Source organism: Abramis brama (assembly GCF_963993115.1).
Source record: "Abramis brama genome assembly, chromosome: 8".
Taxonomy (NCBI): Eukaryota; Metazoa; Chordata; class Actinopteri; order Cypriniformes; family Leuciscidae; genus Abramis; species Abramis brama.
Genome location: NC_139970.1, coordinates 18,096,866 through 18,673,581, shown reverse-complemented (window position 1 = coordinate 18,673,581; position 576,716 = coordinate 18,096,866). Strand labels below are relative to the sequence as shown.

The 576,716-nt window shown below is 38.5% G+C and overlaps 12 protein-coding genes and 1 long non-coding RNA gene across 24 annotated transcripts; 6 read left to right on the top strand and 7 right to left on the bottom strand.

The window, feature by feature from the left end:
- Nucleotides 1-72,272: 72,272 nt before the first annotated feature.
- Nucleotides 72,273-89,641, bottom strand: irs2b (insulin receptor substrate 2b). The gene is made up of 2 exons (XM_084123083.1): nucleotides 83,976-89,641; nucleotides 72,273-74,465 (listed from the first exon to the last, which is right to left on the bottom strand). Exons 1-2 carry the CDS (start codon nucleotides 87,136-87,138, stop codon nucleotides 74,461-74,463), a joined length of 3,168 nt encoding a protein of 1,055 aa, XP_083979209.1. The 5' UTR covers nucleotides 87,139-89,641; the 3' UTR covers nucleotides 72,273-74,460.
- Nucleotides 89,642-166,371: 76,730 nt separating this feature from the next.
- Nucleotides 166,372-233,821, bottom strand: col4a1 (collagen, type IV, alpha 1). The gene is made up of 52 exons (XM_084122644.1): nucleotides 233,682-233,821; nucleotides 199,143-199,202; nucleotides 197,490-197,579; nucleotides 195,612-195,656; nucleotides 195,434-195,478; nucleotides 195,248-195,310; nucleotides 195,052-195,105; nucleotides 194,850-194,876; nucleotides 193,977-194,054; nucleotides 193,782-193,844; nucleotides 193,639-193,674; nucleotides 193,510-193,548; nucleotides 193,141-193,233; nucleotides 191,456-191,491; nucleotides 191,085-191,144; nucleotides 190,454-190,489; nucleotides 190,264-190,308; nucleotides 190,127-190,159; nucleotides 189,914-189,974; nucleotides 189,787-189,822; nucleotides 189,529-189,675; nucleotides 189,262-189,339; nucleotides 189,095-189,178; nucleotides 188,942-189,012; nucleotides 188,547-188,738; nucleotides 188,240-188,408; nucleotides 188,067-188,159; nucleotides 187,860-187,964; nucleotides 187,466-187,563; nucleotides 187,214-187,364; nucleotides 178,912-179,025; nucleotides 178,636-178,803; nucleotides 178,447-178,536; nucleotides 178,167-178,319; nucleotides 177,758-177,856; nucleotides 177,552-177,641; nucleotides 176,199-176,338; nucleotides 175,967-176,093; nucleotides 175,778-175,858; nucleotides 175,464-175,562; nucleotides 174,666-174,716; nucleotides 174,328-174,513; nucleotides 174,003-174,136; nucleotides 173,843-173,915; nucleotides 173,640-173,711; nucleotides 173,038-173,166; nucleotides 172,863-172,961; nucleotides 172,485-172,697; nucleotides 171,565-171,742; nucleotides 171,362-171,476; nucleotides 170,761-170,933; nucleotides 166,372-169,067 (listed from the first exon to the last, which is right to left on the bottom strand). The coding sequence occupies exons 1-52, from the start codon at nucleotides 233,748-233,750 to the stop codon at nucleotides 168,986-168,988; spliced, it is 4,923 nt and encodes a 1,640-aa protein (XP_083978770.1). The 5' UTR covers nucleotides 233,751-233,821; the 3' UTR covers nucleotides 166,372-168,985.
- A 122-nt stretch (nucleotides 233,822-233,943) lies between these two features.
- col4a2 (collagen, type IV, alpha 2) lies at nucleotides 233,944-353,432 on the top strand. Its single transcript, XM_084122643.1, has 48 exons — nucleotides 233,944-234,135; nucleotides 234,562-234,608; nucleotides 234,695-234,746; nucleotides 280,304-280,384; nucleotides 307,846-307,980; nucleotides 312,298-312,342; nucleotides 312,610-312,726; nucleotides 312,896-312,964; nucleotides 313,075-313,110; nucleotides 313,221-313,274; nucleotides 314,681-314,716; nucleotides 314,857-314,898; nucleotides 314,999-315,067; nucleotides 315,171-315,215; nucleotides 315,641-315,694; nucleotides 315,851-315,886; nucleotides 315,969-316,013; nucleotides 316,120-316,174; nucleotides 316,907-317,017; nucleotides 325,338-325,484; nucleotides 326,069-326,140; nucleotides 326,355-326,503; nucleotides 326,606-326,678; nucleotides 331,334-331,440; nucleotides 331,622-331,805; nucleotides 333,492-333,530; nucleotides 333,943-334,017; nucleotides 334,136-334,234; nucleotides 334,352-334,573; nucleotides 337,804-337,965; nucleotides 338,424-338,594; nucleotides 338,759-338,902; nucleotides 339,388-339,519; nucleotides 341,011-341,192; nucleotides 341,328-341,391; nucleotides 341,473-341,547; nucleotides 343,779-343,886; nucleotides 343,973-344,080; nucleotides 344,375-344,446; nucleotides 344,696-344,821; nucleotides 345,525-345,641; nucleotides 345,910-346,071; nucleotides 346,365-346,463; nucleotides 348,325-348,471; nucleotides 349,180-349,296; nucleotides 349,639-349,830; nucleotides 350,294-350,580; nucleotides 350,667-353,432. The coding sequence occupies exons 2-48, from the start codon at nucleotides 234,568-234,570 to the stop codon at nucleotides 350,919-350,921; spliced, it is 5,010 nt and encodes a 1,669-aa protein (XP_083978769.1). The 5' UTR covers nucleotides 233,944-234,135; nucleotides 234,562-234,567; the 3' UTR covers nucleotides 350,922-353,432.
- A 459-nt stretch (nucleotides 353,433-353,891) lies between these two features.
- Nucleotides 353,892-358,832, bottom strand: rab20 (RAB20, member RAS oncogene family). Its single transcript, XM_084122645.1, has 2 exons — nucleotides 358,359-358,832; nucleotides 353,892-354,707 (listed from the first exon to the last, which is right to left on the bottom strand). The coding sequence occupies exons 1-2, from the start codon at nucleotides 358,546-358,548 to the stop codon at nucleotides 354,160-354,162; spliced, it is 738 nt and encodes a 245-aa protein (XP_083978771.1). The 5' UTR covers nucleotides 358,549-358,832; the 3' UTR covers nucleotides 353,892-354,159.
- Nucleotides 358,833-360,259: 1,427 nt separating this feature from the next.
- naxd (NAD(P)HX dehydratase) lies at nucleotides 360,260-374,133 on the top strand. Of its 6 annotated transcripts, none has more exons than XM_084122625.1 (11): nucleotides 360,260-360,849; nucleotides 362,147-362,587; nucleotides 363,542-363,680; nucleotides 364,007-364,052; nucleotides 364,397-364,485; nucleotides 364,647-364,755; nucleotides 367,923-367,973; nucleotides 368,431-368,535; nucleotides 371,778-371,898; nucleotides 371,987-372,107; nucleotides 373,387-374,133. In XM_084122625.1, the coding sequence occupies exons 1-11, from the start codon at nucleotides 360,771-360,773 to the stop codon at nucleotides 373,535-373,537; spliced, it is 1,452 nt and encodes a 483-aa protein (XP_083978751.1). In that variant the 5' UTR covers nucleotides 360,260-360,770; the 3' UTR covers nucleotides 373,538-374,133. The 6 variants fall into 6 exon arrangements, with proteins under 6 accessions (XP_083978751.1, XP_083978749.1, XP_083978750.1 ...); XM_084122623.1 differs by having other exon boundaries at nucleotides 360,260-362,031; XM_084122624.1 differs by having other exon boundaries at nucleotides 360,263-362,031; nucleotides 362,147-362,557.
- Nucleotides 374,134-375,248: 1,115 nt separating this feature from the next.
- Nucleotides 375,249-407,446, top strand: ankrd10b (ankyrin repeat domain 10b). 2 transcript variants are annotated; one of them, XM_084122642.1, is made up of 6 exons: nucleotides 375,249-375,611; nucleotides 378,147-378,299; nucleotides 381,164-381,255; nucleotides 400,278-400,528; nucleotides 404,808-404,897; nucleotides 406,835-407,446. In XM_084122642.1, the coding sequence occupies exons 1-6, from the start codon at nucleotides 375,420-375,422 to the stop codon at nucleotides 407,131-407,133; spliced, it is 1,077 nt and encodes a 358-aa protein (XP_083978768.1). In that variant the 5' UTR covers nucleotides 375,249-375,419; the 3' UTR covers nucleotides 407,134-407,446. The 2 variants fall into 2 exon arrangements, with proteins under 2 accessions (XP_083978768.1, XP_083978767.1); XM_084122641.1 differs by having other exon boundaries at nucleotides 406,832-407,446.
- A 605-nt stretch (nucleotides 407,447-408,051) lies between these two features.
- ube2al (ubiquitin conjugating enzyme E2 A, like) lies at nucleotides 408,052-413,400 on the top strand. The gene is made up of 6 exons (XM_084123305.1): nucleotides 408,052-408,223; nucleotides 408,637-408,717; nucleotides 409,737-409,762; nucleotides 409,884-409,973; nucleotides 411,799-411,887; nucleotides 412,259-413,400. The coding sequence occupies exons 1-6, from the start codon at nucleotides 408,180-408,182 to the stop codon at nucleotides 412,385-412,387; spliced, it is 459 nt and encodes a 152-aa protein (XP_083979431.1). The 5' UTR covers nucleotides 408,052-408,179; the 3' UTR covers nucleotides 412,388-413,400.
- Nucleotides 413,401-413,910: 510 nt separating this feature from the next.
- ing1 (inhibitor of growth family, member 1) lies at nucleotides 413,911-416,154 on the bottom strand (the record flags this gene model as incomplete). The annotated part of the gene is made up of 2 exons (XM_084123301.1): nucleotides 413,911-414,996; nucleotides 416,013-416,154. 2 exons carry the CDS (start codon nucleotides 416,152-416,154, stop codon nucleotides 414,209-414,211), a joined length of 930 nt encoding a protein of 309 aa, XP_083979427.1. The 3' UTR covers nucleotides 413,911-414,208.
- Nucleotides 415,744-422,269, top strand: LOC311088924. Its single transcript, XR_014607585.1, has 2 exons — nucleotides 415,744-416,175; nucleotides 421,078-422,269. It is a non-coding gene; the product is annotated as an uncharacterized lncRNA (long non-coding RNA).
- On the bottom strand, nucleotides 419,632-423,185 carry LOC311088922 (cell surface glycoprotein CD200 receptor 1). 3 transcript variants are annotated; one of them, XM_084123302.1, is made up of 5 exons: nucleotides 422,885-423,185; nucleotides 422,274-422,327; nucleotides 421,594-421,896; nucleotides 421,035-421,316; nucleotides 419,632-419,906 (listed from the first exon to the last, which is right to left on the bottom strand). In XM_084123302.1, exons 1-5 carry the CDS (start codon nucleotides 422,952-422,954, stop codon nucleotides 419,836-419,838), a joined length of 780 nt encoding a protein of 259 aa, XP_083979428.1. In that variant the 5' UTR covers nucleotides 422,955-423,185; the 3' UTR covers nucleotides 419,632-419,835. The 3 variants fall into 3 exon arrangements, with proteins under 3 accessions (XP_083979428.1, XP_083979429.1, XP_083979430.1); XM_084123303.1 differs by having other exon boundaries at nucleotides 422,274-422,374; nucleotides 422,885-423,155; XM_084123304.1 differs by having other exon boundaries at nucleotides 422,274-422,408; nucleotides 422,885-423,142.
- Nucleotides 423,186-468,950: 45,765 nt separating this feature from the next.
- Nucleotides 468,951-479,603, top strand: sik1 (salt-inducible kinase 1). Its single transcript, XM_084121386.1, has 14 exons — nucleotides 468,951-469,214; nucleotides 469,711-469,909; nucleotides 470,285-470,401; nucleotides 472,622-472,685; nucleotides 473,123-473,284; nucleotides 473,565-473,689; nucleotides 473,917-474,040; nucleotides 474,134-474,354; nucleotides 474,744-474,893; nucleotides 474,987-475,097; nucleotides 475,438-475,663; nucleotides 475,759-476,013; nucleotides 476,141-476,366; nucleotides 476,659-479,603. The coding sequence occupies exons 2-14, from the start codon at nucleotides 469,757-469,759 to the stop codon at nucleotides 477,137-477,139; spliced, it is 2,415 nt and encodes an 804-aa protein (XP_083977512.1). The 5' UTR covers nucleotides 468,951-469,214; nucleotides 469,711-469,756; the 3' UTR covers nucleotides 477,140-479,603.
- Nucleotides 479,604-523,974: 44,371 nt separating this feature from the next.
- LOC311087848 (cystathionine beta-synthase-like) lies at nucleotides 523,975-535,587 on the bottom strand (the record flags this gene model as incomplete). Its single annotated transcript, XM_084121318.1, has 10 exons — nucleotides 523,975-524,259; nucleotides 524,563-524,644; nucleotides 526,163-526,203; nucleotides 526,447-526,609; nucleotides 526,913-526,994; nucleotides 533,986-534,026; nucleotides 534,270-534,432; nucleotides 534,734-534,815; nucleotides 535,179-535,303; nucleotides 535,542-535,587. 4 exons carry the CDS (start codon nucleotides 535,585-535,587, stop codon nucleotides 534,296-534,298), a joined length of 390 nt encoding a protein of 129 aa, XP_083977444.1. The 3' UTR covers nucleotides 523,975-524,259; nucleotides 524,563-524,644; nucleotides 526,163-526,203; nucleotides 526,447-526,609; nucleotides 526,913-526,994; nucleotides 533,986-534,026; nucleotides 534,270-534,295.
- Nucleotides 535,588-552,010: 16,423 nt separating this feature from the next.
- Nucleotides 552,011-575,427, bottom strand: cbsb (cystathionine beta-synthase b). Of its 4 annotated transcripts, none has more exons than XM_084122611.1 (15): nucleotides 575,275-575,427; nucleotides 573,155-573,511; nucleotides 572,100-572,206; nucleotides 568,705-568,839; nucleotides 568,136-568,215; nucleotides 567,801-568,005; nucleotides 567,115-567,206; nucleotides 566,749-566,874; nucleotides 565,898-565,982; nucleotides 565,316-565,421; nucleotides 564,077-564,154; nucleotides 563,714-563,848; nucleotides 562,124-562,232; nucleotides 556,192-556,276; nucleotides 552,011-553,247 (listed from the first exon to the last, which is right to left on the bottom strand). In XM_084122611.1, the coding sequence occupies exons 2-15, from the start codon at nucleotides 573,502-573,504 to the stop codon at nucleotides 553,069-553,071; spliced, it is 1,872 nt and encodes a 623-aa protein (XP_083978737.1). In that variant the 5' UTR covers nucleotides 573,505-573,511; nucleotides 575,275-575,427; the 3' UTR covers nucleotides 552,011-553,068. The 4 variants fall into 4 exon arrangements, with proteins under 4 accessions (XP_083978737.1, XP_083978739.1, XP_083978738.1 ...); XM_084122613.1 differs by having other exon boundaries at nucleotides 552,011-553,205; XM_084122612.1 differs by lacking the exon at nucleotides 575,275-575,427 and adding an exon at nucleotides 574,191-575,179.
- Between the last annotated feature and the right edge of the window lie 1,289 nt (nucleotides 575,428-576,716).

Genomic DNA, 576,716 nt, shown 5'->3' with positions numbered 1-576,716 from the left:
AGGTATTTCCTTGGTTTCTTCTGAAACTCAAAGAGATTTTCTCAAGTTTCCGCTGGATTCACTGGAACAAAGCAGCGGGATGATTTGCATTTAAGTGGTTAAATGTAAACCTCATTGAACAATGTTTACAACAGGGTTTCTGCGATGAGAAGATTAGGTTTGCCTCCTGGGAACAGCCTGATGTCATGGGAAAAACGAAACAAGCAACCACACCTGCAGTCTTTAATGGAATGTCACGACTGTAAAGAGCAGCTTGTACTTTGGACAGGAATCCTTTACAAAGGTGTCAGTTTATAAAATGTTAAATAAGTATACAAGAACAACAGTAAGACAAATTATGGTGTGGTTATATCCATGTTGATGAAAATGGTTGTCTTTAGCATTATGTTTATTATGATTAGCAGCAGTATATTGTTATTTGTATAGTATTACTAAAGCAAGCATTACTACTGCTGCTCTTACTTGCGGTAACATTAGCAACATTTTCCACCAAAAGAGGTCCACTGGCGGTCCACTTATGCATGAAGCAACACTCACACAGACGTCACTTTCACACAAAGCAGCTTTCTGTTGGTCAGCAAGGAAAATTGTCTTCAAATCCAATGCATAATCTGTGTTGGGAAATTTCATGCCCTTATGTGAAATTATGGATTGCATGGATTCCAATTGAAATGACTGGATTTCAAAAGAGCAACGGTACAAGTAAATGTGACCACAACTTTAAGGACGTGAATAAACCCCTTAACTTTAAAATATAAAGGAATTTTAATGGCAAGACGAATGTTCGGTGCAATAACGTTTTAATTTCATAAACAATACCTGCATTTTTGTTTGGAAGATGAACAAAAGTCCTATTGATTTGGAAACACATCAGGGTGAGAACAGTAATCGATGGCAAAATTTTCATTTTCAGGTGAACTAACCCTATAAGTGCTGTTCAAACAAAGTCATTTAGCTCAATAAAAAACTTTGCATGCAATTTGTCTGTTCAGATGAATGCAAAAAAACGGCATGTGAATGTTGGTGTCTGTCTGAATAAATACACTGAAATGTAATCAGCGAACATACATAGAGCACTCAAATTTGATGAATCCATTTACCATTTGAGTGCTCTATTTATGTTTGCTGATCAATGTTTACATGTGAATAAAATCCTAAATTAAATGTGTAAATCATGTAAAGCGATCATGTCTCTTCAGAAGACTTGGATTAAACTGCTTGATTAATATTATGATCTCCTTATGAATGTTTTGAACCGTCAGTTTTTTGGGTGAATAGACTTTCAAAGGAGGGGCAGACTCAGATTTCATTAAAAATAGCGTAATTTGTGTTTGGAATGACATGAGGTTGAGTAATTGATGACAGAATTTTCATTTTTGAGTGATCTATCCTTTTAACTCATATCTCACTAGTTGTGCTACAGATCCATTCATTTTTATTATTTGTTAACCTGCCTCTGGCAAGTAGCATGAGGATCACAGATTGCGCCAGTATCTTCCATGATGTCAGCAGTATTGCATGTCCGGGAGCTCTCACACTGTCGAGGCTTTCGATATTAATTTAATTTTATCAATCAATAAATTTACACTAGGAACAACCTTGTTGTGTTATTTTGGTTAATGCTGTGAAGCTGCTTTGATGCAATCTGTATTGTGAAAAGCGCTATATAAATACACTTGACTTGACTTGACTTGACACTGTGTGTTCAATATGTATACGACCCAGCCTAGAGGACTGACTGCAGAATACGAGAGATAAGAGGAGGCCCAAGCATGCGCCTCACTCACCTGTTCTGATCATTTCCATTTCATATCTAAACACTGTCCTGCTAGGAGGAAGTCTCCCGAGTGCAATTAAGACAAGCAATTAAGGTTCCCAGCTGCTTGCGGCCTCACCTATTTACGAGTACCTCTGCACGTCCTCAGGGAGATTGCTGGACTGTCCATAAAGCCTTCCTTAAATGGCATAGACATTATAGGAAGCACAACCTCACACTTCATGTATGAAGGTGTTTATACCTCCTCTATTTTGTGTTGTGGATATGTAACCACTGCAAACATATGACCACATATTCTGAGATTATTACAGTAGACGAAGGATTCCAGCTTATGTGTGCTTTCAAAATCTGTGTAATGTAATGTGTGGCATGCTATTAGTTGTGCATTGTTAATCTTTCAAGCCCTGCTTGATGAAATGTAACTGCCTCTTTTTCCACAAGTTATTAACATGTTCTGTGCCTGTATAATATATTAACTCGTATCAATCTGATCTCAGTGGGAGGTTTTTCATCGTGCAGCATTCTACATGTGAGTTCAGCTGTATCAAGGTAGAAACTTAATTTACTCAGTGTAAAGCTATTATAAATAGACCTTGATATTAGAAAGGGTGTAAAATCCTAATAAATACATCTATATTACATTTAAATTTATTCATAGATGCTTTTGTCCAGCACACAATAGAAGTGAAGCATATTTGTGATTTAAAAAAAAATTGTGGCTACATAAAACACTGATTTTAAGACCAAACGGAAGCCTCTGTATTAGCAGTTAACTGACTAAATACACAGTTGGTAAACGCTAATTCTACTGTGACCAGTACACATTCAAATCAGTTCTAGTGCTGGGTGAACATTACATCAACCAAATTAATGTTCAAGTTTATAAGGTTTATAATGTGCTCCTCATGCAGCCATTTTTAGATTATTGCAATGTCCCTGGTGAAGTGTGATATGTAGAGAATGCTGCATGTGATGGATGGAACATAACAACAATTGGCAAACGTGGAAAGAGGGGGGCTTTACAAACAGGAAATCCTGAGGAAAAAATCAATACAATCACTCAAGGCCACCATTAGATACCCAGGCAGGGAGCAGGCTGGGTGGTGCCATTGAGGTAGAGAAAGAGAGAGAGGGGGAAAGCATGTTAAAGCCACCACTAATACCACACTGACCTGCGTTTACCCTTTTCCCTACACCTGCCCGCTATATCGTTCTATATCACACACACTATGCTAAAACCCTTACCCTTCACCCTTACAGCATTATGGGATAATACGTTTAGAACATAAGCTTTAAAACAGACAAAGGGTTAAAGGCCTCTTTAAGGCTTTAGGCCTCTGAGTGAGTTCACAACAGTACAGTACGCTTCTGGGTTTGTACGTCAGAACGTAGGCTCACTAATGGCCGACGCTGGTCATGTGTGTGATGCGTGTGATGCTGGCTGCACTGTTACACTACGTGAACTCACTCAGAGGCCCACACAGAAGAAAATTAATAGTTGAATAAAGTCATTATTTTTGTTGTTTTTTGCGCATAAAAAGTATTCTCGTCGCTTGATAAACTTAAGGTTGAGCCACTGTAGTCACTTGGACTATTTTAACAATGTCTTTACTAACTTTTCTGGGATGGTAGATATTGATTACATAGAAGCCTATGAAGGAGTAAGCCAGCTCTCAGATTTCATCAAAAATATCTTAATTTGTGTTCTGAAGATGAACGAAAGTCTTACGGGGTTGGAACAACACGAGGGTGTAGTTACCGAGTAATTACTAACAGAATTTTCATTTTTGGGCGAACTACCCCTTTAAACCAGTGGCCAAAGTGTCTGTGCTGACACATAGACTCTGTGGCTTAAAGCTCATTTACACCAGGAGTGGAAAATTAATCTATTCAGACATTCATTTTCCAAACCCCTTATCCTATGTTTAGTTTACGGTAACATTTTATTTCAATAGTCCACTTTAGACATTCAACTATCTATAAGTAACTTTGCAACTACATCAACTAACAGTCATTAGATTATTAGTAGACTGTCTGCTCAAACTTTATTTTGATGTTCCTCCAACAGACATTCTACTGACTATGACTGTAGAACTATGTACATGTCAAGTACTAACCCAAACCCTAACCTAACAGTCTACTACAGTCTATAAATACTTGGATGAGAGTTAGTTGACATGTACAGTCCCATACAGAAAAAAAAAATATTGAAATATATTTTAAAGTGTCAAAAATATATGTGGCATATATTCCAAATACATTGAAATATATCTGCATTGTTGTTCACTTATATTTATCATTTTGAAATATATTGTGAAATATAACAAAAATATATGATGTTAAGTGTGAAATATATTTACATGTATAACATGTAATATAAAAAATATGACAAAATATATGGTCATAAAATGTTTAGCTTGCTAAAGAAGGGTCGAAAATGTATTTTGATCATAGTAATTCCTCTACCTTTTCCCCTATACACAACAGTAGGCTACCATATTTCACTACTGTATTATGACACAGCTAGAATAAATACTGTACTTACATTTAAATGACTGCAATGTAAAATGACAGATAGTTGCTTTCCTAGGACTATTAGGCCATATTAGGTGGCACGTACCTTCATAGCGTTCCTAAGTGCAATTATTAGATTTATTGTTGTGTTTTATTGACATCTTTCTTGAAGTCATTTAAATATTGAAAATATGCACAATATTTATGATGCAAGTATAACAGTGACACTCCAACAGTGAAGTACACTTAAACAATAGATAGAACTCAGTGTCTAACACTGCATATACACACTATTACAGTTTTTACCAATTGCTTACACACGTTTTCAAAACTAAGTCTCCTTTTTTCAAAACTCTACACACAATTCTCAAAACTGCACACACAAAATGCAAAATGCCTCACATCTCCTTCAAAATGCAACACTGCATTCAAAATGCCATAAACACAAGTCAGAATGAAGCATTTGCATCAAATGGCAAACACTTCTTTCATAATAGTACATTTTTGGATATACCATGTAAACACTATTGTTCTAAATCTAAAGCTCTTTGGTCTTTCATAGGCTTATATCTACATTTCAATGCAATGTTCTACAGTGAAGTGAAGTCCCAGGGGGTCCCAGGAGGTCCCAGGAGGTCCCAGGAATCCATTGTTCAAAACAGATCATCTGACCTTTGACCTATTTAGGCCTATACTACAGTAAAGCAGTGATTGGTTAGTGATCAGTTACAGTTTTTTTCAATTGTTTACACACAATTTTGAAAACCGGGTTCTTTTTTTCAAAATATATAATCACAATTATCCAAAAACCACACTCAGTTTGCATAATTCCTAGATTGTTTGCAAAATTACACACTTCAGTCAAAACATATACACATATTTGTGAAAATGCTATTAGTTTTCATTTAACCAACACGGTCCTCAATGATCAGACACTATTGCAGCCAGTTTCACACTGCTGTGATAAATAAAAAACACATTTGTAAAAAAAATAATTTTAGGAAATAGCATGTGCTAGATTTTTGGCCAGACATTGTTATGTAAGGGATAATTTAGATGAAAAAATAAATAAAATCATGAAGAATGTTGTGACAAACCCACAACATTCTTCATGATTAGTTTGAGATATAGGGAGAATGTACACACATAGGCCTACTATAAACTTACCAAGCACTGCACAACACTGATGCTGCAGACTGAATATTTCAAGTATTTATTTCAATACTTACAATATTTCTTACCATAATCAGTTACAGTAATCAACCAACAATGAAATCAATGAAACAAATAAATGCATGAAGTACATACACTTTGACTCTGAAGAAAAACTACTGTAAAAGCAACAAGAATACTGTAACTATTCATCATCTCTCCATCTGGCTGGATCAGGCCATAAGATTTCATCCACATCACAGGCTATGTCTTCATTGGCAAGGCACCGTTGGAAGAATCACCTTGTGTGACGAATCCACCCCTGCACAGAAGCTGCTTCGATATGATCACAGGCCTGCTCCATGGCCTGAATGAGGGGCAAACGGTCATAGGGCCACAGGTCGTATACCTTCCACCGCCATGCTGAAAAAAACTCTTCTATTGGATTCAGGAAGGGGGAGTATGGGGGAAGGTATAATGGTGCCTTCACGTGCTATGGTAATTATGGTAAATACCAAAAGCCGACATGGAAAATGCACATGAACACCCCCTCATGTGGTATTTTCCACTGGGCAACTCGTAGAATATTTTGATGCACGAGTTGCCGAGATGAGATAACCTTTGACCTTTTCAAAATGGCGGAGAGCAACGCAGGAGTTGTGAATACTGTTAGCGGATAGTTTTTGTAGCCTATACAATGTTGTGTCATTAACGATTGTAATATAATGCGTTAACACTCAATTTTCAACTTCGCCGCAATTTCCTTGGTTCATATTTAATCATTTTATGTCATGTATTATTTTTTTAAATTATTAATTATGTTTTAATCGTCAGAAAGCACCACATTTACGTTTCTTTTTTGTTTTTGTTTTTTTTGTAAAGATAAAAAAAGATACTCTACTGACACAGACCTTGCGGATACTACATTACGACAACAAAAGCACTTGAACACAACACACTGGTAAATACCAGTTCACAAGTGGAAATTATCATCTTTTCCATAGCACGTGAAGGCACCATAAGACTTCAAATTCAGGGTGCTCATGGAACCAATTCTGGACCAGAGCAGCCCGATGGAATGAGACATTGTCCCAAACGACAATGTACCACATCTGGTCCACTTGGTTTAATGCTGTGACAGTCTCGTGCAATCTGTCAAGAAATGCAAGTATTAGATTTGCATTATAGGGTCCCAGATTTGCATGGTGGTGGAGGACCCCATTTTGTGTAATAGCAGCGCAAAGGGTGATGTTATCTCCTTCTCCTCTTCCTCTTCCTAGGCCTCTTCCTCTATCTCCTTCTCCTCTTCCTCTACCTGGGCCTCCTCCTCTACCTCCTTCTCCTCTTCCTCTACCTCCTTCATCTCCTCTTTGAGCTCCCCCTCTCATTCTCATTCTCACTCTTCTTCTTCTTCTTCTTCTTCTTCTTCTTCTTCTTCTTCTTCTTCTTCTTCTTCTTCTTCTTCTTCTTCTTCTTCTTCTTCTTCTTCTTCTAGCTCCTTCCATCATTGTTGAAGACAGGTGAACTCACCTGCTGCCTTTTATAGCACACCTGAGTGCTGCGTTTTCAAATTAGCACATGTGTGCTTCCACACCTGGTGGATGTGATTATCCAATTCGTTCATTAGTGTGGTCATTGGCAATCCGGGGCTTTGTAATGACAAGGAAGCAACCTCACAATCCTTATCTGTGTCTAAGGTGTGAAAATGTGTGTAGAGTTTTACAAATCACTGTGTCTAATGTTTTGCAAAAAGGGTGAAGCAGACATTGTGTGTAATGTTGTGCAAATCTGTGGAGGTATTTTGCTCATTGGAGTAGAATTTAGCAAATTGTGTGGACATTTTTATTTTAGTGTGTAAACAATCGTAAAAAACTGTAAGCAATTTGTGTTTGCACATGTGAGGAGTGTGTCTGTGTGACCTGGTGAATAAGGCTCGATGGTGTTTTAAGCCCCCAATGGCTCCTTAGAGGCAGCTAACCCTACCCTCAACCTTAAACTTACCCATCCCCTCGCTGCCTGGAAGGCGCCGTTGGGGGCTTAAAACACCAAACACCGTGAAGAAGTGTAGCATTTTGATTGGTTGTGTTTGGAAAAGGAAAGCAAGTCACTTCCTGATAGATCTTTGTGTTTTAGGTAGAGAATTGTGTGTAGTGTTTTGAAAAAAGTGTTTTATGCAATTGAAAACTGAGTCAAAGGCTGAGAAATAGCTTATGGTTTTGAAGATTTGGCATGTAGTTTTGCACTTTGAGTGAGAGGTTTCAAAAATTGTGTGACATGAAAAGATTTTGTGTGTAAGCAGTTGGTAAAAACTGCAAATAACTGTATTCAATTCTGTAAAAATAGGGGGAAAAAACTCTGCATTCTGTGTGTTATTTCCTACATAAAATTGTCATTTTAGGCCAATGAAGTCAGTAAAGGGGCAGCTGTAGCCTACTGGTTAGGGCTTTGGGCTTTTAACTGAAGGGTTGCCGGTTTGATCCCTGACCAGTAGGAAAAATGTGGGCGGGGGTAGTGGTAGAGCACTCTGATACAAGAGTCAGCTGTTACAGCGCACTGCAGCCATTTGTTCAGAACATGCGGAAAACAGGTGTGATTATTTAAGGGATGTCAGGATCTGCTTTCCTTCGATTAGTTCTTTAGTTGACTATAGTTTTCCCTACAGTCTTTTGACTAATATCCCAGTCACACACTCAGAAAGCAACTGACAGCCAATAGTAAAATGAATCACCATGCCCCCCAATAACACCATCTTCCCACCATTTCCAATATGTGACCATCAAATGTATCCATCCTTCCCGGTTCAGCTTTCTCCAATTATCCCCTGCAATCAAAAACATGCATTCACACATGCACACACTGTATCGGGCCACTACCATTGAAGCAGTGTACTTTCTTTTGATTTATTTATGTTTTTATGAGAATGGCTAGGAGGCCATTTTGTGTAGGTTGAAAGGTCCTCCATTACAGCTGAGTGGGGGCAGGGGGTAGTGTTATGGTGTAGGGGTGTAATTGCTCTCAAACTGTCCCTTGTTGCTGTAGTAATAACGGTCCAGCCCACCCTGGCCATCCTGGCCTCTTCAGCCATATGGGTCTACCTCTCTAGGTCACCTTTGTTGTAAATTTGCTCCACCCCATATTAGTCATTGAACAGCAATGACTCTTTTCTCATTCTCAACCCCATCGCTCCCTAAGGAGCAGTTAACAGCAAGTGTGTTTGAGATTACCTGAAAATGTCAGATTACTTGTAAATGCCAGGGGAAGAAAAGTGAGGTGCTTTCCAACCATACTGAAAACACTCCATCTTCTCCCAACCGCAATCAAATTGACAAACAACACACAGAGTCCATGTACAGTCACCTAAATAGGCGCCGCAAACAGGTAGACCCACTTCAGCCGACAACAAAAATAAATCAATATACCTGCAGTGAAGCACACAAACACAGTTCACACACATACAATCTTGTGCACCAAAGCTAATGAAATATGAGGGAGGTGACAAGTCTGAGGTTTTACTCTAGAACTTGGGTTTTCAATCTTGAGGGTCCATGGAAAAGATATAGAAAATATAAGAAACTAAATTTTCATAGCATTTCTAACTTTTTTAAAAATGATTTGAATGGTAAACCATTCAAATATCTGGGTCAGTAAGAATTTTTTAAGCAGGTGAAGAATTTTTGTGTGTGTGACAGTAAAGACATTTCAAATAATGCTGTTTTATTCATCAAAGAATCCTGAAAAAAAGGATATCACAGTGTCCACAAACATATTAAGCAGTACAACTGGTTTCAACATTGATAATATTAAGAAATGTTTTTTTGAGCAGCAAATCAGCATATTATAATGATTTCCGAAGGATCATGTGACACTGAACACTAGAGTAATGATGCTTAAAAATCACAGCTTTCACGTCACAGAAATAAATTACATTTTAAAATAAAATAGTTTAAAAGTAAAATATTTACAAATTAAATATGTAAAGTAAGTGTTTATGAGAAAATGTAGCTTTTTACCCTAGGGTTGGCTGAAATTCTGGTTGGGATCCCTGGCTCTGTAAAGGTCAGAACTCCCTGCTTTTGAGATAGAGAGATGCGAAGAAGAGCAATTTAGCTTTCATCTTCCTGAGGGATTCAGGACATTTCCTGCCTCTAATAAGCTGAGAGTGTACAACATTTCCCTGCACATGCTCATCTGAAGCCCCTTTAGGCCAGTTATGAGGCTCTTCAGCAGCAGCAGCACCAAAGCTGATGGTGACCAGCATCACATGTTGATTGCTGTAAAAATGTCCTATACAAGAAAACTTAATCGGCTCTTGTGTGTATCGCAAGTGCCGCACATTTGAATATAAGAAACAAAAAACAAGTTTGGAACTACATGAAGGAGAGTAAGGGCCCTATTTTAACAATCTAAGCGCATGGTCTATAGCGCACGGCGCAAGTGCACTTAGGGCGTGTCTGAATCCAAAAGTTTAACGGCGAGACAAATGGTCGGCACACCCGGCGCATGGTCTAAAAGGGTTGTCCCTATTCTCTAAATGAGTAATGGGTGTCTTTGGACGTAACATGCAAAAACAATCAGAGTCTCATCTCCCATTCCCTTTAAAAGCCAGTTGCGCTCGTGCCATGGTGGATTCACTATTTACATGGCGGAATTTGCAAGCGGAAAAGCTGAACGCTTCTTTAGCGAGGAAACGGATCTTCTCGTGAGTGAACAGACCATCTACGAGACAAAGTGTACGTGCGTTGTGGACCCGCCTATAGGCGCACATTACTAACACACTCATTGAATAACAAAAAAAAATATTGCAGTCTATTTCTGTTGCCTCAAAATAGCAATGCGCCAACAATGCGCCAGAACACACCTCGTTTTCAGACCAGCACGCCCATGGGCGCACAAATGGGTGCAAATGCATTTGCTATTTAAACAACGTGGCGCAGGACGTGATAATGATAACTGTGTAGGAGTGAAACTAGCAAAAAACACTTGCCTCGCGCCTGGCGCTGCATTGCAACGGCTGGATAATAGGGCCCTAAATGTTAATTTTTGAATTTTTTGGAGGGCTGCAGTTTCAGGCCAAATGGATGCCCTATGAACCCCACCACAGCATGGTGTCCCGCTCGGTAAAAACTGCTGTTTGTTGCCCCCCAGGGAGAGGAGATGGTGACACCCCCCTTGGTAGTTAGTACCTTACACAGGCTGCAAACTCCACCTATATTGAGCGACGATACTGATCACAGGTTTGTTGTGAGAGGATTTAAATTGGATATTACTAACTTGGATAGTATCTCTCTTGGGTAACTGCCACTAACATGAGCCATGACTGACTTCATCAAGAGGACTGTTAGATTGTACACAGCCTTTTCTGTTCAGACGCCAGTATTGATCTGAACCATTGTTACCTCCAGCTGTTTTGGGAAACAGCATGCAACACAGGCCTTTATCTATAAACAATATGATGATAGAGGCACATAAAAATCATTCAGAGTGACATGTAGCAGTGGAAGGCCTTGCGCAGGGAGCTTGTGAACAACACACTTGGGCAATACATCTAAGGTCAAGGCTACAGTTACCAAGGAAACAAGACTATATTTAATGAGCTGGCTACTGATTCATGTTTTCAAACAGCTTTATGTCTAATGTTTTATGGAACATAACTACTTAAAATATGGACTCTATGCACTGGGAAAATGTGTTGTGAAATACTGTTTTATATTTATACACTGATTTATACACAATAAATACTGGCAAATTTCAGCCCAACAAAAGCTTCCTTCTTCTAGTCCATGCGAATGTTGTATATTGGATTTGTGTTGATTAATTTGCTAACATTAACCCTTGCTTATTAAAGCTCATTATCTCTCTCTCTAGTGGTTCTGCTACTGCCAAATAAAAAATCCAGACTTCACCATCATTGCTGCTGCCCGTGCTCTGTCAGCATCATCACATCGTGCTAATCGCTCTGTTAATTAGTTTAATTATTGAAGACCTCGGCAGTGCTTCTGAAAAGCTGCTGACGATTTACGGCATGCTAAAAAAGAAAGAGCTGCCGGCTTGCTGCTGTCGATCAACCCAATACCAGACGCACTCAGACAGTGGTGAGATATCTGCCAAAGAACATGTTTTTTTTTTCAGACACTGTGGGATCTGAGGGCCATATAAAAAAAATATGGGTTTTCATGTTTTATGGGGTCTTTCCATAAGCATAATGATTTTTGTACTGTACAAACTGTATATTCTATCCCCTAACCCTAAACCTACCCATCACAGAAAACATTCCGCATGTTTACATTTTCAAAAAAACATAATTTTGTGTGATTTGTAAGCTGTTTTCCTCATGGGGGATCAAATATGGGGACCAATATATATATATATATAATATATATATATATGTATGTATGTGTATATACATTACATTTTAATATAATTGATATTGAGGGACAGTATTCTTTTAAATAATTCAAACTTGGGCAGCATGATGTAATTGATAATATATATATAATGTATGTATATATAATATATTATAATATATACATACATATAATATATTTATATGTATTTATTTATATGGATTATATGCTTTAATATATATACATCTCAATTACATCATGCTGCCCATAATTTAATTATTTATCAGAATACTGTCCCTCAATATCAAGTATATTAAAATGTAGTATTTAATTAAGTATTTATTAAGTATTAAGTAATTAAGAAAATTGTCCCTCACTTGTTTCATTAACACATGAATCCTCTCAGCTCATAAAACTGTAGTTTTGTCTTGGTTTGTTACAATAGCTTATCCTTTTATGGCCTGTTTGTCCATTCACCGAATATAATGAATTTTCGTGGCTTATATTGTGTGTGTGTTTGTGTTTTTAAAGCACGCCTTAAAATGAAGTATGATCATAAAAAAAATTGTGGCAGACACCCATGCTTGAGGAGGGGCTTGCTGGGGCCCTGTGATTGACGGCCCCTCAGAGCAGTCGGGAGAAACTCTACTCATCTTTAATTGAAAATTGAGACAGTGCTGAAATGAAAATATTGATTCATTCATGGGACAGATTTGTGGGATACAGGGGCGAGATGGAGGAGGGGTGGAAAGAGGATTGTGGGGAGAGGACTTCCGTCGATGGATTCTTGCATGAGCTTGAGTAGATCCTGAAGAGTGTGAGAGAGAGCTCTGGATAACATTCAGAGGGGAATTAAAAGAACATTCTGAATGAAATGAAATGACATGGGGAAAAAATAAGGCTTGGGATTATTTCCCATGATCAGGTAATTGCTCATTGGGCGTGTGGAATGAGGAGTGTTTTGCTCGTGTCTTACAACCATCGGAGCAGAGCTTGCGCTTCTGAACAGCCAGAGAATCTGAGTGACAGCAGCCCTTCAGTGAAGCTCTGGGGTCTTCAGATATGTCACCACCGTAATGCACTACTGCCTAATTACAACTTGTAATTGATTTCATTAAGTTTTTAATTGAATCTAAAGACAATTAGAATAGGAGGCTGATCTGAGATGAGAAAGATGGTTAATGAAATGTGTTAAGCAGAAAGCAGGTGAACAGTATATTTGTAAACCAGTAAGCCATTCTGCTCTAAAATCAATAGGACAGGAAGCAATTACAGCAGAGATCTAATGTAGCCATGAAGCAATGAGCCAATTAATGCTCACAGCCAATAAGCATGATGTTATAAGATGTGAATGTACTGCGTTGAAACAAACAAAAAAAAAAAATCTAAAATCATCAGGAACATTGATTGTGACAGTATTTTTATGAGTTTTCATTTTCTTCCCTGAACCATTGGGGTATTTTGCAGTCAAGTTGTCACGTATTTTGAATTTTATAGATTTATATAATTTATTCATTATAATGTGTGTTGGACAAAACAAAACAAATTATTATAAATAGTGATAATAATTATTATTATTGAATGACTGCTGTCACAAAAGGTCAACTCTCATTAAAAAAAGGTAAATTCTCATTAAAGACGTCAATCCTAATTTTATGTTTCATCAAGGAATGCCTAGACTCGTGTTGTGTATGCATGTATATATATTTTCAGCTGGTACTTACAGATAACTTATAAAATCATTATATTTTATCTTCAATTACAATACCATGAATGTCGGCTCTCAATCACCCATCTAATTAAAATAATAAAGGTCATCGCTTTATTGCGGCATACATTTTTGTCTTGACATTTACAAGCTTTCTGTCATTTTAAATACATTTTATCTGACTTGGAAATAGTATGCATTTTTTGCTTAGTAAGGCAATGATAATCCATTGTGGGGAAATAAAAAGCTTTGTGAGTATGATTTGTTTTATGTTGGTTAATGGGTGAGTTGGATTTCCCATCTTTCTGATGCTCCACACTTAAAACAGCCATTACATAAATGAATAGCTGGCACTGTCCAATAATGCATTGCAGAAACATGGAGCATTTTTACGATCACAGACAGTCATCATGGAGATAAAAGTGGGAGAGATATGGATAACACAAGGGATTTGGGACGAGACTGTTGAGCTTTAGCTCTGTTTGTTTAGTCTATTTGCCCATTTAAATTCTCTTTAATCTGTTAAAATACATTTGTATTGTTTTTCACTTTCTCTTTCTCTCCATCGCATTAATCGCAACTCTTAATGGATCAAATTAAAGGGATAGATCACCTAATAATAAAAGCTCACCTAATAATATTAAAACACCAAAAATGATAAATAAACCAGCAACAATATATTTAAGATTAAGATTTAAAAATTTTACTCATTAGAATTCGTAGGGATGCCAATAATTTTACCACAACATTTTTGGAGAAAATAACATTTATTTAATTTATCCCACATTTATATTTTGTGTATATTAAGTTCAAATGTTAGATTTTTGTAACTATTTTGAATGAAAAACTAAGAAGAGGAAGGGCAAAAATTAATTTTGCGTGCGTGTGTGTGTGTGTGTGTGTATTCATTAAAGTATAGTTGACCATAAATCAGTCATTACATTAACAGAACACTTTACACACATTTAAAAGACAATAGAAGTAATAATGAAATTACATATAAAGATATACTTCAGTTCTACTTAAGTGGGTCAAAAAACAATCTAAAGTTCAGTTATATTAAACTGAATTTAAAATGAATTTAAACTATAATACAGTTAAGTGTTTAATAACACAAAGTATTATTTTAAGCATTCTTTTTAAAAGTATGATAAAGTGGACTTTATTTATAGAAGAACCAGCATTTGGGTAAAATGCTTTTTCTTGTCACACTAGTCTTGTCCATTTATTGATACAGTTTTCAAAAGCAAGAGCATAAAATAAGACATTCAGGCTTTAGATGAAACATTTATGATGTCTGAATGGGATTATAATGGTTTCGGTTATGGTGTCCTCTTCTACATTACAGATAATGTGATTGCCATGACCATCATTATGAAAAAAGCACAAGTATGCAGGAGCAGTGTGTGTGTGTGTGTGTGTGTGTGTGTGGTCAGACAGCCACTTTCTTTGTTCTGGTCCTTATTATAGCACATCATTATGCTGTCACCTCATAGACACACACAAGAGAACAAGCCCACATTTTGAAGCTGACAGGGTGAATGAAAATGTAAATTGATGTATTGATCTAACTTTTGTTCTGAGGGCTGTGGTGTGTGTGTGTATGTTTGTGAAGCCTTCACATGTGCCACAATATTCCACACAATCAATATGAGAGTAAAAATGACATGAATATCTTCATCATTTGGCCAGTTTATGTACATTAAGCCTGTGTTTGTGTGAGTGTCAGTATTATGCTTGATGGACACATAATAACAGTGAGTGCACAAAACAACTGTTAACCCTCCATGAAGTATGGGAGTTTCCCAAGAAGAGGGAAAATTCGGAGAAAGAGGAATCAATATGTGTTTCCCGAACACATGCACCTGTTTGGCAGTTTTTGTGCAAATAGTCTTTGTGTTTGTGTGTGTGTGTGTGTGTGTGTGTGTGTGTGTGTATGTGTGTGTAGTCTAGGTACATTCTGGGGGATTTTTGGTCCCCATCAGGAAAACAGTTTATAATATTAAATTATGTTTTTTGAAAATGTAAAAAGGCAGAACGTTTTTTTTTTTTGTTGTTGTTGTTGTTGATGGGTTTAAGGGTGAAGTGACAGAATATACAGTTTGTACTGAATAACAATCATTATGTCAATAGAAAGTCCCAATAAAACATGGAAACCTAAAATATATATGTGTGTGTGTGTGTGTGTGTGTGTGTGTTGCAGGTGACACTCTGTAAAGGCCTTTCACATTAACCTGTAATGCCATTGACATTTATAGTCCCTGATGTCTCGTGGAGGTCATTGATGGCTTTCTCTTTAAATGCCACATTGTAAAAATGATACTTTCTTCTCTCTCCTCTGCCAACCTGTAACCACCATTGATCCGATAAAAGCAGGATTATGACTGACCAACATCCATGAATACTTTGACCTTTCACCTGTCCATTTGCTTTTAACAACTTGTTTTAACTGCGCCTGTCTCGCACATAAATATCCCGCCCTTTAGAATTTCATCCGCAGTTTTCCCAGCAGAAACTGTCATTTATTACAGCGTAAAACCCCTATACATTCCTTATGTATTCAGTCTCCTATCCCAGATCTGAACACAAGACCAACGTTTATGTTCATGTCTATTTCTGTGAAAACCTTCAGTTTCTTGGTAGGACTCTGGAGAAGGTACAACGGTTAAGTTTGTCCTCAGGTGGAGAGCTGATGGAAAACAAGGGATCACGTGCCAGTCATTCAACCGGACTTTCCTCCTTCCCTCCTCATCTTAATTCTTCTCTTGTAAAGTTCTTGGCATATTCCATTGGAGTACCTGTAATTCTCCTATGTCGAGTTGGCACAAAGATTACTATTGTCATGAATGTTTGATTTGTGTTAAAGGGATAGTTCACCAAAAAATAAAAATAAATAATAATAATAATTAGCAATTGTGATGGTAATCAATATGACCCCAGTGGATGTATCAGTGTCTTCTAAAGTGAAACAATAGGTGTGTGTGTGTGTGTGTGTGTGTGTGTGTAACCATCACAATCGCTGTGTATGGTTTCAAGAGCCAACCGAGTGGTACCCATTCAATGGCATTATGAAGATTATAGAATATAGATTATAGATAATGGCATATAGAAATTAGATTATTTTTCTAAAGATCTTTGTGTTTATCTGAAGAAAGAAAGTCATATACATCTGGGATGGCATGATGAGGGTGAGGAAAATTGAAAGAATTTAGTTTTTTGGGTGAACTATCCTTTCAATCATGAATATACAGATTTCATAATATTTTGTTACATTTATATAGCATTTTTCTGGGTACCCAAAGCACTTTACATAGAAGGGGGGAATCTTCATATGAATGTGACAGCAGCCATATTGCGCCAGAAAGCCCACCACACACCAGCTTATTGGTGGAGAGGAGAGAGAGTGATAGAGCCAATCAGTATATGGGGATGATTAGGAGGCAATGATGGACAGGGGCCAGTGGGTAAATTTTGCCAGGATGCCGGGGTTACACTCCTACTCTTTTTCGAAGGACATCCTGGGATTTTTAATGACCACAAAGAGTCAGGACCTCGGTTTAACGTCTCATCTGAAGGACGGGATTAGTTGATGTTGTTTTCTGTTTCCCTCAGGTTTACATTTTATGTTGAAAACGTGAAAACAAGACAAAAATTACAGGATTTAATTATTTGCATTATTGCAAAAAAATAAAAAATAAATAAATGCTGGGACTGGATGAATTTGCATGCCTTCTTGTAATCGCAAGATTGTTCATTCTTGGAGGGACTGTTGACTTGTGAGCAAAGCGTGGTATTCCTCAACACCTCTAAAGACTCATACAGACTTATACTCACTTAAATCTGCACTGTATTCAGTGGATCACTTTGGCTTAACACAGGTCATTTAGTGCTTAACAAGATTTATTAGGAGTAATTGTTGTATATGAGAAAATGTGTGAAAGAGATCAGATGGAAAGAGAGTGAAAGGGAGGACCACTTTTCAAACTGAGGATGGTGAGGTCAGGGATGTTTATATATTTATTTATGTTTGAGGATAAACCAGTGTAAGTCACAGTAAGACATAGCCAAATGAAAAAAAAATAATAATAATAGTAATTCAAAATTATTTTTATGTGTAATGAAATTTTAATGAAAATGTGACTCTTGTAGTGCAGTATTCATTCACATCCCGACTTAGAATATATATATATAAGGTAATTGTGGCATTTTATCTCACATTGCTGACATTATATCTCACAATTCCAAGTTTATACCTCAAATTTTCGAGTTATCATCTTACAGTTCAGACCTAATTTTGTGGATGTAAGGGTCAGTCTGGAATGGATCACTAAATGTATTTATGAAATATTTATATGTGTGGTGTTACCACAATTCAAAACTGTATGTTATAAACTTATTCTGATATATAAACACAATTCTGAGAAAAAAGTGAGAATGTAACTGTGACTCACATAACTGTGAGATATAATCTTGAAATTGCGACAAAAAAAGAGGCTGAAGAGTGCATATAAACTCACAATTCTGAGTCAGAATTCCAAGATATAAACTCTCAATTTTGAGAAAAAAGCTTATACATGCGAGATGTTAACTGAAAATTGTGAAATATAAACTGAAATATAAAATAAAGTCAGAATTGTGAGATAAAATGTTTTTTGATAACACTTTATTTTAATGGTCCCTTTTGAACATTTAGTTGACTATGAGTAACTTTGCAACTACATGTCAACTAACTCTCATTAGAGTATTAGTAGACTTTCTGCTTAATATTTACTAACTATTTATCATGATGGTTCTCCAACAGACATTCTACTGACTATAAGTATCTTTGCAACTACATGTCAACTTATTCTAACCCTACCAGTCTACTAATACTCTACTAATACTCTAATGATAGTTAATAGACATGTAGGTGCAACTTTACTTATAGTCAGCAGAATGTGTTAAAGGGACCATCAAAATAAAGTGAAACCTGTTTTATTTTATGTTTTATTTTGTGGTGGAAACTGGATTCCATAAATGCCAAATAAAACAACCAAACAAAACTGAAACTGAACGGGCAATTCTGAGAATATTTCTCTATAGAAATACAAGTTTTCTAAGTAATATTGTTTTAATTGGTAATTCATGTATGTTTTGTTTTTGTTTTCTTCTGTGTGCTCAATATAACTTTCCATCCTTTTATAATAACCTGAAGCCAGCTTCTTTATATCATCCACCAGAAAGTGGAATTACTTTGGTTTAAATACAGCATCACAAACACTTAGTAGTTTAGGATTAAGTTCATTAGAAATACATTAAATGAATTATGTGATGTATTGTGGTAATAGTTGGTTTGTTTCACTCAAAAACATCTGTTTGATATAATGACTGAAGAGCTTCATGAATGGATGTTGATATTGGTATGTTGCATGTGATGCACAGCAGGCATGTTTAGGTTGCATTAAGTGTGGACTGATGAATGCATAGATAGGTGAGTTTCCTTTGTCACTCACGGTGTGAGATGCCATGCATCATTAAAACCACCTTTGCATTTGTTGAGAAACAAGAGGAGGTTAATGTGTTCCTGTCAATCAAATCACACCTCTCATGCACATGTGGTTTTTAACCTTCCTATATAACTCTATAACTCCTGACATGAACTTTCCATATGCATAAAAGTCACTAGGGCTTTTTGAGAGTGCAAGCTGAAAACCAGGATGCTATGTCAATGAATCCTGATGCAGAGCGATATTTCTCTAACTCCTGGGATCTCTCATCGCCGGCAGCATCTGCTGCAGTGGCAGGTTTCAATGTCTTTTAAAGTGTGTGTTTCCACTTGTCCAGAGCCTAATTCGTTTTTTTTCCACATGATAAGTCTGATATCAATCCATCACTAGCAGCTATAAGGTATCAGTCCGGCCATCACTGGCTGCTCATATAGGAAATCATTGGCTCGCTGTAATGACCTTCTAATGGTTTCTGTGGGAAATGAATGATCCATCAGCGCGTTAATTAAAAACGACCCCAACAGGAATGAGCTCTAATTGCCTGAGATATTTGAAGGAGGGTTTCTTTAAATGTACATGATTGTTTCCTCTGTCAGCAAAGCTTTTTGAGCGATTTATTCTAATCCAGAGTTCATCTGATGAGACAGCAAAGGATATGACACCAAATCAACACTGCAATGGTAAAATATTCCCATTATAATCAACAAAACTGCAGACTGCAGACATGTGCGTCTCCCCTGTACTTGTTGTAGACTGCTGTAATGATGGGAGCATTCTTGTTTTGTTGCATAGAGCCACTAGACGCCATTTTTATTGCCGTTCACATATTTAGGCTTTAAATCACAAGAGGTTAGAGAGTTTCTGAGTTGTTGGTTTCTAGTGGCTATTTTTACTATGCAGTGGTATTCAGTACTGACATGGGACAGTATTGTCCTCATAGCCTACTCGCCTGGTTCCTATCCTAACCAGAGATACGGGGGGAGTACTCTGGGTTCGGGCCAAATACTGAGCTCAGAGCCCTCTACGCCAAATACGCATACTACTTTTACTCTATCTGATTATTTGTAAGTGTGAACTCGTTTGTCGTTGAAATGATAAGCATTTTGTTCCCTATAGAAGATCTATCAGTGGAAAGTAAACAAAAAATAATGTCTTCCTAGGATTATGATATTGTTGTTTTGCCAGTAGATCTAGTGTGTAAAATACTTCCTGGTTGTTTTTGTAGTACATTTATCCATGTTAAGCATTTTAAAATGTCCCCAGTACAAACAGCTCTGTTGATTGTAAAGAGAGCATTGTAGTTTATCACGTCACAGTACAGTAGATGGGGTTGGGAGAGTGTATCTGTCAAATGGAGCGCTATGAACAGTGTGACGTGTTCACTGAGAGGATACTATCACAAGAGCAGTAGTAAATTGGAGATTGTGGATATTTCGAGGTTTTGCGAGAGAGCCAGGGAGAAATGACAGCGATGAGGGTGGTGTGTCGCTCTCCGTGATGAAATGGATGAGTGAGATTAATGACTGTTGTTGCTCTGATTTGTGGCCTGAAACATCAGCAGCATCTCTTGATAAACTGAAATCCTGCACTCGTTCAACCCTCCACTCCCCTTTCTCTGTTGGGTATGTAGTGTCTGGGACAGTACCATTCCAGCAGACAGGGTCCATTACAAAAACATCCCCATGGGTTCTGTGGAAAGGTCTAAGCTGATACACACACACACTCACAGCATGCATTAGTATGCAGCAGACATTACTGGTGGTAGCCCTTTCACTCACACACACACACACACACACACACACACACACACACACACGCACACGCACACACACACACACACACACACACACACACACACACACACACACACACACACACACACACACACACACACACACACACACAGGCGCTGGTGACAGTTTGTCTGCTCAATATGTCTGGGTCCTCCAGTTATTCTCCACTTATTGGCTGTTTTTTCTTTATAAGGTGGATCTGATACCTTTATATACAGCAAACCTGAAACTCCCTACACCCTAGAGACTACACAAACACACATGAACATAGACTTAACCTTTATACTCACATAAAAACAGAGAACAAATGAATCACACTGATGAAGTGCTGTCACTGTGAACGCTACCCAATAAATGTGGTGGATTTTTAATTTAGCTGCTTGCTCTCTCTCTCTCTCTCTCTTTAGAATTGTTTTTTTCCGAGTAGTCCAACAAAGTGTTTAATGTTTAAAGTCAACATGAAATGACATTAAATTTACTTCAGTGAGGCACACTGTGTGTAATCTTTTTTAAATGTTTTTGAAAGAAGTCTTTAATGGTCACCAAGACAACATTTATTTGATAAAAAAAATACAGTAATATTTGATATTTTATTACAGTTTTAAATAACTGTCTTGTATTCTAATATATTGTAAAACATAATTTATTAAACAAAGTATTAACTCATGTTAATTTGGTGCTCAAGAAACATTTCTTATTATTTGACAACAATTAAACAAAAAATATAGACAGTGTCTGAAAGTTGCGTTTGGTGGTCAGTTTGTGTGCAATACTAAACAGTTTTGACCAACGTTTTCCAATTTTGATGTCATTTCTAGTGAGAAAAGAAATGTTCCCTTCGTTCTTTTTGTCATTTTCTTTTCCATCCAATAGTAATTTATTTTAACCCACTATCACACTCTCAATAAACAGACTTTTTTAATCTTACTCATTCCTTACTGAAAATAACCAAAAAATAATAATAATAATTCTCATACATTGGAAACTAAGCCATTAGCTTTTAGGCTTTTAGAGCCTGTCAGTAACCTGTAAGACAGTGGCCTCCAGCATGGAGCTCACATGAAGAATGAGCTGCCCACAGAGAACATTATAAATAGACTCAATATTAATGCTTAATGTCCTAACTTAGTACTATTGTAACGTTTCTGGGCTGAAGAAAGCGCACAACAAAGGATATTCAGAAAAACAAGGTATTTAATAGTATACTTGGGAGTAACATGACGTTCACACAAACAATAACCAACAAGGGATAGAACAGAACAGGGAGTATAAATACACAAGCAGACTAAACAAGGAACAGCTGACAAGACTTAACTGATTGGAAACCATAGAGACTTACGAGAACAGGTGGAGACAAGACAGAACATAATTGTGACATTACACCCCCCTCGGAAAGGATAAAAAAAAAAAAAAGGCGGAGGCTTCATCGGAGGGCGTGGAGCTGGGGACGGACTGGAACCTGGGGACGTTGGCCATGGACACCATGGTGGCGCAGACGGGGGGAGGAGCCAGGGTGGTGTCTGAGCTGACAGACAGGACGACACCCGGGAGCCGATCAACGGCGGCGGAACCGTGGGTGGCTGAGGATCCCACGGAGCGGAGTGGCCGACGGACCATGGCGACACCGTTGACCCGGAAGATGGGAGCTGAGCCGCTGATGTGCGGGACTGAGGCGGTGACGTGGGAACGGATGACCGGGGTGACGATCTGGTGAGGGAGGCCGACGGGGAGGTCAGAGGAAGGGAGGAGTCCAGGGGTGCCGAAGGGGTGCAGGGTGAGGGTGCAGCATGATTCCCGGGAGTCCGTGGCTGTAACTGGACGTTGACCGCCGAAGGCCGACCTGGAGTGGCGATCGAGCCCAGCGGAGCTTCCGGGCAGACAGACCGCAGAGGCGATGAAGGAGTGGTGGGTCGAGGTGAAGGCGACGGGTTGACAGGTCGGGATGGAGGTGTGTGTCCGGAGGACCGAGGTGCAGCAGGGGACTCAGCCTCTAGCCGAGCTGGTGGCAGCTAGACGCACGGAGTGAGCGGCAGTGGCAGAGCCGAGGAGCTACACGACACCAGTGGTGCAGACGGAAGACTTCCGGACGGGACCGGCAAAGAAGATGATGTGAGAGTGGGGAATTGGGTGGGAATAGGATTCGCGGACCACAGGTCAATTAGGTTGTAGTCCACTCCTGGCTCTGCGATGGACTGACCCGACTGTATCAACTCTGGGGCTGGTTCAGGAACGACCTCGGTGGGCACCTCGGGCTCGCTGGCTGTGAGCGAGAGTTCACCATTCCGGATCATCCAGGCCAGGTAACCCAGATAGGGCCTGCTCTCCGGGCAGAGGAGAAGCTACAGCGTGCAGGGTGAGGGTGCAGCACGATTCCCGGGAGTCCGTGGCTGTAACTGGACGTTGACCGCCGAAGGCCGACCTGGAGTGGCAGATAGGGCCTGCTCTCCGGGCAGAGGAGAAGCTACAGCGTGGGTGAGTCCATCAAGTTCATCTTTGTTTAAATTGGTCAGTTATTCTGTAAAGTTTCTGGGCTGAAGAAAGCGTACAACGAAGGATATTCAGAAAAACAAGGTATGTAATAGTAAACTCAGGAGTAACATGACGTTCACACAAACAATAACCGACAAGGGATAGAACAGAACAGAGAGTATAAGTACACAAGAAGACTAAACAAGGAACAGCTGACAAGACTTAACTTATTTTCCAACCATAGAGACTAACAAGAACAGGTGGAGACAAGACAGAACATAATTGTGACAACTGTCATGTGAAGACACTTTCAATCAGCATAACAACCTTATTTTTCTGTAGCAAATAACCTACTTGCTTTTAATTTGCAAAAATGGCTTTCAAACTCTGATTCATTTGCATAATTTCTGCATGGTATTTTACATATATTAAAGTATTATTAGTACAGACAGACATATAATGTACATTATATGGTCACACTAGGGGCCCTATTTTAACGATCTAAGCGCATGGTCTAAAGCGCACGGCGCAAGTTCACTTATGGCGTGTCCGAATCCACTTTTGCTAGTTTAACGATGGGAAAAATGGTCGGCGTGCCAGGCGCATGGTCTAAAAGGTTGGTTGTCCCTATACTCATAATGAGTAATGGGTGTGTTTTGGGATTTACATGCGTTAAACCAATCAGAGTCTCATCTCCCATTCCCTTCAAATGCCAGTTGCGCTCGTGCCATGGCAGATTCACTATTTACATGACGGAATTTGATAGTGGAAAGACTGAACGTGTCTCCAGAGAGGAAACGGAACTGCTCGTGTGCGAGGTAAAAGTGCGCAAGCAGACCAGCAGATTCCACCATATCTTTATGTACACAAAAATAATCTTTTACATTGTAGGCTAATCCTTTTATTTTAAATATTTGGCATGTTTGTGTGCTGCTGTGCGTCCCTGTGAGTTTAATAAGCAGAGTGTACGCTCATTGTGGACCCGCCAATAGGCGCACATTACTAACACATTCATTAAATAACAAAAAAAAAAATATTGCGCCATTGACTTTAGACCAGGTTTCAGTTGGTCAATGGCGCAGTCTATTTCTGTTGCCTCAAAATAGCAATGTGCCAACAATGCGCCAGAACACACCTCGTTTTCAGACCATCACGCCCATGGGTGCACAAATGGGCGCAAAAGCATTTGCTATTTAAACAACGTGGCGCAGGACGGACTGAAACTAGCAAAAAACACTTGTGTTGCGCTTGGCGCTGCATTGCGCCGGGTGTAAGATAGGGCCCTTGGTGTCTTTAACTATTATGCACTTACAAAAATGTCAGCTACAATGTACTTATTGTGTTGATGTTGTCTTACAAAACACTAGTCCATTATTGCATGCAATAATTTTTTTAATATAGGTACAATGTAAAAACATGTATGTAAACAATAGATGCATTGTATCAAATGATTAATGTAAATGTTAGTATATAGTTGTTAAAGGCACGATATTAAGTGGGGCCCATAAGTGTCATTATAAGGGGCCAAGCACCGAAGGTGCGATGGCACCTATTGTATCCATTAGTTTTCTTATGATTCTTTTTCCGCCATGGAAAAAGTATGGCAACCGTAGAGACAGTTTGTCCAATTTCCATGAAAATCGAATCAGATCATCTAGACCATGCTGCCAAAAAAGTTATCAAAATCTTTGATACACCCAACCATTCTCGAATAATGCGCAAACGAATTCTATGAAGAACACGTTAAATTGGACGCGAGGCGATATCTCCACAATGCTTTAGTGTATTCAGACCAAACTTGGTACGTTATCCCAATCAAGGGACACAGCACCACCTACTGGTCAAGATATATGAAAAATTGCCTTTTTCGCTTATAACTTCTGAATGGTTTGCCTAAAATTCATAAAACTGGTCTCTTCTGCCGACTCTCTTGAGTCTAATGATATCCAGTTTTCCCATATTTACTATTGTGTGCATCTGCCATTTTGAATTTTGTCCTAAAATGCTGTATTTTAAGAATGCATTAGCGTATCTTTACGAAACTCGGTATGTGTCATCGGGATCATGCCCTGAAGGTACTCAAAAAGTTATAATGAAATTTCAAAAAAATGCTAATAACTGTTGATTAATTTTAGCTATTTTAATGGTAACTGGTCTTGATAGATTCATTGGGTCATGGTGAGAACAATGATACAAATGATTCCATATTTTCTCGAACTTGCTATCTGCCATTTAGATTTTTTTTGAAAATCTCCTTTTTCGAACTCTTCGGCTGAATCTGAAATCGCCCCCTAAACCCTCATTCACTATTCCCTACGTTAGCCCACTAATACTGTTCACTTGAAGGAGTGACTGAAAAGGAGTGAGCAAATTCGGAAAGCCTTTGAGCATACATTGTGTATACTCGCTATTGCAGTGCAATGTGGGATTGAATGAGTGTACTCAATAACGTCTACTGTGGTTTCGGACACCACTACAAATGGATGTCCCCTCAAATAACGCCCTATTTGAGGGTATAGGGGGCGATTTCGGATTCAGCCTTCCTAGACCGTTGGTCTGATTTTTACCAAAATTGTCTCAGATCATCTTCAGACCATGCCGGCAAAAATTTATCACATTTTTTTTAATAGACCAAACCGTTCTTGAGTAACGCATCAACGAATTTGTTGGCATGATGCAAAGCTGATTCTGTGGCTGTAACTCTGCAATGCTTTGACATATTGACACCGAACTTTTAATGTGTCAATGTCACCTCACACTGACCACACCATAACAATTTGATAACTATTTGTCAAAAGTGATAAGAAAGTTAATCATATGCCAGTGATTGTATTTGTGATTTTTTTTTTCAATAATTTTGATTAAAATAATCTAAAAACATCTTTAATTGCTTATTGTTGCTGTTTTTCTGAAGCTCCCAGCCATGCAAGCATGTCACATTGCTCCTTTTTGTGCTTGGCACAGATAATTGCTGCTTGCAACTATATTTTCTGATTATTATTTATTATCATGGTGATTCAAAGAAAAATAGCAGCAGCATGTGTTTGCTGCCAAAATATGGATAACACCTGCCAGGAAATTACAAACATACAAAACCTGTAAAACTAGGCAGGAAGGTAACAGTCAAATTGTATGTATTTCAGTGAACTGCAGTGTGTGTGGATCAATAATCCAATGTTATCTTCCAATGGCGACCTTTCCTCCAGTAACCCCTGCCCGCAAAATTTGTGTTTATGGTTACTATCTTTACTTGGGTTCAGAGCATCTGTGCGTTAAGAAACACTTTGCTGTGTTTCAGTGTTTACCCAACACAAAAGCAGGAACGCTGAGTGAATAATGACACAATCATGCACAAGTAATGTGTTAGTCTGAAAATACATGGCATTGACATTTTACGAGGATTGGAAAGGCTTTGAAGCATTTTTAAACCTGTGCGTCATAAATGTAAGATCAAATGCCCACCACACTAAATTCTGTTTGATAATTAAGTCATTGTGTGCTATTTTCTGTGCATATACATATTGGTATCTGTATTATGTGTTGATCATTAAATTGATTTATAGGCCAGATAAAGAACATGCATGCTGTGTCATGATTCTGCCATCTAGTCCTTGTCATTCTTTAATCTTTGAGGCAGGATCATGACAGACCCATGTTTTGTGTACAAGCACATGGCCATTTGTTTGGGCCATGTGCTTGTGTTGTCTCGTTCTCTTGCCCCGCCCCCTTGTTATCCTCGTTTTGTCACCATTGCTTTACCTGTGTCACCTGTTGTTATCATTAGTCTCCCTATTTAATCCCCTTGTGTTTGCTGTCTTGTGCCGGTTCATTGTTACTCTTTACATGCTACATGCTGTCATTCATTGTGTGAAACAATCTGTGAGTAACCTGTTGAAAGTCTTGTCTAGTGAAGTTCTGATCTTGTATTAGCTGTTTGTTTTTTGTCTAGTTAATTGTCTAGTCATCGTCTAGTTTTTGTTACTCTTTATTTGCCCTGCCTATGTTTTGCCCCCTCGTGGGTTTTGTTTTCCCTGTTTTCTGTCAACAATAAACCTTGTGTGTCCTGCAAACTGTCTGCGATTGGGTTCATCCTTCACCCTCATAACATGCTGTCTTAATGCACACTGCTAATACAGATCTGTAAACACCTAAGGTTAGCATTAACAGTGCTGAGACAACACTTGAATTCCAAGTTAGATGTTTCTTTTTTCACACCTATACTTTGTCCTCAATTTTCTCACCACTTTTATAATAGTTTGCCACGATGCAAGATGAATGTAAATTCATGTACATCATTTATTTAATACATCTGTGTTCTCTTAATCTTGCCTATGAGATTACTAATGAAGGGTAGTTTATGAATTTATCCATTACTAAAAAAGTAATAATAATGGAGTTGTTAAAAAGACTCTAGATATTATAAAAAGTCAAATAAACAGCATTTCCTAAAATAATTGTACTTTTTAATTTTTGTAATTTTTCCTGTACTGTGGTACAGTTTTTTTTTAATGCATTTGCAATAAAAAAAAATGTGGTTAAAAGTATGTGTTTGTTTTGACAATTTTGTCATATATTGCACCTTCCAGTAAATTTTCACTGTACATCACCAAAGTGGCCCCCGAGGGTCTTTTTAAATCAAGCCAAACATATGTTTGCATTGCTACTCACAAAAATTCTGTTGTTTCAGATATAGATAATAATCAGAAAATGATTTCTCGACCATCATACACTTTAGTACAAAACAAAGCATGTTTTCCTTTTAAAAAAAGTGTTTTGTTCTGCTCAGAAACTCAGTAAAGCATATTTCAATGATCTGCTTCTGTCCTCTGATTGTTTACATTTATTTTCAGCCTCAGTTTCCATCTTTGGCACATCTTGGATACAATGTGCGTTAGCGATGACGTCCGTCAAGGTGCTCTAAAAAAGGACTTTTGTGCTGCAGCACATGAATATCTTGAGGCCCATGCATTCATGCCAATGTCTGATTCTTGTGTGTTGCCGAACGACCTTGAGTCAGAGTTGAGCAGAACTCAAAAGCCGCAGAGATTTTTATCTAAAACACGTGTGTGTGCGACTCTGTACAGATCTATTGAGAAGCAGCTCAACCAGGGCTAGCACTAATATCAATGGAGCAATAGAGCAGGTCTGTGTGGGCAGGGCATGGCAGAACAGAGCAGATCCCTTTGCCAGGGCCAGCTGGCACAAACCTGTGAACATTGTCCTGTTGGAACACTGAGTTCCATAATAAAATGCAGAAACATTACCTAAATGTCTTAAGATAGATTACTATGTTTACATGCACCGTTTTACGTAAACTCACATTGTATACGATTGTAGATTCTGAATATAATGTTTATAAGTACCTTTCATTTTCTGTTTACTTGTGCATCACATTTGTTCTAAACAAAATTTCTGTGAATGTGAAGAGTTGCATTTTGAGTCAGCGTTACCGACGTTTACATGTCTTTGGTCCTTTTTGCGTTCATGTATCATTCCAACTGCACCAGAGTTTGTTTGTAAGCGGACCGAGACCCATCTTTTCAGCTCTCGGTCTGCTTGTTTGGTGCGCACCAGGGTTCGGATGGCAGCGTTCACACTTGAATGAACCGCACTGTGGGTGTGTTCACACAAGTAGTTTGGTTCGCTTGGTTCGTCAGGCTGGACCAGAAAAACAAAACAAAAAACATTTAGTCTGGTCTGATTAGTGTTCAGATTGGCATTTTTATCCCCGAACCAAGAGATACCGAACCTAAAGGCATAGGGATATGTTCACAACTTGATTGGTCGGCTTTTATGACAAATATTTCATGACGGAACTTACCGAACATCCAAAACAATGCTGTGTGCTGGGCTAAATGGGCTAATTGTAGCCCGTATATGATGGTATTTTGACCAGCTGAGAACTCGTGAAGAGCTTATAAATGTGTAAAGGGGTCAAAACAGGGGCTGGAAACCCTCCGTCACACACGAAAACGAAGATCTGCTGCTTGGAGACGCGGTTCTGATGCCTGTAATGAACTGTAATGAGCAAACACGTGATGACGAGAAAAGAACAGGTATGCTTGAGCATTCTGTCCTTTTAGGGTCTCATCTTCCTGTTTTCAGTTCGTTTACATGTCTTTGGTCCGTATTGTGTTCATAATTCATACGAACCGCACCAGAGTTTGTTTGCAAGTAGACCAAGACCCATCTTTTCAGCAGTCTCGGTCCGATAGTAATATTTTTATATCAACTTTATTTCAATTAACAGTTTTTTTAATTTTTTTATAAAAAAAAACCTTCTTTTTTTTTAACAGCGTATATCACATACTAAGTAAACTACAAGTCTGTGTGGTCTTCAGGAGAGGTCCACTGTCACCATACAGTACACACAAACTTCACACAAATCCCACTTGACAAGGTAAAATTAATTTCCTTCCCTGGGGTTGACAGGCCTCATGTTGACGTGCAGTAGGCATGTCTCGTTACTCTGAGTCCTGTAATGAATTGTACTCCGTGTTCAAGAGCTCTGAGGGCCTTAACAGAGCACCCAGTACTCATATGACAGGGGTCAAACTTCGTCCTTCTGCTTATTAGATCATGCCAATAAGGCTTATATTTAGCACAATGTGCTCAGGGCTAATTAGAGCTCTTATTAAAAAAAATAATAATTGATTCTCCTCCCACGAGATGGACAAGCAATGAAGGAAGGGAGTGTAGTGTCCGGCCAGGAGACGAAAGGGGGTCTCGGGGGATAGCTGTCTCTCATACACTCATGTACAAGTATATGGATGTTCATGTCCACACATATGCATTAATATTCATGAAAACACACATCATCATCTCTTTTGTCTTTCATAATCAGTGATTAAACTGATTACTATTTGATGTGCTTGATTTTAATAACAAGTCAAATGAATTGTTGTGAAAGTGCTTTTAGATTTTGATTGAGGTCATATGTACAGGTGAGTATGACACCCTCATGTTGGCCTGTATTTTTCTCTTTCACTTTCCTTCTCCTCGCCCTTTTCTCTACTTGTTGTGCTCTTGAGGAACTGGGTCATGACTGGAGAGAACACAGTGTATCTTAAACACTTCCCAGGTTAATTAAGGACACCCTGCTTTTCACCTTTCCTAAAGACAGGCGCTTTATTTCATTAGAGTATATTCTTTTCATTATGTTGAACTCGATGGACATAAAACATTCATAACAAATGAATAATATGACAAACAGTTGCTTCACATTATTAAATTACTTAAGATAAAAATTAACTGGTTAAAATAGTGATAGATTAAATCTGATTGGTTATTTGAAATGTTGTAACCACATAGTCAGCTGAGTTCTATTTTAATCCATATTACATCGTTTTTCTGTCGCTTTGGTACATTTCTCTAATCATACTTAATTTTTGCAAACCAGCAAGTAAATTTTGCGAAACAATTCATGCAAACAGCACCACACAATAGATTTCCTGCAAAAGCCTATAACATGCTCAAAATTCTTAGTTCACTTCTCAAAAGTATTTACGTCAATGACTATAACAGTGCCATCAGAATAAGTCACTGTGTCATTATTCACAAATGAGGTAGACATAATGCTTAGCTATGATGTCAATATGACAGTGTACTAAGGTGATGGTTATTATACAAAAAGTGCACAAGGCTGTATTTTTTTCTGTACGACATATATCATTTTTAACAAATTTACACATTACTGTATTTTATATATATACACTGTACATAGGTTGTATATATGTATACGTGTGTGTGTGTGTGTGTTTTAGAGTACAGTATGTATCTGTATAAGTATATTTACTGTATAATGTAAAAAGCAAGTGGACAACTGGAACATGAAGCATTACAGTACAGACTATTATAGCCAAAACAATAAACAGCAACCATACATCCACAATTAAGTAAAACAACTGCAAGCTTCAGTCAAGACACATTGTAGTCATACACATCATACATATTAAAGAAGGAATTGTTTTCAATGGAGTAATGGCTTGAAATTCATTCTACAACCATGGAGCATAATAGGAGAAAGCTGATTTTCCATGCTCTGAGTTTACCCCAGGAACCTTTAATTGAGTCCCATTTGATGATCTGGTGGCGTAAAGACAAAAGACTAGTAATGTAATTTGGAAGCATGCCCAGCAATACCTTATGTCACGGTTTATGAATTCACTGTCTCTCTCTCGTCTAACGTGCTGTTGTGTGTGTGTGTGTGTGTCTGTGGGCGTGGTCACTGATCATCAGTGATCAGTAGCGCCAGCTGGTTTCAATTGTGTGTCCCTTTATAAGCTCAGTAACTGGTGTCTCATGTTGTCAGATCGTTGTGGTTTCCCGGTGTGTTTCCCGTGCCTGTTCCTGTGTTCCTTGTGCCGTTTTGGATTCTCTTGTCTTCGTCGTGTCTTCCTGGATTACCTGCACTCATCACGGAATCACCGAGCACTTCACGAGGGATCATCACTGGATTACAGCACCAGCACCAGTTGCCCACCGAGGTCCCTGCGTCACCATACCACCAGCGTTTGTGTCCGCCCACCTGTCCCGCTGTGTTGGCGATCATCTGTGTTCTGAGTTTCTGACCATCTGTGTGTTTTCAATAAAGAGCGTTGTTGCATATACATCCTGTCTGACATCCGTTACAGAACGATCTGACCACATTATGGATGTAGCAGGCGCCACGAATTGGGACGAGTTTGCGACTCGAAGCATCGTGAGAATGGACACCCAAGAGGAGAGCATCTCCAACACAGGTCGGGCGGTTCAAGCGCTTGTGACGCAGGTGTCCGAGCTCACCCAACAACTCCAACAGCTAAGAGCTCCCACTGCGCCGCCCACACTGCCCGTTCAGCCCAATCCACCAGAGCCGCCCCAGCAGCGCGAACCGAGACTACCGACACCAGAGGGATATTCAGGTGAACCGGAGTTTTGTGGAGCATTTTTGACCCGATGTTCTATGCACTTTTCATTACAGCCACTGACGTTCAGTCAAGAACAGACCAAGGTGGCATTTGTGCTGACGCTGTTGTCCGGCAAAGCGGCTCTCTGGGGAACGGCAGTGTGGGAGAATCAAGACCCATGCTGCGCCTCGTTCCAGGCACTCTCCGAGGAGATGAAAAGGGTCTTCGATAGTGCGGTGGCGGGTAGGGAGGCGGCCAGACTACTCGCCGATCTCCGCCAAGGTAACGGCTCTGTGTCGGAATATTCCATCCAGTTCCGCACCCTGGCTGCAGAGTGCCGATGGAACGAGGAGGCGCAGTGGGATAGATTCCTGCATGGGTTGGCTGACCGTGTCCAGAGGGAAATTTATATGCTGGACCTTCCACGCAGTCTGAATGGACTTATTGAGTTGGCGTTACGAGTGGATGCTCGGCTGAGCAGAATGGGTCGCTTCCAACAGAACCTTCCGTTTCGCGGCATGGAGAACCCGCGCTCTGAGAACCTGGACACGGTCAGTCCCGTTTGTGATCCCGAGCCCATGCAGGTGGGTAGAGCTCGGCTTTCCCGGGAGGAGAGAGAACGGTGGAGGTCCCAAGGACTGTGCCTATACTGCGGGAAGGTGGGCCACTTCATCCACTCGTGCCCGTTAAAAGATCAAGCCCGGTAGTAACAATGAGGCTACTATCGGGTGGGATCTCCGCCGAGAAGACCTCATCATCACCATCATCAGCTACTCTCCTTCCGGTAAGACTAAGGTGGGCAACCCACACACACGACACCAAGGCTTTAATGGATTCGGGGGCAGAAGGTAATTTTATGGACTGGCTCACCATCTTCACATCCCGGTTTCCCCTCTTCCGTACAAGATCTCTGTCAAGGCCCTTAATGGACAACAACTTCCTAACATTTCACACACCACTGAACCTATCACTCTCATCACTTCTGGCAACCACACAGAGATAATATCATTCCTCCTCATGAACTCACCTCTCGCACCTGTCGTACTCGGTCATCCGTGGCTCACACTACATAATCCCAGAGTCGATTGGGGTCACAATTCTGTTTCCATGTGGAGTAATACGAGTCATGTCTAGTGTCTGCGTGTTCGTCTGTACCTGTGTCTGTATTCCCGGAGGAGGCGGTGAATTTGTCTAACGTGCCCGGGGAGTACCAGGACCTGAGAGAAGTGTTCAGTAAGTCTCGTGCTGCTTCTCTCCCTCCACATCGTCCCTATGACTGTGCCATAGACTTAGTGCCAGGTGAGTCTCCGCCTAAAGGCAAGTTATATTCACTTTCTGTCCCAGAGAGGGAGGCTATGGAGAAATATATTTCTGATTCTCTAGCATCCAAATTCATCAGACCTTCCTCATCTCCAGCGGAGGCGGGGCTCTTTTTTTTGGGGAAAAAGGATGGATCTCTGCGACCGTGCATTGATTACCGAGGGTTGAACAACATCACGGTAAAGAATACTTATCCTTTGCCGCTGATGTCTTCAGCCTTCGAGCGGTTACAGGGAGCATCCATCTTCACAAAACTGGATTTACGTAACGCTTATCATTTGGTTTGCATAAGGAAGGGTGATGAATGGAAGACCGCGTTCAATACCCCCAGGGGGCACTTTGAATACTTGGTCATGCCCTTCGGGCTGTCCAACTCCCCAGCGGTCTTCCAGGCACTTGTCAATGACGTGCTGAGAGATATGGTTGACCAGTTCATATATGTCTACCTGGATGACATATTGATTTTTTCATCTTCTCTCCAGGAACACATTCAGCACGTCAGACGAGTGCTTCAGAGGTTGCTAAAGAATGGGCTTTTTGTCAAGGCGGAGAAATGCGTTTTTCATGCACAGTCTGTTCCTTTTCTAGGGTACATCGTCTCGTCTGAGGGAATGCGTATGGATCCTGACAAGGTTAAGGCTGTGATAGATTGGCCAAGTCCAGATTCCCGTAAGGCCCTACAGAGGTTTCTGGGGTTTGCCAATTTTTATCTGCGTTTTATTCGCAACTTCAGCCAACTAGTCGCGCCTCTGACTGCCTTGACCTCCCCCAGAACGACGTTCAGGGGGTCCGATACAGCGGAAGCTGTATTCGCCAAACTTAAGAGCCGCTTCGTTTCGGCTCCCATCCTCGTTGCCCCTGATCCATCACGTCAGTTCGTGGTGGAGGTCGACGCGTCAGAGGTGGGGGTAGGAGCAGTTCTTTCCCAACGTTCTTCCACAGACGACAAGATGCATCCTTGCGCGTTTTTGTCTCATCGTTTATCACCTGCCGAATGTAACTATGACATTGGTAACAGAGAAGTGTTGGCAGTCAAGTTAGCGCTGGAGGAGTGGCGTCACTGGTTAGAAGGGTCAGGGGTACCTTTTATCGTATGGACCGATCATAAGAACCTAGAATATATCAGAACCGCCAAAAGACTCAACTCTAGGCAGGCTCGGTGGGCACTTTTTTTCGGACGTTTTGACTTTTCTCTTTCGTACCGCCCGGGTTCCAAGAACATCAAACCCGATTCCTTATCTCGTATTTTTGACCAATCCGAACGCCCGTCTACTCCCGAGTGTATTTTACCCTAAGACATTAGTGGTCTCCACTCTCAGATGGGAGGTCGAATCGAAGGTCATGAAGGCCTTAGAAGGGGTAAAGCCTCCGCCCGATTGCCCACCGAATCGTTTGTTTGTCGGTCCGACGTCATTCAGTGGGGTCATTGTTCCAGCATAGCGTGTCATCCAGGAGTAAATCGCACCAGTTTTTTGGTGAAGCAACGATTCTGGTGGCCATTAATGGCTCGCGACATCCGCAGTTTTGTTTTGGCTTGCTCGGTTTGTGCCACTGGCAAGACTTCCAATCGACCCCCGGATGGGTTACTCCAACCGCTGTCTGTCTCTTCGAGACCCTGGTCCCACATTGCGCTAGATTTTATTAGAGAGATCTCTCTTCGGGGTTTCATCCCCAAAGCAATGGTCAAACGGAGAGAGCCAACCAAGATCTGGAGAGAGTGTTGCGATGTTTGGTTTCCAAGAATCCTTCCTCCTGGAGCCAACAACTTTCTATGGTGGAGTACGCCCACAATTCGTTACCAGTGTCATCCACGGGCCTTACTCCGTTTGAATGTAGTTTAGGTTACCAGCCACCAGTTTTTGCTAGTACGGAATCCGAAGTCGCGGTCCCCTCCGCTTACGCCTTCGTCCAGAGGTGTCGCCACACTTGGACCAGAGCCCGTGAGACTCTTCTCCAAGTGGGGGCGCGCACCAAGGCTAAGGCCGATCGCCACCGGTCGAAGCCTCCCGTATACGTCGTTGGTCAAAAAGTGTGGCTTTCAACCAAGAACATTCCTCTCCGCTCCGTTTCTAATAAACTTGCTCCCAAATTCATCGGCCCGTTTCCTGTCACCAAGATCATTAGTCCGGTGGCAGTCCGACTCAAACTTCCTCCTGCGTACAGGAGAATTCATCCCGCCTTTCATGTGTCAAAGATTAAACCTGTGTTTTGGGCACGCATTAATCCGCCAGTCCCGGTTCCCCCCCTGCCGCGTCTCGTAGATGGGGAACCAACTTATTCGGTTAACCGTATTCTGGACTTGAGAAGGAGGGGACGCGGATTTCAGTACCTGGTGGACTGGGAAGGTTACGGTCCGGAGGAGAGAAGTTGGGTTCCTACTAGAGACATTCTGGATCACTCCCTTATCGATGATTACAATCGACAGGTAAGTCCATCGGGGAACGCCAGGAGGCGTTCCTAGGGGAGGGGGTACTGTCACGGTTTATGAATTCACTGTCTCTCTCTCGTCTAACGTGCTGTTGTGTGTGTGTGTGTCTGTGGGCGTGGTCACTGATCATCAGTGATCAGTAGCGCCAGCTGGTTTCAATTGTGTGTCCCTTTATAAGCTCAGTAACTGGTGTTTCATGTTGTCAGATCGTTGTGGTTTCCCGGTGTGTTTCCCGTGCCTGTTCCTGTGTTCCTTGTGCCATTTTGGATTCTCTTGTCTTCGTCGTGTCTTCCTGGATTACCTGCACTCATCACGGAATCACCGAGCACTTCACGAGGGATCATCACTGGATTACAGCACCAGCACCAGTTGCCCACCGAGGTCCCTGCGTCACCATACCACCAGCGTTTGTTTCCGCCCACCTGTCCCGCTGTGTTGGCGATCATCTGTGTTCTGAGTTTCTGACCATCTGTGTGTTTTCAATAAAGAGCGTTGTTGCATATACATCCTGTCTGTCATCCGTTACACCTTAGTGAAATTCAAGATTAACCTGTGCAATAAATCAATTCTGGACAGGACACATCTATATAAAAAAAGAACGAAACCAACAACAACTGACAACTAGTTCAACCATTTTGCATTTAATGACTTATGTAATGAGCTAATGCTTTGATGTTTTTAGGGGGTAAGACTATTCAACAGAGAACCAGTATATTTTGATCAACATTCAAAAAAGCAATTGATAATGTACGAATCGTACAAAATCAATTGCGTGAACGAACTGTACCAAAGTATTGACAGTTATCGTACAGACAATCATACAAAATCAATTGCATGAACGGAGTGTACCAAAGTATTGACAATTTGCTCAAAAGATTGATAAATTGCTTTTTATGATCTGCACAAGTGACTAGATGATGTGGAGGTTATAGGTCTTGTACACTATCTTTGTTGGACTGTGTGTGTATGTGTGCATCTCAGTCCGCAGTCAACACGATTTCAGAGAACAGAAAGTACAGACCTTAGAACAAAGCTGTCAAACACCTTGAGTCATGACAGTGAGATAAACACAACCAGCTCCTGACACCATCCTGAGTGTGTCTGGAAGGATCCGTGCCACCCTATGACACCATCTTAACAAATGCCAAATAAAGATATAGCATGAGCTATAAACTCAGAAACACCAATAGTTGTTTTAAAGGGGACGGAACAATCTCTGTATTTATTCCTACACTACTAAAAGCCCCTGATGTGAGCAGAAGGAACTTTATTGTGTTGATTGTGTCTAGGCAGTTCTGCAGTTGTGTGTTTCTGGTACATAGGTCCTCAGGGGCAGCGGTATGCCACACTCTGTTCTCAGTCACAAGCTGTGCCAGTGGCTGGCAGCAGTTTTGCCATGCACTTTGAAAAGGAACAGAACATAATGAAACTCAAATATAATTTCTGTCCAATTTATTCCCTGCTGCTGGAAGTCCATGTTCCCTTCAATGTCAACAACCAAAGTTAAGCTTCTACTTTAGGAAACTTAGCGATGTATGGAAGGTACAGTGAGAGACGGAGCTTTCTCAAACTTTAAAATTACTATTTTTTACCAGAATATCCAGTCCAAATGATGTAGAGTTGTCCGGGCTCTTCTGCACAGGGTTTGGAGACACTCCAGTGCAGTGTAGAGTCTAACCGTTCTCTTAGATTATTTTCCTCGAAAACAAAACTGCATGTTCAGCTGGCAACTCGCCAACCCATTTGTGGTTTACAGGTCAGCTAAATAATGATACCTCTCCAACACAACACGTTCCCTGATCACACACTCCCATAGCCATGACAACACGTGCGGCTCTGTTGAGTCCTCAGCTCTTCTGCAGGTGTTTACTGGTGAGTGGTGAGACAGTGCTACTGTAGCTCACCTTAAAAGATACAATCTCTCTTTCTTTCTGTTGCCCTATTCTGTCTTACTCTCTCTTTTCAATATTTGACAAATTTTTGGCATGACCCAGCAGTCAGGATGACTGGCTGGGTCAGAATAACCTCTCACTCAATTGCTTCAACATTTTCAAATGTCATAGCACAAGTAATGAGACCCACACTGTACATACCACTGTCAGCACACATCACTAATGGCTCCTTTGTATTCAAGGAACTGTTCACCAAAAAATTAAAAATTCTGTCATCTTTATTCACCATAATGTCATTCCATTCGGTATCTTTTTCCAAACACAAAAGTAGATGTTTAGAGAATGTCTGAGCTGCTGTTTTCAGATGAAAAGTGAATTAATAATAATATTAATAATTCATTACATTTATGTAGCACTTTTCTCAGCACTCAAAGAGCTTTACATGAAGGGGGGAATCTCCTCAACCACCACCAATGTGCATTGTGATTTGTGATGACAACACCATTAAACTATCAGTAGTTCATGTATAATTCCAGGTTTTCTGGAACCATATGATAGAGTTTTGTGGGGAACAGACTGAAATGTACGCCATTATTTACATAACATATCATTTGAAATTCACATATTCGTACTTGGAACAACACGGTCAGTCATGTGACATGTGAGAACCAATGGCCTTAGCTATTAAACTCGCTTTAACTTTTCCCCCGCATTTGACAAGATCATTTATAACACAATGCTTCCCCACCATTGACAAGTTTTTTTCCGGCAATCCTTGTTTTTACTGTTATTTGGTAGGGTGCGCTGTTACACATCTTCTGAAACAGTAAAGCGACTCTGAATCCAAAAATAAGCGATATCAATGTCTTTAAATGGAACGCCCTAACCCCTTGATCACTTGCAGTCTGCAATGGAGGTGATTTATTATTTACAGTTTTTTTTCCTTATGAATGGCTACTTGGGCTGTTGAAGAAAACATACAAAAATTACACAAACGAAAATAACAACATAATAAACTATAACCGTCAGTGTAAGCTACAACATTAAATGGTTAAATGTCAAGATAACTCCAATATCATACACTAGAGTTTTGTGGAGTGGGGTAAATTAAGCGCAACCTGCTCTAACGTCACAATCATGTTGTATTGTGGTCTATGGATGTGTCTGAAGTTTACATATTGAGTAAACTCGCTCCCTCTGTCAAAATAGAGGGGTCAAGGGTCTGTCCAAATAAACTTTCCTCACCCACTTGACAAAATGGTGACGAAGATTCCCCCGAGGTGAAGCATACACACTGAAGAACGACCATTCAACCGAGACTGCATTACTGTCAGTGACTGAAGCCCTGCGGATTGCGAAAGCTGATTCCAAATCATCAGTTCTCATTCTCTTGGATGTATCTTCTGTCAACCCTCTCATCACTGGGCATCACAGGGATTTCACTCCACTGGTTTGAATCCTATCTCACAGGTAGGTCTTTCAGGGTTGCCTGGAGAGAGAAGAGATCCAAAGCACATCAACTGATCACTGGGGTTCCCCAGGGTTCAGTTCTTGGACCCCTCCTCTTCTCCATACACACTAAATCAATGGGACCCATCATACAGGCACATGGTTTCTCCTACCATTGCTTTGCTGATGGGTTATGGTTGGGTTAGTGTTAGGGTTATTTGTTTCCTCATTGAGATTTGCATGGAAAAGAACACTCAGCGATCGGTCCGGGAAAGTGAGGCACGCGAGATCCAGGAATCCACTGGTGTGGATTTCAAGGGTTTGCTTCCTCTAGTTCAAACACAGCAGTTGAACTGGCGGTAAGTCCATATTTGAAGTACTAAATTCTTAAATGCATGGTACAAACAAAGGTAACAAATGAGATAATTAATGAGACAACAAGCGAACAGGATAATAACCCAAACGAGGGAAGGAACTCATGAACATGAACACAGACCAACTGACTGAAACAAAAACATAATGACACAGAAAACAGAGCATACATTTTACACAATATATACGCATTAATCATATTACATTTGGCCTTGCCGTTGTGTGTTGGCTCTAAAATACTGAGATTATGAGCAGTGTATTTTCAATTATGCATTGTCAGGTATGGTTCAACAGAGAAATGAAGGTCAATTTAGCTACATTCACTTACAAATATTATCCAAATGTAGTAGACTAATAGAAAACAAATCAGTACTGCCCTCACTGATTGCAGCAGGGCTGATGTTTGTGTGATGTTCAGCTTTGCTCAGAAAGGTTGCTGACTGTGGAGGAGAGTGTGGAGTGTGTTGTTTTGCGCAGTTGGCTGATGCAGGTGCCTGCAGACATGGCTGGCACTCAGCCAGGTATGGATCACAAGAACAAAACAAGAGAGAAAGCAGTGAGAGAAAAAGAAAGACAGAAAGTGTGCAGGCTAGATTGACAGTGCATAGAGATAATGAGTGAGAGAGGCAGACGTTGCACCTGTAACTGCACCTGCTTTTTTGGCAGGACTAGGCAGACAGAGAGAAATGTGTTAGCAGTTTGGCTAAAAATAAATTGCTACCCAGGTTCAGAGTCTGGCCTCAAGTATTCATTTCACTGCCGTTTGATCTTAGCACAAGTGAACCTCATCGGCATCTATTTCAAGACCTCTGTTTGCTGTCTGCTGATCATATTTTTTATCCTTTCCTTATAATACATTTCTTAGAACATACTGTGACAGAGACTGCATAAAAAGATAAAAATGAAAATTCAGCCATTCTGGGGTTTACAGACACTGCTATTATTGTATCTTTTGCGAAACACTTTCAAGCAGCTCTTCCACACATTGACATTTTAAAGTTTTCTCAGTCAAGGACCAAAAAAGACAATAAAACATCAAAATGCACAATAGATGTAGTTCATATCACCCATGCTCTATATGCCAAAGCTTTCCTATAGCTTTGTTTGATCAATAGTCCCAAATCCCAATATTGATCTACTTCGTCACCTTCACCAAAGCTCTAAAGTGCACTACAGATGTCATAAGAAGTTGCGTCAATACTATTTTGGTTACGTCATTGGAAGCACTTTTGAAGAGTTGTGGTTAATTATTTATATTTACATATAAATCATTAAAAAAAATTAATTCCTTCATCAATTCACAGAACACTGATCGTATAAATACTTAACTGACATGCAATGGAGCACATCGAATATGGTCAATTGAATTTTCAAAGCTATCTTTTGGCTTCGGAAGACTCTTAATCTTAATCAAAATGTATATGGTCCTTTTTTATCACTATGGACTGTCATGACTTGGACTATTATTCAAAATGTCTCCTTTTGTGTTCCATAAAATAAAAAAAATAAAAAAATAAGAAGCATATGGCTTGGGACAACATGAGAGTAAATGGTGGCAGAATTGTCATTTTGGGGTGTATAATTAAATATCATCTTCTTTTCAACCTGAAACACTACACTAGCTTTCACTTGTCGCATGTAAACAGCTACCTTGACTCAAGAGAAGGTTTTTTTTTTTTTTTGACCACAATTGTCTCAGCACAGCTTCTTCAGAGAGCTCACTGCTCACACTGAAGAAAGCCAGCTGTAAACATTGGAAATCAATGTGCCCAGATAAAGCCCAAAGCTTTTACCAAGCCCAAATGGGGTGCGATGATGTTACAGGAAGGCTGAAAATATGAGTAAGAGCCTGTGTAAGACAACTGGGGCGCTTGCAGAAGAAATGGGAATAAAAGCGTACAGTAAGATCAGAGCTGTGGCCTAGAGGTTAGAGACACACATGATTTAAAACCTCATTTGGGCCATAGAAAATGCATTTTCCACATTTCTTCCTGTCATTTCCTATCCTCTTTCCACTATTGATTTGAGGATTTTTTTGTGGAGGGAAATAATACCTTGTTAACAGTGTATGTTTAATGTGTATAATGTCTTTTGATTTCCTCCTTCCCAGCCTTATCTTTCCCTGAGCCTGCCACACTTTTCTTTCCATGGAAAAACTGAGGGCTCACATGCAGCCTGTAGGGTTTTTTTTTTTTTAATCAGCCGTGAGCGTCACACTATCACACGTGTGTATTCTCCATTTTGAAAGGAGCTCTTTATCGTTATGAGCCAGCTGCATGTTGGGAAATTCAAACAGAGGGTTTTTGGGAAAGCAGTGGAGTGCTTATCATGCTCAAATAAAGCCTCAATAGCACAGCAGGAGAAGGGAAGAAAAATGTGAGATGAGGACATTTGCTCTGCGGGTGGACATTTCTGAAAACATTGTTTTTGTGACAATTTCTACTCACTCAAGCGTAATAGAAAATAAATTGTGGCCCTCGCTTTGGCATATCGCATTTGATTTGTTAATTGGTTGTTGTTTTTTAAACAGATGTCTTTCTCATGGGCATTATGGAACAATGTCTATCTTTAGATTATATTATCTCAGTTTGTGCTGCCTAGAACTAAGAATATCTGCAACAAATCTCTCCTAGTAAGGATAATTGTACTGTAATATCAAGCTGTTGGGTTTGTGCCATATGTTTTAATATTGTGGTTTGTGGTTGTTAGAACAGAACTGTGTCAATGGTTTTCAGGTAGATTTTGGCAAAAAGTGGCAAAAGTGACTAATTCAAATAAATAAATAATTAAAATAATTAAGTATAATATGAATATTTTAATAATATTTATAATTATTTATTTGTAAAAATAATTAACTTTTTATGAATGATTACTATATTGAATTATATATATATATATATATAAAATCTATGTATCTATCTATTCTTAATTTGTCAATAACAATAATAATTCATTTATATAATTAATTATAATATTATTTAAAATATTATAATACAAATGTGTAATTCTTTATAATTATTTAAGGATATTGTTTTATAATTTATTTTATTGTTTTATCATTTATATATTTATAAAAATAAATCACTTTTTATGTATGATTAGTACATTTTATGCAATATTTATTTTATTATTTTATTTTTGCATTTAGCATTGTTTTTCTCGGCTGTCTGCAATCCTGTCAAAACAGACCCGTGATCACATTGTATAACTCTTATAGAGCATCAAAGCGTCACATTGACAATATATTCATGTTTCATGCTGTTAGGTGCAAAACATATCTCAATGAGGCCATGCGATTTTAATCTGTGTTTGTGAAGACTCTTTTGACTTTGATCACATGTTATGTCTCATCATCTGTGCTGTGAATTCCTCTTTCTCTGAAGTTGAGCCAGGATAGGACACTGACTTACGCTTTGTTCTGATCTATTGCTGACTTCACAAAGGCTTTCTTGTCACTCTAAATAGAAATTGTCTATTTACTTTTTGAGGCTAGCATGGTCACCCATGGTCCGCAACCTGTTCATTGATATCTGATATCGTAAACAAAACAAAACAAAACAAAGACACTGTCCAATGAAACAACAGCCCTTTTGAGGAATATGCACTGCTATAAAGGATAGGAGATACACTTTCATTTTTTTTTTTAATAACTCAAACAACAGTGCATATAATACAACACAGATTAAACTGATTTCCTAATACTAATCCTGCATACAATGATTGCTTAGAACTTTTTAGATGTCCATGACCGAATGTCAGTCTCACTGTCTTTGCATATGATTATTGGGCTGTCTGTCTAGCCATTCAGCCGAGGGTTCATCTCGATTAAATCAAAGAGCACGCAGTATTCACAAAATCAAATCAACCAATAGTGCTAAATGAATCATGGGAAGCATAACCTTAATGTTGGCTCTGCATACCCATGAGTGCTGTGCAAGTGTGTGTTCTTTGTCCATGGCCCGTGCTATTACTGTAGGTCTTGTCTAATCAGATTACATTTTATTGCAATAAACACTTTTAGAAACCCTGTTTACTAACACATGCATTCAGCGAAGACAGTGGTGCTTATTGTAAAGGATAAAGATCAGTTACATTAAGTCTCTCGTAAAAGGCTCTCGGTAATATTATTACAGCATCTGGCAAAATTGGCTTTACTGATTTGTTAAGGAGTTTAAGGTTTGCATGTCTGTTAAGCTAAAGGACAACATATTATGTGTTTGCGTGCTTCACACTTAATGGCATTTGGACACTCGTTTATGAGATTATAAAATCTATTTACGTCAGTGAGTTATACTTCCTGCTTTTATATCTTGGGAATTTTTTTTTCCATCACTGACCATTATTGGCCATTTAGATTTAAGATTTAAGAACAACATTTAAGATTTGATTGCTTTGGAATTGGACAAAATGTGTGTGGGTTAACTTTTTGTCACCCAAAAAAACATCCACTTTTCATTGTGAGGGGTCATTATAGGAATAGAGTGACATAATATCACAGGCATGCAGAAAAACAGATCTGTGTGGTCCTGTAAACAGCAAGGAACTCAGAATGGAAGGTCAAGTCTGTGGAGAACATGCTGATGTGGAAGACAGATGATTTTGAAAATGTGCAATCATGTCGCTCCAAACCTGTAAGACTTTCTTTCTTCTGTGGAACACAAAAGAGGACATTTTGAAGAACAATGGGGTCCAAAATCATCAGAGCCCATTACTGTGTTGACATACATACATACTGTACATACAAATATACATATTGCATACATAAATAAATAAATTCAGTTTGTGTTCCAAAGAAGAAAGTCAGACACATTCAAATATGAAGACGTAAAATTATGTTTTATGTGTTTTAATAATTTGTCAGTCATGCATAAATGACTAAATAAACTGAATATGTTTTGAACAACCAATAACCAGGTTTATATAGGGGAGCGCGGGGCACAACCTAACGCGGGGTTAGTTGTAACACGCTTGTTTTAAATACTTCCGCACATGCTTGGATGACGAAACTTTGTGTATTTACTAGTTGCCATATCAACACTATATAGAAAAAAAAATCCGCCAAAATTATTTATTTTTTGGAAGATATCCATAGACATTTATTAAACCATAGCAAAAGTAAATTTCTTACTTAAGTTAATTTTTCATTTCTATTTTTTTGTGTTTATTTAAAATAAGACAAATCTGATATTATTTTAATCTCCAAGATGTTATTTAACAGTTGAGATAGTTATTTAATGCTTCGCTAACTAGCAGAAGACACTAGCAGGGTTTAAATCCCAGTTGTGCAGGCGGGGCATGTTGTAACACTGCATTACAATGTGCCCCTATTAGAAATATGCTATTCTATTCTATACTTTTATTAATTTTATTGAGAAAACGTGAGAAAAAGGTGAATAAAGACTGAGAGTCAATGTTCAGAAATTACTAAATATTTATTTGTTTTGAACTATGTTGTATAGCTGTGTTTTCATGTGTTCGTAGTCAAAACTCAAAAATGAGTTTATATTTAATTATTAAAAATTGCCATTATTTTATATGAAAAAGTTTTTTAATTGTAGTTTATTTAGAAAATATTTTAGTTTTTTTTTTTTTTTAGATCAGATAACATTTTAAGCTGTCATATTGTCATGTTACAATGTGCCCCTGCACATGTTACAATGTACCCCACCTATGGGGCATGTTGTCACATTTCACTTCCATTCTTTCGGGGTATATCAAGAAAAAAGTATATACTGTATTGATAAAACAAAAACACATAACTGTACTAGACATGTGGGAAATGAATGTGGGAAAAAATAAATACTCTGAACCATAAGTAGATTTACACAAACTGAGAAAGTCAAAAAGCGTTACTTTGTGCCCCGCTCTCCCCTATTTATTGTTAATACAACCAATTTATTTCAATCACACAATTTACCTGAATCTTGCTGATTCCACAGCTAGCCATATTTAAACCATGTTTTTAAGTGAATAAATGTAATGTTTTCACAATTGACCGATTTATGCTGATTCTAAGTTGAATACTGTAAAACTTCAAATAATAGCCCGGGCTTTTATTTTCCCAAATCGCCGAACTGCACCGGCTTGTATTTGAGACAGGCGTCTATATGACACAGGCCTTTAATTTAGTGTTGAGATGTTGTTCATTGAGTGTAGGCCTAGAGATAACGATCCAAATAGAATAGGCTGATAGACGGAAAGCATGACAGTAGGAGGTTACCAAATCTGTGTTTGTGTTTAACAAATCAGTTAATGTAAGAATTAGCCTACTATATTTCCGTATGTCTAAAGGGGGTCGCACACCAGACGAGAAGCGCAGCGCCGTGTCTTTAAAATTCAAACACATTATTCTCTATGAGTGTACACTGTACATTGTCTCAAATCGATGTTAACGTATATACTGACTTCACCCTGTGCTGCAATATACATTCAGTTTTACACTCATTTACAGAAATTAGCTGGTTGAATGAAAATTGCTGATGTTATCGGATTTTCAGGTGATATTCTCAATTCATTCAGTTAACGGACGCTCTGAGGTAAAGTGAATTCAGACTGCAGACTAAGCAACGATTGTATTTAATTGTACAGTACAATCATAACATAGTACAGATATGATCTTAATTCCATAATATCCTTAAACATAACAATATTGCTGACCATAAACTGACAAAGTGCGCGTCCAGTGTGCGATACCTCGAGTTGTCATATAGATGCGATGCGGCGCTGCGCTTCTCGTACGGTGTGCGACCATAAAAAAACTAAACGATGTGACAAACATGAGCTGAACAATACAAGTTACCGGTAATATCCATCGAGCCTATGAACTAGTTGCCCGAAACACATTAACAAGAAAGAATGAAGGCTACTCTGTAAAACAACTGCAATCATGTGATACAAAAGGACACTATATTCATAACTATCATCATCACCGCAATCCTCAACTACAAGTTCATTGGCGAATTCCTCCTACTCGTCGCTCTATTCCACTTCTCCCTCTCCGGCCTCCGCTAACTCGGCCTGCCTTGCTTGCGATAACAGCTCCCATCCAGATGCGCAGGGCTCTCTTGCGTGCGCAATCTGCTCCATAGAACTGGCTTAAACAGACGATCTGACGGGTTTTAGAAGATTAGATACAACCCGAAACTAAAAAACAGACCAGACCTCTATTTGAGCCCGGCCTTTATTTATCCAAACCTGTAGCCACACCAGGCGTGTAAAAGAGACAGGCGTCTATTTGGGACTCGGCTATTATTTGAAGTTTTACGGTAAAATCCTTTTGAAAACATGATTATTTAAATAAATTGATGCAAATACTGAACGGCATGAGAATGATGACATAATTTTAAATTGTGGGTGAACTATCCTATTAAAATTTGTTTTGAGTGACTAATGCACTACATACAGATTCGCATATCTCAAATAATATTCGGAGGTGGAACACACGTTCAAGAAACGAATTGCTGTGATAAGTCACAGCCGCTGAACTCAAATTATATTTAACTCAGAATATCCCTTTAAATTGTGGTAAATCTAATTATGTGGTTCATTGGTGTGTATTGATGCGTGTAGCTTTTACAATTATGTATTGTACACAGTTCACAAACACAGTTCATCAATATGAACTGTTTGTGAACGTGGTTGAGTGGACTGTGAATGCTGAAAACATTAGCTGTGAATGCTCCTCTTCTGGAGTCGAGCCAGAGCGCTGTGGGTTCCTAATGTGAAGAAACAGCTTTCAGGCCTTTCATTATTCCAGCAGTTTCCTCCGGATATCCAATGAGAGTTGAGGGGGAGGGAGAGATGGAAATCTCCCACAATCATGTGCTCACAGTCCCTCTTTACATATATTACATGAGGATCTCTAAGAGAGGTGGAAGCATATGACTTTCGTCTCATTTTAGGCTGCATAAATTAGGTCATCTGGGATTACTTCCTATAACCCCCAATGTACTTGTTACATGGTAAGAAGCTAATATTACTGGCCGTTTACACAACATCATTTTCAACTAAAAACGGAAGACTTTTTATGCGTTTTGGCCGTTCATTTACACGACAACTGCGTTTTGGTGGCCTGAAAATGCAAACTTTTGAAAACGGGTTTCGAAGTGCAAGTTTTGGAAAACGACACCCTTATCATCTCTGTCAAAACTGGAAAAATAAATAAATAAAAAAAATATACAATTTGTATTTTTAAAAATATAAAAGTGTAAAATATAACATTGTGTCATCATGAAACATTAAAGGTTCCACACAACAGACTCAAGGATGATATTTGTTTTCAAAGCCTTTGTGTTCAAAGGTGCAATATTTGATCTGGGAAATGGTAACTTTAGCCTGCTAGCATTGAAAGCATATGATCCCACCCTCCCTGCAAATCACCGTCCAAAGCCACGTCTCCTCCAAAACACACGAATGCTCACAAGCGACCAGAGACAATTTTATTGGATTACGTCATGTGTAATAGTACAGTGAAGGAGAAACAGAAACGTTTCATTGCATACATAAGTATGTGATTATGAAATGAGATTTCTATGAGATTACTCTAGTAGTTCAGAAGTTGACCCTTTGATATAAAGGAAAGAATGTACTGTATTTCAGCTTTATTCATATGCAATTTCAGGACATAGCGGCAACACAGTCAAATCTCACTGAATTATCTGCATAGGGCAAAGTCAGCAGTTTATAGAACTGTACTGTCAAACCGGAAATGTAGATACTTGCCACTTGTTGTCAGTTCAGAAGGAAAGTTAAGTTGTTTGCCTGCATTTTCCCTCTGTCTGCACTTTGATGTGAAACGCGCTGATGACGTATAATGTCTGCGTGAACAGGCTGCGCAGTGGTATGCAAACACACGTTGACAAGGTTTTATGGTACAACACCTTCCGCAGATGATACATATCTATAAAAATACATTTAGACTGCTTGACATAGTGATTGCTATCAGGATAGGTGGAGACTTTCAGCCAGCATGACAACAAAAAAAAAAATCGTAAAATTTTTTAAGATTAAAATTTGTTCAAATTGACTTTATATCAGAGGAGAACATTCTAAAATTGGGATTACATGAATGTTTCTGGCTTTATGAAGATGGAATTTACCCTGAAGACAAAGTAATAATACAGTATTACCAAGATTAACATCCTTAGAATAAAAAAAAAAAAGATAGATTTTGTAACTTGTGTTTATAGGCATGTGCTTTTGGACCGAGTGTACTGTAGTAAAATAATGTGCATGTACGCAGGGGCGTAGTCTTTCTTTACAAAGTGACGTCGCCAACTACTTGTCTGGAATGCATAATACAGTGTTATTAGTTGTTTTTGATAGCGTTGTCTTCTGTACAAAGACGTCAAAGAATCATCTGTAAAACTTTTCCGTTTATAGCACATCGTTGTCGTGTAAACGTACCCTTAGGCCCAATCCCAATTCTATTTTATACCCCTTCACCTACCCCTAACCCTTCGCCTACCCCTTACCCTTGCCCCTTGAAACAGAGTGTCAAGGCGTAGGGGTGAAAATATTCCCCTATGAAATGGGACACCACTACTACACCATTACATGTCATTATACATCGTCGCTAGCGCCTACGTCACAGGAGATGCGCCAATGTTTATCACAAACTTCCAAGATGCCGTCGTCAGATGTAGTCTTGCGTGAGTTACAGCTATTTTTTGCATTTTTCTTCTGAAGTTTGCAGAAAACAACGGAGATGACGATATCTTCGACGCCTAATGCTGCGTTCACACCAAATGCGAATAGAGCGTCTGGCGCGAGTGATTTCAATGTTAAGACGCGTTTACGTGCGTCTGGAGGTCTTGCTGCGCGAGGCGTTTAGCGCGACGCGGTGGACGCGAATTCCCCTTCCCCTTTCCCGAATTTCGCGCGTCCACTTCGCTTCAAACTTTTGCTTTTTACACGCGTCATATTGTTAACGAACTTTAACGATTTTTTTGCAACTGTTTCATTGAAGAACATGATGGTAAATATGAACACAAGATTGAATGTGACATAAAGAAAATGATTATTGGCAGTCATGTTACCTCTGTAGCCGGTGTATGCAGGTACATTTCTCATACCCCTTCGTTTGAAGTGTGGTCCCGAAAAATCTTCATTTCAAGGGCTATCTGGCCCTTCCCCTTACCCCTACCCCTCCAACCAAAAGAGAATTGAGACAGCCCTACTCCTTCACGGGAACGCGCAAAACGGAGGGGTAGGGCCAAGGGGTAGGGGCAAGGGGTGAATTGGGATTGAGCCTTAGTCTCTCTGTTTATCCCGAGGTTACCGTAGTCAGCCGTATCAGGTCCGTATCCAGATCAGATGGTGGACCTGCATCTAGACACGACCACAACACAGCCCTGAATGTCACCAGAGACCATGCCTACTAGATGATAACCTATGAAGGCCTAATCGACAGGACAGAGCAGATCCTCAGCAAAGACCAAATAAGAAGCAAAGAAGTTCTCAGCACAGATTCTATGGCCAGCTTCAGCTCCATAATGACAAAATGAATCAATCCACAATCTGATTTCTGACTTGTTTTGCAGCCTGAATCATAATGACACAATTTTTTGTTGTCCAGAGGAGAACTGGCTTCTTGACTGGGCCTGGTTCTTTTCGGGGGTTCTTTTTTTCATTCTGTCACCTGATGGAGTTTGGGTTCCTTGTCACCATTGGCGCTGGATTGCTTAGTTGGGGACACTTAATATTCAACAATATTATTGATTTGACTGCAATGACACTATTGGATGAGAACTGAGCTGGACGATGATATCACTGTTTTCTGCAGAACTGCTTTATAGAGTAAATTAACTAATTTAATAATTGATGATCCTTACAATGGAAATGAAATGACACTGAAATTACTTCAGCCGTACAATCACACTATTTTCTTTTACAGCTGCTGTTTGCATTCATGAAACATTTTCCTGTTATCACCTTAAAGCTGCTTTGAAACAATCAGTTTTGTATAAAGCACTATATAAATAAAAGTGACTTAATGGCTGGCTAATGTGGTTCTTCATCATTTGATGAATTATTGCTGTCATAATCGATAGAAATCTACACAAACATTTCTTTTTAATAAAATTCTCTTTTTATTTTATTCCACAGGCGCTAATAGTGCAACGGCAGGCAAATTGCGCTGTTTTGTGAAAAAGACTATGAGCCCTATTTTAACGATCTGAAAACGCAAGTATCAAACGTGAAATGCAAGTTTGTTGGCGGATCTCGGGCGCTGCTGCTATTATACCGGCGGGATAAAATTTGACTCTTGCACCCGACGCAAATCTAAAATGGGTTGGTCTGAAGTAGCTACATTACTCATATGTGTGGTTTGGGCATAACATGAAATAAACCAATCAGAGCGTCATCTCACATTCCCTTTAAAAGCAGGCGTGCTTGTTCCATGGCGGATTGCTATTATAACGGCGGATTTGCCAGGCACACGCCAGGAGTGGTTCACAGCTGAGGAGACCAACGTTGACAATGCAGAGAAGTGACATTGTATGGGGATGGGAGAAACCCACCCAAATTAGCTTCGGTTAAACAGGTATAATAATTTGGGTAAATGCGTAAGCTGGATTTATGCCTATTTTTTCACAATCTCATGGACACCACAATGATTTCCCTCGTGTGGAATATTTTTCCTTGTAATTATGTATGGTTTGCAAAAATTGGAACCGCTGCATCTGTGTGTAGATGAGAGAATCAAAGTGTATGCGCGTTGTGCACATGCTACATTATGGCCAAGCATGTGCCCTTAAAATAGCATCTGAATAACGCGCCACTGACTTTAGACTAAGTTTTTCCTGGTCTGTGGCGGAATTGTTTTCTGAAACTGCATAATAGCACCAGGGAACGTTTGCGCCGGAACACGCCTCCTCTTTTCGCTGAACCGCCCCCGGGAGAGCAAGTTCATTCCCTAATTTACCGATGTGCGTCTGTGGAGGGAAAAGTCCGCTGTGCGTCGGGTGCAAAATAGGAATGATAAATGCTTCGGTGTACAAAGTCAATTGCGCTGGGTGCAAGATAGGGCCCTGTACGTATAATGAGCCTAATTTACAATAAATAAAATTACACTAATACAAAGAAGGCATGTTTGTGCTGAAAACAATGATATAATTAAACTTTTCACTTCTCAGTGCTATTTTGAGGAATTTAGAACCTGGTTAGACTAAATTGTGTGTGTTTACAGAATAAGATGCAGGTTTTTGAACTAAACACTGCACACAAATGCAACAAAGCCGTTTGTTGAATTTGTCTCTTAAAGGGAAAGTTCTGCCAAAAATGAACGTTCTGTCATCACTTATTCACCCTTATGTCGTTCCAAACCTTTCTCTCTTATGTGAAACACAAAAGAAGATATTTTGAAGAATGTTGGTAACCAAACAGTTTTGGTGCCCATTTATTTCCATTATATGTAAAAGATTTCTTAAAATATATTCTTTTCCAGAAGAATGAACGTCATACAAGTTTGGAACGACATGAGGGTGAGTAAATGATTACATAATTATAATTTTTGGCTGAACCTTCCCTTTAATGTTACTGCATGGTTGTGAGGATATAGGAACACATGCTAGTGTTGATGTTGAGTCGGCTGTGTGTGTGCACTGATAGCGATCACAGGGAGGAAGACTTTTATTAGTTGCGCTTGAGCAAACTGCACACATGACCTCGCTCTCTCTGTTTATCATTCACTTAGTGCCACTTCCTCTCTTTGAGCCAGGCTTTCTCTCTCTCTCTCTCTCTGCTGTCTCCTGTTTATTCTTTCTCTCAACCCTCTCATATCAAACCCACAAAATATCTTGTGTCAAACCCTGGGTGCAGGAAGGAAGTTATTAGTTCAATGAATGAAAAAGTGAAAACAGTTGACAGGAAAAGAGTTTGTACATTTTGTGTGTATTTGTGTGTGTGTGTTTGTGTTTATGCCTGCTGACACTTGGCAGGAAGCAGTGAACACTCCAGACCGGCTAATAGGAAGTCAGTAGTATCCTTTATTGATGGCAGAGCAGAGAATGAAATGGAAGAGAGAGAAATATTTATTTAAGAGTAAATGGATTATCTGCACTGGCCTCAATTCACTCTCTCAATCATGATCTGTGGATTTTTTTTTTTTTTTTTTTTTTTTGTGTATCTAGGCCAGGACCTAAGGAATATGCTTATAAAGCTTTATTATGGGCTTTGTTAACATTAATACTTGTACACACTGTCACAATATGTTAGATGATAGCCATTCCTTTTGCACATATGTCAAGACATTTTGGTCAGATGTCCTGGGAAATTAACAGATTATAGCAGACCTCAATTTTTCCTTATATCCACTCCTGTTGGGAGATCTTTCTCATGTTAACCAGTGGTGGAAATAGCCGAGATTCACTGGGGGGAACCTAGTTGAGGATATATTTTATATTTTTAAACAAGAGATTCAGAAAATCCCACTATATTTATGCATGGAATTTGCATAGCTTTAGGAGGCTCTTACAAAAGATGGAAATCCAGCACATTTTGACTTGGTAACTGAATTTTTGAAAAAAAAAAAATTGATTTAAGCTGTCATTGTTTTTCCCACGCAATTAATTCTCTCTGTCATGATTTTGATGTGCCAGTACTCAAGGAATATGCTCATATAAGCTTTGAAACCTTATTATACCTGTGTTTATTGCGTAATAACACTTAACACATAACACATCTTTTATGAGTCGGTTAAATCCAGACTGCTAGTAAAGGCCTCAATGACACCAAAAACACATTAAGCTTAATTAAATGACCGTCTATAGATGTGTGTCGTTGAATAACTAGTAAGAGTTATCTTTCCCTCCATCTGTGTCTGCTTCCTGAGATTGTTTCCTTTTATCTCAAGTGTATTCGAAAGGTTACCCAGACAGCAACATAGTGTCGGCTCAGATCCGGACCACATCTGGGACGCGTTGAATCCACATGTACCAGATGTGGCCCGGATTTGTGCCGACACTATGTTGCTGTCTGGGTAACTGTTGTTGTTTTCAGCGCTTCTTTGACCCAAATACTGCTCTGCTCAGATCAACTGAAAAATACGTAAGCATCATTCCTTTTCCATAAGAAGATAGTGATTTATATGAAGATGGACACTGTCAAGATGGCTCAAGATGCTGGAATGGGCTCCAGCATTTCCAAAACCCTGCATATGACATATATAAAACAATGAGAACCAGAACAAAACCAATGGTGTTTAGCTCTACAACACTAGATCCAAAATTTGTATAATTCAACAAAAACAATCTGGAATGGTGCAGATGTAGAAGTGAATCAGATGTAAATTATTCTTGCTTGTATCAGAAGCTTAGGATCTCTATTCCCAAATTTTATGGAGTTAATTTTTTTTTACCTTTTTGGAAAATTGACAGCTGCTGGTCACTGTCTACTTGGACAATCTGCAGAACTTCTCCTTTTGTGTTACATGGAAGAAGAATTTGGAATGACGTGAGGGAGAGTAAATGAATTTGCCATGTTTGTCATATTTGATCAAACTATGTCTTCAAGGAGTGAGATGGAGTGATTATGGAGACTGCTGCACCGTCACACAACTGTCATAAACTTACTCTGCGATTCCCCAAAAAGAGTTTCTCAATGTAGTGTGTCTGCTTCTGAAACATTCGATTACTTTTCCTACTCCTTGTACCTTTCTCAGCAACATCAACATATTATCTTTTTTATCTGACTGAAAAACGATTGAATTCCCTCTTATCGAATAAACACTTAAAGCTTAACCTGAGTGTCATTCACTGATTCACACGATGCAAATCTTAAGTTTTTATTATGTGCTGTGGTTTTTCCCTGTTGCACACTTTTCCTCCTCTATATTTTTGTCTTGTTCCTTGGGTATTTCTTTACCTCATTGCTTACACTCTGAACTGTTCCTCATTCCTCATCAGATAAGTTCTGGATTAGACAATGTGCGTGTGAGAGTGAGATCCTTTAAGAGTCAATATACATACCTGACAAAACTTTGAGCTTGAGGCCCGCGTCTACCTGCCACATTTCTCGGATTCACTGAATATATTCAGTATGGTATTTGCAAGCAGTGACACATATTTTGCTTTGAATACAAGCATGTGCTGAATGAATTACTGTGAAATGAGACATGCAAAATCTATCTTGGTTGACCACATTTGGATTGAATCACCTGAGATGGATGTGGTAAACAGGGCCATGGTGTTCCGATGCTGTTTTCCCTCTTCAGGAATGCTGTCAGGAATGTGTTTGTTCTTGTCCAGTGCTACAAAAGAGAGGGAGAAAGATCAACACTTCAACAAATGAAATAATATGAGCCAAGTCTGTGACCGGGATTGGCAATAACCCATTAGTCATACTTGTGTGTTGAGCTTGTGTGTCTGCTTTTCATTAAGCTTATTTTTAGGCCAGATGTTAAGCAACTATCCTGTTCTCTCTCTCTCTCCTTGTTCTCTTATGCCGCAGCAACGATATAAACTTTTTTTTCCTTTTCTTTTCTAAGGAAATCCCTGAGTTCAACTGAGTTGAAAGCCAGTACCCAGTGGACTTCAGTGGAGGTTAGGATCAACTGTGGTGAACTGTCGTAAGACCCATGTTGATCTGATTAGTGTTTTTTTGGCATTTGCCTTATTCAGCCTTACCTGACACTTCAGTTCACAAAACACTCTTAGCGAATATCCTAGATCAAGTGAGGACACACGCATGACAGCAGTTAAAAGTAAAACAATTGGATGGGGGGGAAATCGCATTATGAAATAAATGTTTCTCTCAAATACACAATGGCCACAATCAATCTTTTATCTTTGTGTCATCCTTCTTTTGCCAGGAGAACAGCTCTGAGTTTTCTCCTATAATGCCTGATGAGTTTGGAGAAAACATGCAACAGATCAGAGACCATTCTTCCATACAGAATCTCTCCAGATCCTTCAAATGTTAATAGACTCTCCTCTTCAGTTTTCTAGGGTTCAGGTCAGGGGACTGGGATGGCCATGGCAGAACCTTCATTTTGTGCTCAGTGACACATTTTTATGTTGATGTTGATGTTTTGGATCGTTGTCCTGATGGAAGATCCAACCACGGCCCATTATAAGATTTCTAGCAGAGACAGTCAGGTTGTGATGTTTTTTTATCTGTTGGTATTTGATAGAATTCATTATGCCATGTGTCTGAACAAGATGTCCTGGACCTTCAGCAGAAAAATAGGCCCTCAACATTAAAGATAAAACATTATATTTAACCGTGGGCAATGCTTTTTATGCTTGCATGCACCAAACCCATCTCATGGGTTTACTGCCAAAAAGCTTCTGTGAACATAGAACCTGTTCCGTTTTTAAGTTCCAGTCATGTCTGACAACTGAATATGCTAGAGTTTATGTAGGTGCTGTTTGTTTGTTTGTTTGATTGATTGATTGATTGATTGATTTTCTTTTTTTAAGAAAATCCATTTTCTACAATTCTCCAGCTGTGATCCTTGGAGAGTCATAAGACATTTAAACTATATGGTTTCCACAAAATTATAAAGCAGCATGACTTTATGACAAACTTTTGAATGGTAGTGTATTTATAGTAGTTTTACTTAAAAAATAAAATAAAAATAATAATAATAAAAAGATTGAGATGTGCACACTCACATGTATTGTTATTGCTTATTAGTTGATGGTTACACCACATGACAAGTTTCAAGTCATTAAATTGAAACTTGAAAAATGGTATAAAAAATTAGAAGAATTTGGCAGTGGTTTTCCTTTTAATTATTGTGGCCTAAAGGACTGTCAGGTAAGGACTTGAGTACAGCACTGACAAAATTAGTTCCGGATTGTGAGCAATATTTACTAGCTTCATGATCTTCATAATCTCTTGCAATGTTGATTGTTTGTTCCGCCCTATAAAAAAAAAAAAAAATCCTCATTATGAGCACCACCCAAAATGACTGTGGGAAGGAAAGATGCATATATCAACATCCTACAGTAGAACACGATGATCCAGCTCACCATTTTTCTTTCTACTAAAAACACAAATAAAAAATCACCCAAGGCCATTAGTTAAAAGGGCCAATCCCTCTGCCAGGGGCCACAGAGAGAGCCATTTGTCCCTGTAAGGAAAGGCTGAGTGAGGGATGGGGGCCAGCCGCCTGCCTCTTTTGTCTGCCTGCTCACACAGAGGACATCCCAGATGGATGAGTGGAGGGAGGGGGGATGGGATGGGATGGGACAGAAAGAGGGATACAAGGAGAAGAGAGGGACAGACAGTCAGAGGGGCCGCTTTCATCTGATCCATCATTGCTCCTTCTTTCATGCTCATAACCGGAGTGTGTGTGGCTCATCAGTTCCTGCTCTTCTGTTTGATATTCAGTGAGCCATTTACTCAGAATGGTGAGTGATGTTGCAACACATATCAGGTTAAAGAAGCAAATGGCTGTGCTTTGGGACGCTAGTCCGGTGTATCAAATTAGGGACCGCCTGTGGTATTTTTCAGTGCCGCCTTGTTTAAAAGGCTTAATGTTAGCTTTGGTGCAAAGAAGCTCCATTACAAATAATCATTCATTGGGTCATCAAAACATTGAATCTAAAACAGTCGGTGCAGTACCACTGTTGGTATCAATACTAAATCAGTACCTCCATATAAACAGATGGAAGGTACTGCAAATAGATTTTCCTAGCAACAGGACTTTTTACTAAACCAGTAACTGAAGTAGAAATGAAATCTGTCATGTACATGCAGGTACGGCCCATCTTTAAATCATGTACGGTCACATAATAATCTGCTGAAAAGGCCATAAATGTCCATGTTTTTTACTGGTATGAGCTGGTATAGCTGTTTATTACTCAAGCTGCTGCCTGTTATCTACTTTTGTAGGCGAGATAGAGCAGACAGCCCTAAACAACAGGATGGTGTTCAGAATGCAGTACTGGTTTACTACTGCATATTATTTAATGATGTATATATGATTTAATTATATGTGTAATAATATATATATAGTATATAAACAGGTCAAAAGTTTGATCATTTAGGTTTTTAAATGCTGTTGCTGATGCTGATATATATATATATATATTAGGGCTGTCAAAAGATTAATTGCGATTAATCGCATCCAAAATAAAAGTTTGTGTTTAAATAATATATGTGTGTGTACTGTGTATAATTATTTTGTATATATAAATACGCACACATGCATGTATATATTTAAGAAATATTTGCATACATATACTGTATATATTTATATATAATTTATATTATATATAAATATAATTTTTTTATATATAAATAACACATTTTTCTTAAATATATACATGCATGTGTGTGTATTTCTAGATACAAATTTAATTATACACAGTACACTCACATATATTATTTAAACACAAACTTTTATTTTGGATGCGATTAATCGCGATTAATCTTTTGACAGCCCTAATATACAGTGCAATGCATAAGTTAATACACCCATGCTAAAGTTGACTAAAAAGAGGAATAAAAAATCATATTTTGGAAATTGAACTTAATGCCTTAATTTAAAAAATTAGGAAAAATCCAACCTTTTAGGACACCAATTTTCTTTGTGAATGAATAATGTATCGTAAATAAATAAATGTTCTTCCTTAAAATACATGGTGCATAAGTGTGTACACCCCTATGTTAAATTCCCATAGAGGCAGGCAGATTTTTATTTTTAAGTATTTTTTTTAAATTAATTTTTAGGATACTATGCATCCTGATAAAGTTCCCTTGGCCTTTGGAATTAAAATAGCCCCACATCATCACATAGCATTCACCATACCTAGAGATTGGCATGGGGTACTTTCCATAAGATCATCTCTCAATGCAAATCAAACTAGCTTTTAGGCTAACTGAAATAAAACCATGCCAATCTCTACGTATGGTGAATGCTATGTGATGATGTGGGGCTATTTTAATTCCAAAGGCCAAGGGAACTTTATCAGGATGCATAGTATCCTAAAAATTAATAAATAAAAAATATTTAAAAATAAAAATCTGCCTGCCTCTATGGGAATTTAACATAGGGGTGTACACACTTATGCACCATGTATTTTAAGGAAGAACATTTATTTATTTACGATACATTATTCATTCACAAAGAAAATTGGTGTCCTAAAAGGTTGGATTTTTCCTAATTTTTTAAATTAAGGCATTAAGTTCAATTTCCAAAATATGATTTTTTATTCCTCTTTTTAGTCAACTTTAGCATGGGTGTATTAACTTATGCATTGCACTGTATATATATATATATCTACTTGACTACTTGACATGACTTCATGATTTCATTACAGTGCAGCATGTACTGTACACTGCTCATTTGGCTAATGGTATGTCATCTGGGTTTTCCATGTAACCGAAATTTTACATACTGTACACAATGTACATACTACAGTATATCTTGCAGAGATAGAAAGATAGAATGGTAGTATGCTTTCCTAAACATAGTGTCAGGATCCAGGCTCCACCACCACACAATCACAGAGATCGCTGTCACCTGAGTACTAATCACCCGCACCTGCACGTCATCTGATCATCAGCACAGTCAGCACAAAAGCACTCACCTCACACAGTCACATTATCTGGTCTCGTTTGAGTAAGGACTCACTTCCCTGTTACTCTTCCCTTCCTACGATTGATGTTTAGTGTGATCGTCTACCATCCTGTTTCTCCTAGTGTCCATCGTCTTCCTGGTTCCTGCCATCACTCAGTCTTACCTCTCTCCGTTCCACTGTGTGTTCTCCAGCGATCTCTCACCACAAAGAACCACAGACTGTCAGTATCTCACCATCTTTATTCAAAGGCATTCTCCATAATCGTTGATCACCGCTACTTGTTTCAATAAACCTGTTTCTTACCAGTTTCATTTTGTCTTGAGTCTCTGTTCCATAACACATAGCCTGACCCTCTTTTTTTCTCAAAAAAGAGTGTTTGCAAGAAAGAATGAAGAAAGACACAATGCTATTAGGCAATATCAAAGCCAAACAAATGCAGTTACACACTCATAACTAGTTACATGAAAGCTAGTTTAGAATTCAGATGCAGAAAGGCTAGAATAAATATTTGAGGAAGGGGTGCTTCCGGCCCCGCGGCCCTGCCTGTTTGAAGAACAATATTAGCTGTGTGTTTAGCTGGAAGTCTATCCCAGTCAAAAGGGAGGAGATATGGCACAAGAACACCGAATGAAATTAATAGTCTGATCGATGACGTTCATGTTGACAAATCCTGAAAGATTGATATTGATGGCTGTCTCATTTGCAGTCATTTGTTTTCATTTCATTATGTGAATGTGTTTACCAGCATCTGTGGGGAGAGTCTCTCATGTGTGGCTATAGGCTGATGAGCGGGACTGCTCCTAATTATTTATTTGTCCCTCCCCCCAGCACAACGACTCTATAAAATATTCATTCCCCAAAGGCTTGATTCACACTCATCCACCCAGCCCCCTCCCAGGGGCGGGTCGCAGCTCCACACATGTGAATGTGTTTGTCTACATGCCTGCTGTTTTGTCTGTCTGTCTGTCTGTGTGTTTGTGTGTCTGCTTCTTTTGTGTCTTGCAACCAGCAAGAACATAAGGAAAAACAAGCAAAATAAAATGAAAAGTATAGATGGGGAATGAAATACACCACTGATTCTTAAGAAATGAGATGAAACAAATCCCACAGCTTTGTCTTATGGCTAGATCCTCACTAGAATCACTAGATCATCAGTTTACACAAATTTTCAAAATGTCATTGGATTTTTCTGTTTGTGTGATCGAAATTATGGCATTACAGTGTCACTGCTGTTAGAACCACCTGTCCTCAGACCATGATACTTCATATAGTTATATATATATATATATGTATATATATATATACACACACACACACACACACACACACACACACATATATACACAGTATTAAACCTAAGGAAAGCGTTATAAATATAAGCGTTAGTTTAAATCTTAAATTAATATTAATTTCATGTCTTGACATATGGAAAAAGTTAATATAAAATATACCTCTTAAAATATACCTCTTTTTGTCAACACAGTCAGATTCATAAAAATTTTGCAATATTCAAACAATGTCAGTCTTCACCCTGAAGGTCTTTTTTTTCCTGAAGTCCTTGCGTGCTACTGGATGAGGCATTTAGTGAATGAACAATTAAATAAAAAAATAAAAAAAATGAGTGTAACTTTGGACTATATTTAAAGACAATAGTTGAGAGAACCTAAAACTGTGAATGCATCAAGTTGTGTTGAACATGTATGTTTTCTCAGCAATTCATTTAGGGTGTTGACATAGACAAGGATATACATTTAATAAGAATATGAAATAATAATAATAATTTAATAAGAAATATGCACAATGTTGCATCAGAGCATGAATGATGAAGACTTCTGAACATTTAACAGATTATTCCGAAATATATCCTTGATACATTGATACAAAATGATTTTTTTTAGGTCTGTTGCCTGTTCCCTTTCGAGGGAACTCGCGTTGCGTCGAGAATCGACACACTGGGGAATGCCTTCAGCGTGACGCATCTGAAGCCTGTATGGAAATAGTCCAATCTCGATTGGTGTTGCGTCATTACGGCACTCGTGATGTCGCATGTGACGGTGATGCGGAAGCCATAAAGGGACGCTGGATCACAACAGCGTCAGCTTCTGATAGGTCGAAGCAAGTCGTAGCAGTCGTAACCCGAGACGTTCCCTTTCGAGGGAACTCGCGTTGCGTCGAGAATCGACACATTGGGGAACGAAATGCCCACTGTGCCACACTGACTAGTACCCACCCTGGTGTGAAGCAATCTGGCACACTCAAGACGAGAGAACTTGTGAACCCGGTGTAGAGGGCAGATCCAGACTATGTCATATGAAGGTGTGTGGGGAGGCCCAGCCGGCGGCATCACAGACCTCTTGAAGGGAAACTCCTGCTAGCAGGGCTTTAGAGGATGCCACTCCTCTAGCTGAGTGGGCTCTTATCAGGAGAGGCGAAGGCAAATTGTGTGCCTCGTAAGCTGAAGAAATGGCCTCTATTATCCATCTGCTGATAGTTTGTTTAGAGGCAGGGGAACCCTTCTTAGGTGACCCAATACACACAAGCAGCTGGTCCGACTTCCTCAAGCCCGTACATTCATTCAACAGCCAGAAAACTAAAAGTTGCCAATCTGGCCTTTATATCAATGAGTCCCTGTCCACCTTCATGCACATAGAGGGTAGATGGCCTTAGCCAATGTTGTCCTGACCAAAAAAAGTCCACTAGCATCTTTTGTATTTCTCCTTAATCCAATATTGCTTCACTTCTTCATTCTTCTCTCTCCAAATATCAATAAGTTTAGATTGTTGTATAACAGTTTTTAAAGAAAAAGCAGATAAAGGGTGGGGCTCCTCTCCATTTATGTCACTACAAAAATGTGTAGTGCAATTTCAATCTCTTCCCACGATTAAAAAAAATCATTAAGATCACAATCGATAAGAACATTTCTAACCTTCTGAAAAATTCTTATTCCATTATTTCCTATAGCAGAAGCATACATATTAATAAACCATACTCTTTATATCTACTTTTGAAACAAGAAAACATCCTTTTTCTTTTTAACATATAGATAAAATATTGATCTTAATCATATTAAAAATGTATTGCCATCTCTGCGCTTAAATTGGTACCATGGCTTAAACATTCACCATCCCACAACAATCTCCAATTTGTTTCATTTCTCACCTCACTATGAGTTTCTTGTAGAAACATGACATTAATTTCTTTAGGTTCAATACATTCTTTCAACAAAGCCAGCTTATTCCTTTCTCTAGCCCCATTTATATTCAAGAACACTACAGGATATCCATACAAATAAAACATGGTAAGAGACTAAAAACCAGGGATGTCAAAAGAAACCCCAAATAGATACAGACACCCATGTGCATCCTATTTTAATTTGCTTCTTGCATTCCAACCCTTAATCCCCCCTTCTTTTTTTTTTGTCTTATTGCCTTAGATATTTCTTTAACCTAAATCTCTTCTGCTGGGACAGTTCAGTACATTCTCTATGTATTTTCATAACTGATTCTACAATCTTATTCAAATCAGGGGAAAACTCAGAAAGAGCAGGACATTCCCCTAACGTTTTTTTAGGTGATACTTTTTGCAACCATAAAATAACGTTCCCAGAACGTTGCAGGGACGTTGTTTTTAAATAACCTAAAATAACTTATACAGAACGTTCCCCAATGGTTATTTTTAGGTATTTTTTTATAACCATGTAAATAAACTTTCAATTAAAATATTGCAAAGGGTTTGTGTGTGTGTGTGTGTGTGTGTGTGTGTGTGTGTGTAATGACCTGTACAAAGCTCTGAAATTAGTTTAATACAGGATTTAATAAAATGTAGAAATTATATCAATCAAAATGTGTTATAATGATCAGATAAATCCAATTTTAAAGCTAAAATATTAAACCATTAAGGGTATTTTAATGTCAATGAATACATTTCATATTTTAAAAACCATATTGTGTTGAAGTCAATAGTATTTGGTGCTGAAAAAAATATATAATCTGGGTACCCCATGAAATCTAGTAAATTTTACATTGGATATTAATTGACAAATTTAATCGTATTTAATCTTTTATATGATGGTTGATGTGTTTGAATTATTTTTATTAATTAAACAATAAATAAAATACAGGATATGGTTTATAATGCTGATTAGGCGTCCATACATCCATTTTCCATACCCCTTATACTATACTGGTTGGCTGGTGTTGTACAGTGGGGTAAATAACGTTTTGGCAAAGTTAAAATAACATTAGGGGAATGTTAGAATAACATTCTACAATCCAAAACTGTTTTCAATCATGGTCTTTATTAAGTTTTAAAGTTGCACCTTATTTTAAGGTGTTATTGTTACAGTGTAATTTTGCATTAAAGTACTGAGTAATATTAATTAACTACATGTACTTACTATAGGGTTAGGGTTAGGGTTAGGGTTAGGATTCGGTTTAGGTTTAGTTGCATGTAATCATGCATAATAAATAGTTATTAATATTGTAACTACATGTAACATGTGTAACAAGGACACTGTAAAATAAAGTGTTACCAATTTTAATTATTCAAGAACACTACAACCGCATTAATCATCCTTCAGTTTATGTTTTTTGTGACCAATATGTTCCACAACTACAGCACATCTTCGATTGTTGTGCCTAATTCCGGCACACACCTGAAACCTTTCCGAAGAGAGAGAGGCCCACACACAACACTCACTCCCAGCTGAGAGAGAGAGAGAGAGAGAGAGAGAGAGAGAGAGAGAGAGAGAGAGAGAGAGAGAGAGAGAGAGAGAGAGAGAGAGAGAGAGAGAGAGAGAGAGAGAGAGAGAGAGAGAGAGAGAGAGAGAGAGAGAGAGAGAAAATGAAAGAGACTTCCTCCTCAATGAAAGTTGCACAACTACCTTCAGAATGTAGTAAACAAGACAATTTCCTTGGCTTCACCGGCCATTATCTTTGAGATCACACAACAACAGGACAAACAACAAAGAATTTTTAAAGAACTTGTTTTGGGCGCTAGGTTTTGTTGATTAAAAAGATATCGGATTGCAGCAACACATTTAGTGACTCATTACATTACTTATGACCAAGCCCTAAAGGGAATCTATAGATATTTTCTGCATTTTCTACATTTCTTATTTCTGATTAACACATATAATACCATGGCTTTTTTTCCAGCCAATGTATATTTCCACTTTAATATTTAATAGCACTTTCCAAAATTAAAATACATGTTCGGTATTTAGATTTGAATTACAATATGAAATTAGATTTGAAGTATAAAAATAAAAATAAGGAAATATAAGTTGCCTAAATAAAATTTACGGCATTAAATAACAGAGAACCCAACAAAAATATGTTACCATTAAGTTATAAAAACATTATTTCTGAACGTTCTCTGAACATTCAAAACGTCTAGTTTTTAATATATTTTTTATTAAAAAAAATTTTTTTAAATTGGTGATGCAAACATTAAGTCATTTAAACATTTTAGAATTTTGCAGATGTTATGCTAATGTTACTTTTGAACGTTCTCGTAACATTTAAAAAAGATATAAACTCAACTAAAACGTTCCAGGGGGAAAAATGCATGAATGTTTTATTTGTGCAAACGTTTTAGGTTAGCGGTTCAGAATGATGTGATAATGGCTTTTGTGAATGGGTGGATGTGGTTGCGGGTCATCCGTTTTGCGTGCTGGTTTTGGGCGTGCGAGAGAGGTCGGAGTCTGGACTTAGCCCCCCGGAAACAGCAAACATTCCCACTCATCCCAGCCTGGCCTGGGAAAGAGCCACAGGCTGTGGCCAAGCGTAAACAAGCAGGAAAGAAGGAAGCAGACACTGAAGAAGAGAGAGGCCACATTCCATGACTTGTCTGAGCAAGGAGAAAGAAAGTGAGAGAGAGTAAGTGAGTGACAATTGGTTCATTCCCACATATTTTCTCAAAGAGTTTCCTGTAAGCTCCTAGACGTCAACATGTTTGTTAGCCACTGATGAGCCAGAGAATGCATGAGAAACACATGAGGTTGTAAGCTGACACAGAATTTCATGAGAATTCGTGACTCACGGACACTCCCTTATCAGCCTGATTGATTTCAGATGGCTGGTTGTTTTTTGTTTTTTGTCCTCAACCGTTTTACACCCATCATTTCATGTTTGTTTTTGATTGTTTTCTGCAGATGGCTGGCTTTATGTTTAGGAGAAAGTGGAGTAATATCAGAGCTGTGTCTAGCAAACTGTGCACAATATTTATAGCATGACCATATCTTTATAAAGGGACGATCATATGCAGCTGCCTGCAATGAGAGGCTTTTTCTTTTTAAGCATCATTACTCCAGTCTTCAGTGGCACATGATCCTTCAGAAATCATTATAATACGCAGATTTGCTGCCAAGAAACAGCATATTATTATCAATGTTGGAAACCGTTGTGCTGATTAATATATTTGTTGAAACTGTGATAAATTTTTTGATGAATAGAAAGAACAAAAGCATTTTGTATTATTACATCTCATAACCAAATTAGCTCGCTCAACAAGATAGAAATTTGTAACTTTTCATCATTTTAAAACGACCTTGCTAAATAAAATTTATTTTAAAAATATATAAATAAAATATCTTACTGTACCCAAACGTTTGGCTAAAGGTATATGTCATTCATTTTTATTACATAAAGCATTTCGCGTACTTTGGGGTAAGATGTGCCAGCAGCTCAAAGGATTTTGAGCTTGTCCCTAAAATGCACGAAAAATGGTGGGAAAAACTATTATAAAATCTTGAAAATTGTGAATATTGATGTTCCTTGATGGCTTATATGAAAATACAAATAAAGTTCACTGTTGCTGACTGATTTTCAGAAGAAGTTGCTAAAGGTAGGTCGATTTGTTGCTGAAAGTTGCTAAACGATGTTGCGATGTCATTGCGTGATGACGTCAATATATAATGACATAAAAATTAGGGCTGTCAAAAGATCGCGATTAATCGCATCCAAAATAAAAGTTTGTGTTTAAATAATATATGTGAGTGTACTGTGTATAATTAAATTTGTATCTAGAAATACACACACATGCATGTATATATTTAAGAAAAATGTGTTATTTATATATAAAAATATTATATTTATATATAATATAAATTATATATAAATATATACAGTATATGTATGCAAATATTTCTTAAATATATACATGCATGTGTGTGTATTTATATATACAAAATAATTATACACAGTACACACACATATATTATTTAAACACAAACTTTTATTTTGGTTGTGATTAATCGTGATTAATCTTTTGACAGCCCTAATAAAATACAGAATACACAGTGACATTACTCAAATTAACTGCCCATCTTAGCGAAACATATGATGTGGAATTTGTTACTTTAGTTGTTTTTTACTTTGATTTTACTTTTTAAATTGTGACTTCCTAACCAAACAATTGTACTCTTAAATGCTCTGAATGCTCTCTGTGTTTAAATGATTTGACAGAAATTATGTTTGTCTCTTTGAACACACACATGACTGCAGCTGAGCTGTCACACACAATACCGCTGACGTCACACACAATACACTTTTGCAGTCACGTGTGTGACAGAGTTATAAGTGTGTGACGGAGAAAATCATTTTAGTGTAATTCAAAGGGAAAATGTTTGCTTTTCAAAAGTTGCTAAAAGTCTCCAAATAACGTTTAACTTAGAATTTTCAGTTTACATGTAACACATTTCTGCAAAAATAAATAAAAATGTATTTTGTGTGTGTGTGTGTGTGTGTGTATACACACACAAAAATCATATAGCTAGACAAAACTGACATTCTTGTATAGTATAGAAAGCAGTCAGTGTCAACAAAAACATGAATACTGTATATAATAAATATTTCCCAAGTGAGAAAAAATAAAAAATCTAAACATTTTGACCGATGTGGCTCACACGATGACAAAAACACTTTTCATTCTGGTGGCATTGGCCAATTTACTGACACAATAACTAGGTTTTGAAGCATGAACACAATATTTTGGGTGAGATACTACATTTTGCAGACAGACGAGTTCTGTTGTTCCCTCAAACAGTTGTGACGTTTTCACTTAACAGTTTAAAGAATGTTAAGATTGTTTTGAAAAATATGCCAAAGCGATTGAGAAAAACTGTAAAAGTTGTGCCAGGTACTGTTTTCACCTGTGTTCCAATGATTAATATATAAACTGGGACAAAACAATCTCTCTCTCTCTCTCTCTCTCTCTCTCTCTCTCTCTCTCTCTCTCTCTCTCTCTCTCTCTCTCTCTCTCTCTCTCTCTCTCACACACACACAAGCACATTAAGTCATCTTGTTTATATGTTGAAGCAGGTGAGCTCAGCTGTGGGCGGGGCCTATCTAAGCCCCGCCCCTCACTGCTGCTCCACAGAGTTCTGGGAACAACAACAAAGGCAAAAGAGCCAAAAGAGGAAAAAGAGAGGGGGGGGAGGGGACCATGATCTCACCCTTGAATGTCGGCCAAGTTGATAGTGAGTCATCCCAGGTGTGCTCAGGTGTTTGTGTTTGTCTGTTTTCAGTCTCATGAGCTCTTTGCACATCTCGTGCTGTCTTTGTTCATCGCATGTGTGTATGGAGCAACCCCATTACTCTGCCCGGCTTTTATCGGCATCTGTTTGCCAGACAGATAGACGGACAGAGCAAAGGAGACAGACAGTGAACGAGGGTGTCTTTGATAGTTCATCTGTCTGTCTGGCGAGTCTCTGCAGGTCAGATCTGGCCTGCAAAGTAGCAGAAAGCAAGCGAGAGACATAGCAAGAGCGAGAGAGGGAGGGTGGGAGAGGACTAATCCCTCCGCTGAGCCTGCCTTCACAACAGAAGCAGAAAAACCCCCAATATTCTAGCGCTTACGCAATGCTGAAAGTCCTTTAACAGGCAAACAACATGAATCAGCTGAAATACCTCACCACGGAAAACACCAGCACAATTACTGAGCAACACATGCTATGACTTTCATATGTCTCAGAGAACAATAAACGAGGGAAAAAAAGGTCTTTAATGTTTTGAACAAATGCACTGACTGGATTAGTGAGGAAATTTTCAGGCAAAAATAGTCGGTTTTTAATTGGTCCGTGCGGAAATTCCGTGTGACCAAATTGAACCTGTTGCGAAATCTGGAAATATTTCACCCTCACACAATTTTTTTTATTAAAATGACTGGATTTCGACTTTACAAGTAGAGTCACTCTCTGTCTGAGAAAAAAAGTTTGATTGTTTAACTTTATAAAATATTTTCTACAAAAAATATTTTAAGGTCTTTTGATGCCCAATTATTTTCTTCTGCTGTTTAAAGCATTAGCCTTTGATTTATATATATATATATATTTATATATATATGTTACCGGCAAAGTGTGAAATCCCGGTATTCTATAGAATGCCTAGGTAATGTATAGAATTAGGTAATGTATTTTTTGCAAAAAACATCAGGAATTCTATACATTGCCTATTTCACACTTTGCCGGTAACATATATATATATATATTGTTGGGCAGTAAAAAGTTAGCATAGCATGTTGCTAACACTCTAGCTGAAGTCGATGGCAATTGTAATAGTTACAAATGTTTGAATCTTTAAAATACAGTATATTACAAACATGTATTACTACAATGATCATTTCAAGACAAAAAATCACAAATGTCTGTGCATGTTGAAGGAACATAAATGTTCTGTTATACCTTCCACTGCCCACACTGTTTCATGCCATGAGTATTCTGATAAAAATGGCAGTTAATCAAAACTGTGACCATAAAAACTGGTTTAGACAGGTTAACTTCTTGGAAGGTCTGAGAGCAGCTGAGAGCATTTCACTGTATCGCTTAACACTTAAACCTCGAGTACTGCATAATGTCCACATAAACAGGCCAGTTTGAGCTCTATGTAATTCTGGCCAAAAGTTTAGGCTGTGAAACCATGTGACCTTTAATTGAAGCAGCAGTATAGAGCAACACACTACACACATAGCCTACATACACAGCTATATTATAACACAAGCGTTCAGAAACCTTGATTCCTTCTGCACCATTAGCTCTTCCAGTCCCTCTAGGGTACAGTGTAGTATATATGGTCATTTTGGGACTACGTCTAACCAAATAATGTCTAACTAATATGTTGCACTTTAGCATGTTTCATACACTTAACATGATTAGTTTAACCCTCAGATGGCTTGTACTCTCTCTCTCTCTCTCTCTCTCTCTCTCTCTCTCTCTCTCTCTCTCTCTCTCTCTCTTTATTAAAGCTCATTACACAGCAGTATTAGCACACACTCCAATATAACCAGAATAGGGATATAATATGCAACTGAAAATGACCCTAGATCAGCATAGTTACTTTAATGAGTTGTATAGATTTGACCCCAGGACATTCTGACAAGAGCCCTCAGTGGTGCTTTAAAAGGGTTTACAGTCTGGAGGTTTTACTTTTCTAGGAAAAGGAAAAAGTATGACCACTTTGGGGAAAAAAATAAATATTTTGAGATGTCCAGTATTTGTTTTTCTGAGATTTTTCTGTCTGTAAAATGGAACATATCCATTTGATCAATAATTTGTTGGTTAAAGACAAATATAAATGACAGATGCGTATGTTGTTATAGCAGAAAAACATATGAATTAAAAGATTTAATTTTTAAAATATGTAGTTATTCCATTATAATTCTTGGTAACGCTTTAGATTAAGGTCCAGTTCTCGCTATAGTTGCTTATTAGCATGCATATACTAGGATATTGGCTGTTTATTAGTACTTATAAAGCACATAATAATGCCTTTTTCTGCATGACCATATTCTACACCCCTTAGTCCAAACCAATATATAAACTCAACAACTACCTTATTAATAAGCAGTAATAAGTCGTGAAAATGTGTAGTTAGCTAGTTGATAGTAAGAATTTTACACAAATCTAAAGTGTGACCAAAAAGTCCCAAAAAGGTCCCAAAATCACATCATGACATTTACAAGAATAAGGATCATATAAAAATGTAAATTATGCAAAACATATTAGAGCAATCAAACCGTTAGAATTGTCCCCATACAATTATATATTACAGTTTATTAGTACCGGTACTTATAAAGCACATCTTAATGCCTTATTCTCCATGACCATATTCTACATCCCTTAATCCTAATACCTAAACTTAACAACTACCTTACTAACTATTAATAATCAGTAATTAGGAGTTTATTGAGGCAAAAGTAGTAGTTAATAGTGAGAATTGAACCCTAAACTGAAGTGTGACAAATATATATATAATTATATATATATATATATATATATATATATATATATATTATATGTATATATAATTACAGGGACAGTCTACTTGAAGCAGCCTGTTATGTATCTTACTTTAGAGCATAATGAAAATATTCCTTTACCACAAAGACTATAGGTTTGAGCCATAGACTGTAAAAAAAGAGGTTTGAGCTTGTGTATGTGTATGTGTATGTGTATGTGTATGTGTATGTGTATGTGTATGTGTATGTGTATGTGCATTTGTATATGCATGTGTATGAGCTTGTAAAACTTGAACTTCAAATGTTTTTTGTATAATATAATATGTCGCAGTATTTATAGTAAACACTGTCAGTTCTTCTTCATCAAGTCTGAGAATCCATTCCCCCGTCTACGGGGTAATTTCAATCATCCATTGCCTTTTATTATTTAATAAGATCAATTAGCGTGCTTAATTGGTCCAAACGAGCTGTTTGTAGCTGACGAGGGCTGTGATGGATGATGGGATTGTCAGCATGTTGAGGGAAACCATTTCTTACAGGGACTCTCTAACAGCTCATGGTGTCATCACACACACACACACACACACACACACACACGCACGCACGCACACACGCACACACGCACGCACACACACACACACACACACACACACACACACAAAGTATATCAGAAAAGTGAATCTGGCTCGCCCAGTTGAGGCTTGGCGGTTCCAAAAAGACAATCCGTTTACCAATTCTGAAGTTGCGAGGCAGACGTTTGTGAGAAACGTCAAAGCTTTCAGTCCTGTGACTGGCATGGAGACCTGGAGGGCAAAACACCCATAGAACTGCAGCACAGGCCTGTCAATTTTCCCATTTGTTTCAAGCCACGAATATTTAGATCACCTATCAAAAGAAGAAAAATTAAAACGTAAACAAAATCACTAAAAAAAGTGAGACATGTGAAAAACACTTAAAGTGCCGTAATGTGCTAAAACAGTGATATTTAAAGACCAAATTCAATATAGGCTATATCTTATTGATGATGCATAGTCTATGGGTGAGCAGATGAGCCCAGAATATGAGCGCAACGTGCCAAATGGTTAAGCGTTGTCTTTATAATGGTTTTCAATGGAAAAAACGCTTATGAGGAACTGTGTTGCATTTAAATTCTGGGTTTATCTGCACACCTGTATAAATGCATCATCAATAAGGTCTTTTGGTCTTTTAGTATTACTCTCTAACTACATTTGTAGTACAAACCTTGAAAAAATAACTGCCAGGCAATGAAGTAAAGCCTTGTTGTAATTAAAGCCCTCCATGTGAGCCTAACGCTGTGATGTCACGTGTAAACTATGAATTCAAATGAACTGAAGTGAAAAAGGTTGAGATCAGTCAGGACATGCTGACCCAACATATCAGGGAGTCCTGACACAGAGAGTACCCAGGATCCCTTGCATCTGCTGAGGCGGCGCAGTACAGATCCCAGACCTGTTCATTTTGATCCTTTAGTCGCCCACCGCCAACCCCCACCCTGTTGGCACTGACCAGACTGTGCAATTCCATCTTACCCCTAGACTTAATTACCATTTTAATTAGCAGGGGCCTGAGAATTAATAATCCTTCATCATATGGCTTTGGGCGTGAAAATTCATAATCCCTTTATGTATTCTGGGTCAGGCAGTGGATCAGACTGAAGCTATTATGAGTGTCTTCATGAACTCAGGCTATTTGTTTAGTCTGCGTTTCAATTAAGCTCACAGACTCCTTGAAAGTTACATCGCTTAAGCTGAATGTGTTGAGAGTGTTAGCGTGTGACGTGAAGGTACTCAGATGATGAATGAAGACATCTGCTGTCTGGCTGAGCTCAGGAAGTCACACAAGTATAGTGTCATTTGTAAGTTATGAAAGAGACGTGAGCAGAGAGACTGAGCTTCTTAAATAATGTTACTTTTTATTGCATGTGGCTATTCAGAATCAATACAGTTTCTAAAGCAATGCTAATTACACTAAGTTTAAATTATCATTTCTAAGTAGCATCACAATGCAAAGAATATGAAGTATATACAATGGAAGACACAGAAAAACAAAACAAAAAAACAACTCGCTCAGGCATTGAAATATTCAAGATTTCCATACTGTGAAACAGCATTCGCAAAAGAACGCTGTTGAAATTACTGTTAGGATTCAATAGCAAAGATGAAGTAGAAGAAGAAGAAAAAAAAAACACTTTTCCATTTAAAGTTGGCAGAAAAATTTGTACAGCAAAAAACTTGCTTACGGTTTTAAATATATTAACACAGTATTTATACATTTGGTTCCTTTCTGTAAACTAATCTTTAAAAAAATGTAAATATTGCATATGCCATTTGTGGATTTGTACCTATTTTTGTAATATCAAGCATTATTCAAAGAATTCTTTTTTTTTTTTTTTTTTTTTTATATTATAGCATTATCAAATATCCTTGAAGTGGCATCTATCGTACAGTGTACATACTTTTACAAACGTACTGAAGAATTAGAAAAGAAAAACGCCAGGCCCAAACTTCAGCCTTTGGCATGTACCTTCATTAGTGCTTTAGTTGTTTGGGGGGAAATTCATTCAAACACATACCGTATATATATATATACATACAAAAAGAAATAAGTTATAATCTTTAACTTAAAAATGTCAGTTGCAATCTCTTTATACATTATGTACAGCTTTCTAGGCAAACTTTTTCATATACTTAAGTCAAGTTGTGTGTGTGTGTTGTACAAGTCGATCTGAACAACTCTGCCTCGATATCAGTCTGTTGGTGGATGTTTAGGCCGTGCGTTTCGTCTCCTGTGGAGATCTCCGGAATACTCTACATTCAAAAGTGTCTTGTGTTACAATCTAAGGAGTTTGTAAGTGCAAGACAAAGCATTGGTTCTGACGAGTCTATCCCTGTCTGACAGTAGGGAGCAGCATTAATGGTGTCAGGCCTTCTGAGACGTCCCTAAATCTATCACTCTCTGGAACGGCGACGGGTGTGTATGTAAGGCAAAGGGAAGCCTGTGTGTTCAGAGCAGTGAGAGGGGGCAAGTCCGCAGAGGCTTCTGGGCTGTTAAGGTTTAAAGACGGTGTGCTAGCATGCCTAGGCTTGGCGAGAGAGATGCTCCTCTCTCTGACCTGAGGCGCACGACATCATTCATCTAGCGTGTGTTAATCGCGTGTGGCTTCGTTCCAAAACTAATAACTCCTCCGTTATGGAAGCCTGTTTTGCATATATGCGGGATTGCGGGCGGAAGGCCCGGTCCTTTACCAGCTCAGATAAATATTATTTCATTAAAATCCTTTAAATATCTGTGTAGAATGCAAAATAACATTAATAGATCTTTGATTGCAGCGCAGGAACTTCCTCCGCTGCACTGCAAGACATTCAGTTATCATGGCAAACAGTAATCTTTGATACTCTTGTGAGTGTATACGCAGGTCCTCCAGGAAACACTGTTTGACAGAACAGTCAGTAAGGCTTTGGATTGGTGTTTTTACGAAAACAATCACTTGGAAAAATAAATTAATTTCTCAATATATAGATTTTTGTAAGTCATAACCTGGCTCGTTCTGAGGTAGGGTTTTCAAGTGACTGCTTTTTTGTGTGTGTGTCTGATTTCGAATTGTTGAGTAAATTTCTGAAATGCAGTGTTGCAACCACCCGTGCACGCACACGCTCTCGTGCCGCCACACGCGGGGGAAATAAATAAGTGCGACGGGTGTATGCGTGCGTGTGCAGATCAGATGTTTTGGTTCACAGGTTTTAGGGGGTTGAGGGACACTGGCCACTCGAAGTCCAGAGCTCGTAACAAAACCAGTGGAAAAAGGTCCGTGACACAAAAATTGAAGAGATTGTAGTGAGTGACAGATGGACAGGAAGTCCCGCCTCTGTGTCTGCGAGTCTTCGCCGTGCCTCGCGCTGGGGTCAAGTGTCTGTGTTGCCGTGACGACGGCCATTCGAATGCATTTGGGAGGTCAAAGATCAGCGGAGGCCTGGTTCAGCAGCAACGTGGTCCATCTGTCCACACGAGCGCCTCCTCTCCTTCTCTCGTCCCTTGCTCTCGACGTGGACGACGGAGCCTTTATGAGAAGACTGGCTCTGTTTAGTCTGCAAGAAACAAGAGAGAAAAAGAAGCACATTAATGTGATGTCTATAAAGACAGAGAAAGAAAGCAACACAAACCAATAAAACACACTGTTCCCCGAGATCAACGTGATCACGCTGACGTCGCGCAACACAACAGCCTTTTATGGGCATTCGCTAATGTTACGGCATTTTTCTGAAATACTATCATATTCCTCTGTGCTTTGTCTGGAAAAATCTTCCCTTTTCACTGAGAGGCGTGTGTTTTTCCATTACCATCCGTATGTGATTTATACATGAGGAATGAAACTGGCTAGCGGGGGATAAAAGGTTACACACTCCCTCTGTCTCGTTCTCGCTGCTGTTCTTGTGCTCTCCTTTACCAAGTAAGGAATGCGCGCTCTTTTGCTACGAGCAACAGAAGTGGCAGGTGCTCAGAGACAGACTATGGGAAACACTCGCTGACATTTAGCTCTGTGCAGCTGACGGAAAGAGCACAAGGGCCGGCCATACACTGACACACAACACAGCCTTAGATGTTCAACAATATCCATGCTATTTAAATACTGAAGTCTAATTTGCTAAAAAGGGCAAGACATGCTTTTTTGGCATTAAATAATGGTGCAAATGCCATTAAATGGAATACTACAAATCTTAGTAAATCACATTGCATGATTTATTTAAATATTCTCCTCCCATAAATTTTGCATCTGAAAGGGAAACTCTTACAAATGCATATGCAATAAGGTCAGCCGCAAAAAAAAAAAAGTGTCTTTAGTAAATCCTGACAGTGTTTTTTTAACGCAAAAAGAGGGTTCCCAGACAGCAACATAGTATCGGCCCAGATCTTGTGGATTCAACAAGTACCAGATGTGGGCCAGATCTGGGCCGACACTATGTTGCTACCAGGGTTTGCACTGATCACTGTTAAATCTGACAGAAAAAAAAAATAATAAAATGATGTAAATACTTAAAGTAAATATTCTCTAGATATGTTAACCATTTGCTATGGCTTTGGTATAATGTCAATTTAAACCATATTTAATTATGGAAACACCTTGTTTACTTTACAATATGAAGCTTAATATTTTTCTCTCACTGTATTAATGGGTCTTTATAGACCACACAATTTTAGGAAGCTGGTTCCTGGCAAGATCATATTTTGGGGCCTTTGGTCTCACAAACTTTAAAACCACGTGCTTTCTGGTGCTCATAAACAGCTAAATGCAGAACAATGGAGTTCCTCCTGTTTAACTGTACATGAAACATAGCAAGATATGACACAATTGATTGTGTGCAACAATAATCAGATCAGCACAGATGTGTAACACGGCAACTGTGTGTACGTTCTCATAAAAGAGAAAGTAAATTACACACATCAGCTTTACGTTTGAAGTGTAAATATTACAGTGTCATTTTACAATTTGCTTCTGTCTCTCGCTGGTGTCTGGGTTCTGTTTACGAGACTAGATCGCTATCCTGACCTCTCACCCGCTGTACTTGTTTGTGAGGTTTCATTTGCATGTAGGCCTCACACTGGGCGGAAGTCTCTGCTAACACAAACCCTTTCGTGGTTCTGTCCTCTCAGTCTGTGCGCTAGCGCTAGCGCTAGCGCCGCCCACCCCCCTCCAATCTCCTCCTCCTGCTTTTCATCCGCCTAGAACAAGAGCTGTTTTCATAGAGCAAGACTCGCTCTCACACACACTTAACAAACCCTTAATTCACAGCCATCGGCTATATTGCACACCATAATCGCTCCCATTATCTGAACTGCCCGCGCACATTCCGAACACTTCCGCATGTGAGTCCGATATCACAACATCCACTCTGACAAGGATGGAAGTAATTCCCATGAACGTCAGTAGGGATGCATTCTCTCACAGAGATCTGGGTAAAGTAAGGGAGGAGGGGCCAGCGAGAGGTCAAGCTTTCACGCTCGTAAAGTGCCTCATCTTTTCTTGCTCTTTGATACCTCCCTCTGTGTGGTATTACGAAGTATTACTCTTGCAGTTAAGTGCTGACAGATCTGTTTGCTCACGGCCAACTAGTGAAGAAAGAGAAAGAGAAAGGGGAGTAGGTGCTTTCCTGTTGTCCTTTTAACTAGACCAACTGTGGGAAAAACAGCAGAAAACACGTTTCACTCACCCTGATGGTAAAAAAAAAAAAATCCCACAACCAAACACCAATGACAAACCCATATCTACAAGAGTAACAACAGCATTAATGTACATTTTGTTTTTTTTAAGGGTTCTTTTCTTAGAGTAAAGTCAACAGAAGTTGTGTTTTCTTCCCTATTGGGACGTATAACCGATTGAAACGACTACTCGAACAAGAAAAAAATGTAGGGCGGGACTTGATTTTTTCCATCTGGAATTGGTTGGATGGTTGTGGTTTGCTATTGCTGTGATCTCATATGATTGACAGGTTTACCCGCCATCATGCCAGTAAACACGTCATCAGAGAAGAGAACTGATGCCGTTTCAAGCGGGAGGGGAAGTTATTTTGATTAAATATTACGAGGGAACTTGAAATAAAAAATAAAAAAAACACACTAAAATCATTTATAATAAACACTGCAATATTTTGATTTCATGGTGAATTTAAAGTCCCAAGATTATTATTTTACTTTGAAAAGATCTCTGCAAAAATGTCTGATTCACAAACAACTGACTCTTATGAGCCAATTCGTTTTTTAGTGAATTAAAAAAGTACAACAAATAATTAGTTTGGCCCAATGAAACCAGTCATGTGTGTCCAGCTTAATGTCACCATTAAGTGGACAATGACATTATATGACCTGACCTGATCTACTTTACGGTCACCACACTGCTAAGTGCTTCAAAAACACCACCTCTAAAACAAAGACGCTGTATTGACTACAGAAACATTAGCGTAAAGTCTTACACGATGACAGCGCAATGGAAACCTTGATGTGAACTTGAGCTTGGCTGCTCGTACACAGACTTTTAAGGTGATGATACACAGGGCAACTGGGCAATCTTGCCAAGCGATTGTTGGGATTGTCTTTCCCATTGAAATTGGGCAATAAATTTCAATCTGGATAATTTAGATTGGTCGTGGGCTTTGTGTCTCATCTGATTGCCGTTCATTGCCCAGCAACATTGCTCAAAAAGTTGCCCTGTGTATCATCACCTTCAGAGTACCATTTCGGGTGGTCTGATTTCGTCATGTGTATAAATAGACTCGAAACAGACAGAGATCTCTTTTCCCGTCTCGCTGATTCTCACATTCACACTGATGCCACAGATCCGGAGTCATGTAGTGTATGTGTATGTGTGGAGGTCAGAAGCCAGCTTGAATTTCACAGAGCTAATTAAGCAAGAGGAAGCTTGGCAATTCCATGGATGTCCCATTCCGATCCGGAAAGGCAGAAAAAAAGCAGCACCAATGAATGAGGGGGAAAGAAAAAGCAGTGAGGTCATGGGACAAGCACTCAACAGAGACGGAGACTGATGAATGAGCAGAGGGAGGAACTTTAAACGTTTTATCTGTCAAATGCTGACCTGAACTAACTTTATTAACTGCGTCCTGCATTCACTACTGTCTACAGCGCCACATTCAAAATAAATTATGTTTATGTTATGCCAAGAAATTAGATGACAAGGCAACATTTTCAATAATTTAATCATTTGAAATATTACCAAAAACATAATTATGTAGGCAACGCTGCTTCTTACAATCTCGATGAGTAAATATAAATCAATAAATATCAAAGCTAATTGTAAATATGCTCAAATTCATATATCAGTAAGAGCAGATGGAGACCAGAAGTGTGAGTTTGTATCGGACCCTATGACCCCTGAATTCCCTCCCCCATCTGGCTCCCTCTTGTTTTGTCTCTCAGAGTAATCACTCAACCTATAAAAGTCTTCAGATCTAAGCTTAGTGCAACATATTGCTTCCTTAGCATTTTTTCTGTGCCTGTGTGAGAAATCAGCACAGGTATTTAAAGCAGCTGTAATCTGGACCATGCTGGTTCAAGTAAAAAATCTTGTGAACCCGCTGCCCCCATCCGTAAAAAAATATCCCCTCTCCACACACAAACATTTGTCCTGCGACTCATTATTTATTTATTTCACACAGGTTAAATTTAGCCCCCCTGCAGCCGAGCCAAGAACAGTCTGGTGTTCTCACACACATATAAGTATAACACACAACTGTTCTCTCTCTCTCTCCCTCTCCTTCTCTCTCTCTCTCTCTCTCTCTCTCTCTCTCTCTCACACACACACACACACACACACACATTTATAGTAGAGAGAAAAAGTGACTGACTGTACTGTAAACATGTGCTAGTGTTACTAATTTATTTATCTACGCTAGTCTCATATATCATAGAAGGGGAGTATCAGTTTGAACCCGTGGGGTAGAAATAACAATGTTTCTGTTCATCCTCACTCAGTAGGATCTTCCAATGTCACTCCCTTTAGGGATTTTCACACTGTCAGCGAATTGTAGCAATTCGGTGAAAGTTTGAGGGAGCAGGAATGACGTACATGGGCACACAAAATTAAAATTGAAGGGATTCACTCTCTCAAATAAATGTAATTTTCTCTTTCCCATGGCTCAACCAACTGCTAAGCCACAGCTTAACAAACAACCATGTATTCATTTTTAAGATTCATACTGAATTATGTTAATGAATCCAAAAACAAAATATTTATTACTAATAATGCCACACTAAAAGTGACGGAGACTCAGACTGTCATCCTCAGCTATGGGAAGAGAGGCAGGGCAAAAGGTTGCACTGTATGCGTGGCGTGATGATCTTCATGTGTAAATGTCACGTTGTAATCTCATAACACTACAGCCAACTAAGCCAACAGAGCTCAGTGGACATATGGAAATAAACTCCAGTCCATTAATAAGAAGGTGTGTGCATATCTCACAGTCATCCTCCTTTAAACAAATCCAAATACCCAAGGAGCCATTTAAATTCAATTGATGAGAGTAAAGCATCACTACATATTCTGCTCCACGCACACACACTCAGATGACTTAGCTCAGCAGGGGAAGAAAAGGAGCATTCATTCAGAATCAGGCCACATGCCATGCAATTATTCCCACACACGGCACGTGCTCTTAAAGAGCATCCTATGCAGATTTCAAATGATATTTTCCAGCCACATCCTACTCTTTGCCACATGCTAAACACACACACACACGGAATGCTACATTTATAGGATGTTAACATATCATTAACATATGTTTTAAATATAATATACTTTACACACATACACACAAATGACAGAAAGTGATGAATGTACTGTGTGTGTGAGAGAGAGAGAGAGAGAGAGAGAGAGAGAGAGAGAGAGAGAGAGAGAGATTTGACCTGAGAATGTGAGAATGTGTGAGTCAAGGACAGAGGGTCAGAAAGTACTTTTCCCTTACAGAAAGTACTGAACGTACTTTTCTCTAAAAAAATGTTTGTTTTTTTTCTTCCTATATTACACTAAAATGACACAGTACAAATATTACTGTGGTAGGAAGGTTTTTTTTGTTTGTTTTTTTTTTAATTACAATATTTCTGGGGGAGAAGGTTTTTGTCATGAAAATAATGTCACAATAAAAAAAATAAAAAGAATAGACTTAATTTTCTATAAAGCCAAGTATAATTTATTATTTCATTCTATTGATTTTGAAATATAACCCTTGGGTGAAATTCAGCTGTGTGTGTCATTTACTTGGTCACCAAACAAAGCTGCTCAACAATGTCTAATCTGTGGCAGCATGTAATCCGCCTTATCTGTGCTGCTAAAAGTGGGAAGCAGTGAGAGCATTTCATAGAACATCTTGGATGTGTTTAACACTATAAAATCTGCAACCATAGCAGATACTTACAGAGACAACAACAACAACAGACTAAGAGTTGAAAGAGGACACGAAGAGAGAGGGGCTGGGAAGGCAGAGTCAGACTGATGATTGCTGATAGACAGAAAGGAAGAAATGAAAATAGTCCTTCAAATATATATACAAATAATCAGAGGATATATTAAACAAAATGTTTTATGATGGAAGAGAGAAAGATAGTATGATAATAGACTAGGATTCAAAGGAATAGGTGAGTGTTGTGATGGGGGATGGCCATCTGAGTCTTTTCTCTAGAAATAAAAGCAGGCAAATTGATAGACACAATCTTTCTTTCACTGATGTATCTTTCAATTAAATCAAGTCTATCAAAGCAGGAAGGGGCGGGGCTCAGTGTGTCTTCAACAAAAAAAGAGATTTCACTTTTATTTCAAGATTGTGCCAACTGTTTTCGCTGGTTATCTGACTGTATCTCCCTATATCTCTCTCTGGGCTGTTGTGTGGGGCAGCAGATGGCCGCTAATCATTAGTGTATTGTCAGGGCTCTGATGGGCCTGATAACCACTGTGCACTGCTTGGAATGGCAGGTGCACGACCCTGGCCCCCACCATCTGCTGGCCCGGCCCCTCACACACACTATTCTCAGGAGGGATGATTCTCTGGAAGCCCCTCGCAGACACACACACAGCTCTCTGAGATGTGCTAATGGTACATTTCTAATAAGACGGTGTTTACTCTCTCCTCTAGTGCTATTATGTAGGGAAGAAATGGAAAGAATCCAATCTAAGGAAATAAAAGGTAGGCGAAAGCTTCAATGCCCACAGAGCTCTTTATGCCCCACTCTATAGCCATCAAGGCCAGGTCAGAGGGGATCTATTTAGTTTACAACGCACTGCTGGAGTATTTTGGTGTTCAATGACTCAGTAAGGATGCAGATGTGAAAAATGCTGAATTTAAAACGACAGAGCGTGACAAAAACCAATCGGCCCAAAATGATGAGGCTCCGTCATAAACCTCAGTCAAACATCCTGCACACTGTGTAAATATGTAGTTATGTTTGCCAAAGTATGTGTCTGCTTCCCATTCACAAATGTACTATTCAAATCAGTGTGTAAAAAGTGACGGGAGGAGGGATGGAGTGAAATGTGGCATTACAGACGTTGGCGTAGTAAACAGAGCGCAGCCTATCCGTGCTCTCGTCTCTGCTCAATGGGTCCCGTACCGGCGCAAGTTCCCTGTCAGGAAGACTATCGGGCCATTCGACACAAATAAGAGCTCTGTGTTCTGTCTCTGTGGCTCATCTTTTGTTTTGGTGGAATGCTGTCTGTGACCAATCACAGGGCTTGGATGGCTGAGCTCTAGTGAGTGTGTGCCGATGTTTCTGCGAGTTTTCTTTGTGGTCTCCTCCCACTGTTCTAGGGCTTCCGTGGCCCGCGGCTACGTCTTTCTGCTCTGTCTTCTTGTGGAGGTAAACAGAGAACTGCAGAAACACCTGCTCCGCCAGCACAAACACTCACACACCCTAGAGATCATAATTGAGCTCCGGATGCCGTCTATTTGCCTTATATGGAGTGTATGTGTGTTGTTTTAAGAGGCTTCTGCTTCTAGACTCTTTTGTGAAGTGTCATTCATCAGACAAGTCGCTCTGTCCTTTAAGTGCAGTCCTTCACCTTGACTTTTTTTTCAGTGCAAGGGTCTCACTAAAGTGTAGCATTCTCCTTTTTTAACACTTCTACACCCCTCATTAGGGATGGGAACCGAGAACCGGTTCTTCTTCAGAACCGGTGCCCAGTAAATCGATTCCTTGGAACCGTTAGCATGCCTGCTTAACGATTCCGCTTATCGGTTCCGCTCGTTCAAATGTGACACGACGTCACACACGTGCTGCGTTGTTTTGGTTCAGAACGTAGCAAACACTATGAGCAAACATGGCATCGAGGCAGAAGCGCTCTGACCGCGTCCTAACTACATGTGACGCGACGGCTCGACACGCGATAAAAAGTATCATTTTCCATGTTAATCAAAGTTTAACCAGCCGCGACACGCGACGATTCTATTTGAAACGGATACTATTTTACTGCGACGTCGCGCTGGAACAACAATCTCAAAGTGTGGCAATGATAATATCAGGTACTATTTTTGTGCTTTATTTAATGTTAAAAGCGTGTATAATGTGACTGAATATCATTTAGTGCTCCCAGCTTTGTAGCTGTAAAAACAACAATGGATAAGTCACATCAGATCTTGAAATTAAACAAATGGAAACAAAAACGTTCAAAATGTGAAGAAAACCCGTGTATTATTTGACAAAGATTGTTTTAGTAACTCAATAGCCTAATCCAAATGAGCACTGTTAATATTCCAAAAGACACAAGCTCTTCCTAAACTGTTTTCAGTCTGTGTTTTTAGTTTTTATGGCACATAAATGGCAGTTTTTTTTTTTTTTTTGTCCGGACCAATGAATGTGAAAATTGTCAATTTCCTAATCCTAAGGCACTCTTCTTGATAATCTTTCAAGGCACACAGGTTGAGAAACACTGCCCTAGGCTATAGGTCCCTGGACTTTACTTTGAGAAGTAGCTCGCCTACTTTTAGGTTTGTTCTGAGGTTGCTACACATAATTTGTGTATACTCTGTGCTGTGTCTTCTGATCATAATTATATTAAAGCGAGTTAATACAAACAAATTTGTACTTATTCCCTCACCCAATAAGAATCGATAAGAGAATCGATAAGGAATCGGATCGATAAGCAATATCGATAATGGAATCGGAATCGTTAAATTCTTATCAATTCCCATCCCTACCCCTCATACTACCCCACTCAAACAAAGTTACGCTTAACAACAACACCTCCTATCTTACTATTCATTTCAGTGTGTGACTTCCACGTGAGTCCATATCTGTGTCTGTCAGCTCATACGTTTATCTCTGTGCTACACAAACAACTTTGTTTTTCAAGTCATGCCGAAAAACAAAAGGTGGGTCGTTCCTTAAAAGAAACCTGGCAGGTTGGAAAAACAAGCCGGCGTTAACCTCTCTGGATGACCTTTGCACACATTCTGCATTCCAGCCCTGAAACCCTTCACCTGAAAACTGATAAACAACTGACTCACTTGTTTTTATCTGGGCTACTGTTCACTCCAGTACAACATAATGACTAATTCTGATTCAGATATGATGCAAATATTGGGAATGTTTCTTCTTTTGCTAAATTATTGACATTATCTCTCTTTTTCACATTTACATGCTCTCAAACTGACCGCATCCCACAGTCATCCTTACACTACTGACAAAATAATATAAATAGGGAGCTCCAGTAAGAATGAATAAAAACCTTCAACTGAGCTGTTTTCATCCCAAACACCCCTGCAGGCACGGGTGAAGCGTTCAGTCACTGAGAATAAAAACTGCGCCACAGCTTTTAAAGAGGCATTTCCATCATTCTGACACTCAAGGTGCTCAATTAGCTCTCTCACATAAGAGGGAAATTTGTCACGTGGCATGCTAATCTGGTACACAAGTAATATGCAGTTGTTATTGTTGCAAAAATAATGCAGCATGTCATATTGTAGTGAGTTAACACAGCTAAATAATTCTAACATTTCAGAGCACAGCATTTGAAAGAAATTAAGTGAATGAGTGTAAACATTAACTAATGAAGGTTGTGAGTTTGAACATCACCAGTTATGTCTTTTAATTCAGCTTACCTGTTACTGTTGTTGCCGTCTCCTTGAACCCAAGGCTGGCATACGGACTGGCATGTATTCCATTGATGCCCTCTTTACAGCAGCTGGCAGGTTTGAACCGGACAAGCGAATCACAGCTGGCAAGTCCTCCATCCATCAAGTTTAAGGCAATGTAGTTAAGTCCATTCTGAAAGCCGGCCGATGTCTCCCTGCACATGGGACTGTTGTACTCTTCATCCGATCCTTCGCTGTTCCTCACAGAAACAGACACGTTCTCCACAGAGGCTGAACCGTGCCGCCTGGCGTCGTGTGCGAAGGAGGGAAAAACTGGTGTTACAGTGGTGGTTGAGGAGAATGTCTCTGAACTGTGTCGCCTGCGTCCCTGGGGGTCGGCACGGATCACTTTGGCACCCCGGTCGGGATCCACCAAGGCCAAAGTGGCACCATGCAGCAGGAATGCTTCAACGCCAGGCACTCCCACAGTCTCATCCACAGTCAGCCTCTGCATGCAGGAGGATGGGCTGATGTTCTGCCCACCTTCTGAGGGCTGCGAGACAGGAGGGGAAACGGGCACGCCGAACGTCATCTCTGTGTAATCGTCTTTAGCTTTATCAACTGGGCCCACTGGTGCCACCTGTGCCGTGAGGTGGTACCTTTCATCTTTCTCCTCTTCTTTAGGGTGGGTGGGGCAGGACGTGAGATCCGGCAAAGGCTCCAAACCATTAGACGAAGCGGCATTTCCAGATTTGGGTGACTGAGAACTCACGTCTATGTTCATGTAATCAGGGAGGGGGGATGTCCTCTGATCTGCAGATGATCCGAGGGATGAGGCTGAGCTCTCGGAGGAAGTAATGGAGGGCGGAGTGCAACTTTCAGCAACATGTCCAAAGTCTATGTTTATGTACTCGCCAGGGCTTTTTGGCTCAGAGGGGAGGGGATGCTCGTTCATACTGGGTAATGTCCGGAGCATGTCAAGGGAGAGGCGGGTGGGACGGCTTATCCTGTGCAGGAGTATGAAGCTATCCGTGCGGCTCTGTCTTAGAGGAGATGGGGCAGGGGGGGATGCTGTTTTTACTGATTCCTCTATTATCCTGTGACTCTGAGGATTCATGACAACATACTGATCATTGTCAGCATCCTTTAGCGTCTGCTGGGGCTTATGACAGCGGGTCAAAGAGTTAAACAAGTGAAGCTGTCTGAGACATGGAGACTCGGGGCTCAGGTAGTAGTCTGGTGGTGTGACTGAATCTACAGGGGACATGTTGAGGTACTCACCATTAGACAGTTTCCCATCTGAGCTGTCGATGGAGAATTTAGAGCCGCACAGCATCCTCATGTAGCCGCTGTCATCCAGAGAACAACTGCTAGGGGAATTGGTTCTGTAACCATTCGCAATAGTGAGGGGGTGCGTCCTGGGGTTGATTATCTGCTTTGGAGCCGAAACGCACATTGGGCTCATGGGCATGTAGTTGTCAGTCTTCCCCCCTTGCGGAGACACACCTGGTGTCATCGGCATGTAGCCACAGTCGCCCAGATTACCGCTGGAACTTTTCAGTAACGATCCGATTTCAATGTCCCCATAATCTTCAGGGTATGTGAGCTTTGGGGATGCGGTGTGAGAGCTGCGCCCCGAATGGCCTCCCGTTGTGTGCGTGGCTCTCATGAGCGTGTACTCGTCCAGCGAAGCAGAGGACACTTGTGATGGCACCCTCTTCTGGTAAGGCATGGTGAGAGAGTGTGTCCTCTTCCTGTAGGCTTTCTCCAGATCTCCTATGCTCTCCTCGCCTGCCGCCCGGACGCTTCGCCGTCCACAACTGTTCGGCCTTTCCATGATCATATATCCATACAGGTTGCTGCCCTCCTGTGAGGGGGGCGTGCCAGCGAGCGACTCGGGTGTGTTGCTTCGGTTTGCTGCTAAAAGGTGCCGGACATCACCCGGGCTGGAGCCGCACTCATCGCAAGAGATGAAGCCAGCGTCGCTGGGGGAGCCTGAAATGGAGGCGGTGCAGCTGGAGGGGCGAGGGCCTGACAGGCTGACAGGGCTGGCAGCTGAGGGAGGCGAGTGGGACACAGGCATGCACATGGATTTACTATGCTGCAGGGTTGATGACTCAAATGTCCTGCATGGGCGAGCTGTCACTGTGTTAGAGCGGCTCAAATGCGTCCTGTTCACGCCTGGGCTGATGGGGCTGCCTATGGTACCATCACCCTCGCTTGCCGTGCGGATCCTACAGGACGTCAGTTTTGTCACGGGAGACGTCGCTGCCATGCTGTCGGTGCGCGAGCGCCGTGTCAGCCCAGTCTGACTCGGTGGGAGGTTGTTAAAGTGCCGCCTGGTGGGCACAGATATGGGGTTGGTACCCGAGGACTGGCTTTTGCTGCGCGGGCGGAACTCTGACATCTCTTTCATTGCTTTCATCGCCTCCAAAATAGTCTCGTGAATGTTTTGCGCCACCACCGAATCGTCCGCCTGCATCCACAACTCGCCGGGTCCGATCGACGCGGACCGGCCCACCTCGATGAAGAAAAAGCTGTCCGAGTGTCCGCATCGGCGGATGTTCATCAGCTGTAAAATCACCGACGCCACCTCCGTGTTGAGTTTCACGAAGCTGATGGTCCGGCTGGATAAACACAGCCTGTAAACGCCCGTTAAGTTTCTGCTCTGTCCGAGTCCTTTAGATTTCAAATTGACCTGCCAAACCTCCTTGTAAGTAGCGGTGACGGGCGTTATCACGCCGTAGCTCGCCTCATCAAAGCCGACGAGGGATGACGCTGAATTAGAAGCGGAGCCGTCGCTCACTTTCCCCTCGTTCATTAAATCCGTTAAGACAGTGTACCAGTCCTCCTGTTCCTGCTCGTTTTCGGCAGCCACGGCAAAATACTCGTCCTTGGTGTAAAGGGCGATCAGGTGTTTGTGTTTGGCATCGGCTCTCTTGTTGATGTTCAAGCACGAGTCCAAATGTATAACCCGTTTAGCAGCCGACTTGTTTTTCCATTTCTTCTCGCTCTCGTAATACTCCAGTCGGGCGCGAGAGCCCTCGCTCGGCTCCCTCAGCACGAAAAAGCGCTTGTGTCCATGCTTCTGTTTCTTCAGATAGCCGCATTTCTTAACGTGGTTGTTGTTCTTCACTGTCATATTTGAAATCAGCTGTCCTTCTGTCGGCGGCGGACTCGCCATTCTCATATGCTCTGAAGAAAAACTCTCACTTTTCCTTAACTTGTGCTGTCAGTCAGATATAATCCTGTCAGACTCTCTTCTGTACCCGGCGCGGAGTGCGCGTTCGCTGCGAGGAGCGGTTTAACAGTAAATAACACATATCGCTAAGTGACTGGAGTGAAGAGGAAAAACAACATGTGACGTCCTACACATCCAGCTTTGGTTACAAAAAAAAAAAAAATAGAAAGAAAGAAAAAATACGCGCACACACATAATAGGCGGTGCAACCTTCGGGGGGCGGCGTACCTGTGAATCCGCCTCTTTTAACAGCTCATTGGGTTCATTGGTGGAAGTATCTGATTGACAGCTGAGTGCACCAATCACGTCTACTCTTTTTCGCCGCTCCGCCCCCCACTAGAACATCCAAAGGTGTCTGAGAATTGTCAGAGGATCGCAACCCACTGAGCGCGCTGGTCGGAGAGCCGCTATGAGTGTTATATTTGATTAAAATAATACGGAATAAAATGACCGTGAATAGTCTTTGATTTTAATATTCTTGGTTCCTTGTGGGGAACAACTGGGGTGGTTAAAACAAGTAGGCTACTGACTACGGGGCGCAAGTTTTTCGGCAGTTTGTTCGTTATTGAGAGTGAGTTCATTTCGCTTATGATTTTGCAAAGTCAAACCTTTGCTGTCGAATGCGTTGTAGCCTATTGTGAAGTTCACCGTGTAATAGTGTAATTTCCTATTGCTAATATTAGCCTATGTGAGAATGTTGTGTTTTTGTAATGAGCAAGGCTATGCCTAAAAGTTTTAAACCCATTTGCACCTAACATAACATTCCTTATCTCAATTATGTTACTATCAGTATTATCTTTGGCATTTTATTATTAAGGGATCGAGCCAGATCACGTCAGTAAGCATCATCTCGAATCTCTCCTCTGACGCATCATAAAATTAATAAGCAATGCGCGTGACCATCCTCATATAGCCCAGGCTACTACTTCGTTTTACACCATGACTTGACCTCGTTATGTTGACGCATTCGGTTCGAGGCGAATCATTTAACTGTGGGACTATAAAAAACTGAAAGTTTGCGGAGCATCCTCGTTATGTAACGCAACCAGTGCTTTATAGTTTGAATGCGTCTTGTATTACGCGACTGCCTCTAGCGTTCACGGGTATGTGCGTCTGTGTTTTTGTCTTGTGTTTGCCTTCCACTAGAAGATTATTTCCGGTCATTGCCTTTACCTCGCACTCCTCCTTCACAGTGTAATGTACTACAGCACCCCTTACACTACACGGGAGCAGAGAGCACTGCAGATATAATGAAACTACACTGCTTGCGCCCGACAAAGTTAGCTTAAAATGCGAGCGTTTACGCGTCGTGTTTCTCACTCCATGCTGTATTTATAACATGATTAAATGAAGCGTTTCAACCCAGAACAGTAAAATGTCAGCGAAACTGTGTCAGTATGTGTAGCACTGCATCAGCTCTGCTCTAGTTTTTGGTGGGTTAGGCTATCAGTGATGACGTTGCGATGCAGGGTCTGCTGAGGATTGAATACGTCAGTGACTGGTTATGTACGTAGATAGATGCTCCTCTCAGATGAACTGAAATACTGTCTAGCTGTGCGTTTCCCAATAAGAGCACACACCTCGCGGGAAAATATGTCTCTTCTGACTAAAAAAAAAAAAGAAAAAAAAAAAAGGCAATGACAGGCTACAAAAACTCTATTTCTCATTTTCTTTTCTTTTCCTCCCTTTTATGCTGGGATTTCTCTGTCATGAATTGTTATAATGTAGGCTGCAATGCACTGTTTCATGCTGAAAATTGAAAATGGGTGGATATAGGCTATAGCTAGCCTACAGGTCAAACGTTTGGAAACATTACTGTTTTTTAATGTTTTTGGAAGAAGTCTCTGCTTTTTTTCATGATTCATTGACGAATAAAAAGTTAAAAATAACAGCATTTATTCAAAACTATCACTTCTATCACATTTTTGATCAATTTAGCACATCCTTGATGAATAAAATTATTAATTTCTTTTAAATAAAAAGGAAAGAAAAAATTACTGACCCCAAACTTTTGAACGGTATGTATATTGTTACAAAAGATTTAAATTTTAAATAAATGTGTAAAAGTATCACAGGTTATAAAACAAATATTAATCAGCACAACTGTGTCCAACATTGATAATAAGTCAGCATATTAGAATAATTTCTAAAGGATCATGTGACACTGAAGTCTGAAGCAATGATGCTGCAAATTCAGCTTTGCATCACATAAATACATTATATTTTAAAGTATATTAAATTGTAATAATATTTCACAATATGACTGTTTTTTGTGTATTTTTTATCAAATAATTGCAGGCTTGATGAGCATAAGAGACTTCTTTCAAAAACATTAAAAATAGTAATGTTTCCAAACTTCTGACCGGTACTATATTCTCTCTTAATATGTATAATCTAAATGAAAATCTAAAATCTATGTAATATATAAAACGAGCTTGTCTTGTCTTCTGCAGATCATTAAAGGAGACCTTAAACACACAGTGTTTTTGTCTCAGCAAATTTAACCCATAAACCATCATCGTATAAATGGTCTCATGTGCATGACCTTGAAAAAGTCCCACAGGGATTCCTTTCCCTTCCTCGCATGATCAGAGAAAACAGTTTTTGCTGTCTCAGCGCTCAGCTCGCCTTCTTATTTAGTGGCAAGGTCAATTATACAGAGCTGTGAATGTGTCAGTCAGGGCAACAATTCAAGGATTTTACCAGAATGACTGGAAATTAAATCAAAATACCTTACTTACTGCTTCTGTCCTCTGCCTGTCAATAACTCAATGCAACGGCTTAGTAATCGGCTGAGAATTACTGGCCCATACTAACTCACAATACGCAAATTATAAGCTTGAGTGAAGGAGGTATATGTATGTCAAGTGAGAACTGTTGGAAGTAATTGAGTATACAATAATTCCATTTTATTTGTGCAATGCATGCTGCTGCGTTCATATAGCGCTGTAGATAAACAAACCAGCAGCTCAATACAGTCAAATTACGGGTTGAATCCATCTCCAGCCATCTGAACCAAAGGTTTTTGTCATTGTGTATTTGTGTCAAAATACAGACACAACCCTTGTGAAAAAGAAGTGTGCTTAGTTGTATTGAATGTGCAGTTGTAGTGTTTACTATACCTATTTACATATGTAGTGTATATATGGACTTGCAGATAATATCATTTATTGAAATAAAAGGCCACTTAAGTGTACTGAGAGTAAACTTTCATTACGATGTTTCATAACATGTACACCTTTAAACATGCACTTTGTAAAAGTTGAACTTTAAAGTACATTTTATATCATTGTGTTTTAATCATTTTTTGTTATGCTTCGAAGAAGTACTTTTGAAGTGTTGACTAACATAAAGCACATGTATTTGATTATAATTTTAACTGTTTTTGTATTTGATATCACATTTAAAGTCAATATACTTTTAATGTACTAAATGTACAAAATTATGAAATTTCATATAAAGATGTACACAAGTCATACTTAAGTTTGTCAAAAGAGTAGCCTACTCTTTAAATTTAAACTATGCAATACATTTTCATTTCATTTTAAATATTAAGCAATGAAATTTCTGAAAACATCACATTTAGTGCACGTTTAAGTATTATTTTAAAGTATAATACTTTTTAGAAGTATGCTAAAGTTTACTTCTTTTTCACAAGGGGATAAAAGGATTAGGGAACAGCTCTCTTTTATTATATTTTTTTCTCCTTTGATAAATAAAAAAAGTCTGGTTCAGTTTCTTAGGTCCAATGTTCCTTATTTCTTATTTCTTAGGTCCAATGTTTGCAGTAACTTGAGAAAGACCCCCGATGGACTCAATGTTGAAAAAAACTGAAGCCTAACTTGGCAGGCTAACCACTGTGAACAATAGCGGCACTTGCCACATTAATTTGTCTCTCGTTTGTTATTATGTGGGAAACGTGCCCACACTGTTCTGCAGTAACAAGGCATTGGACAAATGTAGAAGTAAAAGGAGGAAACATTCACAATGTAAAACATACATAATGCGATCGAATTAAGCGTGGTTGTTTGTAATTGACAACATGTAGAGAGAACACATATTGTTTTCCCTCCCTCTCTCCAGCCCAGTCTGTTTGTGTGAGAAGATGAGAGAAACTATTCATGCGTGCGTTTTTATGTGTGTGTTTATCCACAAAGTCTTCAGGAGTAAAATGCAAATCAGGGCTTCATAAAATTGCAATAAGGTGCATGATTCTTTTGCATTATGCATGTTCACAAACATGCAAAGCAGGGGTTACACACATAAACACACACACACGCGCACACACACACGCGCGCACACACACACACACACACACACACACACACATTCAACATAAGGCCCATCTCAGGTCCATCTGCTCTTACTGATCCATGCAGGTTCTTTATGAAATCATGCATATGTATCAGCTTGAAATTTACACACTGTTATCCATTAATTTACTAGTTAATTAAACGGCCATCAAACTCTTATTTACGAGGGTGTAAAGTTGATCGTTCTGAGACTCTCTTTTCTGTTGACAATTAAACTACATGTGTGACATAACCGAGACACTAAAATTGTAAGTGAAAAGTATCCGTGATACTGTTGAGTTCTGGGAACATGCATATATTTTCTGGATTGGAGCTCAAAACAGCTAAATTTGAATTTCCATAATTTTACAGGATGCACTTTTTATAGTGGTGTTGATGTATATTGTAATAATTTTACCATTCCACTCCATTGCCTCTCTGACTGCTCACAGTAAATATGAGCTAAGTCTCTCTCTCTCTCTCTGATACAATATTTGAGTAACAAAAAGTTTTCCCACACTGTTATTATGTTTTAGACAGTTTAGCATAAACTTTTTCTTTTTTTATTGTGTTTGTTGGAAGACAAGTCATGATAACTGTTGCAGAGCTGAATTTCATCTTATGTTACACTGTATACAATCAGTCAAACAATTTTATCTTATAACAGCTCACGTATGTTAATTCAGAAGATCTTTCCTGCCCCAGTGACCACAAATATTGATAAAAGAAAAATCTGAATAGATTCATCTTTCTTTCTTTTTTTGGATTGTCTCACATCAGGACCGCATGTCTCTAAAACTCAGCCTGTCCACGATTTGACTATTGGACAAGACCACAAGCCTTTACATTCAGCCAATTAATAATTCATTACAATTTTGATTTCCTTTGATTGTTTTACTCCAGGCTTAATGGCTTTTAAAAAAAAGATAAGAATAAGGTTAACCATCTGACACAGTTTCACCTTCCCCCACATTTACATTCAACATGACCTTGACCTTGTTTTTTAATGACTTAGGGCCAGATTTACTAACAGTTTGCGCCTGTGCGAACCCTCTTTTGGCGTTAAATAAGACACACAGTGAAAAATTACCGCTTTTTTGTGGCTGACCTTATTGCATATGCATTTGTAGGAGTTTCCCTTTCAGATGCAAAATGTATGGGAGGAGAATATTTAAATTAATCATGCGAGGTGATTTACTAAAGTTTGCACTAGTCAATTTACTGGTATTTGCACCATTATTTACCGCCCAAAAGATCTTAAACCAGATGCTAATTTGCACTGTTCTTGGTAGACTGCGTTGCTTTTGTTGTTTTGCTTTCTTCTTACCGGGCCATATTCTGCTATACATTATGGAGAAAACAACAAAGAGCTCAATTCATGATCATGTAATATGAATTTGATTCAATTACACAGCTGTTCAAGCATTCAGTATCCGCCCTATCTCATCAGACATTCTCTCAGTGGCATCAATATTCATGCCCTATTACAGAGAAATGCAATTCTAGAGATGTATAGGTTTAATAACTGTTGAGTCCATGATGAATTCTGTTAGAGGTCATTTGTATTGTTTGAGGGGGAGGGGGAACACAGAAAGACAGAATAGAGAAAATAGCAGAATAACAGCTTCCTGTTTAAATTTTGATTTTGACATTTGGTGTTTATGGAGCTCCTAAAGGGACATGGTGATGGAAAACAATTTTAAGACGGGAGGAAAAAATACATTTCAATGCTTTTGCGTTCTCTCGCCATCCCATATTTTTTTCTTTAGCATGTCCCTTTAGAAGCTCCTTATAGGGTAACACTTTACGATAAGGTTCATTAATTAACATTAGTTAATGTATTAACTAACATGAACTAACAATGAGCAATACATTCGTTACAGCATTTATTAATCTTTGTTAATGTTAGTTAATAAAAATACAGCTGTTCATTGTTTGTACATGTTAGTTCCCAGTGCATTAAAGGGATACTCCACTTTTTTTGGAAATAGGCTCATTTTACAACTCCCCCAAAGTTAAACAGTTGAGTTTTACCGTTTTCGAATCCATTCAGCCGAACTCCGGGTCTGGCGGTACCACTTTTAGCATAGCTTAGCATAGATCATTGAATCGGACAGGACCATTAGCATCTCTCTAAAAAAAATGACCAAAGAGTTTTGATATTTTTCCTATTTAAAACTTGACTCTTCTGTAGTTACATTGTGTACTAAGGCCGACGGAAAATGAAAAGTTGCGATTTTCTAGGCTGATATGGCTAGGAACTATACTCTCATTCCTGCGTAATAATCAAGAAACTTTGCTGCCGTACCATGGGTGCAGCAGGCGTAATGATATGACGCAGCGCCTGAAAATAGGTCTAATAGGTTAGACAAACTTAGTCCCGGTCACGTTGGAAGTTACCGAGCTGGGGACTATTTTCAGGCGCTGCGTCATATCATTACGCCTGCTGGACTGTATATGACGGGAAGGCATATACCCAAAATCAGCATGTGCAAATAATTAAAACAACATTTTGAAGATATTATTGAAGCCTCAACGTATTCATACATAAATTAATTTAGACCATCCAATTATGTTTCATTTATCATTTGGTTGGGTAACGTAAGCTTCACCCACTAACGTCTGGTTCTCCTTCAGAAAATAGAACATAGATAAAACAATAGGAATAGAACATTACACAGAGAACAATAACATATGCTGAGCACAGACATTTCTCACATCTATTTTTTTATGGTAAAGCAAAAGTTTAGTAGTAAAAGTTGGATTTTCAAGAAGATAAAGTGCTCCCCGGTTGTACATTCTCAGTCAGTGCGGTCCCATCCTTTTATGTCAGTGGTGAAGGGGATTGAACTCTGATTCCATCTCAGCTCGCTTCCTTGTTTGTGGGGGTGGATCTGTGCACCTGCCTCTCTCCTCCACACAGTCCCACATAGTTCCGCCTCCACATCCCACTCAGTCCAGGGATGACGAGAGGATGAATCATTCAGTCAGCCAGAGAAAGCAGTGAGAGAACTGGAGTAAAGCAGAGATCATTGATTTCATTCGTCAGACTTAATCTCAGCGCAGCACAGATACACATGCTGTTTTGGGACTGTTTGCATGAGTGGGAGGATGTGCGTGTAATGTATGTCTTACAGAGAGAGGAAGGAAAGGATGAAAAACAGAGGGTTGGAAAGGAAGGAAATGTGAAAGGGCCGAAAGTCGTTTAATCAGCCAGCCTGAGTGTTATGTCACTGGTGATCAGATTGTTGACACCATTTCGAGAGATGAATTAATATAATATAACATCTGAACAATATCATTAGATCATGTATGTGGAGCTCTGGCACAAGATAGCTGCCTTACCGTCATATACAGTCTGAGACACAACATTTCTATTTATTAGGACACTCAGATGCAGTTCTGACACTGAAAATATGTGCCAATTCACCCTCAGGGAAAAGATTTGCTAGAAGAATGAATTGCAGCCACTAATATAGCGTGATTTATTTGCACGTCTGGTCTGTGTTATATTGGCACCTCATTTATGAAAGGAATGTTTTCCTATGTGGTGTTTTTAATATGCTTTAAGACAAACCATGTACAAATGCATATGTCAAAACAATTGCAGAGTATTTTCTCCTTAAAACTGCAGTGAACCAAACAGTCTCAAAAACGCGGTTTGAAATCGCTGGCGTTTCTGACGTCACAAACTACCTTGTAACCAATCAGGTCAACGTGTGATCGTCAACGATCTCTGAGCTGGTGTGAGTGAGTGGAGGCAGGGATAATTTGCATATTCATAGAACCGCGTATACTAAATGAGGCAAGGGTGTAGAGTTTCAGTCAAGCTATTTTAAGGCATGACACATTTTTTAAAACATTTAAATTAGTCATTTTGGTGATCAAAGGTGAGTTTTAAGGGATAAAAATATTGTCTACAGGGGGACTTTAATGAAAACAGCGACAAAAGGATGCAGTTACAATATTGATAAGCAGGGGTCTTCGAACTGGCGTCAGAAGTGCCACACCAGGGGCCACAAGGAAATGGAAAAGTTTAGAGAAAAAATAGTGTAAAAAAAAAAAAGATAAGATAAATAAATATATAATAATATTAATAATTTAAAAATGTAATTTAACTAAATTAATTAGATTTAAGTTGATAAATAAATAATACATCTAACAGTACACAAAGGTATGATGGAGGAGTAATCAATAAACTGTCATTATTTAAATAAACTCAAAATACAGGAGATCACTGGAGATATCAAGTAGAAATGGCTTACCACATTATTTTGTTAACATTGTTAATTGAACTAAGGGGCCAGTTTACACGGCAACTAAAATGTGAAACTTTTGAATGTGTTTTGGCCGTTCATTTACACAACGACGGTGTTTGGGGGGCCTAAAATTGCAAGTTTTTGAAAACAGTTTTCAAAGTGCAAGTTTATGAACATGATAGGCCTACTGTTATTGTCTCCATGTAAACTACAATAATGTGAATTTGTGAAAATGGTGACAACATGCGCATGTGTATTACTGAATGTGTTCAGTTTATAGGCACGTATAGTGTATCTTTACAAAGTAACATCGCCAACTACTGGCCTGGCAGCATAATACAGAGTTTTAAGTCGTTTTCACAAATCCGAGTGAACGGGGATCAGGTTAAGTATAAATATAATTATATATAGTTAAATATAACAGTGTGTTGATTTTTTCCCTGTCGCCCCCACGATGAAACGAGCCGTTCAATTAGATTTGAGCTCACCCGAGTTGCTGCTGTTGCACAAAAAAGTGGTGGTGCTGTTTTAAAAATCTGTGTAGACACCAAAGAAATGTATTCGGGAACAGAGAAGAGAATGTATGCCTTAAGAAACCCCATTTATAAGACAGTTGTCAGATTTCATTGGTGATTTCAAATATGAAATTCCATTGTAAGTTTGGTGAACAGCTTCAGATAAATTGATGTTTCCCCATTCAAAGAGATAGGAGCTGTACTTGTATGACTGAAATAGCTGCCCCAGAGGTATTTCAAAGATGGTTGCCAAATTAAATGACTTGCCTAAAGGGACTTTTGATCCTTGTTGTGAAAACATACCCTAATACGTAACTATAAAAACAAATGAGGACATAATCTGTAACCAAGGAAAACTGAAACTAAACAGAGCGGTAAACCGGAACTAAAGGAAACAGAACAGAATGTCAAAATAACAGTCCACATAAAATAACATAAACCTGACAAATAATAATAATAAAATTGCAAAAACACACAACAAAATGACTAAAACTTCAACTTAAATTAAAATAAATTTAAAAAAAGACAAAAACAAAAGCTGATTCATAACATACAAATTATTAGCAAGTAAAGGTGATATACTTACAAGGACTATACAAACAAAAAAAAGAGTTTGGAGACCCGTAGGGTATTCAGATCCTTTTTTCCCTCTTTTTTTTCAACTGTAATAGTATCTAACGGATGCTAAAATAACACTGGTAATAATGTAACAATAGAAACTTAATATTTTAGAAATCTATTTTAGACCCACAAAAAATATACAAAATATGGGGTCCCTCGCATAAGGATGATCGCATAAGGATGATATTTCGGGGTGACATTAAAGATCAAAAGCCCTTGTTGTTGAGTACAGGTGTTACAGAGGAGGCTCCCGTACCGCCTCCTCCGCACCACCGGAGGGATCCGTCTCCTGAATATTAACCATTTCGTTTTGAACTCAAATTCCCATAATACCTCTCACCTGGGACTGATTGCGCAACACACCTGCACCTCATTTACACACACACATATAAGCCACTTCCACACACCACATCTCTGCGAAGTCTTGATTGGCCCTGGCTGTCACTCCTGAGCGTTATTACCCGTGTTTGCTTCTTGTATTTCTGACCTTGGACTGTTTCACTGTTTCCTGATTGTTTCTCTGCCTGGCCTGACTTGGATTGTTTATTGGACTCTGATTATTGCTGCCTGCCCTGACCTCTGCCTGTTACTTGGATGTTCTCTGTGTTTTCTCCATTGTTCTGTCTGCTGTTGTTGACCCTGCCTGTACGACTATTCTTAATAAAGCTGCAAATGGATCCTACTGAGTCTGGTGCTTCGTTACAACAGGGATGAAGAGATGACAGGGGTGGGAATCTACATTTCATGGTTTAGCTTACCTCATGAATAAAATTCAGTTTGGATCAGTGTTCTGATATGAAAATTAATAACAGACATGAATAAAACACATTCAGCAAGATATATTTTCTTTGAGACAGACCTCATGGGTCAGGATGAATCGGTGCTTGACATTTCAGTAGTAATTTCTTTCACGTATCATTCAATAGAGCAGGGGTTGACAGCATTAGACGCATGTGCCATCAAATCGAATTACTGGTTTGTTTAAAAAAAAAAAAAAAACTATTTATAATCAATTTAATAAAATATTAAAATAAAATAAAATAGTAAAAGAAATCAAAAAAATAAAATATAATATAATAATGAAAGTGAAAGGTTAAGAATAATGGCTTCACTTAAGCTTTTTGTAGCAAGGACTGGAACAAAAATCAGCCAACAACATTAATAAAAAAATAAAAAAATAAAAATAAATAAAAAAAATAAAATAAAATAAAATGAAATGAAATGAAATGAAATGAAATGATGAAATGATGAAATGAAATGAAATGAAATAATGAAATGAAATGAAATGAAATGAAATGATGAAATGAAATGAAATGAAATGAAATGAAATGAAATGAAATGAAATGAAATGAAATGAAATGAAATGAAATAATGAAATGAAATGAAATGAAATGAAATGAAATGAAATAATGAAATGAAATGAAATAATGAAATGAAATGAAATGAAATGAAATGATGAAATGAAATGAAATGAAATGATGAAATGAAATGAAATGAAATAATGAAATGAAATGAAATGAAATGATGAAATGAAATGAAATGAAATGAAATGAAATGAAATAATGAAATGAAATGAAATGAAATAATGAAATGAAATGAAATGAAATGAAATAATGAAATGAAATGAAATGAAATGAAATAATGAAATGAAATGAAATGAAATGAAATAATGAAATTAAATAAAATAAATTAAATAATGAAATGAAATGAAATGAAATGAAATGAAATGAAATAATAAAATAAAATAAAATAAAATAAAATAAAATAAAATAAAATAAAATAAAATAAATAAATAAAATAAAATAAAATAAAATAAAATAATAAAATAAAATAAAATAAAATAAAATAAAATAAAATAAAATAAAATAAAATAAAATAAAATAAAATTAAATTAAATTAAATTAAATTAAATTAAAATAAAGTGAATTCAATATTTTGTGTCCAGTTATTTAATTATGTCAATCAGTATCGTGGACTCGCTCTCTCAAACGACAAATGCAGCTGCTGCCATTTTGCGATTATTGTTTTGTACACTGTTGGATTATAAGAAACAGGTACGATTTTAAAGCAGTTTCATCTCAAATCAATATATCTTATCTCCATAGTTATTTATGTGGCGACATGCTGTGTAATAAGTGGTATGACTGTAACGTTTCCCTTAAATGTCAGTCTAGTTTGAACTTGCCGTGCTAGCAACTGCTCTCTCCATGGAAGCTTTGCGTTTAAAGACTGTATAAAAGATTTAGACTCAGATCAATATTTCATGTCTAATTATTTACTTCTGTGGCAAGTAGCCATGTAATAAGCGGGATAATGTACATCTAGAACTTTTTAATCTAGATGTACATCCAGCTGGTTGTTATCTCAGAATAAACACCGACAGGGTGATCAGGACCCTGATGTGAAGCGGAGTCTTGCATCAGCCTGAAGGGGTTTACATTATCCCATACGTAAAACAGTAAACATTTACATAGAAAATTACATAAAGGAACAGGAATGTATCCTACACAGGCCCATATTTCAGTATCCTCTCTAGGAGGCCACACTAACTCATCTTCTAGTATCTACTCACACAGCAAATTCAGTATCAGCTTCTAATAAGGGTTCTTCTATATATTTCACCTTTAGCATGTTCGTAGTGGGGAAAAACTATATGAACCTATAATGCCTCATAATTCAAGAGGTGGAGCAAGTGTGATGCTGGTCTACAGTATATTGATCATGTGAATGTGGGTCGGCACTGATGCAATGGGGCCACTACAATGAACGAGGGCCAGCTTTTGCATCTAGCTGAGTAGGTGGAAGTCAAGGAGGTTAGATGATACAGAATGCTACTTAAAACAGCAAGTATATCACTGCTCCATTGTTTTTGCTCATCATGACATCAATCTTCTAACAGGCTGCATTGTTTAGCGGCTGACCTCAGATGAAGACATGGCAAGTTAAACCAGCTTATATTATTTCTATACAAAGAGCTTTATGTCCCTAGTAAGAGACTTGTCATGGATTATGGTTGAATTACATGAGATTCCAGTGAAGAGAATGTGAACATCTAAGATTCTAACAGCCCCATAAAAGTCTGCTTATTTGTGACAGGTTATATTTGTACAGTAGTGCAGAACTGATCTCTTTATCTGTCCGTACTGAGCTCTCTATTTGAGAGCTGTCAGAAGCAAAGTGGAGCCCAGAGGGTCATTCAAAACTCCATTACTACAGATGGACTAGGTGAAAGGTTAAGAGCAATGGCTTCACTTCGCCGTAAGACAACAAACAGCCAACAACATTAAGGTGAGCTGGACAGCATTAGTGGGAGTGAACTTTTGCTTATCCAATGCCTATTAGATGCAAACACATGGGAGTAAAATTATTTGTAATTTATCTTTTTTTGTTTTAACATTTTTTTTTGAATTATTGCATTACAATACCAATGCTATCTCAAGACCAAATCGTACGAATTCGTACGAGTGAGTAAAATGTGGCTGATTCATATGAATTCGTACGACCTCACTCGTACGAATTCGTTCGATTTGTCTAAACCCAAGTGACGGTTAGGTCATTTAACGTAAAACTCGTAAAATATGTACGATTTAGCAAACATCGTACAAATTTGTACGAGTGAGGTCGTATGAATTCGTACAAATTAGCCACCTCTTAAAATTCGTACGAATTGGTCATGAGATCGGGTTGGCAATACAGACAAGATAAGTTAATTCGATTTTTTAAAAATAATTATGATATAATATACACTGCGTCCGAAAGCTGAAAAATGCTGCCTCCGCCGGCAGCATACTGAGGTAGGGAGGCAAGGAACAGTCGAATCCAATGATCATGTCACATCCTGGCTTCATCTGAATGGTTTTTGAAGGCAGCATAGGGTGCTTCTCAAACGGAAGGCTCTATGGTCACGGTATGAATTCAATATTCACTTAGTTGTCACCATAGCTCTCTCTATTTTGTTGTAGATCATTAAACCATTACGCTGCCTCAGAAGTCTGTCTGAAATCAGTTTCATGAGCTATACCTTCGTGTGCAAACACTGCCTGCAAAGTCATTGCTTGATAAGGCAGCGAGGCAACAAGTCAGCTTTGGGATTCAGCCAAATTGTATAATGCAAAATTTACTTTCAGCCCATGTCCACCAATTTTTTCGATTCTGGACCTTTTATAGTAAAAAGTTTGGGCACCTATAAAGGCAGCAACTCTATGTGACACCAGAACAGCATTCCGTCTTTCAAAGATTGGACTAACAACTGATTACAACAGAGTTTGACATGCTAAGATAATGACACAATACTGTAATAAAATAAAATACATAGCACATTAATATTGGGTAAAATAGTAAATTTTTAATTAGATTGAGGAACTAAACATGTCGCAATGCATGCTTGAATAGCCTTTACATTATTTGGCCAAAATGAGGTATCTTAAAACAGGGATTCCCAAAAATAATTTGTCCCCTTTGACCTAAAATATGTACATACCCCTTTAGATTTTAAGTTAATATCTTATTCATTTAACAACACATTTGCATATGCATGCTTCTCTGATGTCAGTTAATGGTCTTTTTTTTAAGCGTCTTATTTTGATTTGTTTGAAATTATTTATTTTAATTGTATATTATGATGATTAAATTATTAGAAGAGTTGTGCAGTATAATGTATTTTTCGTTTTTCTTTGGGTAAAATAATTAAATACTTGCCAAAACAAATGAAACCTGTACAAAATATAGTAGGGCTCAACAATAAGGACTGTCCGGTGCCAATGTGAACGACGCTCGGGACAATTGACTGAACAATCACTGTTCCTATCGGGCTGCATTGTCACGAAAGTTTATCCTTTGCGCATGTTTTTAAGCCTTGCCAATTTAAATATTCAAGCGCAAGAAGATGCAGAAGAGAACTACATTTAGCACTCGCTGTGTGAGAAGTTTTGTGTGCGCACACATCCAAAGCATGCGGCTAGAAAGACAGTAATCTATGTTAATGACAAAAGTTATATCGGAATCAGCCAGTAGTTGTTTGTTAAAATCGATATCGTCCAAAAAATACCCAATTGGTGCATCCGTATTTTTTTTTTTAGCTTTTCATCAACTCAAGTAACTCCCTGCTGTTCTCTAATGAACCCCCAGTTGTGCACAAACCACAGTTTGGGAAACCCTGTCTTAGAATAATGCCATTACTGCCTACATTTTTAAACAGTCCTTTGGGAGTAACTCCCTGCAATGCTGTCTGTGGGCTAGGTCTGTCTGTGACACTCTCACTAGGTTTTGGAACAGATTATTGTCTTGCTCAACTCAAGGCTAACTGCAAGGCTGTAGTTTTAAAAGACATTTATACCATTTGATATATTATTCTGAGTAGCATAGCAGCACAATTTAAGCTTACATGATGAGGAATGCTAAAGACGCTGGTCTTTCTACGGTTGCAGGTTTAGTGATTACTTTCTTTTACGTTTTATTCTCAACAATGTTCAAGAGATTCACCTTTTCTACACGCAGACTTGGGTTTTTGTTTGCCTCTGAGATTATTAAAGATGTAAAAATGTGAAAAGGTGATTGTAAAACACACCCAGTGTTATATTAAACGGTGGTGCTGCTAGTGTAACGTGACCGGGCCTGAAGCTCTAATTGTACTGCTCTCTCAGACCGGCCCCTGTGGCGATCTCAAGAGGGAACTGACTCTCCGTAATGATTGCTCCTCTACTCTCCTTCTCCCTCTTTGCTCCTTCTCTCCCTCATGACGTGGAATTCATCCTAGGTCATGTACAGGTGTCCAATCTCCCTTCTCCCTTCCTTCTTCCCCTCTGCTCCTGCTTTTTTTCTTTTTTCTTTGAATGTGATGGCCTGGGGCATTCGAAAAGGGATGTAAACACAGTGAGGTCAAGGTAACACATAAAATGTCAGAGTAAGATTTCAAGGAAATTGAAAATGCCAAAATGTTCAAGTCTATATTAAAAGAGTTGCATGTGGCCCTAGTCTAATAATAAAGATATGGCACACAGCAGAGCACAGAGAGAGATTTATACATGTTATCTGGATTGAATGCTGTGCCATTGCAACAACATCATCTGTGTTTTAAAGAGCTGGGCGAGGATTTGTCTCTCTTTAAATTCATGACTGTGAATTTGAATTAAATTGGCCATGACCCGCAGGATGTTGAATTGGAATCCGAATTGGAATGATAGGAAGAGGAATTGCAATTCTAAAATTTCAACACAATCACACAAAAAGCATATTAATCCATTACAAAGTTTAAAACAAAACATAAATAATTGCATGGTTACATTTGACTATGCATATTAAGCCCCATAAATGAGTCTGCAGCCCCTCTTCAAGTCAAACACACCTGTTAAATGAATGAACGAACCAATGAATGAATAGCGGAAATCAAAATATATTCTTATTTCAATTAAGTGCAACACTTTTCACCATTATATGTCACAAGTGATGTGTAAAATGTTTATTGCTTATCTGTTGACTTTTGCTTTCCTGAATATGAGGGTTAAGTGAGCAATATCCTCATATACCATAGAACAAACACACACAAAAAAGGAAATATTACTTATATTATTACTTATATTATCCACATTGATATTATCCACATGAATTCATCATTCAGATCTGTGCAAGTTATATCATGTCCTGCTGAAACTCTTAAATCCTCCACAGCCCCACCCTTTCATTACATTGCATTTGTGGGATAAACATTTCAAGACACTCGACTAAAGAAAAAAAAGAAAAAAAAAGAAATAAAAACAATGCATCGTAACAATGATATTTTTAGCCAGTAAAGTAAGAAAGTCAATGTCTAGACACACTCGTAGACATTTTAGCAGACATACACACAAACACATTATTTGATATCACATATTTGCCAGATAAACCATGAATACTGTTTTTGGTGCAAAAATAGATGAAAAATAGATGGGTATCACTTTTCAGAGTGTACTTACTGTAGGTTCATCCTTCAGAAATAGGTTCAGAGAAAACATATACAAGGAAACATGCTGGCAAAGTGTTTTGGTGGCTCATATTTGTGGGTAGTCTCTCAGACAGTGGCACTGCTGGTTTGGCATAATTGCCCCCTTCGGCCTGGGCGGACTACTGTGCCCACGCTGTGGGCACTAACTGGTCTTGCAGGGCGCTAAGAGATTTTATATTGTGATAACTGGATTAAACTAATAAATGAAAAAGACACATATATCAGGACTGCGACAAACCCTCAAAAACAACAACAACAATCCCTCACACTCTGTCATGGTTCTCTGCAGATGCTTTGCCTAGATGGCAGAAATGTGAGAGCACTTAGGATGTAATTATATATTTCTAACAGACACAAGCCCTCTTCATTTCAGCTTTTTCTGGAGCATTTTTTTTTTTTATCTCAGTGAGGTCAAGCGAGGATATATCCGCCTCTCTCTCCACACACCTCTCAAAGAGGAGTCGTATTCCTATAACAAATTTCACATCACTATAGTCAGTTATTTATGAGGCAACAAATCAAGAGGTTTTGTGGTTATTGTGTGTGTTGAAGTGTGTGTGAGTTTGAAAGAACAGAAAGAAAATGGCTAGACACAGTAATATCATAGAGGAAGAACAAGGTTAAATTATGCATTATGAGTTATTAAACGAAATGAATGGGCTGTTAATTAATGTATGGATGAATCACCTGCAATGCCGCTGGGTAAAGACACGGGGCCTTCTGTCACCTAACTCAGCATGCTGTGCCATATATCACGCCATACTCCCTCTTTTATGCAGTATGCATTACAGAACATGAATTGCAGAATATGAAATATATATACTGTACTGCCACAGCTGAGGCTATGAAATGTTAGGAGCCCAAGACCATCATCTTAATGCAAATTATTATTACAAGATAAATTATTACCTTTTTTTTTTATTTGATTAAGACATTCGTTTATCAACCCCGAAATACATAAATGCGATTGTAAAGAAAAGTAATAGTAGCCTATTAAACCTCAACAAGCTGTTATCTTAGGTCTCATTCATGTATGTAGCAGTGCAGGACGATTCAATGATTCATTCATTAGGACAGACATTTGTTTCGTTCTTGAATGAAAGTGCTTTTGAACAAATCAGTTGAATTCAGGTGAATCATTCGAAAAACATTATCTTGTCATTCCTGAAAGATTCTGTGTTTTTGAACAAAACAATTAAAAATTAAGCAAAGTCTTAACTTATTCACAAAAACACTTGTTTTTTTCCTAAATGAATCAAGCATTTTGAACTCAGCTGTGGAGAGAATGATTCAAATGACTCACTCTTAGAGCCACTTGGTTCATTTCTGAATTAGTGTTTTTGAACAAATCAGTTAAGTAAAGGATTCAATGACTCGTTCATAAAAGCAGTCACTTGTTTGTTGCTGAATGGGCAAATTTGGGACCCCAGTCTGGGATTTTTTGTGACCATAGAGAGTCAGGACCTCGGTTTAACGTCTCATCCGAAGGACGGTGCTCTTTGACAGTATAGTGTCCCCGTCACTACACTGGGGCGTTAGGACCCACACAGACCACAGGGATATAATAGCACTCTTGAAAGTCAGCTCGACCAATCAGATGTGAAGACCAGAACTACAGAATAAAGTGCCATATTTACGCAGGGGTTTGATCATATCCCCAATCCTAGAGACAGATATAATGATGGTTGCCTTAGTAAGCACTACTAATAGGCATAAGTATGTTTCAGCAGATGTGTGGCAGTGCAGTATAATGAAGGATATGTTGACAGGTCCTCATGGAATTCGAAATTTAATTGGTTTGGTGAGTATGTGATGTCACCACCTAATTGATGAATCAAAATAATGTGGCTCATAATCCCTCATATGAATTTCTATCCTATTCAAGCAAATCATTTGAAAAATGAGCACACTGACTTTCATGTATTATTAGTGTTAATATCATCACCACAGCTGACTTTCATTGCAGGTCGAGTCTGTTTAACTGCTGCTGGAGATTTTATGCAGTTTCAGACATATGAGGTGTTTGGCTATAAGATGGTCATTAATACATAATGTTGTCTCTGGTCATATAAGGCTGCTCTCATTCCTGCCCTCTCAGCCTCTGGCCTTAAATATTAATGCCCTACATATGCTGCCTGCCATGTGGAGCATTATTAGCTTCATATTGAAGGAACAAAGGTTAAGGCTGAGAGTGCAGCGCTGGGCATGGGGGTTTATAATACTCCTGGATTAGCTGTGGATAGCTTGTGTATTACAATGCATTGAATAGCTATGCTCTTTTTATGAAGGAGCTGTTTTCTACAATAATCACTGTGTAGTTTCCTATATTGAACCACACCTATGGTCTATAATCATCATTTCAAATTGCACAGGAAGCCATATTGCTATTGCCTTCATCATAAATCACACACAATTGTATTTTGTTCTCCTTCAGCACTCCAAGAAGTTGAGTCCATTCTATTCCATTTCAAAAGTGGAAGAGCTTTTCCTCTGGATTATTGATCTCTATAAAGAAGCAGCTGGTGAATTACTTGCAGCTTTTTTCCTTGAATGATTCTCAGAACTCTTATATTCTTTAAGAACAACTCACTTTCTGGTTGTAACCATGTTTTGTCCACCAGAGACCTTCCTGTGAAGCTGATGCCCATTGGCACTGGGTAGTTAAATGGACCATGGACTAATACGTTCTGTACCCCTTAGTGGAGCTTGGCTACGGTGGGGGAGGAAGAGATGAGATTTGCCTGAGACCATGGGGGAAGATATGGGGCTGCTTTATTACTTTGTGGAGACTCCTCTGGCCATGGGAATGGTATAAATGGAAGCACAGCTGCCCGTGAGACCCTGGTCTGGAATTCTGTTTCTTGTACTACAACAAAATGACCTGAGGGAAATTGGGACTATCCCCTTTGTTTTTCACCCTGTAGAATCCTCATGGATTGTGTTGAGTTTGTTCTGGCTCAGAAATTACAGACAGGTGATGAATATTTGTATATTTTTCAAGTATATATATTTTAGTTTTGTTTCAAAACCCAGTTTAATCCCATTTCCCATTTCGGACATATTTTAAGGCACAATTGCATGTATTCTTGACAAAAAAAGAAAAGTAAAAGAAAGGTAATACCAGAATGCATTGTAACAAGTGAAAAAATAAAATGAATCGAGACAAATGTTTATAATGCATGTACATTTTCTTTAAGGTATGAATACATTTATTCAGGAAGAATGAATTAAATTGATGTTGGAAAAGAGATATGATAAGTTCATTATTAATGTGATTAAACATAGTAGGATGGTCACCTTATTTGCAGTTTGCCAAAACACATTTTAACTTTGTTTGCTTTGAATTCATGAAAGACAGACTTTTGATGGTAGGCAAAATCGCTCAGGAAAAAAAAGCCAGAGCAGAAAGAAGCCATCCCACATGCAGCCCACTCCCATGCACTCCCATTCTCTGCCAGCCAATCACAAAGGCAATGACCTGTTTTAAGGCATGTGTGCCACTAATATTATTCTAAATGACACGTCATGTGAATATCAGGCTATATTTAGAAGCTGCGTGAGTGTACAGAGCGGCCATATTTGGCAGAGCGCTAAAGGCCGGGTCTGAGTTTGTGTGTGGGAGAGAGGTCTCAGTCTTTTCCCCAGGCCAAAGTTTCTGGGAAAAGTTCCAGACGAGGAGATCGAGAGATGGAAGGAGAGGCCGGAGGAACCCGAGACCCTCTATGGGAGCACTGCATGTGGCAAAACATATTCCCACACTATTCTTGGGGTCTGATCCTGTTGTTTACTAACAGCGTCCACAAAAACACATACTTTACCGAGGCACACCATAAATAGACACAGATATAATCACCACAATCACAAATAGTAGCTTTCATGCCAACATCTACTGAGATTAAGAGCCTTTTAATTTTATTAAGAGTCATATGGTTTATAATCTACAAATTTCAGGATTTCTCACAATTATGTCAACAGGTTTCATGTGTATACACTCACCATTCAGACACATCACTGCCCAGGAAGCTGTGTCCCCTCAAATTTGTCAAATGCAGGTATATTTTTAGTGTCTGGTGTTCAGCAGTGAAACTTTCCAGGAATCCATCAGTATATTGGCAGGAATCGGACTCCAGTGTTTACGCTTCTGGGCTTTTTCGCCAGTGCAGTGAGACAGCAGTGGACCAGAATGACCTTTCTGTACACTTGAACCAAACTCCAAACCCAGAAGTTCGCCTTTCCCCCGACCCTCATCATGCGTCTCTACTTCTAATACATTTCCGACGCAACCCTTAATCCTTGATCAGTATGCATGCAATCAATAATTCATCCTGTCTTTATTTGCATAATTGATTATGACAACTGACAACAGCTATCTTAAATTGAATTTTCAGGTTTGCATGCTGTGAACATGCAGAGAGATCTTTATGAAGATGATATTAAGTATTGATGTTCAAGTGTTTTGACTGCCCCTGGGGACTTTACTTGTTGACTTTACAAGATCTTGTCATCAATCAAAATGAGTTGATGTGAACTGTGGATATGATGCGGAACATTACACAAACTGCCCTAAAGTGACGTGATATCACTTTACCGACAACCATTAATATACATGGTATCAAGCACAGTCTAAAGCATGTATGAACATATGTAGTACATTCAGCCGTTGATCTATCATGTTAAGTTCTCAACATAAGTACAATTATACAGTTTTTGCAGCCTTGGCTAAAGAAATCAAAAAGTTAAGGTTCCAAAAGGCTACTGAAGAACCATTTTGAGTTCCTCAAAGAACCTATTTAGTGTACAGTTCCTAAAAGAAAATTTTTTCTTAGTGTGATGAAGATTTTAATAATCTGAAGAACTGTTTTCCTTTACAAAGATACTTTGTCATGGAACCATATATGCCAATAACAGACTTGTATTTGTAAGAGTGCAGGCCGCTGTAGAACTAAAGCTTTGGCATTTGTTTCAAGTCAGATTGGTTTGATTTGGTTTTTGTGAAAGCAGTTTTTCAAACTTGGGTCTTCACCCACATGTGAAAAGGTGGTCTGCACACCCATTTGTTATTTCATATTATGAATTTTGCTAATGTTTACAACTAATAAGAAAGCATTAAGCAGTAGAACAATCACAACAGATTTGGCCATTTGACCAATCAGAGTATCTCTCGGAAAGGAGAGCCAACTGTTTCAGACACCGTGAGAAAAGAAGTGATGCTGCAATGTATATTGTGAGAACATTAAAGTGTTTTTGACCTTGGATGCATGCAAACCTATTGTAGAAGGCCTCCAAAACAAAAGTAGACCTCTAAAAAAACCTTTAAAATAGCAAAATAAATATCTGCTTGGTTATGTCCCTTGCAAGATAATCAGACATGACGTTAGATAATCAGACATGACGTTATGCTGTCTTGGAAAGTGCCTTCATGCTAAAACACTGTGTAATAGGCCAATGACTGGCTGACTACATGACAAGACAGCTGCCTTCGGTTCCAGACTCATTCTGGGTGTGCCTCGGCTTTTCAGCTGTTTCCCAGCAGGCGACACCAATCAGCAGGTAATTACAGGTTAGCTGTTAACAACAACACAGGTTAGAACAGGAAATGCACAAGGCCTGAGCGGGAAGAGCAAAGGTGTAACATGACAGAATGTACTGTACTCTTGCTCTCGTAATGTATTGCATGTCTGCAGTGTGTCAAAAGGAAGACACAATCAGGACACATAAGTTATCAACAGCTGTCATCTGTCTTGTCAGCCAGGCCTTGTAAGAACTGACAGGTAACATTTCCTCATATTTAACCCTTTCACACTTACATGCACACACATGGTCATACACATAAAAATGATTTATGTGACCATGTGCCTTTTACCATGTAGGTTATATGGACATATCTGAACCTTGACACTGCGGAATCACTTACTTGTTCCACATCCAGGACATGTACAACTTTTACATTACTGCAATTTTCATAAGAGTGACAGACCAGGAAACAGCACAATAATTTTGCCAGCAAGGGCTTGTGGCAAACACACAAAGGCAAAGATGAACACTGTAAAAAAATTCACATAAAATCAACAGTAACTTACTGGCAACAAATATCCAGCAAGCTTCAGTATTTTATTCCACGGTAAAATTACTGTAAATCTGACAACAGTACTTCACAGCATACCGTATAATAAGGTAAATTAGTTTCACAGGACATTCCAGAAACAGGTAAATGAAGAAAACACAACCTACAGAGAGCGTTACCTAAACGAGACCGGACAAACACTGAGTGAAGGTGACAAACTTAAATACACATGGTGATGAACTAAATGCCGAACAGCTGTGATGAATTAATGTCCATGGTTACTGATGAGTGGCGGGAAATGAGAACAAATGAAATGTGACTGATTGCACTATTTCCCGCTGTTGGCCGCGGACATCCCCCTGTGCTTCAGCACTACAGAGAGCAAATTTTCCTAAAAGAGCTTACACGAATGGGACATTCCACATTCCATGCGATCGTTCCCTGTCCTCATGTGATGGCTACGATCACTGTCTCACATGCCTGGGCTTAAGCATGCTGAATCTGCGTTCGTGGGTGGTTCATGTTCTCTCAGGAGAACATGACCACGTCGGCTCGTTGTTCGCCTTCCCTTTCTCGCAAGGGCTTGAGCGTTGAGCCTCGCAGGGAAACAACGCCGTTCGTCTCAGCCGTCTCTTCAATAAAGAGCAGTTTCTGAAATCTCTGGGTCCCACGAGGGTGGGGATGACATTGTGCGCCGCCATGCCTCGCTGCTCTCATTCCCCCAAGGTTCCTACCACACCCTTTAGAGAACCAGCCCTGGTTTTGCTCTGTCCCGTCCGCTCCTTGCGGTTTTACGTGGACAGAACGCAAAGCTTTAGGACCTCAGACCAGCTCTTCGTCTGTTACGGAGGCCAGCAGAAGGGAAAGGCTGTCTCCAAGCAGATGTTAGCCCACTGGATAGATGCTATTGTCTTGGCGTATCGGTCCCAAGACGTGCCTTGCCCATTCGGGTTGCGAGTGCACTCAACTAGAACGTTGGCTCAAGGCGCATCGCTGACAGATATATGTAGAGCTGCGGGCTGAGCGACACCAAACACATTCGCTAGATTCTATAGCCTTTGTGTAGAGCTGGTATCCTCCCGTATACTCGCCCCAAGTGGCCAGTAGCGCGGGGAACCCGTGCAAGTGTCGGCTTGCTGCGCCATTCTCACCTGGTCGGCCAGATACGTGCATCTGTTTGCTCCAGTGTGTTCCCCGGAGACGGCTAACCCTGTTGAGTTCCTCCGTCACCCCTACAGCAGTCAGACGTTGCTGAGCGTCTGACACCATGCCTAACACTCATATGCATTGAAACTGTGCTAGGCTGGGTGTCCATATGTGTAAATTCCACGGTATGGCTACCCTGTCAGCTAGCCAGTGTCTTTCCATCTGCTGTCTCTGTCTAGGTTTAAGCTGGAACCACCACAGAGACTTCCATATGTTGCACTACCTGCTTGGCTAGTCCATACGTGTATTCTACACATGTTACCTCCCTCCGGGAAGGTCGTGGCTTCCGCAGCGTTCTCCTTCCCTTAGGAAGGGCACGTTTTCCCAGTGTTATCCAATGTTCTCACTGAGTGGGTCTTGCAGAACATCAGTTGCCAGGACACCCCGCATAAGCTTCTACCTCTAATAATGGGAGAGAAGTGAGGCTTATGCAGGGCACTGGAAAGGCCAACAACATGGCGTGTTGGTAGGCATCCCATTTCTGTCGAATCCTTCCGACGAACGTTGGAGTGACCAACATGAAAGGGAACGTCTCGGTTACGTATGGTAACCCACATTCCCTGAAAGAGGGAACGGAGACGTTTGTCCCGTCGCCATGTTGTTGTACCATCGCTGCAGACGGCCGGGTCCCTGGCTCGGCTCCTCAGCGAAAACAAAAGATTTGTTGCACCTGCTGCTCATTTTATACCCTCACTGCGTGATAGAAGCAGCTGGCGCAATTATCGCATGCCAATGTGCATCAGCTCATTTAGTTTATCTTGAAGTAGATTGGTCTCTCTGCGAAGATCCCATTTCTGTCGGATCCCTCCAATGAACATCTCTGTTCCCTCTTTCAGGGAATGTGGGTTACCATACGTAACCAAGATGTTCTGTTGCCGCTCTCTTTCCTATTGCGGTCTTTGATTTTGAAATTAGCTGATGATCAATAAAATAAAATGAAGTGACAAGGTGTAAACAGGCCCTAAAAGTCCATGAAAGTGAAACTAACTGTACACAAACGGGACACCTTTGGAGAAAATTGAAGAAAGAGTAGAGATAATGTGATCAATAGAAAGAACACAGTCATGACTGTCAAGTTCCAAAAAATAAAAATAAAAATAAAATAGCCTAAATAAATAATATGATTATACAGTATATAAAGATAACTGTATCTGCATGAGAGTTATTATTGCCTAAGCAATTGGGTGGCATCAACACAATGAGGATATAATATACATTTAAATCAAATCAAATCAAATCAAATCAAGTATATTTGTATAGCGCTTTTCACAATACAGATTGTATCAAAGCAGCTTCACAGTATTAAATTAAAATAAAATAATACAACAAGGTTTGTTTCTAGTGGAATTTATTGATTGATAAAATAAAATTAAATATCCCCAAAATATCTTCCAATATTTAGATGGAAGTAGAAGGCCTATGTACATATACAACTGTATAAATATATACTGTACTGTATATAAAGCTGTATAAAAAAATGCATTAACACAGGTAATGTGTCTGCCAACCTGGCCAAAGATTAAAGAGACAAGAAGATACATACCGCCCACTGTTAATTCCCACTTTTCTCTCCAGTTTCTTGAAGCCAACACCAGAGGAAAACCTTAAAGGAATCTCTTTCCCAGGTGTAGCTCACGGTTCATTGTGTAGCCAGTCTATCTGACTGGTTCATTCTCATGACTTTGCCCTCAGGGTTTGTTTGGTTCGCCAGTGTGTCTCAGGAGGGGCTGAGTAGTGAAGTGTGGAGGATAGGACATAAATGATTAGGTCAGACTGTGTATGTCAATGTCGGGGTGAGGAGATGATCTGGTCAGGCAAGCGAAACATTGAGGGTCTGTCGCTCCCTATTTCGCACATACCGTCACACTACTGAGTCACAGGCTTTATTTACCACATGGAGAGCCAGGCATTCCTTTACCACAAAGTTTGTTAGTTTGACATACTCACCTTTTAATGAGCAGGATTTTTTTTTTTTTTGCATGAAAAAGACCCTCTTGTCCAATACATATACTTCTCTGCTACACAATAGTAGCAAACAGTACTTCAGTTGAAAACCCTTATGAAAAAGGAAAAAACAGTATATTTAATGACATTAAAGTAGGCTATATTTTAGTTTACCATAAATGCTTGTCAGTATATGGCAATACAACAGAGGTAATTGAAGTGAATGAAATTACATACATTATACTATGAGGATGTTTTTTACGAGTTGTACTGTAAATTCTTTTGGAGGGCTCTTAAAACTGTCAAATTCTGTATAGTAATTAGTCACATGACATTTACAGCTCAGGTGATCGACTCAAAAACAGATGTGTCCAAAACTGAGTGCCCATGAGCAAAGGTGTCCGCTTTCAAATCATACACTTCTGTGGGGTCCTGCATCAGATGAGACTGCCAATGAGATAAATAGTAATGCTAATGGATAACTTTATCCAGGTATTAATTATATATCCCTCCTTGGGCAAATGTAGTATGAATGTATTTATTCTACATACCTAGAAAACATACATCATAAAAGGGCAGTAAAAATTAAGTTCCTAATTTAATTCAGTGCATGCTATGAATGTAGAATTTCACTTTTTCAATGATCCTGTGATCTGTCATATACATACCGTTCAGACCATAAGCAATTAAGAGCCTGGCTGTGGCTGGATGCCTGTTACAAAATGTATTATGTTTAGGCCTAATGGCTCTCTCTCAATGCCTCCAATCAAACTGGCTAATGAGGGCCATCAGCAGAGCGGGCCTGCAGCGGTACAAACATGCCTCAATGGGACTTTCCACTTTTGCCAGTCTAAAAAGCCATAACACAGCAGGCAGGATTGGTATGATTTGGCAGAGCATTTAAACTATGCAATAAACAATACGATTCGGCCCTTAGGGTTTTGATTCGCTTCTCCAATTATTAGCACTGGCATATCCATGTTTCCTTAAAAGACAGAAAGAGAGAGAGAGAGAGAGAGAGAGAGAGAGAGAGAGAGAGAGAGAGAGGATGAAGGGCGGCACTGAATGGTGATTTGCACCAGAAACTGAACATTGAAATTAGACCTCACATCCACATTATTTCTTGTGTAATTTTCAACATAGGCTCATAGCTCAATCCTATATTTTTCGCAAAACTCAATACAATTCACTGCCTATATATACAATTCATTGTAGGTTTCAGCTGAAATTAACAATATTGGCAGTTAAACAAGCTTTTTTATTCCCTTTCACACAAATTGCTGTTGCAGGGGCAGATTATTGATAAATAAAGAATTTTTGGATGAACCCTTTCGCACGTACAATCACACATGTACGATCACACCGGTGTGATTAGAACGGTCAGTGCATCACGTGATCAACTGCTAAATTCAAATGTACTTTCACACATTGGCTGGCGCTGAGACAGATGCGCTCAGCGCTTGTCATATATCACAACATTTCATGTATTTTGGGAGAAGTGGATGAATTCACATGTTGTAAATCCAACAGATCCGATTCTCTGAAATGAGGCACAAACTAACGCGCATATAGCTCAACCAGTGTTGGGGGTAACTCATTACAAGTAATTTTTCAGATTACTTTTTAAAGTAACTAGTAAAGTAATGCATTACTTTTTCAATTTGCAACAAAATATCTAAGTTACTTTTTCAAATAAGTAACGCTAGTTACTTTTTCACATGTATTGACTGACAGCTCTCCTGTCCTCATGTTGAGAGAAAAAAAGTGAGGAGGTGTTGTGTGCGCTGTGTAAACATGGTGGTTATTGTAGTTCTAGACTAAATATGAACATGCATTTACTCAACTCACTTGCATGAAAACAGCATTCCCTTTAAAATGAATAAAAACAGTAAAATGTAATCTCAGAATTTTGCGCAAAACTTTTATAATTAACTATATTAAATTACACAAATATATTTTATGTATTTAATCTCACTTTATTACTGTAACCAATGCTGCTATCCTTCAATGATCTGATTCAACTATACTAATAAGCAAAAATGACTTCTCCTGTATCGTATTGTTCTTTAATCCAGAATGGCTGAAAGTTTTTTTTTGGGGGGGGGGGGGGGGGGGGGGGGGGGGGGGTTTGAGCTGCGCCCTCTACTGTACAGGAGTAAACATGCATTTACTTCAGCCTGAGGCTTATTTATAATTGTTGGTGTGTAAGGGCCTTAACATTTGGCAAAAATAGAGTTTTTGTTGTTGTTGTTATTAAAAAACAAACAAGCAAGCCCAGTCCAGGTGAGAAAAAGTAATGCAAAAGCAATTTAACGCATTAATTTTCATAAAAAGTAAATAAGTAATGCAATTAGTTACTTTTTTTGGGAGTAACGCAATACTGTAATGCATTACTTTTAAAAGTCACTTTCCCCAACACTGAGCTCAACTAACACGATCATTATAAAGGTGTTTAAACAACAAAACACATCCACTTGCACATTTTTGACAATCGGAATATCAGATATTTCATGCTATACCTAACAAATTTTTGAATATTTTGAATAAAAAATGAAAAATGAAATAAAAGCAGATCATCAGTCATTCAGAGCTAATGTGGCTGTGGTGTGTCACGTGACAAGCAATGACATGTCACCATGGAAACAATAAAGTGACACGTTCTAAATAACGGTCGCCTTAAACTCATGCTTGGGGGTCAGCCAGAATATTTTAAACTTACGTGTGAAAGGGTTAATAAAGACTGATTTTGCACAATACTATGTTATGACCTCAAAACACTTTTACCATTAACTTTTAAGTGCTTTATTTGTTAACTAGTACACGTTTTTATGTTGGCGTCACACAAAGAAACTCCATATGTATGGCTGTTCTGATGTTGTAAACTTGCTCTGTACACCTGGTACAGCACATGTGATGTGAAGTGCTCATGTACGAGTCTAGGGAATCATGATAAAAAGTTATAAAAGTTATATCATGATAAAAAAAATTGTAAAAGCAAGCTAAATTGGCATGGGTACTTACGAAAAATGCACTTTTATCTCACGTTTGCTTTTAACAGGCTTAGTGTTTGTTGTATGTTATTTTCAAACGTGATAGAGCATTAACCTTTCAACGGCACTCTCTGGACGTCTCTTTTTCAAACTTAAGCAATAAGCAAACTTATTATAATGTAATAAGCAATGTAATAAAATGCTGCCACATTCACTTTCATCTGTTTTGTATTACAGTTTTTACCAATTGCTTACACACGTTTTCAAAACTAAGTCTCCTTTTTTCAAAACTCTACACACAATTCTCAAAACTGCACACACAAAATGCAAAATGCCTCACATCTCCTTCAAAATGCAACACTGCATTCAAAATGCCATAAACACAAGTCAGAATGAAGCATTTGCATCAAATGGCAAACACTTCTTTCATAATAATACATTTTTTGATATACCATGTAAACACTGCTGTTCTAAATCTAAAGCTCTTTGATCTTTCATAGGCTTATATCTACATTTCAATACAATGTTCTACAGTGAGAGTAATCTGCTGAGAGGGGTAACAAGTACACCGGAAACGCCAATGCAATGTAGAAACAGAAAATATTTATTAGGCCAAACATTACTGTTGTATACATTAGCATACAACAAAACTATAAACATGTAAACCAAAAGTATATTCTTTACAAGTAGAATACAGTAAATTGTGTGTGGGGTCCCGGTCCAGGAATTGGCGGGCGGGGGTTGTGCAGTCCCCAGTGCTAAGCTTCATCTCTTCTCCGAGCTGGGTCTGGCCACAATACTTCGTCCACATCACATCTCTTGCCAAACATCGAGGGAAGTATCTCCTAGCATGGCGTATCCAACCTTGGACAGAGGCAACCTCTATGTCCCCACATGCATCCTCCATTGCCTGGAGAAACGGCATGCGGGCAAAGGGTTGGCGATCGTACACTTTCCAGCGCCAGGCTGAGAAGAATTCCTCTATGGGATTTAGAAAAGGTGAATATGGGGGTAGGTACAAAACTACAAATTGTGGATGGGTGGCAAACAGCCCGGTGAAAACTAACATTGTCCCATATAACCACAAATCTAGCAGGCGCCTGATCTGCATATGGTGTCATTATTCAAGATATGCTCTCTTATCTCTCGAATCCTAATTGCATTGTTGGCCAAAACCATATTTATAATTGCAGTCTCTTGTACATCTGTAAACAAGCGTCCTCGTCCTCGATGATGTCTTTGCCTTTCCACTCTGTACAGAATTCAAACACAGTATGTGTTCAGCATAGGAACCGTAAACCATTTACAAAAAAAATGTAGTACAGCATGACAGGGCCGGAGTGGGGCCACTTTTCAGCCCGGGAGTTTCAGGCCCAAGACCGGCCCACTTTTTCCATGGTGGAATTCCAAATTAGCACTTTTTCTAAATTGGATAAATGAAGCAACAGTTCAGCTCGTACTATTGTGTAGTTTATATTAAAGGCACAATATGTAACTTTTTTGCTTTAAAAATAGCAAAAATCACTATATCTATGTTATATATTTTTTTTAGTTGTGTACTTACATTATCCCGACTGTTTCCAACAACTTTCAAACCAGGAGAAATTTTAATTTAATTCGAAGACGTTTCTTTATTTCCGTTTTGTCGCAGTCAATGGCGTCATATCCGCGTTGCCCCTGGTTTCCGCTCGTACTGCCATGGTAACCAGAGCTATGAACCAGAGCCCTCTGATAGTAACCAAGACGACAGACGTGGACCACTGTAGTTCGCAATGTCTATCTGCACGCTGTTGTTGTTTCGTTCAAACATTATGGACCATGGCAAGCAGACTTTGGATAAAAAAGGAGAACTAAAACGAGAATCAATATCAGTGCGGTGTTTTCGAGATGCCGAGAGCTCCCATAGACAGTATACAAACGAGAGCTCCACGTCCGAGACTTCGACCGCTCCTACATGTACTTTATTAAACAGGTAAGCACATTTACATAAAACTAATCAATGTTATATAGTTCAACAATGATAAAATGTCAGAATATGATCTGTATGTTATTCTAATGTTGATCTAGTTTACTGCTAGTCTCATACAGACAAACTAACACATACATTTCAACACATTCAAATGCAGTTTAGTGTGCTAGTGTAATGTTAGACCAAGTGAAACAGCGCTGCGTTACCTCACAAGTTTAATTTGTCTAATAAACTGACCTGTGAGTAGTAATTCTGCGTGTAGTTCGGTAGAATGAAATGTCCATATTCCTTTTATATCCGCGGGACTCGCGTCGCATTGATAGCTGTCTCTTAGCAATCCCGAACTGCTTCATATCATAGTCATGATAAAAACATCGATGTATTCAGTCATCCATAAACATTATTAGATCGGTCGGCTTGACGTTGACGACAAGATCCATAATTCTTAGCAAATGTTGCGTCATCAAACTACGCCTTTGTTATTGTAAATAGGTTAGCGACCCCTAGTGGAGAAAAAATCCCATACTGTACGTTTAATACCATGGGTTAAGGGTTAACAAATAATGTAAAGGTTAAATAATAATTCACTTAGACTTTATAAGAAGCAATTGCGACTTTATTTCACACAATTCTGACTCTATATCTTGCAGTTCTGACTTTAAAAGCAATTGCGACTTTATTTCACGCAGTTCTGACTTTATATCTTGCAATTCTGACTTTATAAGAAGCAATTGCGACTTATTTCACACAATTATGACTTTATATCTTGCAATTTTGACTTTATAACACCCAATTGCGACTTTATATCACGCAAATTCTGACTCTATATCTCGCAATTCTGACTTTATAACACGCAATTGCGACTTTATTTCACGCAATTCTGACTTTATATCTCGCAATTCTGACTTAATAGCATGCAATTGCGACTTTATTTCACGCAGTTCTGACTTTATATCTCGCAATTCTGAGAAATAAAGTCAGAATTGCGAGATGTAAACTCGAAATTGTGAGATAAAAAGTCGCAATTATGTTTTAAAATGTTTTATTCTGTGGTGGAAACAAGCTTCCATACCTCCTGGCCTCTTCCTCCCATCCATCCTCCCTGACGCGTACCGGTACGGTAGGGCCGGCCCAGCTATCGGTAGGCGGTGCCGCGGTAGCCTACCTGAGAAAACGTTTTGGAATAGACGGGCTATGGACCCAACCAACTCTATGGGAGGGTAGGGGAGAACTCCCTCACATGGTACAACCCATGCAGAGGCTGCGCGCTGCGGTGTCAGAATGCGGAATGTGTGTAGCCTATAATGTAACTAACGTGACATTGAAATGTGAAAAAAAAAATAAAAAAAAATCCTCGACCGGCCCAAAAGTGAAGCGGCCCACCGGGAGTGCAGTAAATGGATGGCTTAGAGTTACAAATGTTTATGCAATACTATGCAGTCATATGTATTTTACAGTACATTACTATAATGCTAAAATAGTCATTAGATAGTTGCATACCTGTTCTCATTTCTGAAGGTTCGAATTATGGACGACACTGTAAATCGACTCAAGTTGACTCTCAGTCCAGCCTCTCTCATGGTCAAACCGTGGTTGATTACATGATCAACAAGTGTTGCCCTAATCTCATCAGAGATGGCTCTCCTTCCTTCTCTTATTTGTCCTCGTCCCCTTCCCCTTCCCCTTCCCCTTCCCCTTCCCCTTCCCCTTCCCCTTCCCCTTCCCCTTCCCCTTCCCCTTCCCCTCCCCCTCCCCCTCCCCCTCCCCCTCCCCCTCCCCCTCCCCCTCTTGGTATTTGTCCTCGTTGTCCCCTGCCTCTTCCTCCTACTCCTCTTGCTCTCTGTTCATTGTTAGCATCCATTGTTCAAAACAGGTAATCTGACCTTTGACCTATTTATAGGCCTATCTATACTAAAGTAAAGCAGTGATTGGTTAGTGATCAGTTAAGCAATTAGTGTTCGCACATGTAAGGAGTGTGTCTGTGTGACCTGGTGAATAAGTGTAGCATTTTGATTGGTTGTGTTTGGAAAAGGAAAGCAAGTCACTTCCTGATAGATCTTTGTGTTTTAGGTAGAGAATTGTGTGTAGTGTTTTGAAAAAAGTGTTTTATGCAATTGAAAACTGAGTCAAAGGCTGAGAAATAGCTTATGGTTTTGAAGATTTGGCATGTAGTTTTGCACTTTGAGTGAGAGGTTTCAAAAATCGTGTGACATGAAAAGATTTTGTGTGAAAAGCAGTTGGTAAAAACTGTAAATTGAATGAGCTTTTAACACCACTCACTAGACATTTCACCTTGAAAGAGCCACAAAACGCAATGTAACATTATTAAGTGTAGCGTCAGTTCTGGCAGGTCACGTTAGTCAAGCTTGCATCAGCTGACTCTCAGCTGATCCACGTCTACCTATAGGAATACGACGCCTATCACTGTATACATATATAAGCTCCTTCAGTATTATCAGCAGCTATCGCGTTTCTCAGGAGCGAATTACCCTCCTCCATCCCCAGCTCTTCTCATCACCTCTCATCAGTTAGTATGGCATTCTGATTCTGATTCCCCTTGAATCAGAATAAATTCTCGAATTATGTTGTACTTTAAAATCTTGAATTAATGATATCTTGGTTCTGTTCTGTTTACCCTAAGGGGGGTTATTGCTGCTCACCCTGTCCTTATCCATGCTAGGCTGCATGGATATGCAGGGAGTTCTCGCCCAGAACAGAACCAGCTAATCCTAACTGTATGCTAAATGCCAATCGTATTTGACGATAGTGGTCCTGACAGAAATATAGAAATGTCAACACAGAAACATTTTCCATTTTTATTATTAACTTTAAAAACTGCATTTTATAGCACAGCAACACATTCGATTTTACAGAAAATAAGTTGCTTTTTAGACGCTGATAAAAAGGATCATTGTTCAGTTGTTTTGTGTCACTATTTATTATTACATTTATTTTATTTACTATTTATTATTATTTTTTTGTTTTTTGTTTATAGGGTAAAACTTAATACGGTTTATTTTGTCAACATTAGTTAACTACATTAGTTAACATTAACGTACAATGAACAATACTTCTAAAGCATTTATTAATCTTAATTTCAACCTTTACGAATGCATTATTAAGATCAAAAGTTGTATCTGTTAACATTAGTTAATGCACTGTGAACTGACATGAACATGAACATTTTTTATTAACTTACATTAACAAAGGGTAAGAAATGCTGTAAGACTATATTGTTCATTGTTATTTCATGTTAGTTATTGCATTACAAATGAGACCTTATTGTAAAGTGTTCCTGTTAATAGTAATAATTGGGGAGGTATGCTATATCTGATGATATTGAATTATTCATGCTCATTTCCTCTACCTTTACAATTAGATGACCATTTTTCCATCATCTAAAGTTCACTTAAAGTTATAAAATAAAAGCATGAATAATTTATTAATCCTGTTAAATGTAATATTTAGCTAATTTCAACATGTATATCAGTTTTTCATATATTTTACATAATAATGTTGCAACGACCAAATCCATTTAAAATAATGATTTTAGTTTTTACTGTTTTTTTATACAAGATATTATGAATTTTCATCTATATAGTTGCTATGCTAAGCAACACAGCGTTAAAATAATATGTGTGGTCACAGGTGTTTTTATATTTTATTTTTTATGATTATATTTTATAAAGCAATACATAAAGTAGTGGCATTAATACTGAATTCAACTGATGTGCGGACACAGGTGTGTATATAGCGGTGTGTCTTATTTTATTTTATTTTATAGGTGGCCTTAAACAAGGCTCATCCAATCAGATTTCAGAGTAAGACCGTTCTGTTTTAAGATGGAAGTGACTTGGCTGGTACAAACAGCTGAAGCATTAAGAAAGGAAACAGATGATTCTAAAAACAGTGACATGTCCACCCCCTTGAAGACACCAGCAAGGTTGTTATTGTATCTCAGGACAGCCGTTTACTAGGAACAACATATCAGAGACACGTCTCCTTTCGCCTCTCTCTCTCTCTCCGCCCTATCATTTGCATACATTTCCATCCTGCTGCAAGGTTCTCCACCACGCCATGAGGACAGACTGTCTATAAGAGAAGGGGAGATGGAGGAAGACATCTGTATGGATTTGATAAGGGTAATATATGGGCACGTAAATAGATTTACATGTAACATTTGAATTAGAAGTGGGATCAATCATCGTCACTGGCTCATGTGAGGCTAAAGAGATGGGGAGGGGAACAGCTGTGGAGGGAACACAGGATGAGGAGGAGGAGGAGGAGGAGGAGGAGGAGGAGGGAGAGGTGTTGAGTATGCATCAGTGCCCCCATGTCCCTCCTCTTTGCCTGCCTCATAAAAGAGATGGCTTTTTGGGGGGGGTGTGCAGAGGAACCCAATAACTGTTTGCCATCAGACATGCTTGTTTTGCTGGTGATTTAGAACTATGTGCAGTGTGTTTGATTTTATGGTGAGATTTAAAGCAGTGTAACCACAGATCGCTAAAATAATCACTGTTTTCAAACTGGTTTTCCGAACACTCCCCCATCTGACATTTGCTGAAATGATGTGTCTTGAATGGCGAATCTCTTGACATTATTTTGCATTATTTTTCAACAGAAATTAAACAGCATTATAAGCAAGAGAAATTTGCCGTCATTTAATCATTTACTCTATTAATTTTTCTTCTGTAAAAGCATAATAGGAGAAAAGTGTTCAAGCTGCTATTTTATATACAACAAAAGTGCATAGTGATTTATACTATCAAGCTCCAAAACAAGCACGTCAAGAGTGTCATAAAAGTGGTAAAAAAAAAATGACACATATATTGACCTATATATCCAATCTTTTAAAGCCATGAATTAGCTTTATGGGACAAACATGCTAAAGTTTGACTGAAGTTTTGTTCAGTGATATAATCTTCCGATACCCAATGTTATTTACCACCAAAGACTTCAGATTTATTAGCACTGAATAATGACTTCAAATTCAGTTTGTTTGTTTGTTTGTTTGTTTGTTTGTATGTTAACATCTTCTGAGTCATATAGACCAGGGATTTTCACACTTTTAAATGCCAAAATATGATGAGCCCCTTGCCAGGGACTTTATTGTTAAAATGCATTGAATATATTACATTTATGTATTAATAATGTATTATATGTTGTCACGGCCAGCTCGTTTCCGACCGTAACATAAAGAGGTTTACACATACAACAAATGGTTTGCATTGCAAGCTTATTTATTTAGAACAAAAATGATCTGTTACAGAAATAAACACAATGTCTAGGGATTTAAATAAACAAGAGAAAATAATAGAATAAATTGGAGCAAACATCTTTTTTGGAGAACTACGTTCCACCAGAGGAAGTTATGTTGGTTACATCAGTCCAAACATTTATACTCTCCACCCATCAATTATCCAATTAACAGTGACGTCACAGTCAGATGTAATACTGCCACCATCAGGTAGAGAATAAAAAGACAGGGTCGTAACAATGTATAAAGGTTTTTTTTATATATAATATGTTTTTTTTGTGTGTGTGTGTGTGTGTTATTCAAGAAGTATCTTTGATATTGTCATTGCATTGAAGCCAATTCAAAGCAATAATAGGCCTTTATAATCTAGAAATGATCTACTGTATACTTGAATAGTAAAGATGTGTCAGTAAAATCCAATGTATTTGAATACGAACAATAGGAATTGTTTCAAAGCAGTTTTACAATTAACTTTTTTTTCCTTTCAAATTTTACACAGACACCCTGGAACCCTATTGCAGCCACCCTGGAACCCTGAGGCTGGCCCCAGTTTGAAAATCCCTGAAATGTAGGTCCTTTATGATCCTTTTCTGTTTAACAGAAAAAAGAAAGTAAAACAGGGTTGGAATGACGTGCGTAAATGATGACGAATTTCATTTTTCCTTTAAGTATGGAAAATAAATGCAGAAATGAATACACAAACACATACATCATAGTCCGTTCACATTACAGATGGTTGTATATTCACGGTTCCCACTTTAAAACAAGATGAGCACAGACATTTGCATATGATTTATCTCAGTCATGGCTGTTTGCAGGGCACGTGTGCTTAAAAGAGACATTTAAATGCATTTGTACAGCATGATTCTGTCTGTGAAGAATGAATAGGGCCCACACACACACATATGCATCTATCTATCTATCTATCTATCTATCTATCTATCTATCTATCTATCTATCTATCTATCTATCTATCTATCTATCTATCTATCTATCTATCTATCTATCTATCTATCTATCTATCTATCTATCTATCTATCTATCTATCTATCTATCTATCTATCTATCTATCTATCTATCTATCTATCTATCTATCTATCTATCCATCTATCTATCTATCTATCTATCTATCTCATGACAATTAAGAACACTCTCTAAATCAAAAAAGCATAATAAATATGGAGGTCTGCCAGACCTTGAAGCTCCAGGAACAGAACTGGACACCTGCATTAGAACATTATTAATAATGATTCATTGGAAGCTTTAATTGTGCACTTGTAACCCCTCCAGTTGTACTCCTACCATTCCGAGCGGGATTCGACCTGGCATCTCCGGCATGGAAGGCGGGCACGATAACAAGGACGCTAAAGACTGCAGCCTTTAGCATCAATCGCTTGTGCGCCTCTTGTTTCTTTCTGAACTGTGGGAAGTGGAGGATTAGGAGGCCGGAATCAAAAATTGTTGAAAAGGAAATTCCAGCTTTAATCTTAACCTTTGGATTAGTACAGGCACTTCCGTAAGGACACCTGTATGTATCTACTGTATGTGTATGACTGTAAATAAGTCTAGAAGAAATTATAATGAGGGTGTGGCAAGCAGGGCGGGATCGAGGGCCGCGAGAGAACGGCGCGAGGTCTCATATCTCTCACGGAGGAGCTTCAGAAGCATAAAAGGAGGAGCGACAACAGTGAAGGGCGAGAGAGGACCAGGCCTGGACTTTATGTTATGTTATGTTATGTTATGTTATGTTATGTTATGTTATGTTATGTTATGTTATGTTATGTTATGTTATGTTATGTTATGTTATGTTATGTTATGTTATGTTATGTTATGTTATGTTATGTTATGTTATGTTATGTGTGTGTGGCAGTCGTCCGTGAGGGGCTGCCGCTTTTACTTTCGTTTTATTGTTGGTTTATTTGATGGATTTAAAAGTGTTTGAACGTTCGCACTTCATTGTGCATTTCTGTCTAACTTAATGATGATGATGATAAGGAGGAGGAGATGGTGGTAATGGTTGTTGGAGTTTAGTGACAGTTTGAGAAGTTTAATGAGGTCTCTCTCTCTCACACACGTTGGGTTTCCATGTTTTATGGGGACTTTCCACAGACATAATGATTTTTATACTGTATATTCTGATGTTTAACTGTATATTATATCCCCTAACCCTAACCCTAACCCTAATCCTACCCCTACTCCTAAACCGACAGCAACATAGTGTCGGTGCAGATCTGGCCCATATCTGGTACGTGTTGAATCCACATGTACCAGATGTAGCCCGGATCTGTGCTGACACTATGATGATGTCTGGGTACCCATCACAAAAAAAAAAATACCTTCAGAATTTTTTACATAAAAAAAAAAAAAAAATCATTCTGTATGATTTATAAGCTGTTTTCCTCATGGGGACCAAAAATATGTCCCCACAAGGTCACAGATTTCGGGTCACAGGTTTCAGATTTCTGCTACACGCCTGCACACATATATTTTCAAATGCGCATACCTATAGACTAAACACGTAATACGCATGTGCACGGCGTCAGCGTTTTCACAGGTTTGCGTTTTTAAAGCTTGCGTTGAGATAATAAATAAATAAATAAATAAATAAATAAATCTATATATATATACATGTATATGTATGTTTTTTTTTATTTAGTTTTTTTCTTCAAGGCTTGCACCTTGAAACCTATTTCAAGGTTTGTGTTCTCGAGCCACCAGGCACTGTTGTTGTGCGAATGAGTGGGCCGGAGTGCGTTAATCTAAGGGTTTTCTGTTAGAACGGTGTCGTGTAAGCGCCCCCCTAAGTTAATAACTAATGATCTTTGCAACGGAAGTGAATCGATCAAAACTAACTTTAGCTGGACAATAACTTTATTCTAGAGCTGCTGTAAAGCCAAAACAATCTCTGTTACTTTAATTTCCTATTATCACTGTAAAGCTGCTTTGAAACAGTCCATATTGTTAAAAGCGCTATATAAAATGAAGGTGACTTGACTTGACTTGACTTGACTTGGTATTACCATCTTTGTGGGGATGGTAATACCACAAACGCACGCACACACACACACACACACTCAATCTACTGCAATTGTGCCCTTCTGAGTGATCAAGTGTGGTGCTCAAATGAACTTGTCACTCATACTGTAGCCTATTTGAAAAAACACACACTTATGAATAAGTTCCCTTTTAGCAAGTCACTTGTCTCATTAACCACCAGACGACTAAATTTAACTCCAACGCCTCTCTTTCTACATCTTCACCCTCTATAGACATCAAACCCAATGTCAGCCACCCCGAACATGCAAAATTATTCATAGAGAGAAAGGTACTTGAAGTTTTCTGATTGACAAAAGGTGGCGTCCCAGTAGTCATCTCTAAACAATGTGATTTTTGAAGTGGATGTCATGCCTACCGACTGTTTTTGCTGAAATTTCACCCTCTTCGGTCGGAGGTCTGTCACACTCACTGATTAAGAATGGAAGAGGAGTGACAGACTAAACGACTGCCTGTGACATTTCTCTCCAATTCCCTGTCATGGATTGCAGTAGCCCATTTTGGCAGCAAATCAATGTGAAGCTTGCTGAAATAAGAATACTACTGCATCAACATGAACAAAACAGACTGAATTAGGAGGCAATCCATGGAGTAACTTTGCTAAAGAAAGCATATTATCATCAGTTATTTTTATTTTTTTTAATTCGACAAACGCTCAATCACCTGTCAATCATACACTGTGCTGAAGAGAGGTTTCATAACTTTGCCAGTTATGTTTTTGTATTCAAGACTTGCCGGGAGTGAGGAAAATTTACACACAAATACCTTGCTCTCATAAAAAAAAGCTTAACTGTATTGAATGTGTATTTGTGGTGTACTGCATACATACATACATACATACATACATATATAGCTTCTGGCTGCGTTTCTGAGGATTCTTATCATATTCCTCATGATCAATGGCCTCCAGTTCAGTAATATTATTGGGTGTGTGTGCTGCAACCACCTTCTTCAAAGCCCACCAGAGATTTTCTATGGGGTTCAAGTCAGGTGACTGTGATGGCCACTGTAGAATCTTCAAGGACTTCTTCTGCAATCAAGCCTTGGTGGAATTTAAGGTTTGCTTGGGATCATTGTCCTGTTGGAATTAATCCCAAAACTTATGTGGCTTATTTATATGATTCTGAGCACTTTTCTTGTGCTTTTGGGTCAGTAGTGGTGTACATCCTGGAGTTCTGACATGCGTTTAGTACGCACCTTACTGTGCAAGCTGAAACCTCAGTGCCTGTTGCCACCAAATCATGCTGCAGATCTTTTGCAGTCACTCGAGGGTTTTTCCTGAACCTGCCTTCTAAGAAACCTGGTTACAATCGTTGATAGCTTCCTTTTTCTGCCCGTCCAGGAAGTGTAACCACTGTTCCTTTAACTTTGAACCCTGTTTCTAGGAACATTTGTTGTGTTGAGCTATTTCAATTAATTTTGTAGTGTGGTATTAAAGCAACATATTATTTTTAAACTTAAATTGTTGGGAAAAGTCTTCCATTGAAGGAAGGATATGTGTTCAGTGTGTATAATATGTGTGTGTGTGTGTGTGTGTGTGTGTGTGTGTGTGTGTGTGTGTGTGTGTGTGTGTGTGTGTGTGTGTGTGTGTGTGTGTGTGTGTGTGTGTGTGTGTGTGTGTGTGCGTGCGTGCGTGCGTGCGTGCGTGTGTGTGCGTGTGTGTGCGTGTGTGAGTGTAGAAGTGTGAAAATGGCAGCTGTGGTCCACTGACAGAAGTGAGGGGGAGAGATAGAGAGTGAGAGACGTCACAGCTCATTTGACATGACAGGTGACTCCAGGGTCAGAAGTTCACATTCTGAAACACCACACAGCACTAACGTTTGAGTGAACCAGCTGACCACATACCTATTCTATTGCCATGCTTCGGAAAATACATTCCACCACTATCCAGTTACCTGACACATTTCTTTGTCTCTTGATGACGGCATGCTAACGTAACTTCCACATATAATAGGGCATAGCCTCGGCTGTCTGCGCTAAATATAGAGCCACATTTCCAAGAATGAGTGGCTCTTGTGTGCAGAAGTTTGTGCATTTGAGTGAGTGCAGATTTGAGAGTGGGGTCAAAGTTTAAAGAATTATGTATGAATACTTCATTATTTAAACCATTTAAAAATATAATTGAAATAATACACAATTTTGCATTACAGTGATGAGAAACACATTTGCAGTTATTTGTCTTGAAAAAAGCTTTCACAATGCATTGTTGTAAGATCATATAGTAATTAATTTGATTGGAGAAAAATGTATTGTATGTGTATTGGATTTTGCACACGCTTTTATCCAAAGTGACTTAAGGTGCATTCAGTCTATATGCATTTTGTCAGTTCATGCATTCCCTGGGACTCGAACCCATGACCTTGCCTTTGCTGGTGCCATCCTTCACAATTTAAACAACTGAAAAAATAGTCATCAATATTTTTATTTAATTGTCCAAGAAGAGAAGGATTCCACATTATAATTGTGTATATGCATTCAAATATATTTATTGTTTGTCAGCTTTTAGAAGTATACTTGCTTATAGCTGATCTCAAAGCTGATTCAATCCACCAACATCTTTATTTTTTATTTCATTGGGTGTTTAATGATCCTAAAATACTAAATAATAATAATAATTATATATATATAGCTTTTTCCAATTTCTTTCCATTTCAAAAGATTTTCATCTTTTACATTTTATTTTATTTCACCTTTATTTCAATGAATGAAGACTATTTTAATAGTTTTTGTTTTAGTTAACAAAAACAACACTGATAATGTAATGTAATGTAATAATTGTCTATTTCTCTGTTTTGATTTTGAGGTGACCTGGACTACATTCTTTAGATTCCATACTGCTGCGTATGACTCACAATGAAGGCCTTGGGCAGTAAATGACCATCTCCTGTGTCCTCTCCTTCTCTCTCCTTCGGTCTGTCTCTCATGTGAGTGGTTTATATAAGGCTGAAGGGGGGAGTGAGCGGCATCTCTGTTCTGCTGATGAGAGATGGGCTAGAATCTGAGGAATCTGAAGCGGCTCGCTCCTCTCTCTCCTGTCATGCCCTCCAGACTGAGAGCATTTGAGGTTCCTCTCACCTCTGGAGGATTATTTTCAAATAAGAGCCTGTGTTATACAGGATATCAACAGAAGCTTTCAGCACTGGGAGAGAGCAAATGTACCTTATTCATACAGAATAATGCAGTGCGAGAGGTAGACTGACACACACACACACACACACACACTTATACATATATATATATATATATATATATATATATGAAATACTAGTGTTTTGTGTAGGTCTGCTGTAAGAGACCTAAATTTTCATGCTTAGCATGAAAAAGTATTGTAAAGAAAAGGAATCATATAAAAAAAAATTAAAAAAAAGATTTAAAACAAGCAGAATCTGGCTTTGAGCTAGTAGAAAAAAACATGCAGATTTTTCCAAGAGGAATCCGGGTGACTTTCAGTGCCCGACACTGAATACTGAGATGGTGCTGTGATTGACAGCTCTGTGTGTGAGCTTGGCAGCGCTGCAGAATGCTTCTCCTGCACTGTAGTTAGCAGAGCTGCCCTGAGCGCTCGCTGTGTGTTGGATCACTACTACTGCAATAAACCTCTTTCACCCTCTCTTTTCACTCCCCATTCAGGGGGAATATTTATCTCGCCTTTGTTTTATAATTTATTTATTTATTGCCATTGTAATGAATTCAGTTGTATATTCTTCATCTGGAGGGTATCAACCATGGCTCCTCCAAGGGTTTGCTTAAAGAATAAGGAGTGGGTGGTTTTCACAAGCTCATACTGTAGTACCTCCGACAGAAACAAAGTGCCTTTGTGATACTTGGCTTCAATAGATAGACCAATAGTGAAACTGCTTCTATTTTTATTATTGTATTGTCTCAAATTTTTCTCTTTTTATTTTTTAAATTATACTATTAACATTCAAATTTGAGTGAAGCAAAACATGAATTTCAGAATCTCTCTCTTTTTCAGAATCTCTCTCTTTTTTAAATTAGATGTTCAATGAGGTTTCAGACTTTTTTAAAATGTCTATATAGTTCTTAATTATTTTTAAATAAAATAATTTAAATTAAATAAAAAAAATAATAATATATATATATATATTATACTTGATTTAATTTCAGTTAAAGGGGTCATGAACTGGCTTTTAAAAAAAAATGTATACTGTTGTCTGAGATCAACTTATGGCGTTTGCGTGGTTTTTACATTCAAAAACATAATAATGAATAAGTAATAGGCTATTTTCTACCCTGGTTTTGTGCCCAGCTCCTGAAACGCTCAGATTTTATGATATGACTGATATGATTGGATAAGAGTTTTGCATATTATAATGAGTTTCGACACTCCCTCGTCAGTTCACGTGGGGAATTGTTTTGAAAACTTCCAATGTGGAAAAATGGCAACCGGAATGATTCGCCCACACATGTTCGACCCAGTGTCTGATCACGAATCGCAGGACAATGAGCCAGCAACACCTTAAATACAAAGGATACTCCAGCCTATGACAGCGTAGTAAGTTATCGTTAATTATGACAAGCTATGTCCTTCATAGTTGGACCCTTCTGGGATTGGTTAGACATGTACACATAATCAGTAGAACATTGAGCTCATTTTTTTGTAAATTTGGAGTGCTGTCAATACAGAGAAGAACGACAAAAATCGGTGTTGCCTACACCGTGTTATCCTCTTTTTAAAATTTGCACCCTGTTGACTTCAATGGGGCAAGTTTTAAACCTGCTTTTAGCCTCTTAACATCCTTGATGTGTCATTACAAGTGCCCAGCCATGTGAGTGATTCCTTCAGAGTGAACACGGGTGAATCTGACTGCAGTAGATGTGAAAGATATGAATAAAAGTGATGTTATTTCAGCCAGTGCACATACCTGTATTTACATCCTGTTTTCGGTCGAAGTCCACAGTAGTCGATTGTCGAGTTCTCCACTGTTGCTTAGTTACCTATGATCACGCGCTTGAACTCGACAATCGACTACTGTGGACTTCGACCGAAAACAGGATGTAAATACAGGTATGTGCGCTAGCTGAAATAACATCACTTTTATTCATATCTTTCACATATACTGCAGTCAGATTCACCCGTGTTCACTCTGAAGGAATCACTCACATGGCTGGGCACAGTAATGACACATCAAGGATGTTAAGAGGCTAAAAGCAGGTTTAAAACTTGCCCCATTGAAGTCAACAGGGTGCAAATTTTAAAAAGAGGATAACACGGTGTAGGCAACACCGATTTTTGTCGTTCTTCTCTGTATTGACAGCACTCCAAATTTACAAAAAAATGACATGAAAATTGACCGGAGTTCTCCTTTAATCTCATTCTGTCTGCAAATCCAGCCTTGACCTGTGTCTTGTTTACAAAAGAATCCGCAGTGAAATGAAGCAAACAAACGCACAATGTCTCACCAACGTGAGCTGGAATTTCATTAAAAATAAAGTTCAACCACGCATTCCTAAAATTGGAATATGAAGGAAGCTTATGCAGCGGCTGTGTTCTTCCACAACCAGGCACTGCACTATATTTTATAATCTTCAGCGGCATTTTTATTGCTTGGTAGCTCGATCAGGTTTAGCGCCATGTAGGCCTATGTTATTTACCTATTATATGTCATGTACGAATTGGTGGTCGGGGCTACAGAATAAGGCGTTGGTCTTCTTCTGTTGAGGCAGCATTTCAATGCTCTCTGACGTCACAGGTAGGCCAATTCGCAGACCCCTTGTTTGATGAGCCAGCTGTCAATAAAAGCTTTTAAATGACTAACAAGGAAGTTTTCGGAAGGTCAGAAATTTACAGGATATTCTTATATTACGATGACCTTTTATATATTAAAAGCTCAAGGAAAAGTTGACTTCTCAATTCATGACCCCTTTAACATTTATTTTATTTCACAGAAATGGTTTTAGTTTTAGTCTTAGTTAACAGCCCTGGGTACCATATATATTAGGGGTGTAATGGTACATGTATTTATCTGACGGTTCACACAGTCAGACAACGAACACAGTCAGTCACAGGTGATCCACACTCCAATCCAGAGGAGGTGCGCGTGGTAATGTAATTCTGTTTGCTAGCCGCCACAAAAGGAAAAAGAGCAGAAGAAGAGAGGATATATGCACCAACCCAAAACAAGAGTTCAGATGTCATGCAAGAGCTTAGTAGCATATAGAGGGCACTGACGTCACTTTCCCGCCGGAACACGCCCCCTAAGTGGCAAAAGAGTCTGCTGCGTGACTGGATTTAATTTTGATATCACAAAAATTTAAGTTCCCATGAAATTTTGTTTTGCTACTGTACCAAAAATAGCCACTCATACAAATCATCCACATTCCATAGATTTTTTTATGCATTCTCCTGTAACATATTAATACATTTCTGTCCAAATATCACTTCTATCACAAAATAGTCGCCAAATATGGAATCTTGAGACTCAGACCTTTCCGACGGTATGTTTTGTCAAGAATAGAAAAGGTTTTGATTATTAAGTAGTTAAGTTGTTGTTTCCGCTGTTATAATGAGACAAAATCATTTGGCATTGTGCCGATTTGTGTCGTGGAATTCCAGCGATGAAATATGCATGTCCTGGAAATGGGAAGGCTCGGGCGCCGCTTCACTCACTGTCTCCTCGTGGAAAGGTGAAGTAGGCTCTTTTTCTTCTTCTTGCTCATCTTGGGGCGAGATGGTGGATTGGTTGTCTCCTTTGGTTGCAAGGGTGTAGTTTGAACATTGGGGGGGTTGAAGTAATTTGAACATTTGGGGGTAGAATTCAAATGGGTTGCACATTTTGTCATCAGCGTTGCGATAGTTACTTTGAGCACTGATTTAATTTCTTTGATGGCAAAGATGAATTTTCAGCATCATTACTCCAGTCTTCATGATGCATCAAATAGGTATCTGCTAGATGATTTTACTGATGAAGATACAAAATAAATAAATAAATAAAAATCACTTGTTGGCAAGGTTCCAGAGAGGTGTTTAGCTGAAGACACACCAAGACCTTTGTGTGAAGTAACTTTGCCACTGTGTGCCGCAGTGGTGGTTTACTCTGAACATCTTGTGCCTGGCGGTGAGGTGCGACTGTAATCAGAAAAGGCCATAAACACCTCTTCTGTTAACATCAGCAACACAGCGTGTCTGAACATGCCGATCTGCCTCATGCTACACAAACACAAACACGGGCCGAGACCATAACACTCCACCCAACGCAAAGCCTCATTATCACATGCCTGATTAGGCCAAATACAACCTATAAGTGAAAAACAGCAGCAGGGTCATTCCTACAGTATAGTTTGGTGGATTGTATGTCCCCATTAAACAATACTGCATATTTTACAAAAAATGTTAATCAACTTTCATGCAACATGATTTTCCATGCATAGATGTACCCCGGCTAATACATATAATGATTAGTATCTATAATAATAATATCTTTTGCAATTTATTGTGATACATATTTTTATGTGTAAACCATTTAATTAGTTTAAGTCCCTCCAACTTAAGTCCACCCTGTTACATAGGTGCTACTTGCCCTTTAAAATCTTAAGTTTATGCCCTAAATCACATTACTTGCAAGAAGTGACATCATTTCCTTGGAAGAAAAGCAACTCCAAGAAGAATCAGTCATAGGCTGTATCCGAAATCACATTATTTGCCTTTATCTGAGTCCTGCATCTGTAGTACACACCAAAGCATTGGCCTAAGATGAAGTCAGGTGACGCAACTCAGTGCTTAATCAATTCTATAAATAACACCTGCCCGAGAGCATCACCAGCTTCATGACTTCAGAAGCCACTTGTCAGTCACTGTCTGTCTCTGTTTGTCTGTAGTACAGGAGTGAAAAAAATAAATTATACGACCGACATGAGCTATGTGTTCTTTGTTTGGGAGTTCTAGGCTTGATCAGCTCTCGACATCAGAAAGCTCCATTCTGGTTTCACTCTCTTTGATGATAAGGGGACTTTTACTTATGCACCTCGTGGGACGGGTCACACGACTGCCGAGGCAGCACGTCGACTTCCCTCATGGGGCTCCCAGATAGAGCTCTTAAACAAGCTCTGCCCTTTTTCTCGGTCTGTTGACGTTTGTGCCTCCTGTTCAGGCTGGTACAGCAGGTCCTGCTCTGAGCGGATGGTAAACTGCTCACCCTGAGGGCAGTTTACATTCCTGGACACCTCAATTTGGAAGCAGATGTCCTGTTGAGGCATGGGCTGAAGCCCAGGGATTGGCAACACCAAGGAAGTAGACTTATTTGCCTCCAAGGAGTCAACACACTGTTCCCTGTGGTATTCTCTCCATCCGATGCCATGGTATAGATGTGGCCGAGGCTACATTCTAATTCTACAGAAGTAATCAATATCATTCTCAATTCTTGGGCTCCTTCTACTAGAAAGCTGTTTGCTTTAAATGGCATTTATTTTCGTCAAAGTTTCAACAACACCATTGTGCAAGTTGACTGCACAGTTGGTTTAGGACTGAAGTTTCTTTGGGAATGTCTGTCAGCTGGACTGACCCCTGTGACTCTTAAGGTTTATGTGACCGCTATGTTGACTTGCCACAACTAGATCGAGGGGATGGCAGTGGGTAAACATGTATTGGTGTCCTGTTTTCTGCACAGTGCCAGATGGTTGAGGCCGATAAGCAGACTGTGGTTTCCGTCTTGGGATCTTTCTGTGGTACTTTAAGTGAAGCTTCTGACTCTTACTCCATACCGGCGTGATGACTCCGACTTCCAACAAGATGGAACTGTATAAATATTCTGAATGTTCTGATCCAATCTGACTTCTGACCTGTAATGCTGCCTGAATCATAATCATAATCATACACTGTTCATTCGTTGGCCAGAGGAGAACTGAGCCTGGTTTCTCCCAGTTTCTTGCCACTGTTGCCTTGGCTTTTGGCTTGTTTAGTTGGGGACATTTAATGTACAACAATATTATTGATCTGCCTTACTTAAGGTGGACGATGACACAATTTTCTTCTAGAAACAAACTTTGTTGTATTATTTTCATGTTATCACTGTGAAGCTGCTTTGATACAATCTGTATTGTAAAAAGCGATATATAAATAAAGGTGACTTCACTCTTAAGGTGGATTTTCTAATTGCTATTATCTACAGTATCTCAAAAGGGTAGGAGATCTGCAAGCTTTGTCAGCCGCCTCCTCCTGTCTGGATTTTGCCCCTGGACTGGTAAAGGTGATTTTGCAACCAAGGTTGGATTACGAATGAATGAATGAATGAGGCATTTATATAGCGCTTTCATGTATTACTGTACACCCAAAGCTTTTTACAATCATATCAGGGGATCTCTCCTCAACCACCACCAGTGTACAGCATCCACTTGGATGATGCGATGGCAGCAACAGTACAACGGTGCCAGTGCGCTGGGGACACTATACTGTAACAAGTACACTTCCTTCGTATGAGACGCTAAACCGAGGTCCTGACTCTCTGTGGTCATCAACACCACTATGTTTATAGTGTAAAACATAACATGTCCACCCTGTTTTTAAATAGATAATAGGTTTTATGTATCTAATGTTAAATGCTAATCTTCTATTAGCATCTTTCCTAGCTAGTAATGGACTTGGGTTTTAGCTTAAAACATCCACCGTGTTAAGGTCCACCTTGTTACACAATGCACTGTAAAAATGTTACATTTACATATTCACAATAAAACGAAGCAACATCCAAATGAAAACTTGAACGCCTCTGTCAATGTGACTCACTCAGTTCACCATGCAGAATCCGAAGCTAGCAAAAGTCACCTCTCCGGGAAGAGAGAGCATTTTTTTGTAAATGTGAGACAGGTCAGTCAGCTTTGCACATCCCTAACACACTCTGGTGTGAAAAAGAGGCACCAAAACGGAGAGCACATGCTCACAGCCAGTCCAAAGTCATTACTGCTAGTTCATCCATCTTGTTTTCTCACTGAAGGCACATTTGTCAGTCTTGGAGGGAGACGAGCGAGCCTCATGCCATGCAAGCTTTCATGGGCTGATTTATTGGTTCAGAACAATGACTTCCTATTTGGCTAGTGATCAGTCATGTAATAGGCAGTTGTTTGACTTCTTTGTTTTGATTTTTTTGGTGCGATGATGAGAGACAGAATCCTAGATAAGGCTGGACTAGGTTTGTCAGCTTTGTGGTATGATGGATGAAACACTCTGTTTTCTAAAGCTGACCCCTGAGCCACACAGGTCAGAGCAGCATGGTGGCGACACACACACACAGAGACAAGCACACACAATCAGAAAGATGTTGCCCCAATCTACAGTGTGTCCTATAATATGATGACTCTAGTGCACAGACACAAACATTAGATGAACTGGAACAGTGACTACGAGCCAGACCCCATCGCCCAATATCATGCCTGAGCTCACTCATGCGCTTGTGTCTGAATGGAAGAAAATCCTGCTTCCATGTTCCAACAGACTGGAAAACCTTCCTATAGGAGTGGAAGCAAAAGGAAGACCAACTCCCTATCAGTGCCAGTGGATTTAAATTTAAATGTATGTGCTGTGCTTTCGTTTGTGTGTTGCTTTGGATTTAAAAAAAAAAAGTATGCTGAATGAATAAAGGTAACTGGATGTCCACATACTTTGTGTCATAATAATAAATCATTACCATATTAATTTGCCATGGTTTCTACAAGACACTACAGGATACATTTAAATTATACTATGGTATTAGAATGTCAGAGGGTGCAAAACACATATTATAAAGCACACAAACACACACACATGTTGGTACTCCTATCATTATGAGGACATTTCATAGGCGTAATGGTTTTTGGTAACACTTTATTTTGATGGTCCCTTGTGAACATTCTGTTGTCTACAAGCAACTATGCAGCTACATGTTAACTAAATCTCATTAAAGTATTAGTAGACTATCTGTTTAATATCTGTTAAATCTTTATTGTGATGGTCCTCCAACAGACATTCTACTGACTATAAGTAACTTAGCAACTACTTGTCAACTTATTCTAACCTTAACTCTACCAGTCTACTAATACTCGACTAACACTCTAAAGAGAGTTAACCATCTTGGGATTTAACTCTAGTACCACAGGCAGTGGTAGACACCATCACTTCCGCTAGAGCCCCCTCTACGAGGCGCCTCTATGCATTTAAGTGGAACCTGTTCGTCGTCTGCTGTTCTTCCCACAGGGAAGACCCCCGAACTTGCCCGATCAGTGTCGTCCTTTCCTTCCTGCAAGATGGGTTGGAGAGAAGGCTGTCCCTCCACCCTCAAAGTGTATGTTGCCGTAATAGCTGCTCATCACAATGCAGTAGAAGGTAAATCATTGGGAAAGCACGACCTGATCATCAGGTTCCTCAGGGGTGCCAGGAGGTTGAATCCCTCTCGTAATCCGCACCCCGTACCATCTTGGGATTTAACTCTAGTGCTCAGAGCACTTCAGAGACCCCCATTTGAGCCCTTGTCTGCAGTCAAATTAAATATCCTGTCGATGAAGACAGCTCTCCTGCTGGCTTTGGCATCTATCAAGAGCGTAGGGGACCTGCAGGCATTTTCGGTCGACGAATCGTGCCTAGAGTAGAGGCCCGGATATGTGCCCAAGGTTCCTACCACTCCGTTTAGAGATCAGGTAGTGAGCCTGCAAGCGCTGCCCCCGGAGGAGGCAGACCCAGCCCTGGCTTTTCTCTGTCCCATTCGCGCTCTGTGCTGCTACGTGGACAGCACACAAAGCTTTAGGACCTCAGACCAGTTCTTCATCTGTTACGCATGCCAGTAGAAGGGGAAGGCTGTCTCCAAGCAGAGGTTAGCCCACTGGTTAGTGGATGCTATCGTCTGGGCTTATGAGTCCCAGGACGTGCCTTGCCCACCTATGTTGAGGGCACACTCTACTAGGAGTGTTGCGCCTCGCTGACAGATATCTGCAGAGCTGCGGGCTGAGCGACACCTAACACGTTTGCTAGGTTTTATAGCCTTCGTGTAGAACCTGTTTCCTCCCGTGTACTTGCTACAGCCAGTAGCGCAAGGAATTAGGTTAGTGTCGGCTTGCTACACTCGCCCCATGGGCCAGATACGTGCGTTTTTCTACTCTGTTGGTTACCCAACAAACAGCTAACCTCGTGAGTTCCTCCGTCACCCCTCCGGCGCCAGGCGAGGCGGATAGTCGGACACCAGGCCTGTTACCTGTCACTAATGAGCTGGTATTAGTCTGGGGTTCCATATGCCACGTCCCGTCGCCATGGTTGCTGTACCTTCGCGGAGGACCGGACACCGTTCGGCTCTTCAGCGTAAAGCGATTTGTGTATGCTCGCGCTCCCGCTTTATACCTGCACTGGCAGGCGGGGCGCGGAATGCAAATCCTGCATGCCAATGTCCATTGGCTCGTTTTAGTTTCACTCGAAGGCAATTGGTCTCCCTAGCGAGATCCCAATTCGTTGGTAACTCCTACCGACGCGACGTCTCTGTTCCCTCACTCAGGGAACGAGGGTTACCATACGTAACCGAGACGTTTTTTATACTAAGCTAATGACATTTTCTATCCCCTAACCTAAACCTACCCATCGCAGAATTTATGTAGCATTTTGAATCACAAAAACATAATAATAATAATAATTACTATAAAATAATATAATTATAAGTATTCTATTTTAAATATATAATATTATTATTGTAAATAAATGTTTTAAATAAATTATTATTATTATTATTAAATATAATTAAAATGATTAAATGAATGATATTTAATAGTATTATAAAATATTAATATAAAAATGTATCACTTGGTGAAAATTGCCTTGTTATTTGAAATAAACAGTTTTAAACCATTATTTTAAATTAAAGTACCCAATAAAACCAAGAGCAACTTCAACAGATTCCCAAGAATGGTATTTTCTGTGGAAAACAGGATCAGTATCTCCTCGGACTTCTTTAAATGAAAGTATAAACACTCTGAGTTACTGCTTCTGTCTATCTGTAGTAAAAAAAAAAGAAAAGAAAAAAAGAATACCACCAACAGCGCTCGTTATAGGACATGTCTGCTGTCCTCCCCTGGGTGCTGGGAAGATGGCTCTGGCTCTGTCAACCTGTTCTCTGCTTTCCGTCTTGAAGCCAACAATAGATGTACACAATTCTCTTGAATGAGTAGCTGACAAAACAGGCACGCTGCTTTTTACCTTGACCTATTGACCTGACATTGGAATGCACCAACACCAGCTTTTTAACCTTGCAGCTACAAACCACACAGCCATAATCAAACTAATTAAAGGAGTAGTTCACTTTTAAAAAAACTTTTGCTAATAATTTACTCACCCCCATGTCATCCAAGATGTCCATGTCTTTCTTTCTTCATTCGAAAAGAAATTAAGGTTTTTGATGAAAACATTCCTGGATTTTCCCCCATATTATGGACTTCAATGGGACCCAAACGGTTCAAGGTCAAAATGACAGTTTCAGTGCAGCTTCAAAGGGCTTTAAACGATACCAGACGATGAATAAGGGTCTTATCTAGCGAAACGATCGGTCATTTCAAAAATAAATAAAAAAGTTTAAGTTTTATAAGCACAAATGCTCGCCTTACTCTGTTCAGTGATGCGCGTTCGTGACGTCACGTAATACGCAATTACGTTGAAAAGGTCACGCTTGAAAAATTTTTGTCCTGAAATTTTTTTTCTTTTAGGCTTTTTAATATTAAAGCACCCAGGATACGCACACGAAATGGGCATTTTAAACGATAAACTGACACAAATACATTTGAATATGTGTATATGGTCCTCCTTCTGCACATTTGTAAACACGTCAAGCGTGACCTTTTCAACGTAATTGCGTATTACATGACGTCACGAACACGCATCACAGAACAGAGCAAGGCGAGCATTTGTGCTTATAAAACGTAAACTTTTTTATTTATTTTTGAAATGACCGATCGTTTCGCTAGATAAGACCCTTATTCATCGTCTGGTATCGTTTAAAGGCCTTTGAAGCTGCACTGAAACTGTCATTTGGACCTTGAACCGTTTGGGTCCCATTGAAGTCCATAATATGGGGGAAAATCCAGGAATGTTTTCATCAAAAACCTTAATTTCTTTTCGACTGAAGAAAGAAAGACATGGACATCTTGGATGACATGAGGGTGAGTAAATTATCAGCAAAAGTTTTTTTAAAAGTGAACTACTCCTTTAATGTAAGGGAAAGTTTGCTGTTACAGCATTAAAATGAACCTCCATCATAACACCACATTTGAATGCCGTAAGCATGTTTCAGTCATGCGTTCACTCAGTTCACGTGAAGTACTCAGAACTATAAATAATGCTGTGTGGGCACATGTGGGTGAAATGCACAACCAAACTCTGTTTCTTGGCATTGTAGATGAAAAACATTTGAGGTCTGGACACGAACGTGGTGGTCAGCTGTGAATCGTTTGATGGAAAGGCATTTTTTAAAATCCCATCTCTACCCTTAAGGCTCCTCTGGAGACATTGAGAGACAGTTGGTTGTTGGAAAGTGTCGAGCCAGCATGTGTTTGAGTTGTGTAAGCACATTTACTGATTCGTCCCCCCTCTGTCGGCATTCAACTCCCCAGTTTGCTTGTTCATTGTGCGTCCTCCTTACAGAGCATGAGGCATGTTCACTGCCTGTGGTTCAAGGGGATGAATTGAGATTAGGGGAGGGAACGTACAGCATTCATTCATCCTGTTGAAGGATTGTGGGTTACTCTCCGCTCCTCTGAGACAGACATTCTAAATGCATGCTGACACAAACACCCACATCAGCCTCTCCCATGTCAGATAGACACTGATTTAAGTAAATCATAAAAGGGGACCTATTACACCCCTTTTTTAAAGTCTTAATTTTTTGGGGGGGTATCTAGCATAGAGTTTCATACTTGATTTTTCAAAAAACATTTTTCACATTTTTCACATTGTTGCAACACCTCTCTTCCTAGTCTGTCTTTTAATGCTCAGGAGTGCGTTCACAAAGCCAACTATGGTCGCAAGTTCTGTCATTACCAATAGAATTCAATAAAACTAGCAACCATAGCTGGCTAACAATGCTTTTGGGAAATGCAATCCTGTCTCCATAAAGCGCCTTCTTCCAAAAAGCACAATGTGCTCTGATTGGTCAAGTGTGTTGTGATAGGTCAGCTGCTTCAAGTGTGTTTCAGAAATGTCACACCCCTTACCATAACCATGAGTTTTAACATAGTAATGCAAATCAACCAGCCCTCACCTCTTTTTTTGGCTTATGCCTTGGGCAGTAATTGTTCAGTAATGTACGTTTCCGGATGAAAACTTAAGACTACAATCTAGCCATTTCAGGGAGTTCAGAAACAGTGCTTACTTATGTAGAGAACACCATTTTTTCAAGCTTAAACAGCAGCATTACACATGAAAAAAAGTAAAAAAAAATAAAAAAAAATGCATAATACGACCCATTTAAAGGTATAGTTCATAGGATTTATCATGATTTAATTGTTCTTATGTCACTTATTGCCGCTTATTATATTCTTTATTCCATGGAACACAAAAGATTATGGGCTATGCAGAATGTCTGAGTAGCTATTTTCCATACAACTGAAGTCAATATCAAATCTCAGGTACCATTAAACTTGCCTTAAAGTGGGCATATGCAATGCTGGGTAGATGTGATGGTGGTGGATCCAGCAAGAGAGTAGTTTAGGCAATATCTAATTGCAGCAGGCACTTTTATTAACACTATAAACAAAATAATCACAGAAGGTGGTCCAGCGGTGTGTGTATCCAGCACGCTGTCCATACAGTGCATAATTTATCTGTTTTATTATCTGTTTTATGAAAGAACAGTTCCCTAAAAGAGCAAGCATGGGCGATCAGCGTTTTTAAAAGCAGTCCAAAAGCATCCAGAGTCCAAAAGTAGACAGAGGCCATAAAGCACATCTTGCCCCGGAACTGACACCAAGCCGCCACGGGCTGGCCCCCAGCCTGCTCGTCGCAGAGGGCGTCCCCTTCTGGCTGAACCGGCTCCGGGAAGACCGAAGGCATCCCGTCCACCCCGAGCTACCCACAGGAAGGCGATGCAACCCGACCAGATTGCTAAACACTCGAAGTGAACATCAAAGTGGCCCTGAGACACGTGGCCCATAGGCCCTTTCAGGACCAGCTGGTGAACGTGCAAGCACTGCCCCCGGAGGAGGCAGACCCAGCCCTCGTGTGGCTGTTTCCCGTTCACACATCTACGTGCCGTCTACGTGGACCGTACATAGAGATTCAGAAGCTCAGAGCAACTCTTTGTCTGCGCTTTGGAGGTCAGCAAAAGGGAAAGGCTGTCTCCAAACAGAGGTTGGCCCACTGGATGGTGGATGCCATCGCCTTGGTGTACCATTCCCAAGGCGAGCCATGCCCCCTTGGGGTGAGAGCTCACTCCACCTGGGGTTTTGCTTCCTCCTGGGTACTGGTGCATGGCAAGATCCCATGTCAGTCCTACGTGACATTTCCGTCCCCTCCTTCAGGGAACGGCGGTTAAATTAGTAACCTAGATGTTTCCATGACAGAGTTTAAGATAAATCTTTTCATCTTACTACTGGAGCAGCCAGGTTTCAAAGTTTCAAATAATTATTAAACAGCAAGCACAAACTATGCAAAAGTGGCAGCCCTTCTGGAACTCAGTGTCCAAATTCGTTCACTCATTTTTATTTGTTCCTTCAAGTGAACTATATCAGTGGACCAATTTGAGCAATAGTGAATGAGGGTATGGGGGGCGATTTCGGACACAGTGTCAAAAATATGCCACTAGTCCTGAAAAGTGAAGCCAGAGTACTTTGATCTACTGCCTCTAAATTTCTGACTATGGTTGGATCTCTCCATGACTACAAATTGTCACACCTCAGGCCCATTCATTATAGACAGCACACCAGACCTGTAGCCTTTCCCACCTCTTATACATAATGTATAGAAGTGAACTCTTAAATAATTGAATAGCTGACATGTTTGCCCTACACACAAACATACAGACAACAGGAATTAATGTATAAGCAAGAATACAGTACTCCCAGACACATGCAATGCACTACAAACATATGTCTACTGGAATACAATATTAACCAGTATTGAATTTTCTGTCAGGTGAGCCACAAGTTTTTTTTTTTTTTTTTTTTTTTGCTGTTGTTATTTGCCCCATTGTTGAAAAGGCTTGATTTGTGTTTGTTATTTTCCTAACCCTGTCAACCTTGAGGAAAATGACCCAGTGGGAACATACATTAATTAATTCAGCAGCCACAAAATTAAAACAACTGCATTATCATAACAGAATACATTTGCTGTAGCCATCTTACACTGGCTATCAGCACAGCTGGTGGTGCAGAACCTCTCAAAGTCACCAGGAAACGAGCATTCCAAAGCCCCAGAGAAAGTACTGTGCCTCTGATTACATATGCAAACCTGCAGTATGACAAAATCCACCATAAAGCCTGTGGTACATGCTACGGAATTAGATACAAAACTACAAAGAGGAGGAGGGTCTTTAAGGTATGGCTACAGCTAATGCTAAACACTATGTTTTGAATGTTCTCCAGACGTCCATGTAAAAAAATGTGACTGTGGTAATCCTTTGGATGTCTGTCGTTGCTGCTACAGCCTTATTGGATTTGTCCCTCTGGCTCAATTTAAGCTACTATTAGAAATAATGAGCCTTTAGCCACTAATAAATTGTGTGCCTTTAACCCTGACTCAAGCATTCAGAGAGAAAGAGATTTGTGCTTCTTTCTTGATCTCTCCAGTTCTTCTTTCTTTCTTTCTTTCTTTCTTTCTTTCTTTCTTTCTTTCTTTCTTTCTTTCTTTCTTTCTTTCTTTCTTTCTTTCTTTCTTTCTTTCTTTCCCCAGAGTCCCATGGAAATACTTTGTTTATTGTCATGTACCACAGTAACTACTGCATTCTTTGAAGTACCTCGGAGAACCATGGTACATCAGTATGGTAATCATTAATTACCATATTATTCACCAATTGTACCCAACAAAACGGACAAACTTCTTCTCCTGTCCCAAACAATAAGGACTTTTTAAACTCTGCTGCTCTATGTTTCACTGAAACCTGGCTAAATGAACCCATTTCGGACAGCGCATTACATCTGCCAGGATTCCAGCTGGGAAATCGAGTGGTGGTGGGACATGCTTCTACATCAAAGAAAGGTGGTGTACAGATGTAACAGCATTGAAGAAGATGTGCTGTCCAAATCCAGAAGTGCTCTTCATCAGCTGTAAACCGTTCTACTTGCTGCAGGAGTTTTCCTTGCTCATTCTCGTAAGTGTTTACATTCCACCGCAAGCATGTGTGAAAGCAGCGCTGCAAAAGACATGGAGCAACAACACCCGGACTTTAATAAAGCAAATAAGCCAAAACTGCCAAAAAACAGACAGCACATTACATGTCCTTTCAGAGACAGTAATATACCACTGTTACACCACAATAAAGGATGCATCCATACATCGCTCTGTCCCACATGCAGCTTTGTGGCTCTCTGGAATTTCCAAGCCTGCTTCAAGTGCACTGATTGAAGTGTTTTTGAGGCTGCTGCTGCCATCGATCTGGATGAGCTCACAGAGACTGTAACATCATACATCAGTTTCTGTGAGGATATGTGCATCCCTACCAGGACTCATTTAACTTTAACATTGACAAACCGTGGTTCACTGCAAAACTCAGGCAGCTTCATCAGGCCAAAGAGGATGCCTACAGGAATGGGGACAGAGTCTTGTATGAACAGGCCAAAACACACTGACAAAGAAGCTCAGAGCAACTACTCTGAAAAACTAAAAAAACAGTTTTCAGCCAACGACCCTGTATCGGTTTGGAAAGGCCTGAAAGACATCACCAATTACAAGACACCATCCCCCAGTACTGTGTGGAATCAACAACTGGCCGATGATTTTAATGAGTTTTATTGCAGGGTTGAAAAACCCTGTTTCACATCCCTCACCTTCTCTCCATGCTTCCTCAAGACCTCCAGCAACATCACTCTCAAGTTTGCAGATGACACCACACTCATTGGCCACATCCAGGATAGTGACGAGTCTGCTTACAGACAGGAGGTTAAAGAGCTGGCTGTCTGGTGCTGTCATAACAAGCTGGAGCTGAACATGCTCAAAACTGTTGAGATGATTGTGGACTTTAGGAGGAACACCCCAACATCTCCCTGTGATCCTGTTTTTGACTTGTGCTTATTTAAGAGTAAGTACTTTTTAAGTTGAAAATAATTTCTGCAGTGTAGAATTCAGGAGCTTTGTATATGACTTATATATTGTTTAAAAAAAAAGTTGTAATTGAACACATTGAGTTTTTTTGGTTACACTTTATTTTAAGGTGTCATTGTTACAGTGTAGTTATATATTTAAGTACTGAGTAATATTAATTAACTACATGTACTTACTATAGGGTTAGGATAGGATTAGGATTTGGTTGAGGGTTAGTTGCATGTAATTATACATAATTTACTGTTATTACTACGGTAAGTATGTGTAACATAACAAGGACACTGTAAAATAAAGTGTTACTGTTTTTTTTTTATAGGTTTCATTTACATTTTCAAGTATAGGTTTCATTTACAAAGTATGTTTGCAAAAAGAATACTGAAGGTTTAAATCTATCTTGAATTTATTTTGTTTCAAATTTAACATGCAGTAAGAGTAATAACACTAGCAAAAACATTTTTTTTTAATAAAAAGGTTTAAAAACAAACACTTTTCTCTTGGCTGCAGAAGTACAGTGTAAGAGGAAATGTCAAGCTTCTAGGGGGGCCTTGCAGTATTGATTTGGAGAAGTAGGGGGGCCTTGGAGTTAAAAACCACTGCTTTAAAGTGTATTATTTCTACAATAAGTGTTTCTACATACTTTTTTGTAAAAGTAAGCTAAAGTGTACTTTATGTTGGTTTACCATGGTACCAACATGTTAAGCTTCAATAATATCAGAATATAAAAAGAATAAAATATCTGTTTTAATGAACAGATGTTTTTGACTGTCAAAATGTGAGCTAAAACCTCAAATAAATGTGTGTGTGTGTGTGTGTGTGTGTGTGTGTGTGTGTGTGTGTGTGTGTGTGTGTGTGTGTGTGTGTGTGTGTGTGTGTGTGTGTGTGTGTGTGTGTGTGTGTGTGTGTGTGTGTGTGTGTGGTGGAAGGCGCTCAGCTGAAGTTGAGGGATGATGGTGCTGGGTATGTGATTTAGACTACAGCAATAAGTAAATGTGAAGTATTATCAGATCACTTCCTGTATATGCAGACATCTGGTATTAGCCATAATTTAGCATTTAAAAAAAAAAGGCTACAAGAATCCATGGAGAAGAACGCAGTTCATGAGTCATGCAATAAACCGTTTGAGTGATTAGGGGTTGCCTGTATTGTGAAGAGCAAACGTCCCCACAAGGATAGTAAAACCTAAAATCACCCATATTATGGGGAGCATCAAACAGTCCCCATTAAGGAAAATGGCTTAATAAAGATTCTAAATAATGCCTTAATGAAAATATAAAAACGCAGAAAGCTTTCTGTGGGGGTTAGGTTCAGAGTACGGGATTAAACAAATTTGAGAATCTATGAATACCTAATGTGAAAGTGTTTCAAAATTACCATCAGATTTCTTACTACTAGACAATTACAGTGATTTTTTTTGTTTGTTTTTTGCCAATGAATCACACTCAAAATTTGAGTGTGGGTTGGTGGAGACAGAGTTTGTAACCATAACTTTAGAAAAAATGTTTAAAACATTTTTATTTACAATTAATGTGTATGAATATGATGTAAATATTCTTTAAATATCACATTTATCATCAAGATTGGTATATTGAGACGCCAAATGTGAGCTTCTCCACATTCTCCAGAGTTTACATAATATTATATTAGCCAATATTACAGATGATTTGGACAGATATTGGATATCCAATATCAGACATCTGGATATCTGTGTACCTTTATTCAACCACCAACTCAACCACCGCTGTGTGCTGTTCGTCTGATCAATTGAAGATGAGGCGAGTGTTCGGAAACTCGATTGAAAAGAGTCTATACTCGTCTACAATACATCACCAAAGTCATACCTCAAAGGAGAACTGCAAGGGCTAAAGGCAGCATTTGGGACCGGATCGGTGTCTCTCAGAGCAGTATGTTTACACTAAAGGGTGGTTTTCACCAGGATGTTGACTCTGTTGAATGTCTGGGTCAGAGGTGAAAGGTCATCAGTTCAGTGAACATTTAGAAATAGACAGAGAGGAAATGTCCAATTCCTGACAATCACTCTCATTACCTCAAAGATCCTGAAAAAATTAATGTGGTTTGTTACACGGCCTCAACCTCTTTACCTCGTACAGCTTATGACATCAGTTCCGATTCACTGTTTCACCAAGTCGACACCATGAAAAATACAATTTAATATCTGGTAAGAAAAATGTACGTTTATGTAGGTCTATGTAATGTTTACTGTGAGTAATGTGAATAGTTCAAAAACATTTTTTGAAAAAAGCATGAAGGTCCACCCCAACCCAGATTGTATGAAAACATTCAAATGAGATTTTACAAATTCATACAAATTAACCACCAAGAGTTTGTACGTTTTCATATGAGATGCTTACGCCCCATTGACGGTTAGTTTAGGGTTACGTTTTCATACACGTCACATCATACAAATTCAAAATGGTCACCTCATAAAATCGTTACGTTTTTCTTCCATGAGACTAGGTTGAAAATGTTCATTTTGAACCCTTATTTTATCCAAATACATGCATATGTGGTTTGTTTACTTTCCCATATGAAGCAGAATTGTTGTTTTTGCTTTGATCCGTGACCTGCTGTAGACTCTGCTCTGTGACCTGACGCTGAAAATGATAATGAGGTCACAGTCAGGGGCAAGGCCGAGCCCGGACAACAACCAAGGTTTTCTTGATGGATGGTAACCTTGAAAGAGCCTCAAGTGACATTAGTATGCATCCTGTCAAATACAGGGCATCTCCCAGCACGAATCTACAGAAATTCTGAATATTTCTTTAAAAGTCTCAATATTAATTCAGTAAACAGTTTTGTTGCATGCCATCTCAGTACAAAAACATGAAAAATCAATTTTATTCACATGCTACATGCACTGAAATAGTGCTGCACCGTGAATATTTACATTAATGCTCCATACATATCATTACATCAGCAATGTACAAAGCTACAGTTAAGCACACCATGTATGTGCTTGTAGAGGACAAGTGAATTCTTCAGAACATCACATACACGTCTAGATAGATTGTGTTCTCAGTTCATCTGTCTCACCATTGTAAGTGTGTGTTTGTGTGATTGCTGGTATATGTGCATCTGCTTCCAGACATTTGGTTAAGCATGGGCACCCCAACCATCTGATGGTAGTGGCATAACAGGAGGTTCAAGCAGATTCTCATGCATTGAATATCAGACATCAGCCAGTCAGAATTGAGGACAAAGATTATAGGACAGCAGATGCAGTGTCTCGAGAGTCGAATCCACACTCCAACCCTTACAAAAATAAGTATCCTTCAAATTCATTTTAAGTATACTTAAGTAAGAAGTTTATTTTTAAGTATACTGTATGTAGTAAGTATACTAATATCAATGTACTAGTAGTATACTTGTTCGTGTACTGTTTCAGTACTACTTGGGACTAAATTGGCCCACTATTTAGTGTACTTGTAAGAATTTCTTTAAGTTAACATAACACCGTACTTATAGTTTACTATTTATATATTACTTTTTATTTTATAATTAAGTATACTATTTAATATGTTCCTGTTTTGGTCTTAATTTTTCATATTTGAAATATACCTTTATCTATACTTTAACTCTTTCCATTCCAAAAACATTTTATTCAAGCTGCATTCTTTGTTTATCAACTCTTGAATGTGGGTAAGTTTCATTAAAAAAAGCAACATTTAAAAAAAAAAGCTGAGAAAATAGCATTTTTGTCAAAGACTACGTCTGGATGGGATTGAGAACGATGATCAAAACATAGATGGAGTAGATCGCATCCATCAACACCCCCAAAGCTTTATAGTAATTTCCTCTTTGTGGGTTCAACATTTCATTTAGTAACGTTTAGCTGTTTTGATTTATGATGTTTAATGTCTGATGATATTGATACAAGTTGAGCACCACAACAAATTTGTAGCCAATCAGCAGTAGGGGGCGTGTCCACTCGTGATGGGGGAGGAGAGAGTGAGCAAGAGGGAGATTTGAAGAAAGACTGTAGAAAGAGATATGGTTGAGAGAAATTACCAAAGAGAAAAGGTCAGGAATATCACTGAAAAAAAGAAGGGTTATGTTTAGGCAAGATCTTTAGGACCCGCATTAATATTAGAAAAGCTTTCCAGTGCTGGAGAGACCTAAGCGGGAAGGCATGAAACGGACAGCGAGGCTACATTGTTTCTGCTCCATTCGTGAGTAACACTGGTTTTTGAGTTTTGTGTGCTGCTGGCAACTGACAACAAACTCTTGCTTGTACATACTCATGTACTGTATGATATTTTTTTGTTCTTCCTTGTCGTTTGTTTGTCATCTTTGCTTAATTTTTCAAGAAGCTTTATTTTGCTTATTTCTGCTTTGATAAAAAAAAAAAAATCCACTCTTGCATTGCATGTTCGTGCATTTTGTGGGCGGAGCAATGAAGGGAGGGGTGTGTTTGGGTTGATTTCAAATATCAACAATGTTTTTCAGAAATCCTTTACTGCACCTTTAAGTGAAAAGGGCAAATTCTGATGGTAGCTTATAAAGTGAAAAAAGTGCTTATATGAGAAAAGTTTGGCAATGATGAGTTACTTACTTTGCATATAGTAAAAGCCTGATCTTCTTTCTTTTATTTAACAATATGACATAAACACACATGGAGGAATGACCAAAATTTGCAGTTTCCTGCAAATCTGTCCTGATAATAAAAATAATTTTAATAGGCATAACATAGTGATTTAGGGTAAGGCATTTAAATATATATATTTTTTTTTTAAATGTACTCGCTCAAACAAAACCAAAAAGTGACATTGTGTAGCTATAACTTGATATGCTGTATCTTAAAATCGAAATGCACACGCCACAAGGCGCGGAATGAACAGTGAGACGCAACACAACAGCCGAAGATGTCCGTCTGACACGTTCTTATACAACAACTATTTGAAATCAGCACAGATGGAGCTGAAGAACAGGCTGTGATACTTTTACATGGACAACTATATTGCGTTATATATAACAATGTATATGTTAACCATGCAAATAAGTTATGAATTGAAAATTAATTTATATTCAGACCCAATTCAGAGGGTGGTTGTATGAAACAGAAGGAACAGGAGTGAAGAAACACACTATGTGAGAGCATCAGTGGCAGCAAGCCTACTAGACGCCCACTTTCTTTTCCTTTCCTCTCCCACACACACTCTGTTCCTGTGACGTCCACTCAAATCCCCCCACACGTCTGCGTGGGTGTCTGCTCCCCCATTCATCCGCACTCCTCCGCTTCACACTGTTCTCATCCCCGCACATCCTCCTCTCCAGCCTCTCAATGGTTTCTACGGCCAAAAGTGCCACACGCTTTGGGCTCCGAGTTGGAAGAGGGAAGCACACCATGTTTGGTTGCATGAATGTACTATTTGTTTGACTTCCTGAATAAAATGTTAAGACTCTCTAAAGTCAGAGATTTTCTTGTATAAGCCACCTTATTTCATCCCATTTCATGTTTGCATCGGGTTGCGATAACAAGAATTGTGGATCCAGAGGTGCTCCCATCTTTCATCAGCTGCTTGTGTCCTAATGTTACCTCAAGCTGATGTACCAGGCTTCAATTTCAATTGGCTGGTTTCCAGGAGTTACAGCCTTTTCCGAAGCTCACTCATAATCCTATCAAAACACGCATCATACTTTCCATGGAGACCAGCTTGTTTCTCGGGACAATGTCTCCTGTGGTATTACGGTCACACAATGTTGAGGATTATTGCACCATCACTCATTAATAGCTGGAATTAATGTGACGAGGTTGAGGTCGGACCAACGCACCACATATGGCCTTTTTTGCCCATTATCAAGACTTAGGCGTAACTGTAACTGGTAATAATGAGAACTTTCCACTGACTTGACATTAATGCTGCTTTCACATGCTATCATAATGATCCAACTACCCACTTCTGAAATCTAAGTACTGGTATGTCATGTTTAAGTGCTTTATTCTAGCATATTTCTTAGGGAAATCCTAATTTGATATAGAGTCACTGAAACATTCTAGCAATAGAACACAAAATCATGTTATTTACAGTCACATTCCATAAAGAAAAACAAAAAATGTGCAGAAGATAGCCATAAGCCATGCTTGCAGACTCTATTCAGCTATTTAGCTATCATCTTGCAGATAATAATGGATATGTATTTGTTTAAAAACTGCACAATGTGTCTTAAACAGTCACACTTCAGATTAGGGTCAAATTAATTAACTAACTTCTCCTCAATAAACTTATAATTACTGCTTATTAATGGTTAGTAAGGTAGTTGTTAAGTTTAGGTATTGGGATTAAGGGATGTAGAATATGGTCATGCAGAATAAGGCATTAATATGTGCTTTATAAGTATCCTAGTATCCAATATCCTAGCAATATGCATGCTAATAAACAACTACTGTAGTTAATAGTGAGAATTGGAACCTAAACTAAAGTGTTACCCATTAAACTGTTACTGTTATATGTAAACATTTATGACCAAAGTGACAAACGCTAACATGGTTAGGCGTATTTGGAAAAATAGATAAAACCTACCATTCAAACGATCACCTTCACTAAGATTAAAGTTAATGACTTCTCCCAAATCAAAATTATCTTAGTTTCTGAGTCGCAATTACAACTTCAGGTGGGGGAGTTCATGTGCAACTTCTGTATTTACAATAATTCGACTGTGAAGCAGCATAAAGCACATGAATATTTAAGTTAAATTAACTGTGTGTGCTTGATGTTGCTTTCTAACTATTTATGAAATTTATTTCTGAGTGAGAATTGTCAACACATTTTTTTTCAGTGCATGCAAACATTTAGAAGGAGAGAGTTAACATATTCATAACAATAGACATTGAAGAGGCAAAGATTGGTAGGCTAATTGCGATCTCATTAATATGGATGCCAGAGTCATACCTTTCTGGATTTATGTCTTCAGTGGAAAACAAACAGTGCGTGCCGGTGGATGTATCTGTTTGTTTGCAGCTGGAATTTATGTGGGTGGACTAACAGTTTTCTTTCAGCTCACGTGCTGTCAGTATGTGACTGTTATGAAGTTATGAAATCCATATGGCGGTTCTCAGGATTGTAAATGCAACACAAATTTTTGTTTGTTTACATTTATTAATTTTTAGCATTTAGTAATTTATTTGTAATAAACACTTTTTTCAGTTATCGCCTTTACACGGAGGCGCAGAACACACATGCTAGTAGTTAGTAGCTAGTATTAGTCCTTTCGGTGTGTTGAAGAACAGATTTTTTCCCCAGATGCAGGGACAAGACAGTCGGCTTTCATCAGCACTAGTTCTTTGTCCCTGTACCAAATGGCACCCTAAACACTCGCGGTCTTCCTACGGAGTCCACAATTTCATGACGTAACGCCGCTTTGACTGTCGGTAAGAAGTCTGCTGCGGAGCTCACTTCAGTGTGTGCGTGTGCAGTGGGTGTGAATGTTTGTAATTAAGGCACCTAATACACTCTTACTTGAAATTTGTGAAAACACAATTCATAATGAAGCACTGGTCCACACTGCATTCTCAAAGATGTTGATCTTAGTCAACAGGAACATGTTGTACTTAGTGACCTAGAAATAAATCCTAAAATGTTTTTGTTCATTTCCAGGTTTAAACTGGATTTTGAATCCCATATTTCCAATGTGGCTTTGAACTTTTGATCAACTAACCCATGGCTCTTTGTTTGGAGGCTCATAAGAAGGAAAATTAGGACTGTCTGCCAGTTTCGGTGACTCTCTGCTCCTCTCTGTTCCTCCTCCCTTGTGGTAATAGATTATATCTTCTATTCATAACAACTCAAAGACGAGCAGGTTATTGTTATGATATTGGAATGTAACCACCGAAAAGTCATGTCACATTACACCTGGGCCAAAAGCCCAAATGCCCCACCCTGCCCTGAAACCTGTTTACTTTACTGTGTGTGCATGTTTGCATGTGTGTAAATCTAAACCATGCCTTCTCTTGCCACACCTTGCTTCATTCCTATCTAGAGAACAATAAATCAACAGTACCTTGCTGAAATCAAAGATCAGGATAATTTGTTTTCTTTCCCATGCTTTCATATGACTATTTACATCATAGCAAACCTTTTACGCAATAAGTTCAAACAAAACAGCACGCTGTGGATAAACACATTAACAGTGGTTAACTGGTGACGCTGACTACTTTGGCAGCACATTCAGCATCTTTACTGGTACTTTACCTGAGACCTTCTTTTAGCCAAATATTAAAGCAATATCACTTCTAAAATCATACAAAATGACAGAGAATGCAGGCAAAATGCAGGAAAAAAAATGTAGGCCTACTACCTTACCCGATGTTTATACCCTTTCTGTGCTTATTAGAGTATCAAATCATTCGCTAAGCAACATGCTAACTCTACACTCAAAGTTAAATCTCCTGAGCATTTTGCATGAGAGCAGAGAAAGTAAATCAGTTACATGTGAGTTTTCATTTCATTTAGGATGCTGCCCTTGAAGGCACTTAAGTAGGCAGAAATATATTGGTTGATCTTGATCTGACTTGATGTCATCATCATATTTCACCTCTGTAAAGAGGTGTGAGTTTGACACCTCAAACAGTAGCACACATAGAGTTATATTTTAAGACTGTGGTATTGTCGCACCCTGCTTTAAAGACATGCTTGTTAGGTGTTTCCATGATAGATAGAGGTTATGATGTTATACCAAGTGCTGATCTTTGCATTTTAATTCAATTTAATTCAATTTATTATAAGTTCTTCTGATGTTATTCAGACGTTTCTTATATTGACGTGTCATGCACACATGACATTTCATCTATTGACATGCACAGCAGGATTTATTGACAGCTTATACAAATATCAAATTTGCTAACAAAACATTAGCTTAAGCTAGTGTGGTGGCACACATGACTTTGCTTGAGCATGACGTTATGTTTACTTTGTGTGACTTCTAACAACTTCTGGAAAAGAATAAAAGAAATTGGGAAAACATTATGTCATTATTTAGTATGTGACCTTCTTAAAAGTATGAATAAAATGATCAATTTAGTTGTTCAAATATATTGAGCAACACACAGCTTTGAGCGGACCATTTGCTAACAGGCCCCTATCCAGGTGTCATACAGTCACTTGATTGTAATCGGCCTCAGTCTACACTTCTAGCCAGAAAGCATTGAACCAACCTTGGTGAATTCATAATCATTTAGTGTGGCTAGAACAGTACCCATTAGTAAGAGAAATCAAAAATGAGATCTCTAGGGTAGACAATTTTCAGACAGGCTAGCAATAGCAAGCTAGCTTTGGAAGCATAAGATCCCACCCTCCCTTCAGAGTCGAGGTCTGCACTGGACTCTTTTTTTCCCCGCTTCACTGCTGTGTGCTTTTTTCTGCATCGTGGCTGATTTGTAGATTGTACACAAAAAATATTCTCTGTATTTTCGTATTTTTGACTATTTTCCATTCATTTCCATTAGCGGTCATTTTTTACCGCGAAGACCACAAGTGTTTTTTTATGACCACTTAGACTTTTCAAATCACACCCTTACTTTTTTTGTGTGTTCATATACCAAAGTGCCATAAAATTCACCAAGTTTCGTACCATTCCGCTAAAGCTAAGATTTTTTACGAATTTTTTGCGATTTTCGGTCAAAAGTGACTGAAGAGCACCGGAGGGTTAAAATATATGGAAATAGAAAACAGTAAATTCTAATTACATCCCACAATATTAACATTGTACTATATATATATATATATATATATACACACAGTATATATATATATATATATATATATATATATAGTTAAATTTGTATCTACTAAATGCAGACTCTACTAAAGGCATGACAGTGGCATACTTTTACTTTCTTTATGGAAATGTAAAAATGTTTAAAAAACAGGAAACCGATTTATATAATTTCAATTAATTAAACCAATTACATTAGATGTTACATTAAAGGTCCCATATTATGCCCCTTTTCACAAGATGTAAAATAAGTCTCTGGTGTCCCCAGAGTGTGTATGTGAAGTTTCAGCTCAAAATACCCAACAGATAATTTTTTACAGCATGTTTAAATTGTCATTTTTTGGGGCACAGAAAAACGCGCTGTTTTAGTGTGTGCCCTTTAAATGCAAATAAGCTGCTGCTGGACGACCCAGGGGGCGGAGCTTCACGAGCTCGCGCTCAGTCTGTCAGGACAATTTCATCTCACGGAATGATGATAATATCAGAAACTCTCAGTAATGGTGTTCATTTCGAGTCGGACAATAATGCCTACAGAGTCAGAGGGCTGTATAACAGGTATAGTTTAGTAGTTTAATTACGGTTATTATAACGTATTTGTCATCTGCTTGTATGTATCCATTATTTATTAATAGCCTAGTGCTACAAGTCTGCTGTCTGAATGATGATCAAACATATACTGATGAGTTTAATAAAGTTTATTGTACATCACACAAAAGATGAAGCGTCAGTTTTACTTCAGAAAATCACCGTAAGAGCTGAGTAAACACAGTAAGTTATAAGAAGTGCGCAAGTACATAAACGAATTTCGGTAGAGTTGAGGGAGCATTCCTGTGGGCGGAGGTTAGTCAAAAAACTGTTCTACTGACGTCATTAAAGAAGGAAGTAGAGGGATGTAGTCCAAACGGGCCGTTCGATGTAGGCGACTTCTGCTAAATAAAATATCTCGCTTGGCATTGAACTTTGAGCTTTATAATTTTACAGATATTATTTATGCTCTAACAGCAACATTACACACTAACTAAAGTTTGAAACATGGGATCACGAAGAACGGGACCTTTAATCAATTTGATAAAATATTTTTAAACAGTGTATATACATACATTAATAGTAATGATCTATTAATGGTGACATATATTCTATATTCACATGCTATCATTTCATAAAAGAAGGCCTGGCATTAAAGGTAAATTTTTAGAATCTTCATGGCAACTACATGCCCGTACTGTATATGTGTGAACTCTGACTCTGTGTGTAAAAACATGTGAGCCTTTGCTTTGTATTACCATCCTTTGAAACACATTTGAATTCCTGGAAAGTCTAGACACCCCCGTGATGCTCTTATGTGACCTTGTGTCAAGCTGCACTTCCCAATGTCCCAGCTGTGACATGGAACTATGGAGTTGATGTGCAATGCAGCAGTGAACCCTGTGACACCCATATCAGATCAGCCTTTCATCCCCACGTGTCACCAGCAGTTTGGCAGCGGGATTTGTGGAATGTGTGTGTATCTGATTATGTATAAAGGAGTATTCCCTGATCAGAAAAAAAGAGTTAGATGGTAACCTGGAGAATAAGCCTTTTTATTTGATTTTGGACTGATCAAAGGTCATACACGCTCCAGTCTGTCACACTGCGGTCACTTCAGAGGTCTGCTGGGACATTTTCATAGATAGAAAAGCACATGCACTGAATGAGAAAACAACATAGTCATCCATCATGGTACTGTAGCTTCACACGCACACACAGTACAGTACACACAGTAATCACCAATGATTTGTGAGTCTTTCTGAGACAAAAAAAAAAAAAAAGTTCTACGTGGGGCTCATGAATACTTAATCATTTTAATTAATTCAACTGTAATTCAATACCAATGCATTCCGCACAAGGTGCAATTACCAAGTACACATTTTTCGATCCACACAGTGGGAGACGGTCTTAAGTGTGCACAAAGAGAAGGTTCAGTTCGTTTGTAACCGAAGGCCATGAACCAATTGGCTGATGACTTCACTGGGTTGAAAAAGGTTAGGGATCTTTTCAGCCTGTTTAATCTGTCACAGACTTCACTACTGAGGCAAGGGGTGAGCTTGAGCCAAATCAAACTGTGCTGCATACACAAACATTTACTGCAATATAAAACACTCTCCCCCAGTTTCACGGACATGGCTTAAAGGGTTAGTTCTCTTGAGAATTAAAATTTCCTGATAATTTACTCACAAATTACTTAACCACAAATGCTCGTCTTGCACTAGGTCTGCAATGTGTCACACATTACCTAATCACACTGAAAGGTCACGCGTGATGTAGGCGGAAGTACCAACCTAGTGTTCACATAGTGAACGTGCAAAGACTAAGTCAAATGCCATTTACAAAAATAAATAAAAGGTAAAACAACGATGTTGGTCGTTTTTTCACCCTACCCTACCTTATTGAACACACGTGACCTTTCAACGTGATTACGTAATGCGTGGCGGATCGCAGTGCTAGTGCAAGACGAGCATTTGTGGTTAAAAAGAATAGAAAATGACCGATCGTTTCGCTAGATAAGACCCTTATTCCTTGACTGGGATCGTGTAGAGCCCTTTGAAGTAGGGCTGGGCGATATATCGCATGACATTGTTATGCGCATCTCATCAGTAAAGCCGGTTCCTTGATTAGTAGTAAATCGCCATCACCTGCTTTCAGATGGAGCGGCATTTACAACACAGAGCCGTAGTTAACTGACAAGCTGAGCCATATCGCATTAATTATCACGGACATATCGCCTTGATAATTAATAACAATGTCATGCGATATATCGCCCAGCCCTACTTTGAAGCTGCATTGAAACTGCAATTTGGACCTTCAACCCGTTGGACCCCATTGAGGTCCACTATATGGAGAAAACTTCTGGAATGTTTTCCTCAAAAACCTTAATTTCTTTTCGACTGAAGAAAGAAAGACATGAACATCTTGGATGACATGGGGGTGAGTAAATGATCAGGAAATTTTTATTCTGAAGTGAACTAATCCAGTAAACCTAGTCCCAGACTAAAATGCATGTTTGAGCTGTTTTAACTGAAAACAACTTGCACTGATGGTGCTGGTGTAGTGCTGCCCCCAAAAGCCTTTTCTTAACTAGCTAAACCAGAAGGGATACCTAAACGAGCCCTGCATCAACAGCTAAATTTGACTGGTTAACAGGCATGCTAGAGAAGTACCAAACCAGCATGGACATTCATGCTTGTCTGTTCAGCAGCATTAACTAACATTTAAGTTTTGAAGCTTGATGCTTTGCAAAGCAGTGACATTAAACCAAGTTTGACTTGAGGATTGCGAGAGACTTTTGAACAACAGCATCCTGTCCGCCCTCTGGTTGTGTGAAGCACTTTTTCCAATAGACGTGTTGTGTTGACGGAGGAATGAGTGGGATACAGTACCATGTTGAAAACACCCGCATTAGCTCCAAAAGTAATAGTGAATAAAACTTTTTTAAGCAGTTTTTGAAAGAAGTCTCTTATGCTCACCAAGGCTGCATTTTCAGTTCTAAAACGGTAATATTGTCAAATGTAATTTTTTCCAAAGCTGAATTTTCAGCATCATTACTCCAGTCTTCAGTGTCCCATGATCTTTCAGAAATCATACTGTTATGCTGATTTGCTCTTCTTCTTATTATCAATATTTTTTATGGAAACTAATTTTTTTTTTTTTTTTTTTTTTCAGGACAGAAAGTTAAAAAGAACAGCCTTTATTTGAAAAATATGTTGTTGTTTTTTTGTAACAATTTAAAAGTATTTACTATCACTTTTGATTAATGCATTCCTACTCAAGAAAAGTATTGATTAGTTTCAATGTGTGCATATGTATATATCATTTTCAGTTCACCATTGGCAGGTACGTATTGTTTTTGATTCTGAATGTTGGAGCATGGATCTGTAAGATTCCTGTGCATACATCTTTAACCAAACTGATCAACCAGCAACCACCAGAAAACCATGCTGGTCAACCAGCTTCCTCTGCCCACCACTATCCTGGTCCAACAGCTTAGACCAGCACCAAACCAGCTTCAACCAGCATAAACCAGCCTTCTGGTCTTTTCAGCACATGTGCTGGGGGAAGGTTTCTGTTTGGGTATTGCCAGCAGCAGAGTTATTTGGCAGACTGAGAGCTGTTTGGCACATGCACATAGAGTGTTCCAATAGCTATGGGAGCAATCTTCCAGCCCTGGAACGGCTCGCTCACGCCGTGCTCAAATACCTTGACTGAACCTGGTAGTATATAACATGAGCTCGCAGCGATACTCTATTTCTGTGACTTGTACACCAGCAAGATTCAAGTCCATAACAATAAGTTAGAGAGCAAAAGAAAAAAAAAGAAAAGAATGTTTCATAGAATTAACTAACGGGAAGCATTGGCGAAGGAGGCTTCGTAGATGTTTTATTGGCAGCATTGCATATGGCTAATGCTACACCTGGTTAATAATTCAACACAACCAAGTTACCCAGCCATTCCACATTTCACACGTGCGGCTATAGAATCGCTACATGTCAACAATGAACCAGAGGTTGTGCGACACTAATGTCTGAGCGCTAAATGAAAGGCAGCCTTTAAAACGATTTACAGACCTATTCCACGCACTAGCCACAGAGCGCCACAGCTATGAAATGAGAGCAAGCTGTAGTGTTATGAGAGCAGGTTGAAAGAAAACTGCCTTGACACTTTCATGTGCACAACAGTGTGAATGTCCTGTAGGATTTTGCTTTACAAAATCAGGGCACACACACGTGAACATACTGCATCGGGCGTAATAACTGTGATTTGTAGTTGTGGCTAGCACACGCTATGGGGCCATGTGTTCAGAGGGTTACAGAAGGACATGATCAGACAGTAAAAACTGGCCTTGTTGTGTCCACCCACCCCCTAGTAACAGAGCTTAAATTACTGGAGTCATGCTTATTTTCTTACTCATAACAAGTTACGTACAAGTCTACTGAACTTCCAAGCCTACTGCATAGTTGTCAAGTCACCTTTATTTATATAGCACAATACAGATTGTTTCATAGCAGCTTTTTCAGTTATAAACGGGAAAATAACGATTCAATGATGCTAACAGAGTTCAACTCTGCTGTAAAGCAGCTCTAAAAAGACAGTAAACAGTCATTAATCCGTTGAAATCAGTTCAGTGTTGATTCATTTCGGTTCAACAACAGTGTAAAGTGCTTCCATTATTAAATGAGTTCAATTCAGCTATAAAGCAGCTCTGCAGAAAACTAAACTAAGCTAAATTGAGTTCTAATCCAATAGTGTCAGTGCAGTAAGATCAGTAATATTACTGAATATTAGCTTAGACAGCCAAGTTTTATTTCAGCGTTAAATTACCCCTATAAATATTGCACATATTTGACATAAATGAGTATAATTCACTATCCAATTCCAAACCATGTATTATGGTGCAGTTCCTAATAAAATTACCTGCCAACCAAAGCCCATTTGGTGCCTGCCAAATGTTACTTTTGGACCGTAGGACCTTTTTACCCAAATTACACAACTTAAATACTTAAATTTCATTACTGTCTGACTGCATAAAGACAGCAGTGTTAAAAATTAAGTTTGCAATTTCGACATGACTAGTTTCACCAAAGAAAATGGCAAAACAAATGACTGTATTCAGGCAGATTAACTGATCACTCCATCGTCTTCAATTGGCCAGGCAAACAAATAACCCCGCCCCAAACTCACATTATAGAGTGCAACATAATTTATTTTAATATTCTCATTATTCTTTTTTTCCATCGGAAGTGTAAAGTCTTACAAACATTTAGAGTTATGAGCCATGAACCAAACCAATCAGCAACGAGGTGAATCACAACATTACAAACTTTGCTTTGAAACAAAGTCATTGAAAATCAGACAAACATACAAAAGTATACAATAATGTGTACTTAACAGCTGTAATGAGGTAAAGAACTACAATCCCATGAAGCATTGAGAGTGAAAATAAAACAGACGGATAAACATAAAACTATTGATTGAAATATGTTTATTCTGTTTTTTTTGTTTTTTTTTCGCAGTTTGCTTGTTTACTGGTGGAGATTATTTGCAGAATCACGGGTAATGAAGTGTTAAACACGATTATTTAACTTCAACAAAAGCACGTTTACCAGAAATGAACAACACCGTAGTAGGTCTATATTTAACGGTTTATAAGTTGTCATTAAAAATCTATTCTACTATATGGAGAAAATAAATAGGATATTTACTTCCAGAACATGACTGTTGCACTCTATTGGTTGATAGAGTTTGGAATGTTCCACAATCACACAAAGGCAATTAACCCACAAATGGTTTACTTACATTTTTAGTAAGTCGGGAAATGAGAAAACATTTGAACACAGAATAACCTACAACAATAGCATGGCAAAAACATCCATTTTGAGAATTTTTATGTATAGATTGTTGGCGCTGATGTATGCATGCCCACAGCAGTCACAGGTGAACTCAGGTGATAGAGCAGTGGGAATATGCAGTGCCAGCATGCCTCGGGCTACACTAGACCAAAACTCACCCCAGTCTTCCCTCATGACTCATGACTCCATGGGCACAGGGCAGCAGAAACATTTGTTTGAAGGAATCGAGTAACCTTAGGAAAAAAGGAAAAGAGTGTGGAGTGTTGAGACATGCCCTTTGTTGTGCTCTTGGCAAAAGATAAGCAGGGGGAGGAGGAACATGCTGGGAATCCATAGCATGAGCATTCAAGGCATGGAACCATCATATCAGATAGACCTGTTTTAACACAAGGCTACCGAAATGTCCAAAGCTTAGAAAATGCACAGAAGTGCTACCAGAACAAATACAGCTTTAGCCAAGGTTAGGATATGATTTATTCACAGCATGCAAAAATCTGAACAGAACTGTGCAAGTGCAAAACAGATAATTATACATAACAGTCACTACAACAAAGAGATAAGTTGCAGCATTACAGTTCAATATGGGATTTTATGCACAACACATTCCTAAATAGTACATAAAGTCCCCTTGTAGTCAATAATTGTATCCCTTAAAACTCATCTTTGATCAATTACATATTTAAACGTTTTTTTCCTTCTTCATGCCTTAAAATAGCTTGAATGTAACTACACCCTTGGCTCATTTAGTATCTTTTTCTTGTCTTCATTTAGTATAAATATGCAAATTATCCCCGCCTCCACTCACTCACACCAGCTCAGAGATCCACTCGTTGACGATCACACGTTGACCTGATTGGTTACAAGGTAGTTTATGACGTCAGAAACACCAGCGATTTCAAATCGGTTGGGTACTTTCTCAAGGTACTTTCAGAAACATCCTTACAAAGGCCACGAACTGACAAAAGATAAAGTTAGCCAATGAGGCATTGACAATTAGCTTTAATGAGAGAACTTTAACTTGAATATTTGCAATAAGATGACTCTGTTTGAAATGTTAGTATCATTACTCTGATTTGAGAAATGTAATCAACCATGATTTTTTTTAGTGATACCAATCAACTAATACCAGGGCGGAAATGACAGAAATGATTAAATCCATTGCTGATACTTACTGAGGTTTATGCCACTGTTTTTCCTCCAAGATGATGTAACTTCCCGGAGGGTTATGTCAGTGAGAAAATATCGGTTTCACTTTATTTTGATGGTCCCTTTAACACATTCTGTTGTCTAGAAGTAACATTGCACCTACATGTCTACTAACTCTCATTAGAGTATTAGTAGAGTATTAGTAGACTGGTAGGGTTAGGGTTAGAATAAGTTGACATGTAGTTGCAAAGATACTTATAGTCAGTAGAGTGTCTGTTGGAGGACAATCACAATAAAGAGTTAGCAGATATTAAGCAGACAGTACACTAATACTCTAATGAGAGTTAGTTGACATGTAGTTGCAAAGTTACTTATAGTCAACAGAATTTTCAAAAGGGACCATCAAAATAAAGTGTTACCCAAATATCTTAAGGGATATTTCTGAAGATGAAGTATCATTTAGGTCAGGACCAAACAGTATGAAAAAAACAGTATGTGGCAAAAGAAGTATGTCTGGATTCACAGTAAGTACTACTAGAAAAGTACTAAGATTGACACTTTCCTATCCCATGAGGCCATGGGAGAGAATTTGTGAACGGCAGTGAAACAACATAACTGACGCTGATAGGTCACCTGACCATGACAACATGGCGAATGTAGTACACCCGGATTACGTTCATAATACACACATTCATACTATATACTTTTTTATTCAAAATAAGTACCTGCTCAAGAGAGTATGTGATTTCGGATGCAGCCGTTTTGTGTTTGAAACATTTTGATTAAAGAATCAGATAAAAAATCAGATAATAAAAAATCAGACATTTCTAAATAAATGGGACATTTTTTATATCAAGAATGTCATAAAAAAGTTAATATTTCCCATTATTAAAATTTGTGATTAGAATATTTTGTCTAATATAGCAAGAATGTTTCTCAAAATGAACTTGAACTGAATATGTACCAGTGCTTCCACATACCAGTGTGACCATTTTCATTCAGCTGGTTGGTCAATCACAGAAATATTTGTTCTGTGCTTTGCATTCTTTCTCTCTCTCTCTATGAATCCACAATTTGGCTATAAATGTATTTGCCCTCTGTGTACAGTGTCCTTGAAGTTTGTCCATCTCAAACTGATCTATTGTGTGTCTGTCTGTCCCCATGTCTAGGTGACAGCACAGACCCCTCACCTCAATTTACTGCCATCCTCTTCTCCAGCGTGTTCCCTTTGACCGACAGAGTTTCACAACACTTCTCAGCTGCTCCTCTCACCCCATAAACACCCACACTCAAATAACTGTATGCTCAAGGTCACTCTGAGGAAGAGGAACTGAAACATATAGCCAAAATAGGACAATCATAAATTATCTGACATTATATATATATATATATATATATATATATATATATATATATGTTCCAGTATTTGCATAATGTCTATTGCTTGATCAAAGCGGATAAATATATCCACACACATGTTGCAAGGGGCATCCTGAAACACTTCTATCTAGTTTACTTCGCTCAGGGTCAAAGGTCACCCATTCATACACGTCATTTTAACAGCAGCTCATGACTGAATGGGGTAAAAGGCTATGTTTGTCCGATTGGCAAACAGAGGAGAGAGTAAGAGAATGAGATTCCTATAAAAACTGAGAGATGAAAGAGAAAGGTTATCTCTTCTCTCACTCATTGATCTGTGTGCACGGCCCAGAGCCTGGGTGCTCACACACACCACTTTACACATATCAGAGTTAACACAGAGTTAACATTATTAACTAATAATAATAAAATAAAACCTGCTCACAGAAGTACAGATTTGCTTTAAAAAAAGTGATGCAGTTCTTTAATGCAGTTATTCATTCTGACCAGTGGGAGGGTTTTAAAATCTGAGCCAGCTGATTGGTCAATAATGATGAGTGTGTTTGAAGGCCAGCGGGACCTTAGATATTATCCTTAAACATGTCTAGGAAAGCCAACAAGGAAACCTTTGGGGGAAATAATGACCTTTTGTGAATGTGTCAGACTGTTTGTCTTTGTTCTTTTGCAGGAAAACTTATTTTCTTCAGCAGAATTAAGGAAGGGTGCAAATGTCTCACTCAAGAAAATGGGAGAGTTTCTCAGAGTATGTTGTCAAATGATGTGAAATGTGAAATATTCTTGGAAATCCACATGCAGTAGCACATCTACTGTGTCTCAGATACGGGGTGAAACGTACTGTATGTAGGACACGTGTGAAAATATTTTGTGACTGATATCGTGACTTTTATCATTGACAAGACCTGCTGTGAGTATATAGAGGATGAAAGTTGGTTAATCAAAACTCACAAAGAGTGAGTTCTGAGTGGAAGTGAATGAGACATTAGCACATGTTAGGTCACATGCTTTCAAGGCACTATAGTGAGTTCATTTTAGACTAGAAAATACACATATATTGGATTAAAAAAAATCATTGTACATCCAAATGTGTTTTTTGGTCATTTTGTAAAAACAATAACTCAAAGACCAAACAAATCTGTTATGCATAATTTCTGTGTAGCTGCACTATTGATGATAGTGATGGCAGCGCAACAGATAATGAGGACGTAGTAAGAAAGGATGAAGTTGAAGATTAAGGAGGATAGAAGCAGTGGATGGTAGAGATGAAGAATATACTGGAAGTCATAGATTGTTGTGGAAGTTAGGCATTTGGGTACATTATCCTATGCTATTTTTGAAGATGTGATCCATACAACCAGAGGTCAGGAAAGATGGCACTGCCTATTGGTCTCACTACACTGACGAGTTACGAGTGGAAAACATGCTACGCTGAAAAAGAAGAATCTGGAATTCCAGTAGAGAAACAAAACACTAAGACATGGTTTCACTACTTTCCAGGCAGCGAAGTTGCATCAGAATTTGTGAGTTCCAAATGAAATATAGTAGCATAATAGATGAAATGATTTATATATATATATATATATTATTATTTTTTTTGACACACTAAGACCTTTTCACCACTTTTCAGATAGTGAAAATGCATTTGAATGTGTGTGTGAAGTTTTAGACAATTTGCCCAATTTATTTATTTATTTTTACCCTAATAGGACAAAGTCAGTTGAAAAGTCAGTCAAAGTCAGTCTACTGATTGCACCCTGAAGAAAAGGTCAGATGTAAAAAAATCATTTTGGAAAGTGATTTTAGTCTTAAATATCCTATAGCCTATGTAAATAAAATATAAAGTCATTTATTTTTTTCTAGCTGCATGTGATTTCATAATTAGTCTCATAGAGGGCTAAATGAAGTGGTAAAGCAAAGAAAATGAAAGTTACCGTATGAAAGGTAATATAAATAAATACTTTATAGCCTTGTTTTGTAATATGATATGTACTTTACAGGAATGAGCTGTAGTAAAGGTTACGGCTTTGTAAAAACTAAGTGTTCTTAGAGCGCCCTCTCCAGGCCAATATATGTAAACTGAAATAAAATGAAATATTTAAATGACATGATAATCATAAACATAAAATAAAAAACGTATTAAAAACGTTATTAATAACCCTCTTTTTTGGTATAAAAAAGACAAACACATTACACATTTATACAAACATTGTATTGTATTGTATGACATAGTATAGAATGGGGGCATCACTGAAATCCTTTGACACTGAAAAAATATATATTTTCATAAATTTCAATCAACCTCTGCATTAATCAACATATTCCAAAGCAAGAGCCGTTAATACTTCATGGACACATCAATGCACAGAGCTACAGCGGGTGTGCAAGATCAGTGACATTGTGCGGGCTCACATCCGTGACTCTTCACACACGAATTCATGTAAGGCACAATTTAAACACAACTAGCTATTTACTTAGTGGAACAATTTGATCAATTCTACACAAAAAGGTAAACTGCGGGGAAGGTTTCGTAAAAGCAAGTACTGTAGATTGCATAGTCAAGTATTATCAGTGTAAAATGATTAAAAAAAATAATTAAAAAAAAATCATGAGCAACAAATCCACTGTGTAAGGGGGACATGTGCCGGTTATTTGGTCTGGTATCTGAGGCATTAAGACAAAATGAACTCAAGACATAAAGCAGAATCTATAGGCAATAAGATTCTGTTCAAATTAAAGATAGCACAAGAGGGAATATGCTTCAGACACAGACTCTAAATTCTGGACGAGTTTGTCATAGATGTTGTAGGAATCAAGTCAGGTCAGTTTGCTGATGAGTTCAAGTCAATAGAGTGAGAAAAGGAGTCAACAAAGAAGATGTGATGAGCTTGAATTTCTGACAAAATCATTTTTAAAGGCAACAGAGGTGACTTACTATAGTGCACTTATGTTCAACTTATGATTATTTTGATTAGAGCTATAAACAGATACAGAAGGGACTGTATGAGTATATTTGACATGCAATGAGATCAACCGCACGGACACTCTTAATGGAAGATATCACGGCGATTCCATAGAAGAACCATTTTGGTTGCTCAAATAACCTTTTGGTGAACAGTTCTTAAAAGAACCCTTAGTGTAAAGAGCATTTTAATAATCTAAAGAACCTTTTTCCACTAAGTCAAAACTAACTTTTTGTGCAGAAAGGTTCCATGGATGTTAAAGGATCTTCATAGAACAGTTCATGCCAAGAACCTTTATTTTTTAAGAGTGTAGTGTATTTTCATAGGAAGTTAAATGGCATCATGGGAAAAGATGAGATTGTGAACTGAATTGGGCACTTTTTGAGGTGACAGCCATTTGTAGTGGTGTCCGAAAACATAGTGGACGTTATCGAGTACACTCATTCAATCCCAGATTGCACCGCAATACCGAGTGTACGACTGATGTACATTCAATGGCTAAAGAACACCCATAATGCAGTGTGAAGGTCGCGCCGAATGAGTTCCCATGTCTCGCCAGAAGATGGCGCCTGCAGCTGAATCATCCATCCATTTTCCAAACCGCTGGTCCAATGTGGCTACAGGTATAGACCCAGACAGCAACATTGTGTCGGCCCAGATCCGGCCCACATCTGGTACACGTGGATTCCACACGTTCCAGGTGTGGGACGGATCTGGGCCGACACTATACTGATGTCTGGGAATTCCTTTTTAATTGATTATTAAATTGTTTAAGGTTTATACATGCTAGTTTCCATGACATATTTCAAAATAAATCTTTTCATTACTACTGGAGCTGCCAGTTTGCTACGTTTCAAATGATTATTAAACAGCAAGCACAAACTATGCAAAAGCGGCAGCCCTTCCGGTGCACTCACTGTCCGAATTCACTCAATCGTATTCATTCACTCCTTCAAGTGGACTATATTAGTGGACTAATGTAGGGTATAGTGAATAAGTGTATAGGGGGCGATTTTGAACACAGCTTGAGACTGAAACTGTGCCATTACATAATGACAACATTTCTGCACCAAAAGGAAAGTGGAAACATATACACATAAACAAACATGCACATCAAAACATGGCAAGAGTCAGCCGAGAAAGAAAAAAAAACAGTGCAGAATATTACAGTTTATGTGCCATGATGGTCTTTTGCAGTGGTTAACAAAGAAATCAATGTAGAAAGGAAAGGCCCCTTGGTGCTTAAACTCTCATCGCATAAGTTTTCATAAATAATTAAGTATAACAAAATCAATGGCATTTACCTGAAGAGATTATGGGGACAGAGTGTTAACTAAATAGAGCACTATATTTACAACAAAGCTTGATCTTTGCCTTTACTACATCTTACAAAGAGGGTGCTGACAAACTTACTGACAGTAGGAAAATATAATTATTCTATAATGTTAGTGTTGCTTGATTATACATTTTTAGAGAGAAATAAACAAGATAGGCTATCTGCATCTGATATTGCTGAGTGGCATGATAAATAAGAAGGCTTGGACGGAATAGCATATGGATTTGTTGAAGATGGTTACCTGCTTACTAATACATATACTCAGTGCAAGTGTAAACAGGTGTCATTCATTAGACACAATGGAACAATGTTAGTTAAGCGCTCTGTGTGAAGCAAATGTGCCAGTAGATCTTGAGGTTCCATTGCTATAAATGTCGAGACGGGTATTTTTCTCTATGTGTTCTTGAAGTTTTTTTTCTATGGCTTTTCATAGAAGTAGCACCATACGTTCGTCACTTGTTCGTAAATCTGGAAGTTAAAGAGCAGATGCAATGCTGAGGCTGGTCTATACCCTCTTCATGCACACTTGACACCTGCTGATGTGAGTTCGTAGATTCCCTGCTTTTAGTGTTGTAGGGACAGGTTTCCTGTAACCATAATAAAAACAGATATTTAACAGGAGAACAGGAAAATACATATGTACATTTTTTTTATCAGTATTATTATTATTGTAAGAATCTACAGTAATAAAAGAGCAGTTGACCAATTGTTGGAAGTGTGGAAACCATGGAAGTTTCTGCAATGGAATAAAATAATAATAATAATAATAATAATAATAATAAAAGTTGAAGTCATACAGTATACAGACTTTTTTTCTCATAACTGCAAGTTTCCAACATACAAATCTGACTGTTTTTCTTTTCTAAGTTTATATGTCACAATTGTTATAATCTTGCAATGTGGCCTTTGTTAGAATTTCTTAGAATCTTAGAGCAGTTTGGCATTTTTTCTCAGAAAAGCGGGTTTATACTTACAATTCTGACTTTTTTATTTTCTTTTATTTATTCACTTATTTAATATTAACATTATATAATTGCCTGCCTGATGCATCTGCATAATTTCAGAATTTGGCAATAAATATCAAATCGATAATAAATCCTGAATTCTAATATGAAAAAGTCGCAATAATTTATTTTTTTTTTTTTAATTTTTTTATTCCGTTGTGGAAACAGGAAAGTGTATGTTGTTCTGGTCAATTTTCTTGAGTAAAATTTGTAATCTATTATGGTAATATTCCAAAACTGCATAAATAATGATTATTTAATTAATTTATCAAATGATCTAATTATTAAATTAATCATAAAAAATTATGAAATTCAATAAATTATGTTTAAATAGTTATTTAATTATCTGCTACACTTCATCTTTGTACCATCAGTCCTAAGTAATACTAATTAACAAGATATATGCAATATTTAAGTCATTATTTTCTGAAACAATGTTTTAATTGCATATTGTTATTGTAATTAATTACAGTACCATGTAATGTAAAGTGTAAAGTGGCCACATTCTAAAAAACAAAACAAATTTTATTAGTTGTCTCTCAGTTGAGCTTAAGAATAAAGAAAAAAAATATTTGTACTTCTAATTTTTTTAAGTTGTCCTGGTTATTGGTTATATTAGACATTGGTTCTATTTATTGAGACATAAATACAGTACAAATGCACTAAAATTATCAAGAAAGTATTGTGCCCTCTTGTGGTTAGAGAGAGTTTTTACCTTAGCTTTGAAATTCACCATGGGTGTGGCATAATAGCCTGGGGGGGGGGCTTGTCTGAAGTTTAAAATCATTGGTTACCCGTAAGCCAATCACATAACGTTTGGTTATGGCGTGTGTTATGCGCTGGCTCAGCCGCATCTATGATGCGAAAACAAAACCATCGAGCGAAATACCGGAGTAAACATGGCTGTGAGCGACTGTTGCAGATTATGTGAAGTAAATCTACGCATCCACGGTACAATCAGCGTCTACGTCACGGCTCTCAGCCCGCCCTCTGTTCGTTGATTGGCCGGCTGTTTTGAGGCCGGAGGAAAACGGGGAAAACGGTCGCTATCTCAGACTGAGTACAGAAGCGAAATGAAATTGAGCGGAAGTACGAAGTCTGACGTAGTCAGGCTAGGCATATACAGCATACATATTTCAAATAATAATAAAAAAACAGCTTCTGATATATTCTGTGTGAAGTTGAAGAAAAAAAAATGGTGCATCCATTGAAAGGGTATGAAACTGCATGAGAGTTCAGCCAGTTGTCAAAGAATATAAAGTGTGTAAAAGCTTACGTAAACATATCGTTGTCCTCTATGGTGGCTAACCAGAAGCTGTAGGAATTAGCATAGTAGTTGCAGGTGCCGCGACCATGACACTCGATGAAGGGAGCCGAACGAAATTCTTCCAGACAAGAGCCAGGAGAGGCCAGAGCCTGACCGGAGCCCTCAGCACCAGCACTGGTGTGCTATTACACAGACAGAGTGAGACCTTAACTGACCATTCAAGCACACATTCTCACTGAATCATCCTTGGGTATTATAAATGTAAACTGATTTAGCTTGCTCTCAGTATACCAGGTGACTTAAATAGCTATGTTTGGAAAGAATGAATCATTCAAGAATGATTGGAGTGATGTTGTATGGTAGTGCAGCTACATAAAAAATAAGAATAATTTTAAAAAGCTATAAAAAAAATAAATAAAAAAAATCTATTTCCACATGAGCAGCCATTTTCAGAGTGAAGCACAGCACTGCGTTCATTTAAGACTCTGAAACACTGTATCTCTGAAACCTGCAGCACACATATTTATTTAAATAGTTTGCCGCCTCAGTGATACCAATTTTTTTTTTTCGATATATGGTGCAACCCTAAAAAAAAAACAATTCTCCTCACCATGACGAAAGAGTATCCGATCCAGAGAGAATCCCAACCGCGAGGGCAGGTTGGGATCTGGATGGTCTGGCTGTGCACAGCTATCACCATAGCAGGAGCCTCACAAACTGCACATCTGTCACAGGAAAACATACATGCACATATAGTAGGAAGAGAAATTCTTACTCATGGAAATAGCAAATGTTTCATAAAAGATCACAAACCTGCTGATGAAGGGTTTGATGCTCTGACCGGTAACAGGGGCCATGCTCATTGGCATGGGCTCAGGAGAGGTGAGCCAGTAGGAATAGTCATTACGAGATGCAAAATTACATACGTTGTTGATGGTGCAGAAGAGGAAAGGCATTGGGCTGAACTTCCTTAGGCAGCTACCAGCTGTACCTATAGGGTTAAAGAGAGCAGGAATGTTAGGTACAGTTTAACTTTGATTTATAATCCATAAAAACTACTCTACCGGTCAAAAGTTTGGAATAATTTTTATTTACCATTATTATTTTTTTTAACTGTTTTTGAAAGATGTCTCTTCTGCTCACCAAGGCTGCATTTATTTGATCAGAAATTCAGTAAAAACAGTAATATTGTGAAATATTATTACAATTAAAAAATTACTGTTTTCTATTATTATTTTCTATTATCTGAATGTATTTTAAAATGAAATTTATTCCTGTGATGCAAAGCTAAATTTTCAGCATCATTACTCCAGGCTTCAGTGTCACATGATTCTTCAGAAATCATTCTAATAAGCTGATTTGCTGCTCAGTTATTATCAACTGTTATTGGTGTTCAATTATTATTATCAATGTTAAAAGTTATTGCTGCTTAAAATTTTTTTGGAAACCATGATACTTTTTTGATGGATAGAAAGTTCAAAAGAACAGCATTTATTTGAAATAGAAATATATTGTAACATTTCAAATGCCTCTACTGTCAATTTGTTTAATTTAATGCATCCTTGCTGAGTAAAAGTATTAATTAATTAATTAATTAATAATTTTATTTGTATATATATTTTTGGTATTGAATGGTATTGCCTCAAGTTTGCCACAAAAATATTAAACAGCAACTGTTTTCAACATTAATAATAATAGTGTTGCTATAAAAATTGTGTGATTACTGTGCTGACCTAGGTCTTGCCCATGTGATCTCTCGTTGCCCTGGACATAAAGCAGCGAATATCCTTCGTAAATCAGTGTTGTTCCATCAGGACATTGTGGAACATCAACAGTCTGACTGTGGCGGGTTACAAGGAAGCCATGGTCCATTGAAGAAGGGCCAGGAGGGCCGATGTGACCTGGGATACCATCAGGCCCTGAGGGCCCAGGGTGCCCTCTGGGGCCTACAGAAAAGAGAATTTGGGGAATAAAATAGGGATCAGTGAGCATAAGTGATCCAATGAATGAAAGTCATTTCAGTTTTGCTGAAATTTCCAGAACTTTCCTCCAGTTCTTCTGCCTGGGACTGGTAATGACTGTTAACATAATTGGAGTATCTGTGCACCTACCAGTAGGTCCAGTCTGTCCAGGCTCTCCTTTGGCTCCAGGATGTCCATCATAGCCAGGTGTCCCATCAGATCCTTTCAAACCCTGAGGTCCCATCACACCTAGGAGAGTGGTTTTGTGTTAAGTGATGTTAGCTTTTTTCATAGACTTGTAAGTTCAGATAGTTGAAAGACTCACCGTGTTGTCCTTTTGGTCCAGGGAAGCCTTGGATTCCAACTAGACCATGGGGACCCTGTGGTCCTGGAAGACCAGGTTCTCCCTTTACATATGTGTGTGGCCCAGGGGGTCCAGGGGGGCCTTCGCTACCTTAAATAACAATATTAAAAGCAGAAATTCAGTAAAACTTACAGAATATAGAGCTTTCAGACCTAAATTGTCATTTTATTATAGATTCTTCACCACATATTCAGGTGTTTCAAATAGGGATTTGTAGAAGCAATTTGAATCTGTAATTCTGAATACATCCTGCATCAGAACACAGTCAAAGCAAAGGAATATGAATTATATTGTCAAGATTATAAAATATTAATATTAAATGACAGTATATTTTATATTATTGAATTATTTATATAATTAATTGTTAATAATAATTGTAATAATTAATTGTATGAACAATTATTTATAATATAAATCAATAAAATTAAAGTATACTATTATTAATATACTATTAGCTATACAATTAAAAGGTTTATCTGAATAAACAATGTTTATCTGAATAAACATGGATAAACACCAATGACCCAATTTAATGGAAATCTAAGTTCAAGTTTTGTTCATACCTTTGAGACCTGGGAATCCTCTATCACCAACATCACCCTTAGAACCAAACACTCCTGCCTCACCCTTTATACCTGGAATGAAAGTCACTCAATCTCCCATCTCTGTCAAGCATTTCTTTATATAAATATGAAGGATGACACAAATGATAAATAAATTGCACTTCTGATCATTATGTCAAGTTAAATTTCATCTTAAATCTTACCAGGGAAACCAGGAACACCCTGTGGTCCCATCTCACCCTTTGGTCCATTATAACCAGGCAATCCAGGCTCACCCTACAGAGAACAACTGTATTAAATTATACCCTATCATTTTTAAAGGCACATGTTTTATTTTAGAAGATGTACCCTTTACAAACTCACATTTTCACCACTGAAACCTCTGTCTCCTTTATACCCTTGAGAGCCTCGTGGGCCAGGGATGCCAACATCTCCCTTATCTCCTTTAGATCCAACACTGCCTGGAAAGCCAGGTTGGCCTGGAACACCAGTCACACCTGCGGTAAAAGAAATGTAGCTGGGTGTAAGATGATGCAGGCCACATTCACAGTCATGCTTTAGAGTACTAAATGCAGTTCAATACGCTTCATTTATTAACAAGAGTAACAACTGCATTTTATAATCATAGTGAAACCTGTTAACTGTTAGACTACTAACAAGAAAATGATTGAGAATGTTTAGGGTTCACCTTTTTCTCCTGGCTGCCCCTGAGGTCCCCTGTCCCCTTTAGGCCCCTCCATGGATGCTCCTGGAAGTCCTCTCTCTCCAGGTTGACCAACTTCCCCTGAGAATCCTTGCACACCTTTCTCACCTTTGGTTCCAGGAATACCTGGACTCCCAGGAATGCCAGGAAGACCAGGGTTGCCTTTGTCACCTGTGTGGAGACAAGGAGAAGTATTAATGTTTAATTTTAATTTCACTAAATATCCTTAAATTATTAATTGGAAGGAAAGTGTATTCATTTTTAGAAGAACTCTCAGTCCTCCATAAATGACAACCTAATTATTGAGGATCTGTGATTCTAACCTTTGCCACCAGCCTCTCCGCGGGTTCCTGGAAATCCTTTCCCAGGCATACCTGAAGAAACAGAACAATTGTTTGTCTTTAGATCATCGGGTCTCATTCACTAACCATTTGTACAGTATGCACACATTTGTGTGAGAAAACTGCTTAGAAATGTTTCAACAAACAAAACATGATTCATCAACTTTTAAAATTGTATTGTAAATGTATGGAAAAACATTGGAAGAACTAAAACGACACTTACTCTGGGGGGCCTTATGAATGTGTTGTGATTAAATTTTATTCACAGATATATTATAAATATATACAAAGTGTAAGAAAAGGTGTTACAGCTGTGAGATTCCTCTACATACAAAAATGTAGATGAACCTATGTAGGTGTTGTCTGTATAAAAGGTGTTTAATAAAATGTGTTTAAACTGGTTTTGAGGATGGCACTCTTGGCATTGCTCGAGGATCTTGCTGCGCACGCTCTGAGACGATAGCGCATCCTTAGAGCGCATCATTTGTTTGCTGTGATGAAAGGTTGTGCGGAAAGCCCTTATACGGAGATGGTTTGGGCATGTTTTATGCAAATAACTAACCTCAGTCACACAGTCACTCATTTACAATACTCAAAGTTCATTAATTGTCATGAGAAGTTCTCCTGTGCATATAAATACAAAAAATCTACGCAATTATCAGTGAATGAAACCCATTGTCCAATAGTGTCTTTAAAGGAGTCCAAAATATGTATGTTTCTCTGAAGCAGGATTTCCCTTTTTGAGCTACCTTTCACCTTTAGAGCTACACAATATCTCACCGGGTACTCCTCTCTCTCCAGTGAATCCAGGAATTCCATCTACCCCTGCTTCACCTTTGTCCCCATATGGACCTGGAGGACCCTGCAGACCAGGTTCGCCTAATCAAAAAAAAAAAAAAAAAGGATCTCATTAGGATTTTCACCACCAAATGTATGTGGGACATTTGAAGCTTTCCTGTAAAGTAACTTTATGCACATTTATTTTGTCTGTCTCAGAAGGGTTCTACCTTGGACAGAAACTTTTTGAATGCGTCTAGCAACATTAAATGGGTGTCTTATTAAACAGATCTCAGGTGTTTTTCAGTTTGACTTACCTGGACGTCCAGATAACCCAGGATCTCCTGGGGACCCTGGCAAACCACTGACACCTTTCTCACCTGGCTTCCCTGGACTGCCTGCTCATGAATGAAAGATTGTATTATTGTCCAAATGTGTTAATAACACATTAAGTGTAATGTGTAAAATTTAAGTGTAATATGCAATGATCATTGGAATGATCTTGCCTGGGTAACCAATAAGTCCTATGTCTCCTTTAGTTCCTTGAGATCCAGGACTCCCTGGGACACCCATTGTACCCTTCTGTCCCTTTTCTCCAGGGTCTCCAGGAAAACCAGGGTCTCCTTTAATTCCCTGTAAGTATGAGATGAGTCAGAGGAAGATATTTATTAGCATTGATAATGTGCAAATTTACACTTATTTATACTCATAGTATGAGTCTCATACAACAACACAAACCTTCACTCCAGGGGGACCGGGGATTCCTTTTGCTTCTGGACCAGGATCTCCTTTATCTCCTTTGGAGCCATCCAAACCCTTAAATCCCGGGTGTCCCGGGAACCCACCAACACCTTTATAACCTTTTTGCCCAACTGAACCTAAAGAACCACAAATTGCTCATTAAGAAACAATAAAAAGGTCCAAACAACAGTACATTTACATTTAACGTCATTTAGCAGACGTCTTTATTCAAAGCGACTTACAAATGAGGACTAAATTAAGCAAGTCATCGTGAAGAGACAAAAACAACGCAAGAAGTGCTCAAAATACAAAGTTCAGGCATTGCTCAGAGTAGCATAAGCCAGAAAAGGGAGGATTAAAGGAAAAGTCATCAGTTTTTTTTTTTTTTGTCATCAGTGCCATGGTTCAACACCTACCTGTAGACAAAGACTAAGAACCTTTTTAATACGTAATGGCCTATTATCTATGAAAAGTCATACAAGGGTCAATGATGTGATGCTTATTTTTGTCCTATTGATTTCAGTGCTGTCAATCGATTTAAAAAGATAACTTATTAATCACACATTTTTCTGTAATTAATTGTTGATCGTTGAACATTAACATTTTTACTATATTTTTATATTGTAATACATACTTTTACACCGAATCTCTAAATTAATGTAGAAACAACATAAAGTCTGTATATGGAGAGTCACACCAAAACAATATGTAATATATAAAGATAGTGGCACACAAAAAAAATAGCCTAAAAAACATTGTGTAGGAAGGCTTCGCGTCTTCACGTGCCACTATCTTTATATATTACATATTTTTTTGGTGTGACTCCAATAATCGTAAAGATATTTATGGATTCATAATTTATAATATTTGCACTTATCTTTTTACTTAGAATTTAAAATAAAAAAAATAGTTTTAACATAATAATAAAAATAAACGACTGGCGTACAGGATTGCAATGTACATTTCTAAGAACTAGCATTTCCCAGTCACACTTTAGAGTATGGTCCAATTCTCACTATTAACTAACTATTAACTATGTCTTTTGCCTCAATAAACTAATTACGGCTAATTAATAGTTAGTAAGGTAGTTGTTAAGTTTATGTATTTGGTAGGATTAAGGGATGCAGAATATGGTCATGCAGAATAATTATGTGCTTTATAACAGCCAATATCCTAGTAATATGCTTGCTAATAAGCAACAAATTAATAGTGAGAATTATTAAAATAATTTACAGAACTTAATATAAAGTGTTACCCACTTTCCTTCCTTTTTTAAATTAATTAATTATTATTTTTATTTTCTGTATTTTTTATTAACCCACATGTAGAAGAGTAGAGTACTATATGCACCTGGAAGTCCCATGTCTCCTCTTGGACCTGTGTCTCCAGGATCTCCAATACGTCCTGGATCCCCAGGGATTCCAGAGTCTCCTTTCTGACCTACAGTGTAGACGCAGTAATCAAATAATGTTCTCATAATAACATTATTGTATCATAGTGCTTATCATAATTTTAAACTGACTTTTAAAAGTCAGATTTTTGCTTTAGGGACTAACCTGGCTGTCCAGGTGATCCTGGCATTCCATCTTTTCCTTGCATTCCAGGGTCTCCGGGTGTTCCAGGGAACCCCTTATCTCCAGTAGGACCAGGATCACCTGATAGACAAATATTTTGTTTACAGTTCACTGATTTTCAACAGCAAAATCAGCAAAATCTTTGATGATTGCTCTCATTGGAAGCCACCAATCCAGAAATGTGTATCAAAGATTATTGTTATTTATCAAAGATTATTGTTATTTACTTGCATCTGTTTATCTTAAAACAGAAAAAAAAAATGTCTGACAATATTTTGATTTAAAAAGATTTAGTTTGTCCAGTTGTTCTACAGTCGTCAAGACAAGACTGTACAAAAAAAAAAAATGTCATTGGTTTACATCTATGGCAAACACCTTCTGCTCTAAGTACCTGGGTCTCCGCTGTCTCCTTTATCTCCTTTAAGGTGTCCCATATCCACATCAGACATGTTACCAGGTGGCCCCTGTAGACCCTGATCTCCCCTCTCACCCTTGGGACCTGAATCACCAAACACTCCCCTGGTCCCACTTAAACCAGGGTCACCTGAAAGAGACAGAACATCATCATGAAGATTTAGCTAATGCAACTCTGCAGGTGCCTCTGCCAGAGTAAGATCAAGTTATCTTATTTAGTCCAAATAAAAAGAATAGTCTTAAATGTGTTTTCATACCTCTTTGTCCAGGTTCTCCAGGGTTTCCAGTGTCACCTGGAAATCCAGGGGTTCCTGTAATTCCCATGATTCCAATTTCTCCTTTTGGACCTGAAAAAATCCAAATAAAAATCCAAATATGAATCAACTTAAGATAAACAAGTATGTGTCAAGAGAATGGCAGAAAATGGGTATCAAAAAAGTACTCACCACGTTCACCAGGGAAGCCATCATTTCCAGGATTTCCTGGTGGACCAGGAAAACCCTTAGATCCTGTTAGACCTGGGACACCAGGGTAACCCCTGTCTCCTGGAGGGCCAGGCATGTCCAGACCAGGTAGACCTTGATAACCTTTTTCACCCTTTATACCTATCCGACCTGGGATGTCATCAAGGCATGTTACAAACCATGTAAGATGTGAACATCCATGCATGTGTGTGCATATACTATACACCTGTGTGGGTGTTACTCGCTTGAAAAACTCACCAAGGGGTCCAGGGCCTCCAGGTGGTCCCATTGGTCCAGGTGGTCCAGGTTCTCCATGTCCCGGAGGACCTGGCGGCCCCACCGCACCATGAACTCCAGGCGGTCCATGGTCACCTGCAAAAATCAAAATGAATTTAAAGTTATTATACCCCCTGAACCCATCCTCTTCAATTTCCTGCAAGCCACCTCTGTAACACAGTCATTATCTAGAGTGGATTACTTCAATGCACTATTTTCCGCCTAGCATGCACAATACAACCTATGCAAAGAATCCAGATCATGCCTGATCTTCAGTCAACCTAAAGGTACTTTCACAACTTTGCCCAATGCATTCAACTCTGTTAATGTAAATTCACCAATACCATCCTATGATAGGATGGTCTTCGTGAATTTATGTTCACAGAACTTTTGTGATGCCACATTCAACAAATCATCAAAGATTGCATACTGTATGTAACCTAGGTTCCCTGAAAGGGAACTCAATGCTGCGACATTTTGTTGATGATATAGGGACGTTTCACCGAAACCGATGTCTGAAGCACTACTGGCCACAGCAGTCATATGCTGTCACTGACATGTCTACTAAAGGGTGCCCGCATTAAACTTCATCAACTTTAAATTGTCTGAAGGAATATGACTGGACGGGGTGTTCAAACCGTGCTTTGACATTTAATCACTGGCGCTTGTGTTCTGAATCAGTATCGCTAACGTTTCAATATTTTAGTGAATGTAAGTGAGCTATGCTCATATTCTGATTTTAAATTTTAATTATGGCAACTGCTGAAATGGGTCATCCCATATATACCAGAGCACTGAGCAGTTGAAATAAAAAACAACTCATAACATGGCAGTTATTGCATGGACGGAGCAAGACATAGTTCAAAAGAATGGTAAAGCTTGCCCTCTTTAACAATACAGTTGAACTAAATGTACGAAGCAAACTTTCTACAAAGCTGAAAAAACCTTAACAACAGTGAAATAAGATTGCATGATTTATCGGTCAATCAGATGCATGTAAAAGTGTAGTTCGTTACTAGCAACAGTGGACTCCCAGCACATTTTCGGAAGAACGGAAAAAAAAGAGCATTTAATTTAAAATATTAACCATACCCCACTTATTTATTTTTTTACTGGCACCTTTTTATTCATACTGTTGTAAATCTCTCTTTTTTTTAATTGCACCTCTCACTTAACCTTCTTTGCTTTCAATTATGAAATGATTCAAATGAAAACATCTTACCTGGACTTACTTTTCAAAATTAGTAATAAAACAATCGCTCTTGACAACAGGGAAAGCTAGTATGTTTGCTTAGCATACCGTCAAACACTACAATTTATGAGTTTAATATAATTTTTTGTTCAAAATCACAATACATGTAAGTCGTGTTTGAAATTACTTCTGGGGTTTCATGTTGCTTCTTAAACAGAGTGAGAATATATTTATATTAAATTCTATGATACAGGCTATGTTCTCACCCTCAAGTCCTCCTAGGTGTATATGACATTCTTCTTTCAGATGAATACAATTGGAGTTATATAAAAAAAAATGTAATAATCTAAAAAAAACTAGCTTCCGCCAGCCGACCGTACGCATACTACGCAAGTCGACTTGCACCACAAGAGTAACCCGTGGCACATGTATGACGTAGGATGTAAGGAGTATCATAAGCTTAGATGCCTCTCGCGGTTTAAACAAATAGGGCTGTGCAACAAATTGAAGCTCCTCTTCTATTATATAGAAATCCTCTGACATTTATTGTCAGAATTGCTAATTCGTGACTTGGGTTTTGTTTTGCTCTTACTGTACCTCTGAGCTTCCACGTTTCCACATTACACTGTGAGTCGGGCCAGGGGTTAGTCTTCCACCGTAAATCGATGCGCACGGCCGTCTGGCGTAAGTTAGCGATTATAGTTTATAAAGTTTTAAATATATTTTCCTTACACAAACGCATGGCTTCACTTCAGAAGGCCTTTATTAACACCCTGGAGTAAAAGTGGAGCACTTTAATCATGGATGGATGCACTTTTTTGGGCTTAAAATTTTCTCCAGTCATTCACTGCCATTATAAAGCTTGGAAGCATTTTTCAATATAACTCTGATTGTATTCGTCTCAAAGAAGAATGTCATATACACCTACTGTAGGATGACTTCAGGGTGAGTAAATCATGGGCTAATTTTCCTTTTTGGGTGAGCTATACCTTGTAGACATACATCATTCTTATGAAAATACCTGAGATAGCTTGATGAACAAAGATATATTATCACTATCATGTGTTTGTCTTCATGTTTCATCAGTCAAAACATTTGCATGTTATTGTATCCATATAAGGCATTTCCTGAAACATTTAATACTTCTATGAATCTCACTTGTGGACTTTCTGTGCGAGGTATGAATCAGTACGTAGGCTTCCAGTATGAATGAAGCAGATATGACATGAGAGTGTTTAGCGCTCCATATCACTATAATCTCCCCATTTTGGGTAAAAATAGAAAAATAATACTAAAGTACTTTGTAACGTAGTTACTTGACTAGTTTAAGCAAACTACTTATTTACTCTTACTTGAGTCATATTATTTTTCAGTACTTCTACTTTTACTCAAGTAAATTATTCCTTAAGTAGCAATACTTTTACTTAGGTAGCCTACAATTTTTGTAGTACTCTTCCCACCACTGCTGAGAGCATCGCAGCTAACACATGAAGAGAAAGGGATATACCTGTCTTGAACTCCTCCGCCTGTATTTCCAACAATCTGCGAGGTGCAGATGCCTGGCTCCCATGCCTTGTGAAAAGAGCCAGGAAAGAGCAGAGCTGATCGAGCAAGCTAAACCTGTTAGAGCTTTCGGCTGTCACGATTATGCAATTTGGCAGACCGTTCATTGTCTAAGAAATTATTGCTATTATGCGATTATGGCAATTAATTGTCTGTTTTTGTCAAGGTTGGGGTGAAGGGATGAAGTGAGGACTCAATGCAGAATAATGGTTTTTATTTAATACAAAATTTAAACTACCCCGAGGGTCAAAACAGGACCGACAGCAGGACTTGACTTGACAACAAGGCAGGGAAACACACAAGAGGTAACATTTGAAGACAATCCTGCACAGGACTGCAAACACAAGGAGAAATATAGCTGCAAGCAGCAATACGGGGCCAAGCCCTGCAAGGCACAGCAAGCAGACCAAGTATGGCGCACAGCAAGCACAGCCAGCACATCAAGTACAGCAGCGCAGCAAGCATTTAAGCACCAAGAGCAGTGCGGAGCCTGAAGAACAAAACATCAGAAATTAAATATACATGTAAATGTACATCAAGCACATCAAGTACAGCAAGTACTGTAAGCACAGCAGCGCAGCAAGCATTTAAGCACCAACAGCAGTGCGGAGCCGGAATAACAAAACATCAGAAATTAAATGTACATGTAAATGTACATCAAGCACAGCAGCGCAGCGAGCATTTAAGCACCAACAGCAGTGCAGAGCCGGAAGGAATTGAAATGACAACTTTATACAAAATTTTAAAGTTGTCCCACACAGGACTCAAACCCATGACCAGAATGGTTCGGGATTCATGACACGTGGTTTAGCAACTTGCGCCACTCAGAGGACATGAATTGCAAAGCTGCAGAGGAGAGGCTTCAGTGTAAGAATAAGCACAAAAAAAGCATGTTAACCAGATTAGCATGCTAAGATAGCTTAATGCTAATGTAGCTTATGGTTAACCTGATAGCTGAAGGGCCACATTAGAAAGAATGGCATCTGGTTAGCATGCTAACCAATTATTATGCTAAGCTAACTAGCATAAGGCAACAAACACAGGCTAGGTCAACTTTGGAGACAAATATCTCGGGAACGGTAGCGAATATCAAAAATCTGTTCACTCACTTCTGTGCGGCTTGGTCCAAAGAATGTCTGATCATAGTTTGGACAAAATTGGGCAAAATTTGTAGGAGGAGTAGCGAAAAAACTGTTTATCATTTTCTTTAATATGGCGGACAGTCACAGTGTTGGAAAATGACAAAGATATCGTCGGAATCAGCCTAAACCAAGGAACGTAATGACATAAAGCAATCAAAATTTGAACAATGTTTTCAACAGTTATAAGCGTTTTGCAAAATACATTATACCTCTGGAACACTAGGTGGCGCTGTGTTCAAACTTCTCAGGTACTTTCAGGACATGGTGTCGATCATCCCTACCAAATTTTGTGCTGATATGTCAAATAGTTTAAAAGTTATTGCAAATTATGACAAAATTCAAAATGGCGGACACGTGGTACATCCCATCCTGGCAAAATCAGTATCCACGGATTCGGCATGACCCAAGGAATCCATAGATACCACATTTTCTGACAAACTGTTCAAAAGTTATTGGCCAAAATAGCCATTTTTCATATCTCATGACCCGTAGGTGGCGCTGTTCCCAACTTTGGCATGGAACCTCAGATCATGCTTCCGATGAAGTGTACCAATTTTCGTTTCGATTGATCAAACTTTGGCCGAGATACAGCCTCTTAGCCAATTTTGGGTCGACCTTGTTAACTTTGCGACATAACTTTTTTTTTTCCAGTATGTTCACTCACTTCTGTGCGGCTCAGTCCGAAGATCATTTGAGCACATGTTTGGACAAAATTGGACCAATTTTGAAGGAGGAGTAGCGAAAAAACGGAATACTGTACTTTTCAAAATGGCTACTACTGTAATGGGCGGAGTCTTAATGTAAGATATTGGTTCTGATCAGCATGATGAGATGAATCAGGTGTACTAAGTTTCATGTCTCTAGATCAAAGGGTTCAAAAGTTATAACCATTTAAATGTTGAAATTTTGAACTGGTGGTGGCGCTATAGAGTTGGTCCTAGAGGCTCTAAAATTGGTCCAATTACTATTCATTACCATCACTACAAGTGTGCCAAATTTCATCATTTTCCTATGTACGGTTCATAGGGCTGCCATAGACTTCAATAGGAGGAAGAATAATAATAGACGGCCCCTTATTTGGACTTGTCTCTCATTCGTCTGGTTAGAGAAATGAATATTAGCCTATAAAGCTTGTTTTGATGAGAATTGGGTTGTAGCTCGTTGTCTAGGTTACTGTGATTGTAAATAGGTGTTGTTTGTGTTTTAACAACGTTTAGCTCAAGAATAGGGAAGTTCGAATAGCCTATGTGAATATTGCCAGCTTCACTGAACTCCTTTAGTTAAGCACTGACCGCATTTCTTTATATTTGAGTCCAAGTTCAAACACTATGAAACGCTCCATTAACGTACGGAGCTCTGAAACACTGCCAGCGGGACATTAAACAGGAAGTGTCTGTCCGAGCTCAAAACAGGTTTTGCGTGGGAACGCAAAAGTTTTGCGTGGGAACGCAAATAAGTTTGCGAGGGAATGCAAAAGTTTTGAGTGGGAACGCAAATAACTTTGCGAGGGAACGCAAAAGATTTAAAAAAATAATAATCTCCCAACCTAAAAAAATTTCCACCACCACGTCCCTTTAGGGGCTCCGTATGTCTGTCCACACACTGCAAAGACACATTTATATGCAAACACCATATAAAAGTGAATTTTGCATCCGATGAACCCTTTAAATTTAATTTACAGAGTGAAAAACTTTGTGCTGTTTTCTAACAGTTGCTCCCCTTGCTCATCACCCCCAATTTTGGCAAGTGCTGCATACATGACATACCCAAAATAAAAAGGTTGCTGCTCATAAGTCATTCTGAATAGACACATAACCAACATATATTTAGAAAGCCAACCCTTGAGAGTTTACAGTTCAAGACTCAAAATTAACCAGACTGTTATTAATATTGAGATGTATAAGCTCAAACATAAAAACAAAAACAACAAATATTAAGAATATATTTATTAAATGTATAAAAATATTATGTGAATTTAGGATAGCAATTTATAACCACAACTAAAGTGTAGCCACAATTGTGGTCATGCTTCATTTCAAGTCTGAGGATGATATCTCGAAAATTATGCATTTTATGAAGCCTATTTTGAGACCATGTCAGGGGAGGATTTGGAGAATTTTCAGAGAAGACCAACAAGAATCTCGTCAAATAGTTTATTGCCCTCTAAACACCCATTTACTGTCTCTGACTAATGTCTGGCGAGGAGAACTGGCCCCATTCATGTTCTTTTCATTTAAATCGAACCTTTCACACCTCTGCCGGTATGAGACTTGGTCTTCATTATTCTTTTATCCTTATTCTTTTGTTTGAAATCAGCCATTATAGCCTTTCTTCTGGCATAATGCTTGGCCATCTACACCTAATGTACCCCCTAAAGACGAATAATCTACCTATTAACTTAAGCCTTGTTAGAAAACAAACAACAAAAAACTATTCTTGGAACTTTAAAATGTGAATTATTTTTAATAAATGATCGTATGGAATAGAAAGCTCCTGCAGCAGGTGCATTAGCACAACAGGTAGCCTCAAGCTACATGACACAATTTAATTTATTAATATTACACTTTTAATTAAAGGTCACTTTAAAACACCACCGAGTATTTGTATCATATTCCAGTCGCGGTTTAATTTTTTTTCAAGTCATAAAAAGATTTTGAAATATGTTATATTTAGCATTTTAGATGAAGCTATGGGCTATCATTACCGAGCATATGCATTCTGTAAACATTCTTTATTCATATGAAAACCCCAAATCGCACGAAAATCACCCACAAAACACAAATACTTCGTATCGTGCACCTTGTTTCAGGTGAAGAGATGTCACTTTCGCTTTGTTATCATGGATGTGCAGAATCAGGAAGTGAACACAGGACGCGTCATGCAGAAGAGGTCACGTTGAACCACGTCAGATGATTGACAGCTGTACAGCCGAATCATATTTCTCCGAGGTCAGATCTGACGCAAATCTGGAAGAGGAGATACACATATAGCTCCGTGCGCTGTTTGAGCTCTTCAGATCGCATAATTCAGTGGAAAATGAATAGGATTTTTATTCTGTATCACCAAAATATTTTACTAACATGTGATAATTAATCATTTTTCTCCAAATATGCGCACTATTGGACTAATAACCCTGGCGGATGCTGTTTATTATATGCATTTGACCACAAATAAACTGGAGAAGACGAGAATGAATGTTATGTGAATGTTGATTTTTATTCAAAATAACGATCGTTACAGATTTTTTTTTTTTGCACTCCTGGCATAAATTAAGAAATGAATGTCACTGCAAACCACTTAAATCATAAACAGTGGTCAAATATCGAAGCTGGAGTCTTAAACCATCCTTATGATGCTGAGTTTTTCCAGATCAAGTAAGAGTGTGATGTTTTGACGAGGAGTGAATTTTGAACAACAAAAATCTGGGATCACCAGTGATCCCTGACGGGCAAGGGGATAAAGAGAGAAAACCTGCACTTAACCTTTTCACTGGCATTTTGTTTTCATAATTAGACAGATATCGTGATGTATCATTATAGGATTGTCTAGCAATATATAGATTATCGCAGAATTGCTATTATCGGTATTGTGAGCCATGTATTGTGTACATAGCCTATCATATTGTATTGTGAGGAACTCTGTGATTTCCACCCCTACTCCCTATACACACAGTATGCATTACGTGTAGGGCACCAACTACAAAGAAAACTACCCTCCGAAAAAGAAGAGTGAATTTGAGAGTGATTTCGACCGAGGGGCAACCCCATGTCTATGTCTCTTGTGCCTTCTAAAAGAGCTCAATAATTGTGGTTGACAAAAATAATCGCAATTAGATCAAATAACCGCAATCAGGCGGTTATTTAATAATCGCAACAGGCCTAGAGCTTGCCATTACGTCTAACTAAGCATTGAATGGACAAACAACCACATATATTTTCACATGCACACACAAACAAAGCAGCTTCCCGAAGACAAAAAAGCTGATGATGTTTAATGCAGGCACCCTTTTATAGACATGCCGGTGCACCAAATGACATCATATGACTGCCGTGGCCAATGAGATTGGCAAGATTTCACACGTGCTTTAGACACCAGTTCCACTGAAGCTTTCCTGTAGCATCAACAAAATCATGCAGTGTTGAGTTCCCTCGAAAGGGAACGTTTTCCTTTTTTAGAAAGGCATCAATGAAACCATTTTTCTTTAAATTTAAAAAAAAAAATGTTTTCACATTTGTGTACACTCATCACTTTCCATGCTCTTCCAAAATCAGTTACAGGGAACAAAAGTATCTGCTAAAAATTCCTTAGTCACTTCTCAAAGTACATTTTGAACATCTGGTAAATAATCTATTCAAAAGCAATATGTGAAACCAACATATAATTGTACCTTTGATTCCTTTAGGTCCAGGTGGCCCAATACTTCCCTCAGTTCCAGGAACCCCTGCCATTCCAGGATTACCCTTTTCCCCTGGAAATCCTGGCACTCCTTGCAGACCTATGGCACCCTTAGGACCAGGAAGACCCCTGCCAGGTTCACCCTGTATACGATAAAGATCAAAGTCAGTGACAAAGTGACAATTTCTCACCCATTTCAATAAAATATTATATATCAAAATCTAAATGGCAGCCACCATCATACTTTTTGCCCAGGTGTCCCTGCACGACCAGGAAAGCCATCCTGGCCTGATTGACCAGGCTCTCCTGGAATTCCATTGGGACCTGGAATCCCAGAGTATCCTAGCAGAGGGAAAGATGGATAGTTAGAAAACATTACAGATTAGATAACTGAAACAAAATCACTCATTTATAAATGTGCAGTATAGTATATCTTGATCAAAGTATCGTATATCCAGAGTAGTATATCTTGATCATAAAGTATGCCCAACCTAAATCTATATAGCACTTATTTTTCCACTGTAGCTGTTGTTATCAATGAACACAATTAGAGTTTAAAAGTTAAAGGTGCAGTGCTTTAGCACATTTCTCCTTTAAGCTTTTAATTTTACTGTTACAGTCTGGCACTTGCTGGTTACCTTTTGGCCCTGGGGGCCCAGGAAGTCCAATTCCTGGCAGCCCAGGGTCACCTTTGTTTCCTGGGAATCCTTGAAGTCCATGTTCACCTTGAAGACCTCTATCACCTGAGTGACAATGTGAAAAAGACGTCAACACAGCCAACTCTGCATCACACCACTGAGTGCAGTTTTTAAGCAGTATGAAACATTAGCATAACCTGAATTTACCTTGAAGACCAGGTCTGCCAGTCTCTCCACGAGGCCCTGGGGCACCCTGAGGTCCAGGTAAACTTAATACTCTACCAGCATCACCTTTACTTCCTATAAAGATTATGGTTGTTTTAAAGAGCATAGCATTTACAACCAGTGGATAAGCAAATGTATTACTCTAAATCAATGACCTGGAAATCCTGGCTTTCCTGATGCACCAGGCAACCCTGAAGAGCCTTTTTCACCAGGTTCACCTGGCTGTCCTACACCTGGGATACCAGGGGGGCCTCTCTCACCCGGAAGGCCGGTGGTACCAACATCTCCATCCAGGCCACGATCACCCTTAATACCAACTCTGGCCTAATCATAGAAAAGATTATATGGTTAGGAAAACACTGCAGAATATACACTGGGGGTTAGATGCACTGTGAATTAGATGCAAAAGTGAATTCAGCTATTTAAGTATATAAGTCTTTTTAGTCAGATCTTTGAGCTCACAGGCTCTCCCTTGGCTCCAGGTTGCCCTGGTCGGCCATCTCTTCCTGGGAGGCCATCAAGACCTGGGAATCCTATGTCTCCAGTAGTCCCAGGATAACCCTTATCTCCTTTCAACCCTGGAGCCACAAAGACATCACCAGGTTCACCCTGAGCACCAGGGGCACCCATTAAACCCGGAGAGCCATCTTGACCCTAAAGTCCAAGGAAATGCAATAAGAAAGGTAAGATTTGTGCAGACAGGATTTATTGTGTTTACATCCACATTTAAAGTGGCCACAGTGCACTACCAATTGAGTTTGTATCCAATCCAATGTTTTTGGTGCCACAAAATGGACTTTGACATACTAAGTAAGAAATGCAATATAATAAGAAATAACAATATAAAATGTACGTACAGGATTTCCAGCAGGCCCAAAAGGTCCTGGCACACCCTTCTCTCCTTTACCCCCTACTTGTCCAGGAAAACCTAAAATGAAAACATTCAGCATGATGCATAATCTCAGAAAGTCCAAACATACCAAAACAAAGCCTTGCTCAATGCTTCTCACCTTGCTGACCCTTTGGCCCCTGGGGACCAGGCAAACCTGGGGTCCCGGAACCAGTGCACTCTGTGCATTTTTCGCCTTGATCACCTGAAAGAGTAGAAAAACTCAGAATCAATTTTGAGGAAACTGAAACTACAGTGAACAAATGGATGACTGAATAACAGCCTCACCTTTCTGTCCCACCTCTCCTGGCAACCCTGCAGGTCCCGGAGGGCCTGGAGGTCCTTTTTCAATATTACAGTCTTCATCTAAAATAAACAAGATTAATGCCAATGACATTCTGGAATGGACAATCAAAGGAACCACACAATCATCTTTACACATTGTGTCTTATTACTATTAGCCTCTTACCAGAAATGACATAATCACTCCATTCTTTCCATGAGGTTTTTGAGTTATGATGAAAAAACAGCCATTTATGTTTAAGATGTTCTTACTGATCGGCCCTGGTGGGCCGGGTGGGCCAGGTTGTCCATCAGCTCCGTTTGGACCTTTAAGAGACACTCCATCAGCACCTTTATCTCCCTTCTGGCCAATCTCTCCAGGAAGGCCAGGAGGTCCAGGAGGACCCTCAATATGTCTGCCTGCAGTCACCCATGGACATAAGGGAAAGCATCATCATTACTGTGAACTATTGTACAAAATTATACCAACCTAATTCTACATAACACTTTATCAAAGTGTGCTTCTCTCACCGGGGGGACCAGGATATCCACGCTCTCCCGGATAACCTGATGAATGAAGAAAACAGATGAACAGATAAAAAGACCGTACAATTTGACAGGACAACCGCATAAGGACAAGACGTCAAGCAGACATCACCTCTCTCTCCTTCTGCTCCGGGGGGACCAGGACGACCAGGAGGGCCAGGACGACCAAAACCCTGTAAGATAATTCGTATTATTAGAAACTACCAGTCCATAATATTGATCTAAGTGAATTAGGTGTGGAAGTAGTGTGTGGCTTTGTTAGTCATCAGTACAGTTTCAGTACTGCAGCCGTTATCTAAGTTTGAAGTATTTTGGAACCACTTACATGTTCTGGTGATCCTTTTTCTCCTTTGTCACCCTAACATGAACCAAAGTCATAATTGAAATAAATAATAATAAAAAAAATGAAATGCATTTTATGTCTAGAGTTACACCATGGCCTTCCAAGATGGGATTTCTTACCGTTAAGCCATCTTTCCCATGAGTACCAGGGAGGCCACTTTCCCCCTATCACAAACAAAGGGTTTCAAAAATAATCTCATTCAATGTGATTTAAGTATTTGAAATAAGAGAGCACAATTAACCATTATTGAATCTGAAATAACAGCTGGCAACAGGTAACTACACTGCTCATTGTCCAAGATCACCATACCTTTTCTCCACTCTGTCCATCTTTGCCTGGTTTCCCCTTGAAAACATAAAGTGAAGCTCAGATTTCACATAATAAATAAAACACTCCTATGATGAAAAGGTCATAATAATATGTACATCATACAATTACACAATCACAACAATCATACAATCACAATTAATACAAAACAAGATGTACAGTGGAGGAAAGTCTGGGATTCAAAGCCTGTAAATTAGCAATGTTTTATTTTACTTTATGGTATAAATTAATACAATTATTTAAGACTGATTATTGTGACTCTTTATACAGATGATCAGATGTTCTTGCTTCAATGCTCTCTGGATCTTTCTTAAATCATGATCATCAGGTTTTAAACAAACTCTTTGAGTTCATGCAGCTCAAGTGCTGCTGTCATTAAAGCAAAAGAGATACAAACTAAATGTGACTTTTTTCAAATTAGATTTTTAATATACTTATTCTGATAATATCATTTATAATGATAAAAAAAACACTATAAAATGATTAAAGTACAAGATAACACATTTTTGCTATTGGTCTAAGAAATGTGGACCCCGCTGTTAAAGCTGAGTGATTTATGATTAATGTATTATGTAAGTAAGCATTTAGTTGCATTCTTGTACAAGTCACTTACTATTGGTCCTGGTGGTCCTTGTTCACCTTTGATTCCAGGTTGATATGGTGCACAAAAACCCTTGGTGCAGAGGGCAAAGGCTAAATTAATATGTATTACTATTCCTTAAAACTTGTAGACAAACTCATAAATTCAAAGATTCAAACATCACAAGGTTAAGTTTTGTTTTACAGGTCAAATATGCAAATATATACAAATAATGCAATATAATTATAAAATTGCATAATATTATAATATATGAAATTATATAAAAATATACAAAACTATACAATAACACATTTTATCATATATGTATAATAATTATACAATTGATTCTGTACAATCCAGTTGTATTTGTTTATAGAGTTACACAATTTTGTGCTGTCACTTACTCTGTCTCCTTTGTCTCCTTTAGAGCCTGTTTCACCCTAGAAAACATGCAAGGCACAAGGAACACTTAGCAGTGTAACTCAGGCACGGCGTCATGGGTGGGCCTGACGGGCCTAGGCCCACCCACTTTTCAACAGGCCCACCCAAAAAATAACTAAAAAATAATAATTAATATATTCTAATTTTGTCAAGAATTATAAAAAAAATCGTCAATAAGCTCATAATTTGTACTAAAATAGTCTAAATGTTTAGTTTTAAAAACAATTTTAAAAAGCTGGCTATGTCTATTTTGATGTTTCTGCGCAAGTTCAGCAGACAGTTCGGGTTTGTTCCGATCAGAGCTCGTGAGCGGAGAGCGCATTTCTGAATATTCCGCTCCGCTCGTTCATTCCGCAGGGTCGCTCGCTCAACCCAGAATGGCCTGCTGGTTCGAAAATATGTGGAATAAGGGCTGCCTCCGACTAATTTTTTTTTCTAGTCGACTAGTAGTTGTTCATTTAAGCCATTCGTGGACAAATCGCCGCTTTATATTAATTTAATTACTTAAATAGGCTATAGCCTACAGGATAATAAGCGTTATGACCGCACGCATAAAGCTTGCCACAACCGGTTAAAGTAATGATTATGAATGTGTCTAAATTAGCAAGGAGACATTTAATTGTTTAGTAATAAACTGGTGTTTTCTGTGTCGCTGCAAAGATGAAGTTGACGATGCGAGTCCGAGAGAAATGCACGCCAGAGAGAAATGCACATTTCATATGGATTATATAATCAGAGAGTAGCCTATAGCCTATTTATTTTGGTTTTAATATTTTCGTTTAAAAGTAGACATTTCAAGCTTTCTGTAATATATAGCCTATATTTCTCAAATCTGTGAGGCACAAGCTGAGTTTCGGCGCCTTCCAGTTCACATGCAATGCAAGTGATCGTGTCGGCGCCTTATTACATTGTCTTATTGATTAAATACGGGCAATTGATTGATAAAACATTGATCAAAATTAAGATACAATTTATACAAAACGAAAATCTTTTAAAAAGAGTTTTCTATAAAACAAAACTTAATGAAGTCGTCAAAATCATGTTTTACCAAAAACAGCGCCGTTTGCTAGGAGTGCGCCAGCGCCTCTGCCTTTCAGCGCCTCTGCCTCGCGAGTGGATGATAGCCCTGCAGACGCCTAGCAATGATATACCTTTAGTGGTAGTATACCTTTAGTTAAGTTATACCTTAAGAGTCTTCGTAGCGCGCTAAGAGACAATGTTATCGGAAAATGCAGCCCAGGTATGATGCGTAACGGAGATTCCAATTCCTTCTTTGGTCAGAACCATGGAGAGCGATCGCGGATAGGTCTGTCCTATGCACCGAAACTTTTAACAATGCAACAAAATATTAAAAGAGCATCAAGCTATTAAAATCTATATCATGTATACGCACAGATAATATAACTGTAGGCTATATTAGTCAATATTTTTTATTAGGTTAAGCATTGATTGGATAACGTTTTTTTTTTTTTTTAATTTAACGTTTTTAATTTAAGGCCCACCCACAATTGGTCTGGCCCATCCAAAACTGGAATCCTGGCGCCGTGCCTGGTGTAACTTAGATAAAATAAATGTAGCCCCAAAATATTTGGACACCTAAGTCACACAAAAATGTATACATTTCATAGGGGATTTGATGACATCATACCGGTGGTCCAGGAAGATAAATTGTTGTGCCAGGGCCTTCAAATTCATCTTGTCTCCCAGGTGGACCGGGGGGACCGGTTAAACCTTTTCCTCCCTGAAAAGAGAAACAGGTATGATCATGATAATGAGTGAGACTAAACCAGGAAAGATGCTGATCAGCTTTGATAATGCAATAGGTGGGGGTGTTATCTGACAAATGGTGTACAGAGTTTGATTCTTATGATTGTTTGTATTATATTGTCAACTTCAAGTCATGTTCAATAGTAAGAAGCACACAAATGTATCCTTCTAAGGCAGAATTTGTTACAACCTGAAGCACATGCTGCAAGTGCCACTAAAGGTTATGAGCCTATAATTTCCCAGAACTCACCTTTTCTCCTTTCTCACCAAGAAATGTCAGCTTGTCACCCTGCAACAAGAACGGGTAAGACAGTCTTTAGTCATTTCACAAACTCTAGACACAAACATTATAATCTATGCAAAAGATTTCAGATGTTACCGGCTCTCCCTTTTGACCAGTTTCACCAGGCCTTCCCTTCAAAGAAAAATGGCATGGTGTGAGATTCAGGTGAGAGTTCACTGGTGTCGGTTAATTATGTTTTAGTCTATAATTTGTTTTAGAGATTTTAACTTCAGACTCACAGGAGGTCCAATTGGTCCAGGTGGGCCGGGTGGCCCTTGTTGTCCAGGATATCCTTTTTGCCCCTAAAAAATGAAAAGAGAATCAGATAAAAGTCATGAAACATGTTAAAGCATACAACAGGCAATAATATATAAATGGTAAAAGCACATTTTCAATATGAACACAAAAAGGGGCATTGAAATTAAAATCTGTACTGGTGAACCGGGTGGTCCTGGAAAGCCCCCGTCTCCTTTTTGAGGGATGGGTACTCCAATTACACCACCTGGATCTCCCTATGAGAGTGAAATATTCAAAACAAATTTACTACACCATTTTCAAGACACACAGCAATGACTAATGAACTATACTGCTTGACCAACGCTATCTCATGACCAATTCGTACGAGTGAGTACGAGGTGACTAATTCGTACGAATTTGTTCGACCTCACTCACCTCCATACGAATTGGGCAACTCATAAAATATGTACGATTTAGCAAAAATCTTACAAATTCATACAAACTCCCTCGTAAAATACATACGAATTGCCGTGAGATCGGGCTGGCTTGACAGAAGAATTGTTTTTCTTCTTGGTGATTACCACCATTTTATAAAAGCAACCAGGCACTCGAGGCAGTACATAATAGTAATTTTACCATGGTTAGGGTTGATTTAGGCACTCTTCATGCTTTATGTTGTGCTTAAAGGGTAAGATTGCAGATTTTCAACTACCTTTATATAGTTACAATGTCATTAGTAATATATCATATTACATTCTCTATCTCTGTGTTATCCACGCCCAGATATCCTTGTTTATTTGTCAGCATAAGTCCATTCAGAAGACTTTTAGCTTCAGGACTTTTGTTAAACCTACAGATAGACAGTCTATTCGACAAAGGGGAAGTGTCAAAATTATGGATGCATAGTGCATATGCATTATGGGTGTTGAAGTTTTTAGCAAAAGGGAACAAAACATCCCTTTTTCTCTGTTTTCTCATGCAGTACTGATGTATTGTCACTTGTTAATAACCCCCTTTAAAAACAAATATCTGTAACATATGACCATATTGCTTTAAAATGGGTTTCATACCTTTACTCCCTTCAAACCTGGAATACCCTGAGGAAGATTCAGAAAGGTATTTGTTAAGTCAGGAATCTGTTGTTGGACTGGATTAACAATGTTACAAATATAACACAAGATGTACGTTTTTATGTAATGGCACAGTTTATTAAGCACTGATATAAATTTGACATATTAGAGATATATGACATGACATAAAAACTAATCATACTGGTGGTCCTTGCAGTCCTGGAGAACCTGGGATTCCGTCAAAACCCCGCTCCCCCTGGAATACACAAAATAAATCCTCTATTCAATCGCACTGAGGATTTTGAGATGAATTAAAGACACTGATGGCTCATCCCAATTGATTCACTTTAAATAAAAAAAATAATAGGTCTCATCAAAAAACAGCAAACATTTTGTACCTTGGTTCCATTGCAGCCTGGAATTCCATGAGGTCCAGGTGCGCCTTCTAGACCTGGAAGACCCTGTAGAATATCAAAACAACAGCAGAAACATACAGAGATGCAGAAACATTGTTTTCGCAAAATTCATGATATTCATTCATGATGATCAATTTTCTCCAAAAAATTACTCTCAGTTCAACTTACTGGAATACCTGGACGTCCTGGGAAACCTGCCATACCAGGTGGGCCCTACAAAAGAAACATCTATATGATATAATGATGTAAAAGTACATTTTGCAGTGCTGCTATTATGTAACATCAATCTTTTTTTATCAATCTTACAAAATATGACTAAATTTTTACAAGACGAGCAGACACTTACTCTGCTTCCTTTCATTCCTGGAGCTCCTGACTCCCCTGTATCTCCCTGGAAGAAAACACAAAAACATATTAAAAGAACACTGCAATTCATTTTTGCTTTTGCTAACTCACCTTAAAAAAACCTAGGGTGACTCCATTGTACTTTTCAAAAATAAGGATACTATTACTTTTAATGGTAAAAACTGAAAAAAATGTAACTCTAGTTATTGCGTTAACCATTAATCTGGGTATATACTATTTACAAAACTTGTTAAATATTAAAAAAATTTATATTCAGAAATTAGCATTTACTTTTATTTATAAATGTATAAAATAAGTATTGTTCATTGTTAGGTCATGATACCTAATGTATTTGTAACACATTTTCTGTTATTTGTCTTAGTTTCATTTTCATAGACTTCTAGGCAGCGTTCCAGTCCAGTTTTAGACACGCACTTGCGATCCTCCCTAAGCACTTCCCCTCGGGGGAATCCCTGCCGCCATTTTGAAGCGTGTTCCACTTCGTGAAGTGGACGAGGGAAGTTTATATGGACGGACCCTCGCTCCCTCGATTTTGACCGAGGGAGCAAGTATACTTCATATGTACACTTCAGGCAGCTCCAGATACCACAATGCACACACGATTGTGATGTGATGTTTAATTTACCCCACCACAAATAACTCTATGATATATTAATTATTTAAAAAATATATATTTAAACAACTCAAACACACCTATACATATAGAATGCTGCATTAAACAATTTTGCATAAGTGCCCAATAAATGGGCACTTATGCAACGTAAGCAATGACGTACATCTGAGTGAACGAGACGGAGGGAAGTTAGCGAGTGAAGGGCATGACAGACTGGAACGCAGCCCTAGTTTGTTTGTTTCCTCTTTCCTTTGTTCTAGTTCCCGCTAGTCTTTTGTTGTCATAGTAACTCATTTGATTAGTCATTCTGTTCAGGTGTGTGCACCTCGTTATGTCTGTATATAAATTCATGCATGTTCCTATTTGTTAATGATATAGTTGTGTTTGTTTGCCTGCCTGGTTTTGAGTTTACGCTTGTGGATTATTAAAAACATTCTGAACCTTCTTCTTCATTGTATGTTCTTGCAACTGTGCATGTCAGCATTAACCACTGTTAATGAGCCTAGTTGTAAAGTGTTTAATTGAGCTCACAAACTCCTTTGGCTAAGGCTTTGTGCTTTGCTGGCGTAATGTGTGTCTCTATATGGTTTGCACCTTTATATGTCACTGACACATGTTAGCTTTGCACGTGATCCTGACCAGGATGAAAGGATTTTTGTGAAATTTACATTTTTATTTGGGTATGTAGATGGAGTCAGCCATTTGCTAATGTACCTGAAGCTGTGCTGCACTTTTTAGGTCAGTTTCACACATACTGGGTGAGCGAGGCGTTTAAATATCAGTGAATGGGGCAAGTTCTGAGAAGTGACAACACACAGCTCATGTTCCCAGTGGGCTTGCTGTAATCTGTAAATACGAGTGTATGTGATATGTGGATCTGCTGTTCAGATTGCAGAAGTTGATGATAGAAAAAAAGTTTGACCAATAGCGTGAAGGCATTGTGCATAATCGATCAATTGTGACGTGCAAGAAGGCGGGATCTACAAAGATCCGTCAAAGCATTGCAAGTACGCATACATAGAATGTATGAGGACTTTAGAGATTAGAAACAAAACCCCAAAAAACTGACATTTTAGGCAATTTAGAAATTTCGACCAGACACTTTGTTAAAGTCCAAAAATGAGGGTACAAAAGCAAAAGCAGTTGAGAACCATTGCACTGTACGAGTCACACTCTCCAAAAAAGGGAACTTTCGAATAGCAAATAGTCTTGTAAAATTACTTCAAAATCAGTATTGTACTTTACCTTTGGTCCCATTGGCCCTGGGGGGCCCTCGTGACCTTGCAATCCAGGAAATCCGACATGGCCCATTAAACCAGGGAGCCCAACCTCACCCTAATAAGGAAGCACAAAGGGTGATGATTTCAGTTAAGGCGGGTATACACTGTGCGATTTTCGTCCGATTTTGAGCCGAATTCTGACTCGTGCGACTCTTTTTCGGGTCGGGCCGATTTTCAGCTTTGTCGTGTGTCGTTTGTCGTACAGTGTTCGTACAGTGTACAGGGGGGAAAGAGAGGCGATTAACCTCTCACGACCGGCAATCGTATGGTCGGATGAATTTCTGGCATGTTAGAAATTTTGGTCGCTCCTCGTGACTATATCGCACAGTTGAAGCAGTGATAAGAACCGATTGCTCTAAACTCTGTGTTTTTTCCCTCACTGCGCCTGCGCGAAAACATTTCATTGCAGCAAAAAAAAAAAAAAAAAAAAACCCGAAAAAAACGAAAAAAGGGAGATCTTTAAGTTCTGTAGTTCAAAGCTACAAATTACTGTTGCTTACCTCCAGTTTGTGTTGCAAAATGGATTAACCATTACCCACTTCTTCCAAGCCACTTGCCTCTTTTATTGTTAAAAAATGTTTTTGAAATAAAGCTGTTTTTAATTTTCATTGATGAATTATTGCAGTGTTCGGACATATTATAGACTGTTAATAATTAATTATATGTATATAATTAATTGTAATCGACCTAAATGTTTTAGACCATTTTTAATGAGGAGAAGTATAAGCTTCTAGCCTATGTAATATTTTATTATCCTCACAGCGCGTTGGTTATGCGGTGATGCGCTATGAAATTGTTGCGTGGCAATTTAATTATAGCCTATCACTTTAATAGCCTAGGCCTTCCCTAATAATAATAATAATAATAATAATAATAATACAACAATACTAGCCTACTAATAATTTAATATATAAATTGGAAATGCTAAATCTTCTTGATATTGATAGCTGATGCTTGTTTCGACAATATCTCTGGATAGGCTAATTATGATATCATCCATAGGCACAACCCGGCACGAGGATTTATCGCGCTGATTCGCGCATATTTCACACGCATAGTGTGAGCAGTCAAGTCGCAGCTCGACGTTCGGACCATACAGTGTGAGCACATAAATCCTGAGCTTTGGCTTTACATCGCATGCGATCTACTCGTTCAGTGTGAGTAGGTTCCTTGCTGAAATCGCACAGACATCGCACAGTGTATGCCCGCCTTTAAATGAGTGTCTTCTCACACAGATTCACTACTGACCTTATATGTCAGAATATATGCTGTTAACAGAACCACACCACTAGATGGCGCAACAGATCCTTCTTTGAAGGATCAGTGCTCTGACATTATGAACTACATAAAAAATATAATGAATGGCACACACTCAAGTGATCACAGTGTTGTGCTGGGTGTGTACAGTTCATGCTGTATTACAATGTTCAACAATATACTTTTTTTATAACAAGTATAATGCTTGATCCCTACTCTAATCTTTACTTTCACACTCCCTCCTCCAGTCCAAATTCTAATTTGACCTCTTCTACTAGGTAAAAGTGCTAGTGAAGATGTCTGAAAGAAACAATATGCAAAACAGGTGAGATGTGCAGGAAGCAGAGGAAAACATACTCACCTTTGCGCCTTTAACACCACTGCAGTCACATCCGCCACATGAAGACCCCGAGCATCCTCCCTGCAAGAAAGAAAATGTCAAGTTTCACACTGAACCACTAGGAGGCAGTAAACACATGGAATTGGCATTGGCACCAGGTTCTTAAAGGGATAGTTCGCCCAAAAATGAAAATTCTATCATCATTTACTCACCCTCAAGTTGTTTCAAACCTGTATAAATTTCTTTTTTCTGCTGAACACAAAAGAAGATATTTTGAAAAATGTCGGTAACCAAACAGTTGATGGACCCCATTGACTTCCATAGTAGGAAAAAAAAAATACTATGGAAGTCAATGGGGTCCATCAACTGTTTGGTTGCCGACATTTTTCAAAATATCTTCTTTTGTGTTCAGCAGAAGAAAGAAATTCATACAGGTTTGAAACAACTTGAGGGTGAGTAAATGATGACAGAATTTTCATTTTTGGGTGAACTATCCCTTTAAAGGAGATGGTTGGGGTGGCAGGGGTGGTTGGCACTGGGCCAGTAAGTCAGTGCTGGCAGAATGTACCAATGGTTTAAAAATAATCTGACAAACAATGAAAGCTTGCATATATGCACATCATGTTGTATCTATACAGTGGCGTAAATTTGATTTAAAAAGCGGGTGGGAATGGGGGTTGGGGTAACAATAACAATTACAATCTCCAGAAATCAATTTCAATAGTAAAATGTTTATCTTGTATTGCTCCTTGGCACATATATTGTAGTAAATTCAGTGCAAAAAAAAAAAAAAAAAACTTTCATTGTCTTTAAAAAAAGATATCAAGCAATTTATCCAAGCTATTTCATCTTTGAAGTACTCCAAAGCAAAATAAAAGTTTATTTAAAATAAAACTTTTTAATTTAATTTGTTAAAGTATGCAGTATGTTTTAAATGTAATATTTATTTAGTTATTTGTTTATTTTGTTTATTTTGCTTGCTTGCTTGCTTGCTTACTTTTCCTTCCCACTTTTTAGTACCATATTATATAGTACTATATTAAATCTGTACATTTGCATTTGTGCTTCATGTATATTTTTGTGATACATTGGAAATAAAAAAAATACAGATAAAGCCTACACCACATAACACACTATCCTTGTTGATCCTGGAACAAAATTCCAATCAACCAATCAGATTTGAGGGATAGGTTTACAGTTAATGCTAAGTGTAGGCTTACAACAAGGGTTAGAACATTAGGGCTAAAGGGCTAAAACATTCTTATTCACCTACGATTTCCCTCTGATATTAGGGATAAGTAATGGGTAAGGTTAGGTTGAGGTTTTAGGCATAAGGGATAGGACTATGTTTTTGGACAGGAATATTATTCCAGGATCAACAAAAGATGTCTGTCTTGGCAAAAAGGAAGCTTAGTTTGGACTATTTATTCACGCAGTGTTGGGAATAAACGAATCCCTCGGCTCTCTTTTACACACCTAGATCTGGACAGTCCGACTCATCCTAGTGAATCAGTTCGTTCTAAACGTACCTCTTTTCATATTAACCTAAACGGTTATCTCTCATATGTAGCTCTTGCAAGTTCATTCAGATGGTTATTGTAAACAAATTAATATAAAGATTCACAGATTCAACTGAATTGTTCCTGTTATTGTACATTTAATTGTGCAGTTACACTTTGGGCTGTATAACATTAGCAAATGGTGTCTTATATAAGCTAAAGAAAGGGTTACAGTTTCAAATTTCACTTAATAAATCATATTCATATTTATCATACTTAATAAATCATATTCAATTAATAGTTTTTTGCAGAATAGAGGTTCACATTTGCATTTTACTCTAATTTTGTGTCTCAACGTCAAATGATGACTGATGAAATATTACTTCCATTTCATTTGTTACACGGAAAGGAAAGGTCAAGTCAAGTAGATTGTTGTATACATTATCCTGTTTAGTATACTCTATTGTATACTTCACATTTCAGCAAATGTAGTAGATCATCCAAATGTTCTCTACTCATTTGACCCAGAAGAGAGAGAGAGTTCCCATAAAGTTTTACTACAGTCCCTGTGAATTTTACCTATAGTCCTGATACCACGCATGCATAAAAAAAAAAAAAGATAAAAAAAAATGTGAAGGGTGTGTTCATCAAAATGAAAATTCTGTCATTAAAGGGATAGTTCACCCAAAAATGAAAACCGTTTACTCACCCTCAAGATGTTTCAAACCTGTATGAGTTTCTTTCTCATATGGGTAACCAAACAGCTGATGGGCCCCATTGACTTCCATAGCAGGAAATAAAAGTACTATGGAAGTCGATGGGTGCAGTCAACTGTCTGGTTACCAACATTCTTCAAAATATCTTCTTTTATGTTCAACACAAGAAACAAACTCATGCAGGTTTGGAGCAACATAAGGGTGAGTAAATGATGACAGTATTTTCATTTTTGGGTGAACTATCCATTTAACTACTCACCCTCATGTCGTTTCAAACACATTAGACTTTTTTATCTTCGGAACACAAATGAAGATATTTTTACACAATCGCTTTATATGATGAACAGATTTAATCAAGGCTTTTGTTCACATATAAATATTGATCAGCGAATGTAGAGCAATTCAATTTGGTAAATGGAAGCTTGAGAATGACGTACGAAAACCAAAAAGGCTCACACAAGCATATTTGAGCTTCCGCAAGAACAATGCATATGGTTAAGCTAAGCTTCACCAAATTTAAGTGTTCTATGTATGTTTGCTGATTAATATTTATATGTGAATGAAAGCCTAAATTAAATCTGTTCATCATATAAAGTGATCATGTCTCTGAAGAAGTCTTGGATTAAACTGCTTTATTTTACAAACTCTTATGCTCGTTTTGAAGTGTCAAGAGTTTTGGGTGGAAACTTAACTACAAAGATTGAATACGACTTAAAGAGTTGATGTACTGTAAGGTGAAAATTGTGTATAATAGCTCAAGCCAAGACATTTATTTACAAGCTAACTGTTGTAAACACTGAAAATTATTATGACAAAAAACATGCACAAGTTTTCTCTCTCTCTCTACAGACAGTGTATACACGTGTATGTTACCAAGGAGATAAAACAAGTAGTTGGCATGCATACAGATTGTTTGGTCTATACTGAAAGATTACAGATATCATGGAGATGGTCCTGTACATCCAAACAGAGGCATCAGGCCAAGAATTTAACAGACCTGTTCTACTGTTAAGACCCTAATAAAGGCCTCTCTCTATATCACTAGATGGACAGCTGGTCTAAGCATGATACTGGACCCTGGGAACCCATTTCTTCCATCCACGCATCCCTCTATCATTACAGCCGTTCTCCCGCTCACGTGTGAGGCAGGCAGCCAAATGTCTGCACATCTGGAGAAGCAGGCCTTGCGAGGACTAGCACCAGCTGCCGGGGTCGGGTCTGAGACCACACTGCCCCCACCGCGAGCCCTCTTAAAGGCCTAAATGAATCAGCATGTGGGTGCTGAGGACCATGAGAAACACCGCTTTCAGTCTCAAATATCAGCTCTGGCTTGACCCACTCTGGCCATTTCTACAAAAGCCCGCCATCCCTGGAGTGTGATTTCCGTATGTGAACAGACCGTGCTCTGGCTATAATGTTAGATCGGACATCCCTAATGCAATCTCAGTGCCAATGAGAGGCATTCTTCCAGCAATTCACAGACAAGCTGACAAAAATATATCCCTTTCTACAAGGGAACGGAATGTCTTGTAAGTAGAATGCCCACTCTCACTCACACACTCACACACACACTATCCCGTCTGTTTTTGAACAGTTAAACATAGTGCTGACCTACTTCTTAACAGCCAGTCAGTCTATTAAAACAAGTAGGTACTTTCCAGCAACAAGCCACACTTGGCATTTCAGGACTTTTTTTAAAGCATTTTTGTAAGGCACGAATGCCATATTTTTGTTGTCAACATTATTAAATAATTATGTTAGTATGAAAAGTAGGCCAGTTTCTTGCTTGGCTGTACGCAACAATTTAAATAAAACAGCAATGTCATCATAATCTGTTAGATTGATACAACAAACATCTTATTATTAACATTTAAAATACTATATATATATATGGTTTCACTTTATTTTGATGGTCCCTTTAACACATTCTGTTGTCTAGAAGTAACGCTGAACCTACATGTCTACTAACTCTCATTAGAGTATTAGTAGAGTATTAGTAGACTGGTAGGGTTAGAATAAGTTGACATGTAGTTGCAAAGTTACTTATAGTCAGTAGAGTGTCTGTTGGAGTGTCTGTCACAGGTAAAAGACGCATGTGCATGACGTCATCGTCTTCAGAGATGTGTTTTTGCTGTTTACACAGAGACTGTTTTCAAAAACTAGCATTTTGAAACCCATTTTCAAAAATTATGCATTTTCAGACACCTAAAACGCTGTAGTCGTGTAAACGAAGTTTTGCATTTCTAGTCGAAAACGTGTCGTGCAAACAGCTCCTAAAACAAGGAGGTAACAAGGGAGGACAGGTGGGGCAAATGAACCAATAATCAGGTAACAAGATGGGCGGGGTTAAGACAATAGACAGGAGAGCACATGACACAAGGAAACATACATGACAAGCCATGTGCTCACACCAAACATGACAAAAACACAATCACATGGCCAGCGAACACAATCACAAGCCATGTGCTCAAACAAAACTAGACACAAACATGCAGCCAATGAGAACACTCAAAAGCCACGTGTTCACACAAAACACGACAACATGAAACGACGCAGCCAGTGAAAAACACCAGCGCTTGCTACACAGCACAAGACAAAACATGAAAACTACACAGAATACAACAACACACGCAGACAGAAGAGCGTACGGCCCGAGCAAACTCGAAACCGCGCGCTCACACAACAAGACAGAGCGCACGAGAACAAACAAATTATTCCATGCGCTCACTACAGACGACAAACACACGGATTATGAAGGTACGAATCCTGACACAGAACCGAAACCAAACTAGACCGAAGTGCCGGGATCCAAACACCATGCCCCGCACACAGGCCAACTCATGTAGATGGAAGAGCGCATGACTCGAGTGCGCTCCAAACCGCGCGCTCACAGAAAGACAAGACGATAGCAATGTCAAGAGCTCTGTCACCAACTCAAGAATAAACAGAACCCTGAAAGTTTCCCTTTGAGTTAAGTTTATTTTTCTTATCGTATTGGCAGATAGTTTTTCTTGTTATAAGCTTGGACGTACTTAATTTTGATACATTTGTAAGAACACTAGACCTAATGTGTATTTATTTAGGAAAGTTTCATATTTTTTTTGGGACATCTATGAGAACACACAATGCACTCAAGAAAAACAAATGTTAGAAATGGAAACTGGCGTACACCCACCAAAATAAGCTATTCAAATCAGTTCATTTCAATTGATTAATCATTTGTTTCCATGCATTCATGGAAAATAAATCAGTCCAATGTTTATTTTTCTGCCTCAAAGAGCCTAAAAATCATAACTCATTCAGAAATACATGTTTAATATACAATCGGTCCAAGCCTGAAACCAATCATCAGTCATTCCTTCCAAAATTTTAGCAAATTAATTCTAAAAGCCAAAGAAACTACATTAAGGCTTACAAAACAGCCTCCTTTCACACTGAGGGTGTTAAATATCTCACTATTGCACTGATCTTTAACCCAGCACAAAAGTAAAGGTGAGGACAAGTTGTGTCTTTGTGTTTTCACGCCTGATTCATTTTTCACGCTTTCATGGGTTGTTTGCTCTATGAGGACAAAACCAGAAGAGAGACGGTTTATGTATCATAGACCAAACACAAAATCTCACGATAATGTCTTTGAAAGGAAGGACATTTAAGCACTCACATTTTTCACATCTATAAAAACATCTATATTAAGAGTTTTATCAGCACTCTTGTCTGCTTTTGCTATTTTTCTGCTCAAGTCATGTTTGGGTTTGTTGGGATGCAAGACTGACCCGGGAAGGAAAAACAAAATTCCCATTTCAAAGCAGTTCCCCTGCTGTGCTGATCCAGGCTCCAGATAAGCTAGCTTTGGTCTGAACTGGGCGATAGTCATCACAGGATCTCTGAGTGCTAAAATATACATTAGAATGATAAAGCAACTTACACACATGTGCGTAGATCACGCTACTCGTGCATGACGACGGGTGGAATCTGACCTCGGTCATGCTTTAGAGAAAGAGGAATGTCTGATGCCTAACAGATCTGACTTTGGCTTTCAGAGATCTGGTGGTTATTTCAAACATGATGCCGCAGAAAAGAAAAGATGAGGGAGAGTCTTTTATAATGAAGACAAAACTATAGATTCTAGAAACTAACTTCGGATACAATGTTTCCACTTTAGATATTCTGTTGACTCTCATTAGAGTATTAGTCGACTGTAATAGACTGTTAGTTTAGGGTTAAGTGTTAGGGTTCAGGTTTGTAAAATAAGTTGACATGTAGTTACAAAGTTACTTATTGTCAGAATGTCTGTTGGAGGAGTGTTTCCCTAACTTTAAGTAGGACATACTCAACCTTCTAAAAGTTTGGGGTCAGTATGATTATTTAATCTTTTTGAAAAACAGTCTCTTATGCTCAATGCTGCATTTAAAAACAGCAAAAACAGTAATATTTCCAAATAGTGTAACACTACAAATGTCTTTAATGTTGATCTTTTGATCAATTTAATGCGTCATTGTTGAGTAAATGTCACAGGTGAAAGTATAGAATTCACAGGGAGACATTACGCACGTTAACATTAACGAAGACAGGAAAAAGACTGCAGGAACACAAGGAGTATAAATACTAAACCAAAAGAGGAACTAATGAGCTAATTAATGAGACAACAGGTAAATGGGATACCTAACCAGACATACTGAGAAACTGGGTCAAAAGACAGGCCCAGGGAAAACAGAACCAAAACACAGCATATGTAACAGTAAACATATCAGTTACTTTTTTTTAAAAACGTACTGTCCCTAATGTAATATGCAATTAATTCATTTAAAATATTTCAAAATCAAATGATATAAAATTAAGTATATAGAATTTATATAAAATAAATAAATAATACTCTAGAATGAGTAACAGCAATAAACAAGGCCTGCATGAATGAACTTATTGGTTTGTTGCTATTTATTGGTTTCACTTTATTTTGATGTTCCCTTTAACACATTCTGTTGACTAGAAGTAACACTGAACCTACATGTCTAACTCCCATTAGAGTGTTAGTAGAGCATTAGTAGACTGGTAGGGTTAGGGTCAGAATTTATTGACATGTAGGTTCTAAACTACTTATAGTCAGTAGAAAGTCTGTCGGAGGACAATCACAATAAAGAGTTATCAGATATTAAGCAGACAGTACACTAATACTGTAATGAGAGTTAGTTGACATGCAGTTGCAAAGTTACTTATAGTCAACAGAATGTTCGAAAGGGACCATCAAAATAAAGTGTTACCGGTGCCTTTGATTTTATTTTTTCTCTAAACCACTAGATGGCGCAAAAAATTGCCGCAGCACTTTCCAAACATTCACTTTTCAAGATGTATGTAGAAATTTGGATGATCCTTGACGCAATAGCAGACAGCAGCTTAAAGTTAATTCTGTGCTAATTTGGGATAATAATAATAATGGGATCTCCTTCAATGTTTTCATAATCTTTACTTTTTAAAATAACTTTGTTTCTGTATTTTTAAAATATTTTTTTTTATTAAAATAGTTTTATGATAGTATATTTTTTTATCAAAATTGAATGAATTATTTTATTTATCAAAATAAACAGAAAATAGTACAAAGTTTGCTAAGTGATTGTTTTGAACAAGTATTAACTTAGACATTATTAAAAACGTATTATTTTAGCTAAAGTATTTGTATCAATATTGTGTGCCTTTTGCCCCCCTCGCCACTTTGTACATTTATAAGATTTTGAAACAAAATGAACCGCTTTTGATTTATTTTCACACAAAATGTGTTGCTCCATCAATGTTCAATACAAACATTATTTATTTTTATTTTTTTGCAATCATACACTTTGTGAGGAGTGAAAAGCGCTGTTTTTCTTAAGGTGTGCCTGTTACAGCCCTGTTGTACTAAATTATATTTATGGAATAGTTATGCTCCATTTATTACCTGTTATCCACTTTTTGATCAATGAAATTTCCAACTTAAACTGTCGTAAATCTTGAATGCTTTGGAGCACAGACTTAAGTTTGATCTCTTTTTAGAGAACATACTTGCTGGCTTACTAGATTATTGCTATAAGTGTGGAAAAAAGTATTAAAAAAATAAAAATAAAAAAAAAAGTAAAATAAGAAAAGCTATATAAGTTTAAGTTTATTATTACATATGTGTGTCTTATTCATATATCTGTTTTCTTTATTTTTTTTATTTTACTATCTGTGTAATGTATTTGTCTCTGTGTACTGGAATCTTGACACCAAAACAAAATCCTTTGCAATCATACTTTGCAATCATACTTGGCAATAATTTGCACAGAAATACTAATTTTAAATGAACTCCAAACCTGTGAGAAAATCAAAGCCATAAATCTAAACAAGTTGTGGTCCAAATTTGAGGTTGATATCTCAAAAATTTGCTTTCGGTAAGATTTGTTTTGGTGCAGTACCAAACGTTTACACTAGATAAAATTAGTCTCTTATTCATTTCTAATGGGGTCATTTTTGACCGCAATATAAGTATGACAACTTTTTTTCAGGACCATTTCCCTTTTTGGAATCATGTCCATGATTTTTTACCTTTTTTACCTTTTTGCCAAGTTTCGTACCATTCTGATGAAGTAAAAAAAAAAAAAAAAAAAAAAAAAAAACTTCAAATGACTGAACAGCACTATAGGGTTAAGCTTATAATCACTTAATTTTGTTTCATTTTTCAGAAAACAAAACTTAATGTCTTATGTCATTTTGCCTCTCAAGTTAATTGATTTATGAAAGTTTAGATATACTCAAGAAAAGAAAAAAAAGTGATTTGCATTCCGCAAATCAGCCTTAATGGGTCGAACTGGTGGGTAAATGATGCTTCATGATCAAAAATCTGTCTGAACATCTGGAACAGACATTTATTTTAGACATTTATTAAAAAAAGAAAAAGAAAAAAGAACAAATCAGCATGTGTACGTGCTCTTCGGAGTCTGAAGACATCTTCTGCATGTTATTGTAAAATCAAACAGATCTTCAAAAGATAAAGGTGAAGGAGGACTGGAAAAGTACGCATTCAATTAAAATGTGCAGGGAGGGTGTTTTAGGAGGGAGCATTTAGAGGCCACGTTGAGGCTGCTCTCAGTATTTTAACTTAATGAGTACAGATAGCAAGAGCAGAGGAGTGTTACACAGTCAAAAATATTGTGAAATGAAGCCCCTAAATCCCTGATGTACAAACAGTTTGGGTGGATTTTGTCAGTTTGGCTTCCTTCCATGTGTATTTCAACAGTGAGAAGCCAACACAGTCTTTCTTTTACTTAAACAGTGTGGAAGACAGATGTAATGTGTAATGTATATAAGAACGAGAGAGAGAGAGAGAGAGAGAGAGAGAGAGAGAGAGAGAGAGAGAGAGAGAGAGAGAGAGAGAGAGAGAGAGAGAGAGAGAGAGAGAGAGAGAGAGAGCATGTGTCATGCTGGCCTTTCTATTTGACAGGATACAGCAGTGGAAAGAAGGAAGACTGATACCAGCTATCCAGTTAAACTAACAGTTAGTGTATAAAAGAATCCACGTCATATAGCCAGAGGTGTAAAGCCCAGGTTCAGAAAGTAAAAGTCCTCCTCAGTATTTTGTTCCAATCACCTGGATTTGCTAATTAGCACAGTTTTTCAGCCAGGAGATAGAACTAATTAGTGAAATCAGCTGGCTGAGTTCATTGATGGAATATGGCAGGACTTTTACTTTCTGACCCCTGGACTTTACACCTCTGCATATAGCCTACATTATGTCACTTTTCTTGTTAATAGTAACTAGTTAATCTCAGATTTATAACCTGAGCTGAATGCATTTAAGGTTACGTTCACACTGTCAGTTGACAACCGCATTAACAGGTGTGAGTCACGAAATGTCCCGTTCACACAGCAACTTACAGTAGTGTCTCTAATACTGTCTGTATGAACATGCAACAGGAGTCAAGCCCATATTCGCTTACCTAATCATATAGTGACAGTGACCAAAGTGAGATTAAAAAGATGGTGACGTCCATAAAACTGCAAAGTCTTATCACTTTTAACACGAGTCCAATCAAGCTTTGGGTTTATCCGTCAAATCTTCATTAACCAAGAGCAGCGTTTATATCTGGGTGGAGAGCGGAGTATTTGAGTCACACACAAAACTGATGGGAAACTGATGACTGGATCTAAAACCCTCATATCTCAGTCATGAAAACCCACAACACATGGTATACATGTGTTTGTGCAGTGCAGTACTTTCACATTGTGCGACATGACGGATAACAAGTTGTCCAGTCCGGTTCTGATCAGGGCACATTTTCTGAGAACGCGGTTGTGAGTCCTGAAAGTTTACGGGTGTGGATTCGGTAATCGAATGCACTTAATGTCACTCCTGTAAATAACTAAACTGTGTGTGAACGTAACCGTAATAACAACCGTATTCTGCTGCTGTGTGAACATGGCCTGAGTCTGTAACTCTGTATCACTAAAAAAGACAACAAATTCTGTAAGATAATATTCACCAATGCATTAACTGGGAGAACACAATTGATTCTTTATGACAAGCTAATAAGTGAATATTGTGATATATATTTTTCATTAAGTCTGGGGGAAAGTAACCTATCACACAAATCATGCCTGACAAACGTTCAAGCATTTCAACATAACCTCTGCATACTGCCTGTTAAAAGCTACATTTCATTTTAGGTTTGGAAGTCTACAACAGCATAATCACAAGCATTAAAGATACATGTGGAATGAGCTTGATCTCCTAAAACAAGTGGTTTTCAACAAGGGGGCCTCAGCAAACTTCCAGGGGTCCCAATAAGTCTTTAAGTCGAAAATGCTAAAACACACACACAAAAAAGATGTAGATATAACATTAAACCAATATCATATTTTTTTACTAAAACAGAAATACCAGAGGTATGAGCTTATATAAGAAGGCCTTTGGACATTTTCTTGAATAAAGGAAGACTGAGTGAGAACTACAGCCCTAAACCAATTCCATCAAAATGAAAATACAGTGAGGAAAATAAGTATTTGAACACCCTGCTATTTTGCAAGTTCTCTCACTTAGAAATCATGGAGGGGTCTGAAATTGTCATCGTAGGTGCATGTCCACTGTCAGAGACATAATCTAAAAAAAAAAAATCCAGAAATCACAATGTATGATTTTTTAACTCTTTATTTGTATGATACAGCTGCAAATAAGTATTTGAACACCTGAGAAAATCAATGTTAATATTTGGTACAGTAGCCTTTGTTTGCAATTACAGAGGTCAAACGTTTCCTGTAGTTTTTCACCAGGTTTGCACACACTGCAGGAGGGATTTTTGCCCACTCCTCCACACAGATCTTCTCTAGATCAGTCAGGTTTCTGGGCTGTCGCTGAGAAACACAGAGTTTGAACTCCCTCCAAAGATTCTCTATTGGGTTTAGGTCTGGAGACTGGCTAGGCCACGCCAGAACCTTGATATGCTTCTTACAGAGCCACTCCTTGGTTATCCTGGCTGTGTGCTTCGGGTCATTGTCATGTTGGAAGACCCAGCCTCGACCCATCTTCAATGCTCTAACTGAGGGTAGGAGGATGTTCCCCAAAATCTCGCAATACATGGCCCTGGTCATCCTCTCCTTAATACAGTGCAGTCGCCCTGTCCCATGTGCAGAAAAACACCCCCAAAGCATGATGCTACCACCCCCATGCTTCACAGTAGGGATGGTGTTCTTGGGATGGTACTCATCATTCTTCTTCCTCCAAACACGTTTAGTGGAATTATGACCAAAAAGTTCTATTTTGGTCTCATCTGACCACATGACTTTCTCCCATGACTCCTCTGGATCATCCAAATGGTCATTGGCAAACTTAAGACGGGCCTTGACATGTGCTGGTTTAAGCAGGGGAACCTTCCGTGCCATGCATGATTTCAAACCATGACGTCTTAGTGTATTACCAACAGTAACCTTGGAAACGGTGGTCCCAGCTCTTTTCAGGTCATTGACCAGCTCCTCCTGTGTAGTTCTGGGCTGATTTCTCACCTTTCTTAGGATCATTGAGACCCCACGAGGTGAGATCTTGCATGGAGCCCCAGTCCGAGGGAGATTGACAGTCATGTTTAGCTTCTTCCATTTTCTAATGATTGCTCCAACAGTGGACCTTTTTTCACCAAGCTGCTTGGCAATTTCCCCGTAGCCCTTTCCAGCCTTGTGGAGGTGTACAATTTTGTCTCTAGTGTCTTTGGACAGCTCTTTGGTCTTGGCCATGTTAGTAGTTGGATTCTTACTGATTGTATGGGGTGGACAGGTGTCTTTATGCAGCTAACGACCTCAAACAGGTGCATCTAATTTAGGATAATAAATGGAATGGAGGTGGACATTTTAAAGGCAGACTAACAGGTCTTTGAGGGTCAGAATTCTAGCTGATAGACAGGTGTTCAAATACTTATTTGCAGCTGTATCATACAAATAAATAGTTAAAAAATCATATATTGTGATTTCTGGATTATTTTTTTTAGATTATGTCTCTCACAGTGGACATGCACCTATGATGACAATTTCAGACCCCTCCATGATTGCCAAGTGGGAGAACTTGCAAAATAGCAGGGTGTTAAAATACTTATTTTCCTCACTGTATGTAATCTGTGGGTCAAGCATGCAATATAAAAAGCAACATAACAAAAAGGCTTTGTAACGCAGTTCGTTGTTATGGGAAAAAGATTTAGAGACTTTAATGACATAAAATAAATCAACAACAAAATGAAAGTAAAAGACAGCAGCCCCTCACGGACGACTGCTGTCACATAAGAAAACATAAAAACCACAACATAAGTCCAGGCCTGTCCTCTCTCCCTCTTCACTGTCGTCGCTCCTCCTTAAAGTTGCTCTAAGCGATGCCACGCGTTTTTTAGGCCAAAACATTTTTTGTCACATACAGCAAACATCTCCTCACTATCCGCTAGCTGCCTGTCCCCTGAACACACTGTAAAAAAAACGCGGTCTCTGTAGGCACCATTCTGTGCACAGGCTCCACAAACCAACAAAAACAAACTGGGCTCACCTGCACCATGAAACACAACAAACAGTGCTCCAGCCAATCACCGACAAGAAGTATTTGAGGGTGGGGTTTGGGGGGTTAGTGCGAGTGCACATGAAGTGGGTGTGTGGAGGAGAGAGAAGCATGAAGAGGGAAGTTTGAATTATGGCCGAAACACGACCAAAGAGACGACGTTCCGATGAACAAATTGCAAAGAAGAGAGACGAGGATAAGGAACGCGCAAAATACCGAATTTACATCGGAAAAACCTTTCAAAGGTGGTGAGAACTCCGCCGGCAGAAGGGTTTCCAGTCCGACATTCAGGTTGCTCTGTTTTTGCAGAACAGGTAAATCCATATTTCTTTCTAAACTGATGTTCATGTTCGCCAAACCAACACAAGGATGTAATTAGCTAGAACTATGCAGTCAGCGTTAACTTTGGTGAATACAACATATAACGTTATGTTTCTAGCAGCTAGCGATCAATCTCTATTGTAAATGATCAAGCAAATTCACAGTAGGGCGACAATTTGTGTGAATGATTGTTTTCATCCACTGTTTGTTATGAATTCGAATGTTCATAGGCTGTTGACAACTTTGACTAAATTTGTTTACGACGCCGCCGTTGTTTATGCTCACTGGGAAACGCGAAGCTACGTTATCTTGCTATTATTGCGTCCTTGTTTGGGAGCTATAGTTATAGCTTCAGGTGGCGAAACGATTTTAAGATAATGTTTCTCTTTTTCTGCATTCTGTTCTGCAATATATAAAACCCTTTATCTAACTTGGCGACATTACACATTGAATGAAGTATCAGTAAAACTTAACTTTGTTTGTAGTGACTACTTTGACTTTCCTTTATGCCGGAAGGGAGGGGAGGAGGGAGGAGACGGGATGAGGAGGAGGGAGGGTCTAGCTAGCCTCCGTTTTGTTTGACAACAATTCGAATGTCAACAAGAAGTTACGACTCCCGGCATCGCTTAGAGCACCTTTAATGCTTCCGCTCCTCCGTGAGAGATACGAGACCGGTGCGTCGCGCAGGTGTCGCTCATCAGTAATCACGCCACCGGCCTCGCGCCGCTCTCTCATGGCCCTCGTCCTCGTCCTGCTCACGACAGGCTTTTTTATAACAATTGTAAATTTACTATCAGTTAGACCCCAAAGTGCTACACCAGAAAATGTCAGCATATACTGCATAATTTATTATAAAGAAGTACTATGTAATGTTCTAATGTTAAAGGAAATGTTCATCCCAAAATGACCGTTGTAATATTTTAGCATCCTCATGTCATGATCAAACGACATTGACGCAGGGTTGTTATCACTAACTAAAACTAAAACCATAAAAAACAAAACCGTTTTCGTTGCTTGAAAGAAGATAAATGTTAACTGAAATAAAATAACATAAGAATTTCACTAAAATGACTAAAACTAAGTAAACTAAAATTAATACATAAAAAATGTATAAAATGATACAAACTGATGAAAACGTTAACTTTTAACTTGAACTATTCCTTTAAAAATAATTTCTCCTCTCTCAGCTCAGTGTGTAAAGACAGCTATAATTAAGCTGATTTGTAGGTTGATTTTAACATTGCTGTGTTTGTGGCTCGATGCGAGTCTGTATATTTCCTGCAGTTTAAACATGTAAGGGCGCTTTCTTGAAGATTGTCCGATTACTTTGGTGACTTGTCGCGTGGGACGTTTATCTAAACAGAATCAGAGTATTGTTGTTTGTGTTTTCTACAACAACAACAACAACTAAAACAAAAGCTTTCCTGCTGGTGCCCTGCCAACTGCAACATTCCATCTTTCTCGCTTCTCATATCTGTAAAGCTTAAGGGCGCTTCCCTCCTTTACAGATAGAACAGAAACACAGCGAGAAATGTGTTAACCCATTATATGTTCAATACATTGATATTTGCAAACGGATTTGAGAATGTCCGGTCTTTATCTCTCACACACCATAAAAGAAAATCAGGCTTGCTGCATGACATTCCTGTCAACAGACCTCTGATTACAGTTGCCATATGGAGGCCGTTAAGATAGTGTTACCACATTAAACAGGGCTCTGCTAAAGATGTCATTAGCGTGGAAAAGCTAAGTGCAACATTTTAGATTTAAGGTGGAAACTGAGGCTGTGAAACAAAACTGCCCATAAAAGTAACAGTCAGAGTTTAGAGTGTGAGAAACTAGGCCATGCTCCTAATATGGAGAAGCAGGACTGAAGTGACCATGAAGCATGACCGTTATGTGAAGTGAATTGGGCTGGAATGACGTTTCATCACCTTTGATTTAAAGAAGAAAAAGTTCATATGTCTTTGTTCCAGTCAAGTTTTTGATTGATTCACAGTTACATGTAGCTTCGTTCTTGCAAAAAGTAGGCCTATTTTAAAGTTTCTCATGTTAAAGACCCCATGAAATGGCACTAATATTCCAAAAAGGTTTTTAAGGATACATCAGGCTTTTATGGCTCATATTGTATGATGAGCTCATATTCGATGAGGAAAAAAGTTAAACACCAACATTTTTTTTCAGAGGCCCAAACTGAGCAAAAATATGCACATTGGTGCAGTTGCTGATAACTTGTAGCTTGTAATGTAAATCAATGAGATCAGTATAGCAGACTATTAACATAAAATGCATATAAATATCAACTTAGATATTTACTTATATAATGTCTTAAAAAGATTATATTTGAATACTTTTATTATTATTATTTATTTTATTTTAATGCTTTCTGTATTATTATTTGTATTTTTATTTTTTTTGTTGGGCAAAATCAGATCATTGATCATTGAATCAGATGAACAAATGAATGTTCCTTAAAAGCCTGATATTTTAACACGATTTTCAAGTAAATCTAAGTTCTGGCTTTTGTCCAGTACATATATATATATATATATATATATATATATATATATATATATATATATAGTCATTACTTTAGCAGATTATAAACAACAGATTTTTCTTGAACGTTTTGATCATGTTGATGATTTAGAAGGCCTTGTAAATTTGTGTATCAAATATGCACTTTATAGGGTTAAACAGCTTGCATTAAAAATGTTCTAAGGATGCTTCCACTGCTTCCACTTTGTTCAGTACTGGATTGTAACATCCAATATTAACACGAAGCATTGTTTTCATGACCAATCTTGATTCATTGCAGTAGCATGTTTGTCTCAGTACTTGACAAAAGACTCTTATCTGGATCCTCTACTGCAGCCAAGAGAACCGCCAGTGAGGAAAAGGTCTCAGCAAGGAGAATAGAAGGAAATCTGGTGATTCAGCTTTTGGGATCATCCCATTTTTAGATGAAATCGCTACTCCACATTTTCAGCATTGTTATAATCATCTGTGCACATCTGTCCTGTGATCTGCTCTTTCCAGCAGTGTGGTCAGAAAGGGCTTTTCTCACAGCCGCCTACGTAAAACATGCACATAGCCATTCAGTGTTCCATTGTTTTCACATGTACACATTGACACGCCATTGAAAGCATCTGAGGCCATAGGCTAAGCATTCCTTCATCAGACTATCCACATGCATTGTCCTACACATGCCTGGAATCCCCCTGAGGAGACTGGAAATGACCTCATCAGTCAACAATGACAGAATGTCCCATTGTGTGTTGGGCACATGGTTTATACTGGACTAATGCATTAATCATACTACTGTATCCTCTACATATTTAAAATCAAACAACAATAAAATTGTTGTCAGCCATGATCAGACACGAAAACTATATATATATATATATATATATATATATATATATACATTGACATTTACACGCAAGATGCAGTGTTTTTCTTAAAATAATTTTAACAATGTTAAGCTAGATGTCACATTGTTTATTTGTCAGAGCTGTTGAAATTAGAGATTTACACCAGAGTACATTCAGCATGCTGCTGTTTTTCAAATAAAACCAAATAATTCACATATAAGATGAAATCAACAGACACACAAGTATCATTAATGAATCCCGTGCATTTAGTATACAGATGTTCACTTTAACAGCAGATAAATAATTATGAAGCCAAAAGAACATGGCAGGCACTGAATGACAACGGCAAGATTTAAACTTTTCAAATGACAAAAATTCATCATTCAAAAAAGATGTTAAAATCATGACATCACAGCTTGTGGGCGGGGCCCCATATTAGTTTTTACTATTGTGTGCACTTCTTTTTCTGCCTTTTGTGTTTTTTGTAAGCATGCGCAATATACGCCGTAATGAAAACATCAGGAATTCATGGCAACAACAAAAACATTCACTTTTTAACATACTCCAGATGTTCTATAGTAGTAAGCATTTTGGCTCGCTCAGTGCTCAGTGGAATTAAAAACACATTTTAATTGCTGGAAGGCTGACAAAAACTGTAATTATATCAGTTCACCTTTCTACACTTCTTTGCTTTTCACAGTAAGTTTTCACATGACCCTGATCAGATCAATGGGCATTATGTTTTCTGTCAGGACTCTTAAGGTTGAATTGAGTGAACATGTCTGAATATTACAGACTAAACCAGCACATCACAACTTTGGTCACGTGCAGCAGAGCATGACTCCATATGAACTCAGTATTGTGTTAGTATCATTTATAATTATATTTATTTATGATTAAAATATTTATAAAAATGTTGAATTAGCTTTTATTTTTAGCTTTTCATTTTTCACTTTAACTTTAGTTTAGGTTTAGTTCAATTTAAGTTTAGATTTAATTTATTTTTATTTTATTTTCACTAATTTTAATACTTGAACTTACAGTATTTTATTTCAGTTAGCTGCCAATACAAGTGTTTTTCATTTAACATTTTTATTTTATTTTATTTAAAATAATACAAATTATTTTTAATAGTTTTAGTTTTAGTTAACAATAACAACGCTCATATTTTATATGCAAATTAGAATGTAGCCATCAGAAAAGTGAAAATCAGAGAGAGTCAGAAGTCTTAACGCTGAATGCTTAAAAAGGACAAGGGCTACATCCGCCATCCACCAGCACTGCCAAAATGACGACACATAACTCTCGGTGGACCATGTCATGACTCCATTAGGACACAATCCAAAGCTCTAAAAAGTGACAAGAGTGCAAAGGCTGTCAACAGCTGCCGCTCTGTTCAAAAGGAACCAATAAAAGTGTGTCGCTGAGAGGAATAGACTGTCTCTCATAGCATTCTTGCATGTCTGAGTATTTATGCGGGAGATAAAACATCTTGCTTATTAACATAAAATCAGCAACACATTCCATCTCATAGTTCAGCACATTTTCTGAAGAACACATTCTGTGAAGATGCAGGGAAGGTTTCCTTTAAAAGTATGACATTCAAATCCAGAATATTCCATTCCAGCCTGACTAGTTTTTCAGCTGTCGCATGACCTCTAAGGGGCAACATCCAGCCTGGGATCTATTTATCCAACGTCTACAGGTTAACCTGTCAGTACACTGACCCTGAACCACGTCCTGTGCACCTCTAATGTTGACTCTCTTCAGCGGTGTGGATTTATGTGTTTTTAAGATCTGGGCTCTGTACGTAGGCGAACGTGCTCCTGATGCAAAGGCTGTTCTATGCATCACATGTATCCTTTACGTTATGCCAATCACATAATACATTGTGATTATAACATAACATAACATAACATAACATAACATAACATAACATAACATAACATAACATAACATAACATAACATAACATAACATAACATAACATAACATATAACATATAACATAACATAACATAACATAACATAAGTTCATTCTATACTAAAACACATCCACATCCTTAAATACATAAACACATTAGGGACTGCAGATGAAAAATAGCCTTCTGGCTAACTCTGGCATATTGACAGAAATGTTTATTAATATGCACTGTCCTTAATAAATAAATAAATAAATAAATCCATAAAATAAATAAATAATCACTTGCAACTACGACTTTTTTTCTCACTGACGTGATAAAAATGTGATTCTCTAATAAGCATTAAAATGCATAGTACACAAATATTTTAAATAAGTTTTATTTATTATATATTGTATTATATATGTATTTAATTCATTAAATATAGAGAATAGAGAATGGTGCTAGTAATGCCAATGTTATGAGATCGATTCCCAGAACGCACAAGCCAAGATGTGTAATATAGCTGCATTGTAAGTTGCTTAATGTAAAATATGTAAATGCAATACATTGTGAAAGACAAATATGTACCAATGAGGAACATAGGGCTGCTATAAAGTGTTCAGAAGACACTAGTATTGCTGAACATAGATAACTCTCTCTCTCTCACACACAGCCTCTTCTCATCTCATGCTGTGTGTAGGAGGCCAACCAGACTCACAAAAAGGAAGGAACTCCCACACTAATGCTTCAGCCATGGAGGGGTTTCCCTGCATTAAGAGGATGGATATTGCTTTTTCCTTCTGTCCACAACTTATTAAACAAAGACTAATAGCAATCTGTCAAAAGCACGGCTACATCATGCTCATGAAGGCAGTGTCAAGCTTTTACCAAAACCACATGCACAATGAGCCAGTGAAGCATGTCAGACACATAAACATAGTTCAATCAGTTGAACAGTAGAAGTGAAGTCTTTCACACTTGGTTCGATTACCTGGTCCGAACCCGAGTTTAAATGTCCCCCCCTCCCCCTGCTGGATTTTGTTCACATTTATCTTGTGTCTGAACCGCAATGCATTTGCATTATCAAAGCAGCAGCTGTTTACACCTGACGACGCAGCTGTAAAATGTATAGCCCTTTTGCACTAGAGAAACAAGTGAGCAGCCATCTTTACAATTTTGTGTTTGAACTTCGTTTTGCTGTAGCTCTGTATATTTCTATGGCATAGCTGTCGAATTAGCTGGTGAAGTGGATTTACTTATTGTAGAAATAATGAAAGTCTTTGATTACGTTTAAGCGGATGTCACAACAAAATGTCAGTAGAGCGGGAAGATTTTAAAATGAGAGGTTCATTCATAATTCCGTAAGATCTTACCGTCATGCTGTGTAAACACGAACCAGAAGACAGAACACAACCTGTGCAGTGCTAAGAGGAGGGGCTACATAAGGTCTATAGCATTGCTCACCTCACTTTTATAGCCTATTTTGGTTTTTGAACCTTTGGTTTTATCAAATCATACATCATCAATAGTGGTTCACTTCCTCATATCAGCAGCGAACTGTACCGGAGTTCACATGAACCGTACCCCAGACCATCCTTTTAAGGTGGATTCGGGTACTGCAAGTTCAGAAAACAGCGTTCATATCATCCAAACCAACCAATCGAATTCGGGTGCACATCAAAAGTGCTATTGTGAAAGCGCCCTAAGACAAATTCATTACCCACATTATTACATCAGCTATGCAAGTCTGTTTGCATGCAAAATAGGGACTGAAAAAAACGACAGTTCAAAAAAGAGAGATTTGCATAAAGGTTTGTACATAGATTCAAGTTACAGTGTTAGTGTTTGATTTGTGTTAAAATTTGAGATGGGTTCCAAAAGAATGTTTTGGTTTGAACTGCAGACCTTTTAAAAGCAATTATAGTGTTTATTTTAGATGCTACTCTGATAAAACCTCCCATAGATCAGCAAAAGGTCAGTATTTACAGTACTCACCCTCATGTCATTCCAAACCTGTATGAATTTCTTGTAATGAACATCAAATCATCAAAGTATATTTAAAAAACTGTACATATTAAATCAAATAATGCTTAAAAGTTTGTGAAGTATTGATGCAATATGATCATTATAAAGTGGGTCATTATATTCCCCTCTGTATCTATTGCTCCATAATGTTGCATCTCCAATGTTTTGCATGGATATGTGAGAGCATTCAAGATACTGCATTAATGGTGTGTTAATGAGAGAGCTAGTAAATGTGGGATTCAATTTGGAGTCTGCTTACGATATTCCCTGTTCTGTTAATCATCTGGCCCTGTGTATTTAAGCCCTCTGCTTCAGTTTAGTGTTCTACGTTTAGTGTTCTACGTTAACATTTGTGGTTCTTGTGTAGTGTTATAGCTCTTAATTAAAGTATATTATCATCGTTCATTCTGCGTCACGCGTCATCCATGGAATTGAAACTGCATGCAACCCTGACAGAGATACTGTCTGTGTCATAAACATCAATAGATGACCCTGTGTTTATAATGAAACTGCATGCATATATATGAGAATTCCTGCTAATGCAATAATCTAAGGCACATGGACGTTTGGAGGTACTCCATATTCTGCTATGATTCAAAGAGAGGGTGGTAAACTTAATCTGATTTATTGTACAAAATATTTTCCTTGTTCTTGTGGGAAAGTGCAAGTCTCTGAGAAAATTCACAGTGAGATCCCAATAGAACAAGAGCACAGGTCAGACTCTAAAAACAGGAGTAAATGCCTGAAACGTGAGAAGAGAGAAAGGTAGTGGACAGAGAGCACAAAGCTAAGAAAAGACAAACATTCAGAGACAGTCCTCTGTGTTTAATCTGGATGCAATAAACCTTGCAATAAAAGCTCAAAAATAGAGTTGTGGTCCTAAACAGGGGTGAGAAGATTTTGCAGGGCATAGCTGTTTTCTTCACTGAATATGAAGGGCATCTAAAGGACAGAAGATAGGCCTACACTGTAAAAAAAAATTACAAAAATTCCCCAAGTCAAAAATTTCAAGTGACCGATAACATCTAAATTTTTCAATTAGTCTGACGTATTATTTCTCATTGAGCCAATGTTAACAGACTATTGCAACAAGAATTTCACTTGGGCCAATTGAAAAATGTAGATGTTATCGGTCACTTGAAATTTTTGATTTGGGAGGGTTAGAAATTTTTTACAGTGTAGGAGAATGGCTGTTTTCTGGATAATATTATAGTGCTTTCAGTCTGCTAAAAAGATGTAATTACAATTAGTCTCATATTTTGTTTTAAGTTAATGTAAGGTAATGTATTAAAAAAAATCTATACATTCTACATTCCATTCTCAAACAACATCATCAAACAAAAAAAATGCAGATCATTTTTTTCACAATCTATGGACATAATCTAACATGAGTCTGTGGTTCGTAAAAGTGTTTGGCATTTGCTTTAGGGCCTCAAGAGAAAAAATGCAGATGAAAGGTAAGGAAATGCTTTCTGTTGGTTTTCATGATCACAGAGGCGATACAAAGAGCCAAGGCGCTTAAACATTGCGTAACTGGTTCTACTCGACCTGCTCCAAGCGGGATTCGAACCGGCATTGCTGCTGCACTTGAGGCCAGGGGAGTGAGGTTTACACATACAGCTCTTACTAGCTTGCTTCCGTTACAATTGCAATGCCTACATACACAAACATGACAAATGTATGTGCCCCTGTATTATAGTAACTCAAAAATATCTGCATCTGAATAATACAGGAATCACCCAGAGGGAAGAAAAATAGCATTTTCTTTCCAAAGGTAAAGCACAAGAGTGAACTAAAGTCAAGAATATCATGACTTCCTTAGTCAAATGCCATGTCTTTCCCTCAGATCATGTGTAAGCTAACAATGACCCTACCTTTTTTTAGACAGGAAATCTCCACAATTGATGTCCTGAACAGACCAGGAAGGACTGGGATGGAACATCAGGTCATTACATTTTTGGAACTGACACAGTTGCTCTGCTCTATATTTAGGGCTGGATGTCACACGGGCTTCAGGTTTAATAATTAAAATAACATCTGTGTCTCGTTTCAGTCTGATACGTGTCCAACTGGTTAAAAAAAATCCAGCTTCTGTGTTTAGAAGGTTTCTTCCTCCACATCCTCAGAGGTGAAAAACAGAGTGGGTGTCAGAGGTAACCCACTGCTTATTTACTGCAGATTAAAAGAAAATGTAAAAGAAAATGACAAATAAAACTAAAGCTGGATGGAACAGTGGGAGGTCAGACAATGTAGTTTCATTTTAACAAGAGGATTTTTATCAGACACATAAAAAGTAATAGTCCACTCCTCCACTGGTAGGGTCAACTGTTAACTTGGGAGTTTCAGCCTCCTCATTATGCACTGAGATTCCAGAGCTTGGCTGATTTGGCGTATGCTGGGTCAGTTACATGATTTATTTATTTTTTTCATTAAAATTTTTTAACAAAATCTATAGCTATTCAAAAATGAAAACTTTAAACATGTTGGTAGGCAATTTTCTATCACACACACACACACACACACACACACACACACGTTGTGTTTTCATGTTTTATGGGGACTTTCCATAGACATAAAGAGTTTTATACTGTACAAACTGTATATTCTATCCACTCAAATTAACCCTACCCCTAAATCTACCCATCACAGAAAAAATGTCTGCAGTTTTACATTTTCAAAAAACATTACTTAGTATGATTTATAAGCTGTTTCCCTCATGGGGACCAACAAATTTCCCCACAAAGACAAGGATTTCGGATACTGCCATCTTTGTGGGGACATTTTGTCCCCATTATGTAAGGTTTAGCGTTTAGGCTCTCCATGGACAATAATTTTTATACTGTGCAAAGCAAGTACACACACACACACATTAGGGACACCTGTTCAACTGCTCATTAACGCAAATATCTAATCAGCCAGTTACTTTGGAAAAGTACTGCCTGGTCTGATGAGTCTCAATTTCTGCTGCGACATTCAGATGGTAGGGTCAGAATTTGGCATAAACAACATGAAAGCATGGATCCATCCTGCCTTGTATCAACAGTTCAGGCTGGTGGTGGTGTAATGGTGTGGGGGATGTTTTATTGCCACACTTTGGGCCCCTTAATACCAACTGAGCATCATTTAAACACCACAGCCTACCTGAGTATAGTTATAACCTGAGCTATGACCATAGTGTACCCATCTTCTGATGGCTACTTCCAATGGGATACAATGAATTCACTATACTCAAACAGCCATTCACCAGATCTCAATCCAATAAAGCACCTTTGGGATGTGGTGGAACGAGAGATTCACATCATGGATATGCAGCTGACAAATCTGCATCAACAGCTTGATGTTATCATGACAATATGGACCAAAATCTCAGAGGAATGTTTCCAGCACCAACTCTCTACTAGCAAGGTGTACCTAATAAAGTGGCCAGTGATTGTGTGTAAGATAATAATTATTGAATATTATAATAATAATTATGAGATGTTCACTCACATGTATTCAAGGTGCAAGGAAAATGCAGGAAAATTAATTAGGAAAATATATTTGCTGTAAATGATACCTAAAATTGTGAGGCTAGTTGAGCAGAGGTTTGATATTTCACTTTTCTAAGCAACAAAAATTATGTGTTCACCTTATGGGTGATAAAATGAGCCCAAATGCTTACACTGAGAAATATACCTAGGATCCAAAATATCATAGAGAATTGTTGGTGGGCTCTTTTGACCTGAGCCAGTAAGAAGCCAACTAGCAATGTAAAAATCAAGTTCATAACTTGCATTCATGAGAAAATGATGGTCTTGCCACATGGATCACGTGCTCAAGTTGCACGTGCTAAACCATCAACACTGTAAACAAACTCTCCATGACGCAAAACAAGGGGTGGAGCGACCAATTAAAACAATCAAGACCAGATCTAACAGGGAAAGCAAAGACACGGAGAGAGAAGAAAGTACTTCTGTTTATCTGTCCTGATGATTATCGTTGCGTACCATCCATGTTTATCTGTTGCTCTCTCTTCCTTGAATCATGCTGGAATAGCAGGCGCTGTGCTTTGTCAGCAGTGATTTTAGATCAGATACAGAGAGATTACGAATGATCTCACATCAATTAAAATCTCATCTGAAATCCCACACACAGAAACATGACAATGTACAAAAGGGTTGCTGCTTAAAACCCCAAAAATTACACCCACAGGTCCTGAGTTCATGTGCATGCAGTACGGACCCCAATGCAAAATGTGCATGAACTCGCCCCTACTGGTCCATTGAACAATAGAGCGATCAAACAGCATTTGAAACACTGCATTCAGAGCACTGGACAGAGAGGCTGTCACTAACAATAGTTATCTGTTCTCCAAAACATTGCGCAGAAGCCTGTGAGGCCTACTTGCAAATGCTCTCCGGATAAATCAAAGCGAGGTTAGAGATTTTTCCAAAACATCTGTGTCTTCTGTTTCTTGGAATCACGTGAATTTGGAGTTAGTTTAGTCATGAACTCAATGTGAGTGTTTAGTGTTGGTCTTACTGCCTGAAGCTTGTTCATCTGATCTTTAACATTGATGACAACATGACATTCTTCCTAATAAAGTCCACAGACGCCTCCTTATGTGATGCTCTCTGCAAACACTCCTGTGGCAGAGCTGGCATGGATTTTGGGCTAATTTGGTTCACGTGGCACTGTGAAAGGCCAAAATAGCATGCTGGGATCTAACTCATGGTTCTCTGACAACAGTCTGTGCTTATGTATGTCTGCGAGAAAGTGCATGTTTTATGTCATGGCAAAAACGTCAGGTTAAAGATGCAAACCAGAGACAAAACTAGAGCAATCAATTAATATAAGTTGCCACCAATAGCTTATCTGACAGTAGGTCACTACAAACATATACAACAGGTCTAAAATCTGAGACCAGTAGTGAAAATGTCAACACCGGCTCATTGGAAAAATGCACCTCTATAGAGGCAGTCAAACACCTAACACAGCTATTATTCTGTTTCTCACAAAATTATGATTATAGCAGGGGCAGATTATTGATTAATATAGACTTATTTTCACACAGTTCCTTACACAATACTATGTTATATGACCTCAAAACACTTTTACACATGATTACCAAAACCAACATAATAAAACTTTGCCAGATCGTGCTTTTAACGCCACTCATTGGACATTTCTCTTTGAAAGTGTCAAGAAATTTGCAAGCAAAGCAAAGCAATGTAATTTAATAAATAAATAAATAAAAAATTACAATTATATTCTAATCATTCAAATTTACGTCAAAAGAATCCCTTTAAATTTGACCTGATTTCTGGTAGGGTCTGGCCAGACAGCTGCATTGTGACAAGAAAATGTTTTAAATGGCCAGTCAATGTGTTAGGGTCTGGAAATATGCTGTAAAGGCCTATAATGTGTCAAAAGTTAATGACAAATGTAACAAACTGTCAACCCCTATATTTTTCTATGCTTTATGACCTGGAGTAAAGATTGTGCTGTCCAGTCCAAACTGTTTACTGAATGTATTGAGATCCACTAAGTCAGCTGCATAAACAAACCAGAGAACAACACAAACTCCTTCCAATTTTGATGCTTAGGAGACATGGTGAGAAACAGAAGGACCAATCTTTCAAAGAGAGAGGCCGCAGGTCAGACAGAAGAAAACAGCACTTCTGTTTGGATTTGAGACAAATTTTGGCTTGGTCTTTTTTTTCTGCCCAAGAGTTTGTTTTTGGTAGTGCAACATTATGGATTATGATACGCTCTTCACAAAATGTGATTATACCACAATATAAATGATTCATTTATTTGTTTGTTTGTCTGTTTGTTTAAAACAACCTTCCCTTACAGTTTTTGTGTGGGTCTGGTCATGTCTTATTGTGCCTATATGAATCCTCACAGCTACTGGTGTCCCTTCTAAAAAATACTAATAATAACAATGCAAGATGCCCCTGTTTATAATGATATCTACACAGGCATCTTCTCTGAGTCATCTTCCATTCCACTTTGACTGACAGGGCAGATGGCTGTCTCATGCATTATGGGCCAGTAGGGCTGGCTGAGTCCCAGTTACCGAGACCAAATGATCCGCTATGGGTATTACCCAGGCTAATTTCCACATTCCCGCAGAGAAAGCCTGGGATCTGGGACTCCCTGTGTGCAATGGCTGTTCCCCCTTATCCCAGTATAAAACAATCAATACCTCGGACAATGTGAAAGAGACTAGTGATTAACTACAGCAAAAGGGAACAAAGATACTGTGAGTGCACAGATTCAATGAAAGGTATGTTCCTTATCCCCAAAAAAGGTATGTTCCAATCACCTAGTAGTATTTACACATCTTGGGAGTGGTTACCAATTGTGTATGAATGCAAAAGCAATGATTATGACCAGTTCACATTTCTTGGGAATTGAACCCATGACCTTGGCGTTGCTGTTTAACTGTTTTAGCTATATAATAGGAAAACTGTTGCCCTTGTCTTGTTCTGATCATGGGCCAGCAACAAAGTTTATCAGTAATGAAGTTTATTTAACCATTAAGCCATAACACATTTGTATATGCCTTCCTCTCTGTGCAGTATTAGTAGTACATAAACCACTGAGATAATCTAGGCTTGATATAATGACAAAACTTGCTACACTGTAGGCAGCAGATCAATAGGTTAAGGGCATAACAACAGTTTCCCCAGACCACCCAGATATATACACTCACATCCCGTTAAAAAGCCTTTTACAAAGCTGTGTGTGTGTGTGTGGTTGGATTGCAGGAGTATAACATTTCACTTTATACTTCACTGTCATAAAATGATGTTCAGCAGTAATAAAGCATTTTATCTTTCAAACAACACATTACTACTCAACTTTTCCTAAACAATGATTATCATAATCACAAACTGCTTTCACCAGTCCACCTCTGTGGTTGCCTATAGTCAAGTAAAGCAGGGTGGTCACCAAGCAATAGTTCATGAACTAGAAGGGCAATGCCGTCACCAGATGAAGGTTGTCCCAGGCCCTATCACAAAGGTCTCAGTTAAAGGGGGGCCCAGGGGTTATTCTGTCCCAGGCCCTGTGAATTTAAGCAATGGCCCTATGTATGGGTCAGGGTTGTTCAGTTTAGCTTGGGGTGTTTAGTCAAAGAGAAAAATGCTTAAGATGATGCATATAAGTCAGTCTGAATTGTGTTTGGAATTTCAGTGCCATTTCTAAACTGTCAGTTCACTAGTTCGCCTGCCTGTTCAGCCTTAAAGGTTAATAGTAAACTAACTTGGCTTGCTGTCCTTGGAGGAGGCTCGACCCGAGGCTCAGCTTGAGCTCAGAGTTAAGCCCTAAAGCAGATCTAAAATGCAACTTGTACTTTAGTAAACAAAACAAAAGAGAGAAATGAGACAATGAGTGAATAAAACTGAGGGTTTGATACACACAACTTACAAAGGCTCAAAACGAGGAACAGTTGTGTGAAATCAAGAAAACAATGAGTAACCATGACAACCAATGATAAACGTGCTAGACACCATTGCAGTTCGTTCGGTGTAGTATGTCCGAATACATAATATTCAAAAAACAGTAGGCAAAAAGTAACCGGATGACCTACTACTTCCGCTGAAGAGCTCATTTGATGGACACTTTACTCTCCCATGAGGCCACGGGAGAGGATTTATGAATGGCTGTGAAACAACGCAACTGACGCTGGTAGGTCATGTGACAGTAATAACATAGTGGATGTAGAATGTCTGGATTTCATAAATATAACCGATATTCATACTATATAGAACATACTTTTTTAACCGTCGCGAAGTAAGTTCAAATTCAAATGTAGTATCTACTCAGATAGTACGCGATTTTAGACACACCACATGACAACAGAAAGGAAACCCAGGAAATAATGAAGACAAACTAAAACGCCACAGAATGTGGATTTCAGTTATTTTGTTTATAAAGTTCCCACAACTTTTGAGCAAAGATTTTCCATGACTTTACTATTTCTAACTTTTACAATCATTACATAGCCCTTAAACATGACATGCTTAACACAAGTTAAGAATTTGTTCTCTAGTTTTAGTTAAATCGTGGCCATGATTCACCTAAACAAGGGAATGAATAAATAAGTTGTGGCCACGTTTGAACTAAGACAAGAGAACAAGTGGAAAAAAAATAATAATAATTTGGGAAAAAATTCGTAATTATTGGCCACAGTATTTATTGTTTTTCCCCTCATGTCGTGTAGGGATCAATACATTTATTATTAGATTTTAGGTTTTTTTTTTTTTTTTTTTTTTTACACAAAAAGTTCTGGTGCTGACCATATCTAGAAATGTTTATATTCACTATAAAAAAGGTCAAATTTTTAAGATTTTAATTTACATGACTTTTCCAGGCTTGTAAATCACAATTTAAAAAATAAAATAAAAAAAAATCATGATGTGGGAACCCTGTCTTTAGGTGCAATTCTACAAACATTCAACAAACATTTTGTTCATAGTCCAGCCAACAATTTACGTGTATATCAAATACTGAGTACCCTATAAAAATGCTTTTATTGGGGCTGCTTGGCTAAAAAAGGGAGCACATGTAAGTGCTTTATGAGACTACGTGTTGTTTTCTATAAAGATGAAAACAAATAAAACACAGAAAATGAGAAAAATGTCCAGGGCGGTGGGAAAGGAACAGTGATTCAAGAAGGTAAACAGTTGCAACTGTTGCTTCCTCTGCACTGGCATTCCATCCACCCTCTCTCGGGAGATGCTGGAACAGTCCGATCAGGCGTAGGCGGAACAGTGTGTAAGCCTAGTGATGTCCGTCATGTTTTTCCCCCCAATTGGACCTCATCCATCCTCCGTCTCCCCACTCACTCTTTCTCACACCCATCACCACATGTGCGTTTCCAAGAATTAGACAGACAACCCACCTTCATGAAACTTGCCAGTCTCGAGGGGCAGAGCAGGCCTGAGAGATACAAGTCACTTGAGGAATTTCTTTCACTATCAGATGGTGTGATAAGACGGATTACAGCTCACAAACTTCACATTCTACAAACTACATAAAGTATAGAAAACTGTTGACTTTCAATCAGTTTGGGTTTGCCAGTGGGGGACTAGTTCACCACAGATGTCCGGTTAGAGACATGAAGAAGCAGCAGAAAGTTTTCTTTGTAGCTTTATTTTCTCCACAACAATTCCATAATGCTTCAATAAAGGTTTAGCACATAAGTGCAGATGAGTACATTCGTGAGGTCATGAGTATGGGTGTGGTCTAAAACAAAGCATACAATATCTATATCAATATAACATAACAGAAACAATTCAATAACAAGATAAATACATACAATGAGATGTAGCAGAAATGCTTCCATGAAACATAAGCAACATCATGTGAATACGTGAACACAAATGAAATACCTACTTCTATGTGAAGTATCCTTAAACAAGGAGTAGACAAAATAGTATCAAACAAACAAATGCATTTCTTCAAACAATTAACATGAGTTGAAATACATAAACCAACTTACTTGTATAATATACGCGCACACACACACATCAATGGCAAGAAAGCATAGAGTCCGTTTGCTACACTCACCCCATGCAGAGCTATTTACTACTAATGCTAATCAATGCCACCTGCTGGAGATGGGCGGAGCCTAGTGTCTTCACGTCGCTGCTTTGACAGCGTGCTCTGACATTGGCTGATTGCCAGAGCAAATCTCACAGACTCAAATACAAAATACACTTACAATGGGCCTTTTTAACATAAAGCACATAAAGATTGTATGTGTATTTAAAAACACCAACATTTACATAGTATGGCTTTCAAGGCCTAAATATACTTCATTTTCCATGTTCTGCTCTGTCTGAGTACAGTTGAGCATGCAAGACTTTCAAAGTATACTTCATTGACCGTGAGCACAGGTTTACGCATTCAATAAGTGAGCACTTCCAAGTAATGCATACAAACTACAAAGTTCTAAAGCACGAAGTCCACGCCAAATGGAGTTTATCTTTTCAACAGAAAACACTTGCCTGAAATGCCTTGTTTGTATAGTCTTGACATTATTTCTGTACCATGTTACACATTTGCATAATGCCTGCCTACTGGCTGCTTTGGCCCACCATCACTGAGCAGTTGGGTAAGTGATTTTGCTATGTTGAGAAGATGCTGTGGGCAAAAACAAACATAAAAAAAAAAAAAAAAAAAATACAGTGACTTCCAATACCGACACTATAGTTACCATATATATAATATTGTTTACAGCTGCTCATGAAGCCTTGGGAGCTGAAACAGGACTATGGTTAGGGGCGTTATATATTTCAACATTCTGTCTAAGCGGTAGACCAATCACAACAGACCTGGCCATCTGACCAATCAGAGCAGACTGTGCTTTAAAGAGACAGGAACTAAAACAGAACATTTCAGGCAGATGGTAAAAAGAGGTGCTACAGCAATGCACACTATGACAACAAATAATGTGGGGTTTTTTATCTTTAAATCAAGTATTGTATTCTAGAAATAAAACTTGTAAATGAGCATAATAGGGGCTTTTTAATATTTACAATCTTTCTCTTCAGTGAAAATTTCCAAAAATATTGGTGACTTATACTGAGTAAAAATCCATCACACCTGAACATTAGAGGTGATTTATATCATTTTTAGGGAAATGCATTTTGTTCAAGTGTAAATGCAATTCATACCCAATCGGACAACTGTCTCACTATTCAAGACCAATGAAGTGACTAGGCTGATAAAATGAAGTGTAAATAGGTCCTCTAATTCATCTTTCAGGGTGTGTCGGGAACATACTGTTGTTTTGGCATGACTGAGTTCGCTCAGAGATTGCACTACTATCAGTTAAGTTTACCGAATTCACTTTCATTTACTTTGGCTGTTTCTTCACTGCATTCAAGTGGAGAATCTAATCTGTAATGCCATCCTAATTAAGTGAGTTAACTCCAGGAAGTAAGCTAGGGGCTGTTACCACTAATCTGATATGAACTGAATACATGTGAGACCACTTTGACCTTATGAGAATCACAATTGATAAACAAGCTTGGAAAAACATAATGTTCAACTGAAACTCATCCGGACCAGCAGCCTTCCATTAATGTACAAATAGAAAAGGAAGAAGATTTTCTGAGTAAATAAACTGCCAATGTAGACTAATTATGCCACTGAAACAGACAGATACACATACATAATATAAGCGAACATTTGTTTGTTAGGGATATTCTTCACCCTTTGTATTTGTAAGAATAAGCCTAGGGAAACAATTCCAAACACACATCTTTAGTCATCATGAACGTATTTTTTTTTAAACAAATATTTAAATACTCCCAAGAAGAAAAACAAAAATGTCTGGTGAACCACACATACCACTAATGCTGCAAGGATTTAGGGTGGATTTTGCAATACACAACAGTTATTTTCCACCCATTTCACCTAAACATTTATTTAAATTGATTGAGCTCAGGATGGCTTCGCCTTATAGGGCTCCCATTACTAACTTTTCAGTTGTATGTGATAACTGGATAAGTATGTATATTAGGGATTGCACTCACCAAATACATACTACTTTAACTAGAAAAAGTGACTAGAAAAAAAATATGTCATGATTTTTTTTTACAGAATACTGCCTCCCAAAACAAGCCAACAACAACAAATGGTTACACCTTTTGGTGTTTGTCACACACAATACAAAGCAAAACATTATTGTTCTCAGGGCTATTGTTGTTGTAGTTGTTTAAACAGTGTTAACAAACCTGACTTTTATACCACTCACAAATGGCATCAATTACAATCCAAGGCTGAGGTGACAGAGAGAGACAGCTGTGGGAGGCATATGATAGGTATTCCACCCAAAAAGTGCTGAGAGATTACAGATTCCCACACTTTCGATGTAAACGCATGCCAGAGAACAAAAATACACAGTTCAGAACAGCTCACATAATTAGGTGATAATGTAGGCTATGACGGGCATTAACCCTGTCAGGATGATCAGGACCCCAACAAACAGTGGAGAGATATGGTTGATATTCACATTTATGATTTAAAAAAAAAATACATCCAGAGTACACTGCATGTGTTGCTAGTGTCATGCTTTACAGTTTGAGATACAGAATACACTGTACAGTAATCTAAAATATATGAAACCAGCACATTTATGCAAGAAATCTATTGCCAAGGACAATGATCAGTCATAAAGTTTATTAATTCTAAAGTTTTAATATGAAAATAAAAATCAATTGACCAATTGTAATTCAGTATTGCAGAGTTGTGGAATATATGGAAAATGTTGATTATACATCTTATTCAATATAGCTATGTGACATACCATTTTAAATCAAATTAATGCTTGTAGTTCCATTGGAATAGAGTTGTAAGGCATGGTCTGCTATGTTGGGGCATTGTATGGCTGTGTTTTTAAATCAATAGAGTTATTCTTCATACAGATATACTCCTACAAATATATCTGCAGTATCAAGGGGTAGTTTATTCATCCAGCAGATATGCCCTTATATGCATTTAGAAATATGACAAAATCACCAGATGTAACTGCTTTGTGAATTTATCTCGTCATTGTCATGACACAATCAATCATCCTGCCTGGTCTTATCGCTCAGGCACCTGTCATTTCCCGAATCCTTGCCCTGAACTTGCTTCCCACTGGAGCCCCGCCCCCAGCCACACCCCCAATAAAAACACATGTCCAGCTAGATCTCTCAGATTACTGCATCTTATGCAACTAACATGCAGGAGAAAGCATAAGTTGCATACTTTATCTTGGGTAAACAGTGTAGTGGAAGTCATTTAAAAGTCATACTGATTTCTCAGATGAGTTGCAAAATGACTTTAACAAATGGAAAACAAAGTCCAGAAGTTTACAAAAGTTCGTGTTAACTGTAGCAGTGTGCACACAAGAGTAGCCTACAACACATTGAAAGAGAATACAAGGTTGTCTGTGGTAGGCAAAGTTTTCTAAGATAGACTCAACATGGATTTCAAATGAAGACATAGTCTCACATTTACTTTTACTTTTTTTTTTCTTTTTCTTTTTTTGTACAGTAGAACAATGAAATAACTGTCAGAAACATATCAACTGCAGGAGTTGGTGTTGTACATTAATGTCTTATTGAATATTTATTCCATTCTATTGCACAATGCATATTGCTGAGTATTTTTTTGTTTACTTTTTATATTATTGGAGCCCTATTTTATTGTATTTTTCGTTTCCTGTCATTGGTTTGATTTGTTTTGGCATTATTTTGTGTTAAACAATCATGCCAATGAAGTACTTTAAAATAGAATTAAGGGGGATAGGGACTATTGTTAAAACAATTGTCGTGCTATATGAATATACATTATGCATTTGATAAATCTGGACTGGCATAATTAGTTTGGTTACTTACAGCATCAGAACATGCATAGCTATAATCATTCTGTGCTATTTATGGACAATTTTGTCGTTAAATACAGTTATATCCCATCCTTTAACTTTGTCAAATGGAAATTTTCGAATTTGAAAACTAAAGTGGAACTAAAGTGGAACTTAAAGTGGAACTTGAGCGCAAGCAAGTCGCGCACAAGTTACACGCACTTCTCTGTGCGCGCGACTTAAGCCTCACGAGCGTATATGGCACTCCTTATGGCCAAACCGACGACATTACTAATAAACAAACATTTAAGTTAGCATAAGTTTGTTTTCTAGTTGGACTTACCTTAGCTGTGCTCTTGTCTATGCTCAAAGAGAACGTGAGAAGAAAAACAGTGGCACATGGAAGCCGCATCTTCACACCTATGAATAATGTCCAAAAGGACACGCTGATGACGGATTCTTCTCCGTTTCAAGCAATTCTTGCCTCTCTTCTACCCGAGCCTGAACTATACGTTTGTCTTCATCTTTGCCCGAAACGTTATGTGGCTGTTGTTGAAAGTAATGTCTTGAAGAAGAGTCCACCACACCCCCTGTCAGGACCACGACCACCCATCAATACGCACCAACACAACCCTGTTTAAAACAACTATCATTCGCATATCAGCATTGTAAGGGGAAGTTTAAGTCTGGGAGAACAGCAATTCCCTTAAAACAGCTTTGGAAAGGTGGATTTTATGTGAGATAACTAACTTTCCGAAAGCGCGAACGCATCAGGATTGAGCGCGTCGAGATCTGAGGTAAACTTCTGCCGTTACTTCACATTCAATAATGCACAAAAATAGCTTACTCTTAAAAATATTCAGCTTAAATGTGTTTTGTTGTCATTAAAAGTGATCAAATAATAACAATACCAAGTGTTTGAAGTTATTTTACACATTTAGTACAAAATGGTAGTTTTTGGAACATGTTCTTGGTTTCTAGTTCGTCTAATATGCTTATTAGTTGGACGCTTATATATGACCACCTTGTGCTATGTTTGTAGCTATTTCTTGATTGTAAGCTAATGACAGATTGGGCCAGCTAGAAAGCAGTTGTCATGTTCCAAAACACAACTACCGGCTAAAGCTGGATCTTTCAACATGAGATCTAAGATACCAGTACATTTAATGTGAATATGCACACAATATGCTTAAAATAGTTAAAGAGATTTAATCTGTTTTCAGGCTCGCATGGAGGGTGAGAACCATCTACAGCATTGGAACACATTAAGGTAAAGTCTGTTGTTTTGTTTTGTGTTTTAGAAGCACCTGTTTTCCCTTTGCACATTTATTAATTCACGTTTTTCTCGTATTGCAGGTGTTTTCTGTTGTGCCTTGCAGTCCTTGTCCTTACAACAGAGGTCAACGCAGTAAGTGTGCTTTTAATTTTACTATATTGAGTGGACAAGATTAAGTGCAGATTGTGGTGTAGGGTTTTATGCAACATGCTGAGCTGAGCCCCTCAGATGAGTGGGAGTGTCCTTGTTTGGATTTCAATTTCCTCATGTGCAATTCGCAAATGTTAAACCGTTTACAGACCTTTGCAGTGTGCATGTTCCTTTAATTGAAAGCATGTTTTTTAAAAGCCACTTTTACCCATTTTGCCCATTCCTTATAAGGCTGAAATGTGACAGTTTCACATCAGTCCCACATCAATTAGGTGTGGTTGTTAGTGGTAATATAACTAACTGGTATCCCATAGTGAGAGATTAGACACTGGCCTGAAGTTAATGAGGAAAATGTGTTCGGAGTCTGTGAGTGATTATGTTTTAATACTCACAAACTGACACTTGATGGTGAATCGCTCGTAAATTTTTTTACAAATTGGTCATGAGATAGTGTTGGTGTGATGATATACTGTATAAAATACACATCTGCTTATTTACATTTTTGTCTCTTATTGCTGGTGTTAATTTGAAAAACTATTTAAGATGAACAATGTTGCCTTAGGGTGAACTGGACTTTCTAGAATCTCCATAATGTTCCAGTGCAACTTTCTAAGAAAACAGGGTTGTCAACGTAAGGTCCTTAATGTTTTTTTTTTTTTAGTAGTTCAGTATTTATTTTCCGAATATTTGTTTAAATAAAAAGTTGCGATGAAAGTGAAGTAGCAACAGATTAAAAGTTGCGATGAAAAGGAAGTAACAACAAATTGAAAGTTGCGATGAAACGGAAGTAAGATTTAAAGTTGCGATGAAACGGAAGTAGAAACATTTAAAGTTGCGATGAAACGGAAGTAGCAACAGATTTAAAGTTGCGATGAAACAGAAGTAACAACAAATTGAAAGTTGCGATGAAACGGAAGTAAAAACATTTAAAGTTGCGATGAAACAGAAGTAACAACAAATTGAAAGTTGCGATGAAACGGAAGTAAGATTTAAAGTTGTGATGAGAAACATTTAAAGTTGCGATGAAACAGAAGTAGCAACAGATTTAAAGTTGCGATGAAACGGAAGTAGAAACATTTAAAGTTGCGATGAAACGGAAGTAGCAACAGATTTAAAGTTGCGATGAAAAGGAAGTAGCAACAGATTTAAAGTTGCGATGAAACGGAAGTAGTAACATATTTAAAGTTGCGATGAAAAGGAAGTAGCAACAGATTTAAAGTTGCGATGAAACGGAAGTAGCAACAGATTTAAAGTTGCGATGAAAAGGAAGTAGCAACAGATTTAAAGTTGTGATGAAATGGAAGTTGCGACAGATCTTTTCTTCTGTATTTGTGTCATACATCCAAGAGTGATGGATTATTGAAAAAGAAAAAAGAAAATAGGGCAGGATTTGGTTTCATGCATCGGTTGTTGCTTGGATATTAAAATGGATGGATGGACAGATTAATTGTTCACAGCAAGATCTATAACAAGCATTTAGAAAATAAATAGAGTGAATGTTTTTTCATGCAGAATTTAACTTTGTGTCGTTATTGCAATGAAGGGTTATTCTGCATGAAATTGTCATTTAAATTAAGTGGCTACTTAGATGAGTGGTGTATTATTTTGCTGTCATCATGCCTAGGTTATTCAGTAAGTTATCATCATAATATTTTTTATAATATTTGTTATGTTTTGTACAGATTAATAACCACCAATGGACATAATAGTATACGCTTTACCATTGGACAACAGTCTCTGCATGTGTTATGATGAGTGTGTGAACTCCTCTTACAGTTTGAGGATATTTATTTTCCTGATCCTCATGCTGATATGTGTTTCTGGCCACGCACATCACCAGCAGCAAACACAGCAAGTTCAAAAGAGCTGATCGTTTGCCAGCCGCCTGTAAAAGCTCCTTCATCTTTAACCTCATTCTTTTAGCTCTAGATCTAGCTGTGGTATGCACCTTTGCACCTTGTTTTTTGAAGAAGACATTGCATACTGTGTAAGGCGGTTTTATAATAGCATCTCAAATCTACACTGACGTGGCTGGAACATGTCAATTCCTACTTTTCAGTTACATGTTATATTAAAAAGTCAAGTTTACAGTCGTTCAGTCATTCTCATGTTCTACTTTAGTTTGCTCTCAATAGTTTCAATTTGGTCAATTCCAAGGTTGTGTGCTGATACAAATGTTCATTTTGAACAGTAGCCTAAGTCCTGATATGGCAATTTGCCCCTAAAGAGATCTTTATGCGCAGTCAGTGGAAGGTTTTCTTTCAGAAAAAAATCTATTTTCACTCTTTTCACAAGTTTTACATGGCACAACTATGGGAATATAGAAAGCAGCAACAAAACCTTTGGAAGAAAGTATAAAAGTATATGCTTTTGCTCATTTGACTTGTCAACATTTATATATTTAAGTGTTTATATGGTATAAACATGTATAATGTTTTGCATTATTCAAAGGCCCTTTTGGTTTATGAGAGGTCAGTCAGTTTTGCACAGGATCCTGTGGTGTGTTTCTGCCAAGAACCCCCTCTCTACAAAAAGGAATCAATATCAAGTATGTTTTTTCTTCTTCAGTTAAACTGATTTCCCTGAATAGAAGAAGAATAAACCTCCTTGTCTAAAGCTTTATCAGATTTTGTGCCTCCCTGATCAAAAACTTGTGACAACAGTAGGCTGAGGCTCTGCATTATACTGGGACAAGGAGTGTAGTGATTTCAAGTTTCAGGCCAAGCTAATTTTAGACAGGCAATGATCCAGCCTACAGGGCATGGTCAATGTAGGTGGCTCACTTAGACAGTAAAGACTGTTTGGTGCATGATGAAGAACATTAGAGATTAGAGAACCTAAATATAACATGGTCATACCCATATACATTTTGAGCCTTTTTGCAATCCAAGACCAAATGCACAATTTTAATCAAAAAGTTACCTTTTTTTTGAGAGAGAGAGCTGGATTAATTATATGTGGAACGGAGGCCAGCTGGTAAATACTGTAGGTGCAGGTACAAATTGGAACTGGTTGAACATTAATATATGATATATTGATATACCAATGCTCAGGCCTGTCTTTTGAAAGGTAGTTTAAACTATTTTACTGCATTTAATACACTTAAGTATGTTTTATGGCTATATAGTGTTGTCATGGAGATTCAGCACTTTATTTCACAACTTTGGTCTGATGAAAATGCTTCAAATAGTGTTATTGTCACGAACCGCTCTGAGACACAAGGGTAGAGGATCCAAATGCAGCTTTATTAAGGGGCAATCCAGACACGTAATCCAAGAAACAGGCAATGGGTCAAAACACAGGTAGACAGTCCAAACAAACAAAACAAAACAAAACAAAAACAAGACAGGCAGGGGTCAGAGGCAAGAGAGTAATCCAAGGAACAAGCAAGAAATCGGAAAACCAGGAAAACCAGGAAAACCAGGAAAACCAGGAAAACCAGGAAAACCAGGAAAACCAGGAAAACCAGGAAAACGCTCAGAGTTGCAGTGTGACACTAAACAAAACTTTGCAATGATTGAATGAATGAACAAGGAATAAATAGGCTGAAACTAACAAGGTGATGAGATACAGGTGAATGAGATACAGGTGAATACAATCAGTGATGATGAGTCCGGGCAGTGAGTTATGGGAAATGTAGTCTGTGAGTGAACAAGATAGTCTGGTGTGGAGTGCCCTCTGGTGGTTCTCATGGGCACTCCAGCTGGTGACCGTTACAGTTATAGTCAATACCACCCAAACCGAGACCAAGTCAAGACCAAGACCAGTGTGTGTTGAGACCAAGACAAGACCAAGGCAGGGCTAGACCGAGTCAAGACCAAGACCAGACCAGCACTCCTTAAATCCATCTAAACTAAACATAATTTACTGCCTGAGAAATGTATTATATTTAATCAATAATACAATTATAATAAGACACTATAAAGAGATGTTACCAATTTGCTTATTTATATCTCATGTTATAATATAAAAATCAAGATCTCATACAAGTACTTTTTTTGCAATCATATCTTGAATTTTGTAGGCATGAAATAAGTTATTGATTGTATTTGAAGATTTAAGATTTAAATCCAATCACAGTAATATTGTTAACAAATAAATCAGGCAATGCACCGGCAATTCAGTGATATCCCTGCTGTTGTGGTCTTGACCGGTCTTGACATAAAATAGCTCTTTTCCACCAGGGGTGCGTTTCCCAAAAGCATCGTTAGCCAACTGTGGTTTCAAGTTCTGTCGTTATCAGCATAGTTCAACGAGTGTTTCCCGAAACCATCGTTCTAACGAACATTCGCAAGCAGCATCGCAAAGTTGTGTGGTTGGAACGACAGCTTTTGACCTGTGGTTAGAAGCATAGTACTGTTTGCATGACATGTGGACTTAATAAATCCTTATCTTGAGCAAAATAAGCAAGTCGACATTCAGTGCAATCTGTATCTTTTATTTAGAATACATACAAATGTAATTTTACGTCTTTAGTTTGTCAAGAGATTTAAAGCACCGTTTTTTAACGTGCTTTACCATGTAAGAACGAGCCTATGATTGAATCTGGAAATAAAGCAAAATGAGCGAAAAATTAGAAATAGTCATCAGATGCCATGTTCGTAATTTATAGCAAAATATCTAGCATTAATTAGATCTCAAACAGATTCATTAAAGAAAGTTATTACTCCACCACCTGCGTGACATCATTAACCAACGTGGTTGAACGACCAATTTGTGACAGTACGGTTTCGGGAAACAGTCGTGACTAGCTCATCGTATGCATCGTATTATGGTAGTGAACCAGCGAGTTACGCCGTTGTATGGGAAACGCACCCCAGAATAGTTCACATTCTGGAGCCAGAGCCTGTTCTCGGCCAGGTGAACTTGAGCCTGACCGCATGTTTCCACAGACTTGACGAACGAACAATGACGTAAAGCTGCTACGTGTTGTTTGCCCGACTATAAACAGTGTAAAATCAAACTGTGCGTATCCTGGTGTCTGGCAGGCAGTGCGGCCCTGTTCACAGTACCGGATCTACCCCCAAGACAAGAACGAGTACAAATGAAGTCGAGACTGAGACAATGTATAGACACCAAGATCACTCTTGAGAACTACAACACTAGCTTGAAGAATAACATTTTGGGATGGGATGTAAAAATTTGAGAAAGAGAGACATTTGCATTGTCAGGAAGCACATTTTATTTGATGTATATGTGGGATTTATTTTACGATATTATCTTTATCCTTTGGGGTTGATTACTGCCTCTTGTTGCTTGACCTATGTTTGGATAGAAAATCAAAGAAAGTGAAATAGTTTGTATGTAAAAATGACCCATTTGCAACAGCAATAACTGCATTAAAAAATACTGTATTTATGACCTGCATGCTATTCATCAACATCCTCTGTGGAAATTCCTTCTACCATATAAGGTAAGAGGACATGGATGTGGTCACTGGGTGGTTCCTGAAGTTGTGCACGAGAATAAGAGCGCACGTGAAGTAAGTGTGTGCACTCTATAACAGTGTGAATAGGTGGACCAGCACTGCACAAAAGATGTCTACTGGTGATAAGGACAGGAAAAACGCTGCTACATCGCCTGCCAAAATAATCTGCTCCGTCAAAAAAGCAAAACAATTGGGGGAAAATCTATTGTGTTCGATTAGAGGGATCAAGGCAGGATGTAAAATTGTTCCGAGGGGAAGACCTGTGCTGAGGAACTCTCAGCCCGGGCGACACTGGAAGTAGCATTGCAGATAGCAGAGCTTTTGAAATTTTTCGGAAGTTTAGGTTTTTAAATGAATGCACATTCTTTAGATCTACAGTGCATGTCTGTGTGAGTAATGTATGTAGTTGACTGTACAGTATACTGGCCTACATTGAAGGGGTAGTTCCCACAAATGAGTTGTAGTGGCACCACCCATGTCCGGTGTTCAATAGCGACCCCTTTGACCCCAGGCTGGTATGAAGTTTGTGTGTCGTGTGAACTTTCCCTAAAGCTGGGAAAGAGCAGCACACACAAAGCAGTAAAATATGCATTACATTTTTATAAAATATCACAAAGGATGTGAAAAACAGTTATTCAATCCTCTATCTGGAAGCTTCTTGGTATTAAATTGTTAAACACCATGTCCTAACCAAATGTGACAAATCCATAAATGATATCCTCAACAATGTAAATAAAATATCTTACCACTGAGTGTAGTACAACTAAACTAAAACTAACTAAAGTAAACCCTTGTGAAATAGAAAATCACTTCATTATATTGAATGTACACTTGTAGTGTACTTCAAATTGTATTTTTAAAAACTGCACTTGAAGACAATATTATGCACTTTGTAGTAATGTTAAATCAAAACTTTTACTTTAAGTATATTTTAAATCATTGTTTTAATAATCTTTTGTTGTGCTTTAAGCAAGTACAATTATTTGGTGTCTTGACTAACATAGAAGTACTTAATTATAAATTTAATTGTAGTGTGCTATTTTATACTATATTTAAAGTTAATATATTTTAAATGTACTAAATTGCAGCTTTATCAATAGAAATGTGCAGTCACAAAAACATTTAAGTGCATGACATATAAGTTTTAATTGAAATTATTTGAGTTTATAAATCCTGCATTCAATAGTACACAACCATATTTCAAAGACAATAGGAGTGAATTACATATCGTTGCTGTTTGGGCACAAACCTTCCCTGGTGAAAAAAATTAATAAAAAATGCTAAGTATACTTGCAGCCAGACTAATTATCAGTATACTTCAAGTGTGTTATGATTAGTTAACTTGAAGTGTGCTATTTTGAAACAACTAATTGTTTTGTACGGAGTATATTTTAGTTGTAATTAAATTGTAGTAAAGTTTTTTTAGTATTTAGTATTTAGTGTACTTTTGTGTACTAAATTGGACCAACTTCAAGTGTACTTAGTATACTTTAAATATATGCCTGTGTAGGGACTAATTACATGCTTGATTAGTGATATTAAAGTGTACTTTATTTGTGTTACAAGTACATTACAAATTCATTACAAGTGTCTTCGAAACATACAAGCAATATACCATAAGTGTATTTATATATATTTAATTTTTAAAATATATATATTTTTTTATTTATTATGTGGGGCACTTCGTCTTTGGTAACATGAGATTTTGGCCAAATGAAAAAACTGAGGGAGACACATTCTAGTGTACACCAGGTGTTTTAATCCGTCTCTTCTGTCCGCTTTCAACCACTTCTTTCGATCTGATAAACAAAATAAGCTTGTGCAATTTACATATGAACGCGAAAGGAGACGATGGAAAAACATACGAAGAGCAGCAGTTTTCGTTTCTGCTCTGACAGCAGCAAGACTGCGCCGAATGCGGTGAGTGCGTAGCCTGACGTCGTCATACTCAGATTCTAGTCAGAATATGAGTCTGATACTGCTCCATTGGGCTGTGATTATGGGGCGTGTTTCAACCGAATCAGGAAAGAATATGCCTCTGCACTCAATTGGATAGACCTACAACCAATCAGAGCAACAGAGAAAGTGACGTATGTTCTTCATTCATATTTCCTATCGACAAATGCCTTGATCGCGGTTCTCTGTTCCTCTTTTAAAATTAATGCGCTGTCGATATCTTCTAGAACAGACGCGATGGCGGAATCTACACATCTCAATTCTCCAGCGGCAGTCATCTTTGTTGTAAACGAATTCAACCCAAGCGCTCTTTGGTGACGTGGATGATTACTTTACTGTTGATCATCTGTCCATCATCGTATAAAGCCCGCCCTTAAATTTGATTGGTCCGAACAGCTCTGGTTCGAGCATAGTTGCTCCACAACGGATCAAGCCAGGGGGGCAATCATTCGGAATAAATTGAAGTTTCCCCAGGCGCCGCCATTGATTAGCAGACCATCACCTGCTGTTAGCATTCCATTGACTCCCATTCAGTTTGGCGTCACTTTGACAGCGAATAACTTTACATCTGAGGCATTTAAAGACTCAATTTCTCCATTATTTATTTCTAAAGAAACACGAAAATGTATAAAAGGCTCCATTACCTTGTATCTTACGTTATGGCCCCATAGAAACAGTTTTTGTAAAAATAGGCTAACGATTGCGTCATAACCACGCGACTCTCTGTCGCACAGTAGAGAAATTACCGTATGGACAGGAGGAGAAGCTTGCGGGCAATCGGGGGGACGTGGAGGCAAAATGACAAAATAATTAATCAGAATACTTAGCAAAAGTTGCTCCTGCTCCTAGCTCATGGACACCTCCTACTCACACTCTCTGTCTCTGCAAGTTTCGGAAGGGAATGATTCAGATTTCTCTTGGCACAGCTACTAGAAGACAGACGGGTTGCTCACGTCACATCTACGCCGTCAAGCTCAGTTTGAGTCTGCGCAGTACGGTCAGCCATCAGGAAGTGAGTGCTTCTAACTGACTTCACTTTTCTCCGTTGAATCCACTGGGGTCGCTGTGTCCATTTATTTTACTGTCTATGGATCAAGCCCAGAACGAACTTCCCGACCTCAAATGTTGTGGGCGGGGCTAAGTTCGGCTGGCATCCAGGCTAGTGAGTGCGTGTTAGAAACCAGGAATGGTGAGAGAACATTATGCTTGGTACATATTTAGTCTTCAAACCAAACTTGGGTCTCCAGCCAACAAAGTTTATATCCCGTCTGGCTGCTTGGCTCAAAACCTTTTAGACCCTGTTTACACCTGTATTTGGCCTCTGCATGAGTTAACACATGCAGTACTGTTACTAACTGTTAACATGAAGTTAAGTGTTGCAAAGCATTACATGCAGTTTGCACTAAAGTATATTCTTTTAAAGTATAATATACTTTTAGCATATTAAATGTTATCCCTGTCCTTGAAATGTTGGCTTTTGTGAATCACAAATGGTTAATTGATCAAAGTTAAGACATACAGCCGAGGTCAATTAAATGTACGCAGGAATTCACTCTGAACTTATTACGTCACTTTCAAAAGTGCAGCTGTGCTAAGAATGTTAAGATTATTTTTATTACCACTTTATCATTTCCGGCTTTTTCTCATCCCCATGTTTATCAGAATTGTGAATTTCTGTTGGTCTCTGGATACTACATTATGACCTACATTATGAATTAACTTGAATTCTAAATAATTCTAAGCCTAAATATTTACACTCCCCATCGTCCTTGTTTGCTTTTGTTTGTTTTTTTGTGCATGTGTGCCCATCCAGAATGCTTAAACATCTCATGAGAGAAAACATCCTTGTTTTAGTATAATGCTATGAGCATGTTACATGTCTGAGAGGAGCATGTGGACATTTAACAAACTAAATGTTCCTGCCGCAGTGACTCAGTGTTTCTACAGGACTTGCCTGTGGTATAATGTAGTTCCAAGTAAACACTGTGGTACGGGGAAATGTAATTAAGTAGAGCTACTGAGAACAAAGCAATAACACACTTAATGCCATGAGTTACAGTAATTTTTTCCATGGGTAAGGGGTATTGGTAGACTTCAGTATGAAGCAGCAGACCGAAAACATAGTTAACTCTTTCCCCACCATTTACGAGATTTTTCTTCATTCATAACGAAATGCTTCCCCGACATTGAAGGGTTTGTCCATGTTTTCACTGTTATATGGTAGGGGGCGCTGTTATGCATCTTCTTAAATAGTACAGCATCTCCATATCAATAATATAAAAAAAAAGCGAAGAGGAAGAACTGACATCAAACATTCAACAGCATATAAATCAAAACTGCCTAACATTACAGCATGAAATGTTGAACAGACAAAAAAGTATTGGACAGGGCAAACTTTAGGGGTGTTGATGGTCTCAATCTTCTGACGAAATCTTTGACTGAAACGCATTTTTCTCAGTATGAAGCAGAGGGCCTAAATCATATTTAACTCTTTCCCCGCCATTGACGAGATTTCCTGTCATAACAAAATGCTTCCCCGCCATTGAAGAGTTTTTCCATGTTTAAACTGTTATATGGTAGGGGGCGCTGTTATGCATCTCTTTTTGTTCAAAATGATTTATTTAAAGAAACTTGCCCACATTCAAGTGTTGATCTGTCTTTTCAAGACTCTTGTGTTGATCTCACTTTTTGGATATACTTACCTGGATTTCTCTGTTGTTGTTTTCCATCACCTGTCTCCTCCTTCGTTGGTCCGCTGTGTTTGCTCCCTCTCCTCATGTTCTCATCTCACCTGCCAAGAAAGAACTGTTATTCTCAAGTTAAGTATAGTGATAGGAGGTCCGATTAATTTCGCCAAACCATTTATTTTGGATGGTTTGTTTCAATGAACCGGTAAAAAATATATATATATACAACGGTTCTTTTACATAAACGCATATTTATAACAACTAAGTATCATGGTATGATCATGCTGAAACATTCAGATAAAGTCATGTGAACACATATTACTGATTATTAATTTTCATTCACCAAGTTGTTTGTCACAGTTTCATTTTGTGATCCTGCATGTTGAATAAAGTGACACATATTGAGAAGTTAATCTTATATTAAAGTTTCCTACTTTGAAGTTTTACACCTAAAGTATACAATGCAGACATTACTGCACAAATGCGGATTGAAGAATAAACTATAAAAAAAATAAGTCGTTCATTTCATTTCAGCCTGGACTCATTATGCTTGATTACGTTCAACTGTGTCATTATCTGGTTAGCTTTGCCAGTTGCTGCCCCAATTCAGAGGCTGCATCCTTCGAAGGCTGTATTCAAAGGATGATATCATCACCGTTGTGCAACGGAGGATGTCCCAATTCAAAGGCTCCTTCAAATGCGACCTCCAAATGCGTCCTTCGTTTCCTGTGAAAGAAGGATACAACAGATGGATACTTCATGGCCTTGTATCCCAGAATATATTGCGTGTAAGTACTGGGCTTCAACTTACTCAGATATCTAATGATACAAGTGTAAAAAGAAAAACTTTAAAGCAGTCCAAATGTTGACATATCTAACTAAGATGTGTTTAAATATAGTTAATACTCTTTATTATATATAGAAATGGACCTTGGTGAAAATCTTTAGACAGTTTGTGAACCCTGTTTTGTTTTCAGACAGTTTAATATAACTTTCAAAAAAGTCTAATATAAGCGTTACTGTCACTCATCAATGGCAGCTGCCACAGTTGCTAGGCAACAAGAACAATCCTCTGTATTGTAATTTAACAATGCTTGTTCCGACCTTCGTGTCATTCGAAGGATGCAGCCTCTGAATTGGGACTCCGCACTCTTAGAAGAAAAGGTTCTATATAGAACCTTAAAAGGTTCTATCAGGCGCTACGTATTTGGAACCCCTAAAAGGTTCTATATAGAACCCTTTTTAAGGGTTCAATCAAAAGAACCCTTTAGGGTTCTTTGTAACCAGGAAAAAGGTTCTATATGGAACCTTTAAGGGGTTCATTCATTATCATTTGTTTTGTCCTTTCCGGATTAAATATTTCATATTTTTGACAAACATCAAGACATATTAATATGCTCGCGCAAATGCAAACAAATTGTTTACTTTGTAAAATTAATGAAAATAATGAGTTTATTACTTCTTTTTGTTTATGTTTGCTGTTCAACAGATGAAAAATTTAAATCCATAATGCAAAATTGTTTAGTTGTGGTACAATAATTTCACATAAATGACAAAGAATGAAATGAAAGAGCAGCAAACAAGGCTAAGACAAGACGAAACCCTATTCAGCTATAAATGGCTTGGAATGAGCCCTTATGTATGTTTTTGTACTGAGTAATTTCTTGTTATGATGATAATGATGATGATGATGATGATGATGACGATAAGGTCAATATAGGGGTGTGCGATATAGCTAAATCGTCTGCGATAATATCATATTTTTTGTTTTGACGATGTGCGCTTTAACATTATCAAGTATATTTCAAAAACTAAACAAATCGTGCCTACAGAGTGCACGCATCTAGGCTAATGTAAAGTTACATGATGAAGTCTAGCTATACTAGTGCGCGTTTTTCCCTGTGTTTTCTGCCCTGTTGCTTGTTTGGATTGTTTGCCCGTGTTTTTGACCTTTTGCCTGTTATGGGGATTACGATTCTAGATTGTCCCAATAAAGCTGCATTTGGATCTTCAACCCCAAGTCTCGGAGCAATTCGTAACACATGACATGAAGGGAGACATTTTTAGAATTATAAAAAATATTTTATTTGCTAAATGTCAAAAAAAGCATAAACTATCAATTAGAAAACAGAAGGCATGTAGTAAATGCATCTGCAGATGCAAAACTACATTTCTACAACTCTTTGAAGCTCACTGCTTCCTCTGCTGTCATTTCCCCAATACTCTGCATTAGCCTGCTCAGCTTTCATAGAGAATGAATTAAAAATACCCAGTCAGCTGTAAGATAAGGGGTAAGGGAGTAAGGGGCTTTGGGCAAAACAAGGGGGCTTGCAGACACTACTGTCTCATTCACAGATAACCACAGTTTATCATGCCTCACATTCATCTATCTGATTATTACATGTATGCCAGACAAGACTTTATCTACACCATAGATCACTGTGAATGGAGATGCGGGCCACTCTGGAACATGACGCACTCGTTTCTCTGCTAAATGGATATCTGTGGATGTTCTTGATGTTCAGTCTTACAGTAGCTCTCTGTGGCTTTTTGACTTGATTCTTTTGAACTTGAATTCCTTATAGTGTTTGTCCTCCTTGCACATCACCCCTCCTTTCCCTCTTTTCATGTTGACTGGTAATTTGTTTGTAATTGTTGCCCCGAGGCTCTACAGACAGACCTCATGTGGAGTACAGAAGTGGTCACTGTAGGAAGCTTAAAGGGATAGTGCATCCAAAACCAAAAAGCAGCGGCCTTCCACTAAGTGCAAATAGCATTAATGCTTACACTTAGTGTCTGATGTCTCGTGCTTTTTATACTTAGTGGAAATAGTGGCAGATACTATTTGCACCTCAGTGTATTTTAGTGTATTATTAAACAGTATGCAATAATAACTACATATTCAGTGTATGATTATATTTTTTGCTGTATGTATTATAGATGCTGCTTTATTGGGACATTAGCTACTTGTAATTGACATCACCTCCCCTATCCCTAGGGTTGGGTATCGTTTGATTTTTATTGATTCCGATTCTGCTTATCGATTCAGATTCTTATCGATTCCTAATATTCTAAGGGGCTGTTTACACCTGGCCACTTCATGTGTTTTCTGTGATCGGATAGCTATCCAATCGTGAAAAGACCAGGTGTAAATGCCCTCCGAAACGCATTTGAGACAGATTTTAAATCCGATCGCAAACCACTTCAGGAGGTGGTCTGGGCCGCATTCCCAACAAAACAGATGTAAATGCATCTGGTTTTTGAAGCCACATTTGTAAATTTGACTCCTTCCAACAATGCTAAAAAATAAACGTGTGAGAGCGTGTTTTAGGCTAAATGTCATGTTATAGCCAGATATGACGGCGCTACTGGAGCACGCATCATCGCAGATGAGCAGCTGAGCATCTATTCATCAAGCCAATGTGCAAACTATCGCAAACTAGCATAACTAATATAAATTTAGTTGTTTTTCCTCTTTGTCGCCATCTCTGTTCGAAATCTGCAATTGCAGTTATTCGCAGAATTATCAACTTTACGTGGGTTGTGCCTCGGCACGGCACAGCGCGGATGAATCCAATGTTTTGAGGAGAATGTGCGGCTGTCAATCATCGCGCCGGTGTGGATCCTGTCAAAAAGATTCTACTTTTTGGAAGTATGGGTTAGCCACTCTTGCCACTCCGAAGTCTTTTGCATTTTACAACGGGTGAATCACCAGTTGTCACCTTTTGGAACCTTTCTGGATCCGCCATCAAATTGATAAGTTTAATTATATCAAGTGCTGTGAGAAAAGGCTATACATCTCCACCTCCAACATCCTCACACGCAATATAGCCTACTAGCCGAGACTCCTTCTTTATGTGTACAGATGTGACGTAATGACGCAAAAACATGCTCGAATATCCAGCGGAAATCCACCAATACCACTGGAATTAAAAACATTATTTTTGAACAAGCTTACCGTTTTGAATCGAGCTAAGGCAAGCAGAGAGTTTTGAACACTGGCTGGTTATGTACTTGCTCAAAAAATTATTTGAGATCATTTTTAACCCAAAAAAGTTACGGACTGCAGCTTTAAAGACAAGTAAACTCTCAGTAGTTAAAAAATAACCAAAAAACAAATTAGCAATCGCACAAATAAATACAACTGAACAAACATACACTTGAGATAAAGATTTTTAGGTATTCAGGTACAGAAACTGAGATCAAATGTAAAATAACACTGCACTTTATAAATAAAATATACACTACAAATGTAGTTACAAAAGTTATTCAGTCAAGAACAGAGAGTGAATTTTCTATTTTTCTTTTGTTGTTTGATTAACGTTATTATAGAGATGACAGCAGGAATATTAGGCTGCTGTCACTTTAAGAGCTGCACGGGTTCAATATACTGTTACACATTTATTTTCTTTGTCAACTGTTTTCGTTCACTTAAGAAATAAGCGACTGTGTTTACGAGGATTTTTTAACATATTTTTGTGTGTATTTGCCCGTTCAAGTTTAAAAAGATGCGAAGAGAACTCTGTTCAGTATAGCGCACTATTCTGTATGAGAGGCGGCTTTCTGAGCATGTTGTTTTGGATGTGTGCACAGCACAGAAAACAGCGTGCGAGTATTCATGCGCTTAAATGGTTTAAAATCACATTAAAATCACTTTTTTTTTCTGTGCATGTGCTTTGGATGTGAGTGCAGCATAGAAAACAGTGTGCGGGTCTTCTTTCGCTTGAAATGTCATATTAAATATAAATGTTAATCATATTAAAGTGCGCGCAAAGGATTCGATAAGGATTCGATATTTTATAACATATATCTAATTCCTGACTTAATTATCCGATTCCAAAATTGGAATTTCCCAACCCTACCACTTACTTCTAACCCTACACGTTAAACACATTATTCCCACTGTTAAATACCCGTTAGGCACTTTATTTCCACTTTTGGAGTATTTTTTTTATTTGCTAATACAAGATGATATGTGATGGGGAAAAGGGAGAAGAATGAGTTTGGTAAAATGTGGATTTGAACTCGGGTCGGTCGCGTCAGAAAATATTGCCACCCACCTTACTCTCAACGGTCTTTTATAACTTTTCTATTATAATACATTTTAAAATGGTCATGACATGACAATTTTATTTTTATATGTGTGCACCTCTAATAAGGAGTCCACTGGCGGCAAGTTGTAGAACCCAAGTGCAGTTTTATTAATACTAAACAAGATCAAACATAAAACATAAAACAAAGGCATGACGTGGCATGGCATGAAACTCAACTGGACGTGAACATAGACTTACAAACAGTGGATACAGGAACAATACTTGACCAAGACACATGGCAAACATGAAATAAACTAGACTAATGACTAGACAAGGGACACCCGTGAACAATGAAACAACGAACCAATGACAACATGACAATACAGAACATATGGCAGGATCACATGACTAAAACAGGGATCTCATTACAGGCATGAAACAAGAACATGAAACAAAACCGAATCATGACAGCACCATAGGCCCCGTCCACTGATGTTCAGTTATTTGTTCATAATAAAATATAAAAGGTGTAATTTCATGAATTATATATTTTGTCCTGTTTGCATTTTGTCAGTGGTCACTAAAACTGTCATTGTATGGAAAATTAAGATTCTTTTAAATTAAATTAAAAAATATATTATTTTGTGTTCCTCAGAAATATAACAGCATGTTTCGATTCTAATAAGGATAATTAATTTTTAGGTGAACTATCTCTTTAAATTGAACTGCTTTTTTAATCTGTCAGAAACACAGACATACCTTTTTAAGGTAAGATATTCGAACAAATTTCAGCAAGTTCCTGATTGCAGCTGTGTCAAAAACGTAGACTCAACACTGTTATACAACCAGAACAGGGGTTTGTGACAAACCCCTCATGTTTAATGTGCTGTATAATAGACCTGAGGACGTCTACTCATTCTTTACACCCAAGGAGTTTAGACAAAGGCATGTGAAGACTTCACAATGCTAAATACTCTGGATGTCCAATGCTGTTCTCTCTCATTTCCTTTTATAGCCTGCTTGCTGCACTAGTCTTCATTCATGATTTCGAAGTCTCTTTCTCTCTATCTCTAGTTTTATTTTGTGCAAAGCTGGTCATGTTACATGTCCTCAGAGACATGAAGCATGTTTCCCCTTAAGAAACGCATTAATCTTATTAATGAATAGACATTTTAAATCAGCAAAAGTTACTTATTTGAACCGTGGAACAGAGCATATGTGAAGCATCAAGAATTGTTTCTGCTTTGTGTATCTAAACCAGACACTTAGAACTTCAAAGTGTACATATTCTGTAGGTATTTATTTCAGCCTGAAATAAACACTAGAGGCAGTATGAAAGCTTGTTTCCTCCACGGAATAAAACATTTTAAGATAATCTCAAAATTGCCAGTTTACGTCTCACAATTCTGACTTTATTTCTCAGAATTGCGAGATATAAACTCACAATTGTGAGTTATAAAGTCAGAATTATGTGATATAAAGTCGCAATTGCATGTTATAAAGTCAGAATTGCGAGATATAAACTCACAATTGCGAGATATAAATTCACAATTGCGAGAAATTAACTTGCACTTCTGAACTTTTTTTCTGATAATTTTCTCGCACTAATTCGATTTTAGTGCTACTGTCAAAAACCAACGTAATATCATTTTGTCACCACAGATACCTTTTTCACATAATTATCTAATTAGTAAGATGGCTAAAGCAAGGATTGCTATTACTGTTGGTCATAATATGATCATCCTAAACCAAAGAATAAATGGCTGTTCACACCAAGGACGATAACTAAAGATTTAATAATCGTTTTAATTCTATAAGAATAGGGGGCAACACTTTATTTTAAGGTGACGTAGTTACGCGTTACTACATCTACTTACTGTAGTTATAACAGTAAATTATGCATAACCCTAAACCAAACCCTGACCCTAACTGTAACTTTATAGTAGTAAGTACAATGTGAGTCAGTACAATGTAACTGCGTCACCTTAAAAAAAAGTGTAATACGTCCATTTGATTTGTTTATGTGAGGTTTGCTATTCCATTTCTAAGTGATTGGATTTAAAAAAAAGAAAAGAAAATACTTTAGACTTACATTGATAGAGGGACCAAGCCATATTAGGGAGATTAAATTATCCTAGTCTTGAGAGAAGGGCTTTTTGGCCAGTAAGCAAACACCAACAGCGGGAAACACCCAGAACAAGCACTACTCACATTTTGTTACAAAATGTAAAACGATACTTGGTTACTCACGTAACCTCGGTTCTCTCTAGAGAGGGAACGAGTATTGCGTAAGCTTGCTTACGCTGCGGGAAAGTCTTCTTTTCTCGAGATACTGAAGCCAAAAATTATCCTTAATTTCATATTTTGTCAACGCAGTGCAGCTGCGGGCAGCTGAGCTAGAGCGGCATACTGCACGCTCATTGGCTGCCACGCGGCAACTGCTTAAGCCTACCAGTGAGCCTGGCGTGACGTCACGCCCAATGAGGGCGCGCGCGCCCTCGCGCGTCACAGCCCGCCAGAATGGGCGGCGTCAGAGCGTATATAAGGAAGGCTCGTAGGCTATATTCTCTGTTTTCTGTCGAATGAAGCGACACGAGCTATAGGCTTTAAGCACGGCAGGGAACGCAATACTCGTTCCCTCTCTAGAGAGAACCGAGGTTACGTGAGTAACCAAGTATCGTTCTCTTACGAGAGGTTCTCTCGTATTGCGTAAGCTTGCTTACGCTGCGGGAACCCCTTGTCCACGCCGTGCGCGCCTAACGATCACATATGACTCTTTATGAAAAGCATAGAGGTGAAAAAGAACGGTACGGCCGGTCTATGCATACTGATACCCTGAGCGTGCAGCTCAACAGACAAGCTAATCGATAATACAGCCTGCGCACATGAGCAGGACATGAACACGACTAGACTGACAGAAGTTTAGCCTGCAGGGCGGGAACTTCCAGGTTATAAAACCTAACAAATGTAGAGGGGGACGCCCAGCCCGCCGCCATACAAATGTCATGAATGGAAATCCCGCTGGACCATGCCCACGATGAGGCCATGCCTCTGGTGGAATGAGCCCGTATGCCCAACGGGCATTGCAGGTCTTTTGACGCATATGCTGCTGCAATAGCATCCACTATCCATCTGGATAGCGTCTGTTTCGAGGCGGCGCGACCCTTAGCGCGCCCTCCAAACGAGACGAAAAGCTGCTCTGAGAGCCTGAAGGCTGCAGAGCGCATGACATAACCCCTTAACGCCCTGACCGGGCAAAGGCGGTTAACACCCTCCTCGCTGCCGGATGACGGCAGGGCCGATAGGGTAATGACTTGAGCCCTAAAGGGAGTACCTAACACTTTGGGGACATAACCGTGCTTCGGCTTGAGAATGGCTAACGAGTCGTTAGGTCCAAACTCGAGGCACGACGCGCTGACGGACAGCGCATGCAAATCACCCACTCGTTTGACTGAAGCCAGAGCTAGCAGAAAAACGGTTTTAAGCGTCAAGTATTTCAACTCCACAGAGTCCAAAGGCTCGAAGGGATGCACTTTTAGGGACTCTAGGACCAGAGACAGGTCCCAAATAGGGACTGACGGGGGCCGAGGAGGGTTCATCCTCCTGGCCCCGCGCAGAAAGCGGGTAATGAGTTCGTTCCTGCCCAGCGAGCGGCCGCGCGCCGAATCAGCGAACGCTGCTATGGCCGCGACGTACACTTTGAGCGTGGAGGGGGACCTGCCCGCGTCCAACATCTCTTGGAGGAAGTTTAATACCTGTGGAACTCCACAGGACTGAGCATTAGAACCCTTTTCCACACACCATTTGCTAAACACCGACCATTTAGACGCATAGAGCCGCCTCGTCGAGGGGGCTCTGGACTGCGTGATCGTGTTAATTACCCCTTCTGGCAGATCAACGAATATCCGTTGATTTCCCACGCATGCAGAGACCAGTGGTCTGGATGGGGGATGCAGAATCGATCCTCGGGCTTGAGAGAGAAGATCTCTCCTCACCGGAATCGGCCATGGGGCTGTGTCTGCCAGCCTCATTAGCTCGGGGAACCACGGTTGGTTTTCCCAGCGCGGAGCTATGAGGAGCACTGCGCAGTCCGCCTCCCTGATCCTCGCTAGCACTTGAGGCAGCATCGAGATCGGTGGGAACGCATACAGCGGAACGCTGGGCCATGTCTGAGCCAGCGCGTCCTCGTGTTTTGAGAAAAACCTCTGGCACTGAGCGTTCTCGCTCGCGGCGAAGAGGTCGATCTCCGCTTCGCCGAAACGACGCCAAAGCGATTGGACCGTCTGGCGGTGTAGAGACCATTCCCCTGGGGGAACGTTGTCCCTGGACAGTCTGTCCGGGCCGTCGTTCAGACGACCGGGTACATGAGCTGCCCTTAGGGAGCGCAGCGGTCCCTGAGCCCAGGATAGGAGGCGCTCTGTGAGAGCGCGCAGGGTTCTGGATCTGATTCCGCCCTGGCGGTTCACGTAAGACACCACTGACATGTTGTCCGAGCGAACTAGCACATGGTGTCCCCGTAGAAGCGGTAGAAAGTGCTTCAGCGCTTTCTTCGACCGCCAGCATCTCTAGACAGTTTATGTGAAGGCTTTTCTCCGTATTCGACCATGGGCCGCAAATCGGACTGCCCTCGTGAGTCGCTCCCCAACCCATGTTGGACGCGTCTGTCGAGACCACTTTGCGGTGTGCGATGACCCCCATCGTCACTCCCCGCTGATACCATTCGGCCGCCAGCCAGGGCTGCAGGGCTGAGACACAGCGCTGAGTCACTCTGACTGGTGCGCGGCCCGAAAACCATGCATTGCGGGGCACTTCCGACTTTAGCCAGCATTGAAGCGGGCGCATTCGAAGTAAACCCAGCTGCAGGACCGCTGCGGCTGACGCCATATGGCCCAAAAGCCTCTGAAAGGTTTTCAGGGGAAAAACTTTCCCCACTTGAATGGAAGCGGCGAGGTGTCGAACACAGCGTGCGCGCTGTGTTGACAATCTGGCCGTCATCGCCGCCGAATCCAGATCTATACCCAGAAAAGTGATAGACTGGCTGGGGGTTTGAGAGCTCTTGTCCCAGTTCACGGAAAGACCCAGGCTTTCCAAATGACCGAGAAGCGCTGTCTTGTGAGAAACTAGTTCCTCTGTTGAGTGCGCTATAATGAGCCAATCGTCCAGATAGTTCAGAATTTGCATTCCCTTCGATCTCAGGGGTGCGAGAGCCGCATCCATGCACTTCGTAAATGTACGGGGTGCCAGGGACAGGCCGAACGGCAGGACGGTGTACTGATATACCTGACCGTCGAAGGCGAATCTCAAGAATGGCCTGTGACGGGGTATAATCTGAATCTGAAAATACGCGTCTTTCAGATCGAGAGAGATGAACCAGTCCCCCGGGCGAATCTGCGCGAGGATTTGACTGGTCGTGAGCATTTTGAACGGTCGTTTCATGAGCGCTTTGTTCAAATGTCTCAGATCTAATATAGGTCTGAGCGCTCCGCCTTTCTTGGGTACGAGGAAATAACGGGCTGTATAAGCCTGCCTCGGTAACCGGCGGGTGAACTCGTTCTATCGCCCCTTTGTGCAGCAACTTCGCTATTTCTGCGTGAAGCAGATGAGCTGCATCCGCCTTCACCTGAGTCTCGCCCCGGGCGCGAAAGCGCGGGGGGCGGCGAGCGAATTGAAGCGAATAGCCCTTTATCACTGTGTTTAGTACCCACTTCGACACTCCCGGAATAGCTTTCCATGCATTCGCACTCATAGCTAGGGGTCGAATCGCCTCCGGTTCCCGCCCGCCGCACAGCGCGGGACAAGGAGCCTGTGGCGGTATGTGCGCGAGTCGCGCAGTGGCAGTGAGGGGAGACGGGGGCTCGCTGATAGCAGCAGCCGGCTGAGTGACGCTGTGAGAGAGCGTTGTGTGTGACGGCTCGCGGCGCGGAAGCAGGGCGGGCTCGTGAGTGTTCACATGAGAGTGTGCGTGCTGTGTAGCGGGCACAGGGCTCTTTATTAACACACAGCCGGTGACGGATTGCTCTGGACCCCGAATGTGTGAGACAGAGCGAGCACTGTGTAGGTGTGAGCACTGGGGCGTGGGCACGTGACCTACAACTAACACTCGAGCGGCCGTAGCGCGCTTTATGTGAGTGCGCTCTGTGGGGTACACAGGGGAGATTGTGCTTGTGTGCAGCAATGAACACTGGGACGTGGGCATGTTTACTACACTCATAACACTGACGACGTGAGCCGATTGACCAGATTTTACACTCTTTATTTGATTTATCTGGGTCGCCGTAAAAACGGCGTTTGTGTGCAGGCGAGAGAGTTGAGAAACTGGCTCGTTGGCTGCGGTGGACACTACTGCAGTAGCCTTTATCAAGGGGACTGGCAGAGGTATACAAGTTAGCTTTGACGGCGGTCCGGCCGCGGCGGGACTCAACCGTCTTTTCCTCTCGACGAGTGCTAGGAGGACTTCGCAGGCTCGGGTTTCAGCGAAACTCTAGGCCAGGCACCCCACGGGGGTAGCGGCCTGTGCTGGCTGGTGGAGCGGGACCTGGGTCGGCCGCGCTGGCGCTGCTGCGAAGCTGGAGGTCGAGACGGGCGCTGCGTGGAGCTGCGTGCAGGAGGCTGAGTGTTAGAGTGGCCTGCAGCGGAGCTCGAGCGGCGGGGCAGAAAGAGGTTCATGGCCTGTGACGCCTTCTGTACTTCAGAGAAGCGGTCCACGAGGCCACTCACCGCAGGGCCGAAGAGACCGGTGGGTGAGAGCGGGGCGTTGAGAAACACGGACCGCTCTTGTTCCCCCATGTCGGCTAGCGTTAGCCAGAGGTGGCGCTCTATGACGGTCAGCGAAGCCATGGAACGTCCGATAGCTTGGGCCGCTGTCTTCGTCGTGCGAAGGGAGAGATCCGTCGCACTGCGCAGGTCGGTCAAGGCAGACTTATTCAGTTCTCCCTCGTCGAGCTGGCGGAGGAGGTCGGCTTGGAGAACTTGAAGGACCGCCATTGTGTGCAGGGCTGAGGCGGCTTGCCCAGCGGCGGAGAAAGCGCAGCTGAAAAACGCCGAAGTAGTCCTACAGGCCTTAGACGGGAGGGCAGTCTTTGAACGCCATCTAGCGGATGGGGGGCAAAGATGCGCTGCAACCGCCTGTTCGACCGGTGGGATCCGGTCATACCCCTTCTCCGTGGCTCCATCCACGCGGGAAAGAGCTGATGAGGCCGGAGAGCGGAGTCTGGCCGAAACTGGAGCATTCCACGATTTAGCAAGCTCCTCGTGAAGCTCCGGTAGAAAAGGCGCCGGTCTGGACGCTGGAGCTTGTCGACTGGCGGGCAGGAAGCATCCGTCGAGCCTGTTGGGCGGGGACACCGCTGGCGGAGACCATTCGAGGCCCAGGTGCTCGACTGCCAAAGTGAGGAGGCGGAGAAGCTCGGCGTCCACACTGGCGTGAGTCCTGCTGGATGCTCTGGTGGAAGAGGCGGAGCGGACAGAACCGGACCATCCCTCGCTGTCCGACGCCATTAATGAGCACGTGTCCAGTAGCGCGTTGTCATCCGCATCATCCCCTGAGGCGACGGCATCGAGGGCGAGAGCCGTCGGCTGCGCGTCGGGAAGCGGGGGCGGAGAAGGAGAGAGCGAGGCTCGCGGGAGAGGCTCCGGCGAGGCCCTGGCTCGAGTCTCGGGCTCCGGTGGTCGTTGAGAGCGGCGTTTCTTCTTTCGTGGCCCAACGACGGTTGGAGCAGGCTCTGTGAAGAGGGCGAGTCGAGCCCGCAGGGTCGACATCGGCAGCTCTTCACAGAAGGTGCAGCCGCCCGTGGAAAGCGCGACGGCTGCGTGGTCCCGGCCCAGGCAGAGAGCGCAGATAAGATGGCGGTCTCTGTCGCTGAGTGTAGAGCGGCATGAGCCGCACGTGGTGCGAGGCATTTGCAACAACGCCTCCGCTCTTTTAGATAGTGCTGCGGAAGCAAAACACACAGAAGAGCTTTTGTAAAGGATATCGCCGGATAGCTGAGCTGGCACGGCAGGCTGAAGGCGGCGAAGATTCGTCCGGCTTCCTCAGGCTGTCCTAAGCTGGCTCGTTAGCTGTTCCTTGCAGGACAACGGCGACGCTTCCTCTCAGAGTTCAGCGATGCGAGTGCTTCGCTGAAAAGACAGAAATCAGAGAATATAGCCTACGAGCCTTCCTTATATACGCTCTGACGCCGCCCATTCTGGCGGGCTGTGACGCGCGAGGGCGCGACGTCACGCCAGGCTCACTGGTAGGCTTAAGCAGTTGCCGCGTGGCAGCCAATGAGCGTGCAGTATGCCGCTCTAGCTCAGCTGCCCGCAGCTGCACTGCGTTGACAAAATATGAAATTAAGGATAATTTTTGGCTTCAGTATCTCGAGAAAAGAAGACTTTCCCGCAGCGTAAGCAAGCTTACGCAATACGAGAGAACCTCTCGTAAGAGAACATTATGTTTTAGCTCTATCAGCTGGTTCCATGTGTAATGTTTTTTTTTTTTTCTTTCACAAGACCACTACAGTTCTTTTCTCACAGTCTGACCAATAAAATGACTCACAATACTTGGCTCCTGATCAGTATTCTGTTTGGCTAAGACTAAGGCTAGGTTCTTATTTTCGAATAAAAAAAATATTCTCGTTTTCGAATGCGCATGCGTCGCGTCTGAACGCGTTGTTGTCTTTGGAGCTCCATCTTTGGAGCTCCATCGATTGATTTATAATTCTTGATTTCTCTTTAAACTCACTTACAACGAACATTTTCTATTTTTCCTCACCTCATAGTTACAACGCGGACTGTTGAGCAGACGCGTCTCAAGCCAGTGATCCAACGTCGGATACTCTTATAGGTTACTCCTGTGGATCACGGCTGAACGCGTCTTCTCCACACTCACTTACAAACAAACATTTTTTTCGCCTATCGTGCGTCTACTCTACACCTGTACCACTAAAAAGACGGATTATATCCAAGACTTCAGTCATAAATTAGTATTAATATTGATAGCATCACTGGTAGCGTCGTTGCTAACTTTACTTACTGTCCATCTGTTAAAATGGCGAATATATCAGATGTAAGTAGTCTACCTTTTGGTGCAGGTGAGGACACATTTGAGCTACACGCGTTGCAGTCTGAGCTGGAAGCTGTTGAGAAACAGATCCACGACCTTTTAGTGAGAAAAGCCGAGCTGATAGACCGGCGGTTAGCTCTTGAAACATCACGCGCCGATGCACACAAATCAGTGATCAACGTTACTAACCCGCTGACTCCGACCTCGTCTACTCCGTGCGTTACTCAGCATCGGTCACGAGCGTCGAGGCCGTGATCAGCCATGGTCTCGTTTACGCCGGCTCCAACATGCCACCACGAAGCCTGGATATTTCCGCAGCAGAAGACGCGAGTCAGGTCTAGACCAAGAAAACTCTCTCCGACCCTCCCGGTTTTCGAGATATCCACACAAAACCGCTTCTCCCCTCTTCGCGAAACAGAACGCGATGCTGTGATCATCGGCGATTCCATCGTTCGACACGTACAAGCTACGTTAAATAAAAGTAAGGTGCATAGTCACTGCTTTCCTGGTGCTCATGTTTCTGAAATCGCTGCTCACGTTCCCGAGATTCTGAACGAGCGCGTCGGAACTGTGGTCCTGCACGCGGGAGGGGCTGACATCAGGCTGCGACAGACAGAGGTTCTGAAGAAAGACTTCAGGAATCTGATCGATACGGTACGCAGCACATCGCCTGATATAACGATCATTGTGTCAGGACCGCTTCCCACGTACCGACTAGGTCATGAAAAGTTTAGTAGATTATTCGCGCTAAATGAATGGTTAATGTCATGGTGCAATGAGCAGAAACTGCTCTTTGTAAATAATTGGAATCTGTTTTGGGAGCGTCCTAGGCTTTACCGTGCCGATGGCTTACACCCAAGCAGATTCGGATCGGATCTTCTGTCAGATAACATCTCCAAAATGTTAAATACCTTTTGACTAGTAACCAAAAGTTCAAATCATAGTCTCTGCTGCACCAAATTAACTGATATAAATAGTGTAGAACATTGCATAGAAACTGTGTCTATTCCTCGTTTAGTGAGATCAAATAATAAATCTACTGCAGGATCTAGAAAAAATCTAATTGTTATTAAACCAGAAAATGTTGCTATTAGTAAACAAAAACAATTTCTAAAGCTAGGTCTTCTAAACATTAGATCACTCACACCTAAGGCAGTTATTGTAAATGAAATAGTCACGGATAATAGCTTCGATGTCCTTTGCCTTACTGAAACTTGGCTTAAACCTAATGATTATTTCGGTCTAAATGAGTCTACTCCATCAGGATACTCCTATAAGCACGAACCCCGTCTGATTGGTCGTGGCGGCGGTGTTGCAGCGGTCTATAGAGATATTCTCAATGTTACTCAGAAAACGGGTTATAAGTTTATTTCGTTTGAAATACTTGTACTAAATGTTACGCTCTTAGATGTTAGAAAAAAATCCATATTATCTCTAGCCTTGGCTACCGTATATAGACCGCCTGGGCCTTACGCTGATTTCCTAAAAGAGTTTGCAGATTTTCTCTCAGATCTATTGGTCAATGTAGATAAAGCATTAATTGTTGGAGATTTTAACATACACGTAGATAATCCAAATGATGCGTTAGGGGCTGCGTTTATAGATTTATTAAATTCCTTTGGGGTCAAACAAAACGTCACCGGACCAACTCATCGTCTTAATCACACACTCGATTTAATTATATCATATGGAACCGATCCAACCGATATAGATATCATTCCACAAAGTGATGATGTCACTGACCATTACTTGGTAACTTGCATATTACGTACTGCTGTAATATGTCATGCGGCGCCGCGTTTTCGACCAGGCAGAACAATCCTTCCATCCACCATAGATAATTTCTCGAGTTGCTTGTCTGATCTGTCTCAGCTGCTGCCTGAACCCAAACAAACAGATGAACTAGAAGAACTAACTAGCACTATGAGCACCATTCTCTCTAGAACATTGGATGTTGTTGCACCCGTTAGATTAAAAAAGGTCACAGAGAAAATTAAAGCACCATGGTACAATAATACTACGCATGTTCTAAAGAGAGAAACCCGTAATTTAGAGCGTAAATGGAAACAAACTAATTTAGAGGTCTTTAGAATCGCGTGGAAAGACAGTATGTCACGTTATAAAAAGGCCCTAAAAGCGGCCAGGGCTGAGCATCTCCGCAAACTAATAGAAAACAACCAAAACAATCCTAGGTTTTTATTTAACACCGTGGCTAGACTAACAAATAAACAGACGTCACCCGAACAAAATATCCCGTTACAGTTTAGTAGTAATGATTTCATGAACTTCTTCACTGAGAAAATAGAAAACATCAGAACCACAATTGTAAACGTTCAATCCTCAATCGCACCTTATAATTCAGCCTCAATTTTCCCCCCGCAAGAACAATTACAGCGCTTTACAACTATAGAACAAAAAGAGTTAAATAAACTTATCACTTCATCTAAAACAACAACATGTTTATTAGATCCTATACCAACTAAACTACTGAAAGAAGTGTTACCTGTAGTAGAAGAGCCTCTCCTCAATATTATTAACTCGTCTTTATCTTTAGGTCATGTTCCAAGAACATTTAAACTGGCAGTGATAAAACCTCTCATTAAGAAACCACAATTAGACCCGCATAATCTAGCAAATTATAGACCCATTTCAAATCTACCTTTTATGTCTAAAATACTAGAAAAAGTTGTGTCCGCTCAACTGGGCTCTTTCTTGCAAGAAAATGATATCTATGAAAAGTTTCAGTCAGGATTCAGGCCGCATCATAGCACTGAAACTGCGCTCGTTAAAATCACAAATGATTTACTTTTAGCTTCTGACCAAGGCTGTTTCTCAATACTAGTTTTACTTGATCTAAGTGCTGCGTTCGATACTATAGATCATACAATACTCTTAGATCGACTACAAAATTATACTGGTGTTCAAGGACAAGCATTAAGCTGGTTTAGATCATACTTATCAGACCGCTACCATTTTGTCTATTTAAATGGAGAAAAATCGATCATAACTCCAGTAAACTATGGAGTGCCGCAGGGATCTGTGTTGGGCCCTCTATTATTCTCAATATATATGCTGCCACTTGGAAATATTATAAGGAAACATGGAATTAGTTTCCATTGTTATGCTGATGACACTCAAATATATATTTCATCACGGCCGGATGAAAACGCTAAATTATCCAAATTGACAGAGTGTGTTAAAGATATAAAAGATTGGATGACACGTAATTTTCTATTATTAAATCCAGACAAGACAGAGGTAATACTTATCGGTTCAAAAAACCGCCCACAGAACCTCTCACAATACAACTTTGACATCGTAGGATGTCCTGTTACTTTATCCTCTACAGTAAAAGACCTGGGTGTTATACTCGATTGTAACCTGTCTTTTGAAAATCATATTTCGTATGTTACAAAAACAGCCTTTTTCCACCTTAGAAACATTGCTAAGCTACGTAATATGCTATCAGTTTCTGATGCAGAAAAGTTAGTTCATGCATTCATGACCTCGAGACTAGATTACTGTAATGCTTTATTAGCCGGTTGTCCTGCATCCTCAATAAACAAGCTACAGTTAGTCCAAAATGCAGCCGCTAGAGTTCTTACTAGATCAAGAAAATATGATCATATAACACCGATTTTATCATCACTACATTGGCTACCTATAAAGTTCCGTATTAATTACAAGGTATTGCTACTGACTTATAAAGCCCTAAACGGCTTAGCTCCAGTCTATTTAACGGATCTTCTGTCGCCCTATAATCCATCGCGCTCTTTGAGATCAATAAATTCAAGGCTTTTGGTCATACCTAGGATATCCAGATCAACCAAAGGAGGGAGAGCATTTTCACATTTGGCTCCAAAACTCTGGAATAGCCTTCCTGATACTGTTCGTTGCTCGGACTCGCTCTCCCAGTTTAAAACTAGATTAAAGACGCATCTTTTCGGCCAGGCATTCATATAATATTGTTAATCTCACAGTTTCAAACTACAATCCGGCCTCTAGTTCATAAATGCCAGAGGAGAACTGGCCCCCGACTGAGCCTGGGTTCTCCCAAGGTTTTTTTTTTTCTCCATTAGGTCACCTGATGGAGTTTTAGGACACCATTAGGCCGCTTGATGGAGTTTTTTTCGGTTCCTTGCCACTGTTGCCTTTGGCTTGCTCAGTTGGGGATATTTTGGGGATATTTAATTTTATTCTATCAATCAATAAATTCCACTAGAAACAAACTTTGTTGTATTATTTTATTTTAATACTGTGAAGCTGCTTTGATACAATCTGTATTGTGAAAAGCGCTATACAAATATACTTGATTTGATTTGATTTGATTTGATTATTTTGAATAAGTAATTACTTCACGACCATTAAAAAAGTATGTTCTATATACTATTAATGTAATCTGGGCGTACTACATTCACCATGTTGTCATTATCATGTGACCTACAGTACCAGTATCAGTTACGTTGCTTCACTGCCATTCATAAATCCTCTCCTGAGGCCTCATGGGATAGTAAAGTGTCCATTGTATGCACACTTCAGAATCTCACTGGAAGAAGTTGGTCATCTGGAAGAAGTTGGTCATCCGTGTACTTTTTGCCTGCTCTTTTATGAGTACTGTGAATTTGGAAATACTTATTTAGTCACATACTGTTTTTCACCTACTATATAGTAGGGAAGTATATGCAGTTTCAGATGCAGCCCATATTCCAAATAGTAGAATACTCCTTAATGGATACTGCCAAAGTCTGCAGAGTATGCAATACTCCTTGCTGTTTTATTAAATAATATATGAAACAGTGCACATTATGCAACAGTAACCATTTCAAATGCATGTAGTGAGGTCCTGTAACAACAAAGTGTGCTACACTACATGCATTATACATTTTTAATTGACCAAGTGACCTGATCACACACCCTGATCAAGGTATTCCTACATCCTCAAATCTACTGGTTGTTTATGATGGCTTATCACATAGAACCCTTAATGCAAAAATGTTATATTCACTATACACAAGTACACAGCTTGTCTTTGAATGGACAATTGTACTACTAGCAAATAGCAGTTCTTCTACAAGCTGTAAGTATTCACAGTCCTAAAGATTGGCAGCTTTTCTAATTTGTCTCTTTCTGAGATATCCCAGTCCTGTCCACTCTCCCCTTCCTCTCCTCCCATCTTGCTCCCCCAGCACTCGGTCTATCTATCTCTATCTCTCCCTGTTTCATCCATCCGTAATTCCTCGAAGGATTCCTGTGGAATTTATTCTCCAGAGCGATTCTAATTTGTCACACGGCACAACAACCGGAATAACCAAATCCAAATACAGTGTCAGTTTTCTTTGCTTATCTCCCCATAGTTGCTCTGTTTCTTATTAATTTTTCCTGCTGGAGAGTGGATGGATATCACCCATCTGGAAACCATTTCACTATAATAGTGAGAGAAAGGCTTTCTATGGACGCAGAAAAAGACAAAGAATTAGGGCAAAATCTTCAAAAGGAATCTTCTTACAGAATAAACATTGCTGTAGTGATTTGGGGATGGATAGCATCACAGTGCCACGGTGTTGAAGGGTTAGTTCACCCAAAAATGAAAATTCTGTCAGTAATTACTCACCCTCATGTTGTTCCAACCGCGTAAGACCTTCGTTCATCTTCGGAACACAAATTAAGATATTTTTGATGAAATCTGAGTGCTGGATCACTTCTCCATAGGCTGCTAGGTGACCGAAACTTGCTGGCCCAGAAAAGTTATTAAAGAGATCGTTAATATAGTCCAAGTGACTACAGTGGCTCAATCTTAAGTATATCAAGCGACGAAAATAGTTGGTTCACGTAGTGTTTTTGCGCTGCGCGTCTGTGTTGCACGTCACCACGTAGGCTCACAATTGGCCGACGCTGGTCATGTGTGTGATGCGTGTTGACGTGCAACACAGACGTGCAGCGCAAAAACACTACGAGGCCCAGAGAGAAGGAAATGAATAGTGGAATAAAGTCGTTATTTTTGTTTGTTTTTGCGCACAAAAAAGATTGAGCCACTGTAGTCACTTGGACTATATTAACGATCTCTTTAATAACTTTTCTGGGCCAGCAAGTTTCGGTCACCTAGCAGCCTATGGAGAAGTGATCCAGCACTCAGATTTCATCAAAAATATCTTAATTTATGTTCCGAAGATGAACGAAGGCCTTACGCGGTTGGAACAACATGGGGGTGAGTAATTACTGACAGAATTTTCATTTTTGGGTGAACTAACCCTTTAAAATTATTAAATGGGGGGTAAAACTGATAATGGCTTACTTGACCTTGCATATTAAGCTAATATTAACTTAACATCAATATCTAATTGTTATGAATCTTTTGGTTTCTGTTACATGTTTAGTCTTAGTCTTAAGAATAAATAAATAGTCTTATTTTTGGTTCCTTTCCATTGTACTGGTTTTCCGGTGTTCCCTGCTAAATTAAACCAAGAGCTCTTCTTCAGTGTGGTTTAGATGAAACTTGGTAGTACAGAGGTTTCTAGAAACTTCCTTTTGGAACTGGGACTTACAAGTTGCATATCCTGTGTACAGACCCACAGCTGCTCACATGAGAGGGCCAAAGGAATGTCCTTAGTTTCCGTCTGCTAGCTGTTTTTCTCAGCACTTATTCACTCTGTCAGATGACAGAGACCAGCCGTTATAACCCTCAGTCTATTAATTATAAAGTTATTACTACTCTCCTTCACACACATATATTCATACAGAGACTGCGTTAAAGGAATTGTTCACTTACATCTTTCGTGGACCACAAAATGAGTAATTTTGAACAATTTTCATGCTGCTCTTTTCCATACAGTGAAAGCATGCAGTAAATACAGCTGTCAATGTTTAAAACAGGAAAAAAACTCATGCGAATGGTCAAGTCTTCTGAAGTCATATGACAGCTTTATGTGGCAAACAGGCCAAAATACTTTCAGATGAAACAGCAGCACACTTGATTGTCAGTCCTATCACTATCATTTACCCAATGGCAAAAAGTCTCATCATAATGATATCACTTACTTCTTTGAATATCATTCAAGTTTTTACTTCCAGTTTTGTCACTCTAAAAGCATTTTGTCAGAAATGGGAATTTTACCAATGCCTTCATCTGGACACCAGAATACTCAAAACTTTTAGGCAAAACAGCAAAAAAAAAAAAAATGGTGATGGTCAACTGGAGCTTGCCCGATTTCAAAAACTCTGCTTTGAATATCATTCAACACCTCCATTTGAAGACCAGGAACCACAACATGTAAGAAGGCAGAAAGCCTTTGAGTTTGGCACCTTGATGGTCATCGCTATCTCTGGAGCTTTCCCGATGGCAAAATTCTCATAGCAATAATAACACTTAAAGTTGTGAATATTTTTAAGGTTTAATAAGCTTTTACTTCTAGTTGTGTAAAATCCTTTTGCTAGAAGTGGGATTTCAACTTGCAGCTCCATTCAGAGATCAGACACCTCAACATGAGAGAAGGCTGAAAACCTGCCATTCTGACTTTTATGCATTGCGACAGAAAAAAAATCTCACTTCTATCACTGGAGCTTGCCCAGTGCTATAAATTTTAATGTTAATGATAAAGCTTAATGCTTTGAAAATCATTTTACTCTTCACTCTTAAAGGCACAAAATGTAATTTTTTTGCTTTAAAAATAGCAAAAATCACTATATCTATGTTATATATTTTTTTTATTTGTGTACTTACATTATCCCGACTGTTTCCAACAACTTTCAAACCAGGAGAAATTTGTAATTTAATTCGAAGACACGTCCCGTTTCTTTATTTCCGTTTTGTCGCCGTCAATGGCGTCATATCCGCGTTGTCCCTGGTTTCCGCTCGTGCTGCCATAGCAACCAGAGCTATGAACCAGAGCTGTCTGATAGTAACCAAAGCGACTGATGCGGACAACTGTGTAGTTCGCAGTGTCTATTTGCACGCTGTTGTTGTTTCGTTCAAACATTATGGACCATGGCAAGCAGACTTTGGATAAAAAGGAGAACTAAAACGAGAATCAATATCAGCGCGGTGTTTTTGATATGCTTAGAGCTCCCATAGACAGTATATAAACGAGAGCTCCACGTCCGAGACTTCGACCGCTCCTACATGTACTTTATTAAACAGGTGAGCACATTTACATAAAACTAATCAATGTTATATAGTTCAACAATGATAAAATGTTAGCATATGATCTATGTTATTCTAATGTTGATCTAGTTTACTGCTAGTCTCATACAGACAAACTAACACATACATTTCAACACATTCAAATGCAGTTTAGTGTGATAGTGTAATGTTAGACCAAGTGAAACAGCGCTGCGTTACCTCACAAGTTTAATTTGTCTAATAAACTGACCTGTGAGTTGTAATTCTGCACTTGCGTGTAGTTCGGTAGAATGAAATGTCCATATTCCTTATATATCCGCGGGACTCGCGTCGCGTGTGGAGCTGATAGCTGTCTCTCAGCAATCCCGAACTGCTTCATATCATAGTCATGATAAAAACATCGATGTATTCAGTCATCCATAAACATTATTAGATCGGTCGGCTTGACGTTGACGACAAGATCCATAATTCTTAGCAAATATTGCGTCATCAAACTACGCCTTTGTTATTGTAAAGAGGTTAGCGACCCCTAGTGGCGAAAAATTCCATACTGTACGTTTAAAGCTCACTAGAACCTCATCTTCATTTGAAGACCCAAAACCTTCATTTTGAGACCAAAAATCTTAACATCGCAGAGGGTTGAAAACCCTTTTTAGCATGATTTGGTGAATAACTTGTGTCATTGGCGCAAATGCTGCATGTCAAGTTACTGGCTGAAAATTAAGTGAGATTTTGACAATCTGACAAATAAACCCAAAGGCCAATTCACACTGCACCAACAGACGGCAACAGACACTTCGTCAGGTTTTGTCGGATCAGTGTGTTACCCCTGTCAGAGTCTGTCGGATCCTGTTTTCGGCTATTGAAAATGTCTGAGAAGGGACAAGCTGTAATCTGGTGACTTAGTGTCGCCCTTGGTCTGTGTCTGTCGGTGCAGTGTGAATTGGCCTTTAGGTACCTGGCACAGACATAACACATTTGTGTGCGCACACGCACATAATCACAAATGCACCTTGCCATACTCTGATCTCCTTATTTAAAACATTTTTTTTCTCATGGTTCATGTTGACTCAGAGTGCACTCATAAGGGCCGTCTATACACCCTTTTACCCAGCATCCTCGGCTTTCTGTCTTTGTCCGTGGTAGATGGGATGCTGGCGCACTGTCTCAGAAGAGGCAGATCCTCTGAACCCCTTATAAGACAGGATTGCAGGTTACAAAAGTCAACGTCTGAAGGGAAAACTAATTGAATGTATTGCTTAAGAAGGAGAGATCACAGTCTTGTTGCATTTGATGGCATTTCATGCAATTAAAGCAATGTCCTACAGTGCTATTCTTCTCCAAAAACCATATTGAAAATAGAACTTATCATTTAAAACATTATGCATGTATTTTACTGTAATGTTAAATCAGTTTAATGCAACTTTGCTGAATAAAAGTATTAATTTGATTAAAAACACAATTTTGAATGGTTGTGTTTGTTAAAGGGGTGGTATAATGCCCTTTTCACAAGATGTAAAATAAGTCTCTGATGTCCCCAGAGTGTGTATATGAAGTTTTAGCTCAAAATACCCCACAGATATTTTTATAAAGCATTTTAAAGTTGTCACTTTTTGAGAACACTTTCTGTTCCTTTAAATGCAAATGAGCTGCTGCTCCCGGCACAGGAGGCGGAGCTTCAACAGCTTGTGTCCTGAAAATTTCTAAAACTTTTAGCCTTTTATATTCAAACCGAAGTCAGAAAGATGGAGAGACTTTAACAATAAATTTACAGGCACTCAAATGCATGCACTCAAATATACAGTATTTTTAATTTATTTTAGTTTATTTACATGAACAGTCAGGAAAAAAAAAATAGATTTTACTTAAAGCCTTAATCCATGATAAAGATGTTCATAATTTATTTTCCAATGCATTTATATAATTTAATTTCTGTCATGACAACTGGTAAAGGATAAGACAATGTTGATATGTTTGGTCTTGGCAGAATAGATCTGCTACGCTGCTGCTGCAGAGCAAGTACAGGACTTGCTACTGCCAATACACCGATACGCTGCTGTGAGCAAGTGAGATATGCTGCTGCTGGACAATAGCAAACATGAATTACCCATAGCAGATCTATACAGGTGGAGCTGGGGAAGGTGGAGGGTTTCTGGATGTCATTGTGATTTTAAAAATAAGGTGGATATCACAACATGCCATATGTGACCGTTGTCATAAACACAATCATGCTGATGTGTCACGATTGTCTGTTTGTGTGGTCGAAATCTATTACACAGTATCATGCATTATGCTACACAAAAACATATGTGTATCAGCAGGACGTCATGGTGAAATGCTGAAGTAACTCGTAAAGTGTGCTGGTATTCTGAACTTTACAGCCCAGCTGCTGCTCACACTCCCTCAGACATGTGAAACAGCATAGTCCCACTGAACTCCCACTGACCTGTGTGAGCAACACACACGAGCACACGCACATGCAGACATGCACACACATACACACAGGTCACATTCCACTCTCATAGAAACTCATTATATAGTCCTTTAATTGGCAGGTGGTATGGATCCCTCCTCCAGCTCAGTCCGTCAGTCCTCCTCTGAATCTTTGGAGTAATTAAACACAGACGCATCATGCCTATTTAAGGGGAGACACCCCAGGTGAATAGGAAAAAAATTAACTAATAGATATCAGCATGAAACTTCTCCAGTTGATTACTGACATTAATACAAATATCTTTTGTTTTACAAGTTTTTAGAATATTTATGTTTAAATATGCAAATTAGGTATTATCTCATTAAATATGCTCTAATTTGCATACATTTCTGAACACTGGATAAAGCCAGATTCAAAATTCTTGTTTCATTTTGTTGACATATTAAAGTCAAAGGTTTTTACAGACGGGATTAAATATATATATTTTTATCACTCACAAAAAAACTGTCAACAGCCATAAAAAAATTAATTTTCGCCCCGTTTTTAGGTATAAAATATTGTATAAATCAGAATCTGAATGATATATGAACAAACCCCTCTGTAAAAACCTTAAGAATATGGATAGGAATACAACTGGAAAGTTTGGTGTATGTAAGTGTTACTGAAGTGGAGATTTCTGGCTCAGAGTATGAGAAAAAAAAAACATTTTAGGAAAACGGCCTTTAAAGATTTGTATTGTAAAAATTCATACTTTTTTTAGTGGAAACAACTACAGACACAATATCTTATCAAATCATTAGCAACAACAATACAAACCACCACAGCATTTATGGCCTTCAACTGAACAGAACCCCAGTCAAAAAACAGTCAAAAACACACACAAACAGAATCACATTGTCAGAAATTAACATCAGCCAATGAGATTTCGCTTTTAGAGTTAAATGCCCCATTGTACTTTCACGATTGGTTGCTGATAAAAAAGAAAATGACCATATTTGGATCCGACAGCATTGTACAGGAGAGAGAGAGCTTTCCAACGGTATATGTGATGACAGGGTGCAGACAGCGATCGCGGAGTGGCATGTTGATTTAGAACGCCGACTTTTGTTGAATTTAGGAGAAATCTGCAGACGCAAATAGATAAAGTGTAGTAAAATAAAGACCTAAATGTGTATTTTGGACTTTTTTTCACCACAAGTCTGAAAGAAGACATGTTATTGAAGACATATAGCCCAAAATCTCAAAATTGACCAGTGAAAAAAAAAAAAAAAAGATGTTTTTGCCTGCCGTGTCTCCCCTTAAACTGAAAGTACATTTTTAAAGTTAATAAAAAAAAACAATAATAATAATAATAATTGGGACCATAAACATCACAATACTGTTCAATAGTATAGCCACAAGAAAGAAAAAAAAAACAATATGTGTGTTAACATGATGTGTGTAAATAAAAAAAATAAAAATAAAAAAAATAAAAAACTCTAACCTTCTCTGTGTAAAGTTATAGCCAATATTACAATTTCATTGCCATTACAGTGTAACGGTAGCCTGACGTCGTCATACTCAGATTCTAGTCAGAATGTGAGTCTGATACTGCTCCATTGAGCTTTGATTATGGGACGTGTTTCAACCGAACCAGGAAAAAAAATGCCTCTGCACTCAATTGGATAGACCTACAACCAATCAGAGCAACGGAGTAAGTGATGTATGTTTTCCATTCATGTTTCCGATCGCGGTTCTCTGTTCCTCTTTTAAAATGAATGCGCTGTCGATATCTTCTATAACAGATGCAATGGCGGAATCTACACATGATGTTTTATAAACAAAGTTCAGGAGGAGCACATTCAAATAATCAATCCAATCAACCGTCTACGGTCTACACTACCAGCATGAGAGGAAGCATATATTTATTCACTCTGTCAACTCACCTAACATTCCTTGACAGTTTTCAGCATCCCTCCACTCACTCTCGGCTTGTTCTTCCACAGCCTGGAATACGGGGGGAGTACTTTGGGTTCGGGCCGAATACCGAGCCCGAAGCCTCTCCTCAGACAGCACGCCAAATATGCATTTATTCTATCTGACTTATTTGTAAGCGTGAACTCGTGAAATCTCAATTCTTCAGCGGCAGTCATTTGAATTCAACCCAAGCGCTCGTTGATGACGTGGATGATTACGTTACCGTTGCTCATCTGTCCATCATCGTATAAAGCCCGCCCTGACAATTTGATTGGTCCGAACAATTTTTGTTCGGGCATAATAGCTCCTCAACGGAACGAGTCCAGACCGAACTTCCCGACCTAAAAATGTTGTGGGCGGGGCTAAGTTCGGCTGGCATCCAGGCTAGTGTAACGGCTGAAATGGCCACAAATATTATGTGGAAAAACAGCTCAGATAATACAGAAAATAATATAAGTTTTAACTGAAGTGTTTTATATGAATTTTATATGAAATGTAACATTGGCCCCATTTATTTCCATTTTAAATCCCTCACGTAACCTCACTTTTTCCTTTTTTTAAGAAATGGAGGGACTAACTGAAATATTTTGTTGTGATGATCAACATTAAGCTCTGTCAATTTCAGCCTATTTTAATAAACTCTGAATATTCCTTAAAGTGTTTTTTTTTTTTCGTTTTTTTTACTCCATTGGTTGTGTCTCATCTCATATCGTGTATAAATCGAGCCAGAACTTCCACTGGTGCTCCTTAAAAAAAAAAAAAAGACAGCTTTTGATGTCCCTAATGACCAAAGAGTAGAGGAAAAAGGGCAAAATGAATGAATGAAATATTCAAGTGGTGATTCAGAGGGAAGTTTGTCTGCGGTTAGTGTTGTTCAGGAACCGCTTTGTGCCTGGCCTGAATAGTAAATAAGTTCTGGGAATTAAACAGTTTTGCTGTACAGCATCTGTTGCGAGAGAAATTGATTAACTGTACAATTATTGCAAATTGTATTCAGTCTCTTGTTTTTGATGTTACTGAAAGCAGGAACAACATCCTGTCAGAGCCGCGACCTAGTGGTTAGCACACATGCTTTGACAAATTTAGCTACAGTACTTATGCGGATGATGTGAGTTTAAATATGTCGAACAAGATGTCTGGTTACGGTCCTTCAAGCTGCAAAACATGGCCAATAGTTCCAAGAAGTGTCAAGCTTGCCTCACCAAGCAACACATATAATCTTATATCAATTTATATGAAAATAAAATTATTAATATATGAAAGATGCAGTAAAATAATAGACTAAAAAGAAAAAAGATCCTGAAAACACTTAACACTTAAGCTCATAACTCATAACAGTAGCACTTGTCCTCTATCATCTTTCTAATCAGGATCCCAAGCCGAGGCGAGACCTCAGCAAAGGTCAAAGGTCAACAGGGGGCAAAAAGTCAGTGCTCAGAAAGCTTTAAAGTGATCTGAGATTCTTGACCAAATGGAGTTAGGTCACTGTTCAAGAAGACAGCTGAGTTGTTAAAAGTCCTATTCAGTTACAAATCATCTCCCTCCAATAAGTGAATCAGTCAGGGTACAGTTCCAGTTTGGATCTGACTAAATGTAAAGACATAAGTGGCTTTATACAAGTGCAAACATCAAAAATTCATAGCTTTGTAATGTATATGGGAGTGCTTTGCTATGAGGAAGAATGTGTTTATACTTCACCTTAATGTTGTTTTATGCCTGTAAACTGAGATTCCATCTCAAGGTCTTCAATCACTAGAGACCTTTTGAACACAACAGTTGTTGAAATTTCCTATTGGCCATTTCAAAAATGTAAATATTTAATATTTAATGTTTTATGTTTACAGTAATATTCAGTAGCTTGCACAAATGGTGTCTGTAGTGTAGTGCATTAATGTGTTTTAACGGGGATGTCAGAATATCCAAACAGCTCTGGACACACTCTAAACTATACTGATGTTGCTCCAATTTATGATAGTATTGTGTCATCACTTCCTGTCACTACATTAATGGAAATATTCTATAATGTATATAATTTGTAATAGGCAGAAATAAAATGATATAGGCTAACTGATCATTCCATGATACGTTTTGTACAAAAACTTACTGAAAGAGAAGAAATTGCACTGAAAAGGTCTGAAAAATGAAAACCAACTATTCTAGCTGCTTCAAACCTGGAATCGATTATAGAAAGGATGTCCTAATTCCCTGTCAGGAGGCTGTCATCTGCAAACAGCCATTGGCATATTTATGGAAACCCCTACAGTATTTTACAATGTTCACAGAGGAAATCTTGGTTGTCTCTAGTGCATTGGTTCAGGACAAAAACAAAAACAGATTTAAAGGGATAGTTCACCCAAAAATGAAAATTGTGTCATGAATTACTCACTCTCTTGTCGTTCCAAACCTGTAAGACTTTCGTTCATCTTCGAAACACAATTAAGATATTTGTGATGAAATCCGAGAGCTTTTACCCAGAAAGGTAGTAAAGAAGTTGTTAACGTTCTTGTCTTCATCTATCAATCTGGCGTGCGTTTGCCGTACAACAACGTAACTTAGGCCCCATTTACACTGCATGGTTCAAGTGTCCCAATTCCGATTTTTTCCTCTCATGTGGCACAGATCGGATATGACCGGTGAACGTGTAAGCAGGAAAAAACTGCATGAATTCTGATTTTCTCAGATCGGATTCAGGCCTCATTCATATGTGGTAATAAATCGGATATGAATCGGATACGCGCATTTGCGTGTGCCATGTAAGCAGACAAATCGGATATTCCCCAGTAAATGCGAGTCGTACGTCATTAAAAAAGTGACGTCAACTCAGGTGGACACCACCAACGGAGAACACATGACTTATTATAGGCGCGATGGAGGTCAAAGGCTCAACACAGTGGAGTATTTTTTTCTACACCTTACGAGAGCAATGTTTTGCTGATTTTTGAAAATAGTGCTGAAAGCAAAACACTGCATAATTATAGATGCGCGGATGAGCTCCAACGTCACCCGAATCCGCAGCCAAAAACAAATCATCCACCCGCACCAATAAATTTCTTTGATTTAAGTATCCGCACCCGATGGTCAAAGTTATTATTCTTACTGTATGTGTTGTTACGCGTGAGGATAAATGGATGATCATCACCTTCAACAGCGGACTCGAGGCGACGGTTGATGCGCGCATCTAATAGCCTACAATGAATGAGCGCTGCTTTTAAATGAACATTTCTTTAAAACAAAATTTATTTGACAGAATTTCGTAACATTTTCGTAATTTCGTAACATTTTCGACATTTTCGTAATGGCATAAACAGGCTTTACTCGTCTACATTTGTTTGTCTACATTTGTTTGTTTTGGCAGTGTATAGTGTAAATGCAAATATCGGATACGGGTCACTTTTAAAAGATGATGTAAGCGGGTCGTCAAAATATATAGTCACATATCCGGATATAGTCAGCAAATCGGAATTGGGAATCAAGACCTGCAGTGTAAATGCAGCCTAAATGCTTAACTATGATGCATCAGAGAATTAACTAGACGTGACTGTTTCCGGAAAACCTAGTAACTTTGTTGCATATTTAAACAAGGACTAGATGTACGGTATCTTAAAGTCCTTAAAAGGACCTCTTTTTTTTTTAAAAAACAAACAATATTTCATCAGTTTAATATTTGACAGCAAATTTAAAAACATTACAACCGCACTGAGCAGACTATCCATCTCTTCTCCACAGCCTTGATTTAATTTGTGATGCATTAAATATGGCATCTACCATGACTAAAGTCTATAATCAAGCATAAACCAAAAACCTTTTTGTGTGTGTGTGTGTGTGTGTTGTTGATAAGTCTTCACAGCGATTTCACTCTCCAGTAGAAAAGGCCTAAAGCATCTGGATCCCAGTGTGTTCCAGGCACCTGTTAGATGGTTCAGCCAAGGCTAGACAACAGTGTTGAAATTATTGTGGGAATTATGGTTACGTGGTTAACCACAGAGAGTTATGACTGTGGTACATTGAGAACAGCATGAGTCATATTGTCTCTGTGTATACAGGCAAACACTGACGTCCATAAATGGATGTTTCTTTCTCTTTATCGTAAGAACACATTCCCATTTAAACAAATGGGATAGAAGTCATTTTCCTGCCATGTGCCCACACAGTAATGTAAACATGTGGTCCTCGAGTCAGTATAATGTAATCATGCTGTCTAGTGAACACCGCAAAGGGTGATGTCCAACAAGAGATATCAAATAAAGTCATGTCTAACTGTGGGGATTTTAAAATGGCCACCCAGTGAGAGTCTTATGTCATTTAACCACACAATTGATACTAATTTATAATGATGCTATCATTCAAACACTTCAAACCTTAAAGGTGCCCTTAGTATTGGTTTGTTTATGTTGTGCAAATGTAATAGTTTCCCTTTATCTGTCTGTTCGTGGAGGAGGAACAGTTAGAGATAGGGCTATCTGAACCTCACTGAACACTCACTCTATAGCGTCAAAACAAGACCGGATGGAGCGTGGAGGAGGAGACAGGTTATGTCTTTGAGAGGAAAAGGACACATATCACTGTTATCTGACTCTATTCTCTTTATTAGACACATTAATCTCTCTGACACTAGGCACTTCCTTCATAAAGTCTAGTCTAAGACAAGTTCTAGACTAAATATGGGTTTTTGCTGACACATCGCCACCCTTGTGAAAAAGAAGTGAAATAAAACGCCACTTAAAGAGAGTATACATTCATGACTACACTTAAGTACACTTTGTAATCATGTCAAATTAAAAAGTACATTTTAAAACTCCTTTTAATAAAACGTTGTCATGCTTTAAATAAGTACACTCATTTTGATGTGTAGACTACTAAAGCACATGTAAAGTTGCTTGATTATACTTTTGAATGTTTTAAATTTAGTGTTCAATTCAATATTACATAATGTAAATTGCAACTTCATCTTTACAAATATTGTAATTACAAATATATTGAAATAAATGACATACAAGGTTAATAGAAATGACATTAAACTATACTTTAGTGCACCATGAATGCTTGTATATTCGGCAGTACACTTTAACCATATTTCAAGGACCATAGAAGTAATTATAAGAATTACATATAAATACGTACTTAAGTTATACTAACTGTAAGTGGGTCAAAAAAGCACTCTAATGTGCATCTTATAGCATTTAATATCAATTTAATTTATAATACAAGTGTATTCTTTTTAAGTATATTATTTTCGTATTAAGTGTTCTATAAAATTTGTGAAAGTGTACTTCTCAGAAGGTTTGAAATTCCTAAAAAAATTAACAAAGAGTTATTCATTACGACATTATTTACAGCATGTGTTAAAATTCAGCTACTAATAGAATTGGTCTCTGAGACATTGATTATATGTAATTTGGGCATAATTGTTGATCATCAGAGATAAATGCACGTAGTTTCAGGCCAGTCTGAAGTCATGGCTCTGGAATGGAGCATAGACTTCCCTCTGTCTCTTATTTAAGGAGCCTTAAAATATCTTTAAATGAATGAGGCCTATTGAACACTCAGCTTCCCTCTGCATGACAACAAGACTCAGATGCCTTTTAAATATGTACCATAAATTTGTCTGACAGTTGAAAAACTCTACAATACATGGCATGCCCTATGGTCTTGGGTGTGCTTTGAGACTACAGCTGAGTCTGGTTTTTATTGGTTTGAAGCAGATTCTTCGCATCATTCCAACAGTATGTGAAAATACATTTAAAAGGGAAGCTGCAGGTAGGTGAGTTTGGGCCAAACTATTGAACCAACAACCTCCTGACACTAAGCAGTGTAAGCATCATTTCATTCCGCTGTTTTATATCAGTGTGGCTTTGAGCTTCATAGTTAGATGGTTGCTAGTTCGTTCCTCTTTAATCTATGCCTCTGTTGTCTAGTTTCATTGTTGTTTTAGCGGTCAGTGTCGTCTGGGACATTTCTGGCTTTTGCAGTTACAAATGTGCGTCTGTGTTTTTGTTCTCTGTTTTAGTTGGGTATTGTTTTTTGTTTTAGACATAGCCAAAGGCCTAACAGACAGCCTTCTGACCTTTCTGCGAGGGCTGAACAGACTGCACACTGCGTCAGGACATCCCTTTTAGTTGGAAAGATACTATTGTTCACTTTATATGAAGTCCCCAAGTATGAAAAGGACACTTATAAACACTTTAAATTTTAAAGTTAATTTTTAGTTTATTTAAAGGTGAAGTGTTTACGTCAGCACTAGTCTCAACGATCAAAGTGGCAAAAATCAATATCGTTCAAAAAGATTTTTTTGAATGCTTATATTTAGCAAAGATGCATTAAATTGATCAAACATGACAGTAAAGACATTTATCTTGTAAAATATAAATATATAATGTATAAAAGCTGTTATATTCATCATGAAATCCTGAAAGGGTATCAAATTTTCTAAACAAAAATATGAAGCAGCACAACATTGATAATAATAATTGATAAATAAATGTCTCTTGATGTTACATCTTCCCTATGCTTGCTCCTGGACTTATGTTAAAGTGTTTCCTGTTTCTTGTGCCATGGTTGTAGTCCTTTTGTTAATTGGTTCCCCTGTTCATTAGTCTTGATTGTTCCCAGGTATGTCTTTAGATAGTTAGTCCTTTTGTATTTAAGCCCCAGTGTTTCCTGTGTTCTTTGTCAGGTCTTGTTTGTTTGATTTTCTCAGTTCTGCTCCAGGTTTGCTCCTTGTGTTCCCTGGTGTTGTTTTCATTCATTCATTCATTCATTCATTCATTCATTCATTCATTCTTATTCGGATCCAGCTCTCATTCGCTTTTTTTAGTTCGCCTTCGTTGCACTTGAACGGCAAATAAGTTTAAAGAAATAAATTCATCATGTCTGTGTGAAACTTTTCTCTCAGCTCCTGTCATAGTACAGGCATTACAGGAATGGATAAAATGAAACTGCGCAAGCTTTCTTAGTTATTATTAACTGTTGTTACTCATTACCCTTTGTCCTCCGGTGATTTGATTTGGAAAACCTCATTCCTTCACGCACAAAAACACACTCCTGAGTGCATATACTTAAAACCTTTTTCTCAGGTTGTGTTGGAAGCAGACAAATGCTAATCAGGTGATCATTGTCTCAGGCTAGCTGGAAAATGTTTTCCAGGTAGTGGAGGAAAAGGTCTTTTTCTTTTTTTTTGTGGGGAAAGCGTGGGGTGGAACAGGATAGAACACAATACTCCTCTCATCATCTGCTGCAATCATCAACTATTTAGCAATAAACTGATACTGGCCAGTCTTACACTTATTGTTTAGGTTGCCTTGACGTTTGTGCTGCTTTTTAGTTTGTCATCTTTCCCACCTTCTGTAAGACAATGCTTCCCTATGGAGTCACTGTTTCAGGACTAACAGTGCTCAGAGAAAATAGCAGTTCCACACCTTTACCTTATTTAGTGGTTGATATTTGCTACACTATCTTCTATCCACTATTTATCCACATATTTGATAAATATTTGTATTATAAATCTGGGTTCTGCAGTGTGAATATTCGAGAGGAGGGTCTAACTTTAGTCTTTCTTCTGCTAGAGGATCATGAATCTTTCTGAGGTCTTCTTTGTGACTTGAGGCAGGAGGCTCAATGTGGCCTTTGTCTGTTGCTTGTCCAGCATCTCATATCAGACGAACAAGACAGAATGTCTCTGAAACACTTTGTCGCAGACAGTTTTGTCTTGGACTTAAAGGTTTCATGGACACACAGGGCTGTTTCAGCAGTCTGTGGGATCAGTGTGTAGGTGTGAGCAGACATACTGCCGTCATTGAACGAGACCCTCCAAAAAATGAGGTCCCCTCTTGCAAAGAGAATAATAAATCATGTATTCATTAGCTCAGTAATTTACAGACCCCCTTAACTGAATTCCTGTTATGGGTTAATGTTATGTATGTTATTAACTTTCCTTTATGGTGAAATTCCATAGCTAACTTAGTCTAACTAGTCATGCTTTGAAGGACATTTAAAGATGGTTATTAAATTTTAAGCGTGTTTCTAATTCACAGTTGCAGTTTCTTCAGTTAAGGGCTATTACCACAAATTATTATTATTTTATTTGTTTAATTCTATGGACATTTTTTTTATTTTTTATTGTATTGTATTTAGAATAGCTGCTTGCTGAAGCTAATTTTATAGCAACTATGTATGCTATATACATACAAAAATAGATAAATCATGCACTATAAAAAATATATATATTTTCACAAAATATTTTTTGTTGCTTTTTGTCATCATATGCATCTCATATTTGATCTCAAATATGTTCTTCACTGATTCTGATGCTTCAGATTATTTTAGTTAAAAATAATGAATTTCTATATTTAAATATTGATTGGGTCTGGCATTAGGGTTATGCAATAAAATCTATACATAAAATGCATTTGAAAGTTATCAAAGATAAAGTTTTAATGTTGTCTTAACACAAGAACAAATAAAAGTTTAAATATGTTAGTTTTAATTAAATCAAACCACCAACAGTTATCTATATTTGTACCTTTGGTAAGTTAAACATTTTACATTCTCATGGATATTTTTGAAAATGATCTTGTCCTCTAAACAACCAGGAAAAGAAATAAACAAATAAATTATGGTCTGTTGAGTGACACAGTTTGACCAAGCACAGCTGCAGTGTCTTGAACATGATGGAGATTCACATCAAGCTGCCACATCAGAATAACCAACAGTACAGTGACAGCCTTTGCAGCATTCTTGTCTGTTATTTTAAGGCTAAATATGCTGTGAATCAAATGTACTGTGTCATTTCATATGGCTTAACATCTGATGGCACTGAGCAATCTTTTAAACCAACCAACTCAACGTGCCATTCAACATTGTCTTCACTCTTTTTCTTTTCTCTTTCAGGGAGTGAAGAAGAGCAGTGGACCATGTGGGGGGAGAGACTGCAGTGGAGGGTGTCAGTGTTATCCTGAGAAGGGTGCGAGGGTAAGTGTTGCAGTCTTATAGCCCAGCCTAAGTGTCTTTATCCATCCAGTGCTATTGTGTTGGATTTGAAGGGCGTGTCCATCATCAAATATGAAAACATGACTAGAAATATAACACTGCTAGACTATCGATAATGCATCAATGTTTTTGAAAAAGAAACATCTAGGTGAAGCTGAAGAGTGAATGAACACCAGTAAACTGAAGCCTTTTCTCTTTCTGTGACCTCTCATCATCTGTTGTAAAAGTAAAGCTCCTTAGGGAGGGTAAAGGAGAGAGGAAATACATTCCTTAGCAAATATCAGGATATGAAGGGCCTCGCGAGTATGACTTGAGATGTCAGTTCAGTTGTCTTTTTTTCCTGCACTGTAAAGGAGCAGGAAAAGGGGTTTGATTGTTCTGTTGAGCCATATGAAGTGCCAAGTCTGCTGAGGGTAAAGTGCACTCATTCCAAAATACATTTTTTCCTTTTGTTAAACATAAATGAAAACACAAAAGGGAAGGAATTGTAGACAAACACTCCCCATTTCTGACGCACATGACACAACAGAAAAGTCATATTTCTGTTCAGTCTAACATTCTGTTATATATAAGTCAGCTTTTCACTTTGATTTATAGTTGTAATGCACGACAGGATTTACATTGTTAAACCAATTTCATTCTGATATTTTTTTGTACTATTAGCCATATACAGGGACTAAATATAAGCAACCACCCAGAATATTTACATTTGATAATTTAGCAGGTGCTTTTATCCAAAGCGATTTACAAATGAGGAATACAACAAGCAATTAATCTAAAAGTGAAATAAACATGAGAAGTGCTACTAATACAAAGTTTCAGACATCATTCAGGATAGCACACGATAGAATAGGGAAGGATTGAGGAATAGTGAGAGCATAGTTTTTTGTTTGTTCAGCAGGCTGCAGTTAAGACACAATTTCTTGAAAATTCTCAGAACCCCCTAGCAACTCCATAACAACAACCTAAAACGTGTTAGCAACTATATAGCAGCACCCTGGCAACCACCTACTGCTCTCCAGCATTGTGGTGGAAAAATTCAAAAGAGAGCAAAAATTATTCCATACAAAATTACTATCAAATTTCACAGTTTTGTTTCCTTCCAGGATCTGTCAGCATCTTACTTGAGCCAAACACACTTTTCCACTCCACTCTTTGTGTAGACCTTAGTTTGATGTATGTGTTCATAAATGATGTTTATTGGGAAAAAAACAGCCACACAGATGTCTGGACACAGTTCAAGTCTCCCACTGGGTCCCTTGTGACCCCTCCTCTGTCCGGCCTTGACATGTGAGGCCAGCAGGAAATAAACTTGAAACTAATTTGTGTAATAATGACAGGGCCGTTTATTTGCAACATTTAAGTTGAGGGATATATTTTTGGCCAGAGGAACTGTGGACATTTTAAATGATTATTTCTATGGCCTAATACAACTTGAAGTGTTTATTTGTACAGGAAAAAGTAATACATCTACAGTAGTTTGATGATTTAGATTTATTCACAGCGGTATTTTATCAGAGAAAAATAGTCAAATGAATCGTATAGGATCATCCAATGGTTCATATTAAACACAATAAATTGTCTAACAAATTTTATGAATGTAACTGTACTGGCACTGCACAGCCTAACTGAATCCCTGAGGGTTTTGTTTTGTTTTGTTTTGTTTTGTTTTGTTTTGTTTTGTTTTTTGTTTTGTTTTGTTTTGTTTTGTTTTGTTTTGTTTTGTTTTGTTTTGTTTTTTTTGTTTTGTTTTGTTTTGTTTTGTTTTGTTTTGTTTGTAAGTATCACTTTTTTTTTAAATCAAAATTTTTTATATGATAAGCTTTATATTTATACACATTTATATTGTGTTCTATATAGGAACATTATGTATCTAATGTTTTGTTTGTTTGTTTTGGGTTTTTTTTGTCTGTTACTTTGTGAGGATATTTTATGAGATACTATGGACCTGTAGTGCCTGCCAGCCAAAATAACCATATTAGCAATATTCTTCATGTGAGTTAAGATTTGTTAGTTGGAAGAAGAAATGTTAACACTTTAGTGAATAAAATGATATCACCATTCACTACTCCATCACTGTTTTGAATAAGAGACACACATACAGGACAGTTAGCTTCTTTTTTTTCTTTTTTTTAGCAGGTGGTGTAATACAATACGTTTCAACAGATATTTTCGTATGATAGTTTCTTGTTGGTGGGAAAGAGGCACAATTGCTCTTATCTTTATTTTCTTTTTTTGGCTGTGGGAAAAAAGCAGATTCTCTATAAATGGATCCATGTTCCAGGTAAATAGGTTATGCATCCTGCATCTCTTTTCATAGACTTCCATGTGTCTGTGTGAGAGAGGAAGTAATGGAGTACTTGAATTCCCTGTGTCTGTCCCGGTGGAAAGATCTGTTGAACTTCTTGTTTGCTCTCATTGTCCGTTTAATCACACACTTTCTAGTCCATGCCTTTACTCTCACTACATTAAACATGGATTTATATTGAAGACTGCAACTCTATGAGATTCATTCAGCCAGCATTATTATTATTTTGATATCTTTTTTTGGAGATGTCACGTAATGTTATGGAAAAGTTTCTCTGTTTCCCTCCTTCAAACAGATACCACAAGTATTTCCCGAATGTCATCTTCATTTCCTCATGCCTCCATACTGAAAGAGACTTTTCTTCTCTGGTTTCTCAAAGGTCTTTTTTATTTCCTTTAAATATCACCCCTTCTGTCTTCCACTTTGCCTGTGCCCTTTCCATATTCAGCTGTAGAGTCTTGGAAAAAGCACATAGACAAAGAGCACATAGACAAACAAAAGAAGCTTTGTGGACAGGGAGAAGCACAAGATGCAACTAGGACAACTAGGCAACACTGAGAGATTTTTTTTTATTTCTTAGTTGGGTGGGTGCGATCTAACAACTGCAATTAATCTCATGGATACAGAAAAGCATTGCCCCCACATACAAGAGACTACAGTCCTGTCTCTGTTATTGCTAGTGTGGGACAACATCGAGATCTATATATCTGTCTGTCTATCCATCCATCAATCCATCCGCCCACCCAGCAGTTGACAACTGCAAAGTATTTACAGAACACCAGCCTACAGCCATCAGACTTTAAATCTCTCTTTAAAATGCACAAGTATGCAAAATACACACAGCCTTAATAACTTTCAGACTTCATGGCTTTTTCCAACTTTAAAAAAAAAAAATATATATAGACTGGCCAAAACCCTGTTAGTGCATTGTTAGTGCATTGTTAGTAAATTGTTGTTTCACTGGAAACACAAACCCTAACGACTTCATTGAAAAAGTTTCCATAACAAATTCCTAATGGTGAATGCTTATCCTGCCCTCTTCTTCCTTCCTGTCAAGGGTTTTGGATTTTTGCATTTTTGTCTCCTTTAAGGACATATTATATATTGTTTTGACATTTCCTGTCTTGACAAACATTCCTCTCTATTTAAATGCTAGTGTCAAAGAAGAAAATGTGGAGGTCAGAATAGATTCATAGGCCTTTAGCTTCCATTAAACTACACAATATACTAGAAAGTAAAAAAAAAAAGTAAAAAAAAGTGACCTTGAGTTGTAAAAATGTATTTATGATAACTTTTGTCTAATATGTCATAACAACTTAATTGCATTCACAGTACAGTAGTAAACCCTATATTCCAGCCATTTTAGATATATGTGGTCTACTAAGGCTATATGATAAAGTTGCCCCTGTTTTACTAAAGGCCATGGCTCTTTTGTTTTAGTCTCAACACAGGAATTAGACCTGTAGTTTCCACTCGGCAGTCTAAACAGTGATCTAAGAGTAATCAACATGAGTGACTTGAAAGGAACCAAGCTGAAGGCCGCTGAAAAGATGCACATGAGGTTTGACGTATGTTCGAAACATCTGTTTGCCTGTCTGAGTAGAGGCACATTTCCTGTAAAGGAAGTCTTGCTTTGGAGTGATTCACAATCAGTCAGTCAGTCTCATCCTATCATATCTTATCTGTCTACAATGTGAAGAGCTTTATTGCAAGGTGCGGGTGCACCACAGAAAGACAAGCTTGTATAAAGATCAGGGTCAAAAATGACATTATTATTATTAAAACTATATATATATATATATATATATATATATATATATATATATATATATATATATATATATATATATATATATATATATATATATTTTTTTTTTTTTATTTTTTTATTTTTTTTTTTTTTATTTTTTTTTTTTTTATTATTATTATTATATTTTTTATAATAATAATAATAAGATTGATTAGATTTAAATAGATTTTCCATTTTTAAGCATCAGTTTGCCTGTCAAATAACCCCTTTTTCTCTGTGACATATAAGTAAAGTTTTTTTTTAAATAGGGCAAGGAATTATTCCCGCTTTCGATCAGTCACTCCTTTTCTCTCCCTTTCTTTTTGGGAGATAACAATAATCTAGTTCTTATACAGGAAGGAACAGTTTAGTCTCTCATGTCTTCATAGTGAATAGAATCAGGTCATGTTATCTCTCTCTCTCTCTCTCTCTCTCTCTCTCTCTCTCTCTCTCTCTCTCTCTCTCTCTCTCTCTCTCTCTCTCTCTCTCTCTCTCTCTCAGGCTCTCTCCCTGCTCAGGCCCTTCTGTCCACAGGCTGCTAATTTTCAGCTGCCATATGAAATGTCACCACGGGTTTTAGCACAGTGAAGTCTTACATTTTTGGAAACAATCTATATGTATAGATTTTATTTGGAGAATGTATCTAGTTCAGTTATGATACTCTAGAGGATGCAATCTGCAAGCAATCACTTCATTACCGCATGGCGCAAGCTGATTGGCCTCTGCTGATCCTGCAGCCAATGGGTTTGTTCAACATTTAAATAGTCTGGTTCATTGTTTGCTAAGTTCCTCTGAAACCCTCCACCTCCCCAGCTCCACCTGCCTAGATCTGCTACGGGATTTATGAATAACTATTTATGCAGCAGCAGCAGCAGCATATCTTACATGCTCACAGCAGCTTTTCTGTGTATCTATTAGCAGTAGCAAGTCCTTACTTGCTCTGCAGCTGCAGCATAGCAGATCAAGTCCACCAAGACCAAATACATTAATATCGCCATATTCAATAACATGCTAAAACTATTCCGAGAGCTGTTGTGATTGAAATATGTATAGAATATATACACTACCATTTGGGGTCAGTAAGATTTTTATTAAGATTCTTTTATTCTTCAAGGATGCATTAAATTGATCAAACTTGATAACAAAAGACATTTATAATGTTCTTCTCACTTTCTATTCATCAAAATAATCCTGACAAAAAATAGCTACTACAAAAATATTAGGCAGCACAACTGTTTTCAACATTGATAAAAAGAAGAAATGTTTATTGAGCACCAGATCAGCATATTAGAATGATTTTTGAAGGATCATGTGACGCTGAAGACTGGAGTAATGATGCTGAAAATTCAGCTTTGCCATCATAGGAATAAGTTGCATTTCAAAATATATTCAAATAGAAAAGAGTTATTGTAATAGTATTTTGTATTGCTGTTTGTAATGATTTTTTTTGTTTTGTTTTTTTTTGCAGTCCTGGTGAGAATAAGAGACTTTTTTTAAAAACATTAAACCATTTTACTAACCCTAATATTTTGAACTGCTGTGTCAGTTATCTGTTGTAATATAATATGGATAGTCAGATGTTCACATAAGAAAAGGCCTGCTGGATCCAATACCAAATGAAAAAAAAAAAAAAAAAAAAATTGCATTCTTACATGCCAATCTTCACCAATCCAGCAATTACAAAAAAAAAAAAAAAAAAAGATTGTTGCAATATATGTAAGAGAAGGAGAGATTCCGTGTCGTGAATAACTTAATAGGTATTAAACCGGATTGGGAAAATCCATATAAATTATTTGTTTAGCAGTTGGTAGCTCGACAACACTGTTCCCTATCAAATCCCCCTCAATCCCCTCAACGATGTCTGCAAGTTGGTGACACACAAATCAATTTTTTTTTCATGACTGCTAATGATACTGGCATCTTCTGGAATCTACAAATGATCCAGTGGAAGAATTGAAATGACAGGATAATCTTTTTGTGGCTTAGTTTGGTGGCCAAATCAACAATGGATCCTTTCCCTCAATTGACTATTGTGTGTAAGACTCAAGAATCAAGCTGCGGGCCTTCAGTCCACCCACGTTTGGATCTCTGCCCTGGTTGTCCAGTTGCTCTGCTGGTGAGCAATGTTTTAGCACAGCTGGGACAGGAGTGGGTGGCAGGTCATTTTGTGAGAGAGAAGACATGAAGCGTGCTGTATGTACCAAACAGCTACTGGATGAACCAACACAGATAGTTTTGATTCTAGTTAAAGCTTGTGGGCGTTTGACAGTTGACTTGTTTTTTATGTAATATTAGAACTAGTGAGATGTTGCTAGTGGGATGTGAGACCGTGATAGTGGTATCGTACAAATTGCGAAATGATTGAAATACCTGTTTTCTTTGTGCAGTATTGTCGGTCCCATAGCCTGAAAAGTCCGATGGGCAAACGGTGGGGGGAATTCTTTGTTCCGCTAAGTTTGGGAATGTACCATTGTTAATAGGGAATGGGAACACAGCCTAGTTGCCTCTGATACATTTCCTGTTCAATGCAATGTAAATTATATATTTTATTACGAAAGTTGATTGTTTAATCTTAACGCTATGACCAAATCTTTCTTCTAGACTTGATATGTATGGGAAAATATGTTAACTGTTGTGTGTCTCTCTCCCCATGGGGTAATGGTGCTGGCCACCAGTATAAATGTGCATGTCTGTTTAATGGAGTTGGTCTGTGTTTTGTTCAGCCCGATCTCATCCCAAGGCGTCATATACTGACGCTTTTGACATTTCGTCTACATCCAACGCACATGGCACCCTTTAGCGTCAATATGAGACGCAGATAGATATGGGCCAGAAGGCGCCTCCTAGCGGTCTAACCCTAACCCTACCCCAGACCTAAACCTAACCATAACCGAACAAAGCTCTGTGCGTGTCATATTGACGCTAAAGTGTGCCATGTGCGTTGGATGTAGACGAAATGTCAAAAGCGTCAGTATATGATGCCCTAGGATGAGAATGCGTTGGTTTTGTTGCTGCAATGGAGAGTGTGGCCTGAGGGCTGCAGTATTTTGATGATTTTTTTTTTTTTTTTAGGAAATTATTTTTGTAAAGTTTGTATTTTTCAATATTGCTTTGAATCGAATTTGGTTGTTGTTGTTTCACAACACGACCACTTGTCATGAACGTTTTATATACATGCACAGTCTCTGGCAACTTCTCTTCCTTTGTAGACATGTCTATCAGTGCTTGCTCACTTTGCACTTGTTCTCTTTACAGCTTAGCCTCTCCTTAAGTTCAGGAACAGAATCCACAGACAATGATGTATATCTCATGTGTTTGCCATTTCTTTTGACCAAAGATTCATTCACAAATTCAAATGATTCAAATTCTAATGTTTTGCTCAGAAGGACATACCTGGCAGTGTGGAGGAAAATGCTAATTAACCTTTTATCTGTTTATTTTTTTTACAACTTCATTGTCAAGACAACAGAACACACTAAAAAATATATTTAAACAGCTTTACAGCTCAAATAATTCACAATTTTGAATGAGTAAATAGAACATTTCTGCTTTTAATTTCTCTAGAAATTGGTCCAATTTACTCCCATTGTAAGTGCCTTACAGTAAACGAGAGACGAGCCAAAATAATTGTTTCGTGGTCATCAAAATGATGTCACAAATGCAGTCGACTAAGCTTAACATAACGAGAGGGTTACTTAAAATTCCTGTTGTGGAAAAAAGTTACATGAATTTAACTTGTTGGCACTCAAACGTGTGGTACTGTAACCATCATCACTCCATCAGCCTTGAACTATTCTAAGATTAAAAAAAAAACATGTTACTTAAAGTGACATAAACATTTCATGGTTTCCTCAAAGGAAACTTGATATTTCCAGCTCAAGAGGTGTTTGCTTTTATAAACCAGGTCTTTGAATCCCATGTCTGTTAGGAAATGAAAGGTAATGTGTCCGTATGATGTTATTGATTGTCTGGTGGAGCTCTTCCCATAGCACAGTCCCCCAGCTTCGTTCTCACTTATATTACAGCTGGATCCTGTCTGCACTCATAAGCCGAGCCTCAGAGGGTTCATTCCTGAATCTTGAGTCAACGGCGCAGGTGCCTCAAAAAGTGAGGGGCCCAACCAGGCCTCCCAACACACGTGAATCTCATGCGCTCACATAGACGTGCTAATGGAGGCAACTGTGTAAACACAAGGCATTTGGAAAACAGAATGAACCAAAAACCGATGGGAGGAAAAAATTTTCACCCACAATCTGTTTACTCGCTGCATTGTTTACTGTAATATCTTTCATGTCTTTCTTTAGCTCTGGATTGAATTACTTGATGCAATGTGAGGCATGTGTGGCAACACTTGGGCCGGACACCATAAGATGATCTATCTGGGCCAATTAAAGCCAAATCTAAACACATTAAAAGTATAATAAACACAGGATATCAGTGTAGCTGATCTGTGTAGAGTACATCCTCTGATGGACTTACTATGGCTGGACAGTTTCTTTCTTTCTTTCTTTCTTTCTTTCTTTCTTTCTTTCTTTCTTTCTTTCTTTCTTTCTTTCTTTCTTTCTTTCTTTCTTTCTTTCTTTCTTTCTTTCGAATAGTACTGCTGACAAGTGGTTCAACATCTGCTGATGCAGATGTTGGCCTGTGTGTTGATGCTGCTGATGCTTTTTTTCCCCTTTCTTTTTACTTAAGGTCAGTTCAGTTATGCAGGAAGTTTTTTTTTAAGGAACAGGTCCAAAATAAAAATAAAAACAGCTAGGCCCACTAGACTAACTCAATTAGCCCCTTTAACTTTAAAACACAATTATAATAATAATTATAATAATAATACCTTGGCATCCACTGTATGCTTCATTTTTTCATGACATGGCAATTTTGATTTTGTAAATGGTTAGTTAGAATGATATCTGAAGGGTCATGTGACACTGAAGACTGGAGTAATGATGCTGAAAATACAGCTTTGTCATCATAGTAATAAATTACTTTTTCTATAGGCCATCTATAGGTGAATTGCACGATGTTAAATATAATTCTCATTTTCAGATTAATATTTAATTTTGACTCCCACATGCATTATTATTTAGCTCTGGGTTCTGAGGTTAAGAGGATGTGTTTGAAAATGGAGCAGGGAAATTCGGTTCGGTTATAATGGCTGAACACCTCTGGCACTTTATTTAGTCACCTATTTCAGAGAGAGCAGCTATTTTTAGCACTGATGTCAGCACCACTGTGAATAAACACAGTGACCACAAAGAGTCTTTGGGTCTTAACACAAAAATAATGATATGAATGTCAATGCGTTTCAATGCCACGCCAATTTCTTTTTTTCTTTTTTTTTTAAATGATAACATAATCAACATACTGTTCAAAATTAAGGAACGTATTTGTCCACTTTGTGGTTGTCTAGTGTTAGTGGAGCATGTTCGTAATGTGATGAACTACACCTGTGATTACTTGGATGGGACACCTGTGTGAACTTAGAACTGAACTAAGAACTCTTCTGTGGAAGTCTCAGGACCAAAAAATGTTTGACCAATCATTGCATTCGGTCCAAATGCAATGATTGGAGGGTGGGAGGGTGAGATCTCATGCTTTCAAAGCTAGCTTGCTATTGTTAGCCTCTCCGAAATTACCTGCCCTACCTTTAATGTAAAATTGTTCCAAAAATTTGTATTTTGTTGGTTGGGATGACTCTTGGTTTGATACTTTGTATCTAATACAATGTCATTCATATTGTTTGAAGTGTGGCTAAAATTTACAAATATTTTTGGGCCACTGTAAATGTTTTGCTTAAACATGGTATCAGACAAGGATGACACTTCAAATTTTGACATTATCAGACACCCACTTAGTGTATCTCTCTGAATCTATCTCTCCACCATCCTGTTTGGATTCCTTCCTTCCTTAAGGGAGATATCTGTTACTAAACCAACAGTATGAACCATGGCAACCACTCCAGCCCATTAGCCCAGTTAGCAACACTGTGTAAATACTATGGGGAAAAGATAGAGAGCGCATATGAAAAAAGGATTGGGGGTATATGTGCTGTATCTGTGTGGGAGCAGTCCCAGAGCCTCCCGTGTATTTGGACGATCGCTTTTTCCCAAGGACCGGAGATATTTCATTGTGAAGATTAGTCATAGACTAAATAAAATCAGCTCCAGTGGGAGGTTAAATGAACTGCAACCCCTGACGTGGTCTCCAAATATACCCCCGGATGAGCATGAAACATTAGTGACATGAAGCAACTGTAGTGTTTAACATAGAATACATTATCTGTTTGTCAGAACACCATGTATGGAAGTTTTGCTGGGGCTCTTATGCTGAATGGTCAAATTAACATATCCAGTTAGTATATTGCAGAATGTATCGAAAATACAGATGTGTATGGAGAGGTTTACAGATGTACCTGTTTTCATTAATTCTACCAGGCTCACCTGCCTGTGTGATTTATGACATATTTTCTTTTGCTTTCTAATTTCAATATCTGATCTAGAGTTGCCATGGTACCAATAGACAATATTTAGATAGACCAATAGACCATTCATCGCTACCTAATCCTGTCCAGTAGGTGTCAGAAACCAACTGGCAATAAAACAGCAGAAGAAGCAGGTGAATCTTTCCACCATCTACTGGACTGGAGTATGACACACTGGATTTGAAATGACATGACGGGTTAGTAAATTATGACAAACTTCACTTTTTGGTGAAGTAAACACTTTAATGTTCTCATAATATACATTGCACATAACCTAATTTCTCAAAGAGTCTGAAAACGGTTTGTTTGAAGATTGAGTTTCTCTAAATCCCTCCTTGCCGCCAGCCTACTCTGCTCTGATTGGTCAGACGGCCCAATCTGTTGTGATTGGTCTATCGCTTACAGCATGAGTCGGAAACCAAATGCTTATTACCATATATAAATTTCAGCTCCGGAGGCTTCCTCAGTGCTCTATTCGCAGTAATGCGAACGATGGCGTTGGTTTTTGCGTGGTTTCAGCGTGAGACCTCCTCCTTTTGAAGTGCATGAAAAGTGTATTTGCAGTGCTGAAAACAGAATCTTCTTGACATTTCGACAACACAAACCAAACTTGTCCAGGCCTCAGCAACAGCTACAGTGTTTGAGGGCAGGTCAAAGTACATGCCATGCACAGGCAGCCAAGGAAGACATAGACTGGCATTATGCAAATTTGGGTTACACTTTATTTTAAGGTGTCATTGTTACAGTGTAATTATATATTTAAGTACTGTGTAATATTAAGGAACTACATGTACTTACTATAGGGTTAGGGTAGGATTAAGATTTGGTTGAGGGTTAATTGCATGTAATTATGCATCATTTACTGTTATTACTATGGTAAGTACCTGTAACATATGTAACAAAGACACTGTAAAATAAAGTGTTACCCAATTTTGTTACAGGAAGTGAGAATGGGATTGCTGACGACTCATTTCAGCAGTTCAGAATATATTATATATTTTAGGAGACAATAACTTTGTTTATCGTGCAGTTTGATCATTAAAACTTTGCTGACTTTTTACATTCTCTAGCAGCTATATTATACACTTCATGAAAGGTAATATTCGTAAATAAATAAATAAATAATAATAAATACATATATATATATATATATATATATATATATATATATGTATTTAGTTACAGTATAAAATAATCCCTCTCAAAAAGGAGATGAACCAACATGTGTCCTAATGAAGAACTGTGTCTGTGAGCTGTATTCTGTGGCAAAAGTTGAATAAGAACATGAAGCACACGATTCAGTTCAATCTGTGAGCATTTATGACACTACCTTTGACCTGTAACCCTTGGCCTAAAGCTCCAAAGTGACTCAATTGGAATCAGATCCAGGAGGATTTTCCCATCATCCAAGCACACTGACCTGCACGTTCTGGCCTTAAGAATGTTTATTTGTTTGTGTTTTAGAGGGTAAAAGTCACTCTTTGGTCTTATTTCCCATAGGTTTTTTAGTTTTTTTTTGTTAAAGGGCTTTGCTGAATGCTCCCCATGGAGATTAGGCACTCAGAGCAGATTTAATGTATGGTCTTTTGGCACAGCAGCCATTAATAGCAGAGATGCTTTCCATTTTTGTTCATTCTGTTTTAATACTAGAATGACCCTCTAAATGACACATAAACAGCATCAGCAAAATATGTGAATGTAAAACATTCAGTGGTGGACTGTGAATCCATAATACCGTGGGAACAGAGTTTTAATTGAGCTATTTTTATTTATTTTTTTACTCAATGGACTCCCAAAGAGATCAGCATGACTGTATTTGGGTCTGCATGTGTGTATACAATTCTGTACAGTTGTTGGCATGGCATTAACAGTGCACATACACACATAGATGCACATGGAGGTCTGGACTTCCTCACACTATTTCACCAGCTCTCTCTATCTCTCTCTCTCTCTCTCTCTCTCTCTCGCCCAGTCTGTCTGTGTGTTTACTGGCACCCATTAGGGGAAGTTGAGAGAATGAAGCTCACATTTACCTTTTAAAGCCTAAGACAGTGTGCTGGGCAGAGTTCTGTGTAAGTATCTCACTGCACAGCCGGATGAGGTTACTCTCAGGTTCACATCTTCATGAAATTTATTTGCTACACCCTTTGATCATGCTGAAATATGTTCTATCTTCAGCCAAAACGTCTAACCAAAGAATTGTATCTGATTTGTTGAGTCAGATGTCACCTCACTGGCATGACATCACTACCATGCTTCGCATTACATGACCTGCCCACTGTTTACTTTGTATGGATCTGCACTTCACTAATGACGTTATTCTTTATTAGATACCTTACATCAGTGCTTAGTATCCAAATGACACAAGACTAACTGATGTCAAACAAATGAAAATAAATTTAAACAACAGTCCCAAGTCATTATACAGTAATTGCGTAAAGGCACACACAAGGATTTGAATCTTTTAAATGCCAAGTCTTCTGGCATCTGCCTCTCTCTTGTATAAATACATCCACAGTCACTGGACCTTCCCAATGATGGGAAACAGTGAGGGTTGGTAAAGAGGTATTCAGTAGCTGGGATTGTGTCCAGCCGTGTGCCTCTGATGCTGCTTCTGTGCAGACCAAAAATAAGACAGACTCAAATTGTGTAGAAAAAAATATTAAGTATTTTTGAGATTTTCAGAGATGGATGACTGCACATTATTTAAACAGTGCAGACATTGCTGATTATATTTGTGAAACAAATATTTGAAAAGTTTTTCTGACCCTGCATCCTAGCTTTGCTCAAGTTTGAGGCCTTGATAAAAACATAACAGCAATGCAAGGCAAATATAAACACATATTTCACTCAGTAATAAACATTCTGCATCATTTACTTGCCTTCATGTCAGTCCAAACCAGTATGACCTTCGTTCTTCTGTAAAACAAAAACCAAATTCCATAAAATGGCAGTACGCCTCACTTTTTAACACTTAATAAAGCACTCAAGAGTGTCAGCAAATAAAAATAGCATGTGGCTCGCTGAACATTTTAAAGTTTTGATGAAAAATAGTATTTTTTAATCCAATCATGACTGCTGCCATTGATCTCCTGTCCACCATGCAGCGCTTGACACTCCAGTCCAGTAGGTGTCAGAAAGGCACATTTTACATTGGTTTGCCAACTGGCATTAAAACTTCAGAAGCAGGTGAATATTTCCACCATCTACTGGACTGGAGTATGACACACTGGATTTGAAAGGACTAGAGCAGGGGTGTCAAACTCAGTTCCTGGAGGGCCACAACCCTGCAGAGTTTAGCTTCAACCCTAATTAAACACACCTGATCCAGCTAATCAAGGTCTTCAGGATTACTAGAAACTTCCAGGCAGGTGTTTTTGGAGCTGGTTGGAGATAAACTCTGCAGGACAGTGGCCCTCCAGGACTGGAGTTTGACACATGTGGACTAGAGGGTTAGTCAATTATGCCAAACTATTTTGGTGAACTACTTCATAGCTAGCTGTCAACACCCAGAACATGAAGAATCACAAAGAACATGAAAAGTGTTAGTGGCAAAGAAGAAGAAGAAAAAAGAAAAAAAAAGAAGATATATTTGGCTGGTGAATTTTGTCAGGCCATGCAGGTGATCATTTTGTTGTGGATTAGTTGAATATGTGCGCTATTGCATGAGGGATCTCTGTCAGTAACGTAACTTATAGAAGTGAAAACGCATTTGTAGATAAAAATGGCCTCAGAGCACACAGAGAAACCACATGAGAAAAGAGCACAACCCAATTTGTCTTGAACATCAAATTTGTATGTTTTATTTAATCTACTACCCTCATTTGGTTAGTATTTGGGTCATTTTCATATGTTAAGACACAATAAAATGAATTGCTTGATCCTTAAATCTCCCAATAGTGGCATGTCAATGATTCAACCCATGTCATCAAAATCTCACTATTGCCAGGCAACCAAAGTTGGCAACCTTGACATTTCTGCTCAGGTGTCTGAAGGTTCAGTTTCCAAGAACACGTAGTTCTGCTTAGCAAAAACAAATATTAGAGGGAACATTACTGACCACCCAACCCAGTCCTACGTGACCCTCCGCACCTGCTCGAGTGATTCACGTTTAGCACATGATGATGATGTCAAATGTACTCTCATGATAGGTAGTATATTATTTTTGCAGTTAATTTTGTTCTGGTCCTGCCTTAGACAATGTGTGAAAACAAATAGGGCAAGTATAGACACCTGGAGTGCAGTCTTCTCATTCACTTTTATTGTAATCAGGATAAATGACTCATGTCCCCAGACAGATGTTCTTAGTTAAGAAAAAAAGGTTTTGCCTGTTAGCAGTTACATATCTGTCTTGGGTGTTTTTAAAGGAATGTTATGGGTTTAATATAAGCTAGACACTATTTCTGTGTTCATGCTTGGCTTTATTACTGTGATGAACTTTCAATAGAATTCTATGGGTCAAGGCAATGCACTGTTCTCTTTGTTCGTTTCCCACAGCCGTGTTGTGGCCTCAAAGAGCTCTTGTGGGTAATTTGATCCAGGACTGGGGCTGGATCTATTCACTACTGCTTGGATTTCTGCCTTGGAACATAATATTACACAATCATACAAGTTGGCGAGGACATTGAAATGATCATGGATTGCTGGAATTTTCTTCGAAGGTTCTCATTTTGTGTTCCACTTAAAAAAAAAAAAAAAAAAAAACACCAGCATAAAGATTTAGAACAAATGTGGGCGAGTAAGTTATGACAGATTTTTTTTTGGGTGAACTATTCCTTTAGATATCTGGTAATATCACTTTCAGTGGCATTTTTTGCTCTGAGACCTTTCTGAACCTGCATTCCTACAGTAGTTCAGAGTGTATTCCTGATGCTCAGGCATTTGTCTGTGCTTCCTGCCTTTACTCTTCAGAGTGCTTCCCGTTTCCTGAGTCAGCCTCTCAGATTAGAGCTACTGTTTGTAGCTGATTCAGAAACGCTCACGTGCAGCTCTGTGATGCTGCATTTACTTGATCAAAATAGTAAAACTGTAATTTTGTGAAATATTATTAACATTTTAAATAACTGTTTTCTGTTTAAAAAAAAAAAAAGTAATTTATTCCTGTGGCGGCAAAGCTGTATTTTCAGCATCATTACTCCAGTCTTCAGTGTCTCATGACACTTCAGAAATCATTATAATATGCTGATTTACTGCTCAAGGATCATTTCTTATTATTTAATGTTGAAAACTTAGTGCTGCTTAATATTTTTTTGTGAAATCCGTAATGCATTTTTTTTTTCAGGATTCTTTAAATAGAAAGTTCAAAAGAACAGCATTTATTTGAAATAGATATATTTTGTAACTTTATAAATGTATTTACTGTTACTATTGATTGATTTAATGCAACCAGGCTGAATAAAAATATTAATTTCTTTAAAAAATTTCTTTTTTTTACATGTATGTATTTGTATATACATATATAAATAAGGGTATTCTGTTTTTCTTCTGTCTGCTATTTCACATCACTCACAAGCACATCATCTGTCTCCAGACCATTTTAAACATCTGGGCAGTATGTGGGACGGTTCACATGTTCTACAGCAACAGTTCCAGCTGTGTCCCCTCTTGCATCAACCACATGTACCACAAGGCTTTACTAACTACAGCGCATCATTCATACCAGAGGCTGTAGCAATCAACGATGAAAGCTCTAAGCCATTTTAAGAGTTTGAGACATTACATCAAATTACCCATGTAATTCCCACATTAAATCTTGTTTTCAGAGAAATATAATGATTTTTTTAATAAAAAAAAAAACATAATAATAGTAGAAACAAAATAATTGTCAATTAGGAATAAGAAAATAAAATAAAAAATTCCCTTTGAATTGCATTATTTCAAAATTTCTAACGACAAGATTTAATATATTATGTAATTTTCCTTCTCTTTAATTACAATGTTTAGATATTTAGATATTTGTTTTTTTGCATTAGAGTTTATATAAGTACTTTCAATATCCTGCCCTAATGCGGTGAATGAACATCAGAAAATGTCGTTTCTGATAGCTCATGGTCTCAACTTTGCATTTTAACATACAGTGTATTTTGTCTGTAAGCCAGTATTATCCTGCTATGAATCTTGCTTAGTTGCAGACAAATACATTAACATAAATGTCTGCCTCTTAATTTATTGCTATCCCACCTCCTCAACTCTTCCGTGTCTCCTGTTTTTTCCTGCAGATTGTTGGGTGATGAGGTAATGGAGGAGGTGAGGAGACACTTAACCCTTCGAATGTGGCATTACTGTTACACTCAGTGAAGACACAGGGGGTTTGCATGGGAAACATGGAAAGTTCAAGAAGGATTGAATTTAGTTAAGGCCAACAGGGTCAGCAGATTAAATAACAGAATTTAAACTAATTTTTCTTGGAGAGACTTGCAGAGAAATGAAAGGAATGACTAAACAAAAGACATGAGATTTATGCAGAGAGGAAACAATGGTGTGGGGCAGAAGCAGAGGGTAAGAGAAACAGGAAATGACCTATACTTTGAGGGCTCCACTCTGAACTGGAGAACCCTGGGAGAGTTTCACTCTCACCTGGCAAACCCAGGAGCTGTCAGTGACTTGAACTAATGGCTAATCACTTATTTCCTCCTCACACAATTGTACACTTAGGGCCATGTCTGTTTGTATTTTTCTAAATATATTAAGGGCCATTCAGCGGCACTCTCCCATTCCTCTTGTTCTCCTTTGTTTCCTTAGAGTTTTTAGACTTGTTTTGCCCGATTTCAGACTCTTGTCTTCCCTCTTTACACACAGCTGAACTTTAAAGGACAAGTGTGCTGATTTTTAACCATCTTTCAAATAAAGATTTCGCCATCATTTACTCACACTCATGTCATTCTTAACACCAAACTTTTGTTCTTTTTCATATTTACCATGTTCTTTTTGTTGGCTTGCTTTTTATTTTTCTTGACAACAAAATATGTTTTTTGAAGAATTTCCTGGCCACTCTTTTCCATATAATGAAAGTGAATAGGGACAAAATGTCAAAAAGGTGCCAATATAGTCTCTATATGACCTGTGCACTATAATCCAAATCTGCTAAAGCCTTGCGATAGCATTGTCTACTGAACAAACAGATTTAACTTAAATTTAACTTGGTTTTGACATCAAACCTGGCATGATGCAACTAAAAGTACCATATTTAAGATATGTTTTTCAAGTGAATTCACGATTTTAAGTGAATAATGACTGTCTATCTTCACACAACTTCATTTATTGTATGTCTTCAGAAGATTTGGAGGACTTCACAGTGCATAATGACAGCTCCAGTCACATCCACTTCCATTATATGAAAAAAAGGCAAACAGGTTACCGGGAGGGGACATGTTCGGTTCACTTAGTTTTGTCGTGGCCACAACATATAAACTCATGGGAACGTGATAATATGTTGTTGCCACGATATATTAATTCGTGGGAACGTCATAATAAATCGTGGCCACAAGATCATTTTTATGAGGCAACGACATTATTATGTCATGGCCACGAGATCATATGTTGAGGGAACGATATATTTTTCTCGTGGCCACGACTTCATATTTTGAGAGAACGACAACTATTTCTCGTAGCCACGAGTTATGTTGAGGGAACCCCTCTGGTCAATACTGTAACCATATACAGCAGTCGGAGATGACTGATGATATAACATTTTACATTGAATTAGGAATGTCATATAAAGATATAGAGTGGTCTCTGGCATTAAGACATGGGTACGTGAGCGAAAGACACCTGAAGCACATTCTCAAGTTGAATGGACTTTTTCGTCGAACATTTGCTGGCTTGAATGAAATACTCAACAATCAGAAATAAAGTTCATTTTAAGGCAATAAACAAAAACAAATTATGAGAAACATAAATTAACAAATAACAAAGTAAATTATGACCGGGGTAAAAGGAGGAGCCCGTATCGCGTGTGAAGATTCAGTTCCCACGTTATAAAACTGGTAGCCACGAGAAACGGATGCTGTTCCCTCAACATATTAAATCGTGGCCACGAGATACGGATGTCATTCGCTCAACATACAATCTCGTGCCCACGAGATATTATGACGTTCCCACGACTTAATATCACATTCCCACGAGTTTATATGTTGTAGCCACGACAAAACTAAGTGAACCGAACATGTCCCCACCCGGTCACCGTAGGAATGTCATCAGGGAGCATAAATAAATTTGACAGAACAGACTTTTGTTTTTGGTTAACTATCCCGTTACATAATTCGCCCAAAAATGGAAGATTTTGCCATCATTTTCTCACTAAACAGAGTAATTATTCATGTCAACTCTTGTTTTTGGTTAGTTGTCAGTTCTGAGTTGTGCCGCTCACTCCTCATTAGCATCTGCACTGGTGGGATGGGACGGGACAGAAATGAGTATTGATGAGTAATGAGTATTCACAGTTGAAGGTTGAAGGACGTTTGATCTTAAAGCAATGCCAGATGATGGTAAAAAAAAAAAAAAAAAATCACAGAACCTAAATCTACCTTTGTAGAGTTAATCAGAGGAATTGGCTTCATCTGACTGTGTTTATGCTGGTGTGTGGAAGGTTATGGATCCACCCAAACACATGCTTGTACGCTTTCATGCTAATCTACGATTGATAGGACTTGGGCCAAGAACCTTTTCATCTGAGTGCGTTTGCTGTGTGCCAGGAATTGATCTCAGATTTATGTACTGCAGACTGCCAGTGCTCATGCTTGTCTATCATCGTTACTGGCTCATTTCACCAAATGTACACCTTGTAAAGAGCATTGCCAGTTCCATTACTGCCAAGGCCTCATGACATACAGTACATTACCAATCAAAAGTTTGATGTTGGTGAGATGTTTTTATTGTGTTTGAAAGAAGTATCTTATGCTCACCAAGGCTGCATTTATTTGATCAAATATACAGTAATATTGTTTGAATATTATTACATTTAAAATGATTTTCTTTTCTATTTGAACGTAGTCTGCAATGTAATTTATTCCATTGGTGGCAAAGCTGTATTTTCAGCATCATTACTCCAGCCTTCAGTGTCACATGGTCCTTCACAAATCATTCTAATGTGATTTGATGTTTAAAAAACATTTTTTTTTATTATAATTTTATAGATTTAGTTTTAATTTTAAATAAATTGTATGAACTAAACAGCTCTTAAAGATACTTTATTACTAGGAAAAAAATGAAATAACCTATGAATCATGAAAGTATTATGTAATCGTTTAAGCCTGATATAAAACCTTTTTGGCATGTAGGGCTCTATAAAATTGAGTCAAAAACCCATTGCACTTTTTTTTTTTTCTATGAGTGCCGTGAATAACTACGCATGAGTTTCAAGAGAGACCACTACTGAAAGAACTTTTTGTATTTGTTATGTTACTATTTTTTTGTAAGTTTGCTGGTTCTGTGGAGCACAACAGTTTGGTTTTCCCCTGTTGAGCAGAACAGAAAATGGGTCAAGGAATCAGGAAGACACATAGTAGGGGACAGGACGTTTGATGGCCAGCAGGGTATTGACCTGGTTCCTGGTGACGGCCCAGGAAATAACAAATCTCATGTATTTGATCTCTTATACCTTAAAGGCTTTGCATCTGGGCACAAATACAAAGCTTTTTCTGAAGAATAAAAAAGGCTGTGGCCATGGAGTAATGTTATTTTTGTAAACTTTGTTATATTTTCATTGACTGTGACTTGCAGATAGACTAAGCCCAGATACGTTAATGCTTTATTTAGCTAAAAACAGATAATGTGTCTGCACAAAGCATATCAAGGACATGTAAGGGTGAAAACGTGCGCTGGAGGGCATTACACAGGATGTTTATATTTACTTTAAAAAACAACAGCGATCATGTGATTTCCTGGGTCATTGCTAGGTTTGTAGGGGTGTAGTCGTTGCTAGGTTTGTAGGGGTGTAGGATGATTTCTAGGATGTGGCTACCACATGTCAAAACAACAAATCATAGACTTCAAGTGGAGGGTAGGACATCATATTTAATGGGCCATATATTTGCTGAATTTTGGGGATGTGTAAAATAAATTTGGCAGAAAGGGTCAAGTAAACATTTGGTCTTGTGAAAGAAGGGACTTTTCTGGATAATACAAAAGCTAAATAATGAGCCACTTTTGAGCTATGAGCTATTGTATGTATTGTATGCTGGACCCCAGCATGGGAAGTGGGAGTGCCTTTGGACCAGCTACACCAGCTCAGTTTTGCTTGAGAACAGCATTACAATGCGGATCCACCAGCACTATACCAGCTCTAACTAGCATAAACCACCCTTGACCAACATGGACCAATGTTGCTGGTTTATGCTAGATTTTTCAGCAGAGAAATCATGCTGAAGAACATGATCATCATTTTGACACAAATTTGTGGAGTTCATTCAGCTTGAGCTATTAAAACTGCTATAATTGAAGTATTGATTACTTATTTATTATTTCAAATTCTACAGCCTGTGTATCAGGTGCAGTTTTTAAACATTTTAGCCTGTATAAACATGACCTGTATGTTACATTAAATGTGTCATTTAAAAAAAAGAAATACAAATCAAGCCATTAATTTCAAGGTTTTTAGGCTATTATAGACATTCAACAAAATATATTTTAGTTGATCTCAGTCAAGTTCTTTTTCCATGGCATTGATACATTCCCCATGCCCCATTTTCATGGTAATAAGTTGCAGAGTTATGAAATGTTGTTGTAAATGCTCCCTTGGGTTGTTTTTTTTTTTAAGTAAAGAATTATTTGTATTAAAGGAGCCGTATGTAAGATTGTGGCCAAAACTGGTACTGCAATCACTTTCAAATTACTGTAGAGCGGTGTATCCCCTCCCCCTCCCCCTCCCCCCCAACTCGAGGTTGCCAGATAGGATGCAGGATCCAGCAGGAACGTTTATAGCTGCAGCTGTGGTAACTAGAGCTGAGCTGGCAACCCGGATGCCGAAACACAACTGACTTCGTGATTGGTAGATAGGTGGAGGGTGGCGCTTCAGGCCAAAACACAACATGACAACATCAACATCAGATGAGGGCTGCAACTTCACTTTTTAAATGACAATATCCTGGCCGGACTACTGTTGTCAGTGATATAAGTATTTGAAATGAACATGATTTCTTAATGTCTAGTGACATATCAGGGCCATTTTATGATTAATTGAAATACATTTCTTACATACAGCTCCTTTAAATTATGTCTCATTTCCTGAGAGATGTTTCTAGAAGCTCTTGTTTTTTTTCTACCATGGGAAATATCAACTACATTAACAAAGTTCCCCCAACACCAACCTCACTACTACTGTTACTATGACAGATAAATTTGGTTTATAAATACAAATTCAGTTCTCACAGTAGCATCTTTCTCTTCATGTTCAGCAAGTAGTTTATTCTCTTGACCAGTTATAAATTCATAGAAGCACAGTGCCACCATGTGAAGTGGCTGTCCCCTACACATCACCACTCTTACAGTCTCACTGAAGTGCCTTGAAACTTCAGTGAAGTGCATTATTCAATATGTTGATGTCATTTCCACTGAAACAGGATGACAGGGCGGGACATATCAAGCAGCTCCTCCCCTTTTTTAAAATAGCCAATGGTGTTTAGTTAATCACAGCTCAGCCAGAGCCATTGAGCTCAGTAAAGCCGCAATTTCTTCCTAATCTCCTCCATATCGCTTTAAAATATAGCGTTCTGTGCAGAATTTAAATGGGTCCGATATGTTTTGTGGTCTGCGCCGACTCGAACATGAGATCCGCTCTGAAGCAGACTGTTTGCGCACTGCGGCGGTTCACGTGACACCAACATGAAACCAGACCTTAATTCACCCCAATGGAAAGCATATTTACAATTTCTGAATCGTTCCCTGTCCCCTACATAGTGCACTTTGTACCAATCACCATATAGAAAATGGTAAATGCTTGAACAAGTGACCGATTTTAGCCGCAGCTTCAGCGTCTATTTATAGTGTAGGGGGTGGGACGCTTCAGATTCTAGAGAGTATTTGATTGGACTGAAAAGCTGATGAGAAGCTGAAGTGCAGAGTGATGTCATCAAAATCATGATCCATATTGGCGGAAGTGAGAAACTGTAAGTTTTGTAACACTTATTATCCTCTAAATGCAAATTTTTTCATTGTTATCAAGCACACTAGCTTATTGACCCTTTTACAGTTGGTAAACATGGTGACGTATATGTGTGGGCGGGGCTTAGCTGGAGGCAGAAAGATCCCTCTGGCCGCTTCACTAACGTTAGTTTGGCAGTTTGTTAGCTTGTTTTTTTAACAATGACTGGAGAAAATCCAATTTTATCTTAATGTGCAAGGTCACTCACTGTCCAGGGCCGCGATTGTTATTTGCAAAAGTTCATTTTAACGGACGGAACCAGATTGGCTGACCCGTACACGCTCACTCAATGGATGGACCATCTGACAGGATTAACGTTAACGCTACCTCCGGTTGAGTGGCCTGACTTCTACACCTAACGTTACCCCGATAGAGAAACTGAGGGTAAAGAGAAACTGAGGACATATAAATCTTTAGATGCCTATAACTATGTGCTGAATGGTCATGTAAAGACTTGTGTGGTACGATCCGCAGTTCTGCCTAGCCAGCACCAAGAAGACGACAATGTAAAGAGTGATACTACAGTGCAGTTTTAAAGATGTGGATATTTTCTATAATTTTCTATAATAAAAATTCCAGATACAGCATACTCATTTTTCATCGGTTCTTGCACCCAACAACACAACAAGATGACATTTAATAATAAAAATAATAATTTAAGCTCCTTATTATGTAGCCGAATCTGTGCTGGTTTATATTGGCCACCTCCAGTTTTTCCTTTGTTTTGCCTCCAGCTAGCGCCGTGACGTAACTGTGACGTCGGCGCAAAAGGGGTCTGTAGATAACAGTAAGTGTTACATATTCATACTAAAATCCCAAAAAATATAATTTTGATTTCATGGGGACTGTAATGTCAGCATGTCAGTTGCGACAGTATTTTTTTTCCCCTATTGTGACGTATATCTAAGTGAAGCGGCTTCTTGAACAAGAAAAAATGTAGGGTGGGACTTAATTTTGTCCATCGGGAATTGATTTGATGGTTGTGGTTTGCCATTGCTCTGATGTCATGTGAGTGACCGTAGACTGTAAAAAAAAGATGGATGACGCACCTTCACTCTCTTCCATTGTAGAAAAGTGAAGCCGCCAAAGTCCCAATATGGCGCCGACATCTTGCGCTGATTTGAGACCTGATTCTGCGCAGTACTGAACAATGGACTCAAGTCTGCGCAGTAGTGAGCGTGAAGTGGAGCATCGATATCAAGGTCCCGCCCACACTCTTGCAGAAAAATGCACAAAAAAAAGTCCGTTGGTGCCTACTTCAGTCCTACTTCATTTAGAGATTCTGTCAATCATGACATTACATTCCCGTTTTATAGCATCAAATAACTAATACCAAACTTATTTCCAAAAATGAACACTTAAACTTACATCAGCGTGATAAAAACTACCTAATATGACAGAAAACATCTTTGTAAAAAATGTATTTGAAGTGTAAATTGATTGTTTAGTTTCCCTGGCATCCCATTAGACTACATGGGGGGGATTATGACCTATACTGGGACCAACCAACTGGGGGTGATCGAGATGCTTTGGCTTTACTTTTCAGAACTCGTGTGGCATGCTTGTGAGTGACAGGTTGAACCCACCCTCAAGCATCATCAGAGAAGAGAAGAGTCCCTTTAAGATGTGCATGGATAAAACATTTATAATAAATACTGCAATATTACATAACACAAGAATTGTCAAGTTTGATTTCATTGAGACTTTAACACGCAGTCAGAATCATTGGTTCACAATCAATAAGAAAACATTTATGAAACATATAATGCCTAGAGTTTCCCTTAGTGCTTTAAAGGTCAGGCAGTATATACTGCAAAAAAACATAGCTTCATACTAGCTCATCTTAAACAGTAGCCAAGCCTTATCTGTGAGGTCAGAGGTCAGAGTACTTGACCTCCAGAGCCACAGAACACCTCACGCACATGGCTCATCTCTGTTTGACTGATGAGGACCTTAAGACCTCTATGTTGGCCACTGGCCACTTCATAAAAACCTAAAACTACAACTTATGTTATTGGCTGTATTCTGGCACCTTTTTTTGTTTTTAGTTAATCGCTTTTGAACCTCTTCTCATTATCTGTCAGAATAGGTGTTATTTATGGATGGATAGGTGGGAGGCATGTCCTGGCCACTTTTTGCCTAGACTTTTTTACTTTTTGGTAGCTCTCCAATTTCTCTATTAAAATAGCTTGTGTTATAGTATTTCTCCAAGTTGTACAAACTTTAAACAAAATGTATTAAATGTCTTAAATTTGCCTTTCTGTGAAAACAGGACTTGCAGAGATGGATGTAAAAAGTGACTGCACACTCACACAGCATGGGAAATATGTTATGCTTATTTTATTGCTAATATTGTTTTTCATTGCAATTCTTTATGAGTTTAAAACATTTTTAATGGCCGTGTAGAAAATTAAAGGGTAAAAACTTTGTTTGCAGATTATAATTGTGTTTGTGTTATAATGACTGAGCGAAGTGTAAAACGAAGGCTTTAGGACCAAGCAGAAACCTCACTGGCTAGTGCTCACCTTTCACTATCTGCATTTTAAATTCTGCAATTCACTTTGGGTGAACAGGCGACATGATTAATATTCATGAACATAACAGCCCACCGCTACATTAGCATGACAGGCACTGAGCGATCTACATAAGGGAAGACATAGAGAAGTCATCTTTGACAATTGTTAATGTAGATACAATCATGTCTTTGACTATTGTTAATGTAGATACAATAATTTCATATTTAAGTAAATGTTAGTGTGTTAGTCTTATTTTCTTCTAAAAACACTGACTGGCCAATAATGTCTCGAGCACCACCGGTCTTTAAGCTCTGTTTAATATGAAAAATACAAATGATCTTTCATACATGATTGCAAGTGCAACATTTTAGATTTCCATAAAGAACCTTTCAGTGAAGAGTTCTTTAAAAAAAACTATTTTTTCTTCTTACTATAACAGTTTAATAATTTAAAGAACCTTTTTCCATAAAGAACCCTCTATGCAATGGAAATGGATGTGGTTCTATGAACCATTGATGGCAATAAAAAGGGCTTTCGCACCGGAGGATCGTTTTCATAGGTCCTATAACTATACCTGCTTTTTTGTGTGTTCGCGACAACTGCGTGTTCCCAGGAACTGGGAATGATTTTAGTGATAAGAATGTCTTTTTGGGGGCAAAATTAGCTCCTTCAGAGTAGGGTCTAACACAGCTCAATAGGAAGGAACTACCAGTGACGTAATTGTACGTTGATTGGCCGAACGCACGCCATACGAAACACCGGCCCCTGCCATTTTTTTCGTGTAAACACAGTTTACATACTTACTCTACGAACTAACTCCATGAACATGGAAAACAGCAAAAAATGAACCAGCGCCAAAGTCTCAACCTTTATACTACAGAGCTGTTAACATTATTGAATGTTGCGCTTAAATGACGTCTCTGTCAGCCGGCTTACGTCACTTCAAGGTTCCTACTGGCTTTGCGAATGCAACCAGGAAAATGGCCCTAGGGGAACGTTTAGTTCTCGGGGGAACGTCCTGGTGGCTAGTCCCTATAACTGAGTTCCTATAACTGTGAAAGACCCTATAGAACCTTTATTTTGTGAGTGTATACAGAGCTTTATGAAGAAACAACTTTGTGTTCACTGTAGACTATCTTAGACCTCCATACTTACCATGCAAAGCTCAATCAGTGACTTCATCAAGTCTCTTTCTCAAATAATCAGCACACTACCCAGATGCCGCTACTAATCTGAAATGTTTTTTTGATGCTCTGTTGATGTGGATGTGCTTTGTGTGGATGACATCCAGTATATAGCACTGTCTTTGATCAGACGGAGTCTTGCACTCTTAACAGGGTCTCAGATCAGTTGGCTGACTGTGGATTAGGGGCTTGGCAGGGGGTTTAAGTGTGCATGAGACTGCAGGGCGTCTGTTTATCAATCTATCCCATCAGAGTAGAACATGGTTTGTTCACTGGATTTAAGTTCTTACCCACACAAATCTCTAGACATGAACACAAACACAATCTTGTTTCATTGCCATTTTCCATTTAATTGTTTGCTTTTAGATTTGGAGCAGACAGATCTACAGATAATAGGGCAGACTACAAATCACATATCTAATATCATAGTTCTACAGTTTGACTAATACATGTTTCAGCTCCTGAATGCATTCAGATCAAGTTAAGGAACAACACATGTTTTAAACTAAAAACTCAACATGTGTAGGCCTACTCCACAATTTATCATACACTCATATATGCAGTGTGGTGTTGGAAGCACTGGATGGTGCTAGAGCTTTACAATGTGTTATAAAGAATATTCATATTTTTAATTCATACAAAGTATTGTGTTGCCATCTGGTGGGCATGTTTTGAAATGTAAAAGCTGTCTGGGTTGTGTTCTAAATTAAATATACTAGTTTACTTACTACTAAGAAGTGTGCAGTTTGCACTGTATACTGTGTACTATTAAAAGGTATTTGAAACGAAATGCATTATGCATTTTTGCAACATTCCATACTAATGTTTAATGCATGTGAGAAACTTCTTTGTGATCTTAAGTGTAAATGAGGTTTACACATTACTGTGTATATATACTTTTAATTTATTTATTTTTAATTTTTTGTTTTTATGATATAACTTTTTTATGATATAAGATTGCTCCTTGTAAATGTACCTCTTCTATATGTAATTTAAACTAATTGTATTACCTCTGTATGTGAACTGCAGGGATTGCCTGGACCCCTTGGTCCCCAGGGCCCCACAGGCCCTAATGGGCGACAAGGTGACACTGGTCTCCAGGGCTCTAAAGGAGAGAAGGGAGACCGTGGCAAAGGAGGCATTACGGGTCCAAAAGGAAGTGTGGTGAGTCTCTCTGTCCTGCTCTCTATTTCTGCTGTTATGTAAGGACTTAGTAAAATAGTTTGTAAATTTGTAATAAATTTGTAATTACACATTTTTATGATGAAGTTGCAATTTAATACATAATATTTTAACCTTTTTTTTTTAAGTTAAAATATTATGTATTAAATTTCAACTTCATCATAAAAATGTGTAATTACAACGTAGAATTCATTCAGTAGAATAAAGTATATTTTATCTTACCATGAATGCTTGTCAATACATTCGCACGCTTTCACCATATTTAAAAAACTGCAGAAGTAATTATGAAATTAAATATAAAGATTAGGTAGGTAGGTCAAAGCCTACCTCTCAGATAGGTCACATATACATACGCTTAAGATCTAATGTACACTAAGTGCACATCAAGTTCAATTAAGGATACTTCTTTTTTACTTCTTTTTTTAAGCCATTTCTATGGAGGTATTTTTGGTGCAAAACTACTGAACGCCTGTGACAGTGAAATTTGTAGTTGTAGAGAATAGCCACACATGTGTATCAGTGAATTTGAAGTCACAGAGAGAAATGTTTTAAGAGTTGCAAACTTGTAGACGTTTTTTTATCTTTCACAAACACAACACAACAGTTACACCTTCTCAAATTCTTCATTGCAGGTGTATATGGTGCAAAACGCATTTAAACACCTGCATCAAAAAATGTGAAGTCACAGAGAAATTTTGCTCATCTGCAAATCAGTATGTGAATTCATCCAATGAGAGTTGCACACTTGTAGAATATTTTCTCACAAATATCTTGTATATTTTTCTAGCACAAACACAAGTACATAACTACAGCTGCTTGAATCTGCTGCGACGAATCTCAAACACTGTTTTTCGCTTTCAAGTGACAAGTTTCGCGCGCTCTCCCTTTTGCACCAAGTGCACCGTGAAATGTGGGGCAAAAGTGAGTTGTGCGTCTGTAGAGGCAGTGGGCGGAGCCTACATGAATATTCATGAGTTTCCCGGGCATGCGCGTGGAACTGCTCATTCTAGTTCACGCTCCTCGTTTCTCAGCAGGTTTAATGGATTATTTCAAAAAAGGTAAATATAGTTTCAGCGCGAACTTAAACTACAATTGTGTATCGTTTTGTTAAACTCATAATGTTTTTATTAATTCGTCACTGACTGAATGATTGCTACAGGGCTGCCAACTCTCACGCATTGAGCGTGAGACTCACGCAATTGACACTTTTCACACGCTCTCACGCCACACATCCATTTTCTCACGCACAGAAAAATTGTGGAGCAAAGAGGTACTTTTAATATTAAACTAATTCTCAGCTCTTAGATTCCGTCAATTTTATTACGAAATTCAGACAAAAATACGTTTGGCGCTTGTAAATGTGACGTGACAGATCGCTGAGCGCCTCAGTTCAAGTGCACGTGAACCGATCACCTGTTACTTTTTTTTTTAAAGATGCAGTTCAACTTACCGAAAGTATACTTTTTTTTAAAAAGATGCAGTACAACTTACCTAAAGTATACATAATATCGACCAATTAGTGTTTTTCAACCACGGAAAGAGGTCAATATAACAGCAGGAGAACAATTATGTCACATAATGTTACATTTACCTCAGGAAAGCCATTTAACGACCATAGCATGTTAATTGAATAGAAAAAATAGCTAGAGAGGAGATTTTGCTGAGCACTATGTTATATATTTATTATATTTTTACTTATGTCATTAAATAATTGTTATTATAACAAAAACTGAATTATATTTAATTTAATGTTATTTTTAATAATACCAGCAGATTGGGCCCTCTATGTTTACAGCATTAGGTGAGATTATTTTTTAAAATAAAATTTAAAATAAACATGTATCCAAATTAATCAATATTGAATCAAAATCGTAATCAAATCACAAGAATGGAATTGAAATCTTGAAATTTTTGTCAAGCAATAATAAAAACTGTATCCTATACCAGTCATTGTACAATGTAAACATTGTAACATGTTGTCACTAAACTTCATAAAATTCTATTTAGTTACCAAATGTTTTGACAATTACACTTATTGTGATGCAATATTTGTTTTTACATACCCCCCCCCCCCCCCCCCCCCTCGCCAAAAAAAATTAAAATCTCACTCCAAGCTAAACTCAAAAGTTGGCAGCCCTGTTGCTACAATTCACTTCGTGTAGGCCTATATACAGTAGCTACAGCAAACTTCAACTCGTTCATTTCGTTGTGCTTTTCCTCTGAACATTGCAATGCTTTAAACTGTCTTTTGTTATCATTTGTTGAATGTCACTGCAAAAAAAATAATAATAATACGTTCCACTTTTACCATAAAACCAAAAATTCCTGAACACCTGAATGATTACAGCACTTATTTCCAACAGAAGAGCAGAATATTTCTAAATACATGAACCATTACCATTTAATTTATTTATTGCTAAGCTCTTCTGATAACTTACCTTATGAAGCTTTACAACTGTGTCATCTCTGGCAATAATCTCTGGGAAATAACTCCACAACCATATCAATGTCCAAATAAACATTTAAGATTTGCATGACAAAATGATTTAAGAAATGTTATACTTTTAAAGCAGGCAAGGTCAATTTCCACACTTCATTAAGCAGCACAACCATTTTCAACTGTGATAATAATCAGAAATGTTTCTTGAGCAGCAAATCAGTATTAGAATGACTGAAGGGTCATGTGACACTGAAATTTAGAGTAAAATGAGCTCTGCCATCACAACATTAAAATAGAAAACAGTTGATAAAAATATTTCACAATATTACTGTTAAATGATAAACTCAGATAAATGTAGTCTTGGTACCTTAGAGGTACCTTACCTTAGAACCTTACTAATACCAAACTTTTGAACAGTATATATATTATTAAAACCAGCACAAGTACACCTTGCAATCAAAACATTAAAAAATAATATTGTTACATTATTTTGCCAGTATGTTTGTAAATATTTTTTTAGAACATCAAATTGGTGGCTTATTATATTCCGTAAAATAATTCTAAGTGTTTTTTTTATTTCTCATTTACAGTAACCTAGTTGTATCAAATGTAATTTATCCACTTTTGTCCATACAATTTTGTTTAATCCAAATTGTACGTATGTATTAAAGCAACACATTCATGCTTGAGTTTGGTCTTAAATGATTTGGCTTATTTAAACGAACAAGAATTTAAGAACAATCACACCAGGATATATTATATATATTTTAAAAAGTGTTAGCCCACAGATACATTTATGATGTTTTTTTTAGTTTATTGCAATCAACAAATGATAACAATTAGTAAAAGCCACAGTTTTAAAGCTTTGCCAGGTGCAATTTATACGACGAGTTGAAGTTTGCTGTAGCTACTGTATATAGGCCTACACGAAGTGAATTGTAGCAATCATTCAGTCAGTGACGAATTAATAAAAACATTATGAGTTTAACAAAACGATACACAATTGTAGTTTAAGTTCGCGCTGAAACTATATTTACCTTTTTTTGAAATAATCCATTAAACCTGCTGAGAAACGAGGAGCGTGAACTAGAATGAGCAGTTCCACGCGCATGCCCGGGAAACTCATGAATATTCATGTAGGCTCCGCCCACTGCCTCTACAGATGCACAACTCACTTTTGCCCCACATTTCACGGTGCACTTGGTGCAAAAGGGAGAGCGCGCGAAACTTGTCACTTGAAAGCGAAAAACAGTGTTTGAGATTCGTCGCAGCAGATTCAAGCAGCTGTAGTTATGTACTTGTGTTTGTGCTAGAAAAATATACAAGACATTTGTGAGAAAATATTCTACAAGTGTGCAACTCTCATTGGATGAATTCACATACTGATTTGCAGATGAGCAAAATTTCTCTGTGACTTCACATTTTTTGATGCAGGTGTTTAAATGCGTTTTGCACCATATTCACTGCAGCAACTGTAGCAAAAATGTGAGCGTATGAGTTTCTTAATTTGTGATTTGTAGAATAGGATTTGTGCACCTGCAATGAAGAATTTGAGAAGGTGTAACTGTTGTGTTGTGTTTGTGAAAGATAAAAAAACGTCTACAAGTTTGCAACTCTTAAAACATTTCTCTCTGTGACTTCAAATTCACTGATACACATGTGTGGCTATTCTCTACAACTACAAATTTCACTGTCACAGGCGTTCAGTAGTTTTGCACCAAAAATACCTCCATAATTTCCGCCTTGTTGTACTTTATCGTTCTGTTTAAAACATACTCAAGAGCAGTTCTGAGAGCGAGTTAAAAAGTGAAACTTCACATGAAAAAGTGAAATGCTAATGTCTTTGTGTCTTTCTTTAGGGAATGGTGGGGGTTCCAGGGTTTGATGGAGCAGATGGTATTCCAGTAAGTATTTTGTTTATATCAACAATAATATGTTTAGATGTGTGAAGTGAAGCAGAGTTTTATAAAATCATAAAGCAACAGCAATATGGCAAAAGATACCAGTGTTAAATAAATAGTTCCATTTATTAAAACTAATCACAGAAATAAACAAGTCTTATAAGTAATATAGTTCAAATATCATAAATACTTTTCCTTAGACTTCTAAATGCAGTTTTTATTGTGAGTTTTGGATTCACCAATTCTGGGTCATTGGTAATCTCTCATCAGGGCCACCCTGGTCCATCTGGGCCTCGTGGAAAACCAGGAGCTGATGGCTGTAATGGAACCCGGGGAGATTCTGGAATGCCGGGACTTTCAGGATTCGATGCTGAATCTGGAATACCAGTATGGATGTTCATATATTTGTGTGTCAGAGTGAATTATTGAGACAGAATCTATTCATAACTCACACATGACCCATCTAACCTATAACAATTTTATTTTCTCTCGTACTCTCTTTCAATTACTTTGTCTTTGTGTACTTGCCTATCTGTAACTTTTACCTTCTGTATAGGGTCGGCCAGGAATAAAGGGGGAGAAGGGTGACCCTTTGGAGCTGTGGGTCTATATGGAAAGATTCAAGGTAAGAGGAATTTTACTAGTTTAAATGCAGTTTACATCAATACATTTGGTTTAGGTAAAAAATAAAATAGGAATGGTTTCCTGTCACTTTTTCCCTTTTTCTGTTTACAGGGAGATGTAGGGCCACCAGGTCTTCCAGGATTTTTGGCAAGTTTGACTTTCGTTATTCATCTTGTGATATCAGAAACTGAGCAATCAGGGATGAAAAGATGAAGGGATAGATGTGTTTTCTAAATCATCTAATTTCACTCTTACAGGGACCGTCTGGTAACCCAGGGTACAGTGGACTGCCAGGATATCAAGGAACTTGGGTGAGTTAGTCATACAATAAAATTGCTTAGTTTTTATTTGTTGGACTATTTGTCTATTTGTTGGATTTGTTGATATGATAACACGAACGGTGGTGTGGAAAGTAGCTTTTGTCACCACCGATCCAAGTTGGAATCTGCTTTTTTCTGAATGAATTCTTCTCCTTTTTCTTACCACATATCAGCTAAAAAATTGTTTTAATCAAAATGATATTCGAAAAGTGAAAATAAAGTGCCTAATGGGTATTTAATAGTGAGAATAAAGTGTTTAATGGGTTTTTAATTGGTATATAATTGTAATTGGATGTGATGTCCCTGCGTGACGTGCAGCTCATATTACCACACTCAAAACCATGGCTCCCTTCATGGACTTTCGAGGATACCTTTGCTGATCAACAGGTTCAATATGGTAGGATTAGGAGTAGATTTAAAGGAGTCATAACCTAGTATTACCTTGGATACCCACGCTCTATTATAGTCTTTCAGGCCCTTCTAAAAAAGAAAAGTGGAAAAAAAGTGGAAAAAAAAATAAACACAGAGCTCCTCTGACCCTTATTTCTGAAGGCATTATTGTCTCGCGAGATCTGATGCGATATTTTGGCTGTCGTGGACGGTCATTGTAATAATGCAAATGAGGGGCGCGTTGATTGGTGGCAGGAAGGAGGGAGGTTGACACCGCAGGTAACGCTTCAGCATATCATTCCAAAATGACATCATGGCGCAAGTTGTGAACGTTTCTGCATCTTTCACGGTCGAGTGCGTACTTCGAATCGGAATTCAGTAATGGCGGCGCTCGACTGAATATGAGGGGGAGAGGGGCAGGGCGGGCTTCCTGCAGCATAGGTCTGCGGTGTCCATATATGGTATATCTTGACGTCAAGTCGGCGCAGAAATTAACATCACGTATTTGAGTGCGCGTGCACGTGGGCTGGTTGACGAACCCAGGGGTAAACAAACGCTTCACTTTTAAATATCGGCTTCCCGGCCAGTGTATAATCGTTAGGCAATCATAACATACATTTTTTCTCGTGGAGAAGTGAAAATTACAGGTCATGACTCCTTTAAGGGTAATGTCTCAATAAGTCAGTATCCATTTATGATGTTAATGAAAATTATCATATACACTAAAAATGTTGTTATAATTGCATACTGTTTTATAATATACTACAATAGACTGAGGTGCAAAAAGTATCTGCCACTATTTGTACAACATCTAACAACTATTTACGTTTATTGCAAAACTGCAAATAGCATCTATATTTACATGTAGTGCAAAGAAAGTACTGCTATTTTCACTTAGTTTAAATTGCATCTATCACTATTTGCACTTAGCATCTGCCATACAATTATACTGCTTGTTTTATTTCAAACCTACTATCTCTTCTTCTCACTGTATTATCTTTATTCAGGGTCCCTCTGGTAGTAAAGGTGTTAAAGGACAAAAGGTAGTAAAACACAATATTTTGCTTCGTTTTATATAAAAAAATTACATTCAAACATATATATTTTTATGGCGTCACAATCCAATTAAGTCACCTTGGTAAATTAACATCTATGTTAATGTACATGTGTCTCCACTACACAGGGTGAAAGCAGTAAACTATTAAAAGGATTCAAAGGAGAGCCGGTAAGACAAATATTTAGTGTCATATATCACAGTGTCAGACTAATATTATTGTGTTTAATCTGCACTGTTAACCCATCTGAATTTCATATACTCACCTCAGGGGGACATTGGAGACAAAGGCCCACCAGGAACTTACTCGCAGACAAGACCAAACATTACAGAATTCCAGGCAGGAAGAACATGATTATTACAAATATTTTCCCTTTGGGGGAGAACATGATCTTGCTACTGTAATTTTCATCTTCTGTTCATTTTCTGGTTTTCTTTAACAGGGTGAAAAGGGGAAGAAGGGTTATAAAGGTGAACCAGGAGATTTGGTAGGTTACGTTAGAGATTTTTTGCACACAAATTTTCCATTCCTTCAACACAAGGATGTTCATGTTATATTTCTGGAATACTCAGAAACAATAGAAGACGACAAACCACTTATAGAAAAAATGGGAGAAATTATAATGCTTAATGTGGTGGTTGTTGGAATAAAAGCCCCATCTTTCAGTTAAAAGGTTATTTTTGATTGACGTTCGGAGTAGCTGGATCACATAGATTTTATTGGTGATTTGAAATATGTTATTGAAATGTAATCTTGAGTTTTACAGATGATCTTTCCTCATTCAAACAGATAAGAGCAGTATGTGACTTGAAAATAGCTGTCAATGTAACAAACCACTGAATGAACCAAAAGAGACTTGGCAATATCTTAATGATGATCTTTTTTTTTTCTTTTTTTTTCTTTTTTTCTCAGGGATATACATCTACAAAAGGAGAGACTGGTGTGTCAGGGTTTCCGGGACAACGGGTATGATTGTTTAAGTGCTGAAATCTCTTTATTAACTATTAAGTCTATCAAAATGTGCAGCAAAAAAAAAAGCCCATTTGGGTTCATTTTGGTTTTTGAATGTGCACACATATTCAACCTTATATATAAAATGTAACCAATTACTATTAATTACAGGGAAACCCAGGATTAAATGGCTGGCCAGGACCGAGGGTATGACATTTTGATCAATTTCCCAACAGTGCAAAGAATTTGTGTTTACTTAAACATTTCAAGTCTCTCTCCATTCCTACAGGGTGACACGGGACTACCAGGTTTCCCAGGAAATTCTGGCCGCAAGGTTAATAAAATTTAAATTAATTTTTGGTTTAGTATTACATCTTGTCATACCTTACCAATCAGTCTGCATCATAAGTTGTATGACCTAAATTCATATCATTCAACAGGGAGAGAGAGGAGAACCCGGAGAGCTGATAGGGGGTCCAACTGAAGATAATGGAGGTACTAAAAATAATGTACTGAGATTATCGCTGTTCAAAGGGGTCCTATTATGTTTTTTTTTTACATTTTCAACTTTCTTTAGTGTGTATAATTGCTGTTTGATAATGAAAAAGGTCTGCAAAGTTTCAAAGCACAATGTCACTCCAAAAGGAGTCTATATCAGTTATTCTCTATATCAGTTATTCTCTATAAACACTGTTTCTGATCTCCCTGAAGTACCTCAATTTTAGTCTTGAGTTTTCTTCCGGGAACGTCACAATATCCTCATTTAGATTAGTCAAAAAAAGTGTCGAGGCCTGGTTGAGTTTTGTTAGTAGTGTGTTGAAACTCGCGGATATGGTAAGGAGCGTGACGTTTCCGAAACACCCTCGAATCGGTTGACCAATCACAACACACCGGTCCAGCTGACCAATCAAACCACAGTGCTCTTTTCGGAAGTAGGGGCTTCATAGAGACAGAAACTAAACAGAGCGTAACTGATAGACTGGGAAGAGAGGTGCTGCAATAATGTAAATGATGTGAAAAATAATATTCTTTGAACATTCAATCGTGAAAACCTATTCTAGTAGACCTCAAAAACAAAATCAATACTTTAAAAAGGGCATAATAGGGCCCCTTAAATGTCTGGTATTTGAGTAGTCCTAATCTAACCTCCAATATACAGTCTAATGTTTCAATACATTCTTAATATTTTTCTTTCTTTGCTTCTGTCTGTTTTTCTTGTTAATACAGTGGGTCCTCCAGGACCTCCAGGGGAGCGTGGCCTAAATGGAAATGATGGTTCTAAGGGTTTTAAAGGACAGCCAGGTCCCCCAGGACCCCCTCCCTCTGAACAACAACAAGGTATTTAATGACTGAGCCTTGTCTGACAGTTAAACACAGATAGTTCAATCTAAAATGGAAAATTGGAAATTCTGCCATTATTTATTCGCCCTCATGTTGCTTGCGAACTTGTAAGTCTTGTAAGTATGTAAACCTGTTGTCACAGAAACGTCTCGGTTACATATGGTAACCCTCGTTCCCAGAAGGAGGGAACGGAGACATACGTCGTGACCGGCAAAAAGGAATCTTGCCAGAGAAGCCAATCCACTTTGAGCAAAAACAAACGAGGCAATGCACACTGGAGTGCAATCACCCGCAACAGTTGCTCCGCAACAGCTGCTCCACCACGCAGTGCGGTCACACAACGAGCAGCAGGTGCGATTGCACCTCAGCTTTTTGCTGAGGAGCTGAGCCGGTGACCTGGCTGTCCCAGCTGGCCGCAGCAGATGTGGCGACGGGACGGGACGTACGTTGTGACCGACGAATATGAATCCCTACCAAAGCGCCACAGCTGCTGACTCCATCCAGCGCCCCGTGCAAGCCGCTTACCCCTTCTTGCCTGGAAGGACGATAGGAGAAGGCTTACACAGAGTGTATCTGTCACTGTTGTTCTGTGATAACCCATACAATGAGATTATTGGATAACACTGGGAAAGCGTGCCCTTTCTGTTAGGAAGGAGAATGCTGCGGAACCCACATTCTTCCCCCAAGGAGTTATGTGGAGATATACAGATGGACTAACCCAAAGGTTGTACTGCATATTAAATACTGGGTGACTTAGCCCAAGGGAAAGACACGGGCTTCCGTTTAGGAGCAGCTGTGGAAGAATACACATATGGGATCCCCGCAGGGTCACACATAAGGGATCCAGCCTTGACCTGGTTCCCAAGGATTTAACGGATAAAGGCCTGTCACCGGATACTCCGCCACATCCGGGCCGAGGGTGTTGGAGGACTCAACAGGTTTTTCACACTGGAGTAATAAGGGTGCACAGTAGGGTGCAGCAAGCCGACAGAGCCGGGCCTCTCAGTGCTTCTACCCGTTTAGGGTGAGAACACAGGAGGAAATTGGCTCTACACATAGGCTGTAATATCTAGCGAACGTATTAGGTATCGCCCAGCCCGCAGCTCTACAGATATTTGTTAGCGAGGCTCCATGTGTCAGTGCCCAGGAGGATGCCACGCCTCTTGTGGAGTAAGCCAGGGCGATGGCATCAACTATCCAGTGGGCCATCTTCTGCTTGGAGACAGCCTTTCCCTTCTGCTAGCCTCCGTAGCAGACAAAGAGCTGGTCTGAGGTCCTGAGACTTTGAGTTCTGTCCACGTACAGACGCAGAGTGTGGACAGGACAAAGCCAGGGCTGGGTCTGCCTCCTCCAGGGGCAGCGCTTGCAGGTTCACCATCTGGTCCCAGAAGGGAGTGGTAGGAACCTTGGGCACATAGCCAGGCCTCATTACAACCTGGTTGTCACCCGGCCTGAACTCTAGGCACGAATCGTCATCCGAAAATGCCTGCAGGTATTCTACCAGGAGCACAGCTCGTGATAGCTTGTCGGCCACACGGTTGAGCACACCGGGGACAAACATGGCGCAAAGCTGACTACAGAGGAGGAGATGGTGGGCGAGTGCGACGGGAGCGTAGACCACCTTGTCGGTTGATGTACGCAACGGTCCCAGTGTTGTCCGTATGGACCAGCACGTCCCTACCCTGTAGCAGCCTTTTTAGGGCCTGTTCACATATCGCGTCTTTTGCGCGCTCAAGTTCGTTATTTCAAATGTAGACGCGCGGTATGCGCGCTCATAATGGAAGCGACGCGGTCGCGGTGCGACGCGCTCGTTTTTTCCAAGCGCGTCCGCGCCGCATCGAGATAAAAACATCTCAACTTTTCAGAATGCCGCAAGCGCACCGTAGGTCACGTGACAACAACCACGCTTAGCAACGACAGACGCCTCCGGAGTGCAACTGCCCTAGCGCTTTGGAAAAATGAGAAAGCGGCGCGCCTAGCGTTTTCTACGCGTTTTAGGCGCGATATGTGAACGGCGCCTTAAACGGCTCAGTGTGAGACGTACTGCTAGCAACTCGAGGCAGTTGATGTGCCAATGCAATTGGGGGCCCGTCCACACCTCTGACACTGCATGCCCGTTGTACGTGGCACCCCAGTCAGTGGCAGAGGCATCTGTGACACCTGTTCCAAGGGCAGCAGGAACGAGGGGTCTGACCACAGGCTGAAGGTCTGGCGGCATGCCGGTGTGATTGTCACTTGGTGAGTGCCGTGATGCCACGCCCATCTCGGGACTCGGCCGTGAAGCCAGTGCTGAAGCAGTCTCATATGGAGCAGTCCAAGCGGGGTTACCGCTGCTGCCGCTGCCATTCAGGAGCCTCTGAAAGAATTTAAGTGGGACCGCTGTCCTGCCTTTGAACGTATTCAGGCAGATCAGCACACAGTTCAGCACTGTCTGTGCGACCGAATCCAACTCCATACCGAGAAAAGAGATCCCCTGCACGGGGGAGAGTTTCCTCTTATCCCAGTTGACCTGAAGACCCAACTGGCTCAGGTGCCTGAGCAAGAGGTCCCTGTGTTCGCAGAACTGATCTCGAGAGTGTGCTAGTATGAGCCAGTCGTCGAGATAGTTGAGGATGCAAATGCCCTGTTCTCTCATGGGAACAAGGGCCCCCTCCGTGACTTTCGTGAAGAAACGGGGAGACAGGGACACCCCAAAGGGCAGGACCTTGTAATGATATGCTCGACCCTTGAATGCGAAGCGCAGAAACGGCCTGTGTCGAGGGATAATTGAGACATGTAAGTACGCGTCCTTCAGTTTGATCGCTGCAAACCAATCTTGGAGACGGATGCATTCAAAAATGCGTCTCTGCATGAGCATTTTGAACGGTAGCTTGTGGAGACTCAGATTCAAAACTCGCAGGTCCAAGATCGGTCGTAATCCACCGCCTTTATTGGGTACAATGAAGTAGGGACTGTAGTGCCCTGACCTCATATCGGCTGGAGAGACCGGCTCTATCGTGTCCTTCACCAGTAGGACTGCGATCTCCGTTCGCAAGACATGGGCATCGGCTGCTCTCACTGTAGTGGAGTGGATGGCCCGAAACTTGGGGGGACGCCGGGCGAACTGAATCGCATAGTGACCTGATGGTCCAAATGAGCCAGCGCGACGGACTGGGGAGCGCTAACCAGGCTTGCAGAGACCGTACAAGCGGGACCATAGGGACTATAGGTGTACCCGCAGTGGGGCAGCAAGGTGGAACGCAGCGACGCAGCTCGGGAGGCTCTCTCTGGTAGGCGGCCCGTAGCAGGGTCTGAGTGTGCTGTGCAACACTTACCTGGTTCCACAGGGCAGGAGGACACTTGGTTGCATTCTCGAACTGCACGCTGCTGCCCACTGGTGATAGAAGAGGCGGATGAGAGTGGTGAGGATTCTCTCCCCCCACTGCTCTCCGGGCCCTCTTCGGACCCAGAGATGGAAGAAACTGCTCTTTTATTGAAAATATGGGTACCGCTGGTTTTGACGCCAGCGGCAGAACACAAACAAAAGGAAACTTAGGATTTACCATGGTCACAGAATAGCAGTCCCATCCATCTCCGGGTCGCCCGTCCTAGGGCCGCTTACCCCTGGCTTTGCTGCCCCTCTTGGCAGGGGCCTTGACGGGTGGGGCGACCTGCCTGTGACTGGCTCCTCGGCGCTGCTTGGAAGGACACTGCTGCTGCGGCGCGGGAGCGAGGGCAGACGCAGGAGGACGCCCCCGGCGATGAGCAGACTGAGGGGCCGCATGCGATTGGGGTGGAGGCAGCAGCTGTCTGCTGTGGCAGGATGTGATTAATCGCCTCAGTCTGCTTGAGGCTGGTCTGGGACACGGGGGAGTTAAGGAACCTGACTTTGTTGGTCTCCCTCATGTCAGCCGTATTATGGTCAGTTGAGACCAAGATGGCGCCAGGATGTTTGCCGGCTTGCCACAGTCTGTCCTTGTCTCTTTTATTTGTAATGTTTCTTGTTTGTTTTATCACGCGCTCTGTTTGCTCCCCTCTGGTATATGATCGCATGACGCTATTTAATATTCGATCGGCTGTGTCCGATTGTTTATTTCGCGATCCCAGAGATGATTGGCATCTGCACTCGCATTATGTGCCAGTCGCATTAAGGAAAATGTGTTACCTGCCGGGATGTCTGTGCATGTGGAGGAAACGGCGAAGGAAGCGTGGGAAGCGTGCTGGAGTCCTTGTGAGATCGAAGAAGATCGGAAAGTTTCCAGTCATCGGACCAGCTTCTTCGATGGCGGAGGCCGTGGCCGTGAACCTGAGATGTTCATACATTGTGCCTGTCTTTCCGTCTTCAGCGTTGATGCCTCAGTCCTCACGGATGGTTCACGTAAGGCGACAGTCTGCAGATCGAGGAGTTAACCATCGGAATCTTCGCTCTTTACGTGACGGGAGTCCGGTAACATTCTATGATTCCTCTCTGCAATCCTCCTCCGATACCACTCCCACTCCAGTAACAATGGCGTTGATTAACGCGAGATCTCTGGCAAATAAGACCTTTATTTTAAATGATCTTTTTCTTTCTTATGAAATTGATTTTTTATTTATTACTGAGACTTGGCTTAATGCTGGTGAAATGTCTTCTCTTTCTGAACTTTCTCCTCCTGGTTGTAGTTTTTTTAGTACCCCTAGGTCTGTTGGTCGTGGCGGGGGTCTTGCAGTCGTTTTTAAAGACAAATTTAAGTGTAGACTTTCACCTTCTGCGTTTTTTTGCACTTTTGAATCTCAGTTAATTACGCTGAATTCTTTTAAATCTGTGTTATGTGTTTTGATTTATAGACCCCCAAACTTTCATGGGGATTTTATTCAGGAGTTTTCTGAATTTTTATCTGGTATTGTCCCTTCTTTTGACAATATTCTAATTTTGGGGGATTTTAATATCCATGTGTGCTGCCCTTCAAAGCCCCTGGTCAAAGAATTTTTAAATTTATTAGAGTCATTTGATTTTTTACAATGCGTTTCGGGTCCAACTCATGAACGTGGTCATACGCTTGACCTTGTATTATCTCGGGGTTTCTCTGTTGATAGCATAAAGATTGTTGATACTGTTTTTTCTGACCATAAGACTGTTATCTTAAATTCTAACTTTCCTTGTGGTGTGCCGGATAATATTGTTTCTGCCTCGGTTTCATCTCGTATACTCAATCCATGCACAGCTAGTAGTTTTTCAGCTGTTTTTAATGTCTCTCCTTTTTTTTCATTGATCGAGTCACACTCTCTCTGTATGGGTTTAGAAGAGTTGGTCGATCAGTTTAACTCTTCTTGTTTAGAGATTTTAGATGTTGTGGCTCCTGTCAAAGTCAGGGGGAAAAAAGTCAAATCGCAGCCCTGGTTAAACAGTACTACCCGTGCTCTTAGGCAGGAGTGTAGGAGGGCTGAACGCAAATGGGTTAAAGATAAATTACAAGTCTCTTATGAGATTTTGAAGAACCATTTGAACGAGTATCAAAGAGCTGTTAAATTGGCTAGATCAAATTATTTCTCTGTCATCATTTCCAGAAACTGTAATAATTCTAGAGTACTTTTCTCTACTGTAAATGCTGTTCTTCACCCTACTGTTACTCCTTCACTCACTCCTTCTGCTGACATGTGTGAAGAGCTTTTAAACTTTTTTATTGGTAAGGTTGATGGAATTAGATCTCAGATTTCATCTGTTGGCAATAATTTTATTGCTTCTGTTGACCTTCCGAACCAATTAACCAGTTTCATGCCTGTTTCTTTGCAGCAGCTTAATGATATTACTGCTCATATGAAGCCCACCAGGTCTCCTGGTGATGTGCTCCCTTCTTCTCTGTTTAAGAAAGTACTTGATTCAATTGGCCCAAGTATTCTGTTTATTATGAATACTAGTTTGTCATCTGGTGTTGTTCCGGTTAGTTTTAAGCATGCGGTTATTCAGCCCCTTTTAAAAAAAAACGGCTTAGATCCCTTTGACTTGAGTAGTTATCGTCCGATTTCAAAATTGCCTTTTATTTCTAAGATACTAGAAAAAATTGTGAATGCACAGCTTAATGACTTTTTAACGAGAAATAACATTTCCGATAGATTCCAGTCAGGTTTTAGAGCTGGTCATAGTACAGAGTCTGCTCTTTTGAGGGTTTCTAATGATATCCTGCGAGGTGTTGACTCTGGAAACCGTGTTGTTTTGCTCTTGTTAGATCTTACAGCGGCATTCGATACAGTTGATCATAACATTCTCATTGATCGTCTTAGGGATCAGGTTGGTATTCAGGGCTTAGCCCTGAAATGGTTCTCTTCCTATTTGAAGAACAGGACTTTTTCAGTCAATTTAGGGGATTATTTTTCTTCCGTTGCACCTCTTGTGTGTGGGGTTCCGCAGGGCTCTATACTGGGACCAATTTTATTTTCCCTTTATATGCTCCCTCTAGGCTTGATTTTTGAGAAATTTGGGATTCAGTATCATCTGTATGCGGATGATTCTCAAATTTATTTACCACTTAAACATGGGCATAAATTTGCCATTCAGTCTCTTCAGGCATGTCTGGCCGAAGTTAAGTGTTGGCTTGCGAATAACTTTCTCCAATTAAATGAGGATAAGACCGAGATGATTTTATTTGGAAATAAGGGGTGTGTGGATGATGACTGCCTGGGGTTGTTTCCTGGGAAAAAAATGTCTAGCGTGAGGAACCTTGGTGTCATTTTTGACTCGGAGCTTAAATTTGACCGGCAAATCAATGCTGTCGTTAAGAATAGTTTCTTCCATCTTAGATCAATATCTAAATTGAAATCTATCCTTTCTTTTGACGATATGGAGAAGGTTGTTCATGCGTTTGTGTCATCCCGTTTGGATTATTGCAATGTGTTGTATTTGGGTGTGAGTCAGGCTTCTCTCTCCCGTTTGCAACTCGTTCAGAACTCAGCTGCTAGACTTTTAACCGGTACTAAGAAGAGAGAGCACATTACTCCAGTGTTAATTAAACTACATTGGTTACCTATACGCTACAGAATTCAATACAAAGCGTTGTTGTATGTTTTTAAGTCTCTGCATGGTATAGCGCCTGAGTATGTTACTGATTTAATCAGCCGCTGTCAATCCAGTAGATCTCTGCGCTCAAATGATCAATTGCTTCTCATGGTTCCGCGATCCCGTTTAAAATGTAAAGGTGATCGGGCATTCTCTGTTGCAGCTCCTAGGCTCTGGAATGACCTTCCTCTGTCTGTAAAAACGTGTCCTTCATTGGGTGTTTTTCAGAGTGCGCTTAAAACTTATTTGTTTTCTTTAGCATTTGATAATGCTTTGTAAGTTGTGTGTCAATTGTTTGCATTGTTTTTATGTTTTTGTTTTTATTTTCTCTTTTTGTACCTTCTGTACAGCACTTTGGTTCCACTTGTGGTGTTGAAAGTGCTTTATAAATAAAGTTGAGTTGAGTTGAGTTGAGTTGAGCCAGACACAGCCACCATAGTGGACATCACACGACCCACCGACAAAGTTATTGGAGAACTTGGGGATCATGACCACCCTCGTGCAGGTCCTTCAGTGCCTTGGCCTGATGGACCTGCAACAACTCCATGGCATGTATGGCAGAGGTGGGTTCACCACAGGCCTTGTAAGCCTTGCCGGTTAAGTCCGACGAGTACTTACAGGCCCGGGAAGGGAGACACGGCTCTTTGCGCCAAGTGGAGTTAGGGCACAGTTGCATAGCAACGGTCCGCTCCACTGGTTGGACGTGCATTTTAAGGGTGCCGCCCTGCCTTTGCCGCCCTGCCATTAAGGGTGGTGAGGGAGGAGGAGCTGGCAGCTCCTCATGCACCTCCGGGAAGAAAAGAACTGGGGTGGGTTGCTGTGAACAAGCGTGCGCCACCTCGAGAAACGAATCATCCATCCTTGAGGGCTCGGACATGGTGGAGGGTTCCACATGAGCCTGATCCTGTTGGCGGCCCGGGAAAGCATGACCATTAAGCAGACCAAGTCTGTTGCGGTGCGTGCAGTAAGAGTTGTTTGCTTTTCGAATCAACAATGGAGTTTAAAAAAAATTATAGATGGGCCAATAACAAGGTTCAGGCTTTATTAAGCTTATATGCGGAGGACAAAATTCAGCGAGAACTGGAAAGTCACACGCAGTCACTACATCACCAGACTAATTTGCCTTATCTTCACAGTACTTAAGACCGTGATGGAAATGCAGACAGCAATCGGTCTGGGGGAAAAAAGTTCCTGGTAAAAGAGTTCCTAGGACAAATTGTTCCTGGTCATTTAGGTGGAAACATGGCTTTAGACATTACTTTAACCAAACTCTGTCTCTGATATGATTGTTTCTCTGATCCACAGTGGATCTGTGGGGTACAGAGGGACCACAGGGACCAAAGGGAGGCAAAGGTGAAGCTGGAGAACCTGGTAATCCTGCCACTCAGCCTGGGCCGCCTGGCTCCGATGGGCGGCCTGGATTTCCGGGACCACCTGGACCTAAGGGATCATGTAAGTGTGATAAGTGTGATGCTAATAAAGTACTTTTTGAATACACACTACCATTCAAAACTTTGTGGTCGGTAAGATTTTTTTATGTTTTTGAAAGTCTCACCAAGGCTCCATTTATTTAATCGAAAATGTTTTAAAATGTAATTTATTAATTTGATGCCAAAGATGAAATTTCAGCATCATTTCTTCAGTCTTCAAATTCACATCATCCTTCAGAAATCATTCTCATATGATGATTTGCTGCTCAAGAAACATTTATCTTGCTTTCAAAAAAAAAAAGTTAAAAAAAAAGGGAAAGGCTTACTGACCATATCTGACCGTTCTTTTGAACAGTAGTGTATATAGTGTGTGTGTGGTGCAATTATTAAATAAAATTCAATTCAATTTGACATGCCTAGAAAAAAAAAAAAAAATCTGAAGATTTCAGTCTCTCCCCACTTGTATGACTATTGCTTAAAAAAATTCCCAGGATTATTGACTGTGATGACCAAAATGACTGTGATGGAAGTGATTTATCTTAAAGTGACATTAAACTGAATTAATACTAAAGACTTTATTAAAACTATTAATGTGTCTTTATACAGTGGAAGACTTCTTCAGAGGCCCAGCCGGACCACGTGGACGTCCAGGGAATGCAGGAAAAAAGGGACCAAAGGGTAAGATAAGTGGAAACAAAGTTGCTTTAAGTTTTTAATAAACTGCTAGGGTTATTTGCATGGCCAAGATCATGTCATGTTGTATATGGCATTGTGGGACTGTTTTTTTTTTTTGTAGAGCAGGAACATCTTCTCTACGAACATAGAAGGTGTTTGATATTTGTCAGTCTTTGCTAATCCTGTTAAATTGGTTATGTTTTTATCATTTGATCAGGTGACCAAGGTCTGTGTGAATGCAGTGTAAAATCCCAGCCTGGCCTTATGGGCCCTTCTGGTGATGCTGGGGACCCTGGAATGGCAGGGGAGTGGGGTCAGAAGGGTGATCAGGGAGACGTAGGACCCAAAGGTGTCGATGGTGTACTTGTAAGTAGACATACACCATGCCTTGATGTCATGCCTTGTTAAGGTCACAAGGTATATGAAATCTTTACATTAGCCAATTAAATCGATTTTTGCGATTTACAGGGTCATCATGGTGTTAAAGGATTATCTGGACCCAAAGGCAGAAAAGGAGAGATGAGAGAAGCTAAACAGAAAGGTGCAATAGTCATCTGTTATATGTTCAGGAAACAAACAGAAAAGTATATTGTCGCTGTCGGGCAGGAACCTCCATATTTCTGTATTTCATCACTTTTATTAAAAGAAATTCATAGATCATTACTATTGGTCACCCTGTACTTCTGTATGTGGGTTTTGCAAGTATTTAACAAAAGAAAAAGTATTAAAAAGAGCTTTTGGCTAAACCTCATATCTCCATTGGCTCCTAAAACTGTAGAAAAACCTCATACCTCCACCCCGCCTCAGTCTTGAATGAAGTGTTGCACATGTTTAGACCATCTCTGCTTGTTTGCAATGCAAAGGTAAATAATGAACTGGTACTTTAAATAAGTACAAGTATATTTTCTTTACTCAAGAAACACAATATATAAAGGCTAAAGTTTTTTGTATTTTTGTAGCGGTGTCTTAGTGTCTTAGTCTAGCATTTGTTGCCAAGTCATAGCTAATACTGTCTTAAATAGCCTTGCATAGCACTTCATCTTTTATAAGATGAGATTTTGATCAAAAGATAGAACGAGATGCTGTGTCATGATGTTGACGCAATTAGAATGCTTTCAGCGTGACCCAGTGTCTGAGTCATATGTAGGACATGCCAAGGCATTGGCCTGGGACAAAGTCAGGTGACAAAACGATAGCTTAATCATTTTTTTTTTTTATAACACCTGCAGGAGATTGTCACCAGATTTACTTGTCTGAAGAAATCGCTTAGGTGTACTTGAAGTATGGCACCATGTGTATTTTGACGCCATGTCATGGTGTTCATGTAATGGCAACAACAATACCTATGCCACCATACTGAGAGGATGCCTGCATACAGGTTGTGGAAGTTTGCAAAAGCACTGTAGTACAGGAAGGCCTCATCCTGAGAGGACCTGACATCCTGGGGTTGACTCCACATCCAAACTATAAAACCTGATGAATGTGTGTGGAGAGGACAAGTCTACCCCAGCTCGAACATTGCACGCCTCTCTAGCACCTTAGAAGCAGCAAAACTGGGTAGAATGGGTCCTGACTCCTAGAGGCGAAGCGACCCCGTTCGCCTCATAGGCCTAGGGTGCGGTATCAACTTGATGAACTTCAATAACATAATTAAGTAACATCAACTTCAATAAGCAAAGCTACCTTGAGAGTCAGAAGCTTCACAGAGTCTGACTCCAAGGGTTCGAAGGGAGCATTTGACAACCCTTCCAATACAATAGAGAGATCCCATGAGGGAACCTGCGGGCTGCAGCCAGGCCTCAGCCGTCTAGCATCACGCAAGAAACCGGACACCAGGACATGCTTCCCCACTGAAGCTCCTTCAATCTGGTTGTGGCAAGCTGAAATAGCAGCCACATAAACCTTAATGGTAGTGGGGGTCAGTCCAACTGGGAGACACTCTTGAAGAAACTCCAGTACTGAATCAACTCCAGTATTGAATCAACTGGGCAGTCGGCTGGGTTAAGATGGCATTGGAGAGATCAGGCCAGACAGAACAGGGTTACCAAAATTAACCACAACCCCTCTTGACAGACCCTCCCCAGAACTCCCTGTCACGTCTGTGACATGGCATCCAGCCTCAAAGGAGCTGGAGGATGGAGAGAAAACCAAAGGGGATGGTGCGTTGACTCCTCGGAGGCAAACAAGTCCACTTCCGCCCTGCCAAACTTCTGCCATATGGACTCCACTATTTGAAAGTGAAATTGCCAATCACCGTGTCTCAGCCTTTGCCTTCGATAGGATGTCTGCTTCCGTATTGAGGTGTCCTGGGATGTAAACTGCCCTCAGGGAGAGCAGTTTGCCTTCCACCCAGAGCAAACTAAATTCTTGACGTGAGCGAGAACGACACCTTGATGTCGAACTGCCATCTCCTGCAACTTGGCTCAAATTTAGTACACAGATCCCCTGGAGTCGCAGTGGAGCCAGGGCTGCATCCATGCACTTGGTAAAGGTTTGAGGAGACAAGGCTATGCCAAACGGAAGAACCCAATATTGGTACGCTTCCCCCTGCCCCCCCAAAAGCAAACCTCTTGTGAATGGGTAACATTTCTATGTGAAAATATGCGTCCTTCAGATCTATCGTGACAAACCAATCCTCGGATTGGATGTGAGGTACAATAAGTTTTAACGTCAACAGGTTGAAAGACCAGTCTGCTGGATCCGGCGAGGGATGAACTGCCGGAAGGCCTCGGATTGCTTTGCCACCTAAAACCCGCCGATGACTGTACTGAGAGTGGCGCCAAACAAACCAGATGGCGAGATTGGGACGCCCAGCAAAAAAGCTCTTTCTTTATTCGATATCCCCAAAAGGTTGAGCCACAGATGCCTCTCCGTAGCCACCAAACCAGCCATAGAACAGTTGATAGCACGGGCCATCTGCTTAGTGGCGGAGAGACAGATCTGTGGTCTTGTGGAGCTCTTTAACCACTTCGGGGCTAAGGTCCTCGCCAGTGTCAAGTTTTCTTAGCAGGTCAGCCTGGTAGGACTCTAACACCGACATGGTGTGCTGAGACCCACCAGTCTGACCTGTCACCTCATAAGCTTTGCCCACTAAGAAAGACTTACACTGCATGGCTTTGAGGGTCTCTTCAACCCGAGGCATCAACTTGTTACCCATGCTCAGTAAACCCAATGATAGTTGAATAATCCGACGTCATTGAGTTGAACACGGGCAGAATAAGGGGCTTTCCATGACTTCAAGATCACATCATGAAGATCAAGAAAAGGGGAGGTTCATTTTGGGTGGCTGGGCCCAACTGCTAGTAAAGAAGTGCTTGTCCTGTTTACTACGCGCCGCTTCCCTCTTCTAATCGGGCCACTCGATATTTAATGTAGCCACCGCACGAGTGACGACCTCTAGCAGTTTCTCACAAGTCTTAGAGGAAGATATAGACTGCCTGCCGGTCGCACTCACTCCCTCGAGAGCTGATCAAGCATACTCCGCTCTGAGACAGAGAACACACAACTCGTGTCTGTCGTCCCCAGGAATAGCACGATTTCATTCCTTTTTTTCACTCCTGTTCTAGACAAACAGACAGATTTGCACACACAGTGACAGACAAAGCGGCTTCTGAAGACAAGAAGCTGGTGACACTCTTGTGCAGGTGTTATTTGTAGAATTGATTAAGCATGCCATTGTGTCACCTGCCATCGTCACAGGCCAATGGCTTGGCGTGTACCACACGTGACTCAGACACCGGTTCACAGGCATTTCCATTGCGTCAACACCATGGTGTGACGTCTATATTCCCTTGAAAGAGAGCCTAATATGATGCACTGCATGTTAGTGCCTTAGATGCAGCCGGTCTAATGATTGACAAAACACATATATCTGACATATGCTGGTCAATAACCTTGTAACTCTATTTGAGCTTGCTTTTGGTAAAATGTTAAAGCAACACCATGTAAGTTTTGCTCTCGGGGTCCCCCTACAGTTGGGAAACAGTATTGTCTTCTACTACTGTCGTAAAATCTGTCATGGTTATACCAGGGGATACACGTTCATTTGTTGACAAGCCGATACCCCCGGACTCTGCAGAAGGAGTTCTAACGTCTTGGGCAGACTGCCTGCATTGCGTGTGAAATGTCTTCATCCCAGGTACAGTGGCATATATTTCAGCATGTCATATGAATATAATTTCATGGGTTTTATTTTTTTTAAACGCCAAAAGATCGCGTAGCTCACGTTTACAAGCCAGCGTCATTATAGTAGCCTATTGGCTACTGTTTTACAGAATGGATATGCTAATTCAATTCAATGTTTGTGTGGTAGGTAATAGCCATATATTGTTAATATTATAATATCAAGCTACCTTAGATGAATCTGCAAAGTTGAAAAATCGATTTGCATTATAGCCTGAGGCAAGACACTGAATTCACAGATTCATGAAGATAAATGGAGGACCAGATAGCTTCCGTAACATAGCCAGGCAGACAACAAATTCGAAAAACTAGAGATAGTATGCAAGCAATATACTTACTAGTCCAACAGCATGACGGCCAAGTCAGCATTGGTCTGGGCACCCCTCCTCCTCCTTTAGCTCACGCCAGCGAGCGACACTGGACCAATATTGATCCTCGTCCGGCCTTTGATTTTGTCACTCTCCCTTTTTCTCTTCCTAGTCTCCTCCGACAAAACCTTTGCCGCCTTCGGTTTTATTGCTGCTTCGGCCATGACAACAACATACACAAGCTATACCAGTCGGCAAACAAACACTAGTTGGGCTCTCACGTCCGAATTTGAGGAAATGGGGGGTGGTGGGGAAAGTGAGGTATGCCGTAAAGCAGTCAAATTTTGTAGTTCTTTTTTGTGCTCGGGTTACTACCCGAACCCCGAAGTTCCGTAGTGCCAGTAAAAGCGATACAGACCCCATCAGGCTATGGCAGACGTGTCATTCAACCTATTGTAAGTCGATGTACCATCACAAGGGTCTTGGAAATATATTATGAAGGTTGAAAAATTCCATGGTGTTGCTTTAATAACACAATGACACATGAAAGTGTCTGATCATATATAAAGCCACAATATCAACTTTGACAACACAGTGTTTAATTATTCAAAAAATAAAATAAAAAAAAATCTGAAAAGTAGCGGTTTGGTTTTCACCTGAAAGCAACGATGTGCAAATTTTAATATTCTGCACTTGTGAAATGCAGGATTACCTGGTGACCCAGGGGACCCAGGTGCTATTGGTTTCCCAGGAGTGCAGGGAAGGCCTGGACATAGTGGAAAAGATGGTGAACCAGGTTTTAGAGGATCTCCTGTGAGTCTTGCATTTCAAAACACTTCAAATCAACACTAATGAGAAGACAATGGCTGTATTGATGTGCACTGTGCATTGTGTAGTGAATTCTGTGATATTGATCAAGAAAAGTTTTAACTCTGATGCCAGTCTTAACCAAAGTATGTAATTTAGATGTATCTGTATGCTTGTTTTCCTTCAGGGAGAGGGTCCTGTAGGTGAGCCTGGAGAGAAGGGATACCCAGGTGCTCCAGGTCTTCCAGGTCCAAAAGGCCCAACAGGACAACCTGGCCAAGTTCTTGGAGCAACTAAAGGTGTAAAGGGCCTTCCTGGAGATAACGGACAAATTGGTTTTGATGGATTAAAAGGTTTTCGTGGTCCTCCAGGTGCGTATCAGTGTTATTTGTGTATCATCAATAAACAGTATTATTATAGTTTTTGTTCATATTTTGAATTTCTTTGTTTTTCTTTGTTTTTGAATTTTTCTGTTTTCACTTTAATTTTTGTCATTTTATAGAATTGCTCATTTTGTTGTTTGTTACTGTCATTTTTATTAAATTGTAAACAGTGTTTATTAATTTTATTGATTCGTTTTTGTTTATTTAGTTTTAGTTAAACTAAACAAAAAATATAAATGTTGCCTTTTTAATATTTTGGTAACTCTTTACCAACTCTAGAAATATGAGATAATGTGCTTGTTAATGTTAACTAATGAACTTATGTTATGTTATTAAACATTACATAATGATTAAGAGATCATTATTTAATGTAAATTGAAATGCTCACAAATGTCATTAAACTTTCAATGAATATGATAATGAAAGCTTAACTGATAAATCATTAACATACATTATATAATGCTTAACAGATTATTAGTTAATATATATTCAAATAGCTATGAGACCTAATGCTAAATATGCTAATTGTCAGTCATCTTTGATGATAGTGGTCTTGACAGAACCGTGGTTATGATGAGTTACTGAATAATATGTTAATATGAATAGTGTGTGATGTGCTTAAAATGACTAATTAAACTATTTTTTCACAACATTTGTGAATGTAAAAAAAATGCATTAGATAATATATGAATCGAAGTTTAATGAGATTTGTTAGATTTTTTTATTTAATACTGAACTGTTAATCATTATGTAATCTTTAATACGTTTATTTAAACATTAACAAGCTATTGACCCCTGTACACTGTTGACCACTTGACCAACCCTTAAACCTACCCATACCACCAAACCTGTCCCTAACATTACCCATATCACACCTTAATAGCAGCAAAAGTGTTTTGCAATAGAACATGAATACAATAACTATTGTGCCTGACAATTTTTTTTGTTTGTTTGTTTTGTTTATTTATTTATTTTACATAAGTACATAGTAGTTAACGACACCTAATATATTAGTCCCAGTTATACTGGTAACACTTTATTTTAACAGTCCCTTTTGAACATTCTGCTGACTATAAGCAACTATGCAACTACATGTCAACTAACTCTTATTAGATTATTAGTAGACTGTCTGCTTAACAGATCATTATTTAATGTGCATTAAAATGCTTGCAAATGTCATTAAACTTCAGTTCATTTATAACCTAGTGCACTTTTTATTTTAGTTTTACAAAAGTACAAATGCAAAAAGCTGTTTGGTAGCTATGAGTGATGCAAATTGAACAATATAAGAATGAACATTTCATTTTGATGGTCCCTTTTAACACATTCTGTTGACTATAAGTAACGTTGCACCTACATGTCTACTAACTCTCATTAGGGTTAGATTAAGTTGACATGTAGTTGCAAAGTTACTTATAGTCAGTAAAATGTCTGTTGGAGGACCATCACAATAAAGAGTTAGCAGATATTAATGAAAGTTATTAGAAAGTAAATATATATATGAGCCAGGTGTGAAAATTCTCTAAGACCACTAGAAAATTGTAATTTCTGTGTTTTGCTTTTTGTATTGAGTATTTTTCTTTTTTTTCTAGTGAGTTTAGCAAATCCACAGAATGTTATACTCTTCTTCTTAGTCTTTGTTGTATTCATGTCCATTTTACATGTGTCTTACAGGAGACTGTAGCTCAAGAGAAGATCAATGGAATATCGAAGGTAGCTGGATCAAATCTACAACAAGATCTTTAAAGATAACTGTAAAGATAACTATGACGTTAACTGTTGTTGTCCACACCAATGGATAATAACATTGTGTTTATTATAAGCTAGCACTGCAGTTGTCCTCTGCCACTTTAAACACTCAAATTTTTTAAAGACAGGTGAATTCTGATTTGCTGTCAATGTTTTTATCATTCATCAGCTGGAAACTGTTCTAAAAGTTATTCCAGTGATATGTAATCCTTGGCATGAACGGGCCTTTGGTGCTTCACCACATTACAGTCAATCCACCATCTATGATCACCAATAACCAACTGTGTTTATTTTTATAGTTTATATATATATATATATATATATATATATATATATATATATATATATATAGTTTGACATGTTAATCTTGTTACAGTGGAGTGTATTGGAGATCCCGGGCCACCTGGAGAGCCCGGGCAGCCTGGACTCCCAGGGTTGGAAGGATTTCCTGGTAATTGGATGTATTATTGTAATATTTTCCACAATAAAAAAACAAAACAAAAAAAAACAATTATTATTATAATTTTCTCTCTAGTTACGTTATGCCTGCCCATAAATGTGTGTTTTAGGAGTACCAGGTGCCAAAGGCATGCCAGGTCTTTCTGGAGGACCCGGGGCTAAAGGAGAGCGAGGTGAACCAGGAAGAGGAGGCCCACCTGGGCCAAGGGGTGAGCATTGGGTGGCCTGTGTGTTATTGTACATTTTATTTAATCCTTCTGTATATTTTAACCCCTGTCTGTCTATTAGGCCTTTTTAGCTCTGATCATTTGATTTTGACCACATAGGTTTTGTTGGACCTCGGGGCAATTTAGGATATTCTGGCACCAAAGGTGTGAAAGGAGCTCCAGGCATCTCTGGTGTACCAGGTTTGGATGGTGCTTCAGGGGAAAAGGGTGAACATGGTGAAGTTTTAGGAGCATCTACTGGAGCTCCTGGAGAACCAGGACTGCCAGGACAGAGGGGTGAAACTGGCTTTCCAGGAGACCCAGGCCAAAAAGGATACCCAGGTGAGAACTTCATGTGTCTATGGCCCTTTTTACACCTGATATGAGTTTTCAGTGAACCGATCACAGGTGGTCAGCCTAGATGCATTACCGTTTACACCTGGTATTTTTAACATGCGTTTTAAATGCATCTCCTGTGTACGGTGGTCGAGAGAGCTCAACGCGCTGCAACTGAAGAAAACACATGCAAATAGAAAAAACACCCGCAAATTAAGAAAAAACACCCGCAAATTAAGAAAACATCTTCATCAGTTTCACAACACATGTGTGCTCCAAATACTCACAACACAACCAAATACAGAAACGCGCTGCAAAAGTTCACAACACAAACAAATACAGAAACGCGCTGCAAATAGGACAGAACACAACGGAAATGTTTCCGGGGAACCCAATAAGTGACGGACGGACGGCTGGGACGTGCTTATTGCTCGTGAGCTTTACCTATGCCCTACTCTCTTAAAAGGGCAGACGGCAGAGCCCTTGAATTGGGCACTTTGGAGGGAGCGGGGCACTTGTGTGCCATTATGTTGATGAAGGGAGCAACGAAAGACAACGTAATTTCCTCATTATTTTCACCTGGGATGTTCCCATGACAACGCAGTGCGTGTCCATCAGCTGAATAGCTGTTCTTACCAGAAATATAGTATTATTGCTGTTAACATAACTGTTGCAAATAAATATACATTTTATACAACAAAGTTTTTAAAATATTCGTTATATCTGTGTGTGAGTGTCTCAACTTTAAAACTTGCCGTCTCATATTTGGACCCTAGCTGCATTCTAACATTTCTTATGAAACTTATTTTAACATAACATGACAAAATGTGTACAATGTAACTGATGTCTTTCCCTCATGTTCTTTTTCTCTATCTTTTTTTATTTATTTATTTATTTTAGTCTTCAGCTCATTGTTCTTTTTAGTATTCTTATGCCATTGAACATATTGTAAATACATTTTGTATATTGTATACAAAGTTGTATGTCATAAACGTGTCATCTCTGTATGTTTTGCAAAAAAAAATTAATAATAATAAAAGTAGACAGCTGTAAGCACGTCCTAGCCGGGTCCGTCACTTATTGGGTTCCCCGGAAACATTTCCATTGTGTTCTGTTCTATTTGCAGCGTGCTTCTGTATTTGGTTGTGTTGTGAACTTTTGCAGCGCGTTTCTGTATTTGGTTGTGTTGTGAGTATTTGGAGCACATGTGTTGTGAAACAGATGAAGATGTTTTCTTAATTTGCAGGTGTTTTTCTATTTGCATGTGTTTTCTTCAGTTTTGCAGCGCGTTGAGCTCTCTCGGCCACCGTACCTGTGAGCATTTTTTGTTCAGATTTCATCAAGAGTAGACCTTTCCTTCTGTTTTTGTCACACTCTACATCACTGTCGCAGGAGCACAGACTGCAACGGAAAAAATTTAATGAATGAAGCCATTATGCTTACAAGCGAGGGCAAAAGGAAGCGAATGGAAAGGATGTGAATATTAACAGCGATTTTGATCATAATCCATGTATTATTGACACAGCATTGCGACATATGGTATTAACATGCGAAAGTTGGAAACATTTGTTTTGCGTTTTCGACTACCTCTGGAAGTGGTCAAATGTGGACAAGCTCAAAACGTTTTAGACCCCATTTACACCTGTATTTAAAGTAATCCACTTGTGTTTGGATCAATGAAAACATATCTTAAAACCAGGTGTCTGTCAAACCCATAATGATTGACATATGCTGATGGTTTATAGTCTTTTGACTTTTGACTCTTTTAAACGTACAGTATGGAATTTTTCGCCACTAGGGGTCGCTAACCTCTTTACAATAACAAAGGCGTAGTTTGATGACGCAACATTTGCTAAGAATTATGGATCTTGTCGTCAACGTCAAGCCGACCGATCTAATAATGTTTATGGATGACTGAATACATCGATGCTTTTATCATGACTGTGATATGAAGCAGTTCGGGATTGCTGAGAGACAGCTATCAGCTCCACACTCGACGCGAGTCCCGCGGATATAAAAGGAATATGGACATTTCATTCTACCGAACTACACGCAGAATTACTACTCACAGGTCAGTTTATTAGACAAATTAAACTTGTGAGGTAACGCAGCGCTGTCTAACATTACACTATCACACTAAACTGCATTTGAATGTGTTGAAATGTATGTGTTAGTTTGTCTGTATGAGACTAGCAGTAAACTAGATCAACATTAGAATAACATACAGATCATATTCTAACATTTTATCATTGTTGAACTATATAACATTGATTAGTTTTATGTAAATGTGCTCACCTGTTTAATAAAGTACATGTAGAAGCAGTCGAAGTCTCGGACGTGGAGCTCTCGTTTATATACTGTCAATGGGAGCTCTAAGCATCTCGAAAACACCGCGCTGATATTGATTCTCGTTTTAGTTCTCCTTTTTTATCCAAAGTCTGCTTGCCATGGTCCATAATGTTTGAACGAAACAACAACAGCGTGCAAATAGACATTGCAAACTACACAGTTGTCCGCGTCAGTTTGGTTACTATCAGACGGCTCTGGTTCATAGCTCTGGTTGCTATGGCAGTACAAGCGGAAACCAGGGACAACGCGGATATGACGCCATTGACGGCGACAAAACGGAAATAAAGAAACGGGACGTGTCTTCAAATTAAATTACAAATTTCTCCTGGTTTGAAAGTTGTTGGAAACAGTCGGGATAATGTAAGTACACAACCAAAAAAATATATATAACATAGATATAGTGATTTTTGCTATTTTTAAAGCAAAAAAGTTACATATTGTGCCTTTAAAAGCGTTTTAAACTTTCAGGCAAACAAACTTTCCTTTTCTAGTTTCTTCCTAGGGCTGCATATTAAAGTCATGTGCCAAACCCAAATAGTCTTAAAATGTTTTAGTGTGTCAATAAAACATGGTATCTATGTATGAAATGTATGATTTATTTCTATTCTTATTATTATTTGATTAATGTATTATTTTGTGGATAGAAAAATGTTGAATTTAAGTCATGATTTCATTTATTATCGGCACACATTTTACTTTTCTGTGATTGTGATCGTATGTAAAAACATTTATGCCACCTCTTGCATTTGTAAAAAGCATATTTTATGCCACTTCTAAAACTTCTCTGTCTCCAACCCTCAGAAGCTCAAAAGTGAAAGTCTGTCTATGATTAAGGTAGATCAGTTCTGTTGTTATTGACACTCACTAAAGGATGCAATGTCACACAGGTATGGAGGGGATGCCAGGTATGATCGGCCTCAAGGGTGAAGGTGGTCCTCCAGGTTTTCAAGGAGAGATAGGAAAACCTGGACCGCAAGGAACATTTGGCTTTCCTGGGCAGCCCGGTTACAAAGGACCTCCTGGACCATCAGGAAAAACCGGAGAACCAGGTAATTAAATTGGTAATTAAATTGATGGGAAAAACATCAGAAAATTCAGAAGGTATCTTTTTTTGTTGTCCTCATACCGGAAAAGAAAAGTAGAGAATTAACCCAGAACTACCAAATACCTTCAATAACAGGGGACTTGTTATGTTAGGGTCAGTTAAGCAAGCGTGTTTATCTAGTAATCATTCAGCAATACTGTACATGGAAACAGACTGGGAATTCAATGGCCAGTGTACTGGACTCTTATTGACTGATTGATTTTCCTTTATTCTCTGCTCCAACTCTTGGTCTTTATCTCTTTAGATTCTTAATCAAATGGTCTTTAGGATCAGAAACATACATTTAGTCAAGTATGTCCAAACCAATTGACTTGTAGTGTATATTATACATTAGATTTGATTTTCGTGGAATGAAGCAAATCCTTTCTCCTAACAATGCTTAAATATACTATGTCTCTTTAGGTCCAAGTGGAGTAAGGGGAGACCAGGGAGACCCAGGCCCTTATGGACCCAGTGGAGTAAAGGGTGCCATTGGAGACCCTGGAAATGTTGGGGTACCAGGAAATATTGGGGCCCCAGGAGATCCAGGACAACCAGGGCCCATTGGATATGATGGTCATCCAGGGTTAAGAGGTCATTTGTCTTTTTGTTCTTGATTTAATGTTACTTAGAATTGGCAGATTTAAATATGTATAGTTTGCAATAAGCAGATATAAATAGTTTGATCAGTGATGGTGCTTAAACCCAAAATGGCATTAATTTAATATTGCATTATTATTTTTTCATAAACAACAAAGGTCCCAAAGGTGGTCAGGGCATGACAGGTTTTCCTGGAAAGCTAGGTGAGCCAGGTTTGAAAGGACCTTCAGGAAAGAAAGGACAAATAGGCTTTCAAGGACAACAAGGTCCAAAAGGACTTCCTGGCCATCCAGGAGAAAAAGGTGAATCAAGAGCATGATTCTGTATGCATGTACATGCACAATACGTAATATACATTCTACCATGGTCATATATTTGATTTATTATTTATTTTTATTTTTCCCACTTACAAGTTTCCCTTATAAATGTAATAATTCCATAATTCCGTTTTTCATGGCCATTTCTTGGCTGGTCTTTTCAGTGTTTTTAAAATAATTTTGAACTGCTCCATCTGTCAACAACAGCCTCTTTTCAAAATAACAGACTGATTAAACAATCTGTGCTTAAATGTGCTGCTCAAACCAAAGGTTAGACTAAAATGATTTGCAACCTGTATTTGGACTGTGGAGGAACTTTTGCATTCATTTCTTATTACATAACATCTTTTTTAATGACGTATGTGTCATTGTCGTCTATATATTGTATTCTTGGTGGACTATTTAAGATTATTGTGAAAATGAAATATGCATAATGTCTTGAGCATGTGGTGTATATGTTTTTTCTAAAGGTGACAGAGGGCTGATGGGACCTCCAGGTGAAAAGGCAATCATTCAAATTCTACCAACAATGAAAGCGGACATGAAGGGAATAAAAGGTGACCATGGAAAAATGGGAGAACCTGGCTTCACTGGTCCCAGAGGTGACTACAATCATATTTATTTTCTACTCAAGGACACAAAGAGTAGCATACTGCATATGCAGGGTTTGGAATTGACTTTTTCACTCACCGGCCAATTTGGCTACAAAATTTTTTTGTTAACGGCCATTCAGAACATCTACTAGCCAAAAATAATAATAATAAAAAAAGAAATAAATAAACCAGATTAACTAAATCACAGCTTTATATATATATATATATATATATATATATATATATATATATAAAATTTGGATTTCATGCATTCATTTCTTATTCAAACAAAATCCTGTCATCCAGCCATCTCATCCCTTCCTCTTTTATCCTCATCCTTTTCACCAAAAATGCATTTTAGGGGGACAGACAGATCAATACAGTACAAAGAAAATCAAAAAAATGTAGGATGTTGGAAAATAACAATGTCTTTTCTGTTAACCAAATGCTTTTTAATCTTCGCTATTGCTTCAATGCAAATGAAGCGCTCGCCGTTATTTGTTGCGTTACGTAGTGACGTGCATGTTAAAGTAAGCCAGATATGCGCAGATTCAGTGTAATACGCGCTGTATTTAATATATCATGATGACTCACGAGTTGAGTATTTGCTCCAAATCTGCACAGATTTGTCTTACACGAGTAAGTGAGTAAATATAGTAACACACCAAATTGGCTAGTGATTTGACAGCGTTACCCGTCACAGTTGATATTTACCCGCATTTGGCAGGTTGGCGTTTATTAATTTCAAACCTGTTCATATGTATTTCAGAAGCTATGAGAGCTCTAAATGTCGAAATGTCTCATATTTTCCGTGTATTTAAAAGAAGCCTTATTTCTGCATACACTGACCACGTTTACATGCACAAGTACATTACAATATTAACCCTTTTAATGCATTGAAAAAAACTGGATACACCTGTTGCATTTCCGGGTCTATTTGGTTTTCACCATGCTATTACTATATTTACCCCCTTTTATTAATTAAAATATGAAGAAATTCTTTGAAATGTAAAATGTTACAAGAACTACAGCAAAAAAATGTGTGATACGGAATAATATCTATTTTATCAATATTTATAGAAGAAGTGTTTTTGAATATATCATGTGAAATTTATAAGAACATATAATATGAGAATTACTAATTACTAATTATTAAATTCCTTTGAACTTATAACTCATGACTGCTCAAAACAGTCCAAATTTATGAAATCTGCATATTCTTTTTCAACATCAATATTACTCTGAAATGTTTTCAAACAAAATGTTCATTTTACTTGTATAAACGTTTACTTTCAGATGAAAAAAAGATGATAAACAATCTCCTTTTCATGCGGCAGTAGGGTGAAATGTGGACTTCTCCCTTTTCAAACCCTTCTTTTGAAAAGTTATTTTTTCGGTTTTTCGACTTATTTTTTCGGTTTTTGCTGATGTGAATAAAACAAAAAGATCCCTTTCAGATAGATAATTAGAGCTTTTCTTTCAAATTTCCTTTGGCTATAGGTACAAAAGGTGTTCCGGGTTATCCAGGAAGCGATGGGGAAGATGGACATCCAGGTGAGCCCAGTGATGCAAAAGGTACTAAAGGTGTTCCCGGAGAAAAAGGTCATTCAGGGCCTAAGGGAATGCCAGGGCCTACAGGACAGTCTGGAATTGAAGGTTTCCCTGGAATGCCTGGACCTAGGGTAGGATAATGAGCCCCATCTCTCTCTGACTCCTAAAACTATTTATGATTTAAAACATTGCACATAATCTCCTTGTGGGGTCCTGTTAGAATGTTTTGGGTGTTGTGCTTTTAGTCATTGTGGCTTATATTGCAGGGCGACAAAGGCTCACCTGGTGCCTATGGACAGCCCGGAGATTCTGGAATTAAAGGAATAAAAGGTGCTCCTAAATAAACCTATGAAGTGTCCATGTATGCTTGATGTATGCCAAAAAGGTTTACGTAAGATTCCTTTATTTAAGGTGAGGTGGGTCCTACCATGAGTCTTCCAGGATCAACAGGACTGAGAGGTGAAAATGGGCTGCCTGGAACTTCAGGTTAGGAATTTCCATATTCTATAGTGCATCAAACAATATTATTGTCACAGGATGAAGAAGAAGATGAAAAGAAAAGGTTCCAGTACGAAAAGTCTTTTAATAATAGAATAAACTCAGGTACAGACATATGGTGTAACAGTGTGTGCGTGCAACAAAGCAAACACAAAAACAAACATCATCTGACAACTGAGGGTGCACAGGGAGGAACTTAAATACAGGATGGTGATGAACTGAATGATGAGCAGCTGTGATGATGATTATAGCGCAGGTACGTCTGTAAGATGTCTGCTAGAGATCTGGAGATCTGGAAAACATCTGAGAAACATCTTAGAAAGAGCAGTTTTACATGCATTCTAAATATAGGCATCTTCTAAATGTCTATATATCGTATTGAAAGATTTTGTATTTTCAGTCATCAGATTCATTTACATTATGACTGTGTATCAGATGCAATCCACTTTGTCTGTGTCTGCAAAGGTGTGTGCCAAATGGCCCATACAGATGAATGGCCCATTCAGATGTATGGCCCATAGAAACTGATTGGTGTGAATGAATAAAAAGAATCAGCATTGCTCAGAGTGGATTAGCAAGTTAGATTGATCTCCTGTGGGAGGTCTTAACAGTTTTCCTTTGTTTGTAGCCCTTTTGTCTTCATGTATAAAGTTCAGTCACACAGACAGAACTTTGGGTCAAGATTGTTGAAGGGCGACATGCTAACATCGCTGCTGAAGGACTGCTACACTACAAACCTTCAATAAATTCTTCTCCCCACAAGAACTCTGGTCAAGCTTACTTATTTTATGTATTGGAGAAATCTAATACATTGGCGAGCCACCCAAACCACTGCTCGGCCAAATACACCAAAATCTAAGAGTATGACAGGAAACGTCTCAGAGACGTATTGCAGATGAGCAAACACTCTAAAAAATACATCTTGCAGATGTAAATGCAGACATCGAAATAGACGTCTCTAAGGTTTTTAGTGTGCTATCGGGGTGTCCATAGAAACACATAAGTGACGGGAAACGAAGACAAAGAACACATGTGACTGATGAAAACAAATTAAAAGTCGATTGAAAATGAAACTAGGAACAAATACACCTGAATAGGCGTGACAGTTATGATGAATATTATGATATTATTATGATATTTTACTGTCCCTGTCAGTGGCGCCTGCAGCTGTATGGCTTTATGCTCTGTGCTTACCTTGAGAGGGGTTAATTAATGCCCCCTTAAATAATTTTTATTTTTTACATATTTTTTTAATGATTATTAACATGATGTATAACACTCATGACATTGAGAAACAAAAGAGATTGAGAATAAATAAAGGTTTGCATTTGTGTGTTGTAAAGTCAAATGTGTGTATGTGCGTGCATGCGTGGGGGATGAATGAAAATCTGATTGGCTAGTTTAGTTTACACACGAAAAATGACATCACAGATAGTTAATGTTTAAAACCAGGCTCAGAATGAGTAAATGCTCTCTAAAACAGCTAAACTTGATTGAAACATTTGCAAAAAGGCCTAAAACTTAATAGTAGGGATGGAAAAACGAAGCCTCTTAAATCTTTGAAGCTTTTATCTGATTCTGTCGGGAAGATTCAAAGCATCAAGAGTCAAAAACAGTGCCATCTTTTGGCAGGTAAAACTTACAGAAAACAGAAATTGTTTCGCAGTGCGCTGCTGCATTGTTTTATACTGTTTATATGGCAGGATATATGATAGTGTAATGTAGGCTAAAGACTTATACAGTATATTAAAAAATGTTAGTAAATGGACATGGACTTGAACTTGCTTGGGTTCAAACAAGCCAACATGCAGGTGAAGCATTCACGTGACCGGAAAGAAAACAGTAGGTGCCGCTCAGTGAGTATCATTAAGTATCAAGTGAGTATCAGTATCAGTGAGTATCAAGTATCATTACTTGAGTAATGTAAAAAATAAAAAATAAAAAATTACGAAGCATATCTACATAAGCACAAAAGTGTGCTGTTACTTGCATCAGCTCTTCTAAGTGTATGGAAAGAGACTGTCGATTTGTGCAATATTAGATTGTTAACACCAAGACACAATAGAACGCAACAAATATGGTGTCAAAGCAATCATTTATTTAATAGCTATTTGCGGACGGGTGGGGTACTTCTGTGCGTACCCTGAGATAAAATTCTGCGGGTGCCCCTGGTCCCTGTGAACCATTTCTTAAATGAGTTTTTAATTTACATATCCTAGGTGAGAAGGGACTCGTAGGTCAACCTGGAGATAGAGGAAGTCCTGGTTTTGATGGCATTGAAGGGATGAAAGGCCAGCCGGGTGAACCAGGAAAATCTGGACCACCAGGTATAAGAGTTTTGATCATTTTTCTTTGATTAAGCAATTTCGTTGTTTTTGAAAATAGTTTTTAACTGGATCCACTTTTTCATCAGGCTTTGATGGCCAACAGGGTTTCCCAGGAAACCAAGGTCATAAGGGCTGGCCAGGAGAGCCAGGGCAGAAAGGAACCAGTGGATTTCAAGGCCAACCAGGACAAAAAGGTTTGTGGCTCTAATTGTCAAATTTAATGAAACAAAAACATATTTGCTTATGCTTTCTGGAATGCTTGATTCTAATTGGTCGTTCGTAACATTCAGAGATAGGTTATAATGACTGTTGTCAATAGCAACGCTATATAATGACCACTCGTTCAGGTATTTGAGGCCTGCACTTCCATGATCATCATTATCACATTATTTATAGTATCTGACATTATTTATTAATAATCTCTGTCATTTCTACCACTATATATTTATATATATGCTCAAACATTTCCTGGCTAATTTTTCCTCTAGGATTTCCTGGTCTTAAAGGCATTTTTGGGTTGGATGGCCTGAAAGGTCAAAAGGGTATCCAGGGTGTTCCAGGTACCTCTTCAGATGTATTTGTTATCTTAGAAATTATAACATTATAAATCTTATATTAACTAAAATATATTAATTATGTAACATGATTTACAGTTTAGCAATGTTATCATTATTATCATTATTATTAATTAGTATAATTATAAATTATTATTATTATTATTTAGATTTTCATGTATATTACCTTATATAAAGCCACATTGTTTTTATGCAGAATTAATGATATCTTTGGTGTATTTTGTTCCCTGCAAGGCAATGACAACTGGGGTCCTCCAGGTGACGCAGGAGCGAAAGGAGATAAAGGAGAGAGCGGTATCCCCAGCACTGAGGCTGGCATCCCTGGAGATCTGGGCCTCAAGGGTTTCACTGGAGATCTAGGTAGCTTAAAATGCATATCATAATCTGAATCAGGGGCAGTTCAATGGTCCTTGGAAATGCGGGGCTTTAGCACTATTTCACTGTTAAAACTAAAGCATCGTGTTGGAATTCGCTCTCGTCTTCTGTGAACGTAAGCCCCGCCTTCTTTTATCTGATTGGCCATCACAATCATTTTGGCATTGACGAGCACTATGTTAGACCGCTGAACTTTTAGTCAACAAACCAAGCAGTGCGTAATGGAGTGCAACAGATCAGCATCAATAATATAAAATACAAATACATACGGTTTATTGGCTATAATGGCAGGATCGCAAAAGTGTAGAACTCAGCGAGCTTGCGCAAATCAGATCTTCAGCGCAGCATATTGAAACACCTCTGATTGGCCGTTGCGTTCAACAGACATGTCTTTGATTGGCTACAATGCTCAACGCTGTAAAAGCATGTTGTAAGTAGTAACCTTTGATGCCAAAGGATAATCTTTTTTTCATAATTAGGTAATCGCGTCAGCTGTATTTGTATTCACAATTATTTTTCTGATTAAGTGTTAAGCTCTATACGAAAAACAAGGTAACAATACTTTCGGGGCTTAATCCCCCATAGCCCACCCCTAGAACCTCCCCTGTTCCGAAACTGAAGTTTTGTGCATTTTTTATTTGAGGCAACTATGAATCAGTTCTAAACACTGAAACTGCTGTGTTTACAGGTGATAAGGGTGCATCTGGGCGTCCAGGTGTAGCAGGTCCTCCAGGCGCACAAGGATTCTCTGATAGACAAGGAGTTCCAGGCGACTATGGCTTTCCAGGCACTAAAGGACTTCCAGGTGAAGGACCCATTACTATACATTTACAATAAACACTAGAAATGAGTACTAGAGACTGTATAAGAAGGAGATTGACTAATTAAAGGGACTTTGGTCCCCGTTTGTCCAAATAATTCACAACAAATTATTATTTATTTATTATTTATTATTTTGCAAAAGAGGGTTAAATATGAAGTAGATATAAAGCGTCACTTTGTCAAACAAAAATAACTTTCTTGAAAATTAATTTTGAAAAAATGTCTTGATACCTGTTGCTGTCATTCGTCAGGTTTTCCTGGTCCTAGAGGGATTACAGGTGAACCATCTCCATTCGGAGCAAAAGGAGATAAAGGAAATTCAGGTGATTTCGGATTCACCGGAGAAAAAGGAGTCCTGGGGGACAGAGGAGAAAAAGGACCGTCTGGGGAGCCTGGAGTGTCAGGAAGAAAAGGTAGATTATGAAATATGAATATGGTAAAGGTCATTGCATTGGCAAAACCAATCATTATGATGATTAATACAAGAGCAAATAAATGTGAACAAAAGAGAATTCAATAGAGAATAAAACTGTTAAATGTGACAAAATGTGGAATTCTTGAATGTAAATCATATTAAAATGTTTTAGATGAGCTGAGCAAAACACCCTGTTTTACACACACGTATTTTGCTAACTTTGTTTTGGAATGAGACCTTTTAACTGAGAAAGATCTTGAGTCATCTAGGAATGCTTTATTTCTTTTAAAGGTGAAAAAGGAGAACCAGGAATGATGGGTTTTCCAGGAAGACGTGGTTTTGAAGGCGACAGGGGCCCTGTTGGACCTAAAGGAGATACTGGACCCCCAGGTGATTATTTGAAACAACTAAATGATTTGTCTGTATGATCATTTTTTATTTAATATAATAAAATACTTTCAATTTACTATCCACACTTAATAAGCAGAAATAGCTCTACTATATGTTTTTTCTAGTCAACCAGTTCAGTCATATGTTTCATATTTTGTTTATAATATTTTGGTTATACAAATATAGATGTAAAATAGGGACTAATCTCTTTGAAAAAAAGAAAAAGAAAAAAAAAAGCATGTTGAATTGCACTAATTGAAAAATAATACATTGCATTAACAGTGCTTGCATTTTAATGCATAAGTGCTTGTACTTTTGGGGGCTGAAATTCAACATGGTTGTATATTTTAGCTGTGAATATTTCAAATGAAAACATTTCATACACAATTTCATTATTAACAATTCAAGAATCCATATTCACCTTCCAGACTTCCTTTCAAAAATATTCACCTATAATATTCGACAGGCATTTTATAGTCCATTTTATTTCGCTTCAAAAAATTACTTCAACAAATCCAGTAGTTCAAATTCAGCAGAATATTCACATCCGGACACAGCAGGAATAACAGTCGAGTACCAATGCCGTTAAGCCCAAAATTGACTTCAGCCATCCGTGTCCGTGCACCGTCCGCGTGACGTAATTTTCGTCATCAGGAAGGACGTCCGCACACCCCGTCCACATGTACCACAATTTTTGTGACCGCACAGATGGTGCGTGTACAACAGTGCATGTGTGAGTAACTTGAGAACTTGAAAACAAAATCCACTAGACAGTGTGCACGCGCCCAACCCATCTTTCTGCGCTCATGGCCAAAGGAGTGTACTTTGAAAGGCTTGTGCACTCAATCGTGTGCAAGACGGAGCAGAACACGGAAAATAAAGTATACCCAGGCCTTATAGGGCTAATTCTGAAACAATAAAACTACATAATATATGCAGCTTAAAACAAAACATAGATGTATCCTATGTATGCACGTCATTACATTACCATCATCATCAGTTGAATGTGTGGTGGACAGGACATGAAAATCCATCAATACTACAAATAAATGTTTATGTTCACACAAGGACTAAACAGCAGTTAATAAACTATTGCTTCAACTGATCTCTAACTTCTTTAACTTCAATAAACACAGAAATGAACCGATCAACTGCACATACCTCTGCTTAGCCATGAACTGTGGTTGAAAGCTGATGACGTAACATGAAGGTAGGCACGCCCTCACGTGATGCTGATTGGTCGATTGATAAGCTTAAATGTAATTAGCTAAAGAGTACGAATGATCTGTGAAGGAGGAATGCGCTGCCAGGAAAGTCTCAAAAATACACACACAAATCTAAGGTGATCCACACGTGAATGACGATTTGCACATTCACATTCAAGGATAAACTCGTAAATTTTAAACATTCGAAGGCTTTTGTGTACAGCTGTAGCTATATCTACGAATTGTATTTTGCATTTGTGAAATGTATTTTATGAATATGTATTTTTATTTTGCGCATGTGAATTGCTTTTTGTGAATATATTTTTTTTTTCACGCACGTGAACTGTTTTTTTGTGCACGTGAATTTTGTTTCATGCATGTGAAATTGTCTACGCATGTGTGAATCAAGTTTTTTGTGTGAATTAATAATGATACTGATCTGCTGAATATTGTAGGTGGTATTTTTAAACGTGTGTATAGTAACAAGAGGCTTGACCAGTACATCTACATGTGTTGGCTGGATCTAGATTGTATATTGCATATTTAAAATGACTGGTTTATCAGACCATAAACGGGATCAGAAATGTGTTGCAGTGTTCGAAATAAAAATCTAGTTTGACTGCACCTTATTCATTCTCTCTACCTTGTTCTTTCAGGTTTTCCTGGGTCACCTGGTGCTAAAGGACTTCCACCAATTCAAAGGAAACTTCCAGGGGAGATAGGAGCACCTGGCCCAATGGGTATTCAAGGACCTCATGGACCCAGTGGAAATCCAGGCCCTGCTGGACCTCCTGGTGATGCAGGTACAAGAATTCAAAGCATCAGTTTTAGCCTTAACTAATTCAGTCATGTAGCCTAGAAATCTAGACGCACCCTAGCGGCAGCAAAATGTATTTTGCAGCCAGGGTAGTCTAGCAACTCTCTATTGACTTTCGAGCTGCAAAAACCTAAATTGGGTCAGGCCAATCACGTCGTGTATAGAGTAGGCGGGGCGGGCTTAACATAATGACGACAGAGTTGCGACGGTTCCCTGCTACTTGAAAACAAAGAATGGCGGCTGCTGCTTGAGAACAGTCTTTTGAATCGGCTTTGGCCGCGACTCTGGAGGGCTTGGAGTTAAGTTTTTCTTTGAGAAAAGAGCAAAGAACGGCACTTAAGTCATTCTTAAAAAAGGAAGATGTGTTCGTAGTTTTGCCGGCCAGATTCAAAAGTTGAATCTATCAACTAACGTTAGCTCCATAGACAGTATAGGTTAGCTCTGCTGTTGGGAAAACGCTCTGGTTGGTTGAAGCGCTGTCCTATTGCGTGCAGAGGGAATTTGAAAGACAGCCGTTTATCCCGCCCCTCGGATTGAGCCGCGTCTATGGTGAGTTGCCAGACCTAACATCTTGATGTAGGTCTGGCTTGCCAGGCTAGCAGTCATGAATGTGACATATAAACTTCTTCTGTGGTACTGTTGTTGCGCTCCAGAATCACAGTTCATTGTGTAAATAGCTATTATCTGTTTACAGGGTTTTTGGGTCCAAAGGGGCACAAGGGCATGCCAGGTCTCCCTGGAATACCAGGAAATCCAGGCTTCCGTGGAGAACTTGGACAAATGGGCCACCCTGGTCTGCAAGGAGAAGAAGGTAAATGGTGTGTTTGTGTAAATGGATGAGGATTATGGGATTCTGGGCTAGATTAGTGGATTAAGGGTTGCAGACGACTGGTCACCAAGAGGTCCTGGTTTATTTTTAAATGATTATGAGTTTATTTTTTGTTGTGTAATTTTGGCAACATTCTTTCATTTGTTCAGTTAGGACAATGTCATTGTTTAAAACAAAGTTTCTAAATTTTATTCATTCTTAAAAAATGATTGGTTTTGTATAAACAGAAAGAATTCAATGAAAAGAATGGAAATAATTTTCATGTGAATTGTTTTTGTGGCTGCACACTTGAATTACAAGTCGATAATGAATCTAAATTCACAGGGTCCCGAGGACGCTCTGGTTTACCCGGTCCTATTGGAATGGCCGGCCGCAGTGTCAATGTTGGCTACCTGCTGGTGAAGCACAGTCAGTCGGAGCAGATCCCCATGTGCCCTGTGGGCATGTCCAAGTTATGGGATGGTTATAGCCTTCTGTACTTTGAGGGACAGGAGAAGGCCCACAACCAAGACCTGGGTGAGTGCAGATGACAAAGTAATAAAATCAATAACAAGATGTTGAGTGATTGCATGTCTGACACCACCATCATTTGTACAACTTTAGATCCAGAATATGAATGTTGAATTACATAGTGTTCGCTTATGAAACTGAATGTGCATTTTCTACAGTATCTGCATTTACATGGACCCTAATATTCGTTTGTAATCGGACTAGTAGCACAGTCAGAATGAAAAAGTCATATTTAACAGCGTCAATCAAAATGAATTGGCCAAATGCGGAATGGATTGTAAGGGTTAGTTTAAACATGTTCTAATCGTTTTGATAGGACATGTATAAACTTGAAAACCGAAACTGGCAAACTATGCATGTGTAATGACGTGGAAATGGCGTAATGATGCATGATGCATGGAATGTAACTATACTTTCTGATTCTCTGAAAGCTTTAAAATGCCTCACAGGTCTCCGTTTTGTTTTCCAGGTCTAGCCGGCTCGTGTCTCCCCCGTTTTAACACCATGCCCTTCCTGTACTGCAATCCGGGAGACATATGCTACTATGCCAGCCGCAATGACAAATCCTATTGGCTGTCCACAACCGCACCAATTCCCATGATGCCTGTGGAGGAGGGCGAGATAAAACCATACATCAGCCGCTGTTCCGTGTGTGAAGCTCCAACTGTGGCCATCGCCATACACAGCCAAGATATAACTATCCCACAATGCCCAATAGGCTGGAGAAGTCTCTGGATTGGCTATTCCTTCCTTATGGTGAGACTTCAGTTCAAAATCATTACACTTTCACCATTGAAACGTGTTTGCCAAGACCTCTAACTGGTTCTGTCACACTCACACAGCACACGGCAGCTGGAGATGAAGGTGGCGGCCAGTCTCTGGTGTCTCCGGGCTCTTGTCTCGAAGATTTCCGCACCACTCCCTTCATCGAGTGTAACGGGGCCAAAGGTACATGTCACTACTTCGTCAACAAGCAGAGTTTCTGGTTGACCTCTATCGATCAGTCCTTCCAGAGTTCCCCTGTCTCCGAGACACTTAAAGCCGGTCAGCTCCTGTCACGCATCAGCCGCTGCCAAGTGTGTATGAAGAACCTGTGACCTATAACCTATGAACTTTGACACTATTGCAGCAGCATTACAAGTAACACCTGCAGATTTCAGAATTCTTCATTCCAAATTGCAATCGGATGTCAATGTTGCAAGTTAGGCTTTTGAAATTACTTCATGTATTTAATGCATCACATATGACATGCCCTCAGATTCACTCTTCATCACTACTGTGTGCCTTATGACCGAAGATATGTGCGTGTCCATGATGAGAAGTGAAGCAAGAGATGCATGAAAGCATAGCTATGATATTTCTCTGTATTATTTACTTTTCTATGTATGAAATGGTGCTTAGTTTCTAACTTATTACCTCAGCATTATCAAACCTGAATCTCTTGTTATTAATACATACAGCTGAACCAAAGAAGCCCATGCTTATGCACCTCTCTGCCCTTTCGTGTTATGTGAATCAAGAACCGGTTCTTATTCAGAACTGGTTCCATTGTTTTAAAAGGCATTATCTATTGATACTTAATGCAAATAGCCGACATTGTTAGCAAAGGCTATTTATCCTTAGTACAAATAGCATATGACTTCTATTTGCACTTAGTGTGAAAAGCATCTATTGCAATTTGTTGCTGTTCACACTTGGTGTAAACAGAATCTACCTTTTGTTACACTTAGGCTACATTCACACTGCAAGCCTTAGTACTCAATTCTGATTTATTGCTCAGATTAGAATCGTTTTTCCTTTTTGGCTGTTCACGTTATTCACGTACTTCCAAAGAACTAACAGAACCAAAGAACTATCTGTGGAGTGACTTCAGGCTGAGGTCACATTGCAAAACATCCAGTCTGTATCTGTTTTAGGCCCACACACATGGAAGTGGCCCAAATCAGAATCGAAAAGATCAGATGCCATGTGGTATGCGATGAACAAACAAACAAAAAACAGATCTGAGTCACATCAGATAGCTCAAAACGGATTTGTAAAAATCCAATTTCATGTGATTTTTTGCCATTCGAACTTGCTAAATATGATCGGATTACAAACGGATATGCACAAAAATCGGATTTGGAGTCTGAACGAAAACGTAGCATTAGCGTAAATAGCATCTGCCATCTCTTTCACTGCCTTTTAAAAATACTGGTACCCAGTGATTTCAGTTAAAGTCCTCCTGTGGTGAAAATCAAGCTTTTAATGCGGTTTATGTCTGCGGTGTTATTAATATGCTTTAAGTCAAACCATGTGCAAATTCATAAATCAACACCATTGCTGAGTATTTCCTCCTTAAAACTGCAGTGAACCAAAGACCGTCTCAAAAACGTGGTTTTGAAATCGCTGGTGTTTCCGACGTCACAAACTACCTTGTAACCAATCAGGTCAACATGTGATCGTCAACGAGTGGATCTCTGAGCTGGAGGCGGGGATAATTTGCATAGAACTGCGCATACTAAATGAGGCAAGGCTGCAGAGTTACATTCTAACTATTTTAAGGCATGAAGAATTTTTTTTCAAAGGTAAAAAAACTTTAAATATGTCATTTGGATGATCAAAGATTAGTTTTAAGGGATACAATTATTGACTACAGGGGGACTTCAATGGCTTTTTGACCATCTGAATTCAACAGGATGGATGGATAGTGAGGATAGTGATGGCAATCAAAATTTCAATAAGAATGTTCCCTCTTCTTTGAAATTACTAAAATAATTGTTAACAGAACCATTGAGGAACTAAATGAATTAGAATCTGAACCAGAATTTAATTACGCATGATCATTAAGGCTCAATGACACAATACTTCACCACAAGGCCGCCTAAACACAGTGCTGTCTGCTATTTTTAACCATTATATAAATATAATTTCACCAGACTTACACTAACACCATCTTCTGATGCCTGTATATTATTTTTGCTTTGTGTTTGTTTATGTAATGAACAGCTTTGAATCATCACTCTTGGATACGTTTTTTTTTTTTTTTAGCATGAACCCTTTATCATCTAATGTTGTCACACACTATTCATTGGGTATTTTATTTCATAAAAGGTCATAAACTTTGAGACTTGAAGCTTTTTACTAGAATTTTGTCCAGTCAAGAGGCTCATTCTGGTTTGTTTGTTTGAACCCTTTGTTGGTTACACCAATTGCACTGATTTCTCTGAGGTTTACATGACACATGTTCAGGTCATTAGAAGACTGTAGTTCAATCTTTGTCCCACTTCCACATAAATGCACAAACAGTTTATATTCTCCATTGAGTCTGTAAACAATGGCTAATGTGGGTCACCTAAAAGTTTTGGACTTTGAGCAGTTTTGCCCATTTTCAGTGCACATTGCACAAGTATTATTGTCCTGAAGCCCATAAACCACTAACATGTATTTGATACCAGTAAAGAGAACCAAATAAGATTATAATTCAGAATATTTGCATTGAGAATGTCACTGCTTTTTTTTTTTTTAAACAAATGTACTTTCAATGTAATTATGTGGAATATTTGAAAACATTGATTTTGAATCATAGTGTTATTGAATAAAACAACAATAAATGCTTTTTTTTGTTACATTTGTGTCATCTCTCATTTGAATGATATCTGAACAAGATCTACCTTTTAGAAAGTATGAAGTTATGCATTTATAAAGCACCTTCATCAATTCTTGTCAAATAAAAGTAATTGAAGACCACTTTCTGTCCATTTCAAACATATGCTGTTCTTTTGAACTTTCTATTCATCAAAGAATTCTAAAGAAATGTAACATGGTTTCTACAAAAATATGAAGCAGCACAACTGTTGATTATACATTGATTATAAAGTTTCTTGAGCAGCAAATCAGCATATTACCAGCATTTTGAATGACGGTGTACTTTGTGAAGCTTTCTCACACTAACCACAAAGACTAACCCATTTATTCCAAGATTTAAGAATTTTTATTTTTCTCATATTAGAATTAGTGAGGCAGTATCAGAAAATGTAGTAACAAAATATAATGTAGATATGATTTCAATAAAGAAAAAACAGAGATCATGACCATTCCATTCTATTTATGCAAAGAACAACAAAATGAAAACAAAGACTATTCAACAAGATCAAGTTATTCTATCTTTTAATTCCTCCCCCCCGAAAAAGTGTAATACTGCTCTGGAGTAAAATAAAAAAATCAGCACATAGCAGTAGTTCAAATAAACTCTAGTTTAAGTTTAGTGGCGGTATGATTTATATCCGTTTCCTTCTTTGGCACTGATTGACGACACAATCCCACAATCCTCACTCCTCCTATGTTTGCTTGGCTCTAGGCACAACATCCTGCTTTAGTCCTTTTCACCTCCATTGGTGTCTCCAGGTCCACAGTGGAACTCTCTCCTTCGCTCCGTTTCTTCAGAATGGAGGGCAGAACCAGATCGAAGAGGGTTTCGAACAAAACGTCCACATTGTAACCCGTTTTAGCACTCGTCTCAAAGCACACGGTCTCGGCAGGCAGACAGTCCTTCTCCTCCAGGCCTTTGTAGCGCAGCACGCGGGCGTACAGAGCGACGGCGTCCTCTCTGCTCACCTGCTTGTGCTGGAGCGGAGTGCCGGGAGGAGTCGGACACGTGACCTCGGGCTGGGCTTCGTCCCCTCGCTCGCTCTCTGTGTCTGGCCCGTGAGCGAGAGTGTCGGTAAGGTCTGCTTTGTTACCCACTATGGCGAATATGCAGTCAGTGTTGGCGGTGTCGGTCAGGGACAGGAAGCGGTTCTCCAGCTCTGCCAGGCTCTGCCAGTTGGTAACGTCATAGGTGAGAATGACTGCAGCCGCGCCACGGCAGTACATGGAGCCCAGGCCATGGAACTGCTCTCGACCTGCACGGCACAAACGGCACGATCAGTATTCATTTGGAGAACTTGCACTTTACTCGAGAACTATTTAAACGGAATACTTGTACATTACTTTTCTAAGACAAGTATATTATAGTATTGGGACACTGACACACTTAATCAGGTGTTTCAATCAGACCCATTGGCACAGGTGTATAAAATCAAGCACCTAGGAAGGAAGTTTGTGATTTCTAGCATGGTACTGTGATAGGATACCACCTTTACAATAAGGGTGTGTTCACACTTGGCCTGTTTGGTTTGATTAAAACGAACCCTGGTGCGATTGCTCAGTTAGTGCGGTTCATTTGAATAAGTGTGAACGCTGCCTTCCGAATGAACTCTGGTGCAGTTCGAATGATATATGAACGCAACACAGACCAAAAAAAGGGACTTTTTTTGGAAGTCTGATGGGCGAATTTGGGTTTGGCAGAAACCAGTTGAACATGACCGGTCTGACTGAATTGTGCCTACTGTAAAATTTGGTGGAGGAGGGAAAATGGTGTGGGGCTGTTTTTCAGGCTATTCCCCTTACTTCCAGTGAAGGGAAATCAAGCACACCAAGAGCAGCCAAGACTTATTGGACAATGCTATGCTTACGACTTTGTGGGAACAGTTTTGGAAAGGCCCTTTTCTATTCCAGCAAGTGCCCTACTGCACAAACCAGGGTCTATAAATACATGGTTTGTGTGGACTGTAAAATGTATTTGTCCACAAAAATGGACATGTTTCATCAGTCACAACAACACAAAGGTAACAGTTAGGTAACAATTTTCCAGACATTGGTTTGAGTTTAACTAAATATGGGGTATATTTGAGACTTACAAAGTAAAACATATTAAACATTAAATAAAACCTGCTGTATACCAACTTTGTGCATTACAGATACAGTTAGAAAGGGTCATTTTCTCTGTACGTTTTACAACCCTACTGATGAGGATTCGACGGTACAAAGGTCAACAGAATTAAACACAAGTACCCTGAATAGTTCTGAGAGGCCAAATCTACTAGTACAAAATTACAGACTGGGGGTAAAATGATCTCTTTCTCTTTTCACTTTCTCCTTTAAAAAAAGAAAGACAAATGTTGTCAGTCATGATAGTGTAACAGCAGAAATACAAGAGCTTATTGTTGTAAAAATATTTCTGAGGGATGTGAGAGAGAGAGAGTTCCTTATTCTTATGCATTTCGTGCAGCAAAAATGTGTAAAATAATAGACCTCTAATGCAAATTAAGCGTCTAATACTTATAAGCATGGCTCATTTTCATTTTTAAAATACTTGCATGCCACCAAATCAAGTTCAAAGTTAAAATCATAAGAAATTCGATTTACATTCGTATTTGAGATCAAATGTTCATCGTAGGGATGATCCTGCATGATTTTTTTGTTATCATGATCGGCCAGTACTTATCCCGATCATTCAAGCTTTATATAAGTGATGTGTAAGCTCTCCGTTGACTGTCACGGGTAACCTTTTTTTTTCCTGATAAAGTAATACCACAGATGTTGTCATGGTTATATTACCTACAGTAATGTTGTAGGCCTATATTATTTTAATTGAGTGTTACAGTGTGGGGCAAAATAAGTAGCCTATCCAAATTCACAGTACATATAAAAGAGTAAGCTTAAAGTACCAGCATGACCCATTTCTTTCAGTGAGATTCTGAAATGTGCATATGATGGACACCTTACCATCCCATGATGCCACGGGAGAGGATTTATGACTGGCAGTAAAGCGACATAACTGAGGCTGGTACTGTCACGTGATAATGACAACATGGTGAATGTAGTACGTCCAGATTACATTCATACCTTATGTAACATGCTTTCTTTTTTTTTTTTTTTTGCAGTTATGAAGTAATTACTTATTGAAAATAAGTACCTACTCAAGAGAGTATGCGATTTCAGACGCAGCCATCAATCTGCGACCGATCGATTGGAGCATCCCAAGTTCATTGTACATAAAGATTTTACATACTGTAACTTTAACAACTCAAAACTCCCTCCCCAGTGAAACTAAGCTTGCACAACATCAAGATGAATACATTTAACATTGGGATTTAAAGTATATTCATGGTGTAAAATGTATTACTCCATACCTTCCCTGAATTCAAACCCATGAACTTGGTGTTGCTAGCATTATGCTCTGCTGTATGAGCTTCAGAAGCACCAACAATATCCACTCAGACATGGTGAGGTAATACAGAGAAAGTACAAAAAAAATACATCTTGCAATTTTAACTTTTTTTACATCAATTTTTTTGGAGATGTAAACTTGCAATTGCAGGGAAAAAAAGTCAAAATTGTGAGATAAAAAGTTGCAATTACCTTTTTTATTTTATATTCTGTGGCAGGAAACAAACTTCTATAGACTATTTAGATAAATGCATATAAATATCAGTTACTCCCAACAAAATATAGAGTGACAATGATTTTTTTTTTTTTATTATTATACTAAAAGGGCTTTTACTTACTAAAAATGAGATCAGATCAGTCAGAGGGCAGAAGCAATGTTTTGTACTAATATGATATAATAGGCTTTACAGTGTTTAAATCTTGGAACATGAAAATTAAATAATTTTAAAAATATATGACAAACTGTCATTTTGCTCACATGATGATCTGTATGCTTTACATTCGTGGAAATCCAAGTTCTTTTTTTCCATTAAACATAAATAGAGCCACACTCCCACATTTAGAAAAAAACTGAGAAATGTACAGCTTCATGGTGAATGTCTTTTGTCCCTCCCTCCTAGACCCCCACCCCTGAGAAACAACTGTGTGACCAGAGAAACCTTTAGTTTCCACACACACACACACACACAACCTCATCTGACTATAGCACACAAGCATGTGACTTATTGCCAGATAAGAGACCGCAAACAACAGTACACGGGGTCATCTGTCATCTGAACAGAATAAAATTCCACAGGAAATGACATAGGCTACTTTCTACATTAGATAGATAGATAGATAGATAGATAGATAGATAGATAGATAGATAGATAGATAATTATATTTCATCCATATACAATGATAATGTGTCGTCTGTTTAGACCTTAAGAATGTTATTATTTTACACTATACAAAAGACTAGTTAAAAAGGTGCCTTTAATGGGTGAACTTTTCAAACATTGACCAAGGCATTTAGGCATTTACTCATTTACATACTTAAATCAGGTGAAATATGCAGAAGTAAAAAATCACGGTCTCCATATTACATTCTAAATATAAATAAAATAGGCAAGAATTATTTTTTTCCTGTAAATTTTGAAGTAGGTCAAGTTCTATGAACTTCACGCATGACAGGGCCAGTTGTTAAATATCTGAATGAGGAACCAAAAGTGCTGACATTTACGAAAAAAAAGGCCATTACCACTGTGAGAAAGCATTTCTGAGCTCTTAAATCAGGATTTAACAAATGGCAACAAATAAAGCAGAAACTCACAGAAAAAAATAGTAACAAAACAAGATATGATTGAAATAACTCTCACCTGACATTATAGGAGTGTGTTTATTTAGTTAAAAGTTCAGCTGACGGTTGGTATTATTTTAAGACACACAGCTTTTACAAAACACACTGTGATAACGTGTTTGTGTATCTCTGTTATACTAAATAAAGAGTAGAAGTAGCCAACCTGCAGTGTCCCATATGGATATGTTGTAGGGTCCCCACTGTTTGAGGAAGAACGCCCCTCCGACGGTGCTTACAGTGTCCTTAAATTTCCTCTCCGTGTATCTGTGGAGGAGAGAAGTCTTTCCTACGTTCATGTCCCCCAGAATGACGACTTTCACGTCTGGTTTCTTGGTCCTTGAGGCTTGAGGCATGTCTCCAAACACATGCCACTCATGCACACTCAACTCTTACAGGTAAAACCTCAACATAAACAATTCAGAGGACGGGCTTTCGCACCATGCGTTTTAAAGTGCATGATCTTATTACGTCCTCCGTATAAAGCTTGGCGAAATAAATCCCATTTGTGTGGGTTAAGTCCACAAAAAAAGAAGAAGAAGAAAAAAAAAAGAATTAGTAGCGACGCCGATTTTCTAACTAAAGAACTTTCAAGTTGGGTTCAGCGGTAATGCTGTGCTGTCCGATTCGTCAACGAATCATTCTTTTGAGTCGAGATTCGTTCAAGAATCTAATTGAATCAGTCCGAGTGATTCTCGTGCCAAAAACTAGCTCCCTATTTAAATTATTTTTTATTATTGTTTGATGTAAATGCTTTTTGTGTTTTTATAATTGTAATGATGCCTGTAACATAAACTGGGACACATGAAAATACAGTGCTAATTAATTAAACATAATCAAATCTTAATAATCATATGTCTACATTAGCTTTATTTAAACATTTTTGAGCATTTTTTTTACAACAATAGCCAGGTGGTATATAAAGACATACGAAATACAACAAAATAAAATAAATATATACAAAGAATAAAATCATCAAATGATATTCCTAACATTTTAGAGCATGCTTGGATCAAGGGATCATGTGATAACATCCTGGCTTAAAGGGATTATTCATCCAAAAATTAAAATTCTGTCATTAATTACTCAAACTCATGTCGTCCACCCATAAGACTTATGAAGATATTTTTAATCAAATCTGAGAGATTTCTGTCCCTCCCTTGACAGCCTACGCAACTACCACTTTGACGTAAAACTATCCATTTCAATTGAGCGGTTAATCCAAATTTTCCGAAGAGACTCGATCGCTTTATATGATGAACAGATTTAATTAAGGGCTTTTATCCACATAAACATTGATCAGTGAACATAAACAGAAGCTGGATGGGGGGGGGGGGGGATTGGTTCGGTTCGGTTCTTACAATTGATTGGTTGGGTCCTTACATGCGCTTCGTGAGGCACACTAGCACACACACGCAAGGTCTCTCGCTCCCTATCTCTATACGTTCTTATCCCGGTAGACGTAGAATCAACAGCTAGATCAATGAGAAACTATGATTACAACGACCATCATTTGAAGTGTCACACAGTTCTGAAATTATCGTACATTATAGGATATTTCCCATTATTGATCGTACATCGTACAGAGGTCAAAATTATCGTACAAATACGATAATTATCGTACATCTGGCAACACTGTGCATAACACACGAGAATGAACCTCATTAGTTCTTGCTGAAGCTCAAACGTGCTGCGTAACACATGAGAATGAACCTCATTGGTTAACTGACTAAACCGCTCAATTCATATTGATTAGTTTTACGATCTCTTTATGAACTTTTTGAAGCATCAAAGTGGTAGTTGTGTAGCTGTCTGGGACAGAATTCTCAGATTTCTTCAAAATGATCTTCATTTGTGTTCTGAAGATGAACGAAAGTCGTCATGAGGGTGAGTAATTCTAATTAATGACATTATTTTCATTTTTGAGTGAACTATCCCTTTAAATAAATCCACTGAATCACTTTTGTAACCGGTTCTTTGAAAATGGCTGTTCAAAAGAACCGACTCGCCTACATGAGTCAGAGTTCTTTCCAGCTTAACAGTGGCGGGCGGGGCAAATGTAACTTCAGTGCCGACGTCACAGGAAGTAAAACAGTAAAGGCGGCGCTAAATAAATATTGCTGTTTTTGCTGTTTTAATATCATTGTAAACAGTCGTCGCTAAAGTGAGTGGGTTTATTTTGGGTGCATGTCATGTCACATGTGGACTGAATTTCGCTTATGTCATCACGCATAAGCAGCAAAAGCAGAGCGTCAGCGGAAGTCTGACGATTGTAGAGGGAGGACAATTCTTCTGTCTATCTGATCGAGAGAAGTCCTGTGTCACAGATTCATTAATTAGAATAAATATTGAACTTTGTTCCTGTTATCTGACTGGATACTGCATCTAATCCCTGTACAAAGCTCCACAGCGCCCACTCTCTACCTGAACAGTGTTTGTTTACCCGTGTGAACTTGATGAATCTGCTCAAACGTGCCACCTTCATTTTCTCTGAACAGCCACTAATTCTGGCAATTGGTAAGATCGGAGTTTATCGTTGGTTGGTTTCCCAAACTATGAGTAGGTTGAGGAGGACGGAATGCATGGACGTAAATGCTCACTTCTCGGCGTGATAACTGTAACCATTGCGATTGTAGCAGTGTTGCTGTATGATAAAGGTAAATGCCAAAGGAAAGTGCCACATAGTAGTGGAGTCCAAATGCTTCCGATCTATTTTTGATTGAATGCATTTTCATTATAAATTAAAGCAGCAACGTTTTGAGTGACCACGAGTTTATGTAAAGCCTGGTGATTTATGTATGATTTGAGTATGTTCCGAAGGAGTTTACATGTCACAAATGTTTTTTTTTCATTAATGTTTTATTCATTTAAGATTCTTCAGCTTATTGTCCGGTTTAAACTGAATCGCATATCCTCACCCTGTAAGTTTTGAACCACATTTTATTTTATTGGTTTCTTTTATTATTATTATTAAGCTTAACTCACTTTTCAAACACTGAACACGATGAGCTGAACATGCAGAGTGAAAGTGTTTTCTTAAAAGTATTCTTGGAAACATTCGCAAAGCTATTTTACGGTTTTCGCCACTGAGCCGTGGCGTGGAGCGCACGACTGCGATGACGTGGCACACACGTTGTGGTGACGTTCTTACTGTTGTTGGCGCGGTAAACACTGGCGAAGTTCTAAGCAGCTTTGCATGAACCAGCTCAGTTAATCTCGGCGAGGCCTTTATCGCTATGCGCTCGGAAACTGCATGAGACGTCGTCAAAACAAGGCCTAGACATCGCCGCCGCCTGTTCGATGCGAAACCGAGTTGCATCCGTGCTCGGTTGCTTCGACCATCATGCTAGTGAATGCAACGCGCGGTTTCCTGTGGTCGGACATGGAGACCAGAGCGCTGTTGAATATCTGGGGTGAGCACGACGTGCAGACGGCGCTGGACGGAAACTTTAGGAATAGCCACGTTTACCGAGACGTCGCGAACCGTTTGTGCGAACTGGGCTTCGATAGGACACCAGACCAATGCAGAATACGGGTTAAGAGCTTAAAGAGGCAGTATTTCCAAGCGAAGGAGGGATCCAGGAAAAATGGGCAGTACCACAAGATGTGCAAGTTCTACGACGAGATGGAGAGGATATTGAGCAATAGACCGTTAGTAGAGAGGCAGGATATTGATAGTGTTGCCGTTGGGGGAGATGAAACGATGGATGAAGATGCTGAGAGTACTGAACTCTTGCAGGAGGCTCACATGGATGGCAGTGGTGAATGCTCTTTTATGGAGCACACAGTCAAAACTGAGTATCCATCCTGCCCCATTCCGGTGACAGTAGGAGGCATGAGTATGTCAACTTATTCTGATTAGTCAGAAAGCAAATGATCTGCCATCTTTAGCCCAATCGGCCTGGTTTCCTTTATGTATGTGCATGTTAATATCTGTATCTTCTTCTTCCGAAGGTTCATTTCCAACCAAACAGAGCAGCCTGACAAAGACCAACCCGCCCGCATCCTCGTCGAGCAGGCCACGGAGAAGCAAGAAGCGATTCGCGAACATGTCGCTGGAGAAGCTGATGGAGAAGTTCTTGGAGCAGAGCATGGAAGCAGAAGACAACTTCTACCGGCTTGAGGAGCAGCGTCTTCAGGCTGAGGATAAGCGCAGGGAGGAGGAACATTCCAGAGAGTTGCAGATGCTGCAGATGTTGGGCCAGATTTTCGCTGGCATCAGCACATCCTCTCCTGCCACTCCGCAGCCCTCTTGTATACCCCAGACTAACCCCACCGTACCACTCATGCGTCCCTCTTTTGGGAATCGTAACCATCCGTCTGCCTTGAACGAGTTTGCCAGCCACAGCCAACCAGCTGGCCCAGGTCTGCTCATGGAAGAGGGTGACGCTAAATGTTCGTCTAGAGTTGCCATTTACTTTCAATTGCCAATTATGAAATCAAAAACCGTCAATTTATCCAATGCTTTACTGTTAAAATCAATGAAAAGGATAGTTCATCCAAAGATGGAAAGTCTATTGTTGTTTTTTAGTTTTTTCGCATTGTGTTCAAGCGTCTTTTCCCCCATTTTAATTTTAAAAGCATAATAATTAGAAATGTTTAATTTTTTCAAAAAGAGACGAAAAAAACAACAACAAGAAGAATTCGGCTTGGTTTTTTATTTTTGAACACAATGGACATGGACATATTTTCCATACATTGATGATGCTACGTTGTGACTGAAAAGGCTTCAAAAAACATAAAAGTGGTCCATACAGCTATATTCCAAGTCGTCTAAAGCAATATTATAGCTTTATGTGGAACATACCAATATTTTAGTCATTGCTCACTAATAGTCCTCCTCACCACACAAGCTTTGAAACATAATTTGGGTTCAAGCTCAAGATTTAAAAATTGTGGTAGGTTTGATGTCATTGATGCTAAAACGGCATTGGTTCTTGAGTGTATCATAAGCGAACCTGTGGGTTGAGTATGTAAAGTACAGAATTATGAGCTACAGCAGAAGAGAATATTTTCAGTGAATAAAATCCTAAATTTCAAGCTCAAGTGGCTTCAGAAGACTCGGATAAAGTGTTCAAGCTGTATGGACTGGTTTTATCATTCTTAATATTATTTTTTGTGTTTCATTGAAAAACAACATGGTTTAAAATGAGACGAGCAAATGATTTTCATTTTGGGCAAACAAGTTGTTTTAAACAGTAATTTTAACAAACCAGCTAAAATGGCTGTATCTCTGTCGACTATTATAGTCCCAATGCATGGAACTGAACACAGCTGCTCTGGTTTGTGATAAAACCAAAGATTGTTATTTAAAACTAATGATTGATTGTTACTGTGTTCCTCCCTCAGTCATAGAGCGCTCTTTCTCTCTGGGCACGGCAGGAATGGACAGTGTCATTCCTCTTGTAAGAAAGACAATTCCTCCACTGACATCCAAAAAACACAAGGGTCAGGATGGACGCATTGGAATCATCGGAGGATGTCAAGAGTAAGTGATGTCAACAGATCTTTCTCAGGGCTATACACTTAAAAAATGACTAGGTAAGCAGCTGTAATGGAGCTTCAATGGCTTATATTAATTAATGGCTAACTAAATAATCACATATTTGGGGGAGATATATTTCTAGAGCTTGCACCTAACTCACTTTTTCACTTTCAACCACATACCATCAAGTCATTCTCTGCCGCAAATAGTATTATAAGGTGCTATGTGCTGTGAGTGTTATAGTACTTAGCAGGCTGTTTTCTTCTGTTTTAACTCTCTGTATGTATATTTGCTTGGTGAAACTTGCATATTTGAATTTTTCTTGTTAGGTACACAGGAGCACCTTTCTTTGCAGCTATTTCGGCTTTGAAAGTAGTAAGTATTCTGTTCAAAATCCACTGCATTTTGTCTTTCTCATCTGCATTTTGCTGATCCTGCTCCTGGAGGGCCACTGTCTTGCAGAGTTTACCTCCAAGCCCAATTAAACACACCTGAAGCAGCTAGGCAAGGTCTTTCTAGGCATACTAGAGACTTCAGGCAGGTGTGTTGAGGCAAGTTTGAGCTAAACTCTGCAGGACCGAGGTTGGACACCTCTGGTTTAGGGAGATACGCAGTAAATTGTCTTCAAAACCCTTAAGTGATATCATTTCCAGATCGACTCATATTTATCAAATAAATCACCAGTCATTAACTTTCTGCTCTTCCTGCCTGTTTTCCAGGGAGCCGATCTGTCTCATGTGTTCTGCACCAAAGATGCAGCTCCAGTCATCAAGTCCTACAGTCCTGAACTCATCGTCCATCCAGTGCTGTGAGCAGGAACTTTGATTACCATTGGCTTTTATTCAATATCTCAATATTTCGTGTATCATGCCAGCTTAAACATTTTTTATTTATTGTCATGTCGAGAGTAAATTGAGCGTGATGGTTCTTATGTGGTGCTGTTTTGCTCCTGGCTGTGTGTTCCTCCAGAGACAGTCCCAATGCTGTGGAGGAGATTGAGAAATGGCTACCCAGGCTTCACAGTCTGGTCGTGGGACCAGGTCTGGGGAGGGAGGATATGCTTCTGAAGAATGCAAAGGCAAGAGAAATTATGCTTTATGAACATGTCTTCTGTAGTCAATGCTAAAAGCATTTCATTTTAAAAGGTGAATTTCTTTCTGAATCTACTATATAGTATCGACCACAAATTTAGACACAGTTAAAGGGTTAGTTCACCCAAAAATGAAAATTTACTCACATTCAAGCAAACACAGAGTTATATTAAAAAATATCCTGTATCTTTCAAGCTTTATAATGGGAGTGAATGGTACCATTTTATTTGAAGCCCAAAAAAGTGTATCCATCCAAAAGTAGTCTATAGTGCTCCAGGGGTTAATAAAGACCTTCTGAAGCGAAGCAATGCGTTTTTATAATAAAAACATCCATATTTATAACTTTATAATGGCTGTATGCGAATCTAGTTCTGGCAGAAGAGTGACCTCTGACGCGACACATGATATGTTGATGAACGTGGAAGCGCAGAGGATAAACACAACACAGGTCACAAATTAGAAGTCTAAAATGAGAAATTTTAAAGAAAAAAATTGTCGCGGGTCTCAAAAGCCAAAGGAGTGATATCTAAGAATTTGTACCAATTTTTACCAAAAAAGTAAATGTTTCTTCCAACTGGATATTTGTCGTGTCATCCTTTTAACGTTTAAGAGTATTTACCATGAATGGCATCAGCGACAGCGCAAGGAAGCCGGGAAACAAAAATCAGCGAGTCACGCATTGAATCAATGCCATTGGTCTCTATTAAATGAAGCATCAGCTTCAGCGTTACCCATGCGACGCATTGCTGCTCAGCTGAGCCTTGAAAAGTGGAGCTCAAAGTTAAAAAACAATTAACACCTTGTTTCATTGCTATCTTTTAATGAACCAGCGTTTTGGACCTGTTCGTTGAATGAACGGTTTAATGACTCACTCAAAGACAGTCCGTTGCCGTAACAATGTTACTGCGCGCTGAGTGACAGCCTGAAAATGTACTCGTTTTTGTGCATGCTGACCACATCGTAACACTTATTTATATAGCAACAAATGAATATTAATAAATCAAATAAATAAATGGTGATAATACCGCATATCGCACTATTGAGCCACTCAAAATTACCGCAAGGAAAAATCCTTCACCGCGACAGCCCTAGTTTTACAATTTTCATCAACATGAATGGCACATAGAATGCCTTAGGACTGAGAAAACATACAGGGGGTGCAGGGTTTACCTCTTAATAAAAGTATGGGCCATTTTTATATTTTGCTCAAAGTAATAAACTGCTAATTTTTATATTTTGCTCAAAGTAATAAACTGCTAAAAACAAACAATGTACATAATCTAATAATAAACTCTCATCATGAACACAAAACAAAGTTAACTAGTAATTTTTCTTGTCTCCCTTTGCCATCCCTAAATAATTTTCCAAATTATAACATTATGAAATGCTCTTAATATGCTGATTAAAAATGTATGGAGAAAAAAGTCTAAAGGCACAATGCGGTAACTTGTCACACAAACCTAGTTTAGTGAAATGGTCTGAGTCCTCTTTTATGTCAGAAAAATAATTGTCTAAGCCTATTTGCAGCATTCTCGTTTTTTGCAGTATTTTATCAAAAGTATCTATTTTTCTGCTCACCTTGTTTCTGCTACTGTAGTTATTAAAATAACCGCGTCATCTGTAGCTCTTAAGCCCAAAGTATACTTCGGCCGTCCGTGTTCCGCAACGGTCCGCGCACAAGTGCGAGTTACTTGAGTGCTTGCAAACAAAGTCCACTAGACAGTGCGCACAAGCTGAACGCGTCTTTCCGCGCTCATGCCCAAAGGAGTGGAAAAAGAAGTATAGACCTTATTCATAGCAGCGCTATGACGGGTATGAAAGCCAGGCTGTGAGAGACAAACTTACTGTGTTTTCAATGGCATCTGCTGTATAAAGCTCCTAGGACACTTATAATTTCCACAGTTCATATATTTTGTCTGCTGAATTGTCTGAAATGAAAGATGCACTGTTTTGTCAGTAGAACAATTCAAAAACACAATAAATAACAGTACGAACCCACTGAAGAGGCGTGTGTCTTACCCTCACAGCCTCGCCATTAAAAATCAAAGATAGATGGCGCAAAAGATCATTACCATGAGCAGCCCTGAGCACCTATGATGTAAACCGCTACGTTGTTTTGACTTGCTGCTCACTTTAAAATGTAGAAATGGTAAAATGGCGTAATTATGATAGAACCAAGCCGGGGTCCAGAACCTAATTCTAATGAATCACTGACAGTAGCAATAAATGCAAAAACAACATTACAGCAATAGGCAATAATATAATTGTGGAATAGTAAATTCAATATTAATTTGAAATACTTAAATGTACAGTAGACCTATTTAGTAGCCTGATCAGTGAAAAACAAATCAGTGCAGTGGGGTAATTGTGGGACATCATATTCACAATGATTTATTTATCGGTCTCTCACAAATACACACACACACAGTGACATGTCATCGTGATAATGTAGCGATGTAGAATTGTTGCCCAAATGCCCGTACAGTAACACGCAAACCAAACATTTCCCTTTTGTCCAGTCACAGAACTATTTTAATTGTATTCATTAATGGAACTTGCGTTAATATCACATGTTTTTAAATATAAAAATAATAGGCTGAACAGTTAATATACAATAGGCTATGTAGACCACAGCAGTTCTAATTATGTGCCCAGCAACATATTTCTGCTTAAAATGGCAAGCGCAGTTAACAGTGCGCAACAATATTTTATTAAAGTATAAAAACATCTTTATGAATTAATGCCGTACCAAAGATGAGGCGATTTGACCAATCAGATAAAAGTGCCGTTTCGGTGCTGCCCACATGTGCAAATTAAATATTGAACATATTTATAAACCACAAACAAAAAAAAGATATCAAGCCAAAATCTTGCTTTCTGTTTGTTTAACAAAATGGAAAAAAAAGCCATTTTTCCATTTATCACGTATTCCTCCACGGAACACCAGCATTTCATTTTTCAGATTTAATGGATTAACTGAATGATCGATGATGCACAGACCAGGAGTCTGCACACTTTTAACAGCTTGTGTAAATTAAGATTGTGAAAAGTGTATTTCTAGAGAGCTTGCTCATAATAGCTACATAATAGCTTATGTATTTTCACATTTGTGTTTATGTTGGTTTAATTATGTTTGGCTTATGTTTCTTTTTAGGAGATAATTGAGAGGTCAAAACTCAGAGGAATACCAATCATCATTGATGCTGTGAGTACTGTTTTCAGTCGTGGCCTAAGGGTTAGAGAGTCGAACTTGTACGTGGGTACGACTCTCAATACCAGCAGGAAATAACTGAGGTGTCCTTGAGCAAGGCACCACACCCCCAATCGCTCCCCGAGTGCCGCAGTGAATGGCACGGGTTAATCATGGTTTGCAGTGTGTGTTCACTACTCGCTGCTCTAATGTATGTGCACTAACTTGCATGGGTTACCATAATTGGCCTTCACGTCACCTCACTGATCAATACGCTTTCATGCTCGGCATGTTGACAAAAGCCAATAGATTCAGTGTCCCGAATACATTGGGAGAACTGGGTCAGAGATAATAGCTCTGTCATGGCTTTTAAACATTACAGTATTGATGCATATTGCATGATCTAAATCTAAATTGTGAATAAAATAGTCAATTGTGTAAACTAAAGTGTGGTTTTTTTTTTATTTTACAGGATGGCCTTTGGTTAGTGGCAAAAGAACCATCAGTCATTCAAGGATATCAGAGAGGAATCCTCACACCCAACTTTATGGAGTTTACTCGTCTGTATGAGGCCATGGTGAGAGTTTTGGATGTGCTAAAACATTCTATGTAGATGCACAAGTTCTATTTCTATGTAATATCTAAGGCTCTGTTTGAATCTGGAATCTCATATGGTTGGGACTTAAAATTATTTAAATGTAGTTGCATTAACTCAATCCTAATTAAAATACTAAAAGAAACCAAAACTAACAATATACGGAAGGCCTTTGAATATTGTCTTGGATAAAGGGTGAATACAAAAAGGTTAAGAACTTGTCCTAGAACACAGAAATAGCAAATCATAAAGGCCCAGATATACTTAAAGAGAAATCGAAAAAACTGCAATGATGTAATTTCAAACAAAATCAGGCCAAAATGAAATATGATTGAAATATAATTTTTTTCTGGAGTTTGAAACCGTTTGCCAAAGCGAATCTTCCGGGAAGGTTCGCTCTTGCTGGTAAACGCCTTCGAACTACCATTAGTGACTATGTAATAGGCAGGTGTGGCTCTGCCGACTTAGATGTAGAAATGGTCTCTGGTCCATTTATTCTGTTTAGCCAGTCGAGGTCAGATGTCCGCGAGTAAAAACAGGGTTCCCACGGGTCCTTGAAATCCTTGAAAGTTTGTGAATCTGAAATAAAAAATAATAAAAAATTGAAAGTGCTTGAATTTATTTTGTGCAAAAAAAAAAATCCATATTATTCCCTCCGGTCCACTATTGTGTTATTTCGCCAACACTTCATGGCCTATGCATATTAGCTTGCTTGATTTACGTTAGTTACTCGCATTTACACATTACGTTAAGTGTTTCCCGCGTGAGGTACTTTTTGTACGTTGCCACGCGCGCACAAAACTACTACAATGGTACCTCAACGTTTCGCAGACACACTGTGAAACATTGCAAAAATAGGCTGAAACCGCTGAAATGATGTAATCTTGCGCTCACTTAAAATATGTTCCCACATTAAGTCCTTGAATTTTAGGGTATTAGACCTGGAAAGTTAACTAAGGTGTGGGAACACTGTAAAAACATGAACACACCGGAGAGCCACTTAATAATTATAAACTTATAAACGTTTATTTGTGTAGCACTTTTCATACATGAAATGCATTTCAAAGTGCTTCACAAGTATAAAAACAAATATTGACAACACAAATATTGTAGTAGAACATGAAGTTGCAATTCCAATTAAAAGAAACACTGTTCAGTTGCTTGCTGATTGCTGCTTGCTTTAAAGCAATCTATTGTATAAAGTGCTATATAAATAAATGTGACTGGAGAGCCTGAATTGCAGAACATCCACGTTGCTATGATCAGATTTCTTAACTGTTTACTCTCTGCTATCATTTGTTGTTTAATTTTAGGGATGTCAATTTACACAAATTCCCATGATTGATCGTCGTTTAAAATAACGATTGATTAACCGTTACCCATAATACTGCAGTATGCGTCTGCTGCAGAGGCATGACAGGGTGTGCAAATGATGCTCAAAACGCCATGTTCCTCACCAAATGTATGAGAAGGGGTTTTAATCTAAATAAAGGGCTAGTAGGATTGTAAAATGAGTTGATGTGATTGATCATTTAATTAAATTAATTATTTAAAAATCAAATATAACGACGGGTACAACGTGTTTCCAACGCCGCCTCAGATGCGTGCTTGTCAGAATGTGTAACTCTAATGCGCTCTTTCTGGAACAACACAGCAACTAAACCCAAAGAATTCACAACGGTTTGTTATAATATTGTTCTCTTTATAAATGTTATGTAATATGACAGTCCCAATCATAGTTTTTATTAGTTGTGAATTGCTGTTTGAGCTGCATGCGCTGAATGAACACCGTGGTAAACTGAAGCACTTTGCTAGCGGGTTATTTAACTCAACGAAAGGCATCCTATCTGAGATTAATCTCTAATGAGATTAATTAATATATACAAAATAAACATAATATTACAAATTTTATCTGCACAAAATGATGTGAATGTACAAGTGAACTTGAACAGAGTTACGTGCTCTTCAGAATGTCTAGTGGATGTGCTCTTCCCGGAGCAACGTGCTGAAACGGCAAATAAAACCCAAAGATTTGACAACGTTTTATTACAATATTGTATAATAATGTTATGTATTATGACAGTTCCAATCATAGTTATCATTAGTCGTGCATTGCTGTTTGAGCTGCATGCACTGAAGATGATGCTTTATACAGCGTTCTTAAAGGGTAACTCTCGCCAAATTGCAACCTAGGCTATTTTTGTTAATCTACCCGAGTCAAACATTCGAATGGAAACGCCACTTTTAAGATTGACTGTATTTTCGTTTCTGGTCAAAATGCCTTTTGAATGGGAGTGCTTGGAGAAGATCTTTACTCTCCTCATGTTATGTTGCATTCGGAGATCGACTACTTTTGACTGACAAAATTCCAGCCACCAGAAACACTAACTGATAAAAGTGAGTTGTACAAAACCTTTCCTTTTTAGTAAACTCTGTGTACACAAACAATGTAGTCAATGCTCAAGTTCATGTGTAGAGCCCCTGGTGATACTTCGAGCACAGTTTCATGTTGTGTGGAGCCTTCTTAGTGTTTTAGAAATGGCGAATTTGATGCTATCATTGTAGTGCCCCATGCACTCCCATTTAAAAGGCATTTTGACCGAAAACGAAAATACGGTCAATCTTAAAAGTGGCGTTTCCATTCTAATTATGCTTTTGCACGAATGGTTGACTCGGGTAGATTAACAAAAATAGCCTAGGTTGCAATTTGGCGAGAGTTACCCTTTAACCGAAGATGAATCAGATGCATATAGGCCTAAACAAAATAAACACCATATTACAACTTGCATTTGCTCAAAACAAAATTATCCGAATGCACACACAAACTTATAGTCATAAAGGTGTAACTCTAGCCTTTAAACATAAAATGACCATTTTTCCTCCTCTGCTTTGTGTTTTGTGGTTGAGCAGCACACACGTGCATGATCACCTGCGTTTTATCAATTAAATTATCGACAAATTAATCAATCATCGATTAATCGTTAGCATCCCTTTTTAATATATTGTTGAAAGCAAAGTGTGCAGCACATATTTTCATATTCATCTAAAGTGTGTGCGGCGTCGGGTTGTTCGCTAACAGTATTACCACGGGTCATGTATTTCTATCTTCTTTTTACCCTTAAGTAAAAAAAAAAGAACTTCACCCAGAGTATTTCAGGGCTTTTACAGACACCTAGTGCATACAGTTGCAGTGAACGTGCTAAATTATTAAACTTTGATTTCAGCATCATGAACCTCTGGACAGCACTGACCACAAGAGAAGTGCTCAGCAACTGTCCATCGCCTTGGGCAATCTGACCATGGTTTTAAAGGGGGAAGAGGATATTATTACTGATGGAAAGAACAGTAAGTGGCTTTCTTGAAATATTTAGACTTAATAAGGTTCCAATGCACCATTTTCTTTCTCTAATGTTTTGTTTCTACATAATTTCAGTGCTGACCTGTAGTCAAGAGGGCAGTGGGCGGCGCTGCGGAGGACAGGGAGATCTGCTCTCTGGTTCCTTGGGAGTTTTCGCTCATTGGGCGTTCAGCTCACCTCCAGATGCCACTAAAGGGTAGAGTGCTCCATCTTCAGTAGTTATTTGATGCGTCATTGAATATCACAGTTTAAAGAGGACCAATTACTTTCTTTAGTGTGTAATGCTGCTGTTTGAGCATGAAAAAGGTCTGCAAATGTACAGTCAATTCAAAGGGAGTTATTCTCTAATATCAGTAAACACCGTTTCTGAACTCCCTGAAACGCCTCCATTGTAGTCTTTAGTTTTCGACCGTAAACGTAAACATGACAATATTCTTCTTTTAAATAATTCCCACCCAAAAAACTTGGTTGACTTGCGTTAGTAGTGTGTTGAAACTCACGGTTATGGTAAAGAGGGCATGATACTTCCAAAACACACTTGATGCGGTTGACCAATCAGAGCACACTGCACTTTCCAGAAGGCGGGGCTTCATAGAGACAGGAACTAAACAGTGTTAAGCCTTGTTTATACTTTCACCTGGCTCTGCAGCGCGTGTCTCCGCAAACTGCGCGCACACCTCCCCAAACGGACGAGGCGTTTATACTCGACACGCTCGCCGTTGTACTATTCTTTGAAACGACAGGGGGCGACTCGAGTAATTGTCCTCTAAACCATCAGGAATCAGAGGTGAGAAGAAGAAAGCTACACACGTGACAATGTTTATTTTAGTACATCACCACCAATACCACACTACAAAAAGAATCGTGTAAAACCCAGTAAACCCTGAGATTATTACTAGTGACAATAAAACAAAATATATGGATATGAGTGTGTATACAATATAAATAAATTAACAATCTCTTATATTTTCTAATTTCTCTAAACATTTCGTGAACATTTTTATTAAACATGGACCTTCATGTTCATTAAAAATACTTTTTATGCTATTGTATGCTCATTTTTTAAATGTAATCAACTATTTTAGACGTGCAAACTGGGTGTCGGTGTGGTGAGAAGTTTGAGCTCGGCCAGATTCGGCTTGAAGTCGTTCATCTTCGGATGCGGCGCCGTGTGCGTTGTTACAAAAAATGTCGCGCACACCGCCAGGCGAAATTGGGTCTTGCGAACCCAACGCGCACGACCACCCACACCGCAATGACGTCATTTTTGCCGCGCGCACCTTTGTGCTCGTGCGGACGTGTCGAGTATAAACCAGGCTTTACTGACAGACTGGGAAGAGAGGTGCTGCAATCATGTCAAATATGTGAACAAAAATAACATTTAAGCATTTAACCTATTCTAGTAGACCTGGAAAATGGAGAGTTTGTAAAAGAGAATATGGACACTTTAATTGTAAATGTTTCTCTTTTTTTAGCATGAATCCCTCGCTGGTAGCTGCATTCGGTGCTACGTCTCTGACAAGGCAATGTAATCGCCAGGCCTTCCACAAACACAGCAGATCAACCACCACCTCTGACATGATCCAGGAGATAAGCAGCGCTTTCAAGAAGTTGTTTGAAAGCTAAACTGTGTGTGTATCCATTCTCTTTTTATGGTCATTATAAAGACTAAAGGTCTGCATCTTAACGCTACTTGTTAAATAAACATGAAGTACATTGTTGAGCATCTATGTTCTTTTTTTTTCTTTTCCCTTTTATTTTAAAGTGCCTCTTGTAGTTCTGCAATATAGTATCAACTACTTCTCCACATCCATATCCGTGTGGTGGCCCTCTATAAACGTCCAAACACTGTTTTTTTGTTTTTTGTTTTTTTAATGTATGTCTATAGATGTGTGTGTTATGTCTGCGAGTGTTTAGATTTGTATATGATAACCCACCAAGAGATAGTTTTAACACTGTCCCTCTATGAATTAATTGCTGTCTTACTACCAGCTGCAATTTATTTGTTGGTCTGCTTGAAAAATGCTCACTTTCAAGTATTCAAAAAATACCTTTATAGTGGATGTTCTCCTTACAATAAGCTGTTTAACACCTTGTTTTCTGTCAACTCACAATCCTCATTTAATGTGTGGGTCAAATTACAAATAATTGAAAGTGGCTGTCACTTTTAGATATAGTTTGTTATTCTACATATTAAACTAACATGAAAGTTTTACTTATAACTGTTTATCTTTTGTATTATTCCCTCTGTGTGGATAATGAATGTGTGTGGATAATGAATGTGTCTGGACATGATTTTGGTTGGTATGATCGAGATAGTTGAAACAGAAAGCAAATGGGGAATAACTGTACAAAAAGTGTTCAGTTTTAATAGCATTCCTGTTTGTACTCACTCTGATAGTTTCTGTATGGTTTACAATATCTTGAGAACCATAGAGTATGGGGCTTTTGTTAGGTAAATTCATAGCTATTTTATGTCTCATTTGCAATACACTTGTTTAAAAAAATGCATTCAAATACCTTTTTGTGATTAGTCTCCAAACAATTTGTAAATTGTAAGTCAACATATGATAACACCTGAGAAAAGGTGCGGTTTCTAACTTTATCCAACAAAAATCTATTCATATTAATCTTACAAAACATTTAACAGGGTAAAATGTATTTTCATTTACACTTTATTCTAAGGTGTCTTTGTTACACTGTTATACATTTAAGATCGGAGTAATATTAAGTAACTTCAAGTACTTACTATAGAGTTAGGTTTGGTTTAGTTGCATGTAATTATGCATAATGTATAGTTAATACTATTGTAACTACATGCAACGTAACAATGAAACTATAAAATAAAGTGTTCCCGTATTTTCTTATAGGAGATAAGCATGTAATTTTAACTTTCAAAATATATTTTTTATGTGACGGTTCTGCCACATTGTTGCAACCGTGCTCTTCGCTACACCACGTTCAGATTGCAAAGCGCATGCGTGACTCCATCCTCCGGATCCTCGAGGTCTCCTTTTCTGGTTTTGTGGTACGTTTATTTTGTAGTGAGCATGCGCAGTGTCAGTTCGAAGTCTCAAGGGATCCGTTTCTGGTTTTGAGGGTCGTTTAGTGGGCACGCGAAGGCTCAGTCCGGGTCTGAAAGATTCCGTTTCTGGTTTGTTAGGTTTATATTGTAGTGAGCATGCGCGCAGCCTCGGTACGGAGTCTCAAGTGATCCGTTTCGGGCTTTGGTGTACGGTCATATTGTAGTGGGCATAGCTCCAGTCCTGAATCTTAAATGATCCGTTTTAGGTTTTGACAGATTCCCAATGTGAAGTTTCGTTCCTTCAGAGAGCGCGCAGTGTGTGATGTGTGTATGTGAGCACGCTGTGCGTCTAGTCTCGCGTCGCCTCCCCCTTGTAAGCTCTTTGTTTGGGCGGTGCACTTAATAAGAGCAGACATCGTGTACAGTCCACCATTTTTGAGACAATTCCTGTTTGCACGCATTTGTAAAAGCGAGTGTTCAGTAATGTCGGTGGGACTGGAGTCTGGGTTTTCTAGCGAGGAGGTGCTGAATATTCGCTTCCCTCTTCACCGGGCGTGCAGAGATGGAGATGTGGGCGCGCTGTGCTCGCTCCTCCAGTGCAGCGCAGACCAGCTCTCGGTGGAGGACTCTTTCTACGGGTGGACGCCTCTACACTGGGCTGCGCACTTCGGCAAGGTACATCATCATCATGCACAGTTAAATTATCACCCAGCCACAATGTGCACAAATGTGTTTGTTACTTCCCTTAAAGATGTTAAGTTACTCAAACCGCATCAGACATTAATCCATGCAAATGTCATCGTACTGGATCTGACGCGCGCTGACGATCTATTTGAAAAGGCGCATTCATTCAGTGCGTGCCGTGAGCCTCTGGCAGTTTGGCTACTACTTTCCTTTTCATTTGATTTTCCATTTTACGACTGTGTCGTGATTTTTACAGGCTTGTTTAGTGATTATAAACCATTAGTGAATATAAAAGAGCAAGAACGATACGAAGACGAATGTTTTTTTTTTAACGCTGCCGTTAAAACCGTTGCCGATCCTTTTCGTATTTCGAAGACGTAGAAAAGAAATGCAGTTGTTACTGATGATGACATTCAAAAGAGCAGATATAACGCACCAGAAATGCAGCTAATGAACAGTTTTTACTGACAGTAACCCTATCGCATTCCATATAAAATAAAATATCACACGAACAAAAATGTTGCATTGATTTATTCATTCGTTTTATACTATATAACTTGTGACAAATAAATAACACTTTTATTTACGTTGCCATATGAATAACCGGCCTGTGAATAATCGTTTGGACACGATGAAAGTAATACGGTTCCACTGCTTTAAAGGGATAGTTCACCCCAAAAATTACTTACCCAAGTTGTTCCAAACCTGCATGAGTTTCTTCTATTGAACACAAAAGAAGATGTTTTAAATAATGTTGTGAACCAGACAGTGGACGGTACCCATTTACATTCATAGTAGGTAAAAAATACAATGGCTACTACTGCCAACTGTCTGGTTAACAACATTCTTCAAAATATCTTCTTTTGTCTTCAACAGAAGAAACTCATACAGGTTTGGAACAACTTGAGGTAAATGATGACAGAATTTACATTTTTGGGTCAATTAACCCTTATGAATAAGTGTTTTTTGATTCAAACATTTCAGTCTTCAAACAAGTGTATTTTTAGATTGATACCTGTGGGTGTAGTCTTTCCTCAGGTAATGATGCTGAACTTCAGGTTCCCCTCACTTTCTCAAGAGCTACATTATTAATGTAACTGATGCCTGATGTGTTGTGTTCTCAGATGTCTCAAAGTTACACAACCAGATGAAGTACAAGAGACAGCAGGCTGATATAAACACCAACCCATTGGTTTATTTTTAGAAATGTGTTACTGAAAAGGGAAAACATTTTCTGTACAGTTTAAAGTTCCACAGGATGCATGCATGAACTTGCACCGCAACCTTTCAAGGCAGTGTCAGTGTGTATGAGCTTGATCAAAAGGGTTTCATATCAGACTAGATTCCAGTTGAATTAAAGTGATGCCAAATCTGATTTATGACTTATAAAAGAGAGAATGAGGAAGCTATAAACCTCTCTGTTCTGGCGCCACTCCCACTTTCTCTGTGTTGTTTGCTTCATCTGGATGGGTGTAATGTCTTCTAAGCATGGGAGTGTTTTTAAGGCTCTGCACTGTTGATTAGATGAATAACAGGAAGAGTCAGGGTGAAATTTGAGATATTGCAGGAATGAGGATCAGGGAATGTTAAAAACACAACAGTAACCATTTATCAAATGTACTAAATGGCTCCTTTGTCAAATGCAATTGTTGTCTTAGCCATGTGTGTTAAAGCAAGACCAATTATTATGTCTGATTTAGATGATTAACAGAGGTGTTGTTAACCCTACTGGAGAATAATGGACCCATTACACAGACTGGCATATGGTTATCGTGTTTTTATATTGTTTCACATGTTCATGTTGAGAAAAACTAGAATATCCACATGCTCGGGTGAAAGTTGGCTCCTCAGAAGGCCAGAGAAGCTGCAGAGAAAACAACACAGATGTTGCAGGGACACAAGTAACGGTGTGCTAAACAAAGTTTCTTATCAGATAAGTTATCTTCTCAGCTATCTTCTTACCTGTAGTAGTGAATGCAGTGACGGACAGCTGTCTTTCCTCATTCGACTGGTCAAAACGATGATTGTTTAGATTGTATGTGGCCTATGCAACGGCTAAGGGAATGACGGCAAATGAGACATCTTTTTCTCTTCTGACCAACGTAATCAATCTCTAGCTAGATATTTGTTTCCACTTTTGGAAAGTCATAGAAATATCATTGTGGATTTTTTCTTTTGCTATTGGAGCAAATGGGAACGTAAAAATTATATTTGTTGTAGTTTCCGGTCACCACTATACAAGTTTACCCAGCTATGACGACTTCCATTACTGAGAACCTCGGAAATGTGAAGGGTCCATATACAAAAAAACTGAAATTATCTACAGAAATTTCAGCAGTTTGTCTACATCTCATTTGTTATCATTAAATTGTATTTTAAATATGCATTTATGTATTGTATTTTCAATTTCAGCATTACATCTGCTATCCTGCTCTATCGGTATCGATTACCATCAGCTATTGAAAAGCCCATGTCAGTTGAGCACTATTTAAATGCACTTTTCCTTTGTCCTCTCCCATAACCCAGCTGGAGTGTGTAATGCGTCTGGTGCAGGTGGGATGTGGCGTGAACTCTGTGACCTCTCGGTTTGCTCAGACGCCTGCTCACATTGCTGCCTTCGGGGGTCATCCTCAGTGCTTGCTCTGGCTGCTGCAAGCTGGAGCTGATATAAACAGACAGGTAAGACACCAATGTCTTATGAGGTGATATATGAGATGCATCGGTGTTCTAAGGCCATTTAAAGAAAAAAGAAAACTGTATGGCCTAACATTGAATTGTAATTTTACAATAAAATACATTAAAATTAGTTTGTAGTGTCATAGTAAAAACTATGAACTGTCATATAATTTCCTGTGAAAAACTGGAAAGATGTTATTTTATAGGCTACATTTGGTTTCTTCTCATTTTTGTTATCAGTAATGTACATTAGGGTGTTTAGTGTTATTTGTTTAATGTTTATTGCATTATTTTAGTTTTGTGTTGTTTTTGTGTTTGTGTGTATGACCCTGTGTCTATATATGAGTTTGATTTGTGTCTATATAAGAGTTCTGACCATGTTTTATCATTATTATCATGGTGGTTAACAGTACATTTAAGGTAAAAAAGCAGATTTTGGTTGTTCGTAAGTTTGGTAGATTGGTATATTAAAGGCCCAGATATACTCACGACGAAGTTCTCTTTAATTTTTCACTTTTGAAGTTTGAAATGCCTGAGCAAGGTATGCTACTGTTAGCGAACATCCAGAGCCACCCACACTGCTGAGAGCGCATTTAGATAAATATGAAAATATGTCCTGTACGCTTTCATCTCAATAACAAAATAAACGCGCAACTTAAATGACAGCTGTGAGAAAACAGCAGTTAAAAAGGCATTTGATCATATTTATTTATACACCACTTAATACTTTGTTTAAAAGCAAGCAGCTTTACAGGATTAAACATGGAAAAAACAATACTTTTAATAACTTCTCATCACAACTTTTCAATTTCTACTATAAAGTGGCTCTACAGTATGTTCGTGTTTTTACTGGCGGACGTCTGACCTGACCTCAACCTTTTTCGGAAAGTTCGCTTTGGCAAGCTTGTTCGAACTTCATTTTGGCATGATTTTGTTTGAAATTGTCAAGTTCGTTCTTCGATTTTGCTTTACTTATATGGGGGCCTAAACATTTATATCACTTAATGAAATTATTTGGTTATGAGTTATAAAATATAAAGTTACCAATATGCCATCCTGTAAAACCTGAAACATTGTCACTGTAGTTTTTAAGGTGAATTTCTTGCAACCGTTGCTGTAAATTTAACAAGATATCAAGTTCCAGCTTGATTTAAGATTGTAGTCACACCGTCAATCCCTACAGTTTCCCCATTTGAAAGTAGAGGTGTTTATGAAATATGGCTTATACTTGTGCTTATTTTTGACCCAATCAGCCTGGGTTTACTCAGTTTTCTGAGGCCCTGGGCCACGACTGTGGTTGTTTCGCTGTGCTCATGCACTGCATCACTATTATGTTTTCCATATGTGCAGAATGTGGTAATCCCCATCGGCATATGAGCACATTTCCGATTGTTCGTGTATTCTCCTCCCCCCCTACCATTCATTGGTGTGTTACAGCAGAGAAATGAGATTACTAGGCCATTGTTACATAACCAGTGATGTGTTCTCCAAATATAGGCTAGTTTCACATCCCCGGTGGCTCAGACAGTTCAGCATTATTCATTTAAGGGCATGACCCTTCCCATCGACTGATCTCTCACACGGTTTGATGCTTCAATGAGTTTTGCACACATTCTTTTCCAGTGAATCGCTGATTTTGCTGAAAGGGCTGGGTGAAGCTCAGCCGCTCATTTAAGTGTTTACTGTAGCTTTCGGGCAAAGTGAAAAGTGTATTGCTCCTGCTGGGAGCGCCTTTGCTGCTCTGCCAGGATGATCCACCAGCGTCTAAATAAATGATGATGCTGGGTTGTGACGGAGAGATTGCACTTTCACTTCCAGCAAGATGGTGAATGCCCATATTCAGCACTCTGGGTAGTCTACACACTTATTTTAATGTGGCATAGTTACATGTTACTACATGTTCTTACTATAGTAATAACAGTAAATTATGCATGATTACAAGTAACTAACCCTAAACCTAACCTTAACTGTATAGTAAGTACATGTTGTAAATTAATACGCAGTACTTCATTAAGTACAATGTATCTACATCACCTTACAATAAAGTGTAACCAAAATTGACATAAAGCTGAAGTAAAATTACATACAAATATTAGATTTTAAAAAAAAACATAGCCAAAAATTAGAAATGTTGCCTTAGCAACTAGCTAAGAGGAAGACGGTTTGAAGTACAGTTGAAGTGCTAAAATAACTAAAACTGAAAAGCTAAATAGAAAAAAAAAAGAAATCACATGACAAAATTACTAAAACTAACTCAAATTAAAGTGAATTAGCTCCTTTATTAATAAACGCTATAATGGTGATAATAAATAATGCTAAAATAACACATAGCAGATACTAATAGATCAACTCAGCCTGTCACGATTATTACATGATTGCAATTAGTTGAGTTGATTTAATCTAGATTATTTTGAGAACCACAATCATGGTTCGCTTTAATTTTCAAACACATTGTCCCACATTTTAAGCAAATACAAAAGGCTGATTTCATAGCATTTCTATATGGACTGAAAGATTGAGTTTCTGCTGCACGCAGACATTACAACTGTGACATTCTGCTCTCACTTTATTTTAAGGTACGCATAATGTAAGTTTTGCTGTTACTGGTTATATTTGCTGTTTTGGTTGTCAGACATGCAGAAGACGATTTAAAAAGTGAAGAATTTGAAATAGAAAGATATTGCAGTTGCAAAACAATTAAAAATAATTTGTGTGACAAATGATCCCAGCTGGCTCTCTCTCTCTCTCTCTGGCTCTCTCTCTCTCTCTCTGGCTCTCTCTCTCTCTCTCTCTGGCTCTCTCTCTCTCTCTCTCTCTCTCTCTCTCTCTCTCTCTCTCTCTCTCTCTCTCTCTCTCTGTGTTTGTAGGACTATGTTGGTGAAACCCCCCTCCACAAAGCGGCCCGTGCAGGTAGCATTGACTGCATTACCACCCTCCTGGTCCAGGGAGCCAAGGCAGAGTAAGTCATCTCTAACTGCTGCGCAGAGTAACTGTATCTCTCTCTCTCTGTCCCTTGCATCCATTCAAATGCCCCACTGGTGCCTCATTTAAGAAGTGCTCCATCAAAACTGAAATGTGGATTATCTTGAATGTAAGGCTCTACATGTAATTTCTTCTGCTGCATGACAACACGGGCTCAAGACACTAGTGAATTATAGTGAGACCATCTTGAATTAAGATTTTCTTAACCCTTTTCTGTAAAGACAAATGAGCCTCATTGTCCTGAGTGGTAGAAAACTTACTGGTTTTCAATCTCACATTTTCACTTGATTTTAAAACTTGCATGCATGAGTTATAAATAAAAGAATTAACTATGTTTATATTCTCTTTATTATGCTGTTAACTGTTAAAGATTTACGCCATGGAAGTGAGGCTGTTACAATTTGTACCTAAAAATGTCATGCAGCGTTGCATGACTTGCAACCAATATTAAAAGAACATTGAACAACATTGTAATCCAGTCAGATCTGTTAGTCAGAATTTTCGTCTGATTATTTTATATTTTATAATGATTTGAAAGCTTTTTAATATGTGAAAGAAATTAATTTTAAGTTCATGAAAAATGGTACATTCTTGGACAATACATTCTTGGACATACAAAAAAAATCCCCCTACAGTGTTTTTGGATGACGAGTGTTTATTAGATTTTTTTCATTGAAGTTAATGTGTTGACCTTTAAAGGGATAGTTCACCCAAAAATGAAAATTCTGTCATTAATCACTCACCCTCATGTCGTTCCAAACGTGTAAGACTTTCGTTCATCTTCGGAACACAAATAAAAATGTTTAATGAAATTGAGAGCTCTCTGTCCATTGACACCCTACACAACTACCACTTACAAGCCCCAGAAATGTAGTAAAGACATCATTAAAGTAATCCATGTGACTCCAGTGGTTTAACCTCAATTTTATGAAGCGATGTAAGTGCTTTGTTTGCGCAAAAAAACATAATTTGCCACTATTTACAAACTATTAATCTCCGACGCACGTTCAACGCAACAACGTCTGCTCTCGTGTCAACACAACATGAATGCGTCGTGGTGCTCTTGTGAATGCGTGTTGGTAAATTGTCTTTTTGCGCAAACATAGCACTCGCATCGCTTCGTAAAATTGAGGTTAAACCACTGGAGTCACATGGATTACTTTAATTAGTAGTTGCTTAGGCTGTCAATGGAGGAATAGAAACCTCTCATATTTTATTAAAAAGATCTTCATTTGTGTTCTGAAAATTAATGAAAGTCTTACGGGTTTGGAACGACATGAGAATGAGTGATTATTCACAGAATTGACAAAGTTTTGGGTGAACTAACCCTTTAATGAATTAGATACCATGAACTAACAATTTTTACAGCATTTAGTTAATTTATAAATATATTTTTGTTTATTGATGTTTGTTCATAATACATTATGGGTAATACAAAAATGTATTAACATTTATCCAAGATTAATACATGCTGTTCTTGTTAGTTTATGACAAATTGAACCCTACTGTTATGCATCACTATACACAGTATAGTACAGCTTTTGTCCATTGTGCTAGACCAGGGTTGCCCAATCCTGTTCCTGGAGATCTTCCTGCAAAGTTCAGCTCCAACCATGATCAATCACAACTGAAGCAGCTAATTAAGATCTTCAGGAGCAAGACGGGTGTGTTGGAACTGAACTCTGCAGGTGGACCTCCAGGAACAGGATTGGACACCCCTGGTCTAGACTCTATATCAAGATTTAATGTTGAATGTGTATTCTTTTTTCATTAAAGCTGAAAATGTGATTTTGAAAAGTGACCTAAATGCACTCAATCCATTTTGAAATGTATTTTGATGGAGCTCTTCTGAAATATTTGACCAGATTTGGTGTTATTGGCTTGATTTTGCCTAAATGTGAAATGTATTCTGAATTTAGTAATTTGATGATCTCTATCATGTCTTCTATAATCCCCTGTGAAGTGCTGAGGTACAGTAATATCCTTTTTGTTTCCTTCACTTTTTGATTTTAAATGTGTTGTCATTACAAGGTTGCAAACGGTTGCACATTTCCTCATAGCTCAAAAGCGAACAACTGTTGCTATTTTAAATTGTCCTTTGTTGAGAAGGATTTTTTTTTTTTTCCTTGTTGGGAGATGAGTTGAAATGAAGTGTGAGAGCCCCTATAGTATCAATGATGAATTGAGCTCCATTCACAATGTCTCTGCAGTGTCATTATTTGGCTAATAAATGCATTTTATTGCATTTGATATTTTCTTAGTTTTTCCTAGAATTCTAAAGGCCCGTTCACACCTATAACGATAACTATATTAACGTCCACACCAACGTACGATAACGTCCTGTTTACTATAAGCACGCGCTGCAGTTTTGTTGTCTGCTACTTAAAATGCTCGATCTCTTTAAAACAGGATGGATTCTGATTGGCTGCCAATGTTTTTATCATTCATCAGCTGGAAAATTGTTCTGAAAGTGTTTAGAATTAGAATATATATATATATATATATATGTATATGTGAAGAGTTCAGATGCAAAAGCCTCTAAGTGCCATCTGAAATTTTCTTCTAGAATGATCATTTTTATCAAGCTTGTATATTTAAGTTCAGTAATTTCACTTAAATGACAATTAATAGGTAATTTTCATTGCCATTTAAGTGAAATTACTGAATTTAAATATACGAGCTTGATAAAAATTATCATTCTACAAGAAAATTTCAGATGGCACTTAGAGGCTTTTGCATCTGAACTCTTCATATATATATATATATATATATATATATATATATATATATATATATACAATTTATTTATTTTTCCTCTAATCTGTTATCGTTATAGTTGTGGTGCGGACTATTATTTTTAAGACACTTTTTGAACTGTATCTTTATCGTTATTTAAAATAATAAAATATTTTCTTTTCAAATAAAGTCAGTCTTTTTATAGCTCTAAAAAGTACGGAGCCCCTAAAGGGACGTGGTTGGTGGAAATTTTTTTAGGTTGGGAGATATTTTTTTTTAAAATCTTTTGCGTTCCCTCGCAAAACTTTTGCGTTCCCCCGAGAAACTTTGCGTTCCCTCGCAAAGTTATTTGCGTTCCCACGCAAAACTTTTGCGTTCCCTCGCAAAGATATTTGCGTTCCCACGCAAAACCTGTTTTGAGCTCGGACAGACACTTCCTGTTGAAATGTCCCGTTGGCAGTGTTTCAGAGCTCCGTACGTTAATGGAGTGTTTCATAGTGTTTGAACTTGGACACAAATATAAAGAAATGCGGTCAGTGCTTAACTAAAGGAGTTCAGTGAAGCTGGCAATATTCACATAGGCTATTCGAACTTCCCTATTCTTGAGCTAAACGTTGTTAAAACACAAACAACACCTATTTACAATCACAGTAACCTAGACAACGAGCTACAACCCGATTCTCATCAAAACAAGCTTTATAATATAGGCTAAATTGATCTCTATGAGCAGGCGGCTGAGAGACTAGTTCAAAGGGACCGTCTGCAAAATGCAATATAACCCAAAAACGACTACAGCATCAACTCAGTCAAATAGTCATTAACTTCAATGTTATAAACTGTAGTGCCACCCAATTCAGTTTACACATCAATGGTGACCCACTGGTCATACTACACTACTTTTGCACATTTTATATTATGAAAAAATTCAATAACTTCACTGTAACACACCAAATTTAGTTCACACATGACACATCACTGCTCTAATGTTGCAACAGTTAGTTAGGGAAGTAATTGCACATAAAAAGTAGGTAAGTAATAATAATAAGTAGGCCTATTCTTTACACAAATGATATTGGTACTGTAGGCTACGCAGCTTTTGCATTATATTTGCTTACTGAATTTGATGGCATTACACTGTACACTGTATGTAAGCCTACACTTGACACAGTGTGAAGTTATTTAATATTTAGTTCTAAAAAGGGTGAAGTTATTGCTTTTATTTCATAATAAATAATCATAAAAATTCTGCATTTTTTATAAGTAATGTAGGCCTAGTATAACCAGCAGGAGAGCAGTGATGTGTGAACTGAATTTGGTGACAATTCTGCACATTTTATATTATTAAACATATTCAATAGCTTCACTGTGACACACTGTACTGACAGTACAGTGTGTCACAGTGAAGCACAGTGAAGCTATTGAATATGTTTAATAATAGGCTATAAAATGTGCAGAAGGGTTTTGAGATTTGCACTTTACAGATGGACCCTTATTTGGACTTGTCTCTCATTCGTCTGGTTAGAGAAATTAATATTAGCCTATAAAGCTCGTCTTGATGAGAATCGGGTTGTAGCTCGTTGTCTAGGTTACTGTGATTGTAAATAGGTGTTGTTTGTGTTTTAACAACGTTTAGCTCAAGAATAGGGAAGTTCGAATAGCCTATGTGAATATTGCCAGCTTCACTGAACTCCTTTAGTTAAGCACTGACCGCATTTTTTTATATTTGAGTCCAAGTTCAAACACTATGAAACACTCCATTAACGTACGGAGCTCTGAAACACTGCCAGCGGGACATTACAACAGGAAGTGTCTGTCCGAGCTCAAAACAGGTTTTGCGTGGGAACGCAAATATCTTTGCGAGGGAACGCAAAGTTTTGCGTGGGAACGCAAAAGATTTAAAAAAAAATAAAAATCTTCCATCCTAAAAAAAATTCCACCACCACGTCCCTTTAGGGGCTCCGTAAAAAAGGGATAGTTTACCCAAAAATGAAAATTGCCATCATTTACTCACCCTTATGTTATTCCAAACTTGTTCTGCTGAACACAAAAGAAGATATTTTTAAGAATGTTGGTAACCAAACGGTTGGAGTAGTATAGAGAAAAAAAAAAAAGTGGCCCATTAACTGTTTGGTTACCAACATTCTTCAAAATATCTTCTCTTGTGTTCAACAGAAGAAAGAAACTCATACTGGTTTGGAACAATTTGAGGGTGAGTAAATGATGACAGAATTTATTTCTGGGTGAACTATCCCCTTTTAGAGAAAACACTGTATTCTATTTTAAAAGAAAATAAATTAGAAATTGTACCAAAATAATGTGAGAACACACATGTGAAAATAACTTTTTTTTTAAACAGAAAAACTAAAGAAATGTTAGCTACAAATCTATGCCGATAGTGTTCATCATCCAATCCTGAAGAGTTTATTTCCAACCTTCTGCAACACACCTGTTTGAAAGTTTCTAGTTATCCTGATATCCTTGATAAGCTGGTTCTGGTGTGTTTTATTAGGGTTGGAGCTAAACTAAGCATAAAAGTCAAGGAGCAGTATTGGACACCACTGACAGTCAAATGCCATAGACGTGTAGATCTACTTCACATTCTCTTAACCAACACCTTGTTCAGCATTTAGATTCATGTTAGTATATGGCTGTAGTTTGCCCTGCTCATACAGCATTTGTTATAAAACGTGCAGTTGACTTTGCAGAGGGATTCTGATGGAAGCTCATTCATGATCTTGAATATTTCTCTACAGATCTCCAGAGTTTTGCAACAAGGCTCTCGTACTAAGATGGTTTTTGGAAGTATAACCTCCTGTATATTAAGAATTGTCACTTGAATAAACTGCATCGCACACATTCAGTGGTGCAGGAGTGTCCTTGTTGCTCATTCTGGAGAAATGCTACGGTTGAATCTTAACAGACTCTCGCCATTTCATATCTCTTGACAATGAAAAATGCCACTTGGGAATGTAAGGCATACTTTAATGATGATAGTGGACATAATGAATAACTGGAAATGATCTGTTCTTCCACAGAGGCACATCTATACATCAAAACAACCTTTCTATTACTGACTGAAACATTTTAATACAGTTTGGCTCAATTTGTATAATTTAAAAGGGAATGCTTGAAATTTAAAATCTGTTCATGGTCATTTTACACTACCAGATCATGAAATTGCAAAATAGTCTAAAATCTATTGTGCTTGATTGGTTCGTAATATATGTGTTTTCTATGCTCAAACTAACATTAGTTGACTCAACAAAGTCCTATTTTGTAAAACAAAGTATGATGTGTTTTGTGGAACAGCGGTCATCTTAGTAGTGTTTCTTGCAGGCGTTTGGTCTAAAGAACACAAGTCTGCTGAAAGCACTACAACAGCTAATTCGACCTGCAGATGTTGTGCTCCTCTTTTGAATGCCATATGGTTGTGGTCAGCAAAGTGTTAACATGCATTAATATAATTTATAACAATAGTCTATGCCATTTAATTAAAACTGGTGACACTTTACTATTACCTTTAATTTGTTAACAGTTGCATTTTGTATCATGAACTAAAATAATTAATTTATTAATCTATGTTAAGGATAATTTGTAAATGTACTATTGTTAATTCATGTTTATACCATGGTCTGTCTGAATACTCGATTTTGATTGGCTGGAATGTGTGCAATAAAACCTTTTAATGTACAGGTAGTTCCAAGTCAGTTTATTCAGCGTTCTATATTAGCGTTCTGTTTTCAATAAAGCGCACTCACACATACAGATCATGCTGAGCACAGAAACTGATGAACGCTGCCCCGTGACTTTTATTAATAAAATAGCTTCATTACTGAATGGCTACATTATATTTCTCAGCAAATGGGGTAACATCGTTTTTGAAGTAATTAAACTCACAGCTTTGCCGTTAATGGAGAGAGAGAGAGACGCTGCACAGATGCAGGTAATTCACACACACATCTCTCATCTCTCTTTCTCTCTAGATAATGAATTCAAATAAGTGCTATAATTCATTCATTCAAATAAATGTAATGTCACCGCACTACTTTATCTTTTTGTCAGATTCGAAGCGGTCAATGCTAGATCTAATGAGCCATAACTGACGAAAATAATGTAATTTTTATCCTTTCAGTAAAATGTTGCACTGAAAACATAAATTACGAGTTGTCAATGCTGGCAAAAGGCCATGGTATAAGCGGGATAATCCTCGGCTAGCTGTGCATGAAACGATCTGAAACTCCGCTTTGTGTCGGGCAGTTCTTTGCCTTCACGTTGTGCATTAATATATACAACTTGAAAAGCTGAAAGTATATTATAGTATAGTTTATTGATTACCATTTACATAAATTAATCAATGCTATTCTCATATTGTTCATTGTTAGTTCAGGATACCTAATGAATTAACTGATGTTAACAAATTGAATCTTATAGTAAAGCTTTGCAATAAAACAAAGATAGTTGCTAGATTGAAAGAAAAAAAAAGAAATCAATTACATTTGTTAAAAATGTACTGTATAGAAATGACTAGAAGGCTGCATTCTGTTATTGTCACATGGTACATTTATTTAAATTAGCAGTACACTAGAATTTGTATTAAAATATAGCAACTGTTTGGCTAAATTGTGGACTTCGCAGCATTTAATTCACTTCCAGTCAATAGGAAATATTGAGAAACAATGCAGTGTAAAACCACTTCAAACATTCTTCAATTCAGGGGTAGCATTTTGTCAATTGAAATTATTCTAAATACGATATTTTCATTCTAAACTGACATGGCAAATCTGTTTGTGATTCATAACAGAGAATCTTTTAACTATGAGAAGCTTTTAACTAATTCTTTAGATTGAATAGTTTATGGCCTTGTGTTTAAGGAAAAAGAGAGACCTCACAGACCGTTGTCTAGGAAGACAAACAGGCACCAGAGAGAGACATAATTGCATCAAAAGTCTTGATTAAACTGTTTATATCCTCCCCAGTGGTACTATACCTACTATCTAAATTAGACCTTGGTATATTTTAATTGATAACCTTGAATTGATTTTTTTTTTTTTTACAAATCAGTTTTAGAAGTAGTCATGCTTTATACCATCGTCTGTCTGAATACTCGATTTTGGCTGAAAGGTGTGCAATAAAACTTTATTGGACAGGCTGTTTCAAATCAGTTTAATAACTGTTCTATATTAATGCGCTGTTTTCAGTGAAGCAGACTCACACATACATACGTCACTCGCATAGACGTGAACTGAAACTTTCAGGAGCACAGAAACTTATCAACGCTACCCACGACTTTTAGTAAAATGATTTCACTACTAAATCACTACATTATATTTCTCAGCAACAGGGGTGACATCGCTGGTTTTTAAGTAATTAAACTCACAGCTTTGTTTTTAATAGAGAGAGAGAGAGATGCTGCACAGATGCAGGTAATTCACACATGCATCTCTCTCTCTCTCTCCCCCTCTCGCTTTCTCTCTCGCTCTCTCTCTTGCTCAATAATTAATTCAAATAAGTGCTACAATTCATTCATTCAAATAAATTGTATCTCTGTGTCTGATTCAAAGCGGTCAGAGGGCTAGATCTAACGAGCCATAACTGACGAAAATAACCGTAATTTTTACCCTTTCGGTCAAATATTGTACTGCAAACATCAATAACATCTTATGCTGGCACATGACCATGGTATAAGCAGGATAATCCACAGCTAGCTGTGCATTAAACAATTTGAATGCACTTTGATTCACGTCGGGTGGTTCTTTGCCTCGACGTCGTGCATTAGAATCGTTTAATCCATAGCTAGCCGTGGAATATCCCTTACTTTCCCTGAGTACGTGGCATTCAAAAAAACAGAGGAGAAACATCTTGGAACTAGGGGTTGTTTTTAAGTGTTCAATTTATATTAGTGCATGTTTATTGCCCTATTGGAAATGCTTTTGAGATAATGATGAAATGTGCATTTAGCAGCCACACAAATAGGATTTTTTTATTATGGCAGTATAAGCAATGTTTCAAAAGTCTTGCAGTGGTAGTGGCATTGAAGCCCCAGGCAACATTAATTCTGATGACAGCTATAGTGTGTCAGATTTATCCAATTCAAAGCAGAAGGGAAGGTTTAAAATAAAAGGGTTTTATAATATATAGGCCTAGGTAGGAGATTGAAAGGAACGAGGGTTTTGGGTTTTTATTTTAAAAAAATCTATTTAAACATTTGCCTTGAATCCTTGACAAAATATAATTCTCCCTCTCTTATTTTTTTAAACAAAATTAAAGCTACTTTTTTTTCTTTTTCAGATTGCTAAATCTGGAAACTTCAACTAACTAGTTTTAAGTTGAGTTAGTTTGCTCCTTCTCATCAATAGTGAGGTCTTGTCTTAACACTCACTTGCATTTTGTTGTCTATTCTGAAATAGTTTACATAATTTTCATTAGATTTGTAAGTTCAAACACATAGGACACAAACGTCAGAATGGTCTTGTTCACCATATTATCAGTGTAATATATGGAAACTTGGAGTTATTCTTAGTACAGACAGAGTGATATGATTTTTTTCTAAATCTACATGACCTAAAAAAATGCAAAACTGGATGTTTTATCTGATTCCTCACTATCTATTTCTAGCTTTTATTTTAATTGATTTCTTGAGACCAGAATACAGATGATGCTTTACTTTTCTGGAGAAAACATGTCGGCCACCAGTGAAAATATTCTGGACACTTGAACGGACCACCATATTCCTACCTTAAAAGCTGGTTAAAGAGCACCATTTCATTCTGATCAAATTGTCTAATATTCCTTGAAGATCTCTTGGACTGAAACTGAACCCTTAAACAACATAATGGCTGTTATGTTGAAGAGAAGACAAAGGAGCTTACAAGAAACAAACATTCATTTATTGCCTTATTGCTGGAACTGTTCCACCAGATACCAGCAGATTTAAATAAATAAAAAATAAAAAACAACAGCAACAAAGTAATTGCTTAATGTCCTCTGAAAAATTTCCTGAATATTTTTTTTTATTTTTCAAAGAGTGAGAATGGATCCCCTCCAAATTCTGCTTGAATCTTAAATGCACTGGAATCAGATTCACAATTATCAACTGCACAAATGTGTATTCTCATCTAAATATGTTTTTCTTTTTCTATTGGATGTCTCCAGTTGTTCATGGCTTACTGAAAAGACATCCACACTTTAACTATGTTTGATGGAATTGACACACTTCATACATCTCCCGTCTCGTCATTGAAATCTTGGTTCTTTCTTCATTCAGATGTCTTCAATAATTCTGTCTTCATCAAACATGTCTATAAGTTCAGAAGACCAAGTCCTTTGGGGAAAAAAGTGCTTTGTCACATTTTCTTTCTTTCTTTTCTCTCTTTCTGTGATACAGAAAGGTTTGCACTCCCTTCTCTTTTAAAGCCTCATGGTTCTCATGTTGGTTCAAATTCACTTTGTTCAGCTTCTTATGTTCTTTACCAGTGACGTACAAGGCTTCTAATGTACATTTTGACAATTATCTTTCTTTATTGCCTTGTTTTATTTAAATTCTGAAAAGGAGGTATTCCAGATAAAATGTCCAGTTGAAATTACAGAGTTTGGCCTAATATCCTTATAAATGATTTTTAAATGTCCATTTAAAACTCCATGTAAATTTAACTTATTCTTTTTAAGGCACACTATATTTTTGAGGCTTAAATATGTAAATCTGATATGCGGACGGCACGAGTCTGATCGGAACATGTACAATTTCTCTTTATCACTTCCTGTCCCTTCTCTAAAGTAAATCATATGGGAGAAACAACACTTCTGGTTAGTCCTAAACCATTTTAAAACATACAGTAGATGTCCTTCTGCCATGACTATTGTCTTTTTGATTTTTTTTTTTTTGATTTTTTTCCCAAAGCCCTCGATCCAAAAGTCTGACAGGAGAAAGTGTGGTTCAGGTACTATAATAGTAAAGGAGAGCAGGGTAAAGCACAGGCTTAAATATCAGAGGGTTTGCATTACTAGACCTTAATAGTATTAATAGCATTACTATTTTGTTTTAACCTGTCTGCATCTATTATTCTGAGACTTTGTTCATAGAGAGAAACTGTTTGTATTTACAATGTCGCCTGCAGAATTTAACCTATGATATGATTACCTTATAATAAAACATGTTCTTTTATGAATCATCTGTCACCTTTGTCCTTATGAAAGTGGCATGATGACAAAAGAAATGGAGATTGCATTTTGTTAACTGTTACGGCAAAATTCTAGAGAACATCTACACATCTCAATGTTTTGCAGCTATTGAATTCGAAATGACTTGACTTTTTCAAGTAATCCTAGAAAAGGGGGAGAGCATTCCAAATAGACACTGCTGACTCACTCCAAGTTCCCTCAACGAAACTACACTGTTGTGGCATTAGGAGTGTTCTCACTATCGCTCCCTTCAGTATCAACACACTGGCAAACTGTTGAGGTATTTCATGCGGTGATTGGTTTTACTGATAGGACATTTTGTTCCTAGAACTTTCAAAAGACAAAGTTTTTTGTTGTTTTTTTTAGATCTAGTTTTTGTTTTTGACCTGCATGCTTTGCTTAATTGTGCCCTTAAATCAATGCAGTTGATGTTTATTTATTTCCTCTTTTTTTTATAGACTAACCATAGGACGTATATAGGACAGGTCTAATCAGTCCCTTAGTCACGTCCAGAGTAAGCATGGTCTGATGCTCAGGAAGATATGTGGTAGGGCTATGGAAGAGAATTTATGAAGTTGAAATAGAGAGTAGCAAAGCATATCAGGAATGAAGAAAAAAAAATGAATGCTTCTGTTTCATTACTGAAATAAAACTTTCATTCACCAAAGTGAAATTGTAATTTGCCAAAGTGATACAGTTATTCACACTGTATTGAACATTGAAATGACCAGGAAACATGAAATGGCAAACCTGGCAGGTCTAATGTGTATATAAACCTATTTGACTTTTTATGTAAGAAAATTGCAAGTTAAAGGAATTGTTTGCCCAAAAATTTTAATTGTCATCAATTACCCACTCATGTTATTCCAAACCTATTTGACTTTTGTTAAACGACATTTAATGAAAACTGAATGATTTATATCCCTCCATTGAAAGTTTATTCCACCAACAGTTCAAAAGGTCCTAAAGAGATTGGAAAAGCAATCCATATGACTTAGAAGTCTTCTGAAGAGACATGATTGCATTATGCAGTGAACAGATTTAATGTAGGCTTTTATTCACATATAAACATTGAACAATGCACATAGAGCACATCAAACATGGTAAACCGAAGCTCAACCGAACTTGTTTGATTCATGAGAATAAACCTTGTTGGTTCTTATGCCTCAAGCAAGCACGTTTGAGCTTCTGTTTGCCATACCACTTGATGAACTCTTTGTTTGTTGGTTGAGCGTCAAAGTTTTGGTGTAATGGACTTTCAATGGAGAGACAGAAATCTCTTTGGTTTAATTAAAATTTCTTCATTTTGTGCTTCGAAGATAAATGAAAGGTTTGTAACAATATGAGGGTGTGTAAATTATGACAGAACTTTAATTTCTGGGTGAACAAACCCGTAATGTGCAACTCCTTAGTTTTAATTAAAATTATTAAATATACATGCATTAAAATCAACCAAATCAATAAGCAGTGCAGGGACCAGTAAGAATTTAATAGCATATCATAAAGATAATTCCCTTATTAAAAGTTCAAGTGTGGGTATATGCAGGTTGGAGTAATGGGCTTGCCGAAAGGTCTTTTCAATTGGTTGCTTAAGCTGTTAGGGTGTGGGGTAAGTTTAGGGGTTAGTTTCTGTTGTAGCATTGTTACCTTTCAGCATGCCCATCACGACCCTGTCTCTAAAAGTTAGCCAGCATAAGTAAATCAGTATGTCAAGGTTTTGCTGTTCGTTACCACCGCTTCCGTGTCCAGGTTTTAACATGTCTTGTGTGAAAAGTACCTGTACACATGACCGGTGGCAAAATTGCAAGAAAAGCTTGACGTGCATCTACAACTATACATTATTTAAGGGTATTCTATTTGTTATTGTAAAGTTTAATTCAAAATGGTTTTCCTTTAAACCGGTATAAAATACACTGCCCAGGGAAAAAAGTCGCCCCTTGGATTTAAATAGGCAAAACCTTAAGAGTTTATGACTGGATCATTATTGCAGAGATTATTATGTTTCTAGCATGTTATATGTTTGGCAACAGGTCTTCTAACCCTAATTGATGGAGAGTGTAGCTTTTCATTTCTTAAACAACCATGTAGGAAGACACATCATGGCCATATTCCAGGATGACAATGTCAAGATTCATCAGGCTCGAATTGTGAAAGAGTGATTGGGAGGAGCATGACGAGTCATTTTCACACATGAATTGGCACCTCTGAGTCCAGACCTTAAATTCATTGAAAGTCTTTGGGATGACAACATTAATTTACATCAAGATGTGCACCAATTTTTGGTCAAGATCTTGTATAGACAATGCAAGAGTCTAGCCCTCTATAAAGTCTACTCTAGCACAACCCAAAGACTTTCAATGAATTTAAGGTCTGAATTTAAGATCACAGCAATAAGGATCCAGTATATATATAAAATATATATAAAATATTTGCTTATTCAAATCCAATCAGCGACTACTTTTTGGCCGGGGTAGTGTATTTCAGTAGGCTATTTTCCCTCATAACCGGTAGTATAACAATCCAATAAGCGAGCCTAATTGTTATGCCAAAATACTCCTTCACCTTTCTCATCTTCCGAGTGGACATTACTGATTTTTCCCCCCACTCCAGATATGCAATAAATAATGTATCATTTTAAAATGTAACATTAACATGACAGTAATTTGAACATGGGCTTTGTAACAACATAAAGCAAAACATAAATGTGCAAAAAAAAGATTTAATGTAAACTACTAGTATTTCCAATGTCGACTTGGCAGCATCATCGTTTAGTTGACGAATCTTGCACATCCCTACTGAAAATCATGAAAAATTGTGAAGGTATTTGTGAATCCAATCCAGACATTTAGCAAAACGCCATTTGAGGTACTAAATTGAATGAGAAGGCCACCAGAATACATCTGTGGCAATAAACCATCTTAGTTACATATTTAAGAGGCTAATACAAGCAATTTGTGAACTATGACAAAATTATGAGCAATAGGTTAGATTTAGAGTAATCCAATATATTGATTATTATTTAAAACCTCAAGAATGTTTGACATATCTGCGTGTCTATTTATGAATATATGCATGTATCTAAACAGTCTTCGCACAGTCTTTGTAAATTAGTGTTTGGTATTGTCAGAGAGGTTCTATATTGTCGGTTAAAATAGCCGTTAAAGTGATTGTTCACCCAAAAATGAAAATTATGTAATTTACTCAATCCTCAAGTTGCTCCAAACCGGTATTCATTTCGTTCTTCTGCTGAATGCAAAAGAAGGTATTTAGAAGAATGTCGGTAACCAAGCAGTTGATGGACCCCATTGACTTCCATAGTATGGAGAAAAAAAATACTATGGAAGTCAATGGGGGTCCATCAACTGTTTGGTTACCCATATTCTTCAAAATATCTTCTTTTGTGTTCAGCAGAAGAAAGAAATGAATACCGGTTTAGAACAACTTGAGGGTGAGTAAATGATGGCAGAGTTTTATTTTTGGGTGAACTCTTTAATTCACCTGAATCTGATTAGTAGAGAAAAATGGTTAAGTATTTGCAAGTGCATAGTTTAATGCAACAGCATAACGAGCATAAAACGTTGACAGCAGTTTACAAAAAAAATTGCCAGATATTAGCATGTTCAGTTGCTAATAATATCATTAACGGTTTCATAAACTGTTGCCATCAAAGTTTCTTGTTTACTGCCACATAATGGTAAATTACCTAACTTGGCCATTTCGAGACTGAATCTTATATTCTGTACACACAGAATGAGAGGGGATTCTGAAAACCATAGTGTAATCAAATTACTGTAAAGTTTGGCCCAAACACTAAAATGTCTCCGTTCAAAAAGTAAAATAAATATACATAACTTATTGTATTAACTGCCACACTTCTAATTACATTTATTTCAATTCCAAATAATAAGAACTCAAGTAGCAGTGAGGAAACTAAATGAAAATCAGTTCAAGTATCTTTTACATTTACATTAACTGAAATGACCTCTAATTAAAGGTACCAGAAATCTGATGTAACTCTGTCAACATTGTGGACAATATGTAAACAAAACACCAAACAGTTTTCAGAAAATCTGGCTTTCTAAACTGAACTGGCACTTACGTTTAATTCTAATTTAAATCTAATTCGGGGGACATTACGCAAGAAAATTACACCCATTACTTTCTTTTTTTGTAAAATTATATTATCTGTGATCTACAATTATTGAGTTGTTTGCTGCAGCAATAGCTCAAAAACCTTTCACCGCCGTAGCAAGGGTAGACACCTTGCAAACATCAAAGTAAAATGTAGCCTGCTATTTCAGATTACATGATACGTTTCTCATTTCTCATTTGTTGAAGTGATGTTTAAAGGGGTACTCCACTTTTTTTGGAAATAGGCTCATTTTACAACTCCCCCAAAGTTAAACAGTTGAGTCTTACCGTTTTCGAATCCATTCAGCCGAACTCCGGGTCTGGCGGTACCACTTTTAGCATAGCTTAGCATAGATCATTGAATCGGACAGGACCATTAGCATCTCTCTCAAAAAAAATGACCAAAGAGTTTTGATATTTTTCCTATTTATAATTTGACTCTTCTGTAGTTACATCGTGTACTAAGGCCGACGGAAAATGTAAAGTTGCGATTTTCTAGGCTGATATGGCTATGAACTATACTCTCATTCCTGCGTAATAATCAAGAAACTTTGCTGCCGTCCCATGAGTCCAGCAGGCGTAATGATATGACGCAGCGCCTAAAAATAGGTCTAATAGGTTAGACAAACTTAGTCCCGGTCACGTTGGAAGTTACCGAGCTGGGGACTATTTTCAGGCGCTGTGTCATATCATTACGCCTGCTGGACTCATGGTACGGCAGCAAAGTTTCTTGATTATTACAGTATAGTTCCTAGCCATATCAGCCTAGAAAATCGCAACTTTACATTTTCCGTCTGTCTTAGTACACGATGTAACTACAGAAGAGTCAAGTTTTAAATAGGAAAAATATCGAAACTCTTTGGTCATTTTTTTGAGAGAGATGCTAATGGTCCTGTCCGATTCAATGATCTATGCTAAGCTATGCTAAAAGTGACCCGGAGTTCGGCTGAATGGATTCGAAAACGGTAAGACTCAACTGTTTAACTCTGGGGGAGTTGTAAAATGAGCCTATTTCTAAAAAAAGTGGAGTATCCCTTTAACAATGGGATTTGTCATATATTGGCAATATGAATGTAAAATATAAATAACTATTGAGGTCATAAAAGCAGCAAAAGAAACTAACCCTAAGGAACAAATTAATCTGAGTTGTATTTTATGTTCAAGTCACTCACAGATTTGGGCCAATAAACAGCAGTGGATAAATTTGAACTATTAAGCTGTTGTCCACATGATCATTGTGTTTGTGTTGGTAATTATTTCAGATTTCTTGCACCTAAGAGGTTCATTTCCAATTGAGACCTGCCAGGATGGCCACACACCTTCTGAAGTATTTGTTACAAATGTCTTTTTGACATCAGAACTTCCGAGAAGCATTCATATTTTTCTTCAGATTTGGGTAGGAATAATTGGGGAGGGTCTGTTCAATGGAAATTGTTTTATTTTTACTTTATTTGCTGGAAAATGTATTTTATTTATAGATGTATGATTTGAAAATGTTTTATGTGTTTGAATGAATGTGGGTGTGTGGACTGTGATATAGTTAGAGATTAAAAAAAACATGTTCTAATGAATATTATGATGATTGTTTTATAATGAATCCATGAATGAACAAAACTTTTTCTTAAAGCCACAAGTAAACCCCTTACTTCATGTTTGTCACTCAGTGGTAGCGCATACAGGACATCAGTTAAAATGGATAAAGTGAGTTTAATTGTTACCTAATGATTATTTGCTCAATCTAACATTTAATATTAAACATATTATAATGTAACAATGCTTAGTTTAAAATATTTATGAAATGCTTTCTTTTGCACAAATTCCACACAGGTTCAGATTCATGAAAATGAGATATAGGGTTTAGGAGACTGCCAGCATTTTCCTTCCTCTTTCCAATCAAATACCAAGGTCTTGGCACCTAAGCATCATGTCCTCCTCACTCACAGTGATTTGCTTGTCCTTCAGACTTTTTGTTTCCCCACAGTACAGTGCTATTGATGTGCTAAAAGATCTTGGACCGTTTTGGAGGCAGACCAACAGTACACATTTTCAGACTCTTCCTAATCAAACACAATTCAGCTCATAAGCTTGTTGGTAGAGACTTAAAACAGAGATGCCCTTCATTTGAATATGCCTAGCCTAATTCCGTACTATACAGTTGGGAAATAACAGTACATAAGTAGTATCTCTGAATTCATAATTTTCATAAAACAGTAAGTGTAAAGTACCCAGGTTACTTACTGCCAAGGTTCTGAAGTGCACATCTGATGGACACTTTAATGTCCCATGAGGCCACGAGATAGGTGTTGTGAATGGAAGTGAAGCAACGTAACTGGTGCTGTAGGTCACAAGAACTGTGCAGATGTAGTATGTCCGGACTTCATTTATCCAATTTTTCCCTAAACTTGGAGGCTCCTCCCAAGTCGCTCCTGAAATGGATGGTAAGGGATATATCCAAAATGTGTTCTGTTTGTGTACCTATAGGAAAACGGTTGGAAAACATTGATTTAGGTTATGCTTTTCTGCAATAGATTCAGTAAAATTTTCTTAATGGGTCCTTAATGCAATGTGGAATGATGTCTTGTAGGTATTAATTGCTCTTATCCCCAGTCAATTTAAATGTAGTTGGTAACAAATCTTGCGTCTAGTCCTAGCTTCGATGTTACATGTAATATGAATAAAGAGTGCAGCAAAAGCTGGCAGTCACTCAAACCCCATACAGATACACACATTTGCTTATAAGAGAGAACAACACACAAATTAGTGACATTAAACAAATTATCGGTGTCTGATATAAATTGGTTTGGATTGTCTGAGGCTAGTCTGTATGTATACAGTGTTCTGCACTACCAAGAGTGACATTTCTGTATTCTCACTGCATTCAGGATAGAAGTGTTAACTGGAGCCCCAGGGGTAAGTGTGAACACTGTTATTTTGCCCTTGATTTTGTTCATTCATGTATTCTGGTTCTTCACTGCAATAGAAAATGACTGTGTTGATGCCAAATGCACACTCTCAATCCTTTCTTGTTGTCATGTCTAAATTTAAATGGGATTGCATCTCACATTACCCTTTTAATGCTTTACAGTATCAGCGTCCACCATTTGATCAAATCTTCCTCTTGATGAAGCCAGGAGGCTTTTCTCTTTAACTTGCTGTGTCTTTGAGTGTTTAAAGAAGAATTTCCGGACCAGGTCTTATTCCCCTTGTCGCTTCCAAGCTGTCCTTTTTCAGCCATGCAAATGAAGATTCAACCACCATTAAAACCTCTTTAAGGGACAAGTCTCTCTCGCTCTCTTTTTTTATTTTTTATCAGAAGATGGATTGCCATGATATTTTTATTCAGCTTTCCAGGCTACTTATTACAGATTCAAGAAGACTTGTTCTGACTTTGTACGTCTACATTTCTATCTACAGTTATTGTCATCTTAATTGCAACTTCTTTACTATGTTTATTAATAGCATTAATAAACAATAGCATTATTTCCTTTTCACTACTTTTAAATGAATCATCTGTCCAGTTCATCTCTTGCATTGAAGATAATTCTTGGAAAAATAAATTTAGCAGTGCCAAACTCCCCTTGCCAGTCAATCTTGTGGAAATTTTCCATTGACAGATATTTACCATTGACTGGTGTAATTGAATTATGGTTATTTTTTTTTATTTTTTTTTTCATGTTTCATGTTCTTGTCTACTTGTGTATGCTTCAATGGTTTTTCATTTTCTATTGCAGTTGAGAAGTCACAACATTATAAATGTCTTTAAATTATATATATTTTCAAACGATTTGTCAATTTTCAAAAAATGTTTTACCTTGAGTAAAGAACATATGTCAGAAATAAAATAGGATATGAAATGCAGAAAGGGACTGTGTGTGTGTGTGTGTGTGTATGAGTGGTTTACAAACATTTGCCATAGTGCAGCAGTGTTAACACGCTAATTTTATCATTGCGCAGCATGAGGAACGCTAGTGGACTGAGCGCAGCTGACCTAGCCCATGCCCAGGGCTTTCAAGAGTGTGCCCAGCTGCTTTCCAATGCCCAGAACCAGCAGCTCAGTCAGCTTAGCGGGTTCTCAACCAATGGCTCTGTGTGCTTTGGGGACCGCAAGCTAAGCCAAGAGCGGAGCACCCTTAATGGGGTTCCCAGCCGAAAGAGGTCTCTTGATTGCATGGAGTCCAATCACATTAAAAAGGCCAGAACAGATGGTAAGTATTGACTGAATATTTCAAAGATTAAAAATTCAAGCGAATTTACCATTCAAGTGCAAGGAGATGGTAGACTGGGTTTAGGAGATGCTATGCCCGATTTGATTTCGCCCTGCAGCTCAGACTGGAAACTTGTACATTCTACTATCCTGCTTCTGTTACAAATTTGCAGGGACCAATCACAAACTGGCTTATCCACCTGGCGCGCTATTGGCGGGTTTAATCCAATTCCTTTTAACCTCTCGACGATGCTCAATGGCTTCTATAGTTAAGCAAACAAATCGCTCGAGTGGGTGTAAATATCACTCACTTTCATGTTTTTTGTTTTTTTTTGCACAACCTGCAAAAATCGTTCGATGCCATTGCTGCAAACCGCTGATCAATGCTACAAACCAACATGTTTGTTGACACGTTTCCTACCTGGAGTTTTCTCTGCAAAGTACGTCACCCGGATCGTTGGTCTGATTGGTTGAAGGACTATCCAATTGTGTACAGAGTCATTTGAACTATGCCCGTTGATCACGCCTCTTGTGCAGTAGAAAATACAGAGCAGACTCCCCAGACTAATGTTTAATCTTAAAAGATTGAGCTTGGTCTGGTGATAGCCAGACTAAGGAGATGCAACACACAACTCAATTTGGTATTTAGAGTACTTAATCACAGAATTGACAGAATTCTCTTTTGTTTCTCCTTACACTTGAGCAGACAAATACACACAAAATGACAAAATACCCATTGTGTCGCGTATCCTCATTAACAGTTGATTATGGCTACGTTCAGACTGTCAGTCCAAATCTGATTTTTGTGCATATCCGATTGAAATCTGATCAGATTTAGCACGTGTGAACAGCAAAAAAAAATCACATTAAAAGTTTTTTTTTTGTTGTTGTTTTTTTCAAGCTACGTCAATATGCAGTTTAAAATCCTATTCAAATTGCATTTCTCGAAATACGTTTCAGTCTGTCTGACTGCTCTGATCGGATTTTGCGTGGTTTATGTGACTTTCTCACGCCGCATAAAACGTAACCGTCAGACGTTGTTATAGGAAACGTGTTGAAAATCGCTGCCGAAACAAGTTTGTTGTTGTTGCAAAGTGCCGGATGAGCTGAAAATGACAATGTAACTGAGACATGTTTTGAAACCGGCAGAGATGACAGCACGGAAAAAAGCAGTGCATGCCAGCCTCCTCCGGATCTACCTTGGCCTCAGATGATGCATAGTCCAGCGCAGCGGCTACACATTTCCATGCTGTAAAATTTAACCCTTGTGCTGCATTATATATTTGACTACGTTGAGTGCATTAATGACCAAAAATGGTCACATATTAAACACTGCCTAAAATATTATATATTATTATTATTTTCCACTTTTACTAACTTAAATCTTTTAACCAGCATCAGTCCTCATCATAACTACCAAATATTTATTTAATTTCAGGATTTTAACCCTTTAAATTCCAGTTTTGGTGGCAATACCATCAATTTGTATAAGAGGAAAAAACACAAAAATGTAATTATTTTCCATATACTAAATGCAAAGAGAAAACTTTAACTTTAGATTATCACAGTCTTGAATATGTCAATGATTAGCGGCAACATTATTTCTGGTGCATTTAAAGATTTTGTTATGTCAGATTTAAAAAAAAAAACACCATTCAGCGCGTTAATGACCAAAAATGGTCACATATTAAACACTGCCTAAAATATTATATATTATTATTATTATTATATTCAACTTTTACTAACTTAAATATTTTAACCAGCATCAGTTCTCATCATAACTACCAAATATTTATTTAATTTCAGGATTTTAACCTTTTAAATTCCAAGTTTTGGTGACTATACCATCAATTTGTATTCATTTTACATAATTGACATACTGCAAACATCTGCAGTATTGCAAACCTTTTCCTGAATTCTACTAGGTGACTATAACCTGTGCCTGTCTCCCTACACATCAAAATTTGCTCTAGAAAGAAAGCAAAACTACAAGATCACCATGAACATGAACTTTTATTTTTCTAAATTATATAACATAAAACATATCAAAAACTTCAATCTCCTTCAACTTATCCTCTCATTTGCAGGAGCTGCAGAATTGCAGCGTATGCTCCTTGCAGATATAAATGCCACATTTTGAGCAGGTGGTGGTGATTTTTCTTTTTTTGTTAGGGCACACACACACACACAGAGAGAGAGAGAGAATAGACAGAAAGGGTAAAATATGACCTTCATGATATTGTGATTTGTCACTCGCCTAAACACCATGTTTATATTTATGCCCTACACACACACACACTTTTGTCAACTCAGACTCACATTGCTCTTAGACATCCACACATACCCAGAAACATCATTTTAGATCATTGGAGCCATTAAAATGCTTCATAACATTCAATAGTGCCCCTAGTGGAAACCAGGAAAATAACGTGCATTTCCACCCATAGGGAATACCTATGTAGTGACGTCATCTGGTGGAATACACTATATAATGCAAATATAATGCTTTGACTTCAAAGTGAAAGGATGTTTCAACATAAATCATGATTCATGTATTAATGACGGCCCCGGCTTTAAACGGCGTTTTAATGGGTTTCAATGGGCCATTTTTGGTCATTATGGTGCTGAATGGTGCTATTTGTTCTACACAGTGTGTGTTATACATATTTTGCAAAATGAGATCAAATATTGTAAATTTATCCAAAAAGTCACAATTTTGCCAAATTACATACCATTGGCATTAAAACAGCCAAAATGGTCAAAGAAAATTAAACTGAAAATGACCAAAAATGGTCAAATGCAGCATAAGGGTTAAATAAGACATCTCTTTTGCAAACTCCTCCATGTTGCGGTTGTTGTTGTTTTTGGCGGATGCCTACCAGTGCAATATCATTGCCATAGAAACCAATGCAGATATTCTGGAAAACGAAAGCCACAAATCGGATCTGAACAGTTGCGATACACAGTGTGGACATCAATAATTTTAGATCAGATTTCAATCGGATACACATAATTTGGACTGACAGTCTGAACATAGCCCAAGTTTTAAGTAAGTGTAAACAGTTGAGAACGAAATCAGGTTTGTATCATCATTATATTAAGTGCAATTATATATTAAAGGTAATAGATAGGGGCCTTTGTCCGAGATAGAGCGACAGTTCAGCAGAGCAAGGTGGTTTTGCAGCATATCTGAGTTATCAGCTAAATTGAAATCTGACTTTTTTACGCAGACAAGCGATCGCGGTGGACGACAGTTGCTTAGTAGGCGTTTCGGTTTGACCAGAGTTCTGTTATTTGACCAGATGCACGGGATCACAGTTGGTGTTGATTGCTGATAGTTAATGATCCTTCGGACTGAATGGTGCACGTAGTGCGGGCGCCGGGTGATCCCGAGCGAGCGGCAGTGCTCGTACGTTTCAGAGTCGAGGCGTGGGTGCCGATTAAGCGCCCTGAGTTCGCGTGACAGGTATCCAAAATCCATGTTGGAAGGTAACCCAGTAAAAATAAGGGAGACCAGAGACAGCACGAGTGGTGTGTTTGTAATCGCCATGAGAAAATCAGCTATCAGCAAAGTCACGTTAGCCAGGACCACAACCATCACAACCTCTATAAAAGCTTACGGAGAGGAAAGCTACCCAACCTGACAGCAAGCTAATCGAACTACTGGTAAGAAGAGAGTTAACTCACCTCACAGTCAGTCCAACAGATGGAGGAGAGAAGGGTGAGAGGGCTCGTAGCAGGCTGACAGCAGAGAGTTCCCAACGGTAACAACAACAAAAGTACGCTCAGCCAAGTAGAAAAAATAAAAATAAGTCCAGTTTGTAGAAGGTTGCAGAAAGGGGAACACCAACTGTCCAGGAAGCGGGCACAGCAAACGTAAACAATAGACGACGAAGCGTGGAGCGGCAGCTAGATGCGCACAGCGTTCCCACACAGCGTTCAAAGAAACGCCGGAAGTTCCGGTTATTCCAGTTATCCGGCTTTAACAAGGATTAATCGGTTCACTTGTCTTTAATGTTTGAACTTTATATTAGTTAGGCTCGTTTTTAAAATTTGTATTGAAATTGGAATTGAGAATTGTGAAATTTTGGTGTCATAAGCTTATTAGAATACAAGGTTACATGGGTCGAAAACAATAACTACATTTTTGACAGGGCAGGTAAAAACCCAATCGAGTCTGTACAATAAAATTCTTCTCGTGAAACCCTGCATTTGGTCCTAAAGCAAAATCATTGGACTGTCATCACCACATGTTAATACCTCAACATGTGTCATTGCAGATCTCGGTTATCAGCCAATAAACGGATCCAGCGGAAAGGACCAGATGGAGAGCATGCACATGGAGTTTGGCCCACCACTGAGTACCACAGGTGGGAACCGACTCTTAAATGGATCCTTGCCTTTGGCGTCCAATGGCTACATGAGTCCAGAGCAAGACAGGGGGGTCCACATGGAGAGCTCATCCTCAAGTGGACCTTCAATCCACAAAGAGTTGGAGGTCTTCACCGTGACCTCCATGCAGATACCATGTCGTTGCACTAACTCCTATGCCTATTTGTAGGAGCATTTGCCTTGCGTCATTTAAACTCTTTTGGTGATGTGTGTCTGGGAGGGAAAATAATTTAATTTGGCACACATCACATGTATAAAACATTTGATCATAAGTTACTCACACCACCCCGTCCTTTTAACTTTTGCTGGTATGCACTTTGTTTTAAACTAAAATGGAGAAATTACTTTGCTGAGTAGGAGCAAATTGAGTTTTGTTTTGCACAATGACTTCCTTGAATGCCATTTTGATTCCAAAGCGTTCCAAGAACAATTAAAATATTCCGATATTTTTCCTTCTCTCTAAAGTGGTTTCATTTTGTTATGAGGCTTTTTTTATGCCCTGAAATCGATACTTGGGAAGTTTGTCAATGTTATTTTCTCTTCAGTCTTAGTACGATCCTGATTGACAGCTTTTGCTGTGAATTTTTATTGTCCCTGCCAAGTTCCTGCCCTTGAGTTTTGTAATGTTGTTGGATTTTGGTTCAGGCTGTTGGGTAATACTTTTGATATGAGTGGCCCATATTATTTTCCTGTAAAGTAGCAAGAAAAAAAAAAACGAATTCCTGGTGAATGCATTTTTTTCCATGTTTGAAACATGAAATATTGTGCATTTTATTTTCAATCTATTTTTTATTTTTATTTCTTGAACTTTTAATTATCTTGTTATGCCAAAGCATATCTTTTCATGAATGTATAGAGAACATCCATGGACCTTCGCTGTGCAGCTTTCATGCGTGTGTTCTTGTTTGGATATTAAGGTGCTATTCAGTCACTTCTTAAACCTTAGACTATTTTACTATATTAGATTGTTGTTCTCTTTCTTTCTGTTGCTGTTATTGCAAAATCTGTCGAAGAGGGTCTTTCTCGTTAGATTTATTCAGTCTCAAGTGTTTATCAGTCAGGTTACTGTACGAGGCTTTTTTTCCCCCAGCTAATGTTTTGCATAGAATTTCAGTGTAGAAAATATTTGCTAAACTGATTTCGTATGATAGTAGCTATTAATTGAGAAAAAGTTGGTTATTTGATTACATTGTACTTTATATAAATTCATATAAAAATTGTCATATTTCACACAGAACAAATTGCAAAAATGCATTATAGACTAACGCATGATTTCCTACTGAAACTATTCTGAATTACAAAGGGACGTCTGACTGTAAGTGCTCATTTAAATATGAGATTGAGATGGAAAATATTGTTCATGTTTGGATGCCTAAGATTGATGCAAATGTAATTTCTATATTCATTAAATGTTCTGTCATTTAACAATCATCATTGACTCTTGGGTTTGTATTTATGAATTGTGTATTAGAACTTATTAAAATAGAAGCCACATGCATGGTCATTTGATACCCTTTTTTGTAGATTATAATCCAGTGGTTTGCACTTTCCAACTTTGCTGCTTCCACAATTAACATAAATGAGATTAAGATTCAATCCCTGTTATTTAATATTGAATAAATATTCATTTGGCAAAATGTTTAAGGTTGCAGTGACTCGATGCAGGACTTTAATCCCAGGTTCAAATGTTCAGATGTAATCATGTTATGTAAACCAAACTGGATGTGATTTTGAAAACCCTAAACTGAACAATCTACAGAGTACCCCTGAAATGTCCACTAAAGAACATTAACAATGCAGAATTCAGTTTGGATCAAAGACGAATCCTGTTGGAAATTGTTGTGCAAAACAAAAACATTCAGTTCAAATTTGAATGTTAATGAGATTATAATTCATTTGTTCTCTTCGACAGCAGGACTTCCTTTAAATGGGCGCTGCCATCCTGTGCAGCACCTCAATGGTGGTGACCTGACGCGTGGGAACGTAAATGGGAATTCAACCGAGGTTGAGAACTGTGATCATATTGGGAATGTGGGTGTGTCTTTACATCTTGGTTACTTTGACAAAGGCCTTCCCTTTGGGCATCAAAATGGAGATGCAGCTGAGAACATGGAGGATGAAAGCAGTCAGATAGAGCACCGCAAGTCAGTCAGTGTAGAGGAGCAGTATGACCACATCACCTTCAACACCATGCACCTCTATCATGGTTGTTAGGATGTCCCATCCGGACTCATACGCCTTTATATATCCATAGAGAATGTGCTGAATTGCTATAAGTCCATGTACTTTGACATGGTCACTCGATTTGTATTTATGTTGTAAAAAAAATGTTTTTTTGTTATTATTTTCTAATTTTGGCCATTTAATTCAGTTGGAGAATCCCAGAAGCTGTTAATTTTTATGCATTGTTTGTAAGAACATTTATTGTATTAATTGTGCCTACATATAAAATGTAACGTTAATTGTTTACTGCCAGCATTTTCTTACATAGTAGCTGTATACTGTATGAATAAAATGGTTGATGAATTGACTGAATCATGAATCAATTTCCACCCTCGACCATTTTTACATTTGTCACCTCTTGTAGTATGTATGTAGAACTTGTGGTAAGATAATATGTTGGTGTTCACTGGTTTTATTGACCTGTACAATGATGGTTATTTTTATACTATAGTTCACACACTTCTAAACTCAAACGGCCCTCCCTCCTAATTATTATCAGATATGTGAACAACAAACGAACAGTAATCGTTTACCTGTCGTGAAATATCATTCACGTCAGAGTACAATGATCGTCGTTTGTTGCATTTCCCGCCCTTAACCGCTAGGAGGACATTGACCTCATTCCTCCTACAGAAACGTCATCGAGGCTGTTCCTCCGACTAAGACCGTACCAACTATTAGAAAAATAGGGGAAACTCTGCCATTTTCGTAGTCTGAGATGAACATTTCAGGCAGATTATCTTATTGCTTTCTCTTAACCCATAAATACTTAAAACGATTAGTGATATTTCTATCATTGCGTCTCTAAAAACAAAACACAAAATTGATTAATATGCATATTGTATGATGATTCTATATTTTCAGTCGCAAACATCCCCCTGTGTTGGACAGGTGGTATAATCGTGTCTCGTGAAAAGACGTCTTGTACTCAGAAAGGAATATTAATCATCACTGTTGTTGTGACATATATACTGTAACATTAGGATTTGTTAGTAGGGCTCTAGAAATAATCCCTGACGCTTTTAGTGTAGTTAAAGATGTCTACTCCAGCTAGAAGGCGACTCATGCGAGATTTTAAGCGGTGAGTAGCTGTAAAATGATAGATCTGTTTGGATTAGCTGGCTAGCTAGTTAGCTTCATAACACTCAGCTCGGTAGGCGATTATTAAACGTAAAATAAACGATTAAAAACACGACATTTAATGTTGTTCTTATTGATGTGAGTTTGTCGGTAGTATCACATTGTCTGTTTACATTGTGAGGGTTCACAGAAACTCCACGTTTATCTTAGCTTATTAGCTAGCTAGTGTAAGCCGGTTAGAGAAGTTATTCAAGCTTGACTTGTCTGAGTGTGATTATATTTTTTAGACTAGTAATATTTTTAAACTAGTAATGTTTATAAAGTAAACAGAAGCCTCACTTTGTCGAGTAATATCACAGGTTTTTAATAAATTAACGTGATTGAGGCACTGAAATCTATGTTGGTTCCGCACAGGCTCCAGGAGGATCCTCCAGCCGGCGTTAGTGGAGCTCCATCCGAGAACAACATCATGGTGTGGAATGCAGTTATATTCGGGTAAGAAGAGAGCAAATCAAGCTGATCGAGTGAAGGCTGAGCCAAACAGGCTAACAGGCTTCCCACGATCATGGAAAATATGAGAGAATTTTAAAATGGACATTTTCAGGCCTGTAAATGTTATGTTTAAAAATGATGCAACTCCCTGTTAAATAAAGCTTGGGGTCAGTGAGAATGGTTTTGTTTTTTTTTTGTTTTTTGAAAGAATGAATATTTTCATTTAGGAAAGACTCGTTAAATTGATCAAAAGTGGACATTAAGATATTTATAATGTTTAAAAAAAAAGAGATTTCTGTTAAAGAAATGCTGTTCTTTTGAACTTCCTATTCATCAAAAGGTCAATTCAGACTGGACTGACAGATGCAGACCGTCACCAGATTACTTACTGCACATCCCTTCTCAGACATACTAATTCAGCATGTGCTATTGGCAAAAACAAGCTCCGACAGGTGTAACACACTGACCTGAAGAAGTGTCTGTTGGCCTAAAAGAATCCTGAAAAAAAATGCATCACAGAATTCTGCAAAATCTTAATCAGCACAACTGTTTTCAACATTGATAATACTGAGAAATATCAGCATGTTAGAATGATTTTTAATTATTTTAAAATATATCAAAGCGGCAAACAGTTGCACAAATTGTAATATTTACAATATTACTGTCTTAATTGTATTATTTATTTTTTTTATCAAATAATATGGAGCTTTAGTGAGCGTACTAAGAGAGAAAAAAAAAAAAAGCTTAATCTTACCGACCCCAAACTTTTGAAAATTAGTTTGGGAAAATAAACACTTTATTTTATTTATTTTTACATTGTTGTCCTTTTTTCTACAATATTTTATTGTGTGCATATTACTCCTTTGAGTTTGAGGGCTTGACAAGAGTAAATCTGGTTCATATGTGCATTGTTGTTATTTGATATCGTGGTCAACATGCTGTACTTTTAGTGGCACAAATGTTTCATGTCAGTTTCCTCCTGCCTTTGACCTGATTATTGTTTCTCATGTTTTTACATGCAGTCCAGAGGGAACACCTTTTGAAGATGGTAAGTGTCTGCCTGCTGACCTAGACACATCACGTGTGGTCAATTGCATGTGTAAAGAAAATTAGCTGTATTTGTCTTTCACTGATTAAAGATGCAATGTTGTTTCTGCTCTGCACACAAGGTACCTTCAAACTCACAGTTGAGTTCACAGAGGAATATCCAAACAAGCCCCCAACTGTGCGGTTTGTCTCAAAGATGTTTCATCCTAATGGTGAGTGGTGCTTCCTGTTTGTCTCAAATTAGAAGCCTTGTCAAAGACAATCTAAGCCCCAGCGCTGTCTAAAGTCTACTCAAGATTAAGGACATTCCCACACAGAATCTGCTCCTGTAGAATTTATTTAGTCCCTCATTTACAAAGTTCTGCACATAACGTATATAATAATAAAATGTTTTGATGATAAATTATTTTAGTAATAAACCAATTCAGCAAAAATATAAAAAAGTGTATTAATGCATATGCATTTCTTGGTCAATAATATACATTTATGACTGTATTTACTAGGGCTGGGTAAAAAAAAAAATCGATTTCACTATTTTAATCTATTCTCGTTTTTATGAACCGATATGGATTCTTAAATCACAAGAATTTATATTTAAGTCTATGCTGTCAAATGATGAATGAACAAAACATTGTATCATGCCTCCCATCTAATAAATCACTATAACTTTTGAACTTTACTTTTGATATGAAACAACGTTTCAGATTTCAAATTGAAATGAACCGAAACCCAGTGTATAGGCGCTTCTGCACTTAATAGGCTATATGTTACGCCTATATAATATATAGAATATAGCTCATTATGGTTTATCCCCCTCAGTGTATATTTGAAGTCTCCATGAAATCAAAATTTGTTTTTGTTTTTATATATTTTTCTTTTAAAAAAATGTTTAAGTATGAATATGTTAGCCATACTGATATCTATAAGCTGAAATTAGTCAGTTGTTCTCACAATTACTGTTTTCAACATGGTGAATGCCACATAGTGCACTATATAGGGGACAGGGAACGATTCAGACAGTGTAAATATGATTTCCATTGGGGCAAATGAAGTCTGGTTTCACGTTAGGGTCACGTGATCCACCGCAGCACGCACACAGTACGCACACTGCTTCAGTCCAGAGACACAAAAGCACAGAGCGGATCTCATGCGTGAGTCTGCGCAGACCACAAAACGTCCCATTTAAGCGATATGGAGGAGATTAGGAGGAGAAACGGTTAGACAGACTCAGCATTTCAAACAGCACTGACGAGTAGAAGAGAAAAAAAACTGGTGCCATTCACCAACATAAACTACACATCCTCAGCATGACTAAGTTCACTGTTTTGCTTTAGTATCAGTTTCATATTAAATCTAAAAGGGGAATCTATTAGACAGTGGCTGTCAAATGCGGCTTTACTGAGCTCAACGGCTCTGGCCGAGCTGTGATATAAATGAAACGCTATTGGCTGTTTTTAAAAATGGGAGGAGCTGTACGATATGTCCCGCCCTGTCTTCCTGTTTCAGTGGAGGATACGTCAACACATTAAATAATGCTGTGAAAATAATTCAGTGGGCCTTTAAGAAATTAAATTAATATAAATGACATCAGAAGGTATGTTAAAAGATATAGTACAACTTTCCGACATGCCTACTGTATTTAGTACCAACCGACTCCCCATATAGTTTACACGGCATTAGTTGAGATTTATTTTTTTCCTCAAGAAAATTTGCCAGTAATCAATATTAATTCTAATTGAATCGGAATCAAATTGCAAGCTTGTGAAGTGAAACTGAACTGAATTGTGAAATTTGTCAATACCCAGCCCTAGTATTTACACTTTCAATATTTTCAAAGCCATTATCAGTTACTGCGGTCATATTTTCTGTACAGTATTAGGAAGCGTTGTTAATATGTTTTGGAAGCATTCTGAAAGTTATTTTACCATTTAAAAAATAAATTAAAAAAAATAAATTTGAATTTTCTATTTTATTTATTTATTGACTGTGAATATAGGGAATATGTTGCTCTAACTTTCCTCTTGCTGTTTTTCTCAGTGTATGCTGATGGCAGTATCTGCCTAGATATTCTTCAGAATCGTTGGAGTCCAACTTATGATGTTTCTTCTATTCTGACATCAATTCAGGTGTGTTAATTAACTTTGTTTTATAGTCCTTTTATACTAAAAAAAAACAAAAAACAGCTTTCTGTTGCATTTGGACATTATTAAATCTGAAAAATATTGAGATTGATTACGTTGGTCAGAAGAGAGAAAGATGTCAAATTTGCCGTCACTCCTTCAGTTGTTCTATTAGAAACACCCTTTAAAAGCGTTAATTTGTTTTTTTTCATTTATTGTTTTTTTTTACTGACAAGGTAATGTAAAACATTATATAGTTATACATATGTATAAAAAAATGTTTTTGTGTAAATATATAAAGCTTTACTAGACTTGGGATGTTGGTAACTGGAAACTATACCTTTGAGGCCTAAAATTTGATTTCTCTTTCTTTACAGTCGCTTCTAGATGAGCCCAATCCCAACAGCCCCGCAAACAGCCAGGCAGCACAACTGTATCAAGAAAATAAACGTGAATATGAGAAACGGGTGTCAGCGATTGTAGAGCAGAGCTGGAGGGACAGTTGACCACATTCACAAACCAATGTTCTCACTGAAACTTTGTTTTCCTTTTGTTTGGCTCTGTTGTTGGAGGATAGGTTTTCTAATCTCCGTTTTTAAGTTTTTATGCACTTTACTCATGCAAGATTGTGATTTTTCTTTTGTTTCGTTTTATTTCTCTCCCACATCTTGGCCTGGACTGATTTTCAGCCCGCATTAGGATCACTGAAAGGGGAAATACCCCTGTGGTGTATAAGGCTCGACTAATTTTGCATCCGGCATGAACATGCAGTAATTGTCAATTTTTGCAAAATGCATTTGCATCTCTAAAGAAAAACACATTGTGGATGATTCAATCAAGGCGTTCTAATCTGGATACACATAAATCTAAGTCATAGTAGTGTTGATGAAAATGTTCTTGGTGCTTCATTGTCAATTTTAATATCATGCCGTTAAAAGTGTCCTTTTAATTTCTGTTTTGCTTCCATTTCTTTCTGGATTGGTTATGCTGATTTAGTCACGACTCTTCTTGGCTCTGCCAGAGGAGGGTTGGCATGTTACCACAAGAGTGGTAAGAATCTCTAGTACGCACTGAAAACACATACGATGTTGGTAGACAGATGTGAGGGTTTATATAAATGGTCAAAATATGTTGACAGAAAATGGCAATATGTGGAGTATAAAATATATATTTACTAGTTGAAAAAAAATGAGATTTTGCTGGAATTACTCAAAAATGTCACAAATATCCTTTAAAATACTATTGAGATATACGTTAACTGCAGTCGTTTACTGGTCATGGCTTGCATCACAAGTCCAATCAATCAAGTCAAATAATGTCTTCAGGTCTCTGCAAATAATGTCTTCAAGCCCTCAATCTCTGCAGATGTACTCCCTGTTACATGCATGAATGGCCGAGTGTGTCCTTTCCTCTACTAATCTCTTGTATATACAACATTTTGTGTACAGATTTTGCACTGGTTGGCAGTCTCATTTTCCAGCACTTGTAAATAGGCTACTTAAATAAAAGGTGAAACTACCTTTGTGAGTAATGCATAATTTCTTAAGGCCTGTTCAGTGTTCACACCGAGAATGCTAACTACAAAACATACCTATAACATTAACTTTATTAGTGTTTACACCTTGTTTGTTATAAGCTTTTAACATTCATCAGTTGTAAAAAAAAAAGTGATTCCAACGATATTGTTTCTCTGTGGCGATATAGTTTTGTGCTGAGGACTGCTATTCTTTTATATTTAGAACGATTTTTGGAACTATATCATCATCGTTAGTTATTGTACTTTAGTCTGTCATAATAGCTGTAGTCTTTTCAATTTACTAAAACAGAGCCTTTCATCTTTCCATTTAATAACAATTTTCAGATCTAATACACAAAGTTAGTTGAAACCATAGACTGTAAAAAAAATTTTTTTAAAACGGTCGCACAATTATCGTAAGAAACCGAGATCATGCAAAGTGGACCGTGCAACACGGAAGAGCTAAAGACACTTACTTTTTTTTAATAAACCATAAAACAACACTACAAGAAGCATGGTTTATTATTTTTTTAATGAACATATATACAGTTATGCAAAGCATAAATACAAAACCGATAGTTGAAAATGATTTTTACAAAAATGCACTATACTTGTGGCTGGATGAAGAGGATACTTCCAATACTGTAGAACGTTTATAACTAAGTAGCTGACAAGTGAACCCTATCTCAAATATATCCCTAAAAGATATACATTTACTAACTGATGACCAACTCTAGTTTGTAACATCTCAAAACTGGGTACTGAACTCCTGAATAGAAAAACATTACATGGCAACCAGGTTCGCGTGTCACTACCTGTTGTACGATCGGTCTTTTTTCGACCTTTCTAACGCTTTGTCCATTGTCTTCTCATTGTCTCCTCTGCACTTCGGACAGTACCATTTTCCTTTGGGCTTGTGGTACAGGCCAACGCATGAGAAGTGAAACCATTCAATAGTGCATTCTTCATTATCACACCCGATCATCTCTCCAAAAGACACTTGCTCGCACAGGCAGTACGTGGGTTCATTGGGATCGATCGGCAGGTCTGTCGGCGACGGCTCCCTGTCCTGCTTGCTTTTAGACCTCTTCTTCTTCTTTGAAGACGTGGATGACGTCTTGGCCTTCTTCTCTTTTGGCGTGCCTGAAGCAACCTCCTCGCTTTGCTCCATGGTGTAACTGGAGTTTTCCCGGTTCTCGGAACCGTTTTTCTGCCTGCGTGAACGCTTTCCACCGGATTTGTCACCTGAAGTCGGGGTCTCGTCTCGTCTCCGGTCCACAGACGGCTTACTGGCCGACAGCATCGCAGCAGAAAGTGGTGTCATAGTAACGGTTGCTACGGCACTGGGGGTGCTTCCCACCGACACGGTGCTCTCCGGAGAGTCCTGGGAGGCCTGGAAAATCTCTCCCTGCCACTCAAGCTGCCGGCTGCGATTCTCCACCATTTCCACCATTTGGCCTGCGATCTGGATCTTTTCGTCACCGAGTTCTTCTGTGCGGATCAAAGAGCGTTGGATGCAGTGAAGGAGACGCCGCCTCTGCACAGGGTCTGATTCATGTCTGTGCTTTTCATAAGCCTCGTCCAATTCATTGAGGATCTCTGCAAGATAAATAACCAAGGATCCGTGTAAAAAAAAAAATATAATACTGGCACAATGTTTACTAATACTGTATGTCAATCTATGCACTTTTTTGTTTTTTTTAACCTTTATTTAACCAGGAGAAAAGATTATAACTTGATTGAGAGCGTAATGAGTAATTGCCAGGCAAATGCAGCGTTGTTTAATTAAATATGCACTCATTTGCATACATTTGGCATCTGAACTTTCTTTAAAGTCAGGTTATTTGTTTTTTTGACATACTAGAGACAAATGTTTTTAACAGAAGGGATTTAATTAATTTAGTATCTTTGCCATCATGTTTTAGGAATAAAATGTTATATAAATAATAAATGAGCAAAGCCCTTTATAAAAACAATATAAATAGGAATAAAACTGTGAAGTTCGCCATATGTAAGTGCTACTGAGGTGGAGATTTCTGAATTGGTACTTAATGAAAAAACTCATTTTGAGAAAACGGCCTTTAACAATTTGTATTGTAATTGAAATTAACAGATGCAAATAAATTAAGTGTAAACTGACCAGTGCATGAAAAAACAACGTTTTTTTTTTCCTGTAGCGTCGACATTTTACATTCGGTTGACACAGCCGCTGACCATTCATGTGTATATGTGCAGTCTTTATGATATTTCAAAGACTATATAGTATTTACGCAACACTAGCACATAACTGTGATTTCAAGCTACATAAATTTAGACAGGAAGTTTAGTGGCGCTCTAGAATCTGCCAGACCCCTCGACTTCACACTCCATCCGAACAGGATAGGTAGCGATTTCATAGAAGTCGCTACAAAATTGAGTTATAAATTACTAATACATTAACCATACATATTTAACCAACTTTGTAGATTTAACCTCTCAATTGGGGGGGGGGGGACCTGCGAGTTTCACGTGCTAACCGTTAGCCGCTAGCCAGCTAAGTGTGACATCTAACACCCGTTGCTCAAACAATGCAGTGTTTTCTTCTTACACGAGTGCGAGTGTCCGTATAGTCTCACCTTGATATCTGGCGTCTATTTCCTTCATGAGAGACACACATCTCTGTAGGTCCAGCGGCAAAGACTCGACCAGCTCCAGATACTCCTCAACATATTTCACCACAACATGAGACGACTCGCCGTTTGAAGAAGGGTTCAGCATCTTTTCACACGCATTTAAGAGGTTGGTAGAGCAATAGAAATACGTTTTTATTAATTATTTTATCCTAGTCTAAAGAATTAAAAGTCTGGGAAGCTGAGAAAAGTTACTCATGTACGTGTTGTATTGATTTGTGCAGGACCAGTGACGCTTCTATGGCGGAGACTGAGCTCATGAATATAAATTACCTTACGCTGACGTTACTCCGTAACCTTCCAAAGGGGTGTCAAGGCACGGAATCTAATTAATATTCATGAGCAAAACCTTTAACGCAGAATAACAGTAGTTTCGCGTAACGACGCTTGGTGGCGTTTAATGGCAAGACTTCGACGCAACGGTAATGTTAGATGAGTGACCGACATGTCTATGTTAGTTTTAGGCTTGGGTTTTAGTTGAGTTTGAAATGGGAACTGTATAAAAGTCTAGAGGGAAAAAAAGGATTTACAACAAATGTAGGCTACAAGTGAATAAATAAAAACGTGAATTAAAATACAAAGAAAATCAATAATAATGTAGTAAGTATACTGTAATAAATTACTTGCAAATCATTTTGCAAACTATTAGTTTATAGTTAATTCATAGTTTATATATTGAAGTCTCTACATTGTTAATATATTAATAGACTATATACAAATACTGAGGACTTCATTCATTGTCACTGTAAATAACCAAATTATTATTATTGTTTAATTTGCTCATATGTAAAGAGTTAGATCATGTTTGTTAACAATTAACCGAAAATAGTTCTCACTTGATTAGGTCACAGAAAATGAGAAAATGTCATTAATTAAGTGCTTTAATCCAACCTTTATTTGACAATAACTGCATTAGTATTAAGTGTCTCTTAAACTATAAAGTTTACTGTGATGGGTAGGGTTTGGGTTAGTGTAGAAAATATAGTTTGTATGTGTATAAAATCCATTCGGCTTATTGAGAGTCCTTGTAAACCACATATACCAACGTACGTGTGTGTGTGTGTGTGTTTCTCCCTTCTTGTTATTCTGATATTTTAGCTTCATTATCAAGTTTGTAAGATATTTAATATCATTACAGAATAGCCTATTACATTCAGAGTACTGTCAGTCAATCTAAACACCTGTGAATGCCTGTAGTTTTCTATGTATTATTTTAATATCTCACTCAGACATCTTGAATTTTGTCCCGTCTAAATATTCTTTAGATACTTGGATCATTTAAATCTTGTGCTGAAAGGTTAAAAGGGTAGTTGCATTCTTATAACACCATGAATGCCCTGCAGGGGTCACTTATGTTAAGGCAATGAGACTCTGAAATGTTGTTTGTCCTCAACTCTGTTGTTTACTGGAACATCATCTAGATATTATTTTCTCTTGAGTGTATCCTTGTTCCCATTACAACCCTGAAGAGAAATCCAAAAGAGTTATCCTACATTTTTTACAGTGGTGAGAATGACCTTTAAAAACTGTAAAAGTCCTTTGTACATCTGTATTATTAGCAGTAAGAATGTCAGATGACTGAAATGTCATGGTGAGAGGGGAAAATGTGTATGAAGTTCTCCAGAGGCCAGCGCAGCTGTCTTCTAGTCTTACAGACTCTGACCCGAGTGGTGTTGTAAAAAAATCTCCTCTTACGCATTTCAGTGTCAATGGAGGATTCAGAGTTTCGACCAAATTAGGTTACTTTCCACATGAACTTAATGTCAAGAATCAGGGTGTTGAGAAGACGCTCGCAAGCTACGGGCTAATGACCATTTAAATACCTAAATATAAAGAGCACATTCTTTTGAAGGCTTTTCCCTCATTTAGATGGTGGTGCGGTAATCAGGGGAAATGTTTTGAAATGTGTTGTCAACAGGGTGACAAAAAAAGTCTAAATTAATATTTTTTTTAGCTCTTAAAGCTAAAAGACAAGGGTTCCAACCTCAGTTAAAAGTAGGGTAAGATTTTTTGTTATACTGGTTGAAACTCTCTTCACATGGTGATAGCAATCAATAGAAGTGGTCTAAATATTAAAACATGTGCATAGATCTTCTGCGGAAGTCTCAGGCAAGGCCGTAACCATGTCTTTGTAACCACGTTTGGGTTTTTTTGAAGGAGGCGTGGATTTACAGACTCTCTGATGGTAATATTTTGTTGTTATTTTTTTATGAATAGTCATACTTTTCACTTTTTAATTAATACAGAAATACAATTTCATTAGTATTCTTAGATTTTGTTTTTCTGTCAAATGTTCAGATCCCACGAATCAGCATACATTTCCTGATACATATAGTCAAGTCACAACTTTATAGTTCAGTACTTTATCTTATTGTGCAAGCTCTTAATCTTAATTATTTGTAATATCTTTGTTAAATCTTAATATTTACCATAACATGCTGTAAAAGGATTTCAGAATGTTTGCTCCTGTCTATTTATTTTCTTGAGGAAGCTGCCGAGAATTAACGACTCCAGATTTCCCATGACGTTAACTCATTGTTCAGGCCCTTACAGTATAAACAAACCTAGGCTTGTCTTTGATGAATCACATGGCCCTTCATAGAGTCGCATTGTCCTAGATTACAGTCACCTGTAGCTCATTTTAAGTGTCATTCCACAGTCAATTCAGTTCTGTTGGGTAATATGTAATTAGGCTCATGGTTTAGAGTCATCTGAATTGGTTTTCAGGTATTTGGTAATGGGTGGGGGTTAGAAAGGTTAGGAACGGCGAATGACTTCATCAATAAGTTCATCAATACAAGTCAAATAAGTGCCGATGGTGCTGAGCCTCTCTCTCTCTCTCTCTCTCTCTCTCTCTCTCTCTCTCTCTCTCTCAGAAAGTTGAGACTGTTTTTAAAAATTTGGTGAAAAGTTGGGTTCTGATTGATTTTAAGTTGTATAAGTTGGTTAATGATTATGAAGGTTTTTTGCAAAGGTGGGGACACAATGAAGCTATTTGCACAGTTGTGGATGGAATATTGTTTTTTGATTTGGTATTGCAATAAGTATTAGGGTACGGAAGAAATAATGATATGTGACAAGAATGTGATTAGAATGTAACAATTACAATGTGAAGCTCTGAGAAATAAAAGTTGTTGTGAAAAACTCAAAACTCTCTCTCTCTCTCTCTCTCTCTCTCTCTCTCTCTCTCTCTCTCTCTCAAACACACAGACATAATGGCTCTGGAATTTATTGCTTAAGTGTAAATAATTAAATCACTTCAGATTACCATAAATAAAGGGAAATAGGAGACCCAGATTTCCTTTTTTTCTTTCTTTCTTTTTGTGGAACATTGTGTTTTATGCATCTGTTACTTTAATTTCATTAAAAAAGGATTTGTGGACATTTGTGAGACTTCAAATTACTGCTAGCTTTACAATTGACCCAAAAGCATTTAAACTACACTTAAATATCTTGACATTATATAACAAAATATCAAATGGCATGGCATTTATATTGAAGAATGACAGCACAAGCAAAATGTTGGACTATATTACTAATAAATACTGTTGACTCGAAGACCAAATAAAAATGTAATTGCATGTTTATTCAAGACAAAAGTAAACATAAAATAAGACCATAAATGACATTTTTTTTAATGGCCTCTTTGGTGCTTCTGCTGTACTTTTTCAGATGCTCTATATTAAAATGTAAAGTCAGCGGTTCTCAGATAAACACCTTCCTCCAATTCACTTTCTTATCGTGCCTGCTTTTGCCACCCACTTCCTGTTTATCCTCCGTGTTTCTTCATCTCGCCTTGGGTTGGTGTTTCTTCCTTCATTCTGAGACAAAATTGTGTTCCTGTACGACCCCAGAAGTAGAGAACACAATTTAGATGTGGAAAAACTCCCTGTACAAAACTTAAGATTTCCATTAACCAATTCATTAATAGGTGAATATCTGTGCAGTCACACTTATGTAACTCTTGAATGTATCCTTGTTTGCCATTGCAGGCTCTCCCTCTCCACATGTTCCTACTAGTCAATGTACAACACATAAGCATTCAGACAGACTATTTATGTAACTAGATTGCATAGTCTGAGAAACAGTGACTACTTGCACGCACCATGTGATCAGACATTTGTCAGTGATACAGCCATACAGTTCCTTATTCAGATTCACTGTTGTTGATAAACTTTAGATGAAGAATATCCTGGCATGCTGTTACGCGGGGTGTGTATATTGTATGTGTGTGTGAGAGCCCGTGTATATAGTGAAACCAGAGACGAAGAATGAGAAGCCGTTAGAGCGCTGTCTCCGCTTATGGTGACGAGCAGTTAATCAACATGATTTTGACTTTTTATGGTCTTGGAGCTGCCCAGTGCCACTGCTTGATAAGGACATTCATTCCCTCTCCTGTCATTCAGTGGTTTCCTCTCACTGGCGGCTAATCAGCCTGGAGACCTTAAGCTTTAATGTAGTAACCCTAGATAGTGCTGCAGTGCATTTAGAAAGTATCCAGACCCCTGAAAACTTTTCACATTTTATGTTGCTGCGTTATGCTAAATATGTTCAATTAAAATTATTTTCTACAAATATCTACACTCCACACTTCATAGAACTGAAAATGTCTGTCTACCGACGGTCCGAGGATCTGCGGAGGAAAATTGCAGAAAATCCCCAAATCTATGTGCAAATCTTGTTGCAAAAAAGGTCCTTCATTATATAGTTACTCCACACTTCATATTGGCATAGCAAGAACTGAAAATGTCTGTCTACCGACGGTCCGAGGATCGTATTTGCTTTGTAATTATGGGGCTTGGAGTGTAGATTGTGATAAAAAAAGAAATAAAAAAAAGCATTTTAACATAAGGCTGCAACATAACAAAATGATAACAGTATTAAGGGGTGTGAATACTTTCTACATGCACTGTAAATGTGCTTGTAGCAAAACGATTGTAAATTCCTTTTCAAATACATTGCATTCACCTGATGTTGTAGGCCTAATATGCAGTGTGCTCTTCTGTTGCAGAGAGCCGGACACAGAGGGGTACGAGGCCACACAGCTGAGGTCAATGATGGTCACATCATCAGGAAGATTTACTCGATTCTCAATAAAAAATCTGTCAGCCTTCTTGCCAGAAGCGTTTTTGAAGGGAAAGTTCAAGGCAGGTTCCCAGTGAAGAGTGGGTGCCGTCTCTTTATATGTGGCCTTACAGACAGCAATCCTCTGACCATTATCACTGACCAGATACGTTTCCAGGCGGGTCACTTAAAAACATAGAACTTTTTAATTTGAATATCGTTATGATATCATCATTATATATTGTTGTCTTCATTGCTAACTCTAAATACAATTTTTTGTACAACAAATTGAATTCTTCACTGGTTCATGATGACTACAATGAAACAGAGAGATAGTCTATCACTGAATGATAGTTAATAACATCAGTTGTTAGTGATCAGTTAGTGGAATTACACCTAACCTGCATTTTAAAATGTTCACAGTTTTTACAATAGTGTTACAATAATTTGAAATTGAACTCACCGCTTACAGAGACATTTATAGCTCTGCTTCCTTCTTTTGTTGATAAATCACAAGAGTAAGATCCTTCATCTTCCATTGAAATCTTGGGAATGAATAATGAAACTCCTTTTGAAGTTTTGTACAGCCTCTTTCCATCATTACAAGTGTCGTCCAGTTTGGGTGACAAACCAAGATAACATTTTCTGCCCTGCATTCTGATGTTCCACACAATAAAAATGAATTCATTCCATTTGACATCAGTGACATTATTGGCGCACCATAAAGTCACATTGCTGCCCGCCACAAACATCTGCTCTTTGAAATCTGAAAGAAAAAAAATACTATAAATTGTATTTAAATTAGATTAAATATTGGACTAAAGTAAATTGTTTGTTTAATCAAACTAAAATAAATAAATATATAAATAAATGTGATCTGCTTTTGACACGTTGAGGTAAATTATTAAAATATATTTCAAATACAAAAAAAATGGGTATTACAATGTATTTTGCTTTTTTTATTTTTTTTTATACACAAAACCTATATTTCCCTGCCAAGCCAGACTGGTTTTAAATGTTTTCGCGAGGTCAATCTCCTCCATTCACTGACCATTCTTTTTTTGGTTTTTCCTTTTATTTTCTATCTTGTATCTATTCATGGACAATACAGCTTTAAATAAATAAAAGTGTATATTGTCTGACCTGTCATTTTTTTTTCAGCATCTTGATTAGGTTGTGATACAATGTCTTGTTGTCCTAGGACAGTTAGTGCACAGCATGTTAGTAACCAGTTAATGTGAGCGCTGGAAACAGAATCATTCACTCAAGTGAGTATTCCTGTTACACAAATGTAAATGTGGGACATTAAAGGTTAAGAAGAAGCTTTTATTACATACATTTGTCATATTTCAAACACAAATCCATCACATGCACATGAAATAACAGATTCCTCATTCTTCCGTACAACCATTTTGAGCTCCATTAAATCAAAGAAGCTTAAAAGTGGAATATAAAAGCAGATTTTCCCTGATCAACAGTTACTGTCCGGTACACTCGTTTATCCACAAAATTTATCCACAACAATTTATTTGACACTATTTTTGTTACAGATTTAAACAAGGCCATGATTTTCGCCATGAAACAAATACAGTGTTTGGGCACTTTAGCCACACATAGAAATGTGTGAATCTCATTCCATAAAATATCAGTAAAATATAAGTGGCATCTGCAAACATTTTATGTTATAATACGAAGAAAGGCCGAACCATTTATTAAGAGATGTAATTGTAACCATATTACAAATTTAAACTCACCTCGTGTGTGGCTTCCTGGTCCAAAGATGCTTAGGAGGAAGACCACCGTCAATATCCAGCTGTTCGCCATCGCTTCAGATCTCTGGTCAGACTCCCTTTTCACTCACCTTTGAATGTGCTCTTTCCCTTGTCTGAGTTCGTCTTTTTGTTTCCTTCAGCAGTGAAGCTATTGTACACTGTTTTTAATTATCATTTCATAATCTTCTCTCACATCCTGTCTTGTTAACCACGGCAGTCATGTGAGAGCATCTTCAAAGTGCAGATTAGCAGTGTGTGATGTGTTAATTTTGTTGTCATCTACAATAGCTGGCAGAACAATGAGAGTATAGTGACCAAGAAGATGAAAGAAAGATGAAAATGCTCTTTTGATCAATTTAAAGTGCAGTTTCAGACTTAATCATTTTTCAAATGTTTTGAACATTGCTTGAATACTTTTAATTACCTTTTTTCACATCAATTTATCCATAATGAAAAGCAAACACCAAATTTACGATCACTTTGCAAATTTTATCAGCCTTTGCAATGGCACTAAAAATGTACCTCATTTGCGTCCCATCTTTAAAGGCCCACTGAAGTGCCTTGGAACGCAGCTTTGTATGATGCGTTCACGTAATTTCCAGTGAAACAGGAAGCTAAGGCGGGATATATTGAATGGCTCCTCCCCCTTTTTCAAATAGCCAATAGCGTTTAGTTTACCTCACAGACTGCAAGTCGTACTTGACAGCACCATGGAAGTGAATCCGAGCGCTGATAATACGTTGGATTCAATAGTAGAAGTGTGAATAAATTCTAGCCATTTCATTCCTAACCAACGTACAGTTGGAAAACAACTCGAGCAACCGAAAAAACTCGAGCAACCGAACACACGTCTCCAACCAGTGGTGTAATTTTGTTTTAAAAAGTGGGTGAGACAGGTGTGGGGGGAGGAGGTTGCTATACAATGCTAAGATATATGTACAGTATATGTGTACAATAAAATTTTTCGGAAAAAATAACATTACGATGTCCTGAAATCAATTTCAATAGTACATTGGGTTTAATTTGTCATATAATGAGATCTACTAATATATATTGTTAGTGCCGATAATTTTCACGTGAATAAATCCATAGATCCGCGAATATAGCTTATGTACTTGTGGTCTAGTGGTAGAACTGTTCCCAAGTGTGTCAGAGGTTCTGGGTTCTAATCTGCACTCGTGTGTTTTTTTTTTTCCTCATCGAAACCAAATTTGTTTATCAGTGGTTATATATCAAGCAGGGACACGTTTGTGTGTATTTTGTTTTGTGATATAGAGAGTCTCCGCAACGGTGGTAGATTGAATCGCACATCCGAGTGAAGACACTGTATCCGCGCCACTGATAGCCACGAGCACTCAGCAGCTTGATTTAAAAAACAACACATTTCAGCGCTAGAACGCCTCTTATTCGACAAACGAACGAAATGAATACCCTGCTAGTTAACTGGAGATGTTTTATTTATTTGTATTAGGTACATCCGTGTCGCGAGTTATTTCAAAAAGTGGTGGGGACAATATCGACCTTGGCAAAACCCCATTTTGCTCCACGACGTGTCAACGGTCGCTTTGGCCACGTGGTATTCATAGCATAGGGGCGGGGCGCTTTAGATTCTAGAGAGCATTTGATTGGACAGAAGATGTGATGAGAAGCTGAAGTCCGCAGTGATGTCATAAAAATCTGTGATCCATTTTAGCGGAAGTGAGAGACTGTAAGTTTTGAATGCTTAAATCTCCTAAATGCGAATTTTGTCATTGTTTTGGAACACACCTGCTTATTCATAACCTCAAGGCTAACATGTTCATACTAAAAGCTAAAAAACTTAAATTTTGATTTCAGGGGGCCTTTAAGATATTGTACACTTTGATTGGTGTCCTTCTGCAAATTCACTTGATTGGACATGATTTAAAAAGGCACATCAAGTGCATCATTAAACAATCTTCCATACCCTGTTTTTGCCTTCTCTATCACTATGGAAAATCACTATGGAAAGCCTAATAATTGTTTATATTTTAGAGCTGTCTGGACAGATTTGATTGAAGCAACTGAATCTCAAAACAAAATGAGTTTGCTAGCAAAAAAAAAGGGAAAGCGAAAGTAACCATAATGAAACACGAATCAACATAATTTGCATATGATCACATTTGCTGTGCATTGACTATAGGTTCACAAAACAATGTTTATGTTGGTAACAATCTCTAAACCACGTACTGCCTTGGTCTGTTTGCCTATAAATATTATTGCCAAGTTATAATTTCCTCCATTGTCAAATGTCAGCATTGACAAACTTGTAACATTACTTTTCAACAGGTCAAAACAACAGTGGCAACAGCTACTTACCAGAGAATTTTTTTATTATAGCTTTTTTAATGTCTGCTAAAGACTGTTCGATTTCAGCAATCCTATAAGATCATTATAAAACACACTGTCCGACATGGATCTAATAAACTTTGGTATGACATGTATGTAGACTGTACGATGATGGCACCTATTGAATCGTAGACTACAACTCAAGTTAGTATAGAGGAATAAATCGCTAGTGGTAAACAAATAGAGCAAGATGAATTTTTATGTGTGCTGAAAAACAGAGGAAGCGTAAGAGGAGAATATGGACGTGGTCATGGCTAGGGAAAAGAGGCCAGCTTGGCATGCAAAATTTGCAAATGGAGCTTGAGGTAGTTTTAAGTTTCAGTGCCATGTTGCGTTGATCAATACGCCATTTCATGTTACATTTTTATTGGCTAGTCGGTAGATCGTAGCAGCACACACACTGTGAGATGATCGTGCTAAATTATCACTGGCTATCTTTGGTCACAAGACAACATCCGTCTTTGAACCTCTTTCACAGCACTCTCAAGCATTTTAGCATAAGGCTGCAACATAAAATAATATTCAGTGTGAATACTTTCTGATTGCAATATATTTCCTGTTCCCGTCTGCTTGGCTCTGATCCCAGTCTGCTTTCCAGAGCTCTGCTGTTATCTCAACCAGAGGAATGTGGGTTCGTACGCTATCAGTTGGTAAACCTCAAACTGTTTTTAGCACTCCCTCCTACCCTGTCTCTGTTTGTCTAGGTCGGTCAGACTGACCATGGGGGTGGGGGGCGTCACTGCAGGTGCGTCAGAAATGACCCAGTCCTACGGTGACACAACAGAGCAATCAATACAAACGGCTTGACACAGAGTGGTGATGGTTCACCTCCTAATGTCTGTTCAAAAGAAAGAGCAGAGCTAGGTGTGTGTCTAGCCTCAATGCGAATTTTTTTTGTGATCCATGAGTCAGGTCTGCGCGCGCAGGGATGATGAAAGGTGATGACGCAGAGTTGTGACAATAATGCAGACGCTGGTCTATATGTCTCCACGTCTTTAGAGGTTAAAATAGAACTCAAGGTGTTTAGCTTCTAGTCGGGTTTGAAAAGTACGTGTGGAACTGAGATTTGACCTTTCATCATCTAATTATGTTTTGAATGTGTGTGTGTCTCTGTGTGTGTACTTCACTAGTTTGCTGGCAAATCTGCACCCTACAGTGAGATAAATGTGACAACCTCCCTTTGGGAATATTTAGTGATGTCGTCATTTGACAAAAGGATTCATACACACACTTGAAATAGGTTCAATTAGTTAACGCATTAGGTATCATGAACTAACAATAATACTTTTACAGCATTTTGCATTTAATAAATATTAACGGTAATTTATAAATGTACTATTGTTCATCCATTCATTAATATTCTTATCAAATGTTAATGCATGCAACTTAAAATGTATTAATAAATGTTGTAATAAATGTTGCTAGTTCATTATACCTAATGCAATAACTAAATTAATTAAATTGTCAATTATTAAACTTTCTACAACCAAGTTTTTGCCGAATTAAAGGTGCATTCACGTCCATGTTGGAATTACCGCAATTATGAGATCCCGACATAAAAAGCGTTCACGTCCTCATAGCACTTATTATTAACAACTTGTAAACTCAGAATATTTGGAAAGCACCGACTTTTACCATGTGTGACCATTGTACCATCTGTACCGACTGCTGCAGATTAATTTTTCCATTGATAGTGTAAATAATTGCATAAAAATTGCAGCATAATAAGGGTTTTTATTCTAAAAATGCACAAACAGGTAGGGTTAGAGTTAGCATGTTATAAATATAATATCCTGTAAAAAATGTATAGTACAAAAAACAGCAGCAGTGGTTGCCAGAAATTCACCATAAAAAAATATGGGGTCAATGTTTCCGTTATTGCAGGGATGGCATATTTGGCCTGTACGTTTGATAACTTATAACCGTGTATTTTTTTAAGAGATATAATATTCAAAATCTAGTCTACCTGAACTACCTAAATCTATTTTGTTTTGTTTTACCTTAAAATGTACTGATAACCACCATAATAAAGTGTAGAAAGAAGGGCCACACATTTCCAATCCTCGCACAGGGACATAGACGCAAAGACAAAACATCATCAGGGAAACACACGACACGAAAAAATACAATAAACATTTATTACATAACACAAAATGTAACACAAAACAGGCTAATGTACATTACTGATAACAAAAATAAGAATAAACAAAACTAGAATTAAAACGGAGAACTTCTGAGACTTACTTTACTGCTTTTCACTGGAATTCATAGTTTTTACAAAATAAATGCAGAGTTGTATTTTCAGACAGTATTTTACATTAAAATTACATATAATGTGATGCTAAACCATTTATAGGCTTTCACTGTATATGGACAAAGGTCCTGGTCCTGACGTTGTGAGAGCCCTTTAAAGGCCTGTTTGAGGGTCAAGACTAGGGATACGGTTATAATTAGGCTAAGAGTAGATTTGGGGTAAGGGTTCGGATTATGCCTTTGAACAGTGATTCATGACTTATGATGAGACAGTAATTGTCAGGTTAGTGAGGTACATGGAAGGTCTAACAAAAACCTCATTATTTTCATGCCTCATTCATGGGAATGGCTTATAGGGTTGTGACGCTCGGGTGTGTGTACAAATAAAAAGGCCTTGTGCCGTCATGGTGTCACTTACTGGTTCGTTTCGCACATGATAAGCCTCCCTGCTGGGTCCTGTGCATGTGCGTGTGTTTCATCTGTCTTGCGTAAATGTCACAGTGGGTGAGAGAGTTGTAGCCAATGGGGATGAAATCAGATGGGGCAGCCCGCTGCGACCGCACTGTGAGCGTCCAGATGCTTTGAGAGATGAGGGTGTGAGGTCAATATATCAGCTCGCTCATGTGTTTGTTTGTCGTGTGAGGTCTCTGAGGTTGTTGTCGGGTCCTTGCCCTAGTTTTGTGTGCGTGTGTGTGTGTGTGAGAGAGACACAAACCATGTGGGCCTGTGTGAAAACCCAGCAGCCCTGGACAGGGTGACCCCATCAGGAGGCAGGTTAAATATTTATACCAGCCTTCACTGTGAAGATTCAATCTGCCCAGGGGAGAGAACCAGGAAAACCGTCAAGTCTAATGCTTTTCACAGCATTGCTGGATCTGTGTGCTCGTGAGAGGAGGAGAGCGTGCGAATGAAATAGCGTTTTGGATAGAGACGGTGTTCTGCCCACAGTAAATGTAATTTGCATGTTCCTGTGTTTGTTTTTGCATGTGTGGGGGGGAAAGAGAGACAGTATTGTATGATAACCGGTTGATTTTAATATATCACGGAATGTTTTTTTGTTTTAAATAAACAGAAAGTTCTGAAACTAAATTCTGATTGATGTGGATGAGCTTGATGGCTGAAAAATAGTTTATTCTGATGATAATAAACTAATACATATAAGCATTTTATTAGGTTAGATCTTTTAACATAATGTGTTTGCTGCACTTTTATTGAAGCCATGCACGAATGCATGTTGCACCAAAAATCCAGCCTTGCAATACACAATTGTGTAATACACATTAAAAAATGTTTTGCCTCTATACAATTATGGTAACAACAGTTGTATAACAGTGTCTGCCCACTTTTTAGCAACATTGTTTCCAAAAGTATTTTTCCCATACATTTTTTGTCATAGGGATTTTTGAAACGTTTAATAGTTTAATGGTTTAATAATAACCAGCCACGAGGTGAATCACAACATTACTTTGATTTTGTCACAGACAGCATTTCCCATCATCCTCCTCGGCACCTAACTACGCACACCTGGATCTCATAGTCCTCATCATAGATATCATATAATAAAGGCTAGATGTCTCGTCCGCGCTGCTGGCCAATGGAGGTCGACGTCCGCACACGGTGGCCATCTTGCCACAGGGAGCTCGCTCACTCGTAACATTGTGTTTTAATGGTGCATGTACTTTTAAATAACCATAACTTGCTCAATTTTCTACCGATTTTCAAACGGTTTGGTTTGTTATAAACGTCAGAGATGTAGTTATGACACTGCATACATATGAATAATTATAACATACATGTTCAAGCATTCAGAATTATAGCCACGTTAATAACGATTGTAAGAAACCAAACCATTTGTAAATCCGTCAAGATTTCAGCGAGATAAGTGTATTTGTGTTCGTGCTGATCACTCACCTTACATCAGAGCCTGCCTGTGACAAGATGGCCGAACGGTGATGCTGGAAGAGACTCCGCCGTAAGACATCTAGCCTTTATTATATGATATCTATGGTCCTCATCACCAGCACTATATAGAGTGTATATGTATGTGTATGTATATGTGTGTGTGTGTACCATATAACTCGTACTATAACTATAACTAAATAAAATTAGATCTTTACCCATACTCCCATAAATTATAATAACGATTTCTTTTTTAGAGCTGTCGGGACAGATTTTGTGGGAAATTGCATAGATATGTCATTTGCCCATTTCTGTCATGTCACGCACAGAGAAAAGTCTGGCTACATTGGTAATTGTGTGGGAGTAATGAGAATAAACAAGGAAAAAAAATGACCATAGATCATTCAAAATGGCAGTCTGATTTGACCCTTTGGCATTATTTTTATAATCCTGACTTGACCCGAATGTAAGTAGGTGTAATGTAATAAGCAGCGACGTCTGCACAGCCTGCAGGACCGGGTATGACATAGACCGAAATCAGAGATTACAAATAAGAAACATCATTTAAAAGTGTATTTTAAAAGAATTCAGGTCTTCAGAGATCCATTTTGTAAAAGCACATTTATTTAAAACTGCCCAAGGCCACTAAAACTCAAAACTAATGCTAATACTCAACCCGTGTCTGGCACTTGGATTCTTGGACCCAAACCCACTTGGATCTGGGACGAACTCTATACTTTATAACTTAATGTCTATAATGAGGTAAAGAACTACAATCCCATGAAGCTTCAACAAAGGCAAATACCATCAATTAATAACCTTGTAGCCAACAGTAGGTCTGTCTTTAACTGTTCATAAGTTATCATTAAAAATCAATTCCCCTATGGAGAAAATGAATGGAATTTTTACATTCGGCACCCAACTGATGCACTTTTCAAGATACTATATTCTACAAGATCTTTTTGTAAAATCCAAATAAGCTTTACAGATCTTTTTAGGAAAGGGTTTAAATAAACAGTGTTTTTCATGCTTGTTCAATGAACCATAAATAATTCTTGCAGTCTTTCAACAGTCCTTAAGACACTAATAACTTAGGACACAAAAGAGACTCTGAAAAACACCAGAAGAAAGATGCCCAGGGTCCCTGATCAGCTGTGTGAACATGCCATAGTCCTACTGCAGATGTGGCCAGTGCAATAATAAACTGTAATGTAAGATGCCTAAGACAGTGCTACAGGGAGATGGGAAGGACAGCTGATCGTCCTTGCAGTGCCAAACAGTGTGTAACCATATATCTCCCCAGATTTGCCCCATCAATGTTCAGTCTTTATATGTTAATACAAATATTTACACATTAAGTTTTTAGTAGGCTAATAATAATAACAACAATAAGAGAAAATAAATTTAAATTTAGCAAATAATATTGTTCCTCTCTGTCCCTAGATTTCAGGTCAATCATTGTACTGTTGTAGGACCCAAGATCTGAAACTCAACAAGCCGCTTTCCGACCAAGTAGTTCTAGGAACTTAGTTCTAGGAACTGTCCACTTCTAAACAGTTCTAAGAACTACTCTCCCCCAAACTCGGTTTTGCTGTTTGCGTTCGCACTGGCCAAGTGGCCATAGGAACTGGTAGGAGGGGTAAGGGAGTGACGCAAGCACGGTGACTTTTATTTTGACGGCGCGACGGACCTTTATTTTGACGGCGCTGAGAACGCCAGAGCAAACAATGCTCGCATTCTCTGTTTATTAGTTAGCGATCTGTCTAACAGTACTGTTTAATATGTTATTAGATAGAACTGTTATAGAAAGTAGACAGTATATGAAAAAAGGTTATTAGCCTATGCCGTGTGGTTGATGTCCAGTGTTGCTAGCTGGGCAGATAAACATAATCATGTTTGGCTTGGTTCCCTCAAAGTTGCGTTGGATTTTCTCTTCAGCATAAAGGTTTAGAGACCCATCTATCACTGTTTTCCATGTTTGTATAGTTAGTTTATGGAGTAAATATATAGGCTATAATCTGTGTGTTTACATTCTAGCTGTTTTAAAAATGGCGGGTGCTGGTGTACCGCGTGCGTTCGGTCAATCAGCGTACACTAACGTCACGGGTAGTTCCTATAGTGCTGGTTTACGGTACGTTCACACGGGGCGTCAGCGTCAACGCTTCCCATTGACTTTGAATGGGTGACGTCAAGCGTTGCCGAAAAGAATTGTGGATCCGTCGGCGGCGCTTCACTGGCGTTGCTCGCGGCAGAAGTTGAGAATTTTTCAACTTCTGCCGCGAGCAACGCCAGTGAAGCGCCGCCGACGGAAGCGTCAGCCAATCAGATCGCTCTATGCAAATACAGTAGCCAGGCGGCAGCCAATCACGTTCATCCTGTTCAAGAGCAGCAAACTGAGGATAAATTTTAAAATGGAGGAGAAACTAATTATTGCGGTGGGCAATCACCCGGTCCTTTATGACCATTGAATGACAATGAAGCTTGTTGTTGAGTTCCTGTCTAATTTCATTGGCTGACGCTGCTATGACCATGGCGTCAGTGCCAAACTTCAGCCACGCCTTCCGTCAAGCGTTGACGCTGACGACCCGTGTGAACGTACCGTTAGACCGACTCTGAAGTAGGACCCAAATTAGTTCCTACAAATGGAGTTCCTAGAACTAAAATCGTTCCTAGTTCCTGCGGTGCGAACACGCCGACATCCGGGTACTTTAGCCAATAGTTCTAGGAACTGTGAAAAGGTTCCTCTGGTCGGAAAGCGGCTATATGTCAATCTCGGAGTTCATATTTCAACTCAAAAAACAATTTCCTGCTAACACAAATGTTATATGTCTTAAGTGATGCATGCAGTCGTTCTCAATGATTGTATAATTGGAAAAGTGATAATGTAATGTCATGTCATCATCATTTGTGTTTGCCTATGACTGTTCATTGTCTGTGTATTATTGTACCACCAAAGCATCCTTGAGTTCCGGAAAGGTGCTATATAAATTAAACAACATTGTTGTTATTATTATTATTATTTTAAAGGTTCTTACTTTTATTTTGGAAGTCTCCTACAATAGATTAACATGCATCTAAGGTCAAAAATACACCTTCATTTTCTCATAATATACATTGCAGAATCACCTCTTTTCTCACAGTGTCTGAAATGGTTGGATCAATGATTCAGTCTCTCTAAACCCCTCCTTTCTGAGAGCCTACTCTACTCTGATTGGTCAGATGGCCCAGTCTGTTTTGATTGGTCTACCGCTTACAGCGCATTTCGGAAACGAAACGGCCATTACCATATCTGAATTGTAGCTTCCTCAGCACTTGAATACACAGTGATACGAACAGAAACAATGGCGTCATTTTTTCTGTTTCAATTCAAGCGCAAGTCCTCATCCTTTGGAAGTGCATGAACATTGTATTCGAAGCGCTAAAAACAGCATTTTCGACATGTTGACAACATGAACCAAACTCTTCCAGGCCTCAGCTACCACTACAGTGTTTGAGATGAATGAAGTTGAATGAAGAAGAATGAAGATCAATGAAGACCATAGGCTGGCATTATGCCAAACAATGTAGCAACTTGACATATTAATATAGCATGTGCAGTCACAAAGTGTGCATTTATCAGCATTTTATAACTGATGCAAATTGCCCCTCTGCTTCATGTTGTACCTAAAAGCACCCCTATGGTAAAATCTCTGTAATGCAATAATAATAACCCTCTACTGTATTATTAATACGATTCAGTTAGCAGATGCTAATCATCCTTGAAGGGTTAAAATGTTAGCATAAAAGAGACTAGATTCATACCGCCAGTGTGAAATCATTCAGAAATCATACAATTTTTGTGTGACAGTTCTGGTAGCATCTGACAGTACAATTTTTACATCACTGCATGTAGGGTATTTCGATTACTTGAAAAACTTACATGCACATTTTGGACGATTTATAAATGATTTGGAAGCAAATCATTCATGCTTAACGTACAGTGTAATGGTTTCTCGTGCTGTGGGTGGGTGCACATGGAGGCCTAACGTGTTTGGCTGTAAAGTAGTACGCACGTTTGTTCATGTGTTCTGGAGAGCTCGAACTGCTGTCCACATTTAGCCATATGAGTGAGCCACAGACATCAACGGCACAGCGCATACGTGAGGCAGCTCTAAAAATACCCGCAGCACACATCCGCCGACACACACTGAGGCCTTGCATTCAGCACATGCAGTTCTGGTAATGAATAGTGGGAGGCTGTTTTTGTTTTTGAAGATGTTTATTTGGGTTGGAGATTTCTGCCAGCACACTATGGCTGCTTACAACCCTGCCACGAACAAAGATCTTAAAAACAAATCAGATGGAAAACTTTGAATTGCCCAAATTTAATTCACACAAATGAGGGTTAATGTACAGTCAACTGGTCATTATCGCAAAATAAACTGTATAAGCTGAGGGGTCTTTTCACTCTTAAGGGGTTTAGTTCGTGAAAAGAACAGGCTGACTCTACATTATCCTGCTTATTTATTACTACTTGCCAGATAAATAAAAATTTGGACATGGAATATTAATGTGAGTTATACTGGATATCAATTTCCATAAATACCAGTTTTGACTGTGGTTATTTTGATTGTTATTTCAAGTAACTGAAAGACCAATATATGAATATATTATTTGATATTAACATAATATATTATATAATATTAGGGGTGTAACAATATATAGTGTCACAATATATCGCAATTAAAAATGCTATTATAATGCCAAATGTCTTATGTTACCAGTAAAAAGTGGCTTATATTATTTTAAATATATCTAGTCAGTGACAGAGTGCAAGCATATTCGTCTAAAATAATTCTGTATTTTCAGCTTCAGAATCATATTTTTATGCTGGTGTCTCCATTGTCCTGTGCATTGGGTTATCAGCACCAAGTCAAAGCATATTAATTTACACCCACAATGTAATATCAAATTTAGCATTTTAAACAGTACATTTTTTGTTAACCTGTTTTCATGTGTCTTGGAGTATCGCAATAATATTGTATCTTGAGTTCAGTACCGTGATACAGTATGTATCGAATCGTGACATGAGGCTATCGTTACACCCATTTTTGTTTGACTTTCCTCTGCCAGTAACTCCATTGACACAATTCAGTTTCAGCGATTTCCCAATAGTCATTCACTCTTAACACCTTGTTGGTCTTACACCAGTGGCCTGTTACACAAAGCTGAACAAATTTGGATTCATTTTACTGTGAACTGCATAGGAAAATCATTAACATAAGCCAATTATACGGATAAGCTGAATAGGAAAACTGATCATTTTGGTCTTCACCTAATAATTCACAGCACAAAAACATTGTTGTCTGTTTATATGTATTTTCTTTTACCATGCGTAGTTTGTCCTTTTTGTAGTAACTGATTACATGTATTTTGGAAAATTCAAAAATTACTTGTAATTAGATTATATTTCATTTTAAAATATTCGTATTCAGACTACAGTTACAGTACAGTTCGAGCCCTAGTCTAAACCCTGACGTATTTTAATATTTAATGCACTTCATGTCAACAAAGATTGGAATATTTTTTCTTTCTCTTTGCATATTTTTATATCAATATGGTACAATATTATCCTATTCAAATCAATGTGATAAACGAGTTAGTTCAAAAGTAATCTAAAAGTAATCAAAAAGTAGTCGGATTATATTACCTTAAAAGTGTAATATAATGGATTACATTACTAACTACAATTATTGTCATGTAATTTGTAATCAGTAATCGACTATAATTTGTAATTAATCTACCCAGCACTGTTTGTGGATTACGGCATTTTAACATTTTGACGTCAACAACAAAAGATATGGGAAAATACTTTTCCTCACTGTTAAAATTTGATAAGCCTATTCATTTAGTTATTCAAACTATGCACATCTAGTGCATTTTATCATTTGCTTCTAGTATGAATTTAGTATTTCCCCCTGCTGATCTTTTCCTCAGAAAAGAGACTTACTTTAATAGATTACCTCAGACAAAGTTTCCCTTTCCTGTTTCTCTTTCTCATTTCTTTTCTTCATGGACTCTGTCTTTTGTTGCTCAAGCTGCACACTGACGTAGTTCCTCTACTGTAATGCATCTGTGCGATGGTGTGTATGGTAATAGTATTTTGAGTAAGAGGGATGGAAAGTGTGCTCGTATTGTGTGCACGTATGCATGTGGATCAGAGAGACGGTGGAGGAAAAAAGAAAAAAAGAGTGGGTGGAATAACATTTCTTTGCAGTCTGCATACGGAAAGTCTCCTTGTCTTGCAGGTGCATTGTTGAGATAAGAGGAAGAAAAGGAGGAAGAGAGAGAGAGAGAGAGAGGGAACCCGCGTGTGTGCAGCACATGAACAGCACATCCAGCTGAAATAGTTGAGGAAAAAATGGGACATTACACAAGACTTCCTGAGTATGAGGAGGGAGAGATTGATGCTTCCTTCTGTGCAGGAATGAAAGACCGGAAATTCTGCGGTGAACGTAACAGACCAGTATGTTAGCAATCATGCTCCTAATCCAAAAAACCTACTTTATTCCACGGGCGTTTCACACATGTGGCAGAGCAGTTGTTCACATCCTCAAATGAGACCAAAGCTCTGCTAAAACGACTTGGGCCTGTGTTTGCCTATGTCTCGTCCAGCTTCAGGTCTTGTACCAAAACGCAGAGGACAGGTTACATCACAGCCCTGTCCTCATACCTCACCAACTGTTTGGCAAGTTTAAAGCAGGCACTTGATCGCAAATGCTGCTGCAGTTCAGCTGAGGTTAGTCTTAACTTGCTTGATTACTGTGGAGAGCTCAGAATGAAAGGTCTTAAGAGTGTGGCTGGTCCTCAGTCTCATCTCTTCCAAAGCCGGGTGATCTGCCTACGTAGGTAGCGTTTTAAGACATCATAAGCTCACTCCTGAGCTCACTCCTGACGTTCTAACAGGGAGTTCACATTAGGACTGGGCGGCATTTACAAGACAACTGTAGAAATGTGTCAACTGGTACTACATGCCTTTGCACAGACTTGTTATCAGCCCTATTTTGTTTCACATCCATTAAGTTCTACAGTGCCTTTCATTTGAATAAAATAGCTGTCATTTCTTAAGTAGGCCTATTTATTTCCTGGATTACCTAAATGATATTACCACATGATTATTTTTTTAATAACTATATTGTGATACAGTTTATATTATATGAAATTACTGACATTACTGCCCATTGGAGGTACATGTTTATTACACAGCTCTCCGAAATGCTTGATTCTGATTGGTCAGTCGTGACATTCCGAGGTCGGTTATTCCCCAAAAATTACTGTCGTCAATAACAATGCTGTACAATGACCGCTCATCCAGGTATTTGAGTCCGGCGCTTCTTTTATGTCTCTTTTATGCCTAGATTTTAAGATAATAAACAGCTAAATTTTTAAAGGGATAGTTCCCCCAAAAATGAAACTTCTGTCATTAATCACTCACTCTCATGTTGTTCCAAACCTGTAAGACTTTCGTTCATCTACAGAACATAAACGAAGATCTTTTTAATGAAATCTGAGAGGTTTCTATCCCTCCGTTGACAGCCTAAGCAACTATCACTTTCAAGCCCCAAGACATCATTAAAGTAATCCATGTAACTCAAGTGGTTAACCTCAATTTTATGACATGAATGCTTTGTTTGTGCAAAAAAACCAAAAAAACATAATTTACCACTTTATTAATTATTAATCTCATTGGGATGCTTTGGTATAAAGGGATGTTGTTCACTTCTTATGTGCTATATCATTAATCTGCAGATTGTCGTGCGTTCGGTGGGTTCCTGGAGCTACTGAATCTGACATGTCTGAGTCCTGTCAGTTTTCATTTATGCAGACATGAGGGACACGTCCCTTCAGAGATGAATCATGTCTGTTTGTTGAGGGTTGGACTCTATTAGCATGCAGTCTTCTTGAGTCACCGCCTGCTCTGCACATGCTATGGCAGCGTTCAGTCTACAAACACTTGTTCCTTGTGCTTTAAATCATGAGTTTCAGTAAGATTGGCTTCTAACAGTTCAATAAAAGAACAAAGCCTTCCCTTTGCTGAATATTTGCCCTGGATTTCGTAAGATTAAATGTGACTTCCATGAAATGTGTAAATTACTCTCGTGTGTTACACCACTGCGGTCATTAACGGCAAAGCAACCCACACAGCCCACAGCCAGACAGAGCACTGCTAATGACACCCAGCTGCTTCCTCAAATACTCTCTGTGCATGTTGAGTGTGTTATCTTTTGTCTTCTTTCTCATAACTTGTGCACATTTTATGCACACCTGTGTTTCAGTGGCTTTTGCTTCTACTTTGTGATTGTGTAGCCTATTTGTTTGGTTGGAATAATATGAATGTATTACACCTTAGTTTGGACTTTTTTTCTTTTCTTTTTTACTAATCTGAAAGACGTTAACATTCTCAGGTCACATTTTACCATTAAATAACAGAACACAAATTATATATTTTGCATAAAGACCATTAACATTTTCAGCATTTTCAGCATTCACAATTTTATCCCCATTTTATCCCCAAATTCCCTTTTGATTTTTTGGTACTATACGGTTATCCGGACTACACCTATTTCCTAATCCTACGGTTAACCACACGTTATCCGGACCACACGTGACCTACCTAGGGTAGGATTAGGAAATAGGTGTGGTCCGGATAACCGTATAGTACCGATTTTTCCTTTCAATTGCAATATTTAACATTCGTAACAATAATTATAACATCTATATGTATTGATTAAACATAAAAATGTATAAATATTAAAACACATGCATAGAAGATTATGAATATTAGAATATTTAAAGCAATAGTTTACCCAAAAATGAAAATTCTGTCATAATTTACTCACTCTCGTGTTGTTCCAAAGCCATTTGACTCTCTTCTGTGTATCATAAAATGTGATAATCTGAGAAAAGTTTCATTGTTTGTTTATTTGCTTTTTGGCCATAATGAAAGTCAGTGGTCACCATAATGTTTGGTTGTCAATTTTTTGTTTGTGATTAGAAGAAGAAAATCAGTTACACAGGTTTGGAACGATATGTGAGTGAGTAAATGATGACTGAAGTTTCATTTTTGGGCGAACTATCAATTATATTGAAAATAATGTCAATAAAAAAAAAAAAAATCCTAATAGTTCTATAAATAGTCTTTTGCATGGCTATTAGTCAATTGCATTTTTTTTATGCAAACCAGAATTTCTTATTTTGAGGTCAATTTTGAGGACCCAGGCATGTTCTTTACTGGTTGCATGAAATTTCAATCACCTGTAGCCTACATGTGGTCTTTTACGTCTCTTGTTTATCTATCGGTTTATGCATGTTTGGCATGTGACGTCAGCATAGCAGGCTGTCTGTTTACACTCAAGTGTGTGTGTGTGGCCTCTACGCTGACACTCTCACCATTGGTGCCAAAGGGCCAGAGTCTCACATTAATCTCATTACCACAGGTAAGTCTCTTAACTCAAGTCCCAATAATCCTTTTATACAGAGCAGAGAGGGAGATTCCCTTTTTCGGGGAGTGACAGATGCACAGGGAAAAGGAGGGGGGCATTATTGATCAGGTATAGGCTTCTATTCGGTCAAAACAGCCATAAATATCCACAGCAATATGTGACTGTCAACAAGAGATGGTTAATTTATCAGTTTATATTGGAATATCTGGAGTTCCTGTGCTTTGGATCAGTGTGCCTCGTCTGGACTCAGAACAGGCGGAGGAGGAGGGGATGTTCTCCCAGTGACATCAAGCTTTATCTACTCACAGCTCTCTGACGCCAACCAGTTCTCACGTGTCGAGGAGAGGAGAGGAGATGATTAAGACCGACTGCTTTATTGCGTGCAGACTTACGCACACACACTCACACATAGTCAGATATGCTTATGCACACGAACACACTTATGTGGATGGTGCATCGCTGAGTCTGGGAAAAAAGACACAACCTCACCGAATTCTATTAAAAAGAGGACTACAGGCATATTCATTCCTCTTATGCACATTTACATGAAATGGGAAAAACAGAAGCGAGATCAAATTAATATCTCAATTATTTTTAGAAAGTAATAAGATTGAAAACTTAAGTCTCCTATTTCTCTGATATTTCTAATGAAAATGATAACACACTACCATTTAAAGGTTTGGGTTGGTAAGATTTTGAGTGTCATTAAAAGGAGTCTCTTCTGCTCGCCAATGGTACATTTATTTGATCAAAAATACAATAAAAACAGTTATATTGTGAAATATTATTACAATTTAAAATAACTGTTTTCTAATTGAATATATTTTAAAAATGGAATTTATTCCTGCACTCTCAGAAAATAAAGTACATAATTGTACCTTTAGGGGTACAATGGCTTGTCACAGGGGCTGTACCCTCAAGGGTACAATATTGTACCTTAACCTTTAAAAGAAACGGTACATATATGTACCTTTTAATGCTTTTTGATCCTCAAAAAGGTACATATATGTACCTTGAGGTCCAATAATAAGCCTATAGGGTACGTTAGTGTAGATTGTACCTTAGGGGACAGAAATGGACTCCTACCCTATTTCTGACCGTGTGTAATGGCAAAGTTGTATTTTTATCATCATTACTCCAGTCTTCAGTGTCACATGATCCTTCAGAAATCATTCTAATATGCTGATTTGCTGCTCAAGAAACATTTATTATTGTTGTCAATGTATTATAAACGAAAGAACGAATGAACAAACAATCCGAAACTTTTGATTGATAGTGTATGATTCATTTAGAATTTTAGATTAAATGTCTGCAATAAAAATGAAAAGAAAACAAATCCTTCAAAGAGAGTTTATAGTTTAATGTAAAACTATAAATTAGTTTAAAAAAAAAAAAAAAAAAAGTTTACCCATAAAAAATAGAACAATACATCCATGCATTGCCATATCAGTGCAATATAACCAATTAATTACGGTCTGTCCCTTTAAGGAAACACACCTGAGACAAAGTTGACTTTCACCATGAAGGAACCCCCCCCCCCCCAAAAAAAAACAATTCCTGTGAAAAGAGCAGTTTAAGTTATGAGCAATATTTCCCTCTAATGTGCCGTGTGACACCCTGAATGATTTACAATCACAAAGGTGGGGGCACTTAATCAACTGACTCATTCAAAAGGTGTTGTCTCAGCTTGTTTACCCACTGTCATCCTCTTTCTTACCCCTCATCTACTGTCCCGAATTCACCTCCCGGTCTCTCTCCCCATTCTTTTCCTCCTTCAGGTCATCCGCCTGTTCAAAAGAGTCATGCGCTTCCTGACGCAATACTATTAACATCAGTGTGTTTTTCCCTTCAGAAATAACCTCACAAAACATTTGGACAAGTTGTTTACTACCTAAAGTAAGGCTTGTTAGAGCACCACTCGCATTTGTTCTCAGAAAAATGTAGTGCTGCACGTGTAATATAACTCTCCAGTACACAGTGTTGAGCTCATCTAAACTGGAAGTAGAGAGGGTTTTGAAAGGTCACTGTTTCACACTACGTCACAAACTATAGTAGACGCTGATGAATGTATGCATTCCTTAAATGGTTCACATTTGAGGGAGCCTACAAAAGAAACACTTTGACATTAGACAGAAAGCTGCCTGCTCCATTACTTTTGACCTTGTTTAGTCAAATGCCAGAGAGTGCCTTGGAAGACGAAATGTCCTTTAAATGCCCTGAAGGCAGATAGATTGATCTTCCAAACGGACTTAACTGTGATTCATTTCTACAATTTGACTCTGCCCTTGTGTTTGAAGGCCAGACCTCTTACAGCTGTCAGGCCCGCTTGTCAGCCTATCAATCATTGGTCATAATCTTCTCAACAATGTATTGATTATGAGGTCAGATATTTCCTCTTCATAACCCTTACAGATGGAAGCTATTTTGCCCTGTACCTCAGGGTCTTTAAATGGGATTTCAAGGTTGAACACCATTAGTCAAAATGGTGCCAATTCACACACTTTAGCTGGCAATCTCAGGATAATATATATAGTTTAGTTATCTTTTTGTTTGTGCTTCAGTTCATTTTAGCCTTGATTGTTTCCTAGTTTGTCTCTTTGGTTACTTATTATGTTCAGCTGTCGATCATTAGTTTCCTTGATACCTATGTGTATAATTTCTCCCTGTTTTGTTCAGTTCTTTGTCTGTGATTGTCAGTATTTAATGTGGTAAGCGTTTGTGTTCTTCTGCGTAACTCTATTTTGTGGATTAAAGTATTATTGGACTGAATTCTTGAGTTCTTGTTTTCGATGGTATTACCACACGTGCCAGAATCACCGACCAGTTAAAAGGAGCAAAAATATGGACTGTCTCATGCTAGATGGATGAACGCTGGAAGAATATGTGGAGGGTTATCTTCAACTTTACAAGGCGCACTGGGGCGATGAGACCCCGGAGCCAGAGCAGGTCGTCGCACCCGTCCCGAGCCCGGAGCCGATCGCCAAATCCAGCAATGAGTCAAGTCCAGTGAGATAGTTCTCTGATGAGCCAATTGAGGAGCGCTGGCTCATCAGTTTAGCCACAGAGCTCGTCCCTCTCCAGCCCACTACCCTCGACATCATAGATGACCCAATCCCACCCAATATCCTGCCCATTCCAATGTCACCATCTTCTCAGCTGACTCCATCTAAGTCCCCAGACTTACCTGCACCACTGGTGTCTTGTAGCTCCTATAGCTCCTTATTCACCACCAGCACGGCTCTGTGAAGTGGATCACCCTGGCTACACCTTAGGCCCCCAGGCCCATTTTTTCACTTCAACCTGTCAGCCCTTCAGCTCGGCTTTGGATCGGAATCTTCCTTTCCTCCGGTTCCACGTTGGTCCTCGCTCCCAGTGTCGGCCCGTTCTGCCAGGCCCCCGCCTCCTCCAGTGAATCATCTGTGGCCTAAAATAGTTTGCTGTTCTTTGTACTTTACTAGAATGCAGTGCATTGTACGCTCTTAGAATGTAGTACTTGTAGTAGGAATAATATAGTATGTACATACCAATGAAAACTGTACTCTGCAATATGCAGTGTGAATTAAAGGGTTAGTTCACCCAAAAATGAAAATTATGTCATTAATGACTCACCTTCATGTCGTTCCAAGCCCGTAAGACCTCCGTTAATCTTCGGAACACAGTTTAAGATATTTTAGATTTAGTCCGAGAGCTTTCTGTCCCTCCATTGAAAATGTATGGACGGTATACTGTCCATGTCCAGAAAGCTAATACAGACATCATCAAAGTAGTCCAAGTGACTACAGTGGCTCAATCTTACGTTTATAAAGCGACGAGAATACTTTTTGTGCGCAAAAAACAACAAAAATAATTACTTTATTCCACTATTCATTTCCTTCTCTCTGGGCCTCGAGTTTTTTCACGTAGTATAACTGCATAGTGCATCTGTGTTGTACGTCACACGTAGGCTCACTATTGGCCGATGCTGGTCATGTGTGTGATGCGTCTTATGTACAACACAGATGCGCTACGCAGTTATAGTACGTGAACTAACTCGAGGCCCAGAGAAAAGGAAATGAATAGTGGAGTAAAGTCGTTATTTTTGTTGTTTTTTGCGCACAAACAGTATTCTCGTCGCTTTATAAACTTAAGATTGAGCCACTGTAGTCACTTGGACTACTTTGATGATGTCTGTATTAGCTTTCTGGACATGGACAGTATACCGTCCATACATTTTCAATGGAGGGACAGAAAGCTCTCGGACTAAATCTAAAATATCTTAAACTGTGTTCCGAAGATGAATGGAGGTCTTACGGGCTTGGAACGACATGAGGGTGAGTCATTAATGACATAATTTTCATTTTTGGGTGAACTAACCCTTTAAGTATAATATTGTGTGTGTTAATGCTTGTATACATTTGTATAGTAAATAAAAATATGCTATCTAGTGAGTACAGTTTTGAAATGTGTGCCCTTTGTAGAAAGCAAAGTGTAATTTTCCATGAAAGCATTCACTTTTAGGTATGTACAGTGTACAATTTGAAGTATACTTTAGTGGGTTTATAATAAGTGAAGCCTGGCCCTATGATATTCATCAAGTATTTCCCTCAGGACACCACTGACGTCAGTCATGCTGTATTTTCTCTGCTTAACGACTTTATTTACTAAATAAATGTTGCTTTTAGGAAAATAAGGCTTTCTTGCATTTCCCAGCAGTGAAAGAGGCAGACGGTTGTTGAGGGTGGCAGTGCTGATCTCATTCTGTTAAAACGTTCTTAAGCTTTTTTTTTTTCCACTGGCCAGACTCCTCGTAAATGGTTGCTTTATTTTGTTTTATTTGGTGTCATTCTGTTTTATATGATCTTTCAGTGTGGAGTTTTAGAACAGACTGACAGCACCCTATCTTTATGAGACTACTTGTCTCAAACAGTGTCAAAGTTTGTACTGAAAGTACCTGCTGTTATCAATACTGTAGCTTCTCTAGTACTACAGCCTCTCCAAATGATTTCAATTTTTGGCTCTGGCCTATTTATCTTGGGTGCTATCCAATCTTTTCATTGCATAACAGTACGCTATGATAAACCCGTTCTCTGAAAACACATTTATAATCAAGGTATGTCAGAATACTTGTATTATTTTACCTTCATGTTGTATAGGTCCCTAATAAAACAATTCAATCCATATACATAATTTCCTTCACTGAGGACCTGAAGTGCACAATGAAAATGTCAGTCAGAAGATGTGCTGTGTTGCAGTGCTCTTGTCAGTACAGTCTAATTTTGTTGGAGCACATTTAATATTAATTTCAAGCATACTTTTACAGAAACACAGATAGCACTCTGGCCGTTCAAGTATGCTAAACACACAGTAGTCCCAACTCACAACTAATACAGTTTGGCATTAGCATGTTGCTAGGCTAATGATCAACAGTATTCTAAGGGTAGGGACACACAAAAACCGACGCCAAAGACTAGCGCTGAATTGCTGATGAAAGCCGACTGTGAAAAAAAAAAAAAAACGTCAGCTTGGTGTGTCCCTGGCTTAAGGCTGCGTTCAAAATCTTGGCCAGCTGACTTGTTGCCATCAGGTAATAACTTTGCAGGCGGCATTTGCTCATGAAGGTAGCTTACAAAACTGATTTCGGGCAGGCTTCTGAGGCAGCATAACAATTTACTGATAAATACAACAAAAATACCCCCTGAAAAGGTACAGCCTCAAGCAGTAAAAGGTTCAAATGAGGAGGGAGGGCACAGAGCAGGCAGAGGAAACAGGGTTGAAGCCAATGATGGAGACCAGGGTGGCAAAGATGGTGGGCGGAGACAGGAGCAGGAGGATCCAGATGGTGACCCAGAGTCCAGCCAGAACGATGCCCCACGGTGGAGTTAAGGGAGGGAAGAGGAATGGTGAAGATTTCCTCTAAGCCATGGGGACGACTGATGGAGACAGAGCCAGTGGACAGGGTGCCCAGAGCATAGACAGAGAGCAGATGGACCAGAACGACACCGCAGGCTTCGGAGGCCGCGACAGAGCCGTAGCGACGACCCCCCGAGGTGGAACCAGAGTACCGGAGGGCTGAGGTGGAGCCAGAGCAACTGAGGGCCGTGGTGGAGCCGGAGGGAGGGCAGAGCCAGATGGAAGCCGTAGGGTGGAGAGAGACAGAGCGCAGCAGACGGCTCGCAAGTCCATGGCGCAGGCGAGGCGACGTCCAACTGAGGTGGAGTTGGAGGATCGAGGGACCCAGTGGCTGTAAGTCTGATAGTCCCATGTGGAGCCAAGGGAAGGAGGAACCAAGGCGGAGGAGTCAGGGTGACGGGCCAAGGTGGAGTGATGGGAACAGTAGGAAATCCCCTCAACAGGGCAGATCTGGGGCTGAGGGGAACCAGCAAAGGCAGGGTTGAGGAACTGGCTGATTTTAGATGAGGAGGCAGGACAGGGAGGCTGGGAGGTAATTCTGGTAACACAGGAGACTCTGAGATGGCCAGGACCAGAACTAGAGAGATCATGCTGGGCGGGATCAGCTTGGACGGGAAAAACAGGGCTTGACAACAGCTCACCCTTGACGGTGGGAGTGTGGGCGGAGTCTTCCACCGTTCTCTTGTACTCCACAAGGTCTCCCACAGTTACGATGTTGCCGGCTCACACACCTGGTCAGACATCTTGCAAGGCTCAAACTCCGGGGTAATGTATGACTCCTTCCTTGTAGTAGGTTTCGGCTCGTTCATCACAGCAGGCTCAGTTCCCCCATCTGCGGTGGGCTCTGGCGTCGTATCCATGCAGCGGGATGGTGGCTGGCTGTTCTCTGGGTGTGAAACGGGGGTTGGTAATGGTGACGCCACCGTGCTGGAGCACCCAGCCCAAATACTCCAACAGGCTCCTCTGTTTGGGCTGGAGGAGAAGACGCACCACTGGTGATGAGTCCATTTCTACTTGTCGTGTTTGTCCTGTATTCTGAACTAGAATGAAACCTAAACAGAACATACACATGTGTCAGGGTACTGCTGTGTAGAGCTCACTCACAAAGGCACAGGAGGCAAGAGTCCAAGGAAGGTAATCTTTAATCCACGAACTGAGATCTCAGGAGAATGCAATAGCACACCTATGGTTAGTCAAACATGACTAACACCAGACAAAGAAAGAGGAGCAACTAAGAGAATTTATAGAGACTAAAAGAGGTAACTCAACAATACACACTTGAACTGAGGACTGTAACCATAGAAACTAAACGGCAGGGAACAAAGGAGAATTGAACTAATTAACAGGCTCAAAGCAATGACAAAATAGAACATGACAAGAAAACATGACTAAAACAAACTAAGATTATGACAACGTGACACAGATATAGAGATTTATTCAAATTTAATTGCAATATTTTTGTTTTATTATTTGTGTATTGAATAAGGTAGATGTATTCCAGAAATAATGTGCATGGTACTTGTGTATAGTATTTGTATGTGTATATTTAAAATGCTTGTATACACAAATACATACACATGCTACAGTGTGTATATAGAATATATAGGCATTACAAGCTTTGATGTAACAATTAAAGTAACACATTACTTTATAAATTAACATTAATATTTAACTTACTTTTTTGAAAAAGTAATGCACATTTATTTTTCATTTTAATTAATTTGCTTAAACAGGTTTTTAAACTACTGAATTAAAATTCTCCTTCTTCTCCATTATGCACACTTATAAGTAAGTACAAAAAAGTAAAAATTTTCAGTAAAAATGGTTGTACAATAAGGAAATAAACCCGTAATGTTGAGAGATGTTTTGTTTGGCATACATAGGTCTAGGGATCAGGAAATATTCCAAGCTATGTTGTAGAATGCATTACTGCGCTAAACACTTGCCAGAAAGAACTTCAGTCAAAAACACCTTAAAGGCTTGAAAGAGAGCAAGCCTCAGCCAGGTGATATAAAGTAAAGCAAAAGTAACATAATGCATTACTTTCCATTAAAAGTATTATAATTAGTTACTTTTTCAGGGAGTAGTGCAATATTGTAACGCATTACTTTTAAAAGTAACTTTTGCCAACACACTATCTGTCTGTCTATCGTTATCTGTTGGAGATGATAACGGTATCATTTTCGAAAACTCTTTTGCAAAAACTTGCACTTTGAAACCTGTTTGAATTGCAAAATTTGCATTCTCAGCCCACCAAAATACTGTTGTCGTGTAAATGAACGGCCAGAACCGTTCTGTTTTTAGTTCCTCCCTGTTTACTGAAGTCAGCTGGACCCTGGCCGTATCCAGATCAGATGGTGGACCTGCACCTGGACCCATCCATGACGCATCCCTGAAGTGCCAGCCTCATCAGCCCTGTGAAGGCCTCATCCACACGACCAATCTGACTTCTGACCTGTAATGCTGCCTGGATCATAATCATACACTGTTCGCTCGTTGGCCAGAGGAGAACTGGCCCCCGACTGAGCCTGGGTTCTCCCAAGGTTTTTTTCTCCATTCTGTCACCTGATGGAGTTTTGGTTCCTTGCAACTGTTGCCTTGGCTTTTGGCTTGTTTAGTTGGGGACATTTATTATTCAACAATATTATTGATCTGCCTTATTTAGGGTGGACGATGACGCAATTTTCTTCTAGAAACAAACTTTGTTGTATTTTCATCACTGTGAAGCTGTTTTGACACAATCTGTATTGTAAAAAGTGCTATATAAATAAGGGTGACTTGACTTGACTTGACTTGACGACTTAAAAATGGTGTTGTGAAAACAGCCCCTAAATTAATAATGAATGATTTTTACAATGGAAATTAATCAAAGCTGAACTTACTTAAGCTGGACAATGACACAACTTTCTTCTAGAGCTTATATATTTCTTATATTATCTTATATATTTTACATTTAGTAGTATTCCTCTTACATCTCTGGATTCTGATCAAATACCAGTCAGGATGAAAAGCCTCAAGATAAATAATTTGTTTTAATCTGTGTGTGTGTGTACGTGTCCGTGTGTGTGTGTGTGAGAGAGAGAGAGAGAGAGAGAGAGAGAGAGAGAGAGAGAGAGAGAGAGAGAGAGAGAGAGAGAGAGAGAGAGAGAGAGAGAGAGAGAGAGAGAGAGAGAGAGAGAGAGAGAGAGAGAGAGAGAGAGAGAGAGAGAGAGAGAGAGAGAGAGAGTGAGTGGCCTCAAGTCTGTCTGTGGTCTCTTGCTGACGTAAATACAACACAACTGCTTTGTTTGTGTGGTCTGAACTTTAACTGACAGAGCAAAACATCTAATGTGTTAAGCTGCTTGTCTCTGAGCCCATCTGTAGCACCGGCTGCTATCTCATGCCTACAACCTTGTGCACTTCTGTTGCAAAAGGCAAATTGTTGCAAATTTTGTGTCATGATGTTCTTGGGAAAATGCTTGGACAGAGGATGTTCCTATACTGTGCGGGTGAGATATTTGTGTGTGTAGTTGAATCATCCAGCTTGTATTTTATTCAGAGCGTCACATGCTATATGGCCTGGTGCTTATGACTGTTTTTTTGTGAAAAGAGGGAGAAGGATAGTGTTGTCCTTTGTTCTGTATGTTTTGCACCATCCTGCATGCAAAAGCACAGGATTTGATTAAGGATGCATTAAATTGGTCAAATCTCAAAGCACATCTGTTTACGAAATTTGCAGATCTCTTTGTATTTATCAGTGGAATAGCAAAGTGAATAGTGCATGTGCCTCATTCCTGTGAAAGTCACAGTTGGAGGACACAAGGAAATCAGTGAGCCTTGGATGGGATCGACCGGCTTCATTGATCAGTCTTGGGAGAAAAACTCGCCACATGAGCAATCCTGTGCTTTCTAATGGACCATTCCAGCTGCGTTTCTGTTTCACAAAATGGCATTGTGTGTGCACATGTTTTTTAGTATGCCTTCCTGTGTGCAGAGACATACGCTTAGATATATTTATGATAACAGCAAAGCAATTAAGCTTAATTATGCATAAAATATGGTTATGTTCGCACACAGTTCAGTTATAAACAAGAGTGATGTTTATAAACCACATTCAGTAACCAAACTGACTGGTTAAAAAAAAAAACATGTGCTGTGTGAATGGAAATGATCCAGATTAACTGGTACATTAAGATTTGATAGATAAACTTGTGATGGAAGTTCATCCATCAAATCTTAATTGTTTATAACTTAAAAAAAAAAGATCACATTTCAAATATATGCTAAATATATGGTGAAAGCATAAGGAAATATATATTTCAAATGTAAAATATATTTTGTTTAAATCTTCAAATGTGAAAAATGGGGCTGGCAAAATGATTTCTAATTTTAAAATAAATTCTGGGTAAATTCAATATATATATAAGTATATATATAAAGCCTAAACATAAAAGAGAAAAAAAAATATTTTATTTAATAAATATAAATATGTGATAATATATAAGAAAATATGCAATAAGAATAAGAAATATAAGTAACTGCAGAAATATATACATTACAAAACCATTTAGTATTTAAATATTTATTTATTTATTTATTTTAATTTTTTTTCACTGTATGTGCTGTAAATTGTTGTATGAACAGGATTATTCAGGAGTAAACATGGTTGTCAAAGGCAAACACTGACTCTGTGGACTGATCACTTTGAGTAGTGTGTAATGAGCCTTCTTCATTGCCGGGGCAGGAAAACAAGCGCTTTTTGAGGCTAACAATGATAGTAAGAGAACACAGTGTGTATGGACCAAGAAAAAGAGTCACAGAGTACAATAACATATGAAGAATTAATAAAGATGCAATAAAAAGGTAATTGCGACTTATATCTCACAATTCAGACTTTTTTTCTTGCAATAAAAAAAAAAAAATTGAAATGCAGGATATAAACTCACAATTGCAAGAGAAAAGTCTGAATTTGGTTAATGTTTGTGAGAAATAAAGTCAGAATTGTAGGATATAAAATTTTAATTACGAGAAAAAAAATTCAGAATTGCGTTATAAACTCGGAATTGCGAGAAATAAAGTCAGAATTGTTCAATATAAACTCCCAATTGCGAGTTATAAAGTCCCTATTTCCTTTTTATTTTTTTATTTCGTGATTCAGATATAAATTATTCAGATATAAACTCAGAATTGCGAGAAAAAAGTCAGAATTTTCAGATAAAAAGTCCTTTTTGTTATTCCGTTTACCTTTTTATTTTATTTTTATTCCATGGAAGAAACAAGCTTCCATAATAATCAGATTACCTTTTTATTTTATTTTTATTCCATGGAAGAAACAAGCTTCCATAATAAACTTTGTAATTCTCATCTGATCTTAATCATTAAAACAATAAAGTAATTGATTCAGTTGGAGCAGTGGCACAGAGGGTAGAGTGATGCTCATGCTCATACTGTATAAGGAGATCATGTGTTCACAGGGAATCCAGGCTTGAGTCTGACCTGGGTCATGTCCTGAACCCACTCCCCATCTCCTCTAGTATTTTCCTGTCAGCTCGCCAGTGTCCTGTATAATTCCAAAGGGAAAATGGCAAGAAAAAAAAGGTGTTTCTCTAAAGCACCGTGGCAAAAGTCACACATTTAAATGACTAAATTCTCTCAAACCATTTGAGTTGCAAACTCAAATTAAACACTTTATTTTGATGGTCCGTTTTGAACATTCTGTTGACAATAAGTAACGTTGCACGCATATGTCAACAAACTCTCATTAAAGTATTAATAGACTGTCTGCTTAATATCTGTTAACACTTTGTTGTGATGGTCCCCCAACATACATTCAACTGACTATAAGTAACTTTGCAAACTATGTCAACTTATTCTAACCCTAACCCTAGTTAGAGTCTACTAATACTCTACTAACACTCTAATGATAGTTAGTAGACATGTAGGTGCAACGTTACTTACAGTCAACAGAATGTGTTAAAGGGACCACAAAATAAAGTGAAACCAAACTTTCTGATCATCATCTACCCACATAAAATCATTAATCAAAATGTTGAAGGTGTTATTTTCCATTCTTCAACAATGCATCATGAAAACTGGTTGTCAAGTTTAGTTTTTGCTTTTTTCCCTTCCATGTCTTTCCCTTCCATGCCATAAAATGTAACATAAAATATGTCTTTCATTTGTTTGTAGCCCTGACCTCTGCCCTTTCAAGCTTCATCCAAAATGGGGACCATAACCTCAACTTTTTCGAGTGCACGCATTGATAATCAATTTAAATATCACTCAAACCCAAACTGAGACTTTCAGCAGTGGGTGTGGTGGTTCACCTCATGTAGGCAGAGAGAGCCTGGTTACAAGAAAAAGAGAGTGTTACAAAGCTGTTACATAAGTATAAGAAGGGCTTGTTATGAGTTTGTTTTTTTCTTACAGACAGAGTGAGATGTACAGAAAAAAGGCTGAGTGAACACACTGGAGATTCATCTAACCTGACACCCCTCTCCCCTGCAGCTCTTTATTTCACTCTGGTTGTTTGCTGGAAGGTCACCCTGCCCAGGTAACCCAATCCAGCTCTTTCTGCGTCACGCTGCTTTCAGTCTGGCCCAGTGACGTCTCGCACACCACTGGTTGCCTGGCGTCGCCGGCTCGTTTTCACCGTGTGAATGGAGATTGTTCATGGTGACAGATGAAGGCAGGTGACCACCAGCTCTCGGTCATAAGCCGGAGGGTAAATGCTCAATTATTGAGAGAGAGTGAGAGAATGATGCTGGTAAGATAAAAGCAGAGAGACAGATATGAGGACAGACAGATCACCCAGACAGAGGCAGAAAATGATGTGTTAGAAAGGCAGGATGTGCTGATGTTCACCCTCACTGTACCAGCCCATCTGTCAGTAGTGCTCTGTCAAATCAGTCATTTTATAACACACGCACACACACAACCAGATATTACAACTTAGCTCACACACACTTCAGCTGCCCAAATATTAGATATGAGATATAATGTACAATTTGCCATAACAAAACAAACCCTGACACAAAGCAGACATGGGTCAAATAAATGGACCTTGATTGATTTACATCAAGTTAATATTGATTTATATCAGTACTGATTTGGGTTGACATTATTCTGAATGTTAAATAAGAAGAAATTAAGGCAAGTATACAGTTTTGTGGTCATTACACAAAAATACTAGAAAAAAACTTTTCTTTTCAATCTAAATAAAGGCCAGTGTCTATGGAGCCCCTAAGTGGACATGGTGAGATAATAGGGAAATGATATTTTACCGTTTTTGCTTTCACTCTTTCGTGTTCTCTCTCACAATAGTACTGTGTTTCCCAGAGAAACATCTAGGCTACGGATGTAAGAGAGAGAATGAGGCACTGCACCAAATGACGCTTTCACCGTGTGAAACAAAGACATTGGCCAAAGCAGTGCGATGACGTCACAAGGTGCGCCCAAGTTTATAAGGGGGGCGCCTATAAACACGTCATCTGGTTAATATTTTCTGAAGAACATGCAGCCATGCCCAAAGCATGACAATGTGACGCAACATCTCATTCCCTCTCAGGGAACTGGGGTTACATACGTAACCTAGACGTTCCCTTTTGACGCGCTGTGTCGAATGACACTATGGGGACGTCAATACCAATTTGACCGTGCTGACCGGTGCCTGTCCTCTTGTGAAAATTCCTTTTCACCTGTTACATGACCTCAGGTCTAGGTTCCTTAAAGGCCTCAGCATCGGGCATTAGCAAGCAAGTGGTATTTACCCTGTGACACCATTGCTCCCAGCAATTTTTTCTTTTTTCTTTTAGCCACTAGTTTCAGAGCTTTAGGAAATGCCTTGCAGCTTCCATGCCCAAAAAGGACCCATGAACCAGTTTCTAGCCAGGCTCCAGGACGGTGCAGATCATCAGAGCAGAGCTACCAGTAAAATAGACATTAGCCTCTGTTAAGTCCATACCAACATCTGACTGCTCAGCCATGCTGTCATAGAGAATATGAAGTTGCTATGGCAACACAGCCAGCTATGTACTACAGCTGGGACAATAAGAAGGAGCATAACCTTACTTAATATTCATTTCTGGAGAGGGTGGCAGAAGTGGGTAAAATTACTACTTAATTAGTCTACTCCAATCTATCTGTCTAGCTCTACGTCAGTGTTTTTTTTTGATGAGCACTATGCACACTATGCACATTTATACTATGTCAGGAGACTATGTTTTTTTTTTTATGTTTTTTTTTTTACATTAAATAGGCCTTAATTGCATGATCTACGGATGGAAATGTTTACATGCATGTATTCCATGTTTTGTTCATTAACATGCACTGTCCCAATCAAATCTTTTTTTAATTTCATTTAAATGTACTTTAAAAATTAAAAACACTTAAAACACTTAGTACTGCTCTTTTTTAATGTGAGGACAATTCTTCTCTTCATTGATACTTCAGGATCAGTCTAGTCACCCTTACTTACACCCATACTTGACCAACAAGTCTAGAATCAAATATTCTAGAAAGCCGTATAATAAAGCTGGGAATGTTGTCTGGGGACATGTGATGAGGAGATCAACATTGGTAAAGCCTTCTCATTTGCCCTGAGGAAGAGCAGGTTCATCCATAAAAATGTGCTCCTGAACCTTGTGAATTGTCCTCAATATTAATATTAATATTAAATCTCAATATAAATATCTTAGTGACAGCATTGTTTTTCTACTGACTGTATCATTTCCGAGCTTGGCGTGATGAGAGGGAAAGAGGGGGAGAGAGTCTCTCACAGGATTTATTTCTTTGGCAGAGAACCTGGCTATTACTTGGAAAAGAAACAAAAGATTGTGGGAAGGGGCCGTTCAGGAAAGAGAGCTATAGAACTCTGAACGAGAAGAAATATTTTGTAAACACATCACTTGTATTTCATGCAGACTTCTACCCCTCATTAGGAGCCAAGTACTGTCTTACTCTTAACTACAACTGTCTTTTGAACTCATGGATGTCGAGCTAATCCTGTGGATGCGTCTGATGCATGGCTATTATTCTCAATGCTGCTTTACTTCAAGTAAATGTTATGCACTCTTTCTTTCACATTACAATGCTTTCTGTTTTGCACAACAACTGAAGCGCTTCATTTCCTGTTTGAGGTTTAGCAGTTCTTCAGACTTCTGTAGTTCCCAGGGTGGCTGTGCTACTTTGTGTTTGGTGTGTTTTTGTTTGTATGTGAGGTAAACCACTTAATAAATTACTGCGTCTAAATCTGGAACATGTCAGAAAGTCCAGTGCCATAGTTTCATTAATTGAACTGAGTCAGCTGCCGTTTCCACTGTGTTTCCCGTGTTCCCTCCACTAGTCCTCTTCTCTCTGTGACGCAAACACTACCGTGCTTTCCATTTCCTCCTTCCTGTGACGCTCCTCCTACTTCCTGTGAATGAGACCCTCAGGAGTGATCGATACTTCCTGATTTAGGCTACGCTCTGCTGTTCTGTCGCAACAGTCCTTTTTCTATGAAGTGACATTTCCCAGCATGACATTTTTTTCCAGAGTGCTCTTAAGCATACGGGAATAAGTTAGACATGGTCTCTATGCCCTTACATGTAGATGTTAGCAGTGTTTCATATACAACATTGAAGTTACTAGTAGATTAAGTAGTTTAATTTGTGCTTGCTGAATCTGTTAATAATGTCAAGCATAGAATAATGGTGTCAGGGAATGTTAGTGAGTAATATTAAACATGGGGTTGACCGAGGAGGTCTATAATAGCTGAAGTGAGTTGAGTGAGTTTGTTAGCATTAGCATTCCCTCTGGAGTGTAAGGTTTGCATGCTGCCATCTCTGTCACAAAGTTCTAGCAGGGTTTTTATTTATTTAATTTCTTTTCTGTACTAAAGTACAAAAGTGCTCATTGGCAGATGGAACCAGAAAATCACACATAGTCTTAAAACCTTCCCTAGGTTTTTCCAGAGCTGTGATGTCAAATACAGCAGACAAAGAAAAAAGGTATGTTCATGCCATGTGGAAATTACTGTTATTACGAAATTAAAACTTGTAAAAAGCCGGAACTCAAAGATCTTATCATTTCAATCTGTAAACTCTGAATTTTCAGAGAGCTCCAACTTGTAGCCTACCACTGAAACATCATGTGGAAACAGTCTATATTCATTTATATGTAACTTCTGCTTCCAAAACCCATCTCTCTCCATTGAAGGCCATCCAAAAAAAAAAAACCTGTTTATTTAAAATATTATCATGTCAGAATATGTGGCTACTTCTGAATGACCATCAGAAGCTGCGTTGTGGAATCTGAATGATATTTTACCGCATCTTCCAGCAAGACATACAGAAGATAACCAGCCATAGAACTTTATTAGGATTTCCAACAGCATTACAGGAACCTAAAAGCTTCTCCAAAGGCATCTTTATTTTTGTTTTTACTGCCCCTGTAAATTGTACTTTGGATTGAAAATCTATGGCAGGAAATCATGTCTGAGTCTAAGATTTACTCTCAGTACAACTATTATTAATTTTCCTACTTTTGGATATCATCCCTAAAAAATATATTGTATCTTGTGTGTGTGTGTGTGTGTGTGTGTGTGTGTGTGTGTGTGTGCTTGTGCGTGGCCTGGTACATTATGGGGACAGAATGTCAATGTCTGAAATCTTTGACCTTGTGGGGAATTTTTATGGTCCCCATCAGGAAATCATACTAAGTGATGATTTTTTTTGTGCAAGAAAGTTTCTGAAAAAAATGCAGAAAGTTTTCTGATATTGGTATGGGTAGGGTTAGAGCATATTATAATATACAGTTTGTACAGTATATAAAGGTTGTGTGTGTGTGCGCGTGTGTGTGCGCGCGTGTGTGCGCGCGTGTGTGTGTGTGTGTGTGTGTGTGTTATCTACCCTCACATGGCAAAGACAGCCCAACAGGTGTCCCTCACCCAGCGTCCCCTCCCACGGCCCACAAACAAACACACACATCCTCTAATCCCTGCTGAGCTGCTCTTTACTCTATATTCTATGCTCTATACTTACTGTTTTCCTGTGCAGGTACGAAAACAAAACAGAAAACAAGAGTTAATATCTCATGGCATTTTGCACTTGAGACACATGGCAAATACACATTAATGTATCATGTTTTAAGAAAATCTAGATATTTTTACTGGGAAACAAGACAAAATATTCAAATATTCTATTCGTCCACTTCCTTCATTATTTATGGTTTGTAAGCAGTCAGTGAATTAGACTGTTTACCAAATTCACCCCCATATAGAAGCAAAATGATGGTGACAAACCCTGGAGAGGGAAGAGGCTGAGGACAGTGGACATGGATCAGAGCATCAGGCCAAGGAGAGAGGGTTGTGTAAGCCTATTAGAATAAGTGAGGTAAATCCCACTCTGCACGTGCATTTGGCAAGAGCGGCCTGCAGAAAAAAGCCACACACCCTACTGTCCTGGGAACTCTCCAGCTGTAGACACAGATTAAGGTTTACCTGAAGACAAAACAAACAGCACACATGGAGGCAGAGGGAGGGGGAAAGAAGTAAAGCACCAGATAGAAGAGGAAACATAAGAAGATGAAGGGCGGGGGGCAGAGATGTCATGAGAGATCGTCCTCTAACAATAAACTTAATACCCAGACATAAGCGCTTAAAGGACGTAGTCTTTCCAAGCAGTTTCTTTCACATTTGTATTGCAATAAATATAAGAATAAAGAATAAAAAATTATAAATTGTAATAATAAATAAATCAATAAATAAACACACACACACACACACACACACACACACACACACACACACACACACACACACACACACACACACATAAATAAATAACTAAATAAATAAATAAATAAACTTGAACAAATACAATTGAAATAATTAATAATCAAATAAAGCAATATTTTATTAAATAAACAAATAAATCTAAAATAATTATTTTATCATGCTTAGTATTGTTCTGATTAATAACTACAGCAACTACAGCAACAACAACAACAACAACAATAATAATAATAATAATAATAATAAGTTATTCTTTTAATTTATTCTTCAATTTCAATTAGGCTAATTAACTTCAAAAATAGACAATGTTAATAAATAATTAGGCAGGATTTTACAGAAGCAAGAACGCTGTTGGTTTGAATATGCAGCTTGGCCAATTGGATCAGAGTGTTAAAATTATGAAATTAAATATGAGCATAATCAAGATAAAGTAAAGTGAGTTCTGTCAGGACCACTACCGTCAAATATGATACAATGAAGACAATTAGCATACAGTTTGGATTGGCGGTATGGTTCCGTTCTGGGCGAGAACTCCCTGCGCATCCATGCAGCCTAGCATGGATAAGAGCAGGGAGAGCAGCAATAACCCCCCTTAGGGTAAACAGAACAGAACCAACATGAAAATTTGCAAATATATTTAATTCAAGATTTTAAAGTACAACATTATTCGATAATTATTCTGATTCAAGGGGAATCAGAATGTCAAATCCTGACTGGGCGAGAGGTGGAGCTGGGGATGGAGGAGGGTAATTAGCTCCTGAGAAACGCGATACCTGCTGATAATACTGAAGGAGCTTATATATGTATATGGTGATAGGCGTCGTATTCCTATAGGTAGATGTGGATCAGCTGAGGGTCAGCTGATGCGAGCTTGACTAACGTGACCTGCCAGAACTAACGCTACGCTTGATATTAAATAAAATAGCAGATGTTCTGTGTGTGTGTTTGCCAGAAAGCAAGACAGCACAGGCCTTTTGCTTCTGAAATTGCAGAAACAATATCACAAAACTGGACACCTGTGGCTCTGTCAGCAGCAGCTTTCTTCTTCTTTAAAGGGATAGTTCGCCTAAAAATGAAAATTCTGTCATCATTTACTCACCCTCAAGTTGTTTCAAACCTGTATGAATTTCTTTTTTCTGCTGAACACAAAATAAGATATTTTGAAAAATGTCGGTAACCAGACAGTTGATGGACCCCATTGACTTCCATAGTATTTTTTTTTCCTACTATGGAAGTCAACAACGCATTCTCATCCCCAAATCGTCACTTTCCGTCACTTTCAGACATTCTTCAATATCCGACGCACAAAGCACCCTTTAGCGTCCATATGAGACGCTTCGGTTATGGGTAGGTTTAGGTCTGTGGTAGGGTTATGCGTCTCATATGGACGCTAAAGGGTGCTTTGTGCGTCAGATATTGAAGAAATTTTGAAAGCGTCAGTATATGACGACTTGGGATGAGAACGGGCTGAAGTCAATATTTTTTCAAAATATCTTCTCTTGTGTTCAGCAGAAAAAAGAAATTCATACAGGTTTGAAACAACTTGAGGGTGAGTAAATGATGACAGAATTTTCATTTTTAGGCGAACTATCCCTTTAACCTTGCTTGAAGGCTGCTCTCTCTCTCTCTCTCTCTCTCTCTCTCTCTCACTCTCTATTTTTTTTTTTAAATGTTAGTGTTAGGGTTAGTGTAGGGAGATATAATATACAGTTTGTACAGTATAAAAATAATTATGCCTATAATGTCCCCTCGTGTGTGCATGATATGCAGGTGAGAGAGAGTGTTCAGCTTTGGATTTTGAATATTTTCTCTTTCAGTATATGTAATATGTGACGTCTGCAATTAATATATACTGTGCTCATATGCCATCCACCTCATTTCTCTCCACTCATCCGTCTTTCTGTTGACTCACTGGGCCTCTGAGAGACACCCGTCCACTCTGACATATTTATTTTGCTCTTATTTACCTCCTACACATTTAATCAAAACCCAGTGGGTCTGCATATTAAATTCATTCATTTCATAGAAATAGCAACCCTTGAATGTTCTCTTTCTCTGTCTCATACAAACCCCCGCATTCTCTCTCTCTGCCTCTCAGTCAGTCGTTCTGTACTGTTTACAATAATTACTGCAGTGTGTGTGCTTGTGTCCATGTGTATTTGTCTGTCTGATGGGCAGGCCACAAAATCTGCACTCACAGAAATAATAATAAATTATTATTATAATTATTATTAATTAATGAATATAAATCTGATGTGTTTTTAATTATTATTATTGTCTATGTGATTTGTCTGTCTAATGGGCAGGCCACAACATCTGTGCTCACAGAAATAATAATAAATTATTATTATTATTATTATTATTAGTAGTAGTAGTAGTAGTATTAATGAATGGATGAAAATAAATTGATATGACAAAACAACAACAACAACAACAACAACAATAATAATAATAATAATAATTTGTTAACTATTTTAATTTATTCTTTAATTTCAATTGGGCTTATTAACTTTGATATTCATATGAAATTAAATTAATTATGTATTAAATAAATCTGAAAAAAAATTATTGATATGATTTACATTAAAAATAAATAAATTTAAATGAAAAAGTAATCAAATAAAGAAATAAAGAAATCTGAAATATTAATTGATTTTATTTGTTATTGTTCTGATTAACAACAAAAACCATGATATAATAATAATAATAATAATTTCAATTAACTTAATTACTAATTAAAAAGTAATATTTTATTAATAATGAATTAAATAAATAAATAAATTATAAACTGTGAATTAATTATTTTATTCAGATTATTATTATAATTATTGTATAAATAGTAACAACAAAATATAAAAAAATATATATATATATTTGATTCTGAACATATTCGATGCTATAGCATAAATTACTAACTAATGAATGCCTAGATCTGTGAAATACATAAACATCACTGGGTATTTAATATAGAATATGTCAATTGTGTGTTCATCTGAATTTCACAGCAGCTTTGAATGTGCTTCATCCAATCAGAGTTAAAGCTAAGGGTTTTATAAAAAAGAGTTTTGGACATTTTATTCTGATTTTGGGAGGTAGCCTACTATAATAGTTGCATAATAAAACCAAATGTCTGACCTCTCTATCTCTCGACCTCTCCAAATTCAGTCCATGCTTTGCGTCTGTCTCTCTTTCTCTTTTTTCCTCTCTATATTTCATGTTACAAAATCCTTTTTCCATTTTCACTTTTTTCCTCCATTACTCTCTGTATCACCGCTGTCTCTCTGCCTCTCTTTTCTCCTTAGGGACAAAGGACTGTCTACCAGCAATGACGCACTTAGGGCTTTTGTGCAGAGAGGCATTTGAACAAACATATTCGTTTCTCTAAAAAGGAGGGGGGAGGTGAGAGAGAGAGAGAGAGAGAGAGAGAGAGAGAGAGAGAGAGAGAGAGAGAGAGAGAGAGAGACATGCTGGGGACCAGAACTGTACATGAACATGAGCCATGCGTGTGAAGGCATGCCAGGTAATAAACAGTAATTGTCACTAATGAATGCTGGCTGTGAGGTAGGCTACATCTCATCTCACCTCAGCAGGTGTGAACACACTCCCATTGACTAATCTTCCAATAACGTTATGCATGTTATGACTCAAATATTGGTGATTCTCAAAGTATTGGTGATTCATACTGAATACGGTTTGAGACTGTGCTAATGAATGTTTTGTTACTCCTGTGATTAGAATGGATGACATATTTCTGAATCACATGTTGCCTCCTCTGGATCTTGCGACGGGCTGCTAAGTGATTTAAAAGTTGCCCTGTGACAATATCACATGCATTTGGACCTTTATACCTGCATATGAGCGTACCTTATCATTGCCATATTTACAGGAAACTTTGTGCGCCGTTCGCATTTGAAAGAGTCTTTGATGTTTGTTGTCTAAACTCAGAGAGACGTTCAAAAGATGTGACTGAGGTCTTGACATGTTCAGGAGTTTTGTGGACTTGCCAGCAGTAGAGCTTCACAACGTCAGTCACCATCTTCAAGATACTCAGTAGTTTAAGAAGTTAACTACTGTCAAGCTACTCTTTTTACAAATTAGTTGGACGCACAACTGTTCACAACTGCTGGGACGAATTTGTTTCTTATGCTGCATTTATTCGATCAAAAAATACTGTGGAAACAGTATGCGTTGTAACAGTAACAGTAAACAGGTGATTTGTTCCAGAAACACTATGTGCATGTGTACATATCTTGTCTGTGGAAGGGGTAGGACCAAAATATTTTCATTCAGCCTGAATGCAATGATACGATGCCTGCCTGCCAACGTATACCTCCGCGCACCTGCTCGCGCAGAAATCACACAGGGTTAGACAGACGCCAGTCACAGAGCACCGCAACCGAAACAGCAGCCACCTTTTACAGGTCCTCCTGAACCAAAATAACGGGCTCATGCTGCGTTTATGCCAAAACTACTGTAATTTGGAAGAGATGGACACCTGTGACGTTATACTTGGAGCGGTTTGTGACTCGAATTTATGCTTTTCAATGTCAACAACACTATCAACGCCGAAATGAATCTGCAGCAGTCAGGCGGTACAGGTACTCTTTAAGTTGTTTATGTTCATTTTTATTGTAATGTTGAGGCAATTGAATTCTTTTTTTAAACAATTAGTGTACATTGCAAACTATTATAATTTTTATCAATATTACCCAGACAGCAACATAGTGTCGGCCCAGATCTGACCCACATCTGGTACGTGTGGAATCCATGTGAACCAGATGTGGGCCGGATCTGGGCCAACACTATGTTGCTGTCTGGGTATCTGCTTGTTCTACAAAAACAACAAGGATCCCATTTAATGTAACAACATAAAACAGCATTTGAACCAATCAGATTACACCAAATACCACCATTAAAGCTAGAAAACACAAATTTATCTCACATTAGGGATGATGAGAAAACAAGAGTGACTGACTAAATATGGTATTTTTTTGTAAAATTATTGCAATAAACATTACAATATTTTTTTTATATATATATTACTAACCAATAAAACAATGTAAAACTGCATAGACAAATGCATCAACGGACCAATTCACTCAGATGAATCATTCAAACAAACTGATTCACTAAATGAATCAGACGTCCCAATGTGTCATGTATGAGAGAGAACGTCTTAGGAAGGAGTGTTTGATTATTATTTCAGTTTTCTAATCTGTAAAGCTACAATGTGACAAATGTGTCACCATACACTGCTGCTTGTTACTGGAAAAGCTGCACTAGCTAGTTGGTTAGTTGGTTACACCCCAACACTGGCCACTGTCTGTGATTACTCATCTGCAGAACATAATCTTCACCAACACAGCAGAACACGTTTTCTACGTTTTCCAGATAATAAAACCCAATACACTTGGCGATATTAGGGAAATTACGGCAAGGAAGCATCAAATGTACTGTCAGCATATCTTGAAATGTATATGTCAAGGTATTGATTCATTGACAGAGTAATCAATAAATATCTGGAGCTGTCTCCCATTTAGCTGATGGCTCATTGATTAACACAGCAGAGATGATTGAGTTACGGGAAATGACCGTATGTTTGCCTGACATATACCCTGCAGATGCCAGCACTGCTTTGCTTTATGAACTTTGAACTCTGACCCATTAGCCAAATAGGCATTCAGATACATAATGTTCCTGCACGTCCTTTGTCTGTGTTTTTTTTTTTGTGTGTACATGTGTATGATGTGTTTCATTAACGTTGTGCATTCAATTCTGAGGACAGAAGCTCCAAATAGTAAGTACTGTTGTTTGTAAAAAAGCCTTGCTTGTAGAAAAATTATGCTTTGACGTCCAAACTCACGAGGTGGGGAAGTAGCTGCCAAAATCAACAGATACTGGGAAAACAAAGTCAATAATCAGTCAAAGAAGAAAAGCTTCTCTATTCTCTCTTTCCACCCCTCTTCTCTCTCTTCATCATCCCCACAATAGTTTTGGGTCACAACACATTTTGGATCACTACTTTGCAGCTTATTTGGGCCAAAAAATGCACACTTGGGCAGGAGAAGGTCTGGCGGACCGGCATGAAATGCGACCAAACAGAGTTTTTTTTGGTTGTAATTAGTTAGATACAATACCGTTCAAAAGTTCAGGGTATTTAATGGTCGCAAAGGCTGCTTTATTTGATGAAAAATATAGTAAAAAAAATAGTATTGTGAAACATTACAATTTAAAACAACTGTCTGCTATTTTAATATATTTTAAAATGATTTTAAAATGGATTTTTCAGCATCATTACTCCAGTCTGCAGTGTCACATGATGCTCAAGAAACATTTCTTATTATTATCATTGTTGAAATCAATAGTGCTGCTCAATATTTTTGTGGAAAGAGTGAAATAGTGGGCAGCTGTTACTGACTCTGAATTGTCTTTATGAGAAAACAGGAAAGACTCAAATTGAAATTAAACATTTGGACATGTTCAATGCATAATAATGTACAGTGGTTACATGACAATGAAGATAACAGAGAAAACAATGCAGTATTGTGACATCAATAGCTAATGTGGACTAAGATGAGTGTAATTCAGTGGGAGTTGTATTTCAGTGTGACTATATAAGGTTAACAGTGGTGGTTGCTTTTGTGGTATTTCCTAAAAAACACAAAAAAGCTGTGGTAATTTCCATCACAAAAAAAAAGGTTTTTTTGCCTGTGTTTTGGTCCGGAGATTCTGTTTTCTGATAATTCCGTCAATTGCGGTGAAAGAGTTAATGCCACATGCTAACAAAGGCTTGTGATATTTTGCCACTCTTAACATAGTTTAGAATGTTTTGGTATGACAAGACTTTAAACATGTTCATTCCTTTCATTATAGCTCTGTAGATTAGCAGCTGAATGTCAGTGTAATTTATCATGCTGTGGTGATATATGACGTACGAGAACAAGGAATTTGCAAACAATGGGGTGGTACAGCGAAATGCAGCTTTCAAAAGCAGATGTGATGGGATTAGTTTCACAAACGACACCATTTGAAAAATGCTCAAAGTATGCCATGTATGTTTATAATGCAGGAATGAAAAGCAAAGATAAGAGCCTTTCATTCTTTTATGACACAAAAAAGTGAAGGTAAATAGGGCGTAACTGGGTAATGATATGGCAATATGACTTGGACAGAATGCTAATTCTATAGCTTTGAGTAAACAGTGATTGTTTTGGGTGCCAACATGTCGGTTTTGACTGGGTGGGATGTTTGCAATGACGCCCTAGGATGAGAATGCGTTGGTAGTATGGCTAGGCCTTGGGTGGTTAGTCATCATCAGATCACAGCTAAAACACTTTAGACAACTGAAGTCAGTTAATAAAATTAGTCAAACCATTACACAGGCTATTGTCACAGACTGTTATTCAGACCTCTTTCTCTCTCCCATAAACACACATAGCCTATCCAAACATTCTCTTGGGTCATAATCTTCACAGTAACGTCAGAAGAAAACTGCATTTCAAATACTCACTGCATTTCATTTCCTATGCCAATAGCCTTTCCTGAGCATTTAGGAAACATTTGTGTATGTATTTGCATGTGTTATTGAGGATGTAGTGTTTCTTTAAATTCATTAGAAAGATGTAGTACATTTCTTTTCCTCGTCTTTATGTGGCATCCACACAGAAAACCTCAGAATGATTGCACACAAACATAAGATCTTCTTTGCCCAACCATGAAATTTCTTTTTTTATTTATTGAAATAGTATTCAATCAATTTTATTTATCGATCTGTCATTCAAAAAAAGACCCCTTTCCCCCTTTCATGAGCAGAAATAACTGAAAATAAGAATGATAAAAGTCAAGTTGAATTATACACAATATCTACAACATCTATAACCATCGCTCTGATTAACATATTTTAACATGTTAAATTTTATTGACTATCATAATTAAAGGTAGGGTAGGTAATTTTGGAGAGGCAATAGTACACTAGCTTTGAAAGCATAAGATCCCACCCTCCATTCAGAGCGTCTCCAAAGCCCTTCAAAACACATGAACACACACAGCCAGAGCAGAGTATGCAAAGCATCACGAGACGAGAGACAGAGTAAAATGACCTCATGTCTAGAAGCACACATTTCAATGATAACGAACATAAACAACTTACAGATCTCTTACTTGTACCACCTGACTGCTGCAGATTCATTTCGGTGTTGATAGTGTTGACATAGAAATGCATAAAATTTGAGTCTGAGGACGTGAACAGCTCCGGGTAGAACGTCACAGATTGCCATCTCATAGTTACAGTTAACAGTTATGACATGGCATGAACACAGCATAAAGCTTGTTGTTTTGGTTCTTGAGAAACTGTAAAAGATAACTGCTGTTTGTATACGGCGCTCGGCGACTGACATCTGTCTCATTGCCTTAAGGAACAAGCGCTGATGACGTGTGATGTCTGTGCGAGCAGGTGCGCGGAGGTATGAAAACACATACGTTGACAGGTAGGTAGGACATCCTATCATTACATTCGGACATTTTGTGGTCCTGAGACTTTCACAGATGATTAATGTACATTGTTTTTCTGTTTTCCATTTTGTGTAAATAATTTGTGTTTTATGCTAATAAGACATAATAAGAGTGCTCATGAATATTTCCCTATACTTTAGCTCAATAATGCATCTTAATAATAATAATGGTGCAGAATGTCAGAATATGGAACCTAAATGGTTTGCAAATGGCATTTGAGGTTGACTTTAATGTGAAAGGGCAGTTTCTCTGAAAAAGTCTAATTTGAGAATCGATATTATAACTGTGCAATGACCTAAATGTTTGTTGGGATTAAATCACTCAAGGTTAAGAGTCTAGAGCAGAGCCCAGGTGGCATCATGTGACAGGTTGCATAACAAACAGGATCATATGAAAGTCAGATTACATTCAAAGCAGAAAGATATGCAAACAGGTTGGGTTAAAGCCATCTGCAATGCAAACCGTGTGCTGCGGTACGTGCGGAGCTCCACTGCTAGCGTGTGACCTTTAGGGCAGTGCAGCATTGATGCTTTAGGTACAGTAAGGTGAAAGTATGACATTTGAGTCAGCTCATTTCTTTGCATTGTGTTTGCATTCCTCCAGCCGAGCACAGATTAACCAGCAGCGTGGGATGACCTGCTTTTTTCACCTTTCTTCCTCGGTCTGTGGAGGAGGTATCGTGTTGATTTGCCTCCCCCATCAACTGTATCTACCTCATTCCCCTTTTCCATTTTTTTTTTTTTCTCGAGTGATGCTCTGGCATTTCTGCAGTTGTCCAGTGTCTTGTTTGTTTATTCTCTCAGTCTATTCCATTTCCACCATGACTCAGAAAACTTTTTGACACCACTAGAAACGGAGCGGAAAAGTTTGTGTTTAATGTCTCACCACCAACACCAAGAAACTCCTCCGGAGACTTTCATAGTCTTTTGCGTGGGCGGCGTGTCCTCTATTTCTGAAAGGTCGTTTGCTTTTGAGGGAGACCCCTCATTAATGTCACAACGTGAAGATACTATATTGGGTTTTCTTTTCAGAGCTATCAAAACCAAAAGGAGTCCCCAACCTCCGCCTAGTGTGAAAAAAATGAAATTTAGGTGCTTTCCACAACCCTCCTGCCTTTAAATTGTGTATTTGCAGAAAGTGACTAATCCAGATATTGCAACAAAAAAAATGTGACAAAATAAATAGAATTCTTTCAAAACACAGGAGATAACAATATTTGACTCAAAGGAGACATCTTTTGCGTAAGAGACTCTATTAGGAAAGAATCTGCTGTCCTTTTTTGAAGAATTGGAAGCAGTAATGTCTGAATTATGACTTATGGAGCTGCTTAAAAGCCCATAATCTGAAACATATTGGTTTTTTCTGGAAGGTAATCTTCGCCATCTGTTTGACAGATGAGTTGAGGTCACAGAAAGTAAGACATTAAACATAAAACACCTGATGATAATGAGGGTAATGGCGCGTTTCATTCCATGACAAACAAGTATGTGTTTTACGATCCTGTCATCTATGCAATGTGATGTATTGCTACCATCATATTAGACTTTTGCGTCTGTTTCAGTGTTGACGCACCAATAACCAGTAGATCTTTATCTGTATCAACCATTAAAGTCCTCTGGGGTTGCCTCAGGCATAAATCAATGCACTGGTGTGTGTGTGTGTGTGTGTGTGTGTGTGTGTGTGTGTGTGTGTGTGTGTGTGTGTGTGTGTGTGTGTGTGTGTGTGTGTGTGTGTGTGTGTGTGTGTGTGTGTGTGTGTGTGTGTGCCTGAATGAGACTGTGAGTCCACAGGGAGGGGTTTAAAAGCAAAAGATTGTGTGTGCACATTATTTGTGTGCACGTGTAAGATCTCTGAGATATGCTAATGCCAATGCGGTATATGCTCTCTATGGACATAAGCATTGTCATATAGATCAGCGCTGTGTATACACAATGAATGATGCACCACTCCCTCTCTTGTTGAGCTGCAGAACATATTAATCACAACCTTGACTTTGAGAAGGAGACTCGAATCTTGCAAAGAGCCCTGTAAGTGGTGTTTCTAAGAGCAAAATTGCGCAATACAATCGCTGCAGGTATAAAGGTGTATATTCATATTTGCATCTATTTCTTGTAAATATTGCAATTTAGGGGGGTGTAACGATACGCACGTCACAATTCGTTACATATCATGATACTGAACTAACAATACGATATTATGGCGATACTCCAAGACATATGGTAAAAGGTTAACAAAAAATGTAATGTTGATCAAAATGGTAAATTTGATGTTACATTGTGGGTTTAAATGAATACGCTTGGACTTGGTGCTGATAACCCAATGCACAGGACAATGGAGACACCAGCATAAAAATATTCATGATTCTGAAGCTGAAAGCTTACTGCTCAACATTTAAATAGCTGGTTAGCATTTGCTATGGCAGTTTGCAGCATGTTTCAGTGTTCCTCTGAAACCCTCCACCTTCCCCAGCTCCACCTGTATAGATTTGCTACGGGTAATGTATATGCTATTTGTGTGTTGTACATGCCACAGCAGCATATCGGTGTTTGTATTGGCAGTAGCAAGTCCCTTGCTCTGCAGCAACAGTAATAACATCAGCATAGCAGTTCTATACCGACAAGACCAAATTAACATAGTCAGATAACCATTTCTATGCTAAAAATCTTTATGCAGCTGTTAGGAATTGGTGTAGCTGAAAAACTCAAACCTGTTAGCTGCGGTTGTCCACATACTTGTGGTTATGTAAAATACTTCATGCAGTATTAGTAATGACAAAATTTAATATTTGAGAAAGTGTGACATGAAATATAAAATGGATGCAATTATGCATATTCTTTATAACACTGTTAGTTTTGTCAATGAAAACACGTTTATAAAATAAATGATGTGTGTGTATGCGTAGGTCATTTTATCCCTTTTTAAAATTTTGATCCAGTTTTTTGGGAGGAAGTTAAATTAGATAGATTTAGTGGGGGGGTTTGTACTTTTTTTATGTATTGTTGTGCATTTACACAAGCAAGCAAATGCCTTCAGGAAAATAAATAAAGACTAACTGAACCTATCTGAACCTGACTGAACCTAACTGAACCTTTTACCTCATGCTCCAGGCTCAAATCACTATGAATAAAAATATTTGCTAAATGGTAATCTGCAATTTACTTTCTTACTAAATATCCATCTGAACATACTATTTAAGCTATGTATTTACATATGCAGATAACAACAAAATAAATGTATATATGCATTTGACACATATGAACTAGAGTTTCAATAGCCTGTGGGGACAAATACTCACTGCTGCAACAGCCTGAATTGTATGCTGCTAAATAGGGAGAAATTGAACTCACTTTTAAAAAGGGCAAAATAAATGTTAACTAAATTAGTTGCCATAATGAATTCCCAAAATGCCAGATGGAAATATGCCTTTATGTGGAAAAATACAGCAAAAAATAAGCTAATGCATACTGTGAACTTAGATGCAGGTTACCCCATCGCTCCAAAACAAGCATGCATCCTCATTTGCGTCCACACACCAGAATCATAATTCATTCTTTGTATTCCTCAAATAACACAAGCATGTCGAGCAATTTGACAGCTGTGAGCGCGCGCGCGGAGTATGCATGCATGCCTTCCAGCAGGTGGAGCAGACTCTGAGCCTCCACATAACACTAACAGCTTGAGAGCAGGCGACACATCTCTGCCACTGGCGTCATCGTCCTCATCTCCAAGCAACCCCTCCATCAGCACTGGCGTCACCGTACGACGAGCCCGCACAGTTGCTCGGCAACTTCTGCCTTGTGCGCTCGCGCCCAGCTCAGAGCTCTGACGCGAGTGTGACGTTAATGAGGCGGGTATCAGTTTGTTATGGCAAGAGGAGGAGGAGGAGGAGTCCCTCATCACACCATGAGCCTGTAGCGTTTGTCTCATGCCAGCAGAACTGCTCTAGACTAGAGCGTAGCCTCAGTGGCCGGAGCGGCACTTTGTACATAGTAGCGCGCTCCGTGAAAAGTGTATATCGTTGTACATAGGAACTATATTCAAGACAGAATAAGAACAACATATTTCCCCCTCAAAATTTGCACAAGGGAATAAATTGTAAATGCAGACTTAAAAATAATTTGTGCTGTGGAAGGAGTTGGATTTTATTCATGCGTTAAAGGTAAGCGTATTTTCGGTTTTGTTACTTTCACATGACGTGCATGTGTACAGTTAATGTCTAACAGATATAAACACTTTGTCGTTATATACCTAGTTGTTTAGTTGTTGTTTTTATTTATTTGTTTCTAATTTGATATTTCTCGTTGAATTTCAAGGACATTTATGGACGTTGTGCGCTGCTTTTACTTGTTAGCCTATTTGCGGTTTGTTTTAAGTTGATAGCAATTTGACTGCTATAATTTAAATGACTATTCCACTTAAATTAACTTGCTTTTAAGTGAGCTGAAGATATTTTATATAGTTATATAAAAATGTTATTAGGAGATTTGATTTATTGATGTATGAAGCACTCATAGACTGTTTTGTGAAGGCTGTGATTGCATGTGTAAGAATCATTGCTAATGAATAATAATAATTAATAATAATAATGACTGAAAATTTGAAAGTTCAGTATTATTATTGCACATTTATAACTTACTATTTATTGTTTATTGCAGATCAAATTAAGTTATCGCTGCGCTTAGGCACACACAAACAGGCATCATGGTTATAATGACGGACAGCATTACGGGTTCTCGGTCAAGTTGTGCCCAGTCCAGGCCTCTGCAGGTCGGCTTCTATGAGATCATCAGAACCCTCGGCAAAGGAAACTTTGCTGTAGTGAAACTGGCCAGACACAAAGTAACGAAAACACAGGTAAGACTCCTGCATCATGCAATGCCTCAATATAGCCTAATGTTTTTTTAAACACTTTTATATATATGTATTATTATATTATTATTATTATTTCAAATCGGTCAGTAACAATAGGTATAATAAGAATAATAATACTGTACACTGTAAATGGTAAAAAAAAAATTGGACAACAAATGTTTTATATTGCTTTAACTCATCAAAATAATTTAACTTTTTTTAGTAAGTTATACAAGATTCAACAATTTTTTTTTAAAGTCAGTTTAATGTAATTTAAGTTGAAATGATTTAAATGTCCAAGTTGATTGAACTTAAAAATGTAATAAATAAATAAATATTCTGCATAAACAAAGTGCATTTTATTGCATTTCCATGCAGGTTGCAATTAAAATAATTGATAAAACAAGACTGAACTCTGCCAACCTGGAGAAAATCTACAGGGAGGTTCAGATCATGAAGCTGCTCAATCACCCTCACATCATAAAGCTCTATCAGGTAAGTTATTGGATTTGTAAAGCTAATAATGATGTTATAATTACAAAGAAAAGCCTGATAAACTCCCTGGATTAATGTCTGAGGGAGTGTTGTGTGTTTTAGCATGCTCAGTGACATTAAGAGGGTGTGGAGTGAATGTCTAAGTGTAGGTCATACATATGGTGAGGTGTTCTTCCCTGGAAGTTCATCTGGATATCATGCAAAGTATAAATAGACTGAAGTTACTTTCTCGCTTGCATCCAGCTTCTGCATAGCAACTCTCCACTGCATTACACTGTTAATTATGTTTTGTCAGATCACCTAAACCTTGTTTTTTTTTTTTATTAAAAATATATATGACAGAAACAAAATGTGAAAATAGAATAGAAGCAGAAATAGATCCTTAAAGTAAGAACTGCAGGGTTTTGCTAAAACAATGTAGTAACAATGGCCGGTTTTATTTTCATTAAAAAAATTCTGATTCAGGGCTGTTTTGAGGTGATTTGTTGGCTTTTAGATCACATTTAAATATTATTATATTGGACAAATCTGTGTCCAAAATGTGTGGTTTTGCCTGGAAATAAGAGACACAGAAAAAAGGAGAAAGTGTGTTGGACATAAGGATTCAGGATCTAAATCTCAGACTTAATTAACACGGGTGGAAGCCAAGTGCAATGTGTCTGCAGAGTCACGTGAAGCTAGCTGTCTGTAATGAGGAAAAATCTCTAAGAAGTATAATCTGATTTGATCCCTGGGCTTGTTTTGTCACCATAGTTTGGCTCACACACTCATGGCAAACAGTGGCAGGCTAGTACAGGGTGCTAAAGCGTCAGCGCATTCTTGCTCTCATAGCCTGTACCATTTGTTCAGATTAGCATTTTGCGGATTATACTGGAACACAGAGGTTGCGGGAACCTAAAATCCTTGGGAATAACATCTCAGCTCACTGCTTTGGATCTGACCCCTCACATTTGTAAGAGGTGGAATTTTTGGGAACTGAGCAGCATCATTTGATATGAGCTTGATGTGCTTTTCCTTCAGCATACTCTTACATATTAATTAAAACATACCTTAATGTCATCCAACATATGAGCCAGTAAGAATCCTTTACGAAAGCGTCCTGGATTTTCAGCTCATTTTGGTGTCGGATAACCTGGAATGTAACTCTCCTTTCATAACTTAAACCCTGTTTATTTAAAGGAGAAAGCCTTTGAGATGAAAAATAGGGAACTTGTGACCCATGACCCTTCATGATAAACTGTTTCCGTTTTTTTGCTTCTTGTACAAACAGTCCTTTTATTGCCTTAAGCTTCTCGTTCACTTCAGACACACTCTCTTCACAACTAACAATAGTCTCCTTCACTCATCTCCCTCTGCATTAGTGACGGAGGGAGACGTCTCTGTGGGCCAAACAGGCCAGGGTTTCTAAGGAAGCTATGACATCATTGGCACCTCTGGGTTGACATTAAAGGCTGAAGTCTTTGGAAGCTTGGGTTATCTGGAGATAAAGACCCTTTTCCTGCTGTTGCACAGCCTGACTACGTGAGCCATTACACATCGTGTTACGCACTAACCTGAAGTATCGAATGTCTGAGCTTGTGTATGGATGATTACACAATTTTCTCAGTGATAGAAAAAGAGGACACCACAGAACCTGTTGTGCAACTTTTTCTGGTATCGCAGCAGCGTTTATTGTTTCTCCCTCAAGCGTTTCTCGTGAACATATGAGACATTTTTGTAAAGGGTGAGGATGTCATACACCCTCTCTTTTATAATGGTTTATGCTGTTAATGGTTGCTGCAGTTCCTTTTGTGTCACTGCATACCTTTGTGCTCAAACTAGGTCTTATGTGTGAACATGTTTAATGGTTCATAAGAAATGGGTCGGTGAAGATAAAGTTTCAGTTGTCAATAGCTTCTTCAGTGGCAGTGATGGATCAGATTTGGACTATTTGTATGTGCTCAGGGCATTCAGTAGATGCTTTACTACTCTTTTATGCAATGGTGCATGTCATTACAAACTAACCTGTCCTGTATGAATGACAAGAACTATGAAAGACGTTGACAGAAAGAGGGAATTTGGTTTAAAAGAGAACATAAGAACACTTTTTTTTTTTAAAGCTAGCAAAATGTGTGGTAATAATAATAAAAATGATGATTAACTAATTCATAATATTTATTTGAATGCAAGTGTAATAAACATTTTTTTTTATATAATTCTATGATGTTTTTGTCTTTACAGGTCATGGAGACCAAAGACATGCTGTACATTGTGACAGAGTATGCAAGAAACGGAGAAATGTTTGGTAAGTGGAAACACTTTTGTAAATTAATGACTAAGTAATCTGCGAAAAGATTGAAGGGCGTCTATTGTTTTTGACGTCTGTGTCTCTCCCAAAACCTCTTGTCCAGTTGTTGTGGATAATGAGGTCTGACGGGGAAAGAATTATTTAGATCAACACTGCCGTCAGAGCAGTGAGTCAGTGAGTGAGCACAGAGCGAGACAGGTGTTGGATTTTCAAGCTTTATGTAACTGTAAAAAGGATAAGCTGCTGTACCTCTGCTTGTCCTCACCACCTAGGGATTTAAACACATATATAACATATCTGTCTCTTCACCTGTCAAATACTCAGCCTTTAAAAAATGGCTGTCTCCCCAGATAAACCGTAGGCTTGGTTATGTCTTTATATGGTGTTTTTAAGGCAATGTCTCCTCCCTTCCTAAGCCGTCCTCTTCTTTACAGACTATCTGACTTCCAATGGAAGGATGAGTGAAAACGATGCTCGTAAGAAGTTTTGGCAGATTCTGACAGCGGTGGACTACTGCCACCGACACCACATAGTCCACAGAGACCTCAAAACTGAAAACCTGCTGCTAGATGCCAACATGAACATCAAGCTGGCAGGTGAGCAGAGAAAATAAGCTTTTTAGGGTTCACATATTGATGTGCCCTGCTCATAAACCCATGCAGTGCCAGACTTTAAGTGTCTTAAAAAGAAAGTAATTACTGTATATTCACAGGATCAGTAATACAATTAAGTAATCAAACCAGTCTGCTTCTTTGTACCAACACAAGTCATTCATTATATACTTTTATTTCAGGAATTTATACTATTCTGAAGCAATTAAATGAGTAATCAGTCTTTTCATCAACAAAGAACTTACTTCTGTTCTGTTTTTTCCAGACTTTGGATTTGGAAACTTCTACAATGCCGGTGAGCCTCTCTCCACGTGGTGTGGAAGCCCTCCATATGCTGCCCCAGAGGTCTTTGAGGGGAAGGAGTATGAGGGGCCACAGTTAGACATTTGGGTATGTTCATCGTTCGTATTTTCACCTGATTTCTCAAACAGCTGCTGAATATGAAATTAAAATTATATAATTATAAAAGTAAATTGTATACAGTGATTGAAAATCAAAACTAGTATAGATATAGTATAGTATAATATAATATATAACACAGTTCTTTGCTGCCTTGCCAGCACTGGTATAAATGCTAATCTAGTTTAATACATGCTCCAAATGTTTGTCTTTCACAGAGTCTGGGTGTGGTTCTGTATGTGCTGGTTTGCGGGTCCCTGCCCTTTGATGGGGACAGTCTTCCTGCTCTGAGACAAAGAGTGACGGAGGGCCGATTCAGAATACCATTCTTCATGTCACAAGGTACAGAGCTACACTCCATCTTTTCATGTACAATGCTGCAGCTTCATAAAAAAAAAACATTTTTGACCGAAACCTCCTTATCTCCTTGTCCAGACTGTGAAAATCTGATTCGTAAGATGCTAGTGGTTGACCCTGCCAAGCGGATTAGTGTGGCTCAGATCAAGCAGCACCGATGGATGCTTGCGGATGCCAGTGCACCCCACCAGACCCTTTCCCAGTCCCTTACTGACTACAACTCCAACCTGGGAGACTACAGTGAACCCGTCTTAGGCATCATGCAGACCCTCGGCATTGACAGACAGAGGACTGTGGAGGTGAGAAAATGGGCAGATACAATGGGATTGTAGAGACAGATTGTGTGTATGTTACAAACAGTATTGGCTCAGACATTTCCAGCAGGGAAGGGCTTGTTTACCACAGCAAGGGTAAATACATGTTGTTCAAAGGGCATTAATTGTCAAATTGTCACCTCAGAATAAAAGCAAAAACCTATCCAGGCTTTAAATATGCTCTTCAGTTGGCACCAAAAGGATAAACACAGTAGCCTCTGTTTTGAAAGCTGCCATATGTTTCTTTTAGCTTTCACTAAAATCCCTTAAGAAGTTAATTATTGATACAGACTGCCTGTGTTTCATTACACCTGTTAATGTGACACTCAGTATAACCACTGTGTCTAAAACAGTTTTTCAATTGCTCTCCACAGTCTCTCCAGAACAGTAGCTACAACCATTTCTCAGCAATCTATTACCTGCTGCTAGAAAGAGTAAAGGAACACCGCAGCCAACAGCTGAGCCGCCAATGTGGGGCCTGGACTCAGAGGTCGAGGACAGCATCCGATTCCTCCGCCCCAGAGGTGAGTGTCGAAGCGAGGCCAAGAACATCTCCTGTTTAAGATGAAATCTCCCTCTGCTAACTCAGCCTTTCCTCTGTCCATCTCACTTTCAAGGTGATCCTGGAGTCATCTGACAGCTTCAGAACTTCAGCCTTCCCCATCAGCGCCAAGGTGAACGCTCCTGTCCATTCAGAGATGGAATGTGAACAAGGAGGCCTGTTTCAGGTCAGTACTTCCCCTAAGCTTGAAGTAATTCCTCTTTAGATTGGGGTCGGCAACTCTGGCCCTCAAGGTCCACTGTCCTGCATGCTCCAACCCTGAACACACACTTAAGCAAGCTAATCAAAGTCTTCAGGATCACTGTGTTTGATTAGGGCTGAAGCTAAACTTTGCAGGACAGTGGACCTCGATGACTCACCTCTGCCTTAGACCCCTCTCTTCCTAGTTGCTCAGTAAATAGACTCCCTGTCCTGTTTCATATTGCAGATATGCAGTGCACCCCCAATCCCCCTCCTCCATTAGAGACAGGCAGTGGCTAATGTGAATGCCTCCCTCCCTTCCTCAGCGTGTGGTGTGCCCGGTGGAGGCCAGCCTGAACGGGCTCCTGTGGAACCGATCCATCTCACCCAACAGCCTGCTGGAGACCACCATAAGTGAGGAGGTGCGACCTCATGACCTGGAGGAGGAAGAAGGGATGCTGCAGGTCCAGCCGCCCCATCTGCCCAGCACTACCTCCCGAAGGCATACACTTGCAGAAGTCTCCGCTCAATTCCACAAGTGCAATCCACCCTGTAAGTGCAATGTTAATAATATGGTGACTTTTAATTTAATATGGTGATTTAATGCACAGATCTGGTTGTTAATTACATCTGTTGTCCTCTTTCAGGTATTGTTGTTAGCCCCTCAGACGGTGCTTCCTCTGACAGCTGTCTGAAGTCCTCCTCAAACCCCAACCCGGCTCTCTTCGCTGCTGTAGAGGATCTTTCATCACTGCTCAATTCCGGTACTGGCCCAGGGGCCTTAGCCCCTGCTGGGACACCACTCACTCTTTCCTCCAACCTACTCCTGCTGAACCAAGGCAGCATGCTTGCAGCCAGCTTCCAGGAGGGGCGTAGGGCTTCAGACACCTCCCTTACACAGGGTGAGTTTAACTGAAAAGGAAAAATATACTTTGATACACATGTGCCAAGAATGACATCATAGACCTCATGTTGAAAAATCTTAAATGGCTTAAAAGTTTTCTAACTGGACGGTGACTATTTCTGTAGGACTAAAGGCGTTTAGACAGCAGCTGAGGAAGAACACTCGTGCAAAAGGCCTGCTGGGGTTGAACAAGATCAAAGGTCTGGCGCGACAGGTGTGCCCTCCGACCTCATGGTCTAGAGGCAGCCGTGGGTCGCTCGGCCCAACCATGTGCCCACCCTCAAGCCTCCAGAGCTCTAGTGGCCCCCGTGAACGCCGAAGCATGCTGGAGGAAGTACTGCACCAGCAGAGGTGAGAATAAATCTATACCTATGCCACAATGCTGAAGATTGCTTCAACCCTGTTTGCAGAGGCACCCCAACACTACATATTTTCAAACTCTTTGTAATCAAATACACTTGAATCAACTTATCAGCTCATTAGTAGAGGCTCTAAGACCTGAAATGGATGGGTCAGTAAATAGACTCCCTGTCCTGATACATCCAAATTGTGCACTGTTGGGGTGCCTCCAGCAACAGGGCTTGGAAACACTGGGGTACATTTCCTGAATATACCTAAACTCTGTTCTTATTTAATCATACAGAATGCTACAGATCCAGCACCAGCCTCAGCCCCAAGTCCAGTCTCAACAGCCCGTGCTCTTCCTCTCACAGTCCCAACCCTCATCTCCTCCCTCCAACAACCTCTTCGCCCCCGCTGCCCTCTTTTCCAACCCCCCGACTCAACCTATCCTTCCCCAGTGCCAGCAGACCTCCATCGCCTTTCAACACAACCTGTGGCAGCAACAGCAGCAGTCTCTTGACTCCTCTTCCTCGTCCCTGTCTCCCGTGACATCTGCTGCCCATCTTCTTGAAGCTCGTCTGCACATCAGCCAGGGGCCACATCTCCATCCTCAGATCCAACAGCAGATCCAGCCCACCATCCTGTCCCAGGGGCCTTTCTCCTTTCTGCCCCACCAGGGCAGTTGGAGCCTGAGCACCAGCACTGAGTATGAATCGGATAACCAGGTGATGGTTTGTGCCGGTCAAAAGCAGCAACTCAGCAGCTGTGTCATGGTTAAGTAAAGAAGGCAAAAACTTTGAAGAAGATCTTCAGAGTGATGCTTGCTCCCACCACTTTAAGACCAGAGTGAGCCGGTGGACAATGGTGTTGAGCATCAGAAAAGGCATCTCATTTTGATGATTCTTTCAATAGTTTTCTAATGCAAAGGAGAGACAATTTTACTCTCTCTTCAATTCCATGACCGTGTCTATATGGGTTGGAATGACTAGAGACAATAAGAAGCAATAGACAACCTCTTCATTGAGCCCATGATCCTTGTCAGGTGGTCCTGCCCACACAGCAATAAAGGACGGGGCTCTGAACAAGAAACTGAAGAGTGTTTTCATCCATTTGCGAGTGGGTCCACTCATATATAAAACTGGCCTCCGTAATCGTAAATGATTATGTCAGAGATGCTTGTTTATCCTCTATACAAGTATGAAAATAGGACAGTGATGTCTTCCTCACAGATTTTTCCAAGGATTTCCTTTCAGGTCGTGAGCATTTTTTGTTGTTATTGTTGTTGTTGTGTTTCACATCTCCAGAGAAGACCAAAGTTGATTGCTTTTTGTTGAATTTTGACTCTTTGATTTCTTTCCTAGAAGTTCTTGAAACAAAATGCAGTATCTGAATTATCCTAAACTTCCAAAAACCAAGAAAAATACTGTCATTTCATCTGTGATGTGAAAATGTGTGCAAAGTAGCCACACTATGCCTCCAATTTTTTGTGTGCAATGAAGAGGCGCCTTAGTATGAGGGGAGTTATAAGCTAGATATAAGCACAAGAGGTACTGCATAGTGTTCACTTAGACCAGGTCTTTGAGCTTTCGCTATTTGTGACTATGACTTTAATGCTGATTCATGTTGTGTCACATCCGTACAAAGACACTAGACAATTATAATCACATAAATGTGCACCTACCAATGATTTAATGATATTAGGAGACATTGTAAGGTCTAGCTGTTCAGTTTTGGTCCCTCAAGACTCCTCTTCCATCAGTTCACTACCTCCTCCATAACTGATCATTCACCTCAGAAGGCTGCATCTCAACACGCACTGTATGTGAATAAGTTAGGCCCATTACAATGTCTTTTTTTGAACCGTGAACAAAGAATATGAGAATAGTGCAATATTTCACATTGAAATGTAGAACCAGGAGAGGAAGCTGTTGAAGGAAAGCAAAAGGTACTTCATGCCTGATAATGTTTTTTTTGTTTGTTTTTTTTAAAGCATGTTTTTTTTTTAATTTTTTTTTTTTATGATTGTATGAAGATCATTTTAACAATGTATTCTGCATGAGCATAGGAAATAAGAGCCTGGTCATTTTCTACAGTTTGTTCTCGTCGTGACAGAGATTGCCTTTGCATCCAGGCTAGCTTGGTAGAATGGGAGAACTAGAAAAATAACAGGAAAAGCCAAAGAGAGAGCGCAGCTAGGGAAGATCAAGAGAAACATACTTTTTCAACAGATGTCATGGTGATGAAAAGCTCTCCTTTTATTAAAGTGTTCAAATCTTCCAGTCTTACTGCTCAGATGTAAGAATTAGCTGCCTCCTCTATAGCTAACAAATATTTGATAAGCAATTGTTTTAGAAAGCAAAGGTCCTCCATTTCTCAGAAAGGTCATGCATTTACATACTCAAATTTTTTTTTTCTTGATTAAAATGCACACACACATAGATGAAGACGTCTTGTAGCGATATAGTTGCATTTTATAATTTTTCTATTTTTAGCTTACAATCTAGGTGCTAGAAGTAGATTTCAGAAGTGTGTTGGGTTTGTGTGCTATTTATATGACATAATAGTGTGTTACCATTGTTGAAGCTCCACCATTAGCTTGAAGCATTGTTTTCATAGCCCTAAATGATCCTGTTGCATGTCTGTCTTTTGTGAATTCGACATATTTGTGCAATGGTTTCTAGTAGTTTAGAAGAAAGAAAAAAAAAACTGTGCTTTGTTGTTTTCAAATTGGGTCATAAAACAACAGTGTTTGAAACCAGTGCAGGAAAAGATGAGTTGAAGGTAAAACTATTGAAGATAATGTAAGAAGCAGTGTTAACACCCCTTTCCTTTTTCACTAACCACCAAAACTTGTGCCTTTGTCTGAACAAATCCAGTGGTTTAGCGAAAAAATTTAAGCTTGATTTTAGGATATAAGGAAGATGCAGATGTATGTAGTTTAAACTCCTTTTGTTAGTTTAAACACCCCATTGTATACTTTAATTTGCTGTTTGACAGTAATGCACTTTATGATGACAGTTGCTTTTGAAAATAGTGTTTGTTTCCACTGCAGATATGAGTCTGTAGTTACTTTTGAAACACTGTTTTGATGCCGAACTGTAAAGATTCTAATCTGTGACTTTTTTATTTGGTTTAATTTGCTGAATGTGCTTGCTTGCTGTATGTGTGATTGTACATGGCTGTGTGAAAGTTTATGAGAGTTTATGTGGCTATTTATTTGAATAAAAATTCACCTCTTGAAATTAATTTATGTGTGTTTGTATTCTTCCCCACATTTTTCTGGGTCTCCAGTTGCTTATATCGAATTTCACATTATAAATCATTAGATTCTCAGGAATTTTTAAAGACACTATTTTTGACAAATTTACAAAATGCTATACACATATTAAAATGATAAAATATCCCGCCATGCAAGAAAAAATTGTAATCTGTATTTTTGTCTGTCGTTTTTGAGTGCATAAAATTTAAAATAACAATAAAATAATACACGTTCAAAATAAAGCTTGTTTTCAGGGACTATATCTTTTATTATAAACTGTTTTCTAAAATTTCTGAGATTTTTATTTTACTATTGGCTTTTGTTGTTGTTGATCTAACATAACATGGAGCCTTAAACTTAAAACTATTATCTTGTGGTGTAAGAAAAAAGAATTCTGAATAAATAAAAATAAATAAAAAAGCCTAATTTTATATATATATATATATATATACACACACACATTATATACATAATGTAATGTATACATTATAGTATTTATCTTGTTTTAAGGGACATTTTTTACTCAAGACAAAATACAGATTTATTTATTTATTTTTTACTGAATAATATAATGTGACAGTTTCTGTGGAGAGGATCACAGGTACAGTGGAGTATAAAGCACATGTAAACACATTCCAGTGCATGTGCGCTCATCATGCACTCCAGCTGTAAGCTAGCGGGTGGCTATGTGCCCAGAGAGCTTGGATTGATCTGTGCTGGGAATTCCACGCTCATACGTTCAACCCCAAAGCCAGCGGTCCATGCCAATCATTCTGACTGAATGCCCTGCTCCAACATATAAGCTCAAACGCCTGCTCACAGCGTGTCAGAACTTCTGTCACATAGACTCTGATTGATGAGTCTGCCGTAAATACCTTTGTGTGTATATCCAGATCACTCTGCACTCATAGCTAGACTGCTGATCTCATGATGTGGTCCTGCAGAAAAACACCAATTACCAGGAAGAGGCTGTTCTCTGTTCATGCTTCATCATTTCATAAACATCAAAAGTGTTTTAAATGTACACAACAAAAACCTGGTCGGAATTATAATAATACTAAATCATATGAGATTGTCATGAAACGCTATGAAAAGACGCGAAAATTAGATACAAAATGTAGATATTAAGCATATTTCCCCAAAACAAAATTGTTTTCTTAAAAGACATTTATCATACAGTATATTAGGTTATCAGGACTATCTAAACACACATGATTATTCGACTACAAATTTACATGTAGGCAATTTTTTGTCTAGTTTTTGTGTACAAATATCAATATGATAATAAAAATAATACATTAAATAAAACTAGATAAAGTTTGAAGACACAGTTTGATGTTGACTTGACAAAGCCAGGTCTGAAAGTTTAAAATAACATTGAAAAACATGAAGTTTGAAGGTTTTACAAAAATGTTTACTAGCTTGTTAGTAACTAACTAAACTGTTGCTAAACTGTTGCTAGCATGTTTTAGCACGTAACTAACATGTTTTAACAAATTGTTTGCATGTTTTAGCACGTTGCTTGCATGATTTAAAGCTACAATATGTAATTTTTTCGGTAACCTCTTACAACAACAAAGGCGTATATTGATGACGCGTAAGCATTAAGGGGAATTATGGATCTTGTCAAGCTGATGGATCTAATAATGTTTATGGATGAGGGAATACATCGATGTTTTTAACATGACTGTGGTATGAAGCAGGGCGCGATTGCTAATGAGAGACAGATATCAGCGTCACACGCGAGTCCCGCGGATATAAAGGAATAAGGACAATTAATTCAACCGAACTATCCGCAAGTGCTTTATTACTACTCACACAGGTCAGTTTAAACAAAACGAATTAAACTTGTGAGGTAACGCATCGCTGTTTCACTTGGTCTAACAGTTAGGCATACACTATCACACTAAACTGCATTTGAGTGTGTTGAATGTTATTCTATGTTAGTTTGTTGGCTGTATGAGACTAGCAGTAAGCTAGATCAACATTAGAATAACATACAGATCATATTTCATCATGTTGAACTATAACATTGATCAGTTTTATGTACATTTGCTCACCTGTCTAATAAAGTACATGCAACAGTCTTGACAGAGACGGCACTCGTGTATCCTCGTTTTAGTCTGTCGCCATGGTTACTATGGCAGTACGAGCGGAAACCGAGGGTAACGCGGATATGACGCCATTGACCGGCGACTCCCTCACACCTGCTCACACGTCCCGCTTCCTTGGTTAAAATCGCAATTTTCAAACGATTTACAAATAGTTGGAAACATTTGGGATATTTTAAGTAATCATCTAAACAAAATATATAACACTGGCCTAGTGGTTTTTGAATATTTTACTGCAAAAATCTTACATAGTTCACCTTTAACACATTGGATGTTTTTAGCATGTTGCTAGTATGTTGTGCTAGCATGACTAGCATGTTTTAACATTATTAACTTATATTGAAAAAAATGTAGACCAAATGGAGTTCAAAATGGTTTTGCCTGTCAAACGTAAATACTCATTCTTTATTATTTCTATTGTCTGCACTTTAAAAGGATAAAGTCATCAACACTATGAAATAAACCAAAATGGGAATTATAGTGGCCAAAAATATTAAACAATTCAAACTTATCTACAATTTCAAGCATTTAAGCCTAATGAACTGGGTTTTGAAGACACAATAAATTTATAAATTTTGTCAAGCCTCTTTAAAGTGGTATTCATTAGAGAATTGTTCAAGTAGGCTTAGTATTCGAAAACTATTAGTATTTGTGAGGCCGTGTAATATTTTGTTTCCCTTGAGTGGTAAAGAAAAAGGCTTTTTTTTATCATAACATATTTGAACAGCTTTTTATATTTTTCTCACAGAACAATATAATAATCAATCCAAGTGAGGAGGAATGCATTTATTACTGAACACTTGACATCTCTTGGGATGTTGAATAGCATATGATGAGTATCAAGTTAAAGTTAGCTGTCTTTAAAGGAGAACTCCGGTCAATTTTAACATTGAGCAAATTTTTTTTGTAAATTTGGAGTGCTGTCAGTACAGAGAACAGCGACAAAAATCGGTGTTGCCTACACCGTGTTATCCTCTTTTTAAAATTTGCACCCTGTTGACTTCAATGGGGCAAGTTTTAAACCTGCTTTTAGCCTCTTAACATCCTTGATGTGTCATTACAAGTGCACAGCCAATGTGAGTGATTCCTTCAGATTGAACACAGTGAATCTGACTGCAGTAGATGTGAAAGATATGAATAAAAATGAAGTTAATTCGGCCAGCGCTCACATTGGCTGTGCACTTGTAATGACACATCAAGGAGAGGCTAAAAGCAGGTTTAAAACTTGCCCCATTGAAGTCAACAGGGTGCAAATTTTGGTAACACTTTATTTTGATGGTCCCTTTTGAACGTGCTGTTGACTATAAGTAACTTTGCAACTATATGTCAACTAACTTTCATTGGAGTATAAGTAGACTGTCTGCTTAAACGTACAGTATGGAATTTTTTCTCCACTAGGGGTCGCTAACCTATTTACAATAACAAAGGCGTAGTTTGATGACGCAACATTTGCTAAGAATTATGGATCTTGTCATCAACGTCAAGCCGACCGATCTAATAATGTTTATGGATGACTGAATACATCGATGTTTTTATCATGACTGTGATATGAAGCAGTTCGGGATTGCTAAGAGACAGCTATCAGCTCCACACGCGACGCGAGTCCCGCGGATATAAAAGGAATATGGACATTTCATTCTACCGAACTACACACGAGTGCAGAATTACAACTCACAGGTCAGTTTATTAGACAAATTAAACTTGTGAGGTAACGCAGCGCTGTTTCATTGGTCTAACATTACACTAGCACACTAAACTACATTTGAATGTGTTGAAATGTATGTGTTAGTTTGTCTGTATGAGACTAGCAGTAATCTAGATCAACATTAGAATAACATAGATCATATTCTAACATTTTATCATTGTTGAACTATATAACATTGATTAGTTTTATGTAAATGTGCTCACCTGTTTAAAGGTAGGGTAGGTAGGATTTTTATAAAAAACTTTTTTTCAAATTTGTTTAAACTGTCTTTATATACCAATACATAATTAAAATGTAAGTGCTCTGAAAAAGAGAGTTTAAAAATCGAGTGACTGTAGACCTTTTAATCTGCAATAAACACAGCTCATTATTTCCATCCGGGACGAAACAATTGATTGGTTTGGGCGACTGTCACTCACTCTCGCAACCAAGGCTACCACCACTGTTGCTAGATCTGCCCATATGTGCGCGCACCCGTTTGATTTGAGGGTAGTGCAAGAGAGGCGCGGAACCTACGAAGAGTAAAATTATGGCAGAGAAAAAGAGCATTCAAAATTCAAAGCACCTGCATATGCAGTCAGCGAAGGCAAACAAGACAAAAACTACTTCCTCGGACCCTGGTTGCCCGCACTCTTGAACGACCTCCTCTGCTTTGCCCTCGACCCCGGACCTGTCCTTGAACCGACGATGTGGTACTTGTCACCGGAGTGTAACGTTAGTCCTCATCAGAGTCAACAATGTTTTCATCATGTAAACTCTTACATGCAAAACACCGTATATGACTCTTACACGAAATTCACCTTCATCACAGTTTAACTGATGGTAATGGAAAATGTGTATCAATTCAACCTGTTTTTAGCTTTGCCTTATAAATATAGCTCGTTACCTATAGCCTAAATATAGCTCGTTACCGAATCAAACAAAATATATTTTAAACTTTACCAGTATCGATATGCTAGCTTGATAGTGAGTACTAAAAGCCATCTTATTTGTTTATATTTATAGTGATAAAGTTAGGTATTTTATTACATGTGATTCTGACATGATGTCACTGCATGCACTGCGCTCCTCTCCACTCGTCTCAGGTAAATAAATGCGTCTTCCTGAGCCTGAGCATTTGGCGTCTCGCGTTCATGTGTTTTGGGGGCGTGGCTTTGGAAGGAGCCCAGAAGGGAGGGGGTGGAGTGAATGGAAATAATTAGCTGTGTTTACAACAGTCGTGAGAGGTCTACAGACACTTGATTTTTATACTCTCTTTTTCAGAGTACTTATATTTTAGTTATGTATTGGTATATAAAGACAGTTTAAACAAATTTGGAATGTTTTTTTTTTTTTTTTAAATCCTACCTACCCTACCTTTAATAAAGTACATGTAGAAGCAGTCGAAGTCTCGGACGTGGAGCTCTCATTTATATACTGTCTACGGGAGCTCTCGGCATCTCGAAAACACTGCGCTGATATTGATTCTCGTTTTAGTTCTCCTTTTTTATCCAAAGTCTGCTTGCCATGGTCCATAATGTTTGAACGAAACAACAACAGCGTGCAGATAGACATTGCGAACTACAGTGGTCCACGTCTGTCGTCTTGGTTACTATCAGAGGGCTCTGGTTCATAGCTCTGGTTACCATGGCAGTACAAGCGGAAACCAGGGACAACGCGGATATGACGCCATTGACGGCGACAAAACGGAAATAAAGAAACGTGCCGTGTCTTCGAATTAAATTAAAATTTCTCCTGGTTTGAAAGTTGTTGGAAACAGTCGGGATAATGTAAGTACACAACTAAAAAAAAATATATAACATAGATATAGTGATTTTTGCTATTTTTAAAGCAAAAAAGTTACATATTGTGCCTTTAATATCTGCAAACACTTTATTGTGATGGTCCTCCAACAGACACTCTACTGACTATAAGTAATTTTGCAACTACATGTCAACTTAATCTAACCCTAATCCTACCAGTCTACTAATACTTAACTAACACTCTAATGAGAGTTTATAGACATGTAGGTGCAGCGTTACTTATAGTCAACAGAACGTGTTAAAGGGACCATCAAAATAAAGTGAAACCCAAATTTTAAAAAGAGGATAACACGATGTAGGCAACACCGATTTTTGCTGTTGTTCTCTGTATTGACAGCACTCCAAATTTACAAAAAAATGTTCAAAAAGATCTCCTTTAATGAGGCAAGCATGGACGTAATGACATTACATGGATTATAGAGTGTAATAGTCGTGTGTATGGTAGGTAAGTCAGAGGTATTTTGGTACGGCACTGCTCTATCTTTCCCTTCTGGGACACTCTGTGGCCAGGATTGTAAGCTGAGATAAGTATGAGCGAGAGATGAGTTGATTCTGTCAAAGGTCAGACTAGCAGCTAGCCGTCCTTGACGGGAAGTTCAGAGAAACCACTTCAAAGTCATTTAAAAATGCTTTTAGTCTGTTCTCAGTTGTCCAGGTAAGTAAGAGTAAACAGAAATGGGAAAATCTATATCAGGGATGGGCAATGTCGGTCCTGGAGTGCTGTTGTCCTGCAGAGTTTAGCTCCAACCCTGGAAAAATAAAATAAAAACGCACTTGCCTGTAGCCTTAGCAAAGTACCTTGAAGGCAAGCCTGCAAGGTTAGCAAAAAAAAAAAAAAAAAAAGAAAGGAAAGGAAAAGTGTAATGCCTGCTAACGCTAAGGTATGCAGGGAAGGAGACCAGAGGATTTTTTTTTTAATGGATGTCAGTAGAGGAGAGCTGAATAAACTGCTTTTGAGGGAAAACATCTTATCATTTGATGAATCAACAGCCCATCGGCTAATCTTTTAAATATTTGCTCTTAAACATTCGTGGTTTTGGATTGGTCTAGTTTTAGAGTTTGCACCGAAAACATGCTATTTATAAGAGAAGTCACAGAAAATGGTATGACAGGATTCAGTTCACGGCACTTGTCATTCATTTCTATGGTATCTGCAAACATTGACTGTCAATTCAATGACTCCAAGGCTATAATGTAATCAAGGCACATGTGATCCAAGTTAACCGTTAAACTTTTTTCCAATGGTAGAGCCACGGACCCATTATCTCCCAATAATGTCCATATCTATCCTAAATAGTATGATTACATTAGGCCTAAGTGTGTCCCAAAGCATAGTATGTTGAAAAGAGTATCTCAAAAGTCCCCGGATGGTTTACTATTTACGGTAGATTTCCGAAGTGTAGATCCGTGCACATATTTCCCACAACCCATTGCGCTTTGGAGGAGGATTCGGTTCAGGACTAGAAACATGAGTAAAAGGTGTTAAAAAACTACAAAACATAGCAGATTTGCGCGACCGGTGGTGAGAGGTTAGATAAAGGTTTGAGTGACTAATAATCAAAGTTTAACCTGATAAAAAATATTTATTTAGTGTTATCCGTGTTATATTTCATCTCCAATAACATTGTGGACTTTTATAAAGAACCGTTTGGCTTTTAAATGCATCGTTATGCATTAATATGAGGAGTTTTCCGCATGAAAGACCTGTGACTGCAAATCAACGTGCTACTGCATTTCTCTCCGATATGGTAGGAAATGAAATGAAATAAAAAAAAATGTGGAGGATTTTTACTGTGACAAGATGATTGACAGGCCAGTTTACGGTGACAGGATGCATGTCAGATGTGACTGAGAACAATCGTTGAAGACGCTATTTTATGACATGATAGTATGTCCCAAAGCATGTCTACTCTTTTGCTACACACTCAAAAGTGTGTACATTTTCTTCATAAAAAGAGTACATACTTTCAGGACGTAGTATAAGTAGGTGAATTGGGACGCAGCACATCTCTGACCTAAGTAATCCTGATGACATTAGCTTGTTCAGGTGTGTTTGATTAGGGATGGAGCTAAACTCTGCAGACCAACTTTGCCCATCCCTGGTCATGTTTAAAGACCTTTAATCACAGTATACTAACAAAAAAAACAAAAAAAAAACTATATTATTGCTCTTCTCTTTATGTTAACTTGGATTTATAAGTCCAACTTTGTATACCTGGAATACAATCATGTAAAGCGATATATACTATATAGCAAATCTCAACTAAATGTAAACTATATTATTATCGCCCAGCTCTAATCTGCTAAATGAAGATAATAAGATGTTATAAGCATTAACAAAGCACTATACAAATACATTTGACTTGACTTGATTTGACCTTTGCTTTGCACCTCCAATGAGAAACATGTAAGAGATCATGTACAATCAGCATCATCACAAAATGAACTCTGACAGCTGTCAATCCACGTGTACCAGATATGGGCCGGATCTGGGCCGACACTGTGTTGCTGTTTGGGAGGGTGATCAAGAACTTGATGTGAGTGAAAGAATCTTATATCACACTTTTATAGTTTATAGTTTATTGTGAGATAATGACTGGCTGACTGTACAATTTCCCATGGCTATAGCAAATTAAAAAAAATATGGACATGAAATACTGAGTTATCTTACTGAGTTGCTATCTTACTGTTTCTTATGTAGCCTAAGTAGAAAGAGTGGAGTGCAAGAGAAACAAAACTAGGAAAATGGATTTGGACAACAGTCAAACTAAAGCCAATACTAGAGGGAATATTATTAATAATGAAAATATTTGAGCGCAGAAAGTAACGACTGACCAATCAGAATCAAGTATTTCAGAGAGGCATGTTATAGATGTTCTGTAAAACCTCTATAAAAGTAATTTAGAAGGTTGAAACTTCAGTATGTTCATCTCAAAACCAGTAAGCAGTGACCATGTACTGTGGCAGATTAAAAGTTTAAATATATATCTGGCAAACTTGATACATTTAAGGGCCGACTCACACAGAACACATTTTTGCTTTTAAAAACTTGATATTCAGGGCAGTGGAATGGGGAAAAAAGCAGGTTCTCAAGCACCACGTTTTTAGAATCTTGATGTGTCATGCGCAAGAAGCTGCAAAAGACGTGAGGTGCAATGGGTAATTCTGACACTTTTGGCTTGCCATAATATGATGGAAAAGATTCAGACAGGTCCAGATGACCAAATTATCAGAACATTTAGTGTATTAGTGTATTTGTTCAACACTTCATATCCTAATCCCTTTGTCATAAGCTGCACAGTACAGCCTGTGCTGTTGGCATGAATCATCAACAGCAAACAACAAGTCCAACCTTACTAAACAGTTCTTTGGTGCACCGTTCTAACTTTTCTGAGCATTTTGATGTGATGGATATGTCTAGTTTCACAAGATTTGGCAGTAGTATGACATATTTTTTTTAAAGCAGAGCACAAAAATCACTTTGACCAGAGTTGAGAAACAGTGAGGGGTTTAACCTTTATGATAATGGAGTCATTAAGAGACCATTCCCATTCACTCTGTTGCATAACTCTTTCTTACAGTCCACCGTAACACTCCTGGAGATTATTAAAGGAGAATGTGTGGTTCACAGGTTGAGAAAAGTTTTGCGTCACTAATCAGAAACAGCTGTTGGATGAAACTGGGTTGATGTAATAAAGTCTTTTAGAAAGTGGAACCACCTTTCTGAGAAACACACTAAGTTTGCATGACATTTGCATTGTCATTGTCAAAGGAATTTATACGTTTGCATTCCAAATCTCCAAATATCTAAATTGACCTAAATTTAAGAGTTTCAATATAAACAAACTAATAAACTTGTGATGCAAATGTGATGCAAATTTTAATGCATAAATGCATCACGTACGATTTCTGTATAAAACAGCATTGCATAGTTTATCAACTATTTGCATATATTTGATTTTATTGAAATCATAAAATCTTATTTTTAAAATGCATTTATTTCCCAGAGAAACTTTGCGTTCGCTCGCAAAGAACACAAAAGTTTTATGAGCGAACGCAAAAAAACAAACACAAAAAAACCTTTGAGAGAGGACGCTAAAGCATTGAGATATACTTTTTCCACCATCATGTCCCGGCTTTAAGGGCTTAGTTTTAATCTGTTTATTGTGAAAACAATTAAATGTACTCAGTTAAAAAGTATGTTAAAATATGGCTTGCTGTGAAACAAGCAATATTGTTTTAGCTAAAATGTATGAGATTCAAACTAAATAGATTTATTTATGATAAATATATAAACCTGTTTTTCCCCTTTGTTATACACACGTTTTCATGATATGAAACGTGCAATATTTGCACATATAAAAAAGTACTTGTCACACTCCAGGAACACTTAAAATAAACCAGTGACGGTAAAAGGGTTATTAAAATGGTTGAAAATAAACAAATGGTTTATCGTTTACCTATGATGCACATTTTCTCTTATTGCCTACATTCATAATATTTAACCAAAAATATATTGATATTGATAACAAAATAGTCCATGTTATGTCAACTACTCATGTACATTCTACTAAACAGTATGGTAAACAGAACCAAAAACAAGCTGTTAGAATTAGACCAATTAAAACTGTGCTGTGCAATGAACTCCTCAATGTTATTCCATTGATTTGCATTATGTCCCTTCTCTGTAATGTTGGTAAATGACCCAGACTTTGATCTCAGGGCAGATAGACAGAGAGAGAGAAAGAGAGAGAGCCAGCTAAATCAGCACACAGCTGCTTAGTGAACTCAGCATGAAAGGCCTGTAATGGAATGCTCAGTCAGACGCCAATGCCTCCTGTACAATATTAACTGGGGCTCAATGTGCGTCATTCAGCAAACAGCTGACCCTGAGAGCACTGAAGCAAGTGAGAACCTCTCACCCTCTCCCTCTCTCATTACTTGCATTTTGAAATGAAAACTGCTCAAACTGAAATACGCAACAGTGTTTAATAATAATAATAACTAGTATTGCTCCTGTTGATAATACTATTGACGATGATCATGATGATGATGATGATGATACTAAATTGTTCTCAAATGTCCTTAAACCTACACTGTGTATTTTTTTTTTTTTTTTGGTAAAACTTTATTTTGATAGTCCACTTTAGACATTCTATTAACAATAAGTTTGCAACTACATGTCAACTAGCAGTCATTAGAGTATTAGTAGACTGTCTGCTTAAAATTCTTTATCATGATGGTCCGCCAACAGACATTCTACTGACTAGAAGTTATTTTGCAAGTACATGTCAACTTATTCTACTAACAGTCTACTAATACTCTAATGAGAGTTAGTTCATGTAGTTGCAAACGTATAGTTAGTAGAATGTCTAAAGTGGACTGAACAGTTCAGAGTAACGTTCCAGCACCTCAGGGTCTCTGTCAAGGCCTCTTTTCATTGCCGCAGTTTGCATAGATTTTTTAAATAACAAAATGTTATTAATGGGAGAGTGCAAAGAAAAATCCATCTTCCAACATGTCTATACCCAAAGACATGTTGATAAATAATAATGATTCAGATTTTAGAGTTGTCGGGATGGAATTCACAGAAATGGAGTGCATTCGTCATTTTGCGTGTGCATGTCACATTATCCGTATTTCACATTATCCGTATTTCATAATGAATGAGAAAAAATAAAATAAAAACAACACATTATTTATTTGACCATTCTCTCTGACAAAATGTCCTGCATCTGTACACCGGAGCCTCAAACCACATTTATCCGTGCAGAGGAGCAGAGCTGAAGCGCAACTAAATCAATGTTGTAGTTTACCTTTAAGGACTGAATAAATTCAAGATTACTATTGTTTTGTTGTAGTTCAGGTCTGTTAGCTTTGAGGTCTGTTAGCTTTGACAAAATCAACACATTTAAAATGTACCGTTTTTTTCTTGAGACAAAACGGACCAAAACATTTTGATGACTCATCTTGCACTAATGGGCGTGTCCAATTTTTGTCCAATCAAATGCTGAAATTAAAATGTCCCTAATCTGAAATATCCTGGATTCTCCAAGGCTATTAAAGATAAAACCATAGTAAGATTCTTTACAGACTAATACATTTTAAAGTAATATAAAACTTGGGAACTTGAATAATTCAATTTGAATAATTAAATTCAAATGAAAATGTACACTACAATAAAATGCAGTCTGTAGATTGCACAAGTTACTGACGTTTGCATTGTGGTGAGTGTCCCGCAGCGAGACGTGGAGTAAGAAGGGAGTTGTGTGGAGGGCCGGCAGTCTGTTTCCCATTCCCATGGAGTACGTGCAGATCAAGTTTCCTGTCACGTGTCAGAGTTGAGGGTGACACAGGAGAGTGCTATGTGACCAGCAGGGCATTTTGTCATGTTATGACAAGACACTCCACTGTACCCCACTTTAGCACAATTAGAATAATAATTAGATGATATGTTTTTCATTAATCACAAAATTCATTAACTAACATTAACTTACAGTGAACAATACATTTGTTTCAGTATTTGTTAATGTTAGTCAACTATTCATTTTCAATGTTATCTCATTAAATAAAATGAACATGTACAACATTTGATTTTAATAATGAATGAGTAAATGTTGAAATTAACATTAACTAAGACAAATAAATGCTTTAGAAGTATTTTTTCATAGTTCATTCATGTTAACTAATGTAGTTAACTAATGTTAACTGTCACTTTCTGGAGGCTGCGACAAAAACAGTTTTTAATCAATAAATCATAGGAAATCTCTGGAGTAATAATAATCCACAAAGACGTATACAACACCAAACAAAGAACTGTGTAAACTGACATTTTGAACACACAAGGAGGCTAGTCAACAGAAACTGAAACAGATGCGTAACAATCAGTAACCAATGAAACTAACCAGTGAATAGATGGGCAGGTAGACAAGGCAAACCTATGGGTATATTTACACGGAAACGTTTTTCCTTTGCCTTTTTAAAGTACAGACGAAAACGTTGTGGAAACAATCCCTGTTCACAAGGATCTGTGAAAACTACTAAAAAAATTGTGTAAACGGCCGCAAATCACAAACAAACTGACATACACCTGACATTAACAAATGAGGCCTTATTAAAAAATAATACCAAAGTCAATTTCCATATCATTGAATTAAAGTCTATAAAGTTTACTAAATTCCACAACAATACACATGGCAAATTGTTGGTTTATGTGTTAGACAGATGTCTTTGGCCATTGTGTCATGTTTGTACTTAACTGAACTAAATTAACACATTAAACTGCAATCTCACATGATAATGCCAAAATGTTTGTCCATTTCTGTCATTTTGACTGTGAAGAGTTTTGTAAATGTATTGCCTGCTTTTGAGAACTCGGCCATGGGAGACAGGATTTGTAATCGTGCTTCACTGAATAGGTCAAATGGCTACCTTAGCAAAAAAAAAGGAACAAGCTAAAGATACGTCACGTCACGCTCATCTACAGTAAACTTTGGAAGTGTGTCAAATGTATAGTTCATAATGTTTACATAAGAGATAAACCACTGTGTAGAAGGGAACTGACCTTGTTGTATTTAATGATTTTGGGTCACACAGACATGATTGTGCGCTCTCTGTCTGTTGCTGAGCCCTGGGTTTTCGTTCTGCCCCGTTTGCACTGTTTGTCACCTCTGTTTGTGCCGCCTGCAGCTCAGCACTGTGGGGACCCGTGATGTCATCGGTGTGCGAGTGCACTTAAGGCCTTCCCACACTGAGCTATTAAAATTCAAACCGCTGCGCGAGACAGTGTCATATCTCAGAGGAACTCTCTCTCTCTCTCTCTCTCTCTCTCTCTCTCTCTCTCTCTCTCTCTCTCTCCCCCTCCATGAGAAAACACAACTTAGATAAACACAACTTGATTAACATTTGAATCTGGTTACACACTACTGACAATAAACAGCCTTTGTTTATGTAATAGAGAAACTCACTGATGACGCAAACAGCAAACCATTTATTTTCATAGATGTTTCCTTTTTTTTTTATCAAACTATAAAAACATTGACAAAAATAGAGTACAGATTCAACAAGATATGAATGTGATTTGATGACTGAACAGAAATGGAAATACAGAAAATCTCTGGTTGTGATTGGCTATTGACGGCCTTTACCCATTTAAGACCATATTGCCTACTGGGGGAACTACTGACTCTCACTCAATTTTGGATTGCTTAAACTATCCTGCAATCCTTCAAAAAGAAACACATAAGATTCATTATGGATTTATTATTATTATTATTATTACTAATCATCCGTATTTTCGCTCAAATTATTATGCTAGTTATGTTTGAAACTTATGTTTGAAGTCTTTTCTGCTCACCAAAGCTGCACTTAAAAAAATAAAAAAAAATAAAAAATAAAGTAAAAACAGCAATATTGTGAAAAATTATCACAATTTATAATAACTTTATATTTGAGAAAGTCATTTATTCCTGTGATGGTAAAGCTGAATTTTCAGCATCATTACTAATTGGCGGTATGGTCCGGTTCTGTGAAAGAATTCCCTGCGCATCCATGCAGCCTAGCATGGGTAAGAGCAGGGAGAGCAGCAATTGACTGACATGACCTGCCAGAACTGACACTATGCTTAATGTCTTCAGTGTCACATGATCCATCATCATTCTAATATGCTGATTTGCAGCTAAAGAAACATATCTTATTATTATCAATGTTGAAAACAGCTGTGTTGCTTAATATTTTGTGGAAACCGTGACCCTTTTTTTTTCAGGATTCTTTGATGAATAGAAAGTTCAAAGCAACATCAAACACAATAAGTAATAAAAATAGTCGGTGCGCATGGTCTTAAAGGGTTGTCCCTATTCTCTTAATGAGTAATGGGTGTGTTTTGGGCGTAACGTGCAATAAACCAATCAGTCTCATCTCCCATTCCCTTTAAAAGCCAGTTGCGCTCACACCATGACGGATTCGCTATTTACATGGCGGAATTTGCAAGCGGAAAGACTGAACGCTTCTCCAGAGAGGAAACGGATCTGCTCGTGCGTGAGACTTAAAGCTGCAGTCGGCAAGTCTGGCAGATTGGGTCGACTTAGCCAAAATTTTGAATGTTTACAACTCTCGTGCCCCTCCCCCACTACCAACGAGCACCCTCCCATCGAGGTCGTGCTCGTCAGTGCGTCACTGTGCGTGTGTACCTGATTTTCTGTGAACGCGTCCGTCTCTTCAGCATCGATCAACACCATGGACTCGGAGGTAGGCTACCCTGGATAATCTACCCATAGATAGCAATAACCGAGGAATTGGAAGCTTGTTAGTAGATTTTCTCTCCGCCATCACGCTTCGTGCAATCTTCAGGCGAACTTCAGGCGTGGCGTGTGCATGTGATATTGTAACGTGCGCGAGGGAGGGGGAATCTGTGGCGTGTGCACGACCTGTGATTGACAGTCAGATCTCACACCCCCCAGCGCTGATTGGACCCGATGATCCGGGAGCGGTGGATTTTTGCAAAACAAATAACACGCTCCAGGTGGAGTTAGAAGCTCGGGTTTTTTCTATAACCACCTTATTTATGTTGTTCTGTCGGATTATAGTGTCAATTTCACTGAATATGATCAAAAAAAATTTGCCGACGGCAGCTTTAAAGTACGCAAGGAGACCATCTACGGGACAAGCCGGATTCCACCATATCTTTATGTACACAATAATAATATTTTACATTGTAATCCTTTTATTTTAATATTTGGCATGTTTGTGCACTGCTGCACGTCCCTGTGTGTGTAATAAGCAGAGTGTACGCGCATTGTGGTCCCGCCTATAGGCGCATATTACTAATGTGCCCTTTAAATAACTAAAGAAATACTGCGCCACTGACAACTCGTTTTCAGACCAGCACACCCATGGGCGAACAGATGGGCGCAAATTCATTTGCTATTTAAACAACGTGGCGCAGGACGTGAAAATGATATCTGCGTCGGGCTGAAACTAACAAAAAACACTTGCGTTGCACCTGGCGCTGCATTGTGTCGAGTATATGATAGGGCCCTAAGTTTCCAAGGTACAAAACAGCATACAATTGATTCCAAAGGCAAAAAGGTAATTAACTAAAAGGCAATTACAAATGCTGAACATTAAATAAATGTTATTTTTGAAACTTTTAAGTGTTTGTAATCTCACATACAAAGCTAGTGACAAACACATTGTCAGATTAAGATTCCTTATTCAGGCTAGGAATACTGGGAGCTGCTATATAGCACTAACTCTGCATCCAAATGTATAGATAGGCTTCAGGGCAGTGCACAAAATCTGTCTACTTGTCTAGTCTTGTGTGGCAGAATTTCTGATCTTTGGAGACAGACTAAAATCCCCAGGATGTAAAGACATCGAGGCTGTTTTCCCTGAATAACACCAATCTAATGCAGTTAGCCTCTCCCTGCGGAGAAGAAAAACTCCTAATAATCCTTTTGCGTCAGCAACTTTGGAAAACCGCCTTTGTGTTGATTCATAACATTTCAGTAATGATGAAAGATAGCCCTGTCACTGAGTGGAAGGAGCAGTGTTAGCTGCTGTCGCAATCTGCGTAATTATAAATAATCACCACACAGGATTCATTAGAAGCCAGTTTATCAACTGCTTTGGCACCTTTTCTCAGCCAGATATCCAAAAGATAATAATGCTTTTACGCAATGTGCAATTATGAAATTTACAAATGGTATGTGACAAAGGAGATTTCAGTGTAGTTATGCTCATTATTACAAACATTTGGATTATGTAGCTGAAAATATGGTGATGAATATCTTCAAGACTTTTGAGGTTGTTTGCAAGAGTTCCAAAGGTTATGTGCTTCATACCTCATGCCAATTCAAGAGCGCCCTCCTCTGGTTTAGAATAAACCTCAGACACATGGTAGAAAAAACAATGTCATTAAAAAAAATTATTTGGAAAAATTTGGAAATGTTGCCCCCTTTTATAAGATTTTTTTTTTTTTAAGTAGATGATTAACTGTTCAGATATATGTATTGTGTTATTTACAATCTTATAAAATAGGAAATGCTGGAATTGTGATAAGACGTGCTATATTCAAGCAAGTAATAAAGCACAGATTATGAGCCTCATCATGATTATGATCTGTTCGTTCATACAATGAAATCAGTGTGAGGGTCAACCAAACCAACCGGGCAGCAACATAGTGTCGGCCCAGATCAGGCCCACATCTGGAACGTGTGGAATGATGTGGGCCAGATCTGGGCAGACACTATGTTGCTATCTGGGATAAAAAAAAACAAAAAAAACTGGACACTCCTATTTAATGTTTTTGGCTAGACTAATAAAGATCAACTGATATTGCTTTTGTATGACTGATACAGGGAATTTTTGTGCAACGGCCCAATAATCAATATACAGAACCATTTTTTTTAAATGATATATTTCAGATTTTGACCCAATAATAATTACATGGTCATTATTCAACAAGAATAGAAAAATATGCATTGTGAACGTTGCTGCTACTGCTACTTCTACTACTACTACTAAAAACATTATTATTAATAATAATGATCATATTATTATCCATATTATGTTGTTTTATACTACTACTACTACTAATAATAATAATAATAATAACAACTGCACGTGTTGTTCATGTTTTTCTTACATATGCCAATATATTTATTGTTTTTGCTATCTAGTTGGTCTCTATTCTTTTTTTTATCTTTGTGCTACGTCCTAATGATTAAACTGTATTTTTCATTTAAGAATGGTTATTTTAAAGTAATTTAATTTTAAAGTCATTAAACAAATGACTTTGCCTGAAGAAGGTCTTTGATGAAAACAGTGTGCTAATTTAATAAAGGTTATTTATAAAACATAATTATTTATTCATTTAAATGTAATCCTCACAGCACATTTTGATATGCTGCACTGATTCCCAGAGAAAACCAGCAGACTAGCCCCACAGTTTAAACTTAGCTTAAATAGAGAACATAAAACCACTGCGGCTGAAAACGCAGAGCTTAGGCACAAAAACAGGCACACAATCTAAAAGGGAAAAGGTGAAAAGCCAAACACGTGTTTCCTCTCAGCCTGAAGCTGCGCTCTGAGCACTGGCTGTGACGTCAGCGAAGACTCAAAGAGAGAATATTCATCATCAAATACACACAGCTACTTCTCTTCCCTTCTTTTCAACCGCCCTCCAGTTACTGTCTAGTTCTCTCGCTGACTCTTTCAACAACCTCTTTCATTTTGTCTTCTGATAACCTTTTCAATTAGACTCTCAGAGCCACTTGTTCTTTCTGCTTTCACAGTGCTTTTCTTCTCCATGCACAGTGATATTTCATACCTCGCCATGTGAAGAAGCAGCTGAAGGCTGAGAGGAGGGGGGTGCGGAAGCCTGGAGCGGGGCTAATGGGATGTCATTTCCATGATTTATTATGGCATTCAGAGGAATGACGCAAAAGACTCAAATTGAAACCAAAGCTGTTTTTCCTTACGTCATGTCTACCCAACCATCAACCTTCCCAGCAACTTCCCATTACGATTTTCAAGCACAAGCACAATCACCACCTTCTCCTGCATTTCAGAATAAATGGCTCCTCTCAATGCCTCGTATTATGTAGCGCCCTGGCTAACCTTTTCGGCAGCGCTCTCTGCAGGGGGCTGAGTACGTCTAAAACACCTCAGCATTCACTAAACATCTACTTTCCCAGCAGGAGAATGTGGATAAATCTGTGTTTCTCTGCCAATAAATGTAGGTATGTTGCGTATTTGACATGCATGTTTGTGTACATTCGCATGCATTTAGGGGCAGATGGACAAACTTGTTCTTTTCCACAGGCTTGACAGGACAAATGTGCTCTGTCAGTTTCTCATCTGAACAGGTTTGAAACTGACAGGTCTGTCAAAAGTTCTGAAGGAAACAAGAAAAAGTGTGTTTAAAGGAGCTGTTCGGAATTTCTTTGAAGCTCCAGATGAAGGGTTCACTGTAAAAAGTGATCAGTTCACTTCAATTTTAGTAAACCCGTTGCCTTAAAATTATTAAGTAAATAAACGTAATGCTTAACTGAAAAAAATAAGTTGTGTGAACTGGACAATTCCACATTGCTTAATTTTTTTTGATTAAGCATGAAGTTTATTTAATGAATAACTTTAAGGCAACAGGTTCCCTCAATTTTTTTAAGTTAAGTCAACTGATCACTTTTTACAGATATCACGAAACAGCAACCTGGTTAATAAATAAAGTAATTGAAGTGACCCAAGTTATTATGGGGTTATTATAATTTGGGTAAGGCCTTGTCCACACTAATAAGTTTTCCTTTTTTTCTCCGTTTTGGCCTTCCGTCCACACTGAGACAGCATTTTTGTCAACAAAGACAGAGCTTTTTCAAAACACTTTGCCAAGTGGATAAATTTGAAAATGCCATTTTCATTTTCATATAATGTGGACTCTGAAAATGGAGGTATTCAAAACCAATGAGGCATGATTAGACGTGACTCACGCACATTATACCCATAACATCTATGGCTATATCGGCATTGTTGCGTTGTTGAGTGACTATCCAGATGAACTTGCTCAAATAAGGAAGTTTTGATTTGTTTAACATTTTCTAGACACTATTATTTACCATTTACTTCCATTTGTGTTATTTTTGTTTTTGTTTTTATGACTTACCAATACATTTTCTATTACAGCTACTCTTTGACCATAAGTGAACTTGATTTCACTGAAAAGAAACACACATGATCTGTCGCGGCAAATGAGAAGAACTGAAACCAGATTGAAGGATGTTGGCAATGGCAGAGACATTCTTGCAATGAAGTTTTGTCATCCATGGAGCGGAGGTTGTCCAGCATGCTGGGTTTAAAGAGGGCTAAACACCAATTGATATAGACATTTGCACACACATTCCCTAAACCAAAGGGTTCAGACAACAAAGTTTGGATTACTACAAAAACGCAGAATTCTTTTACCCGACCAGCTTACATTCCGGGAAAGGAAAACAAAACTGCCTACATTCATACGGATAAGAGAGAAAATGCCTCTTCAGGTTCAAGAATCTACTTGCTGCACTAACTGCCACAGACTTTTACAAAGGATTGCAGTTCTCGAAACAAAGTTACTTACGGGACCATCAAACCAGACGGAGCACACAACAGAGCTTCATCATGAACACCCTCAGCATACCGGTGAGTCCCATGAAACTAGTGCTCCTCGACAGGTAGAGAAACAAGCCGATCGACTTACTAATCGATGGCACAAACAGGGAGCGAGACCAAAAGGCACTCGAGACATCAGATTGTCACGAGCATCACATATTCCCGCAGTAGCATCCTCTACCCCAGATACAGCTCTGACAAGGATTGCAAACACCGGTCTTCTACCACCGCCTATACATCTTGAGAACAGATTTGAAGTACTAATGAATGTAAATGAGGAATCCCCAAATGTGATGAATGTGATCGAACACAGACTGAATGGGCCAGTAGCTAACACTGATGCTAACTGGCGCTCAAGGTCAAGCAGACAGCGGCACTCAGCTCAGAGCGCTGCCGAGCCCAGGACTCTGATAGTGGGGGACTCCATAATCAGAAACATTAGCAGCAGGGATACAACTATGTGCTGCCTTCCACAAGCAACAACTTCTGATATAAACAGGGAACTTCAGAACATTCTGATGAAACATAAGACTGCAAATCGACTCATCATTCATGTGGGGAAGAATGATATTCATAAAGAGCAGTCAGAACTCCTTAAGAAGGATTTCAATGAACTTTTTGAAACACTTAAAAGACTGAAAGTTCAAACATTCATCAGTGGACCTCTCCCACCAAGAGGAACAAACAGGTTTTCACGGTTGCTTGGGCTAAATACATGGCTGCAAAAAACCTGCAATATAAAAGGAGTAAACTTCATTGACAATTTCAATCTTTTCTGGAGTCAGAGACAACTGTTTCATCGGGATGGCCATCACCCAAACAAACTTGGTTCAAGAGTGTTAAAGGACAATTTCTACTTCTCCATCAATCATCCTTCTGCAGTTTGTGCCAATCCACTCAATCTGAACGGCACACACACACCTGGACACAGTATGAATGACCACAGGACTTCACTTCAGCAGCAAAATGGACATGCGGTTGACATATCACACAAGGACAATGATAACACCACTCCGCCACAACAACCTCTGCTCACGGACACAATCTCAGCTGAGCCCTGCCCACAGAGAGACATATCAGAACTGCTTGAAGATTCAGCACCCAAGGACAACTTCCTGGAAAACAGCCAGGGAAACCAGGACAGCATATCACAGCCTCCTATAACACCAGAGCAACAGCCCCTTTCACCAGACACGCTATCCCTCTCTCCAGCATCGCCTCTTCTGTGTTTCTCACAGAAAATGGAAGAACTGGTGTATGCTGGAACCAAACTATCCCACTCTTTTGCTGCAAGCCCCCAGATACCAACCAAAAAACGACAGGCACCATTACCACCCGCACCAAAGCCTGCGGGCCCAGCTCGCCCTCCCCCTCCTGTGAGAGCACTTCGGCCTCTGCCACAACGCCAGGGCCCACACCCTCCTCCATCTGCTCGAGGTGAACCAAAAACAACTGATACCAGCTCTCAGTGATGTGTTTTGGGTCCCCGCTCTGATAACAGTAACTTTCTCAAATGTTTACAGAACAAGCGGGAACCCAGTGTGCCGGTATCTTTCTCTATTGCTGTTTTATTACAAGATAGAAAATCTAAGGCCTTCAATAGCCGTGCAGCAAACCAAACTAATCTGGTGCCTATTACACGTCAAAGTAAGATTGATGTGGGGACAAAAAGTAAGACTGTTAAGTTAGCACTTTTAAACATTCGTTCACTTAAAAATAAATCACTTCTAGTCAACGATTTAATAACCACAAACAACCTGGATTTTATGCTTCTAAATGAAACCTGGCTAGAAGACAGCTTTAGTGCAACAATCCTCAATGAAGCAGCCCCTCCTAACTTTACTTTTATGAGTGTCTGCAGAGCTGTTAAGAGAGGTGGGGGTCTAGCTGCTCTTTTTAAAGATATCTATCAATGTAAGCAAATATCATTTGGGAATTACCCTTCTTTCGAATATCTGGGTATTGTGTTAAAAGGTGCTCCACGCATTTTACTTATCATTATTTACAGGCCTCCAAAATACTCTCCAGCCTTTGCTGAGGACTTTACAGAAATGTTATCAGCAATTACCTCAGAGTTTGACTGTTTTGCCATTGCTGGAGATTTTAACATCCACATAGATAGTGCAGAAAACAATATGGCAAAAGAAATCAAAAGTGTTTTAAAAACTTTTGATCTGACTCAGCATGTACATGGACCCACACACAATCGTGGACACACTCTAGATTTACTTATCAGTAAGGGTCTAAACATTTCATCGATTGTTATTAAGGATGTAGCACTGTCTGATCATTTCTGTATTTTCTTTGATATATTGATCTCTCCTGCCACTGAAGCTAGATCTGTGTCTGTCAAGAAGAGATGCTTAAATGAGAACACTAGTGTACTATTAATGAAGGCTATATCCTTAACACCAAGCATATCTGCAGACTCTGTTGATTTTCTCCTTGATTCTTTTAACTCAAAAGTTAAAGGTGTAATTGATGATATTGCTCCTGTTAAAGTCAGGAAGAAGAGTGGCAGACAAAAAGCACCTTGGAGAAACTCAACAGCAGTGCAAAATATGAAAAGACAATGCAGAAAAGCAGAGCGCATGTGGCGGAAGACAAAACTTGTAGTCCATTATAACATCTACAAAGACAGCCTTCATGCTTTCAATATGGAACTAGGCAAAGCTAGACAGACTTTCTTCTCAAATATTATAAACAGTAATTTAAACAACACACGCACTCTTTTTGCTACTGTAGAGAGACTGACAAACCCCCCAAGCCAGATTCCCAGTGAAATGCTGTCAGAGAACAAGTGCAGTGAGTTTGCTTATTTCTTCTCTGAGAAAATCAGTAATATCAGAAAGGTGATCAGCACATCCTTGAGTTGCACTGAGGTCAGACAGATCAAACCACCTGAGAAAGTAGTTACTATGTCTGACTTCAAAGAAATTGATGGCAAAATTTTGGAAGAAACCGTACAGCACCTTAAAACATCAACCTGTGCTCTTGACACACTTCCCACATCATTTTTCAAAAGTGTGTTAAACAGTTTAGAAGCAGATCTTCTAGAAGTGGTAAATGTCTCAGTTCTCTCTGGGAGTTTTCCAAACTCCCTGAAAACTGCAGTTGTCAAGCCCCTCCTGAAAAAGAGCAATCTGGATAAGACCATATTAAGCAACTATAGGCCGATCTCAAATCTTCCTTTCATAGGCAAGATCATTGAAAAAGTTGTCTTCAATCAGCTGAACAAATTCTTAAGCTCGAATGGATCCTTTGACAATTTTCAATCTGGTTTCCGACCGCACCACAGCACAGAGACAGCGCTCATAAAGATAATAAACGATATTCGCTTAAATACTGATTCAGGCAAACTATCAGTGCTGGTGCTACTCGACATCAGTGCTGCATTTGACACTGTCGATCATAACATACTTCTCGACAGGCTGGAAAACTGGGTGGGGCTTTCTGGGATAGTCCTAAAATGGTTCAGGTCATACTTAGATGGGAGAGGTTATTATGTGAGTATAGGAGACCATAAGTCTGAGTGGACATCCATGACATGCGGAGTCCCTCAAGGCTCAATTCTTGCGCCACTCCTGTTGAGCCTGTATATGCTCCCAATGAGCCAAATAATGAGAAAGAACCAAATTGCTTACCACAGCTATGCAGACGACACACAGCTCTACTTAGCCCTATCGCCTAACGACTACAGCCCCATTGACTCCCTGTGCCAATGCATTGATGAAGTCAAAAGTTGGATGTGTCAAAACTTTCTTCAGTTAAACATAGACAAAACTGAAGTCATTGCATTTGGAAACAAAGATGAAGTTCTCAAGGTGAATGCATACCTTCACTCTAGGGGTCAAACAACTAAAAATCAAGTCAGGAATCTTGGTGTGACACTAGAGTCAGACCTTAGTTTCAGTAGTCATGTCAAAGCAATAACTAAATCAGCATACTATCATCTGAAAAATATTGCAAGAATTAGATGCTTTGTTTCCAGACAAGACTTAGAGAAACTTGTGCATGCTTTCATCACCAGCAGGGTGGATTATTGTAATGGACTCCTCACTGGCCTTCCCAAAAAGACCATAAGACAGTTGCAGCTCATACAGAACGCTGCCGCCAGGATTCTGAGCAGAGCCAGAAAATATGAACATATCACACCAGTCCTCAGGTCTTTACACTGGCTCCCAGTTAAATTTAGGATTGATTTTAAAGTATTATTACTGGTATATAAATCATTCAATGGCCTAGGACCTCAATACATTGCAGATATGCTCACTGAATATAAACCCAACAGATCACTCAGATCACTAGGATCATATCAGCTAGAAATACCAAGGGTTCACTCAAAGCATGGCGAGTCTGCTTTTAGCTATTATGCCAGCCGCAGCTGGAACCAGCTTCCAGAGGAGATCAGATGTGCTCCTACTGTAGTCACATTCAAATCTAGACTCAAAACACATCTTTTTAGCTATGCATTTACTGAATGAGCACTGTGCCAATGTTCGTCCGACTGTTTGTACTGTACTGTATTTTATTTTTTTATTTTTCTTAACTGTTTTAATTATTCTTATTTCTTTTTATTATTTTAATTTCTTTTATGTAAAGCACTTTGAATTGCCATTGTGTATGAAATGTGCTATATAAATAAACTTGCCTTGCCTTGCCTTGCCTTGCCTAAACCATCCTTTCTGAGGAGCTTTAAAAACATAATGATGAGTTTGACTGACCACGGCCTGAGGATGAAAAACCACTGCATGTTCTTGGCACACCAATGACCAATGTCTCAATTCCAGGGAATTCTGTGGCTGAACACTGTAGCCTCAGCAGTGAGTGATGGATGGCATGCTGTCAATCACAGTAAACCTATGCATTTAAGAACCGGTTCCCTCTAACACTATTTTGACTCCTTTTATTATAGGCTAGACAGTGTTTTTTTTGTGTGTGTGTTTTTTTTTTTTTTTTTTTTACCAATGACCAATGAAAAGGCAGCTGTATATTTTCATGTATAAAGAAGACTCAATTTATAATTATTAAAATTGTATACTATACTAATTTAAAATATTATTTGGAAAAGATGTATTATCTAATGAGTTACATGTATTATTTATTTAAATCAATCTTTGATTTTGTACTTAATCTAGTCTTAGTTATTAATCCAATTAATAAATAATATATATATATATAATTATATACAGTGAGGAAAATAAGTATTTGAACACCCTGCTATTTTGCAAGTTCTCCCACTTGGAAATCATGGAGGGGTCTGAAATTGTCATCGTAGGTGCATGTCCACTGTGAGAGACATAATCTAAAAAAAAATATCCAGAAATCACAATATATGATTTTTTAACTATTTATTGGTATGATACAGCTGCAAATAAGTATTTGAACACCTGTCTATCAGCTAGAATTCTGACCCTCAAAGACCTGTTAGTCTGCCTTTAAAATGTCCACCTCCACTCCATTTATTATCCTAAATTAGATGCACCTGTTTGAGGTCGTTAGCTGCATAAAGACACCTGTCCACCCCATACAATCAGTAAGAATCCAACTACTAACATGGCCAAGACCAAAGAGCTGTCCAAACACACTAGAGACAAAATTGTACACCTCCACAAGGCTGGAAAGGGCTACGGGGAAATTGCCAAGCAGCTTGGTGAAAAAAGGTCCACTGTTGGAGCAATCATTAGAAAATGGAAGAAGCTAAACATGACTGTCAATCTCCCTCGGACTGGGGCTCCATGCAAGATCTCACCTCGTGGGGTCTCAATGATCCTAAGAAAGGTGAGAAATCAGCCCAGAACTACACGGGAGGAGCTGGTCAATGACCTGAAAAGAGCTGGGACCACCGTTTCCAAGGTTACTGTTGGTAATACACTAAGACATCATAGTTTGAAATCATGCATGGCACGGAAGGTTCCCCTGCTTAAACCAGCACATGTCAAGGCCCGTCTTAAGTTTGCCAGTGACCATTTGGATGATCCAGAGGAGTCATGGGAGAAAGTCATGTGGTCAGATGAGACCAAAATAGAACTTTTTGGTCATAATTCCACTAAACGTGTTTGGAGGAAGAAGAATGATGAGTACCATCCCAAGAACACCATCCCTACTGTGAAGCATGGGGGTGGTAGCATCATGCTTTGGGGGTGTTTTTCTGCACATGGGACAGGGCGACTGCACTGTATTAAGGAGAGGATGACCGGGGCCATGTATTGCGAGATTTTGGGGAACATCCTCCTTCCCTCAGTTAGAGCATTGAAGATGGGTCGAGGCTGGGTCTTCCAACATGACAATGACCCGAAGCACACAGCCAGGATAACCAAGGAGTGGCTCTGTAAGAAGCATATCAAGGTTCTGGCGTGGCCTAGCCAGTCTCGAGACCTAAACCCAATAGAGAATCTTTGGAGAGAGCTCAAACTCCGTGTTTCTCAGCGACAGCCCAGGAACCTAACTGATCTAGAGAAGATCTGTGTGGAGGAGTGGGCCAAAATCCCTCCTGCAGTGTGTGCAAACCTGGTGAAAAACTACAGGAAACGTTTGACCTCTGTAATTGCAAACAAAGGCTACTGTACCAAATATTAACATTGATTTTCTCAGGTGTTCAAATACTTATTTGCAGCTGTATCATACAAATAAATAGTTAAAAAATCATACATTGTGATTTCTGGATTTTTTTTTTAGATTATGTCTCTCACAGTGGACATGCACCTACGATGACAATTTCATACCCCTCCATGATTTCTAAGTGGGAGAACTTGCAAAATAGCAGGGTGTTCAAATACTTATTTTCCTCACTGTATTTATTTCTACATTTTACACACCCCTATAGTCCTCATTTCCGCCCCATGGACTCCAGTTTGAAAGCACAGGGTTTCACTTATTTTGGCTTAAACCAACCGCACAATTATAAGCGTGAATTTGCTTTTCATAGAACAGTTCATTACACAAGAAGTTGATTCCACTTTATATTTGACGTCACGAATATTTAGACGCTTGTCAATGTGATGCCACTGGATTTGGCTATAAATATGGAGCATCTTGTTGAGTGCAGTTGCCATTAATGATGTATTAAATGACTAAAGCCCTATTCAGACGGTCTCTGTGCTGTTTTATTAGTTTTATTTATAGTAACATTAATAATTATTAATAATGTATTCAGTGACTAACATGACTGTGATTCACAACAACTTACAATTACACCACATATATAATTTACAGCGTAAAAGACATGCCAATATTATACCATTCTTACCTGTAAAATAAATCGGCACGGATTAATAACAAAAGAATTGATTCACTAAACAGCACGATATGATGATTTTCTAAATAAATCTGTTTTAGTCTGCTCCTGAAATTACACAAAAAACACAAGCTAGTTATTAAAGGGGTCATATGATGGTTCTAAAAAGAACATTATTTTGTGTATTTGGTTTAATGCAATGTGTTTATGTGGTTTTAGGTTAAAAAAAAGTCATTATTTTACACATACAAGTTCAAGTTCACTTTATTTATATAGCACATTTACAACAGCCACTAGGCTGACCAAAGTGCTTAACAGAACAACCAGATAAATAAAAAGAAAATATTACCTACAAAACAACACATAAAACACAAATAAAAGCAGCAAAGCTAAGAGCAACCTTAAAACCGGAGTAGCAAAGCAGTATCAGACTCAAATAGAGAATGGAAAAACAGAAGTGGCAAAGCAGTATCAGACTCAAATATAGAATGGAAAAACAGAAGTGGCAAAGCAGTATCAGACTCAAATAGAGAATGGAAAAACAGAAGTGGCAAAGCAGTATCAGACTCAAATATAGAATGAAAAAACAGAAGTGGCAAAGCAGTATCAGACTCAAATAGAGAATGGAAAAACAGAAGTGGCAAAGCAGTATCAGACTCAAATAGAGAATGGAAAAACAGAAGTGGCAAAGCAGTATCAGACTCAAATATAGAATGAAAAAACAGAAGTGGCAAAGCAGTATCAGACTCAAATATAGAATAGTAAAACCAACCTAAGAATAGAGATCAATATGCTAAAGAAAACAGGTAGGTTTTTAACAGAGACTTGAATACAGACAGGGTAGGGGGCGTTCTAATCTCTAGAGGCAGGGTCTTCCAGAGTCGTGGCCCTGCCACCGCAAATGCACGCTCCCCTCTACGCTTGAGTCTAACGGGGGACTACCAGCAGAGCCTGATCGGAGGATAGGCTTCTGGACGGAGAAGGATGAACAAGTTCAGAGAGATAGGCAGGAGCTAAGTTATGTAGAGATTTAAAAACAAAATGTAGAATTTTAAAATCTATTCTCTATCGAACTGGCAGCCAGTGTAGAGATTTGAGAATCGGAGAGATGTGGTCATATTTGCGACACTTATGAATAAGTCTGGCCGCAGCATTTTGGACTAACTGAAGACGAGCAATTTGAGAACTTGATATAGGCCTACCGCAATATAATTAATTGCAGTAATCTAGCCGAGACGTTATAAATGCATGAACAGTCATTTCCAGAGTTTTCGGAGTGAGAAAGCCTTTGAAGTTGGTAGAAACTGGAACTGATTACGGGTGAAATGTGTTTGTCAAATTTTAAAGGCTGGTCAACAAGAACACCTAAGTTCTGCACCCCTGGGGATTTAAAAGCCGATAGACTCGCTAAATCAGGGCTTATACACTAGCTGCGTTTACATGGACACTTATTATCAGATTGACGACTCATTCGGACTAAAAAACCTTCATGTAAACACCGTAACCGATCCGATTGAGCTCGATCCGAATGAAATTTCGATCGGATTGAAAGGGGTGGTTTATTCCTTTTGTAATCCGATCGAGAGAACATGTAAACACTTGATCGGATTTAAAACCGAAACTAAAAGGACTGTGCATGTGCAATGACGTTAAATAGCGTAATGACGTATGACGCGCGGAATGAGCTGTTCTTCCTGTTGAATAAAGTGTCATATTAATAAGTTTCCCGTCATTCTAAAATTCTCATTTCACTCGAGCATCTGTGAAGTGAAGCAGGACAACGTCCCACCAGTGCTTGTTTTGGATTCTCATCCACAGATGACTGGTTTTGGCCGCAGGGAGGGGCATTTTTACTGCGTGATCAAGCAGCACGGCAAAACGGTTAATATGCTCTAAATTATGACCAGAGACGAATTAATATTACGTCTGCTGTTTAAAACAAATAAAGAACCAATAGAGGAGAATATTTATGCACGAAAAGCGGGAAACTCTGTATATTCGTGCAGTGTGCGCATGTCAAAACATCAGATCCGATTTGAAACTTGTGACATATAAACGCGCACATTAACCCGATTACTTTATTTATCATTCATGTAAACACCTTGTTCGGATTCATCAATCGTATTGATTTAGTTCCGATTGTGTCCATGTAAACATAGCTATTGAGAATTTTCATTTGGGCTGAAAACAATGACCTCAGTCTTGTCTTCATTTCGAAAGAGGAAATTTTGGGCTAGCCATGCTTTAACCTCCTCTAAGCATAGCAGAAGAGAATTTATCGCTACAGGGTTGTTTCTCTTGATTGGAATATACATTTGGGTGTCGTCCACGTAAAAATGAAATGATACACCATGTTTCCTTAGAATAGCTCCCAGAGGTAGCATGTAGAGAGAGAAAAGAGAAGGAGCCAAAATAGAGCCCTTTGGAAGACCACAGGTCAGAGGTGCCATGGAACAGGGCCTGCAGACTTAGCAGCATTCTGGTAGGATGTTAGAGACAAGTAGCCTGTCCCATTTCCATTTGCGTTCAGCCTTTCTAAAAATTTGTCTTTGGTGACGAGTGTCAGAGTTTTGCCACGGTTCAGAGTTTGGTATGCACTTGTGAGGCTTAAGGGGAGCTGTCACATTTGCTACCTTAAGCCAGGCAGAATTTAAAAGGCTAAGATGTTGATCCGCATCCAGGTCAGATAATGGTTGATCCAAGTGTGAGCATAGTTCAGCAAAGTACAGATCGAAGTTTGTGCTAAACTGTGGAGAGTAGAACCGCAACAATGTTCCAGGTGCAATAGTGAGTTGAGAGAGCTCTGGAAGAGACAGTGAGAATAAAATAGGCTTATGATTGGAGAGCAGAAAATCTGAGAACACAATATCAGTGACATCGAACCCATAGGAGAGTACAAGATTCAACGTGTGGCACTTAATATGAGTAGAGTTTTTGATCCACTGTGATAATTAAAAGCATCTATTAGATTAAGAAACTCCTGCGACAAGGAATTTGACAAACAGCAAACATGAATATTAAAATCGCACACCAGGCAATATTGACGATAAGCTCAGTAAATTGCTGTATAAAATCCTTAGTAGAATGTGGAGGGCGGTATATCACCCCTAGACAGACAGGACCATTCCAGTCTAGGTGGAGAAGCTGAGCTTCAAAACTGGGGAAGGCCATTACAGGGATAAGCCGGCAGCGTGAGGAGAGAGCGTTATTTAAAATTGTTATTTTCCCGCCCCCATGTCCATTCGGACGAGGAGAGTTAAAAAATGTACAGTCAGCTGGAACCAGTTCTGAGAAGGGTGTTAAATCACCAACCTTTATCCAGGATTCTGTGATGAACACAAAATCCAGGTTATGAGATGAGTAGAAGTCATTTAATAAAAAGGTCTTATTCACCACAGAGCGGGCGTTTATTAATGCCAGGTGGAGGAATAGTGACAGGAGATGAAGATGCTCTTCTCAATGAGCGCAGATTTTCGTGATTGACTCCTTGCCGCCGGGAGCAGAGGCTAGCTCTGTGGAGATCAACCCGAACGACAGGACTCAGGTGTAGGGGAAAAACAGGACGGAGCCACCGGTAAACAGCATCCAGCGGGCGCCAAGCAGCAGAGCTGCACAGAGCGAGTCTCAGTTTCCTTAGTTTTGCGATGTATCATCCGCGAATTCCTCGTTTCCTCCTTCGCTTTCTCCGCAAGATATTGAGCCTTCTGAATATGACCGTTCTGAGCGACTCGTACGATTTGTGGAAGGGGCAGTCCACATCCAAGGTGTGAGAGTTTGTGAATGAGTCTACAACAGAGACATCTTTAAACGATGTCTAGGAGAGCTTGACGGTCGTATACTAGAAGCGTATAGCAGGTTAAAGACACAGCAGACAACCAGAGAAGAAAACACGAGAGCAACAGACGGCAAGCCAAACACACAGGCACCATCTTGGAGACTTCCGATCAATCAGTCAATCAGATCAATCAGCTACTCAATAATGTACATACTGTACATTATTGTGCTCTTCTATGCCCCGCCTTTCTGAAACGCGCAGATTTTTACAAAGCTCATCGTTCTGAAAAGCTTGGTGTGCTCTGATTGGCCTGCGATCCAGTGCATTGTGATTGGCCCAAAAACCTTAAGCGTGTGACGGAAATGTCACGCCCCTTACCGGAAAATGCAGATGACCAGGACCTGGACATCTGTGTCTGGACCAGAACGTATCAGATTGGTAAGGTTTTATTTCATTGGGGACATAATTACTGATTATAATGACTTATACTGTCTTTTCTTACGGGTGTAAGAACACTGTAAACATAAAATCATGTCTGCATTTGTGATCGTAGAAACGACATACAAATGCTACTCTATCCTGCTCAAAACTCGCGTTTGAATAGTCAGTAGCAAATTCTTAAAATATGAAAACATACTTACAGTCAGAAGCGCCAGACTGTACTTGCAAAGATGGAATTGCCCCACTTTTAAGAATCAGCCTTTGTGCACAGCCGCCTTGTACTCTAGCAGGTTCTGGAAACGGTCCTCCAGAAAAATGCGCGGCACACTGTCGAATATTTTGGTTGTACTGTTCTGGAAAAGTGTTGTAAATAAATCTTAAGCACTGTTTTGAGTTTTCTAATTGTGTCCTCTTTTGGAAGTCCAAACAAATTAGTTTGGCTTTCGCATTGACCAACACAGTGTCTCCACGACATGGCGGCGCCGGCGGCAACAATAATAGCGAGAATAAAAGTTATGCCTTCTTTCTTTGCATATACATTTGGGCGGTGTTATGAAACTCAGCACCCACACACCGATGTAGATGTAGGGGCATGTTTGAACTAAGCGTTTTAGGAAGGCATGGCTGAGCCTTAACTTTTATAAAGAATATCTCTTTATAAGTTTGCTTATAGGTTTGACACTTTGAGCTTTGTAACTCTCAGATCTTATACATGCACAAACAGCTACATAACAACACTAAAGTAAAAGGAAAACAAGAAATCGCATCATATGACCCCTTTAAGTGGGTTCGCAGAAGCTCCGCCCACAGCACAATACAGACCGCTCACCCGCAGCACTCTGCAAGCAGCAGTGGAATGTCATTTGGAACGTGACATCACAGAACGTGTATAATAATGTTATCTCCATCACTTGCAAAAAAAAAATATATATATATAATAATTCTCCATCACTTGCAGTTTGTTGCTTATTTAAATGTTTTTCACTTTGCACTTTTAACAGCCTAATTCTTACAGCCCAGTTAACTAAATCACTTTGCAATTTTTGCAGCAAATAATAGTTTACTCATTCACAATTAAAATACACTGTTCAAAAGTAATAAGCAATATAAACTTTTGGCTTTGCCAAACAGCAATTATACTGTACACTCCAACTCACTCTACGAGCAAAAACCATCAAGAAGCCACCAGAAGGCCAAGCCCCTCCTATTTGGACATAACCATTTAGAAATTTAGAAAAAGAAAATTACGGAAGACAAATAAATATGATTTAACAGTAAAATGTTATAATAAAACAAAAATACCTGCTTCACACTGGACGTACAAACAGAGTGTACTGTAAGCAGCGCCCATGTTAACAGATTAGAGAAAACGCTGTCAATTGTGGCGCTTTAATTTAACCCTTAAAGGGACAATGTGTAGGTTTTTAGGTATTTTATTATCTAAAATTAATATTTTTATTCATAAATATGTCCTCAATGGTATACAAACACCTCTGCTAATTATCTGACTTATCCTCGTAAATGAAGAATTTATTATCTTTATATACATGGGACGGGTAGGTCCACGGAGGCTTCCATGTAGTTCCGCCATCTTGAAAAACTATAATAGCAGAGAGGGACAAAAAGTACTAAGCCAACGCGTTTGTACAAAAAGTCCAAACTAGACCGTAAAAGGAATCGTGACCGGAGATTACAAAAAAGGGTTAATGTCAGGATAGCTAATGCAGGAGAAAGCTTTCAAAAGAGATGCTGAAGTTGCCTGCTTTCTTCTCGACAGGTAAGTCAATGTTACGGTCTTAACACTAGAAGTGCCAGAATTCCATAACTACTAGAGCTGCCGCAAGCGGTCAAATAGATTCCAAACTCTATATCTTTAATGATAAATACCCAATTGAGAGATTAATGCATTTATTGTATTAGGATATCTTTTAAAAACAAAACAACACCAAACTGTACATTTAAACAAGTTTAATTATACATTTATAAATAAATAATATCCGTAGATGTCCTGAACAAAATGACAGAGGAGCCTATGTTTTCATGCTTCCACTCGATCGCGCCCGCGACACACACACACACACACACACACATCTTGACATTGCAGCCTGTTCATTATAGCCATAATAAAATAGTCAACCTAACATATAAAAATTCCACTGCTCTGTTTATAGTCAGTAGCCTGGTACAATTCGTACCATTTTTGCGCGTGTGAAGAGGATGATTTTTCCGTCGATATTGGAACGTGAGTGAAGTACAAAGCCTATAATAAAGAATAGTTGACCATCCAAATACATCGCAAATGTTGAAACATTTTGATTCTAATTAGAGAGTTACGTGAGCCTAACGCAGCTTACTTTCACTTTCGTTTATAAAGTATTTAATTTTGGCTTGTTTATAGTTATTTTTTCATTCTTGTTCTGTTCTGAATATCATTACATTTAAATGATTTGTTGTTGAATATGTTTTGTGTATTTTTTTACCACATTTTATTGTTGTGTATATTGGTATAGCCTATAATAATACCGCGAAATTCAGTACGGTCAATATGACCGTCTATGGCCGAAATAGGTATATGTTCATTTGGTTTTTTTTTGCCTTATGTGTAATTTATATGAAAAACATTTTAAATGAAAATACGGACACTTGTAGGAAAAGTCAGGTACTGGCAGGATTTTATTTATTTTTTCAACAAAGTTATTACAGATATAAAATTCAAAACGGTCAAAATGACCGCCATGGCACTTCTAGTGTTAATTACAAGCTTTTTTTCATTGCTTGGTTGTGAACTTTATTAAATAGACAGTAGAACATTTATAGTTAAAAGTTAAACAGACTCTTTGATGAATAGCAGCTATTGAGTAAAGTAGAGAAGGCCCTAAAAACAAGGTTGTAAGTTTTGTTTGTTCAAAACTGTAACATTCGTTTGTTCGTTGTGTCAAGTTGCAGTTTGTTTGAAATAACAAACCAGTTCACCCGAAGGAAAACTCGATGAAGTGCTATTATAAGACATCCTGTCATAGCTTTTTGGTACATAACGGCTACCGTAGATGCAACACGCATTTGAAAATGTGAGGCGCTGGAGAGCACTATTTGTTTGAATGCAAAATACTATTTCACCGCTAGATGGGAGAAATTCCTACACAATGTACCTTTAAAACCATCAGAAAGAACACCAATCTTCCCCTCACACATGAGAACAATGAACTGTGCCTTTTATTGGCAGGAATGAGATCTTCATAATGGTGGTATTTATTGTGACCAGGTTTTGATGTTCCAGTATCCCTTCTGCCTCCAAGACAAGAGTAACAAGAGTAGTATGTCCGAATTCAAAGTACTCATAAAAGAGTAGGCAAAAAGTAACCAAATTACCTACTTCTTCTGGCGATATTCTGAAGTTTGCATACGATGGACACTTTCCTATCCCATGAGGCCACGGGAGAGGATTTGTGAATGGCAGTGAAGGGATGCACTGAGTGAAGGGATGCTGGTAAGTCACATGATAATGACAGCATGGCAAATGCAGTATGTCCAGATTACATTCATACTACACACACACATTCATACTATACAACATATTTCGGACGCAGCCACACAGCTGTCATCAGCTAATTCAAGAGAGCAGCACTAATCAATCAAAACAGAATACTGGGAAAGCTATCCTATAAAACCATCAAGAAAGGGGAAAAAACAGAAACTGATTTTATTTTAGAAACATTTCCTGTCACCGTACGTTTTATACATCATTTGTTCATCAGAAAATTGAACTTCAGCTTGAAATCAGCCGTGATGTCTGTTCATACTCTTGATTGAGTGGGGAAGGTTCCTTTATGACAACAAAGGCAGATTTCCCATAACATGCAGAGACCAAGTGCCAGGAAACTTCAAAGGAAGACCTAATGACGTTCTTTGATGGTCAGTGGAGATGGAATGGAGACTTGGCCACAAGATGAAAAGTTTCCAAAACAACCTCCATGCACTCATGCAGACCTGCACATTTCTTCACACTGCTGTCATGTCTGGATATGTTTAAACTTGAGTGGTACTAGGAAGATAGCCTTCATTTTATTAATATTTCAAATTTTTCATATTTTAGTTTATTTTCATTTTAGTTCATTTTAGTTTAAATATATATATATATATATATATACATATATATATATATATATATATATATATATATATATATATATATATATATATATATATATATATCCAGTTAACAATTTTAGTGATCCACCTAAACTTACTTCTGGTTACCCCAGAAATACTTTAAGTAATTTCTCTTTATAAGTAATATCTTTCTTTAATACCACACTAAGGGCATCACTAATAAAAAAACATTGGCAATAAACAGATAAGACAAATATTGAGAAATGCCTCTAATTTAGTTGACCATGATGTCGTGTATTGTCTGCACCTGTTCTCGTTAGTCCCTGATTAGTTTACCTTCCTCCACCTGTGCCTGTTTAGCTCCCTCCTCACTCTGTCACTCTGTGTATTTATACTCCCCGTTCTGTTCATCCTTTGGCAGTTGTTGAATGTGGTCATGCTGTAGCCTATGTGTTACTCACCAGTAAACTTTAATGTTATTTGGATCCTGCATCATTCATCTTCCTTCCACGGCAAGTTTGTGACAGAACTGACCCTCTAAATGAGTATTTAATTACAAGTAGTGATGGTGAAATTAAGCTTTGTGAAGCACTGAGGCTTTCCCCTCAAGTGTATCGTAAATCGGTTCATTACTCGAAGCTTTTCAACTCGGTGCACACTAACGACATCTTGTGGTCAAAAGGTGGAAAAGCAAAAAAATAATTTTATATATATATATATATATATATATATATATATATATATATATATATATATATATATATATATATATATATATATATATAGGCCGTGCAGAATTATTAGGCACGTTGATTTTCTGATCATATTTTATTCCCAGGAACATTTAGCCAATTCCAAACCATATTAATCTTAATAACTACTATTAATTTTGTATTTAATCATTTATAAGTGATATATAATTGTTCAGGAAGGCTGGAAATGAAAAATGCCTTATTTTCAGGTGTGCAGAATTATTAGGCAAGTTTTCTTTTTCAGATAAAATAAGCCAAAAAAGAGATTTAACTAAGGCTGAAAAGTCAAAAATTATTAAATCCCCATGAGAAGAATGCAATACTAATGCAATACTAGAGATTGCAGTTAAGGCATGACCATTGGACAGTGAAATGCTCATTGGGTCAGCAGGGTCAGACAAAAACAGGTGGAGAAGAAAATACACATGTTAACTGCAAAAGAATTAAGAATTAAGGTGAAGAATTAAGTGTGAAACCATCAGGAACCCTTTAGTCTTCAGCGCCACCATTTTCCAGAACTGCAACCAACCTGGAGTCTCCAGAAGTGCAAGGTGTCCGGGTCTCAGAGACTTATAGGCAAAGAATCCTAAAAAATGACCCCCACTTAATAAGAGTCACAAACTGAAGTGTAATAAAATACATGAAGACTGTTTTTGTATAGGCTTTATAGACAGACAGATTGAGAGTGACTCTTGAAGGAATTCATCTTCCAGAATACGTTTTAATAAGTTTTGTGAGTTTATTTTTAGTCCATCTCCTACCCTGAAGTCCATTTTGCAGAGATGGACTAAAAATTAACTCACAAAACGTATTCTGGAAGATGAATTCTTCAAATAGTGGTAGAAGAGGATGTGGTGCTGGTCCTTCAAGAGTCACTCTCAATCTGTCTGTCTATAAAGCTGTGATGTGACCAGTAAAGGAAAAGGAACACGGAGGAAGCAGGCTACTGCAAACGTTTAGGGGTTTATTTCCACAGAATGGGGTTACAAAAGTAAAGCAAATGTTGACCCAACTGAGGTAAACCAAACATACCAAAAAAAAAAAAAAAAAAAAAATATATATATACAATAAAGATGAGTCACTGCATTTGCCTCTCAAACATTTACAGAGGTCTAAGGTCTACATGACCTGTTCTCTCACAGAACACTACTCCCTCACACAGAAACCATTAACCAATTTATACATTGGTGTCCAGCACCAATTAACACAAAAAGGGGGATACAAAGACATATAATGGCCATTACACACAATAAACAAATATGAAAACATCAAATATACATAAACAAACACTTCAAATAATACTATGAAATAACTTCACTTAATAAATGTACTTATACATAAACAACAAAAAGAAAAGCGAAATAGTCCTTGGAGTTCCCCCGGAGCAGAAACCAGAATGGTCGCGGCCCGACTCTTGTGACTCCTATTAAGAGGGGGGGCATTTTTTAGGATTCTTTACCTAACCTAAGTCTCTGAGACCCTGACACCTTGCTCTTCTGGAGACTCCAGGTTGGTTGCAGCTCTGGAAAATGGTGGCGCTGAACACTAAAGGGTTCCTGATGGTTTAATGTGTTTTTTCTTCTCCACCTGTTTTTGTCTGACCCTGCTGACCCAATGAGGATTTCACTGTCCAATGGTCATGCCTTAACTGCAATCTTTTGTATTGCATTAGTATTGCATTCTTCTAATGGGGATTTAATAACTTTTGACTTTTCAGTCTGAGTTAAATCTCTTTTTTGGCTTATTTTATTTGTAAAAGAAAACTTGCCTAATAATTCTGCACACCTGAAAATAAGACATTTTTCATTTCCAGCCTTCATGAACAATTATATATCACTTATATATGATTAAATACAAAATTAATAGTAGTTATTAAGATTAATATGGTTTGGAATTGGCAAAATGTTCCTGGAAATAAAATATGATCAGAAAATCAACGTGCCTAATAATTCTGCACACACTATATATATATATATATATATATATATATATATATATATATATATTATGTCATAAATCACTTTGTGCTATGAAAACCACAAAGCAATAAAAATCATCAGTGTTAGTGTTGATTTTTACACAATGTATGAACAAATGAGTCTATGAATTAATTTATGAAACAATTAAGGAGAAATTAACTCTGCTTTGTTCAACAAATGCAGCCTTAAAACTTTAGCCGTAGTCCTAAACCTATGAGCTCATAGGCAAGGCTCATATAGGCATACAGTGAGGAAAATAAGTATTTGAACACCCTGCTATTTTGCAAGTTCTCCCACTTGGAAATCATGGAGGGGTCTGAAATTGTCATCGTAGGTGCATGTCCACTGTGAGAGACATAATCTAAAAAAAAAATCCAGAAATCACAATGTATGATTTTTTAACTATTTATTTGTATGATACAGCTGCAAATAAGTATTTGAACACCTGTCTATCAGCTAGAATTCTGACCCTCAAAGACCTGTTAGTCTGCCTTTAAAATGTCCACCTCCACTCCAATTATTATCCTAAATTAGATGCACCTGTTTGAGGTCGTTAGCTGCATAAAGACACCTGTCCACCCCATACAATCAGTAAGAATCCAACTACTAACATGGCCAAGACCAAAGAGCTGTCCAAAGACACTAGAGACAATTTGTACACCTCCACAAGGCTGGAAAGGGCTACGGGGAAAAAAGGTCCACTGTTGGAGCAATCATTAGAAAATGGAAGAAGCTAAACATGACGGTCAATCTCCCTCGGACTGGGGCTCCATGCAAGATCTCACCTCGTGGGGTCTCAATGATCCTAAGAAAGGTGAGAAATCAGCCCAGAACTACACGGGAGGAGCTGGTCAATGACCTGAAAAGAGCTGGGACCACCGTTTCCAAGGTTACTGTTGGTAATACACTAAGACGTCATGGTTTGAAATCATGCATGGCACGCAAGGTTCCCCTGCTTAAACCAGCACATGTCAAGGCCCGTCTTAAGTTTGCCAATGACCATTTGGATGATCCAGAGGAGTCATGGGAGAAAGTCATGTGGTCAGATGAGACCAAAATAGAACTTTTTGGTCATAATTCCACTAAACGTGTTTGGAGGAAGAAGAATGATGAGTACCATCCCAAGAACACCATCCCTACTGTGAAGCATGGGGGTGGTAGCATCATGCTTTGGGGGGGGGTTTCTGCACATGGGACAGGGTGACTGCACTGTATTAAGGAGAGGATGACCGGGACCATGTATTGCGAGATTTTGGGGAACAACCTCCTTCCCTCAGTTAGAGCATTGAAGATGGGTCGAGGCTGGGTCTTCCAACATGACAATGACCCGAAGCACACAGCCAGGATAACCAAGGAGTGGCTCTGTAAGAAGCATATCAAGGTTCTGGCGTGGCCTAGCCAGTCTCCAGACCTAAACCCAATAGAGAATCTTTGGAGGGAGCTCAAACTCCGTGTTTCTCAGCGACAGCCCAGAAACCTGACTGATCTAGAGAAGATCTGTGTGGAGGAGTGGGCCAAAATCCCTCCTGCAGTGTGTGCAAACCTGGTGAAAAACTACAGGAAACATTTGACCTCTGTAATTGCAAACAAAGGCTACTGTACCAAATATTAACATTGATTTTCTCAGGTGTTCAAATACTTATTTGCAGCTGTATCATACAAATAAATAGTTAAAAAATCATACATTGTGATTTCTGGATTTTTTTTTTTTTTAGATTATGTCTCTCACAGTGGACATGCACCTACGATGACAGTTTCAGACCCCTCCATGATTTCTAAGTGGGAGAACTTGCAAAATAGCAGGGTGTTCAAATACTTATTTTCCTCACTGTATATAATCAAAAGAAAAGAAAACTAATGTGGAATGGTGAAGTGCTGTGTAGTGAAAGTGCTTGTGAACTGGGGAGTTGGGTAATTGAAGAAATTAAAGATTTTTATTAAGGAACATGACTTGTTCAACAGTGTGAGGGCTGTCTATTTCTTTTTTTATTTACTACTTCCCCTGCCTTTGAGAATATTCTCTCACATGGGACTGAGGAGGCAGGAGTGCATAAAAATTCCAGGGCAAGACAATGAAGATGCGAATAGACACCCTTTTGAGTAGCCCAGAAATGCAGGGGATCTTCTGTACGTGGAATATTTGGGTCACTGAGGTAGGGTTAAATTCAACTGTGGAATCTGCTGTCGCATTTTTAATTTGTCTGGATTCCACGACATGACTGTCCAGTACATCCCACAGATCTTTACCTGAAAAAAAAATAGAATAATACAAATACAAGTTTAATGGAATTCAATGTATTTCTCTGCAATAGCTACATGCATGATCCATGCCAAATGTAATAAAACACAAACATACACACACACACACACACACAACAAACAGTACCTGAGTGGGTTGCATCGCTGCCTGTGGCTCCTGTTGGCTCTGGTTGTGATGAGGAGATTTGAGAGGATGGGGTGTTTTGGGCTACTCGTATGATTGCAGCACATTCTGCTGTGAGACGCCTCACAGCAGTCTGTGCATTTGACTGGCTGCCGAAGCCAATAGTTTTAAAGCGTGGATCAAGCAGAGTTGCTAGAGTCATGATGCTCATAGTTTCATATGTAGACATCCTCTCAGAAAGAAGTCTCCGGAGGTTGTTGCACAATTGCAAAGCCATCTCATCATGAACCTGTGAGCTTTCTGAGGTGATTGCATGCCTCAGCATTCTTATAAGAGGAATCACCTTTGACCCTGACACTCTCTTCTCCTCTGACAATTCTGTGGAAGCCTCACTGAAATGACACATTATACCCAGACATTGATTTACTGTCTGGTACTCTTCTGAAGTCAATGGTATGAGGCTTGTCTTCAGAGTAACCAAAGCAGCGCCTACTGGCTCCCTCTGAGCAAAGAGCCGCTCTAACATGGCACATGTGTTGTTCCAGCGAGTTTCCACCTCTTGAATCAAATTGTGATTTGGTTTGCCCATCTGATTTTGTAAAACCAATAATCTTTCTCTTGCTGTTGTGCTAGACTTGAAAACTTGAAATCTTCCGTGCCTTTAGTCTAATATCATCCAATCCTGGTGTTTGTTCTATTGCCTTCTTCACAACCAGGTTTAAGGCATGTGCTATGCAGTTTGTGTGGCGCAGCTTCAGGATGCTGGCACATGCTACCATGTTGGCAGCAGCATCAGTTACCAGACACAATAACTTTGTTTTGAATGCCCCACTCCTCCATCAAAGCTGACTTGACTTCAGCTATATTTTCAGAAGTGTGACATTTGGAAAATTTTCCCACCCCCAGTAAAACGGTGGACATCTGATCATTTTCATTTATAAAATGACATGTCACTGCCAGATATGCATCCATATGCAGTGATGTCCACATATCGGATGTGAGGCTTACAGCTCTGGCCTTGTTCACCTCTTCTTTTGCCTTCTTTTTGGCCTCCTTGTATTTTTCCTCAACCATTTTCTTTAATGACTGGCGGGATGGAATAATGTAGTTTGGATCCAACATTCCTACAAACTCCTTAAAGCCAGCATCTTCAACAATTGAAAATGGCTGGTAATCTTTAACAATCATGTTAACCAAGGCCCCATCAATCTTTTTTTTTTCTGATCCCTGCAATACAGTAAAGTATTTAAAATATAACTGAATAAGTATTACATAACTATGCACTGTTTAAGATACCTCATTATAAATACAGAAATGGACAAACAAATAAATGAATGACTGATCAGAAGTCTTATACCTTGGTTGCTAGTTGTTGGTCCACTTCCAGAAGATGTGTTTTCATGTTTAGCTCTAAAATGTCTCAACACTGACGATGTGTTGTTATTATAAGAAAGCTGTTGAGAACATATTAGGCACTCAACCTACAGAAGGAGATCACATGTATTAACTCGAGTACTTTTTTTTCATATACATAATGTAGGCCTATTATTTAACATAATATATGATTATTCTTTTCACTCCTCTATCAGAAATCTTGCGAGGAGCACTGGTCGAGGCAAATTTATGGTGAAATTATTGTCTTTCCACTTCCGTATTATGGCCCCAAAAGTGCTAACTGGACCATTCAGAAGCTTAGAATGGCGCCTATAACCAATGCCATCATTATGTTTTGCAACAATTAGGTTGCGAAGGTCTTGAGACAGCTCTTCGCTTTTACCCATCATGAGATGTGTCTTGTGTGACACCTTGGCAATGAGACCTTTTTGTAGGCCATCATTTGGGACTGAACCAGCTGTTATTAATTTCCACTGACAGGGGGCTGGATTGCTTTTTAATTACTGTAAGTTTTCAGCAGTTGTCTTGGCTTTGCATGCCTTTTTGCGCCTTCCTTTCTTCATGTGTTCAATACTTTTTCCCTGTGTCATTTCACATTTTTACACATAACTTAATTTCTGAACTTATTTTTGTTTGTTTCTTTGTAGGTATGGCTTACTTGGGTTGTTACCAACATCTGGTGAAAATTTCATGTCAATAGCACCTTTGGAAATATATTTACTGAGAAAAATGATGACGTGTTCAATACTTATTTTCTCCGCTGTAATAAACCACAAATAAACATTTTCATTGAAAAAAATCACATCAAATGAATTAAAGTTCTTCAAGATATCAAATAAAGGTTTTAACCTCTCACAATCCATAAATGCATGTAAAAGAGTCTCTTTATGTTAACAAAAAGGACAACCTTCAGTAACATCAGAATTTATCAAAGAGACAAATGCATTAACTGCAATGGCACCATGTAAAACACTCCACTGTAAACCCCAGTTTTTTGACCAATGGTGATTTATACAAAGCTCTCCATTCTGGTTTTTCAATGATGTCAAGATTAAGTACATTTCGCCAGGGTGTATAACACTTATTATTCAAAGATTTCTTATTAAAGGCTTTTACACAATTCTTATACAAATCTTTGCCAAATACAGAATTTGAACCCACAATCATTAATTCTTGACAATCTAACAATATACTATTACACTCACACAAAATGGGGGATATACTCAAGTTTGGAAAGGGGTCTTTACAGTCAACATTAATAGACCCCTTCGAGTACTGATCCAACAATTCGGTTTCTTCACCAGTAACGGTTGATCTCCCTTTTTCGAATGCTTTTGCCACTATGCGGTATGATTTAATTCCAAACTGCTCAGCTATCACAATCACATTTTTAAAAGCAGATCCTGCTATTTAATGGAGATGACCGATTGTTGTCAACTTGGCATTACGCAAAGTCCTTTCCGGTATGGCAAAAGACATCTCACGTGATAAGTCCAATCGTGTGCCAATGACCAATGGCTCCTGTGGTAGCCAGAACAGGTAAGTACTGTATTACTTTCCCTATTTGTCTTAAAGACAAGACTTTGAACAGGTTTCGATAAAAATCTGGATAATCACACAGTTTTAATCTTTGAGGGTCCAACCAAAATCCTGTCCAATCCTAAGCCTTCCATACTTCAAGGCAGCACCCATCCACAAATAAGGTGTCCATTTTCACAGCAACCAAAGCTTGTATTTGTTGTGGCATAGATATATTCCTCATGACGAAAATTAAGATTCATATCAAGTTCCTCTATGTTGTCTATCAGAACCATTTATACATAATGCCTGAAGGAGAACACATTTCAACAAAGAGGACTTCTAATTGGAATCATCTTTATTGAAGAGACCAGTTTTTCATACCTAGAGAGCATTCCAACTAGAACCTCGTTCTTAATAAATGATGGCACATTAATACTGTTACTCTTTGAAGGCCTAGAAAGAGGTAACACATTGAGGTAAAAATACCACCAATCTCTACACCACTCTCTACTAACAAGTTCACCAGTTCAATCGTCTTAACAAACAGAACAATCGCATTGTTCATTCGCGACGCTGATAAAACATTCTCATTACATCGATTTTCACACCATGACGCCTTGTTATAAACTCCAAACTCTTTGCACCTGGAGCTACCATACTCTCAGTACGCAGACTGGGAGTGAAAACTCCCCCAAAATAATCACCTTTCTCTCACTAATATTATATATATATATATATATATATATATATATATATATATATATATATATATATAACTAATAACACAATTATACAAATTACTAAAGATAGAAAAGGGTAGAAAGAGTTTTCAAACACTCATACCTTACACCGCCGTCACAATCTCCATCCATGCTCCTCACTCACTCAATGCATGCGCACACACGGAAAGAGAGAGAGAGAGAGATTTTCTTGTTTATAAAAAATGTATTAATGTATTTATTTATTGATTGATTGATTCATTAATATTTTCTTTATGTACTTTAAAATCATTATTTTGTTCATTGCTCATGTAATGGTAAATGCTTTGGATATACTGTACAAGTCATGCCAATAAACCTCATTTGAATTGAAATTGAATTGAATTAAGAGAGAGAATAACGCTCCACCATTGTGTTCCCACACTCTTGATCATTCACTGTTCTTCAGACAGAGAGCACTCGGACAGCGAGCGTTCCCTCCTCTCACATGTGGCCACGTAGTTCAGCAGGTCAATGGCTGTCACGACCCCAAACACCATCTGCCTCATCTTGGGGGATCCATTACTCATGTCTGTAAGACAGGAACTGCAATTCAGACTGCGGACACCATCCACTGCAATGACATCACATCCTGCATTTACTGTACTTCATCTGCACAGGGTCCTGGGTTATTATCGGTAATTAAAACCATTCTAAAAAATAACAATTTTCTTTACTTGAAGTAAAATAAATATAAACTGAAATAAAAAATATATATACATATAAAATATATATACAAAACCCCCAAACATTTGAAATGTTCATGACTAAAAATGGAAAGAATCCAGATTGTTTAGGAAAGAGGTGGAACAAAGATTTCCAAAACTTGACTTACACTGAATCTGTACGTTCACAAGGGCAAAATGGTCCGTCTCCAGGATACGTGAGAGTTTGCCCAGGTTATCAGTTAGGCGCACCTACAGAAAGACAGACAAGTTAACTATTGAGAGATCACATTACTTGTCATTACTGGTTATTAAGTAACACTCGGTGTACTGATATTTAATTGACGTACAATTAACACATTATTTATTCAGCTATTATTTTCTTCTTCACCCTTCAGTCTTAATTATAGACAATCATATAATTACATCCAACCCTCATTTAGAGCCAGAGGGGAAATTAAATTAAATTAAATTAAACAAACAAACAAACAAACAAAAAACACCAGAACAACATGCACTTATAAGAATTTTCTGTAGGCTGTTTATTGTGTGAATACTTTTTCTTGAACCTTCTGCTGCATGTACAGAATGACAGAAAGGGGTGTGTGTGTACCCCTTCGAGTACTGATCCAACAATTCGGTTTCTTCACCAGTAACGGTTGATCTCCCTTTTTCGAATGCTTTTGCCACTATGCGGTATGATTTAATTCCAAACTGCTCAGCTATCACAATCACATTTTTAAAAGCAGATCCTGCTATTTAATGGAGATGACCGATTGTTGTCAACTTGGCATTACGCAAAGTCCTTTCCGGTATGGCAAAAGACATCTCATGTGATAAGTCCAATCGTGTGCCAATGACCAATGGCTCCTGTGGTAGCCAGAACAGGTAAGTACTGTATTACTTTCCCTATTTGTCTTAAAGACAAGACTTTGAACAGGTTACGATAAAAATCTGGATAATCACACAGTTTTAATCTTTGAGGGTCCAACCAAAATCCTGTCCAATCCTAAGCCTTCCATACTTCAAGGCAGCACCCATCCACAAATAAGGTGTCCATTTTCACAGCAACCAAAGCTTGTATTTGTTGTGGCATAGATATATTCCTCATGACGAAAATTAAGATTCATATCAAGTTCCTCTATGTTGTCTATCAGAACCATTTATACATAATGCCTGAAGGAGAACACATTTCAACAAAGAGGACTTCTAATTGGAATCATCTTTATTGAAGAGACCAGTTTTTCATACCTAGAGAGCATTCCAACTAGAACCTCGTTCTTAATAAATGATGGCACATTAATACTGTTACTCTTTGAAGGCCTAGAAAGAGGTAACACATTGAGGTAAAAATACCACTAATCTCTACACCACTCTCTACTAACAAGTTCACCAGTTCGATCGTCTTAACAAACAGAACAATCGCATTGTTCATTCGCGACGCTGATAAAACATTCTCATTACCGATTACTGCACTCACCGTTAATCTACACTCCTCTATATTTGCAGTAACATCGATTTTCACACCATGACGCCTTGTTATAAACTCCAAACTCTTTGCATCTGGAGCTACCATACTCTCAGTACGCAGACTGGGAGTGAAAACTCCCCCAAAATAATCACCTTTCTCTCACTAATATTATATATATGTATATATGTATATATATATATATATATATATATATATATATATATATATGTAACTAATAACACAATTACACAAATTACTAAAGATAGAAAAGGGTAGAAAGAGTTTTCAAACACTCATACCTTACACCGCCGTCACAATCTCCATCCATGCTCCTCACTCACTCAATGCATGCGCACACACGGAAAGAGAGAGAGAGAGAGATTTTCTTGTTTATAAAAAATGTATTAATGTATTTATTTATTGATTGATTGATTCATTAATATTTTCTTTATGTACTTTAAAATCATTATTTTGTTCATTGCTCATGTAATGGTAAATGCTTTGGATATACTGTACAAGTCATGCCAATAAACCTCATTTGAATTGAAATTGAATTGAATTAAGAGAGAGAATAACGCTCCACCATTGTGTTCCCACACTCTTGATCATTCACTGTTCTTCAGACAGAGAGCACTCGGACAGCGAGCGTTCCCTCCTCTCACATGTGGCCACGTAGTTCAGCAGGTCAATGGCTGTCACGACCCCAAACACCATCTGCCTCATCTTGGGGGATCCATTACTCATGTCTGTAAGACAGGAACTGCAATTCAGACTGCGGACACCATCCACTGCAATGACATCACATCCTGCATTTACTGTACTTCATCTGCACAGGGTCCTGGGTTATTATCGGTAATTAAAACCATTCTAAAAAATAACAATTTTCTTTACTTGAAGTAAAATAAATATAAACTGAAATAAAAAATATATATACATGTAAAATATATATACAAAACCCCCAAACATTTGAAATGTTCATGACTAAAAATGGAAAGAATCCAGATTGTTTAGGAAAGAGGTGGAACAAAGATTTCCAAAACTTGACTTACACTGAATCTGTACGTTCACAAGGGCAAAATGGTCCGTCTCCAGGATACGTGAGAGTTTGCCCAGGTTATCAGTTAGGCGCACCTACAGAAAGACAGACAAGTTAACTATTGAGAGATCACATTACTTGTCATTACTGGTTATTAAGTAACACTCGGTGTACTGATATTTAATTGACGTACAATTAACACATGATTTATTCAGCTATTATTTTCTTCTTCACCCTTCAGTCTTAATTATAGACAATCATATAATTACATCCAACCCTCATTTAGAGCCAGAGGGGAAATTAAATTAAATTAAATTAAATTAAACAAACAAACAAACAAAAAACACCAGAACAACATGCACTTATAAGAATTTTCTGTAGGCTGTTTATTGTGTGAATACTTTTTCTTGAACCTTCTGCTGCATGTACAGAATGACAGAAAGGGGTGTGTGTGTACCCCTTCGAGTACTGATCCAACAATTCGGTTTCTTCACCAGTAACGGTTGATCTCCCTTTTTCGAATGCTTTTGCCACTATGCGGTATGATTTAATTCCAAACTGCTCAGCTATCACAATCACATTTTTAAAAGCAGATCCTGCTATTTAATGGAGATGACCGATTGTTGTCAACTTGGCATTACGCAAAGTCCTTTCCAGTATGGCAAAAGACATCTCACGTGATAAGTCCAATCGTGTGCCAATGACCAATGGCTCCTGTGGTAGCCAGAACAGGTAAGTACTGTATTACTTTCCCTATTTGTCTTAAAGACAAGACTTTGAACAGGTTACGATAAAAATCTGGATAATCACACAGTTTTAATCTTTGAGGGTCCAACCAAAATCCTGTCCAATCCTAAGCCTTCCATACTTCAAGGCAGCACCCATCCACAAATAAGGTGTCCATTTTCACAGCAACCAAAGCTTGTATTTGTTGTGGCATAGATATATTCCTCATGACGAAAATTAAGATTCATATCAAGTTCCTCTATGTTGTCTATCAGAACCATTTATACATAATGCCTGAAGGAGAACACATTTCAACAAAGAGGACTTCTAATTGGAATCATCTTTATTGAAGAGACCAGTTTTTCATACCTAGAGAGCATTCCAACTAGAACCTCGTTCTTAATAAACGATGGCACATTAACCCTTTCACGCATAGTGGTCACTACAGTGGACAGCTATTAAAAGGGTCAGTCAGACATGCCAAGTTGCTCCGGAATATCCACCCATTCCTTCTATCCTATGAGACTCTTGTAGGTAAAAAAAAATATTGCAGCATCAAGCAATATCTAATGAGTCATATCACAGTAAAATTGTCCAAGTTTTGATTTTATATTGAGAGAAAACTCTGATTAATCACATGTCCACTGTAGTGGACGTCATGCATCAATTGCTATATTTCAGCTACAATTCATAATTATAATGTGAATATTGTTTTTGAAATTTAAAACTTAAAAACTTAATCTGCAGTGACTTTTTTTACTGTAAATAAATGTACTTGTATTATTAGAATGTAATTTTCATTGACATTGAAAAAAGTCATGTGATTACATAATGTATGACACTTGTAATGTGTTTCCTTACTCATAACATCAAAAAGTAATCTGATTTCGTAATGCATGTTACTTGTAATGTGTTTCCTTACTCATAACATCAAAAAGTAATCTGATTACGTAATGCATGTTACTTGTAATGCGTTTCTTTACTCGTTACATCAAAAAGTAATCTTATTAGGTAATGCATATTACTTGTAGTTAATTACTTGTTAGATCAAAAAGTAATCTGATTAGGTAATGCATGTTACATGTAACACATTACTTTACTTGTAACATCAAAAAAGTAATCTGAATGCGTTATGCATGTTACTTGTAATGCATTACCCCCCAACACTGATCATTTCAGATGAGATTGAAAAAACGTATCGCTAGGTTTTCTCAGAGGAGGGCTATGATAGAAATGTGCATGTCCATCTTGAACATAATCAGAATTATCAGCTAATACGGGTAAATCTCCATACTCTGGTGCACTGGAGGGAGCACCTGAGTGGTTTCCACAGTTGTACCTTGACAGACTGTAGAAAATTCTGATGGAATCACGTCCTCATGTTCTGATATCAAAGAAACGCGAAGTGCAACTTGTATGAAGCCTTTGCAATATTTTGCATTTATATTTTTTGTATATATTTGATAGTTTTCACATGATTTGATATAATTGTATTGATTAGTTTGTTAAATTCACATACTTTATCTGTTTGATTATTGTCTTATATTTAATATAGTATATCTTAATGTAGCAAGTGGCTCAATTTTAGCGACTACGCCACCCCAGGTTAACGGGGAAAACAACCCAAATAAAGCACACAAATACGTTCCACCTAGAAAAGGCAAGAGGCATGGGCTTCCGTGCAAAAATGTTTATTTAAAGCTAAAAGTTGATCAATAATTTAAAATCAGTAGTTCACATGGGTCATGATTGAATTGGACAAAGCGACAAAATTAAACCTTCAAGGTTCACAATAAACCCTCACAAGATTCACAATAAACCCTCACAAGATTCACAATAAACCATCACAAGATTCACAATAAACCATCACAAGATTCACAATAAACTTTCACAGGGGCTGAGGCTTCCGGTCAGGAGCAGGCTAGTGTGCTGGCAGCAGGTCTACCATAAGAAGCACGCCAACCCAACGTACACCCACCAAATTCACTGCAAATAACCAATGGTAGTGACACGGCAATGAAACTGCAATAACACTCTTAGTGAAGCAAAACCTGCGGTGAAACCGACAACCAGCCCGCTCCTGGAAGTCCTCAGCTCCTAAAGAAAAAAAGAAAAATAAATAATCAAACTAAATTTAAATAAACAAAGAAAACAGAAACATTCAAAGTCAATTTGTTGACTCTAACATGACGGAAACCAACAAGAAAATAAACAATTTACAATGCATCCCAAAATATAAATACTCTAAACACTCACATTCACATTAAAGAAAAAAACACATTCACATTCAAGAGAAACAAACAGATCTACTGTGACCGCGGCAGAAACTTACACCAAATACAGCGTTAACAGTAATAACATTACACCTAAAAATAATTCCAAGCAAACACAATCACTCAGAATCAAATAACAAAAAAAATAATCTTTCAAGCCCGCATAAACATGTTTGACTTAAATGTAATGGTGTGTAGAAAGCAGCAGCGTGGCTTTAAAGAGCGAGTGGCGGAGAGAGAGAGCGCGCGCGCTGTTTAATGCGACTGCTCACTTAACCCACTTTAGCATCCGTGAAGATCAGAGAATACGATCGTTACACTTCAACATATACCGTAAGAGAATCATGTAACAGCCTTGTTGATTGCAACAGGTGGTGTTCCGATCAGTTAAGCTGCAATGCCACACCGATGGAAGCCCTGAAGGCACACCGTACTGGGAGTAAGCAGCCACCCACGCGCACAAACCCTCAGCCACCCAACGGCACACTCAATCCATAGTTGCGACAGGAAGGGGCGGGCTTTCAACCATGACACACCCCAGGAGGCATGAATGAACGGTTTATATGCCCCAATGGGCGAATGCTCATTGGCCACCTACCAAATTGTACTGACATCACACAACTTCACTACATTCTACCCCTTACTTTTGTGTCGTCGCCCCGACGATAAGCAAACCCTTGCCACTCAACTCCAGGGCCTAAAGTAGGTAGAGACAAAATTAAACAAACCACCATAGCGACAACACTTAAAATCATTTACAAAAAGGCAATGGATATGCTTCACCGCACCTAAAATCTGAGAATACAGAGAACAATGGATCGGCGTCATCATACTCAAATCATTCAGACTAACTGACACTCATACCAAGAAACAAGTGGCACACAAGTTCTCTGCCATGACGGCTGCACACCGAGAAACGAGTGATACACAAGTTCTCTGCCTTGACGGCTACACAATAAGAAACACTGGTTACAAGTGCTATTGCCATGACGGCTCTACAACGAGATACACAAGTTCTCTGCCTTGACGGCTACATAATGAGAAACACTGATTACGAGTGCTCTTGCCATAACGGCTATACAACGAGAAACGAGTGATACAAGTTCTCTGCCTTGACGGCTACATAATAAGAAACACTGATTACGAGTGCTCTTGCCATAACGGCTATACAACGAGAAACGAGTGATACACAAGTTCTCTGCCTTGACGGCTACATAATGAGAAACACTGATTACAAGTGCTCTTGCCATAACGGCTATACAACGAAAAACACTGGTTACAAGTGCTCTTGCCATAACGGCTATACCACGAGAAACGAGTGATACACAAGTTCTCTGCCTTGACGGCTACATAATAAGAAACACTGATTACAAGTGCTCTTGCCATAACGGCTATACAACGAGAAACACTGGTTACAAGTGCTCTTGCCATAACGGCTATACAACGAGAAACGAGTGATACACAAGTTCTCTGCCTTGACGGCTACATAATAAGAAACACTGATTACAAGTGCTCTTGCCATAACGGCTATACAACGAGAAACGAGTGATACACAAGTTCTCTGCCTTGACGGCTACATAATAAGAAACACTGATTACAAGTGCTCTTGCCATAACGGCTATACAACGAGAAACACTGGTTACAAGTGCTCTTGCCATAACGGCTATACAACGAGAAACGAGTGATACACAAGTTCTCTGCCTTGACGGCTATATGCACTAACTTGGGCACCTCCTAGTACCAGTCAATGGTGGAGGTATGGAGGAAAGGCCTGTGGCAGAGGTGCTAGGTCCAGCAACACTAGCCCCCTGCAACTCAGACGCCCCCTCCCGTCGCAATCTCTCGTTATCAGCTCGAAGTTGAGCCACCAGCTCTTTAAGTTCCTGTAATTCTCCCTCCATTATTATAAAATATATATATTTTATACCCAACCCCAAGGGACGTCACCGAAGGGAGTCAAACCAGAAACTACCGTCTCCAGAGCACACGCTGCTGCTTTATTCCTACAAAAGAGAAAAAAAAAAAGAAAAAAAACACAATTACAAAACAAACTACTATACGGTCCCACGCCTCTGCCAAAAAATCCTGTGGACCCTGCCGACTACGCCACATGTAGCAAGTGGCTCAATTTTAGCGACTACGCCACCCCAGGTTAACGGGGAAAACAACCCAAATAAAGCACACAAATACGTTCCACCTAGAAAAGGCAAGAGGCATGGGCTTCCGTGCAAAAATGTTTATTTAAAGCTAAAAGTTGATCAATAATTTAAAATCAGTAGTTCACATGGGTCATGATTGAATTGGACAAAGCGACAAAATTAAACCTTCAAGGTTCACAATAAACCCTCACAAGATTCACAATAAACCCTCACAAGATTCACAATAAACCATCACAAGATTCACAATAAACCATCACAAGATTCACAATAAACTTTCACAGGGGCTGAGGCTTCCGGTCAGGAGCAGGCTAGTGTGCTGGCAGCAGGTCTACCATAAGAAGCACGCCAACCCAACGTACACCCACCAAATTCACTGCAAATAACCAATGGTAGTGACACGGCAATGAAACTGCAATAACACTCTTAGTGAAGCAAAACCTGCGGTGAAACCGACAACCAGCCCGCTCCTGGAAGTCCTCAGCTCCTAAAGAAAAAAAGAAAAATAAATAATCAAACTAAATTTAAATAAACAAAGAAAACAGAAACATTCAAAGTCAATTTGTTGACTCTAACATGACGGAAACCAACAAGAAAATAAACAATTTACAATGCATCCCAAAATATAAATACTCTAAACACTCACATTCACATTAAAGAAAAAAACACATTCACATTCAAGAGAAACAAACAGATCTACTGTGACCGCGGCAGAAACTTACACCAAATACAGCGTTAACAGTAATAACATTACACCTAAAAATAATTCCAAGCAAACACAATCACTCAGAATCAAATAACAAAAAAAATAATCTTTCAAGCCCGCATAAACATGTTTGACTTAAATGTAATGGTGTGTAGAAAGCAGCAGCGTGGCTTTAAAGAGCGAGTGGCGGAGAGAGAGAGCGCGCGCGCTGTTTAATGCGACTGCTCACTTAACCCACTTTAGCATCCGTGAAGATCAGAGAATACGATCGTTACACTTCAACATATACCGTAAGAGAATCATGTAACAGCCTTGTTGATTGCAACAGGTGGTGTTCCGATCAGTTAAGCTGCAATGCCACACCGATGGAAGCCCTGAAGGCACACCGTACTGGGAGTAAGCAGCCACCCACGCGCACAAACCCTCAGCCACCCAACGGCACACTCAATCCATAGTTGCGACAGGAAGGGGCGGGCTTTCAACCATGACACACCCCAGGAGGCATGAATGAACGGTTTATATGCCCCAATGGGCGAATGCTCATTGGCCACCTACCAAATTGTACTGACATCACACAACTTCACTACATTAAGTTTAAACCATAACCGCATGCTGTCCACTCAAGTGGACATCTGAAGATCTCTTTGAAAAATTTGTAAAAAAATTAAATAAAAATCAATTCTTGTTTTTCATGCCCTAAGAGCAATAAAAACACATAGGAAAAAAATCCTGACTGAGGTTATCATAATTCATGCATGAAAGGGTTAATACTGTTACTCTTTGAAGGCCTAGAAAGAGGTAACACATTGAGGTAAAAATACCACCAATCTCTACACCACTCTCTACTAACAAGTTCACCAGTTCGATCGTCTTAACAAACAGAACAATCGCATTGTTCATTCGCGACGCTGATAAAACATTCTCATTACCGATTACTGCACTCACCGTTAATCTACACTCCTCTATATTTGCAGTAACATCGATTTTCACACCATGACGCCTTGTTATAAACTCCAAACTCTTTGCACCTGGAGCTACCATACTCTCAGTACGCAGACTGGGAGTGAAAACTCCCTCAAAATAATCACCTTTCTCTCGCTAATATTATATATATATATATATATATATATATATATATATATATATATATATATAAAACTAATAACACAATTACACAAATTACTAAAGATAGAAAAGGGTAGAAAGAGTTTTCAAACACTCATACCTTACACCGCCGTCACAATCTCCATCCATGCTCCTCACTCACTAAATGCATGAGCACACACGGAAAGAGAGAGAGAGAGAGATTTTCTTGTTTATAAAAAATGTATTAATGTATTTATTTATTGATTGATTGATTCATTAATATTTTCTTTATGTACTTTAAAATCATTATTTTGTTCATTGCTCATGTAATGGTAAATTCTTTGGATATACTGTACAAGTCATGCCAATAAACCTCATTTGAATTGAAATTGAATTGAATTAAGAGAGAGAATAACGCTCCACCATTGTGTTCCCACACTCTTGATCATTCACTGTTCTTCAGACAGAGAGCACTCGGACAGCGAGCGTTCCCTCCTCTCACATGTGGCCACGTAGTTCAGCAGGTCAATGGCTGTCACGACCCCAAACACCATCTGCCTCATCTTGGGGGATCCATTACTCATGTCTGTAAGACAGGAACTGCAATTCAGACTGCGGACACCATCCACTGCAATGACATCACATCCTGCATTTACTGTACTTCATCTGCACAGGGTCCTGGATTATTATCGGTAATTAAAACCATTCTAAAAAATAACCATTCTTTACTTGAAGTAAAATAAATATAAACTGAAATAAAAAATATATATACATATAAAATATATATACAAAACCCCCAAACATTTGAAATGTTCATGACTAAAAATGGAAAGAATCCAGATTGTTTAGGAAAGAGGTGGAACAAAGATTTCCAAAACTTGACTTACACTGAATCTGTACGTTCACAAGGGCAAAATGGTCCGTCTCCAGGATACGTGAGAGTTTGCCCAGGTTATCAGTTAGGCGCACCTACAGAAAGACAGACAAGTTAACTATTGAGAGATCACATTACTTGTCATTACTGGTTATTAAGTAACACTCGGTGTACTGATATTTAATTGACGTACAATTAACACATTATTTATTCAGCTATTATTTTCTTCTTCACCCTTCAGTCTTAATTATAGACAATCATATAATTACATCCAACCCTCATTTAGAGCCAGAGGGGAAATAAAACAAACAAACAAACAAAAAACACCAGAACAACATGCACTTAACTTATAAGAATTTTCTGTAGGCTGTTTATTGTGTGAATACTTTTTCTTGAACCTTCTGCTGCATGTACAGAATGACAGAAAGGGGTGTGTGTGTTTGTGTGTGTGTACCTACCTGTTTCAACTGTTTGTAGAGAACTGTTTGTAGAGAACAACGTGACGATGCCCAGAATCTGCCTACAGGGAGAAAACCAGACACCAGACTGAGCCACACCTTCCTCCACTTATTTCTTCCTCCATCTGTTAGATCATTTTCCAATTTTTATAACGACATGACACTCTAAGTCTCAGTCTTGGTAGCACTGTACATTTTGCGTGTCTCCGTTGTCCGAAACACTTGGAGCCTCTAATGAGCCGATGATACAATTCAGGGAGACGTCAAATGAGCAGTTCTGGGGTACACAAATGTCCAGGATATCAGAATGTATGAAGCTATTAAAAAACCAGCAAATTCAAATGAAATGACAGAACCACTCACCCTCAGGTCGCACTGGGATGACAGTGACAGCATTCCCTAAGGTCATACCCCAAGCTATACGTTCCACAGGAAAACCACCATAAACATTGTTTAATAAAGGGCCTGCTCAAGGGCCTAACACCACAGCTTCAAATTAGAAGGGGTCCCTTCTAGGTTATATGGCTAGGGAACCCGAAGGAGCCCCAGCCAATCACTATTCAGGGGAACATACTCACCCGAAATGCCACCAGGAAGGCCTGACCTGGCGTCATTTGCATTGGACACTTCAGCCTAGCCAACTTCCTGTCTGTCCGAAGACAGAGCCTCTGGACACTTGCCTTTATGTAAGGCAGCTGACAGTGAACCACTCGGCCCGGATCTCAGAGACGGGGTATCCAGGAGAGCATGACTCAGCATAGTCATGTTAAAAAGAGATGGTATTCATCCCTCCTGGGATGGTGCTGCTCTTCTCTCTAGTAATATGGCACATAGTCTTAAACATGCTCAAACATGACAATCTGGGCCTCAGGTCAGGAAGCAGACAGACTGGCTAAACCGACCGTCTGCTAGCAGCTTCGCGTCACCAAGGTCAGATAAATCCCATCACATAGAGCCTCTTTCACCTAGCTATCATCATATAGAGACTGTGTCTGTTCCCCGAATTTGGAAATCCAAAAAACGTTTAAACCCATCTAAGGTTAAAAATTTAATTGATGTCCAACAAATAAAAAAACAGCTATAATACAGATGAGCAAATGCTAAAGCTTGGGTTACTGAATATTCGATCGCTTACTTCAAAAGCACTCATTGTTAATGATATGATTTCAGATAATAACCTAGATATGCTGTGTTTGACAGAAACCTGGCTAAAACCAAACGATTACATTACTTTAAATGAGACCACCCCGCAAGATTACCCCTTTAAACGCAAAGGGGGTGGTGTTGCTGTAATTTATAGAAATATTTTCAAAACCACTAAGAAATCAAGTTTTAAATATAAGTCTTTTGAAGTGTTAGTGCTTAATGTAAAAATATATAGTATAAATGATAGAGATTTGAGATTTGTGCTGGCTACTGTATACAGGCCACCAGGGTACCATAAAGATTTTATCAAAGAATTTGCGGACTTTCTATCAGAATTAATATTGACTGCAGATAAAGTACTAATTGTTGGTGATTTTAATATACACATCGATAATGAAAAAGATGCATTGGGTTTGGCATTTAAAGACATTGTAAACTCAATTGGAGTAAGACAACACGTGTCAGGACCTACTCATTGTCGTAATCATACTCTAGATCTAATATTATCACATGGAATAAATGTTGATGCCGTTGAAATTCTGCAGCAGAGCAATGACATCTCAGATCATTATCTAGTCTTGTGTAAATTACATTTAGCCAAAGCTGCAAAGTCGACTCCGTGTTTCAAATATGTTAGACCTATCACTTCTGCCACTAAAGATTGCTTTAATAATCTTCCTAATCAGTTTCATCATCTCAGCATCCCAGATAGCTTAGAAGAACTAGATATTTCAACAGAAACTTTTAACTCTCTCTTTTTCAGCACTTTAGACACAGTTGCTCCGTTGCGCTTAAAGAAGATTAAAGAAAATAGTCCAACGCCGTGGTACAACGAGCACACTCGGGCCCTTAAGAGAGCAGCCAGAAAAATGGAACGCAACTGGAAGAAAACAAAATTAGAGGTATTTCGCATTTTATGGAAGGAGAGCTCGATTACTTACAGAGAGGCTTTAAAAGCTGCTAGATCTGCTTATTTTTCAACCCTATTAGAAGAAAATAAACATAATCCTAGGTATTTATTTGAAACAGTGGCTAAACTAACGAAAAAGAAAGCTTCAAGCACCGAAGTTTCCAAGCAACACAGCAGTAATGACTTTATGAACTTCTTCACTTATAAGATTGATAATATCAGGGACAAAATTATAACTATGCAACCGTCTACTACAGTAGTAGGGAGTGAATTGTAGTCTCCCTAAGGAAAAATTTGATTAATTCGTTGCTATAGGAGAGGAAGAATTTACTGGATGACTCGTAATTTCCTACTTCTAAATTCTGAAAAAACAGAGACTCTAATTATTGGACAGAAAACTTCCTCACGTAATAATCTAGAATACTGTCTAACCCTTGATGGCTTTCATTTGAAAGTCACGTGTCTAGTATCTGTAAAACCGCATTTTTCCACCTTAAAAATATATCTAAATTACACCATATGCTCTCATTGACAAATGCGGAACAATTAGTTCATGTGTTCATGACCTCAAGGCTAGATTATTGTAATGCTCTACTGGGTGGTTGCCCTGCACGCTTAATAAACAAACTACAGCTAGTTCAAAACGCAGCAGCTCGAGTTCTTACCAGAACCAGGAAGTATGACCATATTAGCCCGGTTCTGTCAAAACTGCATTGGCTCCCTATTAAACATCGCATCAATTTTAAAATATTGCTGATTACTTACAAAGTACTAAATGGTTTAGCGCTGCAGTACTTGAGCGAGCTCTTAACGCATTATAGTCCTTCACGTCTATTGCGATCTCAAAATTCCGGCCAGTTAATAATACCTAGAATATCAAAATCGACTGCTGGCGGTAGATCCTTTTCCTATTTAGCACCAAAACTCTGGAACAGTCTTCCTACCATTGTCCGGGAAGCAGACACACTCTGTCAGTTCAAAGCTCAATTAAAGACACATCTCTTTGTCCTAGCATTCACATAATACATTATTGACTTCTATAATTCAGTGTTAGGCTGCATAGATTAGGTCAGCTGGAACCGGGAACACTTCCCATAAATCCTGATGTACTCGTTACATCATGAGAAGAATGGCATCTACGCTAATTTTAGTGTCTTTGTTTATCCCGAGGTTTTCCTGCAGCCTGCTGGATCCAGGCCGTATCCAGATCTGATGAAGGACCTTCGCCTTGACCCGATGACAACGCAGTGCTGAAGTGCCAACTAGTCTCTCCCTATGGAGGATCCCTTTACCCTTCTACAGATAAAGCATCGTCGGGAAAACTCAATTTGCGTATCTACCCCGAATTGATAAAATAAAATAAAATTCTGTATCAAAATTATAAGGAAACACCAGTACTTTGTTTAGGCTTGGTTTGTAGGGAATTCCAAACCTGCACACATATATTCAAACGCACATAACTATAGAACCAATTCTTAATGCGCATGTGAACGCCATCAGGTTCTCACAGGTTCGCGTTTAAAGTCTGTGTAGAGAGAATGGTGTCATCTTAGCGGCCCCTAATTTAATAACAAATGATCGTTGCGACGGAAGCGAATCAATCAAAACTAACTTTAGCTGGAAATAACTTTATTAAAGAACCGCTATAAAGCCAAAACAATCTTACCTTAGATTATACGTCTATCTCTGTAAAGCTGCTTTGCGTCCTTCTATTTTTGTCATGGCTTTAGAGCCAGGTCATGACAAAGTGGGCTCTAAAGCCATGACAAAAATAGAAGGACGCAGTTTTAAACCACAAAAAATGAAATTTATTAACTAAACAAAAACACCATTACAACAACTAACGTAACATAATACAACCATGAAGTGTGAAAGTCAGTAAGGTCAGTAGAGTGAGGTGCATGTTTGGATGAATGGAATGTATGCTGTTGCGTGTTGCATGAACAAAACAATTAATGCACGGGAGAGAAGGGCTCTACTGGAACAAGGAGAGTGGTAGGTTTATGAAGACGTGAAACACCTGGGCCCAGGTGTCCCCAATCTCACTGACAAGCTATAGCCACGCCCCCTGCAACACAGAACAAACCAGACACAAGGAAACAGGCCAGACCAACAGGCCGTCACCCCCCTCCCCCCCCATAAGAACGGGGTCCCAAAGGGAATCCTGTCATCAACATATGACTAACAGCTCAATTCATAATTCAATAGAAAAAAAAAAACTATCAGAAGATGAATATTAAACAATAAAGCTACATAAATCAACAAACCCCTCTTACTTGACAATGATCAGTTCTATTCCGGTTCCACAGTTCAGCACCCCCTTCCCTAGCTCAGCAACCCGTGTACCTAGGAAGCAAATTAAGAGTATGGGAAAAGGCAAAAGGGGAGCATTAAGACCGTCGATTACGCCTGTGGAGCTCTAGACAACGCGTCTGTCACCACGTTGTCAGTCCCCTTAATGTAACGGACATCCAGGCAATACGATTGCAGGAACAGGGATCTGATCAATCTCTGGTTCGGACACTATAACGAATTAAGAAAAATGAAAGGATTGTGGTCAGCGAGGACCACAATCTGACCTAGAACCTTCCACACCTGATGGGGCACAACACAGCGACGGCTGGGGTGTGCGGAAATAAGGGTTTTAACAAATTCACATGACAAAGCTGTGTGCTTTTCCTGCGATCCGGTGTAGCAATTACATAATTTTGTTCCGTCACTTGTTTCACCACCATATAAGGTCCTGCAAACTTGGCTTGAAATGGCGACTGGATAATAGGGAACAAAGCAAGCACCTGGTCACCTGGACTAAAAACCCTCCGCTCTGTATTCCTATCGTACCAGGACTTCCTTTTCACCTGTGCCGAAATCAACTTCTCTTTAGCCAGGCCGCTGCATTGTACAAACGATGGCGAAAACCATTCACGAAGTCAATTAAATTCTTAGGAGGCTCTGCCTCCCTCCAACAGTCGGCCAGTGCAGCCAACGGACCACGAACAATGTGGGCAAATACAAGTTAATTTTGGCTAAACCTAAGGCTTTCTTGCGTTACCTCTCTGGCCGACAGCATTAACCATGGTAGCCCCTCTTCCCAATCCCTACCCAACTCAGTGCAGTATGAACGGAGGAGTGATTTCAATGACTGATGAAAGCGTTCTAACACCCCCTGTTTCTGTGCATGATACACCGAGGCTTGATTGTGTCGAACTCGAAATTGTTTTAAAACTTGAGCAAACACATGAGAACAGAAGTTTGACCCTCGATCAGATTTAATTATTTTTGGAATGCCAAAATTTGAAATAAACTGAGAAAGAGCACGGACTACTGACTTAGCTGAAATCGTGCGCAATGGATATACAGCTGGATAGCGGGTGCTCTGACACAACACCGTTAATAAATAAACAGCGCCAGACTTTGATCGTGGTAAAGGGCCAACACAGTCGATCATCAAGTGCTCGAACGGCTGACAAACAGCAGGAATGGGATACAGTGGGGCAGGTTTCAAAACTTGGTTAGGCTTATCCATCAGCTGACACGTGTGACATGTTTTAACATAGAAGGAAACATCTCTTTTTAAACGAGGCCAAAAGAATTGTCTCAACAAACGATCATATGTCTTCTTTACACCTGAGTGTCCTGACTCATTGTGTGCAATTTTTAACACTGACTGCCTAAGCTTAGCTGGTAGAACAAGCTGGAAGATAGGATCTCCAACAACGTTACCCCTGTGCGAAGTCCATTTTCTCACCAACAGAGAATTCTGCAGAAAATATCCACAGGCGCTGTCATCGACCTCACCATCAGGCCTGACCTGGTCATACAACCCTGTCAGTGAAGGATCTGATTGCTGTTCCACCACCAACTCGCTATGGGACAGAGATACAGGGAAATCGGCCAAAGGCAATGACAACTTCTGTAAACATTTACTTTTACCAGTGTGAAAAACAGGTTCATGCTCAATGTTGGTACGCGCCATAGCGCGGGTTAAAGAAGATTGCGCTTAAAGAAGATTAAAGAAAATAGTCCAATGCCATGGTACAACGAGCACACTCAGGCCCTTAAGAGAGCAGCCAGAAAAATGGAGCGCAACTGGAAGAAAACAAAACTAGAGGTATTTCGCATTTCATGGAAAGAGAGCTCGATTACGTACAGAGAGGCTTTAAAAGCTGCTAGATCTGCTTATTTTACAACCCTATTAGAAGAAAATAAACATAATCCTAGGTATTTATTTGAAACAGTGGCTAAACTAACGAAAAGGAAAGCTTCAAGCACCGAAGTTTCCAAGCAACACAGCAGTAATGACTTTATGAACTTCTTCACTTATAAGATTGATAATATCAGGGACAAAATTATAACTATGCAACCGTCTACTACAGTATCGCATCAGGCAGTGCATTGTAGTCTCCCTGAGGAAAAATTTGATTCATTCGTTGCTATAGGAGAGGAAGAATTTACAAAACTCGTTAAATCATCTAAATCTACAACATGTATGTTAGACCCTATACCGACTAAGCTACTGAAAGAGATGCTTCCAGAGGTCATAGATCCTCTTCTTAATATCATTAATTCGTCTTTGTCTCTAGGATACGTACCAAAAAACTTTAAGCTGGCTATGATTAAACTGCTTGTTAAAAAAATGCAACTTGATCCTACAGAATTAGTCAATTACAGGCCGATCTCAAATCTACCTTTTCTGTCAAAGATATTAGAAAAAGCAGTATCTTCACAACTGTGTTCCTTTATTGAAAGAAATTATATCTGCGAGGATTTCCAGTCCGGGTTTAGACCGTACCATAGTACTGAGACTACCCTCATTAGAGTCACAAATGATTTGCTCTTATCATCCGATCGTGGTTGTATCTCTCTATTAGTGTTACTCGATCTTAGTGCTGCATTTGACACCATTGATCACAACATTCTTTTAAATAGACTAGAAAACTATGTTGGCATTAGTGGAATTGCAATAGCATGGTTTAAATCATACTTATCTGACCGTTATCAGTTTGTAGCAGTAAATGAAGAGATGTCTTATCGATCACAAGTTCAGTATGGCGTACCTCAAGGCTCAGTACTAGGACCGCTGCTGTTCACTCTGTACATGCTACCATTAGGAGATATCATTAGGAAACATGGAATTAGCTTTCACTGTTATGCCAACGATACTCAGCTCTATATTTCTTCAAAACCTAATGAAACTTACCAATTCACAAAATTAACGGAATGCATAGCTGGTTCAAAACGCAGCAGCTCGAGTTCTTACCAGAACCAGGAAGTATGACCATATTAGCCCAGTTCTGTCAACACTGCATTGGCTCCCTATTAAACATTGCATCAATTTTAAAATATTGCTGATTACTTACAAAGCACTAAATGGTTTAGCTCCACAGTACTTGAGTGAGCTCTTAACGCATTATAGTCCTTCACGTCTATTGCAATCTCAAAATTCAGGCCAGTTGATAATACCTAGAATATCAAAATCGACTGCTGGCGGTAGATCCTTTTCCTATTTAGCACCAAAACTCTGGAACAGTCTTCCTACCATTGTCCGGGAAGCAGACACACTCTGTCAGTTCAAAGCTAGATTAAAGACACATCTCTTTGACCTAGCATTCACATAATACATTATAGACTTTTATAATTCAATGTTAGGCTGCATAGATTAGGTCAGCTGGAACCGGGAACACTTCCCATAAATCCTGATGAACTCGTTACATCGTAAGAAGAATGGCATCTACGCTAATTTTAGTGTCTTTGTTTATCCCGAGGTTTTCCCACAGCCTGCCGCATCCAGGCCGTATCCAGATCTGACGAAGGACCTTCGCCTGAACCCGATGTCAACGCAGTGCTGAAGTGCCAACTAGTCTCTCCCTATGGAGGATCCCTTTACCACTCTGCAGATAAAGCGTCGTAGGGAAAACTCAATTCACGTACCTACCCCGAATTGCTGTTTGAGCATAAACAATATCTGCAAAGTTACAATACTCAAAGTTCAAAGCAAAGGGATTATTTTCTTTTAGAAGAAATTGCTTTTTTAATCTTCTAAAAGAAGAATTATCTTCTTTTAGAAGAAATTGCTTTTTAAGGACTACAACAAACGGCTGGTAGGGACTACACGACATTCCTCCAGGGTTAGTGACATCAACAACCCTAGAATTTACATAAACCCCACCCCCTGAACATGATTTATAGATTATCATGACAGAATAAGCTACATAAATTCACCAACTAACCATTTAGAAACGTCCTGTTGCATTCTACATGTCACTTCTTCTTGAGTCTCTCCATCTTTGTCTGAATCCGGTTTGAACATAAAAAGGCTAAAAGTTTTAGAAATTTTCAGTGCATGTCTGTGTGAGTGGAAGCTGTTGAAGCTCCGCCCTCTGTGCCGGGAGCAGCAGCTCATTTGCATTTAAAGGAACAGACACAAAACGGTGCGTTTTCTGGGGACATCAAATACTTATTTTACATCTTGTGAAAAGGGCATTAACAATCCTTTAATGAACAATCCGGCAAACCCACACTCCCAACAAACTATGTGTCAGAATTCTGTGTTAGACCATCCATCGAAACTGTGACTAACAGGCAGGAGAAGACTGGTTTACAACCTAAAATAATGTAGGATCCGTTGCTCTAGACTCACTTTGAATCAGGCTACAGGAAAGACACATAAAGCCTGAAAAACAGACTTTTCTGCAATCATTTATAGACAAACTGTTCTATAAATGAATATGCATATCTCCAGAACATTGTGTGTATGATTATTATTGTCCTGAACAGTGTCTTTGGTATTGGATACCATTTTATGCATGCTTTATGAGAGAACTAGTTAATGTTATCCACCTATATCGTGTCTCCTATCAAATTAATTCTCACTTAACGACTCACACTTAAGTGTACATTACCTTCTCATAGAATGCAGCATGTGTTTGTTATATTAATCTGAGTATAAATGGACACAAACTGCCAGACCCATTCTAACCATGCTCCAGACAGAGGGCCATAACACCTACAAACAGAGCAATTTTCAAGCAAGCATTAAATTAATCAAAAGTGACAGTAAAGACATTTATGAAATTACAAAACATTTCTATTTTGAATAAATGCTGTTCCTTGAACTTTCCATTAATCAAATAATCCTCAGAAAATGTATCTGTTTCCACAAAAAATAATAAGTAGCACAACTGTTTTCAACTTATTTAACTTATTAATTAACATACTAGAATGATTTTTGAAGGACCATGTGACTGAAAACTGGAGTAATGATGCTAAAAATTCAGCGTTGTCATCACAGGAATAAATTACATTTTAAAATATATTAAAATAGAAAACAGTTATTTTAAATTGTAATAATATTTGATTACACAATTTTACTGTTTTTACTGTATTGTTGATCAAATAAATGAAGCCTTAGTGGGAATAAGAGACTTCTTTCAAAAACATAAAAAATAAATCTTAACAACCCCACGTGAACAATACTATATACAAAATGTGCTGTTTGTCACTTGTTTCATAAAAAAAAAAAAAAGTGCGTATGGTATAATAAGAACATTTTATCTTATGGCAGATAATAATGAAGCAAGACATAGCCTAATAGACCTAATGAGACAAATGTTAGGATTAGATCATTATGCATTTGAGTTAAAAAAAAAAAAAAACAGTCATACATCATTCTGCGGCCATACAGTTCTCTTCTGAGTTCCCTTGAGATTGGCTTCAGGTACATGAAATTGCAGAAGCCTCCTCGAGTGCACGCTCTGCAGGAAGACAAGACTGCTCGCCCGTGTATTTACTGGATGTGGGCGCGTGATTCATCTGCCTAACGGTCACAAGCGCTGTTTCGCGTGTTGGGCTTAATCTCAGTCATGTTTTCATTGCGGGAACATGACCATCGCGATGTTTATAGATCGAGACTCAATGATCTCTGTGTGAGAGTCCCCTCTGCCACACCCCAATCTATCTCTTCCTCGAGAGGGGATACTTTGGCTGGTGGCCAGGGTGATCTGAGGGTTATGGTGTGGCATAATTCCGACAAGCTTTCCTCGGGCCACGCCCCCCTCCACATTGCAAACCGTGGGGCTTCCGTGTGTGCCTGGTTCCTCTCGGGGACCCAGTGTTTTAATTCGGGACTCCAGCAGGTGGTGTCATGTCACTCACAGCATCACAAGGCGGGCTTGATTCCTCTGGAAATGAGGATTCGACTGCGTTGCCTCCCTCGGGAGTGTCAACGTTAGTCGAGTCAGATCCAGAGCTGATGGCCATTCTTTCCCAGGCAGCTGAAAGCATCGGTTGGAGTGGCGCCCTCCCCCCGAGCGCTGTAGGCTTACGATTGGTTCCTGGGCGCGTGTTGCTCTACAGCACTCGCTCCCAGTGCCTTTCTCCCGGACGTGCATCAGGACTATGACTTATCGCGGCCCGCGGGCGTTCTCCGCCTTCGCTGCACTCGATCGCGTGGCGATCATGGGCTGTATGTTCTCTGTCACTATCGTGACACAGGCATGCAGTGCTGTGTGTCGCCTTTGCCTTCGAGGCAGTGCTGACTCGGGAGTTCTGTCAGACCCGGCTGCCGTGGAATGCTGGTCCTTCCCTGGCCAACACTGACAGAACGCAGAAACTCGACCATGCCCCCACGCAGAGACGCAATGCCTCCCATGTCTGGGCTGGTCGATCCGCCACGCACACTACTGACCTCGCTCTACGGGCGACATCGGTACCTGCGTGATCCCGGGCCAGGTGATGTCCACAGGTGTGGTCCAGGAATGGGCTCAGTCAGGTTGATGTGTGGGGTTCTGAGAATTCATTTTCTCAGCTCCCCCATGTCCCAGGCTGGGCTCCTCGGTGGTGGGGTTGAGGACTATACCCAGTAGGGCCTTCTGCACCAACAGTCATCCGTTCGTGCGGTCTCCTTGGTCTGCTTCCCGCCGAGGCCACCCTCGCCTGGGCCGGTCATTTCGCCTCACTGCACCACCGACGGTACGTCTGTGGTTCGAATGACCACGCTGGCGCAGTTTCTGGGAGCCTGGCTAGAGCTTTCCAGACTGTCCCGCTGGGTCGCAAGAACCATCAGGCTCGGCTACGCTCCAGCCAAAATGAAGTCCGGCTTCTACAGCCCCTACTTCATTGTACCGAAGAAATCCGGTGGGTTACGGCCAATCCTCGACCTGCGCATCTTGAACCGCTCCCTTCACAGGCTGCGTTCAAGATGCTCACGGCCAAACGCATCCTCCAGTGCGTGCGGCCGCAGGATTGGTTTGCAGCGATCGACCTGAAGGACGCCTACTTCCATGTCTCCATTTTACCTCGACACAGACCGTTCCTACGGTTTGCTTTCGAGGGGTGGGCATACCGGTACGCAGTTCTCCCATTCGGGCTAGCCCTGTCTCCTCGCGTCTTCACGAAAGTCGTCGAAGCAGCCCTTGTTCCCCTCCGGGAACACAGGGTTCGCATCCTGAACTATCTCGACGACTGGCTGATCCTAGCTCACTCTCGAGACCAGGTTTGCGAACACAGGGACCTAGTGCTCCGGCACCTAGCTCGTCTGGGCCTTCGGGTCAACTGGGAGAAGAGCAAACTCTGCCCCGTGCAGAGGATCTCTTTTCTCGGTATGGAGATCGACTCGGTCGTATTGGCACAACCGGACCTGGTTCTCAGAACTGGTACTCCTCGCGACAGCACCCCCCTGGCCAATTCCCCTGAGGAAGGACCTACTTTCTCAGGGACGGGACACCCTTTGGCACCCTCGTCCTGATCTTTGGAACCTCCACGTGTGGCTCCTGGACGGGACGAGGCAGGTTTGAGTACCCTACCACCAGCGGTGGTGGCTACCATCACTTCCGCTAGAGCATTGTCCACAAGACATGCCTATGCGTTGAAGTGGAGCCTCTTCGTCAACTGGTGTTCTTCTAAACATCAAGAACCCATGAAATGCCCGATCAGTGTCGTGCTTTCCTTCCTGCAAGAAGGGTTGGAGCGAAGGCTGTCTCCCTCCACCCTGAAAGTGTATGTTGCCGCCATTGCCGCACATCACGACGCAGTTGATGGTAAGTCTCTGGGAAAGCACGACCTGATCATCAGGTTCCTGAGGGGAGCGAGGAGGAGGAATCCTCCTCGTCCTCCCCTCGTACCCTCTTGGGACCTCTCAGTGGTTTTAACTGCCCTGCAGAGTGCTCCCTTTGAGCCTCTGCAATCAGTGGAGCTTAAGTTCCTGTCAATTAAGACAACGCACCTGGTTGCATTGGCCTCCATCAAGAGGGTTGGGGACCTGCAGGCATTTTCGGTTGACGAAGCGTGCCTGGAATTCGGGCCGGCTAACTCTCACGTGATCCTGAGACCCCGGCCTGGATATGTGCCCAAGGTTCCCACCACTCCTTTTCGAGACCAGGTGGTAAACCTGCAAGCGCTGCCCTTGGAGGAGGCAGACCCAGCCTTGGCACTGCTCTGTCCAGTACGCGCCTTCCGTGCTTACGTAGACAGGATGCGGTGTTTCAGGACCTCAGACAGGCTCTTTGTCTGTTATGGTGGGAAGCTGAAGGGAAAGGCTCTCTCCAAGCAAAGGTTGTCTCACTGGATAGTGGACGCCATTGCTTTGGCATACCAGCAGCAAGGTCGACCATGCCCCCTTGGACTCGGAGTGTGGCATCCTCTTGGCCTCTAGTGCATGGCGCCTCACTAACAGACATCTGTAGAGCTGCAGGCTGGGTGACACCTAACACATTTGCGAGATTCTATAATCTCCGAGTGGAGCCAGTTTCTTCTCATGTACTCGCTTCAACTAGCCGGTACTAGATTCTGCTCAGGTGTCTTCGCTTGCTCGCCATTCCTCTCCACGGATGGAATACGTGCGATATTTTCCTCAGGTGAGCCTAATAAGCCCTGAGTCTCCTCCAGCACTGTCGACGTCAACGCCAGAGTTATGCCACTGGCAGCTTTCGCGCTTGGCTAGGTGCCTCCATGTGCATGGTTCCCCCTCTGGGCGACCCCCACATGTGTATTTCCACTGTAAGCCTCTCTGAGCATGTGTCTTTCCCTCGGCAAGCCACCTTGCCACCCCTGGGGTTGAAATATTCCACCTGCGGCTGGACACCCCAGTTATACTCCATAGCCCCTCTGGGTCATATGTGTATTCCAAGTCCCCCCCCTTCGGGCTGGGCATAATTGCATATTTCCTCTGAGATATGCTTCCCAGTGTACCTTGGTATTCAGGGCACTGGAAGACGAGGTGGCGTGATTAGACTGGGGACCCCATTCGTCGTCATCCGACGTAACTCGGAGTGACCACGAAAGGGAACGTCTCGGTTACATATGTAACCCCCCGTTCCCTGAGTAGGGAGCAGAGACGTTACGTCTCCCTGCCACTTGTACCGCTGGAGCGCCGGAGTTCAGTCTCGGCTCCTCAGCGAAGAAACATACTTGCATGTTGCCAGCATACTTTCTTATATACCCACGACGTGGGGCGGACTTACGCTATGCAAATTCCGCAGACCCATGGCATTTCATTGCCATTGGCTCGTTTTGTATACTCGAAGGTGAGAGGCTTTCTAAGCGAAACCCCATTCGTCGTCATCCGACGTAACGTCTCCGTTCCCTACTCAGGGAACGAGGGTTACATACGTAACCGAGAAGTTTTTGCTCAAACAAAATGTTCAAACATGCCACATTCCCATGAAAACCCACGGTGGCGACTCTTGTTTAAGGAAAAGGCATAAAAGAGAAGTTTTTAGCTCGAGTTTAGCTCAACTAACAAATGAACTTTTTCATGAGAAATATCTGAAGATAAGTTCTCGCCCCTATATGGTATGTGGGTGTTAATGATATACTCACAAGCACTGTCCATTGTGTTTGGAATTGTCCATGCTAGGCAGGATCTCTTCAACCCCAATGTGTGCTGTGCACTACCAGCAGCTCTATCGTTCCTCACTCAAACGGTGTGTAGCGTGTCAGTAGCGTGTCAACGGGTCAGTGGCTAAACACCGTCCGTTCCTGACTTCGGGTGCTAATCAGATGCAGCGATCGCCGTTTTTGGAGGCCAGGGAGAGTTGGGACGATCATGAAAAGGCCGAAGAGTGTCGGTGTAGTGTTCACGACAAGGTTCCTCTGGCTGCCCTGAGTCTGAATTCTGTCTTGCTGGATGCGGGCGAGGTATGCTCTGACGATATATGATGTTTTTATTAACAAAGTTCGGGAGGAGCATGCTCAGATAATTAACATGAGTGGATAGCACTCAGCAGTCAACGATAAGAATCTATATTCAGCAGTCTGACCCCAATTCGTTGACAGTTTAGCAGCATCCCTCCATCACCCCTTCTCCACAATTCTAGTCCTAACCATTTACATACGGGGGGGAGAACTCTGGGTTCAGGTCGAACTCCGAGCTCTGAGCCCTCCCCCTGGACAGCACGCCAAATACGCATTCAACTTTACTCCCTCTAATTGTATGTAAGTGTGAACTCATGAAAATTGTATCTTTTTAAGCAGGGCAGATCACGATTCCCCCATGGTGGGGCAAAGTGAAGTGATGGCCCTTGCATTGATCTGTATTGAGAGCGGCAACAAAGTTTGTCAGTCGAGTGACCTGCTCTGCTATAGGGAAGCTTGCAGATTCTATTTGACTTAGTCGTGAGAACTCGCCTGCAGATCTATGCAGTTTGGGTAGAAATAACCCTGCAAGAGAGCGGGTTCATTTTTAAGTATGTTGTCAGTAAAAGAAATGTGTGTTCAGCATACAAGGCCTCATGTGTATACTTGTCAAAACAATCAAAATGCATTAGAACCGCTAACCTCACAGTCTGGCTGTGTGCCGACAGAGGAGGAAAATGCAGTGATATGCAATATACAGCGATGTTTGAAAAAGGACGTGGGTTTCCCTATAGCTGATGCCTGGGAAGGTGACTGAGAGGTGACTGCAGGGTCTGGCCCATGGAATACAGTAACAGTGCTTGCTCATTTAGCCCAGCTCCCAGAAATGAAATATGGACTTGTTTTGTTTGAGAAAGGTCTTCAACATGTTAAAACATATATCTGTTCTTCTAGCTCACCAACCATGACGAATATAGGTCACAAAGTTAATTGAAACCAATAGTTTAAGTGACTATTTCTTTGTTAAAGCATTTACTGTTCTATATTAAGTGTCCTCTCATTGAGAGAAAGAACATGTTATCTGGATGTTTTGGGAAGAGTCTCCTGTTTTTCTTTAGAGACAGACCAAAATTCAACCTTGAAGAAGCTGTGTATCTGTGTATTCTTGGTTACAGGTTAAGGAACAAGTAGCACATTATTGGAGAGTGACTGACTTGTTTTCTTCGGCATGTTGGTGCCCAGCAACCCAGATCTTCGACCTGGAAGGTCACGACGTGCCTAAATTCAGGGTCCGAGTGTTAGCCGCATAATCGATGGAGATATGCTTCAGTCTATCTGTATATGTGTGGAACGGAAAATGTGGGTTTATCTATTTCTGAGTCAATGAGAATCATTCAACCTGAAGCAAGGACGTAGCTTAGACCTTGGTGAAGGGTATATTTGCTGTGATCTTTGTAACTGTAAGGGGGCGGCCATACAATCTCCTTGTGAGTCTTGAAGCTGACTTCTGCCTGATGAAACTGCAAACTATCTTCAGTAAAAATGTTCTTTAATTTATTATAATTCTGACTCTTGTCTTAAATTGACTGCACTTCTTACTGGATGCATACATTGCGATGATTTCTCACTGGGAAAGCTCCACTCTCGGCTGGTGCTCTTCATTGGTGAAGAGAGAGTCAAGCAGCTGAGCCTCTTGTGAGTCTCTTGAAGAAAACAAAAATCTGTTTTAAGTTGTTTGGACATGAAACTTTGTGCGTTACTTTCACATTCTGAGTGCATCTGTTTGCCCGTAGCCTACAGCCTAGATCACCAAAATGGTATGAATTTGGTCTTTTATGTATTAGTCCATTAAGCTATGTTATGCATTTTATATATCCCAATGGCTAGGGAATCCTGGAGTATGATGTATGAGGGAAACCCTAGTTCTGCAGCAAGGCCCGATGTAAAGTTAAAAACTAAACAACCAATAGAAATATACAGTATCTTCCTCAAATGTTCAGGGCACTAGCATTATTCCGGGGAATAATGTTATAATCTCGTTCATGTTAGAGAAAGCTGCTTACATGTACACAGGGAAAGTAACCATGAAGACTTGAACACACTTTTTGTGTCTTTATCAGCATTTCCACATACACTGGACCCGATAATCATCATATTACTGCTTGCTCAATTTCTGTAAATTTGTTTTTGTGATTGAATGACTTTCTGTACCTGTTGCTCTGACCTTTGTCAACCGTGAGCCGACTAACAGCAGATGGAGATCATGCATCGGCCCTCCACCGCTATTCCTGCAGTTCCCGGATGTGCCATGTTGAATTTTCTGTTGAATTTGAACCACTGAATTTGTGGAAGTGAATTTGTAATGCAAAATAAAAAGGACCGAAAATTGCCTGACGAATATTATATGTTGTAGTTTTAAGCAGACAATTTTGGAAGCGAAATCTGAATTAGATTATTGAATGTTTAATAATGAAAATGTGTGAAAGGATTTGGATTTAAATATTCAAAGCTTAAATATACGACCATGTTGAATTTTAGCCCATAAAAATATAAGCACGGTTAATGCAATGTATTTTTTTTTGTGACTTTTAAGACTGATCACAACCTGTAATTCTCACCATCCAGAATAAAATGTTCCATTACAAATGTTTCCTTCGAAGGGAGAAAGACAAGTGTAGTGGCAATAAAATTCACAAAACCACTATTGCTTCTGGAAATAAAGCCTTTATTTGTAACCAGTATTTATTACAGCAATAAGATTCAAGTAAAAGCTAAATCAAGTAACAGAACATCATAACAGAAGAGTAAAGACATTCTGATCCGGAGACCTCCAGCAGCATGCACAAAAACCATAAACATGAGATCAACCTAATGCACATTCATTCACTTCACATCGACTCCTATACAAACAATCTCATTCAGTCTCCAGAAGTTACAGTTTTGATTTACAAGACATCAGACAATAAGTACATAGAAAAATGAAAATAATTATCAAATTTGCTTAACACAATGTGGTGTGTTTTAAGCAAGTCCGAACCACCATTATTTATTTACATTCTATATCGCATCTTGTTTCAATACAAGAAAAATACCAAGTAACCCTGTCTGGGTGCAGTTCGGTTTACCAAACACACTTATTATTTGCTTTGTCAAATATTATTAATCATGCCAGCAAAACTCCCCACAGAGATCATTGTGCCAAGAAGCAGAGCATGATTGAAGAAGATCAAAGTCTCCGTGATTGTTGTAAACTATTGCAGTCACTAGGTGGCAACGTAGCTGTAGATCAGACAAGAGAGCACCTGAATCTAGCATTTCAACTAAACCCAAAAATACTAAACTGCATGCAGTTTTTGAAAGAATGAAGTACATTCATTTAAATATATAAACCTCTATGAAATCAGATTTGCAAAGTAAACATATCTACAAAGGATGGTTAAATGACCTGTGAGATTACTTCATTATGTTGACTGGTTAACAAAGCACCTAAACTGAGAATAACTAAAAATTAAGAGACCAAAGAAGAGCAAAATCAAGTAAACAGAGTACAAATCTGTTAGAATGACATGTAAAATTATATTGACTGGCTCTTACTTGTAAAAAAAACAAACAGCATAATTCTTTAAAACTGAGCTTGTCACTTGCAGAAAAAAAAGAAAATGAAAAAAGAAAGAGACAGAGAGAGAGAAAGAGAGGGAGAGAGGGAGAAAAAAACAACAACAACGCTCCACCATTGAACGCTCGCACCACACTCTTGATCGTTCACTGTTCTTCAGACAGAGAGCACTCGGACAGCGAGCGTTCCCTCCTCTCACGTGTGGCCACGTAGTTCAGCAGGTCAATGGCTGTCACGACCCCAAACACCATCTGCCTCATCTTGGGGGATCCATTACTCATGTCTGTAAGACAGGAACTGCAATTCAGACTGCGGACACCATCCACTGCAATGACATCACATCCTGCATTTACTGTACTTCATCTGCACAGGGTCCTGGGTTATTATCGGTAATTAAAACCATAAAAAAATAAAAAACAACAACAAAAAAACATTTTCTTTACTTGAAATAAATTAAATACTAACTGATATAAAATATAAATAAATAGATAAAACAAACAGAGTATCTGAGATATTCTGTTATCTCAGAATAAACCCCCTGATGCAAGACCTCGTCAACCTGTCGGTGGTTTATTCTAAGATAACAACCGGCTGGATGAACGAGCCATTTTTATTAACTAAAATTAAGTAAGGGATAATGTACAAGTTAGTTTACACTTACAGTGCATTAACTGTTTTAACAAATACGAATTTCAATCTTAATGTAAAATGTTTAAATTAACATTAATCTAGGTAACGAATGCTGTACAAGTATTGTTCATGTTAATGTAGTTAACTCATTTCTAATTTTAACAAATTAAACCTTATTGTAAACGTGTTGGGGGTAACGCATTTACAAGTAACAAGATTTATGTCATTATATTAATTTTTTTCAAGTAACGCATTACTTTTAAATTTACAACAAAATAACTTATTTTTCAAACAAGTAACGCAAGTTACTTTGCTTCCCCATTTATTGACTGACAGCTCTCCTGTCCCCATGTTGAGAGAAATGTGTGTAAACATGATGGTTATTGTAGTTCTAGACTAAATGTGAGCATGCATTTACTCATCTCATTTGCACAAAAACAATTTCAGTATTCCTCAAATTGAATAAAAACTGTGAAATGCAAACTCAATATGCAAATGCAAACTCAAACCTGCAATAATTAAATATGTTAAATTACACAAATATACTTTATGTATTTTATCTCACTTTATTAACCAATTTCTTTGCAGATGACCTTCAATGATCCAATTCAACCATGCGAATAAGCAAACTTGACTTTAGACTCTCCTGCAATCCAGAATGGCAGCACAGCCGAAAGAGTATGTTTGAACTACTTTACAGATGTGAATTTGCATTTCCTTCAGCCTGAGGCTTATTCATTTCACTTTGTGTAAAAGGCCCAGCCTAGATGAGAAAAAGTAACGCAAAATTTTAATGCATTACTTTTAAAAATAACTTTCCCCAACACTGATTGTAAAGTACTACCACAAAAACTACACAAGTATGTCAAGTGATGCTGCAACAACATTATTATTTTCATTTACAATAATGATGTTATGAAAGTTATAAAAACAGTCCCGCCCTGTATTCTTATGTAATGTTGGTTAACCTTAGCTAGAAAATGGAAAGTTCACCGTGGTGTCCTTCTAGCACTTGGCTGAGTATATGCCACAGCAGGTGTAATGTCCCTTTGCCACAAAGAGCAAATAAAGTGGCGCGGTGATCCGAAGTTCAGGAAAATATGTGTCCTGTATCACAAATTGGTGCTGTATTGCATTAAGCTCCATGAATAAGACTGTTGTTCCTGAATAGTGCTGTGTTTTGTATGAAAAGACTTAGTACATTTTGTAAAATACCTGTTAATTCGTCATGTGATGTAGATGCTAGACTACGACACTTCTTTGACAATGTTTCACATTTACCAATGGTTTTGATTTACTTTACATTGTACAGTTACACCTCAGTGTTGTTGTACGTTAAATGGTATGCAATAATAGCAGTTTAAATTATTATATTTATTTAAATTATTAAATGGATGCTGCCTTATTGGGATAATAAAGCCCTCCCTAAACCTAACCGATAAACTTTATTATTAAACACGTTAGAAACTTTATTTCCACTTTTTGACTATTTTCTTAATTTTTATTGAAAATAAATGCCTTTCCGACCTGATATGTGATGGGAAAAGGGAGTAGAGAGAGTTCGGCAAAAGGAGGATTTGAACTCGGGTCGATTTGCGTCAAAACTTTCTGCCACGCTTCTTACCCCTACACAATTGCTACTGAGGACAATCCAGCTTTTTCCGTAATTTTGTCTGGCCCAAAAAGACGTCAGTGGGCGGAGTTACTGTAAATAGCCTCTGTAAATAGACACTCCTTTTAAAGAAGCTCCAAATATACAATAGCGTTCAAAAGTTTGGAATTTTTTATATTTCTGAAAGAAGTCTTGGTAACACTACAGTAAGGTTTCATTTGCTTACATTGTTTGTTCATCTTAATACATTAACGAATGAACGACTATTGTTAGTTCACAGTGCATTAACTAATGTTAACAACTTATACATTGTTAAAATCAATAGTAAATGTTGAAATTAACATTAACAAAGATTAATAAATGGTGTAGAAAGTGCAGTTCATTATTAGTTCATGTTAACTAGTCAACTAATGTTAACTAATGAAACCTTATTGCAAAGTGTTACTGAAGTCTTTTTTGTTCAAGGCTGTATTTATTTGATCAAAAATACAGTACAAATAGTAACATTGAGAAATATTATTAATTTAAAATAGTTTTCTATTTGAATAGATTTTAAAATGCAATTTATTCCTGTGATGCAAAGCTGTATTTTCAGCATCATTCCTCCAGTCTTCAGTGCCACATGATCCTTCAGAAATCATTCTAAAATGCTGATTTTATGCTCAAGAAACATTTATTATTATTAGTGTGGTTAAATTTTTATGGGTTTTCATGTTTTAGGGGACTTTCCATAGACAATTATTTGTATATGCTACAAACTACAAACTAACCTAACCATCATAAAAACATTTTCTGCATTTTTACTTTTTCAAAAGGTGATTTATGATTCTTAAGGGGTTTTCCTCATGGAAAATGTCCCCACAAGGACAAGGATTTCAGATATTGTCATCTTTGTGGGGACATTTCCCCATAGGGTTTTCCAGGACCTCACACACAGACACACAGATGTAATGTTCGTGACTAAAAATAAGAAAATGGAGATTGGTTAGGGAAAAAGTGGAACAAAGAGTTAAAGAACTTGACTTACACTGAATCTGTTCGTGCACAACAAGGGCAAAATGGTCCGTCTCCAGGATACGTGAGAGTTTGCCCAGGTTATCAGTTAGGCGCACCTACAGGAAGACAGACAAGTTGACTATTGAGAGATGGCATTACCTCTAGAGCCCGACCGATATATCGGCGGGCCGATATTATCGGCCGATATTAGGCATTTTCCTAACTATCGGTATCGGCATTTATAATGGCCGATAAATTAATATTTAAAAAAATGCAGTGTGCAGTGATTTATGTAAGGATGGCGCTGCCAATAAAGCACCTAAAAGCTGTCACAAAGAACAGGCAAAAGTGGCAAAAAAATAACGGCCGCGTCCATGTAGACACAGTGTTAAAGCTGCTACGTTACAACATCAAGCAATATTCCAATAATTTATGTAATTATAACACTTTATATAGGGCCATTTTGCATTAAGAGTAGCCAGATGGACACGCGAGACGCGACACGTTCAGAATTAATACACTTTTAGTAAACTACAGAACAGCGCGAGCGGGAAGCGGCGCACCTCACAGGCAGAGAACGCGTCCGCGAGAATGGACACTGCATTAGTGATATAAAACGCACACACAGGTCTGTTAAATTAAGCAATACTTTTAAGGTAGTCTAATATTTTTCTGACTAACAAAATTACTGACACAGTAAAGGGTAGATTTAAATAAAGAAAAACAAAATTTAAATAAAGAAAACGAAATTTAAATAAAGAAATTAAACGAAATTTAAATAAAGAAAAACGAAATTTAAATAAAGAAAAACGAAATTTAAATAAAGAAAAACGAAATTAAGTTAAATTAAAAAACGAGATTAACTTAGATTGATAATAACGGGTAAAAAGGCTAATACATTTTGTTTCTATTATTCCATTTTCCACAATGTCAAAGCAACGCAGCTTAACCCAAAACACAAGCTCAGACATGCACTTCGTCCATACAAACTCCGCTGTTCTGCGCTCTAGCCAGAGAACACTCCCGTTGCTGGAACACGACGGTTCTATTTCTAGCTTGCATGCGTTTTCCGCGTGGCTCGAGCCGCGCCTGAGAGACGCGTCTCACGCAGGCAGTGTGCAAACTCCAACCTGTTAACATGGGAGCCGAAATAAAAACGGCCATGCCACGCAGTCAGTGTGTCGCCGGCCTTATTCAAGCGCGAATGAGAACCGTTTCGCGGGGGATCCCAGATGTAAAAAAAAAAAAAAACTAATGTCAAATTTTCAAATCGAATACCAACCCACCGAACGAATATTCTAATATTCGGGTCCAGCCCTATAGCCTAGTTTCACGTTTAGTACATTTTGCTTACTACTTATTTAAAATAGTATAAAACTACTGAACATATGTAATTATAAACGTTTTCATTATGATGTTATTAATTTTACTTTACTAAAAAGATCTGAGTTCTTCCTCCACTGGTAGATATTAGAGAAATTAAGATTAAAAATAGAAGATAAGGTTTTGTCAGTGACACTTTTGATATATTTATTGATACAAGTTATGTTTTAAATAACGTGACTAAATTAAAAGACAAATTCCTTAGTGAAGATTATGCAACAGTATTTAGAATATAATATAATATAAAATGCAATGCAAACTAGCTTGGTTACAGCTCAAATTCTCATTCTATCATTCACCCTGCCTCCATTACATATCTTTGTCACACAAGTGTTTGATCACCACATTTGAGTGATCATTGCAAAACGTTTATATATTTATTCTGTTTATACTGTGTATTCTATATACAGTACCCATCAAAAGTTTGTACACACCAATTGGAAAGTGTGTCCAAACTTACTGTACTATAATACACATAAATAATATTGCTACTGTATTATAATATACACATAAATAATATCGGCCGATATATCGGTATCTGGCTTTTTTTTAATCGGTATCGGCATCGGCGCCCAAAAATCCATATCGGTCGGGCTCTAATTACCTCTGCCAGTACTGGTTATTAAATAACACCCGGCACTACTGATATTTACTCTGACAAGTACAATTAACACAATATAGCTGCAAGCAGCAATACGGGGCCAAGCCCTGCAAGGCAGAGCAAGCAACAGCCGCTGTAGCGCAATGCGGAGCCAGAAGAGCAAAACATCAGAAATTTAATGTACATCAAGCACAGTAAGCACATCAATTACAGCAGCACAGCTAGCATTTAAGCACCAACAGCAGTGCAGAGCCGGAAGGAATTTAAATTATTATTTTATACACAATTTCAAAGTCGCCCCACACTGGTCTCGAACCCACGACCACAATGGTTCGGGATTCATGACGCATGGTTGAACCACTTGCGCCACCCAGAGGACATGTTTTACAAAGCTGCAGAGGAGAGGCTTCAGTGTGTGAATGAGCACACAAAATCATGTTAACGAGATTAGCATGCTAAGCTAACTTAATGCTAATATAGCTTATGATGTGGTACATCCAATGCTGGCAAAATAGATATCCTCAGATTCGACATGACGCAAGGAATCGATAGACACCAATTTTATGATTTTGTGACAAACTGTTCACAAGTTACAGCCTCTGAACCAATTATGGGTTGACCTCATTAAGTTTGCGACATCATAACTTTTTTTTTCCAGTATAGCAAAAAAATCGGGGACAGTACTTTTATGCGGCTCAGTCCGAAGATCATTTGAGTACATGTTTGGACAAAATTAGACCAATTTTGAAGGAGGAGTAGCGAAAAAACTGTTTTACATTCACTCCAATATGGCGGCCAGTCACATTGTTGATAAATAACATATGAGATATCGTTGAAATCGGCATAAGCCAAGGAATATATTGACATAAAGAAATCAAATTTCAAGCAATGTTAGCAAAAGTTATAAGCGTTTTTTCAAAAAACAATGATATCTCTGGAACACTAGGTGGCGCTGTGATCAAATTTCTCAGGTACCTTCGGGCCATGCTAATGATGATCCATACCAAATTTGGTGAAGAAATTTCAAATAGTTTAAAAGATATTGCAAATTATGACATCATTCAAAATGGCGGACACGTGGTACATCCCATCATGGCAAAATCGATATCCACGGATTTGTCATGACCCAAGGAATCGATAGACACCAAGTTTATAATTTTCTGACAAACTGTTCATAAGTTATTGGCCAAAATATGCATTTTCCATATCTCATGACCCGTAGGTGGCGCTGTTCCCAACTTTGGCATGGAACCTCAGATCATGCTTCCGATGAAGTGTACCAATTTTCGTTTCGATTGATCAAAGTTTGGCCGAGCTATAGCTTCTGAACCAATTTTGGGTCGACCTCGTTAAGTTTGCGACGTCATAACTTTTGATCAGAGAAGAATAAAAAAAATCGGGGACAGTACTTTTATGCGGCTCAGTCCGAAGATCATTTGAGTACATGTTTGGACAAAATTAGACCAATTTTGAAGGAGGAGTAGCAAAAAAACTGCATACTGTACTTTTCAAAATGGCCACTACTGTAATGGGCGGAGTCTTAATGTAAGATATTGGTTCTAATCAGCATGATGAGATGAATCAGGTGTACTAAGTTTCATTTTTCTAGATCAAAGGGTTCAAAAGTTATAACCATTTCAATGTTGAATTTTTGAACTGCTGGTGGCGCTATAGAGTTGGACCTAGAGACTCAAAAATTGCTACAATTACTTTTCATTACCATCACTACAAGTGTGCCAAATTTCATCATTTTCCTATGTATGGTTCATAGGGCTGCCATAGACTTCAAGAGGAGGAAGAAGAATAATAATAATAATAATAATAAGAAAACTAACAGATACAATAGGTGCCATAGCCCCTTCGGGGCTTGGCCCCTAAATATAGCTGCAAGCAGCAATACGGGGCCAAGCCCTGCAAGGCAGAGCAAGCAACAGCCGCTGTAGCGCAATGCGGAGCCAGAAGAGCAAAACATCAGAAATTTAATGTACATCAAGCACAGTAAGCACATCAATTACAGCAGCACAGCTAGCATTTAAGCACCAACAGCAGTGCAGAGCCGGAAGGAATTTAAATTATTATTTTATACACAATTTCAAAGTCGCCCCACACTGGTCTCGAACCCACGACCACAATGGTTCGGGATTCATGACGCATGGTTGAACCACTTGCGCCACCCAGAGGACATGTTTTACAAAGCTGCAGAGGAGAGGCTTCAGTGTGTGAATGAGCACACAAAATCATGTTAACGAGATTAGCATGCTAAGCTAACTTAATGCTAATATAGCTTATGATGTGGTACATCCAATGCTGGCAAAATAGATATCCTCAGATTCGACATGACGCAAGGAATCGATAGACACCAATTTTATGATTTTGTGACAAACTGTTCACAAGTTACAGCCTCTGAACCAATTATGGGTTGACCTCATTAAGTTTGCGACATCATAACTTTTTTTTTCCAGTATAGCAAAAAAATCGGGGACAGTACTTTTATGCGGCTCAGTCCGAAGATCATTTGAGTACATGTTTGGACAAAATTAGACCAATTTTGAAGGAGGAGTAGCGAAAAAACTGTTTTACATTCACTCCAATATGGCGGCCAGTCACATTGTTGATAAATAACATATGAGATATCGTTGAAATCGGCATAAGCCAAGGAATATATTGACATAAAGAAATCAAATTTCAAGCAATGTTAGCAAAAGTTATAAGCGTTTTTTCAAAAAACAATGATATCTCTGGAACACTAGGTGGCGCTGTGATCAAATTTCTCAGGTACCTTCGGGCCATGCTAATGATGATCCATACCAAATTTGGTGAAGAAATTTCAAATAGTTTAAAAGATATTGCAAATTATGACATCATTCAAAATGGCGGACACGTGGTACATCCCATCATGGCAAAATCGATATCCACGGATTTGTCATGACCCAAGGAATCGATAGACACCAAGTTTATAATTTTCTGACAAACTGTTCATAAGTTATTGGCCAAAATATGCATTTTCCATATCTCATGACCCGTAGGTGGCGCTGTTCCCAACTTTGGCATGGAACCTCAGATCATGCTTCCGATGAAGTGTACCAATTTTCGTTTCGATTGATCAAAGTTTGGCCGAGCTATAGCTTCTGAACCAATTTTGGGTCGACCTCGTTAAGTTTGCGACGTCATAACTTTTGATCAGAGAAGAATAAAAAAAATCGGGGACAGTACTTTTATGCGGCTCAGTCCGAAGATCATTTGAGTACATGTTTGGACAAAATTAGACCAATTTTGAAGGAGGAGTAGCAAAAAAACTGCATACTGTACTTTTCAAAATGGCCACTACTGTAATGGGCGGAGTCTTAATGTAAGATATTGGTTCTAATCAGCATGATGAGATGAATCAGGTGTACTAAGTTTCATTTTTCTAGATCAAAGGGTTCAAAAGTTATAACCATTTCAATGTTGAATTTTTGAACTGCTGGTGGCGCTATAGAGTTGGACCTAGAGACTCAAAAATTGCTACAATTACTTTTCATTACCATCACTACAAGTGTGCCAAATTTCATCATTTTCCTATGTATGGTTCATAGGGCTGCCATAGACTTCAAGAGGAGGAAGAAGAATAATAATAATAATAATAATAAGAAAACTAACAGATACAATAGGTGCCATAGCCCCTTCGGGGCTTGGCCCCTAATTATTAGTCAGCTATTATTTCCTTCTTCATCCAAGCCTCAGAAATATATTATTTTTTATTATAAATATATAATATTCGCTATAGACAATCGTATAATTAGATGCAAGTTACCCTCATTTAGAGCCAGAGGGGAAATTAAAAAAAACACCACCACAACAACATGCACTTATAAGGATTTCCGATATCTCAAGGTTTATTTGAACAAATTGTGTGAATAGCCTACTTTTTCTTGAACCTTCTGCTGCATGTACAGAATGACAGAAAGGGGTGTGTGTGTGTTGGTGTGTGTGTACCTACCTGTTTAAACTGTTTGTAGAGAACTTTGCTTATGGGATCAGATGGCCTAACCTTCCCAGCCAGAACCGACGAGAGCATGTTCCCCAACGTGACCATGCCCAGAATCTGCCTACAGGGAGAAAACCAGACACCAGACTGAGCCACACCTTCCTCCACTTATTTCTTCCTCCATCTGTTAGATCATTTTGCTATTTTTGGATCAATAACATGACACTCTTTTTTTAGTCCAGATCTATTAAGTCTCAATCTTGGTCCTCGAAGACATCAGCACTGTACATTTCGGATGTCTCCGTTGTCCGAAACACTTGGAGTCTCTAATGAGACGAGGATATAAGTAAGGGAGACGTCAAATGAGCAGTGCTTGGGCACACAAATGTCCAGGATATCAGAATGTATGAAGCTATTCAAAATAAACTAAATAATAATAATAATAATAATAATAATAATAATAATAATAATAATAATGAAAAAAATAATAATATTGACATTGACTTTTTCTATTATGAAAGTTTTCAATATCTGAATTAATTTGTAATAATTTTAGAAAAAAATATTTGTACATAAAATAATAAAGTACTATTAATATTAGGGCTGGGCAAAAAAATAGATTTTTCGATCAATCGTTTTTTAAATTGTGGTCGATTCAAAATCGATTCTCAAAGGCCACGAATCGATTTTTTTTCCATGCTTATTTATCCATCACCCAAAAGCCAGTATTACTTTTCCTACACTGTTCATAGGCTTGCAGCCTCCATGTTGCAGCTAATGCTGTGAGATTTTATGTTTGTTTTTATAGAGTCGGGTTCTGTTTTAATGTACCCAAGTCTACCTAAAATAAAAAGAGTTTAAGAGTTCTTAATTTCTTTTTATTAATTAACCACTTGTAAAATTATGTTCAATGTAAACTTATGCAGAGATGTTTTTAAAAAAAAAAAAAATATAGGATTTGTAATTAAATCTATATTCACTGAGTCGAATCGAGAATCGAAATCGGAACATCTGAATAATATATAATTAATTACATGCATACACAATCAACATTTCTGGTGGGCGTTCAACTGTCTGTAAAACATTATAATAAGAAAATATTTTCAAAAAAAATTAAAAGTTGCATGAAAAGAATCATTAAAATCCAACTATTTTATTAATAGCATTTTAATTTTATTTTATTAAAATTAAACAGAAGTAGTTTTTTTTTTTTTTTGTCATATTGTGCATCAATATCAGTAACTTAAAGTAACTTCAATATAAGATATTTTGACCTATTTATAACATGGCAAGGTTAGTTCAAAAGTTTTTCAGCTGTCGAATGGAATACCCTAAGAAAAGTTTGATATTTGTAAAATATTTTACCTAAATATATATTTAGAAATCTGTTAAAAAATATTAACACACACATGTTTTCAAATGTATAAGGGGAAAAATACTTTAAAATATAGTGGAAAACAATTATAAATTATTTTTTGGAATGATATGTATTAAGAACTTGGCACCTTTTTTAAACAAGGTTTTTGATGGATTCCACCTCCTCATTGTTTCAGATATCTTTATTAACGCAGTACATAATAGGTTTCTGAATGAATGACCTACCCGGCGTCATCCACCACGGGTGCTTGGTCAAAGGCCTTCTCTTTCAGGATCTGAATGGTCTTCTTGATGGACACTAAAGGCAGCACAGTCAGGGGGGCGGAGAGTCGGAGCTCCTGCAGAGTCAGATTCCACCACCTACCGAGAGATGAGGGCAGGGAGAAAGACAGTAAAAGCTCACGGTAAGATGACACATACAGAGTAATCTGGGAGAGTGAACATGCCTCCACATATAGAAGCTTAACTGTAGCAGTAATGCAGCCTAGTGTAACAACAGATGCAGAGAGAGACTATATTTGCAGAGGATATCAGAGTGTAAATAAGGGTGTTTCCAAAGACAACATGCGTACGTGTGTATACACTCACCATTGCTTCTTGACAACAAGATCCTCCTCACTCAGGAAGCCCTTTTCACACATCCACTTGTCACTAAGAAATTTAGACCTAAGGGGGAGAACAAAGCATTTAGGCCAAGTCTAAGAGTGTACTAAAATGTAGCCTACTGAATTTTTTTTTTTTTTTAATAAATCTGAAATATAGTATGCGACGATAAACAGCTCAGACCACAGTTTAAAAAGCATGGTACATTGTCGTCACATGACCCACGCTGAACTATATTTACATTACCAAGCGGCTTTTCAGTTCTGTGGCGTTCATAGTGCGCATTACGTTTCCAAATGCATGTCATAAGTGACTCAGACTCATATCAGATGCAGAGATGAGTTCATGTAGAACAGCATTTCCTGTAAACAGTTGCACTGAGACACTGGATCACAAGCTTCTCACATGCAACTGAACACAGCTGAAACACCCAGCATACATTTTTAATTCCATGTGATTTGATAATCACACTAAGCTGTATCGTGATTTTGGTTTTATTTAGATCAATAGTGCAACCCTAATCAACACTATCCAACACAGTGGGAAATATGCATACTATGTATTGTACACATACTGCATTTGAGGAACAAGCATGCAGTATTGGGGAGTATTTAACTAAAAGTAGTTATTTTTCCTGAAATCACTATTTGTTTCTCAAAAAAAGTATGTTTTAGTAAATTGGTTATTTTAGATGCTTTATGTAAATTAAATGTGTGTGTGTGCATGTATAAAAATGCTGATTAACAGCTGCTGTTCATCACAATGTTTTTTGACTATTATATAAAGGTGTGTTCTCTAGTTTTATTAGTTGTATATAGTGTAAATTTATCTGTTAAATCTTGTTAAACATCATCCTAAAATCCTTGTTGGTTTTATTTTCAATAGTTATACATTGGTAAAAGATATTTCCTCTAAAAGAATCAACTACATTGATACTGTTTGTGCAGCTAACTGACTAATTTAACCACTATCTTAAGATTAGCATAGTTCAGTAGACAAGACTAAATAAAACTGTAAATAGCTTGTATTTTGGGAAGCTACAGCTTTAAAGCAGATTCTCAACTCCGGTAAAACGGTGGCATACAATTCTGAACATACCGGCTGTCTAGGGTTAAGTCTAAAACATCACAATAGAATTGCTCTTGCTTAATCTACCAGGCAACACAAAACACACATTCACATCACAGCTAAGCACACTAGAACGCTGGGAACACCGAAACCTACATGTAGTTGCGGATGGAGTCGGGAAGGATCACCACACAGCGCTGGCCTTCCTTCAGCTCTTTGGCTACATGCACTGCTGCAGACATGGCTGTGCCTGAACTACCGCCTACAAAGAGTGATAGAGAACAGACTTTAGATACACACTTAAAGGGTTAGTTCACCCAAAAATGAAAATTCTGTCAGTAATTACTCACCCTCATGTTGTTCCAACCCCGTAAGAGCTTCGTTCATCTTCGGAACACAAATTAAGATATTTTTTATTAAATCTGAGAGCTGGATCACTCCTCCATAGGCTTCTAAGACATTATTGCTGGCCCAGAAAATGTATTAAAGACATTGTTAATATAGTCCAAGTGACTACAGTGGCTTAGAATTGGCTTAATGCCTTAGAAGCCTATGGAGGAGTGATCCAGCTCTCAGATTTAATCAAAAATATCTTAATTTGTGTTCCGAAGATGAACGAAGGTCTTACAGGGTTGGAACAACATGAGGGAGAGTACTTACTGACAGAATTTTCATTTTTGGGTGAACTAACCCTTTCATTTCACATTAAATGTGAGAGATGTATTATGAGTCACATACCGCACAGAAGACCCTCCTCTCTGATGAGCATACGAGACATGGTAAAGGACTCTTCATCATTGGACTTGTACCAACTATCCACCACCTGAGACAGAAAATTTGGTTTAAAAAAAAAAATTGAATTAAGTGTGACATCAAAATTTGTGCCTTTTCACTGCTTATTTTGCTTTTTTATATCGCATGTACTCTGCTTTCTCTGCGCGCACTTTGGCAGCGTGCCAGTCAGAATGAGTTCCTTTTCAGGATATATTACACTTATAATTATTTTTAAAATCAAGCATATCCCACTCTTTATATTCTCATTCATGCATTTCATCTATTGAAGTGTCAATAGTGCTATATATTTACATACTGCGATATACACAATATAACAAAATCTCTAACGATAGACATTTAATACCGTGGTATTTTTTTTTTACCGTAATATTTAATTTAGTGCAAAATATATGTCATTAAAGCTGGATTTTTTTTGTATCGCTAGGTTCGGTGTTAAAAATAATAGTGTGAATGCCAAGCGAACCAGGACTAAATGCATTATTTTCTTTTTTGGTCTGGACCAAAAGAACCGAACTACAAGAGTGAACACATCCTTATTTACTATGGCTTAAAACAATATGTATCCAAGTACGTCAAGATTTGAATATCTGAAAAAGATTTAAATAACTGTGCATCCTTTCTAAGAAGCTTATCTCTATACAAATATGACAATAGGTCAGATGGCAACCACTGGAAAGGAATGACAGTTTTAGGAGATCACATTTAAGGTGGGTCACGGCGAGGTCATTTGCCATCAATAAACATCAAGTGTCATTTCAACTACATCAAAACCTACTCTGCAAATACACACTTACAGATCTGTCCAGAACAGTGGGGATGAAGTCATATCCGATGCCCTCCACCTCATACTGAGTCTTATCAGTCTTATTCAGCTCCTCCGGCTCAGCAAGGATGGAGCCCTCAGGATCCACTCCAACTATCTGAGGAACAAAGACATAAACACACATGTAAGTGGAAACAAGTGTCTCTCCAAAAAAAGTAATGATTATTCAGAATTCTTTTGAGTAATAACTATGATGTGAAAAAATAATTTAAAAAAAGAATACTTTAAGAAATAGTAATAAAATATAATGCCAAAATACTAAAATCAGATACATAAATAGAAGAAAACATGTTCATTGACAGCTGTATCAGAATTCATGAACCGATCTGAGTCTCACCTTGATGTTGGGGCATTTCTCCTTCAGCTTGCGGGCGATACCAGTGATGGTGCCACCAGTGCCAGCTCCAGCCACCAGCATGTCTATTTTACCTACAGAGGGCAAACACACATACATGGGTTCAACATTAGTCATATGCAGTGATTCTTGACCTTTTTTACTTTTTCTTTTGTCAATATTTGAAGGCCCTATTATCTAGGCCATATTATCTGATGTCCGCTGTATATGTAAATCAATAATATGTAATATAACAAAATTTTAGGGCTGGGTAAAAAATATATATATTGATTTCTCAATTTTAATCAATTCTCATTTTGAAGAACCAATATAAAATTCTTAAATCCCACGAATTTCTCTTTTAGTCTATGCGGAGTAGAAACATAATAATGTAATTATAAAGTTAGTATACCTTTTTCATTATGAACATTCCTTGGGTGTAATTTAAGTGTTTGTGTACAAATCATTTAATTTTTTGACCTTCAATATTACAGTGTAGTACCAACTGACTTCCTGTATAGTTTGAGAAATTTGTGTATTTGTGTCACAACCCAGCCCTACAAAATTTAAAAAATTGTAAGACTTATTTGGGCTTCCTGGTTGAGAACCAATGGTAAATTATAGGCGAGAGGTTAATGATTAATTTAGAAAAAGCCACAAAGTTGCTTCTACACAAATTCAGCAGTTACCGTCACACTGCTCCAGAATCTCCTCTGCAGTGGTGTCATAGTGGGCCAGGGGGTTGCTGGGATTACGGTACTGGTCCAGAATGTGAGCATTAGGAATCTCATTCTTCAAACGCCAAGCCACACCCACATGAGACTCAGGAGAGTCAAAACGGGCAGAGGTAGGGGTACGAACAATCTCTGCACCCAGAGCACGGAGCACGTCCACCTGGGAGCATGCAAGGACACGAAACACATGACTACTCAAACACACATTCACACGCACTACAAATATTGACAGAAGTCTTCAGAAATCAAGTGGATTCACACCCACACCATATTTATTTTCATGATTTCACCTTTTCCATGCTCATCTTTTCAGGCATGACAATGATGCAGCGATAACCTTTTACTGCTGCTGCGAGGGCAAGCCCAATACCTGAGAAACAAAACATTTATTCATTTAGCAGACACTCATCCAAAATTCATTTAGCTTCAAGTGCTAGCAATACCACGTTTCAAACATTGTCCAGAAAAGTACAAACTAGAACAAGGAGGGATATAAGAAAAAGTGAGCATAGAAAAACATTTGATTTTATCTTGTCAATCCGTCTCTATCACTATTTAAGATCAATAATATTCACTAGTTCGTTGATTAGTAAGTGTTAGAAATGTGTATAACACTTAGCAGACAGACACTTTTGTACAGTAATTATTTGACTTTGGTCCCATACTAGTTGGCACATGACATGTTTAACTGGACCTTCAGCATTCCAGTGTCTGGATTAAACAGAAATGGAACAGAGGCTGTTTCTCAACATGGCACAGTTAAAAAATTATTAGTACTTTCATTCAATAAAAATATTAAAAGACATGTTGAGAATAATTATTATTGTGCCACTGGCAAATGGTGCGCACAAACACACACCTGTGTTTCCAGATGTGGGTTCAATGATAGTGTCTCCAGGTTTAAGGACGCCGTCTTTCTCAGCATCCTCTACCATCCGCAGACTGATTCTGTCCTTCACACTTCCACCGGCATTGAAGAACTCGCATTTAGCCACTAGACAATGATTGAAAGACCAAAAAAATAAAAACACATTCACAACTTCGTAAACCATCTTTTCCATTTAGGCATGTTGTTAATTCCAAATCATCAACTTGTCCCTTAGATTATACATACAAACATCACTGTGTGTATAATAGGAGTGTATGGGGCAGAAGCAAATTTTATTTTTTTACAGCACTTCGATTAATTATCATTTCAGTCCAAAAATGTGCTTTAGCTGTACAGGTAAATCAGTGGTTCTTAACCCACTAGGGGCCCTCAATAAATTTCCAGTGGGGTTTGAATCTATTTATTTATTTTTTTAAAGTGTGAATTCTAGACCTAGTCATAAAAATAAAATCTTGACTACATTTATAATGATTACACATTTTTGTAGTTATGCCGAACTGTAAGATATTCTATCAGGTAGAAATTGTGAAAGCAATATTGGTGGAGCCTTCGAATATTGTTGTGAACAGTCAGTGGGGGGTCTTGCAGTCAAAAAAGTTGCGAGCCACACAAATAACTTTTTGGTTATAGGCCTACCTGTGTGAAATATTTATACAGCAAATACACGGTGCACTTAATTCGATGGAAAGCATTTACTGTCCAACCTGAACCTCCCCTCTATCCCAACCACACATAGTCACACATGCAAATATGTGAAATATGCTCCAACTCAGATGCAATTAGTCAGCTAATTCTATGTCTGTATTGCCAAAGCCTGTCGGCTCAACTGGCCAAAGGGTAATCTTGTTCACATGAAATTGCTAGACATATTGAATCCCCATTATAAAGCTCATTAAAACATTTAGGATCAAAAGGCTTTGACTTCCACACAATAACACTTTCAAACAATGTTCGTTAAACCAAAGAGGGGCTTAACTACAGCCCTGCGACACTTTTGACCCAAGCGACTAAACTCGCTCACCTTTCACAAAAGAAAAGAATGACTGCCGCCATTTTGTGAGCCTGGTTCTGTCAAAGAATGCACAGAGATTCAATTTAGGTCCTTGAGTACATTCTGACAGAAAGTTTTTGTTCCAAACCAAAACAAAATATACAATGCAACAACCTGGCCATGTGAGGTATGCATCTGCTGCAACACACAATTCATTCCTCTCTGCAGGAACAACTAAGTGGTATTTTGAATTTCTCTGATTTTATCTGAGGAAGATAATTGTACTTTCCAGCAGATCCAGCCATCTTTAGAATTTTGTATTTGAACTTTCGTTTTTGCGGTAGCTCTGTATATTTCAATGGCATCGCTGTCGAAGAGTAATTAGCTGGTGAAATGGATTTACTTATTGTAGAGTGTTGGAAACTTTTTATTCCTTCATCGAAGCAAAACCAGGAGATGTTGGGATCACGTTCAAACAGAAGTTACTCTTTATTGAGGACTTCGCTGAGCGTGGCTGCAGTCATCCAACAAAATCTGACTAAGGGAACGTTCTCTTACAGTTTATATACATTTAGGGGCAGGAACCAAAACTTTGTGATGAGACAGGTTTAGGAACCTGTTCTAGACTGAGAGTGTTGCCAGTCCTAATCCACTCAGCATATCTATTCAAATGCTGAGACTCGAGTACAGGACTCTCTTGCTAAAACACAAGCTCCAAGAGCCATTAAGAGTTTCAGTAAGACAGGACTGGCCGGAGTCTTTTACTAGAAACTCTGATAATCATCACCTTAACATGCTAAATTCAATGTAAACCTAAATAAAATATTTAATAAATTTGTAATACAACAAGAGTTAACGAAAGTTATCATGAGCATTGTAATGTCTGAAGCGGATGCCATAACAAATGTCTTTAGACCAGGGAGATTTTAAAATGAGCGGTTCATTCATAAATCTGTAAGATCTTAACTTCATACAGTAGAAATACAAACCAGACAGAACACAACGAGTGCAGCACTGAAAAGGGGCGGGGCTACATAAGATCTATAGAATTTAGTAATACAAAAACAAAACAAAGACTGTTCTTTAATTCCATCAGCCGTTCTTTAAAAATAATAATAATAATAATAATAATAATAATTTCATTGGTGACTCCTGGATTCTGAGCTCTGTTAAGAATTTTTTTCCTTGTTCATTGTGGATGAGCATAAACTCGGAGTTTCAAACTCTGGGTTGACTGAATTAACTCCAGGCCATGTTACTGGAACCAATAACCGCAATTAAGGTTTGGGTTAATTTGAACCAAGAGTTCAAAGTTTATGTAAAGGCAAGTTAACACTGGATTTCCTAGGATCTTCACTCATGAAAGTTTATCAGGGAGGTCTTCCATAAAACAGATTCATTCTTCCAACTCTATGGCTGCATCCAAAATCACAGTAAGTACTTCTTCTAAATAAGTTCTTTGTGACTGTTAAAAAAATACATTCTATACAGTATGAATGCGTGAAGTACGGATGGATGTATTACATCTGTCATGTTGTCACTGTTACGTGACCTACAGTGTCAGTTGCATTGCTTTGCTACCATTCACAACTTCTCTCCCATGGCCTCATGGGATAGTAAAGTGTCTATTGGATGCGTACTTCAGGATCTCAGCAGTAGTAATAGGTCACTGTTTGCCAACTATTTCATAAATTGTGAATTCAGACATACCATTTACATACGGTTTCTCGCCTACCATGTAGTAGAGAAGTATGCATATTCAGTGCTAGTGCAAGATGAGCATTTGTGGTTAAAAAGTATAGATTCTTTTATTTTTATTTTTAAAATGACCGATCGTTTCGCTAGATAAGACCCTTATTCCTCGACTGGGATCGTGTAGAGCCCTTTGAAGCTGCATTGAAACTGCAATTTGGACCTTCAAACCGTTGTACCCCATTGAAGTCCACTATATGGAGAAAAATCCTGGAACTTTTTCCTCAAAAACTTTAATTTCTTTTCGACTGAAGAAAGACATGAACATCTTGGATGACGTGGGGGTGAGTAAATTATCAGGAAATTTTTATTCTGAAGTGAACTACTCCTTTAACTAAGTGCATGTGATTTAAGTAAATAAATAGGTTCATGCACTCAAAATGCTTGAATGAACTGTGACTCAGTACGGTCAGTCTAGGAACGTTTGCTTCTTCACGTCCTCAATCAGCTGAGAAGAGCGAAACCCAACACCTGCATTCCTCATTCCAGAACTCGACCCCTTACTTCCAACGCAGACACACGTGCAGATACATGCACTTTACAGGCTGTCCTTAAATGATCTTGTGATCTTAAAACAGGTCGGAAGACACATCCTCTGCACACGTATTTTACAGATACTCACAAAGCTCACACTTGAGGCCAAAAGCATTGGGAATCTTGTTCATGCGGACCATTGGGGTATCTCCAATCTTGCTTAAGATGTTGGGGAGGACACTGGGTGTCTCTGTCCTGTGAGAAAAGGGAGCACGTCAAGCGGTTACACATGCACTACCACAAACACACATTAAGGTAAACGTCAATCATAAAATAACCACAACAGAACAGACTGAATCACTGTGACTCTGCAGACTGTGACATTGATTTATGTGGGTGGTAAAAGTGTGGTCATTCACTGTTACTTTTCTAGATGAGTCATTCTTCCTGAAAAATCACTGTTGTTAAACAGGAGTTTCTAGAATGGTCATGACTAGGACATGACACATGAATATTCATGTGTACAAAGAAAGCAGATTTTAACTGAAAAATTATACTAATAATATTCACTTCTTCATTTTCAAAACTTTACTTTAAAGTTTCTCCTTTGTTGGCAACAGGTTTTATTTATATATTGTGCAGTATAGTTTATTATTTAAAAGTATTTTTTTGAATATTTTAGAACCTCAATGTTCACACATGCATGCATACAACAGCAACACATCAAGTGCATGCATAGTTTTCTGCTTCATGTTAAAACAACCCTATGCCCTAACCACTAAACCCACTCTAAAAGGGTTAGTTCAGCCAAAAATGAACATTGTCATAATTTAGGCTACCCAAACCTAATGTTGTTCCATAACCAGTAAAAATGTTCTTGTTCTGCTGAACACAAAGGAAGATATTTTGAAGAATGTGTGACCAAACAGTTACTGGTCCCCATTGACTTCCATAGTATGAAAAAAAAAAATACTATGGAAGTCAGTGGTGCCCCACAACTGTATGGTTAACTGATGTTCTTCAAAAATATCTTTGTGTTCAGCAGAACAAAGAAATAAAGGTTTATACAGAACAATTTGAGGGTGAGTAAATGATGACAGAATTTTTACTTTTGGGTAAACTATCCCTTTAAAATCTATGTACTGACTGACAAATATGAATTCTTAGAAAGCATGCAACAGCTTGAAAGTGCTGCATTCTTACCGTTGGAAGTGGTTGTGGGGCGACTCGGTGTTTGGGTCACCAAGTTTCCAGGTGCATCTGCTGGGCAAATCTGGTCGAATCCATTTCCTCTCCATGGTGACCTCTGATCCATTCTCCACGTGCTCTCCATTAAAACTCTTCACATGGTGACTGTTTGTTTCATTCACATGGGCTGTGTCGTTCACATTTAACTTTTGTCCAGCATTTCCATTCAAGACGGCATCGACTTTCAGCTTGGCATCCATGTTGATGCCAGATTCTCCATTTGCAGCATTTGTGAGGACCTTGGCAGCATGTGGGCAGATGGGACCAGTCCCAATAGACTCTGAACTAGATGGTACTGATGGCATGGTTTACCTGAGAGGAAACATTTTAAGTGTCAGTCACCAGGCTTTCCTTTGTACTTACTGTTTTACAGTATCCGATCACCAAAGAACTGTTATAAACATTATTAGAAAACATTACGCAACTATTCCATCATAAATGTGGGCGTATCACTCTAGAAGTTCAATCTGATTTTCACTCTATTATGTTTAAATACAGTGTTCATGTCATCCAAGTGCTTATGCAACACTGACAGATCACAACATGCCATTTAAGAAGCCAAACCACTGTACAAGTTCCATGAAAGTCTCAAACACCCTCCTAAAAGATAATATAGTGCTTTACTTCATTGACATATCTCAGTGTGTGATAACACTTGCGTGATTAAAGACAGTGAGAGGAAGAACACAAAACATTATCATTTAGAATGTGCACAAAAACACTCACTTCTTGATAACAAGATCTATTAGATTAGACCTATAAATCTCTATGGTCTCGATCGTCAAACATGAAGATAAAACAAGCACAATGGGGAATCCAAGCACTGACATCAGGGATGTTTTGCCTGTAGCTTTTACTACTAACTTAACGGCATGTTATCTCGGATCTCAATTGACAGCGTAATTAGTTACATAATCATCTATGAAGAGTCATCCATACTTTGAAAACAAGTAATAAAAACTCGGTGAGTGTTTTAGCGCAATTTTCTCACCTCATGGGATCACAACACTAAGAGATAGTAAATATTTTCCTGGATTTTTTTTGTGCGTTCTCGAGATTAGACCTTCCTTAACATAATGCCGAAAACCCGAAGTCTCTAGGTGGTCTGGTTGAGAAGTAGATAGAAGTGCAAGATTGGTGCGCACAGACAGAACAGAAATCATGAGTTAACAATCGCAATTTTGTCCGGTGGAAAATTGCGCTAATAAAAAGCTACTGCAAACTCAACACAATGAAACAAGAAACTTCTGCTTTCCACAGACAACCATCAAGGAAGAGGTGTGGCTTTTTAGAGACTAATCATGTTTAGTCATGTCACAACACTGAAACAATATCTAAGAAAAAAGTTCTCAACCATCTTCAAAAAATGTTCTCAACCTGAGGAAACGTATGACTAAACCAACAAATTTTATAAGAAAATAGCTGGTTAAAGGCCGTCTCAAGAAATCTCTGTGATTTGAGATCTCTGAACAATTTTTATTTTATAAATTTACATTCATAAACTCTTCAACAGCCGCTTTTATTATTTTATAATAACATACATTTAATAATAATAATAAAAATAAGCAAAGAGAGTTTGGGTGGGCTTTAAAAAGAATCGCCAGTCATCCTGCTTAAATTATAGTGAATAACGAATGGAAAAAAATACTCAAATTAATTATAAATTGGAGATCACCACCGCAGGTATATGTAGATATGAGTTGTAAAACATGTAAGAGCATCACATTAACGAACGAACATGGTACAGTATGCTGACGCAATCGCGTGGCTATTGCATTGTGCTCGCGCTGATCGTGATGCTGACGCAGGGGCTCGATTTCATCATGCGCGCGCCGCAGTCTCATCACTTACGACAGGCGGAATGTGAAAATTGAATTTTTTTGTTTTGTTGATAATTTATGTGAAAAACTCTTCTGTGGAATGCAAGCGATTAGGATACGTTCCTCAGATACAAACAACACCATGATGTAGTAATGTCGCAGATTGATGCGTTTACCGTGTCTTGGTCGTTATCAATAAAATGGTTATCTTTATAGGGCTTAACGACTAAAATACGAACAGTCATTTTTACTCACCTGACTATCAGATAGAGACGAATTTGCGAGCCGGTGAGGTCCGATTACACAGATGACCTATCCGTATGTGAAAAGAAGTCAGCTTGCCAGCAGCTCACATGCGTTAAAGAGTCAAACTGGCGTCCAATCAGGTGACAGCATACCTTGTTGGGGTCGAGCGCTGATTTGCTGTTTGTTCTTTACTCCTAACCAATGGAAATGTCGACATTTAGTCGTGCCCTCGTGCACAGAAAACATACGGACTGCGTCCGAAATCGCGTACTATGTGAGTAGGTACTACATTTAAATTAGAACGTACTTCGCGACCGTTAAAAAAGTACGTTCTATATAGTATGAATACAGTTAGTATGAATGGAGGCCGGACAGTCTATGGTCCGGACGTACTACATGCTGGTACACCATGTTGGTGTTGTCACGTAACATGCGCGGTCACATCAGCGCAAAAATGTAAAGAGCCCATTCCACTGAGCACTGACTGCAATGTTTTATGTACTATGTGTTTGTGGGGGGGATGGGGGGGAGATAACCCCCCCCAATATTTAAATCTATGCATTACAACCCCCCCCCCAATATTTATACCATGATCACAATATCAGGAGGCATATCCAAACTTCAACCCCCCCCCAATGTTCAAACCAAATCTACGCCCTTGTATATATATATATATATATATATATATATATATATATATATATACACTATGTAATATATACACACACAGTGAACAGTAGGGTAACACACTGAGGTCAGATACAATACACACACATTCATATACATGTGTATATATGAAGACTTCAGACGTAAAAGAAAAAAAATCTTCTAAAATGAGCATTTTTATCAAGCTTGTATTATTTAGGTTCAGTAATTTCACTTTAAAGACAATTAATAGGTCCTTTTCATTGTCATTAAAGTGAAATAACTGAACATAAACATACAAGCTTGATAAAAATAATCAAACTAGAAGAAAATTTCAGATGGCACTTAGAGGCTTTTACATCTTAAGTATTCATACGTGTGTGTGTGTGTGTGTATATATATATATACACACACACGCATATAAGAAATGGATCATATACATATAATACATACATATTATATTTATAAATAATCCAACACAGAAAACAAGTGTCTTGTCGATTCAAATTGTATTCTAAAATAAATTATAAACACGTTTATAGATTGTGAGCCCTACAACCTACTGCGCCAATTCATCATCTATATTTTAAAGATGGAGCTGACCTCCACGCCGACCTCCGACTTTCACGGTAGTCCATTCAGTCAATGATTGCGACCATGGGTGGAAGAAAAGGACATAGAGGTGCTGGTGTTCTAGCTACATATCACATATTCGAGCTTCATTTTTTTTTACAAATTATGTACTTTAAATTTGGGTAGGAAAAAAATCACGTGGAAAGCCAAAAATTACCCACGGTGTAAAGTTC

What these genes read in the sequence shown, in the direction of transcription:
- irs2b (XM_084123083.1), bottom strand. Translation starts at nt 87,138, where the DNA reads ATGAGAATGGCGAGTCCGCCGCCGACAGAAGGACAGCTGATTTCAAAT.
- col4a1 (XM_084122644.1), bottom strand. Translation starts at nt 233,750, where the DNA reads ATGCGGCTTCCATGTGCCACTGTTTTTCTTCTCACGTTCTCTTTGAGC. An exon ending in GGGGCCAAAGGGTCAGCAAG is followed by an intron (nt 189,013 to 189,094) that starts GTGAGAAGCATT and finishes TTTTCATTTTAG; the next exon opens with GTTTTCCTGGACAAGTAGGG. An exon ending in TGGCTTCCCTGGTGAACGTG is followed by an intron (nt 178,537 to 178,635) that starts GTGAGTACTTTT and finishes GGATTTTTTCAG; the next exon opens with GTCCAAAAGGAGAAATTGGA.
- col4a2 (XM_084122643.1), top strand. Translation starts at nt 234,568, where the DNA reads ATGGAGGGTGAGAACCATCTACAGCATTGGAACACATTAAG. An exon ending in CAGCATTGGAACACATTAAG is followed by an intron (nt 234,609 to 234,694) that starts GTAAAGTCTGTT and finishes CTCGTATTGCAG; the next exon opens with GTGTTTTCTGTTGTGCCTTG. An exon ending in CAGGTCTTCCAGGATTTTTG is followed by an intron (nt 313,111 to 313,220) that starts GCAAGTTTGACT and finishes TCACTCTTACAG; the next exon opens with GGACCGTCTGGTAACCCAGG.
- rab20 (XM_084122645.1), bottom strand. Translation starts at nt 358,548, where the DNA reads ATGCCTCAAGCCTCAAGGACCAAGAAACCAGACGTGAAAGTCGTCATT. An exon ending in ATCCATATGGGACACTGCAG is followed by an intron (nt 354,708 to 358,358) that starts GTTGGCTACTTC and finishes TGTGCCGTGCAG; the next exon opens with GTCGAGAGCAGTTCCATGGC.
- naxd (XM_084122623.1), top strand. Translation starts at nt 361,536, where the DNA reads ATGCTAGTGAATGCAACGCGCGGTTTCCTGTGGTCGGACATGGAGACC. An exon ending in CTATTTCGGCTTTGAAAGTA is followed by an intron (nt 364,053 to 364,396) that starts GTAAGTATTCTG and finishes CCTGTTTTCCAG; the next exon opens with GGAGCCGATCTGTCTCATGT. An exon ending in CCTCCAGATGCCACTAAAGG is followed by an intron (nt 372,108 to 373,386) that starts GTAGAGTGCTCC and finishes CTCTTTTTTTAG; the next exon opens with CATGAATCCCTCGCTGGTAG.
- ankrd10b (XM_084122641.1), top strand. Translation starts at nt 375,420, where the DNA reads ATGTCGGTGGGACTGGAGTCTGGGTTTTCTAGCGAGGAGGTGCTGAAT. An exon ending in GAGCTGATATAAACAGACAG is followed by an intron (nt 378,300 to 381,163) that starts GTAAGACACCAA and finishes CTGTGTTTGTAG; the next exon opens with GACTATGTTGGTGAAACCCC. An exon ending in CCCACCACTGAGTACCACAG is followed by an intron (nt 404,898 to 406,831) that starts GTGGGAACCGAC and finishes TCTCTTCGACAG; the next exon opens with CAGGACTTCCTTTAAATGGG.
- ube2al (XM_084123305.1), top strand. Translation starts at nt 408,180, where the DNA reads ATGTCTACTCCAGCTAGAAGGCGACTCATGCGAGATTTTAAGCG. An exon ending in GGGAACACCTTTTGAAGATG is followed by an intron (nt 409,763 to 409,883) that starts GTAAGTGTCTGC and finishes TCTGCACACAAG; the next exon opens with GTACCTTCAAACTCACAGTT. An exon ending in AAAGATGTTTCATCCTAATG is followed by an intron (nt 409,974 to 411,798) that starts GTGAGTGGTGCT and finishes TGTTTTTCTCAG; the next exon opens with TGTATGCTGATGGCAGTATC.
- LOC311088922 (XM_084123302.1), bottom strand. Translation starts at nt 422,954, where the DNA reads ATGGCGAACAGCTGGATATTGACGGTGGTCTTCCTCCTAAGCATCTTT. An exon ending in TGCTGAAAAAAAAATGACAG is followed by an intron (nt 421,897 to 422,273) that starts GTCAGACAATAT and finishes TTTTTCTTTCAG; the next exon opens with ATTTCAAAGAGCAGATGTTT. An exon ending in TATAAATGTCTCTGTAAGCG is followed by an intron (nt 421,317 to 421,593) that starts GTGAGTTCAATT and finishes TATGTTTTTAAG; the next exon opens with TGACCCGCCTGGAAACGTAT.
- sik1 (XM_084121386.1), top strand. Translation starts at nt 469,757, where the DNA reads ATGGTTATAATGACGGACAGCATTACGGGTTCTCGGTCAAGTTGTGCC. An exon ending in ACAGACAGAGGACTGTGGAG is followed by an intron (nt 474,355 to 474,743) that starts GTGAGAAAATGG and finishes TGCTCTCCACAG; the next exon opens with TCTCTCCAGAACAGTAGCTA. An exon ending in AACAAGGAGGCCTGTTTCAG is followed by an intron (nt 475,098 to 475,437) that starts GTCAGTACTTCC and finishes TCCCTTCCTCAG; the next exon opens with CGTGTGGTGTGCCCGGTGGA.
- cbsb (XM_084122611.1), bottom strand. Translation starts at nt 573,504, where the DNA reads ATGCCATCAGTACCATCTAGTTCAGAGTCTATTGGGACTGGTCCCATC. An exon ending in GATTCTGGAGCAGTGTGACG is followed by an intron (nt 567,207 to 567,800) that starts GTAACTGCTGAA and finishes TGCCCTCTGTAG; the next exon opens with GTAAAATAGACATGCTGGTG. An exon ending in CCACTGTTCTGGACAGATCT is followed by an intron (nt 565,983 to 566,748) that starts GTAAGTGTGTAT and finishes TTTCTGTCTCAG; the next exon opens with GTGGTGGATAGTTGGTACAA.